At 38.1% G+C, this 529,060-nt stretch overlaps 1 protein-coding gene across 4 annotated transcripts; it reads left to right on the top strand.

The window, feature by feature from the left end:
- Positions 1-44,103: 44,103 nt before the first annotated feature.
- On the top strand, positions 44,104-502,397 carry HDAC9 (histone deacetylase 9). Of its 4 annotated transcripts, XM_084203797.1 has the most exons (27): positions 44,104-44,382; positions 76,615-76,723; positions 222,384-222,446; positions 271,634-271,875; positions 272,818-272,959; positions 275,026-275,152; positions 277,062-277,183; positions 291,989-292,117; positions 293,940-294,055; positions 299,766-299,888; positions 301,966-302,176; positions 302,588-302,805; positions 311,122-311,391; positions 354,816-354,993; positions 361,843-361,976; positions 369,680-369,800; positions 374,370-374,419; positions 388,647-388,754; positions 400,457-400,512; positions 400,755-400,842; positions 405,186-405,305; positions 405,629-405,726; positions 441,829-441,947; positions 472,372-472,505; positions 481,501-481,585; positions 486,628-486,781; positions 495,836-502,397. In XM_084203797.1, the coding sequence occupies exons 2-27, from the start codon at positions 76,705-76,707 to the stop codon at positions 495,873-495,875; spliced, it is 3,267 nt and encodes a 1,088-aa protein (XP_084059923.1). In that variant the 5' UTR covers positions 44,104-44,382; positions 76,615-76,704; the 3' UTR covers positions 495,876-502,397. The 4 variants fall into 4 exon arrangements, with proteins under 4 accessions (XP_084059923.1, XP_084059922.1, XP_084059921.1 ...); XM_084203796.1 differs by lacking the exons at positions 354,816-354,993; positions 361,843-361,976; positions 369,680-369,800; ... (9 more) ...; positions 486,628-486,781; positions 495,836-502,397 and having other exon boundaries at positions 275,026-275,146; positions 311,122-313,669; XM_084203795.1 differs by lacking the exons at positions 354,816-354,993; positions 361,843-361,976; positions 369,680-369,800; ... (9 more) ...; positions 486,628-486,781; positions 495,836-502,397 and having other exon boundaries at positions 272,809-272,959; positions 275,026-275,146; positions 311,122-313,669.
- The last annotated feature ends 26,663 nt before the right edge of the window (positions 502,398-529,060 follow it).

The following is a 529,060-nucleotide window of genomic DNA, read 5'->3' as shown; positions in this document are numbered from 1 at the left end:
AGATGAAGTCAGAATCGGTACTTTGTACTTGAATTTGCCCCTACTTCTGCTTGGAATTTAGCAGCCCAACAGCATAATAGTCTGGGAAGCACCTTCTGTTCTTGCACTGCTGGAACAAACCTACCAGTACTTCTGCTGAAAACTCTTCTCTGATTTTACAGCAATCAGCACAGCCTTAATAGTGTTCCAGATTGTTACTAATGCTAGAATCCATTGTTCTAATTTTTAGTCAACATCATCTCAACTTCAAAAGGGAAAGGCAGTGTAATTGCAGCAGCAAGGAGTGAGGCTGTGAGGAAGGACTGAACCACATAGACTCAAGGCAGAAGAAGAAGCAGCCTCATATAGGAGAGGTGAGAAGGGGCAGCAGCTTGGGAAGAGGATGATAACAGGGAATTCTTGAAAAACTGCTGGGAGGAAGAGAAAACAAACCAGCAGTTATGTTGCCAGTTCCCATTCTTATAATAAACTGAAAAACTGTACAATTTTTTTTTCCCACCTAGGAAGGAGGATTCTAAATTAGTGTGAACAGGTCTAGAAATGAGGCTTCAACAGAGGCTGGAAGAATTATCAATGGTAGGACAGAAGCACTAGAGCTGTTTTCCTGAGCCCATCTTCCAGTGACAATAATTCCATTAGACTTGATTAGTCATCCATGAGAGAGTTTTATCCGTGTCATCCTTTTGTGTTTGTTACACACAGCTCAGGACAGCCACTGCAACAAGCCAGCATTTTAACAGCAGCAGGGCAGCCACCTTAGCACCACGCTCATCCGGGCAGAGCAGTGCGCGCCTTATTTTTCATGTCACTTCCACAAGCCCACAAGCACGGTGTGAAGTACTGTGTTAGGGCAAGTATTTATATCTGCAGTCAAAGGCAAAACTGGCAGAAAATGTTTGCACTCAGTCATTAAAATACTCACATTTTTTTTTCTCTTAGACCTAGACAAATGCTTAGCTCATCTAGAAGGAGTACCTGAAAGCTGATGGCTGCAAATACCTTCATAGTTATAAAACAACTCCGACCTGTTGCCAAACATCTTAGTGTTCTGTACACTCATTACAGTTTTCACTAAAGCTAAAGGAGTGGTCTGATGCTCTAGATCCACATTTTGAAACCCCACAGAGGACACTGGGAGCCATGGGGCTGTCTACTGAAATGATGGATGAATGCAGTGTTAAAATCTGAGATACAGGAGGAGAAGACAGAGATAGCACCTTCAGACTCTACATCCAGAAGTTTATAAAGATTTTGAAAAGTAAAGCATAGAAAGTGCACTAAGTAAAGAGACAAAAATATGGTCATGAGGGGGAGGACACAACACGCACAGAAGCAGGGGCATAAGTAGGATTTAGCAGTAAAAGAGCAACTGTGCCAACTTGCAGCAAAGCACGAAGGAGTGCAAATTATTTTCCATCCCTGAAAGGAGGGCAGTTCCACAACCTAAATAACTGTTAGCTCACCAGCTTATGAAAAATGAAATTGGTGACCTAATTGCCACCATGATAACCTCTGAAAGAGTGGTATCCTGCATTTGGAGAGTAAAAGGATATGTTCTCATGACCTGTACAAGAAAACAAGTGAAGACTAAGGAAAGGGGAAACTACAGGCAGGGTTGGGGGAGGGACAGGCTGAAAGAACAACAGACTGATTTTGCTTTGCAAAGCAGTTTTATGGAAGTGGCTAGAAGACTGTTTCTAACATCAGAAAGCTTGACCTTCTGTACCTTTCTTTAAAATCTAGAAAGATCTTTTACAGAATTATTTCTGAATGCTGTAATTAGTTCTGATTGTCCATAACAACTGATGTAAACCAAAGTTTGGCTTCTGTTCTCTTGTTGAAGTTGCTTATAGGCTGGCAGTACGGTCAGAGTTTGCATTGGGTTGCTCAGTTTGGGATTCACTCTTTTTGTTGGGGGAGAAGGTGAGGTGCAGAAGATCTGAAGAATTTGTAGTCATTAAATATTTCAAGCATTAAGTCTTAGCTGTTTAAGTGCATTTCTCTGTGATTGCATTCCATTCCATTTCAAATGAGGTCACATGACCCTGAAAGTCTACATAGCTACATGATTGAAAGGGGAACTCAAAGTATCTTTTAAGTGTGAAATTTGAATATTCTGTTATTTCAGGATGTTGACAGTTCTAAGCTCTTTGGTCTGACTGGCGTGATCAGAAGTCTTGTTTCTGATCAGGATCACAACTGCATAATTTCCAATTAAATATCTCCTTCACTTTAAGCTTTTACATCATTCACCTGAGATGCAGCACAGACAGAAGATGCAAGGGTGTATGGGAAAGGGCCACTCGAAGCAATATGATGTGGATGTTGAGCATTAGATAAATAATTACTGAAGAAGCATCATCTTTAATTCCTGCTTCATCCTTTGCAATAAGGATACAACATCTCCCCAATGTTCATGTTCTCAGAATTGTTTATGGGAGGCTGAAATTTCTTTTAAAGCTTTTGCCAGCTTACCTCTTTGCTATAGTGAACATTTTGAATTCAAGCAGCTTTCTGCAGCTAGACAGACTAGACAGACACTGTTTGCCTTAGCATCTTAATCCTAGTTGTCTAAGTAATTATTAGAATAAAGATAAACTATATTTTTAATACAAAGAGAACTTTCAAAATTGCGGTGTCTCTTTCAGAAGTCTATGAGAAGTCTATCCCAACTAGAGTCATATCAGAATTATAACATAGATGTTAGTCATCAGCTGCATAGCTTCTGGCTGGAGATTTTTTTGCACACAAACAGAAGGCTTCCTATACTATTTGTATACTGCTGATACAAAGGCAAGCAAGGTAGAATGCAACAAACTATTTAGAAAAGTCACCTTAATTCTTAGCATTCCTTTGGAAACAACCAGTGCAATTCTTTATCTGAATGATAAAATGATTTGTAGATTAAACTGTTACATGGAATTTTTATTCTATGTTATGGTAATAGATCCCACTCCTTTCAAGTCAAGAGCCATGAAAGCATATCAGTGATTTAAAGATATTTCTATTGCTCTTCAGACTATTTGCTGTTACCCAAGCCTGACCTCGTATCAACAACTACTCATTGCAAAAGGGTTTGGATGGTTTCTCTTCAGAGATCTGAACCCCTGAGTGTATCTGGCAGGTAGATCAGCCTTCGTGACTGTCTAAAAGGTATCAAAAGGATAAAGGATCTTTCATAAGGATACTTTTGGTATTTTCTCAAGCATTCATATGCACAATTTTAGAATGTACTGCAAACAATTTGTGTACATAGATTTTAGTTTTGTTTGGTGATAGTGTCACAGTGGACTCAGTTTACTTTTCTTGTAAGAAGAATTTGTTTGTATTATTATATCATAATCATACTTCCAGACCTTAGGTGTAGGTCCCAAGCAGGAGTTTGGGTCTAAATTTTCAGGTTACAAATTGCTACAGTAACAATTACAGTGATACTGTGATACTGGTGCTGCAATTGTTACAACAATGCAGAATTTTGCCAGTGATTTAAGAACAAAATTAGGATGTTCAATGGCGCAGAGAACACAAAATAAGTTATATCTAAAACATTATGGGAGGAAATATCCACTTAATAAGACTAACAGCTAGTAAAAAAAAAAAAAAGACAAATAGGAAGCAAAGTTATTCATTACACATTAAAATAGTTCCCATAATTTACCATATTTGTATTCTGCAATAGTGGTGTCTGTTGTGTCCTCTTTACATAAATCCAGATGAAGATATCATCCTGAGAGATCTAAGAAGCCTGACTTACTTTACTGCAGCTAACACATGGTACAAAAGGTTCTTGGTAAGGAAATATATTTTAAAAGAAATCTGAGCAGGGGGGTATTAGAAATTGTTCTAAAACTTTTTTTTTTTTTAAGCAATGTTTTCCACTGAGTCACAAAGGTCTAATCCATAATCAATAAAATTTCTAGGACACTTAATCTGCTTATAGCAGATGAATGTGGGGGAGAGAATGAGAAGAATCTAATAGCCATGAATAAAATAAATATTCTGTCTGCAGTATCAGCAGCCTCAGGTGTTCAGAGCCATTAGACAGGCCCTAAGAATCATGACATTGGAACTGGAAGTTGTTTACATTTTCTTTGTCTCCTGAACCTGTAAGAAATTTTCAAGTCATATTTTCATTAGGCTTTGCTTTGCAATCATGAACGTTACAAAATATTTTAAAAGCATATTTCCTCTGGTAATAAATGACTTGGCTCTAAAAACTATAAGAAAGAAGCTAAATATTTTAAGTTACAGTAAACTTCTGGTATTTGGCAAAAATTGTGAGAATACTGGAGAGCTTATTAGGCTTTCTTTCCATTGTGCATCACTGATGTTTGCATCTTGTCTATGTGTGAAGGACTTTATTAGTACTGTATGTGCTCTCAGAGCTGAAGCTTTGAAGCCTCTTTGGGAATTGGCTGCATTCTTCAGCTCGTTTGTTTTGCTGCCCACTTACAGCAGTTTTTTCTTAACAAACACTGATGCAACTACAAAATTTAGAGATTTCATTTAACCACTGGAAAAAGCCACAGTATGTTCAAACACCTGAAACAAATATACTACTTGTAGTGCATTAGGAAGAGGCAGCACAGAGGAGTACAAGTCTTTGCTTGTTTAACAGCATTTCCTCTGTTATCTGGGACGCTCACAGTACTCTCCCCTGTTGACTTTACAACAGAAATCTGTGTCTGCTCCCCTGAAGGAGCATTACAAACTGGTCCTATGCCAATGCCAAATTGGTTTTCATGTATTAGAAGGACTACCAAGTTCCTCCTTCACCAGAGAAACCTGTTCCTCAGGCACTCCTCTTCCTCATTTTTGGATGCATAGTCAGAGGTCATTATGAAGAATTTCATTTGGGTGGATTTTATATACAAGATATGTCCCTGAATAAAGATTTGATTCTCTGTTTCCATGGTTTGTTGGCTTTAATTTTGACATTCTGTTTTTCTCCTTGAGTTTTTCTCCTTAAGTTTGATTTTCTGTTTTGGGGGTTTTTTTCCTTAATGTTACAGTTTGAAAAAAAGAAAAAAAAATCTCTGATTGTGTGTGTTCTTTCTTCACTTTACCAGGAGGGCTAAATGCCACTAGTCCTTTCTCATAATTGACATCCAGTTCCCAGAAAGACAGACCCATTTCTCCACAGTTTATTGTGAAAGAATTGGAACCATGTGTGCCACTACTGCTGACATAAGGACATCAGCAATACCTCTAAGGTCACAAAGGATCAGTAAGGGCGTCATCTTAGATAGGATTTTGCAGGGTGACTCACATGTCTGAGTATTAATCCTTGCAGCAAAGGCATATCCTAAAGTAGGACGGTGAAATTTTCCATGATAAATCCCATAATTTCCTGATAATTCCTGTTCTTTCTTAAAATAGTTTCTCTGGAAATGCCAACTTGAAAAGAATTTGTAAGTTTTAAATGCATGTTTAGTCTTTCCCTTTCTCCTTGATGTCAGTGGGTTTAACAAAGGATATCACTTTTTCTTCAGGCTGAGAATACAGTACTTCAGGCTTACTTATGTCCCATATTACAAGCAGTAGAGATGCTGCAGTCAAAATATAGTCTCAAAGGAAAAGTACAATCACAGGGCTTTTATTTGAAAACACTGAATGTAAACATCACTTGACCCAGACTACTCTGGAGTGAAAGTTGAGATTGCAAAGTAAAAAACTAAGTCAAAATCTCTGTAACAACTATGCGCAGGAGTCTGCAATGTAGTTTTGAGTTGAAATTTAGATCTGCTTAGTCATCATAGTGATGAAGATTTTGGATTTACGCAGATAACTGCCAGAAAAAGCCTGATTTCCTCCAAACTTCCCAGTGCTTTGGAGGTGAGGAGAGAAAAGAGAAAATATGTGTTCTGTCCAAGCCTAATACATGACTGATCTGAACATTATTATTTTGAATTTTTATCCACCTATTAAAAACTTGCCAGTTAGAAACAATTAACATCAAGTTCTTCTTCAACACATGATGCAATTAAAAACTTACGTAATGCCTTCAGGTGTTGCCAGAGTCAAAAACCAAACAGCACCTCTAATTTAAGTTGTAAATTATCTGCCAGAAGTGACAAAGAATAGGGCTGGAACATTTTCCAGTTACAAAACAGAAATCAGCTGCACTAGATCTTTTCTTGCCTCTTTCTGGAGCAGTCCAATGAACACACAGTTAGAAAGTATATCAGGAGAAAGAAACAAAACTAAGTTAGAATAAAATACTTGTTAAAAAAATTAAGATTAAGAAAAAAAATAGAATTACTGTCCCATTTACATCCAGCTGGGGAAAATAAAAATCTTCCTTGCAAAGTCTAGTGTTCTTTGCAAGTCTATCCATCTGTACCTTCTCTGCTCACTCAGTGCCATTTTTATTTTTTCTTTTGTTCTTCACCCTGCAATATCTGGTTGTAATACTTTCTTAATTCTATTACTCCATTTTCATAGGGGAAATATGCTTCCTTTCAGTTCCTAGGCCCCTGGTGTGGCAACAACTCCATATTCCTTTCAGAAATGCTCCTATTTCTCACAGCTCAGCATGAATATGTCTTTTGCTTGCCACCTGGGGAAAGTACCGTCCCAGGGGAGTGAGCAAGCTGCCAGGATTCATCTGTCTTCTGCCCCTCCCTCAAACCAAAGAGCTTCTATCTCTGAGAGGAAATGTGCTCTGAGATAAGGCTGATGGTAGCTACCAAAAGCATTTGTGGATAGAATGGTCTCACTAATGGGGAAAGGATATGTTTGCTCTGTAACTTTAAACTGTATAGCTTTTCAGTGAATGTGAAACAGCTTTAAATGGAAAAATCAAATAGAGTTCATCACTGTAGCAGGTTCTGGGGCTGGTTTTGTTGCTTGACCTAAAGCTGCCATCTGTGAAGACATGTGCTTGAGCCATGTGACAATGAAAGATTCTGCTGTAGGCAAGCAAGTTTTTGTCCTTCCTCTTGGAACAGAAATGCTTACTTACATGGATCCTTAAGTCTTAGAAAACTGAGTAAGTAGAAAAAAAAAGCATTTCTGGTTTGTGGTAGGGGTACCACTGAATTCAAAACCCTCCATCTTGGTTACTCGTAATGCTTTAAATCCTCAAAAACTTTTGCATGTGTTAAGGTTACTACTGGAATAACTTTTATAATCACTCAATGCACAGAGCTTATATTTATACTTTAACACAAATATGTTAAAGGGTCTATAGGATTGTGACCAAAGCACATTTAGACATCTTCTGCCACCGCTACTGACAAGGTAGCTCTATTTCAAACAGTGCCCCACAAGCAAATAAATATTTAAAAATATGTGATCAGTCTTCTCCAAAATTTGGAGATTTCCAGGACACAGAAGACCTCTTTAACAGTCTTCATCCAAAAATAACTATAAAGAGACAGTGCTCTGTTCCACAAGGACATTTATTTCTGTGAGGATAAGGAAAAATACTTTCTTTACCTTAGGTGAGAAATGTGAATAGAATTGCATTTATTCATCCAGGTCCACATAGCTGGGACTAGGCTGGTTACACAGAACTTGGCAAAGCCTTTGTGAACAGTTTCTTAAACTTTTATGTTATATCGAGAGAAAGTTCAATTGTGGAATGAATTACAATGAATTGGAATGAATCTAGAATGAATTGGAGTCCTGCATTCAAGCTAGAGAAAGCAAAACTATATTTATTTCTATGGAACATTTTCCTTTTTTTTCTTTGACGTTAACACACTCATCATGTATGTAAAGTACACAGCTGCTGATTAAAAGATTGCAAGAGGGATGCAAAAAACATCTTTTTAAACATACAAAATGAAATAGTCTGAGTGGCATTTTGTGATTTGTTTTCCAATTAGGAATGGCATTTAATTTGAAGAGTTGAGCTGTTTTTAAGGTAGCATTTTATTGGCTCAGGTGCATATGCCTGCTAGTGTGATTACTGATTGGAATTCCTAGGGTTTTAGGCACAGATACATGGCCCCTACACCTTTTTCCAATAGTCTCAGTTTTAATGTGTAGGACTATACTTACTGTTGTGAATGACACAACCCCAAATTTATTTTTGCTTCCAGTTTTTTGTACTATGTATGTTTCTAGATTACTAAGGAAGCAGTAGGTTTAAGATCTTCACTGACTTCACTGGTATTGGTGGTAGACCTTTCTCTTCAAGGACAAGGTAAAATGCAGTTTGTTATACAGACCACAAACGGTCATAGGGGCAGTTTTGAGATGTGTAGGCATTAGCGTCGATTTGACAGTTTTCACATCAAAATCCTATGGTCAATCTAATAAATAACTAATAATGTACTTCCTTCATAATAAATATTTTTAAGTTTTTTATCTAAAAATGCCAACATTTACAAGGAAAATTCACTTTTTTAAAGTATCCCAACTGTATGAGATGCTTCATAGAAATAAACAAAACTACATCTATGCTGATAACTTGCAAATAAGAAGCTGCAGTGATGGCTCACACTCATGTTAACCTGACATAAATTGACTCTGTCTCCTCACATGCTCAGCTGCTCACTCCCAGCATCTTCCTTAGCACTGCTACATGCAGGGAAGCTTTTGAGCAGGCACAGTCAAGCAAGTTAAAGAGCACATGCACCTATTTTTGCATGTAATCAGCAGGATTTAATCACATTAAACAGACTGTATAATCATGACCTGATTCTGCAAAACTGTGGGTTTGAGTTTTGCATCTTAAACAACTGCACATCTTAATCATGTTATAGCTTACATGATGCTAAGCACAAAGCAGGAGACCTGTGCTAAGGAAATATATTTCCACTTCAATTGGGTGCAGTTGACAGCCCTACTGAAGGAAAAATATGATGAGGGAATTAGTCGGTTGAATATGGGCTTTTTATATAATATCAAAAATAGGTGTGCCACAAAATAAAGAGAGGAAGGACAGAGAACCAGATTATTTCCTGTTTTGATTTTAGAAACTTGTTTTCTTTGAAATGCTTGCATGTCTTTAAAAAATGCTTTAAGCAAACTGCCTGGATTAAATCAAAACAGTAATTATGATTTCATGAGTTATTCTGTATCTTTTAGGACTGAGGCTTTGATCTCTGACATGCTACATTATATTAGTATTTATTATAGACCACCATGCTATTACTTGACAAATAGGAAATCTTTCATTATGCTGGGACTTACACATAGTTAAAGTATCTTGCTGGGACTATAAAAATAATCTTTTTTCCTATATAAGCTTAATTCTATAGTTCAATTTTGGTTTTTATGAGCAATAGGGAAATTTTCCAAACCAAATAAAATGTCAGCTGTTCTTAATGTATTTGTTGTTGTACAACATGCTGAAGGGTGTGTTTTAAATTGTATTTTCAAATTGGTTTTTTATAAGATAACAAAAATGCCTGTGTGGGCTCAAATGTATGTGTGTGTGTGTGTTGAATGTATGCACACATGCATGTTTATCTCTCTGTTTTCCATTAATGCCTTTGAGCCCTTTGGTTAATTCCAACCAAATTAACTTAGGACCATAGTTCTAAAAATAAATCTGTTCCCACAAGGCTTGGAAAATGGCCAAGTGAAATAAGGAAATCTTATCAGTGTTCTTCTTAAAGGAAAAGTTGTTGCGCAAGTGCATACATGATTAGACACTAGAGAAGATACCTTGAGGACACCCTGTATAATTACCTCAGCTGAGGAGCTTCTTGCTGATACCTAAACTGGGTGATGCACTTTAAGATGTATTCAAGATGCACAGCTGTCTGATTTTATGTCTTCTTTCTTTACCAGCTTTGGGAGTGTTTCCAAGTCCTTCATGTGCAGCCTTTGATATTACAGCTGTTAAGTCCCTGGAATTCCCTGCTCCATGAAATTTCTTGAAGAGTTTTAAAGGGTACCTGTTGCCTCCATCCAGCCTGTGTAGATGTTTGTTGCCTGCTGGTAGCACCACCTGTGTCCTTCAGGAGCCCTGCTACCCTGTCCTCAACCCTCTGGGATGCTCTGTAGTGCATGGCAGCCAGATAATTAGCTGAAATATCTAAAGATAGATTTGCAGAAGCTCCTCAGCTCCTTTTCACCTTTGAAGTCATAGGCCAATCTCCACGGACTAGCAGAGACTCGGTGCTGCTGGCCACCTGCAAAGGTCTCTAGAGCACCAGACCTAATGGTTTAAGGAATTGAAAGTGCAAGAAACTCTGGCCCCTTTGATACTTTACAACTGTTTTGTTGGTTTTTTTCCCCATTTTTCTGATGTTTCCAATTCAAATACCGTATGGCAGAATAAAAGTTTCTCATTAGTATCACATCTGGCTATGGTACTTTTGTCAGACTTCTGGGACTTAGCTTGAATTTCTTGAAACCCCCCCACACTCATATAAAGCTTCTTTGTTTGTGGTCAAAGAGAAAGCTTTAAGAAATGATGTAATAGCATAAAAGCAGATCAAAAAAGAAAAAAGCCCACAACTTCACACTTATAAAAATAATTTAGGATTATTTTTTTGATTAATGAATTTGTATGTCCTTATATTGTCCTTGTATATTAATAATGTATCTTAACTAGATAAAGATGTTAAGGAGGACATTCAGAACATCCATAGCAACAGCAGTACTACAGTCACATACTACTTTTAGACTTTTTTTTTTTTGTTTGCATAGAAAAGATGCTCTCCATTTGGCATAGGCTATAACTACTATAAAAATGTGTTCTGAGTTGTAATTTGGTCTTTTCTGGTTATTCTGTATGCAAATATATTCAAAATGCTTGATGAAGTACTAAAGCTTTCTTCTATGTGCAAATGCATTTAATATAGAAATTAGGAGAAAAAAAGATTGATTTATTGCTATACTTATTTGATTCGATGGACATTTCATTTTGCAATAGATTTTCCAGGATCTAAAATACTAAGAAATATAATGACAACTATTTACCTCTTTTAAAATAATTATGGAGGACATTTGGGGAAGTAATCATCATCCATGCATGAAACTATTGCCTTAAAGGCAGACTTTAGCAGCTTTTTCATGTAATGGTACATATATGTAGCAAGAATTTGGAAGCTTTCTGGAGTTTGTAATCTTTTATGGATCTTTTATGGATTTTTTTTAATGTAGCTTTTGGGTAATGTTGGTATTTCTAAAATATTTTGCCATAGAAACTAGCATGGAAGACCACTGATAGAAAAACCAGAATCTAATTAAAAACTTTTAATATCTGTGGATGCATTCCATAGTTCAATCATAAAAAATTTATTTATAGCCAAACTGGTTTAGAACTAAATATGTATTTACTTATATACTATGATCAAAACACACAATGGAGAAAAGTTATCTTATTAAAGATACAGCTTCTTACTATTTCAGTTAAGGTATGAGATTGAAAAATAAAATGGTGGAAGCTCCATAATCTTTACCTACAAGACCTAGAATTACAAAACTTAATGTTCATGGTAACTTTAAGTACAAAATTTGTTTTTAAAGACTAGTTATAAATCTTAAGGAGCAGAATAAGTTGTCTTAAAAACTGAAAATTAATATTAAAGTTTGGTTTTCTGTGGATTTATGATGTAGTCAGGAACTCTTGCAATAATCCTATGTTGCCCCAGGTCCATATAACACACGCATTGCAGAACTCTGGTCTTCTCCAAGACCTTTATTGGCCTCATCCCTAACAGTATCTCCAATGTCCACCACTGTTTGCAAAAAAGAACCCAAATAGCCCAGCACTCAGCATATCCTAAATCTACTTTAATTCTACCTGCTGTCTTTGTGGTATGACTAGCTCAGTTACATCTGTGCTGGCTGGCTGGCCGGCAAAAGTAAATCAGCCAAGCATTCTGTTAAGTAGGATAGAAATGTTTCCATTCTATCCATTCTGTTTTTCTTCTAGTGAACATTACTAGCAGCTCTTTTCTCTCTATAGGTGTAATTTCCTTTTTCATTGAGTGTGAGGATATATATCAACTGTGAAACCTTGGTGCTTTTTGTGGTCACTGGTGCTACCAGCTTCCAAGTTTCCAGGAGGGGAGCTTGCACAAGGAGAATGATTTCTTAACTTCTTAGTGAAGTGCACAAAAAAAAAAGCCGAATTCAAGTTTTAAAAAGTTGCACTATCTTTTGACTCCCTTTTGTATTTTTTTTTCATAGTGGCTTTAACGTAAACCCATGAACAATTATAGAGAAGAAATTCTGATCATGATCCTTTTGAATCCCATGCAGTCAGTTTAATGCACAGGGTACCAAAGTGATATTGGGTTAAGTGATTTTGAGTTGCAAAACAAGTGAGAAACAAACTAAAGCTGAAGAAGAATGAGCCTCTGAATCAGTAAATCTCATGTGAAGTCACATCACAGTCCCTGGATCTGTATTCAGGGATGACCCTTTACTCTGTGGCTCAAGTGTACAAAGGACTCAGCCTGCCACTTCCGCAGTAGTTTTGCCATCCCTGGATTGAGAGTACAAGGTGTCACTGACGAGCATTTCACTTGTGAAGCTCGTTCTACATTGTCTGTCAATCCAATTATAATTATGTTTATTCATGAAAATCTGTAGTAGTTTCTGATGTTCTCCCAAGCTTCTAACATTAGTTCAGGAATACCGTAAGATTCTTTATTTTGCCAGCTTCATAACAATCTGTCTGAATTTCCTTTTAATCACATTTCCTTTTTTCTTTCTTCCCATATAGGCCCCAGGAGACCTAATTTAGTGCATTACATCTTCCACAATGATGGCTCTACATTTATGCTTAGCTGAAGAATTGAGACAAAATTAAAAATAAAAACCTCTCCAATCAGAGGACAAAGCTACTGATAGGTATATGAATTCACAGAATTTTTTAAAAGTCAGAGCATATCTCTAATGCAGTTCCTATCTGTCAGACAGCCAGCCGTGTCTAAAACCACATTTCTTATAAATTTGGGACAAACTGTTTTCAAGAATTTCTGTATCTTATTCTTCACAACAATTGCTTAGTACAGAGTCTCTTGAAGATTAAATATTGCATTCTCTGATGTGAAGCAGATCATTGCTAATAGATATTTTCCCAAGTCTTCATCCCATCTGGTGTTATTAATATTTCTAAAAGTCAAGCTATGTTCAATGACCTTTTTAGGATAATTCTCTGTCTGAGAGGATTTCAGAGATGATCTGATTGTTTAATGTTTACAGTTGAGCTGCTCAAAGCAAAAGTTTGGAGTTACTTTTTCTCATCATGATGATCGTAATTCCAGAGGAATTCTCATGGTGAATGAAGACATATGTTTCATGTCAGGGCCCCAAGTGCACAGAGAGGGTGCAACTGCTGTGAGAATCCTTACCTGAGACCTGGACCCACACAGCTTCTGCCCCCGCCCAAGACCTCTAGCTTAATCTCTGTCTTGTCCTCTATTTGAGACTTAAGGCCCTTACCATTGATTGTTATTGGGTGCTGAACTATGCCAAAACTCATTTTTCCATATCTACTACAAACCTATTCCTTCTCAAGCCCCCTTGCTCAACATCTCAGAGTTAATAAAACAAGTTCCCTGTCTACGAGTCTGCAAGTAGTTTATTGCTTTATCTAAATTTCCACAGTAGCATGTGAGAAAATAGAGGGAGGAGTGGTGGAGAAAGCAGTAGGAGGGAAATAAGCAAGAATATGCTTTCCTAGGAGAATCAAAGGTACTGGATGTTTCCTTATGTTTTAAAAGGTCTCGCGTGGTGTTTCTCAACCGTTCCAGGTGACGCTGCTTTTGTACTGGGTTTTGACTTTTATACGGGGTGGGGCTGTGAATTATGCTGGTCTGTTTGTCATGCGTAATTCTGCAATAAATGCTGGAGAATGGTTGGGGCTGACAGGGCGCTCAGGGATGCCCTCCTGCCGCTCCCGGCAGTGCCGTGGCCTCTGCCAGCGCCCTGCAGCGGCACTCGGCAGGGCCAGCAGCGCCGGAGTGTGGCTGCGGGCTGGGAACTGGGCTGTGACTCAGCCTGCCCCTCCAGTCCTCCTACCCCAATTCACTGGCTTTATCGAGATTAGTCATTTGTTTTACTTTCTTTTTGTCAGAAATAATGATTCTTACTGAAAAAACCCACCGGCCATTAACTGGTACTACTTTACTGATGGGCGCTTGAAGAAGCAGGACTTAGCTTGAGAAATTTAAATGAAAGAACTTCTTTCCTCGAGGAAGGACTTTTTCCCCAACTAATCCTGCCTCTCTATCAATACTTGGTGTATACATGAATAGTGTTATGATTTCTGAAGAAGGTCTGTAAGGAAAATTTGATATGCGTTTGGTTTCTGTGTTTCTTCATTGTGAACTTTATCTCTTAGCCTGTTCAGTGACAAGAGATGTCAGAGCAGGTTATTAACTGCTGCTTTATGCTAAGCTCTGCAATTTTACTTCCAAATTGCAAAACAGAGTTCTGCAGTCAGAGTCATACTTAGAGTGTAGCTGCAGGTCTCTTCAGTGCAGCAATATCTCCAGTGTTACTCACATGACTTCAGTGGTCCTAGATGAAGTTGGCAAAGCATGTGACTAGTGAATCAGCTCAACTGCAGCAAAGCAAATGTGTTAGGCAGGTAGAGTCAGGGATATTTGACCCCTTCTATTGTCTTCCAGATTGGACTGAGATTCAAAATTCCAGACTGTGGAGGTCATAGGTTGTGTTTGTTCACATTAGAATTGGGTCATTGCAGTTTATTTTTATACCACTTTTTCTTGTCTTGCCTGTGCTTAGGCTGCTTATTGAATAAAGGCTGCCTGAGCTACTAGTAGAGTTAGAGCCCAGCCTTTGCATAGATCTAATTAAAAAAAAAAATTAAAAATCATCAGCTAGAAACCTATATTTTAAAGGAGTTAAGTTGTCTGAATGAAAAAAAGATATGCTTATATGTTTTTTCCTTGAAAAAACCTGTATATAAATACTGCAAATGAAAGCAGTTCTACATTAAAAAAAACTGTCCTGCTTCTAGGGAATAGTTATACATTTAAGGATAGTCCAGGTATTCACACTGCTTGTCCTAGGTATCCAAAGTCTTCAAGACTGACAATCTACAAAGATAAATGTACTTTTAAAACAAAATATGTATTTCTAATTTTTTGAAAGTATCATGTCATGTCTCTTTGAAGCAATACTAAATGAGGCTCTGATTCTGAACATCTCAGGTGTGCTCAAAACAAAGAACAGGATCTTTAGCTACTGCAGATAAGCTATACCTCTTATAATGTTCCCTCTTTTTCTTTTCTTTTTAGAGGATTTTAATGATAATGAAACTAAACAATTTCAAATGTGTGAAATGGATGATCTGCCATTACTGCATGTCAAAACCTTCGTTTCAAGGTCACCCAGCTTAAACAAAGTCAGGTGGATGAAAAAAAAAGGAATTGCTGTCCATGAAGCAAAGACACTTATAAGCAGAGCAGACTTACTAAGTAGGGAAACAGTAATTTATTACTTTAGAACTATAGCTTGATAAACAATTACTTGATGTGGACCGACTACACAGTTTCCCTGTATTTTAAGGATCAAGTGCTTCAATTGCAAGAATAGGTGCAACTTTTTTAACATTTAATGACTTTGTGCAAACTTTTTCACTATTTCTCTGTCTGATGTGAGGAGTCTTCACAAACCATGGTGATAATACAGCATGGCTTTTACAAATGCTTCTAAAGTTTTAGTGACAGACTTAATGCTGCATGACAGCTCTGTAACAGGGAGCAACATGGTTATATCATATCAGCTGCTGAGATAGAATTTACTGGTGGATTTGAGGCTTGCTTACTGTAACATTACAGAGGAGCAAGGCATCATGCTTCTAGTATATATTGACAATACAGTGGATATGCACAAACCACCTACTTTTTTGGTTTTGTTTTTATTACTTGTTTACATTTGGATTTTTTCAGGCGTTCACTATTCATGCATGCAGGTCTTTGCTTGACCTCCTGCCTATCAGCTGGAAAGATCCTTGAAAAGCAGCTAGGTATTTTAGACCCCTCATTCCTCTGGGACTATCTATGGGGTTCTTCCAAGTAACCCCCTGAAGAGGCCTGAAAGTCAGGGCTGTGGTTCTGTTTATTGGATTGGTTTCCTTCTCTCAGGATCCTGAACTCCACAATGTCATGTGGAGTCACTGCAGCCAAAGCTACCCTCTTCTGTTTGCCCATGTTAGGGAGTGGCCACCAATGCTCTCCAGAGACCTCCTGGATTCATCAGATAATTTGTGGTTCAAGTAATTTCTGATGAATAATTACAAATGTGAAGGTGCTTCAGTTTTCTGAAGAGACCTCATTGATCAGACAGCCTGTAGAGAAACCCACCAAACATCGTCCATCCTGATCTCTCCTCTCATCCCAGTCCATAAGCTTTCAACTGCATCGTTGTCCGTCCCAGGGCAGAGTTCTGGGCATCTCTGTGAAGGGCTGTTCCTTCTACCTGCTCTCCTGGGTCTGTCCATCTTAAAAAGCCTGTATCCACTCATGACAGCTCTCCAGTCATGAGCTATCCTACCATTCTCCTTCCCCCAGTCCATTCCCTGTGCTGTGGACGTTAGTGCCTGAAGAGTCACTCAGCTCTGCTGATTCAAAAGAAAAGGTATCAAATATTCCCTGTAATATTTTCCCTCTCATCAGTTCCTTCTTTCCCCTTTCTGACTTGTTTTGGAGGTCTGCCTTATCCCTCTCTTCAAGCAAGTTTTGCTTACCAAACCTGATCTACCACTTCTTCACTCCCAAGCTGATCAGTTGGTTGCAAAAGGAGAGGGGAGAGGGAGGTAAAACAGCTTAATCTCATCGGCTGTTCCTTTATAGGTGTTCACTAATTTAGGTTTATTCTCTCTACTCAATCACAGATTACTGCACAGCTTGTAGAATTTAAAATCTGATTTCCAGTTTGATTTGTAGGGAACAATGCATTAAAATCTTCCAGACTTGTGAACATATGAATGATTTGGTCAACCACATTGTACCAGAACGCTAGCACAAAAAGGGTATGTAATAAGTTGTTCTGCATTCAAGGACTGACAGGTGTTAGTGTAGGGGATGGTATTAAAGGGGTCTAACTTCCATCCCCCTTTCTGCTATAGACTGCATGTTATGCATCCTTTATTTACTTCTTCTAACAGGGAGATTTTTTTAAAATACCTGTGTAAACTGCTCTGGGAAATCAGATTACACAAACCATCAGTGTCTGGAGAAGATAAGTACTCAAAGGATGGGTCAGTGGCCACCTGCAGAATTCACTGCTGTCCTCAGCTGTCACAGCTGCCTTCATGCAGAGATTACTTTTCTACGGGGCAGCAGAGGACTTGTCAGCACTTTCAAGTTGCCTGTTGGGATGGAATGAACTTTCCTCATAGCAGCACTGTGGTGCTGGGGCTGGTCTGTGTAGCCCAAGCAGTGTAGATAACACACCAGTGTTTTGTCTATTGCAGAGTGATGCTTGCACAGCATCAAGGCTGTCTCTTCATCCCCCCCACCACTAAAGGCCAGCAGGCTGGGGGTGGGCATGGGTCTGGGAGGCTGGGGGAGCTGTCCCACCCTCACCACAGAGATTTGCCATACTGTGTGACATCCTGTCCAGCAATAAAAAGGTAAGAGGTGTGGGGAAGGGGGAAATGGGCAACTTGTTTTTAAGGTATTTGTGTTCTGAAGGGACTGCTATAAGTACTGAGGCTCTGCTTCCCAGAAAATGGCTGGACAATGCCTGCTGATAAGAAGTAGAGAATAAATCTTCCTTTTTCTTTTGGTGTTTGTTTTGCTTCGATGTGCAGTCTTTGCTTTTTTTATTCAGGTGCCTTCATCTTGACCCATGAGCTTTTAATCTTCTTTTCTCCCTGCCTTGATGAGGAAGGGAGCTGAGAGAGCAGCTTGATGGGCATCCAGCAGTCAGACAAGGTCAATTCACCACATTTCCTTAACATAATTAATAATAGTTTAAATACAAATTTAAAAAAAATTCAGAATTCTTGCAGTAGGTATAGGGGGCAGTAGACATTTATTTGCTTTAAAATGCATAGAGGATGAAATCAACCAGCTAATGAATTTGTTGAGGCTTGCTAATACACAGGCAGTCCCAATGGACTGAAAGTGACTGCCAGATGAAAAACTGGCACCCTGGTTTCAATAATACTTGCTCAGACTATTGATCACCATTAACAGGGTGAGAATAACACATGCCAGTAATGATCTCTAGCTCCTTACTGATTTTTAAATGGATTTATATCAGTCAAAAAATTAGGTGCATCATCAGATTCCATATGTCATCTATATCCAATGTGTACTTCCTTTGTCAGTGTTCAAAGACTATGCTGACATCTGGTACCTGGGTCCTGAATATTGTGATAGTAAAGCTGTCTATCTTGAATATAAATGTAACCAATATTAACATCAAGGATTTAACTCTAGGTGGCAGTTTATTCCATATATTTTTTGAATGCAGTCTTAGCAGAAGCGTAGTGATCAGCACCCTTTTGTAAATGCAACATTATAAATGTTGAAAAAGAAAACAAATAAAGCTGTGAAGTTATTCTGAGTTTTAAAATATTTTTCTTCCTATAAGCATGTCACTGACCAAAGGGATTTTAGAGGGTATGACCAAAATTTAACTTTTCTGGATTATTAGTCCTTCCCATAATTCTAAGATGGCCAGGAAGAGCCTGATGCTTGTTTTAAAACACCTCTGCAATTCTTCTTTTACCATATTTTTGGCCAAACCAGTCAGTATCTACTAAATAAATAGTCTCTAGTAGTCTTGCTTCTGCTGTTTCATTTATTTGATGTCAGTTGCTGCTCCTGAGTAGTCTGCACCCTTTCTTCAGTCCCTGGCTGCATTAATTATCGCTGAAGGTTCTGATGTTCAGGATATGAAGGACCATAAAATAATTCAGGCTGGAAAGGAAGAGCCCTGGAAGGTTCTAGTCCCACCTTCTGCCCAAGGCATGGTCAGCTGGGAGTCAGGCCAGGTTACTCTGCTCTCTGCAGAGAAGTTAATTTTGCACAGTGCTGACTTCAGTGTTCAGTTACACATGCAAAGAAAGCCAAGGGAAAGGAATGTCCATCCTTCATTTTAATAGGAAGTAATTACTGGGACTGACAGTGTAACTCATAACTGAGAGACTCAGGGGATACTATTGAGTGCCATGTGCTAGGAAAACTAAACAGATTTCCTTTTCATCCTACATAGACCTAAACTAGATGAAGAATTTTAATAGTGGTCTCAAATGACATACCATGACAATTCAGGCATATATTTGAAATGCAGCAATGATCAATAACTGTGATTTTCAGTTGGAAAATCTAAAATTTAAAACTCCAGTAGTTATTGCTGATGGTTTCAACTCTGGTTTAGTAACTAGGAAAGCAAGAAGTACAATTAGAAGAGAATGTTCAATGTTAGGTAATATAGTCTTAATTTGGTATATTTTGAAAGTAGAAGCCAGGGAAGAAAGTACAATTATCAAGAAAGAAACTGATGTATAAACTTTTTTTTGCTTTGAATTGATTCAATAGCAAACAATCCCATTCTGCTGTAACCAATGCCAGTGACAAAATATTCTGTGGCTTCAGCTGCAGCCACATCAGACTCACTAACTTCAGCATCATTAACTGAGGTGGAACAGTATACTCTACCCAGCCAACATGCAGGGTTTACCATAGGTCAGCTGCTTGGCTTTAACTGGGAAAAGTCCCCAGCTTAGCCTGAAATTATATATTTCTTTTTGTCCTAAAATCCCTGTGGGAAAGTAATTCAGACTTAATATACTTTGGGTGATGTTCAGGATTTCTAAAATTAGCTACATATTCCAAGGCTAAATATTGCTTTCAAAAGTGATTAAATATTTTGGGGTTAGGGGAGTGTCTAAAAACTATGTCGCAGTATGCATTGCAGCTGATCCAAGCCTGTTATATAACATGGGTCTTGCTGATAAGACTGAGAGTTTCTAAGTTTTAATTTAAATAGATTTATAAACATAATTCCAGTTTGTGGTAGCTATACCTATTTCAAAATGCAGTGTTGTATATTCATACACATCCAATCCCAAGCTCGTCTCTAATTGAGAAAAGTGTGATTACTAAGGAATACAATAGATGGCTGCAAGTGATTATGGGAAGCAGTCCCAACAATTTACTTCACTTTAAGAGTCAGAAACTCTCTGCGGATGACCATTGTAATCCTTGCAGACAGTCTAAGGTCTTTAAATGAAGTAAGGGGATTGTAACTTTTCATAGTAATATAAGTTTTCATTTTAAGTATTACTCTATTTGCAGGCATGTTGGACTGTACACAATCGATCTGGAATAGAGAGACACAGGCATCAAACTGGCATGTGGGGAGCCTAAAATCCTACCTAATTTCAAGTGTTTATGTAACTCTTGGTAAGACACCTAAAACAAGTTCTACCAAGCCTAAAACAAGCTTTCACAGATTTTTTTTCACTACTGACAATTTAATTCAAGGCAAGATCCCTAATCTACTTCAATAATCTCTCTTCAGAATCCCCATCCTTTTTCTGCTCTCTTGCTGACTGGGCCCTGACAGCACCACTAGTGCTGCCATTAAAAAAGGTTGGCAGTTTGGTTTTAATTCTGTTAAACTTTTCCATGTGCTATAGGGGTCTCTGGGGTTCAGCTTTTTGGTTTTATTTTAGTTGTGACGATATAAAAATCCTGATCTCTCAGGCTTCCATCTTGAAAGGACTTCATTACCAGGGTTTCTTCCATCTCTGTTTCCAGGTTCAGAAATTAGGTCCATTCAATAAATATCTTCTTGCATAGGTAGACATAGTGTCACTTAGTTTTTCCCTCAAAAATACATAGTTCAAATGAAAAATAAAAAATCATGGGCCAGTTCAGGTTGTCAAGTACAAGCTCTAGGTGGTACTTTTTCAGTTTTGGAAGTTTTGAGTCTACACAAAACTGTCGTTCTGTTTTGTGTCTATGGGAATGTGTTAGAAATGTCACCACCTCCATAACATAAAGAATGGTGGTAAAACATGATTTACCATGGATTGCATTTCCTTGAAATAATATTTATGGAGAAGTTAAGGCATCCAGAGCTGGTTTTGTTTAAGGTACTCTCATTTTAAAGCGCTCAGTTGTAGGTCAAAACCACTCCAAGCACTAATATTGATTAAAATTATCTTGATTTATCATTACTATGAGTCATCAAAACTGTCAAATTCTCTTGGTTTAACTGCTGAAATTGCAATATTTCTATTACTACATAAAAAACAGAGTGAAATTATCATTTAAAAGAAGTCAACTAGGAAAAGTAAAAATTTCCATGGAAAAACAAATTGCTTTAAAGCAGCTCAGTAGCTAATTTTATGCTCTTCTGCAGTTTAAACTTTCATACTTATTCCCTACCTCTCATATTCTGTTAACTCCCTGAATTCATATTACTACAGAAGCATGTTAGAAACTTGCTATTGATAACCAGAAATAAACAGTCAGAAAGATAAACTAAGCTCAAGTCAAGAGAACAAGTATCCATCTTTCTCTCATTCTCCCCTTGCTAAACACATTTGTTATAAAATTGTTATAAACACTGTACCTTTTCCAATGCTGCAGAATTCCTCCAAAGGTGCACATCTTCAAGTAGGTTTCCAAGTGTGCTAATTGGAAGCCTCATTCTTTGAGAAGACTCATTTTCCATGTCTCTGAATAAAAGTTAGAAAAAAATTAGCCTGTATTCTGAGAGAACAAATTAGTTTCATAACCTGAAAGAGCTTTCTCTGCTCTCCTTTAAACATCAGTATAGAAACACTATGCTGTGTTATCTTCTGTACAGATCACTGCTCTTAGCATTAGGCTATCCATTGCATGTAATCCTGTGTTCTCAGTCATGAAAATAAGAAATTGAGAACTTACCTGCCCATTAGCTGAAATTATGACAAGTTTTATTTAGACAGAATAGTTTTGTGGATTGATTCTCCATTTTTTTGTTGTTGTTTCTATGATTGATTGATGATTTGTATTTGTAATTGCTATGAAATGTTACTATTTTTCCTTAAAAATTTAAGCTCATAACACATCCCAGGGCTATGAAAGTTTCTTATACATGAAATTTCAAAGATCTTTTGAAAAACAGATTTGATTCCAAAGTATTCCTTTCAAACAATAAAAAATATTTGAAACATGAGAGAATTCAGCTGTTTCAACAAAGATGGACCTAAGTATTCCTTGTTTTAGATACAGAATACAGAGAGGTGGAAATGTCTCTCTGAAGCAGTGGGAGTTTTCAGAGAAACACAGGCCTGAAAATGAGAAAAATCCCCATCAAAATACAGTTGTTATTACCTTTACAGAAAAGCAAATGTGGATTCCCAAAAGAGAAGAATCTGTGTTGTGAAATGGGCTGCAGCAATCTATCACAAATAGAGGTAATTAACAAAAAAAAAAAATCTTTGAGCTAATCCAATTATTAGTTATGAGAACATTTTAACTCACTTTATAAAATGACTGCTCAGCTACCATCAGCATCCAAACCTTTCTGAATTCTGTAGCAGTTGGGTACTTAGGTCTTCTGGAAATTTCAACCTTAAATCAACATCTCAGTGGTTTAAAGGAAAGTGATTTTTCTGAAATAAAGCAAGTATTGTAACAGTGCTTCTGGCAGCATTATAAAGAGGAATGGATGCAACCTTAGGAGGTGATCTAATCAATCCATCTGAACAGAACAGGAATATTGTGCCAGGTCTCCTGCAGTCTCTATTGCTGTTAATTGATTCTAGTGTGATGTTTGGCTTTTTCATAGCAGCATGAAACTGCTAACTCATGTTCACTTTCTAATAGGATATAACTCTTAGCTCTTGTTTCAAATTACCTTAACTGAAATACTGTATTTTTGCACTCTTCTTGCCCACGCGTAGTACTTCTCCTTTTATAATTGTATTTAATTTTTTTTTTTCATTTTTCTTTGCTAATCTCTCAATAGGAATCTGAGTTCTGATCTTCTGCTTCAGCATACCTATGGTTCCTTTTAGGTCTGTTTTTTCCTCAGATATAATAACTCCACTCCCTCAAGTCCTTTCACTGGTCCCCACAGAGAAGAGAGCAGCGCCTGCCCTTCCTCAATGAGGAAGTTGTAACTGCACTCAAGTTCCTCAGTCTCCTTCACTCCAGGCTGAACAGACCAAGTGCTCTCAGTTGCTCCTTGTAGAGCTTCTCCTCAAGGACCTTCACTTCCTTTGGCCACTCTCTAACAGTTCAATGTCTATTTTTTGTTGTGGCACCCCAAACTGCCCCCAGCACTCGAGGTGAGGCTGCCCCAGCTCAGAGCAGAGTGGACAATCCCCTCCCTTGCCAGCTGGCCATGCTGTGCCTGACACCCCCAGGACACCCTTGGCCCTCCTGGCTGCCAGGGCACGGCTGGCTCGTGCTCAACCTGACACTGACCAGGACCCCCAGGTCCCTTTCCTTGGCCCTGCTCTCCAGCCTCTCATTCCCCAGTCTGTCTGTGCATCCAGGGCTGTCCTGTCTCAGCTGCAGAATCTGGCATTTTCCCCTGTTTAACCCCATATGATTGATGCGAATCCTTCCCCACCCAATTCAATTTACTTATTTAAAAAGCCTTAGCCACAAGGAAAGGACTGCTTGCTTATTCCTCACTGCATCACTTATTCATGTGTGTGAAATACAATCTTTAGGCAGATCTAATGTCTTGTGGAAAATGCACATTGGATTACTGCAGGGTTGCTACATTCCTGTAGTGTTCATTTCAGAACGTGTTTTACTTTAGGTAAACTCGCCTATACCGAGTTGTTTTGTTCATGAAGCTGAACATTACAGGAGAAGCCTTCTGAGAAAACCACAATGAATGGTACCATTTAGGCAAATGGTTAATTTTATCTTTGTTTTGCCAAGTCACAATTCATTGTCCTTCTTGATGGTGCAAAACTAATTGGCTTTTATCACAGTTACATTACCTCCAAAGGCACATAAAATTAATGCAAAATAAACATCACCATGATCAAAGAAGGACTGATTAAAAAGGGAATAGATTCACATGAAGCTGATGTTGAAACCTACAACAGGCTGTCTCAATTATAAATCAAAAAGTTTTTCAGGTTATAAGCTATGGCTCCAATTTATAATTTTGCATTTGCTTTAACCTTGGAACACCCTTAATGCATCTACTCTGCAGTGATTGATACGACTGATGAAAATAAACTGTGGAAGAGCAATGTTATATTGCATGACTAATTACTGTATCAGGTTACTTGTTTACAGCTTTTAAAATGTTTTTGTTCATATAAATAAATCGAAGCCTGTTGAGCTCTGTGTTGTATATGAAACATGACCATATATGACTGTGATACTTCCAAGGGGAGTCTGTCACTTCCAAGAAATTATACTTTGAACTGCGAAATCTGCAGCCTTTTATTTTCCTCCATTCAGTCCCTCTTATATTTGCTGTGTTAGCAGGAAGATCCTGTTTGAATAGGTGAGTCATGTAATTTCCTTCCTCAGAGTTCACATTGGAACAAATTTGTACATTAAATTCCTTCAAAAAAGTTTCAAGTAACTTTGGCAGTTGCTATTGAGTCTGAATGAAAGAAGGCTTATTAGGCATGACCACTGAGGGGCCAGGATCATCATTTCACTTTTTAAATTTAAAAATCAGAATGCCAGTGACTTGATGTAATCCCAGTTTTCAAAGAAGAGTGCAGAAACATTCTTGGAAAAACAGACATTTCAACTTGAAGGAAATAAGTTATATTTAATCAAAAGTGGCAGTTAGTTTTATGTGAAGCAAGTAAAATTCAAGAAAAGTTGAAGAAAGATATATATGTATATGGGATTTGTATTTGAAGACTTGACAGTTACTCTTTACAGGATAATTGATTTAAAAAAAATATGATTCTTAATTAAACTGAATGGCTTAGAGACTGTTATTGGGGAAAATATGGAAGAGCTGTTTAAACCCACACAGAAGTAGGATAAGTTCAGAAAACATTGTCGTCTACAAATTCATACACTGACACTTAACAACCAGACAAATATGTAGAAGACTACAGCAAAGAGGTAAGAAATTAATTATTCTTCACATGTACTGGTAATTGTACAAGGAGTTTGGAACTTGAACTCTGAGAGATGGTGCTCATAAGAATGTACTCATTCCTGGAGAACAGAGGAAAGAGAAGCTTCTCTTCAAATTATTTCTGATGAAGGCAAGGCCTTATCACCTTCATCACAGAGGATCCAAACAGGACAGGTTGTTATCCAGTAAAGAATATATTGGAGATTACAGGCTTAATGAGATGCATCTAAATTTAATATTCTCTATAATATTTAATACGTGTGATATTAAATACCTCAAAGGGAATTGATGTGGGTACCTGAGTGAATCCAAAATATCAGACAAAATGCAGATTTGGAGCCTCCATTATATGTGTGACTGTAAGGAGTAACGGGGAGAGAGACAGAATCTGGGGAATGAAGAAGTTACACAAGGAATTCCAATATCCATATGCAATTTTCCAGAAGAACAGCCTGTAATTATTTTTAGTGAATTCTGTTTACTTTAGGTACAGGTTCTCATTTTCAATGCTTCAAACCACAATTGAGGTATGCAGTTTTTTATGTTGTTTTACCAACAGCTTTTTCTATTTTCATACAACAAGGTGGGTGGGTTATGTTGCCATCAGTAAACCAATTGTGTTCTGTATTATCAAGGACAGAATTAATAAATTGGGTGCAGGCAATCTGGACACAACTAAATTGTAGGGGTTATGCTTTCTAAGCTGATGGTCTGCACAAGATTTTCTCATAGTTGCCAGAAATTCAGCATAGAGGCTACTTGGTCAGATAGTGGCTTTGAGGTTTGTCTTTTTTTTTTTTCCTTTTTTCGCTAGGCAAAAGGAATTGTTCCTTTTGTAGGTAACAATGAGTCACCAAACTGCCTCAGCCCTTCTGCAAAGCAGCAGCAGAGAAAGTTTAAATTAGACAAGGCCACTCTTGTGGTAAGGATTACTAAGTACTAAAATAGATGCCATGGGAGGTTGTGTAAGCTTCTCCTTTAGAGGTTTTTGAGAGCAACGATAAAGTAAAATCTCTCTCAAGTCTGACAAGGCACAGCTGATCTATTTTTCTGTGATAACTTTTTTATTTTCTAACATCCAGCACATATAGCATTTTATAGAAAACAAAAGGCATTACATTTAATATTGGTGACATGGGGCGTTCAAAATACTCACTTCCAGTTTATTGCCTTTCTCATAAAACCCTGAGCATGTGATAAAGATGAACTGAACTCTTGTATCCCTTTAACTATTTTTCAAATAAATAGTCTAATCTTAGAGAGAAAAACTGCAGAACAGAATTAATTTGTTGCCTGTGTATTTGTACAGTCATCTTTTTATAGTCACAGAACATGAACATCGCTGTCTTTAAGAACAATAAACAACCACAGCTGCATTCCCTGCAGTTGAATCAGTAAATGGAAGGTAAAACTTTTCTCAAACAGCATCTAAGCCATCCTGTAATGAGGGAATTAATGTGGAACAAACATAATTTAGAAACATAGCCATTTGAGATAAATATGTTTTCATCTAGGCGATTGTCAATCTATTGTTGGCCCATTCTGAATCGGAAAATATGATTGTTTTCTTTTTGACATATTTCCCAGTTCTTTTGCTCTTTTACAGCACGTTTGTAAGGACTAGGGAGCAAACCTTTCCCTCCCTTTCCACCGAGATCAGCTCTTTTTCTCGCATAGAGAAGCTTTCTTGCAAGGACATTCAGCGGAGGCCTCTGGCAAGCACCAAATCAGACCTTCCTACAGCCCTTCTAGCAGACAGCTGAAGCCAGGTCCTCTGTGCTCCTCCCGTGGCCATTCACCTGCTGGCACCATCTCACTTAAACTTGGCATCTTTGTGTCATAGCAACACGAGAGCATGCAAAGCACGAATGATACAGAGGTGTTTTGTTACAAAGAATAATTGGAGAAATCCTGAATTGACTTTTATGTTTGAATGATTTTTATGTACAAATTCATGGAGCAAGATTGCCATCAGATGCATAAATTATGGCATTCCAGCATTAAGGCAGCTTGTAGATGAGAGAAACGGCCTCTTTTTTTCTTAAAATGTACGGCTATGTCACCTGCTCCTCAGTCACTCAAGGAGAAACGAGTTCTACAATGTTATTGTGATGAGGGCAGGTCAGCTGGTTATTTTTAGCTTGAGCAAACTCCCACAAGAGGGAACATTCTTTACCTACAGCTTATTAGCATTCAGAGCTGCACAACTCCATCCATCTGAGCATCAAAACAGCTATTTTAGTCTTATTTTTACAACCAAATGCTTGCTGTTCAGTATTAGGGAAAAGGTGACTCAGAAAAAAACAGCGTAATATGTCTCTGATCTCAAAAGCAAAATGCAAGGACTGATCACTAAAGTCTCTGGCAATGGAGTAATTAGCACATAAACATAAGGACAGCTACTAGCAGACGTTAATGACTATAGCCATTATACTAAATAATTAAAACTCCCCTGGAGTAGGGAATGGAATTTTCACTGTATTTTCTGAAGGTTTTTTTTAATTTTTCATATCTACATACTCAAAATTTTGATGGAAGCTAGCATTTATGTTCAAACCCCTTTATTTAGATCTAGTGAGGATGATATTTTAGGAGAGGCAGGATCTTTCTATTGTGCTCCTTTACCTGGCTGCATAGGTTCACAGACCTAAGAGTTTATCTTTCTACTTTGCTAACTAGACACAGGTACCCCAGAGGGAATTCCAGATTAGCAACTGGAAAGGTTTGGAACTATGATCTACATTTCCATACTAATTGCATACCTATACAAAGTCAGGTGTGGGAATGTTCTCAGAAGGAATGGCTCAAAAACTCCTGTTTGCTGTCAACTCCTGGATGTATTCCCACTGCAAGGTTAGATACTGTCTGATTTAGTAGACATATACAAGGAATCATAAAAACAAAAAGGCAGAGTGAAAAACAACCCTTTCTTTAATTACTGTACTGCACTGGTGTTACAGTTGGTTAGAAATGTAAACTTTTTAAGTTGTTCATTGTTTACCAGTAGAGAGTAGAACTTTCCTTCCTTCCAAAAGAAAGGAACTTAATTAAAATTTCTAAAATATCTCCTTTTTAAAAAAAATTACTTTCAACTCTCCTTATAAATATTTGTTGATAGTACTTCTGACCACAAATTCCAACCTGACATCAAAGGGCCTCTCTCATTCAATTTGAATTTGCTGAAAAACCTGAGCATTGCATTTATCACAGACATCTTGAGGTCCTAGGTGATTTTTTTCTTACCCTCATCCCACAGAAAATACTTCCATTCCCTCCTCTTATACTAAGATTTCTCTTTTCCAACTTCCCTCGACCACTTTTTATTTTTTAGGTCATTCAGGTTATCAGTGTTTACAAGCTGCATAGTACAGATCAATAGAGAGAGGATGAAACAGTTTCTCAGGAAGAGTTAACTAGCTGGCAAAACTCAAGACATCCCTCTGTTTTCAGCTGCAAAGGTGTTTGGAGCTGCTGGAAATCTGATCACAATGTCAGTCTCTAAATTTGTCCTTTATTTCTAATATTTTCTCCTCCAGTTTCCATTGACCCTGGTAGCCACTCAGGGGCAGAACTCAAAAGTTCTGTTACATTATGTACAACAGAGGAATCAGAGCATGTAGGAAGGAGACTGGCTTTGCTAAGCAAGCAACATCACTGCAACACAAGAATGCTGAGATGTACTCAGCACATATAGGATATATAATATGAGACAAAAGGAAAAGAAACAACCCCACCCAACACTTTCATTATTAATTTTGTTAATTGAGTCTGATTTATGGGCAGATATTAACTTTAAGCAAATCTAAATGAACCAGAAGTAGTAATTTTGTATGCCCACATAAATAGATCAGATAAACAGATAAACCTGATACATTTATACTTACTTTCTTCCTGAAATAAAATTTGCATTTTTTAAGGATACTCCCAAGGAAATGTACTGATTGTCAGTATCTCAGTGTAAACTCATAAAAGCTGATAGAGGCATCAGTTGGTTTTCTTCCTTTAAGCATCTGATGTATCGAATGCCTCGCTGCAGTTGTGGATGTTGGAGATGTTGGACTGTCCTTTCCAGTCACATTTGAGGAAATGCATTTGGCTAATAGCAGTTAATAGTTTGTGAGGCTTTACTGTTTCTAAACTGACTCTTTGGTGTCAGATTATTATTTTATGAGTTGTTTGATCTGAAGCTGAGTTTTAGATTTACTACACAGTGAGGCCATCCTACCACTCATTCAGGATTGTAGTGTGGCATTGCTGTGAACACCCATTATGTCCAATTAACTGTGTAAGAAGGAACCAGTAATGGTTGCCATTTGAGACTAAGAGGCCCTGAACTGGGAAATAAAGAATATAATGTGTAGCAGTCTTGCAATTAGAATGGAACAGGTGGAGAAAGTTACTCAATGCAAGCTTGTGCTCTTACTTGCCCAGCAAATCTTTTTCTTTTGGCTTCCCAATCCACTTCTTAGACAAACTCCAGTCAGGAGGGAATGTTTAGCACATTATTGACCCCTCCAGCTAAGAGAGGAAGAGTTTACCATGTTCTTCCTCAAAAGCCCCATGACTGCACAGCACAGATGTGCCAGGTGACAAACAGTTCTCACCAACAGGGCACCTGGCAAGGGCAGGCCAGGCAAGAATGAGCAGGTCAGGACTGAGGACCCCCAGGACTTTTTTGCATGCAGCTCTGCTGCCATGTCTCCACTGCAGCCACCATGTATGAAAAAGTACCAGTTCTAGTAACCACAGTCTCCAAAGCGCAGATTGTTGAATTTTGTCAATGTTCCTGTTAATAAAACTTGATTGTTGGGTTGTATTCGGTGAATAAACACAGAAGAACCATGTATGCTGCCAGAGTGACTTGAAGCAATGCTGCTGGGGAGTGTTCACTGTAGCAGTGGGGAGTTTCAGTGCTCAGTACTTTGAGAAAGTACAATTTAGTCATAGACCTGGTAACAGCTCATGTACTACGGATCCATTAGGGCAGTTAATTGCTTATGCATTGGATGCAATCCTGACTACATGGGTTGTTAATGCTCAAGAGACAGGTTTCATTTCCCTCATCCAAAAATGTTCTTTCAATTCTCAGGACAACATTACCCATCATGGGATGGGGGCATAGCATCAACAGCTCCCATCTGGATCTTGTACAAATGTTTATGGTCATATTAGGATGATTATAGGCACAGATTAATACTATCTATGTAACATTTCTCCAGAGCAACAGAATGGCAAATATTGGGTTACTCTTCCCCCTTTTTGACCTCAGTGCATGTTGTGATATTCAGAAAAGTGCTTATCAAAACCAGCTTGACATTCAGAAGTTTTCAGTGGTGTCAGTAAACATCCTTTCTGTTAAATTGCTATTGGTTTCCTCAAGCTAATAATTCTTTTAGTCTGAAAAGTTCTAACTCCTGTCACTGGAAAAAAACTGAAAAGAAAAAATGAACAAAAAAAAAATCCTTAAACCTGACTTGCAACCCCTAATGAGAAAAGAAAAAAAAAAAATCTGTCATCTCATTCAGAAGAAAGAAAAAATGCTAGCTTTTTTAAAGTGAAATAAATGCTTTCTCTAAACATGATCGCAGTTGACAAAATGCTGGATGTTTAGGTGGCAATTATAGCCCTTTCAGAGTCTGTCAAATCTTGTCACAACACATGTTATAAATGAGGACAGATTTAGACATCCTTTCTGACAGTTATGTGTAGGATGTGGATGGTTGGCAGTTAAATTTCAAATGCAGGGAAATTTTCTTTCCAATAAATCTTTGCTTGTTTATTAAGAGGGAGTTGCCGTGCACTGAATCTTGTATCCACCATGTGCAGCTTTTCATCCTTACAGCTTTTGACATTTCACTTTAACTTTCTTTGTGACAGCCATCTGAACATTGTTTTAGGTAAAATGTAACCTACGGTGCTCTGGAGATGCAAGAATTCTTGTGGTGTTTTCATACTGAGATGAGAATAAGAAATGTGTCGTATTATACACGGATGGATAGATAGCAAGAAAGCAAATAACTGAGATTGCAACTATGCTGATTGAAGGGAGCAGCTTCATGATGCACACAGATAATGGGATAATGCACTAGCCCACATTCATCATGTGATATGTGCAAAATGTTGATGAAGTATTAGTAATAATACTGTGCATCACAAAGCACAATTCATGTGATGACAAACTGCTTCATGTGTCATTAAAGGCCAGACCTGACGTGGAATTCAAAATGTTTTTGATGGTAAGAGGACAAACAGCATGGGGAAAAGAGAGGTAAGAGGAATCATATTTTCATGGGCAAGAATCCTGGCTGGGTCAGAGAGAACTTTTTTGGAAGCTCTGAAGGTGAGCATGCTGGAGCAGCCTCAATGTTGCGATGAGTACAGCATAAGCCTTGTCAACTGCCACTGCCTAAATCTGCTAACCAGCACAGATAGTGAAAAGCTAGGCACTCACCCTTTCTGCAAAGGCTGATAAAGAGGTGAAAAAGAGAGAGGCAACATCTCTCAGTTAGGTGATGTCCAGCACACATTGCATTATATACTGTTAATGGAGAGAAGGCAGCTACAGCTCCTTTAGTACCTGCTCCAAATGCCAAAATTCCTTTTGAGCTCCCAGAAACATATCCTCCTGGAAGAAACTGATAAGAGGAAAAAAAAAATCTGCTTATCCATTTTGTAGTCCTCTCTCACTGGAATATGACACATTATAGACTAACTTTTATGAATGGTGGTGTATAAAACCCCAGTGAATTAGGTAAGTGTAAAGATAACATTTCATAGAGACAGTGAGGAAAAGATTTAATCTATGATATCAGGACCTTGTGATTCTCTTATTTAGCTGTAGTAGCAGTTTAGCATAAGACAGTTACTCACGTGCAAGCTGTTAAGCAGATCTATGAGTTGTTTGCTGGACCAGGACCAAAGTGCTCATTGCGTTGGAGGATGGAACCCATAAACTGGAACACTGTGGGCAGCTATACCTTTTGCAGAGCTGAAGTTTTAGCACTTTCTATTTTCATAAGAGTGACAGTGTTATGTAACTAGCATATAGATGAACTTGTGTTCATTCCTAAAGATCATAAAATATTCAAGAATATTTGTGAGATTCTATCTTGAGTGATACAGCTTAAGCCCTTGAATTCTGAATGGGTTGCTCTCCTGTTTTTGTCTGGTTACAGACCATTCACTTAGCCTTAATGACATGCATTCAAATAAATGCGTGCTATTTCACAAATGTGAAAATAAATTTACTCTTTCTGTGCTCCAAGACATCAGCATTTATTACCTCATTTGGGAAAACAACCGAGTTATTTGGTTCATTTATACTCTATTCAAATACTGCTTTGAGAACAGGGACCATCATCTTGCTTCTCAGAGTTCTTCATGAATAGGGATATATATTCCCAGGTATCTTCCCTTCTATTCACTTGTATGAAAATATCTTAGGGGGTAAAAGATTACGGGATATCTCAGGTGTAGATTATTAATTTGCTCATAAACTACTGAAATGTAGCATGTCAACATTTTTTTTTATTTGTTCAGTTCCTTACTCAGCTGAGCTGGTATGTCTCTACTTGACTTAATGGGTTAATTTACTATGTGTGAATAAATTCTATGTGTCTATGTGTGAATAAATTATGGTGTCTCTTCTTCACAATCATTTAACCCATGAATCCTGGTTGGCAATAAAATATTGCAAAATGTTTGTCTCTTCAAGAAATATTTCTGACTCTTTTAAGGAAATGTCATATTTGCCTGTATGCATTCAGAAATAAGGAAAAAAAGAAGAATTAGCTACTTCAGAAGTAATCTTCACATTATTGGATTGCTATGGGAGTACACCATCTAATTTTACAGCTTTAGGCACTAATACTGATTGTTATGAAGCTTATCAGAAAATTAGAAGCACCAACAAATTCAACTCTTTTTAATGTCAGAAAACTAATCTTTAGGATTATAATTGTTTGGGGGTTGTCAGCCTTGTTCTCCTATATCTACTCAAATATTTCTAATTACAGTAAAAAATAAGGAAAAGATATCCCATCAGGATAAAACAACCAACATGTTCTCAGATAATGTCTAAAAGAGAGCCATTGACTTGGACCTAGGAAAAATTAAAATGCAATAACAAAACTTTCATGTTTAGATGGGAGCACTTTAAGGCACCTTTTAATAAATGGCTTTTCTTCAAGGCAAATAGATCTTTCACTTCTGAGAGATATAGGTATTTCTGTACTGTACCTGTTCAAAATCCTGACCTCCAGATTCTTACATTAGAGAACCACGTACGCCAGTTAATGGCTCTGCTCTTGATGCTGAGGAGGCAAAAGGATATTGTGCCATTCTGTCTCTCTGTCTGCTCTGAGTGTCACAGAGGCCACATGGATCAAGATGGTACTCTTCAGTGAGAGAGAAAACCAACTCATGTGGGTACAAGTTCCTTGAAGTTCGTGCTACCATAATTAAATATGAAGGTGTGTGGCAGTCCTGTTCTATTTCCAGGCTGCTGGAGGCAATACCAACCCTTACTGACTCTGCCTTCCCTCCCGTGGAGCTCGCCTCAGCCTAAACACAATCCCATTTCAGCCGCTTCTGAGGCTGCCATTCCTTTAACCCATGAAGCAAGTGCATGCTGTTCTGTGCTGCCACAGCCCTGCCATCAACTCCACTCCCCCAGCTTTATCCCCAGGAGCCAGCAGTCCCAGGGAGACCTCAGCTCGTATTGTCCATAAGGAGCCCTCCATTATGTAAGGAAATCTGAAAGGTGAAGAATCAGCAGCACGAGGAATCCCATCTGGTCTCTGGCAAGATCTACATGATCTACATGATGAAACCATAAGAAAAATTATCTGAGCTAAACTCATTGTATTTCATTGACATCAGACAGAAAAACGTGTAACTGTAGATTTGAATGCTCAGTTCTGTGTTCCTGTATTTGAAAGGATTGGGTATAAATCATAAGACCACTGCTCTGTATTGAAGAAATGACTGGATATCTCCTCCTGCTCCAGCTGCTGACAGCTGGGTGTTGAAAGTTGCTTCTCAGCCTCCCATCAAAACTACCTGCAACTGCAGGTAATCTGCTTCTGCATCATTGGCCAAAGCACTGTGCCAAACTTCCAGAGAATGTAAGGTATTGTAAGATATTCATGTCCAGTATACAATCAAATGCTAATGAGTTGTTGGTTAGTTTTCTGCAAGATTTGGGTAAAAACACAGCAGCCATTCCTTATGGTGTACTGGGAAAGGCCAAAAACTTAACATGATGCTGCTAGGTGATTTCAGGTAAAGAGAAGGTAAAAAGCAATAGATAAAACATCAGAAAATATGGTTGGGATGATTTGGTTCAGATAGAGAAAAGAGAAAAAAGCAAATTCTTTGGACCTAATGATGGCCAAAGATAACTATGTTTGAATTGGTCACTGTCTGAGGTGTCACAAGCAGATCTGACACATTTTGTGTATTTTTACAGGGACTATTACTGATCATTTTTCATTAACAGAGACAGTCAGTAATATGAAGAAGCTCTGAAATGCAAAATTTGATACCAGTCCTCAGTTCTGATGGGGTTCTAAAGAAAATTATTTTTGCATGGACTGATGATAAGGATCACCTCCTTCCAACTCAGGAGCGATGTATCCCAACAAAGAGGAAGTCAAACAAAAACACCCAGAGACATGCATGGATGAACAAGGAGCTCCTGGACAAACTCCCTCCACAGAGGGTGGAAGCATGGACAAAGAACCTGAGGAGAATACAGAGAAATTGTTCAAGCAGACAGGGATCAGGTTAGGAAAGCTAATAGATTTAGAGACAGAATTAAATCTGGCCAGGGCCATCAAGGGCAACAAGAAAAACTACTATGTGTATGTCAGCAATAAGAGAAAGACTAGGGGAAAATGTGCCGGATGGAAACAGGAGATGTGGTTACTTGGCAGATGGACAAGGCTGAGGTACTCAATGACTTTTTTTTGCCTCAGTCTTGACTGGCAAGTGCTCCAGCCACACCAGCCAAGTCACAGAAAGCAAAGACAGGGACTGGGAGAATGAAGAACCACCTGCTGTAGGAGAAGATAGGTTCAAGCCATGTAAAGAACCTGGAGGTGCACAGGTCCGTGGGACCTGATGAGATGCCTCTGCAGGCCCTGAGGGAACAGACAGATTAGGTGACTATGCCACTATCCACCATATTTGAGAAGTTGCTGCAGCCTGGTGAAGTTGCCAATGACTGGAACAGGGGAAATGGAACACTGACTTGCAGCATAAGAAGGAACCGACCTGTTGGAGTGAGTCAGGGGAGAGCCACAAAGATGACCAGAAGGATGGAGCACCTCTCCTAAGAGGAAAGGCTGAGAGAGTTGGGTTTGTTAATCCTGGTAAAGAGAAGGGTCCAGGGGGACCTTACAGCACCTTCCAGTACCTAAAAGAGACCTACAGGAAACCTGGAGACTGATTTTGTACAAGAGCATGTACGGATAGGACATGGGGTAATGGCCTTAAACTGAATGAGGGTAGGTTTAGAGTAGATATTAGGAGGAAATTCTTTCCTAAGGAGGGTGGCAAGGCATTGGAAATTGGAACAGTGAAACAGGTTGTCCAGTCAAGGCCACGCTGGATGGACCCTAAGCAACCTGTTTGGTGTGTTTCATCCATGCCAAAAGCAGGGACTTTGAAACTACATGATCTTTAAGGTCTCCTCCTACACAAACCTTTCTGTGATTCTACAATTCCATGATTTCCCCTTCTTTATCTGCTACCAGGAATAATGCTTCATCATTCTGTTTCAGCAGTGCTGACAGTATTTAGCTTTGTACTAAATCCTGCCAGACATCAGCCACGGCTACAGGCACAGACACAGAATTATAACAGCATGACAATTTTTATAGGATACAATAGCGAAAAAAACTCTTTTTAATTCAAGGTAACTAAATGTTTGGTCATTGCTGATCACTACAACACCTTTTAAGACAAAATGGGTTTGAGTCATCGTAATGAAGTAGTTTCCTCATAGATTTTCATTATGATAAGAACTGTCTGTACTCTAAAATTGATCATAGTATCTGAACATAGTATCAGAACATGAAGTAACCATCAAAAAATGCACAAGTACCTTTGTTAGGCATTGGCAAATGACTGAAATGTGGCATTCTAGAGAATGGACAATTGTCCTGCATTGCATCCTAGACAAGAAGCTGAACAAATTCAAACTTGCAAGGTTTGGAGCGAAAAACTGGGAAATAGAGTACTCGAATTTTGTCTTACATATCTGCTACTGACAAATAAGTAAGATAATTGTTCTATATAGTAATAGCTTTGACAGTTCATGTCATATATAGGCAGCACGTTCACATAGAAATATATATGTATTATTGTTGCATATAGGTAAAACCTTACAAAAGGAAGGGCTTGTAAAATCAGCTAAGCAGAAAAGGACTATTCAGACTATCAGCTGAATTAGAGGTAGGCAAACAAGTGATGTAACCATTGTGTGTTCACACTGGTGTATGGTGGTTGGTAGAACCATGTTTGTTATAATTTAAAACTGTGTAACTGATAACTGGCTAATTGCTTTAAAAGCCAGGTTTTTGGAATAAAGTGCTCTCCTTTACATCTGCCTGGGGACTCTGTGTCACTACAGGCCCTCACCTCATATATTATATTTTGCAAATAACAGTAAATAAATCAAAAGTTTTCAAGTAATAAATCTTTGCTTAACATGAATCTTCATAGGTGAGTTTAAGATTTTCTAGAGTTTTGGTTATAGTGATTACTTAAGCTTCATGGTCTTAATCCTCAAGAAAAAATGTCATAACACTTTTCATTTGAACAGACTTACACAAGTAAATGTATGTTAAAGGAATTCTGTAACAAATAATATTACTAATATTCTATCAGTCTCACTTTTTAAAATAGCTGAATGTTCTCTAGTAGCTACATTGTATGCAGAAAAGATTTAGGGCAGAGATCAGATTTCCTCTCCCTTACATATAAAGACAGAAATCCAGAAAGAACAGCTTTTGTCTACTTCTTATATAATTCTAGTACTGTGACTCAATGGAATAGGAGGAGTTTCAAAGGTTATGTACAGGTGAAGTTTGTTATAATCATAAATTCCTTTTATACAATAAAAAGACTGCAGGAAGTTGAGATAAAATTTTTCACTTTGTGTAGGGGGATGAAGAGATAGCTTTCAGCTGTAACCTGGAATATGTCTGTATGTCCATGCTTAAATATTATACATACATACATATATACATTATATATACATACATTACATACATTACATTATATATACATACATACATACATACATACATATATACATGCATACATTATATATACATACATACTTATGCATAAATATGATGTATATAGATTTATATGTTAAAGATCATATACAGCTGTGCATATATATTTATATTTATGTATGTAAGGTCTTGTGCTGTACTGCATAATTTTTTAATAACCATTAACACAAAAAATTTATAAGGGTCCAAAATGTAGAATATGTCATTCCTACAGAATAGGTAGTATTCAGTTAACAAGTGCAATTTTTTTTCTTTAGGGTACAACAGATTGTGTGAAAGCTTTCAGAAACTGGGAATTCATTCAGTAAAGTGACCTCAACAAAGTTATTCAGTTACATGAGAAAAAAAATAGTAGGCTCTTTTCAGCAACATTTCCTGAATTTCTGTAGCTGAGAGATAATAATCATAATGATTGATCAAAAAGAAAAGAATGAAACTGTGGAGTGGAATATTTGAAACAGACTAATTACTAAGTGGATTTTTTGCAAGTAAAAGTCAACACCTTGTCAAATCCCATTTCTGACTCTTTCCCTGAAATCACCTCAGATTTTTCAGGACCCTATCAATGTCTCTAAATGTATTAGTATTATTGATGGCCACTTCATCCTGTAGTGTTAAAATTGCAAACTAGTGCAATTTTAGAAGGAGTACCCTTCTAAATATTGATATTCTTGAATACAATACCTCACCTTGATAGCACATGAATAAACTAATAATAACTATAAATCCTTGGTTGTCTACAAATAAGATTTCTTTCTGGCCATTTGACTGGTAAAAACTCCCCTGTAAGACATAATGTAATCAAAAAGAAACCTGTAAAGACTGAATAATAGGCAGCAGATACTGCAGGTGTGCTCAGCGCCGACAGTTGAATGAAAGTTGTTCTCTGAAATTATTTCTCTCTGTTGCTTGAACAGGGAGCTGAGGGCGTGCAGTCACCTAAGTTAGGGCAAAAGAGTTTCACTTCTCTCAAAGCAGGGTGCCCATACATATTGTGGTTTGGAGGATGCATCTGTTGGAGTACGCTGATCCAGTGTGATAGAGAAAAAAATGTTTTTTGCATTTGTTGGAGAATGAAAGATTTGATGCTGCAGGCACCAAGGCTCCGTGACTCCCATTGGCTTGGATGAGTAGGGATGGTGCTTTTCACCTCACATGATTATCATGTCACCTTCCTGGGGCGTGCTGAGCATCTGCTGTGAGGTGCTGAGCAACCTCAAACCTCATTAAAGTCATTGGATAGAGCCCTGAGCTATCTCATGAGATAAAGTTGCACTATTTATACTCTGAGAACATATGTATACTGTACTATTAGTGCTAATATTTTTGTCAGAACACTTTCTTAAAGCAAAATGTGAGAACATTTGTGGGCAGTAATCACAAAACAGGGTTGACAGCTCCTTCCTTCTCTTACTCAGTCACAAACATTTTTCCTTTCAACAGATGATGAAATGTAAATGGAACTGGTCATTTTCAGAGCCTGGTGTTATTTTATTGATAATACATGAGCACCAAAAGAGAGCTGACAAGGCTGTTGCCAAGTAGAACTGATAATTGTAGGGTGTCTGTGGCCCTACCTTAAATTGAAAGAGGAGTTTCACAGCCTGACAGTAATACCTGTAAGCATGAAAGTGCATACTGCATTTGTGAAAGTTCATAAAAGACAGGGGGACTAAGCCCATCTCTTCCATTTCCACCATATTAGCAGTTACATGTCAAAGTTTATTTTACTAATAGCCTTCCATACCATGGAAGTCTATCTCTGTCTGAAAATCCAAGACCTTTTTTTCTTGGCTGAAAACTGCAGGAAAAGCTCTCTTTATGTGAACATCATGGTTCATACTGCCCTGGTACTAAGCTGTGAAATCTCAGGCAAGAAACAATACTGGAAATTAGCAATTCAGAACAAGAAATTACAGGAAGGAATAATAATGTCACCAAATTGTTTTGTATCCCAGGAAATGGCTTGCTCAGATACTCTCATGGAATTGTTTGTTGCACTTGATCATCAATGAATCATCATCAGGTCCAGGCTGCCTGCATCAAGCTTTTGACAAAAGCTCCCAGCAGTAACTTCTGCCTGTTCTCCATCACACCTCTGTCATCACTACAGAGCGTGGAATAATAATAACAAAAAAAATAAATCAGAAAGCTGAAACAAATCCTACCTGATGAATCATTATAGTGAGGAAGATTTGTGTGATTTCAGACTCACTCTTTCATTCAGAATCACATATTATCTGTTATTTCAGTTAATTGTAATAAATGCATAACCAAACCTGACACAAGCATCTATCTAAACAAGCACGATCTGGACAGGTTTTATGACTGGGTGTTTCTCAAAGAGTTCCTCTTCTCAACTTAAACACAGTTTGTTCAGTTAGGAACTAAAGAAATTCACCTCTAGAACATTCTTTACCCTCTAACAATGATTATGAGCAACAAATGAAACACGTGCAAAGGCCAGTCATTTTATTTTTGCAATTATTAAGCACTTTTGCAAAGACTAATGCATCTGGAATTTTATAAGCTAGATATGTTTATGATCTGTGGACAGTTCTTGATGTAGTTGTGATCTATCCTTCCATCCATGTTTTGTTCAGGGTAAGTAAAGTAAACTTTAATGCCTGCTAGCTTAGTAATGGCAAAGAATACAAACTACCTTCCAAACTGGGGATCAGCATAAGACAGAAAAAGGTGCTCAGTCTGTAAGTCAAGATAAGGTGTGAATACAAATGCACTCGTTTGCTGGAACTGTACATATTTATGCCAGGAAGAAGCAAGGACATCAGAATATCAAGGAGACAGTAAGAAAACACCACGAATATGTAAACAGGGATGGAGTGACAGAATTTGCTGCTCTCCCTGAGCAAGACTCCAGATAAGACCATCACTGGAGTCTATTGTCAGATGACTTTGAGAAAGACACTGCTTCAGAATGAGTAAAGACAAGGTCAGAGATCAGAGCAGGGTTAGGATAGCTGAGGGGTCCCTTGCACCAGTATAACGACACATACCAATGTCTTCAAAACAAAGTGCAAATAGTTAGGCAACATCAAAAATGGGAAAAAAGAATTTGGACAAAAAGCAGGCAAAACTGCAACAGTGGGAAACGTTTATGATACGGGCAGAAGAGCATTCAGGATCAAGAGCAGTATAGGAAAGCAAGGACAAGACTCAGCTTCAGCTCCAGTTAGTCCAAAAACTAACAGGAAAATTTTCAACAGACACCCAAGCATTGTATTTAAATCATCTTTTTATGTGACTGTTTGTGAGTTCTGCACTGCTCACCACAGAGTTAGGAGACACTTTCTTCTGTGAGTAAAAGAAGCACTTTGGGGTAATGGTTATGTGCAGGCTTGGCGTTATGAGTGAGCACACCAGTATGGTCACTCATTTCATGACTTGCTGCATTCCAGGAACAAGATATGTCTATATTCTCTGCATACAAATAGGTCAGGGTCAAACACCACTTGACTTTATCATGTTTTTTAAAAAAAGCCCACAAATTTCCAAATATTGGCTAACCACTGGCACTAAAACAAATGTGTAATAACATGTTTAATTTTAACCACCTGAATGGTCTTGTTGAATGTAGGTTTGTGTACACATTCCTGAAAGCCCAGGCACTGAAAGAGCTAATCACACATTAAATTATCTCCGGTGTGTGGGAAATATATAATCATAAGACATTTAAGTATATATAAAATAATTCTTTTTTTTTTGTGTTAGTCTGAAAAATCCTATTATCTTTAAAACGTTGACATCTGTGTTAATTTACTTAGATTGCAATTAACTGTGGCAGTTAAGAGATTATTTAGAAATTGTGTAAAACTGATCAGCTACATGGCTGATCTTTCCCCAGAAAAATACCCAACCACTTTCTGTAAACAAAATCCACAATTATACCCAATTTAAAACATGTAAAAATGTTTATGAGCTACTGAACAAGGTACTTGTTAAAAAGACTGGAAGACGCACCCAAAAGAAGAGCTTTTACCTAATTCTCAGTCTAACAGACATCACAAATGAGTTACACCCCTTCACCTCATCAAATTTTGATGGTCTTCTTAGGGAGACAAATCTTAAAATTTTAAAGAAGGACTTAATGCAAATTTTTTAAATAAAATAATCTTACTCAGAGCCACAATTTGACAAGCACGTGTACATTAGAAGTCCAGTTTGGTCTTGTTAAATGTCCAAGGGTTTTTCTGTTCATCTTGATTGGTTTCACTTTTTGTGAAATGACGATTTAGGAACAGGATTGGTAAGGGTTATAGCTGAATATCATCTTAATTTTTAATGGTCACACAGTACAGAACATCCTAGGTATTCCCTTTCAGTACATAGTGAGAGAATTGCTCACCACTTGATGTGTCTTGGGTACTGCTTGAGGAGCTGTTATAGCTCAGGGCCTTTTTAATACCTAAGTTAGTTTCCAGTGAAAGGATGGAGTTTCCAAAAGCTATTTCTCCACAGTATTAACTATACTAAAATATGTGTCAAATGGTTTACTGAATGTTACAGTGTTTTATATATATTAGTTTACAATATTTTCAGTGTTTCTATCTGGCTGGGGAAAGAAGAGAAAAAATGTTCATGTTTTTTCTCCTAGTGCTTTCACTAGGCACTATGCAAAGTAAGGAAACATGGGGAAGAAAATTTTTCTTTTCCAGTTTGGTTTCCAAAACTGTTTGTGGCCCTCCCAGAAAATGACCATTCTAATGATCTGTGTCATAAATGCACATGTTTTTTCCATTCAAAAATCAGGTAATTATTGTAAATTAGAGAATAGATGAAGGGCATCATGGCCTTCAAAGTCAGCAGGCACCAGTTCACAATGTGGCAGAGATAAAGCTTCAAGGATGATGTGTCTCTTTTTAGGGATAAAAATCTTTTAAAGCTTTCAGTACCCCATCTCAAATTTTATAAATTAAGTTTATAATGCAGGCACAGCACATTCTTTTGTCATCGTCATGACTTTCAGTAAATGTTTGTAATAACTCAGACAGTGATAACATAGGGAATGCTACATTTGAATGAAGAACTGCACATATTCACTCCAGCAAGTCAGTCAAGCCTATAAATCATGTTTTGGTCTGTAGGATTAGAAGTAGATAATGAAGAAATGGAACAGCATGAGTAGATATAGCAAAAGCAAGATAAAGACTGTTGAATATAACCACAATGCACCAGCACTTTATTATATTTGTTAGCATGGAGAGGAAATAAGTGGGGCAAGCACAGCAGTATCCAAACATGGAGGTGTCTCAGAGATGCCTGCTGTTTTCCAATATAAATTCAGGAGTTCCCAATATAGCATTAGAATAGTGACTAGTCTTTTTAAACCTAATTATAACGCTGATGCTTCCTTTGAGTAGGCAGAGGGCATGAGTATATAATGAAACAAAAGTTATGGATCAGTTTGAAGTGTATTGATCTGTCAAGGAAACAGTGCTGTGTGATTTCATTAGCCAGTCTGGACTTGGATCTGTCACACGGCACTCCATGACTTAACATCCAGCAATACCACTGAAACTGACTCCCAAACTAAAACAAAAACCAAAACAAACTAATGAGATTCCTCTCCAAGCTGAAACATACTCAGACACAGTTCTATTTCTAGTTTTGAGAAGTGAGATTTATTTTGAGGGTCACAAAAACCACTGCTTACCACACTTGAGTTTTAAACTGTTTTATTCCTTGAACAATAAATTACATTCAGGCCCAAATCCCAAACCTCTGTTTTTAGCAGCTTTACCTTTTTTCTAACTTAACTAGTTCTTCACCAGTCTTGGAAACAACAATTTGAAACACTTATTTCAGAAAAGCACATCTGAAAGTGATAAAATCTAGAAAGAATAAATAAATATAATCAATCTCAAAAAAACCCTCAAATCAATTAAAATGCAGCATGAAACTTCCAAAGACTTTAGGTGGAAGATAGCATTTTTTTTTCTTTGATTGCTTAGATACCCAAGAACTAAACTCCTAATCTTTCCCTGAAAGGGGAGGAATAAAAGGTGACACTTTCTCTCCTGAGTAATGAAGAAATCTAGCAAAAAATTTAGATTAGAAATAAATGTGGCTAAGAGAGATTCCATTGACCGAAGTGCAATAAAAGCGCTATAAAGCTGCATAAAGCAATATAAAGCTGTATTAGGAAAAGAGAATTCTGGAGACTCTTGATCTCTACCAAAGAGACTGAGTGTGCATTCAGAAAGGTGGGCATCCTCTAGTTGAAGATACTAAGCAATATTGAGACTAAGAAGACCATGAGAGGAAGGCGGCACTAGAGCAATGTGCAGTCACCCCGGGCTGTGACAGCCCAGGGGATCAGAATCCCGTTCACAGCCTGTAACACCTCCTTCTCCCTGCGCCGAAAGCCGGGACGCGGTGGAAGCAGCGCGGTGCCGTCCCAGACGCGTCCCCGCTCCATCCCTGCGGGCCCCGCTGCCGCAGCGCCGTCCCTGGGCATGCAGGGCAGGCAGGGCAGGCAGGTGTGTCCCCCGCCCCGAGGGCTGGCAGGGGCCACCAGCGGGAAGGGTGCCGTGCCATAACCCCGGGCTCCGCCGCCAGCCGGTCCCTCGGCGGGCCGGGGCAGCCGCGGCCCCTGGGGCTCCGAGCCCGGAGCGCCGCCCGGGGCGCGCTCTGCCCCGAGCCCGCCCGGCGCTGTCCCCGGCGAGGCCCGGCCCGCTCGGCCCCCAGCGGCCGCGGCGGGGAGCGCTGCAGCCCGGCCGCCTCCCCGCCTCCCCCCGCGCCGCGCCGAGCCGAGCGAGCCGCTATTTTTAGCAAATCCTCCCCGCGTCGCCACGGGCGGCGATCGCAGCGCGCAGCCCCGCGCCAGCTGCCGCCGCCGCCCCGCCCGCCCGCCGCGCACGGCACAGGCTCGCCCCGCCGGCGCGATGGCCACCTAATCGCCACCTAATCGCCACCCAATCGCCACCCAATCGCCACCTCATCGCCGCCGCGGCCGCTGCGGCCGCAACTTTTCCTCCCCGCGCAGCGCCGCTCCTTCCCCGTCGCTCCGGTGGAAGATGGCAGTTGGGGGAAGCGCTGGAAGTTGCAGCCCGCGAGCGAAGAGATAAGGCGGAGGAGCGGGAAGGTGAGTGGCACCGGCCGGCTGCCCCTCCGCTCCGCTCCGCTCCGCCAGGCTGCGGCGGGCAGCGAGCGCGGGGCCGGCCGGTCCCGGCGCCCGGACGTTGTCCTCGACCTGCCGGGGAGGTATTTTTGGGACCTTCGGGGAGGTTTCGGGAAGTTGGACCGTGTAAGGGCTGGCAAGGTGGCGGGGGAGGGAGGACGCAACCGCCCCTGGCAAGTTTTACTTCGCGGGAGGATGAGTGGAAGAGCAGTTTCCCGAGCGCTTGCCCTGCCTGGCGGGTGGCGCTTTTCTGGGTCCGAGGGGATCCTCTGCGACCCCCGCGTCCTGCGGGGCCGTGGCCGAGTCGCGGGTGCCGGCCGGAGAACGGCTGCTGGAGCTCAGCGGGCGGTGCCGGCTCCCCGCGGTCGGCCGGGACCGCGGAGCTCCGGAGGGCGCCGGGAGAGCTGCCCCGTGGCGGCCGAACAGGTGGGCGACGCCGGGGTGCGCCCTCCTCGGGCACCGCCGCCGGGCCGCGCTCGGACTGCCCGGAGCAGGCGGCAGCCGGAGGGCGGGTGCGTCCCGTCCCGTCCCGTCCCGTCCCGTCCCCTCCCGTCCCGTCCCGTCCTGCCCCGTTCCCGTCCCGTCCCGTCCCGTCCCGTCCTGCCCCGTCCCGTCCCGTCCTGTCCTGCCCCGTTCCCGTCCCGTCGCGTCCCGTTCCCGTGCCGGGTGGGTGGCCAGAATTTTGTACCATTGCATTTACGGTGCCAAAGCGGTGCGCGCATCCCGGCCGGCAGCTTCCCGGTTGGCAGCGCAGGGCATGAGGAAGTAGTTTCCAGCAAAGGTACAGTTGTTTTGACTCATCTAAAATGTCTGAGTTTTGATATGAAATGGAACATAATAGCAATCAGTAATCATTCATGCTTATCACTCTTATAGAAAAAAACCCCAGGTTTTACTTGTAATGCACAAAATGCATATTCATCTTTTAATGTCTACCCTGAGCCCACAGCAGTTTATATTTTTAAGTGCTCTGATGAGGTCTAAACCCACTGTTAAACAACATGGGAATTTAAGTGTAGACAAGTATTTAAAACAAGCCGATCTTTGAAGAAGAAGTGATGAGGTGGGGACCTTTTGACATATGAAAATGCGTGAATGTGCATTTTTGGTGCAAAAGTTGTTGAGATTTTCTGTCACAAACAGCACAGAACAAGAACTGACACAGAAACTGAGGAATTTGAAACATTTGTCTTTCAACATTGTCAGCTTTAGTTCCCTGACATTTTGTTTTCTGTGACAGAAGAATAGTTTTGTGACAGTTATTCAGGATTTAATTTGCAAGCTCACAAAGGCCTGTAGCTGTGATGAGAACTCATGAACAAAAAGAGGAAGGTATTTCACATTTAGGTTTTTCAAATGTCCTGTCCTACTCAAATGTTTTGTCCTACTCCAATCTTCTCTCCTCGCAGCAACATCCCTGTATCTTTTGAAGTCATCTTGTTGTTTAGTGTCTCTAAATTTTCTCTCATGTCCAATACATTTCTGTATCAGTGGCCCCAGCTCATATGTGGTTTGTACCAGGAACACCTACTTTGTTCAGAAAGAGATGCCAGCTTGTTCTCTTGTCATAACACCAGAGCAGTCTTGGAAGGCAATTCCATCCTTTCATACACTTAAGTTGCATTGTTATTTGTGTAAAATAGCTATGTCTCAACTGTATAGAACTTTCTACCATGAATGATGCAAATAATACACTATTTTAAGACTTCTTTTTCATTGTCATGGCAAAGATGTGATCCAAAACACTGGAAATAAACATATCATGGCTCCAGAGAAAAGCTGCAGTCAGTGATGTTTGTGTACCACTGGTGCAAGTTTCGTCATATAAATATTGAAATAGCTGTCTTTTTAACAAAAATGTAATTGTCAGTTCAGAATTCCAAAAAAGAGAAAAACATGCCATTATGCTCGGTGAACAACTTGATGCAAACACAGCACCATAGTTAAGCCTACCCAAAGCACTGGTCTCAGTGTCAAATTCCTCTCTAAGTCTGTGTAAATGTGTAATACACCCAAATGTTTTGAATCTGACTTTAAAATGTTAGTTTTGAAAACAGTAGTGTTTGCTTTTCCATTAAATTGCTTTTCCACAAATGAAGCTTGGTCTACATGACTAAATGGGAACAACAATTTGTAAGCTGCTGTGTATCTTCAGTTCACCAGCATCCTCCTGCTCCCAGAGCAGTTTAAAAACAAAAGCAAAATAGTGTCTTCACTGCTGGAAGTCAGTACATGCTTCATTTAGAGCAGTTGTTCCTATTAGAATTTGTTTCTGTGGAACAAAAAAAGAGGTAATACTATAATTAAGCGGCATATGTATTTTCTAATTTCTTGATAAAAAAATTAAAAGTAGACTCAGTTATAAAAATGATATACTTTCTAAAAAGCATGTAAACTGGAAAATAACTTTCAGTTCTTCATCTCAATATCTGAAATAGCCCCATAGAACTTGCTGTTAGAAATATTACTTGCATACTGAAATTATGTATCAAATTTAAGTTTACCTGTCCTGAAAATTGTATGAATCCTGGTATGAATTGCCATGAATACTGATGGTACCTAAATGTTGTTACAGCAGTTAGTTTCTTAGTATTCAGCTAATGGTTAGAAGGCAAAATGTAGCTTTGAAAGTAATCAAATCCTGTTGTGAATGAACAACTGTAACCAATGAAAAATGACGAAAGAGTTGGGATGTAGTCTAATCATCTCCAAATTGGTAAATTAAGCACATATTTACCAGAGTGTTTGTAATATTGTTGGTTTATATTCACCAGTATTCAGACTAGCCAATTTAAAGCTACTTAGGGTATGTGTGTTGGAACTGCAATAGAAAGTATTGTGGCTTGCAGCATACTCACAGCTGAACCATTTAGCTGAGAGAGCTTAGGGCATCACAGGAGTGAGCCTTTTTTCCTTTTACAAAAGAGTTCTGGGCCAAATTTGTTGAGGATTGTATGCTGTGTCCTATAAGCCTGGTGTTTACATGAACTTTTCATAAAAATTCAAATTAAAGGAATTCATCAGAGTTTTCTAGTCACCTCAAAAGTAAAGAAAATGTTCTCTAAGTTACTGCAATTAGGTAGAAGGTACATAATACATCTGTTGAGTTAAATTAAAGATAGCTCTCATGTAAAGACTGAACATTAAGCTACTCTATCATAAAACATATTTTTCACGCTTCAAAGCTTCAGTAATGATTTCCAGATAAATAGGCAGAGAATGTTGCATTGCTGAATCACTTAATGTTATATTGTTTGTTGAAACTGATACATGAGTAAGGCAATTTAGGCTAACATTACTTGATGAAATCACCTTTCATTTTCTCCTTTTGGTTTTGAGTTTTTAAATTAGGATGATCATACATGACCAAAGAATTTTTTTTTCCTTCCTCAATGTAACTTGTAATGAATGCATTATGCTGTGAACATCAGTGTGTGCTGGGTAAGACTGTGCTAGTGTTCAATTTTCTGTTAAAACTTGAATAATAAATGACAAAGTTTATTTGTTCTGCTAATCTATAGATTCATCTTCAAGCAGCTAAAAAAATTACAATGAAATAGTACTTAACTACTGCTCAAAACTAATGTTTCAATACTTTGAGGCCAGCTTAGACCTTTCCTGTGAGGGTATACCCACACTTCTCCATACTTCTCCATTTTTGTGCAATATATAGTTGTATAACTTTCTGCCAAAGAAGTTTGTCAATGAAAAAAAGTTAGCATGACGTCAAAAAAAGATTTGGACAAATTCCTAGATAAAAAAGGAAAAGAAAAAAACCCCAAAACAACCAAAGGCTAGAAAGCAAAGATATAATGCTTCTGAATCAGCATGTCCCTAACCAGTAAATATTCTGGAGGCTTCAGAGTGTTTCAAGAAGGAACCATTCACATGGTGGCATTGCACTTCCTCACTTTTCCTTATCATTTGCTGTTGGGTATCTGGGGAAAAGGTGTTGGATTCTGAACAGGTCTTTGGTTTGGTTAGATTTTACTGTTCATGCATTCTTACCCAGCCAATGTTGACAAGGTGATATGCAATTTAGACATTCCTTTATGGAGAAAAGTGATTGAAAATTTTTGTTATGCAACATTCAAGCAGATGTTTACTTGAATTAATTAGCATTAACTCAATGTATGATGTTGACTATGAGATGGAAAAGTAACAGGAAGAAAATATTTGTTCTTATTTTCCAGTAATTTATTGTTAATGGTATTTTTCAATATAATGTTAACATTGGTCATTCACAAATCATGATACATTGTTGAAGTTTGTTTATGATATGTAGCACTATTAGGATAGTTTCTTTTAAATCTATTGCATAACTGTAAACTATTATTGTTTAAGAAAATGAAATGCTTTTCAGTGAATGTAGCTCAGAAGTGCCAGTAAGAAGATGATTCCTTACAGTCTTTCATTTGTCCTCAGTTCTTCAGTTTTGGAGTTGAAGATGATGGATTCTATATCTCTTCATTTGATTTTTGCTCTGAGATGCTCAGTCTTGTAGCTCATTTTTGTTCAAGATACAGAATGCTCCGTCTCTAGAATGAATGACTGTAACTCTTGGGGTTTTATTCAGACTTGAGTCTGGTTTTCTGGTTTAGTCTGAGCATTCATGAGCCTCTACTGTCATGTTGACTGAGTCCAGCTTTTTTTTCCATGCTCTATTAACCTGCAAGAGAGGCAAAGGCCTTGTCTAAAGACTATTTTGAAAAGGTGATGTCCGGGGCACAAGAGAAACCGAAGGATGACAATCTTACATGCGTACAAGATACGTGGTTTAGGTTTGCTCTCCTCAATTCCATAATCAGCACCAGGGATCTAGCTGGAGGTTGCCATAGGATTCTCTTTGGCCTCAGTGTACTCATTTTTTTCCATAAAAATCAGAGCAATTAGGAAGCAGCAGGGCCCTGAAGTTGAGTCTCATCCAGAGGAGCAGAGGAAAGGCATTGTCAAGATGCAATCCTGTGGCAATCCAGACCACAGCCCACAGGAGTGAATAGAGTGAGTAGCAGGGGAATGCAAGCCAAGGCATGAATCAGAGAAAGGTATTTCAATTTGTAAATTACATTTGTAGGTTTAATTGATGGGTACCCACTGCAGTACCAGCCTAGCAGTCCCTTCCTCTTGCGTGTGTACTTTCCATGCCTGAAGGTGGACAGTCTGCACAGAACACCAAGTGCTGGTGAGCAGAGTGCAACAAGGATAAGTAAATCTTTGAGGGGTTCTAGCTCTCCTGTTTCAAACACCAGTCTCTTATGAAGACTGTGAATGAAGAAACCACCTAAGGGAATATTCAGCTGCTCTCAGTATATCCAGGTTGCTTACTCAGAGTCTCTTGGAAGACTGTGAAGTGTTTATATTTGTTCTCTGCTGTCACATACACCTTGTCTTCCACTCCATCTGGCTATATGCTTTCACCCCCCTCCAGAAAAAGAAATTCTGTTATGAAAATGTAGTTAAGTATTGCTATCTTCTGAACAGTTGGAGCAAGAGTTCAAGGCTTCCTTTTGACTGGAAAATGAAGTTGGTAAGTGGATATTTTGGTGCAGAGGCCTTCTTCAGAAACTAGTCAAAAAAGGGACAGGTTTAATGTCATTAATGGGTGTGTAACCCTAGGTTTTTGTACCATTTTAGTGAGATACATGTGACTGGATCAGTTTGAACCTATTAATGTGATGAGACTTCCTTTAGGACTTCTGAGAGCTCATCAACCATTCTTCTTCCTTCTGCTAATGCTCGTCATTTATACTGATCCAGATTATGAAGAAAATGCAGATCTCAGAAGAAGGTGAAAGGAAATGACATCTTCTAAAAATTTGCTGAGGATGACACTAATAGTAACAGTATTAGGACCTTGATTGAAGAGGTCAAGGACTTTACTTGTCTGTGAGGAATTTGCAATTGACTATAATGAAATCAGGATGTCACCTTTGCATGTGAAATTTTCACCTCTTGATGGGCTGGTTTTTGTTTGTTGTTGAAACAGATCAGATTAAGAGGAGAGCTTGTGAAAACCCTGTTCAAGGTTGAGATCTACTGAAGACATGCATGGAAGACTTAGTATACTCATTTCCTTCCCAGACAGAACAGAAATGGCACGGAGCATGGAATCCAGGACTGGAGCAAGCAGCAGTGGATTGTTCTTTGATTCATTAGCCACAGAAGCTGATTCAATTTAGACAGCAGTCAGAGAAGTGGAGGAGCTAGAAAAGTGTATAAAAGATAATTCCTGATTATTCTGTGCTGCCATCTTTTCCAAATTACCTGTAAATAAATTTAGCAGATTTTGGCATGCACTCTGGGTACATTTTCCCTGCATCAAACTGTCTGCATGCTTCTATTCCCTCCATCACTAGTTTTCCTTAGTGATGCCTAAATATAAGTTTGTAGCTTCTTCAGTGTACTCTGATTACATGCAAACAGTGTGCTGGTATGCGTAGGAGATTTTTCTGGGAGTCTGGCAAATGAAATCGTTTTTCTTTAGGCCACAGAGTAGCAACTGAGCTGCTTCCACAATTTCACTGCAATTTTTGTGGGGAGTCTGTATACAATGCCTGTGAGAAATCTGGAAGGGTTTTGTTGGATAGACTTTGTAGTGACAAATTGAGTGTCATTTCTGACGCAGCCTCGCATGTACTTATCCTCAGAATGGTCATCCATACTTTTGAAGAGAGTTGCTGGGGTGTTGGTTGCCTGTGGAGTCTGTATGCAGCTTTTTATTTCTGTGGAGTGTTTGTATTGCTGTTTTTGTAAAAAGAGACTGAGCTGGGATAGACAGCAGGAGACACAACTGAGAGTCTTTTTCAGCTGACATTTGGACCATAATTTAGGTTTTATGCATAGAAATGTCAGCTCAAAAGACACTTCTGTGTAGATAATGAAGCAACATAATAAATCCATTTTCATGTTAAGACAAAAAAGATATGGATTTTTTTCAGTGATTTCAGTCTAAGTATTTTAGGGGAGAGAATTTAAAAAGGCATTTTTTTGTATTAAAGGCCATAAATGTAACCAAAACAAATTAAAAGTAAACCACATTTTAAAAAGGTTTTAAATTCTGCTTGCTTACTCTGATTAAGGGTGATTATCTTGCATAAAACTGATTAACTATGTGATATGTAACCTAAAGTAATTTTCTTAAAATATCATAGGATTGCCTTATCTTTAGGTTGCCATTGCTGTGTTATGTATATGGTAATTTTATATTACTCACCTCTGTGAAAAATAACCCTATATAGCTTCCTGCTCCAAGTATGTTGAAATCAATATGATTAAAATACCAACATCTGTCATTTATGGTATGTGAATGAGAAGAGTCAATGCCAGAGTGAATGGGAAATGCATAAGTAGGCAAGGCCAGAACTGGGGTCTAATATATGTACCATATTTTGTTCATAATTGGGTTTTAAGTCCAACATCATAACAGGATGTAGACTATGTGCTAAGCAGACATAAAGCAAAGCAAAGACAATTATTTTTCACCCTTAAAGCAGTTACTGTACATCGGTGCAATGATCCGTCAGGGTTTTGTATGCAGGCTGTTATCCTCTTGTCTACAGGCTTTTCCCAGTAATGTTGCTGCTTCTGTTAGGCAAAGGAATAATTAACTATACTGATCTTAACTGAGCTGTTATTGCTGACACAAATCAAAGGAAAAAAAAGAGAGAATCTGACTTGCATCAGGTTGAAAATGTGTTAGCTATTGGCTCAGTCTAATTATACTGAATTAAATCTAATTGCATATCGTCATCCAGGCCCCAGAATTTTAATAGTAATTGAATTCTTGTAAAGTTATAGAGGTGCTTTAAAAAAATAATGTAAATTCCATGGTACTTTCTCTGTAAAATTGAAATTTCTGTAAAAAACAAATACTGTTTAAGAAAATAACCATTTTGGTGGGGAAGTTTTTGTCAGAAACCAGTAATTAAATATAGGTGATTAACATGAATAGAAAATAAACCTCAAGGTTTTTCACCTCTTTTAATTTATTATCTATTTCAATAATTTAATATGTAATACTGAAATAGAGAAGTTTTGTCATTTGTTATGAAAGAAGGTAGTACTAACAATATTTCTGTTTTAAATGATGACTACTACAGCTGAATTCTCTCCTTTTACCCTAGTATAGAACAATGCTGGCTATGGCATCCCTAGAAGTAGAAGTGTAGATACAGCTTTTATGTAGTAAATAACTGAAGAAACAATCCTCTCTGAATGAGGATTTCACTTGGTTCTGACCATTTTGCAGCTGGTTAATTGTTTAAAGTGAAAGTAATGCTGTAATGCATATTGCAGTTGGTACTTGAAACCAGTTATGTTTCATTCTGCATCAGTCATTAAAAATTGTATTGATTAGGCAATAAAACCAGTGCTTCTAGAAGAAATAAAGGATAAGTTAAGCAGAAAAAAAGCCCCTTTTTTTCAATTTGCAATAGATGAGGAGACTCTTAAGCTTAGTAACTGCAATGTTATTAAATGCTGTGGTTCTCGTTTCCTAATAGTAATAAATTGGAATTCTGTTATTTCAGTTTACATTGATTTTTCTTTTGCAATGCATCTGAAAATTAATAGAAGCTTTGCCTATTTTTTAACAGTTCTGCAAAAAATAGGAGGAGAAATAAAAATTGCATGTGAGGATAAAGCTAGTAAAATCTTAATGTTTTAAATGGAAATATTTCTGAGAAGCAAATGGAAGCTTTGGAGTTGGATATAAAGGCTAAGACAGACAATTGGATTAGGCAAGTTCATCTTGGCTGATGGCAGCTAGAATCACTGTCTGTAATAGAGAATTACCACTGGAGAGTGGTGGGAAGTGAATATGCAATCAAAGAACTCTCTGTCTCCATCCTGCCTGTCATACCAACACCTTTGGTACCATAGAAGAAAACATCCCTTTCACATAGCTATGAGATGTATCATGAGTGAGAAAAATACTGAAAGATTTAATAAAGACAGTGTCAAAGTGAAAAATAAAAAACCCAAACAAAAAAAAAAAAATCACATTTTTGTTATTTGAATACCCATAGGCCAACTGTGCTGGAAATGCATACAATATACCTTGAATAATTTATGCTTGGATAGACAATTGCATCAAATAACAGCAAAGCCAGATTGTTTCATGCTGTTTTGAAGGCCCACTCTATTTTGGTGCTGAGTTCCTGAGAATCATCTTTCATGTTCCAATGGAAATAAATCAGTTTCAGTATTATAATAGAATTTACTCACTATTGAGTGCATAATTCCTGGAACAAGAAAGCGTCAAAAGGAGAGCCCTCCATTCTGTGTAAGGTTGTAAAATCTGCCAATTTGTTATAGAATGGGGTGTGTTTTTTCCCTTTTTTTCTTATTACTGGCCCACAGCAGGTAATTGTAGATTTTGTATATAAGCCTTTGGGACAGTTTGGATAACTGAATTGGGTAATTGAAGTAAAGAAGCTGAAAGTAAGAAGGCACATTCAACACTTCACTTTTTGGAATAGTGAATTAGAGTGAAGCTGTGCCCTTATAGAACCAATAAGGGAGACCTAAACTCTTCATTCTTCTCTACAATAATTTCAATCTGCTGTTTCAGCAGCATCATTCATGCAGAAAGAATGTTTGCTTCTTATTCCAGTAACCCTCTAGTTACTGTGTCCAGTGGGCATAAATTCTATTTAGGTAAAGTGGAGTACCGTGACTGTGTTTAAGACATAGAATTCTTTGCATGATTGTTCATAAAAACTGGAAATCATTTTCCTGCATGGAGAAATGTTAGATGCCACTTTAAAATTATGAATCTGAGTTTATTTGTGGGGAAATTGCTCTTGATTGTAACACCAAGTCGTAACTTGTGCACAACTTTATAACCTCTAGATGCACAGGCTTACATCCCAAGTTATGATTGCTTCCTGTAGGCTCATCAAGATGTCTAAACATTTTCAAGCACGCAAGGTGCTGGCTATATTGTCCAACAATCCAATTAATTTTCTATTAATTTTCTTTCTTCTTCTGTGCTCAGAGAACACAGCTGGCTGCTGTGTTCACCTGGTGACTATGAAGCCATGGGTAATCACAATGGTATTACCCATACACAATAAGGGGACAACACTGAGCCAATATTGATACACTCTGTGCTGGTACGAGACCTTCCAATGCATGATGGTGCTTCCTTTCGTGAGTAAGGATGTTCTTCCTTACATTTTTTCCCACAGCTTTTTCCCACTCCCTGTGGCAGCCTGAGTTCCAGTCATTCTCGCAGCTCTGAACAGAAAGTCCTCTACCAACCACAGATAGCCAGCATGGACAAGTCTTAGCTTAATTTTTTTTTTCCTTTTGCTGGCATGATGCAGAATTTTGGATTACAGGCCTCTTAGTGATTCAGAATCAAGAGGGGCAAAGACAGAAGGAAAAAAGAAAACAGCTCTTTTTTTCCTGAGAGAACTCCTGCTATGCTCAGCACCCAGATCACAAAAACCTGCTGGATAAGTGGATTCTTCCCAGTTGCAAAACATGCACCAACCACCATTCACCCTGCAACTTCTAGTGCTTCTTGTGTAATTTTTATGGAAGTCTAGTTACAGGGCAGGTGAATGTCCTTTTGTAGCCAACCTTTGCTGGCAGGAAGGAGATGACAACCAAAGAAACCCTGTCTTGACAGACTGAAAGCCACAAAGCTTGAGCAGCACCCTGCCATTGCTCAGCATGCAAGTGATTACTAACTCACAGCACACAATTCTGGACCAGACAAGTATAAAACTTGGAGACAATGAGAGGCATGAGTGTCTTATCAAGTGCCTTCCACACTCGGTGCTCCATTCTTCACCTTTTATTGGTGAAGGATGCTTAAGCAGCATGACTATGTGCTCCTAGCATGGACAGTCAGCAGTCTTGGCCAGGTCCTGCCCATATTACGCATTCAAAACCTGTAGGAAAGACATTCTGTGCTGTTCTTGTGAGCCAGCAAAGGCCTCCTGATGATAAAGGAAAGCCCCATATCTCTCTGAGGAAGGCACCATGGAGACGTGATGAAGGAGAGGAAGTTGGAAGATACGCACTCTAGCTGGCTCACAGAGTGACGTGGCTCCTTGATCGCCCACTGAGAACTTTGTTTCTCTCTTATAACCAATGGCAGTGAATGCATATGTTAAGTGAATGTAAATATCTTGAAAAAGTATAAAAGCAACATGTGTCTATAATAAATCTCTCTTGCACCCTTCTGATGGAGTGATAGCACTTTGTGCTGTGTCGTGCTCTATAATGACAAAAACCAGCTTAGATTTCCTATTTAATCCACAAGTCTCTGTTTCTCCAGGTCAATAACTTCCCACATGAGTCTGATCCTTTTCCTGATCATGACCAGGAGAATAGGTCTAAACATTGTCTGAGGTGTTTAAATTATGGGGAAGTGAGCAGGTGTTAAGAGACAGTAGTTGTGATGTTTGGCTTTTCAGATGGAAATACACACTGGATAGGAGATCTAGAGAGAAAAATAATTTAAAGCAACTTGGTAATGCTCCGTCTTCATTGTGTTTATTTCTAGACTGAACTGAATAAGTGGCTTGAAACACTCAAGTTCCCTCCTTCACCCTGGAGTGAACACTTGAATCAAACACTTGTGTGCTCTGAATCAGATTAAGTTATTTTTATGTATCTAGCCTAAAATTCTGGCATCTCTGAGATGATTGTCATGCAAGAGGAAGTTTGGGAGTGATGAGTGGAAAAGGACTGTTCTGACTTCTTCAGGCATCAGCTTCCAAGTTTTTACTGCTTGGTCAGGTTCTCTAGGTGCCATCTAAAAGAATATTTGTCCCCTAGGCGGAACATAGCTCTCTTTATCCTTCAATTTCTTTTTTGCCCAACTGGCAAAAATTAGTAGTTCTAGATGCAAACCTTATCTAGTTCTTCCTTAGTATCTTAGAAGAAATCAGTGAGATGCAGGAAATTTGTCTGATGGCTCTGTGAATTTGTTTCTAGGCTGTGCCTCTGGTATGGGTCTGGAAGAAGGTCCTGAGGCAGAAAGAGATTATCTGAAAGTAATTCTGGTGTTTCACTGAAGATGACCCTAGGATAAACTACTAGGGTTTGTGGCAGCCTCTCCGTGTTCTTCATGGAAGGGGCAGGTGTTACATGAAGTCCTCACAGTTTTTCCATACAGAACTTTTATGAACTTCAGTTTAGAATGTTTCCTTCTCCTGGAACACCTGACATTATTCCTGATCCTGATGTATGACCATCAAATCTTACTGTTAGCAGAATTATAAATCCACATGTGGCCTTCCAAATGTGGTCACATATGGCTCTCAGACCTCCCCTTGCTATATAATCTGCAGTACCCAGACCTGTGCCAAGGGACTTCCTTTAGAAGTGGAATGGCTGTTTGTCTCATTTTCATACATAACCTTTGGCAGAGGCTTACTGAGGGGTGGGGGTGAAGTATGATGGCTTGGCAATGTGGCAACAGACCTTTTAAATCTTGATCCTTGAATGTTTTTTTTCCTAGAAAGTTGTCTTTTAAGTGATATGCATTTCTTCTCAAATTGAATATTTGAGAAATTAGGGGAGCACAAAGTATTTGACAGATGCTATGGAAAGTCTCACATCCATGAGAACATCAGAGAAGGACTTGTAAATATCACTATGCTTAATATCATCTGTAGCTCCAAGGGGGTGGACACTGCTGTCTTGAAGGGATCGCTTCTTTTCTTTGTTCAGAGTTATCATAACAAGTAATCCTTTCTCCTGTGGCATTTATGGATCCCTTCTGTCAGCTCTCACTTAGATTTGATACACCATCAAATGTTGATATGCAGGTTATGATATGAAAAATGACTGCAATTTAGCCTCTAAAAGTGGCATAGATAAGTGACAGCACAAAGCTTTCTGGGCTTAAGTTGGACTTAGGCATCTAAATAATTTAAGACTCTTCTTAACAGTTTTCTTAGTTTTATAAGAGAAGATTCACCTACAGTTGCTAGGAAATTGACAGTAAGCATAAAACCAGATTAAATAGAAAAGTGCTGCATTACCTCTTTACTCCAAGTGAACGTTTAATTTTCTGGATGAATGCTTTTTCCAAAATACAACTTTTGTCTTTCAAATTCCTCTTTCTAACTACCTGTTTTAGAAAGTATCTTTCTCCCAAGTAATTCCTTTGTTCTGTGCCCGTTCTTGAAAGGGTTGCAAATGAACTCATGCTGTGGTCAAAGTTCCCTAGAGCAATTTCCACAGCACTGTACCTTCATATCACAGTTGTTTTTCTGATGAGTTGTTGCACCAAGCTGGATTACTTTTTCAGTATTTGTGGCTTAAATACTCATAGAGATTTCACTTTTCTTGTTGGGTGCTCCACAAGGCTATGGAGACTATTTTTTTTCTTGTCATTAGTAGACCCAGTATTTTCTGTAAAACTCTTGATAGCTGCAGTTTTGAATACTGCACCTATTTGACTTGATTTATGAAATCTCAGATTTATAAAGTGGTTAGGGTTGGAAGGCACCTTAAAGATCATGTGTTCCAACCCTCCTGCCTTGGATGGGGACTCCTTCCACTAGACTGGGTTACTGGACCCCCATCCAGCCTGGCCTTGAACACTTCCAGGGCTGGGGCATCCACAACTTCTCTGGCCAACCTGCTCCAGTGCCTCACCACCCTCACAATAAAGAGTTTCTTCCTAATAGCTGATGTAAACCTCTGCCCTTTCAGTTTGAACCCATTTCCTCATGTCATGTTGCTACATCATATTCTTGGGAAAAGTCCCTCTATATTTCTCATAGGCTCCCTTCAGGCACTAGAAGGCCACAATTAGGTTACCCTGAAGCCTTTTCTTCTCCAGGCTGAACAATCCCAATTATCCCAGCCTTTCCTTATAGGAGATGTCTTCTGATGCCTTAAGTTTTAGCTTTCATATTGCTCAGATTCTGTGCTGCCTAGGGGTGTAGCTCTGAGCTTCATATTAAGTGTTTGTAAGCTCTCTTCACAGGATAGGTAGACAAAACAATCCTTTTCCAGCTTGAGACCAAGGACAACCTTTATGAGCTTCTGGCCAAAAGGTATAAACAACAGGGAGTTGAAGAAGAGAAAACAAAGAGGATGGGACTTCATAACCAGCAGCTATGATTGGACAATTGTCTCCAATCTGCAAATGGACCAAAACTTATAAAAGTGTGAGACCTCATGACAGGCCATCCATTTGGGTCCATCTTGGGTGTAACCCTGGCCAGGCTCTTGTGCTGCTACTGCCCAGTGTGTGTCCTTTAAGGCCTTTTAATAAAGACCTTCTTTATTCTCTTAGCTCTGTCCTCTGTTCCAGGTCAGCCTCTCAAGGCATCACTTCCATCCTTCCAATCATCTTCTTGGGCCTCCTCTAGACTCTTTCTGACAGATCCATGTCCTCCCTGTGCTGAGCATCCAGAACTGAATGCAGCATTTCAGGGGGGATCTCATGAGAGTGAAATAAAGGGGCAGAATCACCTCTGTTGACCTGCTGGCAATGCTTCTTTGGGTTGATTTCACAGGCCTTTAAACTGAACTCCCTTCTTTCTAAGATGCATATCAAATGTGTCAAAAATCAAACTAATGTTGTTGAAAGTAATAGTCTCAATATTAAAGTATGCCTAAAATGCCTAAACATCAAATCCACTTTTGCTAAATAAAAATTTTAAGCTGTTATTTATTAAAACGTGGTGAAAAGCATATCTTGTGGAATAGATTAAATATGTTATTAGAATACATACATTGTATTCAAAAACATTGCGTGTATTTGTTTGTATGTACAGAACCTAATTTCTTCTCTGCACAACTTATGCTCATATATTTTCACATTTATTTTAAGTGCTCACATAGATGGAAGGTGTCATATACCTAGCACCAGCAAATGGAATGCAGTGAGTTATAGTCAGTAACTAAATTTCTTATATACTGTGAACTGATGTTATCAGAAATAAATGGCATATAGGCATATACTCTGAAATTTGATTCTTTAAAATTTCAACTTTGTAATTTAAGACCTCAGTCCTGCTCAGCATACATTGAAGTAACACAAAGACAAACTGCAGGCTGGTGCCTTTCAAAGTACCTGTGGCAGATACTAGACTTCAGCTCTCTGTAGAACTGTACCTGCCTAAATTTGAAGATGCTTACCCTGCTGATTTTCATCTTTTCATGTCAGCTTGATTATAGTGGTATTCATTGAAGACTTACTCAGTGATTTCAGTTTTTTTAAATATAGAGACATTAAATGCATTTTCTCCAATAATCTTAGTAGAAAGTGAGTACTCAAAGCAAAGATTTCACTGTTTGAGAATTTTATCTGTTTTTTCAAACTACAAAGACCTGTTGAAGAGAACAATGATGACGCATATCTAGATGGAAAACTTAGATTTACTTATTGAATTTCAGGGGTTTTTTATGCTTTTTCTTTTTAGTTTAAGTGACAAATGTGACCCATGTGAGATGAAAGAATCCTTTTAATATTCCTGTGTTTTGGCAGCAGTGGAAGTACAGTAGTCATAGGTGGGGCAATGCAAATCTTAATGTTTGGTTACAGCAATGGGCTACATTTAAGTGAGAGGATTTTTAAAAATCAGAATAACAGATTGGCAGCTGGGTAGCACATCTAAAGGGGACCATCTTAATTGTATTATAAGCAAATAAATAGATGGACAGATATCTGGAAATATATTAGAAGAAAAAAATTACGTGAATATACAGGTTTACTCCTTTGCCACAGATGGACATAGGTTGACACTGATAACCAGGCAAAATATTATCATGGTTGGATCAGATTAGAGAAGGCCAAGTAGAAAGTGGTGCTGGATGAATGTCAGGGACATTCAACAGTTTGGATACATATAATCAATGAAAGGAAGTGTGCCAGTAGAGAGGAATTAGGGGAAGTTCTTAAAGAGTGACCTGAGGAACAAAATTATTAAAATTCATTGTGTATAATGCTAAAGCTTTCTCATTTTGAGTGGAGCTGTAACTATAAATGCCACTTTTTCAGGATGAAGTTTTTACTCTGGCCAGAAATAATAAAATAGGAAACAGTAATAGTATCTATTTTTCATCAAAGCAGCTCCTGTAGTCTGTAATGCACTTTCTTTGGCAGATGCTGACAATTAATTGTGACTTCTGTGCCTAAACAAAGGTAGCAAAAACATCCTCATTCCAAGGAAAAGGAGTCTTTCTCACTGACAGTACTAGCAGATATTCCTGACTTGAAAAAGGTCAAGAAATCCTATCATTTTTCTTTCTGAACATCATGCCTAATTTCCTTACTATATGCAGTACATCATGAAAAAAAGCCCATGTTTCTGGAATCTTATCAGTATCAGGAGCAAAGAGAAAGAGCTTCTTCCTGGGTCTTGGTGCATTGACTGTGGTGTTTTGGTTTTTTTTTTGTCTGCATCTGAAAATCTTTTCTTTTTCTTAAGGTAAGAATAAGAGAAATGAACATTTGAAAGAGGTGATAAATACTGCTACTTTTTTTAATTGTCTAGCATTTGAACTGTGTCTATAAATATTAAAATGTTATCTGGAATGGAAGCAGAAGGACCCTCCTAGAGCTTTCAGCTGGACTGAATTTTTATTATTACATTGATAAATGTTTGGCACTCTCCTCCTGCTGAAATGGAAATGTTTGGTATCTTGCTCTATTTCTACTTTAAAAAGTATATGAAACTGAGAGTTCTTTTATTTGCCTACTTCATGAGGAACCTTGCAGCTCTTTTTCTATTTTTTATTTTTGCTGTTCCCCTTGCCCCAAGCTGATGCTTTCAGACTTACATTTATTTCTGAATGGAAGTTCTGCTTTTCTGTAAAGCATTCTAACTTTATCTTACTTCTTCTTTTCCTTGTCTCTCTATCATAGTAATTGGCTATTTTAGCTGAAGGCATGTCTTGGGGTAAAGTTCAGTTCCTTACATCATCTTCTGGCAGCCTAGCAAATTCTCTTAACCTTTTCCATGTCCTATTCTATCTCCTGTTCTGTTTCTCAGCTTCTGGACGAGTCTTTCTTGACTGGCTATAACTGAACATTTTTACCTGTCTCTAGGAAACTGATATTCTTCCTAGGTGTACTAAAAAAGAGGGGTTGAATGCATAGCATGACAGTTTTATAAGGCATTGTCAGTTATAGCGGGAGAGAAGCTTTTTTGATTTTCCTAGGCATTGAAAAAAAACCCAGAAATTTGCAAGGTGATTAAACTGAACAGTATTCATGGACTAGTGCAATGCATGTGCTGCATAGCTGCAGCGTCTGTACAGCTTTTTCTTAGCCCTGACAAGTGAAGAGGCTGTGTGCTGTTCACTTTCATCTGGATAGGTTCAGCTGTGTTCTTATGGAATTTCTTGTAACTGCAGAAAAATAAACTACTGATAAAGCTTTTCTTTGCTTCACATTAGTAGCTGTCTTATCAATATTTTGGTGTTTTTTCAGTACTAAATCTCAAGACAACATCTATAACAACTTCAGATTTTTAGTGGAAGCATCAACTGGTCTTTTTGCATACTCAAAAATGTATGTAAATGTGAGCTTGAAAGCATTGAATGGTTTGGGTTGGAAGTGGACCTTGAAGATGATCTGGTTCCAACACCTGTGATGTGGGCTGAGACATCTTTCACAAGATCAGGTTGCTCAGAGCCTCATCCAGACTGAATTTAATGATGGGGTATCCACAGCCCCCCTGGACAGCCTCTTCCAGCATCTCATTACCCTCATCAAAAAGAATTTCTTTATGTCCAACCTACCCTCTTTCAGTTTCAAACCATTGCAAAAGGTACATGTCTTGGTAAAAAGCTTTTCTGATTATTCTTGTAAGTCTCCCTTATATGTACTGAAGGTCTACAGTAAGGTTTATCTTAATTTACTTGTATGTGATATCAATTCTGCGAAGCCAATTCTTCATTTTACTGGAAAGTCAGGTTGTGAACTAGTGCTGAAATAGCTGTATTCTCAATTTTCTCTCTGTAGGCAAGCAGAAGGTAACTTTTCATTATTATTTTGGTTTGCAATTTCACTACATCACTCATTTTCTTATAGTTGATATAATAATCAGAAAAATGTTCAGTCACAAATGCTGGATATTGCTTCTTAGTCTTACTCAATGTTTTGCTGGTCTAGAGATGCTGAAAATAAAGCTACATTTGCCTGGTTGCTGTTTTTGGAGCCTGAAATGACCTGAGATTTGGCTCAGGCAAAATTTGAGTGGGTTTTGAAAGGAGGTGACGTGACTGAACTCATTTTTTGGGAAACCTCATCCGGTTTTATACAGGCTATTTTAGCCACAAGTTTATGGTTAAGGATTTTTATGTTCATAAGGAAAGTGGCTTCTTCCAGCAGTGGGACAGTGGAGTTTTTCTATATTTACTTGCTTTAAGATCAAGTTTTATATTGCTAATAAAGCATAGTTGAACAAAGAGCTTTCGTATTGTGAATGTCTGTGCTTTTGTTTGTCTGTCTTTATTAAATAAATAGTTTTAATTATCTAGTAACTAATTAGGTTAGGCATTTTTTACTTGGCACAGAAGAATTTTTTTCTGTTTTGCTTTCTTTCAAATTTTGTGTTAGGTTTTACTTTGCATAGCTCTGTTTAGACAAATCTAACCATGAGGATGTTCATGTGTCCGAAAGTCAAGAGAAATTTAATTACCGTGCTATTAAAGTTTAAAAATAAAATAAAAATTACAATTGTATCTTTATACTAAGTAAAAAAACCCTTGGTTATGCTGAAAAAATATTTCAATGGGATGTTTACTTACCAGTCTGTGGTATGGCATGCATAATGTCCTCAAGCCTAATGATGCAGCTTGTGTTGAAATTGCTTCCAGTTGAATTTTCAAGATTGTTGGTGTTGCAACAAAAAAAAAAATTTAAAAAAAAATAAAGTTAGGTATCTGCAGTGAGGGGTCTGCAGCAGGAAGTATGGAGCTGTATGAGCAGTTGTGGACTGTGGACAGGTTGTTGGGACTCTGCCAGTAAAAATAACATAAAATCTTTTCCTGTTTGTGTATCTGGACTTACTTGCTAAAAGAATTTGGCAGCTAATCCAAATGTAACAATATAATTTTAATTATATTCTCTTACGCTTCTTGTTGTGGGAAAACATCTAGGACTGCTTTCTTTAACGTCTCCTTTACTATGGAAATATGGTTACCAAAATGACTTTTGCTTGAATGGGAGGTGACAGTTTGCTTGGATACATATGTGCTTTTTGTACAGGAAAAAAAAGATTGAAAGTTGTATTTCTCTCAGTTTAAAACTTGAATTTTCCTAAAAGTGGACTGTTAAATTCTATATGGAATATCTTGTAAATTCCTAAACCCCTTTTACTTTCTGGTGTACTCACAAGCACTGTATATGTGATTATCTCTTTATTTCAGTACATTCAGAATGTGCCAATATTTGTACTTGGAATGACAATCTATAACTCTGGTTTTGGTGGGATTTTTTTTTAGTTGTTTTTTTTTTTCCTTACTGCTGGAAGATTCCTCTTGCTCAAAGTTACATAGACAAGATAGAAAAGTTGCCTTTCACATTCCCTACCCCAGCCATGTGCTGGAAGCCCAGTTCTGTTCCACTTCCCCCATTTATTGTGTCCCTTCCTGCCTCCCTGCCTTTGCTAAACCATCTGTGCACTTCCCTTGAGCCCCAAAGGCTTAAGAAATGTCCTATTTTGTTTGACATTAGTTTTGTTTATATTAGTTTGACAAGTGATGGTTGGACTTAGAATTGCTTCTGCAACCTGAAAATATCTTTTAAGGGTGGGTGACGTATTTGTCTTTTGGTTTCAAATTCTATTGGCCTCTTAATTTTATGCAGCAGTAGTTAAAAACATTGCATTATCTAAAGTTTGTGATTAACGTGATAGATTTGGATAAGTCACAGATTTCTTGATAAAACAGGGATGAATACTCATTTTTTTGTGTTAAAAAAATAGCTTTTGCTATTCCTTTACCTATTTCAAAGGTAGCAGCAAGAGAAAAAGTCTCATTAAAGCATGAAATGAATTCTGTGCTTCTGTTTGACTGGTTGACATCTGCATCTTCTCCAAGCTGAACAAACCAAGTGAGCTCAGCTGGTCTCACAAGGCAAGGCTTATAAAGTCTTGCCCTCTTGGCCTTTCCCCATCTTGGCCCCCTCCTCTAGACACATTCTAATACCTTGATGTCCTTCTTACATTGAGGTCCTTAGAGCAGCACAGAGTGCTTGAGGTGGCTTCACACCAGTGCAGAGCAGAGTGGGACAGTCAGGTCAATGAGCTGGTGGTGATGTGCTTGATGCTCCCCAGGAACGTTTTGGCTACCAGGATATATCCCATTGACTTACACTCCACCTGCTCTTAACTGGGACCATCAGATCTCTTTCCTGGCTGTTCACAATTGCCACCTCTTCCATGGATATTCAGAATGCTGATGTTGAAAGAATAGGAAGAAAAATAACCAAGATTTTAATGTATTTAAACATCTTTATATGTTTCCTGCATTTGTGATGGCCGGTGCAATGTTCTGTGTTGCAAGTGTTTGCCAAAACCATGGAGTTTTAATTCCAACTGTTTTCATCCAGTCAGGGTTAATGAAAAAGCATTGAGTCATTCTTAGCCCTGGCTTTGCTTGTTGTGCTTTTGTTTCCACTGAAATCAAGTGCAGGTTTTTTTGTATGGGCATAGAAATTGTTTTGGGTTTTTTGTTTGGTTGTTTATGTGTATTTTCTTGGGTTTTTCTTTTTTTTTTCTCCCCCAAGTAGTCAAGAAACTTGATAATTTTATCTAGTGGTGATTTTTCTTGAGGTCTTGAAATCTGTGATTCAAAAGTGAATTTGAGTGTTGAAAGAAGAAGCCCACACAGATGAAAATGTTTTGATTGTGCATGAGTGCTTGCCACAGTTGTAATCCTAACAAGAAGGGAAACTGAGTCAGTGGACAAGAGGTCCATTATTTTTTGTATGTATGTAGCCAGGTGGAAAAGTGCATGGATACAGAATTCATTTTATTAAATCGGGAGATTTACTTGTAGCTTGTTTTAGGTGTAAATTTCAAATTTGTTTTAACTGATAGTGATATTTATGCCTGATACTTACAAAGGTGTAAGCTTCCTTGTAATTAAGTGTAGGTGCAAAAAAATTTGCATTAAAAATCATTGCAAGTATATGTATATCCATATATCTGATGGGGACAAAACCACAGATGGTTGATTTTATGTGTGTTGAGTCTTAATTTATTTGCTCAGCCCTCAGACACTGAGCAAGAATGGACAAGAGCTTGGTCAGAATGTGGGTTGTGTTGAACTTTTTTCCCCCTCCTGCACAAGACTTACTTTCCATGAGCTTCATGAATGTCATTCACTTTTCCTGTTATTTTGTCCTACTGCTACTACTAAATGACAATACACACTTGCAGCAGAGGTCAGAATTTTCTCAAAAGTTCTGATTTATGAGTTGAATTGATCACCCAGGTGCATTAAGAAGTCTCTTGCATTGCCGTCAAATTCCAGTAGGAAAGATGTACTATAATATTAATTTATAAATTATCAAAGATATAGTTTCTTTTTTTCCTAGTGACATTGGTGAAATGACAGAAAAAAAATTGAGCATGAAAATAATTTTTGGTCTTCAACCTGTGATCCAATTTAACTGCCTGATTCAAGGAGTCTCTTTTCTTGGTTTGTGTTCTACTGCTGAAAATGCCAAAGTATTAATCAAACTTCCACGTATCATTTGGTCTCTGCTGAATCATACTCTTAAAACCTGTCAGTTTAGAATTAATCCTTGTCTTGTGAAAACAAATAAGGCTCTACAGTAAAGAAATCTATTGTCAGAGGACATTCAGTGTAAATGTTCCTCAAAGCATCAGCTGCAGTGAAAGGTGTATTTTCTTGTAAGACTAGCTTTACAACATTTGTCACTTATCAAACACTGCAAATAACTATTGCCACAATTAAAGACTCTGATAATAGTTCTTTAGAACTGGAAAGACAAAATTGAAGCCTAATGTATCTAGAAGTTAGTGTTAAAAAATTTGTCAAATCTTTGATAAATTTCAATGACAGCAAAAAGTTGTTTTTCTTGTGGGCTAAGTTTTCATAAAATAATTCAGCTTTTTGTTCTTTGGCCATCTATACACTTTTCCTGAGGAAAATGTGACCGAAGCTTTTTCTTTAATGAACAGAAAACTACTTGGTTGTTTAGCAACAGAAGCTTAAGGAGTCTTGATGTTTATAAAGACAAAAATCATTTTGCTGCTAAGCAGATAAACCCACTTTTCTGTCATAGATTTAAATGGAAAATTTTGCCTCATCTCAGTTACTTTCAATGCATGAAATAACACTGGACATCAAACATCTCATGTAATGAATCACAAGTATGAAAAACTTACATGGCGGGGTTGCTTCCACTTCCTTGCTTCTGTGTACCTATAGACCTTCTCCTGTGTCAATTCTTATTAATGACATTTTATCATTTTGTGAAAATCCTAAAGATATCAGTCTTCACTCATCATGTGCTTGGTGCCTGCACTACACCCTGTTTCCCTCTCTGTCCTGTTTGCAAGGTCTTTGCAGGAGGAATTCCCACATAAACACGGGATGGTGTTTTCACGTGGGGTCTTGTGTGTTACATAGTGGAAGTAGCTGACTAATTCCTGTCAGTGATTGCCATGATTCCTGGCTTGTGCTTTACCTGTTTGTAGGTGTGTCTGTTTCTTTGTATGCTGGGAAGGGACTCCTGGCCTAAAATCAGGTTGTTGTGAGTTTGTATTTTCTGTGTCTTGCTCCTGTGTAATATTTGGGTTTGTGGAAAATCGTCTATCATGTGCAAGTCAGAATTACTAATAATCTAAATATGGCAGCAGGTTTGAAGTTCTCTGCTTTATGTTTCTTCAAATATTTGTTTCTCAGATTAATATTTTAAGACAAATAACTGATAAAATTAAGAAACCATTTAAAAATACTTTTCTTCCTAAAATGATGCCTCATATGATAAGCGGCTAAGACTCTCCCAAAATCAGAAATGCATGTGTGTATAGAAGAGTACAATTACTTATTACTTATGATGTAACACTTCTACAGCTTTTTGAGTATACCTGTGACATGGAAGTAAAGCATCTGAGACTGGATACTCTTTCTTTAGAGGAGAAAATGGTACACATGAGAAGGTCATGTTTGAGACCTGTGCTTTGAAGTCCATAGAAATTTACTAATTCAAGGCCATTGAGGCATGCTGTTCCACATTTGATTTCAAGCAAATTTTGATAACATTTAGAAGCCAGTTAAATATCAGAACACTGAATGCCTTATTAAATGGTTTCAATCCTGGATGGGACATCTAGGTCCTAGTTTAATGGAAGTAGCAATAGTGGTTCAGAAGAAACCAGAGTTTTTTAGCCTCTGTGGAAGGGCTGGAGAGCAGCAGAATATTATGATGATTCACCTTGAGGTTTGTCTGGATTTATCCAAATCAAGTGTCAAAGCGAAGCTTACAGAGACATATTGTGTTCTAAAAATATGAACTGTTTGCAAATCAGGTGCTCTTGAATATGATTATCCATGCTAATATCTATGTATAAGCATACAATCTAGCAAGAATATGGGTTTTTCAAGGGTACTTTCTTATAACTCCACTTTAGCCTTTTTAAAGGCAGCAATGATATTCCCAGGTGTTTTTGATCACTTCAAAATGATTAATCATTGCATACTAAGGAAGATTTCAGTGAGGGAGAGGATGTCCTTTTGTTGTAAAATCAGAAAAAATGTATTGAATTCAAACAATTTACTGAAAATAAGTTTTTGGGGATTCCAAATTCAATTTTTACAGTGTCAGAGGAAGCTTATACGCGAAGTTGCTCTTGTAAAATTTTATTATATTTTTTCCTTTTAACTTAACCATCACATACTCAAGTTTTCTTTAAGAGCTGGAAAGGAAAACAAGACTGATTCCTTCAGAGAACCATTCAGATCACAGGCCAAGCATCTGACATTGCCTTTGGAGGCTTTCCCTTCCAGCTATAGTCTCTTCATCTCTCTTGTTGTATGAGAGATGTTCTGTTATTCTAAACTAGTACAATGTTGCAGAAATGCAAAAGTGTTTTTTTGTATGAAGGCAGCTTTGATGTTCTGATGGGTTCTAGTAACAGAGTCCAGCTGTGGTAAATATTCAGGTGCTGTGCATCTCAGGTTAAATTCAAAACTAGTTGTTATACCACACTGCCTGTGAAAAGATAGAGAGAAAAAGGAATAGGAGAAAATTGTGAGGCTGTCTGTCTCTAGTTCTTTATGGGTGGCTGTATGTCAGTTCCCACTCTGTGCAGCAAGGTCAGTAACAGCTGAAATACAGTTCAGTTTAAGAAAAAAGGGGAAATGGTTGAGAGAAAGTTTTCATCTGGTGAAAAGGCAAACATAAACCAAAGCTGAAGTACAGTGAACTACATATTATAGGCTCAAAGCTTTTCAGAAGTGTTCTGTTCATGTTCCACTTCTTGTTCCTTTGAAAAAACAAGTTTGTAGTTCTAGTGCACTGAACTATGTTGGTTTGCCTGAACCCATGGGAAAAGTTATATTCTACTGTAATGTTTACTTAATTAATTTTTTGTTCTTGTGTACAGCTATGTATTAAAAAATTTTTGTAACATTTTAAAAATTATTTCATGTGTGTGCAGACATAGATAAATAGTCTGCCTTCTTCTCTCCTTCCCTCTACTGTAACACATTCTTAATAGTTTTCACGGGTTTAAATTACATTTTAAATAGTTTTCATGGGTTAAAATTGCACTTAATCTCAAGCATTTTTAGAGAAATGCATGTTCTTAGACGCATAGCAGGCAGAGATGGATAAGAGTATGCACAGCAGGGTTGTTTTTTTTCACAGTACTTGAAAGGGTGAGTTTTTTATTTCTTTTTTGTTTTAATTACCACTGACTAAGTGATGATTGATAATACACTACTGATGATCGAAGAATGGCCTCCCTGAATTATGCACAGTACAGCTCCATAGTGCAGAGCTCACAGTGCTCCTCTAAGTCTGTACTCCAGCTGTCACTTAACTTTGCTCACCACAGAAGTTCACTTAAGTTTTTTCCAAGGCAAATTTAAGAATTTAGAAAGCGTTTCTAAATTGAGTGCCTGAGTTGTCTGATGGTTTCCTACCAGGAGCCTGAATAATTGGTTTTCATAGTGCTGGGAAAGAGTCAAAGTAAAGGAAACTTAGAATTTGTGATTTCCTTCGAAGTCATTTGGTCTCTGTAATTTCTTGTTGTGGCTTTTTTGAGAAGTTTTAAGAGACAGATTTCTTTCTTCCAGTTGTATTCATCTGATGGACGTTTGTCCACAGTCCTGCATAAGGGGGAGGACTGTACCCAGTTTGATATGACCTACAAGGACTGTTCTGTATGTGTCTTTTGGCAGAATGGAGATTTTCTAATTCACTCAGATGAGCAAAGCAAAGTCAGCTACAGTAGACTGGCCAAGGCCATTTTCTTTTGGGCTTTGAATATCTCCAAGAATGGAGATGACATCTGGACAACCTGTTTGTTTGAATGAAAAGGAGTTTTGTTTCTTTCCCTGTGTGCTTCAGTGAACTCTGAATTTTAACTTTGATTTTTCCCTATAAAAAGTTTTTGTTTTCAGTACTGATTAAAATCTGGCATAATTAAAAAAAAATCAAAATGTGGACCTAAATAGGCCTGTCTCATATTTTCTTTTCCTGCCATGAAAGCATCATATAGGCCAGTCCCTCACCTGCTGTGGTATCTGCTACTGCCTGGTTGTACTTGATAGAGGCCAAATCTTGTACATCAGCTCTACTTTGGGAGGGCACATCTGGATGTGCACCTTTTTTAATTCAGACAAGGGGCTGGCATGAAAGAGGAAGGCAGGACAGCTTCAGCAGCAGCAGAAGTATTTCTGCAATATTTCTGTGGTGAACAATTTCCAAATTCCTGATTGAGGCCGAAAGAAAAAAAAAAGGGTTTTTTAAGCTATATTCTAACTGATTTCACTGGGAAACAGAGCAGAAGCTTGTGCCAGTTTGTAGTAACTGGCATAGCAGAAGTCCAGCCAGCAGCTTAGCAGCCCATTATTCAATCCTGTTGATTGAGGCCTTGGATTCTTTTTTGGTGGAAGCCATCATCTCATCTTGATTTTTAGAAAACTTATTTGTTTCATCTCTGTAGTAGGCAGTGAATGTAAAAGAGGCTGTTGAAATAGCTGTATGGCTTTATTGCTTGCTTTAAAGAGTTTCAGGAAGGAGGATTTGATTTACTGGACAGAAGTCTGAGCCTCTCACAACTGTGTGAGCCATGTGCTCACAGCATGTGTGAGGTCTAACACTGCTTAATATTGCATATGAGTAATTGCTAAAACATAGTGATTTGACTTATTGGTCAAAATAAATATTTTCATGTTGGAAGTATAGCTGAGAATTCTTTACAGATTCTGTAAGATGTACTTTTCTGTTAGGCACATAAAAAATTAGTTTGGGGAAATATAAAGTGTATGAAATTCCAGTACTTGCTGCTGGAGTGGTTCTTTAATACATTACCTTCAAAGGTATGCACTGCAAAATTGTTACAGACTTCAAAAAGTCTTTAAGTAGATACCTAATTAAGAATAAGATGCCTGAATACCTCATAGTGAAATAATTCTGCACTGAGCTCTGGATTCTGAATGCTTTGCTGTGAAACCCCTAAATTCCCACTGAAAGCAGTTATTTACCCCAATGTCTGTTGGACTGGGCTTTGGTCTTTTTACTGCAAGTAAATCTGCACTGTGTTTGCATATAAAGGTCACTGCATAATTGCATGTGGCTGCTAATGTCCTAGTTTGGCTTTAGCTTCCACTTCTTGTACATTTTTAAACCAATTATAATAGGCATTTGCTTTTTGAACTGATGTCTCAAATACTTTGCCTTGGAATTCACACCATTCCTTAACACTTTACCACCTTTCTCATATGCCAGTTTACTTCCTAATCAAATTTAGAAGTTTCATACAAGGTTAGAAGGGTGTGATTTGGCAGTTTGGGTTTGGCTTACATGGGTGCAAATAACTTCAGTAAAAGTTCATTGTGATTTGTCTTCCAGTCATTATGTTGTAGTGGATTTATTATTTTTTCTAAGATCTACAGCTAGATGTCTTTTTAATGTGATTTTCATTAGATACTGTATGAATACCTATTCAACAATTTTCTTTTGAAAAATATCTTTCATTTAGAAAGATGTATTTTTTTTAAGCATCATGCTGTTCATAATATAGAAAGAACAACTATTGTTTTGTTTTTTGTCGTTTTGTTTTTATGCTTTCATCTTTCTTTTAATTGAGCTTTTTTTGCTGAACTGTTCATTGGACAACAGCATTTGTACTAATTCTTTCAGCTGTTTTACATGTTTGGTTTTTTTAACACACAAGCTGTTAAGTGTGAGAAGTGAATATTTCTTTCTTCTTGAGCACTTGTGACACTTAATGGCCTCCAGCATTTTAATCTCAATTCCAAACAAAAATTTGTTTCTAAGTAACTGAAAGCTATTTTGAAACAATATATGCAGCAGAGAAACAACTAGGTGCATTATTAAGGGTACTGACCTGTCATGTTCAGAATTTAATGAAGTGTATAATTGTATATTTTTATCCACAAAATCTTTCATCATGATTTTCTAGACCTCTTTGCAAATAGAGGTATTTTAGGTTAAAAATCCTCCTGGAAGAGAAAGATCTGGAAGATACCTCCAGGATGTAGTTGAGAAAACTATGGATTCATTTCAGCAGTTCTCATGAAAAATTCATCTTGGACACTGGGAAAATAGAAGTAAAATTATATTTTTCATCTGAATTCTGTTAATTTGTATTCATTGCATCCTATCTCAGAAACTCAGTTCCCAGAAGAATTTTGAAGTATAGGCACAAGATAGAAAAAATATAGTGAGTGAATACAGTTTTGGGACAACATAGTGAAAGATGAGTTTAAACAGATAGCGTCAATTTGAAATGCTTATTTGTGTTAGAAAATACTGTACCTAAAATGTAGTCATGAGAAACATAAGGTTTGTGATGGCTGGTGGGCATGAAAACCTACATTCCATCTTGCACTCCTCTTTTGTAGCCATTTCAAAGGTGCATCAGTTGTTGAATTTCCTTTGAAGAAAAAGGGGAAGGTTTATGGTTCCCGGGTGAACAAATGCGAGTTGCTAATGAGTAGCATCACCTCCAGTGATATGCATGAAGGTAGAAATTAATTTGCTGTATATTCTGCTGTAGACTAAAATGCCAGCTTGATAAATGAGTAATGGATGAATTATCTTTTGGTTAAAATGTATAAAACAAACTAAAAACAAAACCTTAGAATGCTAGAGTTGAAATGTTCAAGTGTAGTGCCTTAGGAAGTGCACTTAGTCTGTCCTAAATCCTGGAGCCCCTTCCTGTACCTGAGATTAGTATCTTCAGGATTTGGCTGATCGAGAATTGTGTGCTGTTTTTTGTGGGTGCAGATGGAGCACAAATTTATCTCCCAATGAGCAAAGCACCTCCCATGAAATTTTAATGCACAATAGCCTGTGCTATGTTTTTTTTTAATTTTCAGAGCTAACATTAAAAAATATGTGGCACTGTAGTTCATGGCATCTAATTTGCGCTATGACATTCCTTCAGAAAAAGAAAAGAAATGAAGAAATGTCAAAGTGTATTTGAATGAGAGTGTCTGTGTTGTGCTTTTAATTCTGTACATGGTAATGTGGAATTTTTCATGTTCTAAATGGGAGCTTTGACAATGTGAGCCTTGTATCGTATTTACAAGGAGTTGTTAAAACTGAACCTGAACAACAACATTCAGCTTAGTGAAAGCTCTGCATTTACATGACATATATGGAAATAGAGTATCAGGAAGGATGCCAACTGTCACCTCATTAAATAAGACTACCAGTACAGTTGAATTTACGAAATTCTTTAACAGAAATCTTTTTATGGGAATCCCAGCAGAGCACTTTCTTATACTGGAATTATTCTCACCAGGTTTAACTGCACTGAATATTCGATGCTGATGCTGTCTTTGGTGATCTTGAAAAGGAAAAATCATGTAGTAACAAGAGTATCTCCACACCTGTGAAGGAGGCACGTAGTCCACACCCCTCTCCTAGGCTAGGTCAGCTACAGCAAGTTGCCATAGACTATGTACAATCTCCAAGGATGGAAACAAACAACTTACTGGCAAAGCCTATTTCTTAGATGTTTGGCCTCAATAACTGGGAAAAGTACCTTCTGATGTTTAAATAGAATTGCCCATATTTCAGTTTGTGTACATTGCCTCTTCTTCTGTCTTTGGGGATCACTAAGAACAGTCTTGGTCAGTCTTCTTTACTGCTGTTTACCTAGCTACTCTGCAATGAAGCACCTCCTTTTCCCCTGATCTTGGGGCTTTTTTTGTTTCTCACTTTGCTCCCTGCCACCCACCCCAGCCTTGGCACACACATTCAGTAGATCCAGTTTCTCTAGCCCATTGAAGTCCCTCTGAATGACAACAGAACCATCTGCTCTGTCAGCCACTCCTTCCAGTTCGGAATTGTCTGTGGAATTGCTGCGGTTATGCGCTGTACCATGAGCCAGGTCCTTAATAAAAAGCAGTACTGGCACTGTTATTGACCCCTGGGGGTTCCATTGAAGGGACTGGCCTCCAGCTGGACTTTGGCCTGCAGATCACAACCCTTAGAGCTTGGCAGCACAGACTGTTTCCAGCCACCTTGCTGTCCATTTTCCTGTGTTTCACAGTTTGTGAGGGTGTTCTGGGGAGCAGTGCTGAAAGCTGTTCTTTATTCAAGATAAACAACATCCTCAGCTCTCCTCCCATCTATTTTCTAACTATTTAATTGTAGAAAACTATCACGTGGGCCAAGCATGATTTTCCTTCATAAATAAAGGTGCCTATTTCCCACCACCTTCAGGTCCTTCACGTGCTTGGGAATTGTTTCCAGGATTATTTGGCCATCACCTTCCAAAACATTGAGTTGAAGTGGACTTGGGTTCTCTGCGTTCTCCCTGTCCTTCCTAAAGACAGGAGAGATGTTTCTTACAGTCTGTTTCAACCTGCCTCCATAGTCATGACCTTCCAAAGCTGTTCTGGGAGCGGCTTTGCAGTGATCCAGGTTCCTGAGGACTTGTGGGAGCATCCATCCCCTCAGGTCACGTGAACCATGTATGGCCAGCTTGTTTAAATCTTCTCCAACCTGGCTCTTCTCTGGGGTAAATGTTCCTTGCTCCAGGAGAAGAGGGAAGAACTCGGAAGCAGCTTTACAGTTTCTACAGTTTCAGCGCAGCTGGTGTCCCTAAGCCAGCCCAGGGTTGGTGGCACCACTGTTTGGGTACAAATTGTCACTCAGATGGAATATTTGCACTGACAGGAGCATGCCAGTTGTACCTACTAACCTCTCTGTCTCGCATACAGGACTATCCCAATTATTAGACATTATGTTTATTGGGTGAAAAAAAGGTCAAGATTTTTTTGTGAGGAAAAAGCTTACCCATTTGAGAGTGTAGTCAGAACTGACCATGTGTTCTCTGCTCTCATATGAGCTTCAAATGTTTGCTTAGATGGGAGGTCTACATGAAGCAAACTTACACAAAATTATAGTTTCAGTTATGGGGATTATAAGTCAATTTCAAGTATTAGAATATTGTCCAATCCTAACGCCCAGAATTTTCCTAATGCTCAAAAATACTATGTTTACCTTAAATGTATGCTGAGAATTCACTCAAGTAAAGCCCACAGTCATGCATCAATATCCATTTTCTACTTTCTGAGAGAAGCCACATTGTCCCAGGTGAGTCTGGACGCTGAATGAATGGATGTTGGAAAATATTTTTTCATGGTCTGTGTAGCTGCTAAGATAATAATGAGATCAGTGAAATTAAGTGGCATCTTAGAACTCTTGAACTGTGTATTGGTTGTACTTTTATTGATAAATCTTGCAGCTATAGGCCTGCTGCAGTGGTCCTTACTTATCCAAAGTATGGATCTGCCCAAATGCATGTTTTGGGTAGGGCTTAACAGTAGAGTCTGTTCAGTTTTATAGTGGTTCCATTTGATATTTAATTAATTTTGCTGCATGAGGCGAGCAAGGGAAAGTAGGATTTTCATCAAGTACAGTGAATTTTGGTCTTACAGGTGCTGCCTGCTGGAGTGCTGGTAGTGTCCAAATATCATGCCTATTTGAGCAGTGTATGTCCAGCTTGCTTTAGGGGGCATAAAAGCAGACATTACTTATCTAAATGTGCGATTTTCCTTTCTTGAATGATAATGATGCTAAACTTAAATGATTATACTTAGTTAAAATGTAATTTACTATCTCGAATTTGGCTGAGCTCAGCTTGAAACTAAATGTGCAGTTGGTAGTTTAAAAAAAGTGACAAAAGCTGCTAAAATATTCAGCACTAAGAATATCTTTGACTACTTAGATACTTCAAGAGCAGTGGCTGAATAGGATAGTCAGTCATAATGCACTACAACCTTCTCTCTCATTATGCTGTTTATATCATGCTTGAATGAAAATATATTTTAGTTCCCTGAAAGCTTCTCTATAGCTTTAAACTTTCAGCAGATGGGAGTATTAGAGGAACATTTTTGCCTCTGCTTCTGTATTGAACTGAGAATGCCACAGGACTGTGAAAGGATTTCAGCCAAATTGCAGAACCTTCCTTGCCCTAATCTGGAGCAGCTCTTTGTGGTGTCAGAGATGTCATTAGCTTGTCATGGGAGATCCCTTCAGCTGTGCTAATTATTTCAACAAGCTCTATTCATGAGCAGTTCAAACATTGGAGCTTTAGGAAGTAGTAGCTATTCCTGAAAGACTTTTGAATGCAGATCAGTTTCTGCACATTCATGTTTTGATGCTGACTGCAGTAAAATGGAGAATTGGCTACTTCTTATACATAAGGATGTAATCCAGATATTTGTGGAAGGACACAATTCATCCTTTACTTTCTGGGATTCCTATATGACTGTGGATGGTCTGTAATGCAAATTTCTAGTTGAGCTGCTTGGAAGCTTTAGGATTTCTGAATTTTAGTCTTCTTTTCAGTGGTCATCAGTGCTTGAATTTGCAGCAAAAAAGTACACTATAGAAAGAACCTTTGGGGTGAGAAATTTCAAATATTCTTCTGTTTAAGTGTGTTTGGCATAATTATTTTATCTTAAAAATATTATATTTTCAACAAATAGTCAAAGGTGTTTCTTCCTTCTTTATTTACTCAGATTCACCCCACTTCCAGAAGAATCTCCAAATCTGGACGACTTCTGCCAGTTTGCTTTACACTTTAACAAGACACCATTCCATTAAGAACAATGAGCTCCACAACACCAGGTCAGTTTGTTTATATTTATACCTCACTCCTGCATAAAACTGTGCCTTCTTAAGAAATATATAATCTTTTGTGCAGATGAAATGAATTTGGAAAATGACTGATATGCAGCACTTTTTATAAAACAGGAAAATGGCAGTATAGGCAGAAAAGGCAGTTTTGGGGGCACCTTATCACAGTTGGATTTTAAAGCCAAGATAATCCTACAGTACACGTAAAATATTGTTTGCTTTTCTTAAGAAACTGATTAGTCATGATCTGACATGAATAGGCGTTTTGTGACGTTTTTGTTCTTAATACGTGTAATTAGACATTAATTTATTTTTTGCCTTTGCGCAGATGCTTCTTTTAATGAAAGACTTCAAATGGTATCCTGTTTTTTTTCTGTTTCTGTTGTCTTTGCCCATAATAGGTGTTCTTTGCAGAGCTTCCTCTTTTAAATGTGTGTAACCAACAATGGTCTCTGAACCTACTTTATCCAATGCCTGCAAAATGAGTCGCTGAACTGCAGGTTCACTTGATAGAAAGTGAACTATCAGTAGCTGTTTAAACTTCCAAGAAAACAGAATGCTGCATATGGAACATGCCTTGACTTCAGTTCTTTTGAGGAGTGAGAGTCCCCAATTCAAATCTCTGCAACGTCCCATATGGTTCACACTTTGTTCGCCCACACTTGAAGTATCTATTCCTGGTACTGTTGGTAAAATAACCCTTTACAGGTGGCTTATTTTATGACTGCTTTGGTTTTGTGCAAACAGCCTATAAAAGCATCAGGGAAAACACTGTAATACTTTGTGAGCTGTATTTATCTGTATATACCCTATTGCAGAGAAATTTAATTCAGTGAGCATTTTTTGAGAATTGTTGATTGTAGTATTAAAAACTGGCAACAGCTTTTATATCAAATGGAGTCACACATAGCTCAGTTTCACACTTGGCCTCTTTTTCTTACAGTGCAATTTGGTGCATGCAGTGAATTATCCATAGAGAGCACAACAGGGCATTCAGCAGAAAGGCACATATTTATCTTATCACAGTGGTGCTTAATAGGAAATAATCTTGTACTTCCCTAAACACAGAGTTCAAATGCCAAGATACTCCAGCTGATTTGGTATCTTTCTAATGTTTCTTCTTTTGTGTTAAGTGCAGGCTGTGGAAAGAGCCAAAATTAAATTGGCTCTCACAAAAAGAAAGTAAAATTTCCACTATTCTTATTGTCATGAAGAAAGAAGATAACTAATGTGAATGCATATTTGTCTGTTTCTGTGGGCTACATCTAATGCAAGAAAGGGGAAACATTCAGTATAATTAGATTGTGTAAAGACTTCTAGATACTTCAGGAACATCACTTTTGGTAGGAGTTAGGTGCCTAAATATTTTCAAATCTGCTCCTTAGTGTTCCCCATTATTAGAGTTTGCCTCTGAAAACTCAGTTGGTTCACCAACCATTTCAATATACCTCTGTGGCATGTACAGAAATGCAGTATTGAAGGGCAGTGTCAGCCTTGGGATCCTCAATTTTTTTTCCTTCAGTGAAACAGCAGTGAGGCAGGATTTATTTTTACTTTAGTCTTGCATCCTGCTTAAAGTTAATGCCATGAACTGGAGGAGGATGAGCGTCTCCATGTGGCATCTCTTCTGTCCCCAAGCTGAGTGAGGCTGAGATGAGTTTTGTGCAGTGCTTTGTCACCTTTTGGAAGTCACTGAAATTTCTGGTTGCAGTGTAGTCCCAGTAATAGTGGCAGGAGAAGCCTGCCATTTCTCTGAGCAGGTAACATTTAATTGGAGTTTCTTAGAAGATAAACATTGCTAAAATTTCTTATTGCATCCATAGTTACTGAGTTCCCCTTTTCCAGCCCTCCTCAAGGGTGCATATTTTTTCATACATGGCAAATGTCTTTGTCCAATTGCAATTGTTATTGCTACTTTTCCTTTCTCATGAAGTTTGCTTTTTCTGAAGGTTAACCTTATGAGATGAAGAGAGGGAAGGGCAGTTCCATCCCACTTTAAAGGTCCCTTCCAATCGAAACTATTTTATGGCTCTGCAATTCCCATGATTCAGCTTTCAGCTTAGGTCTAAAATATGTATCAGGTTGTAATTGCTTCACCTGTAAGATGCTCCAGTAGTTGCAGGTGTCCCTAGCATTCCAAAAGAAAAATTAATGAATTGCCAGTGACATGAGCAGCTTCTTCCTGTGATGGTGAGCCTGTGGGAGGCAGTTCTTGTATTTATGGCTTGTAATAAATATGGCTTGTAATAAATATGGCTTGTAATAAATGGCAAAAGCCTGAGTGTTCAGCAGTGTCAGAGTTGGGGGTTTTGTGCTTTTTCTTTTTAATTCCTGATAGTCTTCAATTTCTTCAGGGAATAGGTTGCTACATTATGTTACATACAGTGGTTAGGGCAGTTTGAAACAATTCTTAAGCAAGACACTTTAAGCACATACAGTATACAGGCAGTATTTATAACCCTTTTTTTCTATGGTGCAACAGCAGGATGCTATCTCATTTGAATATCAATCTTTGTGTCTTGTACATAAGACCTGTGAAAATCTTCGTAATATATGGTAAATGTTGATATTTTGGGTCATGGTTGCAAGTTACAACAAAATGCTGAATGTACTTTTTTTTTTTTATGATAGATCTAGCCCACATATATATAGCTTGTGTATGTACATTCATACATGCTATTTACACAGAAGATAAATACATTAAAAAAAAAGGAGAAGAAAAAGCAAGAGGCAAACTGGTGAAGCAGTACTACCTGTAGATGAGTGGTATAGACCAGCCCTCTTCATGGATGGCTTGTTCTGTCAATGAAAATTTCTGAAAAGCTGTAGAAGGGATTGTGTGCACTGTACTAAATTTCTGTGGTGTTATGATAAGATGTGCTAAGTGGAAAAAGAACATATTTCTTTGTAACAGCTTTCCCTTCAAACCTAAGTCGTCTGAAAGCCCAGTAAAAGGCCTCATGTGGAACAAGCAAAAATTATGCACGTTTTATTCAACCGTTATCTGAGGAACCTTTTTGGATTGAGTTTTTCTGTAGAACCAACTCACATGAGTATTTCCTTATATTGCATGATGCAATTAATGCAGAGCCTCCAGTATTGCAACATCTACTTGCAACAACTCTGTAGCCTATTAAATTGATCCCAGCTCTTTGAACCTTCAGGGACCAGGCTCGTGCTAATCTGTAAAGCTGTTAGGTGAATGCTGAATCTCAACAGGGAAATTTTTGCTCTGCTTGTTATGAACGGTTAGATCATTAAGGAAATGTTTACATTCTGTAGCCATTGCATGTTCTGAACTGATGGCTGTGCATAAAAAGTGCTGGTTAGAAAAAGAAAATATTTCTTTCACAGAATCACAGAATTAGGGTTGGAAGAGACATCTGCAGATAACCATTCAAAACCCTCTGCCCAGGCAGAGTCATGGAGTTAGGGCAGAGAGAGAGAGAGACAAGTGAAATTAATACATGGCACTAATAAATTATGAAGAAGAAAAACACCTGAAACTCTTCATCTTTATGGGAGTTTTTCAGATGTTGCAGCTATTGGTAAAATAGCAGTGTTTGGTATTACAGTTTCCTGATGGAAACCCACACATCCATTTTATCCAGTTTCTTGCTTTTAATATTGCAGACAGGTGAAATGCTGTGTGGAAAGCTGGTCAGAGAGCTTTTTACTGTCCCTGGTTTTCAGCAGCATTTCAACATGCCTGCTGCTGGAGATAACACGTTCAAAAGGTGTCTGGTTTATTTACATGCACCCAGGTGAAATCAGCTCTTTTATCTATCTGTAGTTACTGAACTGAAATCCAAATGTGGTATGTAATATTTTGGAAATCGCTGTCCAAACTTTTTTCTGCTCTTCAGCAACTCCATGTATTTTTTCAGGTCTTTAGAGTCTTCTAAGAGCTGCCATAGTCAATAGAAAGTGATATTTCTTAGTAAACTGAGCGGCAGAGAAAGGAGCTGTATGCTAAATTCTGCCAGCTCCTACTTTTGAATCACTTTTCTGTCATCTTGTTTCTGAATTTCTTTGATAGGCATTTGTTTGTTCCTCATGAGAAATAGCTTGTTTTTCCTCACTGCAAAGCTGACTCCCCCTGTTTTCTCGTTCTGCTTTTCTCTGCATTTTTATAAATAATTTTCCTCATATTGGTAAAGACTAAATATAGAAAAAGTTCCAAAATGCAATTTTCACTACTGTTTTAAAATGAAAATGCATCGAATGTTTATATTGCAGTCCCATAACCATCTCTTCATCAGCAGTAGATGCTGTGAACAGATGAATATTTTGATGAATAATCATGTATCTTACTTTAAAATGTATTTTGTCAGCTTGTTGGTAAAAAGATGTAAGAGAACTTTGAGTCCAAAACAAAGAAGTAAATTAAATACCAGAAGTATAAAACATCTTCTTCACACATAGGTTTGTTTTGGAGGTGTCTAAGTTCCATTGAAGCCAAGTGCATGGATCTTTTTCAGATTTCTGACTGTAGACTGAAGGTATCAAGTACATTTGTTCCTTGGAATGACTTTGTGATGAATTTTCTTAGATTAAAAAATAACTGTGTCACAGGCTGGATTAGACATATATGGAGAATTCAATGAATATGGCCCAATAAGATCCAGGATTAATACATGTGTTATCTATATCTGTCTATGTATGACAGAGTACTGCAGCTCTTTAAAATCTCAAAAAGGAAAAAAATAAAATCTACAAGCTCAACCTTAATATAATGTGTGTAAAAGAAGGATTCTTGCCTCACAGCACTCCCTGCTCTTCTTAACTTTTAATGCAAAGCATGACTGAGATGTGCAGCTCAGATTTTGACCTCTTGAATCTCCTTACAGAACTCCAAAATAGCTTCAGTCTGACATAAATCTTAAGTTTGCCCTCATAAAATGTAAAAGATGTTGGTGTTTAGAGACACTCTTGGTATGTTTAGAGACACTCTTGGTATTTTTCTCATAATAATTTAAGCCTGACATCTTTATCTAGGTATTTCTAGGTAAAATCCCAACATGTATGAATGGAAACTTTAGATTCAAAATGTGTTCTGCCACTGGGGATTTAATGCACAAGACTACCAAATAATGAATAAAATGCTCTTTGCATGCATTAGATAAGAAAGCATCATCTTGTTCATTTGCTATAATTAAAGTTTGTAAATACATTGAGCTACTTACTATGCTTTTTTTTCTTCCTCTTAGAAGTAATTTGCACCATTTATAATGAAAACTGATAATTCCTTAAAGTGTCATGGTTCTACTCTTATATTTGCTTTCATACTTGCACATGTTCATGAAGCTCTATTATTTTGTATATGAATTCTTCAGAATTTTAGTCAATAAATAATGACAACAACTAGACAGTGGGTGGTGGGATCAGTTACTACTTTCAGCAGATTCAGGTTAACTGAAGAAAACAAATCTGAAGGGTATTTTTGGTACAACTTTGTGGTACTTTAAGATGATATATACATACAAACTTTAACCTACACATGGATAAAATATTGCTATCTCTTCAAGCAGGTATTGTGCTTGACAATTAGAACTATATTGCTGTTTTCTTTCAGGAGTTGGTAGTCAATGTTGGCTGCTGAGTTGTTTTTTGGTTTTTTTTCTGGGAATTTGTCTTTCAAAATAACCATTTTTGTTCTGTGTAGCCAAAGCACAGGTCTGACTTTTTGACAATTAGCACCTTGAAAAATAAATTAGTTTTCTGGAAATAAATCTTGAAATGTTTATAAGGCTTGTAAAGATTCTTTAGAGTGGCATATTTTAAATTAGAGGTGAAAACGTTTTCTCATTTTAAGTATGTAATTTTTCCACTGTGCTTGCTTAGAACATGCACCTCTAGAAAGAGCCATCAAATTTATTGTCCAGTGGCAAAACAGAATTCCACTGTCCCTTTTGCTTATTAGAAGTTCATTAATCCAAGGTGGCACGGTTATACTTTGATTGGAGTCTAGCGAACTTTAAAAAGGTAAATGTATATGTTGATATTTTCAGTGACATTAGGAAAGCATATCAGAAGATTACATTCTCTCTGGAGAGTGAATATATGCTGTGTTATAACAGTGTTGGTGATTAACCATTGAAATATGCAGGAAAATAGTGGAGAGGCTGATTCCTCATGTGGCTCATCATTACAAACCATGAATCCCAACAGCCACCTAGAAGTTGCTTTGATTGTCACTAAGTGTATGACAAAATTTTCGTGTGTTGTTCCTGAATAGAAGTCTGCCATCACTCTAAGAGAGTTTGGAAAGCCTCCAAACTCAGAAGTTTGGATTTCCATCTCACAGGAAATATTTAACCAACTCTGCTTTTATTACTTTGCTGTCTGTAATCCTGAAGTGCTTGCTGGAAGCTTACACAGTGGGAGCATCCTGCATTGCCTCATGAAAACTTGCCTTTACTTGAAGCAAACTTTTTAGCATAACCTTTCCTAAGTATAGGAATTTTCTCTAGGAACAAAAATTGTGTATAGTTCTAAAGTCAGAATCTGAACCTCAGCTAAAGAGATGTCCCTTCCCCATTTCATTTCAGCAATTGACATGTGTCTTCCTGTGCTCTAATTCCATCTGGTCCAAGGCCTAGATTTTTATAGGATTGGAGGAAGGAGGGGCTCACTACCCTCTCTGAATTTCTAGGCAGCTGGACTGTCATATATACAGAGTATTCCTTGGACTGTGCCAAGTATAAGAAATCCAAATTCCTTAGTGGGTGAGACCAGTCCTAGATAATTGCATTAATTGCATCTACTTTTGTTGGGTTTTTTTTACTTTTTTCAATTTTTTGTTCGTTTTTACTTCTCTCCCTCTCCCCAGCATCTGAATTCTATTCTTAGTCTTGTCATACCAAATAATCTGTTTGTTCTTCTACAGATATTTTCTTTAATGTACTAACATTTTGTTTAAGGAGGGTGGCACTGTGGGGGAAAGTTCAGGATTGTATTGTGTTTTCAAGAAGATCAATATAGCTCAAAGAATATGAATAAAAAGTTTTGCCTCTCCACGTGGTTCATTGCTGTACTCTATTTGGCAGATCAGTTGGTTCTCCTAATTCTTGTCTCTGTCAATTCTCACATTTCCATGTGGGCAATAGCTGTTGCAACAAGAGATCTTTTTACAATGTCATTATTAGCCAGGTTCTTTATATCTGAAAACACAAGTAGTGTGGAAGATGTTCATGCTTCCTGCTTTGCTGCAGACATGCTGAGTGGTTTGGCTCATCACATAACTTTCACTTTAATCACATGTGGTGGCAAGACTCACTGCTGTGTGTTGGTTTGTTTTTATGGGGGGAGAAGACAGGGCAGTGCCACCTCCAGGACAGGAGAGCCAGTGGAGCTGCCTGGTTCAAAGAGCCACCAGGGGAGGTTACATTTTGGGCAGTCTTTTTCAGTGGCAGTGCCAGAATAAGCAGCTCTAGTGGCTGGCTGCCTGTTCTCACTCTTCTCATGGAGTGCTCAGCTGTGCCAGGTATACTTATTTGTGTGGCCACAGGATGAGATGGATTCAGGAACTAATCCAGGCTCAGCTGTTCCCAAAAGTAATGGTTGTTTTTAGCCTGGATTTGTTCCTCAGTGTGATTTACTAGCCACACAATGGTCCTGGCAAAGTTAGGAAGGAAGAGGGAAGAGAAAAAGTATGTTTAACTCATGTTGTACATTGGAAAGAAAGGATCACGAGTCATCCTTGAACAAGAGAAGCATGGTCAGCCTCCATACCTGTGGGACTGCTTAACCACAGGTAAAGATGGAGAGAAGTACTAAGGGCTTCTTCACTTTACTGGTCATTTCTTGTTTATGGATTTTAACAATTACCTGTTCTGTCCATGCAGACTTTGGAGGCTCAGTGAACATTTTTATAACTGAATGAAATGACCAGCCAAGTCACATCATCAGTCACATTATACAGCATACCACTTTTAAAGTGAGAGTTTAGCATCTGACTGCCAGTCATTCTTTCATATTCATCAAGACATATGCAATGCAAAGCAGCTAGGAGTATGTGAAATGTTCTTTGGTTAAAGATCATAGATTTAATATTTACCTATAAGAATTTGTAATGTCTACAATTTGGTAAGGCTAAGGTTTCTAAAATAATACAGAAAGTTAGATTAAACTCCATGAATAAAAAGTTTTTTGGTCCTTCATGTATTAACTTAGCTGTATGAATACTGGTTATATTGAATACCCTAAAAAAGGCATGTTTGCTAACTTCTAATGTTTTCACACCCACACACCACCTCCTAATTTTGTCTCTGGCAGATGTGTTTCTGCAGAATAAGTGTTTCTGCAGTGATAATTATAACACTTATAACAGGTAATTTGCAGATTTGGTAACTCACAAAAAAGCAAGACTATTTTGTTGCACCTTAATTTTGAAGCTGGTAGCAGTTTCAAAACTTCATTACAAAATCTAAAATGTTAGAGTGTATGGAATATCTTGATCTGCTTTGTAGCATTTAGCAAATTAATGTCTAAAGGGAGCTCAAAGTATGATTTAAGTTGGGGAGGGGTGTGTGTCATACTTTACTTCAGATGTTGCGGGTGGAGGCAAGCCCTGCTAGACCAATGAAACTCATGGTTTGAACCTGCCTCAGAGTTTGTTTTTTTTCTAAAATCATCATTTCTAAGAAGACAAGATGATTTTCAGTTTTAAAAGCTAATACCACAGTAAGTTCCACAGTCCCCCTTGATGACCTGTTTCTGTGTGTGATTTAGAAAAATACTTAATATATATTGTATATTTATTTTTCTGCTAGTTAAATCTATTTCTGTTTAGTATTGTAGTTTAGATATGCAAGATTTGTAAACTCTGGGAATTTCTTTTGAAAGTTTAATGAGGCCTGAAACAGATTAACACAAATGATGTGATTTTGGACTGCTATTCTCTGCAGAGGAGGATCTTGATGTCATGCAATACCTACATTTTTGTTTGTTTTGTTCGTTCTTTTAATAGTGACAAAGCTGGGCAGCTGTCAGAGGTCCTGAGGTAATACCTAATTTTTGTGATGAGTGTAGTTGGGCTGTGATGTGGGGTGTTGATGTCAACCTCAATCTCAACCTCTGTTCCAGCAGGGAGTGTCCTTCAGGTACTGACCTCTGGCAGGAAATTCTGACAGAAAGGAAGGCAACTTGAGATGGTTTGACAAAACTCCCATTCATTAAACATAAGATATTTTGAGTTCAAAATTTCTGGTTTAACATTTTGGCAGTTTCTGCCAAAGCGAAGCACTGAGCTATTTTAGGATCCCTGAATTCCTGCCCAAAGTTCCCTTTGTTATCAATTGTAGTTAACAGCTGACCTGAAGACAAGAGGACTAGTGACCTCTGCCCTGCTGCCTTATCCTCTAACTTGTTCAATGTTCTTCTCCTAGGATATCATTAGTTGTTCTTTCCAGTCTTCTCTTAACTAAATTGTAAAAATCTGTTACTTTAACCTTTTTTTCATAGATAACAATTTTAAATCTCTTCATGTTCTTTCTCTTGGATTTTAAAGGGGCTACCTGGAAGTGAAAGGAAAGTTTTTTTCCCATAAAATTAAAATTATGCAAGTATTTATTGCACATTAATCTCTCATTGCTTTGTAACCCTCAATTTGCAGATACAGTCATTCTCAATTGTCTGGATTATGGGTTAATAAGGATTTGTACCTCTCAATGCTTGACTCTAGGATATTGTCTTTATATGAGTAATGGAGATGACAATTCCTTGCACATGGCATCCTCTTTGTACTGCTCTTTAAGGCTGCATATGTGCTTTGCAAGACTGCAGGTTTTTTTCAGATTCAATGTTGATGCAATTCATTTGCACAAGTTTCATGTCATCTATATTCTTGATTTTCCCTGTGTTGGGAAATGGAAAATTATCTGGGTGAGAAATTCACAGTGGATTGCTGATCTGGGGCATGGCAGAGCAAAAAAAGGTTTCTGTAGGTATAGAGACAACGAGGTGTTGTCTGTGCTCTGTGTTGTGTGACTCATATCACTTGTATTAAAAAAGCATCTACTGTGTACTTTAAAAGAGTACTATTTTGAGGCAGTACCCCACAATAAAAGCCAGTGCACTATACACAATATTTAGGCTTCATGAAGAAGCAGACATCAGATATCTTTCACAGCACCCCCTAAGGTGCTTGCAGCTGTTTCTCTAGCCTTGAAGTATATCTGTAGTGACTTAAAGCGAATACAGCTCATTTAGATATCCCCAACTCAGCTTTCAGTAGTTGCTGTGGGTGCAAAGAGCACTCTTTTATATTGCTCAAAAGCTGCCTCAGATCCTGATGAATATCTTTTTTTCCCTATTGAAGCATTCAGCATTTGCCCTAGACGATTTTTTTTGTGGACAAATTCATGAGTATGTGTAAGCTAAGTCAGGAAAATCCTGAAATAGCCACTGAGTACTTTGTCTTTTCTGTTCAGCTATTTTTAAAGAGTAGAAGAAAAGAGAGGAACTCAAAACACAGTTCTTCTACATGAAATACTGCATCACCTTTCCCATGTGTTATTTCTATGACTCCATAAATGTTTTAGCTTTTCAGTCTGGTATATCAGAAAAAGCCTTTTGCACCATGTTATTGGATACACTGGATACCACTTGCCTTTCCTCACAAAACATACAAGGAAGCTTGTTCCTTTGTGCACTGCTTAAATCATTACCATCCAAGAAATCTGTGCTAGATGAAAAATGTTTTGATTTCAAATAGCTGATAAGGAGTGCCTGCAGACTTGTGGATGTGCCATTCATTTCTCTGGCAGGGAGACTAAAGTGCAGTGGCTGTCCTTGGGGTGCAGATCCCCAAAAGTATATTGGAATTTAATAAATCAGTATTATTCTTTATAAATCCTTTCAGCAAGAAACTCCACAGCCAGGAAACTGAAAAATTAAGCAAACCCAGCATTGGCATGCAGGGGATTTTGAAGAAGGACAGTGACACAAGGTCTTGAAAGCAGCATGGAGAAAGGAAAGTGAGATAGAGTGAAGATGTTAAGAGCCATGGAGGTGGGAAGCACTGGGCTTGATTACAAGAACAAGGAACAAGAATGTAATAAAAAAGGTATGTAGTGAAGACATATGCAGAAACCTAAGAATACATGAGAAAAAGTGTGTCTAAAGTGTTAGTGAGGAAAAGAAATTTTTTAAAAGAACTTCCTGGGGAAATAGCCTCCCTTCCTCTTGGCACTTGTCCTCAGTGTCACAAGGGAACTGGGACTAGCTTCAGTAGTGCTCTGCATGCCTAGATGCTGAAATGGAGATTTGTTTCAAAGTTGACTAAGATTTTACAGCTAGTCAGTACTTTATGGTGCTGAAAGCATTCTCACTGATGGGTTTCTAAGGTGTTTAGCTGGCACTAGTTTCAAGGCTGGTTATATTAGTGGTGTAGCACAGTGGATATGGACTGGAAGAGCAAACTCCTTTAATTGCATGCTAAAAGGAAATCTGGATTACTTTTGCTGTGTTTTGTATTTCCTTACCTCTGGGAAGTGTTTCTGGAAGAAGTAAAAACCTTTTACATTTGGGATTAATAGTTCTTTTGGTATAACTGCCCAGAACCAGTTCTGGGAGCATACACTCTTGAGGAGTGGCAGCAGATCCCTTTGACAACTCGCACTGGCTGGTGCAGCTGCCTGCTTTGGTTGGGAAGAGCAAAGATCTGAGATGGAAGATATCACTCCTACACAGTGGTCTATGCAGTACAGTAAGTTGCAAGCTCATGCAAAATGGAATTAATACTATAAAACTGAGCATGAATTGGCTTTAGATTTTAGCTGTATTTGACTTCATTATACCAGTTTGTCTTAGCCTCCCTTCACTCCCCAGTTGTGATGTGGCAATTCAGTTATACCATGGAATGAAAAAAAAGACCTTAAAAAAAATCACAAAACATAGTCTACATTTAAATTTTGTGGTGCATGGGCTTAGCATGCTTTTGAGAGGGGTGTTTTAATGGTACAAGAATTATCTGATATTTTCCAGTCAAAAATCATGTATAAACTCTGTGTGCATGTGTGCCTATCTATAAAAACCAGAAATAGATAATGCTTCATGGACTTGGAGCATCCACTGTTCTGACATTTTCAGGGCTTTCAGCAGCAGATTTCAGTTATTCTGAATTGTACATTGATAATTATTCCACATAAAAAAAAAAAGAGAAATTTTTCTGGTCAGGGGTTGGGTATGCTGCCCAATGTTACTTGAGAAGTAAATCATCCTGTTATCCATCACTGTCTTCTTCCTGCCATTCCAGCTGTCCAGAGGTACTTTCTGCAGTCCTGTAGAGAGGCAGGAGGTGCACAAGGTCTCCTTAGTTAGAACACACGGTGTTTTATTTAACCATCCATCTATGCTGCGCAGTGACTGTGCCACAAGAATTGCACAAAGATTTTAACTGTAGGCGGTTGTTCATTTATTAATGTAAACACCATGTGCCTTGGATGTGCGAGCACTAAAAATAAAGTTGCAGAGTTAAAAATAGATCTCTGGGAGTACTGAGATGCTGCTTAATCAGAACCAGCTGCAAGCTGTCTAGAAAATGTAAGTTATATGGAGCCAGATGGCTTTTGCCCTTTTTGCTTTAGACAGCATGTAATTTGGGTAACTGCAGCTACAATAATGTATTTTCCTAGTCAAACTGTTTGATAAACATATTTGTTTCGAAGAGACACTTCCAATTACAGAGCCAGTAAAATGTTAATTTATTTTAATATTTCTGCATGCGGGTAAGCCAAAGGAAGGTTACATAATAACAAACTCAAAGGCATGCACAATTACTTCTCACAGCTGTATTCAGCAGGAGCTGGATTATGACTATGCATCTTTGTACAGGAAAGCTCTTATTCTGGGAACAATCCTACTGAAAGCAAGGGAAAAAGGATATAAATTAGATTAATAGTGAAGTGAACAGTGGGAGCTGTATGAAGTCAGTTTGCCAGGAGTTAAGACATTACACAAAGTACAGGAAGTGTGTCAGAATGATATCTGGCAAGTGCACATCGAACAACAGCCCCTATGATTTCAGGAAGGCTTCCTTGCACACTTGCTTGACAGGTAGTGTTAAAACCAAAACCTCTTCCACAATTCACCAGCCTGTTGTTAGGGTCCTGTGTTCAGACTACATCTAGGCATCTCAGTGACTAGTCTAGGAAGTGGGAAACTGAAGCTCAACTCTTCTTTCTTTAATTTGGAAGCACTTGGTGTGGGGGATTATGCTTTGATTGGGAGGCTCAAAGGCAAATACCGTGAACTGCAGAATCATCCTGACTCTGCTCTCGAGGTTTGCTGCTCTGCATCTGGGGGAGATTAGTGTGGAATTGCAGAGTCTCAGACCATTGTAGCCATGTGGGTATAAATGGCTGTCCAGTCTTGCACTTCCATAGCTGGACTGGTGTTATGATTTTAGGAAAACCTGGGGGAAGCAGGTGGGATACCTTTGAGGAATAGCCTTTTTTAGGAATTGCTGTAACAAAAGCCAAGCCCTACAAACCTGAGAAGCAAGTGACCACCTTTCATCCTTTTTAAGCAAGGATGTCAGATGAAGGTGGTTCTTCAGAAGATCCAGAAAACAAGTCTTGCTTTAAGTGAAGGCTTTTGATAGATGGGATTTATTAAGGTGCCTGTTCTACAGGCAGATGATGGAAATTACTTGCTGTTGGCATAAAGTAATCATATTGAGTGATTAAATCTCTCCATGTCCTTCTCCCATCAGTGTTTTACATTTTCTGTGAAAACTGGATTTAGTTACAGTCTTGATGTTCCTTTGATATTCTAGGTTTTTTCCCCCCCTAATCTTAGCACTATTGAGTGTAATTAAATGAATAATTGAATTTTCTGAATGAAATGCTTTTATCTCTGCAATGTTTTCATTCTATTCAATAAAAATTTTTCTTTCTGTGCCTCATCCAATCTTCCAGAATCCTTTGGCTTCAATCTCTTCTATGCAAATTGTCGTCCTCCCGTGAGGAACCACACAAAAATTCCAACCTGTTTCTGAAGGTAGCACTAGCTGCCTGAACTAGCTTAGTAGTGGGTTGGTAACATGTGTTTGTTTTATTTTCCTAAATGCTTATATTTAAATATATTTACAATGCAAATCTGTCTGAAATTGGTAGTGTGGCATTCTCTCCTCGACTTTAATGCTTTTGCACCTGTCATACCTATGAGTCATGAGATTATTTTTTTTAGCTGCAAGAAGTAGTTTAATCAGTTCTTTGTGGCCTGTAATTTTTTATACTAATTGATGCCAAGCAGAGTTCTAGGTTACAAGGTTTTTTGGACACATTTCAGTATGAGATTAACTTCTTTTAAAAGTGCTTTGAAAATGCAATTTTTGACTTAAAAAAAAAAAAAATTTGCTCCTGTTTGGTCTGGTTGATTATTGGCTGAAACTACTAGTGATTTAAGAACTTGCAAATCTGTCCTTGCCTGAGCATGATTGCAGGTTCAATTTACAAGTGGTTCTTAAAATAGTAACACTTAGAGTCAGTTTCTAAGATGTTTTAGACTGAAATCAAATTATAAGAATTTACTATTTTTTGACAGCAGAAGTGATAAAACTGTGCAGATGAATTTTTAAGTAGCTGTATACATGACATTCAGTCTTAAATTGATGAGTGCCTGGATTTAGATCATCCCACCTGTAGGAAAAGCTCTGTGATGATCTGATTGTTCCAGGCTTTCTCACTTAAATATTTTGTCAGTGACCCAAAAATGGTTGCTACTCTATTTGCCTTGGGATAATTATGACCCACTCCTTAAACAGGAGAGCAAGAGACAAAGGGGAAATAAGATTGCCTGAGCCCTGTGGCTAAGATTTCACTGGAATCTGGTAGAAGAGAGAATGCATTGCACATCTACTGTTTTCTTCCCTTTCACACCTACCTAGGGAGGAGATTAGGATGGGACACAGAATCAGCTTTATGTTGGTTGTGCTGTTCAGCAGAATGGGTATAAGCAATGGTGCACTTTGTACCAGTAAAGTTATTTGCAGTACTTAATGGGAGATAGTTCCTTTTGAAGGAAGGAAAAGCAGGCAGTCATTCTTTTGACAAAATCTAGAGCAAATCATTGACTTCTGAATTTGGGTGATTGTGCTCTAACTTCTAAAATTTCAAGTAATTTCCTTTACAAATGCCTCATGAAATATCTAAATATTTCACGTAAATGGCATCACAAGGAAGAATTTTCATTCCAATGTTTTTAGCACAGGACACCTCCCACTAGACTGGAAAGCCCTATCCAAATTGGCCTTGAATGTTTCCAGGGATGGGGCATCCACACCACTCTGGGCAACATGTTCTAGTGCCTCACCACCCTCTCAGTCAATAATTCCTTCCTAAGACCTCATCTAAACCTGTCTTCTTTTGTTTTAAGCCATTAGCCCTTGTCCTATCACTGCACGCCCTTTCAGAGGATTGCTGTCAATACTTTAAATATTAGGGTTCTGCTAATCTGGTGCATTTTTACTGGAACAGCCTCAGAAGCATTTGCAGGAGCAGCCCAGCATGTACCCAGCTGGGGGCTGGAAGCCCTGGAAGATCCTGCCTGGTGCACAAGGGCAGGCAGGTTATTTGGAGATGGGGTTACCCTTCCTTGCCCATCAGAGCCTTCTGTGCCTCCTTTACTTCTTGCTGTGAGTGGTCTCAGAGTTATTGTAAATCAGATAGTCTGTAATCTGTTACAGGCCTTCCCTGTAAAAAATGGATAATTTTAGAATGTCTTACTATCTGCTTGAATTTGTACATGAAATGGAATTAACATATTAATTTGCCGTGTTTAAGATTGCTTTATGCCTACATATAAATAAGGATTGAACACTGAAAACAGCAAATGAGCACAGGTTTCACATACTGCACCCTTTCTTTTTAGATTTTAAGAGTAAAAAACCTGTGTTTTCCTGGGAGATGCTGGATTTCCTATATAAAAATAAACTTTTTTAAACATGGAAATGCTGATTTATTATCAAAGTTTCTAAGCTTAGTTGAAAATCTTCCTCTGTGATTACTTTTAGTATTAGTCTAAAAGGAGATTCTTGTCCTCATTTCAACACTTCTACAAGAAGAGGGCAATTGGTTTACTACAGAAAAAAAATTCCAAGTTTAATAATTTAAACACAAATGTACTCTTTAAAAAAAATTAGGCAGAAAAAAAAATCTTTAATAAAGGCTCATACTTATTATAGAGGGTCTTGCATATATTATGGGGTGTGCTCTTAAACCTACCAAGGTTTTTCTGCACAATAACATTTCCAGGATGTTTGGGTTGGTTTACACAAGGACAGGCAAAAAATTAATATACCCTAACCAGATTTGATGCAGATTCATTAAATTGCATTGAATCCTTGTTCAGAATGCTTTTAAAATTAGCTTCCTTAATGTAATTTATATTAATTTTTTTTGAGGTGACCTAAACTGTATGGAGTAAATTTAATCCTGAATGAGTATCCATGAAGGGGTCAAACTAGTTTGATCATGCTTTTTTAAAAGTAAGTCTGGATTGATTTCAAATATTTTGATAATCTATTTAATTTCTTCTTCATTTAAGATGAAATGTCTAGAACTGCTTTTATACATGGGTGTTTTGGTGGTTGTGTTGTTCGAACTTTTTGGATTGCTTTCAACTCACTATGTTACTGTAAGCAAAACCATAATTTTTTGATTTAAAGTATGTTGGTATCTGTAAGCAAGAGGACCCATTATATCTATTCATAGCTAGTGACCAGGAGACAGATGATATGAGAGTCTCAGGCTAGTTCTTGGAAAAGTGCTGAGCTTTTTATTCCATCTGGTAATATATTCCCTCCTGTGTAATGTATCTGTTGAAGTGTATGGTTATCTGCTTTTTTTCTAGCTTTCCTTACAACCTATAAAGTGATACATTTCCCTTTCTGTGTTTGAAAGGATGTTGATCTTATGGCAGAATTTGCTGAGTGATTTCCATATCATTTGTCACAAAAAAAAAATTAGGAAAAGAAAAAATAGATCTGTGAGGTTCAGTAAATGAAACTATTTTAATACTACTTAGGGTGGATGTATAGCTACTAATTACTCTCCAAACGAATTAAAATTGGAATCAATTTTTAATTAATCAGAGTTTTCCTCAAATATGTATCTTCAAGCAAAAAAAAAAATCCTCATACTTCTTTAATATTATTAAATTTTTTAAAATAAGGAAATACCAAAAAAAAATCACTGCGGGCTTCTTCTTTGTTACCTCTAAGAATCAAGATATTATGTTTGTGATGGAAAAGTGTCATCCTTTTCTAGCCTTTTCTATATATGCTAAATAATTTAATTTTCAGCAATTTTATTTTGGCATTTTAATGTTTGATTTGTAGCTAAGTTCATTAACTGTGATGGTCTGTGTGAACATATTAATTCTTTGTGTACTAAAAGCAGTAGCTTTTAGTTCTAGGTCTGTTTCTGAGTGCTCTGCCACTTTCTGTGTACCTTTATGTATGTAAAGCTTAACATGTCCGAGTAAATGATTGCTGCCACTTTTCCTGTCGGACAGAAATAAAATGTCTGGTGCCTCTGACAGATCTTTTATCTTTTTTTGCATAAAAGATATCTGTGAGGAAAGAGAAAGGGGCAAAAGGAGAGTGCATGAAAGCTCACACAGTTGTAGTACCCACAAAGTCTTCTCAGTCCTGAGTCCCACTAAGACATACCATGGCCCTCATCTTTCTTAAATCATAAATATTCCATAATTTAAATTTTTTTTAAATCCCATGTTATTGTGTATCTGGCTTGTTTATGAAGAATTGTAATAGTTTGCTTTATTTTCAGATGTTTGAGAATTATTGTTGCTACTCCTGGACAGAAAGGCATTGTGACCCCTGTTGGTGCTGATCTGATACCTGTACCCTTAGGAATTCTCATTGCCAAGCTACTACACTAATACTTCTCCACATTCTCCCTCTCGTTATAATAATCATATTGAAGTCTCATTGCAATTTTCTGTGCTCAGTATATGTTCAAAAGATTTATTTGAATTTCTATCCTGAATAAATTAAAATAATTCTGTTGGGAAATGGTTTCACAGGGCTTGAGTTTTCATATCTTCCAATTCCTGCATACTTATATTTTAATCTGCTGGAAATGCCAAAAATGTAAAGGTAAAAGAAATGCAAATACTTCTTAAACATGCATTTGGCATGTCTCCTGGATGCTTGAAGAGATAAACTGCTTATGTACTCATAATCAAACTCAAATGTTTGAATTTTGTCACACTAATGTACTATTTTTTTTTTCTATCGATAGAAGATTTCTTTACCAAAAAATGCAAGACTTGCAGGAGTTAACAGTATTAATCAGGGTTATATAACAGTAAGCTGAATATGAATTTACAAAAAAATTACTTTTCTCTAGGTGGAAAACTAAATCTAGTTTGTGATGTAGAAATATACACTTAGAATGAATATATTCATACTTTATCAATAAATGTGTCATTCAAACTCCTAATACTTCTTTGCATGCCAAACTATGTTTCTGGTTATCTGCTGAATAGTTTGTGATTGACGAATTCTTGGATTATTTCAATGTGAATGTAGGACTGTGAGAAAGATGCTTTCCTTAATAAGCAATATTAAGTTCCTGAAACATTTGCTTTACACTACAAGCTTTTAAAAAAATCTATGCAAGAAATGTAAAGTATGTTGGGTTTGTGGTTTGGTTTTTTTACAGCATAAGAGATGCAATCACAATAATGTGTAACACAGGGGTTGAAACAGCACATGTTTTAGATATGTGATAGATCAGGCTCTTATCTGAAGAACTGTTCATTTTCATAGCAGGCCAAAATTTTTGTCAAGTCAGAGATCCTGAAGTGCTGTCTTATAAGAATCTGAAAGTTTTGCTGTATTTTCAGGATTTTAAAGAGCCAGCAGATGGACAACAAAATCACTGAGGATCAGTTCTAGTAAACCACCAGAGTGAGTCCCAGACAGATTAATTAAATAATGATTAAAATATTCTAATGAGTTTTCTTTGTTGTTTTTTGTTTGTTTGTTTGTTTCATTTGTTTGGCTTTGTTTGATAACACAAGTACATGGAATTAATCAGCTCTGGAGGTGTTTTACAGTCTGCTTTTGGCCAAATTAGTATTTTAGGTGCCAGATGTCAGGGTTTTGACTGGCACCCATAAGCATAGCCAGGTCCTTTGCCAGTTGTGGTGGGTAGATCCTTACTGGATACCAGGTGCCCACCAAAGCTGCTCTATCCCTGCCCTCCTCAGCTTGTTAGGAGAGGGAAAATATAGTGAATGGCTGGTGCACAGAGATAAAGGCAGGGAGAAATCACTCAGCAGTGACTGTCACAGTCAAATCAGACTGACTTGGAGAAATTAAATTATTCCCAGTCACATCAGAATAGAATAATGAGAAAGAAAACCCAAACCTCACGGGCTCCAGCTTGGCTCCTCTCTCCATGGCTCCGCAGGTGCTGCCAGGAGCCTGCTCCAGCATGGGCTTCCTGTGGGTGCTTTAGGGTGTCAAGGGAAGCTGGTAGGGAACAGGTGCAAAATAAAGGAAGGGTTGCTTTTTTTTTTTCTTTTTTTTTTTTTTAATAACCTGAGTCTACAGGGATTGTAAACAAGTACCTAAGGAGAAATTCCTGAAGGTTTTTTAGCATACCACAATCATATCTGCCTCAAAAAGTTCTTTGGTAAGGGTTTGGACTCTTCAAGGCTATTTGGGGGAGCATCACAAATGTCCTATTGTTACTTTTCCCTGGACATTTGATTGAGAATACTGATAAAGCTAAGATATTTGTCTTGCCTTATTGTTCATCTAACAACCAGTTGGAGTTGTAGCATGTTTCTGTTCACTTCTTAATTCTTAAACTAAGAGGTTTTGTAGTTAATTTTTATTTTTTTTTTAAAGGAAAAAACTGTAATCTGATCTTGGCTCCTCTTCACTTAATGGAAAGTGACAAAGTATTATCAAGGTATTTGAAGGAAGGCTCTGTTAGATGCCCAGCTTCATCTCTTTTGAATAATGAATTGTTTCAATGACTGAACATTAGCTCTTTCAAGCTATGGACCAGAATAACTTTGAAAAAAATGCAGTCAGAAATGTCAGTCTAGAGGGGTTTTTTTTGATTATTTTTTCAATAAAATGCACTTAATTCAAACTAAGCTTTGATCCAAGCATGTCTGATGTATACTGAGATAGCATTGTTCAGTTGTTTTCCATATTTTTATTCTTTTATGAATTTACAGGCGGACCCAATTCAGTCTACAATAGCATTCATGTACACCTAGACAAATATCTGCTGCTAAATGGATTTTTGAGTTCCCTTTTTGTTGGTAAAGTACTTCTTCATCATAATATGACCAGCAAAGTCAACAGCTTTAAAGAAGTTTTTCTTATCTATTAATGTCTAGTACTGAAAAGACTTCTTCTGCTAGCCAGCACTGCTAAAAACAAATTGTGTTAACCTCATGCTTCTGTGAGAAGAGAACAGGCTAATTTCCCACTGGGAGACAGAGAGGGGCAAGGAATGCTCCAGCTTAGCCATGTCTGTGTGGTTTAATGATAGTGATTAAGGGACAGTGGCCCTGCTGTGCTGGGATGTGTTGCAGCTGACTCCCAGGCAGATAAATTGCCACAATAGGCTTGTAGGAGAGACTGGATTTCTGATGGCTGAACCAATGTGATGACTGCACTTCTTTGCTTTTGTTCTGATGGCTTTAAGTGAGCCAAGTAATTTACTTAGCAGCAGCACGTGGAATGCTGTGGAGTATGGAAAAGGGAAACAGGAGGTATTACTGCTGTCCCTCCCTGCCTCCCAGTGAACAGCCTCAACTCCCTTCCAAGAGCTCCTTGCATCCACGCCGTGTAACCTGGAGCTCTCCTCAGCAGGGGCCATGTAACAAACATGGAAAACTCTGCAGAAGTAGCTTCTGGAATAGCTAATGTTGATAGGACAAGCTAATGATAGGATGTGCATAAAAGTATAGTTTCATTTCTGGCAAATGTGGGCCTGACACCCACACTGGTCAGACCTTCTTGTTTTGTTCTTCCTGGAGCACTTGAAGACATATTCCTGCTCTCAGGCTTTTTAGTGCCCCCCAGCTGGAGGTGGCTTCCCTTACAACTCATTTATGTCCTGGCAGTTTTACTTACACAAACAATTTAGGATCATTTTTCTGTGGATAATAATTGCCATGCCTGAGGATTATAGGGAAAATAGATTAAAAACTATTGGCATTAAAAAGTGGTAGGATGTGCTCAAGGAAATGTAAGTTCACGCTGTTTTGTAGATGGCTTATTCATGTTGTGTGTCCAAAAACAACGCTCTGTGATGAATCAGCCTCATTTGCACTCAATTTTTAGACCTCCAAAACAATTTTTTTTCCTGTAGCTTTAAGCAGTTCTTGAAAGTAGTGTGTTGCCTCTCAGAAAGTACCCAGACAAATGGATTTATCAGGACAGAGATTTTATAGCTTCCTGAGGGAGGAGTTACAGAGGAAGGTCAGTGGCCCAAGTCATCAAGTTTAGCAAGTCCATTTTAGGCTTAAAATATTATAAAATTAGGATTCAATACATTTCTAAGGTTAAAATTATTTTTATTTTTAAAATTTTAATTTTTATTTTAGATTAAAAGCTATTTACATCACTGTATGATAAATTTCTGGTTCTATAGACTTATTTAGCATTATTGAGTAGAATATGTAGAAATAATGTGAGTAAACAAATGAGATTTTTTTTCTTGAATGTATTACTTTATATGATTAAACTCCATGTAATGTGGTGTAAAATACTTTTCTAGGACAGAAGAGAAGGCAATAAATGGTTGTAAGAAATTTATGCATACTTAGAATGAAAATCAACTAGGTTTTAGCCAGACTAAGGTATCCTGCTAAATTCCTGGTTTTTTCCTTATCTTTACAAATTTGAATCTATCATGATGATCAAAATGGAGAGGAAGACTGTCAATTTGTTTTTTACAGCTCATAGGAAACAAGCTGCTGCTTGAAGAATGCTGAAATATTTTATTTCTATATGAAGTGTGTGGGGTGTCTCTATTTTAAGAAATACATAGCAAACCCCACATATCTCTATGATTGCAATAAGTTTACTTCTGAAGATAAAATAAGACTTTTTGTTGCTGAATTGTATGTCAGTTATATTTTTGATTGAGGGAGGGAGGTGGCATTGGTGTGCTAATGATAACAGCTGATGCAAAAATGTTCTAGAAGAGGTAGTACTGTAGTATGGATAAAAAATTAAAGAATTGCAGGACATCTGAATAGCAATTAGTGAGGCAATGGTAATTGAAAACATTTGAAATTTTAAGTTGTTGTAGCTGAATGTATCGTATCAAAGCTTAGATGCTTATCACATTTGTGAACAGTGCTGTTAAATCTTGTGAATGTTTATTAATCTCTTTCATCCACCCTTTGATGAGACAGACAATTGTGTAATTTGGACCACTACTATTTTCCATTCAGAAATACTTAAAATAACAGAAGAAGTCATCAGAGTTACTAAGAGGTAGGATATGATACTGTTCCTGTCTGAAGGACTTCTACCAGAGGGGAAATGTGCAAAAAGTTGTATTTTTTTCCTCCCATCCATCCCTTCTAGTCAACTGGGGACTGATAAACAACTGGTGTTGTTGCTCTCACCCTAAGCAAGCCCAAGTTCAGTGGAGGAGGGACAGGCTTCATTATTTCTCTGTCGTTAAAGTAACATGGAAACTAGCCAAAAAGGCTCTAAGTTTATCTGAAGTAACACTTGCAGCTTTGTGGAAGTATGCAGCTGAGTAATAGTACAAAAATAGCAAGTTATTTTGAGGAAGAGCATATGTTCTGTAACAATGAGAAATTGGTATACAGATAAAAGAAATTATGGATCTAAATATAAATTTCAGATGAGAAAGATCTGTGGCTTAGTGCCATGAAGTTTTCTGTAGATGCAGCCATTAAAAGTTGTTTAATGCTCATTTTTCTAACATAGTTATTTAAAGATGTGCCATCATTGGTAAATTGCTGTACTGCCTTAGGGGTGCATATTTTGTAGTCTGTAGCAGTACAGATAATAGGCACTTTTTATATTCCAGTGCACACTCAGATACAGGGTACCACACGGTGATAATTGCAGGGGTTTTTTTTCTTACAGGAAAGGTACATTGCAGAGCCATGGTGTTTGCTTGCTATTTAAAAACACTGACAGCCAAATGCAGCTGTCTCCTCTTAGAATTAAAAATTAAGACATTACTGAAAGAGATTTTCAGGTGACTTGAGGAAGCAGTTAGGTGTATATGCTTAGACACTGGAAAACAATTCCAGTACCATCACTTGTGCAGCATAATTTAAAATTTTTCATGGTTCGTCAAATAATAGGAAAGTTTATTTAGAAGGTAGAAAGTACTGTTTTGATGATTAAAATTTTTCCTCATAGAAGTTACTCTATTTCATGGAAGAGATTATCTTCTTTATAAAAATATGAAGTGTGCACCAGGTCCCTCAAAGTCTTTACCTTTAAATGCTTCTGCACTGGCAATTTTTGTTTAAGCTTCCCCTTAAACAATTAGAGATTAGCATATGTAAAAGTCATAGTGATGAACAGAACAAAGATTAGAAGATTAAGCTGCAGTTAGATGTTGAATAACTAGAACCTAAGGCATTACCAAATAACATCTACGTCAAGCTCGGCATGATGTAAAGCTGACTGAAGAGACTGAGCTGATTGAGCTTTGAAAGCCTCAAAAGTATTGAGTACAATAAAATCTCCATTGTTAAAATTCCACTTTTCAGGAGGTACCAGTTAGAAAATATTAGACCTTAGGATAGTTTGGCAAAACAAAAATCAGTTCTTATTGGGTTTTTGCTGAGTATTTTTTGTGTTTTCTGAGCCACTTGCACTTCAAAAATCTACATGCTATTTGCTGTCTATAAGAAAGGCATGATCATGCTCAGCTTCTGTTTCAGAGGAGGAAAAGTGTTGGCAAAAGAGAAACATACAGAATTTAGGAGTCAGATAATCACTCAATGTATGTATTTTTAACCTGTCTTCCTCCCTCTCTCCTAATCATTGACTAACCAGCCTTATCTCAATGAACTACAAAGTACCTGTGTTGTTATTCCTGGGGAGGAATGAAGAGAAAATGTTCCAAAAGGAGAAGATTCCAAAAGTGAGACAAAAATTGAGAAACTAGGAGAAAAGGCTAAGAAAGAAATCCTTATGAGATTTTTATCCTCTGGATTTTTTCCCCATATATTTTTTCTGCTCAGCTGAAAGTATCAAGACAAAGTAAATATAGTAACTTTAGCTCTTGCCTTTACAATTCCCTGAAAAAGAGGGATCACTTTCCTCTGAGCCAGCAGGCATCACTGCATCCAAAATAGTGCCAAAAAAGGGATGTATAGGAGGTCAGGTAGTTAAAACTTTCATGCACAAATTTGTATTTGGTGCTTGGAGCTGTTTTCTAGAAATAAAAGTTAAAGAAATCCTAGTGATTTTCATGATCTTTGTCTGGGATTTGTTTCATGGGTACTTACTGGTATGTTCTGCAGTTCCTGGCTGGGCTATTTACCCTGATTTATTTTCTTTGTAACTAAGTATGCAGTGGAATCACTCATACATGTCCAGATCTCATCCTAATACTTCAGATGGAGCCTGGAAACTTAAATGATAGGTAAATTACAGACAAGAAGGCAAGAGAATACAAAAATATCACCAGCCACTACAACTGTGAAATCTGGGCATTTAGGGAGCAGTCCTGTTGAGGCATTCTGGCCAAAATCAACAGTTGGAATACTGAGTTTAGAGAGAAATTGGAAGACACTTTTCTTTATTGAAGGAGAACAAAGCGTTTTGTATCGTGCTCCCTTTGTAGAGATGTTCCTAGTACTCTATTTTACTTGTTTATTCCTGTGATTTTAAAAAAAGCTCCTCACAAAATGCTCCTCATTTGGAGCTTTGTGCATCCATGCCATATGCTAAAACATGATAAAGAATAGTTGTAGAGTCACTTCAGCAACCCTTATCCTTTATCTTTCTCTGCACCCACACTGAAATAACAGACTTATAGTCTGTTATTTTCTGCACCATTTTTTCCTCCTGCAGACATAAACTTTCTGGCTATACCAGGTCAACAGTTTTCAAATTGACCAGAGAGTTAATGTTTCTATTTTATTTGTGACTCTCATTTTAGGAATCTATATTTAGGTTCTTTAAAACACTGGACTGGTATATCTAAAGTACATAAACTAGGAACTGAAGCCTTAATGGTGACTAAAAGTGAGTACAAAAAAATCACTATGCTTTCTTTGAAGTACTACCACAAGCACCAGTTCTGTAATACATTTTATGCCATTTTTCATATTTTCAGTGTGTCATTTAGAAGTGAAAGGAAATTCTAAGAGGATTTTGGGAGCCAGCTTTAGTACTTCTGAATTTTTTTGAAAAGTGAAGTCTTCAAGGAGAAATAATACCCAATTTGACTTATACATGCTAATGTCTTGGCTTATTTCCATATCTGCTGCATAGTCCAAAATGTGAAAGGGGGGAAAAGTTCTTATCTTGTTTGATCTACTTTTGTTTAAAGTATTTTCACTTTGAGCATCCTGTGACAGCCATTTTTAGCAATGGAATCAAAGATGGACTTATTGCTTGATTTTTTTTTCTTCATAATGACATAAAAGGAAATTTCTAGATTATGTGTCATGAAGTATAAGTGTGTGTTTAAGCATGGAGAACCCAGGGCTGTTACACGAAATGTTACAAAAGGTGGTACAATTTCACATGAAAATGCTTCTGGGCAAATACAAAACTCATAATTTTCATTGCAAAAATAATAATCAAAGCATGTCAGGTAAACGTAATCAGTGGTTTGTTCGTGTGCATAAGGTGCTGATCTCTCTGTGTTTTGATTGATGTGTGAGAAAATTTCCCCAAAAAGTATGCTTTGTAAATAAGTAGTAAATTTCACTGAAGTGTTTTACTTCAGATGTCAATCCTTTGTGACAGCTTCATTTATCTTGCTTTGGTCATCTCTTCTTGAAGTCAAACTGTGAACAGTGGCCCAGATCACATAATCAAAGGTAATGGAATATTGGACTGTAAGAGAAAACATTGTCTAGGAAAGATGTAAAATCACTTTGAAAGTTCCAGCATGCTCAGAGTCTTTTCCCATAGCAGGGATCCATGAGGTAAGAACAAAAATGTACAAAATGAGTTTCTTTTCTGGCTGTGGAACATGGGTAACATAAGAACATAGAGAGATGATGCTTTGTGACTATCACTCATGGAGGAGGCAGTGCTGAACCTTCTTGGAGTGACTCCATCCAGGAACAGCTTGAGGGGCCTGTACCAGCAGTGATCCAGACATAAGTTACATTTGTCTCCTAGACTCTGAAAATAAGCCATCTTCCTAAAGTAAATTTACTCCTTGTGTAACCCTACACAGGATAAAAAGCATTCTCATTCAATTTAGTGCTTGTTTAGTCTCAGAGTCTTTGTGTGTTGAGGAAGCCTCAAGGTGTTCCCAAAAAGGAAAGCTGGCATTGATTCTCCTGTGATGTGTATCATTCTCAAGCTTTTCTCTGATGGAGCTCTTGTCCTCAGGATACCTGAACTCTGGGAACACGGAGACTGGAAGGGTTTCAGAAACTTTCCGAAAACCAAAGTCCTCTGGGTAGCTGAAGGGCTACACTGTAGCATGTACTACTCATGTTGGATGTGGATGTGCAGTCCTGGCATTGTAAAATTAACTTAGGAGTGGTTTCAGTCCATTGAATAGACCAAAGTGTTCAGGTCAGTTTTTAAAAGATGCCATTTCTGTTTTGTCCATATGAAGCCTTTTTTTAGTTTCTGCTCTCCCCTCCCATTATGCAAAGATGTTTTAAAGAAACAGCTTAGGGAAATGAAACAAGCTGTCCATATTTGTAAAAGTTACACTTCCTCATGGAATTTCAGTAATGCATAACAACTGGTCTAAATGGGGATCATAACAGTTTAGATTTCTTGTTACTATTTTACATATGAAGGAGGACTGTAATGATTTCCCATGAGAGCAAGGATGACATAGATAACAATCATGCTGGAAGAAAAATAGACACCTAATGTAGAAAAAATGTCTGAGTTTATAATGTTTTGTCTTTTAAAATGAAACATGTAGCTATTTTTTCTGCTGCAATGGTGTTCACCTAGTAGAAACACCTGACCAAACAGAGCAACATTTGAACCATGTAGAAGTGGATTGACTTGAGTAGAAGACATTGTAGTTGACTATTCCAAATTTATGAGTTGCCTGGATGTCTGGAATGTTTGCTATGTGGTATACATATTAGTTATGCATATTGTGACCAATGGAAACAGCTTTATGCACTAGCTATGGTGCACTAATTTTTATTTGCTCTCAGTATTTAAAGTTTACTATTTTTTGATAAGCAACTGTACAAGTGAATGCCAAGATTTCAGCAGATACTGAAAAGAGTTTTTAATTAATTCTTCTAGAGCTGAAGGTAGTATTTTCTTTATATGATGCAATCTGGCAATTTATCTCTGTTTTGTTATTTAAGTAACTGTCTCATGCTGTCCTATAATCTGCAGAAAGGCACAAGCAGATTGAGAGGAGACTCACAGTTAGTGTGTGCTAATAGAATCTCCAACATGGTTTCTCTGATGAGTTCTGAGGACCCTAAATTTTGGGATTTTCATGAAAAATGTTGAAGGCTTTTCATGGAAGTTTGAATAATAGCTTGTTTATTTAGTACCTAAAGGTAGTTGCAGGCTGAGATTTAGGGCTGTTCAGCCTGGTGAGGAGAAGGCTCCAGGGAGATTTTAGAGCAGTTTTCCAGTACTTAAAAGAGGGTTGCAAGAAGGCTGGAGAGGAACTTTTTGCAATAGCTTATGGTGACAGGACAAGGGGGAATGGATGTGAGCAGATTTAGATTAGGTGTTAAGAAGAAATTCTTTACTGTGAGGGTGGTGAGGCACTGGAACACGTTGCCCACAGAAGTTGTGGACCCCCATCCTGCAGTGTTCAGGGCAAGGCTGAATGAAGCTCATTCAACCTGATCAAGTGAAAGATGACTCTGGATGAAAACACACCCACCTGCCCACACCTGGTTTTCTTGAATATGTGTAGGGGAAAGCTATTAAAGCTGCTCCACAGCCTAAGATATCTTTGCACCAGTGCAATCAAGTGAGGAAAAATCTGTCCTTAAGCTAAAGGAGAGTTTGAGCGTTAAGATGCAATGGTACAGATGAGCTGTGAAATGGTCTCTGTGAACTACTCCAGTGTATACGTTGAAATTCCATAAAGGTTTTGACCATCAGGTAAGTGAAACTATGGGGACAATATCTTGAAAGAGAGGTAAGGGAAACATACAGCAGCGATAGTGTGATGTATTTATCAACGTGATGTATTTGCTTGATATACCAGGAAATTGCAAAAAAAGCCAGGTAGCATCACCTAGTCCACATTTCTACTCCTGCTGAGTAAATTATTTTTTAATAACTTACATGAGTTACATTTTTAACAGGTTTTGGAGGATCCTGTTTTCTTCTGTTTTTTCAGAGTTGTTTTTTTCATGTTTTTTCAGTTACTTCAGGAGAAGTGACATGATTCCACAGAGTCTGCTCTGTAACTAAATACTGTAGAAAGTAATAGTACTATTGTCAAGTCTTTTGTGCTGTCAAGCTACAGCAAATGGGGCTTGGTGATATCCAGTTGAATGCCAAGTTACTGGGGAGATACAGCACTAATACTGTTAGGAAGAAGATGGCAATATTTCTGTGACAGAATTTTGTGGGTATCCTCAAAGTTCTTACAAAATGCAGCTTCTCTAAAGGGTTAGAAGGACAATCCCTATGGATGGAAGAAAGAAATGTGAGAGAAAGTGAGCTATGGCATGTTCTTACTGCCATGTGGCCAGGCCATTCTTTCATGAGAGCAGGAGAGCTCCTGTAGCCTGCTGACTGGGAATGGTATGTGGATGATGGAGAGGGACACAGAGAGTGCAGTTCCTTCTGGCTTCGGTCGCATGTTGACTTTTGGATGTGAGCATTTTTTTAGTAGGGAGAGAAGTGGAACTTTGGTCTAGTTTATGATTTATCTCTAGTATGCAAACCTCTGGGTGTAGGCACTAAATCTCTCATGTGCTTTACAAACACCACAGGAAAACACTGAGTGGCCATAAGACCACAAAAGTAAAGATAACTTGAGCTTTTTCTGCGGCTCAGCTTTAACCAACTCATCTTAATCCATTTCATTTTATTGCACAGAAGCAAAAGGGAAATATCTTGTTTATTGTCTTTTCCACTGCTGCTAAAAGTGGAAGTTCTTGGTGTTTAAAGGAGCTTACTAAAGGAGGACACTGAGATTGTGTTAATTCTTTCAGAGTTCCTTTAATGTGTGGTGTTAAACATAATGTATTAGAAAAAAAATCATGACTCAGCAGTGAAATTGAAATTTTAAATAAGTTCCCCAGAACCTGATTGTATCTTGAAGTGAAGAAGCATGTATGAAAATATGTTAGCAAATATGGCTCTAAGGTAAAAGTGAAACATTAATTTTAAAAAACAGTATGTAATTTTTGCTTCTTTTCTGTCTCTCGTTACTTGGTCACTTGAAGGAACTATAAAATACAGATTTTTTTTGTTAGATAGCATCCTCTATTCAGGTACAGATGCAAAAGTACCTGGACAAAATCTGTCCCTTGACTGAAAATCAGCTTGATTGGGGCTGTTAGTAACTTGAGTAATGATATATAGAGAAAATTTATTCTTCCCTTCCCACTAATGCAGAATGTTATTATCTTCAGTCAAAGCAGCAATGAGAGGAACTACTGTTAAGTAGATATTTGGTTGTGATTTTTTTTTTAATTTTCCCTCTAAATAAACAGGGATTACCACTTCTTGAATATGGTATTTAGTATTTATTATGAATATAGGAATTGAACATCTGGTTTGAAACATGAATAATCCTGCAAAGGTGTTGTCATACTTCCTTTGGTTTGGTTTTTGAAAAAATAAACAAAATTAAGAACTGGGATAGTGAGCTGAATTATGATCCCACAGAGGTAGGTACTGCTATTAGAAGTGGGAGGGAATAACAGAACCAGCCAGTTGACTAACCACTTCCCTTCATTGTTGCTTTTAATATCAGAAGAGCCTGGCTAGCTTTCTAAACCACCGTGAGTTACATTAGAGAGACCATGTACACCCTAACTGGTAAGTTCCTTTCATTTTAGATCTAAATTGAAAGTTGAATTGAAAGCAATCCTCAGTGGCTAAGATGTATTGCTTTGTGTTATTATATCATAATCATTAAAAAATTATCTTCTACGTTGTTAAAAGTAAATCTGGACACATACCTGCCTTAACAACAAATTTCATGCAGGGTCAGTAGGATATATTCACCTGACAAATTATAAGCTAACTACCAAAATAATGACAGTTGAAAAAACAATGTAAGTTTGTAAGGTCTGCAAAGAGGGTTGATGGATGTTTTTTGAATGAGTTGAGAAATGAATGTCCATTTCTCTCACAAGTACTGTATCTTGTGCTCTGCTGTCCTTCACAAGCTGAAGCCATTTATGTTGGTTGCTATTGATATTTGGAAGATTAGTCTTTGATGGTTTCTGTTACAGGTTCTGGTAGTAATAATTATTAAACTTTAAAGTCCTAAATAATAGGCTAAATAAACAAGCAAATGCACTTTAGTATGGTATAGTTTCACTATTAAATGCATTAAATAACCTGAAGTGAGGATATCTTATAGTGTGGAGATGTAAAGTCAAGGCTAATATAAGCTTGGTTTGTGATTATTGCGTTCAAAAAACTGTCAACCAGCCATGAAGTCTGTGTTAAGTTCAAGTCTGGTGTCTTGGCAGCATTGCAATGGAAGGTTCTGTCCTGTATTTACTGGTCTGAATGGGAATTAGATTGGGTTCTTAGTATGCGGCCGAAAGTTGTAACAGGGGTTTTACTTGCTACAGCTACTTCTTTTTGTCATACTGATCATGTGTCTGATGTGGCTAAATATATCCCAAGACTAGGGAAAAGTACACCAGTTCAGAATCTGTTTTATTGCAGTCATTCAGTGGGATGAGCTAACTTCTGTTGTCAGTATATTTTTTTACTTAATAGCTTTACTTGAAATGGATTAAGAGCTTTTCAACAATGATTTTCCTAGCAATAGAAAGCCCAAGGCCAAGAAAGCAAGCAAAAAAAAAAAAGGGTGTTTTTCCTAGGGAAGGCATAAAAAAAGTTGTCAATATATCTTGGGTTCTTAATTAATATCTTTTAGTTTATTGCAAGCTGTCTATCAACATTAGCACTCTATAGTTTCTACAGCATGCATTTACAGAGTGGCTGCTATGCATTCCTTTCATATTTGGATATTTACTTTAAAAGACAAAAACATTAAGCCAAATGTTTGAGGAGCTTCATGAGGTTAACAAAAAGTAAGGATTTGAAATTATAGTTTTATTTATAATCTCATACTGAAAAATATGACAAGCAATTCCATTTGAATCTCACAGAAGAAAACATACTGAATTGTGGATCATTCAGCTGGGAGTGACCTTGTGGCTGCCAGCCACTTGTGCTCTAAGATATGGCTGTGCTGTGATGAAAAGGCTTCCACATAACTTACCTTTAATGCTGATGCCTTTTAGCAGCCATCAAAGAATAATTCTTTTTCTTCTTACAGAACTTACTGGATGTTAAGTCTAACAGTAGAAAAAAATATTAGAGCAGTAATGGCTGCAGGAATTGTTACTTTTTGAGGCCATCCACACTCCTTATCTGAGCAACATGAGCGTAATTAGCAAGTAGTTTTGTCTTACTAGGTGACAAAACAAGCTTGTTTTGTAGACATCTTAATGCTTGATACTGTCCTCTGCTTCTGTTTACCAAATTTTGTTACTATTGTTGTTCTTTTACCTGGTTCTCCAGCTACAGGAGGTCCCCTTGGAGTTTTTCAAATGTTTCCCTCATTTAAGTCATTAACAAATTTCACCCCTTGCTTCAACCTTCACTGCTTTGCAATGCCTGCTGCTGGATCCTCAGCAAATTTACACAGTTCGTAAAAGTCTTGGTGGACCTGTAACAAGATACATTTTAGTGAGGCATTTGGCCAGCCCTACACTCATTTCCAACTGAACAGGAATCATGAAAATATATGATCACCCCAGCTGTCATTAAAGGAAGCAAGACAATCAGACAAAACCAGTCTTGTCCCTTCCCCACTCCACCTGGACCCTCGAGCAGCACAACTGCAGCAGCCTGGTCACAGAGAGGGCAGGGAGGATCTCCCCCATGCTCTCCCTGATGGCTGGCAAAGGCAGCTCCACAGTGGGAGCACTACTGACATTCCCTTTCCTCTCCCAGCTGCCATTTTTGGGAAGCTAATATGTTTCACACCCTGTCAGACCTGGCAGAAATCACTCCATGTATTCAGAAGTTATTGTGATGAGGACCTAACGGATAAGTTTCATTTCCTTAGGAAACCAGGCTAAAAATATCTTCTTAGCTCTTCTGTGTGCAGGGGAAAATTTTTTGAATATTAGTACCAAGTTTGTTGCAAAATGGGAAGTAAGAAGTGATTAGAAAAATTACATTTTAGTCAATCAGTGTGAGGAATCTGTTGTTGAATTTTTAAGGTATTGGGTTATAACTTCTTTTTCCTTTTCTCTCTAGCACTGAAATGTGCTTAGTGCTATTCCTGAGACCATCTATTTTTGGTCTTAGAAGAAGCCATCATGTAATTATATGTGTTACCAGAGCCTAACCTCAGGGATCCTAATTCTGTCCAGTGTTTCAAATCAATGTTCCCAATCCAGTATTTAATCTCAAAGAAGTTGTTCTTTTATTCATTCCAAAATCTGTGGTGTTGAGTCATAACAAGTGTAGACTTGCTGTTCATATTATTAACTGTTCAACTGACTATCAGTGAAATAATGAACTTCATTGCATCCTGAATACTGGGGCAGAGGAATCCTTTCAAGTCAAGAACTCCCCTTTTTTTGAGATCTGTTTTCAAGTATAGCTTTCTCTTAGACAGTTTTCTTCCTTCAGTTCAATTCTTTTTCTCTTGCAGTTTAAGTCAAAGGGTGTGCCAGCAAATGTGAAATAATTCCAGGGAAACTTTCCCTGTGTCATTTCTGTGCTATGTGGTGTTAATGTTATGGAAAAGGTTGCTGCACACCCCCACCCCTTCCCAGATACATTTTTCTAGTTAAAGCAGTAGTGTTTCTGTATCCACAACGTAGGCAAAATGAATAATGTGGCAAAAAGGCAGGTCAGGCCTTAAAATCAAGCTTCTGACTAGAAAACACATAGTGCTCAATGAAGTTTTCAGCTACATTAAATGCAGTGCAAGTCACCACACTTAGCATATGCTGGATATTGTAAATAATGTTTTTAAAATCTGATCCCATAATACTTCTGTAGGAAAGAGAAGGTCAGAAGGAACAATGGTTGAGGGAGTCTTTGGTACTACACTATCTGTGTAGTTGTTTCTTGGAGGCATGTGGAAGAAATGAAGCTGTCTCAGATTTCAGAGTTTATAGGAGAAGATACTTAGCAGCTCTGTTGGAATGTGTCCATGGCAGTTGCACATTCCTTCGTTTCATCTGTCTGTAACCTCCCTGCCCATCATAGGGACTTGCAAGGTCCAGCCTGCATTTGTCATCTTCTGTAGTTGCTGTGCAGAGCAAAGGACACGTGGGCAACAATTAGAATTTGAAATCATTTCCATGGTGCACTCCCACCTTCGGTGTCTGGGTGCTTATAGGAAATGAAACGTCAGTTGAGTTTAGAGGAATGGTGGAGATTGATGGTTCCCAGCTCTTCTTTTTTAATCCAAAACAATGATTATGGTTATGAAGCCCAAAATAGACAGATTTAAAGGGCTTGTTTCTTATAGGAAATAGTAGTATTTAAAAGCTTCTCTGAACCTTCTCAGTTGTGTCCTCTGTATCTCAGATAATGGCAGCTTCATTCTGACAGTGTAAGTTTCAAGAGTTAATGGAGAATTTTGAATAACACAATTCACTAAATAGTAGTTGTTGTTTTTTTTTTTAAATCCACTTGTCTACCCAGTGTTGGTGGAAGATGAAATGGAATAAAATTAGTTTGAAGAGTATGCAGGAATTCTGTAGGAACAGAGCTGAAATCGTCAAGTAACAACTTGAGAATGTTTTAATACGGACTGGAAAACATTTGCCCTATATGAGTTTCTGTTTAAAGTACCACCTATTGTGTCATAAATATTAGTAAATAATGTTATTTTTTATCCTCATTTTTTCATCAAATACTCTTGTATGAAGCATGATTATTGCACATCAGTGTTTGAAAGCAGAGGAGTCAGGAGAGTGTACAACTCTGTGAGAAAGCTTAAAAAGCCCTATATTTGCAGCTGATTTGATGTACTGTTGCAGTGAAATAGCAGATGCTGCCAATTATCATCACTCTGATGGCTCTTTAGTGTTGTTACATTTTTCAAATTATTCTCAGCTCGCTAATTTGATACTCTTACCAAGGCTGTTACTAGAGCTCTCTTATTTCATTATTTATAATTACTTTTGGCTTTGTAAATGAAAACAATCCTGCTGCTAATTCTGTAATTTATAATCCAAGTAATTGTAGATTTTCATTAATTTCTTATTATTTGCTAAATCTTTGTTGTGCAAAAGACTGTTATTGCTGCCATTTATTTAAGAAACGGTCTTGGGAGATTTCCTTCTTTCACCTAGGATCTATTTGCAAATTATATGCATTTTTTTTGAAAATAAGACACAAAATTACAGGAATTAATACATTGTTTCCATGCAGAAGAAAAAACTGAATAAAATTTGGGAGCAAACAGTACAATTCATGGAAAAAATGTGAACAGCATTATTCATTTAATGTTTGGTATTATGATTCCAGATTCTTTATCTGTCTTTGTAGGGAGAGGGGTGAAGAAAAGAGGTCCTCAAGCAAACTATCTTAGGCAGATGAACAGAGTATTTAGGAATAAACAAAACACTGAATTTTAAAAGTGCGAGGTCATAAAAATGTTTGGGAGATCACAACCATTTTTTACTCTTCTACAGATTTCTGTTTGCAGATATTCTAGCAAGATTGTTAGCTGAGTCTAACATGATGATTTGAAAGGATGAACTTTTATATCAAAATGTATAGCAAAGTGGGAGTAAAGTTTTGAAGTTATGCCAGGAGAATCTTTGACTGACAGATGAAGATTTTTTTTCTTATGAATTTTTTTCCCTGTTGTAGTGTTTTCCCAGACTGTGAAGAAGATTTTAGACTGTGTGAACCAGATTTATCCTTTCATGTACTCACTCACTCAGAATTGCTGCATTTAGAAATGTTACAGACAGTTGAATGCTGTTTAATAATAAATTGGCAAAAGTTCTAAAGAATATAATCTTTTCTCAAACATGTATTTTTCTGAAAAGGCCATGCAGTAGTTCCTTAATGAATATTTATGGTTTAAAACCAAAACCTTCTCTTTCTAATGTCACGCATGTCTACTAAGAATACTTAGTGTGAAGATTGAATTAGGAGAGCTGCTTTATTTTCCATGAAGGTATGGCAAAGCTTTGAGTATGTCTGCTGAAGACTGTTCTCCCTTAAGTTAGTTATTTGCTAATTAACTGAGGTTATTTTTCTTGCTTGAATACATACTTGTAGACCAGAACAAATGGAAGACTACATACTATTTTACAAAACCACATTTGGTGCCTTGAATTAACTCAAAATAAGTTCACTTGAGGGGGAAATAAGGAATCATTCCAGACTTTGACTTGGGCTTAAAAATAACATTTTAGATTATTGCTGTGTGGCTCAGATGCACAGCCTACAGTCAGGTATAGACTGCAGATTATGTGTGTGAAGAATATAAAGCAAACCTTCACTTGGACAATAATGTTGAGTTGTCTGTGTAGGTAGGATGCTCTTCTTTTCAAACAACCCTCTTCCTTCAAGTACTCTTCTCTGCAATAATCTGTTCCTTCTGCAAGATAGCATTCTAGACTGTCTTTAATTTTATGTGATTCTCTGAGGATCTTGCTTATCTACTCTCTGATTTGTTGGTAATTACATTAACAGAGACACAGGATTTATGCATGAAAGTGTGGTATTCTATTGTATTTTCCAGAAAACACATCTTCTTTGACAAGCTATTTTCCCATCCAGACTTTTTCCTTCTTCTTGGAAACAAAAAAAAAACCCAAAACCCTGAAACCCTTTTGAAATAATAGAGCTATCTTTCCAAATTATAGACCGAGAAAATCCCTCCAAACCCATGCACAGAGTAAAAAATATCTTTCATTTATGTGAAGCTCTTGCTGAAGCACAGTTTGCAGCAGTTTGGCTATAGCACATTGCTAAATTGCCTTTTTTTTTTTTTTGGTAGTAACTGTGCAAACTCCTCTTGCGCCTTTCTAAATCTCACCTGGTTTAGGAGATACTTTGGCCTTATTTTTAATACCAAAATATAGTCCTGCACTCCCCAGGAAGTTAACCACCCATCCTGTTTTAACAAGTCATCCTTTTACATATTTTGTCTGTTTTCCAATTTGATTCTGCTGCTTCCATTCATCATTCCCCATTCAGCAAGATTTATAATCCTAATTCTGATTTTACAGCTCTAACACCAGTAAGTCAATATGTCCTTTTTGGACAGATGCTAGTTTACTGTTTCCATGTTGCAAACAGCTGGTAGATGATTCTTGCTGCATCCTGAGATTACAGAAAGCTGTGTTGGTACTATGCCCAAGCTAATTGAGCCTATTTCTTAGCAGCAAGGGTTCCATGGTGTCCTAATTGCAGTTAAACCCCTATCTGTTAGCCCAGGAGGCACACAGATATTCATTGCATATGTCTTCAGAGAGGCTAATGGTGTTCCCATTGAAATCCATGGCAACTCCTCTCTTCTGTACCCATCCACATATGTTCTTTGATTCTGAATTTTGAAAGAAGGCATCAAGATAATAATGGATAATCATCAGTCAGGCTTTAGAATAATGGCCAGGAAACACACTCTACCAAGGAGATTCTTAATTTGGGAATTTGCAAAGTTATGTACAGGACATACAGAGCAGTGTGTAACTGGTGTTTGCTGGAACCCGAGTCAGAATTGGCTGTTCTGAAGTTTGGCAGCAAAGCTATTTCTCCTTTTGTTTTGCTAATTCCTTCACTGTCCTTCCCCATGATGCCTCATTCTCCATCAAATCTATTCAAAGGTGTAATATACCTGTTGTAAATAAAACCAGAAAAAAAAAAAAACCCTTGTTTTGTCTTATTAATGTTCTTCTAAACAAAGAACAAAATCTGAAGTCTAAATATGCCTGACCATTTGGAACTGGGGATGCTTTGATTTCTGGGGAAAAAAAAATTAAACAAGTCAATCTTTATGAAGTTAAACAACTACATATGCAAATAAAGGCATTTTTCTAATTAAAATACATTTGGTTATTACAGGCTGAATTAAAATGACAGTAAAAGAACAGCCTCAGGTGTATGACTGTGCATTTTAAAGTGCTACATTTAATGTTTATGCAGCAGGTTTTTTATATTTTAGAAAGTGATTAGCACCTTGGCTGTACTGCTTTTGGGAGATTTTTCTTTTTTTTTTTAACAGTGCATAAGATTTTAAGATTTTCTTTCAACATTTGACCTACTTAGGAAAAAAGTTCTGATTAGCACCATGTAATATACTCCCTCAGTTTTGGAAGCGCCTTTGGGTAATGTATTGTAGAGAAAAGTAATCTCATCTAGTAAATGGACCCTATCACATTTTAAGATATAGATTTTTTTCTCCCATCTATTCCCTGTGCCTAATTTAGTCCTCAGATGCAGCTCTGTTTAATGAATCCACGTTCAACTGTCGTGCTTTACTGATAGCTTAATTCTGTTTGCATACAAATTCTTTTCTTCCGTGGCTGATTAAAAAGAATCCTTCTCTTTGAAGTCAGGTGGCACAAAAAGAGCCTAAAAAGTTTATTACAAAATTAGGCTTTTGGATATTCTTTATTTTCTGAGTTCTATAAAGCTCTTTGTACTTAGCAGGGCCTAAACAACTGTGTCCCTAAAAGGCAAAGGTGACCCATGGCTGTGGGTTATGGTCCTAGTTAGGCAAAACCTGTGGGCAAACAAGACACAAATTGGCTGTAGCCTTCCATCTAGACTGAAGTGGGAGCATGACAGTTTGGAAAAGACTCCACACATCCCATTCCTTCTTTTACCTATTTCCCATAATGTGGAGCGTTTGTTAATGAGATAGTGTGCATTCATCTGGGAATTGAGGGAGTTCCTAAATGTTTCTCATTCCAAGTATTCAGTGGCTGTTTCCCTGGAAATAAATTTCAGCACCAGACATGGGCAGTTATTACACTTCTTTCCTTGAATTCCAGGGCTGACAAGAGGAATAACTAATGATCCAAAAAAAAAAAACCTGACAAGAGGAATAACTAATGATCAAAAAAAAATCTGAAAAAAAGGTATCTTCTGCACTGCTTTGCTGCTTCAGCTGAGGTTAACAAATGGGCATTGGTGGATGAGAATCTGACTATTGCCACCAGAATTTGCCTGAGTTGAGACTGGATAAATCTCGTTAATGAGTACATCGTGTAAAGATTCATAAAGTTTTATGTAATAAGTATTTGATGGTTCCTTTTGTAATTAAAGGTAACCTTTGTGGCTTTAGAGGCGTATGAAGCTACAAAAGTGCAAACTAATTTTTAATGGTGTTGGATTCTGCTCAACCCCTTTCTGAATTCAGGTGCCAGATGTACTTATAACAATGTGGTGTAGGTGTAGTAAAGGGTGAACGTGCTTGGTACCAAAGCCAGAGCGAAGGCTTGGCAAAATTGAAAAAGTCAAAGTCAATGATGTAAAATAAAATGCTGTCCTTTCAGTCCTTGGTCTGTTCAGAGCAATGGTTCCCAGTTAGCCCTGAATCATGAGTGGCAGTTTTGATTGAACAACATCAGTTTTGGGCAGCCCTGTGCATTGGTCTCTGTGTTAAATTGGTGGGGAACCCTGGGCACCTGCAGATCTTGAGTTTGTGTCCTGCCAGCTGATGTCTCTTTTCTCTGCAGCATCAGCTTAATTATATTTTCCTGCCTATTCAGTGTGGTGCCTGCAAACATTTTTTCCCCCATAATTATGTTATTAATAATTAGCTTTTAAATGAGTAAATTATTAATAATTTTTAACATTAATTAATAATTTTTAACATTAAAAAGTATTTTCAGTGTTGTATAGAGTCGATGCTTTTATCATTGGGTCAAAAAATTGTAGGTTGATTTATTTGTTCTTTTTGGTCTAGCTGTCTATTTGTGTGTGGTAAAGGAACACTTCTACAAGTTTCTAGATCACGTTTCTGATGCAATGTTTCTAAGAGTACCGTCTTCCAGATTTTTAAAGCTGGTTAATAGCAATCATACACAGATATATTTGGTAATTTTCCCTCAAAGTTGCTTCTTGCACTACTGTGATCAGTCAGATGGCAGATGTTTGGAATGCATATTACTACTCCTTAGGAGAGCTGTCTTAGTCACACCGAAGGAGTAGCAGCCTGCACAGAAGGGTTTTTATTTTTAGTTTGGTGTCTTTCTCCTTTATTCCCTTCATGTGTTAAGGTGGATAAGGAATGCAGTACTGGATTACAGTTATTCATGCATCTTGATAAATGACATCTGTGTTTAACAAATATTTCTCTGCATTGTGTTTGTCTGCTCTGAATGCCAGATTAACATTACAAATTTGGTCATTCTAATGATAAAGTAGGGAACACTCTTTCTTATGGGGCCTGTCATTTCACTTTGCCCTAATTGTTTTACCATACTTGAAAATGCCACTTTGGTCATAACTACTTAGGTTTTCTTCTTCAGTTTAATTGCATTTAAGGGGAGTTGATGTTGTAAGTGACTGTCATTTGTTCATAAACCTGCCAGTAAGCAACAAAAGTCTTATCTGGTTTGGAGAAGTTAATGAGCACAATGTCAAAGCATTTGAAATAGTATTACTTGCTTCATGTTTATATTACTTAAATATTCTGAACAATGTCACTACTTCCTGGATTTTTCCTGACTTTGACTATTTGTCAAAATAGTATGTCATTTAGTAAAACTGCATTTTCCTTAATAGAATAACTAAGCCCATGCCAACAGCATTGGAATGCATGAACTTCTGTTCAAGTCTTGAAGTACATCTGAAGGACTATCTAATTAATTCTGTTCTCTTGTAAAATCATGTTCAGCAATAAATGTCTAAACATTAGGCATTATTAGAAAATTTTTGTTTTCATGTGTTAGGTAGAGGTTTTTTCTAAATGTGGATCCATGCAGCTATTGCAGGGATGTAAAAAAAAAAAAAAAAGGCACAGACATTCCATAATTATTTATTGTAATGTCATTTTAGTATTCAGAGTTGTAATTTCATAAAGCAATTTGCACAACTGAAAAAAGAGTTGAAATATTGTAAGAATCATCTGAATGCTGCCCAAACCACTAATTTTTTTTATCTGTTTGGGTTGTATAGCGCAAGATAATGAGAGCAGTGGAAGAAGGTGAAAGAATTGGAATGTACAGAAAAGTCTTTATACTGCTTGTATTAAATATGTGCATCTCTGGATTCAGTGTGTGTGAACAGTCATTTTTACTCTTCACTACCTCACAATGTAGCTGGTTTGCCTTTTTTATATAGGCTTTTTTTTGGCTATAATTTTTTTTTCTTTTTAATTCAGGTTTGTGAAAGAAATGTTAGATTGACACCGAATTAATTATTTCAAGTAATATACTAAGAATATCAAGATAGATTGCTACAGTAACATGTTCCTGATTTATTTTGTAAGCTAAGTTACTACTCAGATACTTTTCAAAAATGGTGACCTAAACTTTTATGGGGGGCTTTTCAATAACTTACTAAAAGTGAAATACACTAAGTGGGAAATTTTAAATGCCTACCTATAGCGACCCATGTTGAAATTTGTGTAGGCTGCTACCATTTAAAAATACATGGGAATGTTTACAGAATTGTTACACAATTTTTTTGGTGTGTCAGTATTATCATGAGCAGAGAAAAGGATGAAAAGATGCACTCATAAAAGAAATGGCATTGTATGCAGAACCATGTGTTTTAAAGTATATATTTGTGTAATAATTGCAATGTTTCTCTAGTTACCTATTTTCTTCAGATTGTCACATAGCCAGTTATTAGTACTGTCTCAACACAAGTGCCATATGGGTGGCTATGTGTGGGGCTTTTTATCAAAGGCAGTGATCTGCTTATGTTCTCTCATTGAAAAATTATATTTGTAGTATTTAATTTAGGTGCATGCTTTTTAGGTTTATGTTTAAAGTATTTTGTATTCTTATCTTACTTTCCCCATCAACCTAGTAGTGTAGCTCTATAAATACACAACACAGAAAGAAATGTTACTTTAGAAGTAGGTATGTAATTAATTCATTATAGATGCAAATTATGATCACATTAATTTTTTTGTGGCCTACTGACACAATAGCAGTTTCTAAATCAAGTGGCTTTATTTCAGGTGCTTTGTTGGCATTACAGGTGCCTACAAAGTCTTGATAATGGTAAATAAACAGAAATAATATAATTATGAAGGATTTGTGATTGAGGATGGCTTTTCAAGTCATGGATTCCCACAATGAAAAGAAACAGATATGCTTTGGTAGTGTCCAATAATAGAAGAATGCTGCACAGACTTCCACAACCATTAGACCTCCTGAGCAAAGCAGTCAGGTGCTGCTCTGAATAGTGGGGTTTTGCAACAGTGTTTTCATCTGGATTGCATGAAACTCCTCAAACCATAGTTCTGCTGAATTCTTGCAACCCAGCTGACTCATGCTCTTGTGTGATCTCCCTGGCACGTGTGTGGGCATTGCTAGAGAGTATCTTAAACTGTGTACAAATCATGCCCTATGAAGTCTCAACTTCATAAAAAATTGCATTTGACCATTTCTACATCAAGAGGAACAGGTTAATGTCTATTTGCAAGGGTCTTCTCTGTGTGCAGTTTGGTTAATTCTGCTGCAGAAACTGCATCTTACTGAAATGGTTAGAGACTCCATTCAGGATGATAATCAGCACTGAAACAGATGAGTTTATCAGGACCTGCCTGAGGGAATCATTTGAACCCTCCAAAATTCCCACATGGCAATCTCCTTGGGCAATTAGTCAAAATACGTATTTGCAGCAAGAGTTGTAAATAGGTCCTTTGATTTCATCCCTGTGGAGAGCTCCCTGGGGAGCTCCTGTGCCACCCAGGGAATTGAGGACTTGTGTGCACTGGATGTGCACACAGGCACAGCCCTGTTACCAAGCTGTGCCACAATAGCCTAGAGAAGGGCCTGGAGAGGAGAGGCATCAAGAAGTGCTGGTTGATTTCTCAAGGATCTCCCTATGCAGGCTCCATCCTGATGTGCAGACAGTCAAGCAGAACTGCTGGGAGGCCTGCATGGATAAACAAAGAGGTCCTAGCAGAAATCTGACATTAAAGAGAAGCATAAGGGAAGTCTAAACAGGGACAGGGGATTCTGGAGAAAAAGGGAGATACAAGCTTTGCAAAGCCAAAGCTCACTTGGAGTTTAATCTGGCAAGGGATGTTAGGAACAAGAGTGATGAGAAGTGCTTTGGCAGGTGTATCAGCCACAAAAGAGAGGCTACTGAAAATGGCAGCCCTCTTCTGACTGGCACAGGGGATTTGGTGGCTGGGAACATGGAGCATGCTGAGATGTTCGATATCTTCTCCATCCTATCTTTTTTGCTGACCTTCAGGGCTCAGGTGCATGAGACCTGTCTGGATTACAGAAGACTGATCCTCAGTAGAAGGAGATTGAGGCACAAAAACTGGACATGCAGAAGTCTGTGGGAGCTGGTGGGGTGTGCCCATGAGTGTTCAGGGAGCTGAACAATCTTGATTATCCTTGAAAGAGTGCGGTATTTGGGGGAAAGAAAATGTCATTCCTGCCTTTATGAAGGGCAAGGAGAAGAATACAGGGAACTACAGTCTGGTCATCTTCAACTTGATTCCTGTGAGAGTGAGGGACCAAACAACAGAGGAAAACACTTCCAGACATATGAGGGAAAATAAGGTAGTTGGGAATAGTCAGTGTGGACTTAGAAAGGAGAACCATGCTTTGCCAATCTCATCGCCTTCTGCAGGGGAGAGGGGTGGGTGTTGTATATTCTCTACTGCAGAAAGCTTTGCAGCACAGTCTCCTATAACATTCCCATGGATGAAGTATGAGGAGCTAAGTGACCAGGGAGGTGGGCTACAAACAGGCTGAGCTGCCAGCCTCAAATGTTTTGTGAACATCAGGGCATGGTCCAGCTGGAGGCCAGTAGCTAACAGGGTTAGTTACTGCCCAGGGGCTGATAACTGCTCAGCAGCTTCATTAAGGCCCTTGGCGGGTTGGAGAGATGCACCAACAGGAATCTCATGCTGGACTTTGCATTTCTCTGGGCTGAACATCAGCTTTGGGAGGAATAACCACATGTACCAATTCTGACAGGGGGCCAACTGGCTGGAAAGCAGCATTGCAGAAAAGGACCTGGACATCTTGGTGGGAAGGTTGGAAGAGGAGCCATTGCAGCAAGTGTGCCATTGCAGCAAGGGAGGCCAGCAGCCTCTTAGGCTGTGCTAGGCAGTTTGCTGCTCAGATGTCTCCCTGTTGAGAACAGTGCAATACATAGTATTCTAAAAAACATATAAATAGCTATATCAAGTGGGTTTTTACTTAATATAGCTGAAAAAATGAACATGATGGTCTGTATGTTGTTTTAGTCCTGTTAGAAGCCTTTTTTTTTTTGCTTTTTTAAAAAATGAAATACATAGCTATAAGCAGCTTTTCCTAGAGCTTAAAAATCTGTCTGCTTTCAGGGAAATTGAGCTTCTTTATTCAGTCAGTTATGCTTCCCATTCCTCTTCTTCCCTCAAATATTATTCACAGAAATTAATGTATAAGAATTAATAAATTTAACAGAAAAACCAGTGTTTGTTGTAAGTTGCAAAAACAGATTAGTTTTATTATGCTTCTTCAAAATCTGCTGTATTAGAGAAGTTATGCGTCAGTAGCAAAATTCCTTGTCATTTTTTGTACTATTAGAGTGAAATACTGGGAAAAGGCTAATCTAAATGACAGCTTCCATAGCTTGAAGGTCAAAGCCTGTTTCCATGGACCTTACAGTGTGTGATACAGATTCTGTCTTCCTACAGCCACCGAAAATGAAAGCATTGCTGGGCACGTACGAGCTGCAGTTCTCAGAGTGCCTGTTTGGAATGAATAACCTCAGCCTTGTTTTGGCTTTCTTAATTACCTTCCTTCCCCCACACCCCCAAATGTGAAAGAAAACCCACCAATCCATTCCCCTGGCACAGGGATTGTGTGGGACAGTGCATGTGGAGATATGCACCATTAGATGCATTTCTGAAAAAGGGTAATGTGTAAATTGTATCACCCAGAAGCTTTTTTTGATAGCACAATTAAAGAGAGAATTTCTTCTCAGTAGTGCTTCTCAAAGCCAAACCTGAGAATCCAACCTTTTTTTCTTGGCAGATTTTTCTTTACCCTTCAGGTACTTTCACAGATGCTTGTTAGAGACTCTGAGTATGTAACTATAGCAGTAAAAATACAGGGAAAGTTTAAAAATTATGCTTCTAAAAGAAGAAAAAGATTATATGGGAAATCATACTGTATGAAATAGCCCTCTGCATGGAGGTTTAAGGGATGGCATTCACATCTACCCTGCCCATCTTGACACATGTAAGAAGCTTTTGAAAAGTCCAGACTTAAAGAGATGGCTGAGGATTTCTTTGTCTTCAACAAAGCAAAGAAGTAGTTCTTCAATGACCATTTCACTCTCCAGTTTAGTTCTGAGGTGAATTCAGATGAGGTGTAGATGTTTCAAGATCTGAAACAGGACTTCTATACAATTCTAAGATAGAGGAAACAAATTGGGGAAATTTCTATTTCTTGGAAAGGCTCTTTGAGGCCCATTTAAATGGCATGCAATAACTCCCAATCCTGCAGAATTACAAGGGAGTGAAAAAGTTCCTGCAGGATCCCAGCTCCACACAGGTCCTGCTTTAGGCACGCTGGGCACTCGGAGGTGGAGGCCAAGCCCAGCCAAGAGTTCATAAAGCACTGTCATTGTAATGGGGCACAATGTAATTTTTGGCCTTTTTTGTTTTGGTGTTTTTGTTGTTGTTGTTATTGGTTTTGTTTGGTTGGTTTTTGGGGTTTTTTTTTTTGTATTCCCATTTCTGAATTAACCTGATATTTGGAGAAGCAATAGCCTCAGCTGAGTAAAATTTTAGTGGAAAGACTGGCAGGTAGAGAATTGCTCTGTTAACTAGACATGCTAGCATAGTATCCATAGGGAACTGAGGCAACACCACATGGATTATTAAGATTTTTAGCTTTGGAAGCTGGTGGAGATACTGGCTAGACATGGATATTGGCACAGGGTAGCTTTGTGGTGAAACTGGGGTTAGTGGAACTTACCTGCAAAAAGGAGAAAACTGCTCTACCAAGGAAGGTGGTCACTCCTGTCCACAGTGTAGAGGATTCTCTCATATTGAAGGGATGTTAAAAAAGTAAAACGTGTTTCAAAGTGATTTTCTTCAACATTTTAGGGAGCTCATTGAAGAAGTGAATAATTTTGTTTTCAAAGGAGGATGTCGGTAATGTCTGATAAACTGCTTTTGGAACCTCAGTCCGTGAATAAGGGGAACAAAGTATAAAAGCTTTTAGTTAAATAAGTAGCATTCATCCCTTCTATAAGGATCCTAAGAAGCATAGAAGCACTTAATTAAAATTTTTGCTATAATCCATATAAGAACAGCAACCAAATTAATATGTCATTTGCCTAATCCAAACTCGTGTAATTTCAAAATGCTGAATTTTGTAGCCTTAATATTCTTTAAGAGTTTTATGTTTGTAATATATGTATATCAGAAGTCTGAAAGTAGAGTCATGAAATAGTGCATTCAACAGCTATTTCCTAGTGGATAGCTGTTGAAAATCTTAATGGATAAGGTTTTTTATGCTTTTTTCTGGGATTTTTCTTTTGGGGTTTCCTCTGGTGTCTGTGAGTGCTTTCTGTTGTTGTTGTCAGGTAGATTTTCTGTTTGTTTGTTTTGTTTGTATTTTCCTCAGGAGATTTGAGTGAAGGGAGGAAATCTATCTAGAGGGATATATAACTTCCACAAAGGGCTATTGTAATTTTCATTATCTAAGTTATATATGGTAAACCAGCTTTAGGCACAAAATGGGAACTCAGTTTTTAACTGTCTATACATTTTGCTACTTGCATTAGTCTTTTGCTTAAACACTTCATCATGAATATAGCTAAATCCTTGAAACTCTTCTGAAAACATTTTATCTCTTTGACAGCAGATTCTAAGGAGCTCAGGGAGTTGGGTTTGATTTTAACATCATTTTTGCAATTAAATATTTTGACAAATTACTACCAGCTTTATTCTGCTGGCAATATTTTGACAGATGGGAGAAAATGTTTCAATTTTTAGAAAAGTATTTTAAGGTAATAAAAGAATTGGAAAGACTTAGAGGTACCATCTTTGAAAACACTGAATTCAGACTTCCCTAATACAGGAATGAACTGGAACTAAGACTCAATATGCTAATTCTTTTGTATATATGTATAATTTATTCAGAATAATTTAAAAAGAGAGAATGAAAGTAATTTCAAAAACTTAGATCTATGTGAACAACCTAGAAAAATCTGAAAGGTTGATCTTGGAGATTCCTCTGAGTGAAAAAGCTTATGATTTTTTTTTTTTTTTTGTGACTGATACCTAGAAATGTGTACAACATATAAGTATAGGGAAAATTCCTGCGGGATGCATAAACTTTTATTTGCCTTAGCATTGCTAGAAGCAAAGCCCACTGTGTTTGTGACATTTTGTTAGTAGCTTTGAGCATTAGATTTCTTTTCTCAGATGGCAGCTATATTAAACAATGTAGTGAAAATTAGGTCAAAAGAGGCAAGAAGTTGATGCTTATTTTTTGAACTGCTGCTGCTCACAGAATGGCTTCCTGCTTGTGAAAGTGTAAGACTCTGCTAAATAAATACCTCTATCCAAAGATCACATTGTTGTCTCATTAGTGCTTCACAGCTTCCTTTACAAGGTGCTAAAATAAGCCTTTTAAAATGGCCCGTTTCACCGGGCAACTGATGAAAAGAAAAACATCTTTCCTAAGTGGTATTGCTACAGAAATTAATTCATTAAAGTTTTTGATTTTTTTCCCCAATAATCATTTAATTTTAATTTGGTTCAGAATCCAAATTGGTGTTTTTCCATGTGGTTACTAGCATTACAGTTTCACTGTCTTGATGAGCAATGTAGTAGATGGAGTGGGTTAACCAGCCTTTCATAGGGCATTTTTTTCCTTGGGCTAGGAGTGCAAAGCTAAGTGTGATATTATTGTGAAAGACTCCTGAGACATTCAGGTTCCACCTTACCACTTCCTCAAATATCAGCATGCTCAATAGTTTTGAGCAATGAAGATATCTTTGCAACATCTAGTTTATAAGCTGTATTCTTTCCTGGGCTAAAAATCTGTTTTACACTCACACACACACACACAAAAAAAAACCAAACACCATCATTAAGCAGATTGCTTTTCTCTTAATACAAGAGAAAAACATTTCCCTCATTTCCCTCCCTCTTTGATCACATTCTGTATCTTTAGACAGAATTAGGTATTTTCTTAATTTAACAAGTGGTTGAGACCTGCAGTAAAAAGTTGCAAGGAGCCAGCCAAGCCTAAAATAGGTCTGCCACCAGCTCCTTAATCTGTAACAGAACTGTTTCCCAGTCCTTTTCTTCCAATGCTTTTTTGTAGTATTTTGTTTCAGAGCCACGCGTGGGTGTTTGAAGCAGAGTCATTCAGTACTGCCCTGCTTTAGATGAGAGTATTTAGCTACTTCACAATGGGCAAACTCTGGTTCCTGTAATACTTAGGAAATGAAGACAGCATTTCTGCTTTTGTAGCATGGTTTCTTCTGAAGCTGTGCCTTTGCTGAGTGGCTGTTTACTCCCAGGCAGCTTTCCAAGCGCTCTTTGGGCTCTCGCTGCTCTGTGAGTGTAGTAGCATCCGTGTAGTAGCATCCACCCATACTTGATGTGGTATTCACAAACGTTCTGTTAAATCCATGGATTGCATGAAGAAAAGGGTTAGCTAAGTCCCAGGAAAAGGGATCTGATTAGCAGAGTCCAGAAAAGGAGGAATTTTTGAAGGACAGATTTGAAAGTTGGGAAGAAGATGGAGCTGCGCCTTGGCATGGCTGAGGTTCAGCCTCTTTTAGGTGGGGGGACCAGGGAGTCAGGAACACATGACCTGCTATAACTTACTTTTCTGTATAATCTAAAGAAGGAGAAAAGCAACCTTTTTTTTTTTCCCTGATCCCTTGGGTTTTGTTGTCCTGAGTGAGTAGTGCTCTGGTGCCGTCCTTTGGCTGCAGTGATGTTGTTGTGCACTAGGACATGGTTCAACCTGACTGAGGATGTTGGGTCCTTGCCCAGTCCTCTTGAGTCCCCCTTATTTGATCTGCCAGTAATTCTCTTCAGCTGGCTGTCCTTCTGCTCTAAGGTGGGCTGTCCTCACACCCTTCTTGGATGTGGAGAAGGAGAGTCTCCAGCCTAGCTCTGTTCCCTCAGTGCTGCTGTACATTGAAAGGACGGGAATCATTCCAGCATGCTGCTGTGTGTGGGATCAAAGTGTGCTAAAAAAACCCCAAACCAAAGCCAGATTTTTTTTTTGGTGTGTTTTATTTTTATGGTCATGAACTTGAATGGGGAAAGCAGAGGAAAGAGAAAATGTAGAGTTTTGTAAGTATTGAGACTTCTTTCTTCCTACCTGAGCTGATCTTTGATTACTACACAAAAAAGTTGAATGCTGCTCTGAAGTGGCAGCAGCATAGAGTAAATTTCCTTATCTGTGTGTTCTAACTTAGAAATATAAGTCCTGTTTTCTAAAAATCGGGCTGAAAATGGTGTTTAGTTGCTGAACATTCTGGACATTATTAAAAATAATAGTTGAAAACAGAAATTCTGAGAAAACTGTCACAAAAATACTGGCCTATATTTTATGTATGATTGGGGAAGATGTGTTTTAAGCAATGAATGAAAGTTATTGAGTCTTTTAGATACACACATTTGTGGAAATCAAATAATTTAAGTTTGTTAAACTTTTATTATTTTAAGAGTAAGAACGCAAAAAAGTGAATTTACCAGCAAACCCCCTTAACCTATGGTTAAAAAAACCCCGCAACAGCCACCAGAGTTTTTTAATTGGAAATGTGTTAGTACAACAAGAAAATGCTGAATGTATTTTTTGAGTTCTGAAGCTCCTTTTATGTAGGTTTTATCAAAAAGTAGGATATATATGTAAACACTTCAATTTCCAAGGGTATTAGCCTAGTTTTTTGAAGAGGAATTTAAAATTTCCAGCTGCTAAGATTAGTGTGTGTGCATCTTTACACCTTCTCAGAGGCTATGATTTGTCTCCAAGTTTTGGGTTGAAAAGAGCATTTAGCATTTGACTTTGTGTCTTTAAGAATTGCAACACACTTACTTGGTTTTAATTACCAAAGAGATCGATAAACAAAGAGATGCTTTCTTGCCAACAGCAGGATTAAAAAATTCCAAACAAACTGAAGTTAAACTCAGCATCTGAAGAGCTGAGACAGTAATAGTTCTTCAGCCATTATTCTGCCTAATTCTAGCCTACTATGACTAAAAAAAATGTGCTGGTAGTGGTGTTTGTATTTCAGCTGCACCTAAAGGTTTCAGGATGTTGTGCCTGGTATTAGGTGAGCACAGAAATGAAGTTTCCAAACAGTGAGCTCTTTAAGCACTTCTGGCTGCACACATCTGTAAGGGTTGGCTGGAATAGCCATGTTGTCAATGTCTCTATTTACTAAACATTGCTTTAGTGTAAAAAAAAATGTTCTGAAAGTGGCATAAATGTACTGTTGCTCTTCAATAAAAGTATTTGATGTATTTAATGCATTTATATGCTACATAATTAGTTGGTATGTCTACTGCTTTCCCGTTTGTGCTAGATATATGATCAAATAGTAAAGTGAAAACAATTCATACTTTTCATATATATGTCTGTGTGTGTGTATATATATATATATATATATATATATACATACACTTATGTTGCAAAAAGTATCTGGAAGAAACTAAAGGTTTCTATTACCACTCCACACTAGGAATTTCAAGTATGCAAACTGGGAATGTGCTAGGAGCAGCAGATCTCAGCAGTGCTGGTGGTTTTCTTCAACAGAGAGCATGAGAGGGAAGAGTCATGTTCTCTTTGGGATGCTTGCTCTAGACTGATGTAAGAAATGTCAGAACCAAATAGAAATCCCAATGCTTTGTATCCTCATCTCTTGCTAATTTCAAGCCAGGGCAAGGCTGCTGTATTTTTTGCTGTGTAACAATACAGTGAGGAAGTCTTGGGACTATGGCACTCACTTTTCCTTCTGCCCAGAAATAGTAGCAAAGATGTTTTTGTGTGAGATACATTAGCCCGTGTGGATGCCCTTAAGCAAGTGAATAACTCAGGAGGTGTTAATGACATTCAAAGACAAATCTATTCTCATTTGGTCTTCCATTTGAAATTGGAGTGTCTGATGATCATGATGGTATAACAAAGATGTAAAAAACCAATTTGTACTGGAACTTGCATAGCAAAGACAGTAGAAGTATATCATTTGGCATGTCAGCAGTAGATGCACTGTGCAATACTCAAATATGTCTAAGTTCAGTGCTACTCAAACCAGTTTTGGTAGAAGTATTATGTATATGTCATAAATCAGCCACTCCTAATGAATTTTCCCATATACAGACCTTTTCATTTTTATACTAGTTTGTCCAGCACTAGCTTGGCAGAGGATGAACCATTGTGTGAAGGATGAAAAAACTCCTCTGCATATCAGCACGAAAATTGTAAATATTGTAAAATTTGGGAGTTATGAAGATGATAGTTTTTACCTTTCCAGCTCCAAGCCTTATATTGACTGGCTCTGTGTTACAGAGAGAGAGAGAAAGTAACTTGGAACATTTGGGATTAATTACTTTTTCTCCTTAAAATTTCTCTGACTCTGTTGACTTTTTATATCAACCTCCACATCCCAAGTATTTGAAAAATAATAATAAAGAACCTACTATAAAATATCACCTTTTTTTAAAAATATTTTTTATTTTATATTTTTTTATTATATATTTTACTATATTTTTTTTATTTTATTTTATATTTTTTTGCTGGTTGTGTTCTGAATCTGCAAGGAATGTTGAAACAGAAAGATGTCTCTGAAGAAATTTAGATTTTATTTGTTAGAGATAATATTGCAAGTGGTTGTGGACATGTGTATAGACCAGATACAAAAAATGTCTCCAACTTTTAACAGAGGTATTACTATTGAAATTGTATTGGTTTCTGCATGTATTTGGTGCACTGTTTCTATTATTAGAGCCTTTATTTCTACACAGCACGTGGATTGTAGCACTCTTCTGGAAGCAGTCAGCTTGTGTAACAAAAGACAGATTGGTGTGTGGTCTGAAGCATGAATTTGTCTATGAGTAAATTCTGTTTGCCCTGAAGGGAGACTTTGCCAAATTCTAACCCTGAATTCAAGAGTTTCAGTCTCTATAGCTAACGTGTTCTTGAACTTGTTTTGTTGTGTTTTTTAAAATTCACCTACTCTGTTAAGTCACAAGATAATATTTGAAAAATCTGTTTTCTGTGTCATATCTAGCTAGACAGAGTTTTGTCAGCTTTTGATGAAAATTGTGAAGTGCCTTGAGACTTGTAATGTGACAGACTCCATTTGTGTTGTACTATATTAAAAACTGTTGTTTTTTAGAAAAAAATAAATCACATTTTAGTTCCAGATCTGCTTGAATGCTTTTTTAGCAGAAAGCAGACTAGAATTTTCTTTAACTTATTTTCTAGATTTAGAAGTCATAATTCATAAGCATTCAGTACTGTCAAAAGATGTGCATATTCAGAAAGAATGAGTTCTCCCAAACATGCCCTTGCCTCTAATGAGTGCCGTAGATGTATGTTGTAGTCCTGTGAGTCTGCATGAAAATAGGTAAAAACCAAGTGGATTGTGAATTTTGGGAGGGAGATAGGAGATGATTTTGAGATCTGTTAACTGAGGGGTAGCATATTAGAATAGAAGAACAAACTCAGTTTAGGAAATAAGACTGGGAAATTATCCGGGTCTGCTTTTTCCTATTGTTTTTCTGTTGTTGAATAGGGTATTTAGTTTTGGAGTAGATTTTCAGTACTTTATCAAAGTATTTTCAGTGCTTTACTGAAGTATTTTCAGTACTTTATCAAAGGGTAAACTTTAACGTAAATGTGCTGTACTGTGTATGCATATTTCATTTGCATGGAGCTACATCAAGTTTCTGTATTCATTTCTGCACTATGGAGAAGCAATTTTTCATAGCTTAAAATCATTCACTAACCTAAGAAAACTGAAAATAACCAAACCTAAAACCCCAAACCAGACTGACAGCTGTCAACTTTTACTTTCAACTTTCTCAAAGAGATTATTCAATTTTTTTCTTGAAAACCAGGCCTCTAACTGCTATAATTTTCATTCACTTCAAAATAACTTGTCAAAATTACTCATCTTCAGACTGCTGGAGCTTTAGACTAGAAACCCATACAATATTTTTACACTATCATTCTGTCAAGCCTTGTAGGACAAAGATTCTGTGCACTCACATGAAATCCAGACGAAAAAGTCAGTTTCCATAATTTGCTAATTTCTTAATAGTAGGATTCTTTTACTTAAATAATTTTAAATCCTTTTTGAAATGAGGGTTAAGAACTAACAAAAAAAGAATAATTGAGTATTATTTAAAAAAAGAATAGCATTTAATTTGGATCACTAAAATAATAATTCTGGCAAGTTTTAAAATGCAGAAAAACAGCAAATTCTTTAGTAAAATGAAACATTCACAAACTTTTTTTAAAGATAATTCTAAAAGGAAGACTATAGAAAAAAGTGAATGTCAAAATCTGAATCTTTGAAATAATGAGAGAAAAGTAAACTATAACATTGTTATGTTGTATTGATAATGTGTGGATTATATGATTTGTCTTCATGTATTTTAAAAGTAGAGTAAGAGTGTACCAGATTGGTTCCAAAAATTAACCCAGAATTAGGAGTTTTTTCCTGACACCATAGAGAAGAAGGAACTAAATATTAGTGTAGTTTTAGCATCAAGTGAATTTCTTATGCTTGCTCGGACCCTTGTTTCTAATATCAAATTCTTATACTCTGCATAAAAGTGAACATAGGAGTGTTGCAATTGCTTGATTTTGTAATTTTATTTGGCTGGTGGGGCAGATCTATCAAGCCAAATGAAAGCAACTGTGTTCTGTACAGCTGCCTTGTAAGCTTTGGCTGCTGAGAATGGCAAAACCATTTTCCACAAACCAGTGTCATAGGAGGAGGAGTAGAAGTAGTTCATCAGTAGAAGATCATTTATTTGTGGATTAAAATTGTGCTGTGATGTACTGCCATACTTAAAGACGTTATACTGTGCTTGAATTTCAGTTTTTAGCTTTAAATAGTTTTCAGATCAATTGCTGAAGCTTCAATTGAGTTCATCTTTCAAAGCAGTGTGTATCATAGTTCTCAGAAATGCATTTTATCATCCAAACCTTTCAATTTCATTAGTTTAGGTCTGTTTTCAGGAATTTGTTTTATGCATGCAATTTTTACATGAGTAGAGAAAGGTATTCATGTGTCTGTGAAAACCCATCAGTCCTGCATTTTTTAAAACACTCAGGAGAACTTTTCTGTCCTAATTATTGCAATGCTGGTGGCTAAGGAGTACATTCAGCAATCTGTAAATCTGCAGTCCAGCTTACCCTGCTTTGGTGTGAGTTAAAGTAACTAGAAACTGGTGTTTGTGGCATTAAATACTTGAAAAACTTCCCCTGGCTATTTGACTTTAATCTTTCTGGCCTGAGGCTTTCCTGTTCTCTTAGCTTTCCAGAAAATACATGACTGAAATCATTATGAGCTTTTCACTTGCCTTCTTGGCTTAAGCACAAATAGCAGTAGGTAAGTAGGTGGGTTGGCATGTAAACATTTATTTTGAGGATGCTTTGCAGTCCATGTGAGCTAGGAATATTTCATACTTGAGTGCTTGCTTGCTTTTTTTTTTTTTTAATCTTATGGCTTCATCTGGGAGTTTAAACAAAGTGTGTGTGAGAAAGTGATCACACAAAGTTTGGTCTGAATATCTCTGGTTTGGTTAACTGAAGAGACATATGGTTGCTTTGTATGAACCTACTACACAGTCTTGTTCTTATTGCACAGAGAGAGATCTCTTGAGAGCCAGGATGATTTAATATTAATTCCTTTGGGGCTTTTCAGTTTGTTTCCAACAAAGGTAGTGTTTTTTAATATGAAGAATCAAAATTCCTTGTTGTCCTACAGGCCTTAAAACAGAGAATCTCTATCAATATGAAAATCCCACCAAGAGTTTCCCTTGTACAAAGAATAGGAAAAATAAATCCTTTGCAAGAAAAAAATTTGTTGACAAAAATGGAATGCACCAAAGCTTGGAAACAAATGTTACAAAACTACATGTGTGCACCAGGAAATACAAAGAAAAATAGCTGTACAATAATAATTTAAAAGTTTAGTTTCAACCACAAAGAAAATCTATTTAGTATCGAAAGCTTTTTCTTAACATATTATGCTGCCAAACTGCATAAAGTTAAGCATTGCTCAAAGTGTCAGATATATTCCATTAACTGGGATGCAGTGGTGGTGAGTCTCACTCTTTAGAGCACTTCCTTAGTTATGTTTGATGTGTTAACTGTTACTGCTAGTAACTTTGTAGTATATTTTTCATGCCTTCAAGGATAGGGTTCATTTAAAACATCTTTACAAAGGTGTTGCTGGTGAGAAGGCTGTTTGCAGAGGATGTGAGAATTGTACATAAAATCTCAGAGCTGACAAAATTGCTTGTCAAATCTAAAGTACTAGACTGTCTTGAGGCTGAGTCAACTCAGGCTTGACATCACTGACATAGTTCAGAAGCAGAGCAAGGAGGAGGCTTTCCCATATTATGCCATATGAATGTAGCCAGGGATTGTAGTGGAAACAGTTGTGTCTTTGTAAAATTTTAATTATGCATTCTAAATGTGCACATTGCAATTACATCTGAATTATTTACCTTTCTTTCGGTTTTCCCGCTATATGTGCAACAAAACTAGTAATTAAAATACTCTTAATTTCCCTTGCTTTTAGGTACAGAGTTAGATCAGGGCCTATGAAAACCATAAGCAAAATTTAACTTTGCACCCCCAAGGCTGCCAGAGTGTAAGCATTTTTTTTTCTTTCTCAGTGATAGAAAATGTCAGAACCCTTGAGATTGTAGCCCTGTGCTAGAGTCTGGCTGCCTGAGCTTAGTGCCAGTTTTGAGTCTGCAGTTAACCAATTTTGTGAAGTGTTAGTGAGTCTGGAAGCCTTGCTTTGATGTGGGAGGAAAGTGAGGTTGGTTGGTTGGTTGGCTGGTTGGTTGGCTGGTTGGTTGGTTGGTTGGTTGGTTGGTTGGCTGGTTGGTTGGCTGGTTGGTTGGTTGGTTGGCTGGTTGGTTGGTTGGTTGGCTGGTTGGTTGGTTGGTTGGCTGGTTGGTTGGTTGGTTGGTTGGTTGGTTGGCTGGTTGGTTGGCTGGTTGGTTGGTTGGTTGGTTGGTTGGTTGGTTGGTTGGCTGGTTGGTTGGTTGGTTGGCTGGTTGGTTGGTTGGTTGGTTGGTTTTCCAGGAGTCTTTCAGGGCATCATTCCTCTTCATTGATGCCCATTCCTTTCAGGGGCTGCCCTGGCCTGGCATCAGTGTGCACCAGCTTCTTGGAGAGCAGACTGCCTTCAGGGTCTGATTAAGGGACCCAAATCAAAACTAGAGCAATAAAAAGGTTGTGGAATTTTAAGCAGCTGGAGTTAGTGTGCCTGTACATTGAGTCTTGGCTTTTCTGGGACTGAAGGACCTTTAAGATTATGAGGCATGAAGGTAATTCAAAAGGGGTAACAGATGAAAAGTCTTTAGGTCCTTCCTCAGGAATGCTGTTGGGTGAGGGGGTCAGAAAGCATTCTTATAACACTGATAATGTTTTAGATTTTATAATGTCATTAGTGCGTGATCACTAGCTAGGAGTCTTGAAATTAGCACATTTTTTTGAATGGACCAATCCATATAAAATAGCTTAAATGTTTTTAAAAAATCCTGATGATATTTTTTTCCAGTATATTCAATCACAGAAAACCAGCCTTTCTAAACAAAATTAATTGTCAATGTAATTTTTTAATTCTTAAGCAACCCAAACCCAAGGGGAGAATACGACATGCATTACTTCCCTAAAAATAAACAGAACAACCATCAGATTCTTAAGCTCTAAGAAATGCTCTAAAAATGTCTATCTTCTATTTGTGTTTTGCATTCCTATATGTTAATATAGCCCAAATGATTTTCCTCCTGATGTTCTGGTAACTGAACTTCCTCTGAGGCACTGTGTTTTGGTATATGCTATATTTTATCTCAGAGTAGATTTTTATATGCAAACTATAACTCTCATAAGCACACTCCGTTGACACCACTTTAAGTACAGTTGCACTGGCGGTAATATATCTGCATGGGAAGAATCCACTAAACAATAAAATTATGTAAATTAGACTATAGGAAGATTATTCATAAGCAAATGCCTAGATATAAGCTTAGCATTTCCTCTGTGGTTCATGGATTTTGTTAAAGTATGACAAACAATCCTGGCAGAAATCACAAGAGAAATTAAGATCAAAGCTTGAGCATAAACTAAAAGAAATGAAGTATTTTCCGCTGATCAATTAACAATATGCTTTGCTGCCAGCCTGCAGTCATAAACCAAAGAGGAAATCACATTAGGCTGCTTTTATAATCAGGAATAGAAACGGCACTTAAGTATAAAAAGAGAAAAACTCATTACATTTATCTCTGTATTGTTTTTTAATTGTTTTTTTCCCCCATCATTGTTATTCCTCATCATTCATATTCAGATTAGATACCTAATTTTAGATGAGCGACCAAGTGTGTAATAAATGCATGAATTCCATTTGGTTTAAATATCCCCATCTAATTACCCTGTGCTTTTGTTATTAATCTCAGACGTTAACAGTCTAATGGCAAAAGGGGTTTTAGTAATTAAATTGTTAGTAGAATTATTATAGAGCACGTTGACATACCAAACACACGGAATCATAACTATAAATAGTCCGTAAAGGCTCTCAGTGGGAGCGAGATTAAAAAGCAAAAGAATAGCAATTCAATGTTATATTTCATATCCTCTCTCTGGATTTGAAACTGCCTAATTCTTGTGTCCAGCATAGTTTACCATTTTATGGGGCATTGAGCTTTCCCTATTCTGAATTTCTTTAGCATCTCTTAGATACTGAAGAATAGGAAGGTCCTGCTGGCAATTGCATAGTAGAGCACAGAAGACTCTTTTCCATTTGCTCCTGTAAATCAACACTACAATAGTGGTAAATGCAAGTATTAAGTGGCAATTGCTTTCTCAATATGGCTTTTTTTCCCCCCTCTCAGAAGATATTTTATTGGAAGAAAGATGTGGGAAGCTATGCTGTTGAAAGGACAGCCGTGGTCTTTTCATGTAGGACAGTAATGTCAGTATGTGTTTTTGAATGAGATGTGTGGAGTTACACCCAGTTATAAATGGTTGTATTGATTTCCATAGCAGCAGGGGACAAGTATGTTCCTTCTCATCTTGAGAATGAATATAGTGAGTTGAGTTGTGTCTTAGTTTTTCAAGTAGGAGGTGTAAGGAAAGAAAAAATAAATGTCTTCAGGCCAAGGTAATTAGGAAGGTTTTTTTTGCTCCTCTGCTAGGCTCTAGCAGGCAGCTCTTCTGCTTTCCCTGCAGTTAAAAACAGAGAAGAGAAAGAGAAACAAAGGGTAACCTTCAGTGGCCGTGGTTCAAAGAGTGATATGAAGTCACTTCCCCATCTGCTGTCAGTCCTTTGCTGTGTAAATGTTCTGTAGGTGAAACTGGGTGTCTTGCTGCTGTCATTTCAATCACTGTGCCTGCCCCATCCTGCCTCTGCCTCCCCCTTCACCTCTTCTTTGCACACCTTTTTCTCCCAGGGCTGTTTCACTCTCACATCCCTAGCCCTGCCTGCCCTTCCTTGCTCTGACCTTGGTCAGTGTGCTGTCAGAGGCACTGCAGGGTAGCCCAAGTCAGAAAGCTCAGCTTGGCTGCACATCTGGTGAGGAGAGGTTAATGCCAAGGCTGGGTTTTGCTAGATGAGAACTGATGGTGTAAATCCCATAAGTCCCTGTGTATCCTGTTGAGTAAAACAGATAAGCTGAGGGACTTTGCCAAAAGAGAGAAGGGGAGGAAAGGCCAGGATCTGAAGATACTTGGCTAAATGGCCAAGGATAGACTAATGGTTTGGTTTTTGGGATAGGAAGGAATTTTCCTCTGAGTCATATTAGCAGAAATGAATGTGGTTCTTTTTTCTTCCTTATGAACAGCATAGAGGCTTGTTCATTTGCAAGGATCGCCAGGTTTGTTTTATCTAATAAAATTTATTCAAGGCTACTGCAACTCCTTTTTTTTTTTTTTCAATCCTTCCCTCTCTGTTTCTTGCTCTCCCTCTATCTCTTTCTTCCCTTCCACTAGTTTCCTTTCAGTGTACTGTTGTTTTGAGGCTCATGGATCTATCCTGTGAAAACCCTGGCACTTGTTCTAAGTATTTTGAGGAAAATTCTGGGGAAAAAAAATTATATTTTCTTTCTGTTTTTTGGTATGCTGAAGGTCTGGCATTAGTTTGGGTGTGCACCTACTTGGAAATAAACTTCCATTAAATCAGTCATTTTAGCTGTAAAGAACTGAATCAAGCACCCAGGTATCCATCTTGGATTCCTGTTAGCTACTTTTAGGCTGTGTCTTGCTCACTGAACCAATTTTGTGGTTTGTCCTCTGAGGTGACTAATTTTTCCATGACCTGGGATGCTCAGTTATGAGAGAAGAGGGACTCAACACTGTATTTTGCATTTGAGTCTGTTTACTAAACAAAATCTAATGTTACAACGTTCATATTTTAAATTGAGTTATTCCTTGAATTTACTTGTTTTTTCTTAAGTGTATGTGTAAAGTGAAATCAGAGAGAGAAGGCTACAATACACATGGGGTATCAAAGACTTTTGATTTTGAAGGCTTTATTTCAAAAAGGAATGCAAGGGTTACAATTTTGTCCTCTTTTTTGCTCAATTAAAAAAAATCTGGTTGACATGGTAGGAGTTGCTTCTCAGTGCATACAGAATGTACTATAGTGTACACCAAGGCATAAATCTGTCATAAATCCTAAAATCACAACAGCTGTTGAGTTGATTGTAATGCTCACTTCATGTTTATTAGGACTTTTATAGTTACATTTCCTAATTGTTCATCATTAATGAAGTTCCCACATCTTGTAGAGGTCACTTCAGTGCCTGTATCAGGAGATGTTCAAATGGAGTTAGATCATGTTTTTCAGTGGGCTTTGAAATCTAATTAGGCAGTTAAATTCCACAGCTCAAAATAAACGGAGCTCCATCTTTTCTGTGAGCTATTTTCAAACAATGAAACCTGCTGAGTACAGACTAACTACAACGTGCAATGCACAGATTTTGTTCATCTAGAATAAAAATGGTGCTGAAGTATGCTGTTACAGCCTGAGAAATGTTAGGGCCACGGTTTCAAAAATTGTCATTTAGAGTAAAATGTACTGTATATGCACAGAGTAGATAGGGAGGTCATGTATTTTGTGCAGGCTGGCATTTATACTTGCAAGTGAATTATTATTATTATTATTTGCTGTGAAGAATGGCAAAGTTTAAAAGAATGTTTCACTTGCTCCAAGCAGGTCTTTTGAGAGATTCATTTAAGAGATTACCTGCTATAAATGAAACAATCTGTCTTGCAGAAATGTGAAGTGGGCGATTGCCTTGCCTTGACCTGTAAGTACCCAGAAACTTTTTAGCACTTTTTTAAAGCTTACTAGTTTCTAAGGCTTTTTAAAGTGCTGGAATAGACAAATGAAAAGTCTTTTAGGTTATATTAACATTTGGGTGTGTGTGCACTGCCCTTGTGAAGGCACTGATGATGGTTGTGGTCACAGGCAGGCTTCACTTGTAGAGCCTAAAATTCTTGCTTACATTTTGTTCATGTTCACCTGTAGGGCGTGCTGAGATGGGTGCTAAGCCCTGTGCTGGATCTGTCTGTATCACAGTCCACTTGGAAACCACTGCTCAGCACTGAGAACGTTCTGCTCCGGGGCTGGAAGCTATCCACCCGAGTGCCAGCTGTATTTCCATGGGGAAACACAGAGCTGGGCAGGCTCTCCTGTGGAGAAGCAGTAACTTTTGGCACTTCCAAGCTGTTAACCAGAGTAGCCATTGCAATGAGGTGGTGTTAGAAATTCCTCCTCATCCTTTTTGCATCTAGAATAATGTCAAGGTGCACAGATTTAAAATAAAAATGGAATTTTAGGAATAAATCATTTAAGATTTTTAGTTCTAGACTAGATTTGCACTGGCCCTGAAAAATCCCCGGATTTTATTCCTGAAGACATTGTGCAAATTTGGATGAGGGACAGTTAACACAGAAAGCTTCCAAATGTCCTCTTTTTCATAGTTCTGTAATGTATTTATAAAATTGATTCTCACCTGTTCCTTTGCTGATGGGTGCCACTGAAAATGAACAAAACCATATTGGTACAATTTCTGCTACTACTAACCATATTAGCCTCTCTCTTTCTGCTAGATTCTGCTAGATTCAGCTGAATGCGTTACAAAAGCATATTTATTTCTAAAAAAAAATACACAGAGAAAGATATATTATCCAATATAGAGTTTCAGTATACTGTAAAGCTATGCCAGTCCAAATAACTTCATTATCTGCAAGAAATTAAAATTGTGGGGTTTCTATTTCTTCTTGTTTATGGAATTCTATGGGATTTAGTTGTACAAAAGTGGCCTAGCCTTTCTCATTTTGCCCAAGTGCTCTGGTCACACAAATGGGCTATTTCTTTTGGATGTGATATCCTTTAAGAAATTCCTCATATTTTTACACTCACTTGCATATTTTGATCGCCTTTCCCTTTCTTTTCCTTATCTTCTTTGATTTTTTTTTTCTATGGTGCATCAGTCTCTCCCTTCTTTGAATGTCAAAGAATTTTTGCCTCTTGATTCTGCTTTAAAATATGTTGGTTTAGTCCAGAAATTAGCTGTCTATCCCAAACCTCTCACCACTGACTGTTAAAGTATTACATTGTGTTGGATGTAGTCATGTAGATGACTGATTGGGAATTAATGCATCTTCAGTCTTCAGCAAAATCGCCAAATAATGAAGAGAAGCCTACAGATGGTGCTTTAAATTAGTATTGATATGATATTGAAAAAAAAAATCTGGAGCACTGAGATTACTTTTGAGACTTCTCATTATCACCTAAAATCTCCAAAATTATAAAAAGATATTTTCTTTCCCACCTCCTCCTTCAAAGCAACACCTACACAGATAATCTAAAGGTGAGGCTTAGTGTCCAGGCGGCCAAGAGGGCAGCTGGCATCCTGGGCTGCAGCAGCCACAGTGTGGCCAGCAGGACTGGGGCAGTGACTGTCCCCCTGCACTCGGCACTGGTAAGGCACAGCTCAAATCCTGTCCTCAGTTTTAGGTCTCTCACTACAAGAGAGACTTTGAGGTGCTGGGGAGTGTCCAGAGAATGACAGTGAGGAGCAGCTGAGAGAGCTGAGGGTGTTTAGTCTGCAGGAAAGGAGGCTCAGGGGAGACCCTATTGCTCTCTACAGTTCCCTGAAAGGAGGCTGTGGCCAGGTGGGGCTCGGTCTCTTCTCCCAAGATACAAGTGACAGGACAAGAGGAAACAGCCTCCAGTTGCAGCACGGGAAGTTTAGACTGGATATAGGAAAAACTTCTTCTCTGAAAGGGTGGCCAGGCACTGGAGTAACCTGGACAGGGAAGTGGCGGAGTCACCATCCCTGGAGATATTTCTAAGATGTGTAAATGTGGTGCTTAGGGCTGTAGTTTGATAGTGGACTTGGCAGTGCTGGGCTAACTATTGGACTGGATGACCTCAGAGGTCTTTTCCAACCTAAACATTTCTATGATTCTCTGATGGATTCACACTAGTGTGGGGCTTTGATTTTAAATATTTAGAAGCAGATTTTAGACTAGTCCTTTCTATGGCATAAGTTGTATGTGTTACTTCAGTTATTCTGATTGACTAAGTCAAGTATTTGGTGATGGCATTTTTAATTTTTTAAGCCTCTTAAGAATGAATGAAATCATGTTTACTAAATAGGATGTCTCCTGCTTAGCTTTAAGCCCACCGTAATCAAAGATACAGTTTCTTTTTCTTACATAGCAAACCAAACAACTGTCTTATTTTCTTCCCTCTGCAAAAATACACAAACACTTTTCTAAGTATCTTTTCATGTTCTATTGAAATTTTGATTCCCTCTGAAATGACTGCTGTGGCGATAGATTCTTAGCATATCTCATCTTGCTTTGTTTAAAAGAGCTTAATATGGGAAAGAAAAGAAAGAAAGAAGTCCTGAGGTTTTGTGAAAACTCCTTCCAGTAGCTTTTAAATCCCTTTGCAAAATAAAGTCAAAATATGGTAGTAATAAATCAAGAAAATGCTTGTTCTTTGAGACTGTATGTGTCAGCATATTTACATTTGAAAAATCTTGTCTGTGTTAACAAGTTGCTGAAAAGAAAATTATTTCTCCAGCTTATTTAGATCAGCTCACCGAAATCTATTATTGCCAAGGTGGTTTTTGTCTGCTTATTTAGTAGTTTAATCTCTGACTTTTAAGACAGAGTTACTGTCACACCTTACACTCTCTGGTTATCATGACCCATTCTGGAGTCCCCTGCCCAGCCCCAGAGAACCTGTGGTAGGTTTTGCCTGCAGTGCTCTGGCTGTTGGGGCCAGTGGTAAGACCAGGGACTGCAGCAATGCCACAAGAGTAGGCAGTATTTTGAGAAAAAAGGCAAAGATATGATGGTGACAGAGTGATTGATGTCTTCCTGGTAATTTTGGAAAATATTTGCTGGAGAAGCTTTCTTAGCTTTCTTTCTCTCTTTTCATATGTTTAAGCATTTTTCAATGGATGTAAAAGTTTTACGTACCATTTCATATGGCAAATAAAACAAAGTCAAACAAAAACTGCCCACCTGGAAAGACTTCTCTGCTATCTCAATGGCCAAGTGCCATCCAGTTTTTTATATTCCTCTGCTTGTAATTTGTTTCAATAGATCTATGGCATATACTGTAATGTGTTATTTTTTGTCTCTAATATCTCCAAAATACCTTCTGTTACAGACTCCATCCATGTCATAGCTTCTTCTAGGGAAAGTATTTTGATAGTGCCTGAAGTTTTAAATTTTTATCTTCTGCCTGCTGTTTGATGTTATCATTATTCTTTTAAAATTAATTGTTAAATGTTTGTATGCAATATTTTTTTTTTATTTTTCCTCTCTTCATTTTTTAAAATGTCATTGAATATTCACTGAATATTTGCATTTTACATTTTATGGTTATACCTGGTTTTCTTGCAAAAGAAAATTAGATGCAACAACAGATCTGAGAAAATAGTGCAAGTAGCATTGGACAGAAATGTTTCACTGGTGAGAACCCTCTTCAGATTGTGAGTTCTCAATATATACTGGTTCCCTTTGCCATCTCCCTGTTACCACGGCCAGCAAAGTGGTAGCAGCCCCAGCTGTGGTGCTGACACTGCCAGATGAATAATTTGCAGTACTTAACTCCAGAGAAGAGATGACAGAGCTCCTTGAGGAGTCCCAGAACTGTTTGACCAGCCTGAAGAGTTCTATGACAGACTTCAGAGACATCTATCAGCAAAGAGGAGGTGGAGGGATAAAGGGGACAGACTGTATTGTTCTTTAAAATGAAAATATTTTTTTAAAAGTTCCTTGAGCATAAAATGGCATGAAAGCAACTGCTAAAACAGCAGCCACACTTGCTATCTCCTGAATTGCCATAGGAACCATAAGTGTATCATCTCTTGTGTTAATTATAATTGCCATTCATGGTGTTGAATTAACAGTATCAGAAATCACAAAGATACGAGTTCAGTGTAACTGTAAACGTTTTGACCTTGAAAAATGCATTCCCCTTCCCCCTCCCCTCCAGTCTTTTTAACATTTTGTTCATGTTGACCTTAGCCATAGGAGCGTGTACTTAAAATGAAGGAGGGAGCCTCGGCAATCATTCTGCCTGTGCTGCCATCTCCCGGCTGGAGCGTACGGACAGCTCCTTCTCCTTCTGCTGCGAGAGAAAGCCCAGCCAGCTCAGCCTCCTGTGTCGGAGGAGCCAAAGGCTGCACGGTATTTCCATGCCATATCTATGTGGGCAGCTGATGCTAATGCTATAAGTGCAGCCACAGACAGTTCCTTTGCTTTACATAGCGATGGAGCGATTCTACATTTTATTAAATATCCAAATTAAAAAAAAATAAAAAATGCAAACAACAAGCAGCCAGATCCTTCCAATTTCTTTGCATTGCTGGAGTCTTTTCTTTGAACAAAAGCTGTGATCGAGCAAAATGCTGGTTTTCATTTCCTTTTTCATTTCCATGGTTCTTGTTCCCACCAACAAACTTTACCAATCCAATCTGAAGAGAAGGTCATCTTTATCAAATATATGTTTCTAAAATAAATATATACAACCTTCTGTATATTTATAACTATGTATGTAGGAGTGTTTTTTGAACAAAATCCTGTTGAGGCAGATGTCTGGAACTTTCTTTAGTTTTATGTCAAAGACACATGGCTCATACCTCATCTAAATTTGTTCTATCCAATTTACATTGAGCAAGCATCTGGTCAAAAGGTGTTTCTAGAACTCACAATGGCATTAGTATGGGAAATTTCTGATGAATACTAGTCGTGGGATCACTATGGGGATTTATTTCAGCCAGCCAGATATTACAGAAAAACTACAAATTAATTTCCAAATTAGAAGTGTTGCTTCAAAAAGAAATTAAGATAAATATTACTTAAGGGCTGTACCATGAAGGTTCAGTAATGATTGTTACAGTAAAAAGGAGAGACTATTACAGTGAAAAGGAGAGACAAGTCAGTTGCAACAGATTAAAATAATAAAGTATATTATTGCTCCCCTCTCTTTGTCATTCATCTCTCTTTGGCACAAAATTGAGTTGTTTTCTCTAGCATGGCCTCAAACTGCCTTTGAGTTCACTGCCAGATAGCATAGCGTTTCGAGACTCTGTTTAAAGCACTTTGTTCATCTATCTGCTTAAATTCCAGTGTCCAGATAAACTGCAGTGCAGGATGCTATTGGCAGTCAGTATTGACACAAATTAAAAACTTGTCTCATTAATGACATTTAGTGGTCAAGCTAGGAGCTGAAGCAAAAATATTACCTAATGCCTTGTTTCCTAACACCTAATTTCTCATAATGAAGTGACAAGGCTAATTTTGTAGCTAGAGATGCAGATAATTGCCCATTGTTATCATAAAATAAAGGAGTATTAAGGTAGGGCTTTTTCTTTCTTAAATGGCTTGAGCTGATTCAGTGTTGCTTTGGCTCGATGGGCTCACTCAGTCTTTCTACTGTGCTTTTGTCTTCTCATTTCCTGGGATGCTACTGGGAAAGCATCAGGAGAAAGCTGCTGTCTACAACTTCCTCACAAGGGGAAGCAGGGGAGCAGGCACTGATCTCTTCTCTGGGGTGACAGGTGAAAGGACTCTAGGAAATGGCCTGAAGTTGTATCAGGAGAGGTTTAGGTTGGAAAGAGGTTAGAAAGAGGTTTTTTGCCCAGAGGGTCGTTGAGCACTGGAACAGGCTCCCCATGAAAGTGGTCACAGCACCAGCTCAGAAGCGTTTGGTCAATGCTCCCAGGCACATGATGGGATTCTTGGAGCTGTCCTGTGCAGGGCCAAAAGCTGGGCCTTGATGATCCTTGTGGGTCTCTTCCAGCTCAGGATATTCTATGATTCTGTGTGAAACTGATGTTTTCCAGCTGCTCTCCTGCATGGACCGGGGGTGGGTAAGAAACACCAGGGCTGATCAATGGAGATAAAACTAGTTAAACATTATTCTTTCAAAAGCAACTTGAATGGAGCCAGTTTAGAGAAGGTGACCAGCCACCTGACATCTCCTCTTTTACCAACTACCCTCTGGGGGCACAAGTCCTTTGTCCTGCTGCCAAAACTGACACGGGACAGCAAACCCACCCTCCAGCCCTCCTTGGTCACCCTGCTTCCCAGGCTGGCTGGTTAAGCAGGAATGGCAACAGTGAGGGAGAAGAATGGAATGAAAACAATCCTCTTCAGAACAACAGTGCAAGGCAGTGGGCAGTGCACTTAAAGATCTGCAGGTTATGGGGAGCCCTTGGGAAGGGAGCACACAGTGAAAAACTCCTGATGACCCTCCTCAGACTGCCCTCTGAATAGAGAGTTCTTGCAATTGCAGAGCTGCGTGGCTGTTCCTGCCTTGTGGGTCCCTCTGCTGGCCTTAGGTGTTTGAGTGAATACTTCAAATAAAAGACCAATTTTGTTTTCTGTATATTGTCATCATTAGGCATGGTCAGAACAAACCCCAGCTGTCAGTTCCCCAATCTCTTCTCCAGGTTCAGCTCCCTGGGTAGAAGGCTCCCTGCAGGTCCTTTGGGAATCAGGGAGGAAACTACAGGTCCCCACCAGTCCGTGGTTGCATGATGGAGGGGTTAACAGAAGTACACGATGCTTTATTTAAGTATTTCTGTGTGTTAGACCAGGAAGAAGATACCATCTTCTCAAACTAGTCCAAATGAGTTTCTCTACTATACAGAAAAATTGTGAAATACATTGGAGTTATTGTTTATTAAAGTTTAAGCTTATTCTGTTTGCCAAATACATATTTATGTCATTGCACAAATGTGTGTGTGGCAGAGAGGGATGGAAATATTCTTTTGGAGCTAATTAAATTCCAAAGATGAAAAAATGTAGTACACAATCTGTAGATTTTTTTCTGGTAGGTTTTGGGGGGGGTTGTTGGGATTTTTTTTTTTTTTTACTTCCTTCTGTTCTCTTGTTATATTGATGATTATTTATTCGTTTTACATCTCAGTTCAGGAGTTGTATTGCTTCTTAATTTTTTTTTCAAGTTTATATCTGAAGCTGGTGTCATAATTCTAGAATCTTCAGTTTATGAAGTTTTCTTTACTTTTTTTCACTGTCAACCTGGATTGCATTCTTCTTTTCTACAGCTGAACAAACAGAAGGCCATATCCATCAAAAACATAGTCTTGTACCAAGTGAGCTCTTATAAACTAGATACCTACACACTACTGAGTTAAAATTGATTTGTACTTATGGGATGAGAAGTCATTTCAGATATTCTATTTATCTTCTGGCATAGTTTATTATCCCAGTTAAATTTAGCTTATATGAGAATGGCCTTAGCAAACTAAGTTATAAAGAAGAAATTCCTGCCAGAAGTAGTCGTGGTGTTTTGGTGGGGTTTTTTTGGATGCTGTTGGTTTATTTGGGTGTGGGGGTTCAGGGGGATTTTTTTTTTTTTTGGTCTGAGGGTTTTTTCCACTTTTGTTCTTAAATCTTGCTGCAAAACTGAGGTGAGGAAATCCTGTCAGATCTATCTTCAAATAAGAGCATTGGGAAAAATCCAGAACTCAATCCCACAACTTTTGCCTTAGAAAACCTTTTGCACGTCTATCACTTTTTTCATTTTTATCAGTAAAACCACCATCTGAGCTGATTCATATAGACTGCTGCAAATACATTTCAGTTGCCAAATTCTGATTAAACCCACTCATACCTGAAGGTAGCTTGAGATTTTCAGGTTATCAGCTATCCTTGTGCTTTTCGTTGGGCTACTTTGCTTTCAATCTAATTTAAAACTAATCTTGTAGAAGGTAAAAAGAAAAGTGGAAAGAAAAACCCTGTGACATTAAGGTGATTTTAACAGAGCAAAGTGGGCTTTAGTGATTTAATGATAGGTCACATTTTACATATACTGTTTATTTATCTAATAAAACAGAACCATCAATGCCTTGTGGTTAAATCCAATAGTTGCATTTGTATTCCCAAGAATGCTGCAGTTCAGAAGGATCTCAGACAAGTCATTTTACCTCTTCATACCAGATCTCTCAGGATTCTGATCATGCTCAGGTTTGGGTTCTCCTCCTTTGTCCTGCTTGTGGGGAGGATCTGGGCCTTTCCTATGAGCCATTCACTGTCTGCTGCTCCTCTAAGCCAAGGTACCGTGCAAGCAAGCATTGGTAGGTCTGGAATACAGTGTGGATTTCTAAACTTCAAAGTGAAATTAAATCCCATGCACAAAAGAAACCTGAATATATTTCACTCCAGTCTTATTTCAGAGCTGAATTTCCATGAGAAAATGAAATTCTCATTGGTTAATATGGGCAATAAAATGTATTGATTTTGAAATTAATTATAGTAATCTTACATTCACCTTGCTGCACTTTCATTTGTGTAATTATATAGCATATTTGAGATCTAATTTTTACACCATTATTATGTAGAAATGATGAATGGCATTTATTTCTTTTTAGTGAATTTTTTTCTCAGTTTGAAAAGCTAGCATTAAATTTTAAAGCAGCCTTTTAATTTTATTTCTAATTATTAAATAATTTTACTTGCTATTTAATGTATTACACACTTTCTATTATTTATATTATTTTTCCATAATTGTTCTAGGCTATGTGAGAAACACACTTATTTAAAACTTATTATGCGTTTATTACACATCAATAGTGTTGATTATTAAAATGAATGGACTTTTTTCCAGTTCCTTCTTGGCTTAGATATCTGAAGTAATTTAAAATCTCTCAGATGTCATAAAAGGATTCTACAGTTAGCTAGGACACTACACTGTCTCTCTGCATTACATACAATATAAATAACAGAAAAATATCAGATTCTTTATTGTGTGTTCCCCCACCTCATCCAAAAAGCTATTTTTCTAGATGCATGGTTCACAATATACTGATTGACAGAATCCATTGTAAAATTATAATTTAAAAAACTCAGATTATTTCAATATGAAGTTTTATTTCTATACTCCCCCCATTAAGATTAAGCATTTCTTAAAAATTTCTGAATGATACCCTCTGAGGAGAAAAGATATTTAAGAAACTAGTGCTTTTTTTAAGGTATGGTAAATAGTATTATTTCTAGTAACAGTTCTAATAATTTATCAAAAATACTATTATTATACAAATACATTTGTATATTTGATATTTTCAAGTTTATGGTATGTTTTTACTGTATTTTAATGTAGACTGAACCTGTAATTGGGATCTGAGTGCAAGTTTAAAGGAAAGGTTAAGTAGAGTATACACAAGCTGTGGCAGGCAAAAATTCAATGTCTGTCCTTGTATTACAAAGAAAGATAAACAGCTGATATCCTTCCTGAATCAGACCTGTGGTTTGGAGTTTTTTGGTATTATACCATAAATATCTAATCAGGCATTTCTTACTGTAGTTCTAGCTGTGTAATCCATAGATACAGTCTGCTATATTTTCTTAAGGTTCCTTATTTCACACTTAAAGTCCCTGCTACTTCATAAGGATTAAAAAATAAAAAAAAAATCTTTATTGGTATAGCAGCTTCGAATTTCATTTCTACTTAAAACAGTAGAGAGACGTCCTGACAGCGGTGGTTAGCTGAGCGTGGTCCATTGCCATAAACTGCACAGGTTTCCCAGCAGTGAAGGTCAAAGGACACATGCTCAGCTATTTATTTGCTTTTGGAGCAGAAGGAATATGATTGATGCAGGATATCAGCTAATGTCACAGCGCTGAGCGGTGCAGGTGCGGCCATGGGAGCCTGACCCCGCTAATCCCTCGCAGTGCAGCGGGCACACATGCCATGGCTTTGTTGTTGCCGTGCACTGCTTTGAGAGGTGAGGCTGCATTTCCCTGGACAGGCTTCCAAACTTTTAGTTACATCTGAACTAAGCAAGTTACAGACATTTGGGCAAAGCACTTGGACAGAAGTGCTGGTACCCGGAGTGGCCTTTGGGCTCGCTGCACGGGTTGTGTTGAAGCAGCTTCTGCTGAGTTCTGTACTGAACTTTTGCTGCAAGTGCATCATCCTCACCCAGCCATCAGCCTGCTAAAGTGCCCCAGCTGATGGGCTCTACAAGGGACTCACACAAATGGGCTGGGCTTGGTCCACACACACTTGCTCTTCAGGGAGGTGAGCCAGTGCTGGCGTTTCCAAGAGCTGACTGCAACTGTTAGAAACGCCCTAATAATAATCTAATAATTCAGATTTCTTTTAATGATGCATCATTACCCTGTCGTACCTGCATTCTGTAAGATGCAAAGCATAGATGGCCAGCCCAGCACAGGGAAGAGGCACACAGATTTTTGGGCCTTGTTATCTTGTTTAGTATATAAGTAGAGAGCATAAATGTTTTGTAACAGATTACACACAGTAATCTTATTGCTTCCCTTTCAAACTGTTTTTTCTTATGTTACTCTTGGGCTTTATTTGAGGTGATGAGCTTATTCTTTGTGTACTAGCAGTATCTAAACAGTCTTTAGACTTTCCAGTACAAGAATAAATTGAAATTTTACTTTAAAAGATTAAGTAAATAATGATTTTTAACACCACTTAGAATAATAGTAATTAAAAAAACACCTGGAAGTGAGGAAGTGCATAAATATATGACTGATGATTTTACTTAAAGAAAAAATAATGAATGATGGTTTGCATCAGAGTTTGTGAGAAGATTATTATTATGAAGATTTGGACATCATTGCTTTGGTTTGAAATATTTTCTCACAAACATGTAGGAGGTTGTGGTAATTTAAGACCAAATGCATGCTGAATTTTTGCGCTCAAGACATAGAAATAAGTGGGCTAGTTATACCTTTTACCTTTCCACAGAGGGGCAGAAGAAACATCTCTTCCCCAAAATGGTTACATGTATTATTTGCATGTGTAATTATTGCAGAATCATATGCTTCATCTCCCTTATCAGATATAAGAGAGAAACATTTTTATAGATTATGTTTGAAAAATGTGTTCTTTGAAGACACATATAGAAACCCCTAGAGGGAGCCAGAAGCCTTCCTTAGAACTGAAGCAGCAAACTTTTACATGGGGTTTTAGGGTAATTTTTTTTTCTCTTCTAATACAGTATTTATTCCTAGTTTTTTAGTCTGAGTTTTAAGCATACTGCTTTGTGTACTACTCAGAAATATACTTGACAATTTATATGTTGACTTTCATAGCTATTAACCATGATGTTTAAGCAGGGGAATGTGCAGCAGCAATATGCACTGAATGATGGAGAGGGCTGTGAGCGTGTCCTGCTATGCTGGCACAGCACTTTTTGGTGGGTGTGTGCTGCTTTGGATAGTGCTGAGGGAGATGTTCCCCTTCCTGCCACAAGTCACATCTGTTTCAGTTTTGAAATAAAGGAGTAACACATTTCCTTTGTTGCCTTATTTCTTTTCAGAAACTAAAGATAGTATGATTTGTGAATGTTTATATTTTCTGTTTAGTCCAGCAACAATGAAAAAATCATATATTTCACCTTTTCCCTCCCTATATAAGCAGAAGCAAACGGGGACAAAGCAGTTCCATCTTTCTACTTCTTTCCACCCTTTGTAGTTAGCACCCCAATCCTTACAACCTGCTCATATATTCCTTGTTGTGCTGAGAGTTTATCCCATGAACAAGTTTGTTGCCAAGTTCACTATAAAATGTGTCTCCTCCTGGGAATGCCATGCTATGCACTCAGCACAAGTCTCCCAATACCCTAGCGAATCAGCAAAATATTTTAATAAACGCTTTGCTTCTATGAACCAAATACCCTGATGGTTATTGGATTTGTCACAGGATATAGGATTTCTCCTCTAGCCATACTGACCTTCCTACGCTATTGTGTTGCAAACCAAATCTTAATGTAATCAAATAATGAAAAAAAAATGCTTAATTAACATATAAATGACCCCATTTTCAAATGCAAGTAACTAGTTTTGTGGACCATCATTAAAGCTTCCTTTTTAAAAATTGCGTTGGTTTAGCATTTTCATCTGTGGTTTGAAAACACAACAGAACGTTGAACTATTTTTAATCAAAAAGGAATCAAACTACTTTCAGCAGGACACCACATTTATGACTAGACTTAGATCTTGTAACTCCTGATTGCCACAGAAATGAGCAGGTCATGAAATGCTTTTCTCCTGAGAAAAAAATAAGTATGCTATGCAGCCATAAATTCTGATATACACTCATTATAGCACAAAAAATTAAAGAACACTAAGTAAATTACTTTTTCTCTCCTTCTATGTGCTCCTGAGTCGTGTTGTAGATGCTGGATTCTATTGTTGAGTGATGCAAAAGCTGCTGTCACAGACTTTTATTGCCTGGGTGGAAGCAGTCCTTGGCAATGTAAACAAAGGACAAAAATGACTTTTTTTTTTTTTTTTTTTTTTTTTTTTTTTTTTTTTTTTTCTGTATGATGCCTATCAGAGGCATAGAAGCAGGGGGGGGATGCACAGAACCAGTAACCCTCACTACCATTGTGTGAAGACGCATGTCAGTGAAGATTTAAGTAATTATTTCCTTTGGTAACCCCTTTGCACTGTTATAGTATTCATCTAACTATCTTTGTATAATGCTTAACATTATAAAGTATGCTTCTATCCTAAGCAAAGTAAAAATTCAAGACTTAAAAGATGAAAACATCTTTCTAGAAGGGAGACCAATACAAATTCAATGGAATTTAATTGAATTGAGTGTAAATTTTAACATGGCTTTTAAATATGGGAGAACAATTTTTAATTATTTGTGCATTAAAAATTCTCTTAACTTGCATAAATTCCTTCAGATGCTTGATACCAGCTCTGAATTAACAGTGCCTTGATTCAGTGACTGGACTCTGCTCTTCAGCAAACAATCTCACAACATGTGACATGGATGCTAGAGGGGAAATAACCAGGTTTAGAGTATAGCAATGTGTTAGTCTGCATTTCAGGTATATAAATTATACTTTTAGCTTGAAAGCATGTGTAAATGTATATTTTATAAAGGCAGATGGAAACCTACCAGATAGTAAGAAAAAACAAGACGCAAAAGTACCCCAAATGAGAAGAAAATACAGTGATTTATAAAGCATGCTTTTAGCAGTATTTCTGAGTTTCATGGGCTAAACACCTACTCTTGACCTCGAATTGACCTTGAAGTTTATGAGCTAAAGGTAACAATTATGCAACAGCTAAAATATGCAGACAGGACTTTACTGCCTAAAAAGAATTGCTGTCCTGTGTTTTGTTTGAATTAGCACGCTTGCTGTTTATGAAACTTTGTCTTTTTGGGAAGCCAGAGGGAAAGAAGCACAGGTAGGCAGGGTACAGAAACCTCAGAACAGAGTGGGGCTGAGCATGGGAGGGTGGCACATGCATTAGGTTAGGTCACTTCTGCAGGAGAAGTCCCCATCTCTTTCTTTGTGCCATTTCTGAAAGAGAGAAGTTCTCCCAGGGAGTGTCTCCAGACAGAGATTTTATGCTGGAAAAGCTCGGTTGCAATGTAAACTTTCAAGCAGGGTGAAATGAGCCTTTTTTTATCTAAAGCACTTGCTCAGAATAAAATGGCCTTGTCAGAGGCTTGGCCTCATTGGCCTTATCAATTTTTATCACATCTTACAGCTTCTAAAAGGTGTCATCAAACTTCAGCCTTTGAGTCCTGGTGCATTCATACAGCAGTGAAGTGACTGTATTGCATTTGCTGTACGTTGCAGCTCTTTTTCTGAACACAGAAGTTAGGTGTGAGAAATAACCTGTTTAGACCATTAATTGCACAGCAAGCACAAGTATCCCTTATAACTTAAACTGATGTCTCTGGTTTGTTATCCTTTTGTAAATAGAAAGCTCTTTTTTCTGTTTAAAAGGGAAAAAAAATCTCCAAACAAAACCACCTTCAAATCTACTGCTTTGTTCTTCTGTTCCTTTGAATAATGCAATAGACAATGATGTGACATTTGGAAAGTAGAGGCACCCAGACATACATGCATAGTTTTACAAATAAACTTTCTTGTTTTTCCTACTTTCTAGCAGCATGAAATCTCAAGGCAATACAGGCTGTTCATGACATACATGCATGCCACTAATTTTGGCAATAAATGACGGATTCCTCAGATCCTATTTTACTCTTTGTGTTAGCCACAACCATCTCCTTTGTCATGAGAGGCCCGCTGAAGGTACAGTTTCAATTTTACTACTGCTTTTCATCCTCTAAGACCTTGGAGCAGGTCAGACAGTGTCTTCATCAAGTGCACAGTGACATTTTTATCTACTTTTCTTGCAGATGAGTTTAGGCAAGATGCTGCTGTTTGAAGAGTATTTGTAAGATACAAAGGGCTGGAACCTTACAGTCTTTTCATCTCAGGTAAAATCAAATGTACTCTCTGCTGCTCCAGCTCTGCAACAAGGAATGAGACAACTAAGGAAATTCCAGGGCATTGCTTTGAGCAGCAGGTGTTAGGTTGCTGTGTCTTTCCTAAACAGATGTTTTAGCTGCAAAAGAAACAGACCAATGCACAGGCCCCAACTCTGGAAAAAATTACATCTCTATTTTTAAATGCATGGAGTTATTCTATTAATGCTAAAAGTACTTGAGAACTAATTATTATTGAAGCTGTGAACCCTCTTGGGCATATTACTTATGTTTAGTGGCAAATTTCCCTGAAAGCATTGGGCAGAATTTTCCTTCATAGTTTCTAATGGCTGTAAAATCCTCTAAATAGTAATGAAATCCTCTCTTGTTATTTTCTGAAAAAAATGTGTAATTTTGATTATTTGTTAGAAAATGATAACAAAATGAGTCCCTTTGCCCATCTGGCTTTCCTGGGAACTAAAGGAGGATTTTTTAGACAGAATAATATTGTTGTCTCCAGTAGTACCAGTGCAATGCTGTTCATCATCCTTGCTACCTTAAAAATTTGTTATACTCTGTTCTAGGCTTCACGGACCTTGAGGTAACTTATGACATATCAGATACCATTCTTTTTCACAATTCCTATAAAAATATCTAGTTAACTATGCATGAAAGAATTTTCAATAGGAACAAAAAAGTAAGCCTTTTTTCCTAGGCTCCTATTGGGGTGTATTCTAATAAGCTATGAGACCATCTCTGACCACTGCAGATTAAAGAGACTCCTCACAGCACTATGGGCATGCTTTAAATCAAACTCTGTGTGCCAATTTTACTCTACTGGAGTACCTAGGAAATAACTTTCTTATTATATAGTATGTATCTAAATGCTGTGATGACTCTGCACTGTTTTCTTGACTTTCTGCCTGAATCTACTAGATGATAAATCCAGTAGGGGACTTTCATCCAGTGCTTCAGGTGTTCTCATGGATCCAGTACAAATTTAACTAACCCAAAACAAATCCTCAGTTGGAAAAGTTTATGTTGCATAGTGGAGAAATGGCCATTCAGGAGAGCCCCTTTGGCTGTGGTTACCTCTGGGGCTGGCACTACAGTGTCCAGCTGTGCAGCTAGTCAACAGTTTGAGGCTGATTTTCTTTCTTTCCCTTTAAATGCTTCCACTTCATCCCTGGAACAAAGTGGGAAATTTCTTGGAATCTAATAATTTGACAGTGTGGCAAAATGCTATTTTTCCCCAGGAGAAGGTCTGCAAGGCTCTTCTCATTTGGACAGGAACTGTGTTTCAGAGAGGACCCCAGAGCCCTTTGCTCAGCAGCACCTGGCAGGCTTCAGTGAGGTTCAGAAGCCATTCTGCTGAGCCTTGGTCTTGTAATGCATCACTTATGCTCTTCAAGGCAGTCTCATAAATTATTAGTACACTGTGTGTCGATGGTGTTTCTTGTCCTTAAATCTTTAGGTCATTTACTGTACTGGCTCTCCAGGACACACCATGTTTTTTTCGTAGTTGAGAGTGGGGAACTTAGACATAATGTCAGTATGCTGTACTGAGTTTTACTAATATTGAAAAAGTGACACAGGACTTGGACTAGTATTTTAAATTAGTACACTAAAACTCAGGAATTAGAGTTGCCACACTTATGTTTTCCATGTGAATGCTGCAATCTTGGCTTCATAAAGCCAGAAATTCCTTGCTGTCCCTGGGGGTAACTCCTTCAGCTTGCTGAAGGTGATGATAATGAAACACATCCTGCAATTCCTGATTCAGAGCGCTTAGGGGAATGGGCTAGGCATTGGGAATTCAGATCAATGCATCACCTACTCCAAGTAGATTGTAGGGGTGTACACTTCTTCATGGGAAAGAGAAGAAAATGAGTGTCCAGACACCACCAGGTACAAAAGCATGTAGAGATGAATAACATATATAGCAGCTATAGGGTTTTGCACTTGTGTCCTGTGTTTTTCACAATAATGTTTTCATCTTCTGAAAAGTAATAATTTCAGTGCTTAAATGGCATTTAGGAGCATAGTTTAGTAATATAGTCTAAGGTTTGGGTTGTTTTGGGTTTTTTTTGCTGCGTATGTCAACTTGTTTTCTCAGCTTCACATATGATATAGCCTTAGTTTCTACTGCATATTAATATCACCACATGTGAGAAATAAAAGCCAGAGAAAGGATGAGGGCCTTTTCCAAGACCACACAACAAGTCAGTAGCAGAACTGGAATGAAACCACAAGAATTCCTGGCTCCTTATTAGATTTTTAAGGCATTTTGGAGGGCCTCATCCAGACATGTAGAGAACAGTTTATGTAGAAAAGTAAATTTTAAACATGTCCAAAGGATGATTTACAGTGAGCTGTGTTCTATGCTATGGTATAAACAGGTGTTTGATGGTGCTGTCTACCTGCTGGCACTCTTCTGATTGATTTTTCCAGCCATTTGGTGGTACTGTGCTTCTGGTAATAAAGAAAGCCAAGGTAAAGAGGTCAGTAGTAGCTACAGTAAATGGTTAAAACACATGTCCTTAGTAGCCTTCTCAGAATTTGGTTCTTTAGGGGGGTTACTGTGAAAGATAGGACACAAAGCCCAGCCACGTGCACTCCACTGGTATCGGGTAGGTGGAATAGAGAAAAAGTTCTTTCAGCAAGTAACGGGCATTGCATCTCAGAAGCAGAAGTGAACATAGATGCTGCTGGGGCTGCAGTTGATTATTGAGACAAAGGATGGTGAAAACAACTTGTTGAAAACTTTTAATCATCTTTGATCTTCTTGAATGGGAATGATAGATTTGTGGGGGTGGGCCGGAGGGGAAGTAAACACTCAGCATCTTATGCGTTAGAAGAATATTTATCATGTTTTCAAAAGCCTTCTATTTTTAATCTAAACCACTTGCATTCATTTACATCAGCACAAAGTGATAGCAAAAGTGATTGCTGTCTTTTATGTCTACTCTCAAATGGTATAATGAAAAAACTAAGGAGTTCTTAAAGCAGTGGTATACAGGAGGCTCTCCTAATTTAAAGCAAATAAATACACAGAGAGCTGAATTGATGGCACCATTTGGAGTATCCCTGTGATTTGGAAAGCAGATTGTTCGTAACCCAACGGAAAGTTTAATGAGCCGGCCTCTTCCTCAGTCTGCTGCACAAGCAGCCTGGGAACTGGTGTGCTGTCACGACAGAACCTGGCACTGTTTTGTGCTTGGCCAGATTCACTGAACACTGAATTTATGCCTTACAGCTACTTTTTTTCTTCTTCTTTTTTTTTTTTTTTCTTTTTGTAACAGCAGCAGCAAATTTAAACTGCATCCTAAAGTTTGAGACTGTCAAGCATGAGATTCTTCCTCCTGCACTTTTTACAGACTCTTGACTCAGATGCCTTTCGGCTGGGAAAAGGAAATCGTATGTTGTTTCTGGCCTGGCCTACCTGGCAGCAACCAAAACGAGGTCAGAGAACTCAACATATGTAATAATAGATGGATTTTAAGTAGTTGATACCTACTTTTTGCTTTTTAACAGAGTTTTGATTGTTAATAGAGCAAATTAATTTAATCAAGCTACTAAAAGCAGCACTGATCCCAGGATTTTTATTTTATCTATATTTCACATGGGCATTTTAATATGTGATTTCCTTTGCTGTGCAGAGAAAGAGGATTTTTTTATCTGTGCCAGTCCTTTACTGGGAGAACTCTTAGCCAACTTCTCTTTATTCCTGAAAGACCGATTCCCTTGCCCAGCTGCGTTAGTCCCCGTGCAAATGCTGGGCGCTGGCAGCTCCCCTTAGCGGGAATGCATTCCTTCCTTTGCAGGATTTGACACTGGGAGAGCAACTGATGCTCTGGGCTCGTCCCAGGGGATCCATAGCTCTTTCAGGGGGATGCACTTTGATGGTGAGAAAGTAGCCTGCTGTGTTAAGCTGATCTGGTCAGAGTCTGGACTGCTCAGCCCACTGTTCACCAGGCCAAATACCTGTCTCTCAGGACCCTGACCAACAAAGTGGAAGAAATTTTTCCTGTCAGAAAAAAATATTCAGAGTTATGGAAAATTTTGCTGTGAGAAGTTATTTGTATCCATAAACCTGAGCTTTATCAATATCTCTTCAGGAATTAGTACTTTTTTCTTGGTGAGAGGTCATGATCTTTTATGCCAACAGTAAGTCCTGGGAAGTGAATGGTGAAGATAAGGAGCGATGTAGTAATTGAAATGTCAAGAATTTGCTTTCATGCATTTGGGAAGTTTTTATCTAATTTAATCTAGAAATAAAGGGAAAGTATAGGAAGTAGAAGTAGCTGCTGTAGCTAAAATGTCAGTTGTGCCAGTTATTTCATCTTAGAAAAAGAAAATTTCATACTTTCTTAACTTCAATACCGAAGTATGTATCTGAAATATTTTTTTCTGTTGCTTCTTTTTTTAATTGGAATGTCAAGTCAAGAGTCTTGTATGACTGGAACAAACTGTTTCAGTATAATCACATTGCAAGCTATATTTATCCCCTTCTTTGACTGTTGAGATTTTATAGCAACCAAAGTTTCCCTGCTCAAAATCCTAACAAATGTTCAAAAGATGTATGATACAAGATTTTGAATCTGTGTTACAATTTTTTTTTTTTTTTTAAGAAAACTAAAAGCCTGTTATAGCGCTGTGTCTGTTTTTGAACTTCCTATGAAACAGTAAAAAATAAAATAATCTTGAGGTTAGTCATCAGGACCTAGATCTTCCCTCACCAGTCTGCCAGAGCAAGGTGCCATTTTTTGCTTGCTTTTTACCTTGTGATACCCAAACTCTCAAACTGTCTGAATTCAAGTAGGTCAGAAAGCAGAAGTTTCATTTGGGACCTCCTCTAGCTGAAAAGGAAATTGAATCTAGGTCTTCTGCTTCCTGCTAAACTGGGCTTTCAGGGGCAGCTTGGCCAGGATCTGGAAGCTGTGCTGCTTTTCTGGGACATCTGTGCTTTGAAGAGAAAGCTGCTATGTCTGCATTTTGAGAGAAACCTAATTTTGGGGGCAGCTTAGTTATGCACAAAGCACAGCTACCCTGAGGGTGACTGGGGTGCTGTTCTGCCTAGTGTCCAGGCTGGCCAGGGGTTGAGAGCTACTAAAATGCTGCAAACATTTGACCAAATAAAATGTGATTTACACAATGACTGACTTCTGTGCACCTGCAGCATCCTCACCCAAAGGAAAGCACTTGGTGAGCTTTGGTGCTGCTTAGACTGTATGGGAGTTCAAGAAAACTTGCTTTGGAGATTTGAAATTTGAAAAACATTAGCTAGTTATATTCTGTTCTCTGATATGGCTGAGTATTGGATTTCCCATATTGTGCAAAAGAATTGCTCATGGAACCATATCCTGAAGTGCTGTGTACCCCCTTACCACTTAAGTAGTTTTTATGCCAACCTGGGCATGAATGTCTGCAATTGCTGTCTCTTCCTGACCCAGTACTCTTAGAACAATATAATCTCCATGAACTGTGACTGCAGAGTTCAGAAGTTTTGCTGTGTTTCTGGAATGCCTTCTCAAATCAGACTTGAAAATGCATCATATGATTATTGCAATTTCAATTAATGTTACTGTTTGGGATATTTTGAATCTGATCCTCAATTTCTATGGATTCATGAAGTTCAGGACTAGAAGGGGCAAATTTATCACCACATTCAACTGCAGGTCAATATATGTTGCTTTAAAGCATTTTCTCCAGCATGCGTATAATTTTCAGCACATATTGTGCACATATTACCTTTCATTATGAGCTAATGCTAGTTTTGCTGTGAGAAAATTAAGTCACTTGGAAATGGAAACAGAGGTAACCGTTGGGTTGGGGGCAGATGTGCATTGTGGTCTTCAATATTACTCCAAACACTGAGAAGGCAGGCTGGACTGCAGTAGGCGTTCTTTCATTCAGAGTTGTTTTGATATTTCTTTTTAGAGTGAAGCACAGAAAGACTTGCACTCCCAGTTTTTGCATTTTAGATAGCCTGGATAGAGCTCTTTTTAAAGGCAGGCAGAAGAGGTTGTCTTGCACTCTGTGGGTATTGAGGGACATGGGTCAGCTGTGCTGGATGGAAATACATTGCTGGACTTACTTTGCTCTTGCAGACAATATACCTGAAGTTGCTTGGCACATTTTGCATAAAGATTGTATTTATCCCATAATGGTTTGGCCAGTAAAGGATTAGTCCTGTGGTTGGTGATGCTTTAAACCCTTTAATGGGATGTCAGGTGAATTGCAGTGGTTGGCACTGATGGATGGGGATGCTGAAGCACTGGTGAGGTGCTGGGCAGGGCTGTAAGGTAAAGGCCTTGTTCAGAGCTTCCTTTCCTTTAAGCAACAAAGCTGTAATTACATAAACAGAACTGCTTCAGCCAGCACAACGTGTCATTATGGATTTTCCAGCTAATCTGTCCATTCATCTTAATGGTGCAGAACTTGTGCTTCGTGTCACTCTCTGCCTTTGTTCCACTCCTTCATCTCTTGAAACGTCTGTCATGAAGAAAGTGTTTGTCTTGAATTATGTGTTGAAGAAGGTTAGAGAGCACACTTCTGAAGCTTGGCATGAAATTTCCTAAACAAACCTTGCCAGTTGCTTCGTGAAAATAACAGAGGTATGGATTTCAGATTAACATTGCACATTAATGTTTTTGGAAGCACTTAAAAATAACGGCTGTGGTGTTGGTGACTAAAGGAATCCTGTTGATGTGCATGTGAAATATGCATTATTAACAAATCAGCTTATTCATTGTAATGAATATTATTATGATAAATGTTATCTTAATGCCCAATGATTAGCAGTTATTGCAGAGACTTTTTATTAACTGAAACATTTACTTGTATTACATTTAATTTAATACAGCACAAGATTTAAACACTTTTCTACTTGGATGTTTTTGTATTGGGCTAATGCTGGTATTGTGTTGCTGTACAAACACTTTCAGAGCACATGTATGTGGGGAAGTGGAGAGTGAAGGCTCAGGGACCTGCTGGAGCTTGAGGCATAAAAAGGATTATATTAGAAACAGCAAAGAGCCTCTGAGTCACAAGCAGCTCACAGCTATGGAATGAAATTATTTCACCTTAGTGTCTGTGCTTCTCTTTTTCCAATAGCAATCTTCAATTTAGGATGTGATCTTTTCCTTACCCTTCAGTAAGAGATGGTCTCTGCTGAATTTCTTTGAGTTACATGTACCATTTCAATTTTTTTTCTGCAGCCAGTTGTGCCTATTCTAATGTGACAATTTTTTTCCTAAATTTTATATATATATGTATTTAATTTATATTAGCTCTATATGTGAGTATTTTTAATATATATTTTGGATTAAAATACCTGGACAGTTTGTTACAGGGAGTGAAAAAACCAGCTCAATAAAAACTGAAATGTATTCAGGAGATCATTTGGATTCTTAAGGTTGTTTTCACCATATTCATGTAGACAAACAAATAAAAGAGAACAGGTTTATTATATGCATCTGCCTAGTTTACTTTCTTAGAAGTGAGGATGCTGTTTTTCCATGTAACTTAAGATCTCTGCTGTTCAGTTTTCAACAATTTATGGAAGTATATACTAAATGTTAAAAATATGAATACTTCTTCTGTATGAATCAATAGGATCACTCATGCTCAGAACTGAAACTCTGTCTGTGCACCATTCTCACAGGACCCTAAAACCCTAAAGGCTATAATCCAATTAGTAATCATCTACTTTTTTTCTCACACTTTGTTTTTTTCATTTCAGAAATAACATTATTTTTCCAGTGGATTAAGGATTTCTGAATGGTTATTATCAATACTAAAGTGCATTTGGAAGTGCAGGTAGGAGTTTGTAATTCAGCTAGACATGGCAGAATTAATTTCTATAACTAATACAATACTCACAGTTTAAGTTTGGTTAAAATCTAGTTGATGATTCTTCTTTTCGAATAAATTTCTCATAATCCTGGTAATTTCAGTGGAATTGTCATCTTATTTTTGAACTCAGAACTGGTTTTCTTTTGGATTCAATGTTAAATTAAGCAGAATATGTGTAAGGCCTGCACCTACTCTAAATATAATGTCAGGGTCTTAAAAATCCTCATTAAACCAAAAAAATTGTTAAGCATTTGTGAGTTTTGAAATGTTCACATTCTTTTCCAATCTTAAAATCTTATGCAAAGCATGGAGTAAAACCAAATGGTTTTTATCAACTCCCTCTTTATATATAACTAAACTGCATAAACAGCAGTGGAAGGCATGAATAATTACACTTCTTTTTGTCAAAAGAAAAGTATTGAGAAAGTCAGAACCAGAATTGTTTTCTGTAATAAAGAGTAGTTAATCTAATAGCCAACAGCAGCATTGCTAATATCTACGTATATTCAGGAAGTATATTCATGTACTACTTTGGGATTTTTAGGTTTATTTGGATGTTTATGGGGGACTTCTGCTTAAGAGAATTAGAAGGGCAGGAACAGATGCTTTACAGGATGCTCAGGTGCTTGTTGAGAGACTTCATAACAAGATATCTCACAAAAATTTGTGCATCTTTGTTATGTATCATATGATTATTTTTGTTTGCTTTTTATTTCTTTGAGGAAATCAGTGAATTGTATAATTGCTTAGGAAATACAGTGCTGCTGTAGTATTTGAAATGTCAATTTTATTTGGCACTAGACCTCTTGTAAGTGAAAAGTAAGAGAGAACTAGGGTGCCATAAGTGACATTTCAATAATCCAGGTGACTGACACAACATTAGCTCTGAAAGGGATGTATTCGGTACCGCTCCCAAACTTTGAACTGTTGAAGTAAATCTCTTTTATTGATCATTAACATTCCTCAGCTGTTCCTTGAAATTCCAGTTATCTCTGAGTGAGAAAGTTAGGAAATACATTATTTCTATTTTAGGATTATAGAACTTGCAAATAAACCTCAAAAATTGTTGACACATTTACTGTTGTCCATTGAGATTCACTGGGTTACGTTTTGGAATGGAATTTATTTGTCAGTTTAAAAGCTTCCTGTAAATTAACACTTATCATCTTTTTTTATTCTTAGTGCGAGAATAATTCTAAATAGTTACAAATCTGATATAAACCAAAACTGTAGAATTAAAAAAAATAGTGGAAGGCTTTGGCAGACTTCATGCTGCAGAACTCTTCTCCATTCTGTTTGTGTGCTACAGCACTTATCATGGAAATCCTTCTCTCAGCTGCTGTTGCATACCAAATTAGATCTTCAACACAGCAGTGAATTCAATGTTTATTAGACTAGATTTTTCCCATGGCAATTAAGCATTGTAGCTGAAGTCCTGACCATTAAAATAAAGGCCTGTATTTTGAGCAAATTTTAGACTTAGCAATTGTTTAGGTTTTTTCCCTTTCTATTTTAGTCCATTTATTTGTGATATCATAGTAAATATGTTAGTGACAAGTGCCAAGTCTGTGTCATGAATAGCATATGAAGAAAGTGCTAAGTCCATGATGCTTGCCTATTAAAATACCTCCTGTACATGAAAACAGTTCTGTTGAAAGCTGGCTCACTAATAAAATCAAGCCTGTTTATAGCAGCTATCTTGCACTGCCTTTGCTACACCCTCACACCCTCACCCAGTGTAGATGATCTCACTGATTACATTGGATGGGGAGTTCCCATGTCTTTAGGACATGGGAATCTACATTTACAATTTTAATTGAATGGACACCTATCCTTATTTTTCATAGCCCAGCCAATATAAACACTGCCCCATTGTTGACTTAGACTATTCATGTTCACTTTTTCTTGAGAAATCTTCTAGAATGTACTCCAACGAAACCTGAATGTTCACTTTAGTTTATGTGAATGTTTAGTTTAGTTTACTTTAGAATGTTCACAGAACAAGAGATCATGCCATTGGAAATTAATTTCAAATTAGTTCATGATTGTGTTAACAAAATAAAATCACATTTGGGAAGGACTTGTTGGGTGTGGTGAGCAGGGGCTGAGCAGAGGGCGCACAGGGCACAGCAGAGGAGAGGGCTGTCAGTAGTACTGTGCAGCTGCAGCAGCAGTAACCCAAGTGCTGCCAGTACCTGGGCCTAAAGCTGTCCAGGTCCCAGGTGTGAAAGACACCAAAACAAACCTCTCCTGTGATGGAATGAGATCTATTGTAGTTTAAACCCAGCCAGCAAAAAAGCCCCACACAACTGTTTGCTCACTCATCCCACAGTGGGGTGGGGAGAGAACCACAGAATCACAGTGGGTTGGGTTGGAAAGAACCCAAGCCCCTGCCACAGGCAGGGAAACTTTGCACTACACCAGGTTACTCAGAGCCCCATCTGGCCTGCTCTTGAGCACTTCCAGGGATGGGGCATTCACAAGTTTTCTGGGCAACCTGTTCCAGTGCTTCACCACTCTCACAGTGAAAATTTCTTCCTAATATCTAGTGTAAGCCTACTCTCTTTCAGTTTGAAGCCATTCCCTTTGTCCTGTCGTTACATGCTCTTGTTAATAGTCCTTCTCCATCTTACTTTATCTCCATTCAGATACTGGAAGGCTGCAGTCAGGTCACCCTGAGGCCTTCCCATTTCCAAGCTGAGCAGTCCCAGTTCTCTGAGACTTTCCTCACAGGAGAGGTGCATTCACTCATTTTAACAGGTCAATGTCCTTCCTGTGCTGGGGACACACGGGGAGGACATCAGAAGGGTAACATTGAGAAAACTTGTGTCTTGAGAGGCTTTACCTATTAAAAATATATCTGTTTTAACAGGTAAAGCAAAAGCCATGCTCACAGAAGCAAATCAAAACAACGGATTAATTCACCACTTTCTATTGTCTCTCTGGTGCTCAGCCATCCTCAGGAGAGCAGGACTCCACCAAGTCACAGGAGGCTGTGGACCTTGGGGCTCCCAGGTGTGGGGAATGGCAAAGTGGGGCAGCTGATGGACTACTGAGCATGTGGGCTGGGACAGCTTCTGCTCTTGACAGGGCTTTGAATGTTTGTGCTGTGGCTGGTTCATATTTACCGCTTGGAAATGAGGGACTGCAAATAATACTGTATGGCTAAGGATGGTTCATTTTCTGCATGTTTAATGCATGGAAGTAACTAGCAGGTGACTAGAAAGAGTTTTGTTCTGTCCCTCATGTTGATTTACTATTATGAAAGCAAACACAGATTTCCTCTCTTGTAGACTTGGTGCTTAAGACTGCACACAGGGTTTTGTACAGCATTCCTGAGATGCCTGAATAAATGTGTGGACTCTCTTATATAAATAAGAGTGCACATACAGTAATATATGTACATATAAGAAGGTTTTTTTTGAATTTTATTTCTACATGGATTTTGGGAAAGGTAATGCAAACATAAGTGGAGGACTTTGCTTTTTGGTGAAAGATTTTAAGAGCAAGATGATCAGAAGATAAAAGAATGTCTAATTAGAATAGAAAAAAACCCCATTTCTCCCCATGATGGAGTTTCCTAAAAGATAGATTAAATGGCATCTAGCTACAGATACATGATTAAATACCTATTTATAGGAATGTAGAATATTTTTGATTTATTGTTAGTAACTAATGAGCTGATAATGTTTCTTGCAGTAATAAATGGGTTTTTGAGGCCCTGCATTTGACCAATTTACAAGTATAAGTTAAAGGGCAGTAAGTTCTTGTCAATTGTCTCTTGTACCTGGAAAAGCTGAACTGTAACACCTATCAGTGATTCACTTACATCAGTGAGGAAAAGGTTATTCTTCAGCTGTGTTTAAAATTGGAGGTTTTCAAATGCTATGGCTTTAGCCATGTAATACCAATCAAAAATGTTGTGTGAGTGAAGGAAAAAGTTACACTCAGAGCAAGTTTCTGATGTCCAGTTGAGTGAATTCCAGCATGAATATGCTACAATATTTAGGGTGAATATGCTACAACATTTGGTCATACATGGAAACCTGGGAACTGATTTCTTTAGGGTTATAATTATATGTCAGTCTGTGCTGTATAGAAATGGCACGTGGCAGTAAATGTGAATCCATAATTTATATCCAGAATATCTAGGAGTTGTTTTGGAGCACCAGTTTCAGGTACAGATAAGCTTTTTACAAGAGAAAAGGCAACAAACAAATTACATACAGGTTTTCTTTCCTTCTAGAAGGCTATTAAAAGCTTTAAATCACTCTGTTTCCCTATTCGGTATTTTATATACTCACCAAGTATTAGGGAAACCAATAAACATTTTAGAAGGCTTTAAATGGTATTAGAGGTATTATTTTTTGTGCTTATATAAGGTATAAGTACCTCAGTTCAAAGGTAAGGCTTAGAGAGTGTCATAAATATAATCCTAAAGGAACTAAAATAGATTTCTGACTCATAAGTATATAACAACTTTTAGAATCAACATAGTCAATCTTCTTAAGCATTCAAAATACCTATTTGCACCTTTCACTGAGAAGTTTGGGAATGTCACATTTTCAGATGCAAAATTCATGCTTTGGGCCTGCTGCTGTTACACTGTACTATTAATACATCCTTTTAGAGTCAGGGCATATAACCATATGTGGGTGGATAAGGGAAACAGTTGGTGGAAAGCACAGAAAAACATTTTGATTAAACATTTGAGTGTTTTCTTGAGCTTTGGAGATTTTTTTTGTTGTTTTGTGGTTTCAGTGTTTGTGGTTTTTTGTTGTTTTGTTAGGTTTTTTTAAGGAAGGAATTCAAATGGCTCTTTGAAGCTGCTCAGAATGTTGAAAACTATTTTAGAAATGAAAACCCCTGCACAAATCACAGATGAAATGCTTACAAAATAGGAGATGCCCTATTGGTATGCTGAATAGATATGTGTGCACAAGACAGGTAGATTTATCTATGTACTGTGTAACGTGTGTAAGCCAACTCAGACGTCTGGAGATGTCTGGGTGATGGATCACACAGCCTCATGATAAATGAGTTCTCTCTCTGTATGTAGCTGAATGCAAACAATGTGTGTGTTGCGTGTCCAAAAAAAACCATTGCAAGTTGCCCTTGAGACTTACTTTTAGTTAAATGGATTTCACAAAGGTAGGAATAAAAGTGGTAATGGCAGCCTTCTGATACATCTGAAGAGGATGTTGCCGCGAAGATGGAGATAGGATTTTTATGGAGATGTCCAGCAAGATAACAAGAAAGAGTTGTCATAAATTTAAAATAAAAGGGGAAAAACCTATATGAGGATAATTAAGCAAGCAGATGACTCAGGGAGGTTAGGAAGCTTCTACCCTTGGAGGTTTTCAGTGCCCAATGGGGCTAAGCCCAAAACACTAATCCAAATTCAGTGTCGATCTGGCAGAGCAGGTTTGGCTGGCGGTGTCCCAGGGTCCTTTTGAACGCAAGTGCTTCTGGGAATCTGCAATACTTACCATAAACTCAGTCATCATCTGCCTCCAAATGTACGTCATTTCCTGCTGCAGAAGCTGATGACTTACCTTCCAACACAGCTTAAACAAAAGGTAGCTGTCATATTATAAAACAAAATAGAAAACCTTCATCTTCTAGATTTAAGCATCACATTAAAGATAAGTCCAGTATTTTTTCAGTGACTTGTCAGATGCGCTCCCTTGAGACATAGTCTGTGGTATAAGGTTCTTTTTCATCACTAAATCTGCGTAAGTGTTAAAATTTTCCTTATATCAGTGGACAACTTACTTTTTAGTTCACGGTGCTTTTGAATCCTAAACTTCAGTTTTTACTTCTCTTGATCCTCTTTGAATTGGCTGGTAGGGGGAGCTGTTGGTCGGAGTTCAGTCCATCCGGTTAGTATTGTTTTTCTTTGGCATTATTATTCACTAGAGGACTGACTGTTTAAATGCTTGAGCGAAATGACCATTTTTTCCCAGTTACTGTGTTCAGAAAATATTCATTTGGGTACAGAAAATGAGAAACCAGGAAACATGAACGAGAATCTCTGATGTTCAGCTCCAAACTGCTACAACTTAATCCTTGGGAAGAAGTAATTACTAGCATGTTTACCTAGTATTATCATAGCCCCTGAAAGGCTTGAGTGCTGTATCTGTAAACAGGGTGTAGCATTGAACAGATACCTTGATAAAGTTCAGTGCAGATCATAAACCCAGCAGGGTTCATTTGTGTTTAGGATTGTTCTCTGTTCCAGCATTTGGAAAGTATTTGATTTGGCTGCAGTGTCCTTCCCTGATCCCACCCTGGTTTAAATTGTGCTTTTTCTCCTTTCCTTTTCTGTGCTGGATAGTGCAGCTGAAGCAGTCCTTCCCTTTCCATGCTGGGCTGAGAGCAGAATGAGAGGGTTGTTTCTTCCCTTAGGGCTGGTGTGGGAAAAAGTCACAAATGCCTTTCAGAGTCTTTCAAAGTCAGGAGTAATTTATACTTTTTTGAATTCTCCAGACTGTGGTCTGTAGCTTACCAGTAGACATGTTATGTGGTTTTGCCACCATCTGCTTGTTTCTGGAAATTTCTAGGAGTTTACATGATCTTCACAACCAAGAAGTCTGTTGTCTTTTATGAAAACCTGGAAACAAGGAGAAAAAGGCCAAGGAATGCCAATATTCAGGACTCATAACACAAAACTGTCATTCAGCTCCTGTTCTGGCACCGTTTCTAGTGTCTGTCATGATATAAAGGCAGGTCAGGAAGAAGCCTGAGTGCAATACCCAAGGAGGGCATGTAAGCATGTTAGATGTGCCTCGTGCCTCGCCAGGCTTGTGCCATGAAGGTCAAAGGGGGAACAACTGATTTTCAGGGGTGCTGTGGAAAGTAGTTTATCTTTTTCATTCACAAACGATTCATGCCATGGTCAAACCACCAATCTGTTCTAGAGTGCAGATAATTCTTAATGTACAGGGTCTTCTTTATGGCAAGGTTCCCAGCTGCTGACAGTTCAACTCTAAAAATGCAGGCACTTCAGATAATGTAATTGGGTCAAGGAGGAAAAAAACCCCAAAATAAGAGATTTGTCTTAGATTTGTTTCCCAGCCATTAGAAGTGGTCTGCTCCCTGGTGCATTTGTTTCCCACTCAGACACAGGAATTACGTGCAATTATAAGGTCTGAGGGTGAAATCTGCTGGCCAGAATTGCAGCCAGACCCCTGCAGAGGGAGCTGGCGCAGAGGACTTAACACACACTCTTCCCTGCTACCTTGGACTGCTGGAAAGATTTGGACTGTGAACAGATGAGCCTTTTCTGTTCCTATTTCCCCAGTTTGAAATGTTGATTCTTTGCTTGCAGATAATCTTTCGATCCTTTTTTGTCTGGCCCACAAACTTGTAAATCATGTCATTCATGTCCTCATGGTTGCCAACTGTATTAATCTTTAAAAATAAAGCAAGCCACTATATTTTCTTATGGCAGACATCCTGGAGCCCTCTGTTTTGGATGTTACAGGCATCATGCTACACAAGGGCCAACAGAAAATTCCTCAGCATAAAGCGATGGAAACAAATTTTTATATAAGATATCCAGTTTTTAAAAACTGAGCAAAAAAGAGAATAAAGAAGAAAAGAAGAATTTTGCAAATTAGGAGGCATTTTTGGGCAACAGACCTTCAAATAAATGGCCTTGATTCAACCAAAACTGCAGTGACTCATAATCGCATCAGTATAACATTTCTGCCTCCCACTGGGAGGTTTTGGCTTTTCCAACTGATTAATAAGAGTATCTGACAGTCGTCTTTATTTCTGACATACTGGAAATGTACTCAAAGATTTCCGAAAACATTTTTAATACAGGCATAGTATTATCAAAGAGCTCATGGGACCCAGATGCTATTTGCTGAATTATTTCTTTTCCCTGCTGTTTAAAAAAGAGCAACAAAGTATTTGAAATTAATTTCAGTCACTTGAAAGTATTTGACAGGCATGCTGCTGTTGAGACTCAACTAATTATTGATAATTTATTCTTCAAGAATTGTTTATTTTCAATTCTGGAACAGGTAGGAAAAATGTAAGCACGATAACACATTTCTCTGTGTCAATTTATGTAAGTATGTATAGATGTGTAGTTCTGGATTGAACTGGTTGACACCTTTATTGTTGGGTTGCCCTACTCTTTCCCTTGAATACAATTCCACAGTACATTTTGCTTTGAAAAGCTCTTCTACATCCCTTGCTTGTAACATTCTTTTAAAGCTGTGCCAGATGCAAACATACTCATTTTTCTTTTAGCATTATTGAAACTCTAAAGTATCAAAAATTACCACTTGCTTTATGCTAGTTTTAATGCTAAGGAAAACTGTGGCTGATTGTAAAAATGGTAACAGCATGTGAGCATTCCAGAAGCCAAAGTCCAAACTGCTCCAGCAGTAGGAAGACCATGCTGGAAGCATTTAGGAGCATAGAGCCACAGAAGGGATTGAGGAAAGGGAAAGACAGCTGGCCAGCCCACTTCTCTTACTACCTTCAATGAGTATATCAGAGGTCTGCCTCTTCTTGGGGAGGACACCTGGGAAATGAGCTCTCCTGATTTCTGGGTTGTGAACAGAAAGCCATAAGAGGCTTCCTGATGATTGTCCTTTCAAATTCAGCAAGTCATAGCTGTGGTTCATCCTCTTTGACCTGTGAAGGGTCAGTTTTTAGTTTCAGGCCAGTTTTCTGCTCAGCACCATTGTTGCTGCTTGGCAGCGCACTGAAGGGCTGCCTACTCATTCTTCTTCAGCTGGGGTGGTATTTAGTGGGGTAAGGTAGCATGGCTGCATAAACCAGGGTTTATTTTTCCTTTTATTTCTGTAAACACATTCTTCCACATTTCATTTTGCTGTTTTAAAATTGTGTTGTTTGCATTGTGAACTCGTGCATGCAAACTCAGGATATGCAAGTTTTCAGGAGCTGCCAGAACCTTACAGATGTTTACATATTAGATTGGTCTTTAAATGTATAAATATGCACTAAGGTTTCTGGAGGAATTATGCTCTGTTCAGAGCACAGGGGAATGTAAATAACTGTTACACATCTTTACATGTTGTGGTAATTTCACTTGCATAAATATCTGGTAGTGGACTCATAATTGACAAGATAAACTTACCAGAGTGTGCAAGTTGTTCCTGCGCAAGTAAGTAATTGCAGACTAAGCTTACTAAATGTGCATTTAATTTAAATGTTATATGGTATGTGTGTAATTGAGAGTTGCAGGAGAGAGGAATATCCCTGTGAAAGTTTATTTCAGAAAACTGGGATTTGAAGGATAGCTGCTTGGTTGAATCAATCATGACCTCATCAGGTCAAAAGCACATTTGTAGGATGTTTTGATTCACTGAGTGCATAGCCATGTGCATCAAAAGCTGGAAAAATATTCCCAAATTTACTGCAATTTTTGTTGTCTTAGTAGCTTGTATTTGGATTTTGGACTATGTTTCATGTACTCAGAACAGTTAGAAAATTTCACACCTAGAACAGTTTTTACAACAGCCGTAAAATGTGCTTTTTCTGAAGCAGCATCTTCCAGTATGTGACATTGTGATAGGATGTTTGTTTAGAGAGGAATGAAAATTGAAGGTTATTGAGTGTGGTGTTGTAATTAAAACAGGAGAATTATCTAGTCCACTGCTACTTTCAGGTTCTTTCCTTTGAAAACTCAGGCTGGCCCTTGGCCTAAGTACCCCTCTGCCCTCTTACTACTGCTTTAGTTAAGCCATCTCATCTCTGTGTTTCAGTTCTTTACTTTTATTACAGAGTGAACATGCTGCTTCTCCCATTCTGTGACTTTGACATCTGTTTTATCTCCATTCAACAGGGGCCTGAGATTTCTGCCCCTACTCTGTTTTATAAAGAGCCTTTCTTGGTGGTAATCACATCTCAGGTGGGGCCCCTAACTATTGCTGTAACAATAATAATATTTTAAACCCACAATCCTCTAAATATCTACAGGATTTTACACTGTATCTGTGTGCCCCACAGAACAAAAAGAAAAAAAATATCCCGCCTGCAATATTTCAACTAACTCATAAACATTTAATCACAATTTATGGCCATAACCATAACCCTGATGTAGTCTGAGACCTTTCAACTGTGAATTCATTCAGTTAGGTAATATTTCATTGTAGGTTTTACAGAAGTCTCATATAACTTAAAAATCATTGATTTAAAGATGAAAATAGATTATCTTCACCACATTTTATTCAGTTTATTTTTATGTGGATTTTTTGGGGGTTTTTTTGGTTTTTCTTTTTTTGGGGTTTTTGTTTTGTTTTGTTTTTTTATTGCCCCTGCATTTTCTGTACCCAGTATGTCAGTCTTTTCTGTGGCTGGGCATAAGTGCTGCAAATGCACTGTTGGGAGGCTCAATGCCTTGACTTTGTTGACAAAACCCAAAGCCTTCAGCAATGGACCAGGATGTGGTTGGGTGTGGTGGCTGAGCCCTGAGCCTGTCCCGGGAGCAAGGTGAGGGTGGCAGGTGTCTCCCTGCTGGCCACCTGCAGAGCAGGGCACCATGCCAGCCTCCAGGGGCATGGAAGGTGCAGGCTGGCAGTGGGGAAGCCACAGCAGCTGCCCCAGGACATGCTGGGGAATTTCCAGCATGCTTTCAATAGGTGAGGCAAGTCAGCAAGTTAAAAATATTTATGTTTTCGGTTAACTCTGCCTGGAATGATGTGTCAAGTAAAGAGTCCTGCCCACCAGTGGGCTTTCTGCCAAGGACAAGCTGCACAAGCATAGCAGATAGATGAGCTTGGTCCTTCCACAGGGAAGGTAGACATGCCCGTCCCCTAGGGCTCTTGTCATTCACGTGACTCCTGGTCAATCCCAGGTGTCTGCTGAGCCAGGGTGGGGACTTTGTCTGAAAGAATGACCTTATTAAGACTCTGGAGCCACCCTAAAGACCCTCTCTCCTCCTTCTGTCAAAGGCAGTTTGGTTCTTCTTGAGCTCAAGCTCAGAAGTAGTACACCTGTCCCTGCAGAGGTACTTACAGTTGTGGCGTGATGGGGTGGACAGTTCTACTGCAGGAATTCTGTGCATGCCAATTTACTTTAAATGTGCTTCTCTGATATAAGAGAATAAGCTGCTGAGTTCTTATTCACTTCATAGCACCATGATGAAGGAAGGTTGCATTTTTAGTAGTGCAAATCATACCTAATAGTGCAGCTTTCTGAGAGGTGTGTGGTGAAAATCAGCATGAGGACATCATCAAAGTTAATGTTTTTTAATTATGACTAGAAAATTGAAAGAGCAACAAATAATGCCCTTTTTAAATTAATGATATTTTTACTCCCCCAGGCTTAATTAACCAATCAGATCTAACTTCCATTTCATTTGTGCTTTAATGCAAAACAATGACATGCAGATGCAATCTGTAGGGTAGATGAATTCTGGTTTCCACTGGCATCAGTGAAACTCCTACTAATTTAGTGGAGATACCATATGGTCCACGGCTTTGCTTTCCTTCTTAGAGAGAATAATGTAATTTTGCAAGAACAATGGGGATTTTAAACGGATGGAAGACAGCTCAGAGAACTGAAGGAGTGAAGAGTTTAATGAATTACAATGTGAAACTGAAGAAGAATTATAAGCTGAGCATGCATCATACATGAAACTTCTTTTAAAAACCTGTTTTCCAAAATTATAGCAAAAAAAATATAAAAAACTTGTAATCCTATCCTGTCAAGGGCAACCGAACTAGTTTTAAATACATGAATTTTGGCCTTCATTCTTGAGGCAACAGGGCTGAAATGATAACACCCTCTGTCTTTTCCCATCAAGCTTTAAATTTCATTGGGAAATTTCAGCCAGATTTAGCAGAAGAGCAGAAATCTTGAATTCACAATGGAAAGTCTGCAGTGCAACGACTATGTGACAGCTTGTCTTGCTAATTGTTTCCTGAAATCCTTTGGATTTATAAAGGTATTAAGTGTTAGTTTTTTCTCTAAGATTTCAATTAGTGTTCTTTTTTCAAGCAGAAATCAATTTTCCCTACTCTTTTTCTAAAGTCCATAGATAAACACAAGCCAAAGTAGCACGTACAGTTTGGTACAATTAGAAACTAGCCTGGAAAAGAAAATTAGTAATTTTTATGTATATCTTCTTCTTGCCAGTGGGTACCTGTGTTCCTTTTTGTGTACAGTACTGTGAATATGTATATTTTGAAAGCTAAAAGAATACGCATGAAGAACATAGCAATTTTGTCAGTTTGTTTTCCTGAATCTTTGGTAGATAATCATCCTGCCCTCTGTTGATACTGAAGTATACTGCAAACTCAGAAATTCATACCAGGTAGCAACTTGAGTTTTTCTTGCTTAAATATCTAAGTTCCTTCTTGCTGCTTCCAGCTGCTGAGAGCAGTGTGCAGATCTTCTTTCATGCTAATCATTAAAGAGAAAATAATATGCTTAATTTCTTTGGACCTAAGCATTAGTCAATTTGAACAGCAAATCACTATTGTATGCCTAGCTTCTAAGTCAATTTTTAGTTCTCCTCATTCTCATCAGTAACACAGTAATTCTTCTTGAAGAGTATTGCTTTGGGATTTTTCTCTGAAAGTGCTGTATCTTAGTCTACAGGAATAAATTCTTATGTCATTATAAATGAAAACTATTAAACAAAGATTTTTAAGTATTTTTCTCTGATATTAAAAATTTGTTGTTTGTATTTAAAAAAACTGTATTTTGTTTTACTCAACAGACATTCCACACAACATGTGTGTCATAAATATATCCCAGTACATCTAAACAGACAGTTCCAGTCACTAATTTGCATAGTTGCAGTCAAAACATTTCCCAATTTGGTACAGATATTACTAACTAGTATCACTCTCTCTTATAAAAATATTTTGTTGCTATCAACTGACACGCTCCTTTTGCTGTACATTTGCATTCTGAAAGCCACTGTCTTATTTACTCCTTATTGCATGCTTTTTCTAAACCATTTTTTATAAACTGGACTTTATTGAAAGATATAATGACTTCTAAATAATAAGAGATAGTAATGCTTTGTTGATATCCTCCAAACTAGTTTATACTTGTAGATTTTTTTATACCAGTGATGAACCACAGAATAACTACGCTGATGCAAAACAATATACAGTATGAGGAAGTACTTATGCTTTATTTTTACTTCTTACATGTGTTTCTGTAAAGCTCAAATTATCCCTTGACTAGTGGAAGACAATCTGTTAATTGAAACCTAGGGTACTTTTCTCTTTCTCAAGGCCCAATTTAGACTAGATTTCAAAAACTAAATAAACAACAGTCTGCCTGCCCATTAAAAAGGAGTGTGTCAGGTTTCTGTGTAATTAAGTCTTTTAAATAATCTCCACTTAACCGTTCACAAGGGGCCATGTAATCTTTAAGGATTTACATTGCCATCCCCTTTTGTCCCAGAATGATGGGGATATGTTTGGGTGTTGCAGGGTGGGAAGGATTTGCTCACTGAAATAGAGCTGCAGGTAAATCATCAGCATGTACTGTATGGCACCAGCACTATGTGCAATAAGGAACATTTAAAAATGGTGAGGGACAGGTTTTGTCTACACTGACATTTTAGTTAATGCTAAATAGCAGATGCACTGACTAGTTAAACACAGGGTTTAAGCGGGATAAGCTGTCCCTCTGCAATTTTTCTCTGTTGCAATGGTTACTTTACTAAAGGGACTGCAAATGCTGGTGCATAGAGGATGTGTGTGACCCCTGTGCATTTCAGCTTTTTCCTGCTCTGTTCCCCAAATCCCAGGGGCAGGCTGGACTCTCCTGCCATTGTGTTCCTGCTGCCTGTGGTGACCACTTTGGTCATCTGGATGGGAAATGAACCTAGGGGTTTACAGGGAGAAAAATCTGTACAGGGTGGTTTCTGAACACATTGAAAAGAATCTAGAGCAGGGAAGATTACCAGACCTCACAGCGCACAAGCTGAAACCCAAAGGGTTGGAAGGAGCAGGACATTTGATGAAGGGGAGCAGAGGTGTCACAGTGATCTCCTGGGCAGGAACACTGGCACTGAGACTGCAGGACTGCAGCTTGGCACTGAATAGATGAGGAGACTGGCACAGAAGTGAAGTCCACTGCAACACTTGGCTGCAGGTGAAATGAAGAGCCAGTGTACTCGGAATGCTGTAAGCGCCATGCAATGCCAGCCACTGCTTGAGGACCAAGGAAATGTCACATGTCTCGTCCCACATGGGCAACCAAGTGGCTCCCCTTTATTTTCAGTCTTCTAGTGCTGCACTTCTGCTTCAGTGGATCAGTACCCAGCTCCACATCGCATCAGACTTCACAAAACTAAAAATTAAGCATGTTGCTGCAGTGTGAATTGGAGGAAAACCTGTAAGGAAGTGTCAAGAGCCTGCAAAAAAAGTTTTTATATCTACGTTGCTGTTCCATGCAAAGAATAAGGTGTGAGTGTAGATTACATAATGATCAAAGAGGAGAGAGAAAAAGGTGTGATAGAGCAATGACTGTTGTGAGCAAATGTGTCAGAAGTTCTGTGGAAAAAGCCAGAACACAGAGGTATGGTTAGAGGTTTGGTTACACAGCCGCGCACAAAGATGTTAAAATGAAAGTTGTGCCCTTGAGATTAATCCAGTATTTCCTGCCTTTTTAATCTTTAATCAAACCTTTTCAAGTTTGTTTGGGTTACTGTGTAAGTGTGGTCACATACTGGTGCACATGCCTATAGCATTCTCTCAATATACTTGTACTGAATTATTATACATCATTAGCATTTTATGTGCAAAACCCAAAAAATATATTCACAGGATCAAAATTTCCAGAGAAAATTAGCGAATTTTTTGCATGAAATTTTAACTCTTGCAATGGTTTAAATATATTAGAAACACTGGCTCAAGGAGTTGAGCTGAAAATAGTTGGAGGCTGGGAAAACAGTATGTTTGTTTTATTCTTACCCTTTTCTATGTGCACACGAGTTACTGCATCAGGCTGGGTGCAGAGCTAAGCAAACCTGTACTCTGACCTAGGACTTCTGTTCCTGCATCACTATAACTTAATCATATAAATTAAATAATGACAAGTTCATTGAAATAGATTTTAAGCTTTAATGCAAGAACTATTGATGTCTTAAAAAAAAAGAAATTGTGCCATCAAAGTGGAACATGCATTTCTTTTTCTATAAACAAACTAGAAAAGTATGTTTTAATTTAATTGCAGTTTTGAAAAACATGCATCTAAAAGGAGGAATATTTAAGAGAAGATTTGAATATTCATGAAGGTGACTGAAAAGAGCAGTTTTTGAAGATAGTGCTGCAGGGCTTAGGCTGCCACATTGCTGTTGCTGGTTCTGCTTTGTCATGGGGGAGTACTGGGCTTGGTCAGGCAGATGGTCACTGAAGAGTTTAGATTATTTTTGGCTTTTGGGGTCAGTACTTCAGATCCAGACTCAAATCTTTGCAGGTGTGGAATTTCTTTGAATGTCTGAAATGTTACTAAGTTAAAAATAGCTAACAGCAGTGTTTGGTAGGTTTTTTTTTTCCTTAAATATTCATTTAAAAATGCTTCTGAATTTAATCTTTACATGCCATATTCCAAGCAGATCTTTATGGCTGAATAATAAACCCCTGGAAATTGAGGTTTTAATGAAAAATACAACTTAACCTTTAGTAGAACACCACCTTACAAAAACACTTTTTTTGAATCTACAACATCCTTTGCTTCCAAGGTTGGTGTTACAGTGAAAAGGAGTTCAATAACAGTTTAATTTATCATAAATACATAGCATATTTTATGATGATTTGATTGTTAAAAAATTTCACCTTATAGATTTCAATAAAGCAACCCACTGGTAAACTTACTGTAGTTGCTTTTCTTTGATTCAGATTCTCAACAGAGTGAGGCATAAATGACTTCATGTTAGAAGCTGGTTAATAAAGGGCAGATTTGTTTTTCCTTTGGCTTGTTTACGAAGCTGAAAAATGACGAGGCACATCACTGGTGTGTGGCAAGCTAATTTCTACAGTTATTAAACTGGCCATGTTATGGTTAAGCTGAATAACCCATTTTCCTTTGTGAACATGAAATGCAATAAATGATCCAAGATATGCATATCAAAATCAGGAAAATCCCCATTTTCAACAAGGCAGAGGAAACACATAAGTGTAGAAGGTGCTATCTTTTGGGCAGACTGATCCCTAGGGGTGACCCATACCAGGTATGGATCAGGCTCTCTGCCTTAATTTTCAGTTTTACATTGAGAGCTGCGCTTCTTGGCCATACTCTGCCTAAACTGAAGTGGTATCAAGGACTGCCACAAATCAAACCAGAATTCAGGTTGACAGTTTCCTTCCAAAGTAAACAATTTAACATTCATGGTATCTTCCTAATGAAATAAGGATTATTGAATTTTCAGTTTTCTTTACGTTCCCATCCTGTGTAATGTCTAAATTAGAAACTGAGAAATAGAAGGTAGAAGTTAGGTTTTTATTTTACTCTGCAATGTTGTATTTCACTACTATATTGGCATTATCAAAGATGTTTTAATTTAGAGGAAATAAAGGTGTTATTTGGCATATTTTTTCAGTGTTGGTTGGCAGACATTAGGATTGTTTCAATTAAACTTGGGAGGACTTCTGAATCAAGCATATGTTGTACACTAGCACTGTAAAATGAAAATAATTAAATAATGGTAATAAATGCTTTGTATGTAGAGTTATGGTGGTTGCAGATAAAGCTTAATACTGTATGCTAAGTCCTTAAAACTTGAGAAAAATTATCTAAAATTACTTGAATAAACAGAGTAGTTCTGAATTAAGACTCTTATTGAACATCTAGGGAATCCAGAATAAATAGTATTGTTGGTTCCTTCTAAATCGTTCTTCTGAGAGCTCGTTCCTCAGAAGCCAGGAATCTCTGCAAGAAATTCTTAAGATACCATTCCTAGAAAGTGGGAATGCAAAGTGATTTTTTGTTGTTTTTACTGGAATGTGAATTGACCTGACAACTAGTAGTGGAGTATGTGATTGATATTATAGTGTAGATCTAGAATCAAGTTATAAATTAGATATTAACAGAATGTTACTCCCTTGCATTTTTTTGCTGTATTGTTTTAATCTGCACTTGTAAATTATTTTGATCCCATTTTCTCTATAATAGTGAAACTAAAATTACAGTAGATAAAAATAACATGAAGTCAAAATGTTTTCAATTAGGATTTATAGCCTATGTCTGAAAATGTTTGGCATATGGGCTTTGATAGAGATTTTTTTAGTTTGTTTTGGTTGGAGTTTATTTTCAGTATAAATATTGATTTTATTGTAATCTTCACAAACACAGACACAAAGAATTAACTAAAAAAACTAAGTGACTGGTCAGGAGTTAGATTTTGTTGTAGTTGTTTTTTATTTTGGTTTGGTTTTTTTTGGTCTTAAAAAATTGGATGATGCTTTGAGTATGCCATAAAGTCCACAGCTATGTCTCCAGCTAGTTTGTGATCAGGTGAGGGAACACAAATGAGTTTCTGGGCAGTATTTCAGTTAATATTTCTTTTCAGTGGTAATGGATGGTGTTCTTTGGAGAAGTGATCTTTTAGAAGTCAGTGCACAGTAACCTGCAGATCTAGACTGCAAACTGACCTGACAAAAATCACAGAAGTTTGAAAACTACAAACAGTGCAATCTTTCAGATTGCTTGGTAGTTCATCATTGCCAAACACTTATCAAGTTGTGAAGCCTTATATGTTTATTTTCCGCCAAAGCAGAAAAATGGGGAAAAAGGGATAGAAAGGGGAAGAAAAAACTCAAGTTGAGATTCCTGTATAGTAGAATCAGTTCAAAGCTAAGACTCTAAGAAAACTGTTTATCCTTGTCCTGATACAGGACTTCATGGAAAAAAATAATTGCACCTCTTTTGTTATGTAAATTTGGTACTTTTAGAATAATAGTGTTTTTGTAAATACTATGCGCCTTCCCTTCCTCAAGTTGACTGGAAGGTTCATTAGAAATCACATGAACCTTCATTCAGGGTGTTTCCAGGACTTGTGCAGGACTATTAATTAGCTTCTCTGCATTGTGTACACTAATTTTGCATCATATCAGCATTTTCGACAACCTGGATTCAAGTAATTTTTGACCCGAATGCCAGGTGTAAGTGCAGCATTTGAACTTGAAGATCCCTTGTGAGTGCAGCCGCGTGCTCTGTCGTAACCCTGCAGTCATTCTGCAGTACCTACATCCCTGTGGCAGGAAGACGTCCTGTAAATGCAACCTCTTCTCCATTTATTGCTTTGTTTCATCCCATTGCCTGTAAGACCTCTTTTTTTTGTTTTGGTTTGGTTGTTTTTGGTTTGGTTGTTTTTTGCTTGTTTGATTCGGTTTTTGTTTTGCAAGTTATTTCAATAATGTCCTAAGCAGTCTAGGCTTCTTTCCTCTCTTAGCTCCCTTTTTCTCATTTGTTTTCATACTCTTCTTGGATACTTCCCCAAATAACTTGTGCTAATTTCATGCAATTCCAGGCTTGCAGTTGAAGCCAAGTCCCACTAACTTAGCCTCTTTTCCTTTTGTTTTGTCCCACTTATTCATGACATCCATCCTCCAGTAGCAAAAATGTATTCTCACTTTGCTCAACAGCTTTGTTTACCAACTTGTTTTGCTTCCAGATGGACATCTCTATGCTGTCTCTTCATGCTTTTCATATTTAGGAGATGCTGTATTCACCTGCAAAACTGTGGAGCCTACAAAAATTTAGCACTAGTGGTGGAAATGAGTTGCTGCCTATTACAGCTGGTGAACAATATTGTCTATGACCTCTTTCCTGCCAATTTACTTTCAAATTTCTTACTTTATCATTAAATCTCTTAGAGGTGGATCTAGGTTTTTTTGGGGTTTTTATTGTTGTGGGATTTTATTGTGTTCTAGCCTTATTTGAAGTATTTCTTAGTGCTAGATCTGTGATTATCAATGGTAGTGCCAAAACATGTATACCTTGGTATGTACCTTCCAGTTCAGATCTACATAACTGTAACTATTTTGCACTACAATTTGCATATTCCTGAAAATTATTCAAAAGCTGATACATTCTTTTCTGTTTTTTAAAGAATTGCTGAAAACAAAGGTAATGTTATTTGATGTCATTATCTTTTTAATGGAGTGTTATAAAATACATTGAAAACTATTGCACTGTACTTCACACCTTGATTAACTTGTATTGAATAGGTGAGTTCTGCCCTTACTTTCTCTCTCCTCCTTGAGAGGAAATATTAGAATGAAAGTCTCCAATTTTCTTCTTTGAACCCCACCCCTCCACCTTCTCTTAACAAATAACTGTGTTTTATCCAGAGCTGGATTTGGCAGGTCTACTGTTGTATTAAAGAATTGATGATTTTTTTTAATGTAAAATACATTTATATTTTTCTCCTACTACCCAATTTTTTGTAGATTAGATTAAAACTCTGGCTAGAAATTTGTGGAAATATTTTCTGTATTTTGTGAAAAGCTCTTGGAAGTAATTAAAATATTCAACAAGGCTGGAACTTTACCCAGTTGTTAATTGGCAGGTTAAACTTTTATGGGTTTCTGGTACCCTGGCGATACATGGCTATTAAAAATTGCAGGTGGTTCAGGGGAAAGGGGGAGGTGAGTTCCTGTGCTAGTAATATATCATAAAACTATATATTTCATGTGCCTGTTGTGAAAGTGGAGACTTTAATACTTTTTCACAATATAAGCTGATTAAAAAATCTTTATGGATCTCATTAACTTAAGTTTTTCTCTGTGAACACTGAAAAATGTAATGCTTATGGATAAGAACAGCAAAAATAATTAGCCTCTGTGGTACCTCCTTTGGTTTAACAAAAGCAAGGCAGTATCAAATATGCTTATTTGCTCTGAGCTTAAGTTTGCCCTTTTACACAAAACAGTGTCAATGATTTGGCATTTTCCTTAATACTGGCATGATAGACATAGGAAGCAAAAGGGTAGGATTGTTGCATGCTCCAACTACAATAAAATACTACAATGTGTTTCACAGAGTCACAAAATCATGAAACTGTTGAGTTTGGAAAGAACCTCTGGAGATCATATACTCTCACCTCCCTGCTCCGAGCAGGGCTGGCTACCACACGTTGGTCTGGGCCAGGTCCAATAAGATTGAGAACATGTCCAGATATGGGGACTTAATAACCTCTGTGGGGCACCGTGTTCCACTGTCTGACTGTCCTTGCAGGAAAAAAAGTGTATTCTTGTCTTTAACTGGAACTTACTGTACTTAATGTCCTTCCACTGCTACTACCACTGGAGTCCATCTCCATCTCTACACCACCATGCCTGCTCAGACTTTTGTAGACATTCATGTTTCCCCTGAGCCGTCTGACCTCCAGGCTGAGCAGTCCCAGATCCCTGTCTCTCACAGGAGAGGCTCCAGGCCCTTTGTAGGCTGTTGCTGGATTTACTCCAGTCTCTCCCTGTCTCTCCCACACGGAGGAAGTTTCTTTATCCCCAGAACTGGACACAGCCTTCCAGATGTGTCTTACCAATGTGAAGCAGAGTGAAAGGATCGCCTCCCTCAACATTGTCCACCTCCCTCAGAGGTCCTGAGCATCCTGTAAGGTCTTATGGGAATGTTTGGCCTTTCCCTATCCTGATCCTCTTCTAAGATTGGTGGGTCTTTGCTCCAGACTTTCCCAATGGTCTTAGTGGTTCTCCTCTCCTGAACTCCATGATTTTGTGGTCACTGCAGCCAAGGTTTCCCATGATCTTCACCATCCTGACCTTGCTTGTAAGTACAAGGTTCAGCAGAGCCCTGCCTTTGTCCGTTCCTCAATTGCCTGTGTTAAGAAGTGACCACCAGTGCCCTCCACAAACCTCCTGGATTGCTTGTGCTCTCCTCTGCTGTCCTTCCAGCAGATTTCAGGTGGTTAAAGTCCTCCCCCTGGAGGGTCAAAACATGGCAATCTGAGACTTATTCAAAGCCCAAAGTTGCCCAAAGATGACCTTATCTACTTCTTGAGTGATGATTTTAGAAATTGTTTTGTTCTGCTTTAAATGAACAGAGTCTTAATGCCTCATTCAGCTTTGTAATTCAGATTTTACATCACTTGCAGCGTTAATGAAGGGTAAAAATGGTGAATAGCATTTGCAATGACCTTACTGGACTTCTTTTATATAAAATACTGTTTCTTAATATTGATTAATAGCAATTAAAGTTTCCTCTTAAGAGATGTTTTTGTGTCTTTTGCATGGTATTTAATTAAATTGATATTACATTCAGTCACATATATAGGTTCTAATTAAGATAGAACAAAGATAAGCATCCTGGTTTTTCCACTCACAATTTCATCTTATCTAGTAGATGGCTGGTAGATTTCTCTTCATCTAAGACAAATATCCTTAGAGATATTTCCTCTACTATGTAGCATAGGTATTCAGTGGGAACTATATCCCACACATTTTTCTTGAGAGTATTGGAATTGTCATTTGTCACTCTTGTGCCGAGGTTGGGGCAGGAACAGGCGAGAGGCAGGATCATAGCAAAGGTGGAGAAGGCTTTATTCAAAAGAACCACGCGGTTTTATAGAGTGGTACGATAGATTCTGTTCTATTGGCTAACTAACAGAAACATCTTCCTCACACACTGTCCTTGAGAGGAACAGAAAAACAATGTAGAAAAACACCACTTGCAAATTGTTTATAGTCAGCAAGTTATCACATCTTTCCAGCTCCCTCAAACTTCTCACAAGCCGCTGTGAGAAATGCTTGCCATTTCTCTCTCCCTGTCCCATGGCATCCACAGTTATTTGCTAATATTAATTTTATTCCTGGTGTCAAGACCAAGACATGTTTGTTTGGAATAGTTCACAAAGACCACAGTGGTTCTTGCCCATATTAGCCCAACTTCAGGGGACAGGTAGGTGTTTACTGGCAAAGGCTGCAGAGGTTTATGCTTCGATTTTGAGAATGTTCTTGTTCTGTTGTGTCGGTCCTGGGTCTACACAGCTCTTTTGCAGAACATAGGGTGTTTCCACTTGTCAGGAGGTGCACCAGGAAGCAAGACAGCCCTGAGCTTTAAAACTCCTCTATCAGGCCTGTACTGAGCCTCACTCATCTAAATTGGTCAATTTCTGAAACTTAGGGCAGGATCTCCCCAAAGGAGAAGATCCCCAAGAGTCTCTGTCTCACTGAGGCGTTTGGGCCTTCTTGACATCCCTTCAGGGCTCTTTGAGTCTGGGAGTACCCCAGATTTCCTGGCAGAAAGAAATTAATTTTAGAGAAGTATCAGTGTTTGGCTTTGTCTCCTCCGATAGGGAAGATGTCTTCAAAGTCAGAAAAAGTGTTTCACACGTGTTTAGATAAGCATACATATCCATCAGGACAGCCTTTTTTATAAAAAATGATGGAATTTGTACATGTATTTCCTTCTTCTCTCCCTGATTACATTGAAATAAACACCCACAATCCTAACATGAAAACTTGAAATCCTGGTTGTTGTTTTCACACATCACTCTGCCCGTCATAACGTCTATGAATTAATTCACTCTTCTGATATCAATATAGAGGGTGTCACAGGACAGTTGCTGGGAAAACTCTTCATGCCACTGAACCTACTGTGAAATTCAGTTTGTCTTTACTAAAATTCTTTTTTGTCTTTACTGCAATTCTGATGATGAATATTGTAAACAGTAACCTGGAATGTGAAGAATGACAATTCCAGAATGAAATAAGAATATTTTGAGGGAAATATCAAGATATTTTGGTTATAGAAAAGATCTTGATCTTTCTCTCCTTTTCAAAAATTTTATTATTTTAAATGCAGTAAGGACTTTAATTGTGTGTCTCCAAATATCTTTTGAAAACAAAAAAAAAAAAATTCTATTTAAAAACAGCTTTACTTATAAAACATAGCTTTTCTCTCATTCAAGTTCAAATGCAAGATTAATAGTCTGCTTTCATAATTTTAATGCTACTTAGTAATTTAAAATTCAATGGCTACAAACCAAAATGCAAGAAATCTATTGAAACATGTGTGTGAGCTGTCACTGTATTGGAAGGAGAGGTCTCATGTATTAGCACAAAGAATCTATACAAAATATAGCTACTTTTTTTTTTCTCGCTCTGTGATCTTCAGAAAAGCATATGCAAGGAGTACAGTTAAAAAATTAAGGATACCAACATCTCAGTGCAGAATAATATGCTTGTGAAACACCATCAAGATACAAAAATACAAAGAATTATCTTGAAACAAAAAGATAAGTCACAAGGATGACCCTACAGGTAGGTGTTTCTTCATGCAAATAGAAATTTGAGTGTAATGCTTTTCCTTCAGCAAGAAATTATATACTTTTCATGGCATAAATATAAGAATAACTCCCAATATTAGATTGAATGAGTTCCAGAAGTTTCAAAGTGTGCCACCGACAAAGCACTGGCTTTAATAGAAATAATAAAATTCAAAACCTAGATGCTCCTCAGCTATATTTAATACTAGAAAATAGAGTACCACTTTCACATTTATTCCATAGGGCCTCATTCCAGAAAACACTTCCATGAAAAGAACTCAAAGGCGCTTCTTATGGTGCATAAAGGTGCCTATAAGTGTTTCCAAGAATTGTATTTGCTATCTCTGTACTTGAAAAGCTACAAGAGTTTAATTTATTCCATTTTATAAAAGCCATACACCTAAAGCTTGCCTGGCTTAATTAAATAATTATCAATGTAATTTTAATTTTATTTAAAAAATATAAAATAAGCCTTAAATTTAGAATTTATTGAATTGATGTAAATAATTATCAAACAAGTAATAAGTGAAAATGTATTATCTTTGTTATTTGAGTTCAACCAGATTTAAGTTAAAAGACTTGGGATTTTTTTCTTCTCTATAATTAGATATAAAATCAGGGTCTATTAAAAAAACATGTATTCCATATACACTTGTTTTCACTTAATATATGTTGAAATTGTAAGGCCTGTAAAAGAAATGTTGAGAATTTCAAATATGCCTGATTGTGGAACAGGAATGATAGTTCTAGGATCCTTATAAATGCTATTATTTGAGCAATAAAATTTCCTCCTTGAATGATAAATGGCTGCAGAGACTATGAAGAAGTAACACATTTGTATCTTGTTCTTTCAGTAATAGCTTTCAGCTTGTTGTCCTTCAGGTTGCTTTCAGTAGCAGCATTATAATTTCAATAGTATGTAAAATCAGTCCTTCATTACAAAAAAGCTCTTAGGCAAGTGCAATGACACCTGCACATTGCCAGCAATGAACACCAAGCAAATTTGTAACGAAAGAGAACTTCTTGTGCTGCCACAAATCAACAATCCTGGCTTGTTTCCCTGATTTGTTTTGCTGTTTAAATTCTCAGCATCAAGTCCTGAATGCTTTTCTTTCTTCATACCCATAGAGAAATTACTCTTGTTGTTCCATATCTCAATGCTGTGAATTCAAGTGGGCTGTGAACTAGTTTCTTGGCTCCTTTGTCAGGTGATTTCAGCCTGGCCATAATGAGCTGTGCTATTTCTATGTGATGGACTGCAGTACTGGGAGACCAGGGAAAATAATGGCAGTCTGAGAGAGGGCTTTCTGTCTCCTCTGTTTTGTCCCCTGATGCATGAGGTATGTGCACAGCAGGTTGTGTGTCTCAATTTTTACATCTGCTTATCCACCCAAGGAGTAGGAATTTTGCCATCCACGCGGCTCCCTATTCCACTCTCTGCTTAAGTGCTGGAAATGGAGGGTAGTGATTCTCTTCTTTGCAAAACTCAGTGGTGTAAACAGCTGGAATGCAGCTCATCACTGGGGTAGACTCAGTCTAAGTGAATTGGACATATATTCTTTATGCGTAACGTATTAAACAGTAGACAGTTTCGTTTTTAATATGATTAGAAAGCAGAATTTTGTCTTCTGAGTCAGAAGAATGAGTGAAAAAAGTTGCACAGAGCATCTTAAACTTGCATCACTTTAATCATCTAAAAATCAGGCATCTGCTCCAGGATAGTCTGTTAAGTTTTCCTTCATTGCTCAGTTGAAACTGGTGGTCTGAATCACACTCTGAGTGTGCCTACCTCATCTGTCTTTCTGCTATCTTGTAGAGGGCCTCAGTGAGATTTATGGTCACCCTTCAAAATGATGTATACATAATTCTTTGGTAATATCACCGTAATTGTCGTATTGCTTTGCTTTCACCCTTTTAATTATCTGACAGTGCAAGGTTCTTTGTTACCAGCAGAGCACATACTCATATACTGACTCCTAGAGATCAGTGGTTTAATTCTGTGCAATTCATTAATAACCGCTCTATAAAGGAAGTGAAAAATTACACACACTTATTGTAGCACTCTAGTCCTTAATGAGATTTTTCAAGCAGATTGGGCTGTAGTCTGCTGTGGAAAGGTAAAGGATCGCTGAGTACTTTAAACAGAAGAATGCTTTGAAAGAACATGGCTGTGATGGAGGTCTCCTGAGTCTTAGGAGTCTCAAATTTCATAATAAACTCATGTCTGGCATTCCTATTTATATCTTTAGAAAACCAACCTTCAATTTCTGCCTGTATTTTGGCACCTCTAGGCAGTTATGTATAATATTATATGTTAGAACAAATGCTGGATAAAGCCATTGACATTCTGACAATCTTGTAAGAGGAGAGCTCTTAGAAAATTTAATATCCTCACCCCAGAACAGGAAAAGTAATCTTCCAGGTTTCAGGAGATGGATGGCTGTATACTCTATTTTATTTTTCTACCTTGAGCTCAACAGTCCTAACTATCATTAATCATTTCAGAATCTCTGCATTGCTATTTTTAGAAGCATAAAGAATTTCAGTATTATAACATGATATGTGCTAGAAAGAGGTCAAATAAATGGTGAGCAGTGGAGATTTGCTGCTAGAAGTACATTGGAATAAATTTGAAAGTAACTTTATAGCACAGAACTACTGGGTGAGTATAAAGAAATTTACTAGATTACAGATTTCACCTGCTGAAACATTTAAAACTAATATTGCTTTTTAGTTTTTCAATCTGGTAACCTCAGAACACTGCAGTTTATTCAAAACAGGTATCCTGGATTTAACTTCTAAAAAATATTTTCTAATTTTTATGCATGTTTAAACCTAGGTTCTAAAAATTATATATAGGCATTTTATGGCTTTCTGCCTTCTTGTCACCTATTATGAGACGGCACAAATTATGTCAGATCACTGAATGGAGGCAGCTCTGACTAGGGAGCAAGTTCTACTTTGTCTGTGGGAGCTGGTCTTTACCATGTACAAGAGGACTTCAGCTGATGTCCCTCATTTGCTTCGAGATGTGTCCATTTCTTAAGAAATTAACATCAGCCAGAGATAAGTTTAGAGCTCTGGCTTTCATTAATTTACCTATGAGTATCATGTGTGTAAAACACATTATATGTAATATGGTGAGATTAAGCATGTTCTTATGTTGTCTTAAGGCCAAGGGGAGTTCATGAAAACTGGAGTTTAACTTTTAGAGTGTAAAGACATCTTTGCAATGCAGAAGTTACCTGCAGAAAACATTACAAGAGCATTACAAGTTTACTAACTCCAGGTACTTTTGGGCTTGGATCAGGTCAACTGCCCAGATTTTTTCTCTTCTTTTCATCTAACTTTTTGTTCAGTACCAATCCTGCTGTTTCTATCACATTGCCATAAGAGGCAGTAGAGTCTTCTAGACTTCCAGTGCCTTATGCCTGTGTGAGTTAAATACACAATGATTTAGGAGAAAAATGAGTCTGTGCATGTTGTTACTATTTTTTTCAACAATATGGATGGTAGCTAAGCACAGACACACTTATTTTCTTCATTAAGTAAATGAAAAGCATTTTCTCCTTCAACAGAGTCCTTGGAGAGTCTGTGCCTTTTTGATGATGTAATGAAGAACAAACCAATACCGGGAAAGTGGCAGATACACTTGGACAGGGATATAGAGAAATTTTTAATTTATCTTGAGTTGGGAGATCATTTTATTGAGTAGCTTATATTCATAATGTCTGTGTAAAATAAAAGAAAATTAAAAGTACATCAATACACACTTGGGCTATGATGCTGTTAGATCACAAGTGAAAATGGCTTGGGATTGTGTTCAAATTCTGGAGCTGATCTAGGAATTGTTTTTCTGAAAGATGGTTTTTTGCTCTTTTGGGTCCTCACTAAAGCAGTGGTTGATCACATTACGGCTGCAGTTCTGGACATGCTTTCAGTTCTGCTGTAAAACAGAAACAAGGTGATAAATGTTTGGGACAATTAAGTGATCTCAGGAGTTGAAATCCTGACATAATAAAGTCAATAGCAGAACTTCCATTAACCATAATGAGGCCAGGGGTCTGAATCATCATCTTGGGACTTTGATCAAGGGTCATGACATTTAACCCCATTTTCATTGTAGGTAAAGCTACCAAGAAATAAGGTGATTCCTCCTTGCTAATTGTTCAGAGCACAGTTCACAACTTGGAAAAGTAACATATGTAGGCGTTTCAAGGATCTGTCAAATTCTTTATAAATGTCATGTTTTGAGATTGGCTGAAACGCTTCACAAGGGAAGAGAGGGAAAGCTGTTCATTGTTAGCATCTATAGCTGTTATCATATGTATACATTAACGTACAGAAATAGTATTCTAGACCTAAATGGATGTGTTATATTTTTTTCCTTTCCCCCTGCTGTAATATGATGTATTTAAGCTTCCAAGCTCAGATATTTTAAGTAGAAAAACAAAAGTGCATCACCAAACCTTACTGAAATGGCAAATCATAGGCTGCTAAAATGTTTAAGAAGCTGAGAATTTTAGTTCTGAAAACAACAGAAAAGCTCTTGCTATTGCCTTTGTTTACCACCCATGTCTTTATTTTAACTGTATGCTTTATAAATCTACAGATTATTGCCTTTATTGAAAAGTTTGCATGTTACTCGAGATGACTTGTAAACTTGACTCAATCTTCCCTAGCAAGGGAAACAGGAAATACCAGAGAACACTAGACTCAGTAAACCTATAAAATTTGAGAATGCAGCCCATTATTTCCAGAGACTTTTCACATAACACTTTGGGAAGCAATGACTAATTAGTTTTTGGCTTTAACAATAACAGTTTGAGGGGATTTTTGGTTTTGTTTTTATAGCTTTCATATTAGGTAGAGGAGGGAAAGTGACTCTGAATGATGAAATATTGGCAGTGTATACACTTGCTTCTCAGTAGGAGCTCAGCTCTTTGATCCCTAGTACAATTACATTCATGGCCCAGGTTTTATTGCCATGCCGGAAAGTTAACAAGCAGCCGCTACGCTCATGACAGCATCCTAATAGATTTTTGTTCAATAGGTAATTGAATATTTAAAATTAATGTCTTAGATTCTCTGGATTCTTGGTAGTAATTAAATGTTCACAGCATTTTTTTCTTGACTGCTTCGCAGCAGTAAATAGAGTACTTATATTGATCGGATCCATCCAACACCTCGGCAATTCCTCTGCGTGTTAACTACAGCTAGAGAAACACTTCAGTTATTGTTCCTTTTTTCCTGTCTGAATGCTTTGTTGAGTGTTATTCTTAGAATTGATAAAAAGGCAAGGCTCAACTGACATAAACCTCCCCAGCTTCCTGAAGAATATTTAAATTTGTACTCGCTTTGGGTTCTTCCTGTAAGAATGGGCTTCTTATCAAGTACTAGTGAAAATTAAAAGTTACAAATATGATGGAGGCATATGTAAATGACAATTGACAATTTTCTTTTTTGTTATTCATTTCTGTTGTTCATTTATTCCTTAATGATCCTTCAAGATTTTAACTGATAATTCAACTAATTATAGGAAATATTCTATGGGTAGCTTTCAGAAATGGAGTGGAGGAATTAACTATTATCCAATGAATAGAACAAATGACTGGAAATCAGAAAGACCTCATTTCATTTGCATTTTCTCCTATTTTGCTAAGTGGTCTTGGGAAAATAGAAAAACGAGAGCAGTTAAACTGCAGTCAACATGCAGTTTTGTTCTTTTTAAATAAAGCTTTACATTCCAGAATATCTTAAAAAGTTTTCATGATTTTCCTTTCTATTATAAACTCATAATAGGATAATGTAAAAACATGGGCATGAGCTAAAATATAAATAACAGCCCATGAACGTGAATGGTATTATCTGCCAAATAAATTATGTAGTGTCATGAAGAATAGGGCACTAGAATTTATGCTACTAGGTATAACTTGTATCATAAGTAGAAATGCAAAGAACTACCTTCATGACAGAAGATTTTTATACTATCCCAAACCAACAACAATTTCTTGTTTCCAGGTTCAACAAGCCTTACTGGAATAGACTTCTCTGCAGATGGTTTTCATTTTCAGGGTAGTCTAATAGATTGTGCTTTTCTGTGTTCTCCAAATCATCTCAGGATGATTATCATACCTTTTGGGGAAGAAAAGTAAAAATAATATGCATATGACTGTATTAAAGAGATGAACTTTCTATTTCAAAGCTAAACCAAGCTAAAGCAAGACTGAGTAATATTCCATATTCCATATGTTCTATTTGATCAAGATTTGTTTGATCAGTTGACAAGAAGAGATTCAAGGAAGGCAATTATCATCAATACAAACTCCTTTCTCCCAGATTAAAGAAAGTGATTGCATAATGTCAGGTTTCTTTGTGTTTTGATTATATGGAAAATGATTGCTTGATTATGACAATGGAATTATAAAAGAAGACCTTGAAAAAGGCCTCTCAGAAGATTTTCTTTACCTATCTTAAGAAACCTTCATTTTGGCAAGTGAGGAGGATCACTCCATGATACTGAATGAGGTCTCAAAAGGTCCAAGAAGATGTGAACTCCAGCTAATGAGCTGAGTCCATTTAAACCTGGGTAGGTTCAAAAGCAGTTTCTGATAACTATATAAATCAGCTGACTTCACTGCTGTATTAGATAGTGTTTAGAGCAGAGCTTACCATCTGTGAATGCCCTAAATTGGTGGTGCCTAACCTTGGTCACCTGCAGAACTGCAGGACACAGGTAATGAGCTATTCACAGTTTCTTCTTCCTGTTGTCTTTAATTTTAAGGTCTTGATTTTCTACGAATAGATTCAATAAATTTCTTAGTCAAGATGTTGTGCATATAGTATGACTAAATGGAATGACTGAGGCGGTAAAATTCCCTGACAGTCGCACTGTGGCAGGTCTTCAAAAAATTAATGTGTTCAGATTCAGTGATTGCTGTTACAAATTACAAGTAGTGTTGAAATACTTTGTCACATGTCATAGAAACAGAAATAACAGTTTTTGGTGATGAAACATTTTCTGATTTAGGATACGGTCAAAATGAGGTTTCTGAGTAACAGCAGAGGTAACTGAATAAGTAATAAAACTGAGTAATGCCTGTTTAGATGTATACTGAGAAAGAAAAGTGATTTTAAAAAGCCTTAGATATTTAAAGATTTGTCTGTCTGGTTTTATGTTTGTAATTTGTCTGTAGAATTACATGAGCAAGAGTACAGGACACTTGAAGTTCCTGAACTCGTTTATGTTTGTAAGGATGAGATACCCCCTGTACTGAGAGCATGTCTATCTTGTAATTCAAAACCTAAATGGTTGAGTTTAGTTTCTGGATGCTGTCTAAAAATCCTGTCCTGCTTGCTGCATAAAGTTATTGAAATGCAGTCTGTTCCTGTGAAACCTGCTACGTATCTAGAGCAGTTTACTTAGGAAAGTACTGAGGTATTTATTTTTGTGGAAGGTGAGAGGTAAAGCTGACGTGACAAAGTGAGTGACTCCCTCATTCTGAAACCTTAGACCAGTTTGTGCTAATTCACTGATGGATGTGCCTAAACACCATTAATAAGGCTAAAATAGACAGAGGCAGCAATGACGCATGCTGGGCTGGGGATAATGGACCAGCAGAGGGGTTTACTGAGGATCTGTTCCACTGGGAACAGAGCCTTTATATCCTAATTAGAGCCCTGTAAGCCTCCATTTAGTACTGGAAATCCAGTATCAGGTTTACTGAGCTGATTTTAATTAAAACTGATGTTAGCCTCAACTTCATGTGGGTTTCTGACCAAAATAAACTTGTGTAAGTAATGCGTGTGTGCATGTCTGCGTGTGTGCATACATACGTGTCTGCTGGAGAGTACTCGCGCTGGTGTTTGTACTCTGTTGTGTTGGAATCTTCTGTAATTAAGAACAGATTGTCCCTGTTTTTAAACTAGTAATTGTCTGACTTTGAAGGAAATACTGACAAGTTATTTTTACTTCTATGTTATCACCTGTCATGTTGAATCTAGTACCAGGTGAGGGCTCTGTGACACGTTGGGAGAGGTGGGAGGGACGTTTGTGCTTCCCTGGTCTATAAATAACAATCTTTGTGTAACCATTGCAGAACCAGGTGTCATGTTGTAGATGAATAGAGCACTGCTCCTACATATAGAGAGGACTGTAATATCTCAACAAAGGAAATAGGGTTAGGGGGTTTTTTTAGCTTGATTTTAGAAACCTGGTGTATGAGCAGAGATTTTAAAAAAGACTGAACTATAAAATCTGAGGGAAAACAGCTACTTTTTAATTTCTAATTAAGTAGAATGGGAAATTCTTAATTAGAAAATGTATTTTATATATTTCAGTATTTAAAGTGTGTGTGAGATATACACACATGGAATTGAGGAAAAAAGGGAGCGAAAAAGAGAGGTAAAATAGTGGCATGCTGAAACAGAAGAATAAGTCTGCAATTAGATTGTCTATATACCCTTAATTTTCCTCCTTTTCTCTTTGTGCATAGCCATTTCACATTAAATTGAATGACTCTTTTTTTTCTCCCCTACGGAATGTGGCTCGTTTGGTAATACTTGATAGATGATCTAGCTGTATAGGTGGTTCTGTAAAGATGTCTCATTCTTTCTTTTTTGGGCAAAGCCCTAACTTTATTTCCCATCTTCCCTTCAATCCTGCACTGGATACAGAATTTTGTGTGCTTTCTAGCATTTTTGATAGTGGCTTTTGACTGTTTTATCTAAGTGTTTCACAGATTATTTTTGTCACATAATGGCCTTAAAAGATGAGACTGTGTAATTTGTATATTTCACTTTATAGCTAGACAACTCAAACTCTGGGTACTGCTGGTGAGTTACTCTGACTAGTTCTGGTTGATCTAGGTAGTCTACCAAGAGCTGTATAATCATATGTTCTGCACTGTGCTTCCCAAATTGTCCCGAGAGAAGAAGATGGCTGTGCTATATTAAGACAGGATAGCTCTGATTCGCAGAGCATTCTGCAGTTCAGACATATCCTCAGAGGTTATCTAAAATAGCAATATATCTACCCAACTTAAAAATTTCTGCTTCTCAAAGTATTCAGTAATAGTATCACTACATATCCACTCAGATCCATTCTACTTCCATTGCAAATATCTTCTTCAGCAGAAAATCAAATCTTAAACCCTGGGGAAATCATCAGAACATTCAGTTGAAAAAAGCAAAAAACCCAGGTGCTGCTGGGGATAAATTTGGCTTAAACTTTGTGTCCCAGAGAGGTCCCACACTGTTAAAGCTGCTTGCTGTGCTCTCCAGCTCCGGAGCTCTTGCAGCAGCAGCATCTTGGGCACACAGACTCTGCAGTCTCCAGGGTGGCAGGAGTCCTAGCACAGGTTCCTGAGGAGCAGGGGGCTCTGTAATTGGCTTCCCCCAGTTATCACCTAGGAAATAGTATTGTTAGGTGTGCAATGTCTGTTCCTCTCTCCTGCATTAGCACTGTGCTTGATAATTCAAAAGACTGCCTCAATTCAGTGGGCAACCGCAACACCGAGGTAGATGTCCAGGCTCTGTCCTTCCTTATTGAGGATAATTTTATTTCAAAGGAGAACCATGGTTAAAGGCTGCTGTCTCACATAACAGAGTGGCAGCTTTCCTAGGGAAACATGAGCTCCCTTCCTGCAATCAACCTAAATAATAAACCTAGTGCAAACCCCAACAATTAACAGCTCAAAGGCAGAGCTGTTAGTTACTCTCTTCTTGCTGCGTGTTAATGGTTGTGCAAACAGCTAGTTTAAACCACCTTTAATTTATTCTAGAGGTAAGCTTCCTCTCTTAGAAAGCCTACCCTTAGAATTTGTTAGGGTGGAGGTTATGTTGAGGTGGTGCCACCACCAGAGACAGCTGGCAGCAGGGAGGAGAACTGCTGATCCTCACCCATGCTCTGCTGGAGACTGCTGCGTGTCACATCACATTTTCACTCTGCTCCGTGTCATGCCAGTGTAAAGGGAATGGAAAGATCATTAATTTTCCTTTGCCCTCTCAAGAGAGAAGTTCTTACAGCCTGCTCCAGTCAGCAAACGGCAACATGCAAACACCGCAGGAGAGGCTCCCTAAGCCCTGGGCAGAGGCTTGGCCCAACAACCTCTGTCAACATGCCTTTGGTCTTTCACACAGAGGGAAAATGTCTCACATGGAACCTATGGGGTGCTGACCCATGGCTCTCCCCTTCCCTGGGACTTCAGGAATTGCTGGTCAATGACTTTAGCAGGATCTGTGTGAAAGGGCAAGGAGAGAATTCCGATCTTAGGAAGTGTTCAGCTGCTGTAATCAAGAGGAAGACTTGCCGTTTCTTTCCTTGTTCACTCAAAATTTTCTAACTCAGTAAAAACACAAGGAAGTATTCCTTCAGGTGACAGTCTCCAAGCTGAGCATGGGTGATGTGGAATTTGAAAAAGAAAATACTATCTGGCCCAATGCTCTGGCTTCAGACTGCCTAGACCCTGCCAGGGCCGATGTTAATTTACCCTTGCTGAACTCCACCGTCTGACAGCCAGTAGCCTGTCACCATAGACATTCTTATGGTCTGGGTCACATTTCTGGCAGCATTGCCAAACAGCAAGCTCAAGGAGAGTCCCAGTCAGCTCTGGGCTAGGTGGGCCTTTTTCAGATAACAGAAACAGTGAAAAATACACATTGGAAGGGACCTCTAGAGGTCTTCTGTGCCCATATCTGCCTTAAAGCATGTCTACTTTAGTATATGATCAACAAATAATTTTCTTATTGGCCCACTGGAAGCAGTTTTTTTCCCCTTGTCCCATATTTAAATGGTGCTCGTCATATCCATAATTCAACAAAAGATTGATTTGGTGGGAGCAGTAGAAGACACTTCTCTGGTCAAGTAATATCTCCTCTGGCAAGTTTTGGTATCTATTTCTAAGACTGAAGTAGTGTTGATTCTAAGGTAGTAAAATTGTTAGTGATAGGGATTTATTTTGGGCAAAATAATTTTTCCTTTTGTCCAGACTTTCTCTCCAAAATAGCTTTCTTAGCTGCCTCAGTTGTCTTATTTATTTTTTTGCTCCCCCACACCTTGAAAATATGGGATGCAAACAGCTGACATAAGGAAGAGGTAAAGTTATTTTGCAATTGTGAGAGGTAAGTACAGGATAATATAATGAAACCATTGGATAATCTGAATGGTAGGTTCTTCACTCACTCTATTCCTATTCCAGAATGTGCAACATCAGGGTTTAATTTGAGTTGTAGTCTGTCTCTGGTAAAGTCATTGGGAGTTGAAGGGGCTGAAGCCTCTCTTTGTTGACATGAGATCAGTTCTGAAACGGCTTGGGAAGAGGAAAATCTGTTTTGATTTACTGCAATCTACATCATGCCTGTAAAAATGATCTTGAAATGTATTATTCAGAGTGCATTTTCACATGACACAGAGTGTTCAGACTTTTTTACAGGGGGCTGCATGGCATAGTATGGAAATCTCAAACTCTGAAACTTGTTTTTGACTCTTGTTTTAGAAACACATAAGAACATAATGTAATAGTCTGGACTCCACTACAAATTGATACATCTCAGGTAACTTTATGAACTACATTATAATAACTGGCTATATAATGTAAAAAAGACTAGCATGTGGACTAATAACTTTAATGTTCACTTATTGAAGTGCCTGGAAGAATTTTATCTATGTGATACGGAATGCTGACCTAACTGCTACATCCAAGATCAAAGCTTGCTTGCTGTGCTAGATCAGCCTGATAAGAGTACAATATTTTAAAATAATTATTAGATTATATATCCAGTTTATTTTACATAATAATAATAATAATTGGTAGATTGTGAATGTTATAGTATGGTATTTTGGGGTTTGTATTGTAAGGCTCCAGCAGATGGCAGAGGAGACAGACTTTGTATAGGTGAAGGTCTCAGGTACCCTGTTAAATTAGTACAAGAATATAAGTTTTATTTGAGCTTCAGCAAACCTGCCAGTTTCCCTTCATTTCACTCAAGTGGAGCTAGTGCGTAGGGTTTATGGGGGCTCACATGCTCTTCATGGTTGTTGGACCTTAGTTTGTGAAAATAAAACATGCTGTAATAGGGGTTGCCCATTTGGGATCTGGAAAGATTACAAAGGTCTTTTTTCTCCTGTAAATTTCAGTCACTGATTTTAGATTCAGCACCTGAAGGAAAAATAGCCTATGGGGACAGTTCTGCTTTCTAACTTAAAAATATTTCATAAAAGAAGCATAAACATAAGGGGCTCTGATGTTTGTAGGCAGGAGCCAAGGCCTGTCTCTGTTCTCATTTAAATCACAGTAAACCCCTAATAATAAAACTGACATAGTCCATATGCATTATTAAGAGACTCCATTTGGTCAAGATTCCCTGTCTAATCCCACAGAACACTCAATAAAGCAGCTGTAGAAATCTCTAGGTAAGTAAGAAATTGCCACATAAATTAGTAGCCCATGCACAGTCCTAGGTAAAACTTAGAAAAGCAAAGTATTTTTCCTCTTTTGAAATGGGTTTGTATCATGTTCTCTGCTCACCTGAATGAGAACTACAAACCTCTCACCTGCAGGAAGAACAGCACAGACAGAAGTGTGAACATAGAGCTTGTGAATTGTGGTCTGAATTCTCTGAAACTTAGCATGAGGAGATGTGGGGGAAAAAAAAAAGGAGAACATAGAGAGAAAAGAAAAACTATTGCAACAATTATCATATTTTTCTGGAAGAACCATTTGTCAGTGAGATAAGAGAATCCATATTAGGTCATGCTGATATGAGAAATTACATCCTCAATGTGTCCCCTGGTATATATCCACTTTCTCACTTAGCTTCCTCATTTTAACTATAAATGGTTCTGGGTCTCCTGTGATCTTTTTTTGCAAAGCAACATCTGTGTCTGCAGCAGTGTTTTTCTGGAGGGCGCTCCCTTCCCAGGGAAGTTACTTTATTCATCTGCTTGACAGCTAAGTTAGCAAGTTTGTCCTTGGGAGATTCTGTGCTACTTCAAAAAGAGAACAACAGAGCAACTCTGTTGAATTCTTTCGGGGACCATGAACAGCCATAGTAAAATAGGAAGTACTGTTCAAGAGAATAGAATTGCTCCCCCTTATGTCAAGAGCTGAAATTAGTTTTATCATTTTATGACATTGGTAGGATCTCTGAAATAAGTTGCTAACTTTAAATTAACAAAGAGGGGACTAACTTTTTCTGATGCATGCTGCACAAACAAGGCAGAGCTTGCCTTGTTTACTGAGGCCTTGCATTGTATTAGCCTTATATTGATGGTGGAGAATTCCTGGCAACGTTTATCTGAAGAAATTGTTGTGCTGCTGGTAACCATATAGTGGAAAAACAACACATGCACATGCAAAAAATTTAGTTGAAGGAACTACAGCTGCTGCCTTCCTCAATAACATAATATCTTAAACTATGTCAAGTCTTTCTTTTCCTCTGTTAATTCTGATGAACTTGTTAGTCCTTAGTCAGTTAATAAAACCATTTGTGAGGAACTTTGTTGAGTGTTCTCAATGGGGAATTGCTATGTAGTCATTGTGGGATGCCAGAGATGTCAAAGATCCTTTGGACAGTAGGCGTCATCAGCCCTTCCTGAACTGCTCTAAAGATCCATCTGTCTTATTTATCTGCTGCTAGGTCTAATCTGCATTCATATTTCAGTCTGAGTAATCAAATAATTGGTGTCTAGGTAATTTCACAGTTACCATATTTACCTACATCTTTTGCAATGTTCTAGTATCAAGGGAAGCCTCTGGAAGTTTTAACTTTCACATATATTTGTGGTATTAATGACTGGGATTGTGAAAATGTGAGTTTACTTCATAGCTACGTGTGCTGTGTTTGAGAACATAGATCCTAAATCCACGGTTTTTCAGTCCTTCACAGAATTCAGTCCGCTCTGAGCAATGACAAAAGTTCCTGAATTCTACACAGGAGTTTTGCACATTACAGGAGAGCATAATAACGAATGAGTAATGGAATTCTTGGCAGTGTTGCTGACCATATCTGTTAAACAGAAATTTCTAGCTCCTGCAAAACTAATTAGGCATTTTTCACAAAGACAATAATCGTGTCAGAGCCAGCAGATAACATACTTACTTCTAATCAGCTTTCACTAATCACAGAAGGTAAAATTAGTTATTAGCGTTGAAACACAACTTTCCTTAATTAGCAGTCTAAATCTAATTACCGTAAGTTACTTTACTTTCCACTTAATACTTTATTGTTGTCCACAAAGGTTTTGGTGAACCAGAGGCTGTTTATATCTGAATTGATGATGTGCTGTCTTTCTCTTCAGTATATTTGTCCAATTCATGTGGAGTGATCAGATATTAATTCCGATCCTGATTTTGCAGCTGAAAAGATCATGACTCTCATTAGAGGGAAGTCTGGCATCTTGATTAATTATTTGATGTATTTTGAAGTTGGTTTCAAATTTGTGTAATCTGGCATGACTTCAAGACTTTCCAAATTCAGTGAAAGTCATATCTACATTTGTAGGAAAAGAGTAGTAAGAAAAAGGGAAGGAAAAAAATAGTATTAAATTACCCAATTTTATTTCAGCAATATATTTAATTTTTGAAATATTAAGGCGACACAGCTTAAGAGAATACGTCACCTTCTACCAGGTTTGTGTTGTCCTCAATAATACTACGACTGTAGAGCCTTTAGAATAGCAGAACTGAAGTCAGTGGAAATAGAATTAGACCAATGCTGAAATCTTCCAGAAATTCTGTCCTAAAAATACTTATGGTGTCTTATGAGTTCATTCACGTGGTGAGGTCATACATTTGAACTTGAACTCGGTGCTCAATGCCTTCAGCTCCCTAACTGGGAGTGTTGGAGAGCTCACAGAAGAGGCTGCCTGCTGGAGCTGTTGATCTCCACCACAGGCACAGACACACCCTCCAGGATGGGTGGCTCACCCTGGGTGGCTCAGCCTCTGTACCTGCAGTGTAGGGACTGCAGGGCGACAGTGCTGGTACTGCAGTGTAGGGACTGCAGGGTGACAGTGCTGGTACTGCAGTGTAGGGACTGCAGGGTGACAGTGCTGGTACTGCAGTGTAGGGACTGCAGGGTGACAGTGCTGGTACTGCAGTGTAGGGACTGCAGGGTGACAGTGCTGGCACTGCAGTGTAGGACTGCAGGGTGACAGTGCTGGCACTGCAGTGTAGGGACTGCAGGGTGACAGTGCTGGCACTGCAGTGTAGGCACTGCAGGGTGACAGTGCTGGCAGCCTGGGCTGGCCCTGCCAGCAGCTGGTGCCCAGCTGTGGTGATGGAGGCAGCTGTGCTACGTTGGGCACTGCAGCATGTGTTGGACTCCAAGTGGCATCCAAAGCCTGCAGTCCCAGGGAATGGAGTACAAATAGACAGATCTGCTGCCAAGCCTATGCTGGGGACAGAAACCAGCTCAAAGCCTTTTAACTTTGGTGATTCTGGAGCAAAATCAAGATCCCCAGTGTGTAACAGAGCCATGGCCTTGCACAGTTCTGCTGCTGACACATTTGGACACAATGAACAGGTCTAGTTCAGACTGAGGGGTGATGGGGCAAAGGGGCATGACAACAGTAAGGAGGTTTTCAGTTTTCTCCTGCCTTTCATCTAATGCACATCACTTCAAAAGAACTTTGCATGTATATGTAGTTCTGGCAGCAAGTGCACAACTTATCCCTAGATGTTACAATACTATAAAGTAAATAAAACAATTTTCTGTCTCTTAGGGTGGCTGTAGTAAATAGTAAATATTTGCTGTACAAAACCTAGAAACAAATATAAACTTAAAAAAAAAAGAATTTTCTCTCCCCAAAATGGAATTATGTATAGAAGTTCCTAAACAATTTAAATTTTTTTCTCCCCAAGTATTTAATGGAAATTAGTTGGGTTTTGTTTTGTGGTTCTTTTTTATTTTCCCTTCAAAAAACAATATATACTTTACATTTGAAAATTACTGGTGCTAGCATTTCTATAAAAGAAGGTTAATATTGCTTGTAAGTTGTGAGAACATATTCCCTGCATCAGTTCAGAAAATTGCTGAGCTTTTCTCCTCCACTCTTTGTGGACTTTATATGAAGTTGTATTATTTTAAGATTGCAAGCTCTGATCCCCACAAATAGCTTACAAAAGCATCCTTCAGCCCAGCTCAGGGAAAGTGATTATCCATGTGGCAATTTCTTCACTGACGTGCAAAGGGTCTGGGTTTAGATCTGTAGAGCAAAAAGGGTCTTTAAACCTGAATTTAGCCTGAATTTAAACCTCTGAGAGATTGTTTTGGTTTAGCTGGTGCCTATGGTGCCCATGTCTGCTCTACAGGGCACTGTGCTGCTTGAAGGCCACTTTATCTGTGCCAGAAGCTTATAACTTTCCATCTGGGGCCCATTAGTTCCAGAACTTTGCCAGTATAAGGGTTTGTGCTACTTCTGCACTGAAGGCAAAAGCATCTAAGACATTCCAGTAGATCATCCTACTGGTGTTCTCCTCAAATGAAAATACCTTCTGCTAGCAGAGTTCTGCAGGCTGTGGACACCAGCAGCCAGACTGCAATGGGACCACCAATACATCAATACCTGCAGAAAGTCTATTCGTGGCTTGAATTTATTAGCTATGTGTTTAAATTCACCAAAATAGGCTGCTTAAATAAACCTATGTTTGACCCACCATCATAAATTAATTACAAAATAAAAGCTAAAACCCATGAACTTGTAAGTGTAGATCTCAGGCATAAGTATTGCACTGAAAGGTGCTCAGGTGATTTCCTGACTCCTGTGGGGCACAACAAAAGATGGAGAATCTCAGGGTGGGCACAAAGGACCATTCAAGCATGGGGTGTCTCAATAAGTTCTGACTTCATCACAAAAGTTTTATTTTTCCCATTAAAAAAAAAAAAAGTCAGTTGCAGCAGGTTGCCAGGAGTGTGTCCAGTCAGGTTCTGAATATCTCCCCAGATGGAGAATACACCAGCTGTCCTGCCAAACTGTTCTAGTGTTTGATAACCTTTGCAGTATATAGGGGACTTTTTTTCTTATTTCTGGACAGAATACGCCGTATTTCAATTTTGTGCTCATTGCCTTTTGTCCTTTCCTTGAGTACCTCCCTCTCCTTTACTGAGGGATTTATATGCATTCACAAGATCTCCTAATCCTTCTTTTTCTCCACACTAAACATTCCCAGCTCTCTCTTAGCCTCTTTTTGAGCGACAGATGCTCTACTATGTGACCCAAACTGTACTTGTAGATAGCAGACAGTCCATTTTAATCAGCTACAAGGTAATAGGGATTTACCTAAACTATGCTTAAAAGGACTTACTATTTAAAACTATTTAATTCTGTCAAAATAAACTACATTCTCTGAAGAGCAGAAGAGTCCCTGTACCTGAGATAATTTCTGGCAAAGTTTTTTTTAATTTGTTCTGTTTTCTTGGTTTTTTTTGTTGTTTTTTTTTTTTTTTTTTAATTTGCTTATTATCTTATTTAGTTTTACCTGTTGGTAAAAATCTACACTAAACAGGAGAAAATTGCACCTCTTTTGCTAGTTCTCACCTTCATTCCTGGACAAGTGTGAGAAAATCTTTCATTGCTCAGTTCTGACTTCATAGTCCAGTTAAGGAAATGCATGAGAGATGGTGAGGCTGTATTGCCACCCAGAATAAAAGTATTGAGTCAGTCCCCAAAACTCAGTAAGCTCAGAAGCTATTTACTGAATAATTATATGTTGTTTGAGTATCTTTAGGAAAGTCCTATGTTTGCTTTCTTTTTTAGGTTGAAGATTAATGTCAATGTTCTCAAGCATTCATTTGAATTTGTGAGATTGAAGTAATTATACACATTACAAACAGAATTTTTAAGCATTGCATTTTTTATTTCCATATGTTTATATATGTATGTGTACATACATATATGTGCATATGAGCAAGTAAGTTCTTAACTGAAGTTCTAACTGTTCAATTTAGATATGTAGGGAAAAACAGAGATACTATGCAAGGAATCTGTGATAAGCTTATATGACATTAAGTACTGCATGATGGATGCAATTCCATCAGCCAAAAGATGGAAGAGCCAAATGTAATTATTTTGCTTCAAGATTATTTGTCAAGGGACATTTTGTGGAATTTGTCTCCTTTTTAGATTAAGTAATCCACTAAGTACAACTTTGTGGATTTTATTATTTGAGAAAATTTTGTTTACTTTCATGCTTCTTAGATTTCATTATATACAGGTGTATATGAAACATAATTTATCCCTCTAAACTCAGTAGTACAACTCTGAGCAGAATAAAACCAAGTGATTTCTCTGTCATAATCTGCACTTCTATCCCCTTATCTCACCTCAGAGTATTATAAACCATGCTAATATTTTACGACCAAAAAATGCAGAGTGGAGAGGTAATTCTTTACTAACACCCAGTAGAAATTCAACAAGTCCCTGAATTACATTTAAGGGATTACAAAGGAGCTTTTTTAGTTTGTTTTATTTTTCTTTGGTCTTTAATATTTTCCCTGTAATTATTTTGCAGCAGATGTGAGTATCCTTGCTACCAAGCAACTACATTTCTGGCTAGAATGTAAATGCATGATTCATTGTCCCTATGGAGCCTCAAGTACAAGCCTTTAATAGCATCACAGTTAATTATTAGTATAATGTTATGGTGACATATTTTTCCTATTGTTGGTTGGGGATGCCATTAAATGAATGGGGATGGCTCACTTAGCAAAACTTGTTAAATGTTAATTTACTTTGTCTTGGGGCATAGCTTATCTGAAAGGTGACATTGCAAACATTTCATTTAGGTTACATTGGATTTATTATATTTGTGAGGCTTTGAAACTCTAGAAGGATAAAACCTATTTACATAGGTTGAACAAACAGTTCCAAATACAGCTGTATTTCAGAGAAAAAAAGCATCTTCCTTTCTTTTTCTTGATTTACACAACCACACACATACACATGTGTGTAAATTTGTTTTTAATCAGACTGTAAATATTAGGTCATCAGCCCAAATACTTTTTTTTTTTTTTTTTGGCATGTGCTATGCATCTGATTTTTTGGCTCTACCAGATTTTGCAGCATGTAGACCTGTCCAGAGCCCACTGTATCCTTGGGAGTAATGAAATGGGTCAGGTGGAAGTGGACAGTCCCAAATGGACTAAGGAATCTATGGAAAGGAGCTACTCCTGTGTTTGAAGGCAGAATTCATAAGTCAATGTGCTAGCTGATTGTTATACTTTTTAGTGTGGGAAGGTCAATTATTGTGTTCCTGTATTTAATTTGCTCCTCTCTATGATTTTCATCTGGACACAACTTCAGCTTAGTGAAGGATGTTTTTGAGTTCTCAAGCTCCCCTTACTAGGTGAGATTCATTAGTAGGGTGTTTTCAGGTAGGTGTTTTTCCATGTAATCTCTCTACAGCCGCTGAGGATTTAGCACTTTCTAGTGTCTTGTTTCTGTTTCATCTGTTCTTATACTTTAACATAAATATCAGTTTGGGAAAAAAAAAAAAAAGGAAGAGGGAGAAAAAAAAGAAACCTCGTTGCCTTTGGCAGTAGTGTAGTTGGATGAGGTCCAGCCAGGACCTGGCTGCTCAGATCAGACAACTACAGTTTGTAGTTTGTAGTTCTGCTTTTGTGAAGTTTTGGTGTATCAGACTTTACAAAAGCCACAGCCTTTGCAAAAGCCACAGCCTTTTATTTTTAGGAATTCATTATGTCCTTACATGGTGTTCTTCAACAAGGGATTTCCCTGCAATGAAACTGTTCATACGTGCAAGCAACAGTGGGACATTTTTATGAGAGGTGAACTCTTATATTACTTGGATGAAAGATGGGTTTTTCAATAACACGAGTTTAAATGGTGCAGTGCCATCTCCTACCACGGCATTTGCAGCTATGCTGTATAGTATGGACTGAGAAAATAAGTAGTGTATACAAGAAAAGGCAGAAATATTTGAATCATTAGAGATGGGGAAATGCATGAAATTCAGCAGATGAGTCAAATGGTGGGCAATCTGTACATGCACTGCTTGGTTTTAGAGGCCCTTTTCTTATACCTGGATGGGGAATTGTAGATTGGCTGCATGGTAAAAATATGAAGAAGAGCTAGCTCTGTGATCTGGCAGGTGTTGTAAGTCTTTGTCACGGTTTTTCCACTTTCAGGGATCCAGCTGGTACTGAACTGGTGATACTGAGCTTTGGTCACTGGCTGCAGGTGACTTTGGCTTTCATCACACATTGCACCTCCAAGCCTTGTATAGCCAGCCATGCAGCCAAACCTGAATGCCAGGCTACAGTGCTTTTTACCTCAGTGGGCATCACAGCTCGAGCCTATGGCACTGGGTGCATGGTCACTTTTTATGGCTTGCAGCTGTGCTGCAGAAAATTTTGGATATAATTTTAAGGAAATAATATATAATTGGAAAAGTTTTGTTTTCTTACAACAAAGGAGCACTGTGCCTTGTGTTTGTGTTTTCCATATGGAGTCCTTTGTGGGACTCCAAGGCAACCCTGCTGAGAAGGAGTTGGGGATGCTGGTGGATGAGAGGCTGGACATGACCCAGCAATGTGCACTCACAGCCCAGAAAGCCAAAAGTGTCCTGCCCTACACCAAAAGCAGCAGGGCAAGGGAGGGGATTCTGCCCCTCTGCTCTGCTCTGGTGATGCAGGGCTGCATCAGCTCTGGGGTCCCCAGCACAGGAAGAACATACACCAACTGGAGTGAGTCCAGAGGAGGGCCAACAGGATGGTTAGAGGGATGTAGCACCTCCTGTATGAGGAAAGGATGAGGGAATTGAGATTGTTCAGCCTGAAGAGGAGAAGGCTGCGAGGAGACATAATTATGGCCTTCCAATACCTGAAGGGTACAAGAAAGGTGGAGAGGGACTTTTTGCAAGAGCATGTTAAAGTTCAAGGGGGAATAGCTTCACACTGAAAGAAAGTAGGTTTAGGTTAGATATTAGGATGAAATTTTCACTCTGAGGGTGGTGAGGTGCTGCAACAGATTGTGCTGAAAACTTGTGAATGCCCCATCCCTGGGAGTGTTCAAGACTAGGTTAGATGGAGCGCTGAGGAACTTGGTCCAGGAATCTGCGTTTCTCTCCATGGCATGGGGGTTGGAACTGGATGATCTTTAAAGTCCCTTCCAACTCAAACCATTCTATGAATGAATGATTTTGAAATTCCACAGTATGGTAAAAAAAAAAAAAAATTGATTTTGAAATTCCACAGTATGGTAAAAAAAAAAAAATTGATTTTGAAATTCCACAGTATGGTAAAATCTGATTTTGAAATTCCACAGTATGGTAAAATCAGGCTCATACATGCCTTCTACTCAGTTTTAATAATAAATTGTCAAGTTGGGTTTTAGTGGTTTTGATAAGCTTCTGAAACAGTAAGAGAAATTCACTTTTTTTTCATTTATAACAGAACTCTTTATGTGGCAGGTTTTTATTGAAGCAGTAATTCAACTAACAATTGCACTGTCAACTCTTATCTCTAGGTAGGAAAACAAAAGCAGGCATTTGTATTGAACACATATTTCATGGCTAAGTGTTACGTGAATTTTAATTTGTAACCTCTCAAAGGAAAGAAATAACATTTTTTCTCTTTGTTCCTCTTTATTGATTCCCCCTCCCAATCAGTCAATTTTTCCCTTTGACATCAATTTTATTCTATTTTTGGAGCTATCAATTATAGGTGGCAGCAGGCAATTTCCTATGGATTCAACAGATGCAAAGTTTTTATCCTTCAATTCAAATTTCAAGTGCGGGGAGGAGACTGAAGAATTTGCACCTTTGCCTTGGGAAAGTTCAAATAGTATTTGATACTTGACTCCATCTTGTCTGTGCCACTTCTAAGCTGGAACAGAAACATCTCCACCAAAGCTTCTCTCCTGCAGGTTTCTCTTCCCTAGCAGTGAACACCATGACATAAATTCAGATAAATCCAACATTAGTACAAGAAGCTTTATAGCTCGAATGAAAGCTCAGATCTTGCCATAGTTGTGAGCCACATCCTTTGAGAATATAGTTCATATAACATATCTTTGTGAAATATGTATTCTGATAAGAAATTAAATTTGTTGGTTTTTCAAGTTTTCCTTCTTTGTATTGCAACAATTTTCAGTGCTTCTCACTATTCACTGTGATTGATTACCAAAAATGTTCACTAAAGTAAAATAAAATAGAGATGTGTCCTGATCTTTCACTGGACCTTAAGCTGTGAGAGAGACATGTACTTCCCTTGGCTGTACGTGCTCTTTTGGATGGGATGCAGGGGTGGACTCCAGAGCTGCTTGAGCCAGTGGCAGGAAAGTCCAGTGGCTCTACCAGGAAAAACAACTCAGGCCATGTTCTTTATTGAGAAGTATGAGATACAGGAGCAACTTTCACATTCTCTCCTGGAAGTCAGACATTTTGAGCTTTGGATATCTGATATTCAGCTTCTTGTCAGAAAGTGTATAATAACTGCATTTGAAAGGTTTTGACGCAGTGTAATCTGAAGTAAACAGACTTCATAAAAAGAATGATGGTAAGATGTGTTGTACATCTCATATACGGTAGAAATGTTGTCCATCATAAATGTTCCATCAGTATATGTTTTCAAAAGAAATTTCATGCTTCATGCAACCACACATCCCCACTTAAACATAAGTAAATAAACACACAACTGTAGACAATTCAACTAGCTTTAAAATTTATACTGGTGAAGATTTAAATTCAGTGAAATATCAGTCTTCCTTGATTAATGATGTTATGGTTATGAATTATTATATTTATTTTTAATCTGGTGTATTGCAATTTACTGAGTAATTTGCAAATGGGGTTAGTTACTGAGCTGTGTGGAAAATTTCTACTTGGAGTGGAAAGACAACAGAAAATAATGTGAAATGTAATTCAAACAATTGCAAAGTAGCTGGAATTAGGAAGTGTTTTGTTTGTTCCATAGTTTTGACTTTGGGTTGGTTTTTTTTTCATATTTCAGTGTTTCCCCCTCCCCCCTTTCCTTTTGTGCTCTGGGATAATTTAGAAATAGCTAGTGATCTCATCGATCCTGTCAGGTGGTATAGTGAAGTAAATAAGGTCATTTGAGGCTTATCTTTAATATGCAATGTCATTATTTTTTCTGTGGGTCAAATCTGCAGGGCTTAATATAATTTGAAGCAGGTTTAGTCCTGTCAGCCACTGGCTTAGATTTTGAATAGAACTTTAAAAACTAAGAGTACATTAGTCTTTAGAAAAACATTCCCCAAGTATTATATATAAATGGATAGCACTATTCTTGTCACTTTCTACTCTGTTTTTCCACAGTACCTTTTCTAAATTGATCCCTATTTCTTTTTTTTCCCCTTGGTTTTTGTGGGATTTTTTTTGTTTGGTTGTTTTTTTTTTTGGGGGGGGGGGTGGGGATGGCATGTTTGGGGTTTTTTTTCTATTTTACTGTTTTTAATTTGCTATCCTGCATGCAAAATCTGTATATTGCCAAAAACCCTCAAACTCATTTTCCTAAACCTCTTGGAAGGCACTCAGCATTTCTCAAGGTTAGACTCAGTGTTAAAATCATCACAGTTGAGATTTGTTTCTAATTTTAGATGTGACACCATCTTTTGTGACATGATGTGACCATATATGTGAGGAAGAGGTTAGGACAGCAAGAACCATATCTTTAGCCTTGTACTTAATATAAAAACAACAAAGATGAGAAAATCGTAAAAGAGGTGTTTTTGCTGTCTCTTTAGTCTCATATAAATAAGAAAAAACAAAGCAATCCAGGAACTTTTGCAACTGAACTGTCAGGATTTCCCTCAAATAAGGACAGAGTGGAAAATTGACATTATAGTTATTAATGTATGGAAAACAAGGGGACAGTTGGCTTGATGCCAGTTTATGGATGATGCTTTTCAGACCAGTTCCACTAGTGTACTTGTAGAGCTCATAAAGGAGATCTCACAGCTGAAGGCAATGGTACGTTGTAGGCATGACCCAACCTTCACTGCATACCTCTAACATTAGCTCACTACGGTTATTTTAAGCTTTTCTTTTTATATAACCTAGTAATTTCTTTGCTATTTTTTACTTAGTTGGTATAAAGCACCTGTAAACACCAGGGCTCAACGTCCTGGTAGAATGATTGACCTCATTCCATTTTGTTATTGCTACTTCTAGAGAGTTTATTTTATCATGAAAACAAACTGAATCACTTAGATGAGCTTTTTTTAAAAAAAAACAAAACATTGCATGCTGATGTTATATCTTCTCCTTGAGTAGTTTAGCTTTCTACTGTTTGATATTTGTCAATATTCAGCTAATAAAGGAAGACTGGTGCCAGTCTTGAGATCCATGGCTGACAACTTCTGTGAGTTCTTTTCAGTCTTGTGTCAGTCTAAGTGCAAAGTAAAAGTTGCTTCAAAAGACTCTCCTATTGTCTCCATAGCACCATCCATGCACATTATTCTTAAAGTAAAAAATAGAAAGTGCCCTTCCACGAGAAAACACTCTTGAAATGAAAATGTAAGAATTTAGTAAATTTTGATTGGAAAGAATCCATAAAAAATGATGAAATTGTTGAAATTTGGAGACCTAGATATGTTCAGAAAGCTTTGCTGTATGCTTTGCAAGCTCATCCTGTTTGGTGACGTTGAACATGTGCTTTTAAGTCATTGTATCTTGGTCAGTCTCAGACTGATAAACAATGTGGTTTTTCCCAAAGTGCCATTTGTCTGTGTTTGTTTTTCTAGCAGACTTGCAAGCTGCACAGTAACTGTCCCTCTTCTGCAACCACCTTCCACTCCTCCTTTTCTATTCAGGGTGCAACTGCCTTTCTGTGCACAGTGGGAAGAGTGTTTTCTGTTATGGAATGAAAAGCCTATCTTTGTTTCATGTTTGCCAAAAATACAGTTTTATACCTCTCTGTTTTCCATATAGCAAAGGCTAAAGCTGCCTCTGGAGAGATTACAGATAGTGAAAATTAAGTATACAAGCCTTATAGTATGTAGTCAGTGTCCTTACATCTACTTTGACATGGTGAGTCAAAAGGAAATTATACTTTTTGGATGCTTTCCCTTTCAGTTGGGATTGCACCAATTTAAGACATGAAAATGCTGAATTGAAGTATCACCTCTGTTATTTAAGTGGGAAAACAGGAGAGGTATCTACCAGTTTGTTGGCTTTTAAAGAGCTAGACATTTCCAGGAGAAAAGAGACATAAGGTGAAGAGCAATGAAACTTAAAATGTGAAATGATTTCTGAATACTATAGTCACCATTGTCCTCTCAAAAAAAAAAAAAAAACCAAAAAGGGATGTGAAAAAATTGTCTGTGTTTGAAGTTCACTTTGAATTTGAGGACTCAGAGGGAGAATTTCAGTAGTTGAGAGAACAAATCCTGCAGCATCTCTATAGACAGAGGAAAGATGAAAGTTTACAAGTACAATAAGAAAACAAGCAATAAAGAACACATTCTGAATTAGGTTTGATGAAGAATGTTCAGGCTGTTAATAAGTAAAGAAATTGCAGTGCACAATAGCTATTAGAGGATCAAAGAGGAAGAAGCAAACGTGTGAAATATAGTGATAAATATAGACTGATGAAGATTAAAACAAAAAATTAGTGATCAGAAGCTTCTGGGAGAAGAGATTGTGGAACACTTTGCAGAAACTATAGAAGGTAAATACAAGAGAAAAAACCGTAAATGAGAGAGGCATTCATCTATGCATGAAAAGAATGGCAGAGCTGATAAATGTTTGACATGAGCCATTTTTTAAGGAATGCTTTGCATCTCTTCTTGAGTTCAATATTCAGCAGAGATTATTGGCAGTTAAAACCTTTTGAAGTGAATTCTGAATTACTGGGTTTGGAATAAATATGAATTGTAATCATTACAGGGTATTTTCTTAGCTGGTAGCAGACCAGTGGAAGAATTTTTCTTGCAGAAGCACAGGCTGTTGGCAAATCTGTGAAATATCTCCCAGCACCTGGCAGTGCAGGAAAGGAGCAATGGCAATGGTAGTACAATGACAGTACAAAGCCACAAAGCCTTCTTTTATCTGATGTGAGGCACTTCATGTTTATCATCACCACAACAAGCCTCCTCCAAGTAATTTTTTCAGCCTGGTTGGAAATCGCTTGGCTGTATCTATAAAATCCATACTTTGTCAGATTGGGAGGAAAAGAACCATATTACCTGGTAATGCCAGCGATTTTCTGAGCAAAGGAGCTCAAATCCTTGTATTGAATTACAGAGGAGTGTTTTAAGCCATCTTGTGGGAGACTTCTTCACAGACAAGAGAATAACATGGGAGAAACCTCAGAAGTGTCTTTTGTCTGAGATTTTACTAAGTGCAGCATAGAGGGAGTCACCATTTTATCAGTGAATGAAAGGTGGGGTTAAAGGAGAAGAACAGGACAGTTGTGTTTGTGCAATAATGAGGAAAGACTAATACAAAGAAGGAAAACTCTAGAAGAGATGGTCCTCAGTTACTGTTCTTTCCCTTGGAAAACACTGGCCGTTTTGGTGGGAGTAGCAAACGAAGAAGGAAAGGATTGCATTTATAAATGGCTCTCAAAATACAAAGACTGTTCTGGTCACTTTGAAAAGAACATCCTAACAGAAATATTTACCCTATTTGCAAATGAGGTTTCCAGACTCATTTGAGAAAGGTATCAAGAGGACCAGTTAGTTTAATGTTGATGAGAGCAGAGAAAATTTCTCATGGCCAATCATTGTTTAAATGTTCTTGTTCCAAAAATAGACCAAAGCTATCTGACCACGCCAGGTCTGGGCTGGAGATGAAATAGAAGGAGCAGGGTGTGTATGGCCACAGCTTCAGCTGATCTCATTAACTCGTCAATGTACAACAGATTGAATGGCAGAAATATTTACTCAAATGCATGTGTTTGGTTTTTAGGTATTTGTTGCCTTTTTTTTCTTTTTCAATTCATTGTCTTGAGCTCAGATTGATGTTTTTTTTCTTTAGAACCAAATATGTAGTCTCTACATGAGTGAGATTCGCTGCTTACCACAACTATTGCTAAGCTGTCTTGTTTCTCCTTGTGAATGGAAATATCAGTAAATTGTAAGCCTGGAAACCTAGCGAGACACAAAAATTTTTTAGCTGAAGTTTTTTTTTTTGCAAATGGCAATGTTCTGTAGTTTACAGAACTACATAAAATGTTCTGAAGAGAAGGACAAGTTAAGGGAGCACAGGTAAAACCAAAAAGCTTTTGAAATATGAAAGCAAGCAGAGCTTTTTTGTACTCGTCTCTAGCTTTTGAAGAAAAAACACCTACTCTTGTGGTTTAGGGAAATCACTTGCAATTTTATTTTGGTAGTAATCAGCTATCTGAAGTAATGTAGGCTCTACAAAACATTGACAGCCATGGGTAGTAATCAGTGTTGCCAATTCCCTGTGGAAGGACGCAGATTGCTAACTGACTGTGTGCTGTAGAAATAGTTGGCGAAAGTACTTTAGCCTAAAGAATGTTCATGTTCTCCACTTCCATGATGTCTGAGCACCCTTAAAGCACTTGTGTTTTAAACAATAATGTGAAACATACTGCTGTTTATTCCCATTGGACAGATGGGGAACTGAAACATAGGGTGTATGGGATCTCTGATCACTGGAAATCTGTGATCAGCAATTGCAACTCAAGATGACTCAATCCTAGTCCCCAAGCAATTCTGGGGTTTTTTAAACATTCATTAACCATCCCTCATGGGCACTTTTAACAAATATATGATGAATAAATACATAGATGTAAAAATGTCACATTATCTTTTTGAATGCTACAGGAAAAGTAGAAATCTCTAAGAAAAAAAAATTTTAAAAAGTCCACTAGTGTTTTGTATGTATCTCATAGCTATGTGAATGAAAAGCAAATTTTCTTCTTGGCACCACCAAACTAGGACTGCTGCAGGTCTCTCTTTCTGCCAGTGAAAAACTACATTGCTTCAGGTAGAGGAAAAAAAAGTTACTTTGTTAACGATGGTCATCCATGAGAGCCAGAAATAGATTCCATTCCATTCCACTGAATGACAGTGAATGGTACAAGCCATGTTCAGGCTGGTTTGCTGTGTTGCATGTGAAATCAGGTAATGATACTGTACTTTCCATACTGTACCCTCTTACAGATCAGGTAAGATATTATCATATCTTGCCTGCAAATTGAACATTTGAAAATGATATTATTAATTTAAATGATGAACAAAATTAATTCTCTTCAAGTCTGTGTGTTGAGCAGAGTAGCACATACTGTGTATCATTTTCCTATTCCAAAGAAAATAAAAATAAATATGAGCCTTATCAAATGGGGTGGCCAAATGATATGGATTGTTTATCAGCCTCTCCTGTGGTGCCAGCAGTGTTGAGAATGTCCCTTTGTCTGCACAGTGCATAAATGGCACGCTGATTGCTGCCTCCTCTGAGACAGGAAAATTACGGGCTGGTGGGGGAGTTTTGCACACAAGCATTTAAAGATGCAGAGGAAACCAGAGTCCATTAGCTAATCTAAGTCCTAAGGTAACCTAAATTTCATCTGAATTTCTATGAAAAGTAAAGGCATCAGCTGAAGTCTTGTAGAAATTGCCTAACCCAATATTCTTTTTTCTGCATCATCAGAAAATAGTGTGTTCTGTATAGAAACTAATTAAAGAATACTGTTCTCCTTTTCAAAGGAGACCTTAATTGTTTCTTTAACTAATGCAATTTAGATCTATACCAACATGGCTACAAATTGCTAGAACCTTGCGGCTCTAAAGAAACCTGTTTTGAATTCTAAGATTTTTTTTTTGCCCCATAGTATCCAAAAGATATTTGAGTGCTGTTGGCTTTGTGCATATCTTTAAATGGTGTTGGCTAGTTTGAGTAGTCAGTTAAGCTGATCATATATATCTTTATATATTTATCAGCATGGCCATATAGGTTTTTTGTGATTCATAAATGTATTTGATATGCAAATCTTCTTAAATACCTGTCAAATCAGTTAGCAATAAGAGTTCTGCATTAGTATAGCACTGTCAGGACTCCTTTGAACTTCTGTCAATGTGCTTGGGCTTTTGGGGGTCTTGCTTTTTTTGTTTGTCCTTTTTGAGCTGTACTGGAAAACTGATCTGATCTGATCTAATTTCCTTTCAAATGATGTGTATAAATACGTGTAAAATCTTGCTGTGAGAAGAAGAACAGCAAAGTAGCAGGAGCACATTAGGAACTCCTCAACGTGATGTTGCCAGTGAAACCTGTGTCCCATCCAAGTAAACACCATTTTACTGATCACCACTGCAGCCATGCCAAGACTGCAGAAATAGCTGTTTTGATTTAAATGTTCCAAAAATATATTTAGCCCACGTGGTCTTCTTTAGAGGATGGTCATATTCTGGATGCTGGAGAAAGGGCTGTTCTCAGATTCATGCATGAGAAACACATTCTCTTCCAATGCCACTTGAGGAGTTACCATGATCGTTTGATCCAGCCCTCCACAGCTGCAGGTCACTCTGCAGGAGGTACATAGCCACTAATCATCTACTGACCACCTCTGTCCCTTCCTTCTCACACTGCACAAACCCCTTTGTGGCATCCTGTGACAGGCTTGTGGTCTTTGGATCCGAAGGCAAAGTATCACAAAACAGCTGATTTCCAGAAAAAAGCATGTGAGAAATGAAGGCACATCCCAAACTTGTATGTTGCTGGTGCCTGCAGTGCTAAATAAGTTGACAAAAAAATGAAATGGGAGCCATAGGACTGTAAAAGATTGATGAAATATTTCTGTTGGCAACCATCCTGGTGTATTTCCAGCCTGACGTTGTTTTTGGTAGGTATGCCTTGGAGATTTCCCCTTACAAATATAGTTAGTTGCTCAACTTCTCAACTTATTCATTCTCTGTTGGGTCCCAGAATAGCATACTGTCTCTCTGAATTGCTGGAGGCTTTCTGCTGCATCTGAGAGGACACTAAATGAACAAAAGTACATACAATGATGTAGGGCCCAAGTCAATAAAATACTTGATCATCACTTGTTTTACATGAGACACTTGCTTAGGTACCTTTTAGATTTTTTGATGCTGTTGTTTATGTCAGTGTACTTGTGCTTTAGCATTTAAATTGTGGCGTGTGACACCAGTAGGTGAAAGTGCTTTAAATCTGTTTAATTTTTATGGACACACACATAGGAGGTTTATACATATGAGAAATATGTATTCTCTTTATGAGAATTGTGCTTTGTGTGCCTGTAAATAGGGATTGAAAGAAAACTGTGTGATTAAACAGCTTACAGTAGCATTTTATTTGAAGTTTCTAAATAAAACCAGCTTTGCTGTGTTACTCAAGTAAATTATTCCTTAAATGCAAGGTTGTCACATTTCTGTATAGTCCAAAAATGGAGACAAGCATTTATTTAGAATAGTAAGGAAATTAATATTATAATACCCAAGAATGTTATTTTTAGAAACATTCTTACTGGCAATTAAAATGAAAAATAAAGCTTGACCAAACTTAAGCCTGTTTCATCACACTGGTAATTAACTCATGTGGGTTTTTTTCAGACCTATTATTACAGCACATCTATTTTTAGTTAAGGTGGTGCCCAATTTGCTGCACCCCTTTTTCAGATAGCACAAAACCAGTCTCATGGCTTTAGTTGTCATCCTTTGTCTTCTGAGATGTGGAAAGCTGCTAAGTCATGGCAAGTAAACAATTTGCTAACTGTATGTGCGCTTTTTAGTTGCCCAAGTTTTCTGGCTCCACCTTTTTAGCTTTTCTTTTTTTCCTGGAATTCTGGCAGAGGTAAGGAGAGAAGATGGAGAATAATATTAAAGATAATCTGGGTTGTGATTTCTTTATTCATTCCTGTGGACTCATACATACATACCACCTTGATCTGTCTAGCTTTTGTCCCTGGATATTTTTAGCCGAGGCTGCCATTTATCCTGCATATAACATTATTGTGTGGGCTGCTGAAAATGCATTCATTTTTTTCATAGACTAATCATAACACTTTGTTTGGATTATATTCAGATTAAAAAAAAAAATCTCTGTACTTAGTACTGAAATGTACTTAGCAGTTTATTTCACTGCCAAGTGCTTTAACAAGAGGAGAAGGGACTGGAAATGAAGTGCAGCCATAGCATGCACAGACTAGTCCATCTGTGACTGACAACTTGTGTGAGACCTGGCTTGTGATAGTGCAGATCCTCGGATTTGTTGACTGAAAGGTGTTGTTTTCCTGCCATTATCACCCTCTTCTCTCAATTACCAACCAGCAAGGTATGAAGTGCATAGAGGACTGCTATGATATTTTTAGAACAGGCCTTCAGCCCAAGTTTGATCCAACATTTTGAATGGTCAGAAGCTTAAGGTCATCAAAAATAGTCTGTCTTCTCTGCTCATGGCATTGGGATTCCAGCACTAGCTAGTTACTTTTCACTTATTACTTCATTTTTGGACTGCCCTTTCCCAGCAGCAATTAGGGTTGAAGTTATTACAAGAGCTTTCCCCGCCCAGATTCTTTGCAAGACATAAATATATCTGATTGAAATTGGTTAGAATGGGAGTATTGTCTAAACCTGGATTCAGTGTATCTTCCTATTCCCCCATGCTTTTTATCAGTTCTGACCTGTGCAATTTTTTTAGCCATTGCACAGTAGTTTGAGGCTCAGAAGAATCTGGCAGGTTTTTTGCAAACAGTTCTCATTCTAGGAAACAAGGACTTGGGACCAGCCTTGTCCCTTTGTCCTAGAGAGCTCAAGCACCCACATCTTCCTCCTTTAAGCACCCACATCTTTCTCCTTTAAGCCAGATGAGGGACATGTGGAAGCTGCAGCTGCCCACATCTGCCTGCTGAGGTATGACTTTGCTGGGCATCTGCTGTGGCTTCCCTCTGCATTTGTTCCATCCCCTTTTTGGGATCAAGCGCCTAGCAAACTGAACTTTGCAAGATTTGGCTAAATCAGCTTCAAGGATGGATAAATGCCTTCCTAGGGGTGGTTTTGGCTTTAGGATGCCTGTATTTACAAAAGTCAAGTTTGTGACACATTTTGGCAGTGCCGTAGTACATATTGTACATAGCACGTACTGCCTTTAGATAGTGTAAAGGTATTTTCAGTTGCAGTAAGTAGCTGCATTAAGATTTTCAAGGGATTTTCAAAGTGGTTTGCTTAGCTAAAGGGAGAGGTTATATTTACTTGGAATGTGTTGCAGTTTTCATTTCAGAGCTATGAAACCTTGCTTTCAATTGTATTTTGATTTTTTCCCCCCTCTTTTGCAATCTATAAATTTGTTACAGAAAATTAAGATCATATTGCTCCTCAGAAGGGATGCTGGTTCTGCTGAAATCAGGCAAAATATTTACAGTTTACCCAATAAAGTCACAGTTTCATCATTTTAACATTGCCCCAAATTCACCAGCAGTGTAAAATCAGCTCCCAAGCTGGTGAATATTGATTACATTTTGGGTTTCAGACCTATTCCTTATCAAAGTTCAAGAGAATGAAGAAAATTAGGTGAAAACTGGATCTGGGTTCACTGAAACATTTTGATAAAATCCCAGAAGAGGGTTGTTGCCATCCTGGCCCAGCTAACTGTGAGTATTTTGCGTGGTTTCATAACAGCATTATTGACCAGTATGAGATATGACCTTTTCAGAGTGCAGCAGTGGTCAATTTGTTACTGCTCTCAGGGGCATGTTTGTGCATCCAACGCTGCTTCTCCATGTGCTTGAATGCTCCCCTCTGAGGGGTGGAGATGCTGGCAGAGGAAGGAGAACCAAGCAGGCAGCACAGTGGGAGAAACTGGTGTGTGCCCACAGCCAAGCACATGGTCTGGTATCTCAGGTCTATTCTTTGGCCCACACATTAAAAGAGCCCCTTTTTAGTGCTGTATGTAAAATTTTTTTTCTTGGCCAAGCTTGCAGTGGATTGAAGTGGCAGTTCTCTGACTTAATTTCAGCTTTTTTTAAATTTAAGAAAATGTCTTTTTTTTTTTTAATTTAGAAGAGTAATTGTTCCAATCTACATTGGTATCTATCTACTAAAAATATGCTTTAAATCTACTATAGCTTTATAATCTGCTTGTAATATATTATGTAAAGCCACCTCATCACTTCATGAATCCAAGCCTGTATTTAGAAAGACCCTATTTTTGAAATCTAATTATTTGATGTAAAAGGGCAGCTTTGAATAGCAAAATGAAGCAAACATTTTGTGGGTTCTTTTTTCTCCCAAAGGCATTTTTTCTCAAGTTATTTACAGGGTACTCCATTGTTCTACTCTTCTAAAAACTTTTCTAGTATCATGGGAAAGTAAACATAGCTTGGATTTAAAAAAAAAAATAAAAATTAAGCCTTTGCTTCTCAGGAGAGGATGATTTCAAATAATAAAATTATTTCTGATATAGGAATAATTAGTTTAGTTTAGTATATATTACATTACTATGGAATTTATAATTCCATCAATTCAGCAATACTTAGTAGTTCTTACTAACATTGAAGGTACCTGAAGTAGGAACTGGCTGGTGGACTTGGATATACTTACATTAATGATTGGACTCAATGATCTTAGAGATCTTTTTCAAGCAAAACAATTCTGTAATTCTACCCCCATGATCTGACCTTTTCAGACTCATGAGATAAGACCTGTCTTGAAGTTCTACAACAAAAGTTGCCTTAAGCTTGACACACAGAACTGTTAAAGTTTCTTTTCAGAGACATGGTCAATACTGATGCAAAGCTCATTTGGAAGTTGCTGCAGTGTTTGAAGCATGCTTAAAATCCATGCCCACCTCTGGCTTCATTTTTTCTAATCAATGGATTTTTCTTAAGGCTTTATTTCTTAAAAGAAAGACCGTTTTACTATCCCACTGGACATCTTGCCCCGTGTATTGTAGACAATGCCAAGCCACCCCTGAGCTTCATCAATAAATTTAGTATCACAGGTCTTTAAGTTTCCAGTTTTCAAAGGTTTTCCAAACCTATTTTATGCATGTGGCATGTCTAGCCATCCTCAGTTTTCAGCATTCTTTTTCAAGTATTTATGCTGGGAAAAGTTACAGTACCCCAAGATATTCTATGATATGTATATCATCTTACTGATATTCAGTACAAACTTGTTATATTCCCAAGGATTTTATTAGCCTTTTTGGTCCTGGTGTAATCCTAGGAGCTTGTATTTGGTTGGCTGGCTTCTGCTATGATCCCAAAATCTTTGCATGGCCATTGGTTTCCACAGTTCAGGCAGCGTGCATGGCCTACATTTCTTGTCTTAAATCCAAAAAACCCCACTCAAACATATATTACAAGCTAGAGATGGTGTTCCTATTGGTTTTCCAGCCATAGGGATTTAGTAGTCTGTTGTCTAGGAACAGTGACCAGGTGATCTGATCTACCAGTCTGCCCCTGATTAGGAGATGCAGTGCAGAACCCTCCATGGAGGCTCAGATGATCTGCTCATTAGGTGTGCAACAAGCTTGAAACGCCTGGAGGATGCTGAACATATTGGCAGCTGTCCCAGGTGATGTGCTCCAGTGTTCCTTTGTGCATGAGCACCTGGGTGTGCCTGGTGGAGCCAGGAGCAGCAGGCACAGCTCTAGTGTTGCTCAAGGGAAAGTGGGCATAGCCATGAAGAGCCAGGAAATTTCATATTGCTCATTTCTCCTCTAAACTCATTAATGGCATAAAAGGGACAAAGGGCTTTTCTGGTCTGAGGCATTTATTTGTCATTTATCTGATGTTACTTAAGCTTGGGTTATTTATGTGCAATTTACCTCAGTCTTGCCACAAAACATGGAGATTTTAGTTCCAACCTGATAAACGACTTTGTCAACAGAATAAATGAATTTTGCATGTTTTCCCTAACCTAAATATTTATTTACTACATGGCTCTATATTAGTGTTAGGGTCTTTTTATTACTTGAGCTTTGTGATTCAGGAAAGTTGAATTTATGAAGCCTTTAAGCATATACTTAACTTAAGCCTTGTGCTTATAATCAACTTTGTGCTGTTGAGGTGCTGTCCTGAATCTGAGAGTTAATTTCTAGTAGATTATTATTATTTATTTATGTGAACAAAAAAATTGTATTTTATGAGAAGAAAGAAGCGATGTCATCAACTAGTTACAAAACCCCTGAGCTAATTTGCATGAGAATGATGCAAGACTCTTTGTATTCTTATACAAGAGATGGTAAGAGAGCCATACGTTTATCTTACATAGCACTTCTTATCCTCAGAACTTTGTAAAGTTTTACTCTCCCATTGTTTGTCACAAAATCCCCTAAAGCTACAGATATGCCTTTCTTTGTCCCAGAAAATTCCTTTGAAGCTTGAATTGAGCTAAAACACTAGAATTGCAGTTTTCTCCTCGCTTAAAAAATGCCTATCACATGGTTCCCCAGCCCTGCAAAGAAAAGCACCATGTATTCCTGCACAGGCAATGCCAACTCTTGCTACACAGAGAATTGGTTGGAAACATTCCTGTACTTTGTATTTCTAACCAAGCACATGGATTAAGCAATCCATTTTAACTCCTCCAGAGATTTGGAATATGGTCCCTTAGTTCCAAGAGGGAGCAGGACCAGACCATTACAGCATCTCCCCTGATTTCTTGCTGCTCCCAAACCATCTGCTTCTCTGTGGTAATGGTCTTTAGCTGTTCGTTAACATGGTTAATCCTCTAGCATAAGCTGCAGTAATTTATGCTGGATGTTTGGGTTTCACTTGGTACTAATGGTATCTAATGAACTGTGGCTTCAGAAACATCTGTTCCATACAATAGTTAATTTTTTTCTTCTCCTTTTTTTTTTTTTAATCCCAGTGATTGGATACACAAAAATAGTTAGGAAGTCTTTAGGCTGCAAAGATTAGAACTCAAACCTTCAGTACTGAAATAGGCCAAATTTAATTCTACTCATGCAACCTTAATTTAGCTCCCACTTGTTTATGAATTGTTTGACATTGATGCATGCTATTACTCCCTGCCTTTTCACTTGCCAAATGAAAAAGGGGCTGAAAAAAGGTTGAATGGGACACCTGTAAGACTGCAATGTCCTCATTTAAGCATATGACTAGAAGCTAGAGAACATCTCTTTTTTTTAACGTGTTCAATATTTATGTGATACAATTGAGCAGTATGATAAAAAAAAATCTATGCAAGTATTCATCTACAAGTAAGAAAACTGCAAAAGTTGAAACTAAATTATTAATATCAACAAAGGCAATGCTCCAGAATAGCATGTGAGAAATGGGATATGTTAAAAACAATCAGTAATATACTGTTTGTACTTTGAAAGGAAAATAAAAATTAAAAAAAAAAAAGACAAAAGTATTACTTAATTATAATATTGCAGAGTTAATAACACAGTAGAAATCCTAGCTCTTTCCAATTTGAGGGCTTCATTTCTTAGCCTTAATGTTGCAGTAATGGGGTTTCCAGATTTAATTTCCTTATATTTATTTGTTTTTAAAAACTCAGAGGGAAAATAAGAGAAACACATTGTGAAAATGCTATAATGAGATCACAGTGCTACTAACATGCCTTAAGTTTTCTATAAAGTGGCTGATTGCATTTAGAGTCACCTCAGCACCACTCAATCATTTCAGCAGTTTGCCTTTGCTGCCAGTGTCATTAAACTTCTCCAAGTTTAGGAAATGCATTTGAAAAAACAGAAAAAATCCCCTCATGTTCCTGTATGAAAATGTCACCTTATAACATCCATAGCTCTAAAAATAAAAACCAGATTTTCTTCAGGCATGAACCCTTTATCCTTCCCCCGTGGGACTCTTAAGGAGCTCTTTAAATTCACGTGATTGTGCAGTTAAAGTCTGGGCTGACTCAGCAAAGTGTTTAACTATGTGCTTAAATTCTATTGCAATCAATAGAATTTGAGCATGTGCTTAAATATTATGTTGAAAAGAAATGGATTTACACATGTGTTTTAAACCCAAGCATGTACCAAAGTAGGTTTATACTATGTCAAAGCAACTCGGAAGAATTCAGGTTGTAAAAACCCTACCTTTGTGGTGACTGATTTCATAAGTAAAATATTTTTATATAGCTTTTATGTATCATCTAAAATGTATAGCATCATGCTGTAGTTATTACAGTCTGTGAATTAGTGAACATAAGACAGTTTATGTGTCTGTCAGTTTAAGATATGTACGTCAGAATTAAGAACACTTGCAGCTAAATATCTAAGTGTACATTTTCTGCTCTTGAATAGAGTTTGCTTTTAGCTAGTTACTGAAGTATTTCGAGTCATTTGGAGCTGTGAACACTATCTTTTAAAATGCAGCTGCATATATAAGAAGTTATAAACACATATGGGTACCTAATACCAGATCCCACACTCCACAGTTTTCCATGTTCTGACCTGTTTTTAACTTATTCCTCCCGTGTTTCCCTGTAATATGAAACTTGATTATTTTGAGGCGCTGAATCACCAAACAGCGTCATGTTCTGTTTGGCTGAAGGGCATAAGCAATTCCACTTTTTCTATTTACTTCTGTCTATAAAAAGCTTTTTCTGCATTAGAGGAGATTTCTGTTTCTGCCGGTGATGCCTCTTGCACTGTGTTAAACTGCCCTGTACTGTGCACAGGCCGCATATTTCCGACAAAACATTTGGGTATTTTTTTTTTCCAGAGGAATGTTTATGATACCAAATAGTCAGCAATTCATGATGCAATGGTATGTGTTGTGCTCACCTGAAATCTTGCACTGTAACACCCTACCTGTCACTGCACTGCCAGCTCCCCTGCCCTTGCTCATTGCCCTTTCCAGAGCTGGGTGCAAAGCCATCTGCAGGGCTTCACTGCTTCCTCTGCAGGGAAGAGAGGTGCCAAGGGGAGCAGGGTAGCCAGAAGGGATAGGTACTAGAGGATTCTGCAGGGAAAACCCCAGCTGCTGTGGTGTCTCTCTGTCCAGGGGGCAGGTCTTAACTCTCACCAGGACCAGGTGATGAGACACATGGAAGAAGATTTGGGATGATGGGAAGACTTAAGCCACAGACTTCCTAGGTGCCATCAAGTAGCCAAACTTCACAGGAGTGCCCAAGTACTTTGTCATTGGGAATCTTTGCTTTGGTAACATAATTGTGAGAAGTATATTAAAAAATATACTGCCCTTAGCTATGATCCATCATGTAAGCATACAGAAGATTCTTCACCAAAAGGCAGAAGAGAGCCCCAAATACTGGACAAAGTCTTGCGTCTTCAGGAGCAGAATATTATGTTGATAGTTGAGAATGCTGTGGATTTCTAGAAAGTTCCAGTATGGCTTCTTTGTTGGCTTCTTGGTTATAGAGAGGAAACACATCCCAGTGGCCACTGTTGCTCCCATAGATCAGGAACATGAGAGCAGACTTAAAATTTTGGCAGGAGAGTAGTCAAGCTGCTGTACAATATAGGTAGCCACAGGCTTTGGTCACCTGTACGAAAAGTGCCGAAAGGCAGGGTAGGACTCCGAGAGGTAAAGTACTGTCTGTAACACAGAAATGAAACTTATCTGTGTGTAGGTATATTAATGATCAAATGAGATGCAACTTTTGAAATACCAGTATGAAAAACGGGCTTCACATGTGTGAAACTTGTCAAACCACAGAGGAGCATGGTGCTGTTGTCTGATACGCTGTCAAAAGCTGCTCCTCTGAAACCACATCATCTTAGAGAACTGAAAAAGACGCTGTGTAAATTGCCTAATGCTTCTAAAAATAAGTGTGAACTACTCAGCCTCTCTCCAAATTTTAGCAAGTCAACCAAATAGTGCACAGTCCGTAAGCGTGTCTAACACGCTGTGCCACAATCGGTGACTTACTATAAGAATTATATGAAGCATGCTAAATACGGAAAGGCTGCATATAGCCGCACGCACGAAAACCCGGTCCGCATTGGCATCTGCCCCCGCCTCCTGCTCCCCCCGGCCCGACGAGCTGCAGAAATCGCTTCTCTCTCCGGCGGCGGGTCCTGCCGGGAGCTGGCGGCCGCCTGGCTCCCTCCCCAGCCAAAGCCAACTGTGGCGTAGCCAGAGAAACGGGCAGCAAAAATAGAACAGCAGGATGGCTGCGCGTGGGCGAGGCAGAAACCACATCGCCAGCAAAGCCTCCCAGCGTTATTTTAGGACCGATACGGGCAGAGGCCGTGGCGTTTTGCTCTCTTTTCACTAAACACTCCCCGGGGGAGGGTGAGGAGGGAGAGGGGCGCAAGTCCCGGGCGAGGACCGTCCCTGTCCCGCTCCTGCCTCCTCCCTGGCGCATCCCCAGTGACACGGGGCAGGGGGAAGGGGTTAATTGAGCCCGATCCCGGGCGGCGCACCGAGGACGGGCGGCAGTTTGAAAGACGGAGACTGGACAGCTGTGTTTGCTGTGGTATTTTTAAACGCATTAATGCAGGCTCCAATCACCCGGCCATGCTTGACCTATTTTTGGCTCAGGCCGGCCATTGTTCTATTTCTGCTGCCGCTGGGCCACGAGGGTGTCAATTCAAATGCAAATGAGTTATCGCCGCTGCTCCCGCCAACTTCGCCCAGCCGCCTGGCCGAGGGACAGCCGGCCGGGAGCGGAGAGGGGCGCGGGCACGGCGACGCGGGGCTAGGCTGGGGTCAACTCGGTTAAACCCTCCGCGGCTCCCGGTGCCTGGAAAGGTGGCTTATTCGGTTTGATGGTTTGTTAGAGGCAGTTTCCCCCCCCCCTCCCCGCCCTGCCAGGAAGCCCAAAGCGCAGAGATATTTCTTCATTTCTTCTTCCACCTGCCGCTGGCTGCCCGAACGCAACTGCTCCGAGCCGGCAGCGCTCAGCCCCCCGCACGCTCACGGCTCCCTTCCTGCGGGCGGGGGCTGCCGACGGTGGATTTGGGCTTTTCCTTCTCCTCTTAGATACTTGTGCAAATGCTTAAACACTGCTAATTGCCGAAGCACATTATCTTAACGACCCTCGCTGAAGGAGGTAGGACCGCAGAGGGTCGTGCCCGACGCCTGTGTGCAAGTGCAGTGATGAATCTCTTGTGTAGCTGAAGTGCAGACCACTTGGAATATGCTGCAGACAATTTACGAGAGTGAATCGTGTTTTTCCTCAGATGGGGTTTCTGGACGTGAACAGCTCTTGGCTCAGCAAAGAATGCACAGTATGATCAGCTCAGGTAAGAGACAGCTCCCTGCCTTAGACCTGAGAGCCTGACCGGGAACATACAGCCTAGCGTGACAAGTAAACACCCTTCCTTTCACGAAGTGACTTGATTTTTGTGGGCTTTATCCAAGTTGTTGTTATATAATTCTGGAAGTATTTTAAATTGCAGCTGCTGCTGCTTTTGTGAGGAGTTTGTCTCCTTTGGTCTGCTGCTTTCCAGATGCAGCAACATGCTCACAACTGAAGTCGAGTTTGGGTTTCCTTGTTTGTTTTGTTGCGTGATTGCAAAATGGGGCTCATGGCAGAGGCTTGTTCACAGGAGGAGGCTTCCTCAGACAGACCTTGTCAGGAGGCTGCATTTAGAGCCCCTCATGAGCAATTCTAGTCATATGTCTGTTGTAAACAGGATTTGCTCTTTCTGTGAGTTTCCTTTTCTCTAGTTTGCATATAAAGGGGGTGTTATACCAATACCTTTCTCTTTTCGTTACAGTGCTACTGCAAAATGTCTTTAAACTGCATGGTTTATTTTGTTCTTTTAAAAATATTTTTGAACCTGGCAATGCTAGTTACAGGTAACGACCCACTGAGATGTAAATGGGATGTGTTTTTTTCATGAAGGTGCTTCAAAGCTGCTCAGAAAGAACACTGCATGTTTTCTCATGTATGTTTCCTGACAGCTACCCCTGTGTTTTCTAGTTTCTTTCCTAGCTGTGTTTGAGATCTGCTACTGAGGATAAATTAACTTGGAAGAATCATTGCCATTCAATTTAGATGGTCTAAAAATGTCAACATTTCAGGTTGACTACTCTTGCCTGTTCTCTCCTAAAGTTAATTCCAATACAGTTTTCATTGGGATGAAACTCTTGTCTATTAAGGCAGAGTGTTTTCCAGTTTATATCTATTTAAACCTACTTTTCTAACTTTGTTTTTCAGAAAGTGTTAGTTTTACAGAAGATCCATATGTGGAATACAGGATTAATTATTTGCATGTATTTTAGTCTTAGTTTGTGCTTTCTTTTTCTTTTTCTTTTTCTTTTTCTTTTTCTTTTTCTTTTTCTTTTTCTTTTTCTTTTTCTTTTTCTTTTTCTTTTTCTTTTTCTTTTTCTTTTTCTTTTTCTTTTTCTTTTTCTTTTTCTTTTTCTTCTTTCCCAAAACTTGAATGACCTCAATCTCTAAAGATAATTATATGTGTAGACCATAGCTCTCTTCACGTATTAGCTCTTTCAGTACACCTGTTGAGCGTATGTCTGTTTGTTTTTTAAAAACTTTATTTTCCTGCTTTGTAGAGAAAGAGCTAAAAGTTGTACTTGTGCTCCTTTCTTACATATAATTTTAGGTTGTTGATCACCAATTTCAGCTCCTTTGTTAGGGACACAAAGCAGATAAAGTAATGTTCATAATTTTCAACAGCAAAGCTCTAGCAAAGACTGTGGGTAAGAGCAAACATTTTCCTGGAAGCGTTACAGTTCTTCTGCAAAGCCATCTACAGTGTCAACCTCTTGTTCAAGAATTGCTGCTTTGCTTTATTGTGTTTCCTTAGTTTTCCTGAACAGCTCAACAAGTGTCCTGTGCTTTTGATTTGGTTACAGATAAGGCTGATTGTGTCCTCTCCCTACTGTTTGGCTTTTTTTTTGTTGTTGTTGGGGTTTTTTTTTTAGTAGTTTAGGCGTTTTTTTCACGTTAAAATTAGTGGTTCTCAAGTGAAAATTTGAGGGGCTTATCTCACTATGCTACCTTCTAACTGCCAACTAATATAATAGCAATTTTTTCATTTGAACCTCAAGAAGAGGTGATTTTCTGTGAGTTTATAGCTCTGCTTGTCTTCCCTGGAAATAAGAATGTCACATTACTGTTGATTTGTGCCTACTAGTACATTAGGTAAGTCCATATAACGTACACAGTTTCCTCTGTAGTGCCAAGTAGGGTAAGAAGGGGGGGTTTAGACTAAAAACAATCCCTACAAAAGCTTAGTCAATAACATTACCCAGATAAAAGATGTTTAAGTGTCTATATATTCTGTGGAACATGAAATATTCCTCTGTGTTTCAGTTGGCCTTTAAAATACACAACTAGACTACAAGTAGTTGACATTATACATAGTCTGCAGTTTCAGTTCATGTCACATGAAACCTCAAAGCCTGGTGCTGCTCTTGGTTACCTTCATCTCCTGCACGTTCAGCATCTTACAGGATCAGTTCTGGTAACTTTTCATTCTTTCCATTTATGATGCATGTAGAGAAGAAAGAAATTGCTAGGGTATGACACTATGCACTAGCATTTGGAGAAGCCAGAAACAGTCATTTGAATTTTCCTTTTCACAATGCTCTTACTTTAAAGTTATCTTCACTTAAATGTACGTGATTTACACTCATAAAAAAGTAGCATGTAGTTAAGAAAACAACAGATCCATAAAAGCTTGTCCTTTCCACCCTTGATGTGCTTGCTCCAAAGACTTCAAGAATAACTTAAAACAGAAAACAACTGCCAGATTTTTAGGTTTGCTGGTATCCAGATACAATGCACGTATATTATGCAATTGATTTTAAGCTGGGGTGGAGAGATCCCCAAAGAGGACAAGTCCACTGGTCAATGGATTGGATTTTCAAAGCAAAATGTCTAAGAAATTTCTGACAAGAGCAGGCATAGGAAATACTTCTGACATGAGAATCAGTTCTCCTGATATTCCCTCAATTCTGCCTTGCCTGTCTGTCTCCATCCTCGCTTGTAAGTCATACTATGAATGAGATGATCTGGATAGGTACCAATCAAAAGCCTGGTTATGAATGGAGCAATCTAGATCGGCGCTGACTAAGAAGCTGTGTAATTTGCAGACACCTACACCTTACTGCAGAGAGCAGTTTCAGCTGTCTTTAGAAGACTGAACTAAATTCTCCCATATGGTACTGTTGCTCTAAAATGCAGCAGCAAGAGCTGTGCATCTTTATATGAGAAAATGATGTTGATGTATTCTTATTTGATACCATAGTTATTTTAACTTCATATTTGCAAAATAAATCTGGGGCCTAAAGCCTCTTATTTACCTGGAGTCATTTTTCTATTCTGTCCTTTTACTTTACACAAAAAAGACTCAATTTCCATGTGTGTGCAATGCCACAGTGGATCCTAACATTCAGCCTCTGGCTCATGGCCTCTGATCTTTTCACAGTACAAGTAATAAACTAAAAGTCCTTGAAAAAAAGCATTTGGTGCAGTGCAGTTCATGGGAAAAACACTCATTAAAATGTGTTAATAAGTAACTGATGCAGGACTACATTTCTTAAATAGATTGTACTTGTGTGAAGGAGGCAGAAGGACCTACCCAATCCTGGTATCTGTAGATGTGGGACTTAAGGAAGTAATGCCAACTTTTGGTGATTTAATATACAGTGCTGGTTTTTCAAAGGGTGAGGATGTTAAGTCTTCCCCACTGGCCATATCTTGATGTACAGCCTTGCAGTACCCTGCTTGAATTCCACCTTGGTTCTTATTGGATAAGACCTCCTCTGCTTCCTGCCCAAAGCTGTTCCGCTGAAAAATCAAGAGTTCAAGGAGACAGTGAGCTTAAAGCTTGGCTTGTCAATGACTTGACAGGTGACCTGAGCAAGTTACACAATCCTGCTTATGTCAGCTAATCCCTCTGTGAAACACAGTAAATGATATCTGTCAGGACCAGGAATCGATAGAGCAGAGCTATTCTAAGGGGGATGTAGCAGTTCAGAATGATTAATTTGATTGGCTTCACCTACCCACAGGCTTGTAAAATACCTTCGATTTCACAGGTGTCGCAAGTGGATGTAGTGAATGTTTATTCTCTGCAGCAGTCAGGAAATGTAAACTGTGTCACTTGAATGTAAATGACAGAATTGCTGCTGCACGCATCGTGCTGTACGTGGGCTGACAGGAGCTCATGAGCAGTCTTCCCTCAGTAAACCCCAGTGTGCACAGTTTGTCCTGTATGTTTGTCCTGTATGTTGTCTCTATCATGTGTCTGCATGACCTTGTATACATGGGGTTTGCTTTACACATGGATTTATATTGCCTTCAGGGAAAGTTCTTTGGTATTTGCTTTCCCACTTTTTTCTTCTTTTTTTTTTTTTCCCTGAACAAAACCTTTACCTGCTCACCTTTTCCTGTGGAGAACCTACAGAAAGCAAGTTCATTTAAAGTTTTGCTCTGATACTCATGAAAAACATGACATATTTGCATCTTTCGATCAGGTAACCTGAACTTCTTACAGATACCAAATGTTTCATTTATGATCACAGGCAGTAACACTTCAGAGAAAGCAGAAAGAGTGAGAATAGATGTGCTGAGCTTTGTGGTTCTCTTCAGAGTAATGAAAAAATTGAGCATGGAAATTCAGTATAGGGAAGTTTTGGATAACAACCAGAGTGGCTTTTTCAATGCCTTTTGTAAAGGCAAGGCACAAGACCATCTGGTTCTTCAAAGTAGTAGCAGAAGTATTTTAATTAATTGTTGGGGAAGTGTAAGGCCTTAGCCATATACAGTTAATACAATGAGAAGAAACAAGCAGCATAGACCTGCAGGTCTTACGTAGTTACAATCTCACTGATTTTGAGTAGAGGCTTTGCCCTGCAGTGTATGCTGGAAAAAACTTTCATTGTGAGTTCAGCTGAACAAAAAGGTGGTAAAATGGAAGTAAGCTGCTTTTTCTGTTTTGTGTCTGAGATGACATTGAATACAGACCGATGTTTCCAATTTCATGTGTCTAATGCTGTAAGAACTAATGCTATAATGTTGCCTTTTCCTACTTTTTTTTTTTATTCCAGTCACAGCTTCTGATGCTATATGGTTACCTGATGGTCTTGTTTTGCATTAGGAGACATATTTATAGGTTGTGAGAAAAGCCTGAAATTCAAAGTACGAGACTGACAAGAATAGCAAGTTAGAAAAGCTAGAAAGTAAATAAAAAACTATGCAATACATTACTTCAAAACCTCTTTCAGTGCATTTCAGAGACGATTAAACACTGTATTTAGTACAGATGTTCTCTAGTATTGGTACTAGCACACTAGCTCCCCTCTCTTCAGTGTGTTGAACTAAATCTCTTTATTGGAAAACAGCTTTTTACTTCAGTCGTTTATTGCTTTAGCTGTTTGGCTTTATAACTTGTATTGGTTTGCACTGCACTCACTCAGCTCCAGCCAGTCTTCCCTTCTGTAAAACTACGTGCAGAATACATTTAGTTCTTTAAGGCTGCACTCGATATGTGGAACGCTTGTACTTCTTCTACTGCCAGACCCATGCTTCTGTGCTCACTGCCCAGCCCCTCTCTTCTGCACTGTCTTTGCAGAAAAACCAAAAGCTGGAAGAAAGCAGAATAGATAGATAGCCTGCAAAATGCCCACATTCCTTTCAGGTTTGGTGTAGATGGCGGCAGAGATTTCAGATGTTTTTGCCTTTTAACCTTTCTCAAGTACTTCTGGGGGGGTAGAGTGGGTAGAGTTTTACATTCTGGGTAAAAAATGCCATGGAGAAACCAGTCGGCAGACATTGTTAAACACATGAAAATCTAAAATGCCCTGTTCTGTGGATCTCTTTAACAGGCTGACTCCTCTGGGTCAGTTATTCTTAGCCTAGTTATTTTCATCTTATGGCATTACAGGTCTAAGATTAGCCTGTTAGGCGTTATCATGCCATCTGAGTTACCTCCTAATATAACTGTACACCGGAATGATTATTTATAGACAGAGCATTCTGTCATTTTTGCTTTATTTCTGGTAGTTTAAATAAAGAAGAGCAACATTCAAGAAAAACCGCAGATTCCTTCCTGCTGCCAAAACAACATGATAACTGCCTGCTGAGGGGCAAGGATATTGTTTAAAATGTGTGCTCGCAGCAGATGCAAACATCTTGCCTCTCCTACAACAAGATACCTCAGCGTACCCCTGCTTCTGTCTGTTCTGGAGGAGGGAGAGGGGTGCCAGATTGATGCACCAAATGACAGAGCTGAGATGGGCTTGTGGCTGCTGATGAGAACAAGGATAACCAGGTGCTATTTTTAGAGGTCGGCTCTGTCAAGCTCCATGTTCAGTGTGAACATGTCACATATGCACAAAGCTCCTCCGAAATGGACCCATCTAGTTTTGTTACATAAAAGTGATAGCTGCTGTGCAAGTGGCCTTCTGTGTGATTTTCACAGGACTCAACTGGAAGCTTCAGCAAACAGACAAATTTTATTCACGTGTTCTTCGTGATTGCTACACAAACATTTCTTCTCGGTAGAAAAACTTTAAACCTAAAGCAGAGTTGTTGTTCAAGAGCGCAGTGTGGCTCGTTCTCTCTTGAGGAAGTTTGCTGGGATTTTTGTGTTTGTATGTGTATAACTAGGAGGAAGCTTTTAGCATTTAATGGCAGTTAAGTAAAGAGCAGCAAAAATAGGAAAGTAGCAGATCTTCAGCTGGGTGTCAGTGCAGCCTCTGCCTGCAGTTGTTGCTCAGGCAGCAGGCAGCTGACAAAAAAGGGAAATATTAATGGATTATAATTATCCAATGAATTCTATCTCTTTTAGCTTTCTGCTCTAAATAAATGGCGTGTTTATATCTTCATGCAGATTTTGTATGTAATCAGGGGGCACCTGATTTGTTCTACTTTAAAATGTTACTGGTGTAAAAAGGCTTGCAAAATCGGTGGAAGCCTCTGCATGGTTGAACCAGTGCTGGTTTAACTCCCATTATATAATAAGCAGCTCTTTTTTTTTTTTTTTTTTTTTTGTCAGTCTGGCAGTTCTCTGCATGACTGTAAAGGTACTTTGGCATTCATTTAGTATAATCTGAGCATAGCCAACACATCTGTTTTATTTGTTTGATGTCTCATGGTTGTAAACTCCTTCCAGCTTGTAGAGTATACAAACATGTTGAGCTCCAAGAATTCAGGCCTTTTGCAGATGAATGTGCTAAAAATGCAGGTTGCTTTATTCTAATGATAGCATGTTCTTTCTAGTAATAAGACTGAATATCATCAAAGGGAAACAAGAGAAGTAACGGAATGAATTCTTTGAAAATGCCAAATATATAAATCATGTTTTTACAATCAAAGACTATTGTTCCTCTTTCATGATCCCTGTGGTCAAAGGTATGCATGCCACAGGGAGGAACCACAGTTATTCAATTTCAGTGAAGTCTGGAATGGAATAATGAGCAGGCTTAATGTTAATTTAATAATTTCCTCCAATTGTTCTGTTCTTAATCCAAGTTTCCTTTTTCTTTCTTGATGCCCAAGGCCACCTCCTTGTTGGTGTTGTGCAGCAACAGTATGAGAGAAAGCAGGGAAAACAGACTCTTAATGCTTAATCTTACATAGAGACTCTTTTTGGAGTTTTGTACTCATTTAGTAAAATGTTAGTGTTGGCCTTTTTATTTACCTGTTCGTAACTCCAATTTTCACAGAGACAGTAAATTCTTACTTCTCTACATCTACTTACTTGATCTCTAGATAAATATCCTGGTTGAAAATGTATCTTTTTCCTAAGCCTTGTGAAATCTTTTTTTACAGACAGAAAAATGTAAAACTCCTGGACTCTTCAAATTTTTTTATATTCTAATTTGAATTTGACCTTGAAGTTTTGAAGTGCTTAAAAGAATGTGCATTGATTGCAATATAACAAAGAATCATAAAGTAAAATATCTAGATTTTTTGAGACTTTATGCTAACATAGATAGTGATGGAATTAGTATGAGGCACAGAATGGTGTTAGAAATAGCAAAAGGAAAATCATCAGTATTCATATTTTTACTGTCTTTATATTAGCATATATATATAATATATGCATATTATATATATGCATATTAGCATATATATGCTAATATGCATATATATAATATGCATATTAGCATATATATTTATATTAGCATATCTATATAATAATATAGATAATAAATATATTTCATGTAGGCACATAATGTTAAAGGACTATATAGAAATTTCTAGGATGCTTCAGGAGGCTCATCCTAAAAATCTTGCACAACAGCTGCGGAAATCTAGTGGGACCTAAATTGAGGAGAGCGTTTTACCTTGGTCTGGTGGCTCTCCAGCCTGTGTCAAGTGTATGCTCAAAACTGCTCCAGGCTCCAAAGAGACACCTCTCATTCCCATGCACCCATCTGAAAGTTTGTGTCCTTTAATTTGCTGTTGCTGTTTTTTCCTACAGGATCTATTTTAGAAGAGGAAGAAAGCCTTGCTCTATTGTTTCTATTAAGTACTGTCAGTAGTTATCACAGTAATAATTCCATAGGATATAGTAAGTTTTACTTAGGTTTTTTCAAGGAGTATGAAAGGAGGACTGTCAGAAGAGAAAGGTTTGAAGGAATTATGAGAGAATTTTATAAATGGAGTAGTAGGGCAGAAATGAGCTATACAAGCACTTCCTATGTTAAAATGCTGTTGTGAGGGAGGGTGGGAGAGGCTCTGAAGATGTAAGAGAACTATGTGGGAGGTGGAAACCAGGGGATTTTGAAGCACAGTTCTAACTGTCCATGAACACAGGAAAAATATAGTTGGAAACAGTTAAGAAAGAAATCAACTGAGATGAGAGAAGTTTCTGTGAAAGAAATCTCTAATGCCATCATAAAGAATACATGGGAAAGTATGAATATTTTCAAATCAACAACCCAGGTTGTTTTTAAAAACAACCCAGAGCTGTGTTACTTTTGTAATGACACATAAGCTAGTATTCAGGGATTTCTTTTGCCATTCTTTTGTCACCCTGATTTTTTAAGATTTTCTAAGCCTTCTGATGTTGACATTCTTGTAGAGAACTTTCTCACACACTCTCTGTAAATAGCACATTTTTTTGCATTCTTTTATGGAGGAGGAGAACTTTGATGGACTGTTAGTTTGTCCAGTGTCATTGGAGAGGTGGCATTGTCACCCTGCAATCCACTGTCAGTTTTGGAAAACTATAAATGTTGGAGTCAGGAAATAAACTTCCCCTTTTTTGCTCTTCACCTTGAGAGCAGCGGTGTGTGCCTGTGTTCTTTCGTGTTCCATAGCGACATTCTTTTTCTGTTTTCTTGGTCTGAGAATGAGGTTTGTGCAAGGGAGCAGTATAGGACGCAGATTTTGTTTGTGCACATACTGCAAATTCTGCTGCATCTCACCATCCATAACTCCTTCCCTCCAAATGTAGCTCAGCTTTCCTGGAGAACCTGCAGAACACAATCTCAGCAGAACTTTGCCAAAAATTTCCATCCCTGTGTCAGCTGCACCATTCCTGTCCTGCCTTTTCTTCTTGACCTAGTAGGCAATTTTCTGAGCTCTGTGCTGATTTTCTGGTTTGTTTGGTCTTTTTTCTTGTGCCAGTGTACACAGGGTGATAATGGGGCATCTGGAGAACTTACTAAGAAGGGAAATTGCAAATGCGAAAATGAAAAGGACATAGGCAAAGAAATAAAGGAGTGCTAATGTAGCTGAATTAAGTAATGGTGATGCTATGAATGATTAAGGATACTAATATTGGCACAGCTATTTTATTTAGAAAATATATGGTTGGAAATGGGAATATTTAGAAAAAAAATTGCCCTTGGGCTAAAAATTTTAGACCTCATCTAAGAAAGAAAGCCTCTCTCTGGTTACTGGCCATGCATGTCTACTTGTCACTGGTATGCATACTCTGGTAGGGCTATATTAAAACCTGTCAAAAATAAAAATTTTGGGAACTCTGGGTTTAACAAGTTAGTTGGGGTAAGCTTGAATGAGTGCCTGAGGCAAAGTGGTTTTCCTTCTGCAGGGCTAGTAGCCCACCAGAGGCAGATGCACATTCCATAAACCTCCTCATCTGAGTCTGCTGTTCTTCATCTGCAGATACCCAAAGTTGTGCAGGAGCGCTTGTTTGTTCCCAGGACCTCAGAAACTCATTCTTAAGGACTTGTCTTTGTTATTTCTTCTAGGGAATACTGTTGCAAGTCTGTCCTGCTAGTGCTTAGGAGATATAGGTGCATGGCTGGTTGGAAAACATTAGCAGCCAAGTAGTCTTTAGTGTTTTCCTGCAGACTCAGACATGAGTGAGTGCAGAAATCTGGACCATTCCCTTCTTCCTTTCTTCTGGGCCCTCATTCTTCTGCTGCACCAACCTTGTACCAACACAGGTATTCATGTGTCCACTGGGGCTGGCAGAATGAAGAGCTGAACTTGGTTAAAAACATGGTGGGGGTCATGCCCCCGTGCCCCTGCAGTGTGGGGAAGGAGGGCATCATCCCTGGGGTCAGAGGGGCCACGAGTGGGGAAGGGAGGCACAACCATTCCTTTCAGCTTCAGCTATGGCATACAGTGGCCTCAAAATATGTTTAACTGCTGCCTGGGAGATCTTCTGGAGATTTCACCTTGCTTCTCTCATCATTTTGCAGGACAGAGCCTAAAATTTCACACTTAATTAATACGTTGTTAAACTCCAGTGAACTACATAGCACTTTACCATTAAGTATAATTTCTGCTAATTTTGTCCCTGTGAAGCTGTCAATAAGTTACCTTTCATCATCCACAGGGTACATTTTATCTGTTAATGTGAAAGGAAAATATCCTAAAAATGTACATTGTTTTGCATTAAGTAGAGTATTATATCTCTTTACCTTAGCAACCTGCACCAAAACTGAATATACTGGAACCAGTAGCTGTCTTCATCTCAAAGCTGTATCAGTACCAGTGCAGTGTCTGTTCCAGGAAGACCTTCATTGCTCTTGCACTCAATTTCTGGTCCATTTGTGAAGAAAATGTTTTGCCAAACATTCTCCTACTGGAGTCCATCCTGTCCTCTAGTTTTGTAACCTATGTGTGCTTTGGTGTGTCCTTAGGCTTCCTAGACAATCTGGAAATCAGTAGAATTCAAGTTATGGGAGAAGAAATTTCCCTTCGTCTGATGCTGTTTCCTGGTCGCTACTTAGGTACTGTTATCAAATACTTCCCAATGTAAACCAAAGCCATAAAATAGCTAACTGACATGCTGACATGTTAGCAAACACAGATCAAAAGGACCATATAGTGTTCCCAGTTGCTGCTATAAATTTCTTGCTGAGTGCAGTTTCAAGTTGAAGGCACAGTTTGAGTCTCACGGCTGGCACAAGGCTGTACAGGCATTTTTTGGATCAGAACCCTTCAAAACGACTGAGCTCTCCACAGTAACAGCCAGAGTAGAAGATGCCAGATCTGAAAGGAGAGAAATTTTTCACTGCTGTTGCTTTGCCGTGAAAGTCTCTGCATCTGAGCTGGTGACAGCCACAAACTGTGTCCCCAGTGGGGGGAACTGAAGCGTGAGTTAGTGACGATGATGTAGGAAATAACATGTTGTGTCCAGCTCTCAGGAGGTGGTGTTTGACTAATTGTCTAAACCCTCAGTAGAGAGAAGAAAACTCATCTTGTTCCTTAGATAACATGGTCAGGTGCTTAAACTTCATGATTCTGAATGCAATGAAAAAGTCTACCCGAAAGACAGTAGTTTCTTTCTGCAGGTGTAAGGCTGTACACATTAATCTTACATTTCTGCACTAAATCTATTTTGTTTTTATGTGACCCTTACTTGCACTCCCCAGAAGGCCCGTAGTTATGCAAATAATTCTCATTTATAATATGGTTTTCTTCTTCCAGTGTAGATGGATGGATGTTTAGGTGGATATAAATAGTATCTGTTCCATGCAGAAAAAGCATAGTAGTGCAAATGAAAATCAGACTCCTTCTACTTATGGAAGTCTTCCCAAGCTCTTAATCATCTTAAATCCAATTAGTGTTTTCCTGTTTCTGGCATGGCTCCCTTTGAGATGGGATAACAGAACTGGAATAATCCTGATGGCAAAGCCTCATTGATGAATATGGAAACTTACTTTTATCCTGCTTTCAGCACTTTTCAGTTTTGGATCTTGCTGTACATTGACCACATGTTGTCACTGAGCTGTCTGCAATGACAGCCATCTGTTTTTAAGGTTATATTAAGGTTAATGAAGCACTGTAAGGTATATTCAGCTCATTCCTCCCAGCAGAAATTACTGTGCACATGCAAAAATTGAGTGAACTCTTGTATTTTGTTTCCATATCACAAAGCTTTATTAGGACCTCTGGCATTCCTCAGAGCCTTCCATGAAATATCCTGAAGAGATTTGTTTCATCTGTGGTTTTAACCCAATCAATCTTTTTTCCATTATTCTTCTTTCCAGACCTCTATTAAAATAGCAATTACTGGTGCCTCACTGCACTATCAACCTTTTCTGAAATTCAAAAAGAATATTTATTTCCGTTCTGCTTTTCATCTTTAAAACCGTTTCTGATCATCTATAGAGCTCTTGTAACTTCACATAAAGTTACAGAACAGGACACAAATTCCAGTGAGACACCTTGTGAAGGATGTTTTGCAAGTCCAGATAAGTCTGTGGACCAGATCCTTCACTGGTACCAAGTGTCACAGCCCCAGTAAAATCCAAGCCCTTTTTCAGTCACCATCTTGTTAACCCTTTGAGAGAATTTTTAATGCTTTTTTATTTCAAAGTATGCATGCAATTAGAATTCCAAGCTCATAACTGCATCTTAAAAAATCAGTTTGCATCGAACTTAATTTGTTCCCTAAATGTCTAAGATTAAAACAAATCAAGTTTAAACAGAAATTGGCTCAGTTGTGGCTGTTAATGGGGGATATAGTTTCATGAAGAAAATATGAGGGAAAATTATCTTCCCCTTTTTTTCTTTTAAAATTACATGCATGGCTCTCATTTGGCTAGAATAATTTTTGCTAATAAAACACATTAGAAATTTTAAATTCAAAATAACTAATTTTAAAAGTATTGGGAGTTAAAGCAATTACAGTAGTTTATGCATTTCAGTCATCGCTCGTGTGTTCACAATTATAGCAGTATAAACAGATCATATTTAAAATGAACGACTTTTTGTTTGTTTGTTTCACCACTTATTTGCAATCCTGTCTGTAGCTCTGGTCCAAAGAGTTTAAAATGAAAAGAAAATATAAAGATTACAAATCTGATATAAATACTAGAGGATAAAACATATGAAAAGGGATTAAGGGAGCTATATTTATAGCCTATAACAGAGAGCTCAAGGGATGTGGGCACTGGCTATAAATAACTTCAAGGTAATAATATAAATGAAGGAAGGGAATTATTTGTTCTCAAAAGATGGTAAAGCATGGAATAGTAGCCTGAAGCAAAGAAAAGAATAGTTTAGATGTTAGAACTTTTTTGTCTCAGTAAGAGCTATGGAGAACAGAGACATAAATAACTAAGGTAGGAGGCTGAAGCAGAAGCACCAACTGCAGCTATTTGGCTACAGATTAAAATTACTCGTAGAGGAGTTGTGTTACAAAATTCACAGGGCTAGACTTAGTGATGCAAGCGTTTTTTTTCTATTTTCTTACCTGTTACATATTATAATGCCCACATTTCATGATATGTGTTAATTTCTCATGAACATTCCTTCCAAGATTATTGAGCATCTTTAATCAGATTAAGGCTAAAAATGTTATTATTTAATTATAACCTAATCTATTAGTTGAATTTAAAGCTGTATTGTTTTCATCGAAGTAGTGGAGTTTCCAGTTGTAATTTGTTGTGGACTGAAGGAAGAAGTCCTCAGTTCTCAACAGTCCCTAGATGAGATGGTGGCTGTTGAACCCTGTAACCTCAAGTTGCTGGGTAGGCAAAACAGCTTCTGTGAATTGTGCTTGGTGGTGTCAGAAAATGGGACATTTGCTGGGTACTGCTGACTTCACTAGCAGGCAATGGCTTGTGTAGGTTGGGGGTTGGCATGGTCCAAAGTGAGCTCTTGATACAGCCAGGACAGAATTAAGAAGGAGGAGATGTGGCGCAAACCCTAGCATGAATGTTGTAACTATGCCATTGCTTACAGCTGTTGACCTCTCAAAACAGTATGGTTCTAGTCTAGGTCATCACTTGGATATGTTTCTCTTGGTTCCTCCTTTATTTCAATGTGTCTGAGGGGCTTCTTAATGCTGGACAATTTATTTTTCAATTTAAAAATTTTGGATGAGATTGTTTCAGTGTAACCCTGCTAACAGAAGTCATACCACACCTGTCATCAAGAGCAATGCAGGAGACTTGAAAGACTGCAGTTCTTTCAAGGTGGTGTCAAATATGCTGTAGAGTATGTAAGTGAGAGAGAGAGAGGGAGAAATCAATTGAGTAAAGGAGATAAACTGCACAGGTATATTTGGACGTCTACAAATGACATATCACTTTCTTGGTCCAACTTGCCGTGGGTTTTTCAGTGCTCAATAGGCTTTTGTATGTCATGAGAACAATACAAAAAACCAAAGTGTTGCATTGTTAAATTAATATGGCAGCTTTTATCTCTGCTTGTCTAGCATATAATCCACTGGGCAATAATAATTTTGAGTGACTTACAGTTTTCGTTATTATGTGCAATATCCATGCGAAATATTGTCTGAGTTAATATTGATCAAGTAATATAGACGTGTTTGGCATGCATAGCTTCAATAAGTGCCTGTATTTTTGCAAGAAGAGGAATATAATGTCTACTCGTTCCTGCCCAGGATGTCATACTCAATAGCCTCATACTTTTGCATTGTTAGCATTACTAGACATTCCTGCTGCTGTTAAATCAGGCAGGTTCTCCTCTTGAATTACAGGCTTTTAGGCACACCTGAGCCTGAAGTTTTTAACTATTATTGGGCTGGGTTCAGTGTATAATAGCTCAGAACACATGTTTTAAATTTCTCAGGCATTTAGTCAATATTTAGCCCTTTTCCCTGTCTTTCCTCTGTACCTCTTAGCTGTTAATTTTTGCAGCTTTGAAAAATGTGTTTTAATCAGGCAATTAATAATATTATTTCATGTGGTAATAGGGATAAAAAAATGAAGATCCTGTATGGTAGAGGACAGCATTTGATTTTATACCTACCACCTCATTTTGTCATCCCTTTTGTGCCGCACTCATAGCCATGTTCCCTCTTGGCTAGACGACAGCACCGGAAGAATAACTCCTCACCCAGAGGCCAGCCTTTGAAATCTGTGCCCCACATACAAGGTGGGTCTGTTAGGAGGACCTGTGGTCTTCCTGGATTTGGGATAGGTTTTTAAGAGAATGCGTGTTGTAGCTCAGGAATCAGTGGTAATCACCTGTCACCTCTGCAGAGCAGGCACCAGCTACCTCCAGGGGCAATTTGCCTTGTTTCACTCCGTGGCCTTTGGATGGTACATGCCAGTGTCTGAATACTGACAATTGTCTGGGTACCAATAATTTCACTTAGATGAAACAAATGTGCTTTGGGAAAGATCCAGCTTTTCTAAGAGATTAGACTTCTGGGAAACAAGAGATCTCATTTAATTTATGAAAACTTCAGTATAGAGTTGTATGTTTGAAAGTCTGTATAAAATATTGGATTACTTAATTTTTCTTTCTTCACATGGCTTGTCATGATCTTTTCCTCTGTCATCTTTGAGTCTGTTTTTCTTCTTGGGGAGGTTGCAGCTCGTGTGCCACAAAAGGCGTTTCTCCTGGTTTTCTCTTCATGATGACCCATATAGTTGACAGCAGAGCTGCCTGATGTCTCTGCTTGGACTTGCCTGAATTGCATTGCTTTTTTCTGTCAGAAAAAATCAGTAGTGTTGGGACATGATGACAGCTACACAATGGTCCTTGTACAAACAAATGTTCTCCCATCATGAAGGAAATAAGGTGAAAGTGTTAATAATCTGTCTTGCTTAGGATTCTTTGGCCTGAAGAATGTCTTATGTGTGTAGGATTTATGTTAGTTATGAGGCCCCTATGCATTAAAATAACTTTGAGGCCTGTTGAAAATTGGAGTGGACAAAATTAAATTAAGAAAATATTACTCTTAATTTCCCAAGATTATTAAGATGGCACTTGTATGCTTACTTTGATTTTTCAGATGAAAGAATAAAGAAAGCAATCTGCAGCCCATCAGATTTTCAACGAGTGAAAATGGCATTATGATGGAAAGTCTAGTTGTTTGGCATGCATGGTGTTGCATTTCAGTATTTAATGTTTGTTATGTTTTGAATGCACTGTCCATAAATGCTTTAATATATTTTTCTGCCATGAGGCATCTGTCTTACACTGTGAAAGTCCTTCTCACTTTGTTTCATCTTCTTGACTGACGGTATCCTAGTTTCCTACTGACTTTTCCAAAGTTAAATAAAATTTAGTCAACTTTTTTCTTTATTTTGATTTTTATTGTCATTTTCCCTCTTTTCTTTCTCCATTCATGGAAAACTATGAACTTAATCACAAGACCTTTGGAAGGCTTGGATTCTGCCTTAGCACGGTGAAACGTTTTTTGAGGGGAGAAATCACCAAATGAGGAAAAAAAAATAGAATAGAAAATAATTTATTATTTGGGACAAAATTATTTGCATTTTGTCTATGCAGATTGTGGCATTAATTCAAATTACTTGGATAATTTGTCAGAAAATGTGAACAACTCTCAATTATACTGGTAACAGTCACTTTCTCACAGCGTTCCTTAGGGCATGTTTATTTGCTTGTATAGAAAAAGTCTCTGTTTAGTAGATGGGTGTCAGTTCCTGTCCACTTCGTGTTTTGACTTTTATCTGGCTAAATAATGCAAAAATGTTTATTACTTATTCACCGTGACATGAATAAATTTCCAACTTGTCCAAAATCTAAACATTTGTTGCTGTTCCAAAATTAAAGATCTTAATTTATATCTGATGCCAGTTGGTAAAGTCTGGAATTAAATTGCCATTTCCTTTCAATTGCTTGTCTTTATATATGGAAAAATATTCAGAAAAAGTTACTCTCTGATTTGAAGTTTCATTTGCTTGTAAGTGGGCCAAAAGCAAATGTTACGCATCTGTGAAGGCTTACATACTTTTATGAACTTGAAAAGGGAAGCATGAAATTAAGTATTATTCTTACTTATTATAGAAAGAACAAAATCACATGCTGATGTTATTCAGTCTTTCAGGAAATATTTTATCTTTAGAATGGAGGCCCCAGGGCTGCCGTGCACAGCTGAGCCCGAGGCCTCTGCAAAACTATATCTTCTGATGGATTTTTTTCTGGCACCTGTGCCTACACTGCCGTTGTTTTTGCTTGAGAAGTGAGAAAGTGATACAGGCAGGAAGGCTTTGCTGAGCTCCCTCCTGCTGAAGCTCCTTGGCTATAAGTGAGCAGGGAAGCAAATGAAAGCTGTTGTCCCAGTTTCTTTACTGCAGTGGGATCGTGCCATTGGCAGGAGCCCCAGGACACCCAGAGATCATGGTGGGGAGAGGGACAGACTTGATTCAGTTTTATGAGTCTGAAAATAAGTTCCTGATAAGTAAAGCTGTTAATAAAATATTGTGTTATGCCTGTTAAGCACTGTAAGCTACACAGCAAGCTGCTGGATCTTTGGGTTCTGATGCAGGAAGGCAGATACCTTATGTATAAAGCTCTGATGCTTAGACACCCATATCTTTTTTCACCAATATGTGTGTCTTATACCTGGACTTAGCCCCATGAATCTGTTATAAAGAAGACCTTTTGCTGACAGATTCTGAAAGTATCAGATCAAGAAAAAGTTCCTTATGATTAAAGATCTAGGTGAAATTAAAATACTATGTAATCATTTTTTAATGATTACTTTCTAAGAGTGATGGCTATGAAAAAACTATGAAATCTTACACTTCAGCTGTCATAATAAATGTCACTAGAGCTTTAACTTAGCAAGTTGAAAAGTTTTGTGTGGCCATAAGTGTTCAAGATTTCAAATTAATAAGGGCTTTATCCAGTGGCATTGGTAACTTGGTTGGATGTTCACCACCATCTTAAACTTGATTGCAGCCTTTCAAAGTACTTTATAAAACTTACGTGCCTTAAAGCAGAGGCAATTTTTTTGAGGAACTACCATAGGTAGGAGAGGAAATGAAATTCTGGTTTCATGCTCACAAAGAACTTAGTGAAATTATTTTAGTGTTATGAAACAACAGTTTGTGTGTGGCTTTAACCTGAGTAGACTAGTGGTGAGTTACCTGGAACTGGACTACCCAAGCTTTTCAACAAGCAAGGGAAAATGGATTTAGGGATAGCAAGGTGAAATGATTATCAAATCCCTTATGTTATCTTCTAACAATCTGTTAGTATGAAAGAACTAATAACTCTTTTCTTTCATTGCTGATAACTCTTTCATTCTTACTGTTCAGATATTTTTTCCTTGCCTATTCATGCCACATTTTATACCAGAATAGAGTAGAATCCTCATTGTAGTGGTGGTCAAAAATTAAAAGGCTTACTTTTAAACCAGTGTATCTTTGGGATTTTCACACTATTTTGATGTGCTACCAACATTTATACTTTTTTAGGAAATAGCAGTAAATATTTGTGAAGCTTCTGACAATGCTATTCAGCTGTCTGCTAAAATGTGACTTTTTTTTTTTTTCCTTGTGTTATTTTTGGCTGAAACTTTTCAACCATTTTTGAGAAGGGAGCTGGACAAAAATAAATCATTCTGTCCTTGAAAAGTTCTACCTGCCTTATTCTAGAGCATGAAACTCCGATGCTCTGGTGCTTTAGATCAGGTTCTTGGCATGTGATACCTGCGGCTGAAAGACAAATTTTCATTTTCACTGTGCGAATCTATTTTTGTTGGCCAAATTTAAATTGCAGATGAAGTTTTACTTGGTGTCAAGGTCTTCTGTCATCAGTTAGCATGTTGTGTTCCTGTCCTTTTTATCAATCTTGGTTTTCAAGGCAGAGCAGCCAAAAGTGGCCCTGGTGCAATTCCAAGCAAAGGCAGGAGTCTTGCAGACCCCTCCACCTCCATCACCAAACATGGTAACAAGTAGACTTTGATGAAAGACCAGTTGGAAACTGGAAGCATAAGGGAGAGAAGGGGAAAAAAAGAAAACTGAATAGGGAGGAAGTGACTGATTAACCAAGGAGGCCGTGTCTGGTTGAGAGCCATGGGGAAGATGGAACAGGATGGGAAGGATGGGGCTGGATGGAAGGTGTGAAGGATAGCAGCCAGGGACAGCTTGGGTGGAAGTGGTAAAAAATGAATAAAGGACATGAGAAAGGACAAAGTGCAAAAAGTCAGTAGGATTAGGAGCTGTGTAATGTCATCACATTTTCTTCTTAAAGAACTTTCATCTATGGCCATAGTGGATGAAAGATGAAAATGTTTCCATAACTTCATGGTTTCATGCCTGGCTGCAGGCATTATTAACTTCATGCTGTTTGTACCCTGCTCAGGATGCTAAGTTTATTAATTTCTTCCTGAGCCCACTTTGTAGAACTTTCCTGAATGTGAATATATTCACACAAAAACTTCTGTGAAGCATAAGGGATTGTTGTTGCTGTGCTATGGGTAGGAACTAAAGCAAACATTTAGAATACAAGCATACTGAATATCTGTGAATTCATGGTGCCCTCATTAAAAAGATAAGGGCGTGAGGTTTTAGCTTACTTTATATAGAACTGTTATTTAAGGCAGGGTTTGGGGCTTAATTTTTTAGTCTGACTAGAATTTTAGTGAAGTATTTAATATTAAAATGTTTCATTCATTTATTCATCTTTTAAAAAACCAGAATATTTTTTTAAGGTAAAAGATTTTTTTTAATCTCTATGCAGAGTAAATTGAGCTCCACTACAGGCAAGGAATAATTACCTGAGCCCTCTGTCTGTCTTTGTGAAAGTGTTATATATGATTTCTCAGAGTCATAACATTTTCTTCCAGCATATCAGCCCTTTGGATTTTGCTAAAGCCTGTTCAGCTAAAAATTGCTGAGAGTGAGCAACTGATACAAACCAAGTTGGTGCTATAATATTTCTGAGAAATACTGTCAGTTCTTGTGAACTATCTTTAGTGCTACTTCTTTGTTTCTAGTGGCTTTTCTCCAACATTCAAGCTGTTGTTTTGCTGACTCACAATTTCAGAAATATCCTGGATACAAATAGTATCACTCTGTATTCATTCACATGTTCTCCTTTGTTTTAGAATATCTTTGGGTAAATTATTGAAACGCCTATGGATACTTTGACTTTGAATCCGTAATTACCTGACAATAGAGTAAAAACACCTAAAAAGGATCTTCAAGCTCATGAAGCTTGCAAAATTGGGAGCTTGGGATATGTCAGAACTAAGCTACTAGTGCAGATGGGTGAAATTCACACACCTGTTCCAGTGAGCTCCTAGAGCTTAAAGAGAGGAGAGAAAGCATTAACCATGATATGAAGTTTGCCAAACTCTGTACACTTTGCTTACAATGGCCACAGGTTTACCCCACACCTGCTACCTCAGGGTAACAAAAGCTGTTCTTCCAGTGTTTTTGGGGCAGCTACCCCATTTTGGTTCATGCATTCTGCAAGAACACAGGAATTAGAAAATTCTAATCTCTCAGTGGCATTTCTTCCTAAGTTTCAACAAGAATGAAAAAAACAGCAGCTTAAGAGTAATATCTATCAGTTATCAGCTGATAGCAGCCTGGACAGAGCTGTAATGAACAGGGCAATGCTGAAGTGGAGTGAATGAAGAAGGGAGAAGGAGGGAGCTACAATATTTCTCCTGTGAGTGAAAATTTTTTGGTGAAAATTTTCAAACAGTCATGAGGAAACTATTTACTGTCAGCCTCTCTCCAGTTAATCAGCTCAGATTTCAGTGTACTGACTGTGTTTGTAACCATTCCATGCTGCTCACAGTCAGGAGAACAGAGAAACAGAGGTTCACTATATATGCAGTTCTGATAGGTAGAAAATTTTTCTACTTTAGTAAATAAAATGGCAGTTGTCTGCATTACAAAGATATAAATACTGTTTATACATCTTAGAATCCCTAATTAATGGAAGCTGACCCTCAAAATCTTCCTCTGGAGCTCAGCAGAGTCCAGAGGACTCTGGAGAATGGAGTCATTTTTACAGAGAGGCAGAACAGAGGAACTCAGAGTGCTTCAGTGCTCCTCCAGAACACACCAAGCTGACACTTCTCTGCCCCCTCTCCCTGAATGCTGTGGAGAGTTCAGGCTTTCTTGCAGCCAAAACACTTAGTCTGGCAAATATAGATGTTAAGGTGTTGAGGAGGGATAAGAATAAAGAGATTTTGCTCAGCTAGTTTTTGCTGGCTCATTTGTCTTTTTTTAAAAACTTCTCTGTCTCCTTAGTTTCATGAAGAACATCGAAACTTTGGGCTTACACATGGCTTACCTGGAGCCAGGAATGTACCCATTCAAATGAGTGTGAGTGGAAGCTCAGTGACATGTTCTTTACTAGTGATGCTCATGCCAGGAGTAGCAAAATCCATTTGCTTTACAGCCACAGGTGTTCTGTTGCAGTCTGCTGTTCAAAGCTGCTTTGCTTTCTGAATTAAATTGAACTGTGCAATGAAGTTACCAGATTAAATTCACCCCTCTAAAGTCTCTGATGACCTACTGAAATAATTAACCAAATGTAAGGAAATCAAGACCTCTTATTAGCCAAGCACATAATTTGTTGTTATGTGGAAGAGCCTTGGCTCACTCTTTCCCTTGCTCATCCTTGAAACGTTTACATTGGCACAGAGACTCCTGTAATGGCAGTGACATAAGACAACAAACATGGAATCAATATAATATATAATTCTACATGTAACTTAAGCACACGAATAAGTAATTTTATAGCCCATATGTTAAATTTTCTCCCTGATATTTGGACTGCAGGGGTGTCTCATAGCTTTACACAGGTCAGCTTCATTTATGGACAGTGCTGCTCTTTGAAAGTAAAGCAATCAGACTGACAAATCCTTTTTATAAACTGTAGTTGGAGTAATTCTTGACTTGGGGAATTAATGTATTTTATACCTCATGTGATTAGAATTTTACTTTAAGTTCCTGAGTTTTGTAATTTCAAAGGAATTATTTCAACAATCATCACCAATTTGAATTCATGATGTAAACTACAGTCTTGATGCCTTATGATAATTATACCTTCTGAGCTGCAAAGGAGAAATAAGAGACATGGAGAGAAAGAAGCTGCATTTTGTTCTTTCCCTCCCTTTCACATTCAGGTAACTTCTCACTGGGGCATAAACTAGTTATTAGTTTGTAAAACTTTATTAGTATTAAAGTATTTATCAATGGCAATGATAACAATGTTAATAACCACAGTAGAAATAGTAGTAGAAGCAGTGACAAATTTGGACTGTGTTGCCCTTCCCAAGGGTAATAAACCACAGTTATGAAAGGTGGAAAGAGATGCAGGACAATGTTTGGGTGGATTCTAACTGGGAAGAGCAGTTGGAACTCGTAAGCATTTCTGTTAGCATCAGGTCCTTTTTGGGTACTTGTGGTACACAGTTCAGAATGGAAAGTCAGTGTGAAAGACACACAAGGTTGAGAGAGAGAATGAGGTGGGAGACAGGCTTCTTTAGTGGGGAAAAACGAGAAAGTGAGAATGGAAAGAAAGGAACATTGCAGAAAGTAGTGTGTAGATGGGAGTAACTGATTGATATTGTGAGCAACCTAAAGCCCTTTTGGAGGAAGATGCGAAGGCATTAAAGAAAAAAGAATTATTTTCTAGTGAGTTACAAACACCAAATGGGCAAAAAAAGAGTTAATTAAGCTATATTTTGGTGATAGAAAATCAAATGTTAGATGACATTTTAGCTGTGAGGCCCTCTTTAGGCTGTTGAAAAATAGTGGAGTACTAACAATGTTCTATTTTTTCCACAGCCTCAAGAAAACCTCATGGCTGCAGTGTCGCTGCTAATTTACTTTTACATTTCATCACACGTTAGTTTTCCAAAGTGTGTTGCATGTCCTCCCAAAGCTTTTGTTTAAATTTCTTTACATTTTCAAGTTATATTTTAAGGGTGAAGGGTGTTTCCACCTTCTTTATACCATTAGTGTGACAGCTTACATCATGATTAACTATCTCAGCAGAATTAAGAGTAAAGTCTCTCTCCATAGCATTAATTCTGTTTACTTACTGGAATTTTACTGAAAGAAATACCACTTACAAAGCTGCAGAGCTAAATGGAGACATGCACTCTGAGCTTGCTGTTAGGTAACTCGAGGGCACATCGCTGCTGTTACGTTATCTCTTCTCTTGCATGTGGGTAAAGGATTGTTTTCCTCATTCATTTAAAAATAAATGAGAGAGAGAAGGACGTGGCCATACTGAGCCTGTATTGTTTCTACAAGGGTAGCTTATAAACAGATTATCAAAACAAACATTTGTGCCACACTTCATTCCACAAATAGAGAGCTGTCTGATAGTAGTCAGCACGGTGTATTTCATAGAGAACTTGAATTTAATACCAGTGTTAGGCTTTATGTAAGAAGATAGCCTATAAAACTGGAGCCCTGCTTTGCTGTGTCGACATGTCTGGAGCTCAGAATAAAATTGAGTTTCCTGCTTTAGCTGTAGCTTGATCTTAAAATAACCTGCAGAAATTATAGTTCTGATTACAGGGAAAGTGAAGGACTTAGAATATTCTCCTAATAAAGTCACAGATGACACAAGTCTTAGTCATCTGTAGTCTGTCTACAATGGGCATTTCAGAGAGGGAAACAAGCTTTTGAAATTAGATGATTTGATTTGCAATCAGGCCTAATTATTTTAGGAACACTGAAAACCTTTGTTTTTGACAAAAATAACAACCTGGAATTCAATTAGAGGAGAGCAAGCCATTTTAAATGTAATGGATGCCACACATCATCCATAGGAAAACTGCTGTCTTAGGGGAGAGAGTTATGTTTGAAATGAACTCCACCTGTCTTATTCTTATTGCCATTTCTGAAATAAACAATTGAGCCCAAAGGACACATAACCCTAAAGGATAAATAAAATGCTTGTAAGTGAAAGTACACTCAAACCCAGTGCACAATAAACAGTAATTTAAAGGTCCTAAGGAGGTCTTTCCATCCTATACACTTTGGGAGAGTAATAAATACTAGGAGAAAGCCTGGCTATCCTCATAAAAAATGCAGATTTGAGAGCGCCACTAGTGAACAGAAAACCAATGTATAATTTGGAATTAAGACAGTTTGGTTTAGCTAATATTATTAAAAGACCTTAGTCTCTTTTCTGGGGTTTCTTATTGCCTTGTATAAATTTGTTAAATCTTCATAAATTGATAGCAATATTTAAAAGCTTAATATTCAGCTTTCTGTGCTTGTACATGAGTGTGTGAAATACTGAGATGCAATCCAATGAACTGGTCAATTGATCCTACTCCTCTTATGGATTCATCATGGGGGAAAGCCAGTGCTGCTTTGGGCCTAGATAAGAATCAGTATCCAATGCAAGCCTGAAGATTTTTTTGCCTATATAGTTTTGCTGGAGGGGGGCCAAAGCACTGTATTATTTACACAGTGAATAAGCTTTCCTCATTTGCTCCACTAAATGTGGATAATTATCATTCATTTTAGGTTTTTCAGTATAAATGACACAGATGTCCAGACAACATATTTATAATTTCACCCCATCTGTGCTAATTTTTCTATAAATGTCCTTTCAGTACAGCAAGTATTCTGTTTTATCAACAATATCTGCAGTGTTGAACAACATTCAAAGATGTGACTAATATTCAGCCCTCATTAGAAGAAAACATACCCACCCCATCCCAGAGTCACAGCACAGTTGGAAATTCCCTGGTGTGCCTTGGTTTATTTTGCTATTTTGGTTTTCTGGGTCCATCCAAGACTGGCAGTGGTGCCAGAGGGCAACAGACAACAAATTCCCACAGTTTATGTTCCAGGTATTGTGCAGATAAATGTATTTGGTTATCCACGAAGAAAGAAATCACAGAAATGTGTATGCATTTCTTCTGAAAGAAGGGGTTTTCTTTAGAGCCCTTAATTACAGCCCCTTCCCCTGCACATTGCTGGGTGAAGTGAGCTAGCTGGCTGGTGAATCTTAAATCCTCAAACTGGGACCCAGCCTTGTATGGCTCAGACAGGAAGAGTGTAGTTTATGTAGGGACTGCTATGCTGTCATTTGTTTCTAATGTGCTCTAGGTGGTTGTTTTTCCCCTCTTCTCAAAAATGTTTATAGTTCACCACCTCAGAGGCAAGTTTGCATTGGAGAAGACCCCACAGAATTAAGCATAAGACCTTTTTGAGGTCTGATTTCATAAATCACCTCAAATTCATCAACCTTGCTCAGGCTTACCTATACAAATGTTGTGTATATGTAATTATTTAGGAAATTTATGTAGGAAGTAATTAATGGTCATTCAGGAAAAGTGTATTTTTAAATGAAATAACTTGATAATTTATAATTTTTCCCATAGTGTTCCTCAATTCCTGAAAGTCACCAGTGCAGTTTACAGTTTAATGACTTAGGGAAATATTATTTCCAGAAGCATATTAAACAATTGAAGCAAAAGAAAATAATTCAGAATCACAAAATGGCTACATATTCCCAGTCCCAATCTCAAAATTTTCTCTCTTAAATTTGCAAGAGCATTTGAGAAAAGAGGCCAAGACCTTCAAACTCACTCTTAAGAGAAAAAAACATCAGAGCAACAGAAATTCTAAGTAGGATAGAGTTTAAAATGGAAACCGTGTTATCAGAATCCCAGGCTTCTGAATGCCCTGCTACTTAAAGATGTATTGAAGTACTTCAAAGTAGCATTAAAGCACGCTTTTCAAGAAAAGTAGTGCCAAGCTTTGTAAGGTAAATTCCTTCTGCAGCTTTTGAGGTTATTTGGTCTGTTATGTATTCTAGCAGGTTCACCAGCACTAGCTCCTGTTTTCTCAGGAAGGAGTAAACTGTGTGAGATAGGGTGGTTACATCTGCTAAATAGTGGCTACACAAAAATGAAGCAGTACCAAAGAAAGCACTACTTTTCCAGCAACTAGGGTTGTGCTTGCACATTTCCAGTGTATTCTGATCACTTACAGAAGAGCTCTACATATACCACCTTTCAACAGTCCCTGTGGAAGCAGGAGGTTATAGGAATTCCTTCTCTAGGTGTAAAAGCAAGTGAACAGCTTGGGTTTTTTAACAGATCTTATTGTGGTAAAATACCACTTAAACACTGCAGTTTCTTCATTACCTAATATCCACATTTCAAAAATTATTGAAGCATAAAGAAAATTGTGTGAGAAGGACCTTAGGAGTCTCAAAAACACTTGGAAGGCAAATGACTGCTGACACATGACTATTCATCCAAGGTCTTTTAAGGAACTAAAACTTTTTAAAACCCACCTCAAATTCTAATACATTATCTGTGTGTTGCTGCAAGTGAATTGAAAGTCTCAGTTTGTAAAATCAAACTATTCCTTCTAGTTCCTTGCATCCTGATACAATTCCTGTAAGCTGGTGTTTGTATGCCAGTAAGATATCCAGCTTCTGCTTGATATGAGTGCTAGAGGCATATTGCTGGAAGGGTAAAACTGCTTCTCCCTATTGTATCAAAAAACCCCCCTTCTATCAAAAAGTTTTGGTCTGTAATGGGGTCAGAGGAAATTAAAGTAGCCTTTCATTCTGTGTTATAGGAACTTCCTCTGAAGTTTCAGACTACCAGACTAGCAGGCTAAATTCAGCAGCAGGGATGCCTTCAATTAACTGTATCTGTTCTATTTGTAGTACAAAGGATATGAACAGCCTACATAGCTTAAAAGAAAGGAGGCTAAATAGAATTTAAAGAGGTACCCTGCATATAGCACTCTCTAAGAAGAGGGATGGGATCTCTACCAGTCAGCAGTTCAAGATCATGGCTAATGCAAAGACCTGGCTTGAATTTATACAGGTGTGCTGTCTAGTCAATAAGACATCCAGGAAGAATTTCTCTAGAAGTTGCTCATAATACAAAGCTAACTCCTGAAAATATTGCCAAAGTGAGCAATGTGAATGAGTTTTAGGCAGAATTAGTAAATTCATTTCAGAGGAATGCATGGTTAGCTCAGGGGATTGGTAGTAATCTTGAGATCTTTGTCACTTGAACACTATTATGAATTTAACCTGGTTGTTGATGCCAATCAAAATACACTGTCTTTGTTATTGATCTCTGTGAAATGACTTTCCATTGTCCTTGGAAAAAAATCCAGAACCCACAATTGGCACATAAAAATACTAAGATGAAAAAAAAAAACCTGACATAAAGATAATTGACAAAAATATTGAATGAGCATGGTGATTAAATTACTACTTACCTTCTGCAGACTGACTCAGAAGGATGGACCTCTTGCAGGGAGGCTGGCACAGACTGTGGGGAATATCATGTTCCTTACGTCTCTCAACTAGCGTACCTCTCTCAACCTCATGCTGTAATCTGGCAGTGGAGTGAACAGCTACTGAGCTCTTAATGCAGAGAAAGGAGAATGAATGGAAGGAGTAGCTGTACATTTTGTCATCATTAGAATATCTAGGATCATCAGGAAGCGTGAAACTTCACTACATTTCTCTCAATGACTGTTCCAAAATCCCCCTGAAAGCATTTCTGGATTTGAGACTCTGGGGTCTCTTACACCTTTTCATATCAGAATAATATTAAAACAAGGTTGCTCAGCTTCAAGTGGCATTAATACTTAGTGCCCCAAGCATCTTGGTGTTGAACTGTCATCTACCTTAGGATCATGGCAGAAATAATTATTCATGATCTACTGGTGGTGTTTACTGGTGGTAAATGTAGATATGGAAGACCAGAGATTTTATTTTCTCTGGGCCTACTATACCCCAGAAGGTCAAAAGCCCAAGGGAAACTCTTAGTTCAGAAAGCAGAGAAAAGGCTGGCATGTAGTCAAAGTGCAAAACAGGACTCCAGCACTCGAGCTTTAAATTTGTTTCATATTGTTAGTCATCCCTCACCAGCACCAGTGGTTTTGCAAGCCGTTTAATATTGCTGCAAAGTGGAGGGTTGTGGATTCCAGTTTGTTTTCCTTTATCTAGCAAAATGTTAAAGGTGGCGCAGATTGGCAAAGTTTCCTTTTCAGTCAGCAGAGCGACTCTGTCATCTGGCTCTAGGCAACTAGATATTCACTGATGTCATTAGTTCTGACACATGATAAATATGCAGTAAATTTTCTATGTATTCTGTAACTGAGTAAGGTGGGGTTTCACTCCAGGGTAAAATGAGCCAAGATTGAATTAGCTCTCTATCAGGAAATATAAAAAACCCTTAAAAATTCTATATAAATAGGTTAAGATGACTACACTGAAAATAATTTTGCTTTGGAATAGTATCATGAAGTGAAACTGACATTGTCTGTCTCCTTGCTTGGGAAACTCCCTCAAATAAGTTTTGTCTATAGAGGTTGCTCATTTCAACTGAAACAATCTGCAGTGGATTTTATTCTTTTGAAGAGTGGAGGACTTCTCCCAAAATATTATTTTTCACTAGATCTCGGCTTTTTAGAAGTGCAGAGCTTTATCTTTGAATAGGAGGAGGAAATTATTACCCATATCTGCTGAAAATACAAGCTCTCACTCAACATCTTGTGAGAAAATGCACTGATGCTGTGAACTTTCAAGTTTCGTCTGATGCAGGCTAATTCCAAAGATTTATGCCAGCTAAATTCTCACTACAAAAGATGAGAACGTTGGCATCCTACCTTGCCAAACATTTCATTCTTAGAAACAAGATTGCTTGTAACAAGTTACATGATTTTGTTACTTGATGCCATGTATTAACTTGTATCCACAGGGATCTCATAAATGTTTCATAAGAGCAGCTTTGTTTCAATTGCATTACCAACACAATCCATTTCCATTTTTTCCAATCCATTTTTTTTTTTTCTGTTGGGGGGGGCTTTTGGAAAAAAAAATAGTTTTTTAGTTGAGGATATTTGAAGGATTTAATTACATTTAAAATTAGATCCAAAATAAGTATTAATATTAAGGGATATATATTAAGGGTTATATACATAGAGATTTTAAATATGTTGGATTTTGCTTCTCTGTATCACATTAGGATTTATTGTTTATTTTAACCAATGACAAAGATTTACCCAAAGGAATAAATTGATGTATATTGCAAGAGAATTTCGGGAATCATGCAAATCAGATTCTCATCTAGATTAAGCACATCTACCTCCGGATAGCAATTACCAAATTTAGCTAAAAAAAAAATCAAATCTATTTCTCTGGTGTTCTCATCTCACCTACTATACAATTCATCCTCCCCAGTGAAAAAGTGTCGCTGACTTCAATGAAGTGTGACTTTTGCCAAATCAAAATCTCTGCGGCGTCTGAATCACATCCATTAGTCAGTTATTCTGAGTTTTAATTTCTTATATTCTATTCCTTGGTTTCAGATCATCTGCTTAGTCAAAGGCTGAATTGCAGGAGCTCACCCCCACATTCAGCAGCAGTACAAGCCACAGATGAGCATGGAGCTCAATAAATAGTGATAAGCTACCAGGGACTGATGATATTGCAATGGCAGGGGCAGAACAAAGCAAACTCATAAAGGATCACCTTACTTGTTTTGCTTCCATGGCTCACATACAATGCTCTTATTGAAATTTCTGCTGATCTTTAAGAGCATGTGGACTGTACATATTCAGGGGCAAAAGTTTTGGAATTTGTTGTGGCGGGAGCATACTAGTACTATCTCACTAGAAAATACATTTTATCTACTTATTCCGTGAAGGTCTGGCGAATATAGAGATTTTGATAAAACCACAGTTTCTGTGTGATAGAAGTTGTAGAGCTGTGTAGATATCCTGAAGATTTCATCTCATCTACATTTGAATGTGCTTCATTTCAGAGCTCAGCTGTTTTGGTTCTTGGCTGCTGTAGGCTGAATCTGAACCTGGATCCAAGAAGTAAAAGGACATCTGTCATTCCTGTGCTCAATTACTCTTCTTGCTTTCTCTGGGTAGGAAAGAGAAAAATCTGACAGGATAAACTGGAACACTGAGCTTGTATTGATGGCTAGACTGAGAATTAGAAGCTGAGTGCAAGGAATGTGGTGAGAGTTGGGGAACAGATGAGAGGAAAAAAGCCCTTTGGAAAAAACAAGCACTTGTGATTCAATGTTTGATGTAGACTAACAGCCATAAAACTACTTTTTTCCTGTTCTTGAGTGTCTACTTGAAGTTAGTGCCAATTTAAAATCTAATTTAATAACCATATCCTATTTAAATATATATCTATGCAGTTGATTAACATTTTCTGTTACATTCTCTAACCAATTCACTTCTCAGGAAATAAAATGTTAAGATGATTAGCAGCGTGAATAGTTAGTAGCGATAGCCAAAAAAGCCAATATATTGCATTAAATGGAATTATTACAGATGTCAAAGAATTCTGTTGAAGAGCCTTTTAAAGCACATCAGTTGGATTCCACATGAATGGAGATACATTTTTGAAGGAAAATACTGTGTCTCCATGAGTTTTCAACTGGCAATTGATCTCTGGCAGTATTTATTGTTTCTTCATCCCCCTGTATGGTTTTCTGCTGAGGATTGTGGCTGTGGCATTTTGGTCAGTGACTGAAACCCATGTGGAGAATCTTTTTACTCTTTCAAGAGGTTTGTCTAATGGGGACTGTTCTGTGAATTCATATGAATCTGTGATATCAGTCAATCTAGAACAGATTTCAACTGATTGTTAGGAATTTTATGTGTAAATTAGACAACCACTGAGATTTAGTTCTCTGGAAAACACTGATTTCTTGATGCTCTGCATATTCTCTCCCTATTTTCTTCCTGACAAAGCGAAGCAAAACAAAACAAAAACAAACCAAAGGGGAATGAAGTTATATTATACTCTGAGTCCAAATCTGAGCTTCAGTTTCTCCTCTAGAAGTCTGTCTATGTATGCTACATCGGACAGTGGACATTGCAGTGGTGGAGAGTACTGTTTGTGCAGGTTTTCTACCCTTCCCCCTTTCTTTCTGCCTTACAGAAAGCAAAAGCCGAAGGAATGAGGAATAACTTACTAACTGCAAAGGAAAATTGCTCTTTTGGAACCCTATGACTGAGAGCAGCAAGGGTTTGATATATGTAATATTTTCCATGATTATCAAGACAGTGAACTTCATAGCATATGAAGGTCTTTCGAACTATTAAAGACAGCGCCATGTGTAAGAAGTGTGGCAAGTATGTGACTGCTTTCCTGCGGTTGGTTTGGCACCATACTCTCCTATCTTAGTGTTTCCTTTAAAGAGAACTGGCAAGACAAGGACCAGAGAATGCTGTGTCCAAAAGATGAATCAATCCCAGGAGGAGGCAGACAGCCAGGATGGTTCTTCTGTTATGCTTTTTAGGAAAGCCGTTGGCAGTCTTTGGTGCATAGTGGTGGTCATAAGCTATCTGGTGCCCATCCCAATCCACACAGGTGAGGAAGAGCTGTGCAATTAAGGTTCTCAAGAGTGTCCAACCACACTGTGCTCTTTGACATTGATAAACAAGATTCCCCTTGGAAAATTTGCCTTACTGTATACCTGAATTTCCCTAGCTATTTCTAGGAATAGCAAGTCTCTCTTTCCTGTGTAGTTTCTTAGCCAGTACCGGTAGTTATCAGGAATGTGCAGTCTTCTTTTATTATAGGCACACATCACAGGTCTATTCACACAACCCACATTAAAAATGTTTCTGTTTTCTGACTTTTTACTCCCTTGAGATAGAAATATCTCAAGGAAGGCAGTAGAGCTGTGTCAAAGATTCATGCTGTGCTCTGCACTAACAGGAGCTCATTCAGCACTGGTGGCAGCTGATTTGTATTGATGGAGACTTCCTACATGTTGAACACAGACATAATCTGCATTTGTGCCAGAAATCATTGTTTCCCACCTGTACAGTATAATCTGCTCCTAATGCCTATGACCTATTTTTAAATCTGTTTCTCTATAGCTGCTCTTGTGCCATATTTATAGAAACACTATTGAAATGGTCAGTAAAGAGTGCAGATACCAGCCGTGTGCTTCTCCATATTTTGTGGTACATTCTTAAAAAAACCACAAACCAAACAGTGGTACAGTTATTTGTTATGCATACTTACACTCGCTGGAAGAAATCATATCTTTCATCATTTATCCACAAAGAGCTGTTGTGCTCTGAATTGTACATAACTTCTGCTGTCTTTTGCATAGCTGTCTAACCAGAAGCTATCTGCTCTGTGTCTTTACTTTCATGTAGAGCTGACTGGTCTGTTATCTGTAGTTTGCCATCAAAATAACAAACAAAAATGTGGCAGGGAAATACTGACTGCAGATGAAAGTGCTTATAAATTAAACATGCCATGCAACAGGACTTCCAGATTAGAGACTATTTTTTAAGCCTTGAAAGCATTTTGTAGTGGAGATGATATTAAATTGTACACAAACTGCATGGAAGTTAGTAAGACCCAGCAGTTTGCTAACAGCATAACAAATAACAAATGATAGCAGTTTAATCCAATGATGGATTAATTAATATGATCTGAAAAGCAAATTGTATGGTGGTTTATAGAAGGGAAAGTGGCATTGGAGAAGACTGTTAAAAATAACACCACATTGTCGCATTTCTGACTAAAGGATTTCACAATACTCACAAAAAATGCGGCGCTAATGCATTAATAGATTAAACTGGGAGTTGAAAGGTGCAGTTTAAAATCCAGGAAGACATTTCAGAAGACGATTTCAAGATGTGGAAAATTCTTATTTATCAATCTAAATATTAAGATGTAGTAGCAGGGAGATTTCCAGCGTAATCAATCAGGTTTTATTAGGTATGTGCTCAAATATACATGCCCAGATAAGAGAGATTGCAAAATGTCCATATGAGGGAGAGTGTGCTCACAGTGTGACTAACTAATGGCTTCTGCCTGTAGATTTGTCACTGTCTTTCCCTGCTCTGTCCCTGAAGAGTGTGGAGAGCACAAAGAGGCTCCAGCTTGGCCATGTGGTGATGCCAGTCCCCTTTTCTGAGCATACTGAGCAGCGTTACTTTTAGGGGACTGCCATGGACTGGAAAGTAGTGGCAGACTGACTCTAAGCAGGACTCTGCTGTCAGCACGGGTCAAAGGAGGCAGAAGAAAGGTTAGGAATTAACATGAAAGGCGTAGATTTTCTTTTGAATGCTTTTTATCTCTGTAAATACTCTAAAAACTTACAGATCTCTGCACATCTGTTTTTTAATGCAGTGTGGTTAAATGCATGATGTCCCTCAGTGCCTTTTCACCCATTTAAGTTTTATCTCTGAAATTGCCTGCTTTTTTTTGCTGATCTATGGATCAGCAAAATAATGTGAAATTCCTGTTGGGCTAAGAGAACTGTTGTTCAGGTGAGTACTCTGGTAAGGTTTAGCAGCCAGATGATGTTGACCAAAAGATGCTAGCCAAATCTGTAAGAATGAAAGCAACAGGTATTTATTTGTGATCCTTAGTTACATATTTAGACTGAAGAGAGACTTAAAACTCCTTGTCCTTAAAGATGCATAAAAGCCATAACAGAAAGATATTGGTAGCAAGGCCATGGCTATTGGTAAACAGTTGGCAGACATGGATTATTTCAGTTCAGACCCAGACTTCAAGGTCTACCGTGGTGCAGAGGTTCATTAGAGCTACCAGCCTTAGACCTGGAGTTGGCACCCTTTTTCATTATCCTGTCTTATTAAAATCTATGAGGTTCTCGTGCTCCCTTCTTCTCCACCTCATTGTTTTTACTGTATGCCAATGTGAATCACAAAGGAAATGAAGAAATTATTTTGATCATTCCTCTGTCTTACTATGTGTGCTGGTGCCACAAAGCCAGCTGTAAGCAGGAAAGTCCAGGGAGGGGACCAAAAGCAGTCCTAGCAAGACCAAGAGCGTGGTTTCCACTGTCTGTCCTTACCTGTTTCTGCCCCATGTTGCATCCAGAGGGGAATGGCAGAAAAGAGGGTTCAGCAGGAAAACCAGTGTGTCAGTGGGGGAGCTGAGCTTTGTTTAGCAGTGCAGACCCCCTTCTCACCCCATTGCCTCTAGTGCACAACCCCAGTGGCAGACAGCCCCAGGAAAGCAGTTTAGCAGCCCTGTGGCTGTCTGGCTGAGTTGTTTTTTTGGGTTTTTTTTTGCCATATGGCTTTCTTTACTTAGTTTGAAACTAGCTAAAGATTATTAGCTTCATGTTGGTGCTGTCTTTGAGAGGTCAGTGAGCTGGCTGGAAGGTTGCTGCTGGAAGTTGCCAATATCAGTTATCATGGGCTATTTTTCGTTCTCTAGTGGTTCTCCTCTGCTGCAAAAGTTCTGCTTATTGTAAGAGTGGTTTTGTTATTGCTGAAGGAAGGCTGTTCCCAAGGCGCTGCACTGTCCAACTAGACAAGTTTTTAAATAGTGTTCATATGGTGTTAATTGGCTTAATTGTATTAAATACAGGATTATGTTTTACTAGCTAAGTGTGGGGTGTAGGATTCATATTCATCCATGAAGAAATAATTCTTTCCAGTCCCTGCTTACTCAGCTCCTGCTTGTTTCCCAGCTCTTGCACTTGCTTCTCGTGGACTCTGATTATAAATACTGGTTTATTAAGGCAATCAGGCCTATCACTGGCTGTATCTCATGTGTCTGTCACTTTAAGGCTCAAACAGCACATTCTCAGAGTGACTTCAGCCCGTGTCTCATCTCCTTTCCTAAAGCAAGGGGAGGGAGCTCTTCCTTTCCTCCAGGGAGAGGATTATGGCAGCAGATCTGTTACAGTCTGCACCCTGCTTGGGAGGGCTGCCGGGAACTGCTGCGAGAGGAGATGTGCAGCTTATGCACAGCGTGAAGCAGCTTAGCTCCCTGAGGTGTAATTTTAAGCTCTTCTTGGGTTTTAATAATGGTTATACTTAAACCATTTTTCTCTAGCTTTCCATACTAACCCTTAGCTGGAACATTATGTAAGAAGAAATACTCTTTTCTAGTATGATCCAAATGGTTCTTTATTTTGCAGCTCTTGACAGGGCCCTAGAGTGTCTGTTTCTTAGTCTAGCTGTCTTTGTATATATAAATATTTATATTTAGATATAAAATGAAAATGTAAACTTGAAATGAAGTCAACATTACTTTTTTCTTAGTTGCTTTTTTTACGTTGATTGATTTATGATAACAGACCTCAGTGCTTCTATAGTGTTTGAATAAAATGTTTGTAGCATGTTTTAATAGCAAAACAACATTAATATTAAAATTAATATCAGTATAAAAATGTGTGTAGTTTTACAAAAAATCTAAATGGAACAAAATGTCAAGGGTTTCCCTTTTTCAAGGTACTTTTCAATTAATATGACTTTCAAGTAGATTACTCACTTTATTGGCGTACAGGGATGCAATGGAGTTCATGTTGTGGCCACAGTGGTGTTTTGAGAAGAAACCTTTGTGGGTTGTGTTTTATTCTAATCTTTTATTGCAAGCTACAGGTTACAAAAAGCCTAAGAAGATGGTTAGGAACAACTGTAGCAAATACAGGTATTTCAATGCATCAATCATTTTACTCAGCAACTCCAGTAGCATGTTGATACATCTGTACTCAAGAGACTGTGGTCAGTCCCTGATGCCCTACCTTGGGCTGAGGAATGGAGCCACAGCAATTTTGCAGGAAGTTCATACTGATTCAGGCTGTGCCTTGGAATATTGGGTAGCCTACTGTGGGAAAGGAAACCGCAGGGAAGGGATCAGAACAACTCTGCCCATGCCAACGTAGACCCCCGTTTCAATGACCCTACCAGTGAAGTTCCACGGCAGGAGGAGGCACTAGCAAATGTTCCATAGTCAAAAGTAGTACCTGGAGACGATGGTGAAGAGCTTATAAAGTGCATGGGAAGGAGCAAATACACACCATCTGTTCAAAGCACACACAAAAAAATCTGAATTTCGCTACATGATCTCCTTAAATATGGTTGTGTTTGGCTGGAGTTTTTTCCGCAGTTCCATTGCTCTTTTTACTGTCTGTGCTGTGATCTTCATATTCTTTCAGCAGGTTTCTATGCATTTGAAGGTTTTTTCCCTGAAAATATTGCAGTATGAAAGAGGACATAGGTAATTTAGTTTAAGCAGAAAATAATGAGACAAGAGTAATAACTGTGCACAGAGTGAATTTGTGGAAAGTGGATTCCTTTCACTCCGCTGGGTTTTTTTTTTTGAAAATACCATATATCATCTTGAAATTACTTTAACATGATGTCTGCTGTATTACAGGAAGGAAGAAGTGCTTGTAATCCAATGTGACAATAATGGTGAATAGACAATCATTTATCATTAAATAGTTACAGATCTGTTTCTTGGAAGAAGGTCAGTTTTGACCTTTATTTATGAACAATAAATTGGAAACCATTTATAGTGCAATACATTTGTCTACAATTACTGATTTTATTTTAAACACCTTTATACTTTGCTCTTTTTCAGCAAGATCAGGAAGTCTTGAAAGGTAAACTGCATTGAGGCCCATCTTTGAAGGTTTTGGAATTTTTTTTCCCTCTAGAAACAACCCTGTACCTGCATTAGAAAAAAGAGTCTTGGTTTCTTTAGTCATGTTTGTGTCTTTCTAGCCTTTGTTAATATGATTCTCATTTAGAAACAGGAACTGTGAAATGTGGTGAGGAATAAATAGATCTCTTCTAAATAGACATTGTCAAGGAAGAGCTAAGGAAGTGAATTGTGCAAATTCTTAGAACCAAATAACGTTTATTTCAGAAAAAGACTCTCTCTCAGAATGTCCTCTAAGATGAGGTGGAGCAAACTCTATAAAAGATGGTACATATTCTGGAAATGAATTAATAAAGATGATGATGGACTGTGACATTTGGTTGTTTCGCATTTTTTTAAGAAAGATCATGCACTATTTTTTTAGTCATCTCCGGTGTGGAAGTTGAACCATTCATTTTAACTGTATTCAAAAGGCAGTTAAGGTCAGAAGCTGTTTTACATGTGTGTTCACTCGCAGCTTGAGTTTTCTTTTTTTGTCTGGCTGATGTAGATGTGATTGGAAATGAAATGGAATTTTATGGGTGCACAAGCTAGCTTTCTTTAAACCAATAGCATTCTTTGGTCACTTTGGGACTCTGATTTGGGGAGAAAGATAATAGCATTGGGTATCAGCTTTTCTCTGAGGTGTTACATCAGGTGCATAGCTCTCAATTGACAGAATAGCACTGACATACTTGGAATGAGTGAAATCGGTGTCATCTCCATCAGCTGCATTTCCAGACATCCTTTCCTGCACATGGGCTGACACTTGGTCATTCTCTCCCTACTTATGCTGTGTCCAGACCCTGCTGTTCCTGCAGGTTCTGCAGAGTGCTTCTGTCCATGAGTAGCTAGTGGTTGTGTAGATTTTGTGTTAGTTCTGGGACGTGGTGGTTTGTGCTGGTGAGCAGGGGGAAGTCAGCCTCATGGGGTGTGTAAATCACTTTCAGTTCCTAGGACGTGGTGTGTAACATGCTTTGTGGGTGCTATCATGGTCTCAACATTCATTTAATTACTTGAATTTTACAGTCAGCAGAGAGAGTGTTTGGCCGAGGATGGCTATTGGGAAATCCTTAATAGTGTATGAATTTCAGTTCAGGTCTGCACTACCAGATCCTAATTGAGGGGAAGAAGCCCAAACACAAGCACCTCTAAAAATCAGTGAAAATAACCTCATTTGCCAAAATAAACTCCTGTTTCTTAGCAGCATAACCCTAAGATATAAGTGTCCATGGCACAAATATAAAAACCATAAGAAGGGAAGCAGTCGGGAAGAATTTTCACATTTCTGAGGAAAAAACATTTTTCTGAAAGAAGAACTTATTAAGGTATGCTGCTGCTAGTGCAGCCTTCTACAGGACCTTGATGAGGGTAGAACCTTGATGAGGATGATTCAGACTAGATTCCAGTTTGTTTCATGTCAAAGTGAACACATTAACAAATTCTTTATGTTAACAAGCCTATTCTCAGTGCTTTGCCTCAAAATTAGTAATAGAGCTTTTCCATGGCAAACCTTCAATTAGTTGTGCTGCCTTTTTCTCCCAGTCCTTAATATGCAGTGCCTGATGCAATCATTCCATAACATAGAATGCATCTCATTTACCACAAAAAAGTTCTGCTTAGAGTGCAGAACTTAAACACTTACTTGCAAGTTGCCTCTTGTATTGCACAATTTTATCTTGTAATGATGTTTCCAGCCAGGTTCAAAAGCTCAGTCAACAGGACTAAATGTGCTGAGAGTTGTTCATCTTAGGTCTGGTGAGAGGGAACTTCTGCTCTGAGTGATTAATGTGTTAAGAGGGGTGGGAGTTTCCATATGACTAGGATTTATTTAAATGATTAGGCTGAGATTCTCAAAGGGACCCAGAGGGTTTCTTGAGGAGTAATTTCTGGTGCTTGACTCCATTAGTCTAGTGTGCCTATTCCAAGCCTGATCTGTGGGTTTCTGAAACTTGAGCTTGAAATTTGAGAAGAATTCCCAGTGATTTTTGTAGACTTCTCAGTAGGAAATTTAATTTCTTGCAAAACTTACTTGAGAAAGACTCTCTCATTTGAAACTGAAGAAATGCCCATTGACTTTCTGCGCATCAGATGACATGAAGAGAGAAAAAAACAACTCACTAGTAAGAAAAATGGACATGCTGAAACATGGAAAACCAAATATGGGTAATAACTTTTGGCTTTTTCAGTTTTCTGAACTGCACTTGCTAAGTGGCATAAGAATTGCATAGAAATTTTCAATGTCTGTTGTTTCTTTGACATCCCAGATGAATTTTTAGAAGTGTTATATTAGTGTCTGGAATATTACAGAATGCAGAACTATTTTTTTCAGTGTTTATTTAGAATAATCACAGAAAATATCTCCAGCTAATATACTGAGAAAGTTGCTGTCATCTTAATAATTTCTATAGTTTGCTTTTCCAGTCCTTAAAGATCACAAAGGCAAATGTATGTCAGAGTGAGGAGAAATGTCTGTTTGTTTCCTGTACTACTCATAGTAAATCCATAACTCTACTTACTGATTGAGTTGACTGGACCATAAATAAACCAAAGAAAAACTGCATTTACAGCTGGTAAAAAGACTTTTGAATACAATAGTGTCCTGAACTTAAGAAAGCATAGTAGTTTGCATAGAAATGTATTGTTCTTATGTAAAATATTATATTCTTATTCCTTAAAATTTTCTTTATCAGAAGTCATATAAAAAAGTATACTAGTAGGAATTTTGTTAATGAGCGCTTGAAGTGACAAAGGTGATTTTCTTATCTCACTGAAAAGAACCCCAATTAAACTTTATTTTCATTATCTTTGGTATCCATATAAATCTGGACTAAATAGTCCAGATATTATTTAATTGGTGCTTTTTCTGTTCATTCTGATTTTCTATTTGTCCTGAAACATCAAATTGACTCCCTCTGGTGGCTGAAACCAAGTATCTGCATTCCAAAGGGAGCCTTTCAGAGATCCCTCCATTCTGGAGAGCACAAATCACAAATAATATGTTCTAAGTTTAGTGTTACATCATTATGTATAGCCATAGAAATAGTTTTACTTGCTCTCATACAGTGCAGCATTAGTAGTAGGTTGGTATTGCTATGTTTTGAATTTCAAGCACAAATTTACAGTCCTTTTTCAAGAAACCAAAGTAGACTGTCAAAAGAAAGTAAGCACAGATTTGGACAAAGGCTTGGCATAATTTTTTGTGGGGAAAAGTGAAAAAAATTGGAAAGATGCAATTTAGATAAGTAGTGTAATAGTAATGATGCTAAATGTGTCACACACTTACCTGAACAAGCTTTTATACCTAGCTTGGGATTTTTTTCAGCTTGAGAACATTATTTGATTTTAAAAGTAAACATCTAAGAGTTTATCTTTGCCAAGACACCCTTTTATTATAAAAGGAATAATTCTTCAATATTTGGATTGCAGCTCTGAACCTGAGAGTCTGTCTCTGTTTTTCAAGTAATTGCCCCAAATCTCAAATGGCAAAATATTTAAGAGACTTTTTGTGATTCCTTACTGCAAAAGATTATGGTTTGGATCTCTACTCTACAGAACCACAACTGTCTTCATGTTAATGGGACAAAAATATGAGAAAGCATCCTAGAAGACTGGCATTTCCTTGCTTGTGAGTTCATAATGCTGTTCATATATTTTATGTAATCTCTTTTAGAGGAGTGCCTGCCTTATATAAGGTCTCAGTAATGGAAACGAGGCCATCTGCATGGTAGTCAAAGTTGTTTCGTGAAAGACACTGTGTCTGCAGCAGAAGATAAATTGGATGAAGACCTTTAAAACCTTCACACCCCTCTCATCAAGCTGAGAGGGACTTTCCTCAGTAACTCCTCCTTAACTTTCTGTAGAGCAGCCTGTCTTCTCTGCCTACCAATGTCATTATCTATCCAGCTTTGGGGCTTGACTGCTGCCTAATGTTCCCATCAGCTGTATTAGCATTGTTTCTACTTTCCACATTCTGACACTCCTGACTGAATGCCAGCATCTAATAAACCCCACCTTTCCTTTGCTTTGCATCACCACTGGCACTGTATCTTGGCCATTCACTTTCCCTGCTGTACCAGCAGTGTTTTCTCTGTGCATGGTGTCAACTCTTCTGCTGCTGGGTATCACTAATCCAGCAGGCAGACTTCTGAAAAACAGCAGGCCAGCAATTCAATGCTATCTATTAATTTTATTTCAGTCCCTGTGCAAATATGCTTGGTGTTTTATGTGAGCAGAGGGAGACAGAGTCCCCTAAGTGTGCTGCAGTTCAAGGCAATGTGGTGCAAAGGGGAGCAGAGTAGGAAAAACTGTGTAATACAAACAGATGCATCTTTGCTAATAAATATCTGCAACTGTTAATTCCGCATAGAATATGTAAGGGCTTTATTTCTGAGCTGGGACTGTAAGTAATACTGGTGTTGCCACTTTCCAACTGGCATGACATTTACTATCTCATTAGAAGGATTCTTTAAAAGGCATTAATATCCTTGTGTTGGGTTCTTCCCCCTCCTCCGGGGGAGGTTTCTGTTCAGTCCTCCCTGTTTCTGTGCTTGGGATCAACCCCATTTTAAGGCCAATGCTTGTCCAAGATCAGGATGTTCCATAAATATTTATAAGAAACATTAGAATAATATGAGGTCTTTCTTGATTTCCTGGGTATAATAGGTTGTAAGCCTAAGAAGTTATGTGTAAATGCTAGATTTTGCTATGCGTTAAAAATGAGAAAAACCAAACCCCTAATTATTGTAGTGTTTTGGGGAGCACATACTTCCACAACAACAACAACAACAAAAGGAAGGTACTGTTTTCAACGCATTTTTGGGGGTCAGTCATCTTTTTTCCTAAAAAAACCAAAGTTGCCAACAGTTCCTTGAAAGATTTGCCCTACATCTTGCCTTCCAAGGGTTTTGTTTGGAGCCCTGGCTGTCACACCCCTGAAATAGCAGTGCTATTTGGGGATACTTGTTCAGCAAACCTCCACCCACTGTCTTACTTGCTTGGAGCATGCTGCCCTACGATACTTCAGGACATACCTGCTGGCATGCCCAAATGGTAGCTGTTTTGATAGCCTCACTTCAAGGAAGAACTTTTTCCCCCCCTCTCCTCTCTCTCTGTCACCACCCTGAGATTAGAATAGTGGTAGCCCCACTGCTGTGAATTATTCAGCAAGTGCAAACTCAACAATGTCACAAATGTGCCTGCAGCAATCACGGGTGGAGAAGAGATGAAAGAAAAGTAAGTGAAATCCTAAGTTCTGGATGTATTTGCTACCCTTTGTAGAGCCTCATATTGCCTCCAGATCAGTGATGAGGCAAAGACTGCAGGTCTCTAGAACCCTCCATGGTGCCCTTTCAGTCATCCCTGGGGGGATGGCTTGGGGGCTTGGAACACTGCCTTTTTACCTGGAATGATACTGATACAATTGAAAACATGTTGCCTTTCTCATGTGGGTGTGACATCAATCATTTTACGTGTTTTTAAAAGGGAGGTGAGAGGAACCTTTTGTATCATGTGTGCTCCATGATTTTTCTTAGCATTTCAGGATATGATGCCAGAATTATGTATGTATGCAAGTGCACAGACACAGTTATGTCACACATGCTTTCTTAATTTTAAATTTCTATTGAAGTGACTGGAAGATACTGATAAGCTGGTACTTGCTGACTTGGAGACATTGTACCTACATAGTTCTTTAACCAGCAAGTGGTGCTGCCAAATTGAACCTGAGCTGTCATCTTCACAGGGTTCTCACTGGCAGTGGCACTGATTTTTGCACAGAAGATCCACAGCCAAAAAAATGCTGTTTTACATTCTTCCCTGACTTTTTTTTTTTGTTTGTGGTTACCATGCAGAGGGCACATTAGTGTCTAACTGGTTAACCTGATGCCATAACTAACACTGATTTATTATCATTATCTAATGGAATTATCAGTGTATCACAGATTTTGGAACTGAGAATAAAGTTAAATAGAAATTCTACATTTTAGCTATATGTGCATTTATCTTTGCCCTGTTTTTATCTTGCCTGCAGCAGTAGTATCTAGAATTTAGGGTATTCATGTTCCTTTTATCAAAAAGTCTTTTTCTGGAAAGTGAAGATATGCCTGTGTGCTGATGGGGGTAGAGAAACGTGTATGTAAGGGTTCTTCTAGGTGAAATATAAATAAAGTAACTCAGAAACCCAAATATAGCTCAGCTTGGATTTCTTGATAACAGATCATCCCAGGTTTGAATTTAAAAGTCTTTCATGTTCTGATGTGATTTACTGGGCACATTTGCCTTTATTCCTGTGACAGAAGTGGTTGGCCTGATATTTGCATGAACTCTAGCTCATAAGTGGAACTTTCACTCATGTATTCAGTTTAGAAGAAACGGCAAACACATTTAAAAACTTTCTGGAGACAACAAATTGGATGGCATTTATGTTTGTGCTTGTTACAAGTGTTTGGTTCAAAAGCCTGTGTGGAGAGAAGGAATTTGATTTTAGTAAATCAATATAATAAAGCCTTTGATTTTTTACAAAAGCCAGCTAACTGTAACTTCAATGTTGGTATTTCAAGGCCTCTCACTGATATTTTAGAAGTTTGTGGTTGTTTGAGCTTCCTTTCCAGGCCCTGGGGAAATAAGAGTATGGTAAATCAAAGCCCAGATCGCTGTTAGCATTTATTTTACTTCTCATTATGACATGTATGCAAACACTTAAAAGAAATAGGAAAAAGGTATAATCATGATAAGATTCCTTTTTTTTTTTGAACAAAGGGGAATACTTTTCAAGTTTAATTTATTGCACTTCTCCTTAATACTATAAACTGAATTGAGTGCCTCATCAAGTTTGACAGTTCACTTATACTTCTCATTCAGTGATAGTACTTTTTAAAATAATTACTGACTCTTGAGAGATAATCTAAGAAAATAACTCTGGAAAATACTATTTCTGTTCTGAAATGTGTCTTAATGTCTTGCATTTTTTCTTTTCCAAGTGAAGAAGTCTTAAAACTGCAAAACTCAACTGTTGAGTTACATACTCAAAAAAAAGTTTTTGGGCTAGCTTTGGAAGCAATTTTCAATTTTCATTTGCAGTTTTTCTGCTTTCCTTGCCCATGACAACCAAAATCCAGTCTAAGATTGAGGATATATAATGAATCAAAAATATTTAATAACATTTAGTGAAATCTAGGTGACACTTTTTTTTCAGTTTGATGCATTCTCCAGCATAATTGAGTGAGTGGAGAAAGAAACTGCTGATTTTATATATTGCAAAAAAAAGTTCTATAAGTGTCATCCTAAATCTGGATGCAATTGTCCTCATGCTAAAATGAGATGCTCTGAAGGCTGTCTTCTTTCATCCCTGTTCTCTTGAGAGAGGCTCTGCATCTAGCTTCTCAGGTGGCATAAAGGAGCTTTGCCTATATTGAACTTAACAGAGGAATGACAGATTATGCCAGCTGAGAATTGAAGTACAAGACTTTAGATACCAGAACTGAAATGATAAAAGCATCCCATGGGAGGTAACCTAACCTTTCACAGTTTATTGATCATCTGACTTGTACTTCTGATGTCACTAGTTATTCTTAACATTTCAGCTTCTCGCTCCCGCCATCTGCCTCGCGGGTCTTGCTGGGGCCCCGCTTCCCCCAGGAAGCTGCCAGCCACCTCTCCTCCAGGGAACAGGCTCCAGATCAGGACATTTTCTGCACTCTTGAACACTGAACAGTTGCTGTTCAGTGGCAGTGTTCATGCCAGTCTCAGTCCTCTTTAGTCATGGCTATTCAAAACCACTTTGCTCGCCTAATTTCCCAGCATCCTCACCACGGCCACGTCGCTCCTGTGTTTGCTCCTTATTTACACTGTGGCCTCACTGCCACCTTATCACTGTGCCAGGGCTGCTCTTATATTACAGAGTGAGCAGTGTCCCTCTAATGCAGCTTCTCAGAGCAGAAATTTAACTCCTTTTCCTGTGTTTCATCCTCTGCTTGTGTCTTATTGCCTGGCTAGTCCTTCTCTGTCCCATCTCCTGCCAGTTACTTTGTGGTTCACATGGCTGCCAAAATTTCCCTCTTACTCTCTGTTCCTTATTCCTGCAACTTTCAGCTTCCTATGGTGTTTCATCTTTTCAGTCTTTTCAAAGATTTTTTTCAGTCTGTTTCAAAGACACTGTTATAGCTTTTCAGGTACCAGTGCTTTTCAAGTCCTGAATGAGTTGGCACATAAATCTGGTTAAAGAAATTCTGGGTTTAAATTGTAGAGTAAATTTTAAGTATTATCTTTATTGGTGAGGGGGTGAATCTTCCTCTCTTCTTGGCATTTAGGGCTCTTTTCTATAAATTCCTTAGTGCTCTGATTATGTCATGACTGACTGATAGTTAATTCTGCAAAAAGTGTTTTTATTTTCTTTGTATGAAGCGGCCAAATGGAGCCAGTTTCCTTTACACTAAAATGTGCAAAATTATTCTGTTTTTTTTTTTTTTTTTTTTCATTTTATGAAAAACATATGAACTATGAAAAGTACTGTACAAGTTAATAATAACTTTGGGCTCTTTTTCATAGAACATAGTTCAAAAGAATAGCACTGGTATAAACTCTCTTTTCCTTGTAATACTTCACCAAGTTACTGTCTGGGATAAAGTGTGGCCATTTCTTTTCATACTGGTTCTTCTAGATTTTACTTGGGTTTTGTGTGTTTTCAGGAATAAGTTTTTATTACCTAATACTGCTGGTTGGAGAAAACTGTCATCTGTCTTTTGTCAGATGTAGTTTTATTTTAGGGTTCCAACTTCTGTAGTCCTCCTTGTTTACTTTATAAACTTTAACTGCTTCTTCTGTGTAAGTCTGCCTTGAACAACCTAGGCAGGAGAAGGAGGCTCGTCAGCTTTTATGCCCTGTTCCTATCTCCAGCCTTTTTTACTGTCCCAGCCCAACAGTGTAACTGAGACATTCCTTTGGGAAAAGGTTGACTTGGATCCCTGCAGTCCCAGCAGTCTGCACAGTTCCTCTTATGTAAGAATCATGAATGTACTAGACAGGATGGTTTATAAGCAAGTCTACTAGAATTCTCCTTGATTGCATCTCAAATCAGGAATGACAACTGTTCAGCTGATGACAGCATTCCTTGTTTCAGTTGCTGGATTTAAAGGTGGCAGAAATGTTTCCCAAGAAAGGTAGCTGCCAACAAAAAAAAAGGACGATTGCCATCTTGGGAGGTGGTGGTGAGAAAGTGGACAACTTTATTTTCTGATGTTTTCCTTTAGCATTTGTGATTTGAAAGGTTTGTGTTCCTAATACACCAGAAATTGAAACCACTCACCAGGAACAGAGATCGAAATGCCATCTCTTAGTGGAAGACTTAATAGTTGTTCAGTGTTCCTATTGTAAGGAATGGTTTCAAAATGCAAAGCCTGAGGGTTGAACCAAGTTCCTTTACCTCTTTTTACTCATGCTCCAAGCATCTAAATCACTCAACAAGCATGCCATTTTTCAAGTGTCTTATTTTCTTTCCACAGAATTTCAAAAGCCCTGTGGGAAGTGCCATCTATGGAATATAATTGATATGGACACTCTTCTGAGACTATTTTTGTTGTTATGATTCAAGATAAAGGCAATTGAGTATTTATAGGAAAAATAAATACATATGCCTTTTGCAATGTGTTGTAACTGAAAATTAAATATTTTTCTACTCAAATTTTGGCATATTTCCTGGAATCACTGAACTTTCAGTAACGTTTTTAGTTAATATTCTGCAGCCTACTGTTGTATTCACCGCAGCTGACTTGAGCTCAGAGAGTTTGTCTTTATTTAACCTTAGAGAGGAATCCCAAGCTTGCTATGTAGTTGGCAGAGCTGTTGGGAAGGATCTGCTGAGGGCTGCAGTGGACAGAGTTGAGGACAGGGTCTGAACCGTGCCTGCTACAGCTTTACTCCATTGGTGACATGAAAATCCTGAAGAATAAGTGAAGTTAGCCTTTACCAAACTCTGATTAATATTTGCTTTCATTATCAATCCCTTTCCTCCTTTGTCTAATATTTTTATGAATCCTGTTGCTTAGATTCTGCTGCTCCTTGTGATGTTTGAAGTTGAGGGCACTGATTAGGACATTAATTTTTTACCTGCAGAATATATATATGTATTTGTGTAGAGAGGGTTAAAAAACATAAAAAGCCCCAATGAGAGTAAGCATTCTGCATCAACCTTTGCTCTCCAGAGTCTTCAAGCTGCAATGATGTGGTGGTGGAGGGAAGATGCTACAGCTAAAAGTCAAAGCTTTTAAAGATGCTGATTCTGATTCTCTGCTCCATTACACATTTTTCACACTGATGTAGCTCCACGGAGCTGCCTTGTGTCTTTCCTGTCAGCTGGTAACAAGTATGAATGTAAAGGGCCTGTGGCATTAGGACTGGGAAACAGTAGCAAACCATTCAGTTTGATTGGTGATCTTATAGTTACGTGTTTAGAATAATTTCATTGATGAGGTTGACTATTACTTAGTTCAGTTTTAAGACAGTAATTACCCCAAAAAGTTAATATTTGCTATGTCAGCAGTTATTAGAAGTATTGGTGATAACTTTACTGTTAGCAATATTTATGCCAGGAAATAATATTTGTCTTTATTTTTTGGTGAGCATTGGCACTGAAATTATATCAAATGTTATATATTTATTTCTATGGATTCAAGTCTAGAACTACCCTAATATTTGTTTTCTCCCATTAAGGAATGAGGTTAAGGTCAACTTGATGAAGTAGATATTCCAGTGCTAAAATTATTATTTGAGTGTGTGAAAATTCTAGAAAATGTGTAGCTTACCAAACTGAACCTGGTTTCAGTTGCAGATTTTACTAATAGTGAAAGGAAATTTCTATTGTTAAAAAACTCTGAAGGCCTCCCTTCATGCTACGTTCTCTGAAAATAAAGAAATGCAGTGCTGGTCCAAGATGGGAAGTTTAATCAGCCTGAATCACCGTGCAGATCTGTAGGGGTTGATTTTCAGCTAGTATCTGCAAAATAAGCTGCAGGGTTCAGTTTGCAAAGACTGTTGTGAACCGAGCCCCGCGGGGCTCAGTTTGCAAACACCGTTGTGAACCGGACCCTGCGGGGTTTGCTGAGCTCCAGTTACTGCTCCTAGTGAGGCTTATTATCCTGTCACAGAAGATGTAAGAAAATCCATCTCTCCCCTTTAAACATGATAAACCTTTGTCACCTACAATGCAATTAATGTTAAAAATAGAAGAGTGCTGATGATAAGATTGTGACTTGCAGGCAATGAGCCATTGTCCAAGTACAGGATACTTATCTGGCGGGCCAGTCAGCCTACACGGTTTGCTGTCAGTTTGCTGATTGCCATTTCTCTCTGGGTTTGATGAAATATTCATGTCTTTGCTCTGCTCTCTGCAAGCACTATTGATTTCTTGTATAAACGCGGCTATATTTAGTCTAGACAAATGGAATGTGGATTGCTGCTGAATAAATGGGATGAAAGGCTGGGGGTTTGCCTGTCCCTTTCTCTTGGTCGGTGGCAATTATTTATAATCAAGAGTAGTTTTTGTAAGTTTAAGGTGATTTTTTATAATTTAGTGATTAGTCTCAGAACAAAAGTAAGCACTTAGACACAATCGTTCTGTTGGGATAGTGGGTTAAGAAGCCAAATTATGCTGCAAGGTTTACAATCACAGTTATTAGGATTAAAAAAAAAAAAGGCACAGAAAATTATGTTTTCAGAATTTTGAGAAGAAAAAAAGTGTGATCAGTAGAAAAGATTTGATGCCTTTTCCCTTACTTTTATAAAATCTTTTACTGATATATCATTTTACTAATGATCATACAGTTAGAATCCAGTCCTCTCCATTTGCTGCAGTTTCAGCTTTTACTGCTTCAGTTTTGCTGTCTCTGCTTACTGGAATCTTTCTGTTTCATTTTGGTTTTCTCCTTGGAAACAAATACAGCTGCAGCAGAGAAAAAGGAGAAAATATGCTTAAAATCTTGTTCCCGAGTAATTCCCGACAGCATGTTTGTTTTCAGTTAATAATCTTATTTTCCAATGAAGATAGTGAAGGAATAGGAACTAGAGTGAATGTGTTTGTGTTTCACTGTCCTCTTGCGGATGGAATCAGAACTGCTGGGCTTTAGCAGAGACCTTCAGCTGCTATTTACTTTCCTGGTGTAGAAATGCTGCTTGTTAGTCTTTTGTTCTTTTGAAATAGATAGAGTTACACTCACTCTCGTCACTTGATGTGAAAACCAGAGCTTTACAAGTTGTAATGAAAGTGATCAAATCTCTCTGTTGTGCTGCCTTTTAGTCCCTTTGATTTAAATTACGAGATAGAAAATACAGGATCTTCCATTAAGTAGTTTTATGCTGGATTAAGAATTCATAGCATCGCTACAATAAATTGAAGTAATTAATTTTCTTACAGGCCATATATAGTGTGCTATATATGTGTCAATTTTTTTTCCCACGTTATATGGTATTCCTCTGTGTTTTCCAGGTATATTTATATGCAGTAGTCATGTAGCACTGAGTAGCTTTTCATGTGTAACAGTATCCTCAGAAAAATCTACATACTAGCTTTGCAAAATCTCTTGCAGTGCAGGGCCTTCATCTTATGCTGAGCAAGTGCCGGGAGTGTTTATTGTGTAGCATCAATAGTGCCTAGGAGATTTTCACTAAATATTTCTCCACTGAGCTATGATCTGGTTGTAGAACCTGTGTGGTGTATTAACCTGTTTAGCAGAATATTAATCTGGGAGTATTTTTGCAGAGAATGGAAAGGAAGGGCTGAAGATTGCATACAGCATAGATTGCATTAAATGTTTTGAAAGGACTGGAGATGGAAACAGTCTTTGAGTGGAACATTTCCCTGTAGGAGTGCTCTCTCTTCTCCTTCTCCTGTCATATTTAACGTGTCTCCGTTTTGTTGTTCTCTTCCCCCAGTGGATGTGAAGTCGGAGGTTCCCGTGGGCCTGGAGCCGATCTCGCCGCTAGACTTGCGGACGGATGTCAGGATGATGGTTCCCATGGTGGACCCCATTATGCGCGAAAAGCAGCTGCAGCAGGAGCTGCTCCTGATCCAGCAGCAGCAGCAGATTCAGAAACAACTGCTCATTGCAGAGTTCCAGAAGCAGCATGAAAACCTGACCCGCCAGCATCAGGCCCAGCTCCAGGAGCACATTAAGGTAGCAACATTTTTCATTTATCCCTTACTTGATCTGCAGAGTCAATATGCTTAAGCAGACACAGAAAGGGAGCATGCCTGAAAGGTTTGCTGTGACTGGGAGATGGTGTTTGAGTGCTCTTTTCTCTGTGTTGGCGTGATAAAAGCCTTTTAGAGCAAAACTTCTGGCAGTGAGTTGTGCGCAGCAGAGGCAATACTGTGAGAATCATTGAGCTCATGAAGCCACCACATCCACAAAGGATTGAACTACCTATTTTACAACCTGGATTTCCAGCTGGACTTCAGTATGGCTGGGTTTTTGGTATAAACTGTTTTCAGTACGTTAAAAGACTGCTTTTTTGGGCTACTGTTTGAGTTTGTGACCACAAATCAAATTGATAGGCAAGTGCATAATATTTGCATTTGTAAAATGGAGGCAGACCCTGATAGTGCTGTGTTTTCACTCTTCTCTGAGCTGCTCATATAATACAAAAAGAAAATGATTTATGGGATTGCATGCACTATGGCGGGATTGCTATAATGGATTTTGACTGGGAATTTATGATCTTGCCTTTCATTTCTTTTTTTCTCCTTTATCTATTTGCCATTGTGCTGCTGTGCTAAACTTCCACTTGACAGAGCTGACAAATGCAGCAGAGCACAGCAACCAGAGTTAGGTGATGCACAGGCAAAGAACAATGTGAAGTTTCCAGTCATCTTTGCCAAAAGAGAAAGAAGTGAAACCAGAGCAGCAGGCTGCTACCTGACACTAGAGTTCAATTTGGTGACAGCCAGTAATGCACTATGCTGCTTAAAAGTCAGTTAAAAGATGAAAAGAAGTGTAAGCATAAAAGCAAGCACTGATCCTCTGTTACTCAGGGGGGTGGTTTTAACCTGGACTGACCTAGAAAACATTGCAAACTGCACTTTCTCATGTCTTTTTGTTCTGTGCAAGTTACAACAGGAACTACTAGCCATTAAACAACAGCAAGAACTCCTTGAGAAAGAGCAGAAACTGGAGCAGCAAAGACAAGAGCAGGAACTGGAGAGGCATCGCAGGGAGCAGCAGCTTCCTCCCCTCCGAGGCAAAGAAAGAGGACGAGAGAGTAAGAGCCAATGTAGCATGAATCCTAATAAGAAATGAATCTATTCCCCTCTGCATTCTCCCAGCCAAAATGAACTATGAACAGGAACCTGAAGGAAGCATATTCCTGTGTGAAATACGCGGGTCGAGAAGTCAAGACTGTGCTTTGAGAAGGGCAGGGCCACCCACTGCACCCACAGAAACACATTTCTGGTTTGTGTGCAGACTTGGAAGGCTGCAGGAAAGCACAGCTTGACAGACTTGGAGATATGCATCTCAAGAGTCAAGCTCTTTGTATAAAATAATGAGAAAATTTGAAAGCATAAAACTTCACACTTTCTGAAGAACTTATTTCTCAATACAGAAAGCGCTACAGAACAGCAAAACTTAAATTAGTTGCTGAGATTTGTTTCAAGACTGAAAATAAAATGAAATATTTAAGAATATCTTAGGATAAAACTTCTAAATAGTTTGCTAGGACTTTTTCAAATTGTCTTGCGTTTGTTCTTAATGACATTCCTTGAGGTGTAACCAAGAGTTTTTTCTAGCTTACATATAGCTATAAAGAAAATAACTATAAAGGTTTGTTAGGATTTGGTGCTCACTAGAGGGAGACAGATACAAATAATTCACTTTAGTGAGGTCAGTTGGAAAATCAGGTTGAAGTACAGTATGAAGATATTCAAAATGAAGCTGCCACAAACAGACACTGTTACTTGCCCTACTAAATGAGTGCAAGAATTGACTGACAAAGACTGAAGCAGAAAAGAGCTTTTTTTCCTTGGGTGGAAAAAAATATCACTTCAACAGCTGTAGGTGTACCATGTTGTAGGCTTTAGAAATTAAGGTGTCCATGGTGCTCCTAGTACTTTGAAGAACAATGAGCCCGTAAAAAAATTTCCATCTTATTGGCCTAGAAATGTGAGGGTGTGGAAACTGCAGGAACAAAAGGTTCCTCTAAGCAGTATAAAAAAGTCAGCCTCCATATGAAGTTAGGCTTTATTAGTGCTCCTGCCAGAGGAAGAGCAGAGATGTGACCTCAGTGGTTCTCATCTCAATTTGAGCTTGCTGGGTGGCTGTTCAGGATGTAACAGCCAGCCAAGAATCTTGTGACCCCTCCAGCCCCAACCCCAGAGTTTCTTGGTGGTGATGATCTTTTTAATGAGTAGAGGAGGGAAGGGAGGTGTGGGCAGGGGAATTGGAGCATGAAGCAGAGCAGTAGTAGAGGTATTTTGTGGGCAGTGGGTCACAAGGGACATGCTCAGCATCTCAGCTGTGGTGTGTCAGGGTTGGGTAGCCAAATACTTAGAGTATCAAATATGCCTTAGTGCTGCACCTTTGAAAGAAATGAGGTTTTATCCCTTTTATTTGTCAATGATTATGGAAAACCAAAATATTTTTTGTTTTCATACCTTTTTTTTCCTCAATGAACACTATTTTGGCTATGATGTCCCATGCTGCAAGCTTGAATTGGCAGTTTAACCTTACAATGACACGCTCTACTTTTTGTTCTCTATTGAGCTGGCCACCAGGAGAGGTCAAAATGCAGTGTCTCCTGTCTTCCAGACTTTGCACGTGGAGGCTCTTAAGGGGCTCCAGTTAAAAGACTCACTGCTGGCTCTTTCTGCAGTGTTCTGTTTATAACCAAGACAGTGTTCAGAGGACAATTTTGCTGTGTTACTGCTGGTACTTTACTAAAAGAAAAAACATTCATTACTAAAAACTCAAACTGACCTTTTGTTACTGTCTTTTTAGTTCTATTGTTGGTTTTGTATTCGGATTGTTGGAAACTATCAGGAAATAATTTAAATTCTTTAGATACATCTGGCCCTGGATAAATGGCCTCATCTACTGTTGAAATATTCCTTATGACTTCACTGGATTTTTGGGTCATGGCCAGCTTCAGGCTTCCACAGACAAGCATTTAATCCAAATGTTATCTCATTCTGACTTTTTCCACCAATAGTTAGTTTATAGTTTACAAAACTTCCAGCAATAAGGCACAGACTCTGTTTTGGGGTTTGTTTTCTTTAAAAAGGTAGTTTTTTTAAAGTAAAGATAAGATGCATTTAACTCTGTGTTTCTTAGGGGCAGTGGCCAGTACAGAAGTGAAGCAGAAACTTCAAGAGTTCCTGTTAAGTAAATCAGCTACAAAAGACTCTCCAGCAAATGGGAAGAATCATTCCATGAGCCGTCACCCCAAGCTCTGGTACACGTATGTTCAGTATTAAGCTGCTTCCTTGTCTCGTTGAAGTATCAGCTAAAACTTGGCAGAATGCTTTTCCAGCAGGGGTGTTGAGAGTCTGCCTCCAGAGCAAGGCAGCAGTTCAACCCCAAAGATTAGCAAAAAGCCAGAAGTGTAATATTTCTGGTGGAACTGAGGAGTATTTGGTGTTCAGTGATGAGAACTAAACAGAACAAGACTCTTTCAAAAATCTGTATAATTGTTTTTATTTCAGCTGCTTCATCTGTAGCATCTATAGCTGTTGCTATCACAAATTTTACAACCATACCTGTCATTTTTCCAAGTATCTTTTTTTTTTTTTGCAGTTAGAACAACTTTGTGTTTGTCTTACTTGGATTTTGAATCAATCACAAAACATTTCCTCTTGAAGAGATGCTGCTTTGCTTCCAGTGAAGTTGCTTGAATGGTGTTAGTAATTCACAAGGATTTTGAGAAAGACTGTTGCTATTTAGCTTTCCTGACTCATGGATTTTAGTATCCGGACTGCATATTCTTATGATAACTTGGCCTTGACAAGAATCTGCTTAGACCATGGAAGCAAGTGATTTTGTTGAATCCTTCCATTGGTCTATTGACATGTTAAGAGTTTACAGTTTTGCAGTTTTTATTCCCCACATAAATGAATCCAACAAAATGAACTGTCTGTGTTTCCGAAAGACTTCAATGTCATGCCCACATTGACCTTCAATAGGACAAGCAGAAGTGCATATGGTACACTAGATTTCCATCTTTTACTTGTTCTATTTAAAAAGGATTGCTGAAGGTTGGCCCTTGGAGTTTGCATTCTGAGCTAACCAGGGCATTTCGGTAAAATAATTTAATGTATAGTTATATTGTGTTTGGTGGAGATAGAGTAATTAATTATTTTTTTCCTTCCAAATGATGCCTAAAAGTCTCTTGAATATGTAAGATTTCTGCACTAGTAATCTGAACCTCAGATGACTGAGTATGAGGAGCTCTGCAGAGGATGCCTTCTGCTACACTACAGAAAGTAGTACTTCCTCTCATGACAGAGACATATTATTGACTAACCACACTGTGTTGGAAAGACAAGCAGAGTCTGTAAAAGGCCAAGTAAAATAATGTTTAGATAAACACGAAGTTTGAAAGTTTTTCTCCTTTTCCTCTCTCCCTCTCGAGATAAAAAAAATCTAGCAATCCTCCCCCCCCTTTCCAAAAAACAAAAGACCCAACCCCTGTTTCTGAGCCACATGATGCAATTTCTATGTGGCTGTTCAGAAATCTCTGCCCACAATATTTCTTTAATACAGCAGTTGTCAGAAAACACTCTTCAGCTTGAAGCTTCTCTGCTGACAAAAGTGCTATGTGCTGCAGAGTGGCGTGCTCACTAAATTTACAAATCGAACTTAAAGTCAAGGTTTCATTTACGTTGTCCACTAAATAATTTGGGGGAAGGGGGTATCCAAGAGATAATAGGTCAGTATTTCTGGTTATTTTATACAAGCCCTCCTGACCTGAAAATCCCCCACATTTTGATAGAGAAGCCTCGATCAATATACATCTATTTGTACGTGATAAACAAGCCATAAGTGGCTTTTGCTGTGTGTCAGCTGATTCAAATTAAAAAGCAACCACCTGAAATGGTCAATTCCCCAAACTGGAGACAGACCCTGCCTGTAGATCAACATGAATCTTATCCTATGTGACTTCTGTAATGAGTGCAAAAAAATGCATTTTTGGGAATCCCAAGGAGTTCCATAACTTACTGTAAGAGTGAAATTGGTTCCATGAGCCTGTGGTTTGTGCACGCTTAGACGAACAAGAACATAAACACAGCTGAGACGGGTACAACATGTGTGGATAGTTACTGCTGGTCACCTCAGTGACAGCTAATTTGTGACCTCTGTGTCTGCTGCAGGGCTGCCCACCATACCTCACTGGATCAAAGCTCTCCACCCCTGAGTGGGGCCTCGCCACCATACAAATATACTTTACCAGGAGCACAGGATGCTAAGGATGATTTTCCACTTCGTAAAACGGGTGAGTTAGCGTCGTTTATTCGAGCCCCTTGCCCAGGAGTTCTCCCACCCTTTATTTTAACCAGGTTGTCCATCAGCAAGGCATATATCATATTCCATAAGTTCAAGATGATACTATGAGTAAGTTCAAAGATCCAGACTGCGTATTTCCAAGGTCAGCCTGGCCGCATGGTACCAAGAGTCGGTGTTTCCCTGTGCTGACAGCTAGTGAGGGCTTCAGTTCTGATAAACTTTGTTTCTAGACAGATCATCATTTCATGGATCTTGATTTTCTTTGCCTTTCTTCTGGCTTTAGTAACTATCTCTGCCCTGCTTGGTAGATAAAGTACCTATCTTCAGATAGATTTTAGATTTTTTTGATTTTAGACAATGTTTTTCAGGGCCTTTTGAGGGGAAATCATGGAAAGAGGAAGAATCAGATTAATATTATAATTTGTGTCATTGATTGTCTGAGTTTGTGTGAGTATCACAGAATATTCTGAGCTGGAAGAGACCCATGGAGTCCCACACTTCAGTGAATAGCCCATATGGGGATCGAACCTGTGACCTTGCCGTTACCAGCACTGCACTGTGTCCATTTTGCATGTCTTCTGACACATAGAAAATGTTCTTTTGAAGGTTTTAGAATATTTTAGAAGATCTAACAATTGAATTCATTATCTTGACAGCAGGTGAACTGTAGACTTAGCTTTTTCTGCGCCATAAAGAAAGCTAGAATGGCAGTGGAGTCCATGTGGCTGTTGCCTCAGGACCTTGGTGCAGTGACTGGTATCCAGGAATGCAGGGAGACACTCAGAGGAGGGGGGAAAAGGAAAAGAAAACATTAGATCGCTTATTGCATGAGTCTGCTGTTGAGTGATATAGTTACGTTCAGAGAGAAAGTCTGACCCCCTACTGTGCTAACAGCCTTTGAATGCGATTTTGCCACTGGGAGATTGAAAACTAACTGCAAAACTGACTTGAAAAGAAGTGGCATTTGGAACCAGAAGATATTCAGAGAGAAAATCCAGCCTGAATCTAATACTTTTGGGCAGACTCTCTAAGTTCATATTATATCCCCAAATATTTTCAAGGGAATGGAAGCATGAAAAACAAAATGCTAATTTATTCTAGCTGAATTACCCTTTGTACAATATGGTGGCAATATAACAAGATTCTATAAAATCTTGTTCAGGCTGTTCAACAATATAAGTCCTTATGTGGTTCTCTGTTTAATACCACCATACAACATATATTTTCTATGCCAACAGACTGACTATACATTTTCATTTTTTGAGCAAAAGGATGCATTCTGCATCTTCTAAGTGCTATGAATTCATCTACACGTATTTGAAATGCAAGCTTTAATTTTTCTTCCATGTTTATGTATCTTAAATGTTATGATTGATATTTATGATGTGTCAGCCTGTTGATCTGTAAAACAAAACATTTTCAGACTTTGTAACAGTAAAGTTCTCGTGCAGCTGCTAATACTTTTATATCTCTGTGGGGGTTTCAAAATATTCCTTAATTCAATTCCCATTGTCTGCATAAGAGGACTATAATATAATTAAATCCAGATGTTTTCTATATGTTATTCCAAATATTTGGGCATGCAGTGCATCAGTTCCAAAATTGAACAAAGGACATGATGACTCTCTGAAAAGATATCTACAGAATAAATAGACAAATACTAATATAATCATTTTTATAAACGTTTCTATGACATTGACATAGTGATTCTGATAAGCAAATATAAATGAAGTGTACAGCATGTTGTATGTTCCCAACAGAGGATATTTGATATCTCTCCATATCCGTGAAAATAGCAACTGTTAATATCCTGTTTACACATCCAGTCTCTCTGTGTGCTAGAGATGCTTTATTCCAGTCTTAGCAACATCCCCACAAAGTTTTCAATGATTGTTCTTCAGGCTGAGTGTAAAAGCAACAGGAACCAAATTGACACAAGTCAAATGACCCCAAACTGATCTGGGTGGCTGTAGGGCCATCCTCCAGGCAGAGGGGACATTGTGGAGCCTGTGTCATCCTCACGGGACCTTCCTAGACAAAGATGTCCCACGAACAGCCATGTATAGGGACAGGCTGTAAGCCTGCAGAAATCTGACCTTTGCCATGAGGGGTGAACCTCTTTTCCTTCCCTTCAGGCTATGAACTCTTATTGCCACTGGCTCCTGGCAAACCCTCTGTGGTGCTGAACCTGTGTGAAGTCAGCAATTCATATGAAAGCAGACCCCGCATTCCTTTCAGCCTTAAGAAAGGAATACCTGTTGTGACTTTTAATTACAGCTTTGTTTTGTTTTCTAGGTTACTTTTTTCCAAAAAAATCTTTATAATATGAGACACAGAGGCAAATTTCTCCATCTTTGTTAAAATGCTGTTGTAAGATAACTCTGAATCAGGTACTCTGAGATCACATTTAATGGGAAACAAAGCTGAATGATTCTTCCCTGGTATCCTAATGTGTTTTTCAGTGCTAAGGGAACATCAAGTGTCACACAGGCATAGTAAATAATGAATTTTGCTTGCTTACTTTCTTGTTCAGTAATCCATTTAATCTTTGCTTAATTAGCCCTGAAGAGGCATCTCCTTTTTAATCTTCTAAAAACTAATTCCAAAAGAGTGGTACAAAGGAAAGTATTTTCTGTAGTTTTTATTCTTCTAGTATCTAGAATGGTGGAATGCTTAGATAACTAGGCAAAGAGTCTTGCTCTGTCAGTGTTTAGGTACCAGAGTTAGCATCCTAGCACAGTGACTGTGGTTACTCAACAAGTCTCAGCCATGTGGATTGTTCCTTTCTGTGCAAGATGCAGCAGAAGTTGTCAGCAGTGGGCTTCAGAAAGTTTTAGCTGCATGGAGGATTGGGACTGTCCTAGGGGCTAGAGGCCAGGATGTGCAATGCTTTGCACAGCTGCATTCAGATGCTTGGTGTTGACAGACTTTGAAAAGAGTAGAGCAAAGGGAGCTATTGCTTCACTGGATAGATAAATACACCATGAGAAGCTGCACATCTGTAGCTATGAGCAGAATGTAGTGTAAACAGCATAAGATCAAATTTTCAAAATCCCCCAAAACTTGCACCATGGTTACTAGTTGTAATGTGTTTTCTACAAAGACCCCAAAAGCCTGAGCAGCACATGGCTCATTAACTTTCAATGAGACTAATGTGTCTAAATTACCCGGAGAGGTTTGAAAATACCTCCCTATTACTGAACACTTTTGAAATTCATACTGACTGTTTTAAGAGCTCTGATGGGAGCCATGTACTTTTGAAAATCTCATCAATTAATAAGGGGAACTTTTGCTTGTTGAGCTCCTCTATTCTTTGACTATCTGTCCAGGAAAATTTTTTCCTCTTTATGAGGATACAAAACACAATAAACAAGATGGGTTTGGTAGGGTAGAAGAGCTTTTCAAAGAATTTTTTTTTCTATTTTTTTCTTTTACTTTTTCAAAATGCAGAAAGTCTGGCAAATGGCCCTAACATTTGCACTTTTCCCAGTCTATAAAATTTCATTTTTTGTATGCAAGTGTTGATGCAAACCAGCAAAAGCCAGTAAGTTCCAACAAGAGTTAGCTCTCTGGCTGAAGCTGTATACTTTTTTAAAATGTTGCTGTAGGTGGAATTTCTGCATTTTGTTTTGTGTTTTGGCTTTTTTAAGAAAAAAATCCTGGGGACATCATCATATCAAGTATGAACTGTTTTTTCTTTCCTACGTTTTGCACAATCATGGAAGAATGGGAATGTCAATCAGTATTTCTATTTGTTTTGATTTTGTGCCAGTTGAATCTTTCTTTGCAGATGGAGTTGTATGCTTATGACTTGAATTGTGCTTAGGGATCTGAAGATCTCTCACAATGTAACAATTTGAGAAGATGTTTGTAGCTCACTTTCCAAAAATTGGAAGCATATTCAATGGAAACATAGCATGGGGGTTTTTTAAATAACAAATAGTATGAGGTTCTTCTTTGGATGGAAGAAGTTGTTAATTCCATACAGGAAAAAAGAGGAGATGAAGGATTGTTTAATATTGTGCTGAAAGAGAGGAAGAAGGCTGTCCTGCACAGCCATGAAGATCACTCTGTAAAACCCATATTAAGTTAACCTGATTAGGCAGTAGAATAACAGTGTAGCTCTTGTGTAAATGAGAATGAAAGATTCCTGAATGAGAACTCAGCAGATGTAATTTTTTAAGAAAAGAAATTAATTAGAATATTTCCTTACTGCTCTTTGTGCACTTAGTGACTCAGTAATTTACTCTAGCAATTGAAAATCAGACAAAAAACATTTTGTGTGTGAAGGTTTCTCTCCTACCCCGTTTTGTGCCACCAAATTTTATTTCTGTTTGCATTTTCTAGGAAAAACATTCTTTTGTGATGTAACAGTATATGAAAAAGCTGGATTTCTTTTGGTTTTTATTTAAAAAAAAAAACAAACCCTGGAGTATCCCAAGCCCTCAATTACCATGTCTGCCAAAATGAGGAAGTCCATCTCAGTGGAGAGAAGTGCTATTTTTCTCTGAATTTATGACCAAGAACAATAAATGGGAGAGGCACTTTGTTTATTGAAGCTGGGAAAAGAGGCAAACATATGATTCTCCTAATTTTATCCCATCTTCCAGGGGTGCTAAGCATTCCTGCCTCTCCAGACTCCGTATTTTCCTGGGCTGGTGAACCATCTCGACAGATTTGGACTAGGTAATGTGCTCAGAAGAAATCAGCACTTATCACAGTGAGAGGGAGGAAAGGAACCCTCATCTTGACTCCTCTTCACCAAACATTTTCAGCCTTCCCAAATTGAGTATCAATAACTTCAGGGCACGTAATTAGTAGTAGGAATTTTTAGAAAGAGAAGAAGCTTCCACTTGCAGTTGCAGAGTGACTCGGAGGCAAAGCTCCCGGATTCAGGTGATGAGCAGTCCAAGCTGGTGTCCAGACCCTGTGAGCCAGCAGCTCCAAGGAAATGGGATGTGGTTGTAGCCACTGGTGAGGCTGCTCTTGTCTCCAGCCCAGCACATCAGCCTCCCGAGCTAGGGCTGAGGAGGGATGTCCTGTCATTCTGATTGAGCTCAAGTTAGAGGAGAATTTATTTAACATATCTTAAAACTAAATAAAAATGAGTGCTAGGGTAGGCTTAATGACACTGTCAAATAGAAAAGAACTTGTGTAGGTATACTTTGGTATCATGAAAGCTGCCAGGGTTCAACAGGAGTCATCACCAAAATGATTCTCATGAAGACCATCATAGTCTTCCCATCAGTGGAAGGTTATTCCTGTAATGTATTTTATTTAACACTTACTTTTAATTTCAGGAAGCAAGATTTTTGTGAGTGGGTAAAAAATTTACTTAGTTTCCAGTTTCAATGTCTTTTGTTTTTAGCAAAAATCCCACTCCATGTATATATGTCATGTTCTGTTTTGCCAGTAATTATCCTATGACACTACCAACCCTTTTTCATAACAAAACTAATGATACAATCTTGATCAAAATACTGTCTTAGTTCTTTTACTGACCAGTGTATAACCAAAATTAAATTATGAAGTTCTGCTTCATGTGAGTACATAAAAGCTTTCTTACACTGTGCATGTTTTCAAAAATGCTTTGTAAATTAGCATTAAGAAGTGCCTTGCATAACTTTTTGATAAGCAAGTAATCAGATACTAGATACCTTTTTGACTTTTGAACCTAAAGAAATCCCTTCAATAAGCAACAGGGAGCAGTCCTAAAATCTAAAGCATTTTAAGAGCATAATGTCCATTGAAAACGAAGTGGAATGTTTTTAATGAGTATTTCAAAGCTTATTCCCTCTGGATAAATAAGTTACAAAATACAACATATAAAATTTGAGACTCTTTGAAGTCAGCAGAAACTGTCCTGTTTGATTTCAGCAGGACTAGGAATTTTCTTCCACTGTATCTAGAGCGGGGACTGTTGAAAACTTTTAGAAAAGTAAACAAAAACATCTAAAGATGAAAAACAGAGAAATGAAAAGTGGAAATCACATGGTATGGGATGATCCAAAATAGAAGATATCGGTTAGCAAAGACTGCACTTCTCCAAAATCCTGCAAAACATAGTTTCACTGAAAAATCTGTTCAAACCCACAACTCTAATTAAGGGGTTTAGCTGCCAAATAACATGTTGTGGCTAAAGCCAAGTGAGTATTACAGAGCCATTCATGAGCAAAGGCATAAGCTTTGTACTTTGCTTTTGATTTTCTCATGGGAAAGTAATATAAATGAGAGTGATACCTCCCTGTTGGCTTTAACTGTTAGAAATGCAAAGCATGCTGAAATTGTACATAATTCTCTTCCAAAGGAAAGGAAATAGCATTTCAATGGTTTTCCTCAGTGTCTCGTTGAGTTATGGTGGTGCACAATTATTCTTGTTAAATTACTCTAGCAGATGGAAGGTTATATTGTGTATTTAGCTAATTAAGTTGTAGGGGACTGGAATTATATCCCAGAACATAAACAATCTATCTAAAAGTAAATTTATTTTAATTCCGTGTAGTTGTGAAGGTGTAGTGTGGATGTCCAACTAAGACTTCAGACGTGGGGTTTTTCTTCTCACTTTGCTTAGCATGAGAAGATGCTTTCACAAAGCTGGCCTTGCCTACAGAGGTTCAAGAAGACAAACGTGTCTTGAATGTCCAAACAACTTTGGAGCCAATTTTATCTTCATTTTTCTTCAGTGGGGCTGAGTTGCCTTCCTGCTTTTGAGATGAACTTGGCCAGTGGTTTTCATCTGCTAGGAGAGGAAGATATACTGTGTTTTGGTTGCTTTAGTTTTCTTGTCACCCTGTTGCCTTTGGACAACTCCAGAGTACAATTCAGCAGTCTAGACCTAACCAGCTCACATTTCCTGATAACACTGATGCCCTGTTAAACTGGGGGAGAAGATGATGGTGTTTCATCATGAATTTCCGAAGGTTGATAGAATATTGGACTGTACTTTTTGCCTGATGTCAGTGAGTTGATTTATCACTGCTGGATGTTTTCCTAGATTAAAATCTGTGGGATTTAAGCACCCTGTGAACTAGTTCCTTCTTTTATGGGGCTTGGGAAACAACATAATCATGAATGTGATTATTCTATAAAAAATAGATTCTGTATCTAGGGGTCAAATGGTGACCATGGCAAAAGCCTTGACTTCATGGGCTAGAGGATTATCTGTGACAGTTCTTCACTGAACAGAATATTTTTTTTTGGGGGGGGATTCAGTGGATTTGGGAGGAGGATTTACACTGAAGGGTGGGATTTGCTACATTTGCAAAAAGTAGGATATTGTATTCCCATCACTTCTTCCCAGCTAGAACTGACTGGTATAGATGGTCAGAAGAAAGGGTAAGAATTACCAGTGTAGACCTAACCAGAAGGACTGCCAGTCATGCATTTCTTAATTTATTTATTCAATTACTATGACTCAAATGAGGGATATCCTCTATTCAGGCACCTGTTTCATCTTCTTTTCTCCTCTACATCTCCTGAGAACTCAGATGAGTTGGCTCCAGAATGTGCTATAAAATTACAGAATTTGATGACGTGGAGAGAAGATGAAAATTAATTTTAAACTATCCTTATGCCTTAGATCTATGGTTCAAGCCAGTATAGTAGTATTTGCTTTTTAATCCCCTACTTATTATCAGAAAATGATATTATTTTACCTGTAAGAAGATTAAGATGAACCTGACATGGTAGTGAAATGTCATGGTTTCAGCAGACTTGAGATGTAACGAGGATTCATAAGGCCCAGTAAAACCACAGCCTTCTTGAAACTGCTGTAGAGCCCTGTGGTGCAAATGCAAGGAGATGCTGTTTCTTTGCTAAAAACCAGAATTTATTAGAAGTTCTATCGAGAGACCTGTTATTTTGCCTTATAGCTTACATGAAGAACATATATCAGCAGGAGATAATACATCATACTGTTCAGATATTCAGGATCTCCCATTTTGGCTAGATCCAAGCAGTACAATAAGCAATTTCTACATCTAACTCAATAAATTGTGCCTAGAAAGATAACACTTGTTTGCATGGATAATGAAACAAATATTTTATGTTTCATACAGACTTCAGTGAATAACAAAGAAAAGTTAGATATTTAAAGTAGCTTCAGGGACTATTTAATTTCTGAACCTGCTTTAGAAAATTAATGAAAATTTTCTAATGTTGTTAAATTGGTTTCCTTAGCCTGAAGAGAGCAGAAGGGCTGCAAGATCCCCTTTAATCTAATTAGCTCTTTTACCATGTGTTTCACTAAACCTGTTTTTTTATTTAGGCCACGGATATTTACCTTAGTCTGAAAAAATAAAGCATTCTACCTTTTACAGAAGTAAAATAAAGCAAAGGACTAAAGGGTTTCACATATGACCAGCACTCCCCATAAAGTGAGTGGTTGTACAGGAAACAGTTTCAGTAGATCCTGAAAACACATTAGGTGATGCAAGCCAGAAAAACAAAGCATCTCCATCCTGTACTGCTGTATCTGGTTCTCCTGCCTTGTTGGGACCACCCAGCAGTCAGGTCCATGTAGTTCTGGGAAGAGCTTGAGAGGGCATGTGTCAATGGCTTTCACTCTCATTAATCTAATTTAAAACTCTTTCAGAAGTGGCATTTTCAATAACCAGCATTGAGAAGTCATTGAACCCACAGAATTATACTACATGCAAATTACTGCCATCTTCTAGTCTGTCATCCAGGGGGGAGAATGTCCACGTGTACGTTGTCCAATATTGTCTTCCATTGGGATGTGGCCTTTTACAGCAAATGTCAGTCAGTCATGAATGAAGACAAAGAGGCACCACTCATCTTGCCTATGCTTTATGGAGTCATGTGGAGGTGGCTGAAGCACTCTGTGGCTGTCTACAGGAAGCCAGAGCAGCAATCAGAAACTTCATTCAGAGCAGAGAACAGTGACGTGACTGTGAGAACCACGTGCCGTAAAGGCTGCGAGACCACCAGCTCTGTCAGGACTCATTCACAACTCTCCACAAAGCAGCTGAGGGAGCTGGAAACAGCTTTTGTCCCTGACCTGTGTCTCTCTGCCTCTCTAGCTTTCTGCCAGGCTTTGGTTGTGTCCATAGTTTTGCTGAAGATGCCCAGATTATCTTCATGTTTATCCTTTCTGGCGGTGCTTAGGGCTGTCTTGTGCATTTGATTCTGCCTACCTCAACTGTAGGAGAAACTGGGAAGTTTCTCCTTAGACCACAACCTTCAGACCAGTTTCTTAGGAACCTAAGAGATGACTGTTGTGGTTGGTTTTGTTGCAGTATTAATGTGGGGTTTGACCTTTTCCTTGGTCTCCAGACCCTGGCATAGCATGGGCAGGCAGGCTGTTTTATTAGCCCACAGCACCCAGGAACCTGTTGAGCTATGCAATGGACCTGACAAAATAAGGATCTCTTCACAGTGTGTTTTTTTCCAGTTCTGCCCCTCCTGGGGCAGGATAAATCACAACAAAAATCTCCAAGTTATCTCATTATCTACATGCAGCATCTTCTTGAAAATATTCAATTGCCAGAGTGCTAGAAAGAAACTTGAGAAAGGATAAACCAGTGGTGCGCTGGCATTGTGTTAACCTGTTCCATCTTAATGTTCATTTTGCAGTTCTGATGGTCTGTACCCACACATCATCATTTTGTTCTGTAACTTTGAGCTATGTTAGACATGGAGCGTTATGGTTGTGTGTTGTACAGCACAAAATCCTTGTCTGTACGTGAGTCTCTAGTTCAATAGTATTAAAAAAGAGCAACCTGTGTGGTGTGAATAAACAGATTTCTTGACTCTGTATTCAGTTACTCATACTTGTTATATATAAGCCAGAAAAAAAACCAAACTCCTGCACAGAGTACAGTGCAGAATATATTCAAATCAGTACATATGACTCTTCACAGCTTAAAAAAACTATAGCTAAAGAAATAGAGAATACCTGTGAAGATTTGCTTCAAGGTCTTGAAGTCTTTTGTTTTTAATTTTTTCTGGTGACCTAATTATGTTAGGGAAGTTCAGGCTGCTGTTTTAAAAATGATCTTAGTGATAATAGTTGATGCCTGGGTGATGGTGGACAATTTATCTTTCTCAAGGAGTATGTCAGTTTTGCAGCTGTTGCTCATGCTGGTGTTGGAATCTTTTTAGCCAAATTTAGCATCATTTAGCTCAACTGCCCCACAGCTTTTCTAAGCCAGCCTGCTTGTGAGTAAAGGAAATGCTTTCACTTGGAGCCTTTTGGAATCTGGACAAAAGCTCACTTTCTGTTCTTCAGGCTTCTATATAGGGCTTTAGCCTCAAGATGAGGACCTGCTTGCTATGCACCCTCTCCCATCCCCCATTTCCTGCCTGGCTTCATTAAATGCTGATTTGAAGTTGGCACACACTCTTCTGATACAAAAGTACTACTGTGTTCCAGGAGCCATCAGAAAGTAGTGCGTTATTGTCTTTTACATTCTCTTCATATATGTCTTCTCCCCATGCGTAAAAAGGATTTTCATTCCTTCTTCTTAGGTATCTCTGTATGTTTAATAAAAATAATAAAAAAAATAAAAAGTGAAGAAAAACCCTGTCAAGAAAACCTCAGATCACTTGGGAGCAATCTGGCCTCAGGCTATATTATTAATGCTAGCGTCTGCAAATTGCTAATATTAAGCAAACTGGAGTATAGGACTTAATGACTTCATGAGTCATTTTCCTATCTCTTGTGCTTGTATTTGAGCATCATGTTTCCTAGGAAAGACTAGTCTGTTTCACCTATCAGTGATAGCTCATGTGATGAAATTATTGTGTACCTACGTAGAAGCCTGTATATTTTCCATTTTTAACAGTACACTCACTTTATTCTTTCTTCCTCTATGAAGCCACTGTAAAATATGAGAAAATTATTCAGACACTGTTTTTCTCCTTCACCTACAGCCAAAGTTCTTAGTTCTGTAAACACAATTACAAGTCATGGCAAAATATTAGGTAATCAGTTTTTTGATTGCCTGTGATATCTTCTGCTGTTGTTGAAACTAATCCTTTCTGTGTCTTTCATATCTCTTTCCCACTTAGAATAATTTAAAGATCAACATCAGTCCATAATTAACAGCACTAAAAAGAGAATACGCCAGGTAATAGCAATAAAATTGAACAAGTCATAATACTTCAACATCTCAATATTCCAAATTTTGCTATATCTTTGTAAAAAAAAAGTAATTTTCAGACTATTCTTTCCTGAAATCCTCTGAAGTGGATCACTCAAATCAGTACCAGCTGATTCCCATTGAGAACAGTGATACGGGCTTTGATGGCCTTCAGAGAAAATAGCTGTGTCTTTTTGCTTTCTTTGCAACAAAACACTTTCAAATAATGTATGTTCACTTTCTCCAAGTGTAAATTGATTACTACTTGTTCCATAAAGCTTAATATAATAGAAGTGCAAAGATTTGTGGAGCAAAGAGGTTAGTTTAACAGAGACCAACTAAACCAATATCAGCTATATACTGTTTCTTAGTAAGGTTTTAGATTGACCGCCCAACCAACCAGACTGCTGCCATGAAAATTTGCCATGCTGTGTTCCTCATCCTCATGGCCACATTCCTGGCCATGTGCTTTTGTTTTTCTCTTGTCTGTGGCATTTGGGCTCCTCGGGCAGATGATTCTGTCCACTAGAGTTGGAGTCATCAAACACAGCAGAACCCACTCCATTGCACACCTCCAGCATTTAGAGAATCCTCTTTTCCTCAGGAAGGTGAGATGCAGGATGTCTGCTTTCTGGGCTAGAATTAATGTAGTGTTGAGTTCTGGACCCCAGTGGGGTGGCTTGGGTATGTCAAGTTAGCCACGTGCATTAATTTTCTTGCTGTGTCAGTGTCCTGGTTCATGGTTGAATCACCACATAGATTCCCTGATGGTCTTTCCATTCTGTGGTAGCAAAATTTACTGTATTTGTATTTATATGTACTGCTATTTACTGTAGCAAAAAAGAAGTTACTTCTTAGGAGCTTGTATTTGCTACTCTGCAGCAAGCTGGGGTGTAAATCTTGAGCCTCAATAGTTTTTTGGCATTGACTCCCCATGTGACAATTTTCCCCATGGAGAATGCCTTTGTGTGATGAACATAGTCAGCCGTGGCAATGGATTAATTAAGCTGAGCCAAGGAGCAAATAATGTGCAGTAAAAATACTTACAGAGTGGCTAATGTAAAACAGTTATTTTGAGGATTACCCCTCTGTAGAACCACTTCTAAGAGCCACTAGTTAAAGCATTGAGCCAAATACTCATTTGAAACATAAGGCAAATTAATTATAATAATTCTGGGCCATTTGCTACTAAGACTTTCCAAGTTTCTTACAAATGCTAGGGGAAGAATCTAATTTTTTAAAAAAAGGTTTGAAAATTTTATTTTCACTTTTTTCAGATTGCTAACAATTGCATTTCAGAGTTTAAAGGACTGGAACAATTTCTAAATGATCTTATATATGTGCTTTGAGGCAGTCAGTGTGCATATACATGTACATGTTTATAATTGCAATCCACAGCTCCGTGTTTGAAGCTTAAAATACTTAATTTTGCCTTTTTAACTGTCAGAAGAGAGTTGACAATTAGAGATGCCTTATTGCTGCCCCATGTAGGAGTGCACTGATGCACATGGGATTGCAGTGGTGCTCCATACCTCTTGCAGTGGATGATAATTCTGCCCCAGCCTTGGTGGAGCAGGCTGGTTCAGTGTTCTCTACAGTCACACACCAAGCCAATGCCTCAGCCACTGCTGGGAATCAAAAACCAATGTTCATTTCTACATTTTTTTCATTCAACCAGATATCCTCAAATTGCTTAGATTTGTATGTTTTATCCACTGAAACCAGAATTTATTTTGCTAGCCCTTGTCTGTTAGTAAGTAGTTGGCAGTGTCTCTGGGAGAAAATTCAGGAAAGCCAGAAATTGAAGCAAACACACTTCAAACATTAGCTTTGATTTGTATTGTGGGGTTTATTTTATAATTTTAAAACCCCTATTCTCCATGCCATTTAATATTAAAATTGATTATTTGCATTTTAAAATTATTGTTGTTTTTCATGCATCTACTTGGATGGCTCATAAATTGACTTTAAAATTTGTTTTCTGTGCTTATATGATGGATTCGGATGCAGAATGTGATGGGAATATGGTAAAAATAGAAAGGGAATTGCTGTGACTAAGCATGAAACATTTAAATAGGAGTGGAGAATTTCTCCAGTGAGTGTTGCAGAGGATTTGTATCACATTCATCTGTCACAGATGCACAGACAGAATATGTACATTTTAAAAAGTGCAGAATAGTAGGACTGGAAACAAATGTAAGTGCAAAAGGAGTGAGTGCTTTTCTTTTAAATGTCATCACACCTGGTGAGATCTGTGGCCATAGTATATACTCTGATCATAGCCCATTATCATATTTTATATTTTCAATTTCATTGCAAATGGTACCTGAGAAAGTAAACAAGTCATCTGTACTTTATTGTTAGAACCATTCATCTTAACAGTGGTAGCAGGTGATAAAAATAAATTTCTAGTGAATAGGTTAATTATTAAAGATTTCCAGTGTTGTTCTAGCCTATGTATCTTGGTCTGAAATGTATTTAAGGCACAGGGTTTTCGGAGGGCAGCCCTTGCCACGTGCAATGCAGTAGGTGACAAAGGTCAGCGTGTGACAGCACGTGCTGCTGGTCACAGCAGCTCCCTTGCCTCCCAGTGACCACTTCTAGCCTCCCCATCCCTGAGAGAACAGGTGGGGCAGAAGGAAAAAAGATGTGCAGTGTGACAGGAGGGAAGGGACAAGTGTTAGAAGTGTAGGATTGCGTTCCTGCCCCAAAGTGAGAAATAGTGTCATTCTGAGTTGAGGGAAGATATCATGTGTTTTGGTTGAAGGAGCTCTTGCTCCTTCTTCGATGCTGTGTTTAAGTCTGTGCATAGGAGAGAGAACTGACCCCAGTTTTTAGCTCTCTCTGTTTTGAGATATTCCTTAGTCAGTCCCCAGTTCCAGAAAGGGAAATATAAACAAATTCTATTCCACAATTGTCTTTCACTAGCTCTTAGCTCTTGGTGCAGGGTTTACTTGAAGAACAAATCAATGACTACATGAAACACTTTATCATGCTAAAAATCCTACAAAATAAAAAGCACAGCAGAGCTGGCCTTCATATGAAAAGACTATATCCATTAAGGAAACAAAGGTGGAACTTGCCCAAGGTGCATTAAATATAATCCTAGGTTTTCTGGGAATCAACCCTACTTCTTCATTTTCAGAACATATATTTTCCTCTGTAAATGTTCTTAGGACACTGTCATAAATCTAGTTGTTTGGTGTGTTACTCAGAAAACACTAAAGTTCTGGGCCTAAAATCGCTGACCAAGAAATGTTCTGCCAGCAGGGCTTGTCATAATTTATATTTCTCAGAGAAATCACAAGGCGCCAGTGGAGGCTAATCTCTGTTTCTGCAATTAACCTTAATCTAGTTATAACGTTCCAAGTTCCAAGATGCGTTTTCCAAGTTTTCACCTACAAGAGAGATAAAAATAATGTAAATTAAATTTGCATGCATTTATTATTAATACATATGGTAGCAACAATAATTAATGGGTAACTTCAAAGTTGCAATGGAATGAGAAGAATGCTGGGATCCCAAGCACTTCAACTCTTTCCTAGCTTGCAATATAAAATGAAGTTGTACAAGGAGCAGCAGAATGACTGCTGGTTAGGCAGTAAAATCTCTGCCTCCAAGACCTCCCTGGATCAGATGAGGAAGCCAGGAATTGGGTTTGTAGTCACATATTTTCTTCTCTTCATTTACAGCTTCAGAGCCCAATTTGAAGGTACGTTCAAGATTAAAACAAAAGGTGACAGAAAGGAGGAGCAGTCCTTTGCTCAGGAGGAAGGATGGAAACGTCAGTTCGTTCAAGAAGCGTCTTTTTGAGGTAACAGGTGAGTAAGGATGGGGAAATTCTGCATCAGTTGCCACAGCCCACAGAATAGTGGTGGTACTTCAGAACTGAAACTGTTTGCTAAATGAAATGAGCATTTGCAGTATTCGGCCTCACCCTGACAATTCTTTCTTTGACTTTGCATTGATATTTAGCAGATTTGTGGCTTTTTCGGATGATCAGACCATATCTTTATGTAATCAACTGTTACTACTCTATAAGACATATCTCTGAATTCACTTGATATATCAGAATTAAGTCACACCAAGATGGAATTAAAATACAACTTGAATAAACACATTGGTCTTCCAGTATGTGCAGTTCTTGTGACCACTTTACACAGTATGCCATATATGAAACTGGAACAGAGATGTGAATATAAGTGCAAAAGTTACTAAATAAAGTATTTTTCTGATAAATTATTTCCAGATTATAATTTTTTTACAGCTAATTTATTAATTCCATTTGTTGAAGCCTCTGTGAGATTCTGGGTATCCACTTCCTTAATTTTAACTGTTTGCACACTTACAAATAAGGTATAAAGTAAAATATTTATCACTGGAAGTCTTTTCCTGATGCCATTGAAAGAGCAGAAACATTAAAGCTCTGCTAGCTCTGACAATCACTTGAAGCCTTTCAGATTGCTGTTATAATTATTAATATCAACTATATGACATTTTATAACCCTGGTTAAACATTGTTCCCTGAATTCTTTTTCCCCTTGCTTTTTATTCTCTCAACACAAAATAGCCCTTTATTTAAATGTCTATTTATACAAAAAGTGCTATTTTAATTTTAAAAAATGAGAAAAAAAGATTATGTGTCTCCTCTGATACCTATTGAAAATACAATGCAAGAACTTCTACGCGGCCAGTTAGTATAGCTGGGTATGGAGGCACTTCAGTAAATCAAAGAGTAAGAGATCCAAGTAACAGTTAGGAAGCCTCCTGTGATGTCAGTCAAAGTGAAAACATATTTTTGCATATGAACTAAGGCATAAAGAGTAAATAAGCAAAAAAGTAGCTATAGAATATTTGCTGCCACATTTAGATAATAATTACTTCAGCCACTTGAATGCTTTAATTTGAAAGCTATCCATTGGAAGAGGGTTACTTCCACTAGTGGATAACTCTTCAATCTTTAACCTTAACTGTTTCCATTACGTATATATAATTTATATTAGTGTAGAGTTAGAATAATTCAATACAACAACATACAATGACATTGTCCTCTCCCCCTTTGTCTTAGACAGAACTTGGGACATTTTAAATCAAGATAGCATTTGAAATCCTTTGAAATCCTATTTTAATGTCTTTACAGGCTGTAAATACTCCTTCATATTTGTGCCAAAGAGGCAGTGAAGGTGTGTATTTTGCCACTAGTACTGTTTGGTCCACAGTGGGCTCATCCCCTTCCTAGACAGAAAGACTGGCAGTAGGCCTCATCTCTCACAGAGCCAGCTCTCTTTACAATTGAAAAGGAAAGAGTTTCTTTTCTTTACTCATTACAAGCTCTGTGTCAGTGTCTCTGCCTGATGCTGAGTATCATAACCAACTTTGGGGGAAAAACAAATACTAAATTCTTCTTATGTGACACAGACAGATCAGAAGGGGAAAGATCAAGAGTATCTTTCCTTTTTAGTTGTCAAAAGAAAACCAAAGAAATGGAGGATGAATCGAGAGTCTTTAATGTAAGTAAAAAGTGTAACCAATAGATATTTTTCAACAGCAAGAAAAGCCCTATGCTATAAAGATTATATAATTAATCAAGATCACGTGTACCTTTCCAGAGTGAAATTCATGTATGTTTAATCTGTTTTTCAGAATCCTCGGTCAGTAGCAGCTCCCCTGGATCAGGTCCCAGTTCCCCAAGCAATGGTCCGACCAGCAGTGCAACAGAAAATGAAACCTCCGTTTTGCCATCTAACATTCAAGCTGAGGTAAGACTCATTGTTGTGTAGATAATTGCTCAGATTTCTAGAGTGAAGAGGACAGAAAATTTGATTTGATCCTACTCACGAGCAGAATAATTGGGGTACCAGGACACTACAGGTTGACATCTCAGTCTGTGATATATGTGATAGAGCTTTATGTATGAGATGCATAGATGCATCTATGTTTCAGTAGACTCCGTGGTAACAAAAGTTCAGGGAAAAGCAGCAGTAGTGCTACTGGAAGAGTGGAGGGAGCTGTGAAAGGAACTGGGTTACAGAATATTACCTTCTGGGATGACCTGAAAGAGGTGCTCAGTGCTGAATGCTGATAGAGACCTCCTGCATACAAAACAGCGGTTTAGGCATTGGTGATTCTAACACGTGAGAGCTAAGGTGGTCCTGGGTTCTGATGAATGCTAAAGGAGATTTCTTTAATCACAGTATTGGAGTTAGGTGACTAAATCCTAATCACATCTCCCTTTTATTTCACTGTATCTCAGTTCCCTTATCAGGGCAGTACTTAACCGCCGTTAATGTCATGCCAGAATTCTTGAATACTTGTTTTGTAAAGTGAGATTGTAAACGGAAGGAATCTCAACTACTCCTTATTCTGTTTCATACATACGTGCCTATAACAACAGGAATGCAGATGGTAAATCATTTGTGATAAACCTCATTTAGCACAGATGACATGCCCAAGTCTTGCTTTCCATGGCAATATTGTAAAGGGACAGAAAACTAATTTGACTAAGAGAGACTCAAATTCCACTATATACTAATATCTGGCCTATACTTACCACAGTTCCTGCTTTGGTGGCAAGGTTTTCTATTAATTGTTGTTTTATGCTGTTTATGTTAGAAAAATTGCATAAGAAAATGTGATTCAACAGAGTTTTAGTTAATGGAGCTATTTCTCCAGGTCAGTGGCAGGACATTCACCTAAAAAAAAAACCTGGAATGGGCAGTTCAACCTCCAGCAGTGACTTTTCCCCATAATGAATTAATTGTGTGTGTGAACTATGATCCAGGGGGCAGGTGGGTGACCTCTGCACACTGATTAGTAGCCTCTCTCTGGCCCGTAACCAAAAAGAAAAAAAAAATTGCATTGATGGCTAACATGTGGTCTTGTCTCATAGCCCCCCATATGTGATTGCAAAGAAATTTAAATGATGCAGAGTAAGATCCATCATTAGGATTAGATCAGATCCTAGATCAGTGGAATAAAGTTGTGTGATTTACTACTGGGAATGTTTTAGATAATATTTTGGGTAATATGTGGGTGTTATTATTCGCTGTATGAAGCAGGAAATCTCATCCAATTGGATCTTTTACTGACTTGAGGATTCTACAAAATGGAAGGGCAGTAATGTCTCAGGCTGATATATGGTGCTCATGACTTTGCATGCTACAGTTTCTGGACACTTGCACCATCAGGAATACATACAGGCTGGTCAAGCTGGTGGTCCCTGGGGAGATTTGGAAAGGTTGTAGCAAGAACCAGCAGTTATATTCTGTTTGCTAGTAGAACATTACATTGCATATTATTTGCCACTTCTGTGCCAGACATCAAAAATTATAACCCCAACATTCACTCAAAGATGCTCAAAGGAGCCTAAAATGTTCCTTTAAAGAAGTTGAGCTCTGCATGCTGGCTTCGGTCACTTCACTTGGTGAAATGTGCTAAGAAGCTGAAAGTACAGACTTCCACTTCTGGATGCAGTTGGGGATTTCTTTACCTCTCTGGTTTCTTGACTCTCAGTACTGTGGTCCTGTGGGTTCAAACATTTTCCATAAATCTCAGCTTCAGTGATTCTTATTTCAGTGGGATTTTCTTTGGTACTTTAACAGCAGCCAAACTCCCACGTATCTCTTTCCTAGTTCAGTGTTAGCCAGACTTAAGGCTATACAGCTAATCAATTTTTAATCCAATTCACAAAGTACAGAAGTTTCTAATAATAGGTTGAGTGTTCCAAAATCACCCAAAATATCACTTGTTTTTCTGTAATCCCGTATGACTCACATGGCTGTTGTTTCATAATCGTTGTTGTGACATTTGCAGTAAGTGTTGTGCTCATATCTGAGTGGGTGGATGGCTGTGGTTTTCATGGCAGCAAATAAAACATTTTTTGCTGGGGAAAAACAGGTTGCTATGACAGAGTCATTTGCCAGTAAAACATGAGTCAGTACCGTAAACGATTACACTCCAGTGCAGGGACAGAATTAGAGTATTATCAGTAATGAAACAGATTTTTAAAGTATTTTTACCACATCCATTGAAATAGTGAGAATTTTAAATAGTTTACTCTCTGGAGCAGACAGTCTGGTGGGTAGACAGTTACAATTTTTTGGATGAACAAAGGTGCACTGCACATGCTGCAGCTTTGCAGATAATCTTTTACTATCACAGTTCCCTTAATGGTACTTTCACTACCATTTGTTAAAACACTGGTCTCATTATATGAAACTTGAAAGTTGAACTCGGGATTTTAATTGCACCTTATAAATAAAATCCTGTTTTTATTAGGCACAGTTGTCTCCAGTATCATCAAGGTTCACCGCAGTAGCTATTTGTCTCCTGTTGCATGCCATACTCTTTCAGGTCACCTGCTGTGCTGGGGCTAAATCTTACTTGCCTGAGAAATGCAAGCAGAATTGAGCCCCTGCACAGCATGTCCCTTGAGTTCAGAGGGACAACCTGCTTTAGTCATGTGAAATGATTAATTTTAGGCATTCGTGGACTGGTCAAAAGCCGTTGAAGGCAATGGAAAGATTCCAGTTGGTGTAAAGGCTTCAGATCAATTTCTTTCTTCTATTTGTGATTTGGAAAGCAGTATTTCCTAGAATAACACTTGATTATACAGGAGACATAAATTACATAAGTGACAGATAAGCACATAATTGTTTTGTACAATTCCACAGCCCCATGCTTTTAATACTCAGCTCCTTGAGGTGATCTTTGTAAGAAGCCAGTGGAAAAATGTGTAGGTTTCTGACCAGCTGATGAGGTTTGTGTCAAGTGCATGTGAAGTGAGTCTAAATTAATTTTTTCAAAGATCATCCCGAAAGCCTCAAGAAAGATGAGTGTAAGTAATTGTGAATATTGAAAGCTGTGACAATTAGCTCCACAACTGGCAAGTATTAAAGCTAAACCATTTTGTCTTCCCCATGTAATGTCCATCTATACATGCATGTATATATGTCTATATAAACATGCACATGTAGGTGTTCCTGCCTCTCAGCAGGTCCCACAGCACAGCCAAAGCACGGTTGCTCATGGTTACTTGTTGATCATCGTGCTCTGTTACACTGAGTTCTTGTACTCTATTTTAAGAAAGAGGATAACTCTGTTGACAGGCTATTTTAAGCATCAGTAAGCAGGATCTATGGACCCAAGGAGTGGGTACGTGGAGGAGCAAGTAGGGCATGTTTCTCTTTGGGGTAATTTAGGTGCTAGTCCAAACCACCATGCCTGCCAAGGACATGGTTGTGCTGCCAAATGACTCTCTTGGCAACTCCTGCGTGTGCCACCATTGCAAGGTGTTGTTGACTGTGTAAAAAGAAAAGCTGCAGCTGGGATTACAAATTTCTGCCTCTGGGAGACCCTGCTTGAGCAGGGTGGTTGGATTAGATGACATCCAGTGGTCCCTTTGAACATTACCCATTCTGGGATTCTGTGATGCACAGAGGACTCTAATCTGTGCAGGTGGGGTACTACATTTATTTTGGGAGAGGAGGTTAAACTGATGCTTAGAATAATATTACCTGAAAAAAATTTTTAAAAATCAATCACTTACCCAAAGGAAAATTACAGGTTATTATCAGTATTAGAAATTAAAGTAAGATGCTTTTAATAATAAACTGCCATTTTCAACATTTAACTGGTTGTGGTAAATAACATCACTGCCTGATCAAACAATCGTGCCTGACCTTGGTGTGGCAGTGTGTTTTACTGCTGTACTCCCTGCCAATGTTATTTTTATTAATTCAGATCTTAGAAGGTAATAGTGGCATACCAAAAATCAAAAATTAAACATAAATCTTTCAAGCGGCTTTGTATCGATGCTGCAGTTGCTACAAATTTGATTATATTCTGGGAGGCACATTAAAGTGCCCTTTTTCACTTAAATATATGTAAACTCCCTCCATAATGTTTCCATAGTTTTGATACTAAATCCATACTTGGATTTATTCATGGTCAAAGGTGGATGTTATCAAGGCAAGACACTGTTAGCCAGGAATTAATGTAATATACAAGTGGAGCTTCTTTGTTTCCTACGCTATCTGTTGACATTCCCTAGGTACCAAAAGAAAATTACAGGGATAGACTTCTACTGTTATTGTCTCAGAGATAGGTCGTATCTCCAAACAAACTGTATGAGGAAGGTTATGTTTTGGAATAACATCCTGTGTTTTTGTGCTTAACCACTCTTCATTGATGGTCTGAAGTTGCATTGTATTAGCACAAAGTATTTTACAGAGTTAATTGATATTCCAGGTTTGTCCGGGGGAAAATCTACAGCTCCCCACAACATGCTTGACAAGTTATTATATTTACTTTAGTCAAAGCCCGAGTGTGCAGTATCCCTCTTGGAGGTGGTCTATTATTGGAGTCCCATATGCTTTTTGTTTGGGAAGAAAGCAGTCACTGTGTCATACTGTTACACAGGGTATTCTTTTTCAAGGATGTTGTTCCCTTGGGGACCATATCATGCCAGAGTTCCTAAGTCTATAAGACCTTTGTAGCTCTTATTGAGTCAAAGTTCTGGGAGGGAAGCAAGAGTTAAACAGAAAATATAATTCAAGCAACTATACTAGACCACATGTTGAAAAATATCACTGTTCAAGCAGAAAGGCAAAGGCTTCAAAAAGATTCCTGATGTGGTAATCTTTTTATGTTTCTTCCCAATAAATCTATGGAAATAAAAAGGGTGATCTTTGTAGAATGTCTGGTTTTATTTTATAGTAATTAAAAATATGTCAGCAGTTCCGTGTCCTTGAAAACTATACCACAAGTCTTCAAAAGAAGTGTTAAAAATTTTAACTTGAACAGATTAGGAAAGCTGTGAGGAGTATCCCATTATCAAAGAATGACAGGATGCTGGTTTTGTATATATGCAGACAGAATGAGAGAGAGAGAGTCTGTTATTTTAAATGGCAGTTACCTTGCTTTCTACACAGAATTCCCATGTTAATGGAAGTAAATAATGTTCCTGAAACGTACCCATATCATAATTTGGCTAGCAAAAGACATGGACTAGTCAAAACCCACATTTTGTACCTTGCAGCTAAAGTCATAACAACCGTGGTGAAGGTTTAATACATCCGTATTCGTGATTCAGCTGGATGTAATCCTGAATTCACTGGATAAATTCCCTCTGAGTTTGTTGGAGGGACTGTCCATCTGATGAGAAGAACTGATGTTGAGTTGATGAGAAGTTGATAAAATGACCCAGGAATCCTCAAGATTTCAGCTTTCCATGGAAATTTTATTTATTAACCAAGGAATAATCCCAGACACATATCAGCTGTTTTCTTAAGAAAAGAACTGTGAACAGTGTTTTCCCAGGGACAGGTATTAGCTCTAACTGGAACTCCGTTGGGTTGCAAACCAATGACTGGTACATAATTGGCTTTTTGTGTATTGGGATAAAAGCATAAAATTACCAAGGTAAAAAGCTTGGAGATTAATTTTCATTGGTTTTCCCCTTTATTCCAGCACCTGGTTTCCCAGCAACGCCTTTTGATACAGGATGAATCAGTGAACTTGTTGAGTCTGTACACATCCCCTTCTTTGCCCAACATTACCTTGGGACTTCCAGCAATACAACCTCAAATCAGTGTAAGTGACCAGTCTCGAGCCTTCCTGCATATGTTTGCTTCAAGAAAACATACTTTCTGATTTTTCTCTTTATCTTTTTAGCATTTTGGAACACAAGCAATTCAGAGTAGGAACCAGACCTCTCCATGCATTGGGCACAACTTGAAAGCAATGTTCATTCTTGACCTCAAATAAACAAGTGCTAGTGGGGATCTTAGCTAAGTACGGGCCACATGCATTACATTTATGCCAGATAACAGATTTCAGATGTGGCAAGAAGTATATGAGGGGATTTCTTAGTGTAAAAGTTTAAATTATGATAATTTCTACCTCTAACTTTTTAATGAGATTCCAGTAATGACTTAAACTAAGCTGGAACATTGTAAGGGGAGAATGTAGTATTCCTCTAGCTCATTAAAATTCCTGAAAATTTTGCTACTTTCAAAATTTACAGCAGGTCAAAATTTACCTGCTTTCCAACAACAATGACAACAAAGTAAAAATGCTGATATGTGGTGGTTCTATACAACAGTGTGGGAGTTGGTGACTTCTATGAAGAAATCAGGGGTCGTAAGCACAGGTTTCAGTGGAGGTAAAAAAAAATTAAATCTATGCAATCCACAACAGTTTGTATTCGTGCTACTTAATTCCAGTGCTAAATGTAGTTTCAAGTCAAAGTTTCATGTTATTTTATGGCTTTTTCAATGCATTTACTATTCTTAGCAGTAATATATTGCTGCAATCTAACATTTTAACATCAGGTACAGAACCTTGCAAAGAAAATTATGTAAGCCTGAAATCAGTTCTCTATTTGCAAATTCAGCAAATTTTGCTAATTTGCTAAATATTAGCAAATTATTGTTTTTGAAGGGTGGAAAAATTGATCATGAAAAGTAGTGCTTACTTTCTCAGAGGATATCATCAAAAATTTCTTAGCTATTTCACAAAAATATAACTAGCTTCAAAGTAAATTTATAACATTAAAAAGAAATGAAAATATGTTTAATTTGCTCACTCAAATCTTATAAGCTTTTGATGTAGCCAACTAGCACCAAATATTACTTTTGGCATTAGAAAAAGCAAAGGGATTGATTTATACAAGTAATGTTTATTTCTGTTACTAAAACAAGCAGTTGCAAATTGAATGTAAAGCTGACTTTGGTGTTTGTTTTTCAGGGGAGGGAGATAGTAGTGTGAAGTAAGCATACACCAAAACAACCAAAAATTGGTGAAAACCTTATTTTAAAATTTATTGGAATTCACATTATCAGAGATACTATTTTTACTATGACTTACCATAGGTGGTTATCTGCAAGCCTCAACGTGCATATTTCTGTTAGGTTCTTATTCTTGCTGTAAGAATTGTTATTCTGCTTGAACTACTAATTCAAGATATTTTTTTTAAATAGGCAAAAGCAAAGTAATATAAAGTACATTTGCAATTATGAAGGGCCAAAACTTCCAAAAGCTTTAAATCAATAACTGTGCAATTTATAAGGCACTTCAGAATGCCACACACATAAAACATCTCTTGATGATTCTGTAGATGAGAGTTTAACTGTGTAAGTTTATTTTGCAAAGGGTGAAACTTACATTTGTGCTGTCCTTCAGGGAGTCAGGGAGTGCTCCAGGAAAAGTAATAGCTTCCCACTACTACAGGTAACTATTTTGTTTTGCTGATTGGCTTGCTGTGTGATGTAAAGTTACATGAAAAACCAAGCCTTGCCTATTTCAAACTCAATGCAAACTGTTTCCTCTGATCCCCTAGTTTCCTGTGCAGGAGGCTGTGCAAAGGTCTTCAGGAATTTTAAGGATCGGTCCCATCCTTGCATTAATAATATTCTAACTAGTAATTCCTTATGCTTTGGCTTTTATTGCTGATTTTCTTATCAACTGGTTTCAGTACTCAGTTTCTCACAGTGTTACATTTAACTGGCATGTTCCTCCTTTTCATCTCACGGTCAAAGCGTAAGATAGGGATGTTAGCCTTTTCTCCTGAATGTGTTCATGAAGACATAAGGCCATCTAATCAAGCAGAGATATAAATGGCCACTTCCTTCTCTGGAAAGCAGTTACCAATGGTGTTGTTCTTTGGCAGGCTTCGTCGTCATTCAAAGAAAAGCAGAAGGGGGAGACCCCGCCACTGAGACAAGGAGTGGCCTTGGCTGGACAGTATGGAGGAAACATTCCTCCATCATCAACTCATCCTCACATTCCTATGGAGGGAAAGCCAAACAGCAGCCACCAAGCTCTCTTGCAGCATCTGTTACTGAAAGAACAAATGAGACAGCAAAAACTTCTTGTGACTGGTAATGATCAAAGCTCCAGCAATCCTAATTTAAGATGTTTTTAATGACGTTTGTGTTCGGTTTAAACTAAAAGCGGTAATACAAATACCACACATCCTAACTCTTGGGAAAGGTGGAAAGGTGGAAGAAAAAAGGAGAGCATCTTTGTTTTCCCTTTTAATGATTCTGTTCCAGTATGTTAGCCTGAAAGAATTCAATGATTACAGAAAAGAGAAAATGATTACTTCATCACATTCTTTTGTAGCAGCTGAACTTCCCAGCATGGCAAGGCACGTGATACACGTCCCACTGCATCAGTGCAGATGCAGAGTTCTGCAATATACACCCCTCTTCTTGCTGAAAGCTTGCTTTCCTGTTAGAACTATTAGTTGGTTGTTTTTCACAGGGGAGTGAAATGTCCCTGTTTTGCAGGAGCGGTTCCTCTCCATCCACAGTCTCCTTTAGCAGCGAAGGAGAGAGTCTCACCTGGCATAAGAGCTGCCCACAAACTGCCTCGTCACAGGCCACTGAACAGAACCCAGTCTGCTCCTCTTCCTCAGAGTACTTTGGCCCAGCTGGTCATCCAGCAGCAACATCAGCAATTTTTGGAGAAGCAGAAACAATACCAGCAGCAGATCCACATGAATAAGGTGAGTTCCCAAAGTAAAGAATTTCCAATAAATTTAACGATGGAAACTAAGAATGAAAATTAGTTATTGGCACCATGTCATCATGGACAACAGAGAGGTTCTTGCAGGAGTGTCTTTTTTGTTTATGCAGAGTTGATATATACATTTTTTATGGATTTTAAGGTTCTGAAATAGGCTACAATTCAACAAAATAGAGTTGCTTACAGTTTTACCTGACAAGTGTTTTCCTGTTGAATGGTAAATTATGTCCTAAAAATTGTTATGTACTTCTGAGCTGCAGCAGTGACTCCACTTGCTGCTTTTGAATTGTATTAAAACTTTTCCTATTGTGGACTAGAGTGTTGCATAAATAGATAACTCATTTGAACTCAAATCAGCTTATTAAATTGATGGGTTTACACATGAAGCTTACTAAAAATCTGGAGAAATTTTTAATTAGTATTTATCAAACTGACTTTTCTCTGTGAGTAGCGTGAAAGTTTTTTTACCTGTAGGGTGAAATAAAATGACCATATAAGGAGAAGGAGAAAAATGTCCTGTTGCTGGTATCTGACACAGAGTTGAATAGTGTAGTACAAGATTCCCTATACAGTAACACTTTATTCTGAGCAGGGGCAAGGGAAAGAAGAAAAGGGACCATCCCTTAATAAACAAAGAGCAACAGATTCTAAATAGATTTTTCAGGAAGCACCAATTGTACAACAAAATCAAGTTGCTACCTGCTCTGAAATTAAGATATGCAAGTAATTGCATGTTTTTATTTGGAGAACGTTTTTCTGCATTTAGTACACAGCTTTCCACAATTTGTTTGCTGAAGCTCCCCTAGTGTTACAAAGATTTAATTGCATATCTTTAGTTGTCTTATTTTAATGTTACTCAATAGCTATATATAAGAGGCAATGTCAAAGAAGAAAAGATGAAAAGTGGACGTTCAGTTCTTGTAAGGAAAAAAAAAAAATCAGTCCACCTTACTTACTGGGTGAATTTCCCAGGGGTTACTGATTCTTTGGAATCTACTAAGAATTCCCAACAAAATTAGAAACAAACCTAGAGTTTAAGTACATACTTTGTACAGTGGTTTGGTTATTAAATCTTGTCTTAATTAGGAAAAATGAAGACCAGAAAACTTCAAAGTTCAGAGCTGATCCTTGCATGTTAACCCCTCTCAGCTTGGGTGTTTTGATTACTCAACTAGGACTCCAGTTGGCTTTTCTTTTAGTATGCATTCCATATGTTTAATCAAGATGGCATATGTATATCTCATAGCCTCAGGTTTTGAAAATATTTCACCTTCCCTCAATTGCCTAAAAGACATTTTAACTGCTAAAATACTGAGTCTTTGTACTACAAACCCACCAATTCATGCATTCCTCACAAAGCAAATAACTCCGCTGATTTATTTTTCTTAGATAATATGGTTATTGATATAAATTCTACCATAGCATTTGGGGGTATGTGATATGGCATTATGAGCATTAGTCCCCAGCCTGAAAATGAAACTTGGGGCACATAACCATATATTTCTAGTCATGTAGGACTAGGGATGCATTGCATCTTACCAGAGAAAGATGGCATAAGAAGGAAAAAGATTGAAGTTGGTTCATGATAATGCTTGTTTCAGTATTTTTTTTCCAGTTGAACTACAATGAAAATACATGCTAATGAGGATAATTCCCTCTCATACTCAAACTATGGCTTCATTCTCACATGGTTCTTTGTGCTGAAGAGACAAAACTGGTGAACCTAGCTTTTATTCTGTATAGTCCATATACATATGCAGAGAGTGTCCCTATCCTAGGGCCTCTCTCTGCCTTGAACCTCCATAACCTACTTTTGCCCCAAGACCTTCTTGGTCCCCTTTACTCCTACTCCCAGAACAGCCAGGCTTCTTCAGGAGTGCAGTTACTCCTCAGAGCAGCAAATGCCTGAGGAGGAATGAGATCACGTTGCAGCCAGAGAAGCAGTGGGTTTTCTGAGGATGCTTGTGTTTTATCAGACTTTAAAGTTTGCAGCATCTAGAGTCTTCTCCATGCTCAGAAGAACTGTTTTGAATAGTACTGAAAAATGTCAGTGCTCTAGCTATGCATCTGTCTCTGCAAGCACACAGAAAGCCAGGGGGCTTCCTTATGTGCTTGCAGAACTTGATATTTATAAACTGGAATTTAAGGGTAGCCAATGTACAAGAGAGAGAAAAAAAAAAAGATCAAATCATTAAGTAGCTTTTAAATAGCAAATTTAAAGGTGTCTTCTTTAACTTTTTAGCTAAAAGTTCAGATTAAACTCTTGTAACTACATAAGGTTTTTGAACTCTGCTAGAGTGGAAGAATGTACTTTGTTCAGTCTTAAAACTTGCCTCTGTTCACAGTGGAAGTTTTTTTTTTTCATGACATAATTTGCACAGCTTTACAATCAAATTCTGCAAAGCAGAGTTAGAGATATTTGAAACTTTAAATGGTAGATATTCTAGACCAGATAGGAAAGGAACTAAGTATTTAATTTCTTAGGATAAGTTTAGACATGTATCAAGTGAACACATGAGCTTTTTTTTTTCTGTCCTTTACTCTGTTCTGTCCTTTACTCTTCTATTCATGGGCTGTATAATGAAATCTGCACCAAGGTATAAGTCCTGCCTTTTCAGACATGGAAAATGCATAGGTTTCATTTAATGAGGAATACTCAAGGACCCTAAAAGTTTTGGTAATAAAAGCCCAGAACGATTTTAAACTGTTTACACTGTGAAATGCTAGTTGACCAAGATCTTAGAGCAGATTAATTTCTTCTTTTTTGTCTTTTATTCCCCTTAAGATTTTATTTCTTGTGTTTAGGTCTTCAAGTACTTAAGTTTTTAGTATTCAACTGAACCCACAATTTGAGTGTTTGCCCTGAGCTAAGATGTGTCAGCACTCCCTGATAACAGGTTTTGGACTGATCTCTTTGGATGACTTATAGGTGTAACAACAAAAAGAGGAAGAGAACCACCTTTTCCTCACCCCATTGTTCTTTTATTTATCTTGTATTAAAAAAAAAAACACCTTTTTTTTTTTGTGAGGAAGAAATACACTTCAGCAGCAAGCCAGTGCTGCTGTGAGGGTGATAACAAGCAAAATCTAACGTGGGTCAGAGGTAAAGGATTCCCCTGGATCATTTACATTCTGAAAAGAAACAAATCATTGCCAAAAGGTGTGCCTCTGTCCTTACTAGAAAAGAGGAGATCCCCTATGGATTATTTCTGGTCAGCTGTCAGATGCCTGGCTTTTGATGTGGGAAATGGTATATGTCTCCACTGAAGTCTGACATTTATACCTGTGGGATCTAGTACACTGACCTTCTGAAAACATTCTGCAAATGTTGACATCTCTTCCAAAAGTAGGTAAAAACCCTTGTCCCAGAATTAATAATGAATGTGAAGTAACCTGAACTCAGCTTGTCTTAGGGAAGACCAGCTTTGCCATTGTCAGCTTTAATATACTTCTGTCCAAATGACAGCTTATTTCCTCATAACACCCTTTGATCACCATTGCAGATCTTCATTCTGCTCAATAAAGGGAGACCAAAGTCCAAAACCCCCAGTTAAGATTAGTGCAATTGGATACCAAAAGACCACCACTACCAAAAAAAAGAAAAAAATTTAAATCTTGATATTATTGTGTATATCTGCACCTATAGAGCCTTGACCCTGTCAGTTACAGAAAAAAACCAAGGATTTTGATTTAACTAATCTAAATGCAAAGCCCTAGCAGAAGTGTGTGTTCAAGAAAATTTCAGAAATCATAATGTGAAGAGTACATGAACAAAGCCATCTGTCTTTAGAAGTTATTTTCGCCATGTATGATGAACAAGGCCTGCCTCTACTGAAGCTGAAGTCTTCACTGGGGCCAAGATTTTATTTGATCAATGCAGGAACCCTATTTGTGTTCTTAAGTTGTGTATTCATAGCATTTTGGCAATTTCTTTTCCATTGTAAAATTCTCTGTATTGGAGAAGTAAAGGGTAGAATAATGGAGCAGTTGGTATGTGCTCTAAAGAATGGAAGGTGTATGGATAATGTTAATCTTATATAAGAAACACCTGAATTTCAGTTGTCTTTCTAGGATGTCAGTTGGTTTAAAGCATCTCTCTATAGGCAATTGGTGACCAGGAAAGCCTGTGAGGTAAAAAAATACGTAGGAAGTGAATATTCATTAGTACTTAGATGGTATTTTCAGTTTACCAGTATCTCTTAATAAAAAAATTTAAATAATCCAGAAATTTATGTTGATGGAAAAATACAACTATTATTTATTGCCAGTAGTTAACCCCAGATTAATCATTCATTTCTCTGAATGATGTTTAATGGAAGGTGGAAGACCAGGTTCAGCAGCAGTAAATCAATCTAGCTTCATTAAACGTATTACACTGAGGTTTTGGCTTTGCAGTTTACAAATCTGACTAGCATCTTCTGTAGGTGACAGATAATCTTTCAAATATTGGTAATAGCAGGGGATTATTTGGGAAAAAAAACTAAAAGGAACTGTTTTCTGTTTGGAACTGGACAATGCCGAGAGCATTTTCTCCTTTATTGAGAACTTAGTGTTTAAGCCATAATGCAGAAGAATGATTTTAAAAGATAAATACATCCCTTAGAAATATTGGTCCTACATGAGTAACAGAGACAGCAGGAAGCAGGTGCCAAGTTGTTTTCAGTGCAGCTAACAATGTGCTTACAACACACGTAGCTGGTAATCTGACTGCCAAAGGGGAGAAGGGGAAAAAATGTTCTGTATGCATATACATGAGCTCTTAGAAATGACTGCCATGTATTTTAAATGAACAGTTAATCAAGGATGGAAATGGGTTGGTTGGCTGACTCTTCGTAAAGACATCTTATTTAAAGCACTGTATAGTACAAGGGCATATCATTTCAAAGGAGAAAATGACAGGATCTGCAGCTGAAGGACCTATAAAATGGTCTATTGCAGTGTCCAGATTATTTAGTCTTCCATTTTTCAGTACAACCAGACAGGTTAGGATATGTTTGGTGTATTTTTCTTTGATTGGACTCTTGCAGTTATACAGTGGAGTTGATATCTGTAAATACTTCCTCTTCTGCTGATGCTGTTTACTTTGACTCATGCATATCCCTTATAGCTTAATTTCCTGAAGATAAAAGCAAAAAATATATAGGTTATATTAGCATGTAGACATATTTTTTAGTGACCACTTAAACTGGAATAGGTGATGGCGGTAAAATATTATCAACACGTGCAGCACTTAATTTATTAGGGAAATAAACTATGGTTTTGTTATTATTTTTAAATGTAATCCCACTAAAACTCAGATTAAGCAATTACTTTTTCAAAATAAAAAGAGATGCATTAAAATTAGGAGAAATTCCTTCATGTAGCTACAGATTAAGTCAGAAAAAAAAGGATAAGTGGGGTTTTAAAGCGAAAGGTTTAAACATTAAGTGTGAGCAGAAGTATCCAGCTGTGCAGTGAAAGGACCCGAACAGCATTTAATTCAGAACATTTTCTGCTGTGTAACCCATCTTCAGATAGAGAAGATAAAAGTACTGACTCTAAACTGCTATCTTCACGTGTTTCCAGATACAGTAGAAAGTACTAGGAGATATAATTTAAAATGAGATGTTTCTGACTTAGGGGAAGTGTCCAGTAATGCTACTAGTAGAATTACTGAAATAGGGTGGGGCCAAGCTGTCTTTAAATAAAACTTCAACAAATATGAAAGCAGTGGAGATACAGAGAAAGCAGTCAGCTGTGGCTTAGCAGTCTGAGCAGTAGAAGGTATTTTCAGGTTTTGGGTCATGTCCATCCATGCAATTTGATCATGCTCCATCACATGAGAAGACATGACTGTAATGCCTCATAGCCCCTTGCCTGAGGCTTAGTTAAAATCACAGTGGAAAGGATGTTTTTAATAAAATTTTGTAGTAAAGAAGGTAATATAAATGAACTCTTAAAACTCTATTGAGTAAATATATAAAATCTTTAATTTCATGGAGTTTTAGAAAATTTAATTTGCTTATCTCCTTCTATTGCTGAAATCTGGAGCAAATCACCTGCTGAGTTTCACAGCATGGGAGAAGGGTCCAAAACAGGCCCACAGCAAATTGAAATGCACACAAAATCCACTCTAAGTCTCTGCAGCCCCCTTAGGTGTGCTTGATCTTTTCACTGATTGCATGCAAGAAGTGTCTGAAGGTGATCCATATATAGATTCTGTACTGCAGTCCATCATGTGCTGCCTCAGAGAGCTCAGCAGATCTGTACCCATACAGCAGTGTCAAGAAGAAAGAGCCTGACATAAAAGTGAAAAAGCATAAAAGAAGGAAAAGGAGTAATGAGCTAAATATGTGTCTTAACTTTGCTGTGGGCATGCACTCATTTTCTCTTGGCTTCTCCTGCAGAAAAACCCACCTGGTGTCAAGTAACTGGCACAGGGAATGGTTTGCAGATGGATCAGCCTCAGTGATTCTTGTAGTTTATATGATTATCTGTCACACAGATGTTTCAGCTTCTATTTGCTCACTTGCAGCCAGCCATGCAGCCTTACCTGCTTTTCTCTTCCTGCTTGAGGAGTGGGGAAGACTCCCCACAAATGTTTAACTAAATAATAATAATAATAATAATAATAATAATAATAATAATAATAATAATAATAATAATAATAATAATAATAATAATAATAAAAAAAAGGAGTGTACCTGAGCTGATTATGTATAGCTAGATTTAGTACCTTCTTGGTCAGTGTCATCCCCTGAGAAACACTGGAAAAGATTTATAGGTTTGATCTGAGAAATTTTTCAGATGCTGGCTGTGTAATGAAAGGAGACTCTCCACATCAGCTGAAGCAGTAAGGGCATGCCACCTGCAGCATGCAGGGTACTCATGTTATGATTTGCCAGTTGCTACAGTAATGAAGAGGGATTTTTTATTTGTTTCTTTTTAGTAAACCATTAAATTCCCATTACACCTCAAAAATGAATGTTTGCTGTGACAATAGCCAGACAGGCTTCCTCTGAGGAATTTTTTTCTCCACTGATGTGAGGCATATGCATCATAGCATCAATCAGAACTGTATAAATTGATCTTTCAACACTCCTTGTTGACTTCATTGGATTTCCTAATTCCTAAATTTCCTAAATTCCTAAATGCAGCTGCATCTTCTTGAACACAGTTTACATGACAACCCAGCATTTTTCTATACGCACTAGCAAGCTGAATGAAACTGCATGGTCCATGGCTTGTGACAAAACCAGACATCCTGCAGCCATTCATATACTCAGTAATTTAGTACATACCACTAGCTGAAACTCAGTCTGAAAGACATGATTGATGGTTGGGGGGAGACAGATGGGAAGAGGAAAGTATGTAAGAATAAAGGTAAGAGGTGCTTTTTCCCCTCTCAAGATATTTGATTTAGATGATACAAAACAGTATTTTACTTGAAATCGAGTGGGCCAGTTGAATAAATGATAATTACTCACTGGACCCTGCAACTTCTTACTCACATGTCTGATTTCTGGCTCTTTCAACAAAGTGGGGATTTTTTTCAGTTTAGGTTTTTGGACTACATGTGGAGAAATTTGGAATGCATTGGCTTAATCTTAAACAGCAAAACACAAACTGCACACGATTGCAACACTCAGGCATCCGGCCCTTCCCCAGAGCTTCAAGATAGCAGTTAATGGGCTGGAGCTGGTGTTGCCTTGGGACCTGTGTTATGTCACCAATGCTGGGACTGGGATACCTGTACAAGGGCTGTAGTCCTTCCAGGCATGGACAGACCTGCTTGTAGGATCCTTGTGCCAGGGGACTGGCACCAGCTCTTTGTCACTTCTCCTTTGTTGGCTTTTAGTGCTTTCATGCTTTAATTTATAGAGATGTTTGTGTGAAAATTCTCTAATTTGCCTGTAACAAAATATTAGCCAGATTACTAGTTTATATCTTATTATATCTTATATCTTAGTATTCCACTACTATTTTGTGTTATGGGTAATTAACTGTAAGACGGTATTTCTGCATTCATGTTTGAAGAAAGACTAAGACTAATTTCTCTAGTTTACCAGCTGTGACAGTCTAACAGATATGTCATGTTCTTCATTATCTATAAACATGGTATTTTCTGCTGCAGAATAAAACATGGCCTTTTGCTTAGGTATTTTTTTCTTTTTTTCTGGATAAATCAGTGTTTTGACGGTGCATAGCTACACGGACTTGCTGTGGACACTTTAATTTCATCTGTGCAGATCTAGTTCTTCTGTGTGTTTGGCATGAGTGAAAGGAGTCAGTGCTTGTTCTCCTCTTCTCTTTCCAGATGCTCTCTAAGTCCATTGAGCAGCTCAAGCAGCCTGGCAGTCACCTGGAGGAAGCTGAAGAAGAGCTCCATGGAGATCACTCGATGCAGGAAGAGCGAGCTCCTGCCAGCAATGCCAGCGTTAGGGCTGAGAGCAGCAGTGCTGGTGTGGATGACAGAATAGGACAGCAGGTGGGGGCTGTGAAAGTCAAAGAGGAGCCACTGGACAGTGATGAGGATGTTCAAACCCAGCAAATGGAATCTGGGGAGCAAGCTGCTTTTATGCAACAGGTAATAGGCAAAGATTTAGCTCCAGGATTTGTAATTAAGGTTATTATCTGAACATCACATGCGTTTTCTAGGCTTTGATAAGCAATTGTGTTTTGATTCACTGAGCTAGCAAATCCTGATTTACTGTTCGAAGAATTAACAAATGCAGAAGTGTTGTATGTACACTTGAAAACATAGTGAAGCTCATCCTTATGGCCACTAATGGAGAAAATATCTGTTGCAATCAATTATGCTACATAAATCTTTGAGTAATAGCTGATAGACGTTGTAATAGCCCAGAATTACCTTACATCGCTTAGTCCTAGTGCAAGGGAACTCGTATCACCTAGCCTGTTGAGATCAGCAATTGATGGAATTAGTTTCCAGACCTGATTGATGAAACATTCTCCTGATTTTGAATCCTCTGACTTCTGCTTTCAGCTGTCTGTATATATTGTACCATACTATAGTCTTGAACACTGTTAATGTTAGGGTATTCTTTTCCCCAGTAGACAGGTACTGACTGCTATCTCGGTGGTCTCAGGCTGGTGTATAAAGTTAATTTAGAGAAAAGTACATGGTGGATATAAAGAGGCAAGGCAAGGCACTGTGTTTAAAATTGCATTGTTTTCTTTTTTGCACTGCTTGGTTAATTTTTCATTCTGTCTTATTTGATGATAATGTCCGCAGAGACTTCCTTAAAAGCAGCAGATGCAAGTACTGGTGAGAAGCAAAATGCAGCATTAGGTGGCTCCAGTCAGTTATTAGGGCATTGCACAGCAAGCAAAGAACTGTTACCCTTATCATCTGGTACCCAGTCACTTGTTCGTTTTTAAATTAAGACTAATTTTACAATATCTCATGGAGTCTCATGGACAAATCCTAAAATAACAACTGTGCACGAAATGCCACCTTGACAGAAGGCAGGTTCAGCTTGTCTGGGAGCTTCGGGCGGAGCCGCAGGGCGCGGTGGTGCGCGCAGCCCGCCAGCTGCATCCCGGTCCATCCCTCCGAGCAGCACAGCAAGGCTGGGCGCAGTGCAAGGCCCTGTTTGTTTAAGTCGATGCTTTGTCAGGTCCCTGCTGTTCTCCTGCAGAAAAGTGATTTTGGGAGGGGGGGGGGCAGGAAATGCCTTATGGAAACAGGAAGCCCAAGTGATTCATGTGCTGAGGAATGCGGGGCAGGGGGGACGGGGCAGCGCTCCCTCTGTTTTTAAAGGCACTCTATGAATTGATTTATTGTCAAAGAAAATAACAAAGCGAGTAGGGAAATTGTTAAGGAAGCTTTCCAGTGAAACATTTCCTTCATATTCCCTTTTGATATGTTTACCTTGTTTTATAGGTTTACTTTTGTTAAGCTAGTTAAAGATTCATTGTATTAAGATCCCCTTTAATATGGATAATCCCAAACTGACCTGGACTCCTTGTCAGGTTTTTTTTCTATTAAAAATATTTATATTTCTAAAGCTGAGGTATTTTAAGGTGCAGTATCTGGTTTCAAAAGAGATAGTTGTTTTGCCAAATGTAGAAATTGCTCTAAAATATGTTATTAGCATGTGTTGTTTACATTATGTTCTAATACTATTCAATCTCTTCTAAAATGTTGCAACTTCTAAAGATACATTATCCTTTTTCCTAGAAGATCTCCAAACAAGTAGTTGCTCTTAACATAAAAGGCCTCAATAGATAGAAAAAGATTTAATTGAGAAAAACACAGGTGATTTTTATGTGGGCTTCATATTTGAAGAGAAATCGTTCTCCATCCGGGATGAAAAAAAATACATTTACATTCAAAAAGTGAAGTCTATAAAAGTGAAATTATATGTGTTTCCCATTCTGTATATTTTTAATTTTCTTTGAAATCTGACTTCAGCTTCATCAAAAAGGGATAGTGCATCTTTTAAAATACATTTGAGGAGAAATTTGCAATTGAGAAGGGTTTTGTACATTATCACTTGAAAAACGTGTATTCAGAGAAGACAAAAGATATTTTTATATTGTCATTCAGGTGAGAAACCCCAACACATTAGTGTACTTTAATTTCAGAATCTTTCAAATTTGGATAAAATTAAAATCAGAGAAACTACCTGGAACCAGTGAAAAGGAAAACTGGGTTTAAACAACCACATTTCTAATTGAATATTGTCTCTTACATTTTAAATCTACTGTATTTATTATAATTTACACCTGTAGAGGTGATCTCATTTTGTGTTGTAAATATATTCTGTTTGTATGTTCCCTTTTTTTGCCTTCTGATATAAGTCTTTTCCTTTCTCAAATAAAGTTTTTTTTTTAAAAGATCCCCTTCCAGATATTTGACTTTGTGTAAATTTGGTAACTTAGTGGTGGTTTTGCTTTGTACAATCAAATATGTTTGCTACATATTGTTGAAACAATTTAAACTTTCAGGAGCAAGGTTTTTTATTACACTATTCTTACAATAATTACACAAAGTCTTCTTTTTGGTCTCTTGTTTTATCCTACATCAGCCATTATAAGTTTTAGTGAATGTGGAATAGTATTGATGCATGCTCATTTTTTCCATCACGGCATCTGTCTTGAACATGTGATCATACCATACAGGAAAGGTAAAAGTGAATCCCAGTTTCTCAGCTTCTAATTATCCAAAATTCAGATGAACTGTCATAATTTACATGACATTCATAAAACCTGCCTGGACCCCTTATCTGAAAATGTGCTTGTACTGACCACATTGGTATTCATCAAGACCTTTGCAAAACTAAAGTCCACCTGTAAGTAAGCTGGGAGAGAGGGAATCCATGAACCTGGCAGACTTTAAAGCAACTGCACGAGACAGTGAAGTCCCAGTGTAGAGAACTGCCATGAAGATGTTACATAACTTTGTGACATTTCCTGAACTTTGCTGAGGCTCCACAGAGAGAGAGCTCGTACTGCATAACAATCCCTGTGGCTACAGTACATGAAATATTACTACCAAAAGAGTTTAGAAAACTATAGCATTGTAGCTCTTAAAACAGTTCATTCCATTTTCAAGTGCTCTGTGCAGCCGTGATTCTGGTGTATTTTTAACTAAAATAAAATCTATGTTCCAACAATATAAGTGTGTAAGAACAAATAGTTCTGTAAATCAAATTCAATTATTTTCACTGCTATAGCAGCAGTGTAATGTTTCATCAGTAATACAACCCCCCAAAATAGATAAAAGATCAAGTTTTAGCTGAGGAAATCTTAAAACAAGCATTAACAGTATAACATTATACTTCTTGCCTTATTGTTTATAGTGTATTTAGAATCATATGTCTTTAAGTAAATCATGCTTTCATAACAGGGATTTTATTTCGTGCCCTTTTGTTTAAATACCTGTGTTAGAAGACCAGCCTTAAATTTTTTTAATTTTCAACCTTCCCGCATTGGAGACTGCACCTAGATTTTTTTTTTTGCTGAATTATTTACTAGGCATCAAAGCACCCTTAATGAGGAAAAAAATCATGGTAAAATACAATTCACATGTCTTATTTTCTTCCCAGCATGATATGCATCTCTTTTTTTTTTTTTTAACTCAATATGTTTATTTTGTCCCATTGTCCAAAAAATAAAGCCAGGGTAGCTGATAAGTGGCAATTTAGAAGTAATTGTTAATAAATGAAGGAAAATCCATCACAGTATTTATATACTCAGACACATGTTACTGGACTATAGATACTGTAATATTAGCCTTTTTGTCATCTTCTGGCATTAACAAAGTAGGATTAAAAGCTGAATGCCTCAGCAAAGCACAAACAATTCAGACAGTACCACCACTCATTTGTGCACTATCTTCATTCCATCTTCGTTGTCATCAAGATCACTAAGACTTACTCCATTTTGCTTAAGCCAACTATACCCTGTTTTTATCTTCACTGGAATTCTGAGGTAAAAATCTATTAACATTAGTGCCAAGCAGCAATCTAAAATTGTTTACTTATTTCTCCCCCTTATGAACACTTCACAATTTGCAGCCAAAATTAGCTAAGCCAAGTTAATTTCCTTATTGTATTTTGTCCTACTAGCAGCATGTCCTACTTATCCACTTAAGAAATGTTTGTTTGATTTTCATTTATTTGTTTAGTTTCTGATTTCCTTATGCAGTTCCCATCATCTGGGTGGCAATGGAGCTTCTGTACCTCATTTCTCAGTGGGAGAATATAGTTTAGAACACCGGCTGCTGAATCACTGGTTAGGCAAACAGAAGAAGAGCATCCTGGATGAAATTATCTTCTCTGGGCTAGAGAAATAATACAAGTTATTTTTGTGGAATATTACTGCTCTATTTGATAGGCTTGTGCTTTGCATTTGCCTTTTTTTTTTTTCCTCTCCTCTAATTCAGGTTAATTTAAATTAAGATTTAAAGGTAAAAACTAGGAGTAGCTGAAACTGCCTAGCCAGTGGAAAATCTGGGTTCTTCAGCCATGCTCTCACTCACACACACACACTGGACTGGGAAGGTGCATCCTTAAGGCATGTTCCCGTTGCTGGTCCCCAATTGCTGAGCTTGTGTGCCACACTCCTGCTCGTTTTGATTGTGGCCCCATAGCTCATCTAGCCTGTACAGGACAAATTCCCTGGCTACCTGTGGGCACACACATCTGTTTCAGCCACCCAAGGATTGCTTAGGCAGCAGCTGAGAATTGAAAGGAGTCCCCTTAGTAACTTGAAATCGTTCAGCAATGTGATTTGCCGTGATAATGGAGACCTTAGTTGTTAGAGTTTGTTTTGACAGACCAGATACTTACTTGTAAGTGATCCACTGACTCAATTAACTGAATAAGATGTTTTGAATGTGGTCATGGAGTCTTTGTTGCATTTGTTTGACTTTATTTTCCGTAGCTGTCTTGGAGTGTTGATTGTTAATGGTACATGGCCCTGAAATGCGAGGGAGATGGTTTGGAGCATATGATGTTAAAAGTATCCCTCTGTACACTTGATCCTTCCAGGATGGTTACAGCATTTTTGCCCTTGAGAAGTGCTGGGAAGGGCAGGATAAATGGAAATGTAAGTTTTGAACAATGTCAGACTTATAAATAAACCTGCCTGCCCTCCCCTCTTCTCCCTCCTAAATTAGATTGCCACTGCAGCCTTAGCTCAATTCATCTCTTTTTTTGTAGGCTGCCTTAGCTGTTTCCTTTAACTTTGCAGCCAGTAAGAGACACTAACCTTGCACTTTCCTGCCCTCCCTCAGGTCTGTGAGTGCACAATCCCAGTATCACTCCCACACAGCACAAGCTGGCTCTGTGATTTCTGGGATCAAACATAGTGTAGATGGAGCAAGGAGGTGGAGTGCTGTGTAGCTGGATTTGTTTTGTGAAAAGCTTTAATTTCTCTACATGCAGGGAAGCCTCTTAATATTTAGCCTGCTCGTTCTTAGCCTTATTCTTAAAGGCTTGTTAATTTCTATCAAGTTTCTAACTGTGGACTTTAAAAGCTGTGTTACAGGAAGAATAATTCTTTTTTTGTATGCTAAGTCTATGGGAAAATGCATAATAATTTGAATAATTACAAGTAATTATTCTTTCTCAAGTAACTATATTTTCCCATCCCCAGTTAGATGGGAAAGTTTTTTTTTTTAAGAAAGCCTCAAGTCTATTAACTTTAATAATTACCAACATTTATTATTTATTTAATAAATGTTTTGGTCTCCTATTGTAAACTTCCAGTTACAGAGGGCAATAACACTTATTTTATCATAAAACTAATTAACTGAAGTGTCTGCCTGTGTAGCATTACAGTGCAACAAAATTATTTAATTTTATTGATACCTTCATGGACTAATCTTGACCCTGCTTTATTTTTATTTTTAGATCCAAGATTTTATGTTTCTTTTCCTCGTTCAAATTGTTAGGATATAGCACCTTGATACTTTTCTTTGCTCCCATTTGTCAGAGAAAGCAGAATGTCAGGAGACCACTGGGACAACCCTAGGAAAAATTCCTAAATCAGGGCTACATAACTAGCGTGAATCAAAAGCTTCCAAGTCCATATCCCAGTAATTATCACTGCATATTTTGACAGTTAGATGATATTAATTTCAAACCTTTGGGCAATTTATCATTTCCTGTATCCTACAGCACAGAGTTTCATTAATACTGTCATTGGAGAGGATTATGTGTTCTTGGAAAGTTGCTTCTTGAAATGCTTCATTTTGGAAAGAATTCTGTTTGACCTCGGAATGTCTTTCTCACTGTTAGACATTCGTGTGTGCACATGCAGGAGTTTTCATTTTTCTCCTTCCTTTAAAATATGAGAGTGAGTTAATGCACTCCTCAGTGTATTGCTGGCTAAACCTTCATGCAGCTACGTTGTTTAATGTCCTGGGAGTGCAGCTCAGCCCAAATGCCTTGGAGAAATGGGTGCTCTACTGCAGAAAGCAGGGCATAATCTGTCTCCTCTCATGTTCTGGCCTGTGACCCCTGGATCCCCAGGAGACCAAGGAGGTGTTTCTGTTCCTCCTGCCTGTATTTCCTCAGCCAAGGGGCTTGTGAAAGTTGCAGCTCTGAGATTGCAGCAATGCAGCAATGCCAAGGGCTTGAGAAGGCTTTGCTTAAGTTCTCTGTAAAGCAGCTAGTACAGCATGGAGGATTCAGTCTCATACTCCTTTCTTAGTCTTTTCCTTTTGCTCCCATCAATCAGAGCAGCAAGATAGTTTTTAGGTGGCAGCCTGCAGATGTTTAAAGCAGATCTCAGTTACTGAACAGACCCAGAAGGAGCACAGGGCAGAAGCACTATTGGGAAATGCTCTCCTGCTGTGCTCAGAGGGACACCTATTGAGACCAGCTTCTTCTAAGGCTTGTTCTCCTGGATCTTGCTCTACTGGAAATAGAAGCTGAAGAGTTACTACACATCAGAAACCATAATTCCATCACTCAACTACTTGACTGCACACAGGGACTGGTTTCCCTCATTTCTCAGCTATTTTGACACCTTGTCTTAGGCACCCAAACCCAACAGCACATCTCTTGGCATCTTCCTTACTTTCTAAACCTTCTTGGCTTTCAACATTTATCTAAATTTTTAGAGGTCTTTTGTCATAGTTTCCCATAAATTTCTGCATATATTTCAGTTTTCTAAAGCTACTGAGTTAATACAGAGAGCTTCAAATCTCCTACCATTTCTGACAGAAGTGAAAATGGGATGCTCAGTACAGGTGCCATCAGCCCAGGTTCCATCCAGGGACACCTGACATCAGTTCTGATTTAGCCCTTTCTGCAGGTAATTGGGCCTCACTAAGGATGCTAATTATTCAGTTAAAATATGCACAGCATTGCCCTTTGTGTGAGCAATTTTTTTTCATAACAATCCCTTCCCAGGCAGGCTCTGAACACAGAAACACAGGCAGGTCAGGACCAGCAAGAAAAAAGGAATAGAAGCTAATTCAGTCTCCTCCCACAGCAGGAGACTGAATTAGCATGGGAACTGTTCCTTACCTGTGTTGCTGGATAATGCACTAACCAGGCAGGCTGCTCATTTTCCCAAGTTCATGGACTGCTTTCAAGTTAGATACCATTATATGTCACTTTTTTAGTAGCTTGGACCCTCCTGTAAAAGAAGTAATCCTTTCTTTCAGCTCTCTGGCCCTTTCCCTCTATCTTTTAATGAAAGAAAATGATTCAAAGCCCATCAGTTTTCAGTTTCTTCTTCTAGTGGCTTTCAAAATGCTTTCAAGCTGTGAAATCTGTTGGCCTGGAATGCAGGGGGTTGATGCTGGTGGGATGTCAGATCCACAGGAGAGCAGCATTTGTGAAGCTGCTGTGGTAAAGGTGAGATGCAAGGTGGTCACAACTGAGAAACAGTTCCACAACACAGTTTCCTTCGGAATTTTGGTCATCAGAACCCAATCCTAGAGGCACCAAGTGAATGGATCATTGAAAGGACAAGTGAGTTTGAAAGGATGCTGTGAAACCCAGCTGGGCAATAATGGAAGTGAGTGTTTGGCTCTCTGTCTTACTGATGTGCACAGTCAGTGCCACCCCAAAAGGCTGAATGTGAACTAACAGACTTAGGTACTTGGAGTGGGTTAGGGACATTAGATAAGAAAAGCTTTGAGGCTCTTTCCCAGGATCTTTATCAAGGTTTTTACTAAGCTGTCTTGCCAGGATCAGCTCTACTGTCTCTACTGCATGATTACTTCTGCTAGTACTTAATGAAATCACAAGACAGGGCACTTAATATTTGATGCATAGCAGCTTCTTATTTCTTAGTCCTGACATTTCCTATTTTTTTCTTTCTTCTACTATAATACATACGCAAAGTATTGAAAAGACTTTTCTGTTGAGGGCTTTATAACTGGAGGAGGATTTGGAAAGCAGGGACACAATTCCACTGAGATCAGTTGCATTAAACCTGCAGAATTTGATGTCAAGAAGGACATATATATTTGATGTCAAGAAGGACATATATATTTGATGTCAAGAAGGACATATATATATATATATATATATATATATATGTATTTTGCTCTTCTGTGTTAAAAAGTTCATCCATTACACTATGAATTGAGGCTAACAAAGCAAGGAGATTTTAAGCCATGCAGCTGACTGCACAGCAGTGGTACTCTGTGCAAAAAGAGAAGCTGGAAATCCGCCCCACAACTTGACTCTTACTAGAAACCAGACTCACTCCTCAGGCATTGCCTTCTCCACAGATCTCTGTTGCAGTGCTCTGGCAGCCAGTACTGGTGCTGTGCTCAATCCCTGTATTGCACAGCTTCTGAGAGGTGCTCTGCTGGAGGAGGTCCTCAAGGCTTACAGCAGTTCTTTGGAACAGGAATAAAAGTTAGAACAGAAAAAATGAGATTGTCCAAGCTGTTTGGTCTGAGTGAACTCACCAAGGGCATCACCAAGGGCAAAACTGAGTCTCTTTAATACTGGCAGAATCCACTGGATTGGATTTCATAGGTCTAAGTACAGGATAGCATTATAAGAGCAAAGAAATGCTACCAAGTTCTCTCCACAGGCTTTATCTCTTCTGTGCCACTCAAGACAGCTGTGGTGGTTCACAGGGATGGAGGCTCCTCACAGCATAAAGCTTGTGTCCCTAAAAGGGGTAATGCTGGAAAAGCACCAGAAGGTGAAAGGCAGAGCAGCAAAACCAGAAGAACAATTATACCCAAAGCTATCCCAGTGTTTTTCCCCTTCAGGGATTAACTCCTACCCAGAAGCTTCTCCAGCTCCTTTTCTCTCCCATGCCTATCCATGCAGGTATCCCCTGGTGTGCCAGCCCAGAACTTTGGCAAGCTCTCCAGCCCTGTCCCATTTCTCTGACAATCAGGAGGGGTGAGGGAGGGCTGTGAGCCTTCAGCTGCCATCGCTTCACTCGTGCTCGGCCAAGCCCTGGTGGGGCTGGCTCCAGGCAGGGAAGGAGCAGTGCTGGAGAACAAAGGCCAGCTGTGGAGCAAGGAGGGCAGATGCAAGGGTGTCCTCCTCTCTCAGGCAAGGCTGTGGGATGGCATGGTGAGGAATGCTGGTGGGAGATAGAGGAGGTGAAGCAGCAGCAGTAAAAATGTTACAGACATCTGGTAGCTGGGCTTGAGAGACCTCCTCAGCCCAAAGAGCAGCTCTGTCCTCTCCTGGGAAGGATGACATTACTTCAGTCAGAGGCTCCAGATTTCTACCTGCTACAAAGTCCTTTTTCCATTGTCCTTGTTCTCAGAAAACAGCATGGTAGGAGGAATTGACTTCTTTGCCTTCTAACTGATTGGTCTAACCCACTGTATAGAAAATTCAGGCTAAATAATTTAAGTTGAAGCACACCGATCCTTTCAGGGAAGAGAAGAGTTCAGACAGTTAACAAAAGGTTAAAAGAAAAAGCTCTCTCAGCTACTACCAAAATGAGTTGTTAGTCTCTGCTGTCCTGCCATTGTTGTCTCCTTTAATTAGATTCGCTGTTAAACTCAAATTTTCCTGATCAAACAAAAGAGATTAGTTACTAAAGAAAGCATTCTAAGGAATAGAAGAAAAAATGTCTCAGTTTCTAGTTCTCCATTATGACTACATCTTGAATCACACTTGAGAAAAAACATAACTGCTAAAGATTGAACCAAGAGTATCAATGTTTTATCATCTTTTACACTACTTTCCAAAAATAAATTGACATTCATTCTCTCTAGCTGGATGCTCTTATTTTTATTTATTGAAGAGAATCAATTAATAAACTTAATACCTTAGCTCAGTAGTGGATCTAAAATCAGAAACACTGAAGTTATCATTGTTTCATCTCTGGGTTTTCTGGGTAAAGGAGAAAGATAAAGGGAAGGTGGAATATCTAAAATGCTTATGAAATTATCCAATATATATTTCATCAGAAAAGGGAGAGTTACATTTTTAATTTACTTTAAATGGACATCTTTTTGCTGCAATGGCTTTCTCTGAATTCTTAATAATCTTCATATTAAGAGCATTTTTCAGTCTTCAGAGTTTCTCATTTATAGGAAGCGTTCTGTATGTCATCTCCTAAAAATCCCAAGGACTGGGCATTTAAATGTTTAGCAGCTTTGATTAACAGCTCTTCCCAAGTGATTTGCAGCCTTTCCCTATTGTACAAAATCATTACACAGCAGAAATAGCAGAGATTTGATTTGGCATCATCAAGCACTGAAAGATGAGTCGGAAATAGATTAGCGAATGTTCTAGTTGATCTTAATAGTGTAGTGACAAGTAAATTCAAGGATGACAGATGATCCATCCCACTGACTAGCAATTCTTCTGACTATATTATGGCATGGATAAACATGTTGGCTTTTCTAACAGCTGGCCATGAAAACAAAGAAATTTGAGTTGATTCTGCTGTGGAAAATAGAACTGAAACAAAAATTCCTTTTTAATACATTATTTGAGCATGTACAGCTTGCCTAAGTCATGTAAAACACTGACAGTGATATGCTAGGATCTCAATGTTGAAGATAACTAAAATTTTCACTTCACTTTACTGGGAGGATTTTTTTTTCCTCTGATTTGGAGCATCAGCACTACTCTCCACTGTAAATCCAGCAACATATCCAGAAAGTTCACATGCTCAGAGCATTTTAAGCTGCACCTTTAGTAATAAATAAATAAGGAATCAACTTCTTTGGCACTTTAGACCAGTGACCAAAGCCAGGGAGCCTGTTGAATATGCTACTCTATGCTTTTTATTTTTGTGGGCATCATGCATTTTTAGAATGGTTATACATTTCCCTAACCAATGTAATATAAAAGATTTACTGTTACAGTTTGTGTGTGGCCAGGCAATGGCATATGGAAAACATGTTTCCTGCTATTTAATTTAATTACTCTAATCACGTGCCAGCCTCAGGCATGTCATTCTGGACCTCTGAGGCTCTTTGTCTGTCAAAGAGATGGACAATATCTTGGCTTTGTTTAGTTGCTCTGCAGGCTGCAGATAAAACCACTGAAATACTGACTGTTTGTTTAACCAAAACTTTGCATTTTAACCATTTGGCTTTGATTCTTTGTTTTACAAGAGAAGATGACATTTTGGCCTTGGTGAGCTGCAAAGGAAATATTAGGGATATGAAGAAGAACTGTCACTTTCAGGGCTTAATAGATGAAAAAGAATACTCTAGCCTTCTGGTCAGAAATCAGCCTTGTTAGCAGAAACCTAAGACACACATCACTGTTATTTTAGAATTGCCTATTAGCAAGGGCAGCTGGAAAAGTCCTGTTTATAACTGCTCCTTTCTAATATGGTTAGCCCTTCATTCAGCAGTTCCAGTAGATTTTTGTTTCTTTCATCTCAATAGATGAAACTGTTATAGGGGAAATTAATTAAGATTCCATAGCAAATACTTACACCAGTACTGTTGTGGCCAGGTATAAGTTAGCTTTTATGTTAACACTATAGTGTTATTTTTATGTAAGAAATATCTGCAAGTGACACCTTTAAGTCTTTAGACAAAAACTGAAATCCATATATGCCCATATGAAATCCATTCATATGCCAAACCCCAAATCTGCAGAGAAATTAATCACACACTTAGCCTTAAGTATGTGCTTAACACCACCACTTCCTTCACTTGTAAGCGAGTAGTCTACCTTTTCCTGCAACCAGAAGTGATGCTAAAAGTATTTAAGACTGTATGAGAATACTATTTCTAAAAATCATGTTGTCAGAAGAGGAAAGAATAAGAACAATCTTTTAAACAAATTCCATCTTATAAGGTATTACTAGAAATAGAAAGGCTTGCCAACTCACATTTTTTGAAATCATTGAGTGAACTTCAGTTAGTATGTTTCATCAATAAATTAATGTACTTCTTTATGTGGTACTGTGCCAGCATCCTGCCAGAGTAGTTTTTGAACTATATAATGTGGAAGAGGATGGGTAGATGGCCTATGAATATGCTCTGAAGAAGTCTGCATCATCAGAGGGAAACATTGATGGGATGACATGGGACACATAAAAGGAAATAGACAACAGTTTTACTTCGTTCTGGTATATCTCCAACTGGCTTTACTTTTCTCAGTTTTCTAGCTGAATCAATGAGATATAATAGGTAACACTTATTTCCTCTAAGGTTCACAGTACAGCAATGCAAGAATTAAAAATGTTGTTTACTATGTGCTGACTTAGAGCTCCTGTCCCCTTTAGCTTTGAGCTAACCACTAGATGACACTACTTCCCACTTACTTAACAGGTGTGGGCATATATTCCAGTCTCCTATGTCACAGTTACATTTACATTTACACAGTTATATTTACATGCTTCTCGACCAAAGGGCTTCAAAAAGAACATTGTACAGGAATTGCCTTCACTACTATACATTTTGATCAATTTTGTGTAGATACACATAGGTATTTAGGTGTGTACACAAGCAGCACGTGTCTTTGCATTTATAGAAAAAACATAGTTCACTGTGTGAGTGTTCAGTGTGTGGTAACTTAGCAAGTGTTGATGACAGCTCTACATAAAAGAAACCAGAGGAAGTCCAAGAAAAACGTGATAGGCTGGAGTTTCTGGAGAACATTCCCCTTATCCCCTATCTCCTCCCCACCTCAAAAAAAAAGATACTGTATTGGCTTCAGTAGTGGGATTCAGGAAAGACTGGGCAGGGAAAAAAATATCCCACTGAGAAGTCAGGCAAGAGTATGCTGCACTATTCAAGTCCAAAAATGACAAAGTGTGAGGAGGAGAGAGACAGGGAAGCGCTGTCATGCATATCCATAAGGCACCGGCTGCTGCGGTTTTTGAATTAGGAAGAATGAACTTTCCAGAAGGATGTGTGGAAAGAATCCCATGTTTTCAAAAGCCTGATTTCCAGAAATCCAGAAGCTCCAGACTACTTGAAAAACAGATCCTCCAAAGTTACATTTATGCTTCTAAATTGCATGCATAAGAGCATGAGGATATGTAAGTGGAGTTATAGAACCTTCAGATATATTTTTATTTGTGTCCATTCCAACAAGTATCTTGCTTTCTTAAGATTAATTTCAATTATTTATAACCCATTTTCTCTATATGTGCTAAAACTCTAATAAATGTGTGGTGTGATATACTTAAAGATTAATTGAAAGGGCTATACTAAAATTTGTCTTCAAAATCAGGTTGTCAACTGTTAGTGCAACAATGCACTACCAATAAATTAAAAATAAGAATTACTTTTTGGTTTAATAATATAAATTTGAAATATTATAATTCTTCTTCATTTTCCACTTATTTTAACCCTGATCTCTCACAGCTGTAGCAATGTGGGTTGGCTACATCTCCTATCACATTAGCTATGTACTTCTGTACACCTGTTGAAGGTGCCTTGGAAGCAGGGAAAGTGAGACTCCTTGCCTTAGAATGATGCTCTTCTCCATTTCCATTTCAAATTCTATCACAACTCATTTTTTAGCATTATTTTTCCTATTTTAATACAAAAAAACTGCTAGTAAAGTGTAATGGTGTTTTAGAGTCATATGAAGTCTGTTTGGTGTCTATCTAGCACTAGATCAGTGAGGAAGGTATTTTTGCTATTAAGCTATTTATGTTCTATCAAGTATATTTCATAAGAGACAGAAGTTAAATTGCTGATTTGTAGGGTTTCAAGAGGTTCTGTGGCCTTAAGTGTCAGTTTTGCTTTCTCTCTGCAATAGTTCAGTTAATGCAATGTTTCCTGTAGTTCTGTTGGATGTTTGAGGATTGAATTTACAAATAAAACCACTCCCACTCACAAGTAATTTCTTCCAGCTTACAACAGTGCAAGTCCATCCTCCCTATAAAAGAGCAACAATATACCATAAACAGCACCATACTTGCAAAATTATGTTTTTAAGTAATTTGTCAACAAAAAAGAGATATGTTTATCTGTTGGCAGCCAACAACCTAACTAGATCCATGCAAGAGCTGAGATTTTCACCACAGTTTAAGCATGCTCAAGCCCACAGAAACAGCAATGGCTGGAATCAAGGCTACCTAAATTGCAACCATAAGCAAAGTAATCAAAATCAAAGATATGGTTTTATCCTGCACATGTGCTATTTAGACAGGTTAATTTATTGGGGATTATGGATCTGAGGAGAAAATATAACTAATTTCAAACATAAAATAAGAGAAAGGCTGAGAAGTAAGATGTTGGCCAAAGGTTTTGCTTGTTTATTAAAATGCTGTCTTGCATTTCATCTAAACAAGTGTAATTACTTTTTCAGACTTTGATTTCCTCTGCAAATCTGGTGCTTTTACATTTCATTTAGACAGGACATTTATCTGAATTGCTTGTTTTTCACCAATTTCCTACAGTTTCCCTAATTTGTCAGCGAATGTGTTTGAGCAAAGCCTGCTTAGGAAGGGAAGAAGTTCTCCACTATATTTTTGGTTAAGTATGAGCTACAGGAATTTTAGCTAGAGCATACAAAAGCAGGCAAGACAAGGAAGCAGCTTATCCTCAGACCAGAATCTGGAGCTTGCTGCAGTAAAAAGATTTTGTTGATGCACATGCTGCCTGAGCAGGGAAAAGTTCCCTGCTCAGTCTGATTATAAAAGCACACGGTGTGAACTTTTGCATTGCTTTTGAAGGGGGAGAGATAAGAAGTTGTTTCATGGCACCTTTGTTCTCTCCTTCTGACAAAAGGGCTTTAAGTTATAGTGACACAAGAAATGCAGTACTGGCAGGCTAGTCTCTTCCCTTTCTCAGGGCTGGGAGGAAGGCTTGGGAGTAAAGCAGCTTGGTTATACCTGCCATGAGTTTGAAAAAGAAATTATGATTTAATGATGTTTCCTTCTTGCCCTGCAGCAAAGGAATTCTTGTTAGCTGGATCTGACATGGAGCAGGAAAAAAATACCTTGCCCCAAGTAATTAGAAAGGCAGCAAAGTACAAAGTGTGAGAGTAATCAAACGGATGTGAGGCAGATTCAGAAAGTGGAAAGTAACCTATGCAGTGGAAAGTAACCTTTGCACAGCCCTGGAAACCAGGTATTCCTAAAGTCCCCCCTCCTCCCTCACTCACACGTGTGACTGAGGCTGTAGGAGCAAGCATTTTGGAGCAGGGCAAATGCTGATGGTGGGGATGAACAGCCAAATAGCCTTTGTTGTGAAGCTTCCTTCATGGCTGCAAGGACACCTGTGTGCCTTTTGACAGCTGCTGTGAAAGCTCTGGTCACATAATCCAAAGTCACTGCATTCAGGCTATCATTGTAATTGCCTTGCAGAAACTTCTGCTCCCATACTAACAGATCAGAAGCTTCTGCTTCCATACTCCCCTGTTACAGACTTTATCACACTCTCAACTCCAATGTATAGTCTGGAGCAATGCAGTTCAGAAACACTTTTAAATGGAGCATATACCAGTGAAGTAGAAGTCAGTTTTATTTTCAGTAAGGAGAAAAAAAAAAAAGTTACCCTTCTGTGCACAGTTATTCAGGCAGTTTATAGCAAGGAGTTGTTAGAAGGAATTACTACTTCCCCAAAACTTTTAAAATAATCTGAAGACAACACTATTCAGGATTAAAGAGAGCTCTATGACAATTCAGTGAGATTTTGTTCTCAATAGATATTAATTTTGCCTGGCATTTTCAAATCTACTTTTTACCTAAGACAGCAATGGTGAGGCTCTTCCTCTATGTAGAACCATGTGGTGATGTTTCTTGCAATGGTAAGGCATGTTTCTTAGCTCACAAGGAATGTCAAAGACCACACAGAAAAAACAAACAAACAAAACCATGAAAAAACCCTAAACCAACACCAACAAATTATCAAGAAAGAAAAAAAAGCAAAGATGCAAAACCAGAAAAAACCATCAGCAAATACAAAAAAAAAAGAAATGGCTTCAAGCTTGCTAGAGAGAAGCTTTTGAATGCTGAAAAATAAAAGTTGGAGCTATATGAAACTATTTCTGTGAAATGTGTTACACCTACAACACTTTCTAGCAGTTGCTCATTTTCCTAAGATCGTTGTAATAGCTGGTTTTATGCACTTGAGGCAGCCAGTAGAGTCCAAGGCAAAAGATTTATAGTTTGCTCTGGGTATAATGGTATGAGAGGAACTAGCTGCCAAAAGGGACTGTGATTTGAAGAGGGAGCCTTTGGTTTGGTAGGTAGTGTATTTCTTCTGTGGCTGGAGTTCAGTAGGCAAGTTGTTTGATGCACTGGCCAACGATAACTGTCTTGGGAGTGGGAGAAACCCAAATCCTCCAAGTTTCAAGGAGAGAGCAGAATGAAGTACTTGGGTATGTGGAAAAAAAAAAGGAGATGACAAATTCCATGGCAACATAAAGTAGATCAATTGTGGTCTATCACTTAAAAAAAATAAGATTTATTGACCCCCAAACCATGGTAATTTTTAGTATAAAATGGACTTCTTTTGAAGACTAAGCTGCTTGAGAAAAGGAGACAGTAGTTTTGGAATGGAGCCCTCAGCCTTAGGAATAACACTGCTGGTTTGGCTCTGCTTCCAATATTGTTGCCTAGTTTTAAAGCTTTTCAGCAGGACTTCGCTTCAGTCTGATGACCAGCATGAATCACTGTGGAGCAGATTAACACAATGTTTTCCCAAGTGTCTAATCTCATTTTAAAATCAGAATACAAACAGCAGCAAAGCATCCTTAAAACCCATGGAGTCCTAGGAACAACCTGAAATTCAGCCCCAGTGGGCATTTGCATTACCTCGGGCTCCAGGGCATCACTTGGACTATCCAAAATTCTTGGAAAGTTCTGACATTTCTGCCTTGACCTAAAGCGTTACCTTTGCATGCTGAGTGCAGCTCTTGGCTTGCCTGTGAGAGTGGTGTTATATGTATAACATCTTATCCTCTAAATCCTGCCTGCTGAGTGGATTCTTCCTTTCAAGCTCGTTTTTTATTGCTAGAGCGAGAGTTTTTTGGAGGAGCTGTGTCTCTATTCCTCCTCTTTTGCTCCAAGTTTTTCCTGCTATTTTAGCACTCCTGAAATCAGGGAAGAGCTTTGCACTTTTGAACCAGTGTCAATCCTTCCAAGAGGCAAAGCCTGAGAGACACTGATTGAAAGTTTGCTAAACAGTTTGCACACCTCTACAAGGAGACTGGGCTAGGCAAATGCAGATTAAGTCTTTTCAAGTTAACCAGAAAATTCTCTTCCTGTTGCTGGATTTGGCATTTTTGACATCAAGAAATTAATCAATATAATTTAAACAAACAAACAAACAAACAAATCTGTGGCCTGTGTGTGAAGATCAGGAGATATAAATTAATTTGGAACTGTAGCAAAAAGTGATTTGAAATCACTGATGGGGAAGAGAATGTGTGCAAAAAGGGACAAAGGTTAATGATCTGGCAGCAAACAATAAAGCATGTGTAGGTACAGAGAAGCAGAATTTAGGCATTAAGCGTGCTTCAACACAGTTCAGGTCATTGGCCAGCACAACAGACAGGAACCTCTGTGAAGTTATTTTTAAGTAAAACCACAAAAATGCTTAGACCTCTATTTTGAAGACACCTACTTGCCTGTAAGTGTGGGGGTCACTGCCTCGGAGGTCCTTGCAGGTGATGCAAATGCACTCTCTTGGGTGTAACACAAACATTTGTTTGTTGACTTCAGTATGCAAAAACAATGACAGAAGAGCTCATGTGTGAGAGGAGCCTGTGTAACTGCTGGGAGGAGCTGCAGGCCCATAGACTGAGGGTGGAGGTGCATCACTATCCACTTTACAGACTGAGGATTATTGTATAGTTCTCTGTGCATTAAAGGTTGATAGATTTGTTTAAACGAGAAGCAACAATACTAAAATTGGCATGAAGAATTCCCACCCTTCTGCAACAAAGGAATGAAGTGAGAGTTCCTTAAAAATATATAACCTGAAAAGTTACTAACAGTATTTTGAATATATTATAAATTAAAATGAGCACAAAATTTCTGCATGTAACTCCACTGCCTTTTCTCATGTTACAGTTAGGTCAGAACTAAAAAAGATACAAGGACTGTAGTAAGTACCGTAATATAAAATTATATGTTGATTTTTCCATGGGCTATTAATATCTTGTTACTGTGAGACTGTGCTGGTTGGTGGTTTCTGGCTTAGTGGTGTTTGGCTTGTAGGTAAAGGAAAAAAGGAAAAAAAAATATAGAACAAGACCACCTCTGACATGATTACTGACCTCCAACTGCTATTTTATGTAACTTATTTTTGGTTATTTCCACATTTTTGCATTTAATAGAAATTAAATAGCACTATATTTTCTTAGTCTGCACACATTTTTGTGCATATTCAAAATAATATGTGGGAAATACTTTTATCTTGCTTACAAGTTTCACTAGTATCAAGACTCTTAACTTCTGGGTCCTGGCTGGAATTCCAAGGGACATTCCAGTGGGTGAGAGAGTAGAAGATGTACAATTGCAGGTAAAAGGGAAGAGAATAATTTTCTCTCACAATCAGTCACAGGGCAGTGTGGAAAAAGTAGTGTAGGAGTGGTGCCTAATGTGCTCTCCTAGGGCAATGCCCCTTAGACACTTCGAACACACAGTCATAATCCAACCTGCTCTTCTTCTCCTTTCTTAAATATCTGAATTCCTAAATATCTAACAACAAAATGTTGAAGAAATTCCGCTTTTATCTTTAAGACAAACTCAAATTTCCATTTGAATGGGAAATGACTCAGAATTAGGAGACTGAAAATGTTACCACATAGCTTGTAAAGGTTAGTGGTATTTAGTTATTGATATAAAAACCTTCATGAGGGACTGCATTTGCAGGGGCTTGCTAATAGAATACAGAACCTTTCGCCTTTGGGTCACTGGATCAAATCTGTCTCTTGTGGATAGTGACCAAAGTTCGCTACAATTTTAGTTTTCAGCGCCCTATATAAATTATATATGTAGAAACTAGAGATGGAAAAGATTTGTTACAGCTTGCAGCCTATCCCCCTGCCAGTACAGAACTGCTCTCTCTAATGTATTTCCCTATCACAGATTTTCCAGTTCCTAGTTTGTCCTGTCCACCCTGCAGAGTAAAGCAGCTGGTATTAATTGATATCTGACTTTCACTGGGTCCTGGTGAACTCCCCACTCTGGCACTGCAGCTGCAGGAGGAATTTGGCACACACCCCTCTGCTACCTGCCTCCATGGGAGCCCTGAGTGGGCAGCAGCCCAGCGAGCTCCCATGTCCCCCGCTGCTGCCTGGCATGGGGGAAGCCAGCAAAAGCCTCAGCTCCTTCCCACCCTGTGCAAAATACCTTAAAATACAGGAGGATTACGGAATCTCATTTTCACTGCCTCGCTTATCCCTCTTTAAAGCCCTACCAGTGTCCCTTCCCCAACCAAACAGCTGCAGGTCATAGTTCTAAATTGTCAGGCTGATGGATTAGTTCGGGTAGCTAAAGGGAAGGCCAGATATTAGTTTAGACATTGATATGGACTAAAATTTTCCCAAAGTTTGGAAGAGATTTGGAAGCTTGAGTAGGGCTTCTTTTTGATTTAAATGAAAAGGTTTGAACCCTATTATCTTTTACAGCTTCCATTTGCAAGTGATTAACTATGTTGCAGAATGCCCATTATGAAGTGCTAGGAGCTGGGTACTGACAGTATTAAGGTTAGTCTTGTAGGGCATTTAATGTCCACTGCTGGCTATAGTGTCATAGATGTACACAATCTTTAAAGGCTCAAAAAATACAACAAAAACGCTACAAAAGAAACCCAAAATGAACCAACAAAAACCCCACAAACCCAGTACAGTGACCCATTCCAAAGCAAAATAGACATGTAATAATTCAAACAGTTTTTACTGCCTAAAAAAAAAGAGTCAAAATGGGGTTACTTTGGGCTACTTAAACTTGCCCACCATTGAGTGCCTCAAGGTGCAAGTTGCAACACTGAGACAGCTAGAATTTAAGTGGGATTTCCTCAGCACTTCTAATTTTGGCCATATGTGCCTGTCCCACAAACTTTATAATCCAATGCTTCCTGCTAAAATTCTAGTAGTAGAACTGCAGCCTTTAAAGTATCAGAGTATTTTTTAGGAAAAAAAAAAGCTGAACTTTGTTGCTGTTGCTCCTTGGGTGCCCCAAAGCCTGAGGTGCCAGCGAGGGTGACGTGCTGGGGCTGCCCCCACAGCCCAGCGTGCTGCTGCTGGCAGGTGCTGCTGGAGCTGGAGGAGCACAGCTTGCTGCTGCTGCATGGCCACAGCTCAGCACTCCCAAGTACCCCATAAAACACCAGCTTCTCCATTCACAGTGCAGCTAACAACTGCTGTGTTACCAGAGTCTACTTATTTCTGCTGTTCACAGTGCCAAAGCTTCAGCTGCTGAAATGTTCGAGTGATCCTAAAGAAAGATCCTTTGGGATTCAGGAAGTTTACCACTAGGTGGTTTAAAAGAGAAGAATTTAAAACAAAAGAACACCAAACAGGAACACAAGTAGTACCACAAAAATGGCAGTGAATCTACAAAAGGGACACTCCACATTTTTTTCCTAGGTAAAAAGCCCCACAATCTTGTGTTGTGAAATGTCTTCTTAAAGACAGATTTAGAGAATGAAATTGAGGGTTATAAACTTGTAGCCAACAAAAGCAAGAAAGGCTGGAATGTTGGTAACCAATTGCAAGCACAGGATCCAAGCAAAACATCTTGAATTGCTGGTACTGTAATAAATTACAGTTTTCACTTTTGTATTCTGCAAGTGAAAACAGCACTAAGTCAAGCTTGAGAGAGGGAAAGTAAAGGATGACCTTTTTAATTCACCCTCACCCATTACAAGTAGAGGAACTGCAACATGGAGCAGTGAGAAATGAAAATACAACACCCATCCTTGTGTGAAGGGACAGATTCTGCTCCCATGAAAGAGGGTTCCTGTGTTGCTGAAGAGTTAATTGTCAGGTAGCAGCAGATGAAAGCCAAACCAGGCTCTGGGATGGTCTGCTGTGGTGACTGTTATCTCATTTTCTTCCATGGATTAATTTTCCCCTCTTTAACTTTAATTAGATAAAAGTCTAGGGGCGGGAGGTGGCCCTGGAGTGCTCAAAGGGCACGAAATGGTCAAGAGCTGTTTTCTCTCAAGCTTTGATTAGCCTATTTGATAAGTGATACTAAGCACCCCAATTGGTTAATGAATGAGGGGTGCCCTGAGGTAAATGGCTGGGAAATTTAGCCTCCCCCAGAAGGATGGTGAGTATGTAAACTTCTGTCCTTCAGTTAGGTGTCTACCGTTGTTGGGAGTAAGGGTGATTTATATCCTATCTGGGTCCTGGAGTGTATCTACATTGATTGACTCTCTTGATCTTGACATCAGTCACTTCAGCTTTCAGAGAAAGGGGGAACACAGGAGATAATGAAAGCTACATTAAAGAAGGCCTTAACATTTATGTAAACGTTATTCTATCTTCAAAGGCAGAACTATCTTTCAACAGAAAGGAGATTTATTTCCTAGTTGAAAATATTAGAAAGTGGCAATATATTTTATATCAGACCCCTAATGTTGGTGCTGGTCTCAGCCTTTAGGCATTGTCTCTTATTTCTTGACTAAACTGCATTATAGTCAAAGTTTTACTCCCAGTGCACAGACCCTTCTGGGTAAACATGTCTAACTCTGCTATGGTATACCAAGGCATTCACAACATCAGGAGGGCAGCAGGCAAAGTGGATGAGAAACTGTTATTTAGCAAATCCTGCAAGAGTAGATCTGGGAACTTTTGCTGAAATTATGAGGAGATCAGTAAAAACATGCAACATTTTGGTGGGGTGGGTTTTTTAGGTTTGGGGTTTTTTGGTTTGTTTTTTCTTTCCCTTTGCACCATGAATAGTGAAATTCTGAAATTTGCTGCCATGGAAGATTTGAGAATGAGCGGTACAAAAATAGGATTAGACAAATTCATGGACAACAGGGTCATAAGCAGATATTCAAGGAAAGAGAGAGGGATGTGCCTCTAACACCTACAATGTAGAAATTCTGGATGCTGGGAGGGTATGAGGGGAATAAATTAGGAAGAGTAACAATGCTCATGTGCTCTCACTAAATAGCATATCCTATTGTCTGAGACATTATTGGCTATGTTAGACTGGCCTAATGCAGTGAGGCATTTCTTATGTTCTTATCATCATAAATCTGTTTTGGCTCATCTTGCCCTTCAGTCATAGCCAAACTTAGATTCTTCTATTAAATTTGTGTACTAGTTTTCTGTCTAGCTCTAGGGTAAAACACATTTCTGTTTCCTTTCCCTTGAGCCATGAATTATCTTTGTCAAGCAAATAGTCAACAACACAAGCCTTTTTACTTCTTAGCTATGGGTCCCAAAAAGCTTCAAATCTATCTTCACAACATGCAAAATATACTAGTATTCCTGAGTAAAATAGTGTTGTTAAAGACAGCTTAAAAGTACAATAAAGTGTTAACTTACGGTAAATTAAGAGATAGAGAATTTATAGCCCACCATCCTCTTATTAAATATGTCAAGAATTAGGACTAATATGTAAGGCTGAGTAATTAAGGGAAAAAAATATATTTATCTGTGGGAAGTTTTTTTATTAACTAGTGTGGTTTTAGGCAGAGGGCATGCAAATAAAGCCTTAGTTGCTAAATCCTCTCTGTGATGTTTGGTAACCAGCAGACATAAGACATAACATTTGAACTCTAAATGGAATAGGATCCTCTCTCTGGGAGAACTGGTCATTAATATGCAACCTGCAGAGCTGGGGTATTTCTGTGGTAGTGAGTAATTTCTTTGCAGTGAAAACATTAGTACAAAAAAAATGCATAGCAAGGTGAGAAGGAAGTTGTCTTTCACTCATACACAGAAATGCAGAATTACACAAGCTAAATGAAAAACTTTATTTTATCAGTAATAAGAGGCCATGGAATGGGAAGTATGCTAATCAAGAAAAGCACAAAAGTATGGTCTTCACAATCTATAAACCATACATTTTACTCAGGTAAAGGAAAATGAAAGGGTATCTTGCCTAAATCCAGAATGACATGACATTAAAACACCCGGCCAGAACAAGGTAGCAGGAAGTACAAGTTGTTTTTTGGACAGCATTTCTGGACAGATAACTTCTACTGAGGGATACCTCTAACATTGTGCTGGTTCTACTATATTCCTTCACGCTCTTTTTTCTGCAGAACTCAAACAAAGCTGGAAGTGCTAACCTCCCATCTAAAAATAAAATAAAAAATAAATCAAAGAATCAAAGCACAGTCAAGATGGCAGGAAAAAAGTCCTCTGCAAGGAGCTGCTGCTGAGGTGCCTCCCCTGTGTGAAGCTGTACTTGACTTTGAGGTTTCAGCACTCCCACTTCCTCAGTCTTAAATAAACGGTTCGTTCTGGCAAATCAAAGAAAACCACACCTGACTTTACATTCATACCTGTAATTTCCTCAGGTCCACAGTGTTATTCTGAGAGAATAGACAACCCACGAGTAGGACTGCCCAATGGATTTGTTGACTTCTTCTTAGAGAAATAAGCAAGCATGATTCCTGCACTGGAGCTGCTGAGCTGAGAGATAATATCTGTGCAGACATTACCAGTGTCTAGATCAGATTTTTGATCCTTTGCTTCGTGACCAAAAGTCCAGACTCATAGAGCAATTCCTGAATTACAGTCCCAAAGACTCTTAATTGCTTGCTACAGGGCAGGCAAATCCCAGTCACCAGCCATCAGGACATCCACTGGGCAAACAGCCCAGCTAAGCAAATAGTTTGGCTCAACATACACACAAGCCCACAGCATTAGATGAGAACCACACATGTGCATAAAATCTGCTCTAGATGAAAATGCCTACAGAAAACTGTGTTCATGCTTTGTTAGGGTGTAGCAAGTACTCAAGGTGATAAATCATCTCTGTTTCTCCACCCATCCTCCCCCAGCTGCAGAGCGACTAAATACCTCTATCAACCAGGCTTTGAGTCAGATCAAGCTTTTAAAAATTCCTTTTTCTTAATGCTCTAACATGCATGGGTTCACAAAATTAAATTACAAAATTTTTATCTGTTTGGGATCAGCCCTGTTTCCTCCTCCTTGTGTTTACTTTCCTTCAGTAGCTGACATCAAAATGTTTTCTGGAATGCTGAGACTAAATAAGTTATGCTTAACTCAATATCTAATATAAATAGCCCTGGGGAGGCTGCAGCAGCACAATCATAAAAGCTACAGTTTCTTTTAATAGCTTGCCACACTTTGCTGATATAGTATTTCTCTAATCACCAATCTTTACGTGCCTTCCTGACCTTGGAGCTCCCTGTCCAACTGACTTTGTTGTATCAAAGGCTTGTGTCGTTGGAAGAGTGAATGGCTTTCATTTTTCTCCCTGAAACTTCCGGTTCCTGGCATCTGCAAAGAATTATTCCAAGCAGTGTTTTGCTGCCTTGCGGCCACTGCCCTGCAGTGGCCTGACTGATGGAAGTGACTTTTCCCAAAAAGGTTAGTGATTGTGGCTGGTGACGGGCCGGCGCTGCAGCTGGTGCACAACCAGCCCTGCTTTCTCAGCTGATTTTGTCTGACTGCTGGGCTACCACAACCACACGTTACAGCAATTCATTTCTAGGGTGTTTTGGGAGGAATTGAATAAATAGGGTATTACACTGCTGGTAATGCACTGCTTTACACTGGACTAGAGCAATAAGCAACAGTCTTCCAAAATAACTGCAGATTTCAAAAGCCTTCATATTACAACAAAGGTAATCTAAATTTAAAAGCTTTTATAGAAGTCATAGTTGCATAGCGACATAGGGCATCAGGGTTTTCCTAACTGAACCTCATACTCCATGAATATCCAAAACCCACACTTGCAGTGCTCTATTCTCAGGTGACAAGAATGTTGGTGCCTGGATCCAGAGTCTGTGTTACGATTTATCTTTTTAAAGCTGGGTTCTTGTTCTCTCTCCACCTTTCCCATCTAGTTTCCCTTCTCTCACTTTTTGTCCTTCTGCTCTTATTCCTTATATTTACCTCTTATTTTCCTTTTTTTAATATGAAATATAACTGGACTCCTATGTACTATGCCAAAACAAACTAAAAGAAACTCACTGGTTTTTCCCTTTCTTTTCTTTTTTTTTTCCTTTGGGGGAGGGGGGTGTAATAAAGAGGAATTTTGAGGTAGGTTTTCATTAAATATTATGTGCCTTAACTCCGCAACTGCAGTCAAGCATCCCTAGTGTTGAGCACTGAACTGTCCCATTGCAAAGGACAAACTACTTGAAATCTCCATGGTTAGAAGAGATAAAGCCAGGATGAGATAAGGTGACACAAAGGTTCAGAGATCTTAGAAGACTGGTGTTAGCTCATACAGCTGATCAGTAACAGATAAAATTTGAAAATCCTGCTTTTTCTTCTAAGAGACAAGATTAGGACAGCATTCCTCAGAGACGGATTATGTATTCTAATTACTTAAATTAAATTTTAATTCAAAGAATGAAAACAAAACATCTTCAGAGATCCAAATCCTCCCAAAGCAACCTAACTTGACCCAAACCTCTCTCGGGACTTTCAGCCCCTGGTGCAGCTCTTTCGGCAGCATGGCCCTGTAACCCTTCTTAAATGAAAAGGAGAGGCTCTCACACCCCCTCTGCCCCTGGGGAGAAGAGAGCCCCTAGGGACACAAACATTTCACAGCTGAAAGGAGCCAGCCATGGGCCCCTGCTCAGGGCTTTTCACTCCCTTTTTTTCATTAAAATCCAAGCCTAGGTGAGACAACTCACACCTCTGGTTTAGGCACAGGGAATGTGCTGCCCCCAACAGCAGGGACAGTCGGTATTCCCTCTCCTGGCCAGGGTTACCTGGGCACCAACAGATGCCTGTGATGTTGTCATGCTTTAATCTCAGCTGGCAACTAACTACCACAGAGTACCTTGCTCAGTCCTTCCCAGTGGGATGTGTGGGGGAAATCAGGGGGGAAAAGTAAAACTCCTTGGTTGAAATCATAACAGTTTAATAAGTGAAAGAAACCAAAATGCAATGATAGCTAGCTTTTGCCTCGGGTACTCCCTCGGTCTTTTGTGATTCAATGGGCCAAAAATCTCATTGCCTTCAGGGGGCAGCTACTCATAAATTAGCACTTTGTTTTCCTTCCTACCACATGAAGTTGGAGTGCATTACTTGCATTGTAACACGATGAATTTTGCTCTAAGCAATCATTGCACCACTAACAAAACTTCATTTTCAAAAGAATTTTGGCCATATCAGCGTGGGTAACTATTCACTTTACACTGAAATATTTTGAATCTCCATCCAGCTCTGAAAGGGAGCTCAGTAACCATTTACTGTCACACACACACAAGGCTGGAGATTAAATGAGGTAGCAGATGCTTCCACGTGAAGTTATATTGAACCCAAATTTTCAAAGTATATTCTGGGGTTTTGTATCTGGAGCAACTCCTGGATGTACCTAAAATCAGAATTCTCCAGCTAATTAACAGTTTTATATAAAATTTACTGAAGTCTTGCCACCTCATGATTCCTTCTCCCAGAAAGAATGAGGTCCAGGAACTTTGTAAGGATGCAATAAGACATAGGGTGTGGTGTACTATAACACTGGCAAATATTGCTATATGAAAGAAACAGTCATTGGGGCTTAAATCCAGTCTGGGGAAAAAAAAAAAAAAAGACAAAAAAAGGGACCTGGTCATAGGTTAGATTGTTGCCTCACAATGCACATGAGAAAAACTGAGAAATAATCCTGTCTCTTATTTCTAACTGTACAGTAAAAGTCTTTTAAGTTCTCTGTAGACTGACTAAATGTAAGCAAAGAAGGCCAGGTAGCAGCTGTCAGATTCTTATGAATTAAATTTTATCCATATGTAAAGCATATTTCAATAGCCAAAGAGCCACTTGGATATGTGAATCTGAACTTTTATGATGAAAACCAAGGGTATTTCTAATATTGTCAGAAAAAGTCAAAAGCAACGTTGCTATTGTTTGATTGTTCTAATTACATTTTTGTACTGAGAGTAGCAAAGAGAAACCCCAATACCCATAGTCAGAGGAGGATTTGGAGAGTGAGAGAGGGAAGGAGCTGGGCCTCTGGACAGCATTAGGTTCTCTGGTTAGGCTCAGGGCTAAATGCATAGTTTTTAGCATATCTGTTGATACTGCAGTCAGTTCGGGTTTAACTCCTGTGTTTCCTGGGAAGAAACCTTCAAACAGCCCTTGTCTTGTAGAATTCCAACAGGAACTACTGGGCTGGCAGCGTGCAGTGCCTTGAGCCCTGCCTCAAAGCTTTCAGCCTACCTTTGCAGCTCTGCCAAGGGCCTGAGGTATATTTCTGAGATATAGTTGTCTGAAATATATTTCACAGCATCCATTCTTTTTCAGAAGGTTCCCTGTGGCCAGCAGGGCTTCCAGGTCATTCTGAATGCAATGGCATGGATATGGGGTGCCAGCTATTTGGAGCGCTGCCAGCACATCTCTTGGGACCCGCAGTGGCCCCGAAGGTCGGCTGTGGCACGATGTGCACACACATCATGATGTGTGCACCCTTGTTACGTGTCTGCCTTTCCCCCAGGTTTCTCTGAGTCGGTTTAGTGCTTCCAGAGGTTGGTAAGAAAATAGGCTGGATGTTCCCAGCAAGACTAAGGACCACAATGACCCCAAAGACATAGAAGCTGCAAAGTTCCATGAGCTCTTTGTCCCAATGCCTCATTGTGGGTGAGAGGGATGATCAGCCTCCCTCTCCTCACGTAGTCTGCTCAGAGCCCTTTTGCATCCTGATTAAAGATTATAGAGTAGGGATCAGAGCTTTTAGTTTGTCTGAACTGTGATATTGGACAGTGTCAATTGCTCCAACCTCTTTCTCCCATCCTTTATCAAATCCAACACCATCTAAGCAAAACAGCTTCTGACCATAGTTCCATGGCTATCAGTTGTAATAAGAAACACAGAAAGCCACAATGCTTCATTATTTCATAATTAAACCAGATGTGAACCCAGAAATTGAGAGTATTATTCATAAAATGCAATTATTACTAATCCACTGGAAAAAGAAAGGACTTGAAAATCAGGATTTCCAATCCTTGTGCACTTTGGATCTGTCATGTCTACACTTTAGCATGTCCACACAAGAATACCCTCTATGTAGCAGATGAATTACAGATTATTTTCATTATGATCTTTAAAAGGATAGTATCATGCAAGCTATATTTATACATGCATCATATACAAAAAAATTACTACCAGATAGGAAAGATAACATTCCTAACAAAAACTACAAAAAAACCTTAAGGATAATTAGAATAGAATAGAATTAATATAATATAATATAATATAATATAATATAATATAATATAATATAATATAATATAATATAATATAATATAATATAATATAATATAATATAATATAATATAACATAACATAACATAACATAATATAATGTAATATAATATAATATACCATGCAATAAAAGGCTAGGCCATTTGAAAATATCCTAGGCCATGCTATAATAGGGTAGGCCATGTGATAATATATTAGGCCATGCTATAATAGGTTAGGCCATGCTATAATAGGCTAGGCCATGTGATAATATCCTAGGCCATGCTATAATAGGCTAGGCCATGTGATAATATATTAGGCCATGCTATAATAGGCTAGGCCATGTTATAATAGGGTAGGCCATGTGATAATATCCGAGGCCATGCTATAATAGCCTATGCCATGTGATAATATCCTAGGCCATTCTATAATAGGGTAGGCCATGTGATAATAGCCTAGACCATGCTATAATAGGGTAGACCATGTGATAATAGCCTAGGCCATACTATAATAGGGAAGGCCATGTGATAATATCCTAGGCCATGCTATAATAGGCTAGGCCATGCTATAATACGGTAGTCCATGTGATAATATCCAGGGCCATGCTATAATAGGGTAGGCCATGTGATAATATCCTAGCCCATGCTATAATAAGGTAGGCCATGTGATAATAGCCTAGGACATGCTATAATAGGGTAGGCCATGTGATAATATCCCAGGCCATGCCATAATAGGGTAGGCCATGCTATAATAGGGTAGGCCATGTGATAATATCCTAGGCCATGCTATAATAGGGTAGGCCATGTGATAATATCCTAGGCCATGCTATAATAGGGTAGGCCATGCGATAATATCCTAGGCCATGCTATAATAGGGTAGGCCATGCTATAATCGGGTAGGCCATGCTATAATAGGGTAGGCCATGTGATAATATCCTAGGCCATGCTATAATAGGGTAGGCCATGCGATAATATCCTAGGCCATGCTATAATAGGGTAGGCCATGCTATAATCGGGTAGGCCATGCTATAATCGGGTAGGCCATGTGATAATATCCTAGGCCATGTGATAATATCCTAGGCCATTCTATAATAGGGTAGGCCATGTAATAATATCCTAGGCGATGTAATAATATCCTAGGCCATGCTATAATAGGGTAGGCCATGTGATATTATGCAGGGCCATGCTATATTGGGTGGGCCATGTGATAATATCCTGGGCCATGCTATAATAGAGTAGGCCATGCTATAATTGGGTAGGCCATGCTATTATAAGGTAGGCCATGTGATAATAGGGTAGGCCATGTAAACATATCATAGGCCATGCTATAATGGGGTGGGCCATGCTATAATAGGGTAGGCATTGTGATAATTTCCAGGGCCATGCTATAATAGGGTAGGCCATGTGATAATATACTGCGCCATGCTACAATAGGATAGGACAGGCTATAATAGGGTAGGCCATGCTATAATAGGGTAGGCCATGCAATAATATCCAGGGCCATGCTATAATAGGGTAGGCCATGCTATAATAGGGTAGGCCATGTGATAATATCCTAGGCCATGCTATAATAGGGTAGGCCATGTGATAATATCCTGGGCCATGCTATAATAGGGTAGGCCATGCTATAATAGGGTAGGCCATGTGATAATATCCAGGGCCATGCAATATTAGGGCAGGCCATGTGATAATATTCTGGGCCATGCTATAATAGGGTAGGCTATGCTATAATAGGGTAGGCCATGCAATAATATTCAGGGCCATGCTATAATATGTTTGGCCATGTGATAATAGGGTAGGCCATGTAATAATATTCTAGGCCATGCTATAATAGGATAGGCCATGTGATAATATCCTAGGCCATGCTATAATAGGGTGGGCCATATTATAATAGGGAAGGCCATGTGATTATATCCAGGGCCATGATATAATAGGGTAGGCCATGTAATAATATTCTGGGCTATTCTCTGATAGGGTAGGCAATGCTATAAAAGGATAGGCCATGTGATAATAGGTTGGGCCATGTAATAATATCCTAGGCCATGCTATAATAGGGTAGCCCATGTGATAATATCCTTGGCCATGCTATAATAGGGTAGGCCATGTGATAATATCCTTGGCCATGCTATAATAGGATAGGCCATGAGATAATTGGGTAGGCCTTGTACTAATATCCTAGGCCATGCTATAATAGGGTAGGCCATGTGATAATATAGTGGGCTGCGCTATAAGAGGGTAGGCCATGTGATAATATCCTAGGCCATGCGATAATAGGGTAGGTCATGCTATAATAGGGTAGGCCATGCTATAATAGGGAAGGCCATGTAATAATATCTTAGGCCATGCTATAATAGGGTAGGCCATGTGATAATATCCAGGGCCATGCTATAATAGATTGGGTCATGTAATAATATCCTGGGCCATGCTATAATAGGCTAGGCCATCCTTTAATAGGGTAGGCCATGTGATAACATCCTAGGCCATCCTATAATAGGGTAGGCCATGTGATAATATCCTGGGCCATGCTATAATAGGGTAGTCCATGCTATAGTAGGGTAGTCCATGTGATAATATCCAGGGCCATGCTATAACAGGGAAGGCCATGTGATTATATCCAAGGTCATGCTATAATAGGGTAGGCCATGTGATAATATCCTGGGCCATGCTATAATAGGGTAGGCCAAGCTATAATAGGGTAGGCCTGTGATAATAGGGTAGGCCATGTGATAATATCCTGGGCCATGCTATAATAGGGTAGGCCATGCTATAAGAGGGAAGGCCATGCTATAATAGGGTAGGCCATGCTATAATAGGGTAGGCCATGTGATAATATCCTAGGCCATGTGATAATATCCTAGGCCATGTGATAATATCCTAGGCCATGCTATAATTGGGTAGGCCATGCTATAATTGGGTAGGCCATGTGATAATATCCTAGGCAATGCTATAATAGGGTAGGCCATGCTATAATAGGCTAGGCCATGTGATAATATCCTGGGCCATGCTATAATAGGGTAGGCCATGCTATAATAGGGTAGGCCATGTGATAATATCCAGGGCCATGCAATATTAGGGTAGGCCATGTGATAATATTCTGGGCCATGCTATAATAGGGTAGGCCATGCTATAATAGGGTAGGCCATGCAATAATATTCAGGGCCATGCTATAATAGGGTAGGCCATGCTATAATAGGGTAGGCCATGCTATAATAGGGTAGGCCATGTGATAATATTCAGGGCCATGCTATAATAGGGTAGGCCATGTGATAATATGCAGGGCCATGCTAGAATAGGGTAGGCCATGCAATAATATCCAGGGCCATGCTATAATAGGGTAGGCAATGTGATAATATCCTGGGCCATGCGATAATAGGGTAGGCCATGTGATAAAAGGGTAGGCCATGTAATAATATCCTGGGCCATGCTATAATAGGGTAGGCCATGCAATAATATCCAGGGCCATGCTATAATAGGGTAGGCCATGTGATAATATTCAGGGCCATGCTAGAATAGGGTAGGCCATGCTATAATAGAGTAGGCCATGCTATAATAGGGTAGGCCATGCAATAATATCCAGGGCCATGCTATAATAGGGTAGGCAATGTGATAATATCCTGGGCCATGCTATAATAGGGTAGGCCATGCTATAATAGGGTAGGCCATGTGATAATATCCAGGGCCATGCTATAATAGCGTAGGCCATATGATAATATCCAGGGCCATGCTATAATAAGGTAGGCCATGATATAATAGGGTAGGCCATGCTAGAATAGGGTAGGCCATGCTATAATAGGGTAGGCCATGCTATAATAGGGTAGGCCATGCAATAATATCCAGGGCCATGCTATAATAGGGTAGGCAATGTGATAATATCCTGGGCCATGCTATAATAGGGTAGGCCATGCTATAATAGGGTAGGCCATGTGATAATATCCAGGGCCATGCTATAATAAGGTAGGCCATGCTATAATAGGGTAGGCCATGCAATAATATCCAGGGCCATGCTATAATAGGGTAGGCCATGTGATAATATGCAGGGCCATGCTAGAATAGGGTAGGCCATGCAATAATATCCAGGGCCATGCTATAATAAGGTAGGCCATGCTATAATAGGGTAGGCCATGCAATAATATCCAGGGCCATGCTATAATAGGGTAGGCCATGTGATAATATGCAGGGCCATGCTAGAATAGGGTAGGCCATGCTATAATAGAGTAGGCCATGCAATAATATCCAGGGCCATGCTATAATAGGGTAGGCAATGTGATAATATCCTGGGCCATGCTATAATAGGGTAGGCCATGCTATAATAGGGTAGGCCATGTGATAATATCCAGGGCCATGCTATAATAGGGTAGGCCATATGATAATATCCAGGGCCATGCTATAATAAGGTAGGCCATGATATAATAGGGTAGGCCATGCTATAATAGGGTAGGCCATGTGATAATATCCTAGGCCATGCTATAATAGGCTAGGCCATGTGACAATAGGCTAGGCCATTCTATAATAGGGTAGGCCATGTTATAATATGCAGGGCCATGTTATAATAGGGTGGGTCATGTGATAATATCCTAGACCATGATATAACAGGGTAGGCCATGTTATAATAGGGTAGGCCATGTGATAATAGCCTTGGCCATGCTATAATAGGGTAGGCCATGTGATAATATCCTGGGCCATGGTATAATAGGGTAGGCCGTGTGATAATATCCTAGGCCATGCTATTATAGCCTAAGCCATATTTTAATAGGGTAGGCCATGTGATAATATTCTGGGCCATGCTACAATAGGGTAGGCCATGTGATAATATCCAGGGCCATGCTATAATAGGGTAGTCCTTGTGATAATAGGGTAGGCTCTGTGATAATATCCAGGGCCATGCTATAATAGGGTAGTCCATGTGATAATATCCTAGCCAATGCTCTAATAGGGTAGGCCATGTGATAATATCCTAGGCCATGCTATAATAGGCTTGGCCATGTAATAATATCCTAGGCCCTGTTATAATAGTGTAGGCCATGTGATAATATCCTAGGCCATGCTATAATAGGGTAGGCCATGCTTTATCATCCCAGGTCATGTGATAATATATTAGGCCATGCTATAATAGGGTAGGCCATGTGATAATATCCTTGGCCATGCTATAATAGGTTAGGTCATGGTATAATAGTGTAGGCCCTGTGATAATAGCCTAGGCCATGATATAATAGGGTAGGCTATGTCATAACATCCTAGGCCATGCTATAATAGGGTAGGCCATCGTTATAGTATCCTAGGCCATGCTATATTTTCCCAGGCCATGTGATAATATCCTAGGCCATGCTATATTATCCCATGCCATGCTGTAATAGGGTAGGCAATGTTATAATATCCTAGGCCATGGTATAATAGGGTAGGCCATGCTATAATGGGCTAGGCCATGCTATAATGTGTAGGCCATGTGATAATATTCTAGGACATGTGATAATAGGCTAGGCCATGCTATGATAGGTTCTGTCATGCTATAATAGCGTAGGCCATGTGATAATATTCTAGGCCATGTTGCAATAGTGTGGGCCATGTGATAATATCCTAGGCCATGCTATAATAGTGTGGGGCATGTGATAATATCCTAGGCCATGCTGTAATAGGGTAGGCCATGTGCTAATACCTTAGGTCATGCTATAATATGATATGATATCATTATATGATATAATAATAATTTTAGTCTATTATAGTATATTTTAATATAGTATATTTTTAGATATTATATTATAGTATAGTATAGTGCATTATAACATATTATAGCATATTATAGCATAATATAGTATATTATATTATATATCCTTCTGATGAAAAAACAGGACATTTATATGTCCAGTGAAAATCTGTAACACCTACTAACCCTCTGTCAGACAATAAACAAGCACAGCTTTGTTTTCAGCATGTTAATAGCTACACTTCTGCAAGAGAGGGGGAAAAAAAAACTATTTCAGGCACTGAAAGATTTTGTTTGTCACAGGCCCCTAATGGAGAGCATTTGGGGACAGCTATAATGTTATCTTGAGTTAACACAGGGCCAACATAATTACAAATAAAGAGGTAAGAAGCAAGGGGAATTGTCTGCATAACTTCACTTGGTAAAATCCTCCCATAGAAGGTGGCAGGTAGGAAATCTGCATAATAACAAACTTGTCACAACACAAAGCCAACTAAATACAACAATTAGCATTAACATTTTGCTTTGACTGGTTCTCAGGATTCCTCCACTCTGTCCTCCTGGGTTTCACTACATATAGTTAAAGTTGTAGCTATTTATTTGATGCAGTATTTTCCCGTATGTATTTTTTTATGAGTGTTGTGTGGCTGCAAGAATTCTGTCTCCCTCCTTTGTGGGCAATGCTTTAAGATGCAGTTATTGAAGTGACACATCCTTCTCTCAGATATCCCAGTGAACACCCAAAATACATTTCTTGGTTCCCCTCTAGTTTATCTAGATTTACATTTGTGTAAATAATCCAAAACAGAGCTGAATGTTTTATAACTTATGATAGGAGGAGGTTGCCTTCTCCACTGACTGCCAGGTCCTTCCTTTTGAGTTACTGGAAGGCCTCTGCTCGTGGACTGCACCCACACATCTCTCAGGATGCTGTAGTTGTGCATCCCAGCCAGCTCATCTGCCTCTTCCCCACTGCTTCTGGTCTTCCTGCTCTGCCACTAACTCCAAGACAATCTCCAGCATGTGGATGTCCTCCCAAGCTGCCATCACACCACAGGGAGAATGGTTTTAAGGGACTTCACCAGCAACAGAGTTGATCTTCAGGATTGCCTTCCCCAACACACAACTGAGACACCACTATCTCAGCTGGCCTTTAAAACAAAGAGATAGTCATTCTAAATACTAAGCAGCTATCCTCTGGAAAAAAAAAAAAAAAAAAAAGAAAAGAGCCACTGGAATAAGTTGCACAAAATTTATCCTTCCTGTGAAACAGAACAGGTAATATGGTATCTACTGAAGGTTACTTTGCATTTTAAGTTTGGAGGATTACTTAAGGAATAAGAAATTGCATAATTTATCTTGCAGTCTGCATCATACAATCTGTGCTATGCTAGCATATAACATTATCCTTGTTTCTTTTTAACCCTCTAGCTGTTCCTAAATCAATAAACATAAGGTATTTTTCCTCCATTTAAATCTACCCATTCTGGCAATTCTCCCACTTGTTATAAGCAGCAAACTCTAAGTTGAGAAAACAAAGTCGGAAATATTCGTAAGTAATTTTTGGATGTTGAAGTAAATTTTTGTTCAAATTGCAAATAAATTGATCTTATCCCAAATAAAACTAAAAAAAAAAAGAAAAAAAAAGCTGTACTTGTTTGTTGCAGAAATATATTTATTCTACAAATGCATAGAGCATTCTGCAACGATGTAGAGCTCTAAGTATATAGAACAGATCTGAAAGGATTTTTGTGACAGTTTCTTTTTCCATCTGCAGCACATTTCCTATATGTGAATCCTTTATTTTGTAGCCTCAAGTTATATCACCATTTCCCTGTATATCACTATTTCCTTGTGTTCCAAAATCTGAAAAGTACAGTAGAGCCCTGCACTGAAGAGAGAAAAATGTTTTTAAAATATCTTGTGATATCTGCAGATGTGTGTGTGTACATAGAAAATTTTTTCAAAAAAATATTTCTTACTACATATATGTTGGAGGAAGGAAGTCTGTGGGCATTTTAACCACATTGAAGTAAGGTGTGAGATTGGCAATAAATCTCTCTGAAGTCTTCAGAGGGGTAAAAGGCACAGACCCACAGAATGGCTTGGGTCAAAATGGAACTTAGAGGTCAGCTAGTTCCAAACTCCCTGTCATGGAGAAGGACTTCTTCCTCTAGACTGCTTCCTCTGAGCAGATTGCTCAGAGCCCCAACCAGCCTGGTCTTTAACACACCCAGGGATGGCAAATCCACAATTTTGTGCAATTTATTCCAGTGGCTCACCATCCTCACAGTGAAAAAATTTTTTTCTGATATCAAATCTAAACTTAATTTTTTTCCAGTTTGAAGCCATTCGCTGTTGTTCTTACATGCCCTTGTGAATCATCCCTCTCCATCTTTCTTGTAGGCTTCCTCCAGCTACTGGAAGGCTGCAATTAACTCACCCTGAAGCCATCTCTTTTCCAGGCTAAACAATCCCAACTGTCTCAGCCTTTCCTCACAGGAGAGGTGCTTCAGCCCTCTGATCATCTTGGCAGCCCTCCTTTGGATACACTCCAACAGGTCCCTGTTCTTCCTGAGCTGGGGATCCCAGAGCTGATGCAGCCCTGTGGGTGAGGTCTCAGCAGAGCAGAGCAGAGCAGAGGGGCAGAATCCCCTCCCTGCCCTGCTGCCCACGGTGCTTTGGATGCAGCCCAGGACACCTTCGGCTTTCTGGGCTGTGAGTGCACATTGATGGGTCATGTCCAGCCTCTCATCCACCAGCACCCCGAGTCTTTTTGGCAGGGCTGCTCTGGATCTGTTCATCCCCCAGCCTTGTGCAATAGATACAGTGACCTGCACAAATGCTCTGTAGAGAGAGAACAGATTTGGTCAAAAACCCCAGTGATGGCTCTAATATTTGCTGACCATATGGTCCACTGGTGTTCCCCATTCTGACCTCACTGCAGCTCCATACAAGGGAGGAGGCATCTGTACACCCTCATGATTTTATACTTAGACACTGATTTGTTAGTGTGTCTTGACTCTATATTGAAGAACAAGCTTTTCCAAGATTTTCTCTTTATAGATCCAAGTAATTTTCATTAATTCTACAATAAAACCTGAACTCAGAAGAATTGTCCATAAAAGCAAAGCAGAATCTGTTGAAATATACAGAAAACACAGATCTGCAGTGGGACTGCTAATGAATTTTGCCTGGAGAATATTATTTTTCTGTGTGAAGGCCAAAGTAATGATTCACTTAAAAATAAATCATACAAGTCTGCTAAGAAAAGTAGTTCTGATGAAGAGCAGAAAAATGGAAGTGCTTGAAATGATCTGCATAAACTAACACCAAACTGATTTGCCAATACTGTTGAAGAGAGTTGGGTGACCTTTCCCAGAGCAATTAAACATGTGGGACAGGTGATGTTATCATTAATTAGTTTTGGCCAACATAGCAACTTATTGATTTCAGAAAGCTACTAGGATTAAGTGGTTGTGACCATTAAGTGTTATTGCAGAGCTTACTTATTCTTCATATGAAAGTAAAAGAAGAAAATACCTGTTAATACTGAAAGTTAGGGCAAGATGTGAACAATTGTGTTTTCCTTTTGTATTAATTCTTCCCTGCATTCTTTTTTTGGAAAGCATCAAGTGACTTCTGGAAAGTCATGGTTTTTTTCAGTAAAAGCAATAAAGTAACGAGAAACTTCTTCAGAGGTTTCCTTAAAGAACAAAAAAAAAAAAAAAAAAAAAAAAACCACAAGATATTCAGGTGGTCCATTTTTCCCCAATTATTTATACATTTGTATTAAGTATCTGGGAGAGTCAGAAAGAGAGGAAAAGATTCAGCCAGGAGTGAAGCCTTTGAGGAGGTGCTGCATTTTCTTTGGATGAGTGCTGTGCACACTGCAGTCAGCACTTTAGCAGGAGTGACAGAAGTCAAGTACCTGCCAATGTCGGGAGCAGAGAAGGCAGGTCTCACAGGAGCAGGAACCAGGAGTGAATCCAGCAGCTCACTTGGACTCCTGGAATTTCCCTCCAGTAAAAGGATTCTGACTTTAGGGCAATCTTTTATGTCACTCTCATAATTCCTTTCTTCTTAATCAAGCCATGCTTCAACATAATGACTGCTTGGTTCATGTTTCTTAACAAAGATAGCTGAAAACTCCTCAAACCCTGTGACCACCTTGATTCCTCACTAACATGGGACCAACACGGGTCACATTTAGATGGTCAGTTTTCTGGAAGCTTTCCCTCCAAGAGAGGCAATTTTTAATCTCTCTCCCTTTAAAAGCGCATGCCAGCAGCCCAGGCACTTCCTCATGCAACAGCAGAGGTAAAAGGAAGGGTCCTGACTCTGCTGTTACATCCTACATGCTGTGACTCCAGCCTGGACTTGCACATTTAGCCAGGCAACCCCATGTCCAAAATGCATCTTCTCCTAAGTGCCTCAATAAAGGAGCACGCTCCTGTTATCCCATTAAGAGCCTTTGCTCTTCCCCTATTTTATGACCTTAAAGTGTTGTAATTTTCATAACATTTTTTGTCACCCCAAAGGCACCCCTCCACTAGAAGGGAAGGATGGTAGGAGAGGGCCAGGGATTTCTATAGCAGCAGCTCTGCAGCTCCAGGAACAGAGGGGGAAAACAAAACTGGTTGAGGGTGCTAACCATTCCCTAGGCTGTCACCACAGTAGGACCAGTCTAAGTATTAAGATCTACCTTGGCAGCAGCTGGAATAAGCCATTCCACAGTCCTTCAGAAGGCAAGGGGAAGGCACAGGGTGTGGGCTTACTTTGCTGTGAGAAGCAGATTGCTGCTCAAGGCAAATCTCTGCCTGGGACTCCAGGCAGTTTTGGGTTATAGCTTCCATCCCACTGCTCTGTACCTGCACCGAAGATTCAGTTGATAAGACTTCATTTCTGTTTACCCATTTTCTTGTCAACACTGTCCTCCTTGGATTCCAGCAAGAGAATTCCAAATTCTATAAAGATCCTGATAACATGTGACCTAATATACCCAGATGCCTCAAGGCTAACTGTCCTGGTTTTTCCCGTCTATGCTTTTGCTTGCTCTAAATCCTATTTCTACCTATTCAATTTATGCGTCTGTAACCATACTTGTAATTTACTTACTTTTCATAAAAGTGCTGATTCTGAGTTTGTGGCTGACTGTATTTCAGATGGTCATACTGGGGTTTTTTGAAAGTGATGACCATGGAAGTTGGTGGCTGCACATGTGGTTTTGTCAAAAATAGAAACTGGTAGGGCTTCTGGGTGATGTGTTTTCTCCAAGTGACAGAACAGCTAAAAAGATGTCTCAACACATTCATTTTCAAGGATATCTCAGACTAATTTCTATATTAGATTGCATATATTGACAGAGAGACACCTCTCCTACACTTTCACATTTGTTTACACGCTTTTTTTTTTTTTTTTGAAGACCTCAGGACCTATTTTTGCTTGGTTTCAGAAGGGAACTAGTTATGTTTCTGCTTGAGGACAGTAGGCAAAACAGTACTTCACAAAACTCCAGTGTGAAAACTGCTAACAATTCCACTTACCCACAGTCTTTGGTCCCAAGGAAGAAAACTCCTTTGTACAGGCATTCACTGTTTTCTGTGGGTTTTTTTCTGTCACTTCTGAGGATAATCAAGGTCAAACCTATATTGTATGATATTTCTGAAGGACTGTTAACTACCTACACCTGGGTCAAAGGAGAAGTTTCTAGGAGACCAGAATTTCTGATTCAGTCAGACTTTGGATGATGCTGTCTTAGTTTGGACCAAGACTGCCTTCACAGTGACCTTAAAGCAGAACTGAGCTCTGTTTGCTGCAAGCTGAGGCCTTTTTGCTGGATGCAGTCACTGGCTGGCTGGGACAACCCTTGGATGCATTCAGCTACAACTGCACTGGGAAGGTGGAAAGCCTAGGAGGGTGGTAGAGGGGACAAGTGGCAGGATCTGAAGTTGCTCTGTTCCCATATTGCTACAGGGGTCTGGACAGGTGCCACTCCAACAGAAGCCATGGGGTGAGAAAAGGCATCAGAGCAGGCATCAGAAATATTCTTCAAAACGAGGAGAGAGAGAGAGAGAGCAAGGTCTGAAAGCCAGCAGGTCTTGTTTTCATCCTTACCTAGGGCAAAACTTTCTGAAGCATTTGCATGTAGCTTTCCCTATCAGGAAATTGCCCATCCTTTGGGTAATTTTCTGAAAATAATGTGGAAATTAGCAAACAGACCACCAAAAATGCTTTGAGAGGAAAAGCTTTGTAAGGTTAGTAGTACTTTAGGTCTTTTGGGAGAGGAAGTCAGGACAGGCAAAACTTTTACAAGTTTATAGACGTTAGCCCGCGCTTCATACTTCAGCAGAATGCATCAAAAGCACAACAACAGAGGGATATAAACCTGGCCACAAATATATGAGAGTAGTGATCATATTATTAAGAAATGTAAAATTTGCTGTCCCTAAGAGGGGAAAAAAGTTCTCTACCACAATGAAAGAAAGCCAAAGCATAAACCCTGAAGAGAGATGTGACTATGCCCATACACATGCAGGATTATGCTACAGACATACAAATCTTTGGATTTATTTAGCTGTGACTAAACTAAATATTAACACATTGAATTAAAAAACAGACTGCTAAGAGGCAAAAAAAGCTTTTATGAGCGAATCCCACTTTTTTTTTCTCTGCACAAAACATAACCATTCAAAGGACTGTTACATATAGACAACTCACCTGTGCTTTATCCTCCAACACAGACCAGCTAATAATCCAACAAAATGTACTTGTGATTTATCAGGTCTCACAGCCAGTAGAAATAAGTAAACAGATCTCATTAAAATCCTTAGAATTTACAAAATGTTAAACTCCAAAATGTACAAATCACGCATCTACAAGAGAGGAATATTCACACCAACCCAAATTAATCAAAGCCCTGCTAAACAAACCTTACAGTAATACTAGGAAAACAACAAATATTTACCTCCCATGCTCCCAAAAGGCTCATCTTCTCTTTAGATACTGGTTCTAAAATTCCTCCTCAAAATAATTACTGAGGGCCTGAGCTGGTTTCTGTGGAAGGGGATGGATGGCCCTCTGCTAGCTCCAGCAGAGGCCCTAATTGCTTGCCTCTACTAATAAACTAATCTCAGGCACCTGGAACTAGCAGGCTCCACGCCGGGCAGACAGGGCTCAGGTTACCTCAGAAATGCTCCAGATATATTCACACAAATCACTAGCCCTGCAGATGTGCAAATACTGCTTTTGTCATATCGCCGGAGAGACGGACATGTGTTTGCAGGGCTGTAACGCATAAAACCTGAAGATGAATTCATTGTGTTCCTTTAATCCCTTCCAGAGGCCAGGTGGGCATTTGGGGAGCCAGATAAGTGTGTTGATTATCCACATTACTCATTGCATTAATCCACTTGTCTGTGACTCAGAGTATCAGAAACGCTCACAGCATAAATATGTAGGTGGCTGGGAAAAAAAGATGTATTTCATGAGTGCCTGTTGTCTGTAAAAAAAAAACCCTAATCAGGAAGTTAGCCTAAAACTTTGACTAAAATCTAAACAAGTCTAAACTTTGCTGATGTCTACAGTTTGTAATATTACAGCTAAAGAATCTGGATGCCATGAGAGGATGTCAGCTTCAGTGTAAGCCTTGTGAGACAAACTACTTGTAAGAAATTTTAAAAGATTTTCACAGGCAAATGTTTTCTGTGTCCTCAGAAATTAAAGCAGGTGTCATGCAATGTCCATGGAACCTTCCACAAATTTCTTCTCCTTCCTTGAACAGATTATGTTGGTAAACACGTGTCAAACATAGTATGTGCCTGGTTTCATTTGAGGAGGGGAGAATGATACAAACAGGACACACTTTAACCTGTAATGGAGGAGAGAAAGAATAGGCTGTATTCTTGGTTTACAACAAAGTGCTGAAATAGATGTCTAGTTAAGGTGATGTTCCCACAGGTTGATTAATCTTGAAAAAAAAATTCTCAATTTGTTTGTCTGCATGAAAAATATTGTTTCTATTGACTACATAGACACAAACACAAAATCATTTTAGAAACAAAGTCAGGAACATCTTCCAAAGTTATCTATGCTATGTGATGTTCCAGATTTTTATTTCCCTGTACTTCAAGACACTGTTAAAAAAACCCAAACCCACAAAACAAACAAACAACCCAGAAAAAACAAACAAAACAAAAACATCAAAACAAACAAACTGACTCAACAAACAAACAAAACCAAAAACCACAAACAAACAAAAAAATCCCACTTAAATTGACTTTTTTAGATCAGAGACCTGGAATGATTGTGTTTTAGATATTGACTGAATGGCAGACTTGCAACTTCACTGAAAAAAAAGAAGTGCAGATATTGCAAAACTGAATTTCAGGTCTGGAAGTAAAAGAAAGGCAGCTCTAAAGCCTCAGAGCTCAGAGTCAACCAGCACTGAGAAAAGTCCTAACAGAGACAGCATCAATCTGCCCTCACTGGCCACTGAATTTCCAAGACTTCTTTAAGAAATATGTTTCAGTAATAATGTTTGGTGAAGGCTACCACAATCCACTGGTACGCCTTTACTAGCTTGAAGAACGTTCCAATAGGGAACAAATCCTTTTGTCTTCTGTACTCTAATGATTATCAGAAAAGTGAACTCAAGTAATGAATTGTCAATATGTATGAACAGTGAAAGATATATCAGAAAATCCCTTGCTCAAAGAGCTACACTGACAGTGCTGTGGGAAAATTTAAATTCTATTTGTGTATGGTCATAAAATGCATGTTCTAACATCATATTATGTATTCAATATATTAGAAAAGCTTTGTCTTTTATAAGCCTTTGCATGTGAAGCTGTTTTTCCTGTCAGGGAGAACTGACAGGTTGCCTGCCATCACCTACTCTTCAGCAAAGTCAGTAGCCCACACTGTCAGCATGAAAACATCTGTTGAATGGATTTATTGAGAGAGCCCTAGGTACAAGTTGGGGGGTGGGGGTCCCCACTGTTTATTACAGCCCTGACCTAATGAACTTAATTTGTTGACATGTTTCCCTCGGTGTTTCACTTGATCCCATCTCACATTTCTTTCTACTGTGCTGTTTTCTTGGAAACAGGAGTTCCTGGCACACCGGCATGTCCACCAGTTGCAAATCTACCAGGCTCAGATGGCTACAGTTGGCATGGCAGGATCAGATAAACATCGACCGCTTTCCAGGAGCCCATCTTCCCCCACTGACTCCACATTACCTCACCCAGACATGGACCAGCCCAGCCAGCATGTCTACACCACTGGTAGGGTTCCCTAAAGACTGCTTTTAATAGGCAGGGCAAATGCATTTGTTCATGTGGGATCAACAGACTTAAATACCTCAAATGCCTCCTGCAGCAAGGCGTTCAGTTTTAGCCCTATTGCTCCTCTGTTTTATGATGCCATACTGGCACCAACTCAACCAGGGCAGCTGATAAATCACGGGGTTAATATTCACACAGTCATAAATTATTACCATTGACTAGCTCTAGCAATACAGAAACAGGTGCATTTTTGGTACCTTTAAGTCATTCATAGCTTTTTCTTTCATTTCTCTATTCTCTGGTTCTTTTCTTTGTATTCTCGTTGCCTGTTTTGTAAAAAGACCACCAATAAGTTGAAGAAAGACCACCAGTAAGGAGGAAAACTGTGATGTAATTCTCAATGTCTTCATCTGACAAATCAGTCCTTGCTTCAAGGTCTCTTTCTCTACAGAAAGAGAAAAGCTGTAGGCATGACTAAGTGCTGATGGCTACAACTTCTGTGTCAAACAACACTTGTGTGGAGTCCACAGAGGCAGGTTTTATGCTTAGTTCCTGGGCATTCCAGTCACTCAGGAAGCATGGGCTGTCCAAAGAAAAGTGATTAGAACCTCAAAAATCTTCAGTTAAAGGAAGGAAAATGACCACAGAAACCTCATTTCTTATTGTGGGTAACCTAACCTTGCATGAGGGTCCATCTTTGTAAAAGCCTGAATGTCAGTATCACATTAGAGCACGGTCAGAAGGGAAGATTCACTTTGTGCACAAAGAAAAATAAAAGAGGGGGAAAGAAACACTTGCAGTTACGGTTTATGAAGGTTTATGCCAGAATTATATTTCCTTCAGATGGCAGAACTTCCCATTCCCTGAAAGTTTGCATTTTTTCAGGCTATGACCGTGAGTTTATTAAGGATGGAGTCCTTAACGGGCAGTGTGTGAGGCAGTGTGCTCCTAGCTTTCCAATCAGAATGTGACCTTGGCACAAGCAAAAATGTATTATTACTGTTGGGTAGCAAACATTTGGGTTGTACAGAAACAAACACGGTAATTCACTTTCCATGAGTTTCTCCAAAAAGAATAGCCACATATAGACAGGATTCCTAAACCAGATCACTGTATTTCTAGTTGTATTCATAGAGTCCCCAAAACATTGTAAACTCATTCTAAGATTTTCAGAGCACACCAAAAGTAAGCTCACTGTGTGTAGGCTTCACTGTCCCTTTCTAAAATCTGCAGTTTCAAAAAAAAAAAAACCAAAATAAAAATCTGCAGTCCCTTTCAAAAAAAAAAAGCTGCTTCAGCCTAATTGCTAAGGTTTACTGACACCTCCTTTTATAATCCCCAGTGAGGGGAGTAGGGTCAGGGGGGTTACATAGATCTGTGGACTTGTGGCATTAGTGGAACTAATCAAGAAAGAAAGTGTGAAGTTGAGATGGAAAAATAAGAGAAGGAATGAAATTGTGTACATCCCTGGCATAAAGGGCTTGAGATGTGACACAAAGAAACCTGATAGGTTCAACAATGGAAACGCAGACAGTCAGATTAGGCAGAGTTAAAATTCATCCTTTTAGTAATTGCTACATGAACACCAGTGGAAAGAGAAGGAAGGAGGGAAGGAGGGAAGGAGGGAAGGAGGGAAGGAGGGAAGGAGGGAAGGAGGGAAGGAGGGAAGGAGGGAAGGAAGGAAGGAAGGAAGGAAGGAAGGAAGGAAGGAAGGAAGGAAGGAAGGAAGGAAGGAAGGAAGGAAGGAAGGAAGGAAGGAAGGAAGGAAGGAAGGAAGGAAGGAAGGAAGGAAGGAAGGAAGGAAGGAAGGAAGGAAGGAAGGAAGGAAGGAAGGAAGGAAGGAAGGAAGGAAGGAAGGAAGGAAGGAAGGAAGGAAGGAAGGAAGGAAGGAAGGAAGGAAGGAAGGAAGGAAGGAAGGAAGGAAGGAAGGAAGGAAGGAAGGAAGGAAGGAAGGAAGGAAGGAAGGAAGGAAGGAAGGCCAACTTATTGCAACTGAAATTATCAGTCCACTGAATTCCTTTTTCAAAATATGAAACATCTTTTTCTTGAATCCCTGATTCTTGTTTTACTGAATCTTTTTTCCCCCCCCTTCACTGTCATTCAAGGTAATAATCTCTACCCATTACTGAAAAAAATTTAAATCCTCCTATTTTCATCTGCCCTACAACTTTATGCTTCTTTTTCTCCACCTCTGCTCAGTGCCCTCAGTGCTTTTATATCCTCTAGGTACTGGCTGAAGACAGTGTGGTGCTGTACCTGCTTGCAAGCTGTATCCATGCTAATAGCCAGTACCCCAGGCTGATTGACCAGGTCTTGCAGAGCACATAGCTCTGCATTCACAGCTGAGCCTTTCCCTTCTGCTTAAAGAATCTCTTTCCCTGACATGTGTCTAGGCTTACAGACTTGCACATGTAACCTTTATCACTCCAGCTTTTAAACACATCAAAAATAGAGCTATTTTTTATTTTATGAGATTGATACCTTTGGAGTGATGATGAAGAGAAACTTTGCAACATCAACAGTTCTAATACAGTTTCTTTGAAAAAACAAAAAGAAAACCAACAAGCCAACAAAACAATCTGTGTGTTATTCCCATAACATCTCATTATTAACATATGGGATGTTATGGTACAGAATGAATTTATCTGTGCATACTATTTCCTGGTTTTGGAAGGTGCCCTAGCATTTATTCCTTGATCACTTGAAAGAAACTCAGACCCAGTTTTTATTTATGCTTATATGGCTTTTAGAAAATCCTTTAGGATGAAAGTCCTGAGGAACCTGGTCTAATCACAGTGCTGACCTGTTCTGAGTAGAGTTGGGCTACAAACCTCTGGAGGTCCCTGGCCAGCTGAGCTATCCTATGGTTCTATGGTTTTCTCTGTTAAGAGAGCACATTACCAGCCATTGTCCACAGTAGTTGCAACACTACTGTAAAAGCATGGAAGGAAGGAATGGATGTGTGGAAAGGGAGAAAATTCTGGTCCACCATAAGCAAGGGCAAATTCAGACTCTAATTATTAATCTAATAATATGTCCCTGACTTGAGTTGTTTACTGTTTGGGTTATTTTTCCTATTTAAAGACAATATATTCTTGGAAGAAAAAAAAAAAGCTAGGAGGAAAATGCTTGTAGCTGATTATTACAGGGACATCAAATTGAGCCTATATTTTTGTGAGTCATGAGAAAAATGCTTTTAGCCAAATATCTGAAGGGAATGAGAACAGTGATTGTTGTGAGAGTTAAGCAATATATACACAGTATATGCACAGATAATGAGTTAAAGGTGGAAAAAAAATAAAGTTTACTTAATTTTCATTTAGGCAGTTTACAGAATACTTGACATTATTTAGTTCAGATTTTTTGTTGGAATAATTTATTAGATATTCTTCCCTTGGGTTTTCTTATTGGTACTGTTATTCTCCAGGGCAATTAATCTTCTTCAAAGCATGCTGTTAGCCAATGATTTTTAGGTCTCTTGTTCTCCCCTCTGTTTAAAATATTATTAAAAGAAACTGACCCGAATAAAGCATTTTGGAAATGAATGAGTGTTAGGGAGTCCCCACCAGGAAAATCTTGGTTTTTACTGACTTAAAGCCAATTCAGTTTCTTTTGTCCTGTGTCCCCTATCATTATATGGTTCAGCGGTGGCACCATTCCCATCTGTCTTCAGGGCCACATTCTGACCTCAGTAATATTGGTGTAAATCCAGAATAAATCCGCCAGTCTCAGTGGAGCTGCTCAGATTTACACAAGGAATCTGAGAGCAGAATCTGGCTGTAGGCATTTGTTCTGGAGAGACAGAATAACCATCTTTTATTAATATTTCACAGCAGTCTGCAATTGAAAACAGTTGTCTCCCTCTCTTCTTCTTTCTTGTTTTTTGGTTTGTTTTTTTTTAATGTGGGGGTGGGTAGATTATTGGCTGAATCCTGTTAGGGAAATCCTACAGGCTATTTTTAGCAGTAAGCTCTACTGCTGCATTCTGGTATTGTACCAAGCACATGTGCTGTATGACCAGCAGCCACACATCTGAATCACTTACACATCCTAAATCAATTTAAATGCTTGCAATAAATGAAAACATATATTTCAGTCTTTTCTTAAGTCAATTAATCCTCCTAGAAACAAATTTTACACTCAGGGGTGTGAATATATTGGTATTTAAAAGTTCGGAGCAGATGCTTCTGCCATGCAATACTGACCTGACCTTATTAAACTGATTTTTGATTCAGACAAAATAACTCACATACAATAAAATTACACTTTTAGTTATATTCTATTTCTGGAAAAGTGCTAAGAAAAGAAGTTTATGTCAACCAGAGGAGGCATCCTGAATACACAGCTTCAGTGTTTCACTTTGATATTGGTTGCAACCCTGATACAGGAAATAAAGAAGTGTCATTATTACACCTGACTCTGTATAACAAAAGCGTAGTAATATGGTATTTTACTTATTAGTATAATTTCCATTACTTGCTATTTGGATTATTCAAGTAAGAAAAATAAAACATTAATTGAAAGAATAGCAGGTAGAAGTAACTTTCAACTTTGAGCTAATTTTTCTTAATGTTTGACAAGCATTTCTATTCATTCGATATAACAGCCTGTCCTACCTGAAAGCTTCTGAAAGTCCTGATGCCTGTACAGTTAACACATAAACAGCTTCCCTGTGGGTCAGGGGGATGGCAGGAAATGTTTTCTTATCTGTTGGTATAATGGCCACAGCAAAACTGAACAAGCTGAGTAGCCAACAGCCTGCAGAAATTAAAACTGTGAGTACCAAGAAAAGGAAAGTGAGGTATGTGAGCATGCACTTTTTTGGGTGCATACTTCCAAGTAACTTACAAGACCTGATGATAGAGCAGTGAGGAACTGCAGAGAAAGGAAATTATTAACTGCTTTGACAGTGCCAGCAGATATTTTAAGCTGCATTAGCTTATTAGCTCCAGGTTTTCGCTGATTCTTTCTTTCTTAAAAAAAAAAAAAACAGAACAAGAAAGTAAATAAAAAATTTATTGCTAATGAACTATTATGTTTGCTAGATAATCATTTAGCATAAACTTAGTCATACTGCAGTTAGGTATTATATTTGCATTCTCCTTATGCTTAACATAAGTGTATTCTCATTTTGGCTTAAATACCAAGATCCCAAAGGATCAGTTCTAAAGTGCATGAGCTAAGAAATATGGCAGCATAAATATTTCTAGAACAGCATAACTTCTGGCTGGCTTCTAACTGAATTATCTCAGAAACTTTGAATCACCCACGATGTACACAGGCTCTTGTTCAGAAGAGCTTTTAAAGACTTTATTGATGTTCAATACCCATTAGAGAAATTTGTTAAATAAAGGTGGTGTTGAGAATTTTGTTGAATCTGGACTTTAATTTTGTATTCAGTAGCAGGCGAATACAATTTTCCCAGAACTGTGTTGGCATCCCCAGTAATGGTGGCACATAAAATGTTTTGAATGCCAAGTATTGTGGCTTGGAGAAATAGTTAATTTGAGTCCCTTTCAAGGGAAAGCAAAAAGCCAAGTATTTCCCAAATGAAAATGGTCCACATAGTAGTAAGGAAAATAATTTTTGTTCCAGACATGTCTAGGAGAAATGCAAAGAACAAGTAAATACAGAAAATCATTTTTCAGCGTTTCATACTTGGTTTGAAAGCCTTGAAAATTGAATTTAGCTTGAGCCTACTCACTGAAATTTCTCTTTTGCTCCCAATACACAGCTACAGAGAAATGTGATATTGATAGCACTTTTTTTTGTATAAAGCTGTTCTGTTCTTGCATAAATGACCATAAAAAATTCAAAAGGTACCTTGCACTTGCAGTCCAACAACAGGATTTGATCCTAATTGAGTAGTGGGTTGAACTTTTCTTTTTCATGAAAAAGGACTCTGGCTGCCACTGTTTCGACTCTCTGAGACATTAATTTGATATGCTTTGAGATCTGGAATCAATAGAGTATTAGTTAAGCCATAAAACTGCAGAGTGCCATTGCCATTTTGTAATTTATTTTTAAAGGTTTCTCTAAATTATATTCTTTACACTTCCATGCATAACATTTTCTTGTTGTACATAGGTTAACAGCTTTAACTAGCTTTACCCACTAGAGAAAGAGAAAACAAGTGATTCAGTAAGAAGACTTTTTTTCTAGCCACAAAATCTTTCAAAAGACATCACTCAATTCCCCTTCTTCTTTACAGTTAATTGAATTTATTAATATAATTTCTTGAGAAATAATCTTTGTTTACTGGTGTCATAAGATTCACCTCATAAAGCAAAATTCAGTCTCACAAAGGAGAAAGAAATTTAGATCCAGAGAAGGGCAACAAAGCTGGTGAAGGGTCTAGAAAGTGACTCCTGTAAGGAGCCTCTGAGTGAGCTGTGGGTGTTTAACCTGCAGAAAAGGAGGCTGAGGGCAGACCCTACTGCTCCCTACAAATGCCTAAAGGAGGCTGTGGCCAGGTGGGGATTGGCCTCTTCTCCCAGACTGACAGCAGCAGGAAATGAGGACATGGCCTCAGGCTGTGTCACGGGTGGTTCAGGTTCAGGCTGGACATCAGGAAGAATTTCTTCCCAGGAAGGGTTGTCAGGCAAGGGAATGGGCTTCCCAGGGAGGTGGTGGAGATCTTCTTCATGGTACTCAGTGGTCTGGTCTAGTTGGTGGAGGTAGGTTAAAGAATGGACCCAATGATCTTGGAGGTCTTTTCCAACCTAAATGATTCAGTGGGATTTTCATCTTGCTGTGATTGTCAAATAAAATGCAGTTTTGCTAAAGCATGCATGACAGGGAACAGTATAACTTGCATTTGTTTCTGATTGTGCTGTCTTTGTGCTGAAGGTGTTGTGTATGACAGTCTGATGCTGAAGCACCAGTGCATGTGTGGGAACTATGCCAACCACCCCGAACACGCTGGAAGAATCCAAAGCATCTGGTCAAGGCTGCAAGAAACTGGGTTGCTAAACAAGTGCGAGGTAATTAAAAATGAAGACCAGATACCTGACTTGCTAAAGTAAATAGCAAATTTATTAACTCCTAAACCTGTCTTACTTCTGTAATAAGAGAGTTGTTGTTGTTTTAGACATTATTTGGTCTTAACTGATAATATTAAAATAATGCATTACAGGAAAACACACTTCCCAATCAGAAAATAAAGAATTTACACAGTGTTATGCATCCACAGGCATCAGAATACAAAACCCATGATTATTCCTTAACTTTATAAAGGAATGTAGACAAACAGTAGTCAAACAGTAAGTGCAGTCCTCCCAATAGCATGGTTCTTAACTTTTTCAAGCAGCTAAGGATTTTACTTCTGTAGTATACAACATTTTAAAAAATATAGTTTGTATCACTCTGTAAGCATCTTGTCTTTTTTCAGACTTTAAAGCCTGTTTTCATAGCATGCTCCTTTACCTGGTCTACAGGTCCCATTTGAAGCCCCAAGACATTCAAGAACAATCTTATAGGCAATAGCAAATTTTAAATTTTTTTCTGCTGCAATTTCCCTCAAAAAATTGCATATTAAACCATGCTTCAATCAAAAAATATGGTCTGTGAGGATCATATATGATTTGGGTTAGTTAAAAGTAGTTTTTTCTTACCAGTCCCTGCTTCCTGTGAGTTGTGAAGCACTGTCAACCCCAGAAGCCTGTGGCAATTGCAGGTGTTTACTGCACTGCAGCACAAGTTAACAAAGTTCAGCAAAAAATTTGCTAGTGATCTGCTGGATCCCAAAATTGCCATGGCTCTCATGTTCTGTTTAATTGCTTTTCTTTATATCCTTATGTTTTCACAAAACCAAAGGAACTGGTTCAATTGATCCCTTTGAATAGCTATTAGTGACTGTCGCCAAAGATTTTCTGTAGGTAGCTCAGCGTCCTGGTCAGTGAGATATTGCAAGCACTGTAAATGGATTTGTTCTATACACTCATCTAACTAGATGGCAGCACTCTAACAGGCCAATTCTTTGTTTTTTAGCTTAGATAATATTTTTGGTGCTCAAGAAGACTTAACTTTCAGTAAGGCCCTTAAGGCCACCTATCACATGAGTGGTTTCACTGGGGAATCACATACTTCAAGATTAAGTTAAACATTTAGCTGAGCATGCTTTACTAAAATAAAGCCTAGTTATCTTCTTGACTCAGGACTCTGTATTACAAAGAAAGGACAAAAGAGGGAAAAGAAGTAAAATGCAGCGTGCTACTATGAACTGCGTTCTTCACTAACAAACAGCTGTTGCTGAAGAGTAAATTGTGTGGCTCTGTAAAAGGTGTAAAATTAAAAAGTGATATGTGTTAGTTTGAGATTAATGCAGTGTAAGAGTTTCCTGGAAGATTTAAAGTTTTCTCTTGCAATTCTAAAATTTCAAGACCTAAAGCTTAGCTTATTAGGTCTTGCATAATCAGGTGAGGAGGGAGAGAGGAAAAAAGTCACTTCATATTGAACTGCATTCAGCTAATATTGACCCCAACTGTGTGCTTTGAAATGAGGCTGGAATGTGAAATGAGCTGTCAAAATGTAAACACTGATGATAAAATTAAGGAGTCTCAGTGTGAAGCTGGTGCATAGATCCTTATTCTTATGGTTGATCTAGATCCTCTTATGTAGCTAGAGAGAGATTATATTTGGTGATGCAATCTGTCCTTTGTTTCACTAAATTATCTAGCACGTGCCTGACATCAGACCAGTGCCTAAAACTGCTCACTTTCCAAAATAAGAAAGGCTACAGTGATGCACTTAATTTGTGCTCTGTTTCTTTAGAAAATCATTCAGCTGAATAGATAACTTGTGTTGCTAAAGGAGTGGTATTGCATTATCCAAGATATAAAAAGCCAGCATCAAGCTGCTTTCTGAAATATACCACACCAAGAGAGCATAGTGAAAGGATCATGGGCGCCTGCACTGGCACTTCTGCTGAATTCTGAATGCCCCCTCATGGACACCTCAATTTCTTAATATAACTTCTCAGCATAATTTCCCACAGGTTTTGTCAAGGGTGGGGAGATCACTGGTCAGGGTTTGCCACTTGCATTACCTCATACACCAAGTCTAAAGGACAGGTTAACAACAGCAACCTGCAGCAGCCGCTTAGGAAATCCTCTGCAGTTATCGGTGAACTTCTTTTCTCTCTAACTGAAACAGCAGTCCCACAGGAGGGCTGCATCCCACTCTTTGTCTGATAGGGAGTTTTAGGATCAAAACTAGTTCAGTCAGAGGTAGCTCAGTTTTTTTACCTTGCACTGTATGTATTCTTGGGCAAGGGCTTGTTTAGGGGGCTCTCCCTCTTTTCAAGATCTAACAAGAAACCCTCATGAAAATTAACAACTTGTACCTCTGTGACCCTTGTTATCTATAGCAGGGTGGTTCCTAAATCCTTTAGTGTGGATTAAGTCCTCTCACACAGCTCAGCTCTTTGGCAATAGAGAGATGACTGGCTGAGTGTTCAGAATTAACTTGGCACAGGATGATGGAATTCATACAGACTAAGGCTAACACCATGCTTGCTGCACTTCATAGATTAATTTAGGTTGACTAATCTAGGCTAAATATATTGCCTTTATATATACCTGCACATATTACTCATGCTGACCCCAAATTATTTTTAAAATACAACTTGGCAAAATCATAACAATGCTTGAATGGGATACACAAGCTGTGCATCTGCTACAAAATAAAAAAATGCATCTGAGACTTTTCTCTACCCCTGCAGCCAACTGGCATGGAAAGGCCCATGTTCATACTATAAGGAATGCTTCCTGGCCCATGCCAGTGACCAAACCATGTCTGGGAGTTGTTTGGGAGAGTGCTAGCTGCTGCTCAGCCAAAACAGTATGAAGGACCACTTTAGCAATTTAATAGTACAGATGATTATGTTACTCTGCCTGGGAATGTTTCCTGGCACTGCTTAGTTTACTGCTGCAGACACAGCCAGGAGGACTTGCTTTTCCAGACTGTATTTTGTCTTTCTAGCCATAGATACTTGCGCTCTAGAATTATTCAAACAACAGTTTGGAGGACTTCTGCTAAACCAAAAAATTAGTTTTAGCTTTCAGATTATTTTTTAAATCATATCCTACTTCCAAACAGATAGATTAATTCCTCCATTGGATTCCTCAAGACAAGGGAAAAAAATACATTAGACCATTGCCAGTCACAGAGGGCTAGATTTGAGAGACCAGCCCCTGACTGATCTCAGGGCAGGAGAGTGGAGTAATTCACACACATCCACATCCACATCCACATCCACATCCACATCCACACATGTCCATAGTGAACTTTTTTATAGTCCTGGTATAGATGTATTGGAAAAACAAAATTAATACACAACATTTTTGCATTAGTTTCAAAGTTTTACGTATGTTTGCTGAAATGCCTGTTTGGTGTTTGTTAAAGGCTGAGTTATCAAATGCAAACAGAGGCAGCTAAAAGATGCAAAGATGGGTATAAAAACCTCCATTATGGTTTTTTTTCACAATTTTCCCTTGGTAAACAGCAATGCCTAGCTGCCCTACCTTTGGCAAAATAAAAGGACTGAATTATGTTTTGGTAAAGGGGTCTACTTTCCACTTGTTTTAGGGAGAGGAAGCATTCAAATAACTCCTTTGGGGCTGTAATTTATACACACATGACTGACATTAGGCTACAGTGATCAGCACACTTTCAGAAGACAAAAGAAAATGTAGCCATGGTCCTGCTTTGTGGCCCTACCTTTACATCCTGTAGGGAACGTAGTCCAGCAACACTTTCCAGCCTAGAATTTGTTCTAAATTTTGGTAGTTTTCTGGATTAGAGAGGCATCTTACACCTCCTGCTGTCCACATCTCATCAACTGAAGGGGAGAGATGGAAAGAATTTAAAGTTGAGTCTGCCAGATCACATAAACTGAAACATTTGAAAAATTCCACTCTTTGAACCTCAATTTGCCACTAAAGATAAAATAATGCAGGGAAAGTTAGTATTTTTTAAAGAGCAAAAATATTTAGAGTGTTTAACATGTTCTAAATCACTCTAAATCTTAAGAGTGTTAGGCACTAGATGAACAAAACACGTGAAGAGAATAAATGCATCTCTATGTGGGTGCATGTGTATCAGAGGCATGCTTGAAATTCCCACATGAAGCTATGTGAGTATTCTGACTGGCACATGTTATCTGTGAGTAGTTTTGAAAACGAAGAGAAAAATTAACAACTATGAGAAATCTCAGGAAGGCTGGAAAAGATCTGGAGACCTTGTTTGCCAACTTGATAGCCTAAGGGAATTTCATACAAAAAGCTGCAATACAGGCAATGGACACATTACACTAAGAAACCCAAGTGAGAAATATCCTTAATCTGCGTAACAATTCATGTTAGTTTAGCAGAGAGAAACAGCCAGCATCACCTTTGTCCTTCTGAATCTCTGTCTGTGCATGAGTTTACTCTGCTGATAGTCTAACCAAAATCTTCAGGTTAATAGAGGTTGTCTGTGTGAAAATTTAATGGTCTCTTTTAAAAAGACCAGACTTTGACCTTAATTTCTGTGAAAGGCGAAAACATTTTCCCATTGTGGGGACAATGGATTTCTAGTTCTAGACTGATTTTTCAAAGCACTCAGGTGTAAGTATTTCACTCTCCTGAGATATATAAATGTTTCTGTTGATGAGGGAACCACATATGTCAGAGGACAAAGCTAACACACAAATTGCCATACACATTAGAAAAGGATAACTTGCCTTCTGCTAAGGATGTAGTAGATGGGTGGACGTATTGTTCAAATTCTCTGTAATGAAGCAAATACTGTTCATCTGTTTTCCCATGCTATTTCTCCTTTTTTGTTGGCTTTATGCCAATTTCCCGCTACATTTTATAATTTTGGTACTACCATGGTCCCGGAAAATTAAGAAAGACACTTCCAAATAAAAAAAAAAAGAAGACGTGGCTAAAAGTAGGTGTAAAGTTATACAAATGCATATGTTCTCTTTTCTGATAACTCATGTTAGTGAGAGCCAAAAGTGATCACTTTGCATAACTGAGATTACATGAGAGACTCTGGCAACAGACTTAGCACAACAGCTTGTGTAGATTTGCTGAATCCTGACATCATTGTGTGAGAACTATTCTTAGAAATTATTACAGGTGATTTTTAATGCATTTTTTTTCCTCTGTGCAGAGCTTTAGATAGTTGAGATTGATATGCAGAGATACTGCAAAGATGGGGTGAAAGGAAGGCAAAATGAGGGGATGGGAATGCAGAAAGAGCACAGACACATGCACAGTTTACCCTTCCCTTTTGTCATGCCATCTACAGTGTAAATGTCCTTGCTGGTGTTAGTGCTGGAGCAGCCTTGGAGAAAGAGCAGTTCTGGGCTCTGCCAGCCCAGCTGATGGCTGCACTCCAAGGACCTCCCTGGGGAGAGCTGCCTGGAATGGGGTGTCCTTCTCTGTGCTACTTGATTTCTACACCAAACTGCTTTCTGCATAGCCTGTTTCTACCCTAGAGAATTTGACTGGTGATACTGGGTAGAAAGTATGTTGTTGGCAAAACATTTTGGGAGACCACTTCCAGACCAGATATTGCAGAGCACCCATTCTAAAAATAATGGCTAGCTGAGTGGTTTTTTATAGTTAAAGGGATATATGGCATTCCATTTAACAACACTTAAAAAAAAGCCAGACAATTAACTGTCTTAAACGTGTCTGAGAGTTTTTGTATACCTTGTAGAAAATATGTGACCAGAGAGTGAGCATTTTGCTCAAGGTTCTTTGGCATGACCTTCACAAAATTCCTCTTTACTTTTCTTATACATTTTTTTCATCTGTCTTAAAAGCCAGATTCCCTTCCCAGATTTGCCGTGGAGAATTGGGTATATACATTTTAAAGCAGCTTGTTAGAAACATGGACCTTAATGAGAACGGATGAAGGAATAAATGTTACCAGTCACCTCACTTGTGAAGAAAAATATTTTATCTGACCCAGAAGAACCATTACAGAGTTTACTGACTCCATGAAGTAACATAATGTGCTGATTTTGATTGTGCAACTGTGTGTTAAAAGGATGTGAGTGCACTGCTACAAATTCTCATGTGAGACTGGGAGAGGCTTGAAGAAATTAGAGATGAAAAAGGGTTTATTAAGTCATTTAGTTCTTGGATCATTCCCTAAAATGTTCTTTCCACTGCTGTGTCTAGTCAAGTTTTAAACACTGCGAGAAATAGGGCTTCCACCATTTCCCTGAGGGGGAGCTTGTTCCATAGTCATCTAGCTCTAACTCAAAGGATATTTTTCCTGATTAGTCAGAAAAAATTCCCACTGCTTAACTCAATATAAATTGTGCATGGTTCTTCTGACCCTGCATCCCCCAGGCATCTCCTCTTTTCTGTAGTGCACATTCTCTTTAATATTCACAATATTGCTGTCCTCTCCTAGTGCAGAGGTTGGTGCTTTCCAATGTGTATGACAAGATGTTGGATACAATAAGAATTTAACCTCCAAGAAAACTAGAACTAAAGGCATTTCTGCAACAGGTAAATCAGTCTAGTTGAAAACAGGGTAGTCTATTTAGAAACTGCTGTACCTGTGTATCTGCAGACCATGAGAGTCAGACAGACCCAGTCTAAGCTCTGGGAGAGCTGGCCTTCGGTGCTCATAAGGACCAGGTCTGCAGATAGGGTCCACGACCTTAAAATCAAGATGTATTCTCTTTACTTTATCCAATATCAACAGGAAAGAAGATCTGGGGTCCAGAACTTTGTTGACAGTGCTGTTTATTATGCCCAGTCCTGAACAAAATCTGATTCATGTTGCTGTATCTTCAAAGGCTGTGCAGCACTAGCACAAGAAGATAAATAAATATTTTTATGATATGCTGTAACTCCAAATAGACACAAGGAATAGATATACCAAATAAGAAAGTGTTACTTTTCTCTTTCCTTTCCTATCTTTCTTCCTTCCTAAACTGATTTGCAGGAAGATGTCTCAGATTTTTACATCTTGTTTTGGGGCAAGTACAGGCTGGAGACCGAGTCAAAAAGACAAACTTTGCTTACAAAAATGTAAGAAAGCAAGTGAGTCATCATGTGTAACAGCAAAAATATTAACCACACATGATCACAAATGTGTGTATATTGATATTGATCGCACATTAAAAATTTAGAAACATACACAAATATGTTCTAAAGCATTTAAAGTTTAATTTTCTTTTTCTCCCTGTCTCTCCTCACTGTGATCCTGTTCCTCCTAGCAGCATAAATCACGAGTACTAGTAATGGTGCAAAACACATTAATCCTCATTCCAAACACATCTGCAGCTTACAGGTGTGAATAATATTTTGCTCCCTAAATCAGGTTTGTTTTCTAGCCAGATTTTTTACTTTAAAAATATTTCATCTTTTGGTTTGTATCTCTTAACACATTATGTAAAAAAGAGTCAGAATCTTTTCTTTTTCTTTTACACGAAACCCTGCATTAAGATAACTCTCCTAAGGCTAAAGTGAAACATTTTGTGATAAAGCACACACGCATTTGTTTTTCATATAGCATTACTTTAATAAACAAATCAGTGTCACATTCCTGCATGACGCAATTTCAACCCATTATTAATCATACTAAATGTTATTTGGGACCTTTACTTTTTTTTTTTTTTTTCTCCCTAAATATTGTCAGTGGAATATTGTAGGCCTCTGCTGTTTTCTTTCAGCGAATTCGAGGTCGAAAAGCCAGTCTGGAGGAAATACAGCTGGTTCACTCTGAACATCATTCACTGCTGTATGGCACCAGCCCACTGAACAGACAGAAGCTGGACCCCAGGAAACTCCTAGGTCTGTACAGGCCCCTCTATTCTACTGAGAACAGCACATTCCAGCACTGTCATTAGTCATAGCTGGTGTCAGTTTAAAACACTTGGCAAGCAGTGTGACAAAAATTCACTTTTTCCAAATGCATTGCTATGTGCAAGGAGAATGTTACAATGGAAGCCAAACATAGATTAGCAAAATACACTGGCTGGAAAGCAGCGACACGAGTTTCTCCTCATTTGCTTCAAGAATCATCAGTGTTAACCTTTTACTGTAACTTGTTCTCCATTGGAGGGCAGTGGCAAATTTGAACACAGATGGTTTTCTACCTCCTTGTATTCTTTGATTTGAAATGAGGAATTTAAGATACACTTGCTTGTCAGAATTGTTTGTTTGCTGTTCTCATTTGCTTTATTTCAACTATTTCAGCCACTCTGTTATGACTAAGTTTTGCTAATAAGTGAACCTTATTTTAATGCCTTCTCATTACGCAGGATATGATATCTTTCTGAACAACATGGGGGAAAATACATTAACATATTGAATGCACCAATGGTTGTACAGAACAGCAGAAAACTGAGAGGTTTTTCCACGTAAAATATCTTCATGCACAGCCAATGCTCAGTGTATGTCTTTTGTAACACACAACTAGGGTTAAAATGAGCTCTTCCATTAGTGTAACATGAAGCAAGTCTACTTGTCAGAAACACACAAAATACTAGTGCATGAAAATCCATGAGTGAAATCCTGCCCTTTATGTCCCAGCACACTGGATGCAACACTCTAATTCTCAGTTATTTTTATAATACTTCTTCTAAGATGTGGAGTTTTTCCTAAATACACTCAAATCTAATCCAAACAAAAATAACATTAGCCATCAAAAGAGATTGCTGCCACAATTCTAGTTATACATAGCAAATATTTTGCTTTGGAAAATTAAGCTGTTTATTCTGTAAGGCAGACTGTTGCTTCAGGAAGTCCTAAGATCATAAGGTTATATAGATTTATACATTTTCTTAGCCAAGGCAACATAAAAACTAAAAAATATTTCCAGTATAATAGATTCTCAGGAGCTTAAATTTCTAAGTAGGAAATCCTCCTTTAAAAAAAAAAAACACTTCCAAGAAAAAGTTCTAAATTTCTGCAATTCCAATTAAATTAAATTTCCAACTAAATTGGAAACATTTTTATTTGATTTCATCAACTTTGTTAAATTGTTCCTTTTTGATACAATCAAGCATTTTCTTTAAATTTTCTTGGGTTTAATTAATTTTATTTTCTTTTTTACATTATTTAATATAACATACATTGATACAAAATATTGTTCCAATTTTGGATCTCAGTGGTCGAGCAGCCTCAGGGATGCAGTGTGCAGTTGCAGGTACAAGGTTAAGAAGGAATGGACCTGATTGTGTGTCTGCTGATCTACTCAGAATGCAGAACGCTTTGTTTATCCAACCTCAGAAAACCATTTCTTGGCCCACAGTTTCTCACTGGACATGTTTTGCTTTTTTTATTGAACCCTTAGTCCGAAACACTTACTCTCTAAATTTATATCAAGATCACTCTCTTAGAACATATTCTGAGCATATCTTTGGCTGACTGCCCTTTTCTCTCTCCGTTTCTAGGATATTTTCTTGTTGCATCTCACATGGCCTTTTACCAAGATGAAAGTCAATAAAACACCCTTCCCACATGTTTTTGCATGTGTCTGTTTTCTGGCTGGAAGCTCTAATCATTTGGGCTTCCAACTCTTGGATAGAGAAACCTAATTGTCTCTTACATTTTTCCAAAATGCAGTCCTGATTATGCTGTCCCCATCTCAGTTGAGATTGAACCTAACCAAACCTGACATTAAAATTAACATCTTTGTATATTACAGAAAATCAATATACATGTAGGGAAAATATCTAAAGAAAATGTTTCTAATAAAAACGTCATCAATAACAACATGTTTCAGAAAAGATTTCTATTTCAATGAAAGTGTATTATTTTTTCTATAGAAATAGTTCCATCAAATGATGGCTTTGCATCCTAATGAAAAGTAGGACCTAACCTGCCTTTGTTTACTATTCTACCCATCCAAAAAGACAGAAGCACCATTTGTTCACCACTTATGCTCCAGAAAACATTTCTGTTTCCTGTTCCTCGCTGGAGGAGTGCATCTGCCTTCTCTGAAGCTCTTTTTCTTTTAAAAGTGAGCTTTTACTCATCATTTTTCCTCAGTTTATCAGACTCTCAGTCCCCAGTCATCAATCTCCCAGTCAGCTCCCTTGACTTCTGTGCGGGCCTGATCTCAGTCAATGAGGGGTGCCCCAGCACTAATTTGACAAACTAGCTTCTGTGCCTTTGTGCATTGATATTCCAGAATAGAAATCTTGGAACATTTCTAGTTCTATCAGTACACAATTGTACTGAATTTAAAGTGCTGGTGACTACAAACTTTGGCCTGGAAAAAGCCAAAAATATTTTATTATTTAGACTTTGTCTTCTATCTTTCTTAAATATCTCAGATCTTAAATATCTTAAATATCTTAAATATCTCAAATTCAAATATCATGGGAAATTCTCACTCCATTTTCAGAGTAGCTTTTTGCTACTGATTTTCATTTCTGGCAGGCTGTTGTGAGCTTTCCTTTTTTGTTAAGCTAGCTAAGCAATGGTCTCACCTTCTCATACTCCAACATTTCCCCACTGTTCTTTTCATGAAATCTCAATGTTTTTCTTGTCCTTCAGAGTTTGGAAACTTTTTTTTTTAAGCCATCATGCAATAAGGAGCGACTATTCCAGCAAGCTTCTTGATACACTGAAAAGGCTTCCATTCTTTTTTTCCCCAGTTTTAGTACTATCTTCTGATTGATTTTAGTGTCCTTCCTCACCATCTGCTCTTCTTTTTTTATTTTATGTTTATTGTTTTTAATAGTGTTTACCATGCACAATGTGCCTGGCTGCAGGGAGATAAATGAGAATTCATCTGTTGTCTCTTATGTCTCAACTCTGCCATGGAATTTAAGAAAAAATGTCCAGTCATTCAATAATCTAAAAATGCCTTCTTTTATCTCAAATTACATCTTAAGTTTCCATTAATGTCTTCTGTCACTTTAACATCACTAATTTTTTTAGTTATCTGCTTGTGACTTTTTCATCTTTCCCATAGGAAAAAGTGAAAAATTGGTCCCTGGATCTGCTTAGCAAGGTCTGGAAACTCCAACTTGCACCCCTGACAATCTCCTGCAGCCAACATTTCCTTGCATGTCTGGGGCCATTAGGACTCACAGTATGAGAATACTCTGCATAGCTGCTGCACCTGCATTTCCCCTGGTAGCTCCACAGGAGGTTTTGTTTGGCTTCTCTCGCACACTGTGCAAACTGATCAAAGGCCTCTAGTCGGATAAAAATGCATCTTGGATTTTACTCAAAGTGTAAAGCACTTTCCTCATCCCAGACCTTGCAGTCTGGTCTCTCATACTTCAAAGATGATGGCTTATAGTTGTCTTTATGCATTTCATTGGCACCTGCTAAACATGAGTAACTGCAGCATTCGCCCCTTCCATAAGAACGGGTGCCTCCTCTAGGTAACTCCAGTGATTCACTATCTAATGTTTCCTCCAGATGGCAAAGTTACAAAGCCAGTCCTGTCATATGGCAGGGGAAAAGCTTATGTTCCCTTCCACAGCTGCTCTAGGATCAGATTACACACTGGGATAGGAACTGCATCAAATCCTGAGATCCTTACCTGGTTTTCATATTGTCATTATCAAGATAAACCATGAGTTCGGGAGTACCAAAACAAGGAAAAAAAAAGAAAAAAATTAATAAAATTTGAATATAAATATTAAGGTAAACCCTATCATATTAGCTAATGTATAGAGTAGATTAGCTAGAAATTAAATTCTAAAGCCTATTAAGGTTTTTTTTCCTGTTAGTATAATGTATTTACTGAATAATATTGAAAAAATAGTATTTCAAGTTATGTTTTCAAAATAATAATCCAATCATCTATGCAATGTAAATGAAGAAAAAAGCATTTTTACATAGATAGAAAGACTAAGGCTGCAATTTTCAAAGGAGAAGCTCTTTTGAAGCAAAGAAGCTAAGAAATTAGTTATCAGTTTTATGTAAACTTAATGTAGTTCCCTCTGTTGTCAGTGAAAAAGACCAGGTACTTCTCAGGCATAATTCATCCCATCAGTCATGTAGCCTGGATGGAGGGGCCTGCCTCACTCCTCTAGCTGGAAAAGAAACTGAGATGAGTAGCTTAGCCAAGCTGCTTATCAGCTACAGATATCAGAATGATTAGTCACCCTAGTTTGGAGTGGTTTTCTGTGGAATTTTGATCATTATATTCCTTTGAAATTACCACTTACCAGTCTTAAGATTTTTCACTGTTGCACAACAGCACCTTAAAAGTCCCATGGCTGATTTGATTTTTAAGTATTATGATTATTTTTTTGTAGTATTATCTGGCACTTTCATAGTGATGATAATACTGAAATCTGAATTACTGTAAAGAATAAGGAAATACCGTTCCAGTATTTAAATGTCTTTTTTGATAAACAATGCTTATTGTTTCTTTTTTTCTTTAATATATAGGAAATGTGTCTCAAAAACTCTTTTCCTTGCTGCCTTGTGGGGGACTTGGGGTAAGTAGATTTTTAATTTTTTTTTCCCACAAAAGGGACAGCACACAACATATGGGTTCTCTGGCTAATTCTTTAGCACTATCAGTTCAAAGTCTTCAGAAGCTGATAAAAAATGTAGAGATGAAACATGAGCCATTATTGCACTGTGCCTTCAAAGACATGGAAGACAGCACATTACAAGAGGCATATGGAAGAACTAGGAACAAATTTTGTGTAAATGTGCCCATTTCTAGTTAGCCCACTTTGGGTTTTTTATATGAACTCTTTTCTTGAGGAAAGTAACATGGGCACAATTGTTATAGCACAATGAGCTTTGGAGAAGCTGTTTCATGTACTGTTGAAAAGTAAATATGGCTCCACACTTCTCTGAAAGACAAGAAAAGTTGCCAGTGCTAACATTTAGCATGAAAAGGGCTCACTGGCTGCTAGCCAATAACTTGGGTATTAAAATAATAAATAATGTGAGCATTTTTATGCCCTGTTTTGAAAGAGATTCATCCTTAAAAGACAAACTGGGACACAGTAGAAAAAAATCTGCAGAAAGAAACATGTTGCAACACTAGGTAAAAGAGTAAAGCTAAATTTGTGAAAACCATGTAGAATTTCTATTGATACCACTATCATGCTCCTATTAAATTGTAGTGAAGATAATGCCAAGGAGAAATAATTTTTCACATAAATTACTTTTTCACACAAAAGTATTTCATGCTTTTGGTCCAGCTGGATCCATTATTTACTGATGTCATCAATATCAAAGGGAAATGGTAATAGTCTAGATATCAGTGGGCTGGATGGTTGATGTATATTTTACTCCCCTTTTACTGCTTCTCAGTGAATTCTCTGAGTATCTTCTCTGAAAAGTCTGAACAGACATAAAAGCATAATCTCTGGAGGTCAAATTTTGCTGCTACCTTATACAATTTTATTTACCTTTATTCTTCACAAAGGATAAATTCCATAACATACTATTATGTTTATTCATTTTGTAAGGTTTTAACACACTCAAGAAAAAAAAGCATTTTAACCTTCAGTATTTTGGAATTTTGGTGGATTTCTGAACCGTGAGTTAAAAAAAAAAATAATCAGGAAGTTATAATCATTCCAGCTCCTCCACCTTGGGCTTAGATTGCTGAAGATCCTGCCTAAAATTTGGAAGTTGGTGACTAGCAACTTGCCAATCTGGAAACTTGGGCATCATTTCTATATGTGGTTCAGCTTACATTACACATAGACACGTAGATGTGTTTGCATGTGCACCTCTGTAAACTGCTGTGGGCACGCATGAACACATATGTGTGCACACTGGTGTGTAAAAAAGGTAAATTTCCCCACTGCTGATGCAGAGATAATTGAACAAAAAATTAATAAAGCTGAGAAAGGATGTTCAGGCTTCTGAATAAAAAGGAGATTATGTAAAAGTTCTTGAAAAAATGTATTTGAGGGTCTTGGATAGTAAAATAGACTATAGCACTCTTTAAAGAGAAAAGGATAAGACTTTTCTGTGAAACAGATTATTGTGACCAGAGATAACCAGAGATGTGCTTTGAAATCCTTCTACTAATGACAATGTTTCATTCTAAAACTAACACAAGTCAGAATTGCTCAGTTCACCTTCATTGTTCTAAGCATTTAAATTCATCTACACTTTTTTTCCTTGTCTGTTTCATTTATTTCTTATTTAAATTCATGGAAATTGGATTAAAGAACATGTTGTAGAAATGGATCTTTTATTTATTTATTTTCTAGTTGGTCTGCCTTTCTATATATGATTACTGTCAGGCTTGCTGTGGGGCTCTTTTAAAGGAATGGGTTATGACCTTTTTCAAGGTAAATAATCAGATTAGGAGCTTTCTTTCAGTGATATTTAGCTGTCGATTGGTTAAGCTCCAGGAAAGGGAGCTGCTTCAAACTATGTGAAAAGCAATTCTTAAACTTGGTTTCAGAAATGATGGTGGAAATGAGCAAGAAATATTGCTATTTAGCAGCTTTCAACTTAAATAAAAGGTATAAAGCAGTAATTGATGTAAAGCAGTAGTTCATGAAAAGATTTTAGGGAGAGATGGAAGAATTTTATATTTTTTATGTTTGTTTTTTATTTTTTCCTCCTTGCTTGTATCATTAGTTGTTTGCTGCAGAATATACCACAATGTTAAGAAAAAAAATTCCATTCTTGCAGGAGACTTTATAATTGCCTTTTGAATGAGGGTTTTCAGAGCTCTTTGATCCTATTCTTTTCTAACCATACGGGGACCTTGCTGTTATTATGCAGCTCTGTCATTAAATAGATTTGTGGTTGGACTACTCATACAGGGGATGGGAAACCTAGGCTCAGTTCTGTCCACTCCCAGGCTGGATTTAATATCAGAGACATCATTTCTTAGGGAGTGTTGCTACCACACAAGAGATCAAATATTATTTCTTGTTGCGGAGACAAGACCATGCACTGAAGTGATGCCATTGTTGGAAAGAACACTGGACAAGTAAGATTTTATCCATAAGTAGGATAAAGCCCATCTACCTAAGGCTATGATATACCTATTACATAGAATTATAAATACTTCCAAGTCCTAGTTTTGAGGCCCTGTTCCACAAACAGCTTATAAATTTGATGTGAAAGAATCACTGAACAGAATGAAAACCGCTCTTGGATCAAGGAATGGAAGCTAGGACTTCCTAAACACTGAAGACAGGATGACTTGATGGGCTTATATTGTTCACAAACAAAAGGCCAAGTAACTTCTGTAACCCTGAATTCTATTCTATTACTGATTTTCTTATCTCTGTTCTAAAACTGCAGCCAACATCAGGGATCCTCTTCTTTGGGCGTTACTTACAGTTACCGTAAAAGAAAGTTTGTTTCAAGAACTTTGAAATGCCAACAAGAGGCAGTCTGTGTCCATAACTAGTATTTTCTGATCCTTTACCATCACTCCACTAAATCTTTTGTAGCAATGAAAAAAAGCATGCAAAGCTACAGTTTACTCATTTTGTAAACACTTTTCATCCACATGAATTTTCTTTTAAGTAGTGCTGAGGATTGATTATGTCAGAGTCATTGGCTTAGTATATGTTATGCTTTCAGGAGAAATCAAATAAAAATTTTAGTTTGATAAGGAACTATATAAGGAACTAGTAATAAGCTCCCTTAGCTAAGAGCATAAATCTGTTTCATCTGTACAGCTGAACTGAACATATCTCACAAAGAGTCAAAAAAATTTGTCTAAGCTAGCATCCTAAATTTGCCCATAACAGGTTTTCTTTCACCGATTCAGGGATTTCTTTCACTAATATTTTATCAGAGGACTGACTATCCAGGGTCAGGAGTGTAAAATCCACTGAAGTATGGGATCTCCCTCCTGCAATTATGCTTTTAATGTTTTTTTTTTTTTCCTTTCAAGCTCAACCTTGTTCCAGAACCAACTGTTGTTAAAGAATTCTAATACCGGGGGGATGAAATTCTTTGTGTTGGAGAGAGACTAGCAGCTCCATGGCCAGCAGTTTTAATAAAAAGAGATGGTTTCTTGCAGCTGGTCAGAGGTTTGGAATGTGAAAAGTTTTCCAGGAGAGGTGGGTAGATTGCAGGTGAAGTGGCCAAATGGGGAGAATAATCACAAATTACATTTTGGTTCTGTGGATTGTCAGACCGTTCCACAATTTTTCATCAGTAAACAGCCACTAGAGCTATAACTGATCATTTGACCAATGTATCCACCTATTGCAATTCCTCTCATGTCGTGCTGCGAAAATGCCAATAAGAGAAGCAGAAATCTACTTTTAATGGGACTAAGTTTCATCTCCTTGTCTCAGTCTGTCACTAAAAATAGTGATTGTTTTCTTGCCTGCTTGACCTGCTGCTGTGTGAAGAAATCTTGAAGTCATTTCTCAGCCATATTTTTTTGTCTAGTTGATAGGCAAAAAACCCCACAAAAGCAAAGAAGAGCAGGCTTTTATGATAATGTCATCATCGGCTCCCGGCTTCAAACACTTCTGCGGCTTTTGAATTGTCATTTATAACTTGGAACTGAACCGACCCATAATTCCCTTGATGCATTTAGAGAAATTGATAACAGACTGCTTCTTTTATGGCTCAGAGGAGGCAACTCCCATCACATCACTATTGGCAGTCAATATTATTTTCTGACATGGTTGTAAAAGTATAAAGGGGCTTATGGCATTTGTTTAGATGAGGAATGGGCTCTCAAGCTGTGCTGGGGTTTATGGGTCCAGATTACTGAGAAGTAAAGAGAATATGATGTTTGCAAACAGGATATGATTTTATTTAAGTTTGGGTTTCATACGTTGTTCCCTGGGGATTGTCCTGCAGACAGAAGAGAATTTCACTTTTATCATATGAAATTGGGCACCTTTCCAATCCCCCCTGCTCTCCCCCCATCCTCCCCACCAAAGACACTGCTCCAAACCTGTAACACGTAGTCAGAACTTTAAATTGCAAGAGGAGGAGCTGGGGGAGAATGCTGCCCCACAAAAAATCAGACTTCACAAAAATTAATGTTTAGTGAGCAGAACAGAGTGGCTCTTGGGCTAAATATCAAGCCATCTGAATGGCAAAGTATGGCTTTTACATAATATGGAATGTCCATTGCATTTCCTCTAATTTTACTGTTACAGCAGTAAAACAGGAATTACATTTTCTGCTGGGATAAACCAGTCTTGTTTTGAAAACCAAAGTGTAACTTGGATTTTTCATATCAGAAAACAATTTGCCCTGTAATTACCAAGGGAAGAAGTTTATAAAGACTCTCAACATATTTACAAAACTTACAAGACTTTTGTATTTTCTGAATATTAAACTCCTTCCTGCCATTCCTTGCTGTGGCAGCTGACAGTGCTACTTTTTGTCCTGACCACACAGGAAGAAAAGCAATAAGAAAGGCAAGATTTTACTAGTACACAGGTTCAGTAAGCCATCCAGGAAACAAATTGGTTTTTGCTGCTTCTCATTCTTCCCTTGATCTTCTCAGTTTGTGCCCAGCAATAATTTTCAGCCTTTACATATTATGACTCTTCATTCCTCTTATTTCTATAAGAGCTAATGGCACCAAACTGGTTCCATTGCCATGGTACAACAGTGTAAAATCAAGAACATGTTGGCAGTGGCATTGCTTTCTTGTAGCAAGTTTAGGTTCCAGGCTGCTTAGGTATCTGTCCTTATACCTGCACACAAATGTGTCAGTAAAGAAATTAGACTGCCTATAGATTAGGCACTCTAGAATTAACTTGTGCCTTTTCCCTATATTCCAGGCTGTAACACAATAGGCATAGTCCTCTGAACAAAAAGTGTGTCTGTTTCCTAGTTTTGGTAAAGCTATCTGAAATTCCTATAAGCCCATCTACTCAATATTAAGTCTTCCATGCTGCCAATATATTCACCAAATACTTTAAATTACTTTCCTGACTCATTAACCTACTGAAATCTGCCTGTTACAACATTTTGGAGCACACTGCAGAAGGCTTCCATGAATGAAGGACTTATTTTGCCTCCTAAAACTGTCAGCTATACCAGCCCTAAAGAAATACCAAGATTTAATTAAAAAAAAACCAGGCACATCATACTTTAATTGACGTATTTTGCAAACTATTTAGGACTCACAGGTACACGGTGTTGATTGTGATATTTTCTGCAGAAGTAAACAAAATTGGTGATAAATAATGACACCCCAAGGCAATTTAATGCCACTGGGGATGGAGCCATGCCAGAGCTCTAAGTTTGTCTAAAGAAAAAATAGTGAATAGATAGAATTAATTTAATTAACATTTAATTAACTTGCAATCTAGAACAACAGATCTTGAAGATTCCCTTTTCCAGCTTTATGTACTGGCATTAGAAAGCCACATTCATCAGTACAGCAGGAGTCATTCTACCAAAGATCGGAAGAACTGACTGGAGGTCCTTGATTTCCTTTATTGACAGCGACTTGAAACAACTAAGTTTCAAATTTTATGCACATTGATTTAAAAAAAAAAAAACAAACAAGTGTGTAAGGTGAGTCTTGGTCACAGCAGAAAACAGCCAGCCATCCTTCACTGAGGCACACAGACCATCTCTGGTTCTGGGAAGTGCATCAGTGTCTCCTGGGCAGGGAGAGAATGCCACATTTATCATATCAACATCATGGCCACAAAAAAAAAAAATTCTTTACATTACAGGGCAGATACTTCATTTCATTCTTGGTCTTTCATGGCACTGAGGTGGCCCTGTGCCATCTATCACTGAGCTTGATGTTTTGGTGAGAGGTGAAACTGTTTAGCTGAGAGACAGAGTTCCTTGGTATAGCTGCAGGCACAATACAATGTTTTAGAATAGTCCCAAGACTGCTTTTACTTGCCGCAGGCAAGGATAAAAAGCTCAGACGTGGTAATCTCACAACACGTCAAAAACACAATTTGGTCTCTCAAACTATTTTTTTACCCTTTTCAACAAAGGATGGTTTCCCCTTGCTACTCAACCAGATTAAATTTTTAAACAAATATACATTATATGGAACACGGAAAATTATTGGAAAGTTAATGAACTAGTGTAAAGCCAAATCTTTAAAGGTCTTACCTAATTTTCTGCACTTTCTAAAACCTATAGTGTTGCCAAAGGTAAACATTATGCAAAGAAGCTTCTTATTTGCCAGAATAGAAAATGTTGATATAGATATAGATATGGATACAGATATAGATATAGATGTAGATAAATGTAGATAGATATAGATATAGATATAGATATAGATATAGATATAGATATAGATATAGATAGAAAGATATAGATAAATATGCACAGGTACGTTAAATGTAAATAGTGGAATAGTGCCATATCCAATCTACTACTACTAGTAGTCAGGCTTCCCAGACATACACACATAAGAATTTGACAGTAATTCTGTAATTAAAGAAGAATTCACATTTGCACTTTAAACACATATCACGTGTTTATTGACAGAATTTAACCCCCAGATGGACAGAAGAGCTCCCGGAAGAGTAAATGTTCATGTGCTGTTTATCTGAATGAACACCAGGTTCTAGTGTAGTCCCACAGCAGCCTTCAACATAAAGATCATCTACATCCAGGCAGAAAGCTGAAATGTTATCTTTTAATAAAAAAGTGTTCAGTGGTAAATGATGAAACTTTTCTAAACTAAGGCCTGAATATTGCACAAAGTTGCATTTTCCGTAACTGTATGCGTTGCCACCAACTATACATTGTTGTATCTCCTTGTCTACAAACTCCTGGAAACTGCAAGATCAAACATAAGAAGGCAGTTGCACAAGCATTTTCACACACTAACCCATTAAATACTAAAACAAATGTCAAGTTAAATTAATAGACTACTTAGGGTTAGGCCTGAAAGTGCAGTAACATTTTTTACAAGCATCTGGTGATACACGCCACATATCTGAGACTTGAATCTCGGCCTGAGTGTTTTATTTATGAGTTTTTTCTAAAAACAAGATCTAATCCACATCTAATCCATGCTATCCTCCCTCCATTGCCCCTAACAATGATCCACACATCACTTTTTCACTAAGGTTTTGAGACCTTTTACAGTGTCTAATGTATGCTTTATAAGACCTTGAGATTCTGGATGTTTGTCATAAAAGTTAGTTTAAGAGAGAAACCAAGTAAAACTATTTATTTTGGAGATATTGTTGTATTCAGGCTTCAGCTTGAGTTAGCCTGATTTTTTCTGCTTCTCATTTTGAATGCGAAGCTATTTATTTTCTAATAGTGACCTCATTTTTTTTTTTTTACAAACTTTAAGATATATTTCATTTTTACAGAGGGGATGCTGCATTTAAATCAGGGGATGACTATCACCATCAGTAACTTTGCTAGGCATTCAATAATTAGTTAATAATTACATTTTTTACTGAATATGTTCTGAAAATTGACATTGATTGGCTTTTCATGTTACTTCACTATTGTCAGGTAAAACTTGAAAGACTTTAAGTATTCTACATACAACTGGTTTGTGTATTGCTCACATTCCTTGTTCTTGGAGAAAGCCTGGAAAGATGTTTTTGGGGTCAGAATTAATAGACTTTAAAGCTATTTTTAGAAGTCCTTTTCCCTAAATATTATTACTGATAAATTCTTCTAGTGGAATTATTCAAACACAGAAGTCAATGCAAGACTAAGGGAGTTCCATGGTTTTTGTTTAAGCAATGATTTGTGGTGCTTGTTTGAACTACTCATCCTGCTGGAGCCTAAAGATCACATGCCCTTCACAAATTATTTGTAAATCACACTGGTAGGCAAGAAAATATGCAAAGCTGCTTTTCTGGATACTCTTTATGGTAGGCATTTTACATCAAAACAGCTGGAAACGCCTTTGACAGAAAAAAACTTTGATACAGCTGCAACAGCAATAAAAATAAAGGAAGCTCACTGTACATATTTTTCCTAAAGTAGTACACTTTTACACACTTCCTGTATCTGGAATTTATGGAAAAGACGTCAGCCATGTAAACCTTTTCTCCTTTGTTCCTTAACGAGTGACATGGCTGACAGGCCATTCATTAGAAGTTGTTCCTTGGAGATGATGTGCGCACCTTCGCTTCTTTAGTCATGGCGAGATGAAACAGCAGCTGAGAAGCACGTTGAGGACCTTTTGCTTCCTGGTGGAAATCACAGAGGTGATGAATGATCACCAGGACATCTGTAAGAGTGGGAGGTGAAAGCTATGAGCGTGACACCTGGGAAGCTGCACTGCTCACGGTCAGGAGCAAAATATTACAAACTTATGTGGTAGTGTTAGCTGGCACCAACTGTCTCTAAGAATGACAGACTCCTTGCTGGAAATGATACCGAAATGCCACACAATTTTTAGAGATTGGAACACTTCAGAAAAATATTTAATTTCTGTTTTCACACCAGTATATTAGCAAAACCCAGCGATGGAAACACGTTTGCTCTGGCATAAGTGAAAGAGTGTGAGACTCTGAATGCTTTTAAAGCTAAAATACAGGAAATAACTAAGTTTTGCTCTGAAATAACTAAGTTTTATCAAATTTCAGTATCACCGAGGAGGTCAGTACTCTCCAGTATTATGTGTCATAAATTCTTAATCAGTTTGTTTACTGCATAGCTATACTATTGTGAGCTGACCAAATTTCATTTACTTCTCAGTATTAGAACCACTTACATCAAAGGACAGAAGTTTTTTAACAGAGTTGTTTTTCTAGATTTGTGTTGAAATGTATCCATTTGAAATGCATACCTAACTAACTTCCAAGAACAACTGAGCCCAATCTCTACTCTTTAAAAGAAAGGGCTAAGAATCCTTTCAAACCACTGTAAAGAACTTCTTGTCCAGAGTATTGGACACATAGAATACGATGACTGCTATACAAGGAGCATCACAGGTAAAAGTTTCCATGAACAACTAGATGACAAATTGCATTTTTAACCTGTTGTCAGAAAATGAGTATCTCTTGTGGGAATGTGTGGTATCTCTAAGAGGACTGGTTTTGATTTGAATTATGGCAACAATTGTGCAGAGAATCCAGAGCAGGATGAGCAATTCAGTATATTTTTAATTCCTTTTAAGAGTAAAATCAGAATTCCACTGCAGAAAATGAATTCACGTTAAATCACAAGATGTGTGTTTGTGGGTGGGAGGAGGAATGGGGCGAGAAAAATTCTAGGATGCTTTGAATTCATCCCAAAGCAGTAGCTCAGGCTCTCTTTTATATTGTCATACAGCTATCAGTGGGGATGTATTCAAGGCAACTTCAGGAAAAGATAGAAAAGGAAAGATAGGAAAGATAACTTGCACAGATACATGATGCAGGGTGTAAAAAATTGCAACGTTCACCAGATTGTGAGCAGCATCTCTGGTCAGTAGAGCTGTGATAAAATGACCACTTGGCAGATCCCAGGAGATTTCTGGGAAAAGGGGACTGAAATAGAAGATGAGGAGTGAAGAGGCATTGCAGCCAGGAAGGACAGGTAAAACAAAAAGCAATTATCTTAAAAATGCTTTAGTATTATTAATCATACTCTTTTTTTGTCCGCCTGAGATAAATTTAAATAGCAGGACAAGGAGCATTTTGTCAACTGCAGTGATTTCAGAAAGATATTGAAGTAAGGAATCTCTCCCTCAGGTATATTGGTATATATTTCCTCACCATTTTCACACATGCCACAACCTGAGCACAACATAAGGAGTAGGTAACTTTCAAACTTTACAGTTAGTCTTCCTTAAAATTAAATTTTCCAGCCCAAAAGGGGTTATAGGACAAGCTTTCTGCGTTCTGAAGTTTCTCTGCTGTAAGGCTTCTTTCTTAGCTTGAGTATGCTTAAAGTCTTCATTGCTAGAGTGGCATTATCACATAGATATTTCTTACAGGAAGTGTTCATATCAAGTTTTTTTTCTGTCATGCAAAGCAGAGAATTTTTAGACACGGGGCTTGAAATATTAATTCATTCAGTCAGGAGAAGTTCCCTACATTTCTTTTCATTTAGGTCATTCCCTTCCTCTTTAATGCCTCCACATCCACTTCAGGGACAGGTAGCTTAATTTCTATCATCTGTAGCTTTGCAGAGTATTAGCTTTGCTACACATGCCAATGATTGAGCTATACTAGATGTGCTTGAAAAAAGCCTGCAACCTACAGTGCTCATTCAGGAAACTGGGAGTGAAGTAAATCCATATGTGTGTTAGGAAGTCAGTGTTCAGATAGGGCTCGTGTCCTCTGGCTCTTGGTGCTATCATGCACAATTCTGCTTTGAAGAACTGTAGCAGTGATAGGGTTTTTGGTAACAAAATGTGTAGTAGGCTCATAGTTCAACACTGACCTTTTAATGCTTTAAAAAATGTTTTTTTCATTTGGTTCAATTCAGAACATTCTTCTATCCTTACAATTTTCATTCCTAAATAGAAGTACTCCTCAATAGAAGTACTCCTCAATAGAAGTACTATTTAAATATTAAACAAAATTAAACAGAAAAAGACACACTAAGATTCTAGGTTAGAATTCAGCTAAAAATGCTGTATTATCTGTAAATTTTGTTTAACACTGTCTGAAAAACAATCCTAATCCAGACAGGTTTTTCACTAAATTCTTTGGCTGCTCCAGAGCACTTGAACAAAAATAGCCTCTTATAAAATCCCATCTGACTTCATCACAGTGATTCAGAAAGTATCACAGTTGTCACAAATTCATGCATAGTCAGCATATAGATAGGTTGTCAAATATACGTGATACATACATGCACTAGAACCAGAAACCACAGTGTCTAATCCTATTCCCTTTACTTGTACAAAACCCAACCATTTCATCTCACAGGAATAAAGGGAAGCATATCAATAGAATTTTAGAGCTTCATTTCATATACAGCCTGACAACTGGGCCAGCCAGTAGCTGTAATTTTAATGGGTTTGCCATTTATACTGCTGTATTTCAACAGCAATTTACAAGGTAAACATTGAGTGACACTAAAAGAAATCTCTGTTTAAACACCTGAAACATTTAAGGGAAAACATAGAATTAATAGAGATATAAAATGGAATGAGATGGCATTTTCTAGTTGTTTTAGCTAAAGCATTGGCTGTATGATGCTCGTTTTTCTAGGTTGTTCTTCTTGAGATGTTCCTCAGAAATTCAGTCTTAATTTTACAAGAATATTAAATAGTATTTTTCACCTGCGTTTGTAATACTTTGCCTTTTCAAGGTAAATATTCATGTTACTTTTAAATATTTATGCTACTTTTCTTGTATTATAGTAACAGTACATGAAAGTATGCAGCTTCAGTTGGCTACCCCTAGCTTTAAGACTTTACCACTCATTACAGGTACCATGCCCAAGAGATTAGCTAAAATATCCTGAATTTCCTGTGTTCATTTAGGTGGTAATTTTTGAAAAATTTCTCAGGAAACACTGTTCTGTTTCCTGATTGCCCATTTTTTCTACCAGTCCAGGTAAATTAAGGTAACAGTCATTCAAGTGGTCTGAGGGAAATTTTCCAGTGGAAGATACTTGGTCTTACTGTCCCAGTTCAGTCTCCTCACACTCAGCTGAAAGCAGAAAATGATAAATGCTGTACACTGGCCAATGCTCAGCATTCAGCAGATGGAGAGACTGCAGTCTCATGTGTCAGAGCAGACAACTGTCTTAAGGGTGGGTACTCTCAAGCTGTGGTTACAATTTTAACTTAATCAGCCTTCCTGGAAATGAATCATAGTCCCTTTGAGGATGCAGGTTGCTCCTGCTCATGCCCTCATGGACAGAGCAGCTGCCATTGAATCATTTTCATCAGCCACTCCTTCACGTTAAGCTTAATTTGCTGGCCATAAAAATGGTAAGAAAGTACTCCCTCCCAGCCCTCTTCCTGATTCTTCCTTATTTAAAATACTGAACAGTATTTTTCAAACTTTATTATGGTTTGATTAAATTGATTTAACCAATGACCTCTACTTATTTATCTCCTGATTAGCTTTAAAAATGAAATTTGATTCACAGTTCCTCTAAAGCAACAGAGAGATAACTTAAAGGTCTGCGTAATATTACTTATGTTGTTGCTTTTTTTACTACTTGGTTTCTTTCTTGTTTCTTGTTACCTATTGATCAGCATGTACCTTTCCAAAACCTACTTTTATTTCTTTAAATCTCAAGATGCCACTCTACAAAACAAGTATAATAAATTATCCCATATCAAGCTGATGATGCTTAATTGTGTTTGTACAACATTTTGAGTTTCTCAGATGAAAACAGTGTGCTGTCTCTACTGTTACTCTAAACTTTGCAAGCATAATCCAGTTTTCTTATTCAGGTCTACTGCAAATACAAACTATTTTCATTAGTTCTGCTGCATGCACACAAAACTGATCAAAATGATAGAAAAATCAGAACCAGTATATTGAAAAAATAAGATCATTTTAATAGCTTGAAATATAATATTATTGTAACAATAATGGCAAAGACATTTGACAGGTGTAGAGAAGATCAAGCTTAGATCAAGCTTCTTTCTGTTTCAAATGACTAATCAGAGAAATTCCTCTGAACTTCTAGAGTCAAGTAGCAGTTGCATCCATTTTCAATTACTTGATTTCTTTCCTTTTCTTTTTTTTTTTCCCCTTTAAATGGAATTAGGAACAGAAGCTTCTGGTTCAAACTGAAAACATGTCTCAGTGTGCTTGGAAGTCATCCAAATAGCATCTGCCACAGTATTTTGTCTATTTCTAAACGTTTTTCTTTTCATGATAAATTTGTACGGTATGCTACAATTAAATGCACTTCCCATGGAGCATCAAGGAAGTCTGGCTGTCTCTTTGGGTAACATTTTCAGCCAATTTAACACCATCTTGTCTGCTTTACGTAATACATAATATATATAGGGATATACAACATTTCACCTATGTGTTTTGGTATGTTTCTGTAAATAAATTCTTGTTAAAAATAGATTTCAAAAGAAAGGTTTTAGCACACTGATTGAAACTGTAGAGCAGTGCTACTTAGCCATCATTATAAATAGGCTATAGCCACCTTAGCCTATTCTTTATAATGTAATGTATCACACGTCACAAATTCTCATTTGGAAGGCACAAAAGATAACTTTCTCTGCTTTAAAACCCCTCATTCATCCATTACAAAATAAAACCTTCCAGCTAAAACTTATCAGTTTATCAAGACTGGAGATACAGCAAGGGTCTTGCTTTATATAATTCCATTTTCTGCCTATGGCGAGAGTGACCGCTGAAATTATTTAAAGCAATTAATTGTTTCAATTTCAAACACTTATAAACAACCGCCTGGGAAGGAAAAACGAGCGGTTACTGCTCAGTTTAGGAAAGGGGCCGCTGATGTGCCATTGAGGAGCCCTGGTGGCACGGGCTGCGGCCGTTCATTCCCGATGGACATTCCCGATGGTCCCGGCGCTGGCAGGTCCCCGTCACCTCGCCAGCCAGCTTGAGGAGCGTCTGGCGAGCAGGCCGGGCCCGGCCGATGTAACACTGTTTGTAATGAGAAATCTAAACAGGGAATGGCAGCGAGGCATGACAGGAATGTGTTTCCATTGGAGAAGCCCGTGCAGAGAAAAAGCATAAGCAGAGCCATGTCCAGAAGGCCTTTCAGCTGGCCAGCACGGAAGACTGATGTTATTGTACACGGGCTGTCACGCTGCCAGCCCTCCCTCACGGGTTTGTTTTCTCTCATGCTCTCCCTCTCCCTCTCCCTCTCCCCTCTCCGCTGCCTTCCTCCCGGGGCCGGCTGTTTGCTCAGGTGGACAGTGACACCGTTTGGAACGAGCTGCACTCGGCCGGGGCGGCACGCATGGCGGTGGGCTGTGTCATCGAGCTGGCGGCCCGCGTGGCCTCCCGGGAGCTGAAGGTGAGGTCCGGGCCGCGCCGTGGGTGGGAGCGCCGGGCGGGCCGGGAGCGCGGGGGGCTCAAGGGCGGCGGCGTTCCTTCCAGCGCTCGGCTCCGGGGAGGGCGGCGGGCCGGCAGCCGGGAGCGCGGCCGCGGAGGTGTGGCGGTGCGGGAGCTGCGGCGGCCCGGGTAGTGCCAGCGCTGAGGGGCTGCAGCCCGAGGGGAAGTTAGTGCGCATCTCCGGCCACTGGCTGCGGCGCTCCCTTTGAAGACAAGTTTTATTTATTTATTTTTAAAATATGGTTATTGAGTCACGTGCGCAATCTCAGGATACCACCCAGCGAGAGGGGAGGCGAGGCTGGCGAGGAGGGCGATGGGCAGGCGGTGCCCGGCTGCCAGCCTGCCCGTGCCCCTGCTGCTGCCGGGCCCCTTGCCGCTCCTGTCTCCGTGCCGCCGGATCTGCAAGGCATGATGTACGAAACCCAAATTATCCCCAGTCTAAACAATTTATAAAAGCTCCAGACCTGACAGACTTTGACATTTTATTTGGTATTTTAACGGCCCTATTTAAAGGTACACCATATGCAGCCGGAGTGCAGGCTTGCCCCAATAAACATTGTTGGAGCTAACATGTCTCCTTAATGAAACTGTTTATTCGCTTTCCAGTCCACATACTAATGGATTCAGTCATATTTCCAGACTCAAGATGGAAATAAATATTTTTAAGTTAACGCTGTATGATGATTTTTAAAATCACAAATGCTGTTTGGAAAATTTTCTTGCTGTATATTTCTCATATTTCAATCAAAATATGTTAGCTACCTATTTGGGAATGGGTACATATATTTATGTAAATATTTAGGTAGATACAGAATGTGTCAGGGTATAAATGAGAGCATACTCGGGTGAAATTCAGTACTATACCTCTGACATAATAAAATGCAGTTTTATATTTTTATGTTTATCTGAACTTTTATGTTCAGGTACTGAAATCATTAGCCAGGTACCACATAAAATGTACAAATTTTGAAAGATCAAAAAGGGGCACGGTGCATTATTTGGTACCCTGTTGTGAATCCTTTCTGATGGGTTCTTCATCCCCTTTAAGATTTTTTAGGCATAGTAAGATATGTAACTCACTGTGCATTGTTCCACACACAGGAATAATGAACGTGAAGAAGGATCTTTTAGCTGTTCTTATCTTTAGAAACTGTAGGATATACACCAGTGTCTAAGGCAATTTAAAAGCAAGCTTTGATAAGAATAGTGGGATACGTCCTGTGTGCACTTGACATGAGTGAGGTCCACTGCAGAATCTTTATACCACTTACCTCTGTACATTTGTGGTGTGTCTCACACAGTGTGAATGCTCTTGCTTAAATAAGTGTGTGATAGACAGCTGAAAAGAATCATCAGCCATTGTGCGACTTTTCTTGCTATTGGTGTTGCAGAAGTCTGTAAACAAATACTTTGTATTTAGTACTAGGCTATATTTAGAGCTGGTTTGTAGTTTAATGTAACATTATTGTTGCTCCTAAATAGAATATTTTTCTACAATTCGAAGAACTGAAGTCTCATGTAACTTGCAAGTTGAGACAAAGGAAAGGCAATTTTTCAGTATGCCCAGTAGCTGGTTTAAACCAAATCATCAGAAAAACAGAAATGGAAGGGATTTGCTGTGAAAGAGAATTGTGAATATTCCTGCCATTCCTTATAGGTGTTTATCTAACCTGCTCCTAGACTTCCAGCATGAAGCCCAGTGATTTACATGCCTCTGTGGCATCTGTATGAACTATCAATCTGCATGTGGTATTTTTCATTTAAGGCTATGGAAAGGTTATTAATGCCTGACTCTCAGTAAGAAAGCATGTTAGCAGAATGCAGCAGTCCTGACATTAACTATTATGGCACAGTCATCCTCTGTGCATTTTCACTGCATCCATTTAAACCCAGGGTTTGCTAGCAAGTTGCTCTCAATACTCTCATATCGTAAATTGCACTGGAGGGGGGTTTGCAGTGGTTTCTGGAGTTTTCTACAGAAACCAGTCTCCATCTGAATGTAGACCCGTATGGGTCTGTGTGTTCCAGTCTACCTTTATGCTTTTACATGTTCCTTTTCCATCGTCCTGCATTTTATCTGTAGAAAAATCAGTTGATCAGCTGTTCCTGTTAGGGAAAATACCAATCTAGTAGTGTACTTTTGAAAATCTAAGGGGAAGAAGATTAAGTTGACCACTTTCATGCACATTCATTGAGCAGATATGCATGTGAAGCAACCATTTTGGCCCTGTACTGTGAGCACTGAGTGGGAGGATTAAGCTCTGATGTGAATCTGGAATGATCTGCTGCAGCCTCAGAACTTTTGGATGACAAAAAAAGCACCTTCCAAGAATTGCATGCAAGCTATAACAGCTCTGCAACATGCTAACAGCAAGATGAGTGCAGCAGAGAAGCACGCCATAGTAGTTCCCTGGATGTTTACCACTGTGGATTGCTATCAGATGGCGTACTGGCAGTTTGGTGTCAATTCAATCAATTTAAACCCCACATTTTTTTATAACAGTGCTGGGCTAGAGTGTGTAAACAAACATCAAGTGCCCTGCATGGATAGGGATCTGACATATAAAGTTCATTTCAGGAAGGACAAGACATTTCAATGTCTGTGCTTATTCCATGGTCTCTACTGATATTGCTTGCTGTGGCACAAAGTGATGGTAATAGGCTGGACCTATGTTGCAAAATAAATCATGAAAGTCTGCAGAACAATTGGGAGATCCGTTACAGAGCTGGGCATGAGTCAAACTCATATACAAGGCAAAAAATTCTTTACTTTATTCTGAATTTCCTGAGACTCAGAAATCAGTCCCATTGCACACAAGTCTCATTGAGAACAGCAAGATGTTGTTCATCTGATTTGGACAGTGTTCAAAAACTGACAAGGAATTAAGAGGAATTCTCTTTGCTGTAGTTCAGACCCCTTGTGAGACATCAGATTTCTTTGATCTCCTTGATCACTTGGAAAAACATCAGTGTGGCAGTACTAGGGATGTAAAACAATAGCCACAATAGTAATTAACAGTGGTGCAGGTTTTTTTTTTGGGGTGAGGTTGGTGTGGGTTTTTGGGGGGGGTGGGGTTGGTTGGTTTTTGTTGTTGGGGTTTTTTTGGGTTTTTTGTTTTGTTTTGTTTTTTAAATTAAGACAAGTTGCCACTTCTCTGGGAAGTCTTAATCAGGATGTTTTTTATTTAATTATATACAATTGTTAAAATTAAGCATTCTGTGGATCTGTGTAATGACATCATGAACAGTAATTAATATCTATTTGATATACTTTTGCAGTAGTATTTAATAAAGAATCACACCATTACTGAAATATATAGTACTACAAATGTGATGTTGAATATTGAGTCAAATCCTATGCTTTTCCTTTTTTCATTAATTTATTTAAATGTCTGATGAATGTGTTCTTTGCAATTTTACAGTAGGAGATGAGCCTAATTATTGCATGAAGGTTACCTTTTTTTGAGCTGTTTGTAATTAGGAAAGCTGCTGATGCACAATGAGGTATTTATGTTATGTGGAATCAGAGCCACACCTCTCCTGTCTGTCTGTTTTTATGTATCTATGTTTGGTCATTTCTCATTTCCTGAACAGGTTTATGTAGAAAGCTTCTTACAGTCTGTTGCCTGTCTACAGACTTTTTGAAGGGGGGAATATGTGGGTGAATAGAATTCCACCACAGTCCTAACTATAGCCAATAAATTGTTTTATCAGATAAGAGACATCCCATGATATATTAGTGTTTGTGAAAGAAATAGACGTAGTGCCCTGCATATGATTTCTTGCATGCAGTGTATCTCAGGAACCTGGAAATCATTGTCTCTAGCCTCTACTTAATGATCTCACCTTCAGAAAGAGCGCCCAAAAAGATGCATAGAAAGAGCATTTATTTTCTGGAATTGTCTCCTGAGGCTCTCATTGCTCTCTTTCATTGCCAAAGGATGTGGCACTGTAAGGTGCTGTCCTGCTCCCTTCTCACATTGCCTGGCCTGGTGCTTCCCTTGCATCCATTGTGATGCTCAGCTCAGTTCACCTCTCCTCCTGCTGCTGTGCTACTTCACTCACAAGCAGCTGTGCTCCAGGAGACTCTTCCCTTGCCTCTGCATCTGTCCTGCACAGCAGGGATGTCCCTCCTGCTGCCCAACTGGACAAGTACAGAGGTTCTACAAATCACACATTAGAAAAGCCTGGGAGAAAAATAAGGAGAGTTTCTGCATCTGTGGTCTTTTGAGTTTCAGATTTCATTTGTAACTCTTAGAACTTGTAAAGAATCTTATCTTTAGGACTTAGCTTGTGAAATTGTTATTTTTATTTTTCCTGAAAGAGTTTAGGTTGCTAATATTTTCATTCTGTTAACCAAATTATTTATGTTGATGCTGCCAACTGTTTTGTTGCCATATATTAGGTGTTTATGAAATGGTTAATACTAAATTTAAAATGCTGGAGTTCAGTTAGGTTAGTTTGATAATTTTGCAGTAATGATACTTCGTTGAATAATGTCTTCCAAAATGTTATTTGTTCTCGTGATAGTTTTATTTTGTGTTGCTTTGTGAACATTAAATGTGTCTTATTTTCTGATAACAAATTGTACATTTCTCTGTTGGTCTGTCCTCAATATCTTTAAATTGACTGGCAGGAATAAAAATTATAGAGGTAAAAAATATAATTTAAAAAGAGTATACCTAATAAAACCTCTTTTTGGGAGAGGTTACCAAAGGGGAGATAGGAGTCATTCTCCCAATGGGAGATGACTTTCAATCATCATAGCTAACTCACTGCCAGAGCAGAATGTGTAACTGCTGAAAATACAAAGGAACATTGCTGAAACATTTTTCTTCAGCCTCAGATGACCCCTTCACTACTATTATAAGGTAGGATTAAGTATTTTAAATACAGAACTTGTAATAAGGATTACTGTTTAGTTTACTTTGCATATCCTTTAAATATGTAAATCTTGCTGATGGTAGCACTGTTCTCTGTGATAGAAACATGTAGTGATGTATATTTTTTTTTTAATTTGGCAAACTTGAAACAGAAGAGACCTACACAAAATACTGTGAAGAGCTGGTAGGATTTGCTTAAAAAAAAAAGTTTGAGCGAATTAGGAAGCAATTTTTCAAAAGAACACTCAAGAAGAAAGGCACATAAGTTAAAAGCATGGTCTTATACTGTCTTGAATATCCACTTCAGCTGAATGAAGTGAAGCAGAAGCCATTTTTCTACCTTATCATATGTGGGTGTGCACATGCACACTCACACAAACAAACATGTAAAGTTGCCCTGTTGGTAGCTAAGGGTCATTTAACAGAATGAATGCAATTGAAATGAGTTTCCCCTGAACCAGAATCTGATACATTCCTGGGATTGTTCTTTCTGATATGTCAGGTTAAATCAATACCAAAGTAAACCTCCTGAATTTGGTCGTTGCTATTCTGGTGTCTTGTACAGTCCATAGATGACTTAAATTGAACTTGAAGCTCTCATTCCAAATGAACTTGGTTTTTACTGTTCTCAAGGCCTTTGTCACATAGGGCTATGGAGGAATCATCATGTGATAAGTAGTACTAATCTAGTGAATAAACATAATTAGCTTAATCAACCTCCTCTTCCCCCCAAGTTCTTAGTTTTCTAGTTTTAAAAGTATTCTAAATAAAAATCTTTCGGCCATATTTCACAGCTCTATTGCTGGGTTTTCTTGCAACAACAACAACAAATTTATCTTTCTAAAGACAAAATAAGCAAAAAGAGCAGAAAAGAAATGTCTCCCTAGTCCCATAGTACCCTTCCTCTGGTGAAGCTTTAGGCCAGCAAATTTGCATGGCTGCGTGAACAACACAAAACCCCACACAGCTCCTCTGGTTGCCTACAAAAATCTCCTTTCCTGAAATGTGCTCTGTCCCCAGGTGCCTCCTGGACAGTATTTCTCCTGCAATCTCTTCCCTACCCTTGCTTCTACCTTTTGACCCTCTGCCCTATAAAAATCTCCCTTTGCTTTAAAAAAAATTCCAAGCTATGTGAGACAGCCACAAAAAGAGGCATTTTTTCCACACCCATCCACAGCATTTTGAACAATGCATGCGTGTAAGAAACAGTAACAGATGAATTAGTATTTTACTTATTTTAATCATAAAGATATGATTGATAAAAGCTTTCAATCAAAGTTACCAATGAAATCTTTTAGATAGTCGTTTGTATTCTCTGCTTTTACAAAGTTAGAAAAATTGCAAAATTTCGCATTAAACCATCTCTTAGATTAGATACTCTATCCCAGCAATTATGGTTTTATTTATAGGTGGATGACTGTTATTATTGCATATAATCAGACAGCTTTAATTATATGTGTGGTACATGGCTTACCCCCATGACCACTCTGTACTAGAATACTTTTGTCTGCTTTTTTTCCCAATATAGTTAACAGTAGTTGTGGCTAAACAGGCCGTCATGGTTGTATCTGAACTAGTCTGCAAGCACCAGCTTTTCATGTGTGTTTTCTGATGCTGTCCACTTAGGGCTACAGGAAAGCAGATAGGGAACTCTTTGTTTCCATCAAAGTTAAGTGTTTAGTGTCCATTTCTGTGTACTTGGCCTCTACTAGCTTCCTCTGCAAGACAAAATAATATTCCTTCATGTTCATTACTGTTTTTTTGGCAAATCTACATGCTGCTAATACTGCTCTATTAAATCACAGCTTCTTGTTCCTGCATTCGTAGACCCTTGGGGCCAAGTGCCGACTCCTGCTCTGGCTGTATGAGTAGCTTGTAAAATTGTCCCCAAACAGGTGCCCAAGGATTTCCTCAGCCTTACACCACTCATTCACTTGCTTACCCTCCCTGATGGATGGCATAGCTTGGGATTCTCTTACAGCATGTGGCACGGATAAGAATATGGTTATCTTCTTCCTGGTAGCAGTTGCAAGTGGATTCTTGAAGGCAGCCAAGACTTAAAACAGCCCTGATGTTTGTTATTTTAGGCCTTGGCTACACCAGAGATGGCAGAGTTAAGGATGGCACTAAGGCCACTTTAGGTATTAGGCCTGTGAGCTACACTGTATGGGCCACCTTTTAAATACAAAAAAATTGGGTTTTTATATGATTTTATAAGGATATGAGTGTATATATATATATATATATATATATATATATATATATATATATATATATATATATGAGTATATATATGTATATGACTCAGGGAATATAAATTCTGACAGGACATTTCTGTATAATGTTGTATTATACATTTCTGTATAATTCTCATTCTGAAACTTGTGCACATTGAAGCAAAAATAGGACCTTTCTATTAAAAACAAGTGCATGTCCAAGACTGCCCTGTTTAAGCACTGGTAGTTTTAAGAGTTAACTGTGAGATAGGTTAAGGGATTTAGACAAGTAGGAATTAAAAACTTCCAACACTTAACCTTAGGAGGAAGTTGAGCTTCAAGTGTGGAATTCAGACCCCCAGTTACCCAGTCTCCATCTAAAATACACAGAACAGGTGAGGTTGGAAGTGACCTCAGGAGGTGATTCTGTCCACCTCCCTTGCTCAAATACAGCTGCCTAGAGGTAGTTGCCTAGGTGTATGTCCAGATGGCTTTTGTATATCTCCAGGAATGGAGACTACACAACTTTTCTGGGCAAACTCTTGTATTGCTTGGTCACCCACACAGTAAAAGGGTTTTTTCATATGAAGCCTCTGCTCTTTCAGTGCCTCTTGCCTCTTGAATAGATTACATAGATGTCATTGCTCATTCATACAGAGGTTTACAGCTTAAAATACAGGAAGACCTTCAATTTCTAATATTAATTAACAAATTTTTTTGTGTTTTAATAAAAGCTGGGGAAGAGCATGAGTCCAGATCTCTTGTTAGAAAACTTAGACTGAAAAGATGTGTGTCAGTATCTATTTTATGGACCACATAATCTAAATATGCGAAGTGGTGTGGGAAAAAAAATACAAATTCATCCTCATGTTAAAGAAGTGGAACTTGAGTCTTCTTCTACTTCAGTAAGTGCCCTTGGAGTACCTGCTGTAGTTTATTGCTACTTTTTGCATGGTACTGGCTTTCTCGAAGTCTACAAAAAGCCAGATGATTTTCCAAGGGTAGTACTAGGCTGAAACTACTATGCACTGCTTTTCAGTGAGGCTTCTCACCATACCTGGAGTACCTGACTGTTCAGGTGACTCTTGGCTCACTTGGAATCTAGGCAGAACAAGCTTCTCAAGACTGTCATATGAGTGGAAGAATCATTCACACCTTGCCACAGGGACCACATATTGCCCTAGAGAAAAATTGTCTGCATCTAGTTTTATCTCCTGTGTGGAGGTAATATAATAGAAACATCAGTGGAACTCTGCAATAGATGGTCAGTTCTCAGCCCTGGATTGTCCACTCATGTTATGGTATTGTCTTGAGTACTTGTCTTGGAAAGGTTCATGGAGAGGCACAGTACATACCCAAGCTTGACACTGTAACCCAGAACACTACAGAAGGGGATTAAGTTGACCACCAAAGACAAGAAGGCCACAGTAGGATGTACACCTCTGTTCTTTGGAAATCAAGCATCCAACTACTTATTTAGAGTCGTGAAAGAGGAGTATACTTAGCTGACTGTGGAAAAAGACTAACATTTGTCTTAGTTTTCATTAAAGGTCCAACTCAGCAGGTTTATCTGCAGTCGATCTTCTGTGTAAACTGAGTCTGGGCAGACTTCTCTTCCTTTGTTGTTCAAATATGCACAGATTTTAGAATATCTCTATTCAGGCTTTATTCTTAATCCTCAAATTTAAATAAAGGTAACCACATAATGGCACAGACATGAATCGTTTTTCTAATGTTCATGTCTGTCAGTCAGTTTAATGTTCTGTCTACTTATAAAGGTGTCTGTATCCTAATATAAATAAGGATCTGTACAAAAACGCTTTGAATTTATGTGTGTTGGCTTCATTTTCAACATATTGCTCTGTGTTAGTCTTTCTATCTTTAAAGCAAATTTTTGCTTTTCAGTCTACTGTTCTACTGTCTGCTGAGCTCACTGTCTGGTATTTAAAATTGCCTAAATAAAAAAAAAAAGTTACTTTGTACTAATGCATGCTGTGTTCATGCAAAGTTTGAAAGTAGGAGAAATTAAGTGTTTTACCAATTGAACAAAAGTTGCCAATAATTCTGTATGGTAACTAGTTTTCAGTGTTTGGTATAATTCAACTGTGTATTTTATTGTCAGTGTAACATATGCACACTATTTCTTAAAATATTCAGTATTTTTTAAAATAAGAAAATTTCCCATGTGAATACTGAACTTTTTGTGATGTAAAAACTCATAAAAAGTGGTCACGACCCTGTTGTGAATATCCTCTGTGCTGGTGGAGAACTGTAATAGTTAAGCTCTGATTCCAGAAATTACCTAGATGTAATAAAACAGGGCTTCCAAAGAGTCTTGTCAAAGGGAACAGAAGAGAAGCCTACACTGTAACTGTCATATTGTCAAAAACAGCAGTGCTGATATTTTCTGTCTCTATATTGCCCCGTGAAATCCTCCTAGAGATAATCATCTTAATTATATTGATCTTTTGGGAATACTGATAAAGTTAGATGATAATGAGCTGTTAGCTGAGCAGGGGCAGCTGTAAGCCTTTCATGGATTTTTTCCAAATTCCTAAAAATATCAAGAGAAGAAAATGCAGGTAGCATCATGCTCTTTCTCTAGTAATACCCTCTTTGCTGAGTCTTTTTTCAGCTCATTATCCCAATATTCATCAGTATGCTTTGTTTTTTCATAAAGGCTACAAAAGAGTTCTTTGTCAAATTCTTCTCTAAGTCATGTTTTGTGTGAGAAGAAAATGTTAAAAAATCTTTGGAAAGATAGAGAATACAGTTTTTGCTGAGAGTCTAAAGCTGGTTTAGTTCTGCAAATTAGTGCAGTCCATAATGCCTTTTTTTTTTTTTCTGGTGTGCTTGATCTATAGGAAACTTATATTCCATCCCCAGGAATGCCTGCATGAATACTAACATATATAGGTTTTGTGCCTTTTAATTATTGGATTGTTGTGTTTTGTTTGTTTGGGTTTGTATTTTTAATTTGGACACTTAATGTAAAATAAGTCATGATGTCAGATCCCTCAGATCCTTTAAGTGGTGGCCGGAAGAACCACTATTACACATGCACTCCCTTGGTATTGTACTTTAAGTTTATTGAACTCTGATAGAACTTTGGCCATGCTCCACAAAACTTGGCAGCTATCGGCTTGGATTACATCTAGCAGCAAATTAAATAAGACAACATGGTAGTATTTGTTTATAAATAAATGTCAGTGAAGCAGCATAGGTAGGCAATTCCACAGGTACACACAAACCATGCATTCATATGATTGTAAATAAACAGATTCACAGGAACCAATGTAACTGTTAACTGCCATGTTCCTCTGTATTTACACCAGTGTGAGTGAAAGTTTAATGATTGTTGTGTTTTTCTCAGGTAAGAGAAGACTGAAACATTTACATGTATCAAGTTTTAGTATAGCAAACTGGAATACTTTAATACTGATGAATAAAATACAGAAGTATTACAACCTTTCAACCTTTTTCTTCCCATCCCCTCCTCTCTGAGAATACAATGCTTGATTGGTTATGCAGGCACACATACACATGTAATGTTTGTGTGAAGCTGTGTGAAAATACAAGATATCTCATGGGCAGATATCTCACGGGCAGATTATAATTTCTTATTTTTATGTATATGGTAATTGTCTTCGTTTGATGGCATATATATAACTGAATAGAAGGACTATCTTGGGTAGTTGAAATAAAGAGGAAGTACTATGAAGCAGTGGTGTTGCTCCTGAATCTAAGTGTTGTAAGAGAAATTTGATATGACACATAACCTTATGAGACACTGCTTCTTGAACATATAATCTGACTTTCTGAATAGAACTACCTTGCCAGAACTTCTACATTTTCCCTTTACCATACCCACACTGGAAGGATGGAAAATCCATTTTTCTTTTATCTTCAGTGACTCCAGAGGCAAAAAATTCCTTGGTCATCACTGATCCTAGTTGCTGTACTTTATGAAATGCACAGAGTTCCAGAAAGTGTGTTAGAAATTGACTTCAGGGAATCTATTAACTTGCAAGCGTGGCAGGTTCCCAAGTGTAATTTATGGTTTGCAGAAATATGGGGTGTTCATTGTCATCTTTTTTTCTACTGATGGAAATTACGTGTGTGAGGGGGTCTGAATTTATCATTTAGTCTATACAGAGGTAAGGTCAACAATGGCTAATCATGAAAATATATACCTTAAGCTACTTCTATTTTGAAGCATCTCATGATAGAGCAAATTAAGATTACATGATCTTAGATGATCTTTGTTTTAAATACAAATTCTAAAGAGCAGAATTCATAACAAGGCTTTCTCATCCTGCCTTTTTCCTCCTCTTTAGATCATGTTGTGTGTGTGTGTGTATGTATGCACATATGTGTATTTAAATAGCTTATTTGCCACTGTTCTCAACAGTATTATTTCTGGCAGTACTATGAAAGGGTGATTGCATAGAAAAAGTGCTCAAGAAACTCTAATAGATTTCAATCCCATCTGCCTGCTGCTCTGTTTTGCTCTGAGTCAAGTATTTTTTTAAGCTGATAATTGAAAACCTATCTTGTTCTTACAGAATGGCTTTGCTGTTGTAAGGCCCCCAGGCCATCATGCTGAAGAATCAACAGCCATGTAAGTACCAGGGAATATTGCCCATCTTGGAGCACTAGGGTTACTGGCAATCACCTGCATTGTGCATGTCTCTGAAGAACTGTAATTGCTAGCAGATGACTGAAAAGGCTTTCTAGGTACTCCCAGAAGCAGATTTATGGCCTCAGAGATCATATAGCATTTTTTAAAATGCTCTGAACATTATTTATAGCTGTTTTCCTGACTGATTTGCTTTCTTATTTCTGTTCTTCTCTATTCCACAGGGGGTTCTGCTTTTTTAATTCGATTGCAATTACTGCCAAATACTTGAGAGACAAGCTAAATATAGGCAAGATATTGATTGTAGATCTGGTATGTATTCTTGGCAAGCATCACACTCAAAGTGCATCTAGATGAAAGATAATGAATTTGTATTTGTAAGTCTGATTTTCCTGCTTTTAATACCTACAAGTAATAAAGGTGTGCATTTCCTCTGATTTTGGGAACTCATTAAAGCCAGGATGGCAGTACTGAAGCTATAAACATCTATGTTTCACTTTAATGGTGTTAACTGCAATTTAATGAGAAGAAGGCACAGATCAGGGCAACTTTTATGGTCCTTAAATGAATTGATACTTCCACTGTTAAAAAAACCCTACAGAACCCAAATTTACTTTTCCCTACAGAATAGAAACTTTAAGTAGTCAGATATTCTTTAAAGAATTTTGTTGCATTGGTAACAAAGTTGAACACTTTGCCCACTTTGCAATTATTTTACTTGTTGTATAACTTTGATATTATTAAACAAATTGACAGGTCATTCCCCCCAAGAAGTTTTTTTGTCATGTATTCCAGGTTTTGGTGGTTCCCTGAAGAAAACCTACGTGATTAAAAATCCACTTCATTGGATTAGTCTTGTATTTTAATAGAAGGCATTTTTACACAATACTTAATAAATTTAATAAATGGATTATTTAAATGCAGATGACATTTGGCATGTTGGCTATATTATTTTCATGAATAATGAATTGGAGCTCTGCCTTGCACTCAAAGGATCAGCCCAATGCACAGCCCAAGGAAAGTTGAATGCTGATTTATGAGCACCATTTTTGTTTTCCTACAGTTCATGACGAGGTGTAATAGGGTGTCTGACAAAGCATAGACAGGAAATGAACCCTGGCATCAAAACCTAACCTGTTACATCTGCACTTAATTAATTTTTGCAGGTGATAAAAGATTTAAAGACAAAATATGTTAAAGGGTTTTTGAAGTGCAGAGCTTAATAGTCTAAATCTTGTTCATATCTGCACTCATAATTAAATCTTATTGTGGAGTCATGGCCTTACCATCTAGCACTTTTGTTCAGTTAAATATGCGTACTGACTGTTGAAGAGAAGCAGAGAAGGGGGGAGTGTGGGAGAAGGAATGGTAAGTGAAAAATGAGTGGCAGACTAAGTATATGTGTAGATTAAATATTCTTAGAATGTTTTTGAAATATTTCTCAGACTGTTCTGCTGTCATTTAGAAACATAATTATAAACTGCCAGAAAATATTATTTCTGAAAAGTTCACTTCTACTGTATGTTATGTCTGTTTGCTGACTTGAATGTTTCAGTTCGTTGCTGTAAATTCTGGTCAAAAGTGAACTCTCTGTTTATTCTCATTTTTTATTAGGAAAAGCCTACTCAAAGTTTGTGAATGTTTTTAAGTCTTTTTGCCTGTAAATGTTATATTTGCCTTGTTGGGAAAAAACCCAAAATACTTCCCTTTGATATACTTAGCCAATAAGCACTTTGAAATTCAGCTTCAGTTTTTCAAGGCAAGGTTAAATGTGCAAATCATTACCTGTGCAAATGATTACCTGTGAAGCTGTCTATCTTTACCCAGGAAAGTAAGATAGGGAATTTTCAGCCTTTCTGCAACTGTCTCATTGACCAGAATAACTCAGCGGGTGAAAAGAAAGAAATATATGGCTGACACAGATGACTTCATTGCTGGAGCAGTTGCAGTCCAGTCCCTAGTCTGCTCCATGGTCAGAGCAATGATGTACAAAAATTCATATGGAAAAGTTCTTATGCATGCAAACTATGGATAAATCACATGCCAAACTGAATGAATGAACAAGTTAATAGTGACATCTTTATTCCCACCAACAGAGTTTGGGGCATCTGAAGGAAAGAATGGAATTACAGATGTTAGACTTGAAATTAACCTTTAAGATTATATTTTGATAGTGACTAGCACAGCAGGACCTCATGCAAGTTGGCAGCTATACATGTTACTACAATATAAATATTAAAAAGCAATATCTGATCCCACACACTAAAGTGTAGTCTAGTTACAAAGTGTAGTCTTCATAGCTGCTACATGCCTTCATATATAAATTCTTAACTTTTTAATTGTCAATCTTCCCTTCATCTATTTAATCTATTTATACAGTAAAATAAAAGACCTATCTGACTGTATTTTTTCCTCATTCCACCATTTGCATAAATCTCTGGTTTTGAACTGACTTATATACCCTGAATACATTTGATCTACTAAGGGCAGAATATGAACTCATTTCCCTCATGCTAACATCCACAGTCCTAAAGAACACATTCCTTTGTCTAATCAGAGACATTAACTGCTCTTCAAAAAAGAGCTCTTAGTGGAACCAAAGTTTAAACAAGAAACCTAGCTTGAGATTTGAATAATAAAAAAACTAATAAGGAAAAATATATCTCTATGCCCGTTTAACATTTTCCCTTCTGTTTTGGAAACTGTTACGGAAAGAATATATCTAAAGCTCCAAATATGTATGGAAAAGAAAGACTAGTTAAAATAACAAAGTGAAGTCCTGCTGTGTCCCTGCAGATCTATCTATGTGCCCAGCATAGCTTGTCAGGTTGTTGAAATCCTCATTTGAGGATCATCCATACTTGCATTCATACTAGTAGGATTTGAGTCTGGTTTGGAGTAAACCAATTAACTGTCACAGCTGAAGACTGAATGGGATTCTGGGATTAGTCTGCATGCCAGCTTTTACTTCATTTGCCAGTCAGAACCATCTAACACTAGACTGGTTGCCTTGAAATCTTCAACAGCCTCATACCAGTGTGTTCTCTTTTGCATGTCTCATGTCTTACATTTAACCTTGGCATTAAGTCACAGTTGGGCTGTAACTCCATCCTCAGGTTGTTTCAAGTACTTTCAACATAGAAAAGAAAAGAAACTCTTAAAATACTACCCTACAGAGGTCCCAGAGGAGGTCTAAGTCAAGCACAATGCAGTACAAATAGGACTCAATCAATGTAGAGAGTTCTAAACAATGTGGATGAAACTCATCCAGCTTCAGCTGGCAAGGAGGACAAGCAATGTTCAGTGCTTGCTGTGCTATTGGCAGTGCACACCTTGAGATACAACTTGAGCCCTCCTGGAGTAGGCATAGTGAGGAGAATATGACTTCTGTTTCATGGACACTAAATTGGATTTAGACTTCACAGCATTTGTAAAATAAATACAGTCTGGATGACAGTGACAGTGTTGCCATTCAGCATACTTTGTCTCTCCCCATTAATTCTCTAAATGAGAAATTTCTAAGGGATGGCTTAAAGGAGGAAAATAAAAAATATCTATAACTTTTCAGCTTCTTAGAAATGTCATTGAAGAAATTTTTTTTTTAACTTTTCTTTTACTGAAAGGCAAGTGGATTTTCCATTTTCACTTGTAAAATTCTTGTGTGTCTAACCACATAGAATAGTAGTGAACTGTGAAAACAAACTAAAAATAGAGGAAATGTCTGCATCATCAGCCTTTGTTTTATAGATATACTGTCAGCATTTCTTTGTCAGCCTTTTATTTAAAGACAGAATTTTATTCACTGTCATTATATAATGTTTGAAATATGGAGACTGACCAAGGTCACTCCTTGATTGTGGAAGGCACCATCCTATCTGCCAGATGATTTAATAGCTAATGAGATCATATTCCTATGTCTTCAACTGTTGCCGTCATGATTTTGCAAAAATGAAGTATGAAGTCCTTTCTGCATCTGGCATCTCTTTTGATGTGGATCTAACTGCTGAGGGACTGAACAGAACTGAATGTTTCAAGAAAGCCAATTTACTCAGCTGGTCGCAGAGCCTTTGACCTCAATAGTGGAACTTGGCAAATCAATGAATACTCTTATGTTTAGTGTTCTGTCAAGAATTGTGAAAAAGCTCTGTAAACCATAGATCCTTCTGCAAAATACTAGTTTGTAGTTTAAACATTAGTCTTTCTTCAGAGGCCAATGAGGCTAGTTAATTAAGCCTGAGGGGTTATGAACTGTTGGCAGTTAATAAGTCATAAAATTCCTCCATAAAACAGGATGCTAGATTCCATCACTGAGGCAAGGAGTACAAAGAGCCGGTGTATAAATATCTAATTGTACAAAAGGACTGGGATTTCTCAATGACTGCTCATCTGGAGTCTCCAGGGCACGCTCGCTATGGTTTCCTGATTTTTAGAAGCCAGTTTAAAAAATGAGTGCATTAAAGAGTAATTTGCCTGAAAGTTCAGGAAGTATGGGGTGGTTAAGGGAGGGGGAAAGGGAAAGACAAAAGGAGGGCAAGAGAGAGGGAGAGAAGCTGAGAGAGAGAGAGAAGGAGGGGGGTGTAAAAGAAAGCAGAACTGAGCTCTCTACACTGAGTTGGACATTATTACATTTGTCATCTGTTTTCTTTCTCCTTTAGGATGTTCACCATGGCAACGGTACACAGCAGGCTTTTTATGCTGACCCCAGCATCCTGTATGTTTCCCTCCATCGCTATGATGAAGGCAACTTCTTCCCCGGCAGTGGAGCCCCAAATGAGGTTAGGTTTATTTCTTTAGAGCCCCATTTTTATTTGTATCTTTCAGGTAATTGCATTGCATGATTACCCCTAATTTTCTTGTCCTTCTCTGGTTCTTTAAATTACACCAGATTACCAAATTGTCTACTGGGAGCAGGGGACCAGTGGAGAACAAGTGCATAACCCAGAGCAGTCCTTGTCAAACAAGGCTGATCTGACATGTTGTTTGATGTTTGTTTCTAATGCACATTTGATACATTTTTTCTTCTCCCCTTCCTCTTTCCCTTTTCCTCCTCCTTTTTCCTCTTTTTCTCTCTTTTTGGCATTTTATTTCTTTTTTTCAGGTTGGAAGCGGCCCTGGTGAAGGGTATAACATTAATATTGCTTGGACAGGTGGCTTGGATCCTCCTATGGGTGATGTTGAGTATCTCACAGCATTCAGGTTGGTACCATTTAAGAGTCTTGAAAACTGTTTGTAGAACAAAAGCACATGAATAACAGCTAATGTAATATTGAAAGTCAGGAAAATAATCCATGATGAAAATAGATTAATCCTGGAATCCCAATATATGAGAGTTTAGTAAATTAAAAAACGGGTCATTTAATAGTTGTGATCATCCATGCAGAATCAACAAAAAAATTTCTAATTATTTAATTGGTCACTTGTGTTTTCATTATTATGTCATGCCAGTAAAATTACTTTGAGCTTGCTTACTTCTCTACATGTAAGATTTAAATGTAAGTATTTATACCAGGCAGAAGAAAATTACTCCTCACATTCACATTTATCACAGTTGCATGCCAGTAGAGCAGACAAAAAGCAATCGGAAGAATGGTCTAAATCCAGTGTTCTTCATTCACTTAAAAGACTCATTATGATGCTCACAGATTTGACCATTAGATTTTTTTCTAAAAATTGCAGTAAAGTGTTATTAAATCAAAATAAATAATTTGATATACTGCAATAAGAATGATAGGAAATGTTGCATGCTGTATTTCTCCTTGCTCACTCTTTGAATAGTCTCAATATCTCATTCATAAGTGAAATTTTATTACTTCATAGGTGATGCTTCATTATTTATTAAGTCTTATTTTCATGGGACCAGAGGAGATAAGAACAGTCCAAAACACTATCTTTTAGAGTTTCAGTGTCCTGTCTTAGATACACCATTTCCTTTCACTGTAAAACAATCCAGTGGAAGAGTTTAGTGAAGTTTAGGGAAGGTGGAGAGTTCATCTTTTAAATTTGGGCAAATGATACACCTCTGAAAAGGAGTTTCATTTAAAAAAGAATTATATGCAATAAAGGCAATGAGAAAACCAATCTCTAATGTCTTTCAAGACCTTTAGTTTGAAGTAGTGCAATTACCATGTACAGTTTTTGACTATTCTCCATAGAAAATACGCCACAAAAACCAATTAAACTCTTGTGTTGTTTGTTGGAGTTTTTGTGTGTGTGGTTTTTGGTTTTTTTCCAAAGAACTTCTGTGCAGCCCATGAAATAATATGCAGAGTTTCTAATAAACAACACACCTGAAATCAGAGTCTAAGCCCTAGTCAGAGAAATAGCCTTACACATTCACAGTATCCCATTGTTGTGAAAAAAGTTTTAATTTTATTTGTATTTGTCTGTATCTAAAAAGAGTCTAAACAAATGGTGTCAGGCTCCAAATTTTCTACACTCAGTAGTGCCTCAAGCTCTTTCCAAGATATTTCCTATACTTCCATGAGATTTTTACATAAGTCAAGGTACTGAATGGTTCAAATCACTGGTAGTAGTGTCTGATACTAATATATCTGGTATTTCCACCCCAACATTCTTGGTTTGGATCCAAACCATCCCACTAATGATATAGGTAATGTGGCCATCTAACGATGCAGAGAATGGTGGTCCCAGTTTATTCAACAGAAGACTCACATACTGAGACTGTAACCATAATTGGTACCCCTGCTGTCCTGATGAGAAATACCTGGGCTTAATAGTGCATTTACAAATATGTACTTCACACTTCTATTTTAAGGCACACTAGTAAATTGTTTGGAGCAGCTAGTATTGCTGCTATGCTTATCACTCTGCTTCAGAGTTAGAGGGATTTTCAGTCTCTGTTCCTAAGCAAAGCAGGACTATTCAGGAAAATAAAATTTGTGCAACTTACTACACTCTGACTAATCATATGCAGACATAAACTTAATTATATTTTTTTAAGGCAAATAAATTCAAATTTAAGTGTAAATTCTCCTTTTTGAAAAAATTGCTGATGGTGAAAAATTTAATGTTGCTATTTTAAATGCATCCATTTAACTTTGTGATTAATGTTGTAATGAATGTGAATGTTTTTCTCCAAGCAGCAACAGGAAATGTTTCCCTACACTCTCAGCCCCTTTTGACCTGATCACAGGCTTTGTGCCCTCTGTAGGTCTTCTGACATGGATTTAGTATGACTGGTATGACAGTTTTGAATGGGGATCACTGAAGTAAACAGCATGCAACTTAGAAGGGTGGATACAAAAATTTGTGAATTGCTTAGGACAGACCAGATAGCTGTTTCTGTAGGTCTGGTCTGAGTGGTAAATTTACAGCTCCTAGTAAAGAGACACTTTATCCATGGGCCAGAATCTACCCTTGATTATTATCCAAAACATCACACATGATGTAGCCTAAATTTTCAGTTTTTCCAGAACAGAATTGTGAGACTTGCAAGAGTCCAGAAAAGTCCAGAGAATCAATACAAGAGTTGCCATGCTCTCCCAAAAAATCAGCTGTCGTTCTGGAGTTTCTGTTTACGAGTCAGTTTTTAAGAAAACAAGTGAATTTCAGAGACAGAAAAACATGATTTTGTTTTTTATATTAGATTACATGCTTTTATAGACAGACTTACAGAGAAGGTCCAAACTAAGTTGTGGAGCAAATTTTGAACATCTTCAGTCTTAAGAGAAAAATGGGGGAAAATGGAGATATTTTCTCTATACACCTACCAATAGACAGAGAGGTTGGGTAGTATTCATTCCCTAGTGAAGGCAGGAGAGGGTACTGGTGAAGGTCCTCTCCAGTGTAACCAAGGTGTGAGTAAGTTTGCAGATGGGTGGAGCCTGCTTGGAGAGAAGCCGAGGCTTCCTGCTGGTTCCAGAGCCTAATCCTTTGAGTTCTCAGGAACTCAGAAATTTGCATTAAAATAATCTAAAACTCTCCAGCGAGCACACATAGCTTTCACTTTCTCACAAGCAGAGCCCTAATTTCATCCTAGAATTGTGCCAAGCACATATTTGAAGTGTCATCAGCCTTGACACTAGGTAGCTTGTTATCTCTTGATTGACTGTCAAATTTCACAGCAGAGATCCTTCTAAATTATAGTGTCCCTAGAAAAAGAGACCAAGGCGCTTTTTTTCTGTCTCTAGAGTTCAGCTCATAACCAGTTATTATATATGACAATGTACTTGATATCAGTTTTTAGGCCAGAATATATTTTTAGAAGCATTTACACACATACCTATATACATGCAGGTAGCAGAATACTAATTATTTCCCATTGCATAAATAACTAGATAATTCTATTTTATGTAAATCTTTTTAGGACTGAATAATATTCCACCTCAGTCTTCATCCAAACTGTTTGACAAAATATTTCCATTTCTTCAGGAAAAAGCAATTTTCATGTGTGAAGATGCAGAAAAATTGAGCACAGAGTAATCACTTCAAAGGCATGCTGAATGAGTGGCTACACTGGCACTGTAGTGGGAAACAGGAAAAATTAGGGTGCTGGTTTGTGTCTGCCATTTTGATTTCAGCGCTACATGAAAAGTTTATTATATTTTTGAACTAACTCCTTCTATTGCAAAATCAAATTGAGGTGGCTGTAGCCAATTTGAGGATGAAGACTGCTCATTCATTTATAAAAGATGTTTTCTTTCTCATTTCTACTAAGAAAATAAGTTTGCATGTGTTAACTACACAGAAGTGGTAGAAAATGTAGGATAGAGAACTTTCTGTAGAATGGAAAATAATTGCAATAATCAAATCACTATGCCATTTAATTTTGTCATAAAAGTGTTGTTTGATGTTTACCATAGTTAAGGAACTGGCCTAACTACAAAAAAAAATCCTTGAAATAATGACAGTTTTCTAAAGGACAGGCATCTCTTCTTTTCTCCTAAGATAACAAAAATGCACAGCTCTTTTCCATTATTTTTAAGCTCTGAAGTATCCCTCTAGAGAATTTGTTTCATCATTTACTTCCACCTATTCAGGTTAAATTTGCTTTAATCTCTTTGAAAGCCAAAGGATATGGTGGCTGTTTTCTAGGAGGATGATTTTACACTTGAGTTTATGAGGATGTAATCCACTCTCTTCTGCCAACAGTTCTAGAAAAAAAATAAGAGCAATGGTTGACTAGTAATGTTCAAATAATTATTTTCATAAGCTCCACATTGCACCAGATGTGCTCAGTAAAGCAGGCAGCAGAAAGAGGCTCAGGTCTGTGTTGTACATGCACATATGTCTCTGTGTGTACTTGGAGGTTGCAGGGGACAGGGGAGATGTGTTTCTGTCGGGTGGAATACAGAAGATGCAGGAGGCAGTGGAAACAAATGAGAGTGATCACAAGAGTGAAGGACAAGCTAGAGACAAGGACTGGGCTGTGCCTTCCAACTGCTTTGCACTGCTTTTATTCAACAAAGGAGTTGTAAATTTAGCTGAACCAGACAGTATGCTCTGGCTGCTTTGCACTACTCCAGAGTAGCATAAAACAGCCACAGCATATTAATGAACCTGGCCATAAAAGCTTGCATAAAATGAAACATGTATGTGTGTGTGATTCTTGTAATGATTAGCAATAGCTCATGATAATGTTGTCTTTTAGCAGTCATGTGTTTGATTTTAATTTAAGAAGGGGAGCAAATTCAAAAGAAATAGGTGGCAATAAGGCAGAGTAAAGGATGAGCCATATCCATGATTTAATCTAAAATACATTTGTAATTACCCCAAAATATAATTTTGAACAAAGTTCAAAATTAAAATAATTGTTGAATTTACATGTGTTAAAATGTAACAATGAAAGAAAACAAAGGTGTGGAGAAAATCTTCATCCTGTCTTGCAGTCTTTAGTGGTTCTTTTGGGAGAAAATCAGTATGTTTAAAACTGGCTGTATTCTAGTCTGTGCTCAAAAATATTAACAAAAATATTCCTTGTCATCTTGTGGCCATACAGGGCACAATTAAGTTCATTTGAAATATTGCATTGATGTATACAATTTGGCTTTTTCCATAGTTTGCATTACCAGATTTCATGACATTTAATTTTTACGTTTCAAATTAAAACCTCTGTAAAAGTACTTTTGATGTTTTCATATATATTGTCCTTGTTAACTCTGTTTCAGCATAGATATTGACTATATTTTTCTTTACTATTTACATTAGAATTTAACTCATAAATGCTGAGAAGAACACTATATTGCTATATAGGCCTTATGTTTTAACAGAAGTATACAGAGCATGTATTTTATTTATTAATTTAATTTTCCTATAAATTTTACTTTTAAAACTTTCTTGTTGACTGAGGAATTTGAGATATCTTTTAGAAGTTTCATTAATCCTGTTGGTATTGAATTTCATGGTTTTAAGTATGTGGGTCTGCAAAACAAAAATTCTTTGTTTTAGCTCAAATCACTAGTCTTCCACTTTCATTAAATGTCCATTTGTTTATGTATTACATGTGTAGATGAAACTCACATTCTTCCCTATCCACATTTATTATTTTAAATACATTTGTATGATCTGTGTAATGTCCTTTCCTATTTTTCTTCTCTCAAAATACAGTATTTCTGGTCTTTTTCAATCTCTCTTCACTTAGAAATGTATCCAGTTGCCAAATCACTTTAATTGCTCATTGCTGAGGCTTGGCTATTTTCTGGAAATGAGCTAAATACACCACATGAGGGCGAACCACCGATTTATATGATTTTGAATATTATTATGGCTATCTTTGGCATCACTGCTCTGCAGTGTTGTGTAACTCTCTGAGTAGAAACCTTGGTTTCTGATAAACATAACAAAAAAATGCAGAAGACAAAAATCGGCATTTTTTCCTAGCTGTACCTAACTATTGAAAGTGAGTCATAGTACAGTGCTGTATTGTGATGTTTAATGAATTCCACCAAGAATAGATTTTGAGTATAAAGTTCTTTTAAACAATGATTCTTAATACCCATAACTTAAAGCTATTCATTTTTTATGATTGTAATTTCCGGAGGCTGCTGCTGAGGCTATATTATACTAGATGAGGTCTAAAAACTACAATAAGACTAAGTTTCTAATTCAAATGTTTGATAATGTTTGATATCTCTTCAAAGAGATAAAAAGACAAAAACATGGGAGGAGTTAAAAAAAACCAACAAGTTAGCTACTTAGCCTCATATGTCAATGAAAGGAGAAGTAAACTCCAGTAACATCTTCAGGACTTTAACCTAATGTGTTATCAGTGAACTCTATTCACAGTAGCCTCAGAATTCCCCAAATGTCATCCTTATGTTTACTAATGGAAACTAATAATTTATTTCTCAATATATTGCTTTGTAATAACAGCTAAAAGTTATCTCAACTATAGTTATTTCTCTTGTCTAATTGTTGGCAGAAATACATTCAGCATTTTACTGTATATAGAGGGAGGCAGAATCTCTGAGTAGTGCATGACAGGCAGATAATGATTTACTCAAATGCAGGTTGACATTATTGAGGCTGCTTGTTACCCACAGTCCTTCTGCATTGTCAAGGGCAATGCATTTAGGAAGAAAAATGTGGCTGAACAGAACATAGTCATGGAAGCTCTAGGAAATCTAAACAATGGTTTCTGAATGAATGTATATGGTTTGCTTCCAGACACCTATAGCATTCTGCAGGTATAAGTTACAGTTGCAATCATTTTTAATTTCTGGCCTTGGCACTTCTACCAGGTGTCTTTAAAAGATGCTCATTTCAACCAGAGATATCTCTCGTTTCCCTTCTCTCAGAGAAAATGTCTTAGGACAATTCAAATAAAGATGTACCATCAGCTATAGAAAGATAACTTAGGAGTGCCTGAGCAGTTTCGTTTGAAGAAGTTTGAAGAAGGTAGAAGTCTGCTTGGAATAATTTTTAAATCTGCTTTAAGTTTCATATGTAAACATTCAATAGTCCTAATGATTTGTTACTTTAGAATTCTTTTTTGAGTGTGGTAATGAAGGTTTTGTAACAATGGTAAATTTTAATGCTTTTTTCTTTTCTTGACAAGTGTTTTGAGCTTTGAGTCTTTAGGAAATGGAGAAGCAGAGTTAAAAGCATTTGAAACAGTGATATAAACAGCTTTTCAGCATTTTGTTATACTTCAAAGTTCACCATAAAACTAAAACTGGCAACAGTGTTTATAACCTGCAACCTCTTGTTCTTCCTACTTCTTTACTTTTATTTGGAAAATCTAACTTCTTCTGACTGAATACCCTAAATTTTCACCTTTACTGTACCGGGATTTTTAAAACTGTACGTGGTGCTCCTTTAATTCACTGGAACTACAAAAGTGAAACCGTTCATTACAGAAATTAATTAGTGTTGGCTTACTTTTCTACAGATGCACAGTTTCTTTTATTGACATGGCAGAGTAGGGGGTGGAGGAGAAAGGATAATAAAATATGGCATGTGTCAGGTTTATGTGCTTCAGGTTAAAAACTATTTGATTAAAACTCCAAGCCATATATGGTCTGTAGTTTCAAAGTACTGGAAGGTATCTGAACTCTTTTCCAATATAACCATTTTCCAATTTTTGTTAAGCCAGAAAGATGAAAGAATTGAGGCATACGGATAAAGAATTGCCATATTGTCAAATACTTTGATGGAAAATTTGAGAAATATCACAAAAACATCCTGGAAGAAATTAAACAGCAATAAGAGTGGAGAAGATGCTTTTACCCTAAAAATCAAAATATCTGTGGTCTTTACATGAAAATAAATTTCAGATCAGAATTAAAAGTCCTACAGCAGCACTGAGTGATTGTATAGATATCCAGTCCCAATTTAAATTTTGTTGCTTTATAATAACTTTTGAGAACTACACTGCAGCCTGTAAAAAATATCCACATGTTCCCTGCTGGAACAGCTCCAGACTGTAACAGAACCACTAGATTGCACCCTGGTGCTTTATGTATTGTTTAATTGTTTTCCTTTGGTGGATATTTTTATTAAAAGCCCATTATCCAGAATCAGACAGAAGTGTTGTTTCAAGAACAGCAGAAACAGAGGCCTTTCAGCTACACAGTTCTTATTCATGCTTTCTTTAGCTAGCTTAGCTAATGAGATCTCCACTATTATTCTTTTAATACTTAAAGAAGACAAAGAAATGTGAGTTTTTATTTTGTTGCTTTCAAATCTAAGCAGGATTGCAAAGAAGTATTGTGAGGTTCTGGTGTGCTCACACACCTGTGTCTCAGTGTTAGTTTGTGTGAGTACCTCCAGGGCATGTCTGTGCTTATAGATGTTCTCATGCTTTTGCAGAAATAATTCCTTGGAGATATATATTTTTATCCTAATAATTTTGTGTGTCTGTGCTACATTTTAACTATACAATAATTGCACAAAAGGAATAAGCATTTTTCATAGAAAAAAATGTTATAGAAAATAAAGCTGCAGTAATTCTAAAGGAAAATAGAAAAATCTGGCAAAAGTCAGATTATAAAATTGTGACATGCTAAATAGCACTGTGCTCAGTGCTGCAAGATCTTATGAGAATTCTTGTTACTGGATATTGTTGGAGCCCTAACTCCAAGTATTTCATTACTTTTTGAAGTCAGCCTTTAGTCCTGTGGAGAGATGTTTGAAACTATGAAAACATAAATGTCTCAAAAATAGATGTCTAATGAATAAGTTCAGGGAGGTCTATGACTCATCTTTATGTGGTATTAGCAGTACTACTTGGGCCATCAGTAATCCATTAAATCAGTGCAGCTTCTTGGATAGTAAGTCATTACCCAGTGTTGGGGAATCCATCAGACTTCAAGCTCTGAGACATTTATTTTATAAGCAGTATAAGAAAAATGCTTAGTTGTAGAGTGACTTACCATTGTGTATATTTTCATTCAGGCAAAGCGGGGTCTTTGTCCTGTGATCACATGTAGTAAGGTTACAATTTAGAAGGCAATTGATCATTTGTGTCATTAGTTTATGCAGACTTCAGTTGTACACAACACCATAATTCATAACTAAGATACAGAGCTGTTACTTACACAAAATAGTAGCTTCTCCCAAAAATAATTATTAAAAGACTTTGTGAAATCAGAGGCTTTTCACAAAGTAAATGTGGCAGGATTTTATCTTAAATACTGTGATGACTACAGTTAACCTAATGAAGCAGTCAAATCTTTAAGATTATATACAAGCAGTTTCATGAGTTGCTATGCCTTGAAATAAAGTACACTTTTAAAGGATCTTATGAGCTGATTCATATGCTTACCTACCACAAGCCTTTCAGTGATATTTATATCAGCTGTTAAAATAAAGTTACCAAGGTTGTTAATTTATTAAAAAAAAAAGGAAAATGAAAGCAAACAAATTACAGTGCAGGATAAGCCAGGTTGAAAATAGCTATGTTTGGGATGCATTTCTCTTGTCACACATGTAGGACTGTACATGCTTATCAGAAGATAGAAAGAAGAGGGCTGAAGGGATGATGCAGCTTATTTGGTTCTTTTTCTCACTATCAGTAAGTCGACAGGACTCTGGTGCTGTGTCCCTCCTGTCACGGGGTGCATTACTAAAGAAGAGATGACTTAAGACAGCACTTCCAGTAAGCAGCAACTGTCTGTGGTTATGGCATGTGACTTTTCTTCTACACTGGAACAAAACCAAAACAATTGGAAGTTTCCAAGAAAACAACTAAGTGTTTGTGTTTCAAACCCTTTTATGACAATGTTCATGTCTAACCTCTTGGTGAGGACATCACTTCTAGGAGGCTAGAAAATTTTAAGTGAAAATTCCCAATGCTTTGGGATTGGATTTGGCCTTAAATTGCACCAGGGGAGGTTCAGATTAGAGATTAGGGGCGGAAAAAAATCACTTAATGAGTGGTTTGGCTTTGGAATAATTTGCCCAGGGAGGCGGTAGAGTCACTGTCTCTGGAAGTGTTCAAGAGGTGTCTGGATGTGGCACTTGGGGCTATGGTTTAGGGGTAGTTAAGGTGGTGTGGGGATGACAGTTGGACAAGCTGATCTTGAAGTTCTCTTCCAATCCAACCTGATGATTCTGTGACACCGCGAAAGAGTGAAGATAGTTTGTTGTCCCCCATTCCTACAAATCAGGAGATTGAACCTGACCTCATCAGATTTTAAATTTATGCCTTTGCTGTCAGAGTATTTGGAATGTTTGGGGCTTGGGGTTTTTCCCCTTCATGCTTAAAAGAAGTCTCCCTCTGAAAAATATCAAGGAGATGCAAATATACAAAAAGATTATGTTTTAGTAAAAAAAGTACATTTCTCAAAAACGTTAGTCTTTAGTTCTGAATTACTAGGCTAGTAGGAGAGCGGGAGCTAATTACCACCCTATCCAGTCTAAACTTCCTACCTCTTCAATCAAGATGTTTGCAGATGAAGAATGTATTGCTAAGAATATATTGTTAAACTTCAGAAAGTGCTTCAATTCCTGTCACAGGGATTTTTCATTCCTCATGTGCTTCACTTTCTGTGTGATGAACTCACTGTGGAAACTGATTCCCTTTGGATCTGAAAATTACAATTTAATCTGATCATTTGCCTCCTTTTTTTTTAAATAAAGAAAAAAAATTAAAATTGCTCATCATTTTCAGTGTAATTCTTATTAGAAACTGCAAACACAGCAAAATAAATGCAGAGTTTGTAATAGCTTGAAGATCCCTTAATTTCCAAACTATTCAAAAATATGGTGATTTCAATGTCATTCCGTTCCATCAGATGGGCCGCTGCTAAGTATTAACTGCCCCTTAAACTAAAACCATGACATAGATGAGTGTTCTTCAGTCAGTTTTGATTTGCTCTGTGTTAAGTTCAGTCATTGGCCTCTATGTAAAAACCTGCTGAAAAAACCCAGAATTTTTTATGCTGTCCTCTCTCATCTTGCAAAGCGCATTTTGGATTGGAAGTACTTGGAATGTAGTAGATTGGAAGAGATCAGAAAGATCCAAAGATTGGAAATTCATTTCCAATAGTACCAAGCAGTATAATTTTTCCAAGATTGCTAATACTCCCTTTTCCTCTTCTCCACCCTTTTCCCCACTTTCACATTTCCCTCCTGGAGTTGTAATTTGATAATTCATCAAGTTTTCCATAGCATCTATAACATCCCTTTTGTTCCCGCAGTTCTGCCATGTGCCTTGATCACAAAGTTGCTCCTCATCTGTTTTTCTCAGATGCTCAGAAGCATCTGAATTTTCTCAAAGCTCTTTTGCATGTTACCAGGCCCTCATGTACTTTCATTTACTGATCTACTTGGGACATTAGCTTTTCTCTCCCCTTATTTGTCTATTTAACCTCTCATTCCCTTCACAAGAGGCTCTTGTACCTTGTAATACAATTGTGATTCATTACAAAGAAGTACTGCTAAGCTCTCCATCTCCCTCTCTCCTTTCTCCCTCTCTATCCCCAAGACCATTAAGTGTACATATTGCTGTTTTTCCTCTTATTCTAGACCTCCTCCAAAAGAGCATCTCAGTCTTCCTCTGAAACCATTCTTAACATGAATCCCTCCTAGACCCCGAGCTCAGAGACTATATTTTACCCTCATTTTTCCTAGCCTGTGTGTCATCCACTTTTATTTATCCCTATGATCTTTTTCTTGTAAATTCATTTTTCCCTGACTTCCATGCTTGATAGTCCCTGGCCTCCACCCACAGTTGAAAGTAGAACATCTCCTTTAACGTATCTTTTTGAAGAATCAATATTTGCCTCCTTGATCTTTCTTCAGTTATTCCATGACATTCTGCTTTTGGTCTTGGTATCTTCTCCTACTTTGTGGTTTTCTGCAAAGCAGTTTGTCCACAACGCCAATTGAATTATTGTTTGTTGGCCAATGGCTTCTCTGTTCCAGGTATGTTTCCTCTGTATATCATGAAATTTTATAGTAACTTTATTATATACTAATTGAGGAAATCTGCATTTAGTTGAAACTCAACTTTACCAAACTTTTATCCCCAAGCCATTACTACTGCCACTCTCTATAGGCAAAACCATTTTTCTGCCTGTCAGTCAGGCAAGTTCTTGTGTAACCTTTGACCTTCTCTGTTGGAAGTCACAACACAGCAATGTCTAAATTTTGCAAATTCTTTCTATAGCATGTCTGTGAAGTACAGAATGTATTACCATTCCAACCACCTAAAGTGATTTCTAAGTTTCAGCCATTTTGTTTATTATTGCAGTGTCATTCTCAGAATGCACTTATGAATTTCATTTTCCATATGATACTAGGTACAGGTTTTCTGATTTTTTATGTCATAAAATTCATACTTGTAGGGTATTCTTATAAACAGCTACAAGACTGGTTCATTAACTTCCTTGAAATATTTTATTACATTTCTATTTTGCTATATCACCTCATACAAAACTGGACAGTGAATAAATTCCTGTACTGCTATGACTGCTTCTATTTTTCTGACATGTACAGCTTCTGCCTGGTTTTCCCCAAGTGTCTATAGAATACATAGACATGAGCCATCTTTTTACTCATTCTGTGCAGTGTTTTATGTGATTGGCTTTGGTTCATGACAGTGCCTCCAATGCATTTCACTGGTATAAATGTGTTTGTTCTTGTTGTTAAAAATATTAGTTATGATGCAAGGAGTTACAACAAAGAGGTTAGTTTGGGAGATGTAAGTTGTTCCTCTCCCCATCACATTGCATGTTGCATGAGAGATGCACACGCTCAATACTGGTGACATTGGCCACATATGAGGCAAAGGATGACTTGAGGTAGAGCACTGTGTGGTACCAAGGCTAGAAGCAAGCTAGAATCAGGTTCTCTGATCTCATGCAAAAGGCAGTGTCTCCCAGGGTTTGAGAAAGGGAGATGGAGAGAGTTAGTCCTCTAGCTCAGATGTCTTTCATGCAAATTTTAGTTACTAGAATTTATTTGGGACATGGTGACATGGATCTGTATTCTGGAGCTGCTCTTTAGTTCCAGAAGTATGCTACTGGTAGGATTCAGTCCTTCCCAAAGAGGCTTTTGAAGTGTGATGCAGCCTCTCAGAAGAGTCCATCCATCTCAGCAGCACAGCTATCTCTCAGCATCACATCTGCAGCATCTGTGAGCTCACAAAGCCCATGAGCATACATATCTTGTTGACATCTGAGGAAACACGATGATTATCAACAAAATGTAGGGCCCGTTGTACGCTGTATCGCTTCAAACACAATGAGGTTATTAAGGCTTAATTACATAAGAAACAGTAGATATGTTGTGCAAGCTTGTAGAATGTCACTTGCAGAAGTTAGGCAAGATATAAGAGTTTCCTAAGTTTCTATTATAGTTTTATTTCCAGCAGTATTCTTTGACAAACTAAATAAATTACTGCATGTATTGGACCTCTGAGGCTTGGGGCAAAGAATGGAAAAATTATTTACAAAAGCTTGAAAATATTTAATCACTAGAGGCAGGGGGCAACTGTGTTTTAATTAGAGGTTCCTCAGGCCATTGGCTGGCTGGAGGCTTTCTCAAACAACCACACAAATGCACTGAATAGCTGTTTGCCAGCCTTAGGGTCAGGCCTGAGATGAAACAGATAAGATAATTGGCTCTAATGAAATCCAGAAGGCCTTGGCTTTCTTGTTTGAGCTTGGATTTGAAAAGTGCGTGTGGAAGTGAGGCTTAATTCAAACCAGTCCTGAACTAGGCCCGTTTTTCAGTGACTTTGATATTGTTTGAAGTTCTGAAAGTGTTCGCCACACCACTAGCCTGCTGGGCTGGGCCTCCCCAGTCACCTTAATTACTGAGCTTTATTGCTGACTTTACTACACAGGAAAGGAGCCATTATATGTTCCATCAACATCAGCTCTCCTCAGATTGGAGGAAAGGGCAGGGTGAAAGGCCACTGTAGGAAGGCAGAAACTTCACTTTGAGGTAGTCAGATCATTTACCCGTGTTAAATTTCACTGTGCTATGTGTGTACATTCCTCACAACACAGAAGCCCAATTTCCATTTTTTTTAGCAAGTGATTACTTTTCAAAACATTTTGTTTGTGTCTGATTAGCAGAAGGGTACATTTATTCTTAGAGGTGGAAAGAAAGCAAATTGTAACAAACGCCTAATTAATCATCACAGGGGAAAGAAATCTAGTTAAAAACTGTAATAAAGAGAAATTGTTCTTAATGCTTCTTTGAAGTGGGCATAAGTGAGGAAACCCCCATGGTGTGTTTGCAGACCTGACACCCTACGGAACTGAGTCCTTACAGCCAGCCTGATATCTTCAGGGTACCTTGTAACGGGCCCTCCAAAAACAGAAAGGCTCCTGTGAAGTACTGTTAGGGCCAGCAACAATTGAGGTGTTTTAGCAAAGTTAGTTCTGAACTATTCTCTTCAGGATAATTGCTTTCAGAATTTGGTCCTAATCTCTTTAGCTGCTCCAGCTGGTGGTGCTGCTGGAAAAAGAAGGAGCTGAACTTCTGTGCATGAATTGGTTTTCAGATATAGACACCCTGTAGCAGGAGAGGTGTCTCTCAGGCTTCAGGATCCACAGTCTGGGGCCACCGAGGTTCCTGGGAAGACTGCTGTCAGGAAACCTGGGACAGATCCTGCAACGCTTAAATGAATGTATTTACATATTAATAAGTCAGTTAGGCTACTAGCCAGAGTAAAGTTACACGTGTGCATTCATATTTGCAGGATTGGGCCTCCTGAGACTAATGAAAGCGTGTAATATTGGTCGATTTGTGCCAGATCCCATATTACCAACACTAGCACTTAATAAAAGAAATATTGATGAAAATTAGTTTCCAGTGGGACCATAGTTCAGATCAAGATAAGAAGCATTTTTTTTTCAATAAGCTCAGGAGGCAAATTAAAAAGGACTGAAAAATCAGTCCTGTTAATATCTATTCTGTTATTCTGTGAGATTTTATTTTGGATTTTTGTTTGTAAATTTTTTGTGAAATTTTGCTTGTTTTTATGTTTATTTTTATGGAACTAGTGTTTCTGTTTTTCTTAAATCTTGAAAATGTCTGGGAATCCTTCATAAAAACTAGAATGATACATTCCACAGGGTATTCAGCCCTTTCCTTAAAGGCAACTCTTTTTCTTAAAAAAGACTGCTGAAGATCGAGACAGTACCACCTTGTGTTATTTTATAAATAATATAAAGATATTATTTAGATTTATAAATATATTTATAAGTAATATTTGTTTTAAAATTATAATATTTATAATATTTTTAAAAAAATTAATTGTATGCATATGTCACTTGAAAATTTTTTACACAAAGGACTCATATTTAAGAACCCTGAAGCCTTCTTGTTTTTCTTCTCTTTCATATGGCCTGTCACTTTAACATGTCTTCTGTTAGTAGAATGGCAAATTGGTTACATGCTTTAAAGAGAAGCAGCAGGTTTTAATATTTTTATCATCATTTTGTGAAATTTTAACCTGTTAAACTCGTAGCCAGCATCACAGGGAGCTGTTTATATCTTGATGTGTATTTTATTAGCACTAATGAATCTCTTTCTGAGCTGAGAAAATAACTTTTGAAATCATCATAATTCATCACAATTATTGGAAAACAATAATTTCCCTTCTAATACAAAAGATTGTTTTGTGAGAAAACAGTGGTGTAAGTATCATAGTGGGAGAGGATGAGGGTTCCTATAAGCAATATTTCCAGATGGGCAGACATTCTGATTTTTATTAAACATAAGATTTTGTTTGCTCTCATTTTTTATAATGTAAAAGACAAGACACAATTGTTCTTTTTGAAACTGTGCTTTCTAAGAGGTAGTTTGGACTATTAATCATAGCCCATCATTATAAATCATGATCCTTGTGTGACTGTACTTTCAGCTGCAATCACATTTTGGAGAGACTAATGTGATTGAGGGGATCATATGATGGTATAATAATATTATAGTATATTGGAAAAGACTTTTTGACTGGCAGAAGTGAGATTAGGTGATCTATTAGTGATTTAGTGGATACCTTGCACATATGCCTAATGATCTTTTCAATAAAAAAAATAAAATTATAAAATCTACTGGTGGTTTAATTTGACCTTTGCACACCTGCCCACAAACTTTGTAAAGTTAAGCTCATGTGGATGGTGTAAATCAAGCAGGGGATAGTGACTGAAGAAGCATTTTATTGCAGGAAAAAATTCCCTGAACGCTTAAATCACTTATTTCCAAAGTTTCCAATAAAGTTTTTAAGGTAGTACAATGCTTGTAAGTAAAAAGGGTCTTTTTTTTTTTTTTGCAATGAACTGAGGAGTGTGCAGTTTCATAATTTCCACCTTGCTTACAATTACTTTTAAATCTGCAATTTAATAAAAGGAAGTCTAACAAAAATATTCATAAAGTAGCCATTATCTGATGTAATGGTGTTCTGTTGTGTATTTTTCAAACACTGTATAGACCACACAGGAAATCACTGGCTGGGCAAAGAGTAAATGTTGGGTTTCATTACTTCCACTACTTCTCTGAATTTGCTTCATCTTTAAAATGAGAGATCTTTAAAAAATGACTGTTAGATGTCCTCCTTGTATGTATCCATCTGCTCTCCTGTAAATATTTTCAGATAGAAAATCCATCTGCTTTCCTTCTAAGATTTAAAAGTAGAGTTTGATTCTGCTTTTTATTATTCTTCCTTTGTATCATTTTAGAATGTGTAAAGAAGAGGTAAATTGAACCATTTGGGTTCAGTAAGTCACTTTTGGACGCAACAACCACGACACACATTTTGGCAGGGCTATGTTCTGTTGTTCATTACCTGTTTTTTTATATTCTTTGATAACAAGAGGGTAACTTGATGATAAACGCCATAAAAAGCATTTATTTGGATGCTAGCTGCCATAACTGCTTATATAATTACAGATGGCTTTTAGACATCCTTTACTTTGGTAAAGAATAGAGAAAGAGTTAATAAGGACATTACCTACCTTAGGTATATACATGTGGCTCTTTGACAGTGCCTTTTCATTGCTGTACTTAGTTAACAACAGTAGGAATAATTCACTGCAGAGAACTTTCACAGAGGATGCCATAGGTTCTTTTGACTAAGGAATTCAACTGGGATACATTTCTCATACTGTAGCATATGCTATATTCTCATTGATTACTTTTGTGTGATGTGAGAGATCAAAGGATTGTACTCCTATTTCCATGACTACAATAAACTTGAAAAGAACAAAAGGTTATACTGGTGAATATCGCATAAAACCAATGAGAACTAACATGATTTAGAGAAAAGGACAATTAGAGGAAAAATGAGGACAGCATTCTTCTTTATTGTTCTTGGTTATAGCGTGAAGTCTTGCACCTGCTTGTTAACAAGGTCAGATATAAGATTAAGAAAAACTGAGTGATTTTAGTTGCACATTTTCTCCTAATGGCTCAGTTTCCTTAATTTAATTCATATGTACATTATTCTGAAATAACTGCACTGCTTGATAGTGTTGTAATAAAACACAGGGAAATACATGCAAATTCAATGTTTCTTTAAAAATTTAAAAGACTTCCCATTCTATTCTATTTATTATTGGGCTTAAAGTCTTTATTCAGAAGAAAAATTCAATTCTAACTGTAACATGAAGCATTATTTTCAATTAGTAATTGATCTTATCCTAGATATCTTAAAAATGAACTAATAATTTACAAAATATACATAAAGAAATATATTTTTATTTAACGGAATCTATTGTATAACTACAATTTATGGCATATCAGGTTGTATATAGATTATGTAATTAATGAAGTGCTAAGTCCTGTATTGCCTATGCTGTCTGTGAAAACTTGTTCTTAGTAAACTCTAGATAATTATTGCTATTAGTTAGTATAATAGTATTAGTTCCCCAGATCAGACTACAACTTTTGCACTGAAAAGTAGCGATGTACAAGCTTGTTGAGAGGAAACTGAAGGCTCAGCCTGCTGTGTAGAAATAATTTGCATTAGTACTCTAAAGGAAAATGTGGAATGCAGCCATATATTTTCAGATCTTATTTCAAAAATTTGATTACATGGATCTGATTCACTTCCCTATGTCCTTTCTGCTCTGAACATGAAGAGAGATGAATTTATATTTGAAAAAAAGAAGCTTGAGTTCCTCTGCTCTCTACCCAGGACCGCTTCTCTGCCCTAGTTCCCTGAGACCAAATGGAGAGTAGTGTTAATGGAAGGCTTCCTAGAATGGTTTCTCTGTGGGAGCTTTTAGCCTGAATGACTGAATAGTATTGAAGAAATTGTGATTTTTGGCTTCTCATTTCACACTGGGTTATGGCTAAAAACTACTATATAAACAGAGAGAAATTCAGGATCAAAATCAGAAATCCAGCTGTATCCCTGCAATGTGGGTGTCTGCATGTCAGCAAGGTGTCTGCTTTCCCACTGTGCAGCTCTGGGTGATGCAGCTCAGTTGGGACAGCCTAACTGAGGCAGCTGTGTGGCTCACCCTCAACCAGGGATATGCATTGGTTGTCTGAGTAACTTCCTAGATTTCACAGTCTGTACTGACTAGGACCTTGATTCAGTTTGCAAAACCTTACAAGTTGTGCCACAGGAGGTGCACTGGAGGAGCTGAGGTTTACTGCTGTGGCTGACAGCCATAGCAAAGGATCTCTGGGACATTGTGCAGCTGGCCAGGAAGGGTTCCCCAAATTCCCAAAAGCCACTAAATATCTTCATGTAGGTAACTAAACTGAATCCTTTGCCTCTATGCAACTCAGTGGGAGTTTAGACCCTCAGCTCCTGTAGAGATTTCTACAGTATATTGTTAGCTGTCGGCATCTGGATTTGGATGCTGTTCCTGGTTAAATGTTTCTCTCTTCTAGTTAATATTTATTTACATACTTGAGGGAAAACTCTGTTAAGCATGGTTTCATCCCTATATGGTTAGGAATATTCTAAGCCAGCATTTCAGAGCATGATTATACTACTATACCTGCAAAGAAAGTGTTAACATGCCCAGTCCAGCTTTAAGCTACCTATGCAACGTCTGAAGAATTCTCATGCTGATTGATTTTGTCTTTACTGAACAGCGGCAAAACATAAAGACACACATTGTAAGTAGTATGTCTGTCCCCAGACTAATCTTTCAGGCTGGAAGAAGCTTTGTAGAGGCAAACATACTGTGCTGACATAAATTCCCATTTCTTAGCAGTATGAATAGCCTGTACAAACCCAAGTCCCCCTGACAAGGGTTTTTCATTATACACATTGACTCATTTCAAACCTACACATCTTTGCATCTAGCTGCAGTATGCATTGCAGTCATATCCCTAGGCAAGGTGTCTCCTTCAGTTTATTGATGAAGTGGGAAGTTTACCACTTCAGTTGTCCGCTTCCTGTTATATCCTTGCATTGCACCATCCCTAGACAGGATTGTTGGCTGCACTTAGACCAAAATACATGAGAACAACAACCTGGGATGAGGTTGTGTTTTAGTCAGGTTGTACTATATACTCCTGAAGGGACTACCTCTCAAAAGGGACCCTTTACAGAAATTTAGAGCTGATAATATTTATGAGAGTTCAGAGCAGTTGAAACACTGGCTAGAGATCTTTTAAATGGCTACATTTCAACACACTCCCTAAGGAGCTGGGATGAAGATCATTTCAGACCTGTCAGAGGAAGATCATGCCTTAATTGTACTTCACTGTACTATAAAAAATGAGACCTCTCCACTAGATTTAAGAGTCTATGGAATTGTGATCTGTGCGAAGTCTTTGGGGAACTCATCTAGGACCTTACAGTGTATGTGAAATAAGCTTGTGTCACTAACAAAGGTAGAAATAGTCACATAAATATGATGGTTTCTGTAACTGATCTTTTCTAAAAGTATCTCCAACTTGACAGGGAGCATCTTTTCTGTGTGATTTATTCTGTAATATAGTACGCTCCAGTGGCTGCCTTCCAAAAATGCTGTCTTGAGTACCTGCTTATGAACAGAGCAGCCCCAAATCACTCAGCTTCATGACTCTGGCGTTTCACTGAAAGATGACCACTGCTTTGGGTGTGGCACAGATGCCAGCCTTTAGAACAGAGCGTCTCTGAAAGCGTGAAGGACAAGTTGCATCTTTCACTAGCAGCTCTTGCCATGACAGAGGTCCACATTAAGCATCTCAGTTTTAAATGTTGTAGTCTTCAAATATGAGTTTGATATGTCATGGAGTATGAAATGACGTGTAACACTGCTACTTATATTTGTTTAAATTAAAATCAGCTAGCATCTGTCAGAGGTACCCTCCTTTCTCCAGTCCCTGATTCAAACCTTTTACAATCATAGGAAAGAGACACACAGTGTACTTAGGCAACGTGCAAACTACCTCTCTAAACCTCATTTCTAACCTCTGTGAAGTTGTAGAAGTCTCTGGAGTTTCCAGAAATTTCCTCCACAGCAGGGCGCTGATTTGTAGGGAGTTTCTCTTCCACTCTCACTGGGATGAGCAACAACATTACTGTTTGTCCCTGCTTGGGGGGGTGGGGGTGGGTGGTGCTTGGATCGCGTGAGGAGAAAAGCAGAGTTTGAGGAATGAAAGCTTTGAAAGCTTTGAGTGATGCAGTTCTCTGCTGACACAAGGGCAGAGGTGCTAAGATAAATGGGATTTTCCTACTTCAGGAATGTTCAACTGGAAGACATTACTTTTACTGTAAGTGGAAACTGTCCCAAGGGAAAAGGACATAGCATAGGGGACTTCACTGGGCTTGGTTGTTCAGTTAAGTATCCAGCCAGTGTTCCCAAGTCTGAGACATAGAAATGTGCAAGTAATTCTTTGAATTATGCTGAATGCACCCTTTAAATCATGAACCTGATGCTGAGGTGATTCTGTTGCCTAAGTGCCTTTGACATTGCGTCTTCAGATGGACCACAGAGGTGGCAAGGTAATATGCACAAATGTGAGAAATTATGAAGGCCAAGGAGGTGAGACCATAAGCTCACTTCTGGAAGATCAGTAACTTGCTGTACTGTTATGGACATTTGTGGGGAATTTTTCTTTATTAATAAGGAAAACAAATAGCTTCAAGGTGGAAGTTTCTGACTGAATTCAGTTTAAGGATTAATGATTATCTCTGATCACCAGTGGCTAGATTTCTGTTTTCAAACAGGGAGTTGTGTCATTCATGTTGTCACAAAGACAGCTGTAGGGTATTAAGCCTCCATGTTAAGCCATTTTCAGTGATGGAATAATGTATATATTTGACTTGTGATTGTAAAAGATTTCAAATGCATGTCTAACTTTTATTTCATGAGTATTCTTCAACAGATACGATAAGATGCAAAAATAAAATATGCAGAGTTTCCTTTCAGACATTAGTAAAGTAGGTAAAATTGTGCTAACCTGTGAGCAGGTGGGACACTAGGGAGTTAGAGTTTTCTGTGAAAAGCACAAATGGGTGCTGTAGAAATTTATGCTTCCAGGAATAACATCACTATGTACCTTAGACAACATTCAGAGAGCATGCTTAGGTCAGTGAAGACAGCCAGGACAGTCCTAAAACTACGTTAAAAGGAAAGCAATTAAAGCTTGCAGGTCAAGAAAAGAAGTTAAAGTGGTCATCATCTCTCAGAATGAAGCTCTTGGGTCTCATATGTTCTATCCTCTCTGAGATAACTGGGAAGTAAAGGGGATAATAGAGGGCTGGACTAACAGTAATGAGCAAGCAGATGAGAGAAACCAGAGTAGAAAGAGAATGTAGATGAGGCAGAGTAGAAGAAAAGATGAGAGAAAACAGATGGAATCCAAGAAGCCAATGAAGTGAGAGAGACAAGACTACCATGATTTACACAAGATATGGTGGAACTCCTCTGGATACAACACTGAAAGAAACTTATAGCCTCAGTCCAGCTCTGGAATAAAAAGAAAAAAACAACTTTTAACATGCTTTTAAATGTATCAAGTCAGAAGTTTGTGAATCTTTTCATCCTGGCATTAGAAACACAGATTCTATAACAGGGTATTTTGATAGTATTAGTGACCTTGCATAGATTAGATTGAAATAAACATCAAAAAATTTACATGTTTATTTGAACTAAACTTCAAATTCCTTGAGGTCTATTCTTTGCTAATCTATATTTCCTTTTAAAGCTGGAAAGAGCCTACAATTGAATCTATATTAAGTATGCATGTATGACATGAATTGATACCAAGAATGCATGTAAAACAATTTAAACAAAAGCCAAAGCTGGAACACTATTTTTTTCCTCAAACTCGCATGATCTAATAATCTTCATTCCCTCTATAGTAAATAATTTTTTACAATTATTTAGGATTGTGAATTTAAAAAAAAATCCAGTTGAATTTTTTAACTTATGGAAAGAGAATGTAGGAGCTGTTTAAGGGAGCAGAAGTCTGGAGAAATTTCTTATCAGTTTTTTGATTTATTTGCAATTAGAAACAGAGACAAATTGGAAGTTGCATGTGTACCCTGTAGCTGTTGAAATAACAGTGGCTTTCAATTCTAAATGCTTTTTAACTGTACGATATCTGCATGAATGATAGAAATGCTTATTATTCTAGAATTGCAGTAGCTTTTTTAAACATTCTTCACCTGTATTGATCAATAGTTAGCAATCCTGCTAAAAGGAGATCTTAGATTACAAGCTAGAGTGCTTCTAATTTGTTGGTTTAGTCACAGCTTTTTTTTTTTTTTCATGATCTGACTAGGGTTCTCTGGTCATTCAATGGAATTTAAAGAGAATGGAGTACAGCCAGAGGGAGATGAATGCATCAGCCTTGGCAGGATGAGTTTATTTTTAAGCATTCTTTTGTCTTTGATACTCCTCATCTCTATCATTGCTTTTCTTGGTGAAAAAAACACTGCAATGAGGTGATGGGAAAGCTGGCTTTTTATTGTAACAAGTAGGATTTACCAGTTCTCATTTCACAATCAAGTCTCTTCAAAGATAACTATTTCCTTCCTGACTGGGTTTTCAGTTAGACTGACAGGTTGCCAGTATTCCCAGTGTCAGAGCACCAACTGATGTTTGAGGTTGGAATCCATTTTAAAGATTCCCAATTAAAAGCTCAGATTTTTTAGATTTCAAGATATAAAAGACGTTAACAATTTAAAAGCTATGACATGAAATTTAAAATTGTATTTTTACCACTTTAATATATTTTTGAATCTAACTTGGGTAACTAATATAAAAAAATGCAAATGATTTATTTGATGTTAGAGGGAACTCATTGAAAAACTACTTGACTAATAATATCCATGAGGTGTGCAGAGCTGGATTAAAAAAAAATAGGAAAAAGACCTGAAGTATCCAATAAGTGAGAAAACAAAAATTAGAGTTTAGATATTATTTGATTGATCTTATGAATTCAAAAAAGTCAAAATGTGTTGAAAAGAATTCAGCTTGAGTGATTTTATAAACAGCCATTCTGTACATTCCCTTGACATTATACTAATTTAGGATTCTGTTTTTTCTTCCAAAGACTGAACTATCTTACAGCAACACAGTACAAAAAGTACAGATTTTAATAAGTAATTTTTTCCTTAGCTGTTCATGCTGAAAGGCTGACAAATTCTTTTTGCTTAGGTTCCAAAAATCTTCTAACCTTACTTGAGGGGGTCACAACTTAAAAATCTTCTGGATCGCCTCCCGTGTATTGGCAATGATAAAACTTACTCCTATTCAGTGTAATTGCACATCTCCCTATGACAGGTTTGGCAATTTAATGTTGGAAAGGTTATTTTAATGAAGAGTGGATGAGAATAGTATTCCAAATTTCTCAGCTGGTATACAATTCGAAATATTTTAACCCAGATTGGCAACTGAAATTGAAGAACTCACTGCCAAAAGTTATTGTTCAGTGTTTTGGAGACTGTTGGTAATCCAAAGGTAGCAGCATGAAAAGTGCTGCTCTTAACTAGTTCCTCAAACAGTTTACAAAGATCTGTTGACAATTTCAAGTAAAGAAATGACAAAAGCATTTCCTAAAGTAATGGTAACTTAATTGCAGTAAGTACACTAAAGCTGGCTAAAGTCAGATCCTTAGGAGAGAAATGATTATGGAGTCCTGAGAAGGTTTCTAAAATACTTGGGAAATTAATGTTTTATTAAATATATTTTGACCTCAGTAAGAGGTCCAGTTTCTGAACAGACTGAAGAATTTTAATTACATGATACCTATATATTGTGTCATCTAGATCTCAAACCTGAAAGAACTATTTTGTTTTATTTTTAAGTGAGGTAGATTTGAATGTACATTTTACTTACATTTATTTCAATGTTTTCTGAAACTTCACAATTATTTTATTGAAGTTTCCAGTCTAAGTTATTACATTGTTTTGATTTTCACTCTGAGAGAGAAGTGCAACAAAAATAAATCTAGAACTGGAAATCGTGCTTAGGGATGTTTTTGTTGCTAGTTCCAACATTGTAAATTGAGATGGACATTGAAAGAAGGAACTATGTGATAGAGTTCATTCTTACATTTTCTTGAAGTTAGAATCAATCTCAGTTTCCAAGACAACTGACTATATGAAGATGGACCAGCCAATAATGAGAAACAGCTTTCTTTTTTATTGCTGTAGCATATGGTAGAAAAAGTATTTTTTGTTTCATGCTGTTGAGGAGACTATCCAATTTATCACTCCAATGAGGATCCAAAAATTATTAAAGGAGGTGTGAGCACTTCAGTTTTTCAAGAGACGTACAGGGACATAAGTTCATTGGGGAAAGGTCAATTCAGAAATGTCAAAATGTAATTTTTAGTTGCTTTTCAGTTAAATCCCAAACTTCACCTTGATTTTTTTCTCAGTCCTTCTTCAGAAGACTGAGAGGAGTTGGTGTGAGTGTATTGGCGAATGGAATAGCAATGTGTCAGTGTGAGTCTCTTGGGCTGAGTGGGATTGCCTTTCTTCCGTAAAATGCCTGGCACAGATAAAAGGCTTCTTCCATATACATCACTAAAAGTGTTATGATGGATCTAGGACCACAAGACTCTGCAATTCTTTTGCAGAAGTCAAATAAAATCTGCTAGGAGAAATGTTGGCTCCATAAAGTCAATGGAAGCCTCAAGAAAATATTAAATCACATTGCAGTATACCTGCAATTTCTTTTTTTTTTCAGTCTGAGATTCTAAGCGCTTTGCTGTTCTGAGATTCTAAGTGCTTTGCTGTTCACTATTCCTTCCTTGCAAAAAAAAGGCCCACAAAAAAAAAAACCAAGCCAAACCAAATAAAAAACCAAAGCAAACCAACAACAACAACAACAACAACAAAAAAAAAAACACCCAAAAAATTAAATAACAAAAAAAAAGCCAAACTAAAAAAACAGTGAAACATGTTATTCCTGAATTCTGTGGTGTTGTGTGCAGTTCTTTTTAAAAGATTTTATGTTTTCTTTTTTTCTATATCCTTTTTTCCTCATTGTGCCCATGAATGGAATATATATCCTTTTGCACTATTATTACTTGAGTTGATGCAGTATCTTCTGATCACCTTGGGTTTTGTTTCAGGTATTTTTTAATGTATATTCTTTTGCTATTTTTGTATTTTATTAAACTTCTTCTTTGTGACATTGATTCTTTAATACTCAAAGTTCTTTCTAGATGAAAATGCTTCCCTTTGAATTTTATGTATAAAACCTTTTTTTTCATACTACTGAAACCAGAAAAAAATTCCTGTTCTCAACATGTCATATTTGGTTTCATATTTCCCTAAGCCTTAGTTCTCTCCAACCCTTTCTTTGGCTTCAGTCTTTAAGTTATAAGTGTAACCCTCTTGCAGGAGAGTGTTTCTCATTTTAAAACAGCCGACCTGATGATTCTCCCTGAACAAGTCTGGTACTTTTATTTGTGAATTGAGTCCTTTTTGTCACGTTCAATTCAGTTGATCTCTAAGTGCTGACATCCAATTTTCTCTGTCTTAGAAGTCTATCAGATTTCCTCTATTTTGTTGAGTAAAATGAGTGTAAAAGAAGAACAAGGATAGAGTAATATAAAAGAGACAGGATTCCTCCAAGCTACACAGAGCCAACACCAGATCACATTTCTAACCAAACAGTAGCTGAAACTGCACCAGAAAAAGCTGTAGGTTCTAACACCATGTGGTACCTTGGGATTAATGCATTAGTGAGAGTGCTCCCTCTGGTCCCACAAACATCTCTCTTGCTCTCTGAGAATTTTCTGGGAGAGTGAGAGGGAAGAGGAAGGAGGAAAGGGCCGGGATTGAAAAGTGCTTTTCTGGGTTACCTTACATTATCTCTACATGTTTCTTCTAAATTCTCAATTAAATTATTTCAGAATGGGTTCCATTAAGTGGCATTCAATTTAGGTAAAGTGTGAAGACTTGAAGTTTTTGTACTAAGTTTTTACTTTTGTAATAGGCCTTATTATATGATGGAAACTGTATGTTTGGCTACCAGAAAGAAGGCCAGCTGGTCTGTGTAAATCCATGCTAGATGTATTGAGTTGGTCCAAATGAGTTTGACTAATGGGTTGGTCCAAAGTGGCTCCAGCTCCAATGACAAAGCTCTGCCAAGCATGAAGCAGACAAACATAGCTGTGTTTACTTATGCAGAAGTGGTGAATGCTGTTGCTGCCTGTAGCATCAATATCCTGCCTGCAGTATCAGTTAAGATCCAGGGCACTTCTTGTTGGTTAATTTGGTTTGGGTGTAAGAAAATGCCTATATGTTCCTTGTCTACCAGTGTATGTTGTTCTTCAGCAAAAAACAGGAGAAAATAACATACGTCTGCATCTTGCCTTCAGTGCATCAGAAAAATACTAGTCATATGAGCAATTTTCTGAATAATATTACTTAAAAGGAAAAGTGACAATACCGACTAAAGTGGCAGCACAATTTTCTGCTATCCAGAAAATTGTGAATTTCCTGCTTAATGATAAACCAGAAAACCAGAGAGAAAATACCATTAAAAATAGTTATGGGTATATGGAAGAAAATAAAAGACAGAGCAAGAAAGCATCTGTAAGCAAAAATATGTAGAGACCTCTGAGAAAAAAATTAGGACAACTTCATGTACTTTTTATTCATCACCATGTTGATGAATACAGCATGTGGAAAATTATGGTTTTCCAAATGGCTATGACCTTGATAAATAATTTGATTTCTAGAAAATGTTTTTTTTCTTTTCATTTAAAATGAAAAAAAAACCCCTTCTGGGCAAAATGCACTTTTCAGAAATTAAGAAAATTTCTTGGTGAAAGTGCTTTTTCCAAGGGAACTCTGTGTTCTTTTATCCACTCAACCTATTGCTCTCATGAAAAAATGCAAACACTCCAGTTCTTCTGTCTGGGCATTTTAAAATCAGATTTACCTTCCTTCCACATCTCACTTTTGCAAGAACTAAAAACTACTTTACACTTGTCAAGTAATAATCATTTGTGGTGACGTAAGGAGATTGTTGACATTGCAAACTAAGCTGTTGTATAATCAATAAAAGTAAATTTTAGGTAGCATATGTTCTTCATTCCTGCTATGTGTCAAAGTGCATGCTATACCCCCAACAAGGAGTGTAGATTTTGGACCTAGAGACAAACTCATACTCTAGACCCCTCTTCTTTTAATTTATCCAAAACAGAACCATTTCCTTCTTTTCCCCAATTCTACCATTCCTGTGGAGTGTCAGTAAAATAGGTACTAGGCTTTCCTTTCTCTTATACTATTCTTAGATGGCTAAGTAATTTTAAAAAATTCAAGTACCCTAAAATATACTGAAATATATAATATTCTCAAAATAATGTGCTTTTCTGTAGATGTAAGAAATTCCTTGGAGGTTACGTCATGCTGTCATTTATTTTGTGAATTCTGTAAATGTGACACATTGAGGCACAAATACCTCTGTATTTAAGTATTTCTGATAGTACAGCCCTTTCTTATGAACAATCTTATTAAGATTACTGGAAGAAGTGAACTCTTTTAGTAGTATTATTAATTTATTATGTTAGCATTTTAGGCCAAGTCTTTTATGATAAAATACTGCTGAGACAAATTACTTAGTAAAAAGGCAAAACTGATAGTTATTTTGTTATAGAAAATACTGTATTTTCAGCCTTGATAAGAATGTAATAAGTTTTCTAAACAATTATACAAATTTTAAAACAGAAGAGGTACCCTAAAGGTGGTTATTTTATTTATGGCAGAAAAGCTTCTAATTATTTACTTTCTTTTTCTTCCATAAAACAGAGTAATGAGCATTGAACTGATTTTCTGGTAGAAACATGTTACACCATGAAAGCTAGATGATGTCTTAAACAATACTTAGTGGTAAAATTTGGCAGTGTGTATGCATGTGTCAGTACCATTTCCCATACAAGTTAGAATGTCTTTGATAGAAAAATAATTGGCTTTCAATGGTGGGATTCCATATTTATAGCGTCTTGCTTTCTCAGTGTTGGTGATGCTATTTTTGGTTATTCTGCGTTTTATTTTAAACTCTGTCTTGCAAATTAAACCTCTACTTCCTCCCTCTCATATATCATCTTCAGTTGTGCAGCTCTTGGAAGCCACATCAGTCCTTTAGCTAACAACTGGAATTTAGTAAATAAATTGTTCACAAGAATGGCACATTACCAACTAGTTTTATTTGATATCTGAGAAGTTACTAAAAGGTAAAAAACCAATTTTTTTTTCATCATGTAAGTGCTTCCACAAGAGTTTGAGAAGACAGAGGAATATTCAATAGAAAATGCAGATTTTTCTGAACTCTGTTTTTCAGGGTGAAAGTGTTGTGTGTCCTGCTGTTGTTGGTATTATCTTGGCCTATATTTCCATAGAAGGCTTTATGTTTGTAAACTTTGATACTTGCAAACTTGCCTTTTAATGTAATCTTTTCTTTAAAGCTATATTCATTTGAGATGTGTTCAGGCCCATGATTTTTGAACAAACTTGTTTACCATGATCTTTAGGCAACCCCTTTACCTATTACCACTTGACTTTGAATTTTACTCCGTTTTGAATATGGACATGAGTGTGCACAGTACATGTATATACGCTTTTGCCTGTGTTTCAAGAAGTTGGATAATTTTACTTGACTATGCTATTAAATTTTAAGTGCATTCTGGAAAACATAAAGTAATACTTCTCGTAGTTTTTCTGTCTGTTAACTTTTCCTTATTTTGGTCCTTTTTATACTAGTTCAGAGACTCTGACTGAGGCATATTATAGACCAAATGTAGAAGAGTCCTTATAATTATGTTGAAACCACCTTTCTAAATAATAAAAATAGATGGATGAGCAGATATTTTAGACAGTATTTCATATACTTTTTGACTGCATAAGATCTTGCAGTCCCAGCTGCAAGAATTCAGGAAAGTTACATGAAAGATGCCAAAATAATTATTCATTTAAAAAGGAACCCACAAATAACAGCCTTAGGCTCTGAAAATGTCTTTAAAAGCCATAAAAAAATGCAAGAAAGCAAGAAAGCAAGCAAGCAAGAAAACAAATGGTGCTTCTAAAACTTTTCATTCAGTGGCACTCAAGATACTCCTGCAATGATAACATTTAAAATTGATGACTTTATAAATGATCTTTAAATGGGTGCATCCATGGAAGACCTTGATCCTTTAAACATTTTGGCATGTGATTAAATTCAAAACCATATGCAAATCCCAGTGACATGAACATGATTTGCAGTACTGAGGACTTCGTATTGATGTGGTACCTTTTGCCCCTTGAAGAAATAAAGAAAAATATTTTTGTATCTCCAGAAAGCAAATAAGGTAACTATAAAATAAAAGTAAGGACAAGACTATTGACTGTTCTTAAAAAAATAATAGGGAAGAAATACAATTATTAAAAATATATAAAAAGTAAACCTAGAAGTGTAAAAGAAAACATATGAAAATAAAGGCTGTAAAGGTAAAACTTCTATTAAATATATGCCTTAGAAACTAATGCAGAAAAAATTGGCAGAATTTTGGTATGCCTTGGAGGATAAAACAAGAACAAAGCTGATGGTCAGATGATAGTCATCAAGGAGTTTTGAGGGAATGTTCTCAAGTTTGGCCTTGATGAACTTGGGCTGACAACAGAACTGGCACAAAGGAATATTGTGAAATTAAACCAAAATTTTAGGGGGAGACACTATTATAAACTCAATTGATGCAGAAAAATGTATTATGTGTGTGTTGTACAGAAATTCTATGTGGCTTTCTATGAGAACAGACATTACTTGATACCATGTTACATTAAAACATGTGCAAACATATAAAAATAATAGATACTGTAAGTTCCATATACCTATAGGGGTGATCCTCTAAATGCTTTCTGATCTGTTTTTATCAGGGAGCATTCAACAACTTACTTTACCTTGTGTAATTTTAAGGTAGGACAACATAGTGATTGTTTGATACACTATTTTATTTGCATGGTGTCAAACTGAGAAACTGTAGGCAGACCTGCATTCTTTCATACAGTAGACTCCATTTGGTGGCTGAATCCCCACTATAATAGCACTAATGCATTATATATATCTATATTCTTGCAAAACACAAGTCTGGTATAACTGAACAAATAACAGTGCATTTATAGGGTTTTTTTTTCCCTAATTGTTGAAGTTATGGACTTTAGAGTCTTCTGCATTTTCTCTCAAGGTTTTTCAAGAGACAACTGGGTAATTTATTCAAGGCTTTTACCAGCTTTTAGTTTTAGCTGATTCATCTGTGAAGTGGGTAAAGAAATGCCTCTTTAGAGGAGTATGCAATCAGAAACAGCTATACTGATTTATATCAGTTGAAGATGTGAACCTTTCAATTTTTCAGTGTTCTCAAAGTACTTTGAGATCACTGAATAAATACACTGGAGGATTTTAGGGAAAGAGCAAATAATTTATGTTACTAAGCTATTCCAATCTGCAGTTTTAGAACAGCATGGATTATTTTTCTGTTACATAAATGATTGTCCTGGGATGGTATTCCCACTCGTTTCCTTTTTAAATTAACAACACAGCAAAAGAATTGTAGCTATTTGCATAAGTTTAGCTTTCTTTGGAGTTTTCCAGCTCTGTGTTGTGGTGCTTAGAGAGTCGTTTCTGCATTGAGTTCTTCTGGGAGAACAAATGGTTGGTAGCATCCTAGCCATGTGCTTTGAATGTACAAAAATAGAATGGAAGAATAAAAGAAACAGGGTCCCTTGGTAGAATCGCTTTAATGTCTTGCATCTGACGTTCAGATTGGTGGGGAGGGGAGGATCACATGCCTGATGTTTTCTCTAGAACTACACCCAACTGGAAGCCATCCCTTGGCTTCTCTGCAGACAGCAGCATACCCAAATGGAACAAATTAATTCTTTGGGGAAATCTCCCTAGTCAGACAAAAAGAAATCTTTTCAGCTTCCCAGATACATGCTCTGTTCCCAGTACCATCAGACTGAAAGAAGAATCTGCATTACGTTGATCTGGAAGAAACAGTTTCATGCTAACTTCAAGGTTTAGATAAATAACTTCTGGGATGCAGCTGCTTCAGCTTTCAGGTTTTGACATGTTTATTAATTAAAATGAATGAGAAAAGAAAGAAGCAGTCAGCCAGGCAAGATGCCCCTGTAACTCTGCTGTCATCGTTAGGTGAATATGGTATACCAAATATTTATGCTTCTATATGATTCAGATCACAGAAAATAAATATCACTTTTATGTGTTTTATTTTCTTTGGAGAAGGAAGTGGAGGAGAGTGTGAGTCATAGTGGAAGAATAAAATCTATTTCTCTTCTGACAAAAGCTGCTTGTTTTGACAGAGAAGGATCCTAGCATTAACTTCAGTTTGCTGATAAGCTCTGTAGCCTGACTGGCTTCAAAAAGAAGTGATGGCCTGCCAGTCCCCAGTCTGTACCTGTCTGGTGACCATGGCCAGAAGCCAAATCATATTTCTTACTCCTGCTGGGCATAAGATAATCAGTGTTCCTAGGAGGGTCTGAATGCAGGCTGCTGGTGCACCCTTGCAAAGATTTCTGGTGAGTAGAATTTTGACCCTTTGCACCATAACAAATCCTGCCAGCTGCAGCCTAAATTCTGAGCATAGGGCTGGTCTGAGGAATCTGGGAAGGTTAACATGAGTATATATTAGTGTATGACCACTATTTGCCTGCTTTAAAAAAATTCACCCCAACATATTTTCTGTTATGATCAGATTCAGAGGGTTCTCTCCTTAGGCAGCTGAGAAGGGAAGCGACATGGTAATAGGAGCTCTTGAGGAGGTAGTCAGTGGATGATTCCTCGTTTTTTACTCCTTGCTGTGCCCTTCAGAGAGTAGAAGAGGTAGAAAAGATGTAAGATACAGGATCTGATGATTTTCTGCTCCCAAGAGATAGTGAAGGGGATCAGGAACTGTCACTGCCTGTCCAATCATCCTGAGGTAGGAAAAGTTTACAAGGGAGAAGTGATTTTCATGTTGTTTTCTGTAGGCTTTCTTTACAACTACCAACCTCAAAACATTTGTTTCCCCTGTCCATGGCAGGAGGGGGTGGGCTAGATGACCTTCCAGCCCAAGGTATTCTATGGTTCTATGATTCTTTGATTTTCTTAAAGACAGATACTCACTCATACCAAGGTGCTAGAGCCTGAGAGGTGACAAATGACAAAAGGTTTTATGTATGTCCTGGTGAAATTAAGACTGTATTTTAAAATGTGTGTGTATATCACTCCTTATAGAACTTCATAAGATAGGAAAGTATCTGTCATTTTTGTGAAAGAATTTTCGTGTGTGTTTCTTGCCACAAGGCAGTTACTGGCAAGGCTAGACAAACATTACAGATGTCCTACCTACATAAACTCCAAACCAAAACGCTGTTTTCCAGATGTTACATTGCTCTTTTCTGAGTGGATATATCATAGAATTTATTCAAAAGAGTAACCACCTAAATGTCTGTAAATTAATGTAGAAGACTGGATTAGAGATTTAGGAACCAAAGGCCTATATGGTCTTTGCAATTGAGACCCTCATGGCTGTCATCTTTTTGAAAGACCAAATAGTAGCCTTGACTTCTGTAACAAGAACCAGGGACACTCTGAGATGTTTAAGAGACAAGTCAAGCTTGCTATCCCAGTAAAGAGATTATATATATATATATATATATATATATATATATATAATTTTTTTTTTTTTTTTTTTTTTTTAGTTTTCCATGATATCTTTCAAAATGAAAAGTCCTTAGAGGTTCTTCTGTATTAAATGGTGAACATTATAAGATGGATGAGCTCTGAAATTCCACTTCCCTCAATACTGTGGAGGATGAAATACTATGGAAAATGAAATAAACCACACAGGGCATAGAGGTTAGCTCTTCTGGTACATTGTGTGCAAAGTAGCAGCAGCAAAGTTATGTCTTAGTTTGTGAGACAATAATACAGCAAAAGGTGGATGTTATTTTTCTGATGAAATGTAACAGGCACTGTGTACATTTTTAAAAGAAAAAATTCTTTCTTTCAGAAAAAATCCTCTTAGCTGTTATTTTGGTAAAGTAAATTCAGGTAATACTGAAAGCAGTAACAGAACACTGAATTCTAAATGTCACCTCCAGTTATTAGCATTATAGCCTTCTCATTTCTTGAGCTGAGATTCCTATATATCATTTCTGTAGAGATTTATGAATGTGCTACTATTTCCTGTTCAGCACTATTAAAGATGGTGTTAATAGCTATTCCTGGTTCTTTGTGTCAAAAGACCTTGCTTTCTGTATTTAATAATTTTCCTATTGCTACTCAGTATGGCTGGCAGTTTTAATGTCAGACATATTTATTTGACAAAAAAATTGAATAAACTGTGTCTAAGCAATTTTTGCTGCTTCTATGAATGAGATTGAGGGTCAAATGCATTGTTTTGCCCCATTGTTATTAAAAAATGTGCTGACATCTTTACGCTTAAGAGCAAGGTCTTGAAATGTGGTAAAAGTGTGGTAGATTTTCCCAATGTTTCCAAATTATAAGACTCTCAAAAATTTCTTTTGGTGTTAGACTGGTGAGGCTTGTTACTGCTCAGCAACTTGAGCTTGCAGAGCTTCTCTGCACTGAACACACTCCATTGTGTGATTGCTGAGCTTAGTCTGTGCTGCCACTTTGTTTTACATGAAGAAATAAAAAGCAGAGTCTGACTTGAATTTGAGGAAATATGAATGGAGAGGAGGAGGGCAAAAGCTTAAGTGGCTGCAGATAGGGTGGGTTCTTCATAGGATCCCTCCTTCTTTCAGTCTATAATATGTATGGTGCTATGGGGACAGATGAAGATTGTGTATCAGCCACAGTCCTCATCAGGGATCAGGATCCGTGCCACATGCGTTGCAGACGTGGGGAAGTTTGGGAAGTATGTGTTGCTTCAGACAATGAATTTGTAATTAGAGTATCAGAAGGTATGTACATAAGATAAAACATGGTTGCATAGGAGACCTTTATTCCTGATATTGTTCCCTAGCTTTGTGGAGATTAGCCTGCAAAAGCTCAGTCACTGTAGTGTCTAATGTAAGTATTCATATGTGTACATTGTATGTTAGAGAGTATTACATCGTGGAACAATAGGAAAAAATGCCTAGAGGAGGAGTGATTGACTGCCTACCTCCAGGTCACGTCAGCTTAAACCTGTAGCAACCTTGGTGGATATTTGTTTCAGCTATTATAAAAAAGTCCAAGAGATGGAGAGTCTCCAATTTTCTTAAGCATTTTATTTAAATTTTTATTTATTGGTGGTATGTAAAAGCTTGTTCCAGTGTCTGAAGTACAGGTTTCCTGCTGCAGTTGCTTCAGATCCTGTCCACAGGGTAGAGAACAGGTTATTTCTTTCCTCTTGCAATGACTTACCTATTTGTGCACTTTTATTAAGTTTGTTCCCATGTTATGCAAATCAAATAATTATAGTTATATTAGTTATCCACTTAAGTTATGTTTTTTTATAAGTTTTTTCTTCACTTTTGATCTCTCCAGTTGGTCTAGGTCCTTCATGAAGTCCAATGCTCAATACTGGAATCCATATTTAAGCAGAGGCCTACCAATGACTTATAAAAAAAGGAATATTTCACAACTTATATCACTTTGCCTGTAGATATTTGTGGTGCAATTTCAGCAAAATCACAAAAAAAATTTTAAGTGGCCTCTATCCTTTTTTAAATTTAAAACGGTGTTCAGTGAAATGGTGCATGCTCTGACAAAGACTTTTTGCTTCATCTGAATTATCTTTTTTTATGATTAACAAGTAAAATGAACATTTTCCTAATATTAAAATTACCTTTGAGGCAAACAAAACAAAAATAAAGTTTATAATGCATAGACCAAAAACTAAACTAAAGAAAAACCTAGAGAATTGTTGATATCATTTATGTGGGGTTTTTTTCCTGCAGAAAACCTAACCTCTCAACAAAAATGTGATTTCTTTGGACTAAGTTGTTTATCAAATAAACAATAAACATTGAACTTAAACAAATAGCATTACACATGCACAAAATTAATCTTCACATTCTGACCAGTGTAAACCAATTGGGATTTTCTAGAGTTAATTTTTCTGGGATAGGACATTCATATGTGTATTTGCCTTTTAATGTTAGCCATATCCCCCTGATTTAGCGCAGCCATAACAGGCCAAGTATTTGTCAAACAGTGCAGAAGTCATCCTCACTCCTTCCCTTTGGAGTCAGCCTGAAAGAACACATCTGCAAGGGCAGAGCAAAGGGGCTTATCTTCTCCTTCAATACAGCTTTCAGGCTTTGAGATTGGAGAAGAAGGGCAAAATCAAAGTGGTAAAATATCTGCACACAAGTTTGTCAAGGAAGGGGTTAAAAAAGTGGAATCTTTGTGACTGTAAAGGGCTGAATTATCTTCCTGACACCAGCAGGGGTTGCTGTCACTAGTTCGTGGTTGTCACATTCCTGTTATGCTTGACCTTGGAAAGGCTTGACAACATAGTCTGGATTTGATTAAGGAAATTTCATGTTTTTCCTTTGCTAGAGTCACCCCCCACCTCGACAAACATTTAAAAATGTTAAGGAGTAAAAAAAAAAAGGTTTGGAAAGCAAACATTTTCCCAAAAGAAATTTATAGTTCAAATTTACACCAAGTTCACACTAACTGGAGCAGTCCGGGTTTCCAGTCAGGCTTTGAGAGCTCTCTGTAAACCATTAGTCACTTCCCTGGAAGAGGCAGCTTTTTATAGGCAGCAGGATAAAACAGACACAGATGTGTAAGTAATATTAGAGGCTTTCACATGTACCTGCCTTTTTTTTCTCAGTCATACAAAAGAAAAAAAAGAGCGATTATAGAAAGAATTTCATTGAAGCCTTGGACTTGAACAGCTACCATGGAGATTGGTTTAATGAAAATAAAATATCTTGTGTTGTGTTTTCTTCAGGTTGCGACAATTTGTATGATGAACATGGAAGTTCTTTTACTTTTATCACATTGGCTTCTTTGCATTCTACAGGACTGTGATTATGCCAGCTGCCAATGAGTTTGATCCAGAAATTGTCCTGGTGTCAGCAGGATTCGATGCCGTGGAAGGCCACGACCCTCCGCTGGGCGGGTACAAAGTCACAGCTAAATGTAGGTATTGCCATTGGCACATGTTTCTCAGTTGGCATTTCTTCTAGTTTGGAACCTTACTATGTAAGTCCAGTTCACAACTGTGTTTCTGTTCTGTGAGATGACAGCTGTGTCACTGAGGGCAGGGACTGTCCAGAAGTTAATACCCAGAGATGCCTGGAGAGCTGCAGTGCTTGCCCAGCTCATGGACAAGGTGGAAACAAACATGTTAGAGTTCTTGGCTCACTCCTTTATGTTCCTCTTGGCATTTTTGTCTTGGCTTTCTAAAGTATTACTTTTCTGGCATTCAAATAACATTGTAGAGGTTTCATGCTTTTCAATAGGCCCCAATTTCCAAATGCTGGAGTAAGTTACTTCTCTTTAAATATATATTGGAGATTTTAGACTTTGGATGCCTAAATCCAATCTCATATTGCTCTTTTGTTATTGTAATCTTTTTAGCTTCGTGGCATTAATCCTGAATTACATCAGTGTTTATGAAGGCCAAATTTTTCTAAAAGACTACTCTGCTGGGTCTCAGTATTTGGATGTCCATTTCAGTCTTTCAAAATGTTTGCTTATGGCAGAGATTTAATACTTTCTGAAAGACAGGTCTGTCTGGCACATCTCATTTGTAACACTCCAAAATCCCTAGCTCTTACCAGACATTGTGGCCAAACTGATTCTGAGCCTAGGATGTTAAGCAAGGCTGGGTGATGTGGTAGCTCTCTGTACAGAATGTGCAATGTAACATTGCTTTATATCAATTGCTTTTCATGGGGCAAGACAAAATGGTTTCCTAATGCAATGCTGTGAAAATTTTTCTTCAGTATATTTACTTTTAGTCAGTGTATTCTGTCTATAATATCACTACAACAGCTATTAAATATGGACCTCTGCTGCTAATGGCAGATGCCTTGGGAATAGTCTGGAGAAGTCAATGAGACAATGGCATTTAAAACGCTTCAGAAATGGACTTGAGTTCAGAGGGTTTTGTTCTTCTAACCTCTGCCTTTTGTTACAGATCAATAGACCAAAACTGTTGTTTACCTCAGGAAGTTCAGGGCAGATATGCATATTTTTTATTTTAATTTTCACTACATGCTAAAAAGACTCCCCTGAATACCAATGAAAGGGATGGAGGAACTGAGTCAGTGTCCATAGGGGTGTTCTGTGACGAGAGAAAATGCAGAGAGCAGTGCAGGGGTCTACCCAAAGATGCTTTCACAGGTGTTAATGTACAAATGGGATGGAAATGGAATATCCCTCTGGCTGCAAGTTAGACATATTGAGTTTTCAGCCTAATGCAGTGGTTACACTGGAGAGGAAAGAAACATAGCAGGCAGTGTGTGTGTGTAAGTATCATTTCCCTGTGTATTATAACTTTTGGTAAAACATTTTACCGGAAGACGTGAGCGATTTACTCACTGTTTTTTTCCATGTGTAGTTCGTGGTCAGTGGCAGCATCCCATGAGCTTGTGTGGCAGGGAGGTGAACTTTCAGCTGGTACTAAATTAGATATTGTGTTGAGAACCATTGTATAACTATCTGTATTTAGCTGCTGAGAAGGTATCCTATGTGTCCCCCTTAAGGATGCAAGATACTTTGGCATATGTAATATTCTGGCATAGCAACTTCAACAATTTAACTAGAAATTGCAGCAAAGAGAAACTGTCTGACATTAGAGTTAATGTTAATTTTCATTAATGAATTAATTATCTCTTCTAACTTTTTTGAAGAAATCTTAATACATTTTCTAATATAGGAGGTTGCACACTGCTTCTGCATATGTATCTGTAAGCAAAAAAAGGTGATTTTTTTTGCTTATAGATAAAAAAAAAAAAGCCAGTGTAGGTGGCTCTTGTTTAAATTAAGAGAAAAGCCGAGATAGACTCAGATAATGATCATGCACCTGAGGGATGAATAAAGCCCTTTTTACAGAGCCAAAGGAATTTATTATTTCCCCAAAACAAAATTCTCCACATTCCACCATTCTATTTTAGAACATAACATACTATATGTGGTATGTAGGAAAATGAACATTCTGGTAAAAAAATAAAAGGACCAAAGAGAAACTTTCATATTGAACATTAAAATAGATATTTGTGCAAAGTTTTAATATAATTGGTTTGTAATAATTAGAAATTGTACACCAACAAGTAAAGCTGAACCTCTAAATATTCTTTCTTTATAAATCTTTAGCACTTTGTGTACACTTAATACATTGAATTTTCTGATTTCTATGATTTAATACATGCTTTACAAATTAGAGAGAGATTGAGATCAAAGGAGAGAAGATAGATCCTTTGCTACTAACCTTGCTCTTAAAGAGCATTTAGAAACCACTAGATACTTGGTAATGAATTTTTTATGTCTTTCCCTCAGATTACAATCTAAGAGAAAAAATTAAAATTTATTAACCAATCAATTGTCCCAAGTTATAAAGTAAAAATCATTGGATGAAGATAGTAGATTGAAGTAATTACAGCCTTGAAGTAACCATATAGCAGGCAATTACATTCAACAAAAAATGGCCGGGTAAATCTTCACATTTTGAGAAATGTAAACTGTAATCTGCTTTAACCCAGAATTTAATTTTTTTTCTATATTATCATACAATTTTATTTACTGAGGAGTTGCCATTTCTCATTAATAAAGAAACATGTCAGCAACAAAATAATCATATATATATATATATATATATATATATATATATTTGCGGCTGATTTAAAATCTGTGAGTCTGTTGTGCATGTCAGGATTTCTCACAGTGAGGTGACTCTCAACTCCTCTAGAAGGCTGTAGAGTGGAATCTGGCCAAGTGAGATCAGTGATGATAGCAGAGCTTGGAGATATCTCATTTCCTAATTTATCTCTTGTTGTATTAAGTAATGAAATCACTAATGGTCCATTAAAAAAAAAGAGATAGTGTTTAAAAAAATATTGGAAGGGAAGTTTTCCTATCTTATTGCACTTTTCAGATCACTTTCCCTATTTTTACAGAGTGCCTTTGCAATTTCTCCTTATCTGTTGATTAGTTTTCACTAAACTAAGCAATATTTAACTAAGTTTTACCTGTCTGTGAAACAGATTTGTTTGGTGTGATGTAGAATTGAGAATGAACATTAAGTAAAACATTTGTTTCAACCACCTTTGAGGATTTCACAGTCACATTTTTCTTTATGCTAGCTCTTTGTGCCAATCCTCTCTCTTAATGAAGTGCTATGATTTCAAAAGGTGCTTGTATAATACACCTACATACGCATACACATCTTGAAATACATACTCAACCCATGTGCATAAACTTTGTGATGGATTTTATATTATTTTAAGAACAAAAAGGGCTTCAAAGATTTGATATGACTGGTGGCATATGGCAGAACTTGTTGCTGCTGGGAAGTTCTCAGTCCTTTGGTACAAGCTACATTCCTAATATCTTAGTAAGGAAAGGCAAGCTTTATTGACAACACTGATGAAAGGCCACCTAGCATAATTAGAAACAGGTACACTTTTGAATTCACAATTGCTTGCCCTGAAGAAGGTCTTCCCCCCTCAGAATGGTTTGTGTCAGAAATGGACTTTGTTTTTCCAAATGAAAACTTTCTGTCTGCTAAAAATATTATCTTTACACACATACAGTGCCTTGCCTGTGGCATTATGCTATGGGAACTGCACCAAGTTTAACATCAAAAAGCAAAGAGAAGAAAGGTCGGCAAATATTATGTTAAACTTCTCTGGTAGTTCTCTTGGCCCAGGGTCTTGCATCAATTAAAGGTGCCAACTCTTGCTCAGGAGCTTCTCTAATATCTGGTATGTCCTGTCAGGAATATCCAGGCAACTTATCTTAGATTTTGCTTTCTGTGCCCCTTCTGTAATGACTCAGGTTTACTTAACTTCATTAGCTGAAATAGAGGAATACCTTTTGCAATGTCCATCTTCAGTACTAGCATGGCTCTGTCCCTGTTGCTTGGCTAGAGTGTTTCCCAAGATGTGAGGTGAAGGTGGGTGCAGCAGCAGGAATTCTCACACACAGATTTATGCAGAGTAACTATTGAAGTGTTTGGGATCTCTTTGTTTAGATCAGAGACTGTAAAAGTCCTGTGATTTTATTGTAAAATATAATCAGGTGAGAGGAAAACGTTGCAGTTCCTGACTAGTCCAATGGTTTCTTTTTATTATTAGAATTTTTTTTTCAATAAGATAACACAAAATATCAGCACCATGTAACATGTATTATCAAAACCTATTTTTATCAAATTCACTTTTTGTATGGGAGTAATAAAATATAAGAAAAATATAAGAAAAATAATGGTAGAAGAAGTAAAGGGAATAAAGGAATTTTATATTTACAAATAGTAAGGATATGTTTAAAGAATATGAATCTACTCTTCCGTTATCCTGATGATCCTTAGATAGAACTACTGAAGATAGAACTGATTCATTTTGTGCTTTATTTTACAGTTAATTTTTATATTTTCTGCTAAAATGTATAGCATTATCACATAGCATTTGAATTTTGTGTAGTGAACAAGTCTGAAGAAGATCTGTCAGATCTGATCATAAATTTGCAAGTTGTTAGATCTTGTAAGGGAACTGTTTTTAAAATTAGCTCTGCTGGCTGAAGATCTCCATGTAACATTATCCTGAGGTGAAGTACTTTCTCTTGGTTTTATAGAACAGGCCTTAGAATAATGCTTGAGCTAAAGCCACTGAGATCACTTTACTGTTCAAGTAAATATTCTACATAATTGCTCATTAAATCGTGACCATTCCATAAAAAGAATAAAGTAAATAGAGAAGTGTCAAGCAAGAATGAAGACCTTTTTCAAGGTACTTAACTTCCTGAAGCACTCTGTTAAGGGCTATGATGATTTACAGGAGTTTTCCTGTTGTTTTACTCTCCTATTCCAAAGATGCTATTTGACGCCAGATTGCAAAATAGAATCAGCAATTAGCAGTAGGAAAGGATACCACTGTGGGCATTTAAAGAGTAAATTATATTTTGTCTGTTTGAATATTTGTCTTCTGTTATGCCAAATTTGTAATGAAGAGTTGATCCAGTGCCTGGAATATAACTGATTCTATCTAAGCTGATTTGCAACTTTTAATGTTGTTATTATTTGAGAAAATTGCAATAACTCAACCTATCAGAAGCTGCATTATGTTGTAATATACTCCATTCAAGTGGGGCCAATGAAAAAAGTCCTGAAGTTATTAGCAGTTTCCTTTCTCATAAGTCCAGGCTATTTCCAAAGGATATGTCAGCATAAGTGGTAGAAATTAATGTATAAGAAAGACTGCTGACTTACACATAGCCAACAGCTCTTCTGTGAGGAATCTCTTTTCATGGCTGGAACTGGTACTTTGCAGGATACAAGAGCAACCAGGTTGAACCTAGGGGCCTGTTGGTTTCCTGTTGCTTTGCCCTTCACATTTCAGTTCCCATTCCCACTGGGAGTAATGAGTTTTGATAAAGAGATCTCTGAATGTAACATGAAATGCTATAAAAAGCTAAAATACCTAGCATCTTAGCACAAGAAAATTCAGAAGAAATGGGCACAGTTGTAATAAAGAGATGACAGATTGCTGAAACAAATGATCTAGCATGATGTACCAGCTGTCACTGGAAGGCTTTAAAGGAGATGTTTAAATAGCTGGCATCCTTTCAATTAGGTAAGCCACAGCACACTCAGACACCAAAAGCTTCATGCAAAAGTTTTTCTTCAGAGACTTTATTGAGCCTTCACAACTGTCCTTCTGTATCTTGGAATTCTTCTCAGTTTCCCACTGTGTTTTGTGCATAGTATATGGGTTAGAAACAAACCAAAGGCTAATGATAGAACTACATATCCCTGAATTCGAATGCAGAACTCCTCAGGGTCAAAGCCTGGTGCTTCAGATATGTTTCAGAGATCGTTTCCCATGTGCCAGCCTCAGTATTTCTAGAACATTCTATGTGACTTTTCTGACTATGTCTATAATTTAAAGTACTAAAAAGGTATATATATTCATTGTTTTGGGGGTTTGTTTGTTTATTTGTTTCCTGGTAGTACTTAGTTTCTAAAGCAGTTCCCAGATAATATTGTTGCTCTCTACTGGACTCAGACAGCCTTGGACTGTGAGTTTTTTGGGTAGAATGTCTTTGGGTTGGAACTTCACTTTCTTGTGATTGTCTGAAAGTCTTCTCTGACTTTTGACTCCAAGAAAGAGTCCTGACTAGGACTACTGGGGCTAATGTAATAGATATATGTTAAAGTAAAGCAGGAGAAAAGAGCTCCTGCAAATTGACAGCCGACTAAAGAGAATAGTAGTAGCTTGGTAGCTCTTTTAATGCAGTTTGATTTTCTAAAAATAGCATTGCAGGCTTTTATAATGCCAGGTCTGATCTCTTCACAAGTAAGAAAGTCTTTTTGACTCAGCTACAAGAAGCTGTGATCTTGGTAAGTCTGGCACTGACTGCCTCTGACTGCAGTTTCACAGCTGGCATAGCTGTTCCACGCAGCTCCTTGCCATAGAAAAGGGTGGTTGCACACCACTTCATCTTCTGAGCTGTCCTTTGTTTACCTTGCACCAGGTCAGCTTCTTGTCAATCTCTCTGTAAACACCTGGAGCATTAGCTCATCAACCCATCAGAAAACAAAGTCAAAGAAGTGAAGAGACTGAAGCTGAATCAAATTATGGAAGGACCAATGTGTGCCAGAGGCAGCAGAGAAAGGAAGAGATTGCATAGGATAATTTATGGTAGCAGTAAGCAGTTAAATTACTTCAGTTGCCACAGCTGCCTTCTTTTCTGAATTCTCCTGAATTCAGATATTGGTTTTTTTTACATAATTTGATTATCTTTCTGGTACTTGAGGTTGTAGAATGATTATCCAGCAGGTTAGATCTTCAGCTTTTGACTCAGAGCTAACAGCATTGGGGATAGGTTGGAGCAATGATCACTGATAGTTTTTCACTGGGGAGTGTCCTCATTGGTATCAGATATTTTCTTTCTGTCCCTTTTTTCTCTTAGAAACTACATCATACCCAGTGGCTGGCAGCAAGAACATGTAGCATCAAGACTGCTTCTTGTTATTCACTTCTGAAAGCAAAGTTTGGGTTTCCTCTAGGGGCATTTTTTGAATTCTAATTAAATAGTAGTTTGGTATGATTGAAAAGACATCAAAACAAATGAAAAATTAATTGGCTACCAATCCTTAGATATGATTATTTCCTATTTTTCCTGGTTTATAGGATTCACTACAAGAAGTATGGCATTTTAGTTCCTTTTTCCTTGTAGCCCACAGCAGTCACTGCTGTATCATATCCTATGGTTTGGACATGGCCATTGGATTGCCCATCTTCCTAAATTTTTATGTTTATTTACTCCTGCATTTGTACTCCTTAGATTTGCTTTTGCAATACAGATATCGGTGATTTATTTGTCACTGATTTCAGGACCTGGTACATTATTGGCTTGTACACCACATTTATATGTTTAAAGGTGAAATGTTGAAAATTTCAGAAATCCCATTCTCTGAGAAAGAGTAGTCTGTTTGCTCCTGTGGAAGAGAGGTTGGAGTTCACTGTGTAAAATTAGTGTCCTCTCTAGGACACAGCATAAAAAGGCAAATGTGAAGATACAAGAGGAAAGTCCTTTTTTGAAAAATTATTTCATTTAAAGAAGACATTAGTGCTTGGAGAAATTCAGAAAAATTCTGATACTTGGTTGAAGAACCTGCTTTCACATACTGGCAAGTAAGCATATGACAGTGGCTTGGACTATTGGCTTGAGCCATGAGAAAACTGAATAATTCACCTCATTTACTGAGACTAGGGAAATCCTTGTCTTCAGTCTTTGGGGCAGGCATGTCTAGCTGGACAAGAAAACTCATCTGAAGGATTCAGAAATCTTAGTAATGATTTTGTTATTGCCCAGTGTTTTCTATACTGTCTGGCTAACTGGTGCATCTTCCAGAAAGGGCTTACCTAAGCAGAAAGGGAGTGAAATTAGAAATATTAATAAATAAGCATTGATTTCACCTGCTTTTTCACTCTTTCTTGGCCTTTCTTTCTGCAAATGAGCCAGGAGAGATTTCCATTTCCATTCCCACTCCTGCCTCTCAAAGAGAAGGTCTGTCTGCTGGCTAGTTAACTAATTGGTACAAGTGAAAAACCACCTGTACAGCCTGTTCAGCTATGCAGTGTCAATCCATCTGCAGAATGCATCAGGTGCCCATTCCTTTTTTTCCTTGATTTAGGACAGTTGCTGGGGACAGGGCAGAGGATAGATTACAGTGGGAAAAAAGAGAATCTACAGAACCATTAATAATTATTTTCCCTTTTTGGCCATCTTCACTTATCTCTTCACCTACCTCTTGATGTTTTTTCTTTCATGCTACAGCAGCAACATTGGCTAATGACAATAACTTATGTGAGGGATGCAAAAAAGGTAAAATTGGTCGTACCTTCTCTCAGTTTTGAAATTAAACTTACAAAATCTTTTCCCTTATTGAAACAAAGAGGCTGTCTTTTAATAGTTGAAAGGAAAGAACAAAGTATTTTTTTCACTTAGGCAGTATTAATCACATCAGATTACAATTTAAATAGGGAAAATTAAATATAAGTTTTTAGGGCCATTTTGAAACTAATGGAGCTTGACACAGTGTTCAGCAACTTGCCTGTGCCTTTTACAGGATTGGGTCCTGAGAGAACATTGTTGAAAGACATCTCCAAATGTGGATTTCTGCATAACAAAGTGTCTGATCTTTTATAGCATCGTTGCATTGGGAATTAGTCTTGTCTTTGGGAATTTGTAGTCTTTAGTAGAAGAGCATGATTTATGTCTTAGAATTTAACCATTCTCTGTAATAAATAGAAATGTGCCACAAGTATTTACTTGGTTGCGCCATGGGAAAATTTTTAACATATTGTTCACAGCTTCAAAATGCTATAAAAGAAGGCATGTAATTTGAAGACCGACTATCCTTTGTGATTTCTAACCAATAGATTGATTAATATCTTTCAAAAGAGACAGCAGCCAAAATGTTTACATCTCATTAGGCAGAGAAGAAGAGAGCACACACAATTTTGATTATGAGCTTGGATGGTTCATTTCTTTGGGCTTCACATCCCCACTACTTAAGGCAGACTGTAACTTTAAGATGTTATCTCTTGCCTGCACAAATAAACAGCCAGTTATGCTTTTTATGGCGGGCAGTTCTCAAACCAACAGGGGATTAAATGATATTAGCTGGAGTTTGTGGTTCCCTGCTGAACTATCATGGGCTCCATGGATTCCTGTCCTGAATATTTCACAGAGCAAACACCTCTTATCTGAGGTGATATTCTCACACTGGCCTCTTGGCCATGGACTTCAAAAGCTGATCACAGGGAGGGCTTGAGAGGCAATAACCCTTAATATAACAGTCTCTCCTGATAGGGATAGACAAGGTAAAGGTAAGGCCTCTCTGAAGTTTGCTCTTGTGTGTTTAGCCCCATGGGGTGATAAGGGGCCATCTGTTTTTTCAGTCTGCAAACTCATCTTTTTCACACTATCCCAGTATCAAGTACACTTTAGGTCTCACTGGTATCAGCGCCAGCAATTCTTCAGTAATCTGAAGAGATTTTCTTGGTATTTTTAGCTTTGATCCCAGAAATTGTCTTAGTTGCTGTTGTGTTGGGATATTTTACCCAAAAGAATATATAAAATAAAATTTAAAACATTATGTTCAAGGTATCATTGTGACAAAGAAAGCAAGTTATTGAAATAGGTGTTATAAAAGGTATGTTAATTACTTGTGGCTAAAGTTTTGTACTTACCTACGTGATTAAACTCAAAACATTAATTCGTGGTGGTAGTTTCAAAAAGTCACATCACCATACCTTATTAATTGTTGAAATAGAATATCAGTACTACCAGTTCTAGAAGTTAAAAAACCACTGCTTCAGGCCTCTGAATTATTGTAAGAGTTAGTAAAATGCTGCTCAGATTTCTTTCATTGCAGAGCTCCCAGAACATCTTCCTTCATTTTTTAAGCTTTTCCCTGCAGACTTTTTTTATCAATGATACATTCTAATTCAATTGCAATCTCCTGATTATAATAGCTTTATATGCAAACACTAAATACTATGAAGTCTGCAATAAAATTATGCAAATTGGCCAACACTGGTGCATGAAAAAAAAATCCCTAATTTTTTTTTCATCACTTTATTACCTTCATTTGTTGTTTTGTGGGGTGGGGGTGGTGGCTGTCTCTAAGGAAATTGTTCTTGCTTATATCAACTAATTGCCACAAAATTTCTGGAAATGCAAGAATGTAGATCCTAATCCAAGATCCTAAAAATCCAAGTTTTTACTCACTTTGAGCAGTCCTGTTGATTGAGATTACCCCACAAGCCTGATTATTATTTACTAAAATAAATAATGTTTACAGGACAGAGATTGTAAACATTATTATGGTAAAAAAAATGCTAAAAACTCTTCAAAAGCATATTTGCATGAGAACTTTTATTTGAATACTTTTATTTTTATTTGAATACTTCCTGAAATCTTATAGAATTAAATTGAAAAGAAATGCAAATTGTTCTGTTGTAAAATATTATATGTCAATTTGGAGGGAATTTATTAATAACTTATTTATTTCAGATTAATTCTTTTCTCCCCATCACCAATTATGATTCATGTACACTGAAATGGACTAAGGGAAAGATCTTGAAAGATCTTCTTTGGAAGAAGAAACTAAAATAAGATAACTGTCCAGAACGACAAAGTATTGTTAGCTAATAAAAATTCACTTGCTTAATATTTTCCATTTATAATGGCAAATTGCTCACATATTTTTTTCCTTTGATTCATGGTCTTATCCCTTTTCCTTAAATTGCTCTCAGTAAAAAAAAAAGTTTCTCTTTTTGATATCTGACATTGCATCCATTCAGAAGTAATTTTTTTTTCTGAGAGCTGTTTTCTAAATGTTTTTTACTTACTTAAAACAGATTAGCATTCTCTAAAAGCAAAATAAAACAAAGCCATTTCAATTTAATAGTGGGATGTGTCCTTTAATGAAATGTTGGGTTTTAAATGTGCTAGCTTTCAAAATTATTTTCCTAACATGATTAATTAACATCAGATATGAATTCAGTGATTTATTTCTATGGAAACCAGATGACTGACATGTATTGCCTTATACTTTATGGTTTTATTTATGATTGCAGTCAGGCAATCTTTGTTTGTTCTTGTTCACTGTTTTCTTCTTATTAAGCCAAGTTGGTTAGCAAAGAATAATTAAATTGCTTTGTATAGTATTTTTATGCTGTCAAGAGAAATCACCAATTTAAAATTCGATATATATATAAATCTCAGTAAAAAACTATATATCTTCCCAAGTTTGTTTTGTTTTTAAAATTTTCATACAATATATTTATTTTTAAAATAAACTTATTATTTATGAAATTATTATTTATTCCTGTTAAAGAGTTCAATTCATCCAAAATAGTGGGAAAAGTTACAGAATATCTTTAATTGGTTTTGGGGTTTTTTCCTTGTAGAGAAGATGACTAAAAGATCAAATTCATTTGTTATTATTTGTATCTATTTTTATTTTTATTAAAATTGTAGATCTGAAGTCTTAGAAATCCTTTGTTTTCACTGAAAGGTATAGTAGTATCTTTAATGGTTCCTACAGGAACAGCTTTGCAGTAAAATTGTTTTTCACTATGACTGGTCTGTGTCCTAACAAATTTACCAGGAATTTCAAGAAATGTCAAATCATCTTCGAAATAGTTGCAAAGTTAAGTGCAGTGTTTTGAAGCAGGTTAGCACAGAAGTAAAAGTGGCAGAGTGGAACCCATTTTGTTGAAATTTCCAAAGACTACATGAACAGATCAAAATAATTTTTCATTCACTTAAATGTTTGAGTAAGCAGCATTCTTAAACCTGCATCAAATCCTGAGGATAATAGTAAAGAAAATCCATTTATCAAGTGACGCAATGCTGTTTAAAAATTGTAATTTAATGAGCAAATGTGTTACATCAAAGGAATTAGTTATCCAAATAGAATTGTGGTATTTATGTCACCATGTGAATAAAAAATTTTTTTTCTAGTGGTGTTAACTGCACCAATGGTAGCTTTGTAGAACATACCTGAAAACAGTGCATATGTCCTTAACCATGTAATTTTTTTCTTTTGGCCTTTTTTTGGTGCATCTATTCCCACACACAGTGGACACCTCTGGGATTTTCCCAGCATGCTTTTTGAAGAAAAACAGTGAGGTCACAAAAGCTGAAGATCTTTAAGGGATCTTTAAGGGAAAAAAAGTAGTTTTCATCCACCAGGAGTTTTCTTCCTATTCACTGAGAATTGATAAAGGTTTTTTTCAAAATCACATTACAAATTTGAAGATTATATAAATGAACACTATTTTTATAATGTTTTAGGTTGCTGATAGGGAGTAAAGAAGATTACTTTAAAAAACACTTAAAAGGGTCTGTGGAGTTTTAATGGCTTGAGTGAAACAAAACACCAAACAGGATGTCCTTGTCCCCTTTGAACTTGAGGCATCACATTGACATGAAGCTACTGAATTCTCTCATTAGTTATGTGGTGCTGGAATCCCAGCAGCACTTAATGAAGATAAGTTTTTATGTAGTGCTTTCAAAAAAGAATTGGAAACTGAGTCTGATCAAATTTAGTACTCTATCACAGACATAATAAAGTTGGAAAATGAAGAGAAAGGAAAAGAAGAAAAGAAAAAAAAAGAAAGAAAAAGAAAAAGAAGAGAAAAAGGGCAGGGAGAAAAGAAAAAAGAAAAAAGAAAAGAAAAAAGAAAAAAGAAAAGAAAAAAGAAAAAAGAAAAGAAAGAAAAGAAAAGAAAAGAAAAGAAAAGAAAAGAAAAGAAAAGAAAAGAAAAGAAAAGAAAAGAAAAGAAAAGAAAAGAAGAGAAAATATTAAAATCTAGAACATAAAATAAGAAGTGTCTTTCATTCAGACAAAATAAGATTTTCCTTATTGTAATTTGCATTATATATCTAAAAGAAAGTAAAAGTAAGAAAGAGGCTTTTCATTTGTATTTTTGCATAAAATTTTCTAAAATAATTTTAAATTATTTACCTGCTTTTTAAATTAAGTTTCATTATATTGGAAAAAGATGTTGTAATTTATTCTAATGGAACTAGCCATCTTATACCATAACAAGGGTACTTACAGCAGAACCTCTATGGCATGGTGTACACCGACCATCAGAACTTGTCAGACCTAAACTCAGTATTTTTAAGAGAGAAAGTAGAAAAAAAATCTTCTATTCTAAGGTGGGACATATACTTCAGGAAGCAACTGAGAGAATATATTTAGTTTAGTAAATAGTAAGTACTGTTCTAGATATATTTCATCTGAAAGACAATAGCAGCCTTTTGGCTTTGGCTGACTACTGACAATTAGAGCATCATAAACCAGATGTCAAGCATTGTGTCTTGAGTAACTTTTTTCTTCAGAATTTGCCCGTCCCTCTTGTCATCATGGCTCAGCTACCTAATTTAGTCCACTGGATAACACTCAGTCCTTTCACAGTACCTGTTTTTATTTTATTAGAACTAGTGAAAGAAAGAGGATCTGTAAAATATTTTGATTTCCTTTGAATGTTTCCTTAGCTTTTAAGAAAACTGATCCACAATTAGTAGACTCAGAAATAAACATAAAATGAAGTAAGTTCAGCTAAAAGGCCTCTCATTACTACAGGAATATTTCCTGACCAATTTTATTATAATTATATTACTATGTCACTGAACTCTTCCTTCTGTGTTAGTTTCAGCTCAGTGACTTTTACCACTTACTGCCTTTGGGAGATTGATCTGCAGAGATTTCATTCTTGAAACATGTCTCTTGAGATTTGATTTTCATTTGCTTCAGTTTATCTCTCTAAAGTAGGCAATAGTTTTCCTCTTTCACATGTCTTGTTTGTGAAGCAATATAGATATTTATGGCAGCACTGTTTAGACATATGTCAACTGCTAATCTAAAAGAAAGGGCTTGAGAGCAGCAAATTAATTCATGATGGAGGAAGACATGTTCCAGTGTTTCAGCCTGGGAAATTCCAGGTGTGAGGATGGGAAGGCTGGACATCAGACATCTGAGCTGGAATGATTCTTTTAACCAGGTTGTTTAACTTCTAAAACACCAGGACAAATGGTCAAATTCCCTTCTTTTTCTAGGATATCTAAAAGCCACCCTGGTAAATGCATACCACTTACCAAGTTTTTGTCATGTTATTAGCAGAGAAGTGCCAGTATATTCAAGGGAAGAGGACACTGAACTAAAAGAGTGTTAGGAGAGATTTAACTACTACTGAGCAGAGCTTTAAAGAACAGATGATTTATGTCTTAGACAAAGAAAGCAAGGTGTACAGTGGTTTGGTAGGATAGCAAATATTTTGTGTAGTCTGAGGAAGTATCACTGGGTTTAATGGAACAAATTTGGCATTGAAATTCTCTGTGCATACAATTATTTTCAACTTTTATGAATCAGGAAATGATGCTAGACATTAATTCAAAGCTAAGAAGATTATTATTGTGACATGCTAATATCACTATATATACTGTAAGGAGAGGAAACATAATTTCTATATAATTCCCATGGTTTCTGTATAAAAATACCCCTGTTAGCTTGAAATTGGAATGATTGTTAAAAATATATTAGGTAGTATTCTTATATAGAAAATACTTTCTAAATAATTTCCTTGTAAGTATATAGAGTTTATATACTAATATTGTATGATAATATTAGCATTAAAACTTGCTTAAATAATACAAGGATTTTAAAGTAGGTCTCCATAACCTACAAAATCTCTACCAGGAGTATTTTTTATTGAGGCACTAAAGGAAGCATAGATTACTTAACTAAAATGCATTTATCTATAATTTCATATTTACCTGAAAAGCTTCTCACTGGGCATGCTGTATTCACAATGCATGACCTCGGTAGATGAAAGCATATTTTATCTGCCTGGGTGTAAATAGTCTTTTGGAGCCATAAATGAGCTTTCTCTCTCAAAGTTTGGCCTTCTGGACATTAAACATCCTATTAAGTCCAGATTTGTCCAGGCAGTATAGAGAGGTGTTTAATCCCAAAAAGGCCATCTTTCAAAAAAACTGGTGCAACAGATCTTTCTGTGGATATTCCTCTCTTCCTACTGAGTAGTAAATAGACTGGAGGAGTATCAGAGGCAAGACAGCTAACTTTTCCTTACTTAAAGGTTGGAAAGAAGAATCTTGATAAATATTAAAATCAAGGGGTTTTTCCCATCCATTTTCAATATGTAGAAAGGTCATAAATTGAATATGAAATGAAATGAAATGATAAATGCGACTTCTTTTAATACAGATCAGGTTGTTAAAATGGGTAATTAAATTCCCTAAAAATAGAATGAACTGCAGAATCTTCAATATTAAGAAAAACTTTTACACAAGTTCTTTACATGGATTTTAAGAGCGGTATTGTGGAACTGAGGTGTCTTTGCAGTAAGCTTACCACTGCACTTCACTGGAAAAAAAAACTGACATAAATTCAGCTGTCAGTGTTGGTGATAGGAGATTCTGTTGGTTTTGTTATTTTGTGCTAGGACATGAATGATCTGTAATAAAAAAAGAACATTCGCCTCAGATGCAGCTGTCACTTCACTGTTAGCAGTAAGCAGTAGTTTAGAAGGGGTGAGGATATGGATAGGCAATGTTGAATGTGAGGGAAGAGATACAGTGGATGAGGAGATCTCCAGCAAGCTCCCAGTATGCGGATGTTAAGCTTTCTCCAAGTCTAGCTGCCTTGCTAGTCCCTGTTTCTCCAGCTCCTTCCTTCAGCTATCATAAATGCCCTGCACTTACCTTTCTACACATAGATTGCTAATGTGCACACATATATTTGGGCTGGCAATTAAGAATTATGGCAGGAGTGGGGTTAATATTCTTCAAACTTCTGGACACCTTCAGGATTGGATTGGTCCACCTATAAACTGTTTTTCAGGTAAACTGCAATTAAAATCCTTCTTTGCAGTGCCTGGTGTTGGTACATTTAGATGGCACTACTAATGCACTAAAATTTTCCAAGGACTGGAAGACCCTAAGGAGAAGAAAGGCTATAAAGGCAATTGTGGTGTTTTTGTGGTTGTTTCAACAATTTGGTCCTTGAGCTGAAAGGGAGAGAAAAAAAACCAGGAAGAAGCTGGCCACAGAACAAATAAATATGGCATTGGCTCATATTCATTACAACACATTGGATAAAAATGAACAATGGCAACTATCAGCTTTCATGCACTTCCTTGGAAAAAAACCAGTGTTGTGTAACTTGGCCAAAAAGACGATGACATGTACCAGTGAACTTATACAGCCCAGAAGGGGAGTCAAATGAGCACCAGAAGAAAATAGCTGTTTTATTTAGAGGTCCTGTTTACTTGGAATATTTATTACTTTCATCAAAAAATATCAGTTTAGCATATCACTTGCACAATTTCTACTCTTTTGGTTTTCATAAGGATTTCAATAAACTCATTTTGCTACTGAATGGGAAAGATATTAGAAAGATTCAGAGACTTGGGGGGATAGAAAGAAGAAAGGTCAGCACAAAAGAAAAGGCTTAGATGAAAGTATGTCAGAGCAAAGCTTCCCATGAAAGATTATTGAGAATAAAGCTTTTTTTTAAACAGACATAAAAAACAATATATAAATCAAGAGCACAAAAGCCCTGTTTTATGATTTTTTTTCTGGTGCTGTTTAATTTTTTTATATCTTTTTTTGCCATTGTTAAAAAACAGCCAAAACTTCAAAGGCGTGCTGCATGTGTTCTAAATCAGGACTTCAGTGCTGATGTATGACAGCACAAAAATTAAAACTAAATAAATGTGCTGTCTAAACTACCATATTTCTCAAAAAATTACTTTAAAGGCTTTAAAAAATTAGAATTATTGATTGATCTTACTTTACCAACCATAATGTTTTCACCAGAGTAAAGGACAAAATATCGTATTAAAAAGAGACCAAGAAAAAAGAGTGTTGTCTGAACATATCTGAACACCTGTATTTGGCTGTCTTGCAGTTTTGTCAGACAGGCGAGGGGGAAAATGAAACTTTCCAGTGATTTGTCAGATAGTCAGCATGGACTGCATAATTTTTCAGTTTATTCACTGTTTTCTGAAGGTTCCTTTACAGTCAGGGTAAATTGATAAAAACAAGGCAGTATATCTGTGAAGGAAAGAATAGCATTTCTGGTCTATCACATAAAAATGGTTATAGAACAAATGTGTTCTCATGACAAATAGTTTGTGTAAGTTTTTTACTATTTTCTTTTCAAAATATGAATTTTTTAACAAGTTGAGTTAGCATTCCATTTTAATTTACCTACTTTGTGTAGGATCTCGCTGTTTTCTCTTAGAAATGGTATGTCTGACTCTAAAGGTGTCTGGCCACAGCACACCCATTAAATCTGCTTGCAAAAAAAGTTGCATGACTGGGGTCTTTGTGGCGTCCCTTTTCCTCTGGCCTCTACTTTTACAATGGCCATTTGCTGTTCTTCCACTAACTCATCTTGATTTGTATTGACTCGCTTGTTTTATCAGGTTACAAAAGGGGCAAGTGGCCCAGGCAAATAGGAATGCAAATGCTGTTCTTTTTCATAACATTTCTTTTACGTTTAGGACTCATTCATCCCATCCCTGCTAGTGCTCTTTTTCCAATTCTTATTAAGAAATAGTCACCAGCTCTAATTTATGTTCCTTTTTAAGTCTGAGGAGTGGTATTTCTTTGCAAAGGTTCCTGGATATTTGTGTGCTCAAGAGAACTCGTTATTTACTTGTTATCATTTTATCTTTTTTAATCCCTACTCTGTTCTGTTCAACTGCTTCAGTGACACATTAAGAGAGCAGATACTATAGGATGTCATTTAATGAGCACTAGTAAGAAATAGATAATTAAATTTAGGAAGTCAAAGTATGCAGTGTCCTGGGAGTCTCTAAGCTGAACATAACGTCTGGCAAATACTAACATATGTTTACAAACAATGTTACAAACATGAAACAGGGCTACACTACCTGACCTATTCATTTGCTATTACTTTGATCAGTTTTATTACTGTATGAAAGATTGACCATACTTAGATCTAATAGAAGGACAGGGATAACATCCTAGGGAGTTGACATACTCTGTGCTGCCCCAGCTTTAATCACCTGACCCTGGTAACTCAACTGAAAGCCCAGATCCCTGAGATTGTTAGTGGTGCCTCCAGAGGCTGTATCAAGAGCTCCAGTGCTATCCAGGAGTGGCTAACCCCAAAAGAATCTCTCAGGGTTAATTGCAGATTTTTTTGGTGTATACTAAGTGCTAGTTGCCTCTCTGACATGCAGAATTCAGTTTGCCAAAATTCATCTTGGAGCCAGTTACTTTGAGATTTTTAATGACCTGCTCATATAGATAACACTTTTTTTAAAAATAAATTTTGTGATAAAGCCTTTGCAGTGTTTCATCAGGGAAAGGGTTCATCACTGTTTCCACATCGACGTCACCTTGAGCACGTGTATGGAAGTGATATGTGTGCTTTTCATATCGAACTTTTCAAGATGTGGCCTGAAATTTTGTTTATAGAAAAAAGAAATATCAAGAATTTAAGACACTGCACAGTTATAGTGGGAACAAGTAGAAGCTACATTTTTGTTGTCTGTGTTTCTGCTTCTGCCTTTTTCTTGAAGAGGTCGTCAGAATTTTTTATTGGTAGCAGTCATTTGATGACTGACAAGAGAATACTCTTGGACAGGCAAAGTGTCACTAGCTTTCCCTATAATACTCCCTTCTGTCCAATGAACTGCTAAAACCTGTCATTTCTCTTCTCCTCATTTCATTCCTAATTAAGATAGTATCAGCACATAAAATCAAATAAATGAAAAAATTTGAATCTGGAACCACTGAAAGTAGCATCAGTAGAGACTCTTCCCAGAACAAGTTTTCCAGTTTGGCACAAACATTTATCCATATGTAGGATGAATGAGTTGCTCACTTCAGTCTTGCCTGAAATTGTTTACACTCTTCTTCTTTGGAACAGTAAATCTAGAAATTGCATACAAAAACTGTGCACAAAGGAACATTATTTGGGTTGTAAGGTCAATTGCTCTGAAGTTAGACCAAGAGAGATTTATGATTGCTTGCACAATGGACCCCTTTTTCTTATGCTGTAAGATAGAGATGTTAATTAAATGAACATCTACTATTCTGCACCTTTGCTTTTCTCTGCCTAGAGAGAACCAAGTTTGGGTTTTAACTGTAAGACAGCAGTAAATGCTAACTTCTTAATTTCTGCCTAAAGCTAAAAACTATAGGAGATAAATGTTCCTCTACCTGTCCTCTTTCTATCGTTTTTTTTTCCCTGTTATCCACTTTCCAATAATTAAAAGAAATTTTAAGACCCAACAAGTTCTGTGGTTGATAAAAAAACATGGCACTGTGGTACCCTAAATTTCTTGTTTCTTAAATCTTAATTTCACATTAAATCAATTTCTTTAAATTTTTCTATCCTCCAATGTGTAATACCAGCTATCAGGTCACTTATGAAAAGATACAGCTGGAAATGTGGGCCAAACTCTGGTGGAAATATTTACTTGCTTGCATTATATAGTAGTCCCACAGAACAGGTAATAGTCATGTCAAAGCAAATTTCTCTCGAGCATTTCCAGACATAGTGAGAGTGCAGGAAGACCCAGTACAGACTGTGCAAGAAGTAAAAAAATCCTAGCCTGAAGGGGTCATAAGGACTATTCCTGCCTGTTTCTTGGGCATCTAAAACAGGATAGGAAAAAAAATTGGTTTTTTACAACCTTTTTTGCCTGCAACCACACACAACCTGCTCAGTCACACCTGTATTAGCCCTGCTGGTCGCATGTGTTGGAATTCACACCTTTTGAATAGACAACATCCAGATCTTTCTCTGATTTGTATAGATTTTAGCAGTAAATAAATGGTTTTTGTTAATAGCTATCACTGCCAAAACCATCTTAAGTTTGAAAATGTTTTTTTTTGTTTACCTATGTGCATGTCTTCAGATGTTTTCTTCTAAGATCTGAGCATTCAATCCTTGCAAGAGTAATAATAGATACAAAGATTTACTGCTTGAGTTCACATTGGGTACAAGGAAAAGAAAAGAAATTTCTTTGTTTGTTATCTTTGTTAAAAAGACTTCCAGGCCAGACTTTGGGCTATTCCAGGTTGGCCTAGGTGCATGCAAAGGCTCATGAGCTCGAGGTGGAATAATACATCACCTGGGAAAAAGATAGAAGCCACCTTTTCCACTGCTACTAAGCATTTGTATTTATGGAAAGGTAGTTTGAGTTTATTTGTCATGACCCATTAGAAAAAGGCATGGTCTGAGAAGTTGTATAAGTAACTGGAAGGTTAGAAGGAGCAACTGCTACTGGGTCCTCAAATCCAGATGAGTTCAGGAAACTTGTGCATACACTTAAAATTTCTGTACTTGTTAATAAAATGTGGGTCTCCAAATATGCATTTGAGTTTTAATGTGTATTTAGTTCACAATTTCCAAACTTACTTTATTATAGTTAAGAAAAGAAAATTTTCAGCTTTTAATAGGCCAAGTTTTGATCACAGTTCCAGAAGTATAAATCCTTTGCCACCATTGGATTGCTTCAGATTTTGTCTCTGTGACAGTATGGTACTATGTCTGAATAAATGGCAAGAGCTCCTAGGGAGATCAGCTTGCAGTCAAGTACCTGCTTATTTCATTGCTTCGAGTGATATCACTAACACTTTTAGCCACACATACAAACCTGTCACCCAGCACTGTGCCAGCTGCCTGGACCTCTTTTTAGTTAGCAACTTATCACTGAGGAATCCAGAGTTCACTGAATGATTTCCATGTTAATATTACTGGGGCGCTGTCTCACCTTTCTCTGCAAATAAAGGATACAAAAGTATATCCCTGGGGAAAATTCAGAAATTCTCTGCATCCCCTTGTAAAAATAAAACGTAAACTTACTCTGCTCTCTTTACTTTCTGACCCTTTCTGATGGTTATAAGAAAATCTGTTTCCTTGACAGAGTTTCGTTTCATACTCACATTCTTTTTTTTCTTGCTCATCCTTCCATGCCTTTATGTCTATTAGCCACAAGTATATTTATTTGTCCTCTTATGCAATAACAGGCTCTTTTATTAACTAAACAAACACTTCTATCCTTTTCCCAATTATCTTATGTCCCTTTTTTCTTTCATCTTTATCTCTCATGAGTGATTAATATTACAAATTAATTGATTCCCCCCAACATAAATTTCAGCACTAAAATCTAGGTAAAAACACTGAGAATATGCTACAGTTTTGGTCCATGGCCATTTATTTTAGAAAATTAAATCAGCAATTTGGCCAAAACAGAGAATGACTAAAAAGTTTATCCTCTGCTGAAGTGACCACTTCATGTCCTAATGAGTGAACTGTTCTGAATTTCTTTTCTCCCTGTTTATTTATTTGTTGTGAGACAGTTGAATGCCTTGCTTTTCTATGGTTTTTAAGTGGCTTTGCTATGAAGTTTGGATAATTTTTGCCCAAACTCTCAGCTACTGTGGCTCTTCAGCTTTCATCATAGCAAAGAGTAAATTCAATCCTGATGTTGCAATTTGATTTACCTTATTTGCTAAAATTCTAGAGCCACTAGAGAGCTTTGAGCCATTGCAGCAGGTTATTTTACTTCTAGCTGCTAAAACTCTGGAGGGAGAAACAGTAGCTGTTCTGGTAGTAGATTTTCAGTGACTCCAGCTAAAAAAGCTGATGTGCTGTTTTCCCTTGAAGAAGAAATAACTGTTGCTGCTGAAGAAACAGTATCTCAATGTGGAAGGAATGGTTTTTGCCCTGTTGTGAACTTCCCACTTTTAAGGAGAATGACTAAGATGACTGTTGCAGCTGCAACAACATCTGGAGTCCTCAAATTACCTTGACACTAGTTAGCTGGATTTAGGTCTGACTGTAGCACAGAAATACCATTGTTTGTCTTGATGTTTCTATTGTCCAATGAAGATTACCATTTATTTTAGGTTTTCCAGCTTCCCTTAATACTGCTGTCAGGCTATCGTAACAGCAGAGATGGTGGTAATTTGCTTCTGTATGGATCCTGCAGAATCAGGAGTGATTGTGCTCCTCACTCTGAGAAAATCCAGAAAGCAATATTCCTTGACTGCTCAGCCACCTGAAGGCATCTTTCACCCATGTCAGCTTATTGCTTTAACTTTCTCTAAGAAAAAGTAGAAAAGCACTGAGTAAAGAACTCCATGAGGCTTCTGAACCACTAATTCTCATGCAGTAATTGGTAGGTCGCCACTTGGCTGCAGAATATCATAGAAAGACTCTTTCAGATAACTGTATGTGGGACAACTGGGAAGACAAGGAGGAGATATTCAAAATTCTAAGAAAATATTTTATTTTTGTATGTATTTCTTGGAGGATTGGGGGAGGTTGGGGGATGGGGGGATGGCACAGAGAGATGGTGTGGTCAAATTTCTGTGGAAACAAAGAGACCAGAAAATAAAAATATCTTCTACGTATTTCCACCTGTGGTGCATGACAACAAAGTGGCATCAGTCCTGCCTACACCTGAAGCTTGTGCAGCTCCCTGTCACCTTTTCTTGTGCTCCCAGCAGGTTAAGGCTCCTGCAGACTGTGCTGTGTAATAACATGACTGACAAGGTTCTGACATAACTTCTCTATTCATGGAGAAGGCTGGATAGAATCACCTATGTCATTCTAATGGTAGCTACAGCTGCTTTTACAATTCCACCATTTCATGGCATTTTTGTGTCCTTCTAATAGTATGAAAAGGTACATAAGGGCTGTTGTCTGGGATGAAATCACATCCTTAATTCTTACACATTTTGGTAACAGCACAACAGAATAGAAAGTTGCTCAATGTATTTTACTTTGAATTTGCAATTAAACAGAAGACTGTAAGGAGTCAGACCCCAAACCTAGTTTCAATACCATTTCCTCTAGTGAGTTTTACACATTACCTTTTCAATAGGTGGTGACAGGCAGTGCATTTCTGGGTGATTATAGCATGTGTCAGGTGGGGTTAACAGGCACAGGGCCAGAGGGAGAGTGAATAACTGTATGAGATGTACAGTAATCCCTTAGAAATGCAGTGCCTTATTCCCTTCTGATTTCATAAAATTATGTTTATTAAACAATGTGATCCAAATCCTGAGGGGCACAAGACCTCTGATACTAATACTGAGTTCACCAGGAAACTTGTTGCCAAACTGGTCAGGAAATAGATTGTTTACTTCAAGTCTATCCACCTACAAGAACCTCTCCCTGATGTGCTTATTGTATGCATGCCACTAGCCTTGGAATGATGAATGTTCCACATCTGGAGGCTAGGTCTTCAGATAATGGTATATGATGATTAACACTCTCTAAGGAATGAGCTTTTAATTTAATCTGATATGTTGATGTGGTAGGGTCAGTGAGTGACTGCAAATAAAGTGAGAACCTTAATTTGTATGCTCTGAGAAACTGTATAAGTTGGAAAGATCCTTTAGTTCATGTTGATTTTCTTGGCAGAATATATTAGACCATCTTCAGAAAATGGCAGTCAGTTCTTAGCTTCTGAGTGATGGGGTTTAAATCAGATCCTTTGTGTTAGCCTCCTGGGTCAATTCAGCATTAACTGACTTGGCTTTTCATCAGTTAGAAAAAGAAATAAGGCTAGATCTTCCCATCAGATTGTTTTCAGTTATAACTCAGTGCCCACATTTCAGCTATTCATGTATAACAGCAGAAACTTTGCCCCACATATTTTAAAAATGTGTCAAGTTGATTTTATAGGCAGTAGCATTATAATAAACTTCTCCAAACTTAATCAAGCTTACTGATTTATTTGGATAGTCAATAGTAGTATCTGATTTTCATTCCAGCATGGATTAGAAACAAATTCCTCATACTTTGAATTATTTTTTAATCAGATGTCTTGTTTTTTAGCCAACCCCTTACTGAGTCTAGACTCAGATTTGAAGATATAATCATCTGTAACTTGTAACATCAGATGCATATATTGCATATCAGTTTAATCAGGCAACTTGATCAGCTTTGGAAGAAGTTATTATGATAACAGTAATACCACATGCTCTATCAGCTTGGCAGATTTCACAGTATGTGGGACAGATTTTCACAGATAATTATTAGTCTGATTAGTCTATCTCCACAGAATCCTTTTTAAGGGTTTTCAGTCTCCAGGAAAAAAAAAGAAAGAAAAAGCTCTCCAAACTCCATGGAGAATCCCCTCACCTCACAGATGAAGCAACAGCCTTTTTCAGGGAGATCTGAATCCAAGACTCTGAAATACCACCTTGCTATATGAAGTCCTACAGCTTCTCTCTTCTGGCTTCTGCTTTCTGATGCAGAACAACTACTTGTTCTTGAAAAACCAGGGATCATCTTGCATCCTGTCTGGCTCCACTTAGTAAAGGATTTTTTAAATAGGAAGCAAAATAAAAAAAGAGAGGAAGGATAGCAGGACAGTGAAGAAATTATTGCTTGGGCCAGCTATAAGGGGCAGACATTAAGGAAATGTAAGGAAATGGAGAAGAAAGGAAGGCACAGAGAAAAGCGCTAGTGAGAACAGGGCTGAAAAACATCCTGCCTGTTTTGGGAATATCCAAAGGTCCCTGCTTTGACTTTGGCAGCTGAAATCTGTGGTTGAATATTTTCCCTCTGAATCCACATAACAGCACTTTAACAGTTCTAAAAGCTTCATAATTGTTTTGCATATTACTGTGACCTTTCTTGGAGGGTGCAGAATAGCTAAAGCTTGATAATGCACGTTACAAAAGAAATGTCATCCTTTTATTTTTCCATTAATTAATTGGAAGAAAAGTTTGGGGGAGTGTTCCTCCTCCATATGTTTTCTCTAAGAAACATTTTTGCCTGGTGGTCAGTGCGGCTTTGTGTGGTGAAGTTATAAAAGTTCCTTCCTCATGAAGGACTAAGCAAATGCTATGGACTGTATGGCACACTTGGACACTTCCATATCTCAAGTGAGTTGAAAATACCATCTTACTGAGCATTGCAAGGTCACTTCTTCCTGTAGCAAGACATGTTTGCAGTATTTGACTTCCAAAGAGGTACCCTGTGTATCCTTGAATATATATTGAGATTTAGTAAGTTATGTTCTGTGTAACAGCTAAAGAGCAGCTAATTAAGGAAAACATATTACTGTAGACCTAACAGGCATGCAATAAAAACATCTATTACATAAATTGTTATTCCATAAAAATGTGTTCCTGAGACTATTGGTATTTATTTAACATACAATTACTGTCTAATTTAATATAAATTAAATGCCTGCTTGAGACATGTAATTTGAAGTGTTACTGAGCTTCCTTCTCCTGTATTAAAAGCAAGAAATCAGCAGCTAATGCCTGGAGGCCAAATGTACCATTTAAATTCAGGTACCTCAGCACTAACATTTGTAATTTCAGCCATTTGGAAAATGTTTTTCATAAGAATGTATTTGGCGTTAAAATCTCCTTTCCCCCTCACTCAAGGCCATGTCCTGCCAACTGAGTCAAGTCTCTGACTTCATCCAAATAAAGTTTTGATTGAATAAAAGGTCCTGAATTAAGAGCTGAGATTAAAATATGTTCTCTTATCATAGAACACAAACTTTGTAAAATATCCCAGCCCCTGCTAGTGCTGTAAGGGTAAATTATCATTTGACTCCTGTATGGACTTATTTATTTAGGACACGTAGCCTGGTGACTCAGGAAGTTATGTAAAAACTGACCCAGTTAATTTTAGATGCTATTGTTGGAAAAATATCAATGAAAATTAATCAAATAGTCACGAAGGAGCCACAGGGAAGGAGCACGGAACACTGGTGGGTAGAATTTTGGCAGAGATCATTGCAACAGTTTTAATGAGAGGAAAACACATTGTCAAGTAAATTAGAGAGTAATGACATGATTAAATGGTAAATAATAGTTAAATACATGCTTGGAGGTCCAGGACAGAGACTGTGGAGGTTTTGTGTTTTGCATGTATTCCTCTCCAGGCTGCTCTTAGCATCCAGAGGAGCTCACCAGAGCTCTGCCTGTAATTTAGGGCTGGGTTGTAGCTTTTAAGACACTCAAGCCAAAAGAGCTGTCGGGGCTCTGCTGCTGAGGCTGAAAAAGCTGATGCTTTCTCTGTAACTCTAAAGCTTCTCCAACCTTTTGGTTGTTGATGTGTCCTTGTTCTTTCACCCGACATCTCCAGAGAGCAAGGGCCGGCACCATGGCATTGTTCAGCTTGCCATCACCCAGAAATGACTGCACAGGAGACATCTGCTCTCCTTATGCACAGTGTGGGAGAGGGAAAGGGTCTTTCTTCTGCTGAGGCAGGTTTAGTCCCCCCTAACTGGGTGTTTGCACATTTGCTGGCAAGCAAATTGAATTGCCTATATGACTGTTTATGCAAACAAGGAGTGCCATGGTGCTGGCTGGGAGCTCACCCCATCCATATGGTTCCTTTCCCTGTCTGCTGAGGAAAGGATGCAAAAAGAATAATGTTCACAAGTTGTCTTCATTCTCAAGTGCTTCTTTTTGCAAAATGGGAAGTTTTCCATACGAACTCTGACTGGTTACCTTTACTTCAAGCGCATGTAACACAACACGTTGTGTAAGGAGCCTTTCAGAGGGGAACTGGCCTGGATAAGAAGTGTTTTACCTGCCTTCTGCTTGCCACTGTGCATTCAGGTTATCAGAGTAAGGATACCTCAAAAACAACAAAAGAAAACTGAAATAACTCTGTATTATCTCTATATAGGATTTATATATATATTTTGGTTTTCTGTAAGTCCAGGTAGAGTACAGTTGCTCCACTGACTTTGGTCAAATGAGGCTTCAGAAACCTCATCCATGCAATTTCGTGCTGCTTAGCAGAACTAAAAAGAGTGTGGGGGGAGCTTGTCACAAACAGAAAAAAACCTCAGGATCCTTACTGGGGCATCAGTCCAATAAAAGATGAATTACTTCCTTAGATGGTAATTCAAGTGATCAGCACACTGTGTCCTTCAATAACAGCCTAACATCTTGCTCATTAGTCTATCAGAATAATTTTCTCTCTTTCCACCTTCCTACATTAGAATAATTTCTTGCAAAAGTCTGAGTATTGTATCTCCTCCAATAATAGTGGTGCAGGACAGGAAAAGGTATAATTAGAAATGATACATTATGTTTTTGGTTTGAAATTTTGTATTTTTACTTCAAAGGTTGGCAAAAGGTTGGCTCATTTACAGATTATCTGTCCAATGCATAACATGGCTTATAATGGTTACGGTCTTAATCTAGTCCTCTCTCTTTGAATGTACTTTGTGCACCCCAGTTTCTTTTGTGAAGAAAGTACTGGTGAGTAGAAATTTCAGAATTACTTAGTAGTGTTTTGTTTCTCATGGAAATCAAAGGTTAATCATAATATTTAATAGGATGATAGCAAATGAATATTAAATGCATTTTCAAGTTCTACCCAGGATACCCAAATGTTGGATCTGTTGATGAAGCAAGTTGTTTCATCTGTTGATGAAACTTTTAATGTATAAATTGCAGAAATTATGAACATAATAGTTGGCACAAAACCATTCTTACAATTTCCAAGCACACTGCGTGAGCCTAATTTAAAAAAATTGCTGCACTTCTCTGAAATGCAAAATCACTGAGCAAATTTACAAGAAGATTTCAGCAGGCACAGTAGAAGGGCCAAGAACTGCTGCTGATTTCTAAATATTCATGTGAGTTGGAAGGCCCAGGATTCAAAATACTTGTCTGACTCTTTTCTAACCTTTAGTTGGCCAGTGCTTGATCTCCTTATATCGGGGGAGATGACGGATTCTTTTAATGGTGCTTGTTACTATTTTCTTCTTGTTTTCATTAATTATTTGGCATGAACTACAGCCCATCTTAAAACTATTACTTCACTGGGATTCCTTTCTTTCCATTTTCTTACTTCTGCACTCCAGGGGATTTCCTTGAGGAAGCTAACATCTTTCCTAGGTTGCTGCAGTGACATGGGATCCAAGTTTCTTTGTTAACAATTTCCATAACACTTTCAGTCACAGGAGATGTTGGTACTGTTGACTAAAGTTATTTCTTCACTTTCTAGCAAGCCACCTTTACTTTCTCATGGCAGTTATACTGAACAAAAGCCCCATCATGTTAATTTGGGTTGAGACAGTTTATCCTGTTACCGTGATCTCTGTTTGGAAAGATGCTTTCTGTGTGGCTCATTGTATCCTGATTCAAGTCAGGGGTGACTGTTATAGCACTGACACTAGGAAAATCGTAAGGAAATCAGGCAGACAAACTAATATTGCAACAATGATGATGGGATTTATTATGTATGGTTGTCTAAATGAAGAAAAGGCGTAGCAAGAGCCTTTACATTTATTGCCCTACAAACCTCAGAAGGTTGCAAGATGGAGATAGCAATATTTGCAGTAATACAAAATTCTCCAATGTGCAGGGGAAACATAGTAGAGCTTTCCTGTCACAGAATCTGTGTAACAAAAAGGATAACATCATCTTAAAAGTGCTGTTGGATTCCTCACACACTCCAAGGGTGAATTATAGATGTGGGGAGCCTGTTCATTCTTCTTCATTTACTGTAAATGTTCTATCTTTGACTCACTTTACACTGTTGGCACTGTCTTCTTATGGATCTAAAGATCTCATGTGTAACATGCAGACAGAAATAATTTCTGTAGGTAAAAGACAGCAGAAATTGGCTAAAGATCAAAGGTTACCCTCATTCCACTCCTTCCTTCACTTTTATTATCCTTGTCTAAAATTGGTCTTTTGGGGGGGTGGGGAGAAGGAGGTAGTTTTTTTTTTTTTCAGGAGGGAAGGCTGAGTTTAAATGGGAGTTTAAGGTTTTATTTGTTATTCAGCACTTTATGCAATTGGAACCATGGTGTAGCTACTTTGCTAGTACCAAAACTGCAGTACTTTTAGAGTACAGAAGATTGGGCAGTGGCTCAAGGAAACAGTATTTCACCTCAAGAGTTTCTATGATCATCTATATGTTAAGTGGCAAGTAGAGGATTTTTTTTGTTTCTTTTGAGGTTTTTATGTCTGTGCAGCTAATCCAGATTTTATATAGTTAAAGTTCCTATTTTAAAAACAGTTGGACATGTGCTTAACAAAGATGTCCATTTTACATCACAAGATGAAAACAGAACTAAATGTGAGTTTGGAAAATTTCTCTGGAAAATATGCTTGTAATATTCACAGTTTTAATTTTTGGTGGTCTTCTCCACTGGAACACAGTAAAAAGATGTTGATTTTTCTGTCTTTATAGAACTGCAGGATTTAGCAGGTACCTTCTAATGCTTTATTTAAGGAAATTAAATGCACTGGAATGAGTAGTGATGACCATCAATGGAGCAACTAGTACAGATCAAGTGGAAAAGTCAAGAACAAGATGTGATGTTTATTTAACATCAATCGTTTCAAATCTTTATTTATCATTTCTTACTTGAAAGAGATTAAACAAAAACAATAGCTGTCCTAGGAAACTACCACAAAAATTTTTCCAGATATCTTCACTCCAAATTGACATATTTCATGCAATATTTTTTGTCATTAAAAATGTAATAAATTAACTTTACTTGAATCACAGATGAAAACTTTGTGGTAATGTCTGTGTAGTTACAGATCACCACAGAAAATGGAGCACCATCATTTTTGGCTATGGTGCAGAGTTTCTTAGAGTACTGTTGGTCAGGAGTGAGCGATACTGGTAGAGATAGCTACGAAGTTCTAGACAGTTTTGACTTATTCCAAACCCCTGAATTAAAGTTGTTAGTGCTGCTTCTAAAAACACTTCAAGATGGAGCTAAGAGGTAACATATGTTTCCACTATCTCTCAGTCCATGATTTTATATAATTCTAAAACCTCAAATACAAAGGAAGAAGTAATTTTTAAGTAAAAAACCCTTCATCATCCCATTTGGATAGCACAATGATTTTTAATTATAGCACCAGAGTTTAACTACAAATATTATTTGTCATATCAGTGCCATAAGTGACCAGGGTTATGTCAAATCTCTCTAAATAACATGGCTATGCACTGATATGGCTAACATGGCTAACACTGATATGCAAATAGGAAGAGAATCCAAGGTGATAATGGTTAACAAAGGTAAGAAGAGAAATGTCCTTGTGTTTCTACTAATCTCCAGGAATGAGGGATCAGCATGAGGGATTATCTCACATGTGCCTCATAAAAATTCCGTATACTAACTCCAAATCATCTGGTGAGGGCCATGGTCAGAAACAGGATACTGGACTAAGTATATCCTATGCTCCTTGTACAGTATTCCAGAGCTTTCTACATTCCTGTGCAGCAGATGTGAAACATGCCTGCAATGCCTGTTCTGCTGTAATTGTTTGCACTCCTGTATTTGAATACCAGGTTTTGGTCACCTTACCAAGCAATTGCTGAAGCTGGCGGACGGCCGTGTGGTGCTGGCGCTGGAGGGAGGACATGACCTTACTGCCATCTGTGATGCCTCTGAAGCCTGTATAAATGCTCTCCTAGGAAATGAGGTAAAACACAAATCATAGCAGGTGGAGACAATGAGCAACGTTTGCTGAAGCTGCTATCTTTGGTATTCTTTTAGTAACAATAGCATCAGTCCTTTTGTTCGTTTGGTACAAAAACCATGGAATTTGAATAGGTCTTAGAAATGAACAGGCCTGGTTGCATAAATCCCTCTAAAAGAGATGATTATACAAATTCTTTAGTTTATGCCTAAATTATTCCGGGTTCTGAGTAATATTTAAAATCTCCAAATTGCTTTTAGTGATGCACTGAATACCAGACTTGACATCACTGGTAGTCATTGGTGCACATATCATCTACTAGGAATGGACCTTTTAGGCATCTATCATGGGAAAAAAAAAAGACTTTTTCAAGGTAACTGATAATCTCAGAAAGTGGATATTGAAAAGGCACATATTTTGCAGTATTTTCACAGTTCACTTCTGAAACATTAATAAAATTGTGTACAAGATTAAAATAAAAATTAAAAATGAGAATTCAGGTAGATCTGTATGCAGTTGAAATGGAGTTTCCAAGAGTTATCGAACACTGTATATGTTAACAACTTTTGAGAGGAGACTATAAGACTAAGTAAATATGAGTATGTGCTATTTATGTATAGAAATGCACGATAAGGATTCCTACTAGTGAAAATGTTTCTGCTGCCCATTAAAAAATATCTTTTATCCTATAAATACAGTTAGAAGGAAAAAAAATTGCTGAAGGTGTAGCCAAAATAATATATGAAGGGACAAAAGCCTTTACCATAAATTGTGAATTTTGCAAGATCTTGTTATAAAGTGGAGTGTGCTACTTTGTTTCCCCCTCAGGGGAACTCTTAATAGCTATATAATCTCTCCAATCAAATGTATTAGTGCCAAATTGCAGGCTAGTCTGCCAGTTCCCTTCCACTTCAAGGCTTCCTACCTATGTGAATAAGGTGAAGTAACGTGTCTTCTGATGGATGTTGGGTAGAAGAATTTTCTAAGTGTTCTTTTAAACCTTTGCTTTTCATCTTTATGGAACATCCACAATGCTTTTTTTTTAATTTTACATTATACATACAATGAATAAAGTGTTAGTTGTTTTTCAAAAATATTCTCAGAAATGCTAAACAGACACCAGAAAAAAAAAAAAAGTGAAAGGTTTCAAAGGGTTTTATCCACTGTCACCTTTGACAAACTCTATAAGGAAAGTTTTCCAGCATGGTGGTATATGCTACTAAAAAAGCTGCTCAGCTCTTTTTTTTAAGTACTGAAATATGAATTACATAACCCAGCTTTGAAAATCTTATTAATGCAGCATAACCTTCCTGATCAGCTGCCATTCCAGGGCACTCTCATTGATATTTCCGTTGTCTTCTTCCCTGTGATAGTAACTTACAATGCCAATGGCTTTTCATAGCATTTCTAAACCCATTCCCTGTAGTTTTCACCCTTGTGGGACTAATGGGAATGGTTCTATGCTGATGGTGTGATGTATCCTCCTCTGTGTAAGTGCCTGGGTCCCTCTAACCAGTTATGACCATTTGGTGGTGCTACCCATTTATGGAAACTGCCTTATTTTGTTTTACCACTGTATCAAACCCAACTACTATTTCAATTATCACTGAATGAGGATGAATACAAAAACCCACATGCAGTCCTTTTTAATTTGCTTGTAAAAGAACATAGTCATTAATAACTTGAAACATCTCGGGCAATAAGCATTTTTCTCATGTCCTTTTGCTAACAACATTTTCTCCTGGGATATGCATCAACTGGTTTGGTGCAGCAGAATTTCAAAGACAAAATATGCTATGGCTGTGAAGAAAAGTACTCCAGAGAGGATGTTGCTATCAAGAGTACCACAAGAACCCAACATCGGCTAAAAAGAATAAGTGAAGGTATTGCCAAGGAACAGACACTAATAAGAAAGTTTGATGCCTAGTTAGCAGTTAGAAATAGATTTATGAAAATATGCACCACATGGCCCACACTGCTTGATTTCAGCATACTACTCATGAACTTGCACAGCAAACTCCAACTGTGTTCTGCCAAGGATGGATTTTTTTTTTTCTTTAAACAACCAATTACTATAATTTGAGGATGCATTCTTCTCTGAATGCAATTCTTTACAGGTGATTAATAGGATAATTATAACTTATTATATGCCTTTCACTTTTACAAATAATGGTATATGCTGCACCCCTAGTTTAAAAACTTTGGCAAGATTAACTTCAGTTCTAAACACTACACATGTATTTGAACTCAAATTAGAAAGGTTGGGAAAGGCCTTTGTGAGGTACCCTGCAGTTTGTCAGATGTATTTTTTCATGTGCTGAGGATTAGAATTCATAAACATTTTGCAGAGCTTTTTGAAAACTTTTTCTTTTCTTTTGTTGTTTTTGGCCAGGAGTTTTCAATACAGAAATTCACTGCTTCATGTGTCCTATTACCAATAGAATAACACTTTATAAAAAATTCTGAAACTAGCTACAACTTACAACTTTCAGCTTTCAGGGAATGCTGGTCTGATATGTTCCCTAAGAGGTAACATTAAATTTAAAAGTGCAAAATGGCTTCTTTTGTTAGTTTCTCTCAGAGAACCAAGAAGGAAAACAGGTTGACATCCAAAATAGATATATTTTTATTTATACATGGCTTATAGCGCAGTGATTTGTTAAGCAAGATAACTTCTCACTCTTCTCATAGAAAAAAGTGAGTGAAGGCACTAGGAGAGTAGTACTCTATCAAATTAATCTTCTTTAAATAATTAGAGCAAGGAAGGACTGGTATAAGTAGCAGAGAATTTTGAGAAGATCCACACCTTTTCTGACAGCAACTGGAAAGAAGGCAAGACACCCCATGGTATCTGAAATGGCTCAGTTTGGTATGGTTTGTGAATACCTTCTTAAATAATAAACAAACTAAAAAGGCAATTATAGAATTAAGGATAAACTTCATAAAGATCAATTTTTAATTAGAAAGTTTATATGTTAAAGTACTTTTAAAACATTTTGGTATCTTGGGCTTTCCTCTCCATGCTCCTGTTTACAAGCAGAAAGTTTCCATGTCACTTTGAGAAAAATCCATTTGACCATTTGCAGACCTAATTAGAAGCACTGTAGGTTATCTCCTTGGAAGGAAATCTTCCTAAGAGGTGAGAAGAGATTAAGCAGCTGGGTTCCCTTGAAATCCAAAATGTAAACATGGAAAACCTTCTGGAAGGTGAAAAGGCAAGATGACCATCAGTTGCCTTAAAATATCCCTGAATTTTCTCAACATGATTTGAGAACTGGTCCATTAAAAGAGCATCTGTCAAAACAAAGGAAAAGATGGATTCAGATAATTCCAAAAGCATCATTGCTTTTAAGCCTTTTTGAGATTATGATATGCATGCTGAAAATTAAATTCTTTCACTTATTGTGACACTCTAAAAGATTCTACAGTTTTTCACACATTGGTTATATAGATTTAAACCTCATTTTTAAAGTGGATATAGATATACATATTACTTCAATTAAGAAAGCCACTGAATATTAAGATTTATATTTTATTCCAAGATGTCAGTGGAAAATTTGGTTGAATATTGAGATTTTCCCCCAAAATCTTCATTATGGAGATTCCACCCTATTTTGCCCATCCTATCTTTGATGCCATAAAGAGCTCTGGTGGTGGTGAGTAATGCTGCTCTAGACATGTAAGGGTACGTGTTCTGCTTTCTTTCCTCCACATTATTTTTGAAGAGGCACTATTTGGATTTCAGAAATCCTTGGGCATGGGCTTTCCTTGAGTCCAGTATGCTAAATCCTACTTTTTATTTCCAACATAAGTGCATTCATATAGGGGTTCTTCTGCAGCCAGAGAGAGTAGGGAAGTATTCTTTCAAGCACAAAACTCTGAATCAAAACCTAAGGATTTAGCTCTTCCTTCATCCCATCCCTTTTAAAGCAGCCAGGTGCGATATCTCCACAGGACACAGAAATCATGGTCCCTCTGATCTGCCTACAGGTTTGGGCAGTGTCTCTCAGCTCCTGTGGCACAGCAGTTTTCTGTGGTGTGTAACAAGTGATAATTAGGCACAGATGGGGTCATGCTCTTCTTTGCACAGAGGAAGCAGAGAAGTGCAGTCCACAGCGCCTCTGCCCAGCGGGACCCTGCAACAAAGGCGTGGAGAGGATGCACGTCAGTCCTCATTGACTCTGGCGGCCGAGGCTGAATTTGGCCCCAAGAGTGAAAACATTTTTAAGTGACTAAATTTAACATCTTCTAGTAAATATTCTTCTGGCTTGAATTTCAGTCTGAAGCAGAATTTGACAAAACATTGTGATTGGTTGGCTCCCAAACATGCTTGAAAACTTACACCGGACAATTTTCTTGCAGAGTGTGAAGTATGTGCTTCTTTCTTCCAATCTGTTGAGCTGGCATTTGAGAGGGGATGGTAATTTAAGTGGAAAGCTTGTACTCTGCAGCCTTCCTGCTGATGATGAAAAGTTGGCATTTTCTCCTTTGTGGAATTCAGTGTTAATCTGGGGCTGCTTGCCAGCTAGGCAGCGAGCTCTGCCAAGAGGGCATTAAAAGGGGTTATTTACCAGAACAGGTAAGCATTTCTCTCTCCAAAATGAAAATATTCATAGAAGTGAATATGGCCTCGGATCAATTTTAAATTGCATGGTAAACCTGCTCACAATCTCACATTCTCATTGTTAATCTGACTCTAGTGCTAGAAAAAAATTAACTCAGAGTCTAAAACACCTGTCAACTGTTGCTTGCACAAACCCAGAGTCTAGAAATAGAGATCTGCATGGGATAGGAAGCTGGAGCAATGTGTGTGCCAGAGGTCAGCATGGTGACATCAAAGTTCCCAAGGTGAGCAGTGCTTCTCAAGAAGTGGATTGACCAAGGAAACAGAGAATATTCTGATTCCAAAGTTACATAATTCCAAAGTATCACTTGATTTTCAGGGACTGGCAGGTGCTAATGACCCTAATGACCCTTTGTGTCTTTGAATTTATTCCATGATGAAACCTGATTTGTTTATTTACTGCATTGTAACCCTTGATCACAAAAATACATGCCTGAAGTTCTTATATGTAAACAGAGAGTAGAGAAGCTCTTAGAAAATTGCTAATATAAGGACACATAAGATCTTTGAATTTGCTCTTCTGTAATCACAGGCATCACTAAGAGCCACAATGCTCAGTCTTTTTGCTGATAGGCTTTTTACATAGCTTAACCAAGAAAGGGGCAGTTGTGATTCTTCCCCCTGCAGCCCTGGCATCCCTGAGGAGCCTGCCTGCCTACTCCCCTTCCTCTGTTTCTGGCAGGCTCTCTGTGCTCCTTACCTTCTACTTACACTTGCCTCACTTGTCAGTAATCTCTAACTGCACTCTGCAACATTTTTCAGTGAAGCTGATCTTGGTACTTTAAAGCATGACAGTGCTAAAGACAACACGGAAATTTCTAGAATTTTCAGCTTAATAAAGACTGCTGTAGTTTCAGATTCTCACCACGTTCCCAAGGATCAATTAAGATCCCTTTCTGGGCGCATGAAATTTCCATCGTTAATTCCTTCTTCAAACATTTGTTGATATGCCTCTGGCAAATTTTGACATACCAAGTGATTTTTTGCCCATTTACATTGTTTTTCCTATTTTGAAAATGATTAGTGGACTCAGTTTCTACATTAATCTTCTGCTTTGGATACAAAAGCCCAATTCAGCCATGTAAAAGCTTTGAAAATGTGACCCTTTGTGTCTGGTCCAAACTGTCTCTCCAGTGGTTTGGTTATTTCTGCAGACCTGAGCTGTTCTTCTCTGAAAGACTTCTTTCCTGATGGTGTTTTTCCAGTGCTCTTTTCAGCTTATTTTCTGTTAGCCTCCAGATTTAATAGCCTTCATGACCTGAATGCCAGTAAGTGTAGGAGGGAAGGTGATGATGCCATGTATGCCAGGTGTAGAGTAATTTCTTTTGTTCAGTATTAGGTCTAACTGCTGATATTTTCCAGGGACACCTCTGTGTCTATACAGTTGTATGCAACCAGTGGATAACTGCCAACAGAATCCTCCTTTTGAATGCAGGCAGTCTCATTTCAAAGAGTATAGAAATAGCTGTCATAACCCACTGGCTTTATTTCTGCAGTGATTTTGTAATGGAACTTCATTTTTGGCTATGCAGGATAAATGATGTAATGAATTCACTTGTGGAACCTGATAAAATTTCCCTGATATGAAAGAAGGTCCAAGGTCTGTTGTGCTGTACTTAAGGATGAGGAGAGAGAAAGGCTTAGGAGACTGCCTCAGCTAAGCTTGGAATATAAAATGAAAGTTTTGTGGAAAAAAAGAGTTATACATGCACATTATACTCATGTCACCTACAAAATTGTTAGTAGTGCTAACAGATGAAATAATGATTGGGATAGGTGTTGGATGTTTTACCCTTTTTCTTCTTTTAAGGATTCATCAGCTTATTCTGATTTCTAAAAACACATCTGCCATTTCTAAATATTCACCTGATATGTCTAGATATCCAAATGCAGCCTACTTATTTTAAGAGAAATTCTATATTGATTAATAAAGAGGTGGTTTTGATATATTAGGGAAAATCAAACCTTTTGGGTTTTGGCTCTTGCAAAAATCCATCTTTAAGGAGGGCAATGAAATATCCACCTTTTAATAGAATATCTCCTCTAACTGTCTCTACATCAGTTGTTCCCAACTTAATAATTAGTACAAATAGTACTAATTATTAAGATAATATATTCTATATTAATATAAAAATTAATATTATATATTAATAAATTATATATTAATATAACATCTTAATAATTCGTACACAATAAATAATAATTAGGACATAGTAAAAAAGGTCTACCTAAAGAATCTTATATTCAAAGGGCAAACCAAGACACAGCTCTCACCTATTGCAGTCTGGCAATTCCATACCTTTTACTATTATTCCTACTGCTATGGACTGGAGCTATTTTGTTCTGTTCCAGGGAATTGGTCATCAAAGCCTTAGGAATTTGGAAATTGATGAAACAGAACCTTAAACTATTTTTTGCTGCCCCTTATGTGTCCCTGCACCCAGTATGAACAAACAGAACTTCAGGATTTTGTATTCTTCCTGGCCAAATGATAGATTACTTTAAACAGAAAATGACTAGTGATAAAGCAAATGCTATTTATCTGCATAAGTCAAGGTATGGATTATTAAGGTTATTATATGGATTATTGTTCTAAAACCTGTAAAGCTTGATCTGTTGGTTGGCATTTTCATAAATATGCAGTTTGCCCCCAGGCATCTGAAAGAGTTACCAAATAGAGCCACCTGTGAAGATGATAAAGTAGATGTGGTTCAAGGATTGCTGAAGTATCTGAAATACTATTTGTATTGTAATTGCTGTCTTTGTGCTAATTCATGATACATACTAGATAGGAACAATCTTCCTTTGCACTCTGGCTTCTTGGTAAACCAAGTAGCACTGGGACTCAGTCAGGTCCAACCAGCACTTCTCTGCATGCTTGATCACTGAGCAGAATGGACTGATTTATGCTATGTGAAAACAAAACATAGTGCTATTGTTTCTAGCCAGAAGAAAATCTTCCAGCTGCAGTCCCATATGGGCTTCTAAGGAAATAATGACATGAACAGCCCTATTCATTATAGTTACCAAGACTCCAAAGGACTGGTGATATTTGCAATGTCTTTATTGCTGACAGGCATTCACTGCTGATTGTAGTGGCAGGATCCCAGAAGTTTTGGGATTTGTAGCTGAGCTTGCTTAAAATAGCACCACTGAGGGAGTATCCACACTGCAGTTACTTCCCACTGTGTGTGCTTGGATCAAAGTTGATTTTATCTAGCTGGTGAGTAGCCATGCAGCGGTAGCAACCTGGAGGACAGTATATGATGGCTACTGAACTATTAACTTTGCAAAGGAAGCTCCTTGGGTGGGCTTCATTTGACCTAGTTTAAAATAGACCCAGGCAGACTTAAGAAAGGAGTTTTGTCTGCAGTACAGATGTCTCCTGTCAACGGTGGCTGAACTTCCTTATCTTTAGAGAGGAGAGATTGGTATTGATATTGCTCTTTTTTGTCCACCTTGGCACAGTTGCTGCTCCTCAGGATGCAAACCTGCACACCCAGCCGTGGCAGTTTCCTTGGGGAAGCAGAAGAGTTTCATGAGTCTTAGCATAGTTCAAGGAGAATATAGTTATTACAGTGCGAGGGGAAGCGTTAAGTCCAAACAATTTTTTACTTTTTTCCTAGGAGAAAATGTGTGGAGAGTGGGCAAAAAAAAGCAGATAAAGCAGATGTGGGTGACATTCAAAATACTGTTTATTTTTTATATTTATCCACTGCAGGAAAAAAATAACTATGCAGTAACTGACCACTTCTTTCTGCTAGTGCAGTCCTACTCAAAGAATATACAATTAAAACTAGGAAATTAAAATGCAGCTGATTCTGTAAAAAACTTACTTAGGGAAATTTTCCTCTAACCTGCATGACCATTTTTTTATTTACTACTTTATTTGAAATAAATGTTAAGCTAGTAAAAGCAGCTGTGTTTTATGGTTTTCCCCTACAAACCTTAAAATGTGAAAGATGGTTAGATAAAATGACACCAGAATAGAGTGCACACTTTGGTTCCAGTGTGACTTCAGCAAGGTTTTGTTTGGAGTGCCCAGCTGCGTATACAGACACAGTGGAATTTGGTTTGTGAGGAACCTACAAAAATTACACAAATAACTAGCATTTTTTAATGAATAATACACAGACATGCACCTGCTTCAGAGACTCCATAGATTAGTCTTGCAGCCAATGGAAAAGCCCCTTGGAATTCAATTACATGGCTGGAAAACAGAAAACAAAATCATGACTATACATTTAGAACTGATACCAGCAACATATTAACCAGTTCTTGGGCTGAGCTTTTCCTGAGGATTAGATCATTTCAGTTTGTTTTATGTCCCTGTGGCTTATTGAATATTTATATTATTCTATTCTGTTCTTTCAGCTGGAGCCTCTCCCGGAAGATATTGTGCACCAAATCCCCAATATGAATGCAATAGCTTCTTTAAAAAAGACCACTGAAATTCAAAGTATGTTTCTCAGTTTGAATTGCTGGGTTAGTGGGCTTGGGGTTATTTTTTATTATTAATTAATGTCATAGACATCATTGTTTCAGAGAAAAGAGTGGGAAAATGTTTTATGTATAAGTTGACATGTTGTGTCTAATATTTATATATATATATGCTTTTATTTTTATTTCTTCAGCATCTCTTTGTTTCTGCCACATATTTAGCCTTGAAAAAGTAACCCATTAAATTTATTTAAACATTTCTGATTCCTGAATATTCCCAAATCTTTTCATTCCAGAGCAGCTTGGATGAAATAGATGTTGGTCAGTGAGGGACAGGAACAGACAGGTAAATCAGAGCTCTAATGAATAGTTTGTCAGATTCTGTTTTTGCTGCCCTTTATAAGGTACTCACTCTTAGATTCACATGAGCTTGAGATAAAGCTAAAAAGCTCCAACTAGGCACTGATCGATGGAACAGTGTTAAAAAATACATTATTTTATTGTTTCTGAGACAGAGGACACATTATTGCTTCACTTGTGAGCTTTGACCCCAACCTTTAACAACCCAGATGTTTTAGGGCATTTTCTCACTGAAGAACTTTATGCCATCAATTGCTTTAGTCCAACTGAGCCTGTATCCCTTAAATTCTCTAATCTTCTTGTCTCTGCCATTTTATTGAGTCAGGAGCTTCCTGACTTCTACTGTTTGCTGGCTCCTTTAGAATAATAAATTAATAACAAATGTTTTCCTTCATTTGAGATAAATCATCTACGTAAAATAAATGCAAAAAAAAAATGTTTTTAAAAGGGACACCATGCCCAATTCACTGCTCATGCAGTACTCCTCCATCTGATTTTAGTTGCAAGGGGACAAAGGAAATTCATTGTAGGTATATAATTCATCATGCATATCCAGTAGACACCTAGATATGGAAAAGCTCTAATTAAATAAGCTTTATGTACTGTGTTCCAATAAGTCCTTTGTACTGAGTGGTATGTCCCTGGGTAGCTCATGAGTTAAAATTCCCTGTTAATAATCTGTTAATGATCTGGAAGGAGTCAGCAGGTTAAGGAGATTTGTGTACTGTGCAAGATAGAACAGATTTGCAAATGATAATAAGGGCAGAATGCCACACACAGACCAGAGACACAAGGAAAAGAGAAGCAATTCTGTTTGAAATAAAACATGTATGTAATGGAAAGTGGATCTGAAACCAAAAAAAGGGTGAATTGAGAAACAGACAAACAGAAGAGTAGGAATACACACAATTGATGGCTGTTGAGAGAGAAGTAGATTTAGGAAGAAATATACAATGTAAATCTGAGAACATAGTCCAGAGCTCTGCAGAATGACTCAATTTTAACACAATTAGGTTTCAGCTGAGCTGCTACAGTCATGCAGTCCAGTGGGCTGTTCTGAAACCTTTGTCAGGCTGCTCAGGGTTTAGATTCACTTAAATACAACATTCTGCCTTTTCTTGCAACTACCTAAAAAGTTACATCTACCTCATTTTGTCTGAAGAGAGACCAAGTAATCAGAAGGAATATGCTTGGATGACAGAAAGGAGCCCTGAAGAAGTTCAGTGCAGCTTTGTGATGTATATTTAGATCTAAGAGAAGCAAGTACCTGTCCAATATTTTAGAGTTAGGCAGGCTGGAGAGCATTAGGCTGTTGAGTAGCACATCAAGAGGTACTGAGAAAGCTTGGTTTGTTTGGATCGTGGTATTGCCTTTGGATATTGGGTTTGGATTTCTGTGATCCAACTTTCACAATTAATAATATCAACATTTTATACCAAATCAGTCCTTCCTGTGTGCTTTTTTGCAAAACCTTGAAGCTACAATACTTAGAAACTAAGAGACAACTCTTTTTCTAACTAGAATAGAATTTCTAGAAATGTTTTGTATTGACAGTTTTGTATTGACAAAGCTCCTTTGAAAATGTAACAATTTTGGAATTAGTAGTTCCCACATGCATGTAACAGGCTATTTCTAAACAATCCTGCTCAATAGCAGAATACCAACAACAAACATTGTTTTCTAAGCAAAATGTGGTACAGCATATCCAAATCTTTGAAAGGCAATTACAAATGCCGATAGGAGTGACAGAAACATTCCAATTTATTATTGAGTCCGTGCTGAAACAAATCTCTGAAGGAGGCTTAAGAACATTTTGATGCTGAAAGCCAAAGCATACCTAGAAGACTGTTTTGGCTTGATTGTTTTCTGCTTGCAATCCATGATTGCTCAAGTGTTGTATGAATGAAACCAACAGTATGCTTCATTCTTTCCCTTGAGCTCCACCAAGTTCTTCTCAATGAATGTAACAGCACTGGTAGAATTTCACATTCCAGTAGAGCACAGTAGAAATGGCATTTTCAGAGACTGGAGTGGTTTGAGGCCAATACTTTTCTGACTTCTTTTAATTGTCAATCCACAGCTCCTACCAAAGCTTCTTGGGAGCTGTGTGCTGTGATTTGCTCCCCATTCCATAACTCTTGGCCTGCAATCTTTTGACTGAACACACATTCAAGGCCTGTATGTTTTGTGTGCAGCAAATACATGTTGTCCTGGATAAAAAGAAGCTTGCAAAGCTCTTCTGCTTACCCAAGGTGTTTGTAAAGTACATTTTTCTGATTTTAAGGAGAAACCTATCATTGCTTTTTCACAATTATCACAGAGCCCTCTTTTCATGAGGTACCTGCTGCTACCTGGATGCTATTTCTAATTGTGACTGCTTAAACATTTCCTCCCACAAACCACAAGCACCCTGCCAGGTAGTTCCTTTCTCCAGGACCCTCCACTGCAGTATATAGGCTGCCACCTGCCTCCTGGCCTGACTCTGCTCCCTCTCTTGCTGAAGCCCCTCTCATAACACAGCTCTCAGTGTGGGGAAACAAAGAACACCACCAATCACTTGGGAGTGAAGGGCAGTTAAATGGGTGCAGAGAGCCCACTAATATGCTTGAATTGGCCCTGAGTTTTAATGTTACAAGAAAGTCAGGATTCAGGGGGCAGCTGGTGTGCAAGCCTGTGTGTGAATGAACGAATGTGATGTAGCAATCCTCGCTGATGCTGTTTTATTGTTGCTGCAGGAGAGCAACACAGTGGTAGCTGGGTACTAATATTTTATTTTATGAATAAAAGCCCTTGAAAACTCCAGCAGTGAACATGGGTTCATTTCTTTTATAGGCAAGAGGGGGTATTATTCCCATGCCAACAGATTTGATTTTCTTACACATCTGTTTCTGCAACAAAAGCCCCACCCATTCTGTGAACATTTAGCTCATAAATTATAGGGTTTGAATTGGGTGTATATTGCAAAGACTGACTTTTGTACATAGGATCTGTGAGAACACTGTGGAATGCTCATATAACTTTTTTGTTTGTTTTTAGTGTATTTTTTAATGAATAGAGAATATGGTCTCTGAGCACAGTAATAATAGAGAATATTTTTGTCTTGTTTTTATAAAATTTGCCAGGCTCCAATCATTGAGCCTACTGTTATGTACATAACTTTTTAGCTCTGTCTTTCATGTTTTTGGAGCAAAGCCAACCTCCTAACACTTAATCTCAACTTTGTAGGATACTTAATACACTTTACATTTTATCCCCAGAAGGTCCCTGTTATTTAAAGATTCTGCTAACTACTCAAACGTGCACACTATTAGAGTTCAAAGAAACACTCCGGCCGTGCTCACTTGTTGTTCTTGAAGATTGACTTGGGCTTTCATCTTGCAACGATGTTTTTGAATAAAGACATTTTCAGACTTTATTGACAGCTGCTTTCTCACTGGAGGGAAAAGTTCATCCTTCCAAAAGCCTGAAACTGTGTTGAGAGCTGTGTTACCAAAGAGGGAGTTTTCAGCAGCCTTTCTGCAGCCGAGGCAGCCCCACTGCTGGCCTGGCCTCCCAGCTGTCAAAGCCTCCAGCTACCCTCTGGATAAGCACCTCAGCTCAGCCTGCTGCCCAGCTGCCAAAATCCTCCTTTTAGTCCTTGGAAAGGTCTCCTGCTTGATCCCCTCTCTTTCACAGCTGTTGAAACCCTCTGTCTAATTCTCAGATAAGTACCCTGATCCAACCTCTGCAGCAGCTGCTGAAAGCTTCTTGCTAAACGCTGAGTAAGCTCTGGTCCAGAGCTCCCAGACTTCCCAAAGCTCCTAATCCCCAGGTGTCATCCACCTGGCAATTAGTGAGTGCTCAGTGTTTTACTGGACTGTTAAGAAACATGCATGTAAATTTGTACTTATTCATGTGGTTTCCAATAATCAAACAGTTTCTTATTAGCCATGCTGCTATTTCTTAACAGCAGATTATTTTATGTGTTTAGGATGAGTCACCTGCCATTATTTTTTGCATTGCTCGATGAGTTTCTTCTGCTGCAGGCAGAAATCTGAAAATATTCATGCTTTTAATCCACTGCTGTATTTTTACATAGCAGACCAGAAAGCTCTATCCCTTATGATACCTGGCAGCTTTCCAGCAACAGCCAGTTCATATATGAAAGTTTTAACTAAATTATTGTTCTAGTATACGCCCTGAGGTTGGAGGAGAAAGAACATCCAGGACTAACAAACCTGATTGTTCTGGCAACACCACTTCAGTCTGAGCTGGCATTTCTGACTTCTTTCCTTTTCAAGACAGTGCTGTGTGAGCACTTTGTACAACAATGTACATTTTTTACATTTTGCTCTCTCTGCATCAACCGTGTGCCATATCAGAACTTCTAGTTATTAACCCTGCTCTGAACTCCCATCACCTTGTGTAGATAACGCCAATAGCCTTCCTGACAATCTGTGTTCATTAGTCTGTGTGTTACTCCTCCAGTTTATTACCTTCTGGGGAAGGGTGTGACACAGCTCTTGGAATGAAAGCACTTTCCAACTTGGCATTCTTAGGTTCAGAAATAGACCTCTTCACTGCAGTCTGAAATTTCAACTGTACTGCTTACACCACAGAGATTTTAAACTATAATCACTCAGTGTTGAACTAAGTGATTACTGTTCTTGTACCACCATGCTAGCTAAAATTCCCATAAATTATTATGTGTGTTTTCCTTAGGCAAGTACTGGAAGTCAGTGGAGCCATATTCTGTGCCAGTGGATTGTGCTCTGGCTGAGTCTCAGAAGCAGGAGAGGGAAGAGACAGAAACAGTATCAGCTATGGCCTCTCTTTCAGTGGATGTTGAGCAGTGTATTCCTCAGGAAGGCAGCAGGTAAGTGCATGAAATTATTACAGACAAAAAGGTTTTCTCTCCAGCCAAGTAAAATGAAGAAGAAAGGAGGACTAAGGGTTGTTTCAAAATTACCTGCTAATTGAGATACCTGGAATTTTTCATCCCTGGATTTCAGTTCTCTCAGCCACTGGAAGCTGAGATATTAGCAGTTTTTTGGGGTTAGTTTCTCTATTTCTGTACTAAAGTTCATGATTATAACAAGAACCTTTTCTTCCCATGTCTACTTCTTGCTACTTCATAAAAACTGCAGTATTCATATGAAGTAAATAGACATGGTCAAGTGTAATCAACCATATTCTTCTCATTAGAAGCTTTTAAAATCTCTTTTAATTTTCTAGGAAGGCATTCAACAAACAGTCAGATAAATTTAGTAACAATGGACTTAAATCACTAATGAGTGATATTAGACAGGCATTAGAAGTTACTTCCCTGGAAGAAATGTGGACAGTGCCAGCATATAACTTAAAGCTATCCTGACCAGGATTAGGGCCAACATTTTCTGTGTACTAAGATGAAGGTACACCAGCAAAGAATGAGAGTGCTGGTTTTTCCAGCTTGTCATCTGCCTTTTACATTAATGAAAATTGCTTTCAACTTGCAAATTAAGAAAATGCAGTAAATGCTATTGTGTTTTTCCAATTACACATGAAAAAAAACAACAGTAGCCACTGAATATTGTGTCATCTATAATCAGAAAAGCCTCTGGAGAAGTTTTTGGAGTTTCCTAATTTTTTTTTTGTTTTAAGGACAAATACTCCTGGTCTTCGCCAGTAGAGAAAGACACAAAATGTAGTGGATCTACTTGAGTTCCATCATGCACAAAAAACAGGGGAGGGGGGAGGAAAGATGAAAAAAGCCTTATAAGGAGACTCATCAGCTCATCAGGCTGTGGAACAACAGTAGAGAAAGGAGGGAGCTGTGGGTAGGGAGAGCAGTGGTGGGAGTGGAGCCAGAAAGATCCACGGCTCCTACATTGTGACTGGTTCTTAGTTGCTTCAGTTCTTTCCTCCTGTGTTGTGTCTTTTAATCAGAACTGAACTGATAGGCACCCAGGGGAATAGTGCAATGCTCAAATCTGTGGATGTGTTTGGCAATGAACATCCCTCACAACAGTGGCAACATTCATCTGTCAAAGAATTGAGGCATGGCTCAAAGGGACACACAGGGAGTGGAGCTAGCTAGTAAAGTTCACAGTATTTTCATAATTACCTTTCCAATTGTAATTATATTTAATATGCCATGGCTATTCTTGTGCTAGGATTATTGCAGACAACTTTATAAATGCTAGAGAAGAATCCATGATGAACACAAGATGTATTTTAGATTTGTGACTGTGGTAATCAGTGCTCAACTAAGGAATAATCTAGCTTTTCATACAAGTTTCTGACAGTTACAAGACACTTCTGCTAGCTAGGGACAGAAGAATTCCCACTTGTGTGTGCATAGCTCTGAAATATAAATAATTTTAGTTAAAGTATTGGAAATAATGCAGTGAAGCAAATTAAAGCTATAAATTGTCTGGAAAAGGGCATGGTTAATTTTGTGTATTTTTACATTGCTGAGAATAACTAAAAATTTTATTTGTTATGTGCCTCCACTCAAAACTACCAAGAGCAACTGCTACTCCTACATTATTTGAACAAAATAACCCTTTGACTAACACTGCACTTAATTACTGTACTTATTACCTACCAGCTGATAACCTGTGACAGTTTCCACCCATTCTGAAAACAGAATTTCAGGGCAGTGCTGAGAAACATGGCAGAAAATGGATGTACTGAAATGTGCACAAGTGGAATTCATGTGGCTGCCAGATTCATTACACTTCATCAGTTCTGGACTCTTGTAGGCATGAATCCATTGTGATGAATTGTTTTGTGGAAAAATGACTTCGTTTGGAATATCTTCTGTGGTGCTGCAGACATTTGTCAGCAGCACAAAAAAAATGCCTGCACACTTATGTGTCCTGAAATCTCTTTCTACCCTTGTAACCCTCAAAGAAGTCACATGAAGCCAAGTTGCCATTAGAGAGTGACAGGACAAGAAAAATGCTGTCCCACTGGACCAAAATTGATAGTTAGGTTTTCTGAGGCTTCTGAGCATCATTATCTTTGTTTTCTTCCTGATGAATGTAAGGAACAATATGGAATCAAAAGTGATCCCCCTGAAAGTTGGATTTTGAGAGTCCTCAACTGTGAGGAAACCTGAGAGGACCTGCCTGCTCTTTGAGTGTGAATTAAAATCCATCATGGAATGTCCAGGGAATGTCAGTGGCATTGCAATCTTTGGGTTCTGTATAATTTACTTCACGTCACATAAGCACACCATTCATTTCATAGGTGCATACCAACACAAACAGCAGTAATGTAGAGATGAGTTCAGCTTTGCTTTTTCACATTTTTTAATGTCTGTTGTAATAAAGGACCAGATATGCAATGCACCTTCTCCAGACACTTCCTACAGCAAACAGAGGGCAGCAGGGATGTGAGGAGTCATGTGGGGTCTCAAGCTTTGTTAGAAGGTGTGCTCTTCCTCCTACTGCTGTAGATGGGGTCATTTTCTGAAGACCTGTTGCAAGCTTTTGCATTGAGTGTTCATTTGGGAAAGTTGCTTGTGACAGGTAGGGTGGGAGCAGAACAGGAAGCCCCGTGGCTGACAGGGCAGCCTGAGAGGTTCCCTCCTTACACCAGGAGTCAGTTTGCTTCCTCTTAAATCACACCACGGTCAGCCAGACTGATAGTTCTGGCCTGTAACTCCAAGCCTGTTTCTCTGATTTGATGGCAGAGATCCTGTCAACTTCAGCTCTGGATGGTCAGGCCCCCAGATGAAGAGCAGCAGCAAGAGTCTCTTTGCGGGAAGCTCTGGCCAGTTATGTTGGAGGATATATTGGTGTTGGACTGAGATGACTCACTTTAAACTCAGATTTTGGGCAAAGCAGTTCTTTTCCTGGCCAACTCATATCTGACTCATTTACCACTGATGGATAAAATGCTCCTGGCTAAGGCCCATATAAAGTATTTTTATTTCTTTCTTCTCTCTTTCTTTCTTTTCTTCAAGTGACAGTGCCGATTATTTTTTTCCTTGATTTTCTCTGGCAGGGTAAATGAAGAAAAACGTGTAAAGCTGCTATGCTTTTGGTGTTTTATTTTACCAAAGCAAAACTGCATCTTAAGGTCCAATTGAATCTTGATTATAGACATTGGAAGAGAACAGATACAGAAAAAAGAGTTTGTGGATTGGATTGGATAGGATAGGATGTTTGGTGCTAACAGGGATTTAAATAGAGATGCAATTAGAGGAACAGGCATGCCCTATAAAACATTTCTAACTACCAGAACTTTTGTGTGTTGATAACTGTTTATTCCCTATGTGAGATAGAGATTTAGCTGATTAGAATTTGCTTTAGCCAGACATCTGTTTCAGAAAGAGTGCTGTGAAATATTCAGTACGCTGCTGTCCCTGATACCTTGGAGCTTCTGTATGTTTCTTCTTAAAATGGAAAAAGGGTGTGGAGAGAGATCTTTTGCACTTACTATTTTTACAGGAAGCAGTAAATCTTGAGAATGACATTTATCAGAATTTGACTTTATGGCTCTGGTTCAGCTGAGCATAGATTTTACTCAAATGGAAATGAAAACAAAGTATAATTTTTATTCTTAGTGTTACAGAGCCACCAGTTGCAGTTGCAGTCAAATTGCATTATATTACATACTAGAGCAAATGGTTGAATCATGGGGTACAGCTAGGTACCATTTAGGGTCACTTGCCATATTTATCTATCAACTCATAGAGCTTCACTTGCCATTTCACTGTTTGGGTATCTACCTCAGCTGTGCTGAGTACAGAGCGCATGCCTGGCCATACCTGGCAGGGCTTACGGTCCCCTCCAGGCTCAGGAGCTGCAGAACAGCTTTCCCAGGTCAGCCTACACCCTTATCTTGCTCACCTTCTTGTCCTTTGATGGTGGGTTCATAAGGAAGAGAACCAGGAGTAGAGGAGGCTGAGAGCCAGCCTTGCCCTGGTGAGTTGATAGATCTTAACTGCTCTATCTGCCCCATCCTGTGTAAAAGCCTTGAGGATACATACACAGGCATAAACTTTTCAAAACCTTTTTGAGCCAGCTTACACCTCTGGGTAAGCACTTGGGTAGTGAACCCCACAGCCTCATCAGGCATCACACTACTTTTACCTATTAACCAATAAAATCACTGGGAAACCCCTAGGTCTTGTACTGTGAGAAAGAAAACCACCTCTTTTCTTACTCATAATCTTTGACCCATATCTGGTTATAAAGGCTTGAGCTTCTCAAGACTTTGTATTCCTGCTGGTATGGAAATAATTTCTTACCTTTGGTGATTTTTGCTCCTCTCTGTTCTTTTGTAGTTTCTTTGAGATGGAGTAAAAGCTGCATGCAGGACTCCAGGTCCTGGGCACATTGTGAATTTACACAGCAGCTAATACTGGGGATGTTTTGTTTCTGTGGCTTTCTGCTCCTCTACCATTAACTCCAAGCTCTCAGTCACAGCCATCCCTGTTAAAGCAGTTAAAGCTGTCCTCCCTCATTTTGTGTATTCTGTGTTTGTGTTGAGTACCTTCTTCTCCATACAGAAATGCTGCTATGGGCCTTGGAGCTGAGCAGTATTGGCAATTTAGTGTCATCAGCAAACATTATCACCGAAATCTACTTGTAGTTTGCCTAGTCTTTTTAAGATGTTCTGGAGAATTCCTCCAGGGTGAAAATTCACCAGTATTATTCTGTGTTTCCTGCTTTTGATGCATTGTTAATCTGTGGAAGGACCTTCTTTCAACAACTAAAGTTCTTCTAAACACTTGGATAAAATTGTTGGAAGACCTTCTTTGCAGAGGAAAATAACTCAATCCCTGTTCCCTAATTTCCTTCAGAAACTTTTAATAAATTTGAAAGAATTGCCTTCTTTATAAGTGTTAAGACCTAACTCTTACCCAAATGACTGTTACCTAAATGCCTACTAATTCCATCACTGATTGTAGCTGCTTTCAATTTTGCCATACAGACATACTGTACCTCCTGTGATTTCCAAAAGGGGAATTGCTTTTCTTGCAGTCTCTACCTCTTGCTGAGTTAAGCTGTAGAATATGCTCAATAACTATTTCTTTAACAACATCCTAATCATAGTTCCCTGGAACTTAGCAGACAAATATCATCTGCCCTTAGAAATCTGGCAATGTTTGGTGCATCAGCTTGTTCTAGCACTGATTCAGCTTAGGATAGTTCATCTGCAAGTAATAAAATCTCACTGACACATCTCTAGTGAACCCAGATATAAATAGCTCATTTTACTTTTGTGGTCTACCTGTCTTGATGCTCCTTTTATGCTTTGATCATTTCCTCTGATGTATTTTGAAAGATCTTTTTATTATTAGCTTTTATGCCTTTAATATGTTGCTTTTCAGACTTTCCTTTAGTTTGCTTCATTGAGGGTTTACATTTAACTTGCCAGAGTTTATATTTTATTTAATCTGCTTTGTTTGGACATTACTTCTTCTTTTGAGAGTATATATGTAGTTACCTTATTCTGCTCTTAAACTAGGACAGTCTTTTACTTTTAGCTCCTTTCTCTTTGATCCATACTAAGTCCATTTTTACTAGGATATACACTTACTCAGGATATATAATGTCTTTAGACACTCCCCAAATCACCCTCATGATATAGAAATGTATCTCTTTTTTCCCAGCTCTTTGCTACCAGAGGATCACTTTTCAATTTCAAAAATCTTCCCTGAGACAGCTGAGTTAAATTAGGAACAGTTATGGCATAAAATAGCCATACCATGCCAGAAAAATCTATCTTTTGTTAAGTTTTTACCTTGGAAACATACCTTGAATTTTTTATTTTTGTGTGTGGGACAATTTAGCTCAGAGGACTCTCTGTAATGCTCATTTAAAAAAGAAGGTAAGAGATACATTTTCTTTTTTGGGTGATGTACAGAATTTATGTACATTCTTGCATACAACTTTTTTTAAAAATTGTAGATATCAATTACTTTTAATATTTTTCTCATAAATAACATTTATTCTTAATTGCCATAGAACAATATTTAAGATGTCACATGTTTTGCCAGATTTTATCCATATGGTTAAATTTTTGCCTCATCTATTTATTTTGTTTGAAGGTTTAAGCAGCATCATTTTGTTTAGCATTAATTGCAAAGAGATTATTTCATTCTCTAAATATAGAGAGCTAGAGATGAGTACACTTCACAGAACACCAAAGTGAATGCAGGAGGGTTCAGCTCCTAGGAGCTTGCAGTTTAAACGAGCCACAGTGAAGCCTTAGAGAAAAATCACAGTTGTGGTTCTATAATCATTGCAATCTCAGTTGGTGTCTTTCTGAATTTGCTGACTGCATGGAATTGGTTTAGATCAGACCTGAGCTCACAGCTGCATCTCGAGGAACTGCTCTGAGCACACAATGTGGGATGGGGGCTCTGCCTGTTTTGTGTTTTTATGCCAGCTTCCTGTCAGCTACAGGAGGACTGACTGAACTGATGTAACTCACAGTGACAAAGCTGAAGTAACACAAATTTGGCCTGTCAGACTCTGCCCCCTCGATTTTTCTTTTGACAACTTTTGATTTTGTCAGAATGGGTATATATTGATTCTCTGCTCAGTGCTATGGGATTTGCAGTGTTTTTCTCTCTGTCTTTTGGCCCCAAAACAGTACTGGCTCTCACACAAAACTCCTGAGGCCTGAGCCCTTATCTCGTAAAAATAAATGTTTTTAATGATAAACCTTTGGATAAATCTAGTGACTTCTCTGACACTAATAAAATGAAGTTAAAGCAAACACATAAGTCTTCAAAAGGAGGCTGAAGAAGACTGTGAGAGTACCCACACTGCTAGAAAAGAGCTGGATTGCCATGGCACTCTAACCTTATCTCCCTTTCCTAAAAAGAACCTTGCATCTGGCACTTATGTGGAAAAATTATTATTAGTGCTTACGTTCTGGCTGGTGAAGAATTTTGACCTGTTGTTGGAATATATTGGAATATATTAGAATGTAACACTCAAGATCAGCGAGGGCTACTCCTGGCCCTCAGAAGCATCTTTGTCAGTGAAAAATTTCCCAGTGAAAGAAGTCCTGTATAAGATCCTCAGTTGTACTATGTTCATGAGAATGTCAGTCCCAGAAGTCAAACACATGTGAACAGACTGTTGCATGCACTGCTTCCCTATGAAAGTTCTTATGAATAGTCCAAACCCCTACTCTCACTTCCAGAGGTTTTCCAGAACTTCACTCATTCCTGATCTGCCAATCACCACCTGAAATCTATTGACACATATTTTTTCTCATTTGCAGAACCTAAAATCTGAGCTGTCATATGCTTCCAAATTATCTTCTTTCCAGACAGACCCCTAAGGTTCTGGATGTTTAACAGGGGCTTATTGACCCTCTCTGGTGTGCCAGAGGACTTTCAGGTCTCCCACAAGTGGCTGGAGGAAGTGGAAATATGTGGTCAGCACAAGAGCAACACACCCTACGAATTCCTCACCTGGTGTGTGATCTTTTATTGCACCTGAGCCCCTCAGCAGCAGGCAGGGCTCCATCTCACCCTGGCTGCCACTGTGTGCTCTCTGCTGCAAACAAGAACAAAGGAAAAGGGGGGAAAAGGGGAGTGCAAGGGGGCTGCACCTCACTGCTCAGGAATGAGGGAGCTGCCGTGGTTACTGTACGTAGGAAACATCCTCCACCATGTGGTGAGGAACTAAAGATTTGAGATTTATCGATTAATCATCTTTTAGAGTTTATACCCTTTGGAAAGTGATTAGTCTGAAAAAGATCATCTTTTTCACATGTCATTCACCTGACATATTTTTCAACATACTATCAGTGGTCATTCCAAATCAGAAAGGAATAACCTGTAAAAATAATTTAAAGACATACTGCTGATTTTTTCAATGGGAAAGACTTTAATAAATTCCAGATTAATTTAAAATTCTCTGGCTTTCTTGCCGAATAAATGATGAAAAACCCAAGATAACCCTCCCTATTTTTTTTTTCCCATGGGATCTCATGAATTTGTACTTTCTGAGGTATGTTTCACTGAAGCCAGTTATTATACTGGCTTACAAGAACTAACTGGTAAACATCTCATTTATTAATTTACATTTACTTTTCTCCTCTGATTTCAAAATTGCTTGAAATTACTATTTTGAAGTAGTTCTTAAGGCTGACAGACTGAGATGAAAAATGGTTTCTGTCCAAATTATTTACCCTTCAATAGTGAAGTCTCTCCATGTTCTCAGTAGCTTCCCGTTTTATAATTGCCATCATATTCCTGAGGTGCAGCAGCTTTTCAGATACGGGAAATTGCAAGACTTGACATCAGCTCAGCATATGTGTCCTCATCATTTTCTTGTTGAGAGCTCATCTTGTCTAAGCTGATAATTTCCCAGAGGTTTCCATATAAAAGATATAGATATAATCTGATTTGATATAATTATTAGATCCTTTTTCTTTGATAGCAGTCTGCTCATCAGGGTCAGGATTTAGTCTCAAAAGTTGCAGGCAGGCAGGCAATGTGTTTTTGAAAACACAAAATCCAAAACTAGGGGGCTGGAGAAGAACCTCGGAGGGAACACTGCTTGGCTACTAGTGAACAATTTTGCTTTGATGGCGTGCGCTTGAAAAAAATAAATGCATGTATTTTTAGCTCCAAAAACTTGTAAAATATAACTATCACAGCTATTTTTTCATTAAATTATTTGATTCTGTTGACACAAAGCATGTACATTTCTGGACAAAATGTTATAAAATATTCTGACATATTTTAATATAAACAGGAACATTTTCGGTGATTGCTTGGATCTAAAATGTTTTTCCACTTGACATTTGTTTATACTTCCTAGGAAAGAAACTCTATTTATGGATAGCTGAATAACACAAATAAACATCTGAGAGAGCTGAAAAATCAGCTTTGATTATGCATGGAAATCTACAATGTCATTGTGTACTCTTGTGCCGTATTCTGATTGCCTGTTTATTTTTACAGAGCTGCTGGTGAGCCCATGGAAGAAGAGCCAGCCTTGTGAAGTGCCAAGTCCTCCCTGATATTTCCTGTGGGTGACATCATTGTGTATCCCCCAAAGCACCCTCAGACATGTCTTGTCTGCTTCTTGGGTGGCACAGATCAGATGGAACATAAACACTGGGCACAAAACTCAGAGTAGCAGCTTCACTTGTTCTTTGGATGGACTTGAAAGAGCCTGAGAGATTCCTTAAATGTAACCGCCACAATTCTAGAGTTACAGTAAAACGGACTTGGGAGAAAGAGCCCAGAGCATGCTTTTTAAATGCTGTTTGACCCACTCACCAACACAAATTGTGAAATAGAGTATTGCAAAATTCTACATGATAGATTATTGATAGGAGAAATGCAACAGCCAGCAAGATACTCTGTGAACTCCGTGAATCACTTTCTGACACTTTTTACTGGATAATTTTTTTCATACTGTGTTAAATTGTTAATAGAATTTGTTTTCTTTGCTCCGTGTAATGAAGAAAAAACCCCCCACCCTTATTTTATGTGCCATTTTTTAACCTCCTGTAATGAATTCTTAGCTGAATAAGTGAAAAGCGTTTAAATTATGATGAGGGATTTTAGCTAAAGGGAAAGCACTTCTTATTGTACTATAAATCCCCTGAAGTACTGTGCTTGGTGGTGCTTTATTTTCTCTTCCCTATTCCTGGCCATCTCTCCCCATTTCATGTAATCTTTTCTATCATAAAAACACATTCATGATTCTCTAAAATGATCTTTTGCCTTTAAGAAAAAGTGCTGTACCCTCTGTAGTTGACAGTAGCGCTCACCATATGTGCAGCAGAGATCAAGTATGGATAGTTTTTCAAACGTGTTTTTGGTTTGTTCTGAAATGTTTCTGCGTTCTGACTCCAAAGCAGCGACCTTCAGTAACTGCGTGCAGCTCATTTGAAGCTCAGGTGTTTCTGTGGAGGTTGTGTGGGAGTGTTTTTTACAGGTCGTGTTGTGAATACGAACTGGTTCTTTTATGTAGTCCTGCACCAAGAGAACTGATGTTGCTTAAGAAGCTTCAAAGAGTTTAGGCTTTATTTTAGATCCCCGAAGTGCAGCAAGATCTCCCTGCAATGTGACTTTAGCTGTTTAATTCCATGTTTGAGAACATAACATAGAGTTGTGCCTTTAGCTGAAAATGAACGCTTAAACTGTTACACGTGTTGCCTTACTGTCAGAGAGAGAGAGAGAGAGAGATGGGGCATGTATGTAAGAGTACTTCAAATGAACAAAACTCTGCTATGGTAACTTTTATTTTGTTTACAACCTTCTCACCTAATGAACCCCAGGAGATACCTTGAAGTATTCAGCTTGCAGTATTTGATAGCTTGCTCAGCTTTTAAAAGCAAGTGATGTTCATTTTTTATATATTTGCCAAATTCAAAAAAGAAAAAAAAAAAAAGGATATATATTAAAGCCATAAGTGAAGACTGTCATGCTTTTTATTCTGAAATCTGAAAGGAACCTTAATTAAAACAAGATTTTGGGGAAGGCCATGATATGAAAGATATGGAACAATATGGTTTCAGTTATAGGCAGACTCAAACCTGTAAATCAAAGATGAAAGATTTCACTCAAATAGAATTATATAATTCTCTTTTGTTAGACTATATCTTTCATGCATTTGGGTTTGTTTACGATTAGCATTTTAATTTTAAAGACTTTTATTACTTATACCAAAGCTTTCCGCTACAAGTTAGAAATCTGAGGCATGCTTTGAAAAGGGAAATCTAAAAAAAGGGATGTCATTTCCTATAATGTAGAGTAAACTTTTATTCTGAAAGGTTTACTCTGGAATGAATGTATACCCCTCAGAAAGGGAAATAAAATTCTGACCCTCAGAAAGTGAAATAAAATTCTACCCCCCATTTACAAGCCAAAACCATGCTCGTTTTCGTAATGCAAAGAGTCCCATCAGGCTAAATTAACTCCTGGTGTAAGCCACCTTGCCTGACTCTGGGCTGTTCTGAAGGGGTTGTTCACATGACTAAAGCAATCAAGAGTTCCTCCTGCATTTTCAGCAGACTTCTGATGGCAATCTTACTTGCCATTTACTGCGATTTTGTTATGGTCATCAAAGAAATTTCCCTTCCAGGAAACCAAGGGCTATGGCTGATGAGTTGGGTAATTTGTAGAGCTTTTCACATTTTGAAATCATGGCTGCAAAATTTTAATTGAGTGCATAGTAACGTAGTTTTAAAACTAACCCTAAAATCTGTTTGTGTCCTTAGCTTGCATGAACTTGCATATGAATTGCAACCTGAAATGTGAGTTACAAGCTTTTCCAAAGTATGTCTTCTGGGGTGCAAATCAGCTAAAGCTGTCCTTTTTAGCTGAAAATGCTTTTAAAATGCTAGAACAATTTGAATTAAACCACATTATAAACTCACACTACACATTTGTACAGATGTAGTCCCAGGCAGATATCTAGACATGCTGCTGGTTGAAGTTAGGATCGTTTGGATAAACAAGTGTGCTAATAAACTGCACACAGATTGTGTCCAGAACTCTGTTCTGACTGAAGTCAATAGCAAAGTCCTCTTTGATTTCGATGGGAGATGAATCAGCCCCTGCTTTTCTTTTCCCCTTTAAGTCAAGAGCACCATTGCTTTTTGATTATGTCATTCCTAGGCATCTTACAGCCCTCTGGGAAATGATTGAGGCTTATGGTGAATATCAACACTTCCTTCAAAGCAGACCTGGGCTTTCTGAGAGGGCAGTTTCACTTGCTGCTGTTTTCTTCTCACAGTATTTTTTATTACTGTCAATAGCTCCCCATGGACTGGAGTTAAAATATCTTCCAGCAATTTTAGTCATAGTTCCAGGGAAATAGTCACATAGACACTCTTAAAAATGCCCAGTTTTAACTGGATTCAACAACAGATTGCAAGGATTTCAGAAAGATGCATGAATTGTGTATGCATGAAATGTAAAAATTCCAGGTTTTGAGGAGACATCAAAGTCTCGTGTCTCCCACAGACCTTTCCCACTAGGCTAGAGAGATTGACACCTTTGAAAATTCAGTCCCAGATATTTCAAGTCGGCTGCCAAAATATCTATGTCTGAGCTTAGATTACATCTACAACTGAGCTGAAATGCATAAACAAGATGGGATGAGGGTGGTTTCTGTGTGTGATTCCATGGGGAAGGTGAAGCTGAGGAGGCAGCAGGGACCACTCAGAGCCAGGGTGACCCTCTGCCTGGTCCTGGTGGTACGAGAGCTGCAGGCAGGCAGAAGGACATCCCACGGTACCTCCACCCCAGGCTACCACTGCCATTGCCAGCAAATCTTGGCCTTTGGGGGAATCCTGAAGTAATTTGTGCTTTGCCCCTGCACCAGTCACCAACCACCAGGAAGAGAGATGCCTCAGCAGCAACTCCCAGTAACATGCTTGCTCCAGTTCATTTTCTTCTCTAGCATTAGGAACGAAGGATTGAGCTCAGATGAGCTTTTCTTGTATTACTGTGCTTTTCTCATACCTTTCTTGTATTCTTAGGTCCTTCAGTTCACAGTACAAACTGAAACCTAAAAAGAGACATGACTCAGGAGATCAAGAAAAGAATGATTTTTTATCCAGCTTGAGGCTCTTACCTGGGCTGAAGTAAGAATAGTGAGGAAGAGCAAATCTCAGAACTGCTGAAATCTTCATGAGTGTCTTGCCCTTCATTTTTGGACTCTGTGGAAGAATTCTGTATATGCCCATTTGGTTTTAATATAATTTGCAGCTTGATTATATGATCTCTTTTCGGGCAACATTTCTAGTGGGTAATCAAAGTTCATGGGAATTTTGCCAGTATAAATATGACAGAATTATTCCCTTTTTTAACCTTCCTAATTTTTCTTTCAGTGCAAATGAAGCAACTAATTCCAAGTAAGTGAATCTGAGAAAAGTAAAATCATTAAGCTATCTTAAATAAATGTCATAGAAGAAATGGAAAATTTTATGCAAATAAATATGGCTATGCCTTTACTTTGCAAAAAAGTCAACAACATGCTGCAGGCTGAATATAAGTGGCAAAACAAACTTCTCTCTGGAGGATGTGGTATTTTAGTTGGTGTCTTATCTAAGTGCAGCCTCTCTGAAAAGCTGAGAGTCATAACCGGAGATGAAATATTAGAAAGGTTTTGCTGCAGCCAGCACCAGAGGTCCTGTAGAGAACAAGAATGTAGAGACTGACTAATTTTTGTAGACAGACAGCAGGACACTTTCAGGGCAATGTGTCTGGGACAAAGAATTAGAGGGAACATTTCCAAAGGCACTGATGGCTGTAAAACAACTAATCCTGTTAGCTTGCAGGGGCAAGGAGGTGCACAGCAACCACTTATTCTTTGGGAAATGTCCCTTCTGTCCCACCAGCATGCCCAAACTCATGCAGATGTGAACTTGGCTTGGCTATTTTCTCTCCTTAGCAGCAGCAGCAGCAGCAGCAGCAGCAGCCACCATGTGTGCTGTTGTGTGTGCTGTGCATTTGCCCAAGAAGTTCTCAGCCTCCAGCAGACACTTCATAACATGACTGATAGGGGAATTTTTTTTTCCTGAATAGTGGCCTTTCCAGAAGCACAGTAGTGCATGGTTGTTTTATTTTTAAAGGTCACAATAGAGCTTTGTGAACCATTACACTTTTTTTTTTTAACAGACTCCATGTGGAAGTAAAACAGAATATGTACCTGGGGAGGGGGGATGTGGTGTGTGGAACCTGCCACAGGAAAGGATCTCTCTTAAATCAAGTTTCTGCTACTTGCTTTTTATCCTGGATTTGAAGAAGTTTGGGTTCTAAATTATCATTTAAGATCTTTCTTTGTCATGTCCCTTGCTTTGTTTTTGTACCTGTAAATGAATTCACCCTTATAATGCATAGAAAACCATCTGAAAAAAGTCTGTTTTCTGAAAGATTCCCCTTCCCTTGGTGTGAGAATGAGAATAGCTTATCTTTGCCACTTCTCGCAGCAATTAAATGCTTCATTTTTGTAACAGATCCAAACTGCAGCAGTATTTTAAGAGTACTATTTAGCTGGCTGTCTGCTGACTGTTAAAAAAAGAAATTGTGAAACTTACATTCCTCTCTAACCTCAAAAGAAACCCATTTTGATTTTAACAATGTCATTTTTTCACTTGATCCGAAAGGGTTTTATCCCATGAGATCTTGTTACTAGCTCAGTTCTAATCACTAGTAAATCACACACTACAGAAAACGAAGACCAAAAAGGATGGATGTTCCAGCAACTCTCAGTTATGTGTCTTCTGCACAATCCTTCATCCTGTTCCAGTGCCATGCTCTGTGGTTAAGAATGTTAGCATAGATTACAGCAAAATATAAATTGTTCTGCACCATCAAAGATACTGCTCTTTGGATGTCAATTAGCACTCTGTGAGCTGGGCTGTCATTTATAAAGGCTGTGATTTGTGACAAAGACATGCTTCTGTGGGGATGGTCTAAAGACAAGTGATGCATGCAAGCAGTGGCACTGGTGCTGTGTGGTCAGAAGGATTCTGTGCCAAGATCTCCACACATTCCCCCTTTTGATGGTGCGCCTGCATGGCCAGAGACACATTTTCAGTAGCAGAGCCATGGGATGTCCTTATTCAAAGACCACTTAAATCCCACTAACAGGCTTTGGGAGGCAGCTAGAGGAGGAGCCCAAGCTCTGCACTCAGCCACACAAAACTGTATAAAAAGCCCAGGTAAAAGATCTGAGCTTGCCCTCACATCATTTTTTCTGACATGAAGTGCCAGTTCTGCTCCCAGAAAAGAATGTCAGAAAGAAAATTGACTCTGCTGGATCTATTCTACCAGCTTCCTGGGCGTGTATACGTCATGTGTTAGGGGAACAGGTTCATACTCATGTCTCTTGCTGCTTAGTTTACTGCTATTTTGAATTTCATGATTGGTTTAATATTCCAAGTTAGGATGCAGTAGGAAAGCATAAAGCAATACCTGGTGAAGTCATAACTGAGGCTTTCAAAGCAAGCTTACTGCCATGGGTTTTTACAAGACTGACTTTTTGGTCTAGGGATACACAGCTGAAATGTCTATTTTTTTCGTAGGAAATTGGTGTTGCTATCTGTTTCCATGATAAAAACCAGTCCTTTTGCTCAGAGTTCTGAAAGTTTATCTGTAATTTGTCTTTCCAGGCAGAGCAGATTCTAAAGGATAAAGCATCAGTGGGACTGACCCAAAGGGCAACGTTTTTAAAAGTCGATAGTAATATTTCCATAAGAGTAAAAGGAACCATTGTTATTATTCCTGATACATTTTTGTATCTGCAAGTATCCAATGAGTAATGTTAAGTAATATTGTGCTCCAGAACTTTGTTGATTATAGATATATGAGCATTGGATTGGCGTGAAATAGTCTTCAACCAAGTTGTTAAGATCCCTTTTGTTTTGTGTTTTGTATAATTCTTTGGCTATAGTCTTGTCCTAGTGTTAATAAAAGCTATTTGAAGTAAGCTAGTTCAATACTCTGAGGAGTTTTTTTTTTTTGCTTGTTTTATTTTTTAATCAGTGTGAAAAAGAAGTGGAGCTTTGAACATGCCACCCTGGTTGGATCATAGGATTCTGACTGTTAAAATATAAAGGGGGAAGCGTGGTGAAGCTGGAGCGCATAAAAAAGGAACCACAAATGTTAATGTAAAAGTAATGTCACTTAGCAGGCTAAAACACACACAAAGCAGAGCATTGCAGAGCTCCAGCTCTAACACCAAGCTCATATTCTATAGTTCCTTTGGCTCATTGTCCTGAGGCGTTGCAGAACACATAATTCTCCTCCCAGTGAAGCCATTTAAATAGTACGTGCACTGTTTGGAAAGCTGCACGGCCCCTGCTTTGTGGGCGGTGGGGAATGCCCAGCCCTGTGCAGCAACGCTCTGGGTCACGGTATTGCTCCAGCACTGCTGCTGTAAAACTCAGAGCTGTTACCTTGATAGAACAGACCTGCTTTGGGAAATGCACCCACAAAAGCAGGGGAGTGAGGAAGGAGTGTGTTTGCTGTGAGCACATTTTGATCACTTGCACATTGTCAAAAGTAGCTCACAGGTTGAAATTGCTTCTGTGTGTGGACCTTCATGCACCTGAACTTGAAAACTGAGCAGAGAGGAGGGTAGCTGGGAAGTACAGGCTCTTTGTTTGCACATGGAAACCCCTACCTCCTGGCACGTATCCAGCGCTGCTCCAGAAGGGGATTAAAACCAAGTGAAGAAAAACAGCATCCTATAATTTTAGCTTTTTTTCATTCTTCAGAATAACACATCTTTTCCTTTTCTGGGGAAAAGGACCCAAACCTACCAACACACTGCTCTATTCCATCAATAAAATACTGTTTGAAAATCTGAACATGTAACATGTAATCTTCTTGGCATATTTCAAAGAAGTTCCATGCGCAGAGAATCTCAGTCTATCCAGTCTATCTACTTCTCTGTTTTCCTTGTTTCCTGTGATTCCATTGTGATAAATTGCAGAGCCCTGGGATAAATTGCATTCATCATGTCTTTCTGGCTGCCTCACCTGCATTTTGTACATTAAAACCTCTCTCCTGGGTCTACTTCTAACATTCCAACCTTGTGAGAGATTCCAGCTAGACACCATTGCTGCTTTAAAATCAACCTGCCAGAATTGACCTTGCCTTTGAGAAGTGGAGTGGGTTTTTTTGAAACCTTCAGACTGAAAATCTTTCTAGGAATCTCCTGTAGATGGGTAGGAGTGAATTCTTTCAGATTCCTCCTCTCATGTTTTTTCACTGTTTCCCCTGGAGATCCTCCTCCCCAGGAAAAATCTTTCTTTCAATTGGCAGCTTTAAAAGGAGTAGCAAGAGTTGGATGGCTCTTTGTCAGAAAGGGTAAATAGCGAGATAAATCTGAGTGAATATGTGCTGAGCCACTGCTCTTCTCCCCGATTTCCTTCTGTTTTCCTTGGCAAATAAAAGGAGGAGGATATTAAAATTATGGAGTTTGGTTTTAGTGCGCTAGAAATACTTTTTGTTTATTTGTTTCTTTTTAAAGAGAAAAGTTTAGTTTTTGCCTTTGCTGTCACGGTGTGCAGGTACAGTGCCTTACTCATACAGGCCTCCTGGAGACTTGTAAAGTAGGGTTTCACAATTCTTGTTCACAATTCCTTTTCTGGGGTTGCCTGTAAAAGGGAAAAGGTTCAACAAAACCCAAAATGAAATTCTGTACTTTACTAGAAGCTGAATAAGGGCATGGATCCAGGATTTTGTGCAAAATTTATATTCTTAGCTTGTGTGCTGCTTCTGGCTGAACTTCTCTGTCCACATATCACTGAAAAATACCCAGCCTGTTAATGGCTGTCGCAGGAAAGTCTTCATAGACTGAATAGAACATTCCTGGTAAGATCCTAAATTACGTCTCCTGTGGTATATTTTATGTACAAACAACATAATTTTACACCATTCAGATGGTTATAGCATTTGAAAGCATCTTTTTTTAGCTATCTAATTCAATTAAAAATTAGTCTGTGATAAAGTTATTAGTTAATCAATCAGGGTAAAAGCATACATTAAAAATACCTGGGTTGCCCCATGGCAGTACAGGTTTGTTTTCCATATTCAGAGTATCTACACTAGCTGTGACAGAGGCCCAGCCTAACTGCATGCAGTTCTGCCAGACTCTACACAGGAACAAAGAGTAGGAGTATAATTGCCATGATTTGTAATACTTTCTTCTTAGCTTTCTCTTCATTGTCTAAATTCTGCTCTTCAACTTTGGCTGTGTAAAGCAACACAACCCCTGAAAGCCTAATATTTTTCTCTGTATTTTAGGTAATCTAGTCTTAAAAACCTTATTGGAACACCTGTAGATAATCTAGAGTCTAGGCTGTAATTAATCTAGTCTTGTTAAAGTTCATTTGACCTACCAGCAGGGATAAATCAGACGATTCTTTGTTCTACCTACTGAGTACAACAGGAAAAATAATAACTGATTCTTAGAAAAAAAACCCACATAAATAATCCTGTACTTGATTTTTTTCATTCTCAGCTGCCTCTCTTCTCCCTTCAAAATTGTGCTATAGAAATATATACATAGCTGAAATGTAAATGTGTATTGTCTGTCACTACACCTGATGTGTAGCAGTTCTGTCTCTGCCCCCTGAGCCAGAAGGAACCAGTCCTGGCTCCTTTTGAGCTACTGCCTGGAGTGGGTGTTTGGGTTCATACTGGAAGCTGAGTACATAATTTAACAGCTGCAGCAACACTTGTAAAAAGCAGAGTGCTGAAAAACTTCAAAAATGAATATGTGTACCCCAGTTCTCCTTAAAAATGCCCAACAAATTATTTCTTGAGAAGCTTCATCACACTGTAGCGTTGTTGTCTTGCAATGAAATCTTTCCATCTTTGTTGACCTATGACAGCTCATGTTATCTCCTTTAGAGCCTGTATCTGAACCAGAAATGTAAATCTAGAGTGGCATCAGGCAGCTTCACCTGAATCCTCTTTGTAATACCAAGATTTGTCCATAGCCATGGTTGCAGTCCTTTTCTCCACTGCAGGGGTAAGTAACTCTCTCTCTGGTTACTGCTTGATGGTACATCATGGAAGAGCAGTCCTGGTCACGGGCTCTTAGTAGAACTTGCTGCTTCTTGCTGCTGCTGAACATGTCTTCTGTGATTTCTATAGGAATTTAAGTGGTTTATTGATTGAGCTGGTAAAGTCTGCAGAGAATTGATCATGGCTAGCAAGCATCTGCTGTGCAGAACTTTTTTTTTTTTAAGTTAGGAGAAAAAATCTGTGAGAAAAAATTTTATTGATACTGAAATGCTGACAAATGCTCAGTACTAGGGCACACCACATCTCTTTGTCTTCGATTTCAGTTGGAAATAGACCTACTCTGAATAGCAAAATGGCTCAAAGTGAATTACTCTACTCTTGAGCACTTTTTACGGCTAAGTAGTTTGAAGAAACAGTTTTATTTCAGTGGCACTCAACACAAAAATCCAAGTTCCTTGTAAACACCCAGGGTTTTGTACTCACAACAGCCGCAGAAGGAGTCCAGTCATTGCCTCTTTTCACAGATAGGTTTAAAAGTGTTGTTTGAGGATCCGTGAAGAGCTTGTAGCTGACGGAAAAATCTTCAGAGCTACAGTCCTTATGCCAGCACCCAGACTGTCCATGTGACTATATTTCTTCCAGATGCCTTCACATTATAAAGTCAGAGTGTGTGTATTTGTGACTTCGGATGCTGAATCTGCCTCTTCTAATTTTAGCTCATTGTTTTGAGCTTGCTTGTTCTCTGGCATGTGTGTTACTTACTGGAACATTACTAAACAACAAAACCTTTTATTTATTTTTTCAATAAAGACTGTATGAGCATATAGAGGAGATGTGGGATTTTTATGAATCACATCCTGTAGTTTCTTTGTGTTTTTACTTCTCTTATTCACTCCTCTTTTCCAAATGATCTTCACAAAACAGAGAACAGTTTGGGTTATATAACAATCCATGCACAGGAATTAGACATTTTCTTTACCCTGCTAGATGTGCTGGCTGGTGTGACTTTGGGTTTAGATTGCAAAGAACAAAAAAAAGTCAATGAGTATACTGCCCTTGTGTAAGGGATAATAACTGATCCATTTTAGAGGAGGCTTCAGGGAATTTGGAAGGAAGTTATCTGAAGACTTGCAATGTTTGTGAGCATAAGATGTTGTGGTTCTTATTTCCAAGCAATAGGGATTCAGTGAATGCAGAGGTGAGAACAGGCACAGTCTGCATGCACCAAGCACTCACAAATAAATATAAAGCAAAGCCCTATACCACATTTCAAGTTGAGCAGTAAAAACCTGCTTCAACAAATGGTTTCTCAAATCTACTTCAATCTTCTGCCTACTTAAAATTCCTTTGAGCAGTGTTAATGACTTTTTAAGGTACATTTTGTTAGATCCTCCTATATACACTTGTTTAAACATCTTAATGAATACATGAAGGAAGGAGGTGGTACGTGTCACAGAATATCTGTTGTTTAGCTGTAAATTTAGATTTCATCTTCCTTTAAAACTCTCTTGGTAAGTCTAAGGTGTTATGCCCAGAATACATGCTCTGACCTATGGGAAGCCAAGGAGATGAAGGCAAGTGTGGCCATATTTCAAGCATAATGAGACTTGCATGGATGCTATGCACTGTGTCCCCATAGGATCCATAGCGATAGGACCATCAAAGTTTAGAGCAGTAGTGGTGTGGGACATCCTTCATCCCTTTACAGAATCAGAACAAGATGCAGGAGACAACTCTAAAAAAATCTCAGAAAAAATCGAAGCCCAGCCTCGCACATTGTAAATCCCAGAGGTGAGGGGGAAAGGACCAGAAAACTCCACAGTTGCACCTACCAAGAAATCATGAACTGTGATATGACCAGCAGCTAGTATCTGAGCAGCTCAGAGGAAATTTTTTAATCAGATCACAGCAAAATGTGCCCGCTGAGTCCAACCTTATATACCCATTTTTGGTTCAAACAGAATGAAGAAGCGAGGCTTGATATAAGGAGGAATTATCCCAACTATGTATTACCCATCACCTCCACATATTCTGCATGTGTCTCCACAAAAGGCATTTTAAGGGCATTCTAAACTATGTCTAGAAATTGAGAGGAAATTTTGCTTCAGGGGAGACTACCCTGCATGCTGTACAATTCCCTGACTGACTTCATGAGTGACACAACCTTTGCTAAAGGAGGTGTGCTAGGTCAGGCAAATGTGTAGTAGGGAAAAACACATTAATCACATTGGCCCTCTCATGTCTGTTGCTCACAGTAATAACTGTGCAAACTCTCCATAGCAGTGTGCAAATGCTGAACCTCCTGGCAGCACTCTGTCAGAGTTATTACGCAGGAAGCCAGGCAATCCTGACATGGCTGGGACCCTGTCAGGAATGATGGCAGCAGCACGTCTCTTCACTTTGCAGGCTTTTAGACCAAATTAATGTGTACATGAGGGACAGTAGACTGACTTAATAAGAAAGATAAGCTTTGAAACACAAGTATGTTGTCTGATGCTGGAATATATTTCTTCTGGCTTCTGTTTTCAGTTGCGTCCATGTCTGTAGTATCTATATCTAGCATCTATTTTCAGCATCTATATCCCTGACTTACAGCAGAAGAAAACCTGTGTGAGGTCTGGAGGGGGTCTATATACTATCCAAGATACTTTTTTACAGTAAATATAATGGTATTAAGCTGACTGAAGTAATGAATCTAGAAACATAACTGATAATAATTATTGAGGGATACTATCTGTAGAAAGAGAGTCAGGCTGTTGTTAAAATAAGGGTTCAGTATATCCCTTTGCTGGTGATGAGGTGCCTAAAAAAATTTATGATGAATATTTCTCTTGTTCACCAGTCTCAAAATATAGTAATAATTTCCCTGTATGTGGAGATGTTGTTAATCACAGAAGGACTCTGTAAAGTTCACTGAAGATAACAGATAAGATGCACTGAATTATGTGGAAAATATAGATTTTTATAACTACAACATTATCTTCTTTAAAATCCCATATTATGTTAACTATACTTTAGGCATTTAGGACATTTTCTTTAAGACCATGGTTTTAGATGAGGTTTTAATTGGTTGCAGAACATCAGTGCTGCAAAGACTTGCCTCCTTGAATCCAGCACCACCATTGCCTGAAATCCTGCTGGCTGCCAGCTCCTGGGCTCCTCTGCTGCCCAAGCTCTGTTGTGATCCTCAGGGGAGGTATTTTCAGAGGATGCCACCTTGCTCCTGCACCACAAAGGCTTTTGTGCTGAGTCAGCCTCCCTCCCCTCGGTACCCATGCTTTGGGCATTCCACCATTTTCCTGGGAAGGAATGCCAGTGGCAATTTTAGGCACGTTCATCTGCAGTCTGCTTGACTTGGTAGATGCTTGGCTTCCTTCTTCTCCTGCCCCATCACTCCCATTTCTGCAGAGACTTTAGTCTCCAGGACATTAAGCAGAGCTAGGCAGACTTTTTCAAAAGCTGTTTTCATTCTTCTTCAGAACAAATTACTTTATCTTTTCTTTTTCAAATCCAAGAGTACAAAACCTTGTGGAAGGGGGACAAAGGGAAATATTTAGTCCTTTTTTTTGTTCTTATTGTTTTTTCACTTGGTTTGGGAAACACGGCCATGTGGTTATTCCCAGGATGAAATGTATTCCCCAGTACCCTGTCAGCTGCTGATGGTGTCCGATAGTCCTGTCAGCTCCACAGCTGCTGTTAACAGCCATCCCCTGCTTGCTGTGGCACTGCACCCCTGCCTCCTGGGACAGTGTGTAACCACTGAGCCACATGGCCATGCCTGATCCCTCTCTCGCTCTCCTGATGATAATTAACCAGCATGCATTTAAGCAACATGTAAATTGAAGCTACCCTTAGTGCCCCCAAATTTCAGTTTTCTCACGTCTGCTTTGACTTGTCATTCCCCTCCAGGCAAGGAACAGAGCTGTGTCTTTCTCAAACCCTTGCTGATCTAAGCATAGGAGAAAAGACAGAAGCATGTTGCTCCAGCTGGTTTTGTGCATGGTCTGATGCTGGAGATATGCTTGGAGAAAATCTGGCATAATGGGCCCTGTGGACTGGCAGAGGTTTCAGCCAGTTACCTGGGGCTATAGCTCCTAAATCAGGATGCTGCTCTGGACTAGCACTGTAAAAGCCAAAGGCAGTTTTGAGGAAACATACTCAAGTTTTCCTCCTAAATTTCAGCAAAATAGTCTATCACTAAAATGACCCAACACAAAGACTTATGTAAACTAGATTTTGGCCCAGTTCCCATCCTGATCCGAATTCAGAGCCACATTTAGACTATGATATATCTCTAGCACTCAATGTCAGGGGAGTGAACTGTTCTCAAGGATCAAACAATCAATACTCTTCCAGTGTTCTCTTCCCTTTGTTTTCTGATATATCTTCAAATATGTTTTACAAAGCAGACAGGGGTGCAGCAAGAGGGTTATTTGTGATGATATAGCCACATTCTGGGCAGGCAACTCCCAAAGTGTGAGCAACATCAAGCTGGACAAAAAGGCTCTGGCTTCAGGGATAAATACAACTACAGCTGATCTCTTCCATGGACTGGACACACAGGAGAGCCAGGGACAAATATATTCTGTGCTGTGAATTAAAACAGCAACAGGTGGGACTTCTCATGGCGTTTTGGTTAGTTCTTATAAGGGTAAAAATATTCTTTCTTATCCTTGGGTGAAGTAATAAAGTGTGAGGAAGTCCTCACTGCCTGTTGTAGCATAACCTTTTTTTGGCTGCAGAGTTTTTCTCTTTCCTACCCCCTGCTACAGCGTCTACTTCCCCCTTATGGCACATGTTTTCTGTTTTGTTGTATCCCACTTGAATAAGGACAGTAAAAATACAGTTTCATTAGCTGTATATGTTCAGAGAGGGCAAATATACAAAGAGAAGTTCATCGAGCCAACAGAACAAGACAATCATTTTAGTGCCATGTTCCTCTTAACAAATAATTGATGTTAAGAATGAGAATAAAGTATGCAAATTGAAACTTGTCCTTCTAGATGCAGCTTTTATTCCCATTTGACTACATTTATTTTACTGCTGTAACCTTTGGCTCATGTGAGTTATTGTTCCCCACAATCAAATATGTTAGTGCAATAGTAAAGGTTTCCAGAAGGACTTTTTTCCCTCTACTACTTTGGGAAAGGTTTGCGTGTAAACTGCTATATGACTTCATGCTAAATATGCACACTAAACATGATACGTTTATTTTATCATTTGTAGCTAAAGAGACGTAATTATTTAAGTGGGTGTAATTTAGTGTTATGGCATCCCTCAAATTGCAGTCCTGAAATTACTTTAATCTATGCTTTGGCTGGTGAAATATATGAAAAATTGAAAAGCTAAACAAAAACCCCGAAGCCCAGAAAGGAGCTGTTTCTGGGGGTTGCACAGACGCCCTTGTGACATCTTTTCAGCAAGCACTCCTACTTTTGCAAGAGTGTTACTGTCTATTGAACCATTCATAGGCTACTTATCAGTCATCACTGATGGTGGTTCACCACCAGCAGGCTTCTGTGTCAAACTAAAAATGGGTGCTCTAGGCAAGCTGCATCACATACTGTGCCTTTACACCTATGGAAAGAGTGAGGGACTAAGCTGTCCTTCCTTTCAGGGACACGGAACTCTCAACTTCTGCTGGTTTTAGACATAACAATAGTCTATTAATTAGAAGTTTTGAATCTTTCCCCATTGTTTACGTGCAACTTGCAAAGCCAGCAGCAACAGCAACACACTGAGTTATGTGGAAACAGCAACAACAAACTACTGTCTTCTGAATTTTAAAGATACACTGTGCAAGACAAACCTCTCTAGATTCAGGCCTGTGCTTTCTAGCAACTAGTCCTCTCTGTGAAAATCAGTCTGAGCTCTTTAAAGAGTGGCTTCATTAAGAATCTGTGCTTTATAAACTGGGTGTGGTATCCTGGTTTTTTAATGACTTAAGCACATTTTGAGCTAAGTAGAGTAGCTGTCTAATACTTTTGCTAGAATGGAAATATCAGAATCAGCTCTTACTATTACCGGAATCTCTTCTATGAAAAGCCATTTCAAACAGAAGTTTGTAATATCTGCATTTAAATAAATTTAGCTTCTTAGTAATTCTCTAATGACTTTGGGCTACCTCCTGTTCCCATTGAAGTCACTGGGAATGTTGCCATTGACTTCACTGAGCTTGGGATTTGGTTTCCTTCCATCAAAGATTGTTCTAAATGTAGATCCCTGCAGCCTCAGTTAGGTATACATCTCCATCCCAGTTTAGCATGAAATTAAAAGGAGCCTTGCAATAAACTAAAGCATTTTACTTCCTTTTAAAACCACCTCCAGCTACCACCTGCTGAGACTAGGAGAGCTGCCCTAGTTTTTTGGGTTTATGAGTATGTTTCTTTTTCCACTGTGGATGGCTATGCTAACTGCTCCAAAGTTATTCCTCCAAAAACCCAGAACCTCTGTGGCAGTAGAGATGGAGTGGTTTGTTCCTAGTCTGTTATTCTGCCTCTAAAACAATCATGAGGGGAAAGTTCCATTTTCTCTCTAGGTACCTGGCACCAATAATGACTAATGTGAGTTGTTAAAGCAATAAGCAGACCTTCTGAATTTAAGTTAAGAGCTCATCTGTGTGAATTTTACCTACAAAAACAAGCTGCTCATAGATAAATCTTCTGTCAATTTTTATAGTCCTGGAATAGAGGTAACTTTTTCTTACTTTTATTCTGTTTTGATATCTACCAAAAGAGACAAAACTTTTGCTCAGACAGTGAAACAGCAGTTAAAAGAACCTGAATCAAAAATCTCTGTTTTCATTAAGGCAGCTTTGCCCAATGCTGCTATTTCTGTTGTTGCAGAAGGTACTAATTAATCTAGCTCTCAAATCATATTTTTTACCAATTTTGGATAGAGAGATAGAACCTTAAAGACAGAACTTTAAAGAGGTCTGTTTATTCAATTAATGACATGGAGGAAAGAAAGTTGACTCAAATCTATTGAAAAATATTGTGAACAGTAATAGTGAACAAGAAGAAACTGATATAAACCGATCTTCAGAACAGGAACATGCAGACAAGGTAGACCAATCAACCAGGGCAGAATGAAAGTGCCTGGAAAAGAACCTTAATTAAACTGCAAAACGTCTAGAGCACAGCATCCCATCCTGTCTGCATACATGTTCTTGAGGGCTTCTATTATGAAAAACAAAAATCCCTTAGCTTTTGTAGGAGACTGGTTTTCTTACAGCTCCTTTACATTCCATGCTCTAGTGGGTTGAAAATAGGTTTTAAAGGAGTAAAGTTTTAGTTCAAATAAGTGCTCATGATTTGTAATTAGAATTATTGTTCATGCAGTAAGCAGCATGTCAGGAGCCTGACCAAAACCCACTGAAACAGAAATAGTTCTCTATTTATTGCGCTCATCTGTGAATAAGACATCCAGAGGACTCAGAATTTAAATGTCCAAACTCTGAGGATGCCTACCTCTCCCACAGGGACTTATTATTGAAACAAAAGCATGCTACTGAAGGCAGCTATCACTGGCATGTTAATATGCTTGAGTTATTACCAAAGGTGTTTGATTGGGTGTTTGTATGTCTGTCTGTAATAGGAGTTTTTAATGCCTGCAGGAGAGGAGTGAGCAGTGACTCTTAACAGGGGGAACACAAATCTCCATGGGAACCTAACAAACATGGTGCACAACAGTGATGCTTGCATTTCTAGGTGTGTATCTGTTTCTTGGTCCATTTCTGTCATTCTGTCACCTGGATTATACATTCAGTCACACTGTTAGCATCATTACTGGCCCACTTTTCTGTCTGCTTTCTTCATTTTATCTAATTAGGATCTACCCCTATCCCCTATGATAAAATATTTCCATATATTCTAGGTTTGTGCTTTTATTGTTTATATTTCTGTGTATCATTTTGCCACAAAATGTGTTTACAATGTCTTCAGTGATTTCTTGCAGAAAATGTGAAGAGCAGACTTCACCCACTCTTACATTTGGTAAAATGTTATTGCTCCATTGAAATTGCTTTGAAATTTTTTGTACAATGTAAAATGAGGATGGGAACACAATATATACTGTGAGGTCAGGGAACAGTTCAGGGATGGTAACTCATGGAGATGTTCTGGAAAGTGTTCTGTGCTTTAATACAAGAAAGGTTATTTTCTTTGTCCTTTCTGATTATTGAACCATTGTGTGTTGTTCTGCAGGTGTGAGGTGACTGCTCATTGTGTTTGAAGCTGTTTTACTCAGAAATTGCTTACCACTGTCACTTGTTGCAAGCACACCTGGGAGTTATGGAGCAGCGTTCTCCACTCCTTTGAGCACTGTTTAAAATGTTGTTCATGGTGCTCAGCAGAGCACAAGGCAGTTCTTTAGGTGTTTTAGCCAGAGGACAGGCTGTGGTCATTTCATTCCTGCCAAGGAGTAGTTTCTCAAATCAAAATGTCATTGAAGAGAGCAGGAGTGCAAGTCATTTACTTGTGTGAATAATTTATTACAACATTTTTTGCTCGGATTTGGCTTTTTTCTTACACATGATCTATGTGCAAGAAAGAACAGTTTTACTTTTTGCATTAGGAAGCAGAACCTGCAGAGATAATGAGGTGTGTGGAGGAGTTTCCAATCCCTTGTGAATTTACCTAAAAATTACTGAGCTAGCTACAGAGATCATCCCAAAAGTCTACTTCTACTTCTACAGACCTATTTCTTCTTCAGAGTGCAGGAAGAACTGTCAGTAGCATGACTGGCAAAAATGAGCTCCAATCGTTAAAGTAAGTAGCTAAGCCACCAAGCACCCACAGAAGATGAGCTCATTGAGTCAGAAGATGCCACTTTAATGAAGTAGTTTTAAGACCAAAATTGTATTTTGAGACAGATTAGATGACTATCTGCCAAACTACTATAGCTGTATTTAGGTTGGCTACTCATCCAAATTATGTGAGCATAAAGAATTATAATGTACCATATATGTCTATCTCTAGCACTGTACATACATACCACAGCCATGAATACATGTGCCATCATGGAATTGAAACAATAGGGGAGCTAATTCGTAGCTGTATATAGCATTTTAGCTCCACTGAATGTAAAGTGTGATGATGATTTTCCTCCAGGGAGCATCTTGCCCTCCCTGAATTTAGACTTCAGTAATTGCATGCACCAGTCCTGGGAAGGCCCAGCCACATTCTTGGGCTGTGCCCTTGGTCCAGAAAGCCTCAGCTGGGGCGTATCCATGCTGTGTCTGGCCCATGAAGAGATCTCTTTGCTCAAGCACTCTTGGCAGTTTACCAGGCCCCCAACACCCAGGAGGCTGTTCAGGGGCAGGCAGGTGTGCAGAGGGACAGTCTGACCATCCCCACGGACTTCCCAGCAAATGGCCATCAGCACAGAGGCCGTCACTTCACACTTCAGCATTGCATTTTTTTAATCCAGTCTCTAATCCGTTTGTTTTATGAAGTGAAACATTCCAAAATTACAAAAGGTTTTGTATTTTGTGAGCATGTGTGAGCCGGCTGGGAAGATTTGTGAATTCTTCATACCTTTGTCTATAGCTAGCTCTTGGGTCTGTCTTCACAGATGATTAACCTGCATTTCACACACCTCTTCCAAACTTCAATTCCAGGTTGCTTTCTGAGATAAGTGATACCCAATGCAAATGGGTTTTCTTAGAAGGATTTTGCAATTGAAATGTTAAAACATGAGAATAAAGACAGAGGAAAAACACTCTTAAACATGTGCCAAGTACTAACTCTCAGAAGCTGAGCAAGTTTTCATAAAGAATGTTGACCCTGGCAGCAGGGTGTTGATTTTCCTCACTGCTAGCATTACTGAAAAGTCCATAAAGTAGCAAGAACAATTAAATAAATACAGTGGCAGCGGTGCTAACCAGGGTAAGTACTGATAGCCATTGTTACCATGCTTATTGTGTTACATTGGCTTAGCCAAAAAAAACCTTATCTGATCAAAACAATAGTTCCCAAAATGCACTCCTTTTAGAGAAATTTATTTTATTCAACACGGAATTCCAAAATAAATATAACACAATATTTTAAATTTACTTATGCAAATCTCTCTGGATGCTCCAGCCAAGCAATGACCCAATCAAGGTAACCTTGACTAGAATGTTACACTTCAGCCATGAAGCTGTTGTGAGTTCCACTTCTGGCATGGCTCAATGTATGCAAGTGCAGCGTGGCCGAAGTCTCTCTCTTTGAGTTGTCTTTTTTCACAAAAGAGCTGGAAGGAATGTTTATCACCAAAGGAGTACATTCCATGAGTGATGGATTTCTGTTACGAAGTCCTGATTTTGAAAAGGATTGCTACCTCCCATTGAACAGGCCCCAGAATTTATGTACTTTCTTTGGCCGACATTTGAATCTGGCTTTGGAGCCAAATATGAGAAGCAAAGCTTGCAGGAAGATTTTCTTTCTTTTCATGGTTTCTTAGCATATGCACTTACTGCACAGAGGAAAACACAGCAGTTTGTTCATTTGACAGCTTTCATCCCTTTAGATGCTTTTCCTGACCTCTCCTTACTATCTGTACTCCCTTCACACACCTTCTAAGCATCTTAGCTTGTCACGTAGTAAAAGAAATATATTTTATATGATACAGAGAAATAGTTCATGTTCTTTTTTCATCTGAATAATGTGAAAACCTAAGATTAAAACACTCTTCTTTCCTCATCTGCCTCAGCACCTCTGAAAATACTAAAATATTGTGAGATTAAACATTTACACAGACATCTCAAAGTTTCAGACTACCATTGGTACAGGAAAATGTGTTGATCAATTCTTTAATTTCTTCTCTAATCAAAGTTCAGTTCCAAATGCACATTAAAGAGCTTTGGAGAGACTTTATCTTGTATCTCACCAGAAGTATCCTTACTTATTTCAAAAGCTGGAATGGACTAAGTCTTTCCTACTTCACTCTAGTGGAGGTTTCCTTAATATAGTAATTTTGATACTCTCTGTGCTTTTATAAGAACCCCTGGAGGTCCCTCAACTCCTTTAAAAGACAGAAACAATAAACTGAAAGTAGCCTCTAATCATTAAAAATGTCAAAGTTATCTTCAAATTAAGGTTCCAAATTCAGCCACCGTGTCTTGAGTCCATTTCTTGAGTTATATATTTTTATATGACACCTGGAAACACAATGCAAATTTCATTAAGTTGTAGTTTCAATATTATGTTTATCCCATTTACTTAAATCTGTTTTATGTATTTCTTCAGTGTTTTCTTGAATGAAAAGTACTTTTTTCCTAGGACACTGAAAATGAGTCAGAATTTTAGCAGTAGTTAAGGCATCTGCGAGATGGTTTCAGCATCTCCAAAGCCAGCCCAGCAGAAGAGTTTCAAAACTGGTATTTGAAGCTTTTCTGGATTAGACATACCCCAGAGGACAATAGGATAGTCTGCTCTTCCTCAAGGACACCTCATCTATTGAAAATGCCCCATGGGTTACTGGGCAGGGATACAACTGCTGCTTTGGGACCTAAAAAGGTGATTGTGCTAAAAGTCAAAGTGCAAAAGGAAGTAAAATATGCTAGGTTATTAGAGCTAGAGCTGGGATGGTTCTGGTTCACATCAGAGAAAACCCCCTGGGAAGGAGCTATGCCCAGCAAACCTTCAGGCTGGTCCAAGAAAACTTCATTTATACAAAGAGTTCAATGCCTTCAAATTCTTTCCCATGCAAGCAGTAGATCAAAGCCTTTGCTGCTTTACTGCACAACACAGTGGCCAGGCTCTTGACACAGGCCAAATCAAAGAAATTTTGGGTGGGATCTAATGTAAGGTCATGCCCCTTGTCTAGCTGGAAAAGCATTGGCTTCTTCAGCAGGACTGTGGAATGAAATCTTGTGAGTAGCCTGCAACTCTCATAAACACACATCTGCCTGCACTGGGTCCTGGTGGGGGCTCCATCAGGCTGTTCCCTGTGACAGGACACAGCTCCTGATCCCTGTGACAGGACACAGCTCCTGATCCCTGTGACAGGACACAGCTCCTGATCCCTGTGACAGGACCAGCTCCTGATCCCTGTGACAGGACACAGCTTGTCTGCTTGTGCCAACTTCCCGTGCTTCAGGCTGCCCTCCCTCCCACCAGCTGCGTGATGTGGAGGTGGAGGGGGATCAGTCATGGTAGTTATGGTCCTATCCAACTTCCCAAGCCGGGTTCATCTTGGCTTTCCCCACATTCCCAGTCAGTGCCTGGGCTCCTCCTGTGCTGGGGTGGGAGGCTGGGTTGCTCAGAGGAACACTGGCCCTTCAGTTCTGCACACCTCACTACATGAGACCACAGTCTCACAGGCAGCAAGCTTTTTTCACCAAGAAGCTGGGGTGCAACTTTAATGTCAAAGGAAACTCAACCTTCTACTCTGTGTTTGTGTTTACAGTAGTGAGAGGAAATTAAAGCATTGGCAGCAGCTCTGAGCAGGCCAAGCAGGTGGGCTCCTGAGACTGATCAGAGATGGAATGAAGAGATGGGAACTTCAAAGAAAGGAACAGAGTTTCAATTGAAATTTCCACTGTCTAAGATGAACAGAAATGTTTTTTTTCACAGCATCCTATTTTAATAGCGAAACCTTCAGATTTATTAACTAGTAATCCTATAAGGCAGTGATCAATAAAATAATATAATAAAAAGAATGTACAATTTTATTAGTTTTCAGTCAGATACAGCTTTTCCAGTCAGGGCTACAGGGACATAAATTGTCAAGTGAAATGATTTATCTTCAACACCTGTTTCATTTAAGGGATTCCTTTGCTTAAAGTGGGTCTCTAGAATGATTCTAGCATACCTAGTATCAATGAGGAAAGGAAGGTTATTGCAACCTCCAAATTCAGATGCATGAGTGAGGTTGCTGCAGCAACCTCCAACAAAAGTGGACTCCAAAGATGGAAATGTACTTTTCTTACCTGAAGTGCTGGGGAAAATGTAAACCTGCAATGCTGTATAGGCTTGCCTTTCCCTTTCTTTCTATGTACTGCATTCATTATGTTTTATGTCACTACTTTAGTTGAAAATAATGAAAAAGGCTTTTCTCAGTTTTCTCTGCATTAGACATCTGACCACCAATGATACCCTGGATATTGAAGATAAATATTTCATATTAACTCTTCAGTACATGCTTGGTTCTTTGCTGTACAAGACATTTTCCATACTGCAAAGAGCATTAAGTAGGGATGTTACAGCAATACCCCAGGATTAGGAAATTATTTCTGTTTTTCTCACAGTTTTAACATCTATCTCCAACCACTGTGAATTCTAATGTAAACTCAAGGCGTTGTGAGATGTGGTCTTCAGGCGTTTAAAGAAAAAAATACTGAAATCAAATCTGTTACATCAGATCACCTCTCAACTTCCTCTCAGGCTGAGTAAGAGTAAAGAGTCACACTGACTACCCTGAAGAAATTTGAGGTCACCCACTACTAATGGACCTTGGTCCTTCAGCTTCACTGGGGAAAGAAATGGAAAGTGGTGTTACAGAACCAGTGGGTCCTGCTATGGATTGAGTGTGAGTCTGTTCCAGATTGCAAGGCAAGATATATTCTATTGCCATCTGTATGGCAGTTGTCTGGTGTCAAGCAGGCATTGCTCCTTATCTCTCTTCCGGGGTGATCATAATCAACAGGGGACATCTGCTGATAAAGGGCTATTGAATGTCACCACATGACTGATAAGAACTATAGCATCCCATTGTGAGATGCTCCACCCAGAGGGAGGAGCCAAGAATTCCTACCCAGATATAATCTGGAGATTCTGACACACCAGCACGGCTCTTCTCCACTGGACTCCCCAGAGGAACAGAGGCTGCTTCTACTTCCACAGATCTGTGGAGGAAGAAGACACCCCTTTCCTACAGGACTGCCCTGCTCCAACAGAACCACCCCTGACACTCCAGGAGCACTGCAGCCCCTTTTCCAACCAGACTGCTACCAACAGCCTGACCCACAGGGTGTCAGGTTGAGTTCTGACTCTGACAGTGTGGTTCTAGTGTATTGCATTGTTGTATTTTATTTTTTTTCCCCTTCCCTATTAAAGAACTGTTATTTCCTGCTCCCATATTTTTTGCCTGAGAGCCCCTTATTTAAAATTCATAGCAATTGGGAGGGGTGGAGAGGGTTTGCATTCCCATTTCAGGGGAGGCTCCTGTCTCCTTAGCAGGCACTTGTCTTTCCCAAACCAAGACAGAGTCTTACCTTGCATCTGTATAAACTGAGCAAGCAACAAGCTGTAGTCTGCTTGCATTCCCACGGTGCTTACTGTTACTACCTGTTCACCTTCTGTTTGAGTGTTTGAGTGCTGGGACAAAAAAGGCATTAGTTACAACAGCAAAATAGCATAAATCCAGCAAAAACTCAGAGGATGAATGAAAATCAGTCATGCCCATGACTGCTCTTGAGCAAGTTGAAAAGAGGAGAACTTGCAGTAGAGTGAACGAGATAAAATGCACTTGAGTACTCATGGCAACCTGGGATGCAGGAGGTAAGATTAAGGCTGAAGGCTGTGTGAGAGAAACCTTGGAGGATACCAGGGTTCTATAGTTAAGGAAGTGGGGATTTATGAAAGCTGATAGCTGTCAGCCTTGCATTCCTCACTTCCTAAGGGCATTCCTTGCTTGGGGGAGATTTTAATCTTTCACTCTCTGTTCTATCATGACAAAGTGTGAAAGGTCCCTTCTTACTGGGGCACACATCAATATTCCTGTCCTTTCTGGGAAGGGAAGGGAAGGGAAGGGAAGGGAAGGGAAGGGAAGGGAAGGGAAGGGAAGGGAAGGGAAGGGAAGGGAAGGGAAGGGAAGGGAAGGGAAGGGAAGGGAAGGGAAGGGAAGGGAAGGGAAGGGAAGGGAAGGGAAGGGAAGGGAAGGGAAGGGAAGGGAAGGGAAGGGAAGGGAAGGGAAGGGAAGGGAAGGGAAGGGAAGGGAAGGGAAGGGAAGGGAAGGGAAGGGAAGGGAAGGGAAGGGAAGGGAAGGGAAGGGAAGGGAAGGGAAGGGAAGGGAAGGGAAGGGAAGGGAAGGGAAGGGAAGGGAAGGGAAGGGAAGGGAAGGGACACTTACTATTCCAGTGGCTATTTAGGATGCACTGTGTACTTCATCTCATCTGAGTTCTGATGCCCTGCTCATCAAAGCTCTGTTTGTTTCTGCCATCTCATGTAGCCTCTTATAACTGAAGGGGGATTCAGTCATTCTTTCTATGCCTTCATCTGCCTCTGAAGCTGGAACTGAAACTGCAAAGACAAGGGTGCTGCAGGGAAAAACTATTCCTGATCCTTAACCATTCACCAGAGCTAGGATTAACAGACTCCATCTCTTTGAGGAATTGAGGAAGAGCATTCTTAGTGCATGGTAGATACTCTAAAGTATTGGAGCTGGCGCCAAGGAATTCAAATGCCCACTAGAACAAATATTCTCATGTCTATGTAAACGTTTTGAGTTTTTTTAATGGAAAGGCTGAATTTTCTATATGTTCTGAGTTAAGCATATTTGGGCAGATTTCTTTGATATCCAGCATGCTTGCAAAGGTTCAGAATAGGGTTAATAGGGCAGCATATTTGCCACAGCAAAACAACTCTTCAAGAAAACATTCCTAAAACTAAACCAAACAAAACCAGGAAAAAGCAAAGAAAGTCAATAAAGCTCATTCATTTCTTTAAGCTTCTTGTGTATAGGTCCAGGGTACTAAATTCTGTTTCTGCAGGGATCGTAAGGCTTTACTCTAGCTAGTGTTACCCTTTGGGGAAACAGCACTCAAGCTGGGGTACGTGAAAAATTAAGTTCTGCAGAGAATGACAGAAGTCCTATACTTCACATCTGGGATGTTGAACCCTTTCCCAGGCAGGCCAGAGAAAGAGACAAAGCAGATCAACTTGATCAGCTGATTCTACCCCTCATCAGTTTTGCTCAGCTCATTCTACCACTTTACACCCAGTCCTCTGCACAAGTTCTGTCTCACCCAGGGATTTCCCCCCCTTCAACAGGGGTGTCACAGACTGGCCACCATCACAAAGGATGCCTGCTGTGTACCTGAAGAGAATCTGCATGAGAGAGGTTGCACCCAAACCACCTTTTGGAAAGTGGGACCAAAGTTGCACCAGTTTGTATTCATTCAGGGAATGTCTCCAGCACTGCATTCAGTGTTTGGCTTCTCTCTCTGCCACAGACACCCAAGGCTAGGTCATGTTATTATCTGCAGATGACAGATTCTGAATGTTCTATACATGTAATCAGTTCAGATATTCTATAGATATTCCTTTGATGCCTAATAACTCTTCTGGTTCTGTTTCCTCATATGGAAAAACAGACAGCAATACCACAAAGGATTTGGGATGCTTACCAATAGGATGAGCAGAATAGATGGACTATTCATAACTGGTCTGCTTTAGCTGACACTCAGCTCAGAAGCAAGAAATGTAACTTTTCATCTCAACAAAAAGAGAGATAGGGTTCAAATATTAAAAAAAAATAATAAGTGCTGTTAAAAAGAAGGTATTTTTGCTCCTGGAAAGAAGTAACAAAATGTTTAACTAAAAATTGGTAAAAACTTTTTTGCACAATCAAGGAAAGGTGGATAAAATGTCAAATTCATCCAATCTCAAAATCAAATGCGAGGGTGAAGGGTGGGAGCCAAGCACACATCAAGGGTTGCAATATTTAAAATTGCCAAAAAGTAAGATAACAGAACGACCAAGATCTTTTTCTCTTCCTGCAGCACCCAACAGAAAGTACATTTATGTCCCCTTTTCCTTAGGCTGCATATATACATGTATACACACACATACACACTTCAGTTCTAATGTGAAACATGCTGTTCTATTCTGTCACAAGTTCTCATCACTGAGTCTTGAAATCTCAGATAAATTCATATTTACATTTATTTCCAAGAAAACATCTGGTTTACCCTAACTTATAGCAGGGTTTATTGTGAAGTCAGCATCACAGGATCAGCTCCTCCTCCCTCCAGTGTCAGTGGGAATACACCCAATGTCAGTGTGGGATGTGAGGTGCCTTCTATAACCCCTTAAGTCAGTGTGGGATGTGATGTGCTTTCTATAACCCCATTGAACCAGAAGCTAGAAATGAAGCTAGTCAAGTCTTCAAAATGAAGTAGTCAAGTCTGCTACTACAGCTGTTTCTGAGTCTATGCCCAGCTTCTCTTCCTTCCATTTCCCAGTATTGCTCCCTAAAATATACTCCCACAACTGTGTGTAAAGTGTTTCTGATGTGTCTATTAAAAAAAAAGGAAACAATTCACCGGGACACTTTTGATCCATTTATATTTTTTACCCCAGTCATTTTTTGCCTCCTCCAAGCACAATGAGAGAGCAAAGTAAAGGATGGCAGCCTTAGAACTGAGGGAAGTGGATGAGGATGAACAGGAAGAGGTAGTCTATGACTGAACTCAGCTGTGATGAGAAATGCTGAGTGCAACCTGAATACAGCCCCCTTTGTTCCTTTCCTCACCAAAAAATGCCCATATCAAACATAATAAAGCCTAGAAGAACCCCAGTCTGAGCTAGAGATTTTAACTACTAGAAAACTGTAAAATCTTCCACATCATACCTGTCATTCCTAAATGCTAAAGGAGTCACCCTAAAAAAATGTCATATACTTGTTCCACAAAAGCAGAGCCACTGCTATCCCCATAGCCAGAGCTAATTATGCATTGCTAGGAGGGAGTCTTGGAACTGCTCTTAAGGAGTTACCTCCTTTATGCACGGACTCAGTGTTGCCAATCTCATTTAGGGATGGACAACAAGAATCAGGCTACCACAGGCTGTTCATTCCACTTCAGTTTCTTCTCCCAAAACCAGGAGGAAGTGGCAAATGAAGCTTGTGGTGTTTTCAGGCCTTGATTACTTGTGCCTGTAAGCAAATTCCACTGTAAGGAGTTTTAAATAGAACAAGTGCTCCAACAAGCCAAGAACTAGTGAGGAGAGCAATGATGGATATGTCTCTTTCTGGTAACTCACTAAATCATAGGAACTGGCTGTTCCAGCAGATTTCAAGGAGTGATGCACTTCAGCACAGGGTAGATGGGTAGTTTCCTTCACAAAGTTATTTCATTGCCCAGTAGAAAGAATGAATGGTATCCCTCATTCACGGTCATTTCCAGGCAGGATTCAGAAGGGTAGAAACTGCCTTTCTACACTTTGAAGGATGGAGCTCAAAATATGTTTCCAAACTGGCTCAAACACTGTCCAAGAGTAAAAAAATGAAAGAAATAGGGTCCAGCAACAATTGCACTAATCATCAATTAATCAATGCTTGTATTGGCAGTGGGAGTTGATGGGAGAGCTATTAGTGACTCTTGTTAGTTCAGGATTTCATTCACAGCCTACTGGAGAGGTCAAGTAAAAAGCAGGTAAAACAGAACCACATAGTCTCAAAGAACTTACTTCGAACATCAGGCACAACTGTTATTTCACAATGCACTTTAACAAAAACAGCCTTATTTGGCCAATTTCCAACAATCCTACTTGAAAAAGGCAAGTTGGAGATTGGGTTTGGAAGGAGGTAACTGCCTTCTAAGAAATTTCAGAAAAAACACTTGAAAAAGCGACTTCATGGAGGAGTGTACAAAACTATTTGCAAATGAGTGGCACTAGCAATGGATAAGGTTAGAACTGCAGGCTGCTCCTATGTCTGCATGAATTCGGGATCAATATTGTCTCTGAAAAAGATTTATTTTCCAAGATGCTTTTTTTTTCTTAACCAAGGGATATTTTCAGATCATGTTCTCACCTCCTTGTCATATTTCTGTTCCACTTGTAATTGAAATAGGGGCAGAGATAGTTCTATGCCAGTACCATGTGCTCCTTCAGAGATTCCACCTCCACATCTGTTGTTCTTCATAAATCTATCTGCTAAATTGTTGGCTGAAGTTCAACAGAGTCTATTCATTTCCCCAATTAAACTATCAGTTAACAATTCCCAATTGGTGATCTTGATGTGCCTCGTGGATAAAGAGCTCCAAAACTTTTTCTGATCTGAGAAAAACGGAGGGAGCAGGAGCGTGTGTGTACCCACATGAAACACTATTAACAGTATTCCAGCTGTGAGTAACCATACATTTGCAGGCCACAGTGAACACATGAGCCTGTTAAAATTATATGCAGTTTTTACATACAACTAATGCCTGTTTCTTTATGCTAATGCACCAGCCAATTAGTTGACATCCACAATTCTTCTTTCTCTGTCACCTAGTTAGCTTTGAATGAAGTTGGTGTGTACTTGAATTCTCATGTGATTCTTGATTGCATTGTAGAACATGATCAAAAGGCTCTGTTTGAATGTGAATGATTGTGTTGCTTGCTGTACTTGATGGCAATTTACTTAAATATGATACTCTGCAGGAGAACTTGTTCAAAGTAAAGTCACAACCAGCACTTTATTGTTTCCATGCACAGTATTTCAGAATATTGCCTCTTGAAAGCCTTAAAAAAAAACCACAAGAAGACAATGCCAAGAGGAAAAATTAAAGCACTGGTATGCCTAAATCTTTGTTATCAGTGTGGGGCAAAAGGTATAAGCCTTAAATTAATCATGTGAATACCTAAGGCCTAACAATGAGCAGCGCCCTTGTCCGAGAGAGCACAGAGGTAATGTCTTTAATAGAAAATATATTTGGTAGCACAGATTCTTCCAGGCCTGATACATTCCATGCACTAATCTCAACTGATCTCTGCATCCAAATCCTCTCACACCTCGTGACTTCCATGAAGACCTGCAGTCTGCAGACACAAGCCTTGGAATTATTGTCGAACACCTGACAAATTTATACTATTATGGTAATGAAGCTTCATGCAATTTTTATTGTCACAGCTGAGGGGCTGAAGCATAAGGACAAGTATACTACAGAATGTAAATGTTGTAAAATACTAGAGTTTTGTTTACTAATTGTCAGCTCTACTGTTTCTCCCAAACTTTTCACTTCATTATCAGAATCATCTTTCACTGCAAGTAGGATATTAGTTATAATATTCTACTGGTGTAGAATATACTGTGGTCACAGCATAACATTTGTCCCTGACTTAACTATTATAAGCCTGGAGAGATATATATGTCATTTAACAGCTTCTGCAGGTCCTGATAAGGAAGACAGTGGGTCTCAGTGTGCAGTGACATTTCCTTTGCTGTATCCATATTTTTTTAAAAGAAGCTTTCTATCTATTGAGGCTTTACTCCCACCCAGCAGTACAGTAAAGATGGTTACAGTTCTGTACCTGTTCAAGACCTTCAAAACCATCTCCCTGTCTTTAGATGAACCTACACAGTTCATCTAAACCACCCAATGAACCGGTGGTTTTAATCGTGAAAAAGGGAATATAAACAGAGCTCTTATTATCAGGTCCAGACAAGCTGTTTCTCTGAAACAGCTGTCTCAAGTACTTCATGGTGGTTCCTAATTTGGTTGTTTTCCTCTGGCTGACTGACAAAGAAAGAAGATGCAAAGCATTGCTTTGTTGCTGCCTCTCCCCTTGTTGGTAGAGGAGAAAAGCTGAACTACGTAGCAGGACAGGATTGTGCTGCGCCCTGCTCTAAATATAAAATAGATTGAGCAAAGTAGTGTTTCTTCAGCACAAGAAGAGGAACACAGACCATTTACTCTTTTCCTTGTGGCACAGCTCCTGAGGCAGAGCAATGCTGTGAAAGGTCTTGCTCAATAATTCTGACTGGGGTTTGAACTATCAAAAAGAAAAAGTCTTTCCCAAGGGAAATTAGAAGAATAAATAAGAATTAAGGATGGAACTGTCATTTATTACCATTTTGGACAGTCAAACAATAAGAACATGAGTAAAACCCTTTTGGGTCAGCACTCTTTTGATGTCAGAGAGAACAAAACTGTGAATCTTGGCATATATGATGTCTTGCACATCTTCAGCATCCAAAGCTGTTATTAGAGATCCTAGAGGTAGATCACTCACTAGGTGTCTGCTTACCAGCACATTGTCCATGAGTTTGTCTAATTCTTTTGAAACTACTGTTACTGCCTGCTTCCACAGCTTCCTGTGTCAGCAAACTCCACAATGCAAATTAGACTGGAGAGATAAAAATCCTTTGTGAAGCTGGCAATTTCTCAGGTGAGAAAGCACCTTGAGATTTTCCCCTCCTTTTTAACAATAATCATCTGTCCTGTTAGAAATCTAAAGATGTGCCAAAAGATATCACCTGGTCAGGTGCTTCTTGTTGACTGATAGTGGTGTTCAGCTGGTGAGAAAAGACAAGGGAATAGCATGAGCACCCAGGCAACCAAGATTTGTCTCCCACTCCCCTCACTGGAGACACCTATACGCTCAGAGGTAAATAAGGGTTGGAGTATCAGATCAGAGTTTTAGCTTAAAGTCTCAATTTCCTGGCTTTTTTGTGGGTTTTAGGCAGATCCTTAATGTTACTTTAATGTAGGGGGTTTCTTGTGGTTTAATATTTCTAAAGTCAGTAAATTATTTCCAGCATATGTAAAAAAGACAAATTTCTCCTGTGGTTAGTGACCACAAAGCAAAACAAGAAACAGAAATAGTCAAGAGTAGCATTCTTGAGAAGAGGTTATAGAGCTTTAAACCTCTCTTTTGATTTTATGTGCAGAGAAAAGTGCAAAGCTCAGTACAAGGCTGATGATTAGTACCTTTACAAAGCATAATAACAAATAAACACAACCTCTGTCCACCATCTCTGCAGATCAGTATAAAATGCTTCTGGTCTGCTGTGTTAGCAAACCCTTTGAAACAATGTCCCCACTCTCTTATATTCATCCCCTCAAAATTTACTGCTGAATAATAAATGTATCCCAGCCTATGAGAAGAGGTACCAAACTGCCAAGCAATGAAGAATATGTTGTATCAAATAATGGTTTATTTCCCCTAGTGAATGATTATTCTTCCTTAGCCTTTCCTGTGGAGGGGAAAGAGAGGTGAGCTGATGTCTGAAAATGAAGCAGAATTGTTACTACAGTTGAATGGAAAGAAACTGAGAAGATCTGACTGATATTTTCAGACAAAATCTGTAAAGCTTGGGAAATCCCAATCTGTGTTGCTGGATATTAGCTAGATCCATTATCCCAGGCCAGCCTCCTCTCTGACTGTTCTGGCTGCAAAGTTTGAAAGCCCTGGTTGCAGATCTCGTGGGGCAGATGACCACTCAGGCATTGGTGCTCCTGTGCCTGTGGAGCCCTGCTCCAGCAGTGGGGTGTCCCTGCTGCCTGCTGTGCACCCACACAAAGCCAGCAGATCATTTCCCTTCAGGTCCCCAGGCCTGGCTGGCTGACTTGGGGCAGGTGGCCTTGGCAAACCTCCTGCCCATGTCCCTAAGCCAGGCTTGTGCAATGAAAATAAACTGTCATTGATTCACCACAGCCTCAGGGAAGAGCTGGGAATAGCAAAGTTTCTGTTTACTTACTTGGGAACATTTGAGCAAAAAAAATAAGTGTTGAGAAAACAGGATTTTTTTCAAGAAGTGAGATCTTTTGACGGTACTGACAGTCAGATATACTGGGGATTGTTCATATTAGCTTTGTTCTCAGCACCACTTAAAAACTCTAGCTGCATCATTGGCAGGATGCCTCCACGAGCGCAGACACATCGCAAGGCCACTCACAGTCACCTTTGAAAGGTCATGGAGACCAGGAGAGGTGCCTGAGGCTTGGAAGAAAGCAAATACCACCCCAGTCTTCAGAAAGGACCAGAAGGAGAACTACTAGGAGGCTACTACCACCCAGACAGTGCCACCTCCATCCCTGGAAAGGCGGAGAAGCATCTCATTCTGGAGGACATCTCCATCCACGTGGGTGGCATGAAGGCGATCAGGATGGTCAGCATGAGCTCACCAAGGGTAAATCATGTTTGTCCAACCTGACTGCCCTCTACAATGAACACCTGCCTGGGTGCATTGAGGGATGAGCAGAGGATGTTGTCCAGCTCGATTTTGGCAAGGCTTTGGGCGCTGCCTCTGATAACAGCCCCACTGGGAGTGTGGCCTGGCTGAGTGGGCTGTGACATGGCTGGAGAGCTGAACGGCAGAGCCCAGAGGGCTGTGGGCAGCAGAACCGGGGCTGGCTGGAGACCCATCCCTGGTTGTGTCCCCCAGGGCTCAACACGGGGCCCAGGGCTGCTGAACTTCTTCATCAATGGCTTGGATGAAGTCTTGGTGTGACTCCCCAGCAAGGTCCCTGAGGACACAAACTGCAGGAAGGGAAATTAATTCACTTGTCAGTCTCATAATATTTTCAGTGTAGTTTCTGGGGTAGTATGGGAGGGAATGCTAGTTCAATGCCATCTTCAGGAGCAGTTTCGTAGGCTACTCACTGCAGAAATGTTTCCATAAATTAAAGGAGACATGAGAATGGAGGGAGAGATTGGTTGCACTGGAATACACTCCATGCATTCAGCTGGAGCTGAAAGACATAAAGATGTGCTGTGTATTAGAGGGTGAAGAAAGCTACCTTGCCTTGATATTGTGATTTGTCTTGTCTCAATTCAGCTGTGCTAGTCCCTAACAGAGGCAATGACAAGAAGAGTTTTAAAACAGGAAAAAAATGGGCTGAAGTCTCAAATAACAGCAGGCCATATCTCTCAGCTGTAGCATTTGAGAGGGATGTTGTTCTGTTAACGAAGCTGGGAAATCTGCAGTCTGCACTGGAAAAGACAAACACTGCATTTGATAATGCTGGAAAACATTCGTGCTAGAAAGTGACTT

Source organism: Fringilla coelebs (genome assembly GCF_963513975.1).
Source record: "Fringilla coelebs genome assembly, chromosome: 1".
NCBI classification, from domain to species: domain Eukaryota; kingdom Metazoa; phylum Chordata; class Aves; order Passeriformes; family Fringillidae; genus Fringilla; species Fringilla coelebs.
The sequence above is the reverse complement of the archived record's forward strand: the minus strand, read 5'-3'. Positions and strand labels throughout refer to the sequence as shown.

Coding starts and splice junctions, on each gene's coding strand:
- HDAC9 (XM_084203797.1), top strand. Junction 369,801..374,369: donor GGACCCCAGGAAACTCCTAG/GTCTGTACAGGC, acceptor TTTAATATATAG/GAAATGTGTCTCAAAAACTC. Junction 400,513..400,754: donor GCTGAAGAATCAACAGCCAT/GTAAGTACCAGG, acceptor TCTATTCCACAG/GGGGTTCTGCTTTTTTAATT.